This window comes from Schistocerca gregaria, chromosome 2 (assembly GCF_023897955.1).
Source record: "Schistocerca gregaria isolate iqSchGreg1 chromosome 2, iqSchGreg1.2, whole genome shotgun sequence".
Classification (NCBI taxonomy): domain Eukaryota; kingdom Metazoa; phylum Arthropoda; class Insecta; order Orthoptera; family Acrididae; genus Schistocerca; species Schistocerca gregaria.
This window is the reverse complement of record NC_064921.1, coordinates 699185025-699737750: the sequence shown is the minus strand read 5'-3', so window position 1 is coordinate 699737750 and position 552726 is coordinate 699185025. Positions and strand designations below refer to the sequence as shown.

The following is a 552726-nucleotide window of genomic DNA, read 5'->3' as shown; positions in this document are numbered from 1 at the left end:
ATAAATTTGGATCTCTCAAAGGCATTTGATACTGTCCAAGATGATATCCTGCAAATTAGAATATGTCGGTATACCAGGAGTAGCTAAAAAGTGGTTTCAGTTATATCTCCATAACAGGAAACAGGTAGTAGAAATTGCAACAACAAACAGCAAAAACCAAAGTATTGTTTACAGATCGGATATTCAGACTGTGCCAATTGGGGTACCACAGGGGAGTGTTCTAGAACCTCTCCTATTTCTTCTTTACATAAATTATATCAAGATTCCAGTAAATGGTACTCATATAACCCTGTTTGCGGATGACACAAACATAGTAGTAACTGACATAAACCGGGTATTGCCAACATCTGCAACCAGAGTTATAGAATATTTGCGGAATTGGTTTGAAGTGAACAAATTAACCATAAATATCTCTAAAACTAATTATATCCATTACAGGAAAGCAAAGTCACACTCTGATCTAGATCTCAGAATACAACATAAAGAAATTGTGAAAGTTTCTACCACAAAATTCTTAGGTGTACATATAGACGAAAATTTAGACTGGAAATCCCATATCCTGTATCTCTCTCATAAGTTAAGCTCTGCTTGCTTTGCTTTACGTGTTATTAGCTTTGTATGTAGTAGGGAATGTAGCAGAACTGTTTACTTTGCTTATATACATTCTGCTATTACCTATGGCCTCACCTTCTGGGTCATAGTAAGAAAAATCTCAAAACCATCTTCACTCTACAAAAACGAGCTGCTACAATAACTACCAACAGTTCACGGCAAACTCCTTCAAAGCAATGATTTAAACAGCTGAATATTCTACCCCTACCGTGCCTCTATATACAGAAAAACGTAATTAATGTAAAAAGAAATATTAACAATTTCCAATCCAACTCGGATCTACATACTTACAACACAAGAAAGTGCAATGACATTCATATAAAAATAGTTAACAAGGCTTTGGCGCAGAAACAAACAAATATACAAGGAAGCAGATTGTATAACAAACTACCCATAAAGATAAAAGAAATTTAAAAAAGTCTTCATTTAAAGAAGCAGTATTCAAATTTTAATGACCAACTGCTATTATAGTGTAAAAGAATACCTGAAATAGCTTCATACTAAACAATTATATTTATTTACTCTGTGCCAATAGTAATTTTTATCTGACTGTTGCTATGATGTAGATAAATAATATGTACAAAAGTGATAGAATTGTATGTGTTATATCTAAATATCAACTGTGTATTCCATGTAAAAAGTGTTTCTCATACATCAATGTAAATAATTAAAGTTGTACATGCTATTTCAATGTGGTCTGATGTTATGTAGTCTACTATGCACATCTGTATTTTGTATAGTATTGTTCACCCTATATGTGTGTAGATATACACTATGTATTTTTTGACGAAATCCATGCAATGTACATTGTCTCTGGATGAATATACTACTACTGCTACATAAAAATATCAACATGTGTCGATGACCTTGATGGAACCGTCAAAGCTGCGCCCAACCCCCTTTCCCTCTAAAATTAGCTTCCTGCAATTTTTACTATATAGATTTAGCAAATTTTTTAATATCGTGAGCAGGTTTAACAAAAACGAAACATTATCGAAAACTACTACTTGAATGAACTATACTGATGAAAAACATCGCACACAACTAATTAATGTGCCGGTGTCTTTGTATCATAATGGTTGTATGGTTATTTCTAGTACAGAACGTACTTGATTTGTTCCTTTTAAATTATTGATAGTCGATAAACTGTTAATCTGAAATGAAAGGGGCTATGTGTAAGATTTACTATCTCACTGAAATCAAGTTTAGCAATTGTGTCGCATTCTGTTTATAACATAGCTAAATTTGACAGACTTCTTTCACCCATACTCGACCTTAAATCATTTTTAACTTGCTGAAACTGCGTTCTCAAGTTGCTGTAGCAATTGGAATCGTGAAAACTATCGTTAAAGCAATTTAGAAGTTTGGGCAGGCATCCCATAAACCACAAAATTGTGAAAAAAGAAACCGCAAGATATTTAAAGGGGCAGATGTGTCAATGTTCAATCCGCTCTTTGCCATGGAACTTGAAATCTGATATTTCGCTAACCAGTTCTGCTCTATCAGTATCCCTGCTATAATGCTCCGAAAAATTAGAGCATCATGACTTTGCGTTTATGCCATACTCAATTGTGAAATAACTGAGGACTGGGTATGTCATCAAATCATACTTTTATCTTTCACAAATTAAGTAGCCTATATAACATAACATCATTGCATCCCTGAAAGTTAATACGAAATGAAACTAAACGCCAGACAGGTCTTGGAAACAATGAGGAAACAATCATTCATGCCCTCATATTGGGTGCTTTTCAATAGATTTTTAGAGCTTCAGTATCATTTATGTTCTCAATGAGTGTTTATCACTGCCTGATGCATATATCAAGTGCTCTGTATAGGTCTTTGGAAGTCACCCTAAAATAAATGTACCTATTCTTCAGATAGAGAGTTTTTGGAGAGTCTGGGTGGAATAGGATGACCACCATCATGGGTACCACTATATGCAGCAGCCATCACATTGTCCAACCGGATGAGTTCGATGTACTGCCTAGCAGTAAGGCAACCATGGACGACGACAAGATCCATATCGCTGTCACAGAGAAACCACCTCATAACATCACAGAATCTTGGAAATCTGTCGATTTCCTGGACAACATTTGGCAGGTACTGCTCACCACAGGCCTCCACACATGAACACAGCCATCACTTTGTTTCAGAGGATATCTGGACTGATCTGTGAACAACACATTTCGCCAATGACGAAGTTGCTGGTTGAAATGGAAATGGCAGAACAGAAGGCGACCTGCAAGATGTTCTCTGGTCAAGTGGAATACCTGAACAGAACATCTATGTCATAGGGTCCTTCTCGTAACCTGTTCATTAGACAGTTTTTATGTTGCTAAGCAACAATCGTACAATAATTTTTAAATGAACACATCACCGTTTCACTGTTCATTACAATCTGATCAGACACAGCAGCTCCAGTGGTCTTCAGAAATCATCTTGGAGAGCTCTGTCAGTATGACACCGCAATGCTGAGGTGACCAGATAACAGTATTCACAGGGAATTGTAATGTGTCAGTGTCCTTATGCAACTCTTCTTGTGTACTGATCTGTCTTCCTGTAGTGCGTCCACAACCTTTAGATGACACATGGAGAAGCATTGTCATCTGCAACAACATGATTGACAGTCCACCCTTTTTGGATCAAACCACAGCTGGTGTAACTTGCACTGCACTGAGACGGAACAGAATAGAATATCTATATCTACATATAAATTCTGCAAACCACTGTGAGGTGCATGGTAGAGGGTATGCCCCTTTGTTCATTATTTTCATTTCTTCCTGTTCCATTCGTGTATGGAGTATGAGAGAATGATTGTTTAATTATTTCTGTGCATGCAGTAATTATTCTAATCTTATCTTCATGATCCCTATGTGAGTGATACATAGGGGGTTGTAGCATGTTCCTAGAGTCATCATTTAAAACTGGTTCTTGAAAATTTGTTAATAGATCTTAGTACAGTTTACATCTATCTTCGAGAGTCGTCCAGTTCAGTTCCTTTAGCATCTCTGTTACACTCTCCCACAGATTAAATAAACTGTGAGCATTCGTGCTGCCCTTCTCTGCAAATGATCATTATCTGCTGTTAATGGTACCTGGTACAGGTCTCACAATCTTGAGCAATATTCTAGAACCGATCACATGAGTAATCTATAAGCAATCTCCTTTTGCAGGTCGACTGCGCTTCCCCATGACTGCTTTACCTATGACTGAACCTATATGATTATTAAATTTTATATCCCTACAAAGTGTTACACCCAGGTATTTGTATATGACCTGGCCGATTCCAACAGTGACTCATTGATATTATAGTCATAGGATACTACGTTTTTTCGTTTTGTAAAGTGCAAAATTTAACATTTCTGAACATTTAAAAACAAGTTGCCAATATCTGCACCACTTTGAAATCTTATCAAGATCTGACTGAATATTTCTGCAGCTTCTTTCAAATGGTACTTCATTATAGATAACTGCATCATCCGCAAAAAGCCCAAATTAACTATTAAGATTGTCTGCAAGGTCATTAATTTAGAAGATGAATGGCAAGGGTCCCAGCACACCTCCCTGGGGCACAACTGAAGTTACTACTACATTTATTTTTTATTTTTATTTACTTCTCAAGTTCCATAGGACTAAACTGAGGAGCAAATCTCCAAGGTCGTGGAATGTGTCAGTACATGAAGTTACAACATAAAAGTAATAACAGATAAAAATAAATGTTTATGAACCAGAAAAAGTCGGTCCATAAGTTTAAGTAAACACAGTCAATAGTACAACAAGAATAAGCTTAAGTTTTCAAGGAACTCCTCGACAGAATAGAAGGACTAACCCATGAGGAAGCTCTTCAGTTTAGATTTGAAAGCTCGTGGATTACTGCTAACAGTTTTCAATTCAAGTGGTAGCTTATTGAAAATGTATTCAGCAGTACACTACACACCTTTCATCACAAGAGTTAAGGAAGTCTGATCCAATTGCAGGTTTTATTACTGCCGAACATTAACTGAGTGAAAGCTGCTTATTGTTAGGAATAACCTAATATTGTTAAGAAGAATTGACAGTGAAGAATATATATATATATATATATATATATATATATATATATATATATATATATATATATATATAGAGAGAGAGAGAGAGAGAGAGAGAGAGAGAGAGAGAGAGAGATAGAGCCCAATCTCAAAATACCCAGACTCGTGAACAGGGGTCGACAAGAGGTTCTTGAACTTACACCACTTATTGCCTGAACCTCCCGCTTCTGAGCCAAAAATATGCTTTTAGAATGGGAATACTTACCCCAAAATATAATACCATACAACATAAGCGAACGAAAATAAGCAAAGTAGACAATTTTCGTGTCGAACGATCACTCACTTCAGATACCGTTCAAATAGTAAAAGTGGCAGCATTAACTCTTTGAAAAAGATTCTGAACATGGGCTTTCCATAACAGTTTACTATCTATCTGAACACATAGGATTTGATCTGTTCAGTTTCACTAATCGTATGCCCATTCTGTGAAATTAAAACCTCAGGTTTTGTTGAACTATGTGCTATAAAGTCTAAAAGCAGAGTCTTACTGTGATTTAGCATTAGTTTATCTTCTACAAACCATGAACTTAGGCCATGAACTGCACTATTTGAAACTGAGCCAATGTTTCACACAACATCTGTTACTACTAACCTAATGTCATCAGCAAACAGAAATATTTTAGAGTTACCCATAGTACTAGAGAGCATTTCATTTATATAAATAAGGAACAGAAGTGTCCCCAACACTAATCCCTGGGGCCACCCCCACTTGACCATAGCCCACTCAGACCCCACATCACACTCATTCTCAACATTGTGAATAATGATCTTTTGCTGTCTGTTGGTAAAGTAAGTGGTGAACCAATTGTGAGCCTCTCCCCATATTCCATAATGGTCCAACTTCTGGAGCAATATTTTGTGATCAACACAATCAAATGCCTTAGTTAAATCAAAAAAATGCCTAGCGTTCGAAAACTTTTATTTAACCCATCCAGTGCCTCACAGAGAAAAGAGAATATAACATTTTCAGTTGTTAAATGACTTCTAAAGCCGAACTGTACATTTTATAGCAAATCGTGTAAAATAAAATGCTCACTTATCCAGCATTTTCAATAACTTTAGTAAACTCTGATGGCATAGAAATAGTTCTAAGATTATCTACTTTATCCCTTTCTCCATTTTTATAAAGTGGCTTTACTACTGAGTACTTTAATCATTGAGAAAACTGACCATTCCTATAGGAAAACTTACAAACATGGCTACATACAGGGCTAACATAAGCAGCACAGTACTTTAATACTCTTTTAGGCACTCCATCATAACCGTGAGAGTCCTTTGTCTTCAGTGATTTAATTATTGACTCAATCTCCTTGTTGTCTGTATCACAGAGGAGTATTTCAGACATCAATCTCAGAAAGGCATTTGACAAGAAAGTTATATGATTCCCTGTAGAAACTAAATTTTTATTTAATCCACCAGCAATGGTCAGAAAACGATTGTTAAGTACTGTACATATATCTGATTTATCAGTAACAGAAATATTTTTACTGCAAACTAACTTTATATCGATAACCTTATGCTGCTGACCAGACACTTCCTTCACAACTGACCATGTGGTTTTAATTTTATCCTTCGAATTAGCCTTTCTAGACGTATAACACTTACTCTTTGCCTTCCTAATAACATTTTTAAGCACCTCACAATACTGTTTGTAATGGGCTACTGTAGCTTGATTGTGACTACTTTTATCATTTTGATATAATTCCCACTTTCTTCTACATGATATCCTTATCATACTAGTTAGCCACCCAGGCTGTCTATTAATGCTAGTACACTGTTTAGTACGTTCTAATGGAAACCAACTCTTACAGAGCATGAGAAATGTGTTAAGGAAAGCATTATTTTTATCACCTATGTTATCGGCACTATAACATCCTGCCAATCTTGTCTTCGACGAGGTTTAACAAACTCTCTATTGCTGTTGGATTAACTTTCTTACTTAGTTTGTAATTGAATGAGACATTTGTTTGAATACTAAGACTTTTTAGTGTTAAAATTTGTGCATAATGGTCTGAAAGGCTATTCACCCTTTTACTAATAGAATGCCTATCTAGTAATGAAGAATGAATAAAAATATTGCCAATAGCTGTGCTACTTTTCCCCTGCACCCTAGTTGGAAAAAACACAGTTTACATCAGGTCATATTAGTTTATGAGATCTAGCACCATCAGATACAAAATTTATACTGAAGTTGCCACATATAACTAATTTTTGGTCCTTCCTACAAAGTGAATCAAGAACCCTCTTTAGCTTGAGCAGAAATGCTCTGAAGTCAGAGTCAGGGGACCTGAAAACAACAACAATTAGAAGTTTAGTTTCACTAAATTCAGCTACCCCTGCTCAACATTCAAATAGCTGTTCAGTGCAGTGCCATGATACGTCTATTGACTCAAATGGAATACTGTTTTTTACATACATAGCCTCTCCCCCACCCTGCAAGGAACTCCTTGAAAAACAGCCAGCTAATCTGTATCCTGGTAAAGGAAGCCTCCGAATTGTCAAATTATTTAAGTGGTGCAATGATATACCAATAATTTCAGTCAACATCTATAAGCAGTTCAATAATTTTATCTGTAATACCTTTTATATTGTGATGAAATACGTTAATTCCTTCTCTACTTGGGAACATTACATCCTCTGAAGGTGAGCCCTTAGTTAGAGGGACTTTCTTTAAGCAGTTATACCGATTGGTTGACTTCAGTCTAAAAAAGGTGCAGTTCTACTAACACCAACTACTACAGGAGTTTTTCCATGAGTGATCTCACCATCACCATGACCCATTACACCGTCACCTACAAGCTTTGCCAGCCATCCCTTCCCGTACCCCTCTGACAGTATTTCTCCATCCAAGGTAACACGTGCGACCTTCCTACAAAAAAGTCACAAATTTCACTTGATATCCCATATGACCATACTTTGGAAAATAAGCAAGGCGTGATACTAAGTCAAGTGCTTCTCGGAAATCAAGAAATATGGCATCTATCTGATTGCCTTGATCCAGAACTCTCAAAAAAGTAATGACAGAAAAATGCAAGTTGACTTTCACATGATCGACATTTTTGAAATCCTTGCTAGCTGGCACAGAGGGGATCATTCTGTTCAAGATACCTCATTATGTCTGAACTCAGAATATGTTCTAAGATCCTACAACAAATTTGTATCAAGGATATTGAATGGTAGTTTTGTAGATAACTTCTACTACCCTTCTTGTAGACTGGTGTGACTTGTGTCTTCTTCCAAGAATTGGTCACGGTTTTTTTTTTTTTTTTTTGAGGGATTATAGTTAGAAGACGGGCTCACTCAGCCTCAAATTGAGTAGAGAATCTGGCAAGGATTCCATCAGGACTGGGAGCTTTGTTAAAATTTAACAAATTCAGCTGTTTCTAAACACCACTGACACTAATACTTAATTGATTTTTCTTTCAATGGTGCGAGGATTACATTGGGACAATTCTCATGGGTTTTTCTTTCCAAAGTAACATTTGAAAACGGAGTTAAGAATTTCAGCTTTTGCTTTCCTACCTTCAATTTCAGTTCCTGTCACATTCACTAGGAACTCGACACTAACTTTGGTGCAACTAACAGCCTTTACACACAGCCAGAATTTCTTTGGGTTCTGTGAGAGTTCCCTTGACAATATTCTGTTACAAGAATCATTGAAAGTATCAGGCATTGCTCTCTTAACAGCCAAATGCTTTGCATTTAGCATATCGCCATCTATTGTCCTACGTTTGGTTTTATACCTGTTATGCAGTAATCTCTGTGCATTCAGAAGTTTCTTTGCAGTGACCATATACCATCTAGGTTACCTTCAATTGTGAAATGTTCTACTGGGTGCAGATCTATCAAGTCAACTAATCTTTTAAACTTGGACCAGAGCTCCGCTACTTGCTCCAGCCCTGTGTTGAAAGTTCCTCGTTGAGATATCACGCTACTGATTTTTATCTAGTTTTCTGAACCTTTGTATAAATCGAATACATTATTTATTCACCTTTGAACATGTTTACATGCAGTCAGGGTCATCAAATAAATTAATGTACACTTATATTTACAACATACAGTGATTTTTAATTAATTCTTACTTAATTATGTTACAAGGAGTTTTTGGAGTAACTATTTTAGGAAATTATGTTGTTATACACTCCTGGAAATGGAAAAAAGAACACATTGACACCGGTGTGTCAGACCCACCATACTTGCTCCGGACACTGCGAGAGGGCTGTACAAGCAATGATCACACGCATGGCACAGCGGACACACCAGGAACCGCGGTGTTGGCCGTCGAATGGTGCTAGCTGCGCAGCATTTGTGCACCACCGCCGTCAGTGTCAGCCAGTTTGTAGTGGCATACGGAGCTCCATCACAGTCTTTAACACTGGTAGCATGCCGCGACAGCGTGGACGTGAACCGTATTGCAGTTGACGGACTTTGAGCGAGGGCGTATAGTGGGCATGCGGGAGGCCGGGTGGACGTACCACTGAATTGCTCAACACGTGGGGCGTGAGGTCTCCACAGTACATCGATGTTGTCGCCAGTGGTCTGCGGAAGGTGCACGTGCCCGTCGACCTGGGACCGAACCGCAGCGACGCATGGATGCACGCCAAGATCGTAGGATCCTACGCAGTGCCGTAGGGGACCGCACCGCCACTTCCCAGCAAATTAGGGACACTGTTGCTCCTGGGGTATCGGCGAGGACCATTCGCAACCGTCTCCATGAAGCTGGGCTACGGTCCCGCACACGGTTAAGCTGTCTTCCGCTCACGCCCCAACATCGTGCAGCCCGCCTCCAGTGGTGTCGCGACAGGCGTGAATGGAGTGACGAATGGAGACGTGTCATCTTCAGCGATGAGAGTCGCTTCTGCCTTGGTGCCAATGATGGTCGTATGCGTGTTTGGCGCCGTGCAGGTGAGCGCCACAATCAGGACTGCATACGACCGAGGCACACAGGGCCAACACCCGGCTTCATGGTGTGAGGAGCGATCTCCTACACTGGCCGTTCACCTCTGGTGATCGTCGAGGGGACACTGAATAGTGCACGGTACATCCAAACCGTCATCGAACCCATCGTTCTACCATTCCTAGACCGGCAAGGGAACTTGCTGTTCCAACAGGACAATGCACGTCCGCATGTATCCCGTACCACCCAACGTGCTCCAGAAGGTGTAAGTCAACTACCCTGGCCAGCAAGATCTCCGGATCTGTCCCCCATTGAGCATGTTTGGGACTGGATGAAGTGTCGTCTCATGCGGTCTGCACGTCCAGCACGAACGCTGGTCCAACTGAGGCGCCAGGTGGAAATGGCATGGCAAGCCGTTCCACAGGACTATATCCAGCATCTCTACGATCGTCTCCATGGGAGAATAGCAGCCTGCATTGCTGCGAAAGGTGGATATACACTGTACTAGTGCCGACATTGTGCATGCTCTGTTGCCTGTGTCTATGTGCCTGTGGTTCTGTCAGTGTGATCATGTGATGTATCTGACCCCAGGAATGTGTCAATAAAGTTTCCCCTTACTGGGACAATGAATTCACGGTGTTCTTATTTCAATTTCCAGGAGTATACAAACTGATCACATTTTGCGATCCTAATACAGAGCTTCACAGTGAATCAGCGTATCATGTTAGTATCTTCATACCTACATGGTGTGTAAAAATTTTAATAATGATAAACTTTACCTCTGTGTTACCTTATACAATATGGCATGGTAGTGCAATGGTAATTTCACAAAACATTACAATTTTATTTTTTTAAATTCCCATTTCAAAACATTAAGTCATCTATTGTACATTCTTCTAATTCCTTCATCTTATAGAAGGCTTTACTCTTTATCCACTTTGTTGTACACTTTTAAATATGTTTGGGGGCACTGATGAGGCATTTAGGTTGCTTTGTCACATTGTTTGTGATCGGTTCAATAAAGCGTCCACAAATGACAACTGTCATCTATATACCTCACTAAAAACACTAGTACACTGGTACGCACATACTTCTGAGGGGTAACATGACACTGTAATGCATAATACAGGCAATAGATGGTGAATGATTTGTATCGTGCATTTCAGTCAAATTGTCTGTACGCTTCCCAACAACAGATTCGGTGACCGATGGATTGGTAGAGGTGGACCAATTCCATGGCCTCCATGCTCACCTGACCTCTACCCTCTTGACTTTCATTTATGGGGGCATTTGAAAGCTCTTGCCTAAGCAACCCAGGTACCAAATGTAGAGACTCTTCGTGCTCGTATTGTGGACTGCTGTGATACAATACCCCTTTCTCCAGGCCTGCATCAGCGCATCACGGATTCCATGCGATGGAGGGTGGATGCATGTATCCTCGCTAACGGAGGACATTTTGAACATTTCCTGTAACAAAGTATTTGAAGTCACGCTGGTACATTCTGTTGCTGTGTGTTTCCATTCCATGATTAATGTGATTTGAAGAGAAGTAATAAAATGAGCTCTAACATGGGAAGTAAGTGTTTCCGGACACATGTCCACATAACATATTTTCTTTGTTTGTGTGTGAGGAATGTTTCCTGAAAGTTTGGCCGTACCTTTTTGTAACACCCTTTATATATATATGGGTCATTCAGTAGTTTAAGGGACAAAGTGGTCTGGAGAAAAAAAGCATTTATTTTTACAAAACAATACTTTTTATAGTTTTCAACATAATCCCCTTGAGCATTTATGCACTTATCCCAACAAGTTACAAGCTCTTTTATTTCGGCTGCAAAGAACTCTTTATCTTGATGTTCACATGTCCTGGTTGTCCTGGAACCTCTTCCCATGTAATGCCTCCTTCAGCGCACCAAATGAAAATCACTAGGTGCTAAATAAGGAGTGAAAGAGGGATGACGCAGTACTTCCGAGCCCATTTTGTCGATGGTTTCACGGGTTAGTTGAGCACTATGACGACGTACATTGTCTTGCTGGAGAATCACATCTCTCCTCTGAGATCCACGACGTCTCTCTCTCATGGCTGGCTTCATCTTGTTTAAAACCAAATCCATGTAGTATTGGTTGTTCATTGTACGCTGCTCTTCGAGATAATCACAAAAAAACTGGACATTCAGCATCGCAAAACACTGTCAACATGACTTTTCCTGGTGATGGTTGGGTTTTGAATTTTTTCTTGACAGGTGAGTTGGTGTGCTTCCACTCCATGCTTTGCTTTGTGGTTGTGGCTCATAATAGTGAACTCAAGTTTCATCACAAGTTAAAATTTTGTTGAGGAAGTGCTCACCTTCTCTTTCATAATGTTCCTTTAGCTCTGTGCACACTCGTGACCTTGTTTCCTTGTGTTGCCATGTCAACACCTTTGGGTCTCATTTTGCTCGTTTTACAGTACTTTAGCTTGTTACGGACACTGTTATGAACTGTACCAATAGTAACTTGAACCTTACCAACTATCATATCAACAGTCACACAGCGGTCGGCATGAATAATGTCATCAATTCGACTTTCAAGTGAGGGAGTTGAAACAACTGGTCAGCCAGACCAATGTTCATTAGTCACTGAGTCACGGCCACTTTTGAACTGCTCTACGCACTTGTAAAAATTTTCACATTTCATACAACCTTCACCATAAATTTTATAAATCTTAGAGTATGTATTCACTAGTTGCTCGCCTTCAGTAAGTAGAAAGGAATAGCAGGACGTTGTTCAACTAATGTGGACGTTTCAAGTGAACTCGACATCTTGAAATGTATTTTTGAGGTTATAAACACAACAGTGGTGATATATCAGCTGATGAGGGCTCATCCCAGTGTGATGTCAAATTAAAGCCATAAACTTGCTCTACTAACAGTTTTTTCCCAGACCTACAATTTGTCTCTTTAATTATTGAATGACCCTCATATATATAACAATAATAGAAACACACTAGTCTTTGCTAGATTACATTTGATAATTTTACGTCAATTGGTGTGGATTTCACTCACAGAGTGGAAGCTCTGATCTATCAGAAATGTTTTAAGATTTTTTGAACAAGCTTTCTTCTTTTAATAATTTGATGTCATTGGGAAGGTGATTATACAATTTCATACTCTACAAACAGCACTGTTCTGATAGGTTGATGTCCTAGCATAGGAGACGTGGCTGTTATTGCCGTTTCTTGTTCCATGACTGGGCATAGAGCTCTTTTACTGATATGAATTGGAGGTTCCTATATATTCTCTTGTAAGGACTATCATTTCAAATATGTAAAGGTATGGAATGTTCAGTGTCTTTAATGTTGGGAAAAGAGGGCGACACAACTCTTGTTTCTACATGTTGCAGATGATTCTGATAGCTCGTTTTTCGGCTTTGAATATAGATAGAGTACATGGTGCACCTCCCCCCCCCCCCCCAGAATATTATTCCATATCCAACTACTTACTGGAAATGTGTGTAATACACCTGTATTACTATTCTTCTGATACAGCTCGTGTTAAGTATCATATAACAGATTGATTATGGTTTAGCTGTAAGAAATTTAATGTGTTTACCATTTTAGATCGCTCTGCATATATATTCCTAGCATTTTCATATCATCAATCAGTTTTAAACTTTTGTTATTAATTTCCAATGAGCGGTCATTTCGTTGCTTAGGGTTCGATATATGAAAGTTCATACCTGCTGTTTACTCAGTGTTTATGATATGCTTATTTCTTTCAAACCAGTGGGTTAACTCCAGCAATGATGTGTCCATAGATGTTTGAAGATCTTTTTGGTTTAACTCTGTACTTAAAATACTAGTGTCATCAGGAAATAAGTTTTCAGTTTGGCTTGGGCAGTTTCATTCAAGTTATCTATGTACAAAAGAAAGAGTACTGGACCTAATGTCAACCCCTGTGGCACACCAAATTTCATTGTACCTTTCTTGATGTATATATTGTTGTTCTTATAATGTTTCCAATAAATTTGTCCTGTTTAAGAAAAACGTTTTGCTGTCAGTTTTTAAGATATGACCTAACCCACTCACTTGGAATACCTCTAATTCCTTTCATTCCAATTAATATAATAGCGTATGTGTTCCATAACATCAAATGCTTTGGACAGGTCCAAGAAGATTCCATAAGCCATTTTCTTTTCATCTATGGCTTTTAACATAGCATGCAGGAGTTCATAGACTGCTGTAGTTGTGGATCTTGATTGCCTGAAACTATGCTCATTCCAGAATGCGATTTTCACTCTTCAGCGGAGTGTGCGCTGATATGAAACTTCCAGGCAGATTAAAACTGTGTGCCCGACCGAGACTCGAACTCAGGACCTTTGCCTTTCGTGGGCAAGTGCTCTACCATCTGAGCTACCGAAGCACGACTCACGCCCGATACTCACAGCTTTACTTCTGCCAGTATCTCGTCTCCTACCTTCCAAACTTTACAAAAGCTCTCCTTTCATATCAGCGAATACTCCGCTGCAGAGTGAAAATCTCATTCTGGAAACATCGCGCAGGCTGTGGCTAAGCCATGTCTCCACAATATCCTTTCTCTCAGGAGTGCTAGCTCTGCAAGCTTTGTAGGAGAGCTTCTGTAAAGTCTCGGTCAGGCACACAGTTTTAATCTGCCTGGAAGTTTCACTATGCTGATTGTTTGACAGCAAAAAGTTTTTGTTAGGGAACTCTAGCAATCTATTGTGAAAAAGCTTCTCAAAGATCTTTGACAAGCCGTATGCTGATCTACAAGCTTGTAATGATTAACGTTGTCTGTGGCTCCCTTTTTGTGCAAGGTGGTTACCTTCGCAACCTTAAGGAGATTTAGAAATGTATCAGTGGTAAAGGAGTGAATCATGATATCCTGTTTCGTTTATAACATAGTCTGGAATAACATCAAAACTACATGGTTTTTTAATGATATAAATGCCAGTATGAGCTCATTGTATGTCACCTGTTTGAGAAACATAAACTCACTGGGCGAGGGGGGAGGGAGTTTGGTTTTCAGTGTGGTGCATATTAAGAGTTTGAAAGCTACTTTGGATGAGATCATTTGCTATTTTGCATTGAAATTTTCGAATGGGTAGCAGTTACCATATTTCTAGATTTTGAACCACTATCATATGCTCCAACATGGATTTTGAAATCGATTTATGTGGAAGATACATTGTGATTTCACTCACATGTAACCTATAGGATAGTGTCTAACATAAAACTCTGCATCTTGTTGCAAAAACTAAATCATGATGGGCTCTATTCTAAGCAAAACCACATTAAGACATCACTGCTAACTTAAAACTCATTGTTGACTATGGAAAAAGTGGGATATATCTTCATTCACTGCCAACAACTCTCTCACATGGCATTGATCAGCTGAGTTTCCTGACAACACTTTTTAGAGGCGATCATCCTCAAATGTGGTGCTTATTTGCGGTAGTGCCTATGCAATTAATGAAATGAAGGCTGTTGTTCTGTCACATCCTCACACAGGTCCAAGCTACGGACATAGAGTTGGCGTCACTTGCATGGCGCAATGAAGATATTAACGACATATAGTTCAGTTGTTGTTTCCCAAGAAGGTTACGTTTATAGTTATTCTGTGTGGGATCTGGTGCAGATTGTGTCATTAGAGGTACCATCTACATCATCAATGAGTCATGGGAGTTCGCCACCCTTAGCACTCCTCCATCTTACAAAGGTCAATTGAGCTATGAACAAAATTGCGTTAAATTCAAATTTTGGTGGGAATTTCAAAAAACAGCCCAAGTGCGCTAGTCCTATAAAAGGATGAGTGTTGTCCAAAGTATAAATTGGAGAGAAATGCAAGATGGTGCATTAATAGTTTGACTGTCCTGGAATACTGTGCAGGCTCAGACCTATTGGGCTAATTATAATGGTATAGAATTCTAATATGCCCCAGAGCTGGAATAATGTCCCTAGCTCTATGACATCACAACCTGAGACTTGGAAAACTGGTGCAACCTTAGTATAAGGTCAGAATCCAAGTCTTTAAATACTGACACTGACACAATGTGTCACAATCCAGCTGAGAGCTGTTGGGCTATTTACAATAATGAAGAATTGCGGCATACTGGCATAGACTTGAGATGCTGGGGCATAATAGCCCTAGACTTGAGATATTGTGGTGTACGGGCTCACAGTTGGAATACTGGCTCTGGTTTCTATGGTATCACAAAGCAGTTCAGACCTGTTGATCTATTTTTATGACAGTGTATAATTCCATTGCATTGGCCCAGAATTAAGATACTGGCTCAGTCCTATTATTAGCTACTATTCATTCAGTGGTGTATGATCACTGCTTCTCTTAACTCTAAGTTTGGAGTTCTCCACTTGTGTCCTTATTTAAACAAAAACCAGTGAGGAAAGAAGAGGTTTGTGCCTCCACCACTTCCCTGTGCTAACTGACGAATCTACACCAGACCTTCGCTGCTCTACAGTCAGCGTGCACTGCCATCGGTGAGTGCTGCGAGTATCAGGCAGCAGCAGCCATCAACCTGCCATCCTGACTTAATCCCCTAAGTTAGAGTCCAAACTGTTCATTGTATAGGAGGAACACTTGCATATCCATATTTATTTAAACAAATACTGGTACGCTGTCAGGGAGAGCACCCTGTTCTGTGCTCACAAAATTCATGATCACCAGACTGATCGAGAAGTCCACTACCACACCATCTGCGGACCACTGCTAAGAGCCAAGTTAGGATGGGAACAATTGCTTCTATATGTAAACAAAGACCACACCAGGGAGAGCTTCTTTTGATAAGTTTACAACATGTGGATCATCTGCAATCTCCCCCCCCTTGGGACTGCCACAGCCCTGCACCGCCATATAAAACAGACCAAGTAAGGCACACTGCCTCGCCAGTGCAGCATCGTGCTGCTTGCCACAGAGGGATTGAGTCCACGCAACACTGTATAACTCTCCAAGTCTGTCATAAAACTATTCTCAAACTCTGGCAACCAATGTTGCAGGGCACACGATGTACCATTACAGACTCACCCATTTTCACCCTCAAGTATAGAGCAGCAGACTCCACACCATACAGTGAGGAATGCAAGGCAGCATCTCTCGTCTACATGTTACTGTATTCTACTTGCAACTCGCCACACTCTTCACGGCGTCATAAGGTTCCATGTAAGCAACAAACCATGTGGCTGCCGTCGTCTCCAGCTGTACCATCCACTTTCTCCTGCTTGATGTGAGTCTAAACTGGCCAACGCTATGACATACAGGCCATATGCCCCTGCCACAATCGGCGCACTCTATAGTAGGAGGATCTGCATTTACAGCACCTGAAATACACTCATCTAGCAAATTTCTCTTGTACAGAGCTCCAAACAGAATGTTCGCAAGATTTAAGACGATAAAATTACTAATTTGTACATCAAATTCGACATCAGTTGAGTCTTAAGTAACCCATTTATGGGTTTCAACAGAATCTGAGATCAGCTGATACTAACAAGCCTTATTCAAAATGATGACAGGAGACATTTATATAACAAACCATAGAATTTTCACATAAACTTTATGATCAAGTTAACTAACAGCATATCGCAACCAGTGAAATTTCCACCTAAAAAAATTGTAACCCACTTTCCAGGTGACATCCTGTAAATGTATCTGACACCATTCGAAAGTTCCAACACGTACTGGTAGCATAATCGAAGGGCAGTTTAAGATTTGTTCATCCTTCCCATTTCTGTTACAGATCCAAGGCCGAAACAGCAATGAAATTGAGAGTTCCATACACATTTTGGTCGATTACTGGTACAGGTGATATAACAGCTTGTTAATGTTTAGCACAAATCTAAGCCTTCCATTCGCTTCTGCTGCAGGCACCCTCCCCTAAGAGTCCCAGGAATTCTAAGCCAGTTGTCTATAATGCAGCACTGTTAACTTACAATGTAGGATATCTATTTCCAGCAACTGACACTCATTCAGGCACGCTCCATGAACCTATTCGTACTGCAGAGCGCAAATCGCATTGGTTCACCATAAGTGAACGCTTAAAGTTTCTTGACAGGGGCACATATTCGTTTCCCCATTGCTCCATATGCAAGTGGAAAAACATAAGTGCCCAAACAGTCCTCTCTCTCTTAATAACATGTTGAGAAAAATCCAGAGATGCACATTCATACTCCTGATGGTGCTGCGATCCCTTCTTATACATGACATTTCAACACAAAAAATAGTCACCAGTTCCAGATGCTAGGCCACAACTCTCCCTGTATTTGACACAATTTAACATTCGTTATGTAAGCTTCAACTTCTTGATATGGTGATGAGTCCAACCAATGAACACTTTCAGATTGTTTGTAATACCTTTAACAATTTCTATTGTTCTCAGGTTCATCTCTGTGAAGCCTGAAAACCTGTATTTGCTATGTGGAGGTGTAATTGTGATAGCAGGATGAATACTTTGTAAAATCAGCAAAACAGACTCTAAAAGACCTATGAATTAACCATTTAAGTTGGGATCGGCTGAAGTTAAAATTAGTGCTCTGGTGGAACAACTGTCTGGAATATTGCAGTAGTTGTCAGTTCTTCTTCGATATACAAGATCAGCTCTAGGTTTGTCTTGCTCATTGTCAATCCAGCCATCTCGCCCTTGGCCTTATATTCGAATAGTTTCTTCTACATGTTTTATTTCAATTCTGTTTCCTATAGCCTGTGCGTATTTTCATAGGATTTCAAACATCTAATCACCACCATGTCGGAAATCTATCTTCCTGACAGTTGAATGTGTTGCAGGCGCTTCACACTGATGTAGGAATGTGATAGGAAGGTATGTGATAATGGTCATATGTTGGAAGGAACTGTGAGAAGGTGTACCAGAAAACATAACCTTCAGTCCTTTCAGGGTAAAAATCTCACCTCACATAAAAAGTCCTTTGGACAGAGCAGCAGCAAGTAGACTGTAATGTCCCTGTTTGACTTTGCAAATGTATGAACTAGTAAGGCTCTCTCTCCAAAATCTGTATTGCTATGTATCATGGGATGTAAGTATGAGGGAATAAAACACAACACAAGTTGTTGTAATATTACTTATTTTGTACAGCTATTATTCACAGTTAATATATACATACATTTTGTACTTTATGAACTGTGAAAAATAAATAAGCATCGTTTAGAAAAACATAGTCATTCTCTTTTTTCTAGATCAATCCTATTCATCATATTGCAATACCTTCCATTAACTATTTTTATAGGCTTTGAATTCAGCATGTATTTCACACAAACTAACTGAAGCACCAATAGGTCTAGGAACACTGTCTGTAAGCTCTGTCTGTATGGAATTTCTTTTTATAGCAGAAATACTAGCAGACTTGGGTACAGCACACATAAACACATCTGTATACAGACTTTACTCCTCATCTTTATTGTACACTTCACGTTCCAATAGACAGCAGGCGATATACTGCAGCTTAACATCCCATCGCTGGAGGCAGAGTCTCTCCCTGGTGATCCATACTTCACTGTTCCAGCCATGCACGTGCGTGACACTTGTATGCCTTAAATTCATACATTTTGCCGAGTCTTGGATGTTAATTTCATTGTATCACCCCGAGATGTGTTGATGATGGATGCACTGTTGCTGCCAAGGATATGATATGTCGACTAAATGGTTTGTACTCGGTTGTTATGCAATCCTTACTGTATTTCAGCTTGTTGCATAGTCGATCTCACTCCATTTACTGAACTGCATCTTTGTACGCCACTGGACGTTCTCTACGTCCACTATAACTTGGAAGTCTGTGTCAGGTGTTGAACCAACATTAGCACACTTCGATCCATTGGCTGTCAATTTTAAGTAGTGATGAACAATAACGCTCTGTGATGACTTAGCTGAGGCTTGATGAGTGGTCTAGGTTTTGCACATGGTGGGCAGTCGGAGTCTGGAAACAGATCCATGTCCTGCACCAGTATATAAAGTGTTGCGTCAGAGAGGCTGTGTGCATGCTGACTCACTGGTGCCAGTAATGGATATAGCATAAATTCAAAGTCTGGAAACAGTTCTCATTGCTGACTTCATCTCCACTCCACTGAGTTGGGATATCCTTCAGGAAGCATGTCTGCATTCTCACCTGGTTTTGCTTGTCCTTAAACGTATGGGATTTTCACTTCAACTTGTTGGGAGCTGCGTCAGGAAGTGTATCTAGAAGCTTTCTTGATGTCTCCTGCTGCAACTGCCGCCCCTTAAATGTATCAGGCACTGCATCGTCTTAATCAGGGAGCTGTTGGACGGATAGAGAAATAAAAGAAGACCATGAAAACATATAAAAACACACACACACACACACACACACACACATAACAAATACTAAAAATTGAGAGGGAGGAATGGCTTAATACTTACTGTTAAGTGTGTGAGTCAGTTACTTCTGCCTGGATCTGGTAGATGTCTGATGATACTTGGTGATGATGATGATGATCAGCCTTTCACTATGGAGTACAGAGAACAAGTGATAGGTTTATTTGACTGCCAATAAGCCTGCACTGAAGATGATTTGGTGGTGAAGGGACTAGACGACCTTAGAGCCACAGGAATTGGAATACTATTTTGGACTGCATTCATATTCCCAGGTCAGCCATGTTGGATTCTGACATCACTGAAGATGAAATGGATTCTAAACTCAGAACCATGTAAGTTAGTACTGGCAGGGTGACATAATAGAAATAGTGCTACCCTGCTCAGTGATTTACTCTCTTGGAATGTCAGTTGCGAACAACTTGCTAGAAATACAGAGCACAGATTTCGTTCATGATAGGTAGTAAGCCTGGATGTTCAGGTGAGCGATGGATTTAAATCTGCTGGAAATCTTAGAAGTCCTAAATACAATGTAGACCACTCATTGTTTATATGTTGAATTACTTGAAAATGCAGTGCCAGCCTAGGTATTAGATAAATTTTTCTGGTTGGAGTTTAACGTTTCATCTACATCAATATAACAGTCACACCAAGACTTGTCTACAACGAAAATCAGTGTTTGTTAAAAATTTGTACTACAACCGATCAAAAGAGTGTGCAGGTCACAGTAGTACAGGTGGCTGAGAATCCTACAGGTAGCTGGGAACCTACTGCAATATTAATTCGCGAGTAGGACTACTGTTTGAATCTACTGCTGCTGTTACTACTACTACCACTACATATGTAAATATTGCACTATACCAACCTAGCCAAAGCGATCCACACGTCTGTACGAACTACTGCAATATATTTTCCTGCACAAACATCCCTATAATTCATCATGAGTGATAAGTGTGTGTTATGAGTAGCGTCAAAGGCTTTGAAGCCGCTTCTGATGTGCCTCAAACCTTAGAAAGACGACTATATATACTCTATAAGCTGTCATACATACAACGCATTGTGAAGAATACTTTATGTTGCTGCTGGACGACTCTTTTTGCTATTTACACCTCCATGTGGCCAATGGGAGAAAGAATAGGTTTCTCTGTCGCATAACGTTAAGTGTTCGAGTGTGGTGAACTTGTGTGACTTGTCCTGTACAATATGGATCGCTACTGAGAGACTGCCTCTGGCGAACACATTTTAACCTGTGTTACGTTGTAAGTATCCACTGGAACACAAATTTAGCTTTCCTAACATATGGTCAGTGTTAAATACAGGGAGAGCTGTGGTCTAGCATCTGGCACTGGTGACACTTTTCATGTGGAAAATGTCATGTAGAAGAAGGGAACAGGCCACTCAGAAGATGAATGCGCATCCCTTGATTTTGTCGACATGCACATTAAGAGAAAGAGGAGTGGTTTGACCCCTTTTGCTACTCCACCTGCATATGGAGGAATGGGAAAACGAATATATGCATCTGTTAAGTAACCTTTAGCATTCAGTTGTGATGATCCTTTCATGATTGCAGTGAATATACCAATGGAAGATATGATAAGCTGCTCCTTTAATTCACCTGCAAGAATGGCTACCACAGTTGAGCGTATTGAACAATCACAAAAAGCCGATACACAGTCCCTGTCGTCTTCAATATAGTGCGCTCACTTCATAATGATGTCACACAAGATCTAGATCTCCTGTATAGGAATCTTACAAGACCCTGATGGAGTGAAGTTAACGCCCTTCTTGACATTTAAGTGCGCTCACACAAATTCATTGGTCCATTCAGAGCCTTTCTTATGTTCAGCTTTGTGCACACACACAAATTTCCAACAGCGCAGCTATGCATACACATTTTTGTATGCGTAATTTCTTGGAAATGGAGGTCGTGTGTAAAATGCATTGCTTCCTGGCTTTGTGCTTTTAAACAGATAACAGGCAGTTGGGGCTCATGTGTGTTTGAGTGTGTAGTGTGCTCAGATTATCGTGTGAAGCGATTCATGTACTCATCTACATGACTACTCTGCAATTCACATTTAAGTGCTTGGCAGAGGGTTCATTAGAACCACAATCATACTATCTCTCTACTATTCCACTCCCGAACAGCGAGCGGGAAAAACGAACACCTAAACCTTTCTATTCGAGCTCTGATTTCTCTTATTTTATTTTGATGATCATTCCTACCTATGTAGGTTGGGATCAACAAAATATTTTCGCATTCGGAAGAGAAAGTTGGTGACTGAAATTTCGTAAAAAGGTCTCGCCGCGACGAAAAACGGAAAAACGTGTTTGCTGTAATGACTTCCATCCCAACTCGTGTATCATATCTGCCACACTCTCTCCCCTATAACGTGTTAATACAAAATGAGCTGCCCTTTTTTGCACCCTTTCGATGTCCTCCGTCAATCCCACCGGGTAAGGATCCCACACCGCGCAGCAATATTCTAACAGAGGACGAACGAGTGTAGTGTAAGCTGTCTCTTTAGTGGACTTGTTGCATCTTCTAAGTGTCCTGCCAATGAAACGCAACCTTTGGCTCGCCTTCCCGACAATATTATGTATGTGGTCCTTCCAACTGAAGTTGTTCATAATTTTAACACCCAGGTACTTAGTTGAATTGACAGCCTTGAGAATTGGACTATTTATCGAGTAATCGAATTCCAACGGATTTCTTTTGGAACTCATGTGGATCATCTCACACTTTTCGTTATTTAGCGTCAACTGCCACCTGACACACCATTCAGCAATCTTTTCTAAATCGCTTTGCAACTGATACTGATCTTCGGATGACCTTACTAGACGGTAAATTACAGCATCATCTGCGAACAATCTAAGAGAACTGCTCAGATTGTCACCCAGGTCATTTATATAGATCAGGAACAGCAGAGGTCCCAGGACGCTTCCCTGGGGAACACCTGATATCACTTCAGTTTTACTCTATGATTTGCCGTCTATTACTACGAACTGCGACCTTCCTGACAGGAAATCACGAATCCAGTCGCACAACTGAGACGATACCCCATAGCTCCGCAGCTTGACTAGAAGTCAAAAAAAAAAGTGCTGCAGAGTCGCATCGAATGCTTGTCGAGGCTTATGGTGATCATGCGCTATCAGAAGCAACATGCAAAAGATGGGTTCAACGGTTGAGAAATAATGATTTGATGTAAGAAATGAAGGACATGGAATACCACCAAAAAAGTTCGAAGACGCCGAAATGCAAGTAACGTTGGATGAAGATGATACTTTGAGTCAGAAGCAAATGGCAGCAATGCTAAATGTTGCACAACGAACAATTTCTGACCGTTTGAAAGCTATGGGAAAGATCCAAAAGTGTTGAAAACGGGTACTACATGAATTGAATGAAAGACAGATAGAAAACCGAAAAACCATTTGTCAAACTTTGCTTCAAAGACATGAAAGAAAATCAATTTTGCATCGAATTGTTACTGGCGATAGAAAATGGATTTATTTTAAGAATCCTGAACGGGAAAAATCATGGGTTAATCCGGGATAACCATCAACATCGACTGCAAATTCAGATCGATTCGGCAAGGATCAATGGGATCAGAAAGGTGTGGTGTATCATGAGCTTCTAAAACCTGGTGAAACTGTGAATACTAATCGCTACAGACAACAAATGATCAATTTGAACTATGCATTGATCGATAAAAGACCAGAATGGGCCAGAAGACATGGCAAAGTAATTTTTTACACGACAATGCACCTGCACACAAAGCAAAACTAGTTCAGGATACAATCAAAACACTTGGCTGGGAGCTGCTACCCCACGCGCCATATTCACCAGACTTGGCCCCTTCCAACTACCAGTTGTTTTCATCAATGGACACGAATTGGCTGAGGAACACTTCGATTCCTACGAGGAAGTCGAAAATTGGGTGTCTGATTGGTTTGCTTCAAAATACGAATATTTCTATTGGCCTGGAGTCCACAAATTGCCAGGAAGGTGGTCAAAATGTATATAAAGCAATGGTCAGTACTTTGAATAAATTGTTTTTAATTTTCAATTCAAAATTAGTGTTTCATTTTCACAAAAAAACGCTCATTTCATACCGGTACCCATGGTACTGTTATCCATTGATTCTATGTTAACCATGTCTTTTGTCAATGGATCTTTAAACAACTCGGGAAAGTCAGACATGCTGTCTGAATTCTCTTTCCCCATCTTTCCGTTACATGCGAACTTCCATTATCTTTTAAATGCTGAATGAAGATGAGAGAACCGCTACGGTCGCAGGTTCGAATCCAGCCTGGGGCATAAATTTGTGCGATGTCCTTAGGTTAGTTAGGTTCTAGGGGGCTGATGATCTCAGATGTCGAGTCTCATAGTGCTCAGAGCCATTTGAACCATTTGAAGATGAGAGCGCCGCCCAAACCCCCCCCCCCCCCCCCCTCCCGCCTCCAGCACTTAATGACCCGGCACGGGTATTCTGGGCTGGGTTCGATTGCTGCGCCCCCTCCAGGCCCCTCCTGCAAATCACCCGACATTTCAGGTTCCCTCACGGGCTGTGTGTGACTTCGTAGTCCTCAGGTACCTGTATTGTCTCTAGTCGATCCCGCACTGACACACCTCTTAGCACAGGTAGTCCCAGTCTTCAAGAAGGGTCGTCGAGCAGAGGCGCCTAACTATAGACCTATATCTCTGACGTCGATCTGTTGTAGAATTTTAGAACATGTTTTCTGCTCGAGTATCATGACCTTTTTGGAAACCCTGAATCTACTCTGTAGGAATCAACGTGGATTCCGGAAACAGCGATCGTGTGAGACCCAACTCGTTTTATTTGTTCATGAGACGCAGAAAATATTAGATACAGGTTCCCAGGTAGATGACATTTTCCTTGACTTCCGGAAGGCGTTCGATACAGTTCCGCACTGTCGCCTGTAAACAAAGTAAGAGCCTACGGAATATCAGACCAGCTGTGTGGCTGGATTGAAGAGTTTTTAGCAAACAGAACACAGCATGTTGTTATCAATGAAGAGACGTCTACAGACGTTAAAGTAACCTCTGGCGTGCCACAGGGGAGTATTATGGGCCCATTGCTTTTCACAATATGTATAAATGACTTAGTAGATAGTGTCGGAAGTGCCATGCGGCTTTTCGCGGATGATGCTGTAGTATACAGAGAAGTTGCATCATTAGAAAATTGTAGCGAAATGCAGGAAGATCTGCAGCGGATAGGTGCTTGGTGCAGGGAGTGGCAACTGACCCTTAACATAGACAAATGTAATGTATTGCGAATACATAGAAAGAAGGATCCTTTATTGTGTGATTGTATGATAGCGGAACCAACACTGGTAGCAGTTACTTCTGTAAAATATTTGGGAGTATGCATGCGAAACGATTTGAAGTTGAACGATCATATAAAATTAATTGTTGATAAGGCGGGTACCAGGTTGAGATTCATTGGGATAGTCCTTAGAAAATGTAGTCCATCAACAAAGGAGGTGGCTTACAAAACACTCGTTCGACCTATACTTATGTATTGCTCATCAGTGTGGGATCCGTACCAGGTCTGGTTGACAGAGGAGATAGAGAAGATCCAAAGAAGAACGGTGCGTTTCGTCACAGGGTTATTTGGTAAGCGTGATAGCGTTACGGAGATGTTTAGCAAACTCAAGTGGCAGACTCTGCAAGAGAGGCGCTCTGCATCGCGGTGTAGCTTGCTCGCCAGGTTTCGAGAGGGTGCGTTTCTGGATGAGGTATCGAATATATTGCTTCCCCCTACTTATAACTCCCGAGGAGATCACGAATGTAAAATTAGAGTGATTCGAGCGTGCACGGAGGCTTTCAGACAGTCGTTCTTCCCGCGAACCATACGCGACTGGAACAGAAAAGGGAGGTAATGACAGTGGCACGTAAGGTGCCTTCCGCCACACACCTTTGGGTGGCTTGCGGAGTATAAATGTAGATGTAGATGTAGTTTAACTGACCATCATGTGTGTTATTGATGTCGAAATTTCGACTCCGCACATGACATGGTCCGCGCCGTCCTCTGCCTCTGTTCATGCGCACTGGCTGCGAGCGCATCGTAATTACCTGCTGGTGCGTTTCCCTTGGCGGCTGACTGTCTCGCAGCCTGTTAGTCTGCACCTGTGTAATTGCTCTACTCTACTAAGATAGCAATGTCCACAGTGCGGTCTAACTCACGGCTTTCCGGATTGGGAAGGAGCGCCTGGTTCCCGGCACGAATCTGCCCTGTGGACTTGTGTCTAGGTCCGGTGAGCCGGCCAGTCTGTGGATGGTTTTTAGGCGGTTTTCCTTCTGCAGGCTGGTTCCCCTTATACCACGTCAGCTACACTATGTCGGCGATAGCTGCACAAACAAGTTCTCCACGTACGAGTACGTCACCATTACTCTACCAGCAAACATGGGGGTTACACTTGTCTGGTATGATACGTTCCCTGGGGGGAGGGGGTTCACTGGGGGCCGAACCACACAATAACGCTAAAAGGGTGGTTCGGTGTGTGGCGGCGGAGGGGTGAAGTGGACTGCAGCAGTCGCCTAGGGGCTGTGGACCACTGCGGCTGCGGCGGGGACGGAGCCTCTCCGTCGTTTCTAGGCCCCCAGTTAACATACAATACAATACAAGATATCGATAATAATTCTCATGTCGCAGTGCTGGTATCATCGCTTGCTATAAATCGTATGGTAAGAGACGTTGTAGATTACAACTGAATGACTTAACATCTAGACCTGTTTCAATTAATTTTAATTTTGCCCTGTAGAGTTCGCAGATATCTGTTAACAAACTGTAGTACGCCAGATACGGCTCTCCACATAGAAAATCCCTCATCAAATGTTCTTGTTTTTCCTTATACCTGTATTTCTTCAAAAACCTATCATGAAATTCCCTTATCGTTTTACAAGAATCCACGATGCCATTTACCCATATTACGGCATCTTCCTTTAAATATCCTACTACAAAAGCAGTTTGTTCCTCCGCCTCCCATACGGTAGGAAAAACTTTCAATAAATACTTTCGGAAGCACTTTACCGTTTGGAACAAAGTAATCAAACTTCCTGCTTTAATTAAAGCTGCATCTGCATATGCAAAGGTTAGATAATGTTCAATTTTATGTGACAATTTACTGGTTTCCTCTGCAAGATTAAATATTTGTTTCTCAACTACTTTGTTACGAGCAATTTGGGTAGACTGACACGATTGCTTATTATCACGTTCCACACTAATTTCACGATTCATCTCAGAAACAGCACCTTTAACCATCTGTAAGTTTTCTTTGCTCCTTTCAGTATGCAAAGTTACTAATTTTTCGTCCACATTTTGCTCATATTCCATCTGTTCAGCAAGGACTACTTGCAGAAAGTCACCACATTCTTTGTTGTGCTCTTTAAATTGAGTCAGTACTGCAGATGTGGATTCAGTAATCAATTGTTTGCAATCGTTCTGAACAAACGTGATTTTTTCCGTTAATTTAGTGTCCATTTCCGAAAATTACGTTTCGCGTTCCTTTCTCATTTGCTTAGAATACTCAATAAAAAGAATATCTAGTTCCTTTTCCAATTCAGTCATTTCGCCAGTAAGTTTAGTTTCTACCTTTTTCAGCTCGCTTTTTACCAAAGACTTTACAGATTCCACATTTGATTTTCCGATTCTAAATTTGCATTTACTATATTCATCTGAGCGGTTAAGGCAGTTATTATTGACAGAAGTTGGTTATTTCCCTCTCCGGCAAGTATCTGTTCTAAAACATTTTGAGGATTTGAATTTTCCAGGAATTTTCTCAGCCATAAAATTACCTGAATCATCCAGAGTGCATTCCTCCACTTTCTTCTTGATTTTAATGCTAGAATCCACTTCCTCTACACATGGCATCGTAACATTTGCCAAGTCGTCAATGCTGTCAACTAGTGACTCTCGTTTAATTTTAACATCTTTAAAACTATTGGAGGATTCATCTAGTTCGTCAACAGGTGAGAACCTATCCTTGTCTGCTTGCTCCGCCATTTTCTCACTCATGATGAAAATTATTTTGAGTAAACAGAATAGTTTTCTATCACTTAACCTTGTCTTGCGGTGGTCCGCTGCGCTGAGACGGAATGGCTGATTTCGCAGCATGGTTGAGCGCGTTGTCCGTCATGCTGTGTGGGACGTCTTCTCTGGCGCCGAAGCATCCTCTTGCCGGTGACGATGAGCGGTAGACTGGCGGAACCTCTGCTGGTGCCTCGTCTTTCGTAGCGTCGTGTTCCGCCACCTGCTATTGCCTACGGCTGCTCTTCCAATACAGCTACTGCTCGAGTTACGTTATGCGGTGCGCCGATGTCTTCTACTCAGCTCCGTTTGCTGCTCCGCAGTTTACTTCCAATAGCAATGGCTCGCAGTGCGGAACTCCGATAATGCCTTCAAATTCTTAATATTTAGTGGTTAACATACTATTTTAAAACTGCCTGATTCATTCCACTTATCGTTTTAATTAATTTCTTCTGTTGCCAGATGCCTTCAGCGTTACATCTAACATGTCACCACTGAAAATTTTACGCGCGCTTCGGCGCCACATTGGAAATTTTTCCATTTCCAGGCCGATGCACCTCGTTGGAAGTTAGCAGGTTCGGTGAGCAGGATCGGTGGAGCCATTTAGTAATCTGAGATTTATTACACCTGACTACCATTATGACTAAACCGAATGCTGGAATGTGATATAACATGGGTTGCATACTATTATTAATGCATCGGTGAAAGTGGTTAGTCACTTGATAGCCTTGGTGCCCCATAGATTGTATTAAATAGGGCGCGCAGCAGGCCAACGTCCGCCTAACGTGTCATAAGCACCACAGAACAAGTCCTTTATATTTCTCGAAGATGTTAGGCTCTCAAAGATTGTCCTGCTCTCCCGCTCTCGATGTTACTGACTATAAGCAATCTCAGGGAGCAACAAATCAACCAAGAAATATTGCAAGGAAAGAGGATCATGCAGCAAATAAGGACACGGACCTGCCGTGATAAAATGTAATTCAGAAGTGCATCTTCTTCCGATAAAGCACATGTTACAACTGCAAGGATTGCGATTACAGTAATGTTTCCCACCTGTAGTTAATCTGAGAGCACACAAATGACAGAGTATCAGGCTAATGTCTTCCCTTACGCGTCTTAGGATGACACATCTATGTTCATAAATTATCTTCACAGTGAATCACGCTCTATCCTTCAGAAAAATGCAATATACGTAAGCCCCTTATAGAACAATCTGTCTTCTCATTACATACATCGAATTTACATACCGGTTTCACTCAGAGCTAAACAATTAATTTTGCACTGCCACGCAGACTTCTACTTAAGCAACTACAACAAACACTCACTTGCCTGAACATTATCAAATCACACAATGAATTTAGATTCGATTAACTGCGCTCAGCTCTACGGCCATCTTGCGTACAGTAAAACCTTGAAGACTTACCGGAACTTCAAACCAAAGCCAAGCCATGCAAGAAATCACCCATGACGAAGAGTGCACCTTGATTGCGATAAGCGGTTTTATCGTTGTTCTGAAGTTCATCGCAGTTCCAATGAGACTTTGTATCACATAATCAAAATCACTGCCTTGCATACACTGTTACTGGCTTATTACTCGTTAATTGGTTAGCATTTCATTGGAGCGGTCTCCGCACCGCAGAGTAATCACGTCTTTATTAATTTTATAAACTAATAAAAGAATATAGCATGTAAGAGAGGAGACCATATTCTTAAGTCCTGTCCTCAATCACATACTTTAGATTACATTTAAAACATATTTTTCTTAACTTGAAGGGTTTGAACAAGTGGGACTTTTTTCTCTCGACGCCGATATCTTGCAATATCGCCATCGAAGTTCTATAGGGGTCAGGGTTTCCCTCAGATTCACAATGCCGCACGGTTTCTGTTACCAGAACAGTATTATTATGCTGAAATTGTACTAGAAGGTATCAGAAACCTATCATTTTCCTGCACAACTGGCACCCTCATCTACATCCGGCCACGTCAACCAGTGCATCGTCCCACTCAAGATGGCTCAGAATCTCCTATACTGATAGTTCGCAGTATATCTGCCTATGGCCTTATGCATGCTTTCATTTACATTTACTTTGATTAATAACGAAATATACACTCCTGCAAATGGAAAAAAGAACACATTGACACCGGTGTGTCAGACCCACCATACTTGCTCCGGACACTGCGAGAGGGCTGTACAAGCAATGATCACACGCGCGCCACAGCGGACACACCAGGAACCGCGGTGTTGGCCGTCGAATGGCGCTAGCTGCGAAGCATTTGTGCACCGCCGCCGTCAGTGTCAGCCAGTTTGCCGTAGCATACGGAGCTCCATCGCAGTCTTTAACACTGGTAGCATGCCGCGACAGCGTGGACGTGAACCATATGTGCAGTTGACGGACTTTGAGCGAGGGGGTATAGTGGGCATGCGGGAGGCCGGGTGGACGTACCGCCGAATTGCTCAACACGTGGGGCGTGAGGTCTCCACAGTACATCGATGTTGTCGCCAGTGGTCGGCGGAAGGTGCACGTGCCCGTCGACCTGGGACCGGACCGCAGCGACGCACGGATGCACGCCAAGACCCTAGGATCCTACGCAGTGCCGTAGGGGACCGCACCGCCACTTCCCAGCAAATTAGGGACACTGTTGCTCCTGGGGTATCGGCGAGGACCATTCGCAACCGTCTCCATGAAGCTGGGCTACGGTCCTGCACACCGTTAGGCCGTCTTCCGCTCACCCCCCAACATCGTGCAGCCCGCCTCCAGTGGTGTCGCGACAGGCGTGAATGGAGTGACGAATGGAGACGGGTCGTCTTCAGCGATGAGAGTCGCTTCTGCCTTGGTGCCAATGATGGTCGTATGCATGTTTGGGGCCGTGCAGGTGAGCGCTACAATCAGGACTGCATACGACCGAGGCACACAGGGCCAACACCCGGCATCATGGTGTGGGGAGCGATCTCCTACACTGGCCATACAGCTCTGGTCATCGTCGAGGGGACACTGAATAGTGCACGGTACATCCAAACCGTCATCGAACCCATCGTTCTACCATTCCTAGACCGGCAAGGGAACTTGCTGTTCCAACAGGACAATGCAAGTCCGCATGTATCCCGTGCCACCCAACGTGCTCTAGAAGGTGTAAGTCAACTACCCTGGCCAGCAAGATCTCCGGATCTGTCCCCCATTGAGCATGTTTGGGACTGGATGAAGTGTCGTCTCACGCGGTCTGCACATCCAGCACGAACGCTGGTCCAACTGAGGCGCCAGGGTGGAAATGGCATGGCAAGCCGTTCCACAGGACTACACCCAGCATCTCTACGATCGTCTCCATGGGAGAATAGCAGCCTGCATTGCTGCGAAAGGTGGATATACACTGTACTAGTGCCGACATTGTGCATGCTCTGTTGCCTGTGTTTATGTGCCTGTGGTTATGTCAGTGTGATCATGTGATGTATCTGACCCCAGGAATGTGTCAATAAAGTTTCCCCTTCCTGGGACAATGAATTCATGGTGTTCTTATTTCAATTTCCAGGAGTGTATTAATTCACATCACCTTATAGGTAATGTGAATTACTTTTGTTAAAATTTGGGTGAAGCCCATACATCATTATTAGTATTAAAATTGCTAATAATGTATTTAAATAAATTTGCAAAATAGAGGAGTTATATTTATACAGTACTATGTAACATAATTGCTACGTTATTCATTGTATGGACATACCTTTTGTGTGGCAGTACTGTATAATAAGTTATGGAGTGACGAGCAGTAAAAATTGTGTATTAGCCAGAAGTAATGTTTCAGTGGGTTGTCAAGGAATTTTGTGACGTTTTTGTTGTGAAATTATGTTTTTAATGCATGTAAACAAGCGTTGTGAAAGTACACTGAAATATGATATAAGGAAATTAAAAAGGATGGATAAAATTTTATTACAGAGCACAGTCCCTATTTATCAAGAATTAACCCATCATACATACTATACAAAAACGATTATTGCATTCAATCATATTATATTTCGTTCTTTTCTTTTCTTATATATAAGCTATGTGTAAATTGAATGAGTTATAAACCAAAGACACTGCCAACGATAAATTAATGAATTGTTTTGTGGCAAGGATCATGTTTTGATACATTGTTAAACATCTGTATGAAACAATTTATTAATTCATGTATCTTCATCTTTTTGTTATGAGAAGTAATAGCGTATGGACATATGCTTGGATCCATCATACTAGCATTGTTAAGAATGTGTATTTTAACTCTTCATTAGAAGTATTATAAAAATTATTCGAAAGGGAATATTTATTTGCACAGTTATAAGTTCAAATCCTATATGTTCATCATTTCACTTGCCACTGATATCTTGCATCAAAAGGTTCGGTGCAGACAAGAATAATTAATGCCGTATGTGGAGGAGCTTTCCTGCATCAACATTGTCACACTCAAGACTAAACACAATGGAACTAATGTGAAGGTAATGATTCAGACTTGATAAGCACTTCTCTGAACTTGGTTTACATGTACTGAAACTATTAAGCTTTGTGTGTTTAAGAACTTATAGATATATTGGCAATTTCAGTAGTTACGGTGATTATTTGGTACCCCAAGCTACTGGAAGCAGCAGCATGCTATGCAAATTATGTTTATTGACCTTGAATGTAATGATATTCAAGGTCTGTTGATACTGGTATCAGTTAAAGTTCACCCAAGATTGTGCACAGCTTGATAAATTACCTTCAAAATTTTCTCAACTATTCTTTGCAATCAATTTTTTCCAATTATTCAAGCAATTATTAATCCATTTTCATTTCCACATCGCTATTCATTGTTGAACGAGCCACAATTTCGATGAAGATCTACAATAACCAGATGAGTACATTGTTTAGTTTTAAGTGTTATTAAGAACTTGTTTCTCACTTGAAGTGGATGCACACAATCAGTTGATTCCAAAATGAGTGCAAGAACAACTGATGTTTGTTATTAGTAACAAAGGGGAGGTTTATGATGATCTCGGTGTCTCAAGTCCAGGATAAATTAAGGACTAAAATTTGGATTCTGCTATGTATTTATACTTTTATAGATCAAAAAGGAAAAAAAATGCAGGAATTATGGATGGACTAAAACTCACTTAATAATCTGCAATTGTGGATGATGCTTAAAATGAGTGGTAACCACTTTTCTACTTGGTCAATAATGGCGGCAGAAGGACACGAAAAATTAAGTACAAAGTGATTTTGTTTCTTTTGCTTTGCATGTGAAAATGAACAGTTTTGATCTATAAGTGGAAATTTATGGGTGTGAATAATCATTGGAGCTCGGAAACAGCATCAAAACAATTAAACCAGAAGATATTTCTTATGAAAATGTATTTGATCAAAAGGAAAAGAGTTGGTCAAAACTTGGTAATATGATGGCAGAAATAATTCAGATTTATAAAAATAAAGGAAAAGTCATAGACCATTTGCTGACCACCTATATAGTAAAAACCAATGTTCGAGGTGATTTAGGAAAGTTGTAAACTTTAAAACTCATTGTGGAGGGAAAATGCAAAAACGAGATTCATGGAATAGAAACGATAGCAGCAGGTAGTGAAGAAGTGAGTTATTCTGAGAATGTTGATGATGAAGCGAAAAACCTAACTGAACCATAACCTGTTTTAAATACAGAACTCAGTCATGTAGTTAATGAAGTGTATAATGTTAATTATTTGTGTGAAACAGTTAATGATAGTGAAAAAAATTGCTTTGTGTTTTGAAAGACAGTTTTGCAGTTGGAAGGAGTGAAAAGAATTTATGCATTAATAATGAAACAAAATTTGTGTCTAAAGTACAAGACTAAATATTACCTGAACTTTGCAATGAAGTGGTTTATGCTAACATTGCTGAAACAAAAGTCGAAAGTATGAACAAAATCTGACTAATCGAAGTACAGTTTTGGTAACTGTTACTAACTTTAGAGCTCCTGTTGAAGACTTCGGTATATTTATGATTAGTAAATAGGACTATGTTCTGCAATGGATTCTTGTTAATCTTTTGAGTGAAGTAGACAATTTTAACGAAAAAACACTGTAGAGGACCTGGGTGTCGAGACAGATTGCGTTCCTATTGTAAAAAAACGGACTCCCAACATTACGCACAGAAAGTCTTGTGAAACATGAATTCGGTAACAACAAACTGTTGGGGAAAGGTTGTCAGAATTCAGTGAAACATTTGAGACCAATTGTTGGTAAGATTGTCTGAAGGTATTTTGCTGGCAATTTAACATTAACTGAAAACAAATTAATATTAAAGGCCAATTCACACTGGCTGTCCAGGCACCATGATGTCATGGCACCATCACATCATGGTACCATCACATCAAGGTACACACTGTCCGTCACATCATGACATGTCAAGTCAATTCAAGTCACATGATATCAACTCGCATGAATGTCCTCAAATTACTTTTTTTTCGCGGGAATTGCGATTGTCACAAGATGATTTTCAACTGCACAAAGTGCATATACACAATGTGGGTGCTGGAGTGCACATTTTTACAAAAAAGACAATTATTGGACTCAAATGGATTGTAGCATGCAGGGATACGTCATATTGTAGAGTAGGAAGAAAGAATTGCAAAACAACGCAAAAAACGGGTATAGGTCCGAAAAATGTACATGGTAAAAGAAGGGGAATTTCACACACCATATAAGGAGCTCGAGGAAAAGGAATATGCATTTTATATTTTAGGAAGTCGAAGCATAAGTTTCTCCATTTCTTTCATCGCACTGCATCCAGAATTACTCAAAGGAACACTGGTACGAGCTCCCATCACATCTCATGAAAAACTGTTTAAGGTTAAGTTTAGTTGCTACTTCAGTGCAAATTTTTGTGCAATAGTTTTATCTACCACAATATCTATTCCTTCACGATTTATAGGTTTTCTTTACATCATGTGTTTGGCTTTTAATAGTTAGATTGCCTTGTTTGTACTTTGGTTAGCTAGTGAAACAACATAAATATTGAACACTGATACTTGCAAAACTGTTTCACACACAATCTAGAATGCTACCTAACAATAAATAAGACTGTCACAAATACATATTAAAATAAACAACTTGCAGTGTCTGATAGTTTCAGACCATTTCTTTACAAAAAAGAAAATTACACATACCTGACAACATTAAAATAAATTCCACCTACTAATCAGTCTGATTCTATACACAATACTTCTTTCACTTTTAGAGTTCCAGGCGTAATGTTTTCCATTTAATTGTAAAATGTTAAAAATGGAACCGGTATGTATAAAACCCACTTTATAAATGTAATAGGTGGGCAAGTGATTTAGTACACTCTCACTGTACAATTAAGACTTCTACCTCACCACTTCAATTAATGTTTCATCATTTATTATAAATTTTATGTAAATAAATAACGAAACTAGACTATTTATAAGAAGTAATGAAGAACAAACAACTCATATTAACCATGAAACTATAATGAAACGAAATTTGGAGATCTGTGCTCGCCCATGTACCAGGAGGAAATGAGCTTGGGGGTCACAAGATCAGGAATGGATAGATGATGTCAACCATGAAAACTTTCTTTCTGAGAAACTTTGATGGTGCCGTGACATAATGTGACAAGATAGGACAGCCAATGTGACTGCAGAAGATTCTGATGGGACAGGATTTAACACCATGTGATGTCCAGTGTGAATTAGCCTTAACGCTGTAATCAGTATGGATTGGCAGTTCGATAATTCTGACGCAAAATATCAAAATGATGATGTGTTAACTATAATGGAGAAAATAATGTCAGTCTGTAAAAGTAAAATCATGTTTGTTAGTGGTCATAAAGCACAAAGTTTATGTTTATCAGTACACTTAAAAGGAAAAGTGAATGTAAGTGGCAACAGTAACACTATGCATGATTAAAAGAAAAATTTAGGAGACCTCCAGACAGCCAGATAAATTCCATAACAAATAAATCTGATGTAAAAATATGTAGTCTCTTATTGAGAGCTTAAAGAATTTTCTATTTTCTCAGCTATACCTGAATAAGCTTTAATAAAGTGAACTTTTAAAATTTTGACGTTGATGCAGGTAATGTCAGGATTTACATTGCAGAGTGCACTTAGCTACTTTGTTAAGTGCTATTTGATGATTTATCCCTATTTTGTCTTGAAGCTGATAAGCGATTTTGGAGCTTTCAAATATGTCATACTTTTTCTCTTTTATTTAGCAGTATACTAAATGTCTTTTTCCAAAGCTGTTTCACAGAGGAAGACTGCACTGTAGTTCCTTCTCATATGACCGTTGCTATTCACAATATACATAAATGACCTGGTGGATGACATCTGAAGTTCACTGAGGCTTTTTGCAAATGATGCTGTGGTGTATCGAGAGGTTGTAACAATGGAAAATTGTACTGAAATGCAGGAGGATCTGCAGCGAATTGACGCATGGTGCAGGGAATGTCAATTGAATCTCAATGTAGACAAATGTAATGTGCTGCAAATACATAGAAAGATAGATCCCTTATCATTTAGCTACAAAATAGCAGGTCAGCAACTGGAAGCAATTAATTCCATAAATTATCTGGGAGTACGCATTAGGAGTGATTTAAAATGGAATGATCATATAAAGTTGATCGTCGGTAAAGGAGATGGCAGACTGAGATTCATTGGAAGAATCCTAAGGAAATGCAATTCGAAAACAAAGGAAGTAGGTTACAGTACACTTCTTCGCCTACTGCTTGAATACTGCTCAGCAGTGTGGGGTCCGTACCAGATAGGGTTGATAGAAGAGGTAGAAAAGGTCCAACGGAGAGCAGCGCGCTTCGTTACAGGATCATTTAGTAATCGCGAAAGCGTTACGGAGATGATAGATAAACTCCATTGGAAGACTCTGCAGGAGAGACGCTCAGTAGCTCGGTACGGGCTTTTGTTAAAGATTCGAGAACATACCTTCACTGAAGAGTCAAGCAGTATATTGCTCCCTCCCACGTATATCTTGCGAAGAGACCATGAGTATAAAGTCAGAGAAATTAGAGCCCACACAGAAGCATACCGACAATCCTTCTTTCCACGAACAATACGAGACTGGAATAGAAGGGAGAACCGATAGCAGTACTCAGGGTACCCTCCACCACACACCATCAAGTGGCTTGCTTAGTATGGATGTAGATGTAGATGTAGATTGTATGATTTTCTATTCTATTCTGAAGTACTTTGTAGAAATATATTCCTTACAGACTGACACACTGTAGTAACAGTTGATGACTAATGGAATAATACAAAAGGTATTACTAATAATACTGGCAGCAGATATATGAATGAAAATGTTGGTATCAACTACACTGCCACAAAAAATTATTTGAGAGTTGGAACTTTAATAGTGGCAACTATTTATTTACAGCTCGAAGAAAATAGATACGTGTTTCGAAGTTTTACTGACCTTTAAAGTAGTCACCAGCATTGTGTATAAACCATTGCCAGTGATGTGGAAGTAGTAGGGTACTCTTAGCACTGCCAGTCGTGTTGACAGTTCGAGTTGTGTGGTCTACTGCCCGACGAATTTGTAGCACTTCTGAAGCGAATGCTGTGAAGTGTTTCCTTCAGTTTGGAAATCGAGTTGAACTCAGGTGGGCTTAAGCAAGGGGAGTGCAGTATGTGGTATAGCACATAGCAGGCCCATCAGTCAAACCAGTAACAGCTTGCATTGTCCTGCAAAATGATGGTCAGGTCCTGCAGAAAGTGTCATCACTTCTGTCTCTAAGGTTGTGTTCTAAAAATGAACAGCATAGAGACAGAAGTGATGACACTTTGAAGGTCAGTAAAACACGTATCTATTTTGTACAAGCTGTAAATAAATAGTTGCCATTATTAAAGTTGCAACCCTTGTATACCTGTGACTGTACATGCCACCTGGAGGATGCTATATGTACTATTAAAGGTTTCAACATCATCTGCCAACAGACAGTGTAGTGGCATAACTACCAGAATGCCACCTGTGTCTACCCTTTAAGAGGGAATGGTCAAAGCCAGAAGACTCAGTGTGGTGCAGACATGTGAAGCAAGGAGGCAACCAAGCCATGGAGATGCAGAAGTGCTTCCTACCACCAACTGAGTGAGTTTGAAAGGGGTCAAATTGTGGCCTTGCAATCGATGGGATGGTTCTTTCGCAGAATAATCACACAAGCTGGACATGCTGGGCCAATTATACAACAATGCTAGTCTCAGTGGTCACGTGAACATTTTCATACATGTAGATAAGCTTCTGGATGTCCAACAGAGCACAGACACCCACCTGAATTGTCATATTGTGAGGTCAGCAATAGCAGATTGTACATCTACCACCACACAGGTAAGAGGGCTTGTAAGCCTAGACATATCAACATAAACTGCTGCGAACCCATTATTAGCAGTGTACTATGGGCATGCACATCTCTAGCCCATCACACCACAGCATCAATGTGTATAGCTCGACTGGAGCTGTCAGAGGATCACTCGGAATACAGAATGCTGCACTCTGGTCTTCAGTGATGAAACTGGGTTCTCCCAGCAAACAAGTGATGGTCATTTGTGCGTACAATGCAGACCTGTTAAGTGCATTCAGCCGAGACACAGTGGCCCTGCCCCGGGCCTTATGGTCTGGGATGCAAATAGGCTATAACTCTCGTTCATCTTTGGAGTTTCTGGAGGGGATTGTAACTGGTACTTGGTACATGCAGAATGTTGTTAGAGCCATTCTTTTGCCATTCATGTAACAGAAAGTTCATTTCTTGTTCCAACAGGACAATGCCCGCCCACACACTGCTCATGAAACTCGTCGTGCTGTAAAAGACATGCAGCAACTTCCCTGATCAGTATGATCCCCAGACTTGTCTCTAATCGAGCATATGTCGGAAAAGATTGTCCGAGAAGTGACTCATGCTACTCAGTCAACCAATAACTCTTACACAACTATGTCAACAGTTCGAACAGGTGTTGCATGACGTATGCCAGGACAGTATTTGCCACCTGTATGACCAATTGGATGCCGTCTGTGGAGGCTATACCACATACTAATACAGGCGTTTCATCATGGGTCAGTACCTTATACTGCAGAATCGCTTTATATATAATCATCTCATGTACTCCATATGCATTATTTTAACAATAAATCTTATGTGAATTAGAATCCTCTAAAAGGGTGTAATAATTTCTTTATGGTAGTATGTTTACAGTCATTCTTTATATAATGAGGCAATCATTGTAGAAAAAGTATGTGAGAAACAAATTCACTCTGAATTTATGGGAATATAATGATAATGTTGATAGAAATGTCTGTAATATGGTGATGAGAAAGTGAATATTATATTACAGTCATCATGTTTCTGTAAGTTGAATTTATTACTGTGTATGTTTTTTCTTAAAGTCTAAGGTAAGGTGCAAATGTTGTGAGAAGAGAGGATTAATGCAAATGTGTCAAGTCTTTATTGTTATTATGATGATGATGATTATAATGATGATGTTAATATATAGTGGAAAATAATGATGTTAAGGAAGCAGTGGGTTGGAGATGCTATGTGGGGTAGTAAGTTATGCCCATGAAATCATGTGGCATGCAGGCATGGATAAGGATTTGGAGTTGGACAAAGTGATTAATGAGAAATCTGAGACGAGAGACGAAAATAATTTTTTTGGTTGAATATGCTAATACGGAAACACAGAGTTATGTAGAATGATCAATGGTATACAAAGCACTGATTATTCTAATTATATTATTAATTTAATATTATATTATGAATTAATTATAATCATATTATTATTTAATTAATAATGTTTATAGCATCATTTTAGTAAACTATAGTAAATCAAGGGACAGACTTATCGGAGTTCCACTCTAAACCGATAATATTTTAAATTAAAAGGATAAGTGTTAAAGACTGGTATCAGAGTTGGTAATTCTTTAAATTCTAAGGGCAGATATTGAAGCAACTAGACATAATATCAATTAATATTTCTATAAGCAAACTGTATTAAAAATATGTAGTTTCTGGGTTTAAATGCAGCCTTGAGACTTTGGGTGATCATCTCTGCAAGATAAAGTGAACTGAAATTAAATTCGAGTTTTCTCTCCTGTGAAGGAAAATTGGTAATCACCTCCCCAAATATATGTTACTGTTATAAGAAATATGAACGTTGTTTCAGCTCAGCTTGCAATGCTCTACAAATAATGTAATGTAATTAATGTATTACTTCTATTTATTTCGAAGAAATGTAACCATTTAATCTAGATATAGTTCAATTAATGTGGGGGTGCATTCACATAATATATCATTACATTTGCTTTTACTGAATCAGTACTTCAGTTACTTCACCTGAATGGATGGCCCTTGAAATGATAATAATTTTATCTAACTATCAAGTGGAAATCGAAGGAAATATTATAGATACCATCTGTGCTAATCAAATGACACCAAAGCACAGTAGAAACCAAATATTGTATGCAAATTATAATGTACAGTGAGATTATAGTTAGAGATGAGAGGTCACTACTACCTGAGATATGGAAAATATAATTGAAAAATAAAATATAGGTTGTAGTTGCAAACTGCATCTTCACTTAAATCTACATTTTATAAGTTTTGATGAAAAATATTTATTGCATAAAATATTCATAAGTGTCTTGCACACTTTAATTCTGTAACTCTGTTGAGAAGGTTTTGTAGGCAAAGTTTGTTTCTTTTGAAAAATATTATGTTACTTTAAAATGAAATATGGAATTAACTGTTTCTGCTTGTAAACTACAATATAGTTTAAAAAATTCGAGCCTCTATGGTAAAAGTTATTGCAAGGTGAGTCAAATGTAGTAGTCACTAAAGTTGCATTGTAGATTTACAGTTAGCATTTGAATTGTTATGGAAGCTTTAGAGGTACACCTTGACAAATTTTAGATAATTGTTCTAATGATAGTATGCTGTGAGTAATATTTAAGAAAGAAAACTGTTTTTCAGATGACATACATAAGGAAAGTTTTGAAAATTGTAATAACAATGTAGGTAATCTTTATTTATGATGATAACTTTGGTGAAATTATGAACATATACCGTGATTGATAATGGATTGTATAATGATTCATTATGGTGGGGACATTTTCTTTAATATGAAACTGCTCAGTTGAGAATTGTGTTGTGACATTATGTGAAGTATAGCGTTTGTGAGATGTTGAAGAAATGTTGATGGTAGAAGCGATATGCTAATGATGCTGTTGATGTGACTTAGCACATCACCCAACACAAACATTAGGTGAAATACTAGATTGTTTTTGAGAAACTCCAACAAACACTTAAATTTAAACCAATGAGTTTTGGCAGCAAGCAAGAGAAAAAGAACTACAATGGGAATTTTAACCAACACAGCAGGAATCTATCTAATCAGTTTCACAGGAATAGTAACACTAATGGAAAGGAACAGCAACACTAATGGAAACACTATCAAAGGGGGAATAACCAGGAAGAAAGTATTAGAAATGACGATAGTGCGTGAAGTTTTGAAGGACCAGCAATGCATTGAAAGTATAACCACAACAAGAGACCAGGAAACTAGATATCGCCACATATTATGTCTGGTGATAGCAATGTAGACTGGCTCTACAAAGGACGAAATGGACAGCTAACCCAGAGGGGTATAGGGAATTAGAAAGAAAGGCTAAAATTATGGATACTGAAATAGTAAAGCAGAAGAAAGTAGTGAGACCTTAGAAGCACTGTAACACTAACAGGAGAGGAATATATGGGAAAGTTAGATTACATGATGAGAAAAGGGGCGTAAAAGAATTATTTAATTCTGCTAATAGCAGAAAACATTAGAGAAAAAATTCGTTATTAGGTTCGAGACCAGAAGCGACTGAAAACTTGGCAGAGATACAATGTAAAGAAATCTCAACCAGCATAAAATTCAGCATCAGTAAGCATTGCAATGTAGGTAGTAATGCTGTAAATGTAGCGACAGAGGTTAAAAGGGATGTAGGAGATTTCAGAGAACAAAGTAGTGGAGAAGGACTGTGATGCTACTGGATTAGATGCATCAGAAGAGGGAATGAAAGGATTTATATCTGTAGAGGCAGGATAGCCATTGGTATCATATGATGATAAATGTCAGTGAGTAGTTTTGAGTCAGACTTAGAGAACATAGTGTTAATTTCACGATCCAGCACAATAGGTTCCCCATAATTTCTTACTGAGTGATACATAAAGGAGGAAGTGAAATACAGTGTTAATGATTGGAGATCATACGGGAAAATTTTAAAATCACTGTTATCGAAATTGCGGGGGGGGGGGGGTGAACAATTTCAGGTGACAAGAACATTTGGCAGAAGAAGAGAGGAGCTAGGTATAAGAGAAGCACCTGATGAATAGTTTATAAGAGATTGTGAAGTTGAAAAGATGTCTGCAGTAAACGTCTGTGATATCAATGTCAGGGAGCAGGCCTTAGAGCAATGGGTGAAATATGATCTAATGTGATGGAAATGGAGGGCGACGTTAATTTTGAAGGTGTACTCCCAGATAGAAGGAAGATTTAAGCTTAAATACAGGTTCAATGCAAATAATTTCGGTGTATGCGATGTAGTGTTCGTCTTATCAGCAGGAATAGTTAAGGTGATAGGTTGGAGGAATCAGGTGCAGTGTTGTTGGAGGAATACAAAAAGGGTGGATTAAGTAACTATACTTTATGTGCGAAGGGTAAAGCATTAGAGAGTAATATGGCAGAGGAAAAGTTAGCTGCATTAAATTCTGTTTAGGGGATCTAATCTCTTGCTTTGAGAGATGAAGTCAAACTAGACTGGAGTGCAAAAAATCTAAACGATTGCACTATAGAAGACTCCATATTACATCAAAATTACAGACATTATATGGGCATGAGCGATTTTGAAAGGCTGAAGTAGGTAGAACTTGATAAGGGACAAGGTGAAGCAGGGGTGAAAGAATTATTTGATGAATTAATGGAAGGAGACAATGCGGTTGAAGATGGTTTGACAGATGAGATGAATGCATTGGAAATGGAGAACACTGGAAGAGACATAAAAAGATCCATTAAGGGAAAAGTGTTTGGAGTGGGAAGAAGATAAATGATTACAGCCTGTACTGGAGGTCGAAGTACATGAAGAAGAAAGTGGACTTCTGGATTCAGGTAGCAACATTTGAGTGCTGTCAGAAGAGCTTATAAATATATGTGGGGCTAAGGATGTAGGAATATTTCCAGTAGCTGGTGTCAAAATCAGAATTGTCACGATGAACTGAGTAGGTCAATAAAAACGAGATGATATTAGAATTTAAGTGTGACCATTACAGGTTTGATTTAAGATATTTCACAGTAAAAGAGTTAATTAAAGATGTAGTACTAGATATGCATTTTTATGGAAATATGGGTCCTCACTTAAACGCCAAGAAAGATGCTTTGAGTCTGAGATAAGAAATATAAAGCACAAAGTGAAATTTAATGATATGTTCACAGAGGAATACTGTGTAGCCACATGGAAAGAATTGCAAGTTGGGATGGATAGCGTATGTTGAAAGAGCAAATGAATAATATCACTGAGCAGATTGGAAATATTTTAATCACTAAAAAGGAAGAAGAATTTGGCAATTTGTTGCGCCAATGTGAAGATGCCTTCTCAGACAAACATGATAGGGTGGCTGGGTTGAGTATTCAGTTAAGGTGAGAGTGCATGAACCGATTTAGGTAAAGCCATACATAATTTAAATTGCTGATAGGGAAGTTGAAAGGTCAGGCTAGAAGAAATGTTGGAATGGGACATCTTGGAGTGGTGTAGAGCTGATTACTGTAATGCTGATGTCACAATGCCACTAGGCGACAAAAATCACGAGATCCCTCGAAACATTGTGTCAGAACTCCTTTTGCCTTACATACTGCAGAAACTTCACGTAAATGGATTTCACAAGTCGCTAGAGAGTCCTGCAGAAATATTGAGTCTAGCTGCCTCTATAGCCACCCATAATTGCGAGAGTGTTGCTGGTGCAGGATATTGTGCATGAACTGATCTCTCAATTATGTCCCATAAATGTTCAATGGGATTCATGTCAAGTGATCTGGATAGCCAAATCATTCGCTCGAATTGTCCTGAATGTTGCACAAAACAATTGCAAACAACTGTGCACTGATGACATCAAGCATTATTATCGGTAAAAATTCCATCAGTGTTTGGGAACATGATGCCCATGAATGGTTGCAAATGGTCTCCAAGTAGCGAATCATAACCACTGGAAATGATCGGTTCAGTTGGATAAGATGACCCAGTATGTTTCGTTATAGAGCCTCCACCAGCTTGTACAGTGCCTTGTTGGCAACATGGGTCCATGGCTTCAAGGAGCATACACCACAATCGAACCATGCCATCAACTCTTACCGACTAAAATTGGGACTCATCTGACCAAGTCTCGGTTTTTCAGACGTCTAGTGTCCAATAAATATGGTCATGAGCCTAGGAAAGGCAAGGCAGGTGGTTTCGTGCTGTTAACAAAGGCACTCATGTCAGATGTATGCTGCCATAGCCCATTAATTCCAAATTTCTTGCCGCTGGCCTAACGGATACGTTCGTCATATGCCCCACATTGATTTATGTGGTTATTTCACGCAATGTCTATTCGTTAAGTAAAGGCCGTCAGCCACTGCATTGTCTATGGTAAGAGAAAATGCCCGAAGTTGGTGATCTCAGCACGCTCTTTGTACTGTGAATCTCGGAATATGGAATTCCCTGACGATTTCCAAAATGGAACGTTCCATTCCTTAACTCCAATACCATTCCACAATCAAAGTCTGTTGATTCCCATCATGTGGCCTTAATCACAGTGAAAACCATTTTACATGAACCATAGGAGTAGAAATGAAAGCTCCATCAATGAGCTGCTACTTTACACATTGTGTAAGCGATACTACCGCTGTCTGTATATGTGAATATCACTGTCCCATGACTTCTGTCATCTCAGTGTAAAGAAGAAGGATAACATTGTATGAATGGTCCTGGAAGCAAGCAAATTCAATAAGGTCATCGTTAGAGAGCACACATAGTCAGCCAGTTAACCCACTGTTACACGCACTGCGGACTTGGAGTCTGCAGTCTTATCTTTCCATCAACAATCACTTATAAATTCAAGATTTCGAATAGCGGATTTTTCTGCCTTCCCAACCTTCCGTAACGAATTATTGGCAACAATTGAAGTTAGTCATTATTGCCAGAAGCACCAGTCTAGTGAGGTGCAGAGTGTCAGTCCGCGTGTGTGCAATCGTGTGGCGCGGTTCTATCATCAGTTCTTTTATGATGTGTTGCAGGTAAGGAGGTTTCTTCCTTTATAACATTACAAAACATAGACAGTTAATTTTAGAAACTGCTTTTATTTATTTATTATCCAAACTGTCATACAATTATGAGCCTTTTCATTGACCAACACCGATTAGTGAAATAAGTTATACACTTTTTTTTCAGAAGAACGGTGGATGACGATCAGGTTTTGTAATGGTTGGATGAAGAGCTTGGTAATGAAGAATGTCGTGATCTGGAGTCAATAGTCAAAGTGCAAGCTGGAAATAATAACATTTTACAGCAAGACTAAATCTGATGTGGATAAAGTTGATGAGATGAAATGTACATACTCTGTGACAATAATTACCAGAAGATGGCCATTTATAACTTTTTCCCCTCTTCTAAATATTGCAGGAATCAATGGATACATAATTTACAAGAACAATTCAGATTCAACAATTCCCAGAAAAGACTATCTAAAAGTTCTTGCCAAAGAACTGTTGCATAATTATATGACAATGAAGGTCAATCATCTAAGTACACTGGTGAACATCAAGAATCGTATCAAGGAAATTTTGGTATTACCAACAGCTGAAGCTCTTCCTAGACCTCCACAAACAACAGCTCGAGGAAGATGCAACTTCTGTGATAGGAAAAAAAACAGAACAATGAGAATTTCCTGCAATGTGTGCAACAAATTTGTATGCCTGGAACATGTCAGTGCACATCTGTGCAGTGAGTTCATTGAAAATTGCAACCACCATGAGTGATTTACTCGAATTGACAGTGAGGCTGTAAACTATAGTTTTCTGAAAAAGTTTCTGAAGTAATTTACTTAAGATAAGTGTTGGTTAATATTCATTTGGAAAAACAGTGAAAAACAGAACGAACGTAAATTTCAGAGAGTACAATAAATATTCTTTTTGGTTTACGGGTAAATTATGATTTAAAATATTTAACGTACACTACTGATGCTGAAATACATTGTGTTTACGAATTCATTGTTTTATTTATGTTATCCAGACTCGAATATATTATATTTGCCAACTGTAATGTCAGAATTGTTCATGAAAATGATATAAAACGCAATGCGGACTCTCAGGCCACGCGCGTGTAGTGGAGGTAAAAAAAATCACGCGTGTAGTGGAGGGTTAATATGGCAGAAGTACTGTAAAGTTTCCACAAAGTAAAACTAGTGTTGAATGTGGACTTAATGTGAGGCTTTTGTCAGATCACGTTGGTGGAAGAAAGTAGAAAATACTCAGACATTTGTTCAAAGGCCACAGCTATAGGTCAACATTGTACCATTCAGATTGACTATTTCAGTGGCAGTTCTTGTGATCCCCTCTGCTACATGTAAGGCACTGAAATTATGCACAAGCTGGTTGGGTATGGTGATGACATACTGATTTTAACCAGTTCATGGTATGAGCACTGTGCACAATTGGAGGAGGTGCTCATAGTTCTAAGGTGTTGAGGAATGACACACAGATTGACCGAATGTGATTCTGCAGAGCTAAAATTCAGTTCTTGGGGCATAGACTTACATAGGAAGGCGCACTTCTAAACAGTGAAAATCTAAAAGCAGTTCCCTTGAAGAAAACAGCTAAAGCCCTATATAGGACTATGTCACACAATGGAAACACAGATTGTCCAAATGTGATTCTGTAGAGTGAGATGCCAACTGTTCAGGTAGAAAATAGCGAATGGAGAAATTGAACAACAAAGCGTATGTTTTGCGAGTCACATACTGAATTAATATAAGTGTGGGTGTATCATATCAGAATAAGTGTTACTCACAATAAAAAGTACTCACATAATAAGTATTACTGAAACCTGGAGATTGTGTTTTCCAGATAAGTTCGCAGAGAAACTCATAGGCTATGTACATGAGAGCTATGGATTTTACAAGGAGCAGAAGTGTACAAAAGTATCTGAAAAATATGTACATATCAATAACCTAACTAGGAGAGTATGGAAACACCTGGCACAATGTGATAAGTGCCAGTGAATGAAATATTTTACAGCGTTCCAGCAGGACAGAATAAAAAGTATTATCCCTATTAAAAGTGTGGCATAAGAAACATCTTTTTAATTGTAGATGTGTTTCGAAATTTATCAAACTGTATCAATTCATAAGGCAAACAGTAAAAACCCTGATTATCAAACTCGAGGAGAATTATTACACAACGGCGATAAAATCAAAGAAACTACTACTGGGTCCTAGTTTACCTTGAACATGTGGAATGATTTTATGAATAAACAAGGTGTGAAGCACATTGAAGTATCTGCCTGTCGGCCGGCAAGCAACCCTGCGAGCGGAATATGTGTGAGATAGGACGCTTTATGTCGAATCTCACAAGCACTAAGCGCTCTAGATGCTCTGTGTGTGTCCACTTCTTTGAGGACGTTCTGGACAGTGTAAAAAGAAACTCCACACGTTACTCATCTTATCAAGCAATGGAGGGTAAAATGTCTAAGTTCTTGCTGACAGAGATAGTTAGGTTTCCAACAAGCTTAGAGATTATGGCAGAGGAAATGGGGAATGCAGTAAAGGCAAGGATGCAAAAGATGGCAGATGAGAGAGTGAGGAGACATGATGGGAGTTACAAGAGGATAAAGTATAAAATCGGGTGCTGAGTATTAGGGAGAAGAAAGACAACATCAAGTGAGGGAGACAAAAAGCATTTCGATGACATAGACATGCTCTCCGCATTCTGTACTGAGGCATCTGTTGTTATAGGTGTACTACTTGTGAAACGCTGAAGCGTGTGCTGAGGAGTTGTGTTCTGGCCAATAAGAAATATTTATCATCCAATTTTTCGAATACTATTCGAAGAAAAATTTTACTTTTGCACATCTTTCTGTCTGATATTTTCACTCGATAAAAGGCTGTATTTCTTTTCTTTATCCTTCATATGTACTGCACTGCATCACAAAAGTATTAATTGCATGACATTTTAAAGAATTTGCAGTGTTTAAAACGCATTGCATAAACTTTCGAAGTCATTGATCTTAGCTGATACATTGCAGCAAATTACATGTAGCTAAAATATTGAAATTTCATTTAAAATTGAGGGCAGAAGTATATCTCACATCGTTCTCGAGTTGTTGAGTTTCATATCCGACAGATGGTCCCACATGACGTGCCTAGTTCTGTCTATGTGGTTTGCTGGCTGCTATGAAATACTTATCACCCGATTTTAAGAAATCTATAGGGGGAAAAAGCTGTTGTTTGCACATATTGCAGTCTGATTTCTTTTTTCGATAAAGAACTTAATTTTTTTCGTTATGTGTTACAGTCATTGCACTGTATCAAATTACGTACAAATTATGCGAAATTATAAATATTCTGTAGAGATAACAATGTGTTAAGTGAACTTAGCTTATGATTAATTTTACCTCATACATTTAACTGGATGAAAAGTAGATAAGGTATCGAAATTATTTCGATAAGGTACCTCATTTCGTTCTAGAGTTATTAGGTATTATATTTGAAGGATGGTCACTGGTGACACGTCCATTCACGTGTCTGGGCGTCGAGAATTTTGTGGCTATAACAATAGCCATCTCTCATAAACAATTCAAGCTATCGAAACGATGTGTTTTGCAAATTATAGCACACAGTAAGACACATATGTTGTATGATAAATACCCGGAACATTTTTATTAACCTAGATATGGAAGTAATTGGCCGAAACAGTGAGAAGTCAGCAGCTCAGAACACATACAGACGTTCATAGCACTGCAGGAGCACTGACACTACGTGACACACCCACATCGCATGGCAAATGGCATATCGGTACGTGTGTAGATGCCCACAGCAGCGAAAGGGTGAAGACACTATTCGAATTATATTACAAGACTGTTCATAGTTGCCGAGTGTCTGCAATTTTACTTGATGTCATGTTTCTTATCTCAAACTCAAAGCAACTTTCTTGACAATTAAGTGCGAACCCATACTTCCATAAAAATTCCTTACCTAGTAATCCTTTCCCTTTTGAAATATCTTATATCACAACTATAATTGCCACACTTAAACTCTAATGTCTTCTCGTTTTTATTGGCCTACTCAGTTCATCAGTGGCAGTTTTAATTTTGACCAAAGTGATTGGAAATATTACTATAACATTATCCCTATATCAATTTATAACCTATTGCAACAGCACTGACATATTGCTACCCAAATTCACAAGCCTAGTTTTTTTGTCTTGTTTTTTGACCTCTATTATAGGTTGAAATCTTTTAGCTTCTTCCCACTTCAAACAATTTTCCCTTAATGGATACTTTTTAATATCTCTTACAGTTTCCTCTGCTCCCACTGTATTGACCTCGTCTGTCAAACAATCTTCAATCTCGTTATTAGTTCATCAAGTAGTTCCATCACCACTGGTTCACCTTGTCTCTCAACGAGTTCCCTAACTATTTCGCCCTTTTCACACTCCCACACTCCCTATAACGTCTGTAATCTCCAGTCCCCTATAGTGTAATCGTATAGATCTTTTGTAGTCCAGTCTAGTTCGCTTTCATCATTCAAGGACAGTGGTTAGACTTACAAACAGAATTTAATGGTACCACATTTTCCTTAGGCATATTATTCTTTGGTGCTTTAATCTCCACACATAAAATATAATTATTTGCTTCATGCTTTTCGTCTTCCTCCAACAATGCTTTACCTAATTCCTCCAATTTATCACATTGGATAATCCAGCTGATGAGACAAACACTACATTTCATTCACCAACATTATTCGTAATTAAATTCCTATTTATGCGTAAATCTCTCTTGCTGACACAGAGCACACCATCAGAATTAACTGTATCCCCAATTTCCATCAATTAAAGACCTGTTCTCATCCCTTGCTCCAAGTCCTCACCCTCAATATTCACATCATCAACGTTAACCATGGACATCTTTTCAACTTCACAATCTCTTATGACAATTCGTTGTGTGCTTCTCTTGTGCCTAGCTCTTCTCTCCTCATGACAAGTGCTTTTGCCACCTGAAACTTTCATTCAGCACCAATTTTGGTAACAGTGGTTTTAAAATTTTCTCATATCATCTCCAATCATTAACACTGTATTCCAGTTCCTTCTTTATGTATTACTAGGTATTAATTTCGAGAGCCACCTCAAAAGCTCTCTCATAATTTCTAGCTACCTTCTCCAGACCTGACACAATACCACTCATTGAGATTTTATCATAATATAATACCAATGACTAGTCTCCCTCTACAGAAATAAATGATTTGATTCCCGCTTCCGAAACATCTAATCCAGCGGCATCACAATCCTTGTTCACTTCTTTATTCTCTGAAATCTCCTCTCCAGTTTCCTCTGGTGTGCTTGGCACCAAAACTCAAAACTTCTTATATCTATTACAAACCCAACTTCCAGGACCTACTAGAACAGGATGTAGTCCATATTAGTTTTAATGTGACTGGCAATCGAAATTGTTTTTCAGATTTAATACTTTCTTGAAATAATTATCTATGTTAAGTTTTATATGCCTAATGATTACTAACAAACGTTGCATATTTTGATAACATGATAAATAGCTGCTTCCTGTAACTGCTCAAGATCTACTTTACAATCGATAACGAAATTATAAACGAAAACAGAAATTTGGATTACGTGAAAATTGAAGCATAATAATATTGGTTTTATTGTAAATTGTAGATTGTTTAAGTTGAACAGTGTGATTAATAATTTTCGTGGTTCATGAATTATACTACGAAATGGATCGATATGTATAATAGAACTGTATTACCAGAAAAAATAGATTTTAATCAATCAGATATATTAAAAATATTTTCAGAAGGGGATATATAATTTAAATAAGGGAATTAACCCAAGTCCAGCCAGATTTATATGGAATCGAACATTTGAAATGACATACAAAAGTTTTGAAGAGGCAAGGTTCACTACAGTCTTAAATGGTAGACTCTTACAGGTAACAGCTGAGGGTGCTACTAACAGCTGCAAACAGCCAAAGCTAAGTATTGTTGGAAACTACCAAAACCCTGTGTGTAACGAACACTCTAGTAACTTAAGGATACATGGTTCTTATAAATGGAGGAAAAATTCAAGTTTTTATGCCTTTATTAAATTCTATAGTCTTTCATTATTACATTGATATATACATTATAGGGTTTCAAATGAAAAATGAGCAATATATAACAAATTTTAAAGTCGTGGTCATGTATGCCGCCATGTAACCTTTAGTTCTGTTACAGAAACTTAATCATAGCTAACACTTGGTTTAAGAATCATGAAAGAAGGTTGTATACATGGAAGAACCCTGGAGATACTAAAAGGTATCAGATAGATTATATAATGGTACGACAGAGATTTAGGAACCAGGTTTTAAGTTATAAGACATTTCCAGGGGCAGATGTGGACTCTGACCACAATCTATTGGTTATGACCTGTAGATTAAAACTGCAAAAATGTGGGAATTTAAGGACATGGGATCTGGATAAGCTGAAAGAACCAGAGGTTGTACAGAGTTTCAGGGAGAGCATAAGGGAACAATTGGCAGGAATAGGGGAAAGAAATACAGTAGAAGAAGAATGGGTAGCTCTGAGGGATGAAGTAGTGAAGGCAGCAGAGGATAACGTAGGTAAAAAGACGAGGGCTGCTAGAAATCCTTGGGTAACAGAAGAAATATTGAAATTAATTGATGAAAGGAGAAAATATAAAAATGCAGTAAATGAAGCAGGCAAAAAGGAATACAAACTTCTCAAAAATGAGATCGACAGGAAGTGCAAAATGGCTAAACAGGGATGGCTAGAGGACAAATGTAAGGATGTAGAAGCTTATCTCACTAGGGGTAAGATAGATACTGCCTACAGGAAAATTAAAGAGACCTTTGGAGAGAAGAGAACCACGTGTATGAATATCAAGAGCTCAGATGGCAACCCAGTTCTAAGCAAAGAAGGGAAGGCAGAAAGGTGGAAGGAGTATATAGAAGGTTTATACAAGGGCGATGCACTTGAGGACAATATTATGGAAACGGAAGAGGATGTAGATGAAGACGAAATGGGAGATACAATACTGCGTGAAGAGTTTGACAGAGCACTGAAAGACCTAAGTCGAAACAAGGCCCCCGGAGTAGACAACATTCCATTAGAACTACTGACAGCCTTGGGAGAGCCAGTCATGACAAAACTCTACCAGCTGGTGAGCAAGATGTATGAGACAGGCGAAATACCCTCAGACTTCAAGAAGAATATTATAATTCCAATCCCAAAGAAAGCAGTTGCTGACAGATGTGAAAATTACCGAACTATCAGTTTAATAAGTCACAGCTGCAAAATACTAACGCGAATTCTTTACAGAAGAATGGAAAAACTGGTAGATGCGGACATCGGTGACGATCAGTTTGGATTCCGTCGAAATGTTGGAACACATGAGGCAATACTGACCTTACGACTTATCTTAGAAGAAAGATTAAGAAAAGGCAAACCTACGTTTCTAGCATTTGTTTTAGAGAAAGCTTTTGACAATGTTGACTGGAGTACTCTTTTTCAAATTCTAAAGGTGGCAGGGGTAAAATACAGGGAGCGAAAGGCTATTTACAATTTGTACAGAAACCAGATGGCAGTCATAAGAGTCGAGGGGCATGAAAGGGAAGCAGTGGTTGGGAAAGGAGTGAGACAGGGTTGTAGCCTTTCCCCGATGTTATTCAATTTGTATATTGAGCAAGCAGTAAAGGAAACAAAAGAAAAATTTGGAGTAGGTATTAAAATTCATGGAGACGAAGTAAAAACTTTGAGGTTCGCCGATGACATTGTAATTCTGTCAGAGACGGCAAAGGACTTGGAAGAGCAGTTGAACGGAATGGACAGTGTCTTGAAAGGAGGATATAAGATGAACATCAACAAAAGCAAAACGAGGATAATGGAATGTAGTCAAATTAAATCGGGTGATGCTGAGGGAATTAGATTAGGAAATGACACATTTAAAGCAGTAAAGGAGTTTTGCTATTTGGGGAGCAAAATAAGTGATGATGGTCGAAGTAGAGAGGATATAAAATGTAGACTGGCAATGGCAAGGAAAGCGTTTCTGAAGAAGAGAAATTTATTAACATCGAATATATATTTTTGTATCAGGAAGTCGTTTCTGAAAGTATTTGTTTGGAGTGTAGCCATGTATGGAAGTGAAACATGGACGATAACTAGTTTGGACAAGAAGAGAATAGAAGCTTTCGAAATGTGGTGCTACAGAAGAATACTGAAGATAAGGTGGATAGATCACGTAACTAATGAGGAGGTGTTGAATAGGATTGGGGAGAAGAGAAGTTTGTGGCACAACTTGACCAGAAGAAGGGATCGGTTGGTAGGACATGTTTTGAGGCATCAAGGGATCACAAATTTAGCATTGGAGGGCAGCGTGGAGGGTAAAAATCGTAGAGGGAGACCGAGAGATGAGTACACTAAGCAGATTCAGAATGATGTAGGTTGCAGTAGGTACTGGGAGAAGAAGCAGCTTGCACAGGATAGAGTATCATGGAGAGCTGCATCAAACCAGTCTCAGGACTGAAGACAACAACAACAACAACAACAGAAACAAGTATTATTTCGAAACGAACTGTGAACTTTCTCTTTCCAGCGATTACACGTATGATACATTGTATATGCTGGTAACACTGCAGGTTTCTAGTATTTTTGAATGATTATCTTTGCTAGTATTTACTTTTCTTTTGCTAAAGCACTTTGTTCAAGTGTTACTGAGTGTTTGTTGCCACATTGCTACATATATTTGTGGAAGTACATATCCTTTAGTGTGCAATAAATACGAACTATGCCACGCATCAAGAAATTCAACAAAAGGAAATTCAACACAAGGAAATTCTGTGGTAACTAGTTCATGAACAAAGCAAGTCACACTGTTGAAAGAAATCTATGTATCAGTTCTTCAAGGAGGAAACTCCCACATGGCACACCTCCTGGAGACTCAATTTTTTTGTTAACAATGATGCTGTTTGTAGTGGATTTGTTGTTGTTGATGTGGGCATCTTATATTCTTTGATAAATGAAGTGGCGAAATGTAAATAATGTGATGGTGTAGCCTGTCTGGAAATGACTGAACAACAGAGAAGCAGGAAGGGTTTAGCGTCAAAATTAGTTGTTCTGTGTAGGTCCAATAAATCTACCTAGAAAATTACTTCGAACATTGTGCATAACTCATATGATGTGAATTTCAAGTTAGTGTATGCAATGCATGCAATACGGGAAGGAAAAAAGGCTGTGGAAATGTGTGGTTTGATGGAGCTTCCTTCTCCTCCCAGCAGTTTCAGCAAGTACATAAAAATACTTTTAGGTGCCTTGACGGTTGTGTGTAAAGCATCTATGAAACGTGCAATAGAAGAAACTGTAAATATTAGTGGAACTAGGGACATTGCTGTTGCACTTGATGGGACATGGCAACATCGAGGGCATCAGTCCTTGAATGTTGTTGTAAGTGCTACTTCTCTGGTAATGGAAAAGTTGTTACTGTTGAGTGCTTATCTAAGTACTGCCACACATGCCATGGTAACGATGAAGGACATATTTCAGAGGTCGATGCCTGTTTATAACGTTAGATATATCAAATATCTAGGCCATGGGGACTCAAAAGCTTTCAATAAAATTAGTGAGTTCAACGTTTATGGTGATACTTTGGTAACAAAATTGGAGTGTTGTGGACATGTGCAAATGAGGATGGTTGCTATATTGGGGAAACTACAAAGAGAAATGAAAGTAAAGTTGCTATCTGATGGAAAATCTCTGTCTGGCTGAAACAGATTGACAGAAACTGAAATAGACCTTCTTCAGAGTTATTATCGACTGGTCACTAGAACGAACTGCACCACTGAATGATGTTACAGCATTGGGAATAGCTGTATGGGCCACCTACTTTCATAAGTAGTCTACAGGTGATCACCCTGTTCACAGACTTTGCCCTAAAGGAGCAGATTCTTGGTGTTGTTACCAAAAAGCAAAAGAAAGTGGTCAAACATATCATCATAAGCAGTCTCTTTCTGAGGCTGTTATGAATGAAATGAAATCAATTTTTAGAGACCTGAGTGACCCAATTTTGCTTAGTAACTGTCTTCACGGGGGCACTCAGAATACAAATGAAAGTTTCTGCCATTGCATATGGGAAATATTACTCATGAATGTTTTTGTAGGACTACATACATTAAAAGCTAGCGTATTAGGTGCAGTGATACGTTTCAGTGATGGAGTGATAGGAAGATTGGAAGTCCTGAAAAATTTAGGCATAAAATGTGGCTCTAATATGGAAGATCAATTGCTTGTGTGTGACAGACAACGGGTGCAAGAAGCTGAAAGATTCGCTCTTCAAGTTACCAAAGAAGCAAGAAATGCTAAAAGGAATGTCAAGAGGAAGCTTGAAGATAAGGAAATGCTGCAGGATGAAGACTATGCTTCAGGAATGTTCTGAGGCACAGTTTAATTGGACTCATATCTTCATTCGCAATTTCCCACAAGTTGTATTTTTCAGAATTCAGGTACAAATATTTCCTAAAGTTTATAAAGCATTGCTCTAATTTTTTCTGTAACTTGCAATAGTCCTTACTTATGTAGTACACCTAAGCTTTATTGCAGAATCAACTAAATTATAGGATAAAAATAACATTTTTTTCTAGGAAACAAAAATTAAAAAATTAAAATGTAAGATGTGATATTTTTTTATCCTTGTAATGTACATAATAGGTGGAATTATAAAGGTCTAGTACTTCAGTCATCATGTCATGCATATCTGGTAAAAATTTGGTCTTGTTCAAATGTATAACATTGGATTAAATGGTACCTCCATTTGAGGAAAATTACAGTTCAGGTTAGCAGCCTTCAAACTGATGTCAATAAACTTGAAAATAGATTCAAAGCTCTAGCCACAGCTGACGAAACATTGCAGGAAGATATTCCTTCCGAAATTCATAGGCATGACCAGATACATGGATGAGCCAGTTACCACTAGAGATTTGTTACGAGTACTAAAAGCCAGACTACCAACAAACATTAGAGAGAAACCGTTCAATGTTACAGACACCGACTTAAAAGAATTTCTGTCTGTAATCGATTCCTTGGACCTTGTGCAGGAGGACGCCAGGAAAACTTCTGATGTCGACAGCAGTACAAACAGTCCGAACAGAAATAATTGATGGAATTCAAACAAGGTAAATAGGGGCGAAGCTAGTCTAAGCAAAATAAAAATAAATCTGATGGAAACAGCAATTACAACAATAACAGTAATAGAAACCAATACAACCAAGACTGTGGTTACAACGATCATAATAACAAGGATTATAGGAAAGCCAAAGAATACCAACAGCCGAATGGTAATCCAAGGCAGCATCACAATCAGAATTCAAATTTTCATAGTGACATTCATAACCAAAAAAGAGGGAATGACCACAGACCAAACAGTCCGTACAAAGATAAGCCAAAGAATGTGTGTGGAGATAACGAATATTGGTGGCAACGAGGACCAAGCCATTGGTAACTGTTGCAAGGTTCTATTAATACAGGCCAGCCAGTAAACTATGTCCAAGCTATTCCGATGTCAAACAGCCAATATCCACCATGGTGGGATACAAGCAGGCCACCTCCAACTAGAGCAAAAAATTCACAAAATGGGAAAATAACAGAAGTACCTTCTGATACCAAACAAAATTCACAGAAGCTGACAAACAAATTGCGGTCCCTGTAGGCCTTCGCCAGGCGACCGAGGGCAACTAGGAAGGCAATATGTCGAAGAACCACAATATAAACATGATTCGATATCAGGATGGAAATAAATTAGAAGATGAGCTATATCTAGAACCTGTCATTTCTGATAAGATAGAAAAGGAAATAATTCAAGGAAGTGTCAATGGGAGTGTAAATGGGATACCTACAAGTATTCTGCTCGATACAGGTGCAAATGCATCCGTCATGAATATGCAATTTTTCAAGAAGGTTTCGCAACTAGGAAAATTACCGATCTTACCCGTTGCAAATTGCAAGATTATTGGAGCATTGGGAAATAAGACACAAATTATAGACACAGGCGGAAGTTACCTTAGGAAATGATCGCTTGACCTGCACATTCCTATTGATAGATAACTTATCCGCATCAGTGGTACTTGGACTTGAGTTCCTTCAGGAAAAGGAAGGTATTATTAATCTTGCCCGGGGGACGTGTGATCTTAATCACCAACAGCGACTGATAACTTTGATGGTGAATAGGAAGTTCGGTGCAAACCTTCCATTAATGCAAAAGGTACACCTTTCTGTCAGTAAACAGAAGATTTTAATGTTGAACCAAGAGCACCCACAGATACGTAGTCAAAACCGAAATAACAATGTACCCAGCAATGCGAATGACATTGTGGCAACAATACAAGAAAAAATAAAGGAGACAACTTGCATTAATACTTCTGAGGCCAAGCAATTAACCGAATTATTGTCTGAATATCGTTTAGGATTCATTGAACAAACCTGGTATCATAAAATATTATCAATATAAAATAAATGTATTCCCGCACAATACCTATTGTAAAGCAGCTTACTCGGTTCCATGGACGAAGAGGAAGGGGCTATATTGCCATAAAGACACGAAAAATATTTGTAATAAAATGTTTGTATTTAGAAAGAATTAATAAGAGGTGCTAATGTACCGAACATTAATAAATGTGCTGTTTAGTTTTATTAATTCAATGATATTATATGTTTGTTAGTTTGTAGATTTACATGTCAAGTGTCACAATATAATATTCTTGAATTATTTGTGCAAGGAGTAAAGAATCTCCATGATAAACACATTTTAATAAAAGAAATCGGTATCTTCATAAAAGTTCACTTAAATATTATTTTATTAGATATAATAAATTTATTTTTTTTTTGTAGCGTACCTATCAATGAAATGCATAAAATGTTTTAAATGAGATTGAGTCATATAGTCCCATACATGCAACGAATGTTGGTCATGTGTGAGCTGTGTGATCCTGTCAGCCACCTCTCGAGTAGTATCTAATTATGTACTTATTAATGTACACATTTCAATATGAAGTCATATAAAATGACTTATCATGGACATTTCGGTTAAAAGAAGTCAAACATGGATCTCTGTCCCAAGAAATGATAAAATATGTGTATTTGCCATGAACATGGAAATGTATTGTTATCTCGATTGTTGGAGAATGATCTAATGATCACAACAATGTAGCAGATTCCTAAAGTTTTATACAATATCATGTTTAAGTAACTGGATAAAATTTTGATCTTGTTATTACGTCATTTTAATGCGAAAATATGTGCAAATGTACCAGACCTCTTTTCATGAAAGATTTCATTCGCGTGTAGACTGAGTGTAAGTGATATGGACATGTACTGACAGCAACCAGAAGCTTGATCTGTGTGTTACAAAAACTGCAAAAAAGTCTAGTGGACGCTGATTTATTTAGCGAAAAATGCGAACAGTGATAAACTGTGATCAAGAAACGTTAAGACCACTCATGTAGTGTCGAAGGTAACAGCAACGCTATGGGCGTTAAGTTCTGTTGCCAATATTAGCAGTTAAAAGGAACTCATGACCTCTAATAATTCGATTCGGAGCGTCTTTGCGGGTAAAATTTTATGTGATTGACTGTAGAGCCAGTTACGCCGCACAAAAGAATGCAACGTTGCCTTCGCAACGCGTAGCGAGAGAGAAAGTGTAATCACATTCTCCGAGTATACACAAAGCACACTACGGACACGTGTGTGATTAACAGTGCCGTGATTGAAATGTGCATATTGTGATGAATCAGTACATTGTATTGAACAGTGTCAAGATACAGGACAGAATTAATTCCTTCTGTGTGAATGCGAGTGATATGGACACTAACAAATTTTCTCCACAGGATGGTAAGAGTGTTTATCTTGTCACTGACACATGTATTTTGACATTTCATGTACCAGTCTTGAACTGAATGACGAGGCACAAGAGAATCCAGAGCTGCTGCAGGGGTAGTTCCGGCCGGCAACAGATCGCAATCACGACGCAGCCGAGGACAGTTGACGCTACGCCGACGCGGCCAGGGACGGACCGGCGTCAGTCACTACCTGGCTGCGTTCCGACGGGTCGACGTGGAAGAAATTTTTGTCATACACAAGAAATATATTAAAACTGTTATAAAAACATCATAAAACTTCAATGTATTTCGCACATACGACAGAAACATAAATTCGTGTTCCAGTTTGTACAATCTCTACTACGTCAAACCTAACTGTAAATAGTAGGGGAATGTGTTGTCTTGAAGCCCCTTGGACGGTTTTGATCCCGGTTTTCCGATTCCATCTATCCCGAATGGGGGGGGGGGGGGGGGGGGGGGATAAGATAACCCGGGAAGTGTCCGAAGTAATTTCCGAGGCATTACAGTCACGGAGTTTTGTTTTTTAATTGCTCAATTCAAATACAATTTTCTGTGACAGGTTACATTGAAGTCAAATATTCGAACATTAAAAACAATGAACCTTCGTGGATTATGTGGACTGAAAAAAAAGGTGATGAGAAATAAACATGGTGAATAAACTATTTTTTTTATCAGCCCAAGGGGCAATATAACATTCACGATATATATATATATATATATATATATATATATATATATATATATATATATATATATATATGAACGTGTGGATAATATTCATTCAATTATGTAATTATTTCCTAAAAATATGATATTTATGTAAAACAGAGGCAATATTTGTCTTACATTCTTCGTTAATCTATGTCATTGTTTTCTTTTGTTTTGTACCCTTTTGTCGTCTTCTTCTGATATACATCTCCGTCGCAAGATGCGAATCGATTTGAGGTCTGTTAAATGAAAAACATTTAATGTAAAATTATTGTACTTTTATGTTCATTTGCTGGTAAAACAAATAGAGCCAAATGCGTTAAAACTATTTATGATAATTATTGAAAATTCACTTCCTTCTTCAATTATAATTTTGTATTAATTGTTTTATCATAGCTGCAAGAAGCGCAGCCATTGTTAGTTGCGATTATATAGCAACTTCGTCTGTACTTCTAGTTGAAAATAGCATGGGTTTGTTAAACTAATTTGAAAAACTATTTAGTATTTTTTTATTGGTAGCATTAATTAAAATAATTTAAATGATTTATTGGGAAAAGAAAAATCTTAATGAAAAAAGAAATCCTCTGTCTTTTGTTGGCCGCCATCTTAATTTTTATTACAGTGGCAAATTTAAATTACTTGAAACTGAAAACTTTCAATATTCCGATGTGCAAGAAATAAATTTGCACCAGTGGTACTGAACTCTATTTATAAAAGAAAAAATTAATCGAATCAGACAGCATTTTCTAAGAACAGTGCTGATGGTATTTATTGTTGAACAAGATTTCATTGCTGATGTATGTGGCCAAAATTAAACTACGCACGAATCGTGGAGAAAAATATTTCTGATGGCATACATCAGTGTTGTGTGCGAGTGGTATTCTGTGGTTCCTTTTCATGATCAATTTGCTAAGAATAATTAAATCCATCGAAGAAAAAAAAATTATAAAAGCTCTGATGTACGATCTGTTATTTTAGTGATATGAACACAGCTTACAGTTAATATAATTACACTACATTAGGTAGAATTCTTGTGCAATTTCAACAAAAAAATTATCTGGGAGAAATTGTAGTTGGAATAATGTATAATATTGTCAGTATCATTTACAAAATCAAATCAATACAAAACTGCTAACAAAAACAGAGTGAATTCAAACCGCACAATACCATAGAGTATCGTATCATCCATATTCATTGCACTTGTCGATGTTGATGATACACAAAAACCGCCACAGTGAGTGGCACTAAATTTACAAACAATTTTAGAACACGGGGCGAGAGGTTATGGCATGATCGCATGAGTAGAAGTGACACAAAAAATTGATAGAACTGCGAAAAATGACGTATAAATTGAGGGAAAATACACTGAAATGTGGGGAAGTACTTGCGTGTCTTCTGGCTGGCACAGAACAATTCTTGTACATGGGATCAAGCATGCGACAGTAAGAGGAATGCGAGATAATGTCGGTATGGAAGCGAAGGGGACCAGGGAAATAGTCACTTTTTTTTCGTTGAGGAAGCATTCTACTGTATGTCTCTTGAGGTAACACTGATACACGCGAGTTGACTAATGTATTTGACGTTTATCAGGGAAACAGAGAACCATCTGTCTCTAAACTTACAAACATCTGCGTTAAAAGATAACAGAGAGTGGACGGTGTTATCGATTGAGATGGAGCTGTAAGGAGGTACGACGCGGCTATGTCAGCTACATTCCGCATCCCAAGAGATCTCTCCATCTGGACCACTCCTACCGCTAGCCGTAAACGTGAACTATTCTCGCCACAGGCCACCAGTGCAGACAGAATCATCCTAAAAAAGTGGCCACATATATACTTCATCACTGTACTTACAACAAAATATTACGATAACGGTCTCAATTGGACGACATTCGACAATTAACAAAGTATCGGAAATACGCCCTGCTGACGGCTGTGGGTATGGAAATAGAAATATCTGTACCATTCTTATGACTTGACATACTTTCCCCTCTGCTATCCACACCTTCCTTACAACAGTCATTCCCTTTGCCCAGTCGGAACACACACATATACTTGATAAGCCTAATGCTCAAGGTGAACCTATCATGCGTCCCCTACTACTAAGTATAGCAGTCCACCAATAATTGATTGCTGGCGATACGAAATAATACTGACCAAAAATCAGCGATGGGTGAACATGTCTCGTACGTTTTTCTTGTGAGTGGTACCACTGCGTCTTAGAGAAAGAGACATAATCGTCTTACAAACCCCCAGATGTTAAAAACACGACCATATTACTACCACAAGCGGTATTAGTTCTACACATGACACAAGTATCCATGTCAAATCTATACCGGCTTTATAAATTGAGGTATGACATTACCTCCGGATGAAGTGGTTTTTCCAGACAAATATAGCGACACTGAATGTATATGGTGATTGCCAGAGTGTATGTTATCAGTCCAACAGTGCGCTTACACGTCGCCGGCGGTGCAGCCTCGTAATAAAATCAACGAATTTAGAAAGTGATTCAGCTAAGGAACGTGGTATGAAACCGGTATTTGGAACTCCCTCATGTAGCTGCTAGATATTCCTCCAGTATTTGTAACGCATTCTGTCTCAATGGCATATCAGAGGTTCAGTGATATATGGACTGGGTTATAGGTGATGGTTGATTCAGGAGGATCACAAACAGTAGATGGTGCGCTCATTGAGGTCGCAAGAAATGTACACCAGCTTTTCAGATCTCTAGTGCTACGCTTTCGGTAGAAATGATGTCTATGATTTGGATCAAGTCTTTCCATTCAACCACATACCTGCATTGTATCTGATGGAGAAGTCCTTTAATGATTACAGCCACTAGTGAATAATATCTGTAAATGAGTCACCCTTTTCGAACCGATCTGCTACAGTAAAATTTTAGATAGTTCCTATGCCTGTTACAACTGGCACCATTTCTGCAGCTTTTTGCATGTGATCGTTACAATTTAAGTTGGAACTGAGTAGAATTCAGAGAAAGATATATCTACCACCTTCTGCAATCCATGTAAAAGTTAAATTGAGTCAGTGCGACAGGACTGTGTTTTGACCATTCAATGGAAATGGGAACATGTTGTGATAGCTGTGCCAACTGTGCATGATGTGTAAGGTCAGTGCCAAACGAAGCCCACTCTCATAGCACTAGGTAGTATAACAGACAGTATGGGAATTGGGAGAAGGACAAAGATTTTGCTACTGCATTGTGGTGCTTCACCAAACTACATACATATACTGCAGTCCGAAGCAGATTTGTGTCCCTCAGAGCCCGTTCATATCTTTCACTGCAACATTCTATCATCGTTATTCTGCACCATCCAACAGAGAAAATTACGAACTATAAAATCTCCACTGACTTCATTTGATAGAGAACTGGATAAGATTTTTTTTGCATCTCTCTCCTCCCATACATCGAAAACAAATACTATATGCATGCCGGCACCGAGCACACGTGGCGATCCTATTAAATATACAGGTATTGATACACTGCACATTAAAGTTTCATCACCTGTACTACAGGAGGATAACCATATCCCACACGATATACTGTGAGTCGCAAGAGACGCTCCCTGTGAAGCTACGTCGTTGTTTGAAACATTTTTTCCCTACTGTAACACGCCTTGTAGACTGCCATAAATTTTGTTTTTCCCCCACGATGTCGAGGTCTGTCAGGTTCTAAACTGACATTAACATGTTCTGAGCCATTGCCTCTCGCAGAATACTAGACGTCGCATCGTGTAAATTATGTTATTACTACTGCTACCATAACACACCATACTGGATGATTTGAAATAAAAGACAGTTACAACATTAAGGAAACTGGAAGAGCTTGGTGGCGTTATGGAGCGTTTCCAAACTGCGCTCCGAAAGTGATTGGCAACCTCTACATTTAAACTCAGCTGTCACAGTGACAGAATAGCTGATGGCTCTGCTTTCCGTTTCGACTGATTCCTCATATTGCAGTCATGTACACGATCACTGTTTCGGTGCTAGTCATCCTCAGAAGGTGTTTCCCTTCCATCAAAACTCTTTCTCGATCTCAAACAAACGATGTCAGTCAATCATTATGTGGTAAGCAACAGTGTACCAGTGAACAGATGGGATGGAAAAGACACTGTCGATTAACTGTAATAATAAGCATCACAGTTGATAGTGTGAACAGTTTTAACAATTTTACAGTAATTTCAACACCAAACAATGATGCAACAGCATGTTTCCCAATTACAGTATCGTCGCTAAACCACTGTGTGCAGTACGTCAATTAATTGTTAATTCTTGAACATACACATTATCAAAGTATACCAGACAGTACTCTACATATTTTAGCACCTCGAGCATAGTGCATACTTTACAACCTCTCTCTTTCCAGATGGGCAGCGCTGGATTAGCCGAGTGGACTAAGGCGCTTCAGTCACAGACTGCGGCTGGCCCCGGCGGAGGTTCGAGTCCTCCCTCAGGCATGGGTGTGAGTGTGTGTGTTTGTCCTTAGGATAATTTAGATTAAGTAGTGTGTAAACTTAGGGACTGATGACCTTAGCAGTTAAGTCCCATAACATTTCACACACATTTGATTTCTATGTAGATGGGTGTCACAGCATCCTCTCAGTCTTAGGATAAAATTAGAGACTGAAAGACCCCCTCGCACTGTGTTTGGCCAACCCGCCCTACAGCACCATTACCAATTTAATCTGCAGCTGACCAGAAGTAGACCACTACATTCCACGTCTCGTGAATGAATGGACCTTGCGAGTCCTCACCCATCCAAGTGCACAAGATTTCTACAGATGCTCCTATGTCGAGGAGATTAGCATCCCGTATCGGTGTATAGTAACAGATTTGAGAGTGTTGTAATAGCGGACGATTAAGAAGAACAAGGCATGGGTGGTTTGTATACATGATGGAGCTCCAGATGGATGGAGTTGAAAGCATTTGACGTAAATCAACTATACCATCAATTTTAAAGTATTGTTCTAGTGTGTGGTATCAGTAACACAAAAGGATTGGTAAGAGAGAACATAAACACATGCACTCCTAAGGCTACATGGTTCTGCACTTAAAACATGCTGTAACGTTAGATCACTTCAGTTTCCGACGTATCAGTCGTATGGAATGCAGCACTATTAATATTCCACTGTAAGAAAACATATTTTCAGCACATGACATGCATCCTTATTGCAGGTTTCTCTACGATAAACTATGGTAACAAGCCATAAAATGAAAAAAACTTTCTTCTTAAAACAGTGGCTCTGTGTGATACATGCACAATATACCTTTCCAAAGATGTATAGCGTCCACTGATCACATCCGATCACGATTCAGAAATTATACTATGCCTGTGTCAGTCCTATATAAAATGATCGTTAGTAACAGAGAATACTTCTTACAAGGAAACAGATAAACGCATAGCAGCGGCGTCCGACATGTGAAATTACACGTCATGCCGCCACTAACTCTGTAAACAGCACATCTTTCTAGCAGATGTATACAACGGGAATGCAGTGTCTCACAAAGACCTATTGCTAACTTAGAATCGTCTTAGTTATGAATCTGAAGTCTCGATTTTATACCAAAGGTGCGACAGGGAAATGGAGTTCATGGCATAAATCTTCGTTCATTTAGAGGAATGTGTCTAAACAGGATGGTCAAGTTTCATCACACATGAGATGGAAATTCTCTGATGACTGAGAGATTTGCTGTTCTCGATCACAAGTAAACAGTGCTCTAAGTCGCAACACACGGAACAAGTGGTTGTATACGAGTTGAATACAGGCTATGTCACGTGACTGATGCATCCTGACAGAACAGGACAAAAATGGTCAAATGACCTGCAGCAACATCTCCATCTACATAATGCATCATCAATCTGCCATCACATCGTACCTCGTTACAGCTCCATCTCAATCGATAACCTCGTCTACTCTATCTTATCCTTTAATGCAGATGCATGTAAGTTTAGAGGCAGATAGCTCTCTGTTTTCCTGAAAAGCGTCAAATATAGTAGTCATCTCGCGTGTATCACTGTTACCTCAACAGACATACAGTAGAATGCTTCCTCAACGGAAAAAAGTGACTCCCTTGACCCCTTTGCTTCCATGTCGACGTTTTCTCGGATTCCTCTTGCTGTCGCATGCTTGATCAGATATACAAGAATTGTTCTGTGCCAACCAGAAGACACGCAAGTACTTCCTCAATTTCCCCGCATTTCAGTGTGTTTTCCCTCAATTTATACGTATTTTTCGTCATTTTTCGCAGTTCTATCAGTTTTTTATGTCACTTCTGCTCATGCGATCATGACATAACCTCTTGTGGCGGGAACACCGTCCAATGCACGAGGGCTGAACTACGGCACTGCCGACACAGGTAGGGGCAGCTGTACCATTACGCCGAATTTCGGCAACGGTGCGTGGCACACCGGGCCGCACGGGGACAGAAGCAGGCGGACAGTGCGAGCTATACCCGGGCTGCTGAAACATTGCACTTGACGTTTGCGTATGAAGTTGGCAGCGTAACAGAGTAACAAGTGAAGAACGATAGGCGCTAGGCGTTTAGCGTGGGGCGCCAGCCAATTACAGCGCAGTGAGCACTGCTGTTACTCACGTGCTGTGACGTCAAAGTTCCCGCGTTGCCGGCTTTGTTTAGTGAATGAGTATACAACGTGAGTTGTGTGTTATTTACCGCGTGTTTTCGTTGTACTGTGAGCTATATCGTTGTGACTTTTGTTACGTTGTGAGTTTATTTACTTGGAAAATGCCACCGAAAAGACTTCGTTCACCTAGTGACAATCCTTTGCGTCGAGGGGTGCCGCTAAACAGCCAGGCACTGGAGTTGCTACGCAGAACTCGTGAGTTTTACGAGCAGGAGAAAAACTACGTTAGCATTCATGGACAGCCATCAATTCCTGCCGACAAAGTGGTGGAACGTACGTCGAAAACTCTTGGTATTAGTGCAAGAACGGTAGTAAGTAAGGGAGTATTACTACAAAACTTGGAAGATACTGAAGTGAGCCGTAATGATTCCGAGCTGTCTAGATCAAATAATACATTTTTATCAACCCCGGGAAAGAAGAAAAAGCGGCGTAGTCCTATCACAGATTTAGATTCTTTCCAGACTGATGCAGTTCGTAGGCATGTTTATGCTTACTACAGCAGAAAAGAGTATCCGACTGTAGCTAAGTTATTAATCTCTTTAAAAGAAAGTGAACTCTTCAGGGGTGGTAAAACATCACTAAAAATTATGCTAAAAAATATGGGTTTCCGTTACAAAACGCTAGACGGACGCAAAGTACTGTTAGAGAGGGCACATATTGTTACCGCTCGTAGCATTTTCTTGCACAAAATTGTGGGCAGAGACATTCATTCCATAATTTGGCTAGACGAAACGTGGGTTAATGCCGGGGAAGCTGTCAGTAAATGTTGGGCGGATAACACACCCAGCAGTAGCGGCCATCAGCCGATGGGAAGAGGAGCTAGATTCATTGTGTTCCATGCAGGCTTCTCCAGTGGTTTTATCCCTGATGCACTTTTAGTTTTTAGATCAAAAAAGACTGGTGATTACCATGAAGATATGGATCACACACAATTTGTTGAGTGGTTCAGGAACCTTTTAAAACAATTTCCTGTCTCTACAACAATTGTAATGGACAATGCTCCATATTATTCGGTGATACAGAACAAAGCCCCAACTACAAATGATCGGAAAGAAGTTATGGTGCAGTGGTTACAGGCTCGAAATATTGCAGCGGATATGGGTATGACAAAGGTTCTGTTATATTCTCTTGTTAAAGAAAATAAGCCTACGTCACCTACATACGTAGTAGACGAAATTGCCAAGGAGCAGGGTCATACTGTAATAAGGCTGCCACCATATCACTGCCATTTCAACCCTATTAAGTTAGTATGGAGTGACGTAAAAATGTATGTAAGGAACAACAACAAGTCCTTTACAATAACAGAGGTGGAAAAGCTGTTGCGTGAAGCTCTTGTGACTGTGGATGCAGCCTCATGGAGAAAAAAAGTAGAGCACGTCGAGAAGCTTATACGAGCAGCACAGACAATAGAAGGCACTATCAGTGGCCATGAACAATTAATGATTTGTCTTGCCGATGACGACGATGAAGACGGTTTTAGCGATGATTCGGACAACAGTGACGATGGCGAGCTGGATGGAATTGCGCCATTATCGCTGTAAATTGGTGAGTGAAAAAATTCTGATATTGGTTATTTATTGCAATCTCAGTTATTATTTATTTTGTAAACTACGTACATTATTGATTTTAAAGTAACAGTCGTCAGATGCTTGTTTTTTGTATTTCTTTGCTCCGTTATCGAAAGGGTGCGCATTGTTATGCTTTAACATGCATTATTATACGGTTGTTTACTTCCTGTCATTGTAGTACAACTAAAAACGAGTTTTTATATACATTGTAATTACTCAATCGCTTGCATTTACGAGACGGGACGGAAAACTGTATCGTCTGCTGTGTATATAGAGGCTGCTGTTGCAACATCGCTATTACAGTATAGCCAAAATAACTAGACAAAAAGCGAACTGTCAAGTGCAATGTTTCGCCGGCGGGGGTATAGTCGACGCGACGCGGCACACGTCTCTCAGTTCTCCCGCCGCGGGCCACGTGCGTCGAGTCAACGTGACTCCGCCGCAAATGTGTACGCGCATTCGTAAACGCAGTCGCCGTTAAAGTGTCTTTCGCTCCTTCGCGGACATTACGGCGCCTCCGGTCGCGCCAGGAGCAGGACATTATGTGACGCGGCCTTTCGTCTTGCTCGGTCCACGCGGTCGCGCCACGGCTCATCACTGGAGTGTATACCCTCCGGGATCGGTGATCGAGCCGAGCCGCCAGTGCAACGGACCTGTATGGACGGACATTAGCGACGAATGATATTTGTCATTTATTGTAACAGTAGGAAGAATAAATGTGTCCTGTCCCGAAACTGCTTTAGTCGTTTTTGTCACTAAGCCTCTCCCTTGAGCATAGTGTGTGGGCGCGGCGACACAGCCGGTTCACTTCACGTGAGTCACTGTAAGCAGAGATAACACACGCTCCCACTTCACTGGTGATCCCGACATGATCTGAGAAGTGGAACCGCGAGTATAGGCTTGCGCGTATACGCCCGCGCCGATCAGTGCTCTGTAATAAATTTTTTTTTAACTAACTCTTTTTTTTGTATTGTTTTTGTGCGCGTATGTTTTGATCGTGGACTGCTTAGTGTTATTCTTTTTCGTGTGTTTCCCTTGTCGTGTTATTATCACTGTGTACTTTCCTCTTGTACGAGGATTCGACTCTGAACTAAGATGGCGACGTTAGAGGAGTTGCAAAAGACCATTGAAGAACTGCTCGCATGCAACACGAGGTTAGAGAGTGAGCTACAAGCACGGACTACACACGCGGACGCCGCACAGCCACAGACAGCTCAGGACAATGTTGGCGCGCAAATCCCCGCCACACCATCGCCTCCTACGACCGCCGGAACGCCGACAAGTGCTGGACGGGCATTGATCAGGCTGCCTCCCTTTTGCCCGCGCAACCCTGTATTGTGGTTCAACCAAGTTGAGGCGGTATTTATGGGCAACCATGTGACCTGCGACCTGGCGAAATTTGGGCATGTAGTGAGCCAGCTGGACCAGGACTATGCGGCCGAAGTGCGGGATATAATCACCACCCCACCGACGCAGACAAGCTACAAACGGCTCAAGGAAGAGCTGATCCGGCGGATTTCGTCGTCTGAGGAACAACGAGTGCACCAACTACTGCGGCAAGAGGAATGCGGCGATCGCAGGCCCTCGCATTTCCTGCACCACTTGCGGAGTCTCTAGCAGTCCAATATGGTGCCAGATCCGTTGTTACGCACTATCTGGGTGCACAGCCTGCCAGCTCAGGTGCAGGCAGTGATAGCCGCACAGACCGAGATGCAGCTGGACGCCGTCGCTAACTTGGCCGACAGGGTGCATCACGTGCTGACAACGGTGCCTAGGACTGCGGCTGCAGCAGCTAACGACTCCGTTCCCCCACCTCCGTGGCGGCACATGCCTCCCATACCCACATCGGATGCCGACCTGCACCAGCTAGTGCAAAACTTGACCGCACAGGTGGCAGCTCTCTCCACACAAGTCGACCAGTTGGCGCGCTCGCAGCAAGAGGGCAGCACATGCCGCAGCAGCAGCAGACCGGGCGACAGGCGACGCGGCTCGCGCAGCTGGCAACAAAGTAACAGCCGCTCCAACAGTACCCCGCAGACGTCAGAGCATGCATGCAGTGGCTACTGCTGGTACCACGCCCGCTTCGGCAATGACGCAACCAGGTGCGGCACTCCTTGCTAGCACCCAAACGTCAACTGTGACCGGAACTAGGGGCATCCGGCTGCAGCGTGATATCAAAGCGTCTGTTTGTTGTGGAAAGGGGGAGCAGGCATGAGGTACCTCGTTGACATGGGTTCGGACCTCTCGATATTCCCCCGTTCTATGTTATGGGACCGCAGGCGGGCCAAGGTACTCTGCCTTACAGCGGCGAACATTTCCGCTATTAAAACTTACGGCACACACAGCCGCAATATAGATCTAGGCCTACGTCACACGTTCTCATGGACTTTTACTGTGGCCGACGTCAATGGGCGCAGACTTTCTCGGCCACTACGGGCTGCTAGCCGACATTGCAAATGGCCAGCTCATCGACGGGACAACGAATTTAAAGATAGCGGGATAGTGCCGGCAGGCTGCATACTACAGTGTTAAACACGTGAAGTGCCCCGGACCGTACACTGACATTCTTGAACAATTCCCCGACCTCACCCACCCAGCCGGTGCACCGAGAGACATCAAACATTCGACGGTGCACCACATAATAACCACACCCGGAACCCCCCCATATCGTGTCGCCCATGTCGAATCGCGCCTGGCAGGGTTGCAGCAGCTAAGGCGAAGTTCGAGGCCATACTGCGGCAAGGCATCGTGTGACCATCAAGCAGCCCATGGTCATCAGTGCTGCATTTAGTGCCCAAAAAAGAAAATTGGTGGCGTCCGTGTGGGGTCTATCGCACCCTTAATTCGCGAACGGTGCCGGACCGATACCCAGTTCCACACCTTCAAAATTTCAGCTACGCCTTGGCGGGCTGCACGGTGTTCAGCAAGATAGACTGCGCAAAGGCGTACACCCAAATTCCGGTGGCGCCCAAAGACATTGAAAAAACAGCCATCGTAACTCCCTATGGGCTTTTCGAAAGCCTGTTTATGATTTTCGGTCTTTGGAATGCTGCCCAGACTTGGCAGTGGTTCCTGGACGGCGTCTTGCGAGGCTTGCCATTTTGCTTCGCGTACCTCGACGACATCCTGGTGTATTCCAAGTCGCCCGAACTCCACCGCCACCACTCAACGACCGTGTTTCAGTGCCTGAGTGAATCCGACATCGTTATTTACCCCGCTAAATGCCAGTTCGGTGTGACGGAAAACGAGTTCCTCGGCCATTTAATTACGCCCACCAAGTCGACACCGCTACTGGAGAAAGTGAAAGCAATACTGAACATGCCGCATCTGCAGACACACAAAGTATTACGACGTTACCTTGGCATGTTGAACTTTTATCTTCAACACCTGCCCAGCGGCTCGCTGACTAAGGCGTTACAAGGTCCTACCTCAAAAGGAAAGACCCTCGTGAATTGGACAGATGCAATGGAGCAGAGCTTCATGGACTCAAAAGGAATCTCATGGAAGCGACGCTGCTCGCACGCCCGGTATGTGACACGGACTTAGCTGTAGTCGTGGACGCCAGCCAGGCCGCCATCGGCGCATCGTTACAACAGCGCATCGGCAGGAGTTGGCAGCCTCTCGCTTTTTTCTCTAAAAAGCTTTCCGATTCGCAACGTGCTTGGAGCGCTTATGACTGAGAGTTGCTTGCGGTGTACACAGTGGTGAAATACTTTCGACCGTCCATAGAAGCCCAACAATTCGTCATTTTCACCAACCACAAACCTATTAACCATGCATTCGAGAACAACCACACTAAATGTTTACCACGCCAACTCCAGCAGTTAGAGTACGTGTCGCAATTCACGACAGACATCCGACACATTTTGGGGATAAACAATATCGTCGCCGATTGTTTGTCCTGAGGGTGTGCCGTTATTTCACCCCCTGTGAACTTTGAGGACATGGCCCAAGTACAGGAGAGTGATGAAGAATTGCACTGCTTCTGTCACAACACTTCCAGCGGCCTGCAACTGGAGCTGGTGCCTGTCCCCGGTTCCGCACGGAAGATTTGGTGTGACATCGCAACTGGCATGCACCGACCGTTCCTCCTGGAGAAATTCCGGGGCAGTGCCTTCGACCGTACCCATGGACTATCACACCCCGGCACCAACACCACTGTGACACTCGTGGCTGCGCGTTTCGTCTGGCCTGTGCTTCGGAAGGACTGTCGCGAATGGGCGCGCACTTGCACCACAAGTCAGCGCGCCAAAGTCGGGAGGCACTCCCATGCACCCGTGGGCACCTTCCCGGAAGTGACACGCCGATTTGTGCACGTTCATGTGGACCTCGTCGGCCTGCTTCCGCTCTCACAAGGCAAGCGGTACCTTCTAACTATGGTGGACTGCTTCGCTTGCTGGCTGGAAGCAACGCCCATCGCAGACATCACAGCCGAGACCATCGCCACCGCATTCGTTGACACCTGGGTGGCACACTTCGGATGTTCCAGTCACGTGACAACTGACCGCAGCCGCCAGTTTGACTGCGCGTTGTTTACTGTGTGACACCCGGTTACACAGGACAACCAGCTACCATGGTCGAATGGCATGGTCGAATGGTTCCACAGGACTCTCAAATCCGCTCTAACCTGCCACAACACCTCATGGCCAGAGGCGCTCCCACTGGTGCTGCTTGGCCTGCGAGTCACGCCGAAGGAGTAGATTGGCACGTCACCTGCCGACCACATTTACGGGCAATCTCTGACAATCCCGTGCGATTTTGTCAAAGATGTAAGACTCCCACGCGACGCCGTGTCACCCACTCTGGCAGAACGTCTGCGCACTCACATGGCCGGCCTCCGAGCGCATGCACCGATGCGGCACGGCACCGGAAAGATATTCGTCCACGCCAACCTGCAGCGCTGCACGCACATCATGTTGCGTACCGACGTAGTACGGCCACCTCTCTGACCGCCCTACAGTGGACCGCACCACGTGATCGCCCAAGTAGACAAAACGCTCGTCATCGAGTGCAACGGGAAGCCGTCGACAGTGTCAATCGACGGCGTCAAACCAGCCTACATCTTGCCCGCTCCATCAGCCACGCATTACTTCGACCCAGCAGAAGATCTGATCATGGACGACACTCCATCTGCCAGCAGTCAGACGTAACGCGCACCCGGAGCCGCCGGTGATGCACAGCTGCAGCCTGCTGTCATCGCGCCGCCATGTGCGTCTCGCGGCATGGCTCATCACTGGAGTGTATACCCTCCGGGATCAGTGATCGAGCCGTGCCGCCAGTGCAACGCACCTGTATGGATGGGCATTAGCGACGAATGGTATTTGTCATTTATTGTAACGGTAGGAAGAATATATGTGTCCTGTCCCGAAATTGCTTTAGTCGTTTTTGTCACCAAGCATCTCCCTTGAGCATAGTGTGTGGGCGCGGCAATAAAGCCGGTTCACTGCACGTGAGTCACTGTAAGCAGAGATACCACACGCTCCCGCTTCACTCTCGTCCCGCGTTCTAAAATTGCTTGTAAATTTAGTGCCACTCATTATACATCCAGACTGATGATCAGTAGACTACCTTTGCGGGGTTTAACTGTCAGTGCAATATGGTGATCTGTACAAAACAGTTTTTTGCCGCTGAAAGTCTCGTCTGCAGCAAAAAAAGGCAGGCTGTGCTTTCACACCGACAGCATCAGTAATCCAGTCAGAATGCTCCATTCATTCACAAGACGTCCTTCGTGCTGGGACATAGGGGCCTCTACAAACTGATTCGAACAAGATGGAGGCAAGGTATCTACAGAAAGTTCTGAGAAAACAAGTGTTCGAAGACAAGTTCAAGCAGACCATCCATCTCTGGTCGGGATGCCTTCACTCATCCGCTACTGTGGCATTAGGGCATCTCTAGACCAGTAACCTTAGGACACCGAAAATTTCAGCCATTTTTCTCTTCTGTAGGACAGTGCTTCAAATTCTGTTTGCGTAATTGTTCCAATTTTCCCATCGGTGCTTAGACATTGCTCTCTTTCCAAACAACAAGAATGCTATTATGATTAACGGTGTTTTTGCGAGCGTGCACGCCCATGATGAAGGCTTTCAGTAGTAAGAACGTTTACCATTTCTATGACATGTTGAAAGCAGGACATCACGATTTCCATGTCCTGTTAGGGAAAGAATTTCCTTGCAGGCAAGCTGAGACATCACAAAAGCTTCTACAAAAGCGATGGTTAACTATTTCTGTGACAATTTACCAATTCGAAAAAGGGACTGATAAGTAACGGATGAACTATCCAGTGAGGATAGCGAGAAAGAATGCAGTCGGAATTATTCTGGGCTACTTTCGTGAACAGGTCCTGTTAGGACCAAAATTTCCATGCAGACAAGTTGAGACATAACGAAAGCTCCTACAAAAGCGACCATCAACTATTTCTGCAACACTTTACTGTTTCTGAGAGGTAGACTTGGCTCTTATTTATATAGACATGTGATGTCAGTATAACACTTAGGACCTTTTAGCTGTGCCTAGGAGGGTGAGTCACTACGCTAGCATCTCGCAGAGAGTGATCTGCTATGCAAACATCTCTCTCAGCTATGCGTCATTGCCCCAGCAATGGTGCCTAGGTGAACACATATTTCGACAGGTATTTCTCAGGTGTCATGTATGAAAGGGATGCTGCTGCCTCAACCTATATGGGACCGGAATTGACACATGCGCGTGGTTCAGCAGCTGACTGCTGGTCATAGGTGTGCTCCAAAAATGAACAGCATACAAACTGAAGTGATGACACTTTCTGCAGGACCTGACCATCATTTTGCAGGACAATGCTCAAGCACATACAGTGCAAGCTGTTACTGATTTGTCTGACTGACAGGGCTGGTATGTGTTATACCATCTACTGCATTCCCCTGGCTTAAGCCCTCCTGAGTTAAACTCGATTTCCAAACTGAAGGAAACACTTCACAGCATTCGCTTCAGAGCTGTTACAAATTCGTCGGATTATAGACCACGACGCTCGAACTGTCAACACAACTGGCACTGCTAAGAGTATCCTACGACTTCCACATCACTGGCAACGGGTTATACACAATGCTGGTGACTATTTTGCAGGTCAGTAAAACTTTGGAAAACGTATCTATTTTGTACGAACTGTACATAAATAGTCGCGCCCATTAAAGTCCAACCCTCATACAATGCCAGCTGTCGTCTCCCTGTGGCGTCGCAACTAGTGCGAGCGCACAGTTTTCTATCAAATATTTACTGTGAAATGTAGACAGACTGTAAAGTAGCCATCAGATTAGCATATGTGCTGTAGCGGGCAGATTACCGGTGTCCGTTCGTCTGACGTCACGACCATATGGCATGTCTGTACCGTGAGAATGTAAGACCTGTGCGCTAACTAGCCGCGTGTATAACGTGGAACTTTCATCTTTAATAACTTCTAACTGAGGAACCTGAGGAAATTAAAAGTTAATATACTAGTTTCTGTTATGAATAAAAATAAGTCATCCAAATTTGAGCTTTGAAACCTGCATATTTTGGAAATTAGAAAAATCTTACAGAAAACGCAAATTTCTACAATTTTCGAGTCTAAATAAATACCATTATGTATAGATCACCTTCAGTGACCATCCAACTATGAAACAAAATCACCTTCCGTGCTTTTGTATTTATTTTGAGAATTTTACTTTTAGAAATTCACCTATAACTTTGTTAAAACCATAAATGTTTTGAATTTTTGTGAACAGTTATTTTATATGAGTAGGTGAGAGTGAATGAGTGTGCCTGAGTGAATGAAAGAGGGACATTCGCTATTCTTTGCAAGTGTATAAAATCTAGGTTGGAACTCGCAAGTGTTCAGACGATGTAACCGTGGGAACAGAGTCGCCAGTGGTTCCCCATCTTAGTGAATGTCGGATGTCCAAGAGTGTATGGTATTGTACAAGCAGCCAGAACGTTCGCGAGTATTTAAATAATTTCTGGAAATAAAGTAAAGTCTAGTTTTCCTTTCGGTTTGTTAAATTATACAGTAAATTTTGTGTAACAAGAAATCATGACGTAAATGATTCAGAAGTCATGACTGGTGCGTGCTAGATTTTGGCGCGAGGCGCACCCAAAGAGTTAATTCTGATTGGCTATGTGATGTGTGAGCCAATGAGATGCGAGGACGGTTAGCAGACTAGGAGAGTGAGTCGCGAGTGGATGAGGAGTCGCGAAGGAACTGTGATCGAGAAGAGACATGCTTGATGTGTCCTCGCGAATAATGTGTAAAATGAAGTCATAAAACGGCTTCATCGGTTCGGTACTGTGCGATTTGAGACTGGAAGAGTCCAGTAACGCGTAGTGTGAGTTTGAGCGAGTTGTGACTTTTCGTTCCGCGAAAGACGCGAGTAACTTTAATAATTAAAAGCGTGGCGGTACTTCGTAAACTTTTACTAAGTGCTTATGGCGAGCATTAACGTTAAAAAACGAACTATTATTGAACATCGACTGCAAACGTGTATGTTAGAAAATCGTCTGTGTTGCAGTTAAGTAAATTCCGTAACTTTGAAAGCTAATTCTGGCGGGGTTTGAGTGTGGATAGAATTGTGAACTGAACTTTCTTCAAACGTAGATTAGCGGGCTGATGATCAGGCTTAAAGACAATAAAGAGCTTAAATAGAATTACCAACTTCGCGTTCTCGTTTGAGTAAACAATTACTACCATTCCAATAACTCAATTTATTTCGGAAGATTGCTCATAGATTGTATTTCAGCAAACATGTATCGCGGCCTCCGGTGAGCGGCTATTAAATTGCAGTTTCTTCAACACTGCTTTTCTGCAATTTTTCCAGTAGCTGCTATCAGGAGAGGCGAGTGCAGCAACTACCTAAGAAACGAGGTAGGTGGATTTTCTTTCAGGGAAAGGAAACTGCGCGATAAGAGCCTGACCCGTCGCATCCCTCTGGGCAATACTCATGTTGAGGATTTTCATCTGTGGAAATCTTATGATAGTATGTCGCCATAACTGCTTTTTTCATATGTTGCACTATTTATATGTCTCCAAATCGCTAGTCAATAATAAGTGCTCGGCTTTTCCACTAAAAAGTCTGAGTTTGCCTATTCCACCAAGCTTTTTAGTTTTTCGAATGTTTCAGAGTCGAGTCCCGATTCTCTTCTTCACATACCCGTTGTGCACTCAGTGCCATACTCATGCAATGCAAATTTCGCTTTGAAATTTTGACAGCGTATTCTTGGATTGTTAAGCTAACGATTTATGCAATAAAAATGGATTTTTTGAACCTCCTAATGTTGTTTCCCACTTTAAGGGGTACCCCACAATTCCCCACCCGATAGTGGAAGCTGGCAAATTTGTGTCCGATGCCAACGCAGAATCGTCTGATCCTCTGGTTTAGATGTTCCACTGTGCTCCAAACTGTAGGACCATGACTGGTTCTACCAACGATGCTGCAAAACAATAGCTCTGCATTTATCCTATAGGTGACTATCTGCTTCACTAAATAAGCCAGCTGCCTGTAGGAACCGAGGATTGCCTCAGAACACAGGCAGCAGGTGACATTTGTGCCTACATGAGACATGATTTACAGATTGGTCCACCCAGAGCTCTCAGTCACAACCAGCAGAGCCTTCTCCACATCTTGGACAAGACCCCCTGGCAGGCAAACAGACTGGACTCTGGCCCACTTTCCCGGCCTGCCCACTGTTTTCTTGAGAGACTCCGTCAGCTGCTAACACTGGAGCTCCCAGTCACAAGTAATTCCACTCTCTGTGCTTGTCTGGAGCTCTCAGGACGATTGGCCACTGTCCCAATGGGCGAGGCATCCTGTGCTGGCTCAGATGTACTTTCAGCAGCAGGGAATACCTCAGACTTGTTTTTAGGTGATAGGGAGACAGTAATGCAGCTGGTAAACACTTTCGCCTTCTACCCGAAGTTTTGCAACCCTCCCACTATTCGCCAGTCACTGTCAAGTAACTGCCAGTAGGCCCATCAACATCAGGGTTCCCAGACGACACTCTGGGGTCCAGAGGTACCATAGCATTCGCCTCAGGTGCCTTAATGCCACCACAGTCCAAGGCAGTGGCCTGAAGCCTGTCAACCTTGGCCAACAAAGCTTCCACCTGTTTATGGACAGTGGTGAATTGCCCCTCCGTCTGTACACAACAGGCTCTCTGGCCGCCCATCTTTAAACAAGAAACTGCTATATAATCATTAGCTCTCTGAACATAACTGCACATCACACAGGCAGACAATGAACTGGTGGAAGTGTTTCACCATTGTGTTCCTCCGAACTATTATGAAGCGAATATGCATTATTTGGATGACTCTGATGAGTACTTATACATGTAGTGTTAGGTCTGCATTGTTATGGATGAAGGGAAAGGAGTGGGTGAAACACACTGCTGGAACATAGCCTGCTCCTCTCAAAGAGCAGCCAGGCTCAATATCCACATCCAATGGACAAATCGGTGTCAACAGTATCACATACTCTCACTTCATTATGAAAGAGTAAAGAGGTTTAGAATTTAATCCAGGACTTTGGCACGGAGACTGGCGATAAAGAACTTCCTCTGCTCCCCTTGCAGGCCAGTTCTGGCTGTGAAAATTTTCCACCACTAGTATTATAGCTGGCTTATCTCCTTGTCGAGCACCATCGCACAGGTGTGCGTTAGATATCTTAGCTGCAGTAGTTAGTCGTTGTGGCAGTAGAAATGCAAATATAATTTTACATTTTTTGCTTTAGGGCGCAGAAACAATTGGGGTTATAAGCGCCCAAGGCAAAATTATAGAACACGAAGACAGAGAGGAGTTAAAAACGACTATACATCAGTCTAGGTTTGCCATAATCTAAGGACGAAAATCAAGGACAAAATTCCGTGCTTATAAAGATGTAGTTGAAACACGGACCGACATGTTGTGCAAGTGAGCATTGGTTTGCATTTCGGTTGAATCTTCATCATTACTTTAGTGGTAATTATGAAGATGTGGCTGAAACCTGGAATCACACAATATCCTTATCACAACTGACTTAGTTCATATCGATGACACTAGAGGACGTTGTAGTGTCGCAAGTACTGTAATCTAAGATGGCGCCACCTAGTGGGTTCATCACGAGCTCCAGCCCTCGACTGGCTTAGTACATTTCGTCGCCACAGTGACACCAACAGAAGATGCAAGTACAGTTATCCATGATGGCGGCAAACCGTGTGTTCTCCACGAGGTCTAGTACCCAGTACCACCAGCAGAGGACGCTATCGCCCCTTTTGTGACGTAAACCAAGATGGTGAGGAAAAACGACTAATCCTGCTTTGGGCTGCAGGGGAGAGTAAGTATTGACAGCACTGTATTTATTTTGAAACAACATATTTAACGATAGAGTATATCTATCACACTATCACAAAACACCCACCCAGATGTGCCCAGGGCCATGTTGCACAGCCCACAGACACGCAACCAACTCGTAATTTCAGTACACAATAGCAAACTGATCCTAAATAATGCAGTACACATATTTGCAAACACGTTCAGTACTCGCAAACTGTCCAAATAACGCATAGCGCACACTACAGGGCCGCTCGCAAAATAATGCAATCATTGTGCGCAAGCACAGTCCACCATCACCTGTCCATTAGAGTACACAGGAGGTAGCGATAAGTGATGCATCCCTCAGATGTCAAACCGCGCACAGCCCCTGCTCGGCTTCCACAAGCATGAGGTGGCGGCACCCCCATTCATACTGTAGAGGACAAGGGGTTATTTTTACGAAATATGGTGCGAAATCGTGATTTAGTGTGTTTCAGTGTGCGACTTGCCAGCCTCAAGGCAGATGGCGGACGAAGGCTGGCCGGCGCGTCATGCAATTGACACAGTTTTGCAATGAGCGTCGGTATGTGTGTACGTGCGCAGCAGCCTTCAACAGCCATAACGCAGCATTAGCAGAATTACGCAGGCGCGGGCCGCTTGTGGTGCAGTTGCGTTAGCCAATTCATCAAGAACATTCTAATTAACACGGCGCAACATAACCGGCGTATTCAGCAGCGGTCTGCACTATTTAAGGGCATCAGGGGTGGCCGCTGGCATCATTTCGACCAATTGGGAGTTCAGGGGTGTTGTTACGTCGTCGTCATCAGTGACGCTGTCCTCGAGGACTGGTCGGCGGGGGGCCATTGCCCACTGCTGCACCGGCGATCCCCAGCGTCGTTACGAGCCACAGCATCTGCAGGAGGCATGCTAGGCCAGACCTCATGCTGGTAACCTCCTACCGCCTGCGCAGCTGCTGACCGAGCACAGCGTCGCATTGCCCGGGCTGCGTGCATCAGCACGTCTCCACCATGGCAAGAGTGCTGGGGCTGAACTACTGGAAAACATATTGGAAGAACCAACAATAAAGCGGAAGATATCTAAAACAGCCACATTCTTCTACCCAGTGACGCCCTACAACCTCGATCATGTCCCTTGCTCCGGTCATCCTATTACAAGTGGTGTCAGTCGGGCATCCTGAGAAGGGCAACATTTGATCAGCAACTCCTGCAACATGACAAGTGCCAATTTTTCGTTTGGTGGTTTATCTGAACCTGTAGCATAGTCCGTCTTCCCTTCCTGTTCTTCTTTCTGGGCTTACTGTAGTCTTGATTCGATAGCTCGTAGTCATGGAGCAGTCTGTGTCAGCCGAGATGGCTATTCAGCAGCTACTTGAGCGAGTGTTGGAATTAGAGATACAGCTTGCTCGGTCTAAAGAAGCGAGCAAGGAACGGTTTCCTATTAATGCAGAAATTCTTGACACTAACGCTGCGTCTTTGGTCACCCCTTTCCCGGGAAAAGCTGGGGAGGATGTTACGATTTTTTTTAAGGACCTTAGTACGGCCGCTAAATTGGAAAATTGGGGTGCAGAAACACTTTTGCATGTGGCTAAGTTGAAAGTAACTGGGGATGCCAGAGTGTACGTTACATGCCATGAAGAATTAAGCGATGCTTGGACATCTGAAGTATTCAGAAAAGGGTTGCTGGAAAGGTATCGGAGGAAAAATATGTATAGATATTATCAGGATCAATTGAATAGAATGTATCAAAGGAATGGGGAATCAATAGAAGCTTTTGTAGATCGATTTCGAAAAATCAATGTTAATACCAATGAGCTAACGGATTCCGATAGGGTTAATGAAGCCATTCTGCAGGAAGCTGAGCAGAGGGCACTAGACGCATTTTTGTGGGGAATACAACCCGAAACCCCTTGCAAGATTAGGATGGAATTCCCTAAGACTCTCAAAGAAGCAGTCAGAATCGCTGTGGCGTTAGAGGAAGTTGAACAAAGACACGGGACAGGAAAGCATTGTTTAATGCAGAAATAAAATGTTTCAGATGTGGTCGGATGGGAGACATTAGACACGATTGGAAGGAAGTGCAGTGCAGGAAATGCAGTCGTTGGCGTCATCGGGAGCGTAATTGCAATGGGTCCTGGCAGAAACATGATAGGAAACCGCAAGGTGGGCCTCATCCCCCTCAGTTAAAAGAGTCAGGTGGTGGTGTGTCCACTGTGCAACACCCCCCGGTAAGGATTAATGTTAGTGCAGAATCAGTGGCAGACTTTTTTCTGACCAGCTTGGTGAGGGGCAGACCGTGCAAATTTTTACTGGATACTGGGTCTCAGGTATCTGTGGCGAGTAGAAATGTACTCAGTAAACTAGAATTAAAACCACCACGCTGGACGTTAAGTGGCGTAGGTGGGGGACAGGTGAAGTCACTCAGATCAGCAGTGTTAAACTTCCGAGTGGAAAAGAGGAACCTCCAGGTGAAGGTAGAAGTTCTTCCAGTTGTTGGCAGCAGCTATGATGTCATACTCGGATTGGATTTCCTGGTTGCGCACCACACAAAAGTTAACCTGGAACGGCATCCAGTAGAACTGGATGGAATACTATTTCGCCTGCGTTGTGCGGCCGAAAAACCATTACTGTCACAAGGAACTGCCCAGACATCGGGTGGACCACCTAAACTGTGTACAAGGTCCCTTAGGGTTAACTCGCAGGATACTATACCAAAGGGCACAGGGAAAATAATCTGGGCAGATGTTGGAGCTAGAGTGTCGGTAAATTCGTTATGTGTCGTTGAACCTTTGTCTGAGAATGAGCCGCTGGATAAAATGAAGTGTTTTACGCGCCATAGCGTGTTCTACGTGTGGGAGATAGAAGGAAAAAAGGTTGTGCATGTCAGTATTGATAATTTTGGCCTTGAAGAGGTGCAGTTAGCATAGGGTACCGTAATAGCGAGTCTGGAGATAATAGGGGAAGATGAACTGATTAGGATTTCACAACAGATTACACAATGCCAGGAGAGACTGTCAGCTGGGCCGCACTGAGGGGAAAAATAGCATATTTATAAGGGCAAGTGAGAGAAGTCATGGAGACCCCCTTGACGGAATATAAAGAGTTATTTAATTCTCATGGTCCACTGCCTGCCACACTGTTAGTTCAGCAATACAGTCCCACTGGGAATTAAGTATCGTTGTATAAACGTCCATATCGTGTTCCAAAAATTTTACAGACTGTCATGGAAGAATTTACTAATTAACAGCTTAGGAATGGGTAATGGAAACTAGTAGTAGTCCCTGGTCCGCTCCTGTCGTAATAATGGGTAAAAAATCACCTGATGGGGACAAGGCATATCGTTTTTGTTGTGATTATCGTTTCCAGAATCAAAAAACTGTATCGGATGCATACCCAATACCTAATATCACTGAAACTCTGGATAATTTGTGTCAGTGTCAGTACTTCATGACCTTGGATCTTTGAAGCGGGTACCACCAGTTGGAGGTCGCCCCAGAAGACCGACCGAAGACAGGTTTTTCAACATCTACAGGTCATTTTCAGTATCGACGAATGCCTTTCGGACTCAAAAGTGCTCCGGCAACCTTCCAATGATTACTAGATAGCGTGTTATGAGGGCCGAAACCTAATCAGTGTATGGTATATTTGGACAACATAATTGTTTTCTCAAAGGACGTGCAAGAACATGTGCGCCGTTTGTGCGAAATTTTTGATCGTCTGAAAGCAGCGCAATTAACTCTTCATATGGAAAAATGTCACATATTTTTTGCAAGAAATCTGTTATTTAGGTCATATTATAGGACAGGAGGGTGTCTGCATGGATCCAAAACTTGTAGAGGCGGTAATGAATTTTCCGACACCTACAAAAGTAAAAGAGTTGCAGTCTTACTTAGGTCTCGCCAATTTTTACAGGAGGTATATTCCAAAGTTTGTGGAAATTGCAAGGCCACTCATGCAGTTATTGAAGAAGGGGGCAAAATTTCACTGGTTAGCAGAATGCGAAGAGGCTTTTCAAAAGTTAAAAAATTTGTTATCATCTAGTCCAGTTTTGCCTTTCCAGATTTTAGTAAACAGTTTATATTATCTTATGACTCAAGCAATTTTGCTTTAGGTATTGTATTATCTCAGGAAATAGATGGGCAGAAACACACGATAGCCAGCCGGGGTGGCCAAGCGGTTCTAGGGGCTACAGCCTGGAACCGCGCGACCGTTACGGTTGCAGGTTCGAATCCTGCCTCGAGCATGGATGTGTATGATGTCCTTAGGTTAGTTAGGTTTAATTAGTTCTAAGTTCTAGGGGACTGATGACCTTAGAAGTTGAGTCCCATAGTGCTCAGAGCCATTTGAACACCTGATAGCATATGCTTTCAGACAGCTAATCAATGCAGAAAAAAATTACTCAACAATCGAGAAGGAGTTATTGGCATTAATTTTCGGAATAACCTATTTCGGGTGTTGTTTGTATGGACTACATTTCAAGGTGATTACTGACCATGCAGCACTTAAGTGGTAGTTAGGGCTTAAAGACCCAACGAGTAGATTAACTAAGTGAGCTTTGCGTCTTTGTGAGTACAATTTTGAAGTGATTCATCAATCGGGTAAATCGCACGGAAACGTGGATGGTCTGAGTCGTAAAGTATGCCCAGTGGAATGCACAAGAATAAATGAGAATGAATGGGAGGAGGCACAAACCGCCAACGCAGATTGTCAATTACTTACCTCGCAGTGACAGTTCGTCGTGGAAGACGGGATATTGTACCGTAAACTAGGAACGGTCCACGCACAGTTGTACCAGAAAAATTGGAAGTCAAATTTTAAGGCAAGCACATGATTCAATGTTTTCTGATCATTCGGGTCGAAGAGCAACGGAAAGAAGGGTAGCACAGAGTTATTGGTGGTCAACGTGTAGGCAAGATGTCGATCAGTACGTAAAGAATTGCATTCCTTGTGCTCAACGGGCGAAATTGAGTCATCATAAAATTGTGTTGCAACGACTACCGGAAGCGGATAGACCTCTCCAATTACTTGGCTTAGATGTCTTGGGACCGTTTGTGCAAACACCAGCAGATAATTGCTATGTTTTAACAATAATAGATCATTTTTCGCGCTGTGTGTCTATGAAAGCTATTACGGACCAGCGAGCCAAAACAGTGGCTCACGCCATGGTTCATCAATGGATATTAAAATTCGGAACACCTGAAACTGTAAGTACAGATGAAGGGACTTGATGAAACAGTTTTGCAAATTGTTGCATGTAAAGAAAGTGAGAACGAGCGCGTTACACCTGCAGGTTAATGGTCAAACCAAGAGAGTTCATCGTACAATAGCTAAATATGTAAATATGTAAATATAAATATGTAAAATATGTAAATTCGCAACACAACAATTCGGATACCCTATTGGCGTTTGTAACCGCGGCGTATAACTCAAAAGTGCACGAAAGTGCAGGATTGTCTCCGTATGAAGTGCTGTTCGGTCAGAAGATGCCATCTCCGTTTCAATTGCACAAGACCCCACTAAGAACCGATATTTCGGCTGTTAAGGATTTATCCACAATCTGGTGGCAGGTGAAAAAAATGAACACTAAAGCGTTAGAGAGACAGGACAAAGTTCACAATAGAAAGGCGGCTTTACCCAAATATCATGTAGGACAATGGGTGATGATGACTAATCTGTATGTGCCAAAAGGCAAAACGAAAAAATTTGTATCACGTTCGGAAGGTCCTTTCCAGATTATCGAGATGATATCGCCGGTAAATATAAAATTACAGCTTCCAACTCGCCCTACTATTGTGCATGTGAGCTGAATTAGGCCTTTCAAGGGGAATTTTGAGGAACTTCCTTCATTGTCTGCAGTAAGTTCTAGTGGAGAGAAAGATGAATCTAAGAAAAATAATAAGAAAGGAGTAGATAAACAAGAGAACCAAGTTAATTGTGGAAGCGATCAGACATGCAATTATGCTCTTAGGCCATGCGTAAAAAGGAAGAGCTAATGTGAGTTGTTTTTCTTTTGTGTCTCAGGAGGCATGACGTTCTGGTAAGACCAGCAGTTTCAGCATCATGGGTTGCACTGAAGAGGGAAGGTGTGCACTATCTCTCAGCATAGTTATTCTGTTTTGCTGTTGCAACTTAGCTGAAGCCTAGAAGGTACATCCTATATCAAGTGGTGTTTTGTTCTCACGACAAGCGGACGTAATTATATCCAGACATCAAGGGACCTTAAGGGTGGAAGGTAATATTTGGGCGGTTGACGACGAAATCTGTGAATTAGAGGGTACATTTAACGAACTTCATTCTATGGTGGCTAATCAGTCAAGGTTTAATGACACACAGGAGGAATATCAGTTACTACAATCAGGTTTTGCATACTTACAAGGTCAGTTGCGGCAAACTGCACGTCCTTGGGGAAAGAGGATGGTTAGACGCAGGTGGCCATATCCTAAGAACTGTTTTTGGGACTGCTGATACGGAAGATATTAAAAGTATTAATGAAACGCTACAGCAGGTACAGGATAATGTGAATAGCAACTAGGGAATGCTAGATCTTCACACAGCCCAATTAGAGAGTTTGGAGAAAGACGTAGTTAATAATACGTGCCAATTGGGAGCTTTGGCCATGACTTTGATGTCCCACATTAAGACCACATCCGACACAACCAATCACGACTTGGGTATAATCAAGTACCTGTTGGATAAAATCGATTCACAGCTGATGATGGCTAAGCTGTTCGGTTTTCTTGCTGATAGTATTATGGAAGCATGCATAGAAGCCAAGGAACTACAGGAGGCTATGTTGCTTGTAATGCACGGGCACCTAACCCTGGTGCTGTTACCTTTGAAACAACTTTGGGAAGGATTACAGAAAGTTCAATCGGAATTGCCCGAATCCCTGGAGCTACTGACGACATTAACAGACGAGCACTTATAGCTGTACTACAAAATGTCCACTGTTACCAGTACGCGGACGGGTACCCAGCTGAGAATTCATATCATAATACCATTAACATGTAAGGATGGTAAATTTGAATGTTACGCCTTGCATACGTATCCAGTGAAGTGGGAAATTTTGCAGAAATACGTACAATTAACCATACGGAAAATACTGTTAGTGCCACGTAACAGACAAGCTCATGTGTTCCTCACTGCACAAGACTTGCTGTGTTGTCGAACAGGTCCAGTTACCATGTGCCCCGCGAAATTGGTAAACATTGTTCCCAAATCTTGTGAGTATTTTCTATTCCGCTCTGAAGAACGAGTCGCGGAGTGCTCTAGGGAAATTATAGCAGGCACAGTGCAGTTCTTTCAGCAAGTGGGTCCACATTGGATATTTTCAGTAATGGAAAACACAGTCGTTATTTGCGTTTGTTACGAGCATGGTAAGCAAGGAAGTACGCAAAGAATAAAATTTCAGGGGCAGGAACTGTTAACTAACAGCACACAGTGTGACATTTCAGGGCCAACTTTCCGTTTACCAGCCGTGATTACTGGAGCTACAATCATGAACATAACACTCACATTGATCTATGTACCCTACCAACCAGTGCAATTCGTTACGAAAGAAAATCTCACTCTTTTGAATAGCACATTAGACCCGACTTTGCTCGCCTCTTTGGGCTGGATGCTAGCAGCTCAGGATGGACATATAACTATGGAACATCGGACATATAACTATGGAACATCTTTTTCAACGAGTGCTTGAGTATGGTAATGAGCATAAACAACGATTACTAATTATTGGATCATCAACCACCGCCACCTGTATTTTTGTCTTTGACGTAGGATTAGTGTACTATCGGCTCAAGAGGAAGGTAGCCCAAATCCCGCCCCTTCCAACCTTTAACCTAAGGGTCCAGACAAAATCACTGAACAGTTGTGAGGCACTGCAGCAGAACAGTGAGTAATGTTTATGAACAAAGTTTAGACTGAGGGTAGAAGTAAATTAACTCAGTGTAAATAGTGAATCAATCGCATTTTGTGGTGTTTGTGAAGTGAACTGTAGTTGTTTTGACTTTTTGATTAAATTCGGGGATGAATTCTTTTCGTACGAGGGACGAATTGTAGAGGACAAGGGGTTATCTTCAGGAAACATGGTGCGAAATTGTGATTTAGTGTGTTTCAGTGCACGATGCGCCAGCCTCACAACAGACGGCGCATTATGCAGGTGACACAGTTTTGCAACGAGCGTCGGTATGTGTGTACGTGCACGGCAGCCATCAACAGACAGAATGCAGCATTAGCAGAATTACGCAGGTGCAGGCTGCGTGTAGCGCGGTTGCATTAGCCAATTCAGCGAGAACGTTCTAATGAACACGGCGCCGCGAAACCGGAGGATTCAGGAGCGGTCTGCACTATTTAAGGGCAGCGTCTGCAGGAGGCGTGCTAGGCTGGGCCTCGTGCTGCTAACCTCCTACCGCCTGCGCAGCCGCTGACCGAGCACGCCCTCGCGTTCTCCGGGCTGCGAGCATCAGCACGTCTCCACCACGACACGAACTGTGGGGCTGAGCTACCGGAAAATGTATTGGAAGAACCAACAATAAAGAGTAAGATTTCTAAAAACAGCCACCTTCTGATACCCAGCCACCCCCTACAACCCCGACCACATCACCCGCTCCGTTCATCATGTTACAATACGTAACACCTCAGAAATTCCTATCCAAATACGTATTCATCTACACACACGTGCTGACATGATTTAGCGGGAGCGGAACCGCGAGCTGCAGCCAAACACAGGCCAAAGTTTCATGTAGGCGCCATTAACGACCGTTTATTTACAGAGCACACACTCCAAGCAATGCCGCGCGCGTTCGGCTTTCCTCTATACCCTCACTCTAACTGCGGTCCGGTGAAGACGCTGCAGAGTTCCGTTCCACAATAGCACAACCTGCTTTCTCCTTAGCAATTCTAACGGACCGTACATCACGTTTGACTCACACTTCACCACGCGTAGCTACAGACCATTGCAAACGCTTCTAGCAATGTTATCAATCTTATACTCAACTCACATTGCTATCTAAAAGAATAACCAAGTCTAACTCTACAAACCACCCCCCCCCCCCCCACCCCACCCAAGAAATAGTTAACGCTCGCTTTCTTGTTGTCTCAGTTAAAATTCCTGTCCTAACAGTATCTGTTTACCAAAATATCACCGAATCCAGTCTCCCTCCCGGACATAACGTGATAGCCTTCCTACTCTCAACATACGCAAATGTTCTTCCCGCTCCTATATCCCACCACAATCAACCGAGCATTTTCTTTCTTGGGCCTTCTGTCGTTATTTTGCAAAGGTTGCTAAATTGCACCGACAGTTGCCTCAATCTATACACCCCCAACCTGTTCTTTCTTTCTACAAACACTACACTCAGTGGTAATAAACTATTTTACTCTGATCTCCATTTTGCCCTGAAAACTAAACATCGTAAACTTCTCTACAGGTCATCAAATACATACTATACTCGGAAGAATATTGGAGTATCAAACCGATCTACAACTAGCGAATATGAATACTGTCTCGATATAGTAAACATGCAATTCATATCCCCCACCATACCAAAACATCCCCTTTACATCAGCGAACAGAAGTCACCCTCTCAGAACTGATGTGCAAGGAGAGGCTCGTCTCGCCTCGGCACAAACTCTTTACTGTTCCCGCTTTCTTGCTCGCATTTCTACAGACATCTCCACACTCGTCGATTACAAGAACAACCATACTTTCTCTATAATAGTATACCATTTTCGCCGTACTTCTTGATATCAAGCACACGGCAGTAGCCTTCCGATCGCTAACGTAATATGATTCACGAGATGTAGATTGGGAATTACTTCTTTACAAACTCCAAACTTCAGCGAGGTGCATCGTGCTGTAAACCATTGACTAACTAGAAACAAATACAGTAAAATTATATTTCCACTCTCAAATACCGAAGTCCATTATGTAACAGATTCCAGATTATCAATATTGTTTACAAACCAACTAGGGTCTTTCCCACATCTAGAGAACAGGCAAACGTGTGTCCAACACACCACAATCGATATTCTCTCAACTAAATAAAACAGTAGATCGAACAATTTACATGGGAGGGCATAACACTCCACCGCAAACGCACCGTCTTCTCAAAGTTACTTGATCACGAAAGCCGCCCAGCACATACCTAGTTAGCTATTCGGTTGTCTAGAAGATGGTAAAGTTAACTATGATACATTCCTACACTGCAACAGGCCTCTGCATTCGGAAGACTGCTACCATTAACAGGGGAACGTGAATCAGTACCACCACAGACTTTACATACACGAACACATTCTAGAAATCCCCTCACATATATCTTCTATCATTATACTTACAATTAAATCTTACGATCGAGGTCTCAATTGAACCGTATTCGGCAAAGAGCGAAGTATCGGAAATACACTTTGTTGACCGCTGTGGCTCTGGAAATACATGTACCTTCCTTACCACTAGACATACTCCTCTCTTAGCTATCACAGTACTCCAAGTCAAATACATACCCTCCCTACAATAGGACACAAATGTTTCCTTTACACAAACAGATATACTTTATAAACCTGATGCTCAAATGCGCGAACATATCACACACCCAGCACTAATACTAAGTACAATATTACCTCCTCAGTAACGGGGTACATACGACTCCAAATAATACTGCCCAAAAATCAATGATGGGTGTGCATGTCTCTTATGTTCTTCCTGCGTGTCATAACACTGTGTCATAGACGTAATCGAGCACATGTTAAAGAAAAAATCCCGATCCCAACAACTGCTGCATGTTACTCTCACAAGCGCTCTTCGTTCTAAGGTGCACCCAAGTATCCATGTTTAAACCTATAACTGCTTTATGAATCGAGGTACGACATTACTTCTGAATGAGGTGACGTTTTTCGGACAAATACCGTGACCGTGATCGTATAAATAAGTGTATTACGAGCCAACGATGCAACCTCACGGTAAACTCTATGAACTTTGAATGTAGTATGCAAGCACTATTTGCGACTCCATCACAACGCACGCAACTGCATAATCCATTAGTTTTTGCAGTGCATTCTGTCTCGAGGCCATATCAGATGTTCTGCGATATATCCGCTGAGTTACAGGAGATGACAGACAGTAGTAGTAGATGATGTGCTGATTGAAGCCCTAAGAAGAAAAATATACACTAACTTCTCACATCTCTAGCCTTACGCTATATATTTACAAATTACGTCAACTCAAACACATACTTGCATACGCTTACACCCACAAGTCAATCATATTTCACGCACTCTCGTATCTCTAAACGAGTCCCATTCCTCGAATCTGTATGCTACAGTAAAATTACAACCTCCTTTTAATCACACCCTACACATCCTCCAGACGCGCCCATTTCTACAGCTTTCCACAAGTGCTGGTTCCAATTTAAGTAGGAGAAAGACATATCCAACATCTTCTGCAATCCTTGTAGAAATAGATCGAGCTGAGTTACTGCAACAGGAACGTGTTTTGAGCCATCGGTGGAAATGCGCGCAATATGGTGCATATCTAAACTAGATACAAGTACTACAGATCCCCAACATGCCATCTTCGTTATTCTATTCCCAACCCCAACATAGAAAAATTACGTACTATGAAAGCTCATACGAATAAGAAGTCACGTAGACGTCGATGCATTCGCAATGACACATAGTTGTGGTCAGCCTCCAGCTTAAAGAAAGAGATTTCACAATACGTCCCCAGAACAGAATAGTGAGCTGCCATCGAGACATTCCTACCGGTATTGCCCCTTCCTCACCGGCTCTCACTTCAGACTGCTACTGCTATTCCTGCTGTGTCTATGACACCATTCTATTAAATATACAGACGCCGCATAGGCCACTTTAAAATTTCATCCCCTATACTCTAAGCGAATTATCGTATGAGGCACTCCCTCTGCTCCTGATTCAAACTGTTTCCTAACACGCTTTTGTACATTGCGAAAGATTTCATTTTTCTCCACGACTTCGAGGTCGCTGTTAAATTCTAAACTCACATTAAGACGCTCTGATCCACGATCTCTCACAGAAAACTAAACATCACAGGAAGCAGATAATATTCTTACAGCGGATAGAATAAGAATCGATCATTTAAAAAAAACACACACACACACATACTTACAACATGAGGAGCCTAGAAGAGTTTGGCAGCGTTCTCGAGTTTCCAAACCACTGTCCGAAAGTGATTGACGACCTCTACATTTAAACGCATACGAAACAGTGACGGAATAGATGATGGCTCTGCGTTCCATTTCCACTCATTCCTCATGTTGACCTCATGTATGCGATCACTGTTTCGCTGCTAGCAACCCCAGGAAGTTGCCGTCCATCGATCGATGAAAACTTTTTCCCAGAATCAAACAAACCATATCAGTCAATCATTATCTTCTAACTATTGCAGGGGTGCGATGGAAAAGACACCATCCGTGTACTCTAATTATTAGAGTACTTGATAGTGCAAACGAATTAAACTAACTTCAACACCAGCCAATCAAGTGACAGCACGTTTCCTCTGTTTCACTATCATGGCTAAACCATGCATTCTGTACTTGACATGTATCATTGCGAGCATGAATAGATGACTATCCAGCATGTCCATTCACAGTTAATTCTCGAACACTTAAATCATCAAAGTATACAAGACAGCACTCTACATATTTCTAGGACCTCGAGCATAGTACTTAATTTACGATCCATCTCTATACATATCGGGGTCACAGAGCATTCTCAACTCTAAATTATTGTTCTAGAGTCTGGTATCTGTACGTGGAAGGTACTGGTAAGAGAGAGAGAGAGAACACATGCACTCCTAAGATTACAACGCTCTGTGCTTAAAAACACGCTATAATGTTAGATCGATTACCTATCCGGCCTATCAGACATACATCCTTCTTCACAGTTTCTCTAAGCTGAACTATCTTATTGAATCCTAAAACGAAAAAAAGCTACTTCCCTAAAAAATTTACTTTGCATCATACGAGCACAATACAGCTTTGCGAAGATATATAGAGTCCGCTGTTCACACCCGATTACAGTTCAGAAATTATACCATGTCTGCATCAGCCCTATATAAAATGATAGTTAGCAGTGGTGGATTCATCCGACAACAAAATAGATAAACGCGTAGCAGCAGCGTCCGACATGTGAAAATTACAACTCATTCCGCCACTAACTCTGTAAACACAACAAGTTCATGCCTACAACTTACTTATGACGCTGAAGTCTCGATTTTACACACACAAGATGCGACAGGGGCGATCGCATAAACCAAAGCTCGTTTAGAGGAGTGTGTCAAGTTTCTTCACACGTGAGGTGGAAGTCCTCTGACGACAGACAGATTTACCGTTAACAATCGCAAGTAGACAGTGCTTTGAAACACGTACGGAACGTGTAGCTGTATACGAGTAGAACGCGGGCTATGTCACGTTACTGATGCATGTGAACAGAACACTTCGGAAAAAAAATTGACCTCCATCAACTTATCCTTCTCTAGAATGAATCTCACAATCATTAATTCGTACCTCGTTACAACTCCATCTCAATCGATCACCCGGTCCACTCTCTGTTATCATTGAGCGCAGATGGAAGTAAGTTCAGAAATGAATAGTTCTCTGTCATTCGAAAAAGCATCAAATACAGTAGTCAACTCGCGTGTATCACTGGTACCTCAATAGACATACGGTATAATACTGCCTCAATAGAAAAAAATTGACTTCCTCCCTTATTACCTTCATTTTGATGTCTACGTTTTCCTGGATTCCTCCTGTTGCCGCATACTTGGCCCCGTATACAAATTGTTCGGCGGGAACCAGAAGATACCAAAGTACTTCCTCAATTTCCCCGCATTTGGGTCTTTTTTCAATCTATTTATACCTGTTCCCTCGTCATTTTTCACAATTCTATCCATTTTAGGTCAGATCATTTCATGGAATCAAGACATAACATCTCGTTCTATGTTCTACAATTGATTGTAAATCTAGTACACTGCCAACAACTAGCCCAAATGCAGTCCACAGTACGCAGCCATCTCCACATTCGCCTGATTCGAATGCAACCCACGTAGCGCAGCTGTCTAGCAGGTCCTCTAATCGCCCCTCGGTACAGTCGTTTGACTATTCAAAATGGTTCCAACAAGTCACCACTAGAAAACACTGCTCTGTATCGCTATCACTCAGGATGTAAAGTAATACCGAGGTACTACAAATATCAGGGAACCTCTTATCACAGATAAGACGGTTCTTCATGCTTGGAAGTTCACATTTTTTACAATAAATGACATACATGAAATGTTACCACTCTCATTATTACGTCAGATAGGTAATTCACGTAGTTAAGTTCGTCGTATTCATGATTTCCTCTTGAAAATAACATACCGTACTTATTATTTAACACAAAATGACATTAAAAATATAAGTTATTCACGAGCAGCTAGTTAAGAATATGTAGGAACTTCAAATGACACGACGAACCGTCTCGTTCTGCATATGGATTCAAACCCAGGTCATGCAACTAAGCAAAGACTTCGTGACTGACGGAAACTAAGTCATTCCTGACTAGGCATACAGAGAGTGATATACCTCGATTTTAGGCAGTATCAGTTAGCAAATATCAACTTACATTACATAACGTAAACATTGTTAACGGACGCGAATTCCTACCCAGCATCTATTGTCCTTGTTAACGAACTACGAGAGATGTTAAATATTGCTCCTTCACAAGTAACTTTCTTGAAATGTCGTGAGGTAAAGCTTTGTGTTGGACAGGGAATCGCACCCAGAACCTAATTGGATTGTCATCGAAGCACAATCAACTGTGACATATCGGATTTTCTCGGCAGTAGCTAGATGTTTTAACTGAAATGACGAGACGAAACATTAATTTTTTCTTTCCCAGGACTCCAACCTGGCACCTATGGCTGTTATATTCTAGAGAAAACGAACGTTAAAATGGGTTTGTTACACCAGCAGCGACATGTGAGCATGTTTGAACCAGAAATAATATGACGAAGAGTTCAGTGCTGACTGGGAATCGAGCCCCACACATATCGTTGTTGACTGCACACAAAGAGACGCCAGCTACCGAATTTTTCTCCATCAGCAGCTCAGAATAACATCCTTGAATTTACAATGATTTCGCAAACAGTTCTGTGTCTCACTGGGACTCAAAAACGTCAGATACCGTTAGTGTTGACAATGAATGAAAATACATTAAAAATCAAAATTTTACCCACCAGCAAATAGGTGCGCTCATGCTAGAGCTTGCTAATACACAATGAAAGCTTTAGTGCCGGTCCAGGATTAGAACCCTTTCACACGCAGTATCCGGAGATGTTGAGGAATCTGCAGTTTTGAACAAACAACATATTGCAGTCGAGCTGTTATGTCACTAAGGGATCAAATTCCGCGATAAGGGCGGTCTGAGTTGCATTCCCAGATCAGAACCAATTTTGTCGACATACAGAAGCTCAAATAAAAGATGGAATAAGTGTCCTGTGACCCTACATAGCGTTTGTTTCGTCACTAGAAATAAATAAGTAGTACAAGAAAAGTCACTGTTGATAGAGTTTCTACGTGTCGCGACTCCTGACTTTATTGTGGTTCAACCTAACGTCTACTTGGTAGAGAAGGAATATCATGTTTAACATGAATGTCAGACCACAATGCCATTATACCTTCTTCATTTAGCGTAGCCAGAAGAGAACAGAATCTGTCTCTCCCTATCAAAAATCATTAGCAGAAGATGGAATCGAACCCAGACCAGAAGTATATGAACCTAACATCAATCCAACAGACCACCACTTCTCTATCACTTCTTTTTCTATCATAACAATGTTGCACCACACAGGATGAGAATTCTGTCACACAGACTCCCTCTGGTGGTTTGCAGCATGTTCAGTACATTCATTTACTTGGTTGACCGAATCGCCAAGAACTAGCTGCCTCGGCTATCCAGTGCATACATTCGACTCTATTTTTTAATCACCGAAATAGAATCACGTAACTTACACCTACACAGAACTGCCAACAGTGTAGGATGCAGAAATTTAAACAGGAAGTGTTCCTTTCGACTTGAGCTACATTATTGCGCTATCTCTTTGTTAAAAACGTCGTGCAGTGCAAAAGAAAAGCTGTAACTCTCTGTCTCTCAGAAGCCTAGATTCGGCCATATGAATTATCTCACAGCACTGTGCAATGCGCAAGTTCTGGAGGAATTGTTGAGTTCTGGAGGTGTTGTAGCTATGTGTCAGCTAGTAGTGTAATCGTAAACGTCGCGCGCTGTTGATAAGAAGTCGCAAGTTTGGGTACATTCACTGCTACATTTTTTTAGAAACGCCATACTGCTGTCTGCTAAAGTTATCGATCTAATGGAACTTTGAACATAATTCCCTTCACTTCTCAACCCAAAATAGTCACATGTGGAAAAAGGGCTAACTTCTGCGACATTTTGTTCTTTTTAGGTTTAATAGATGGCCACGCTGCAGATGCATCTCGAAACTTTTGTATTATGTATGGGGAGAGCGCATCGTGCCAAAATACGCCAGAAAAGTATTTTCTACATTAGCTGTCCTGTGGCAGTAGCATTTTATTCTTCATAAAACCTTGTTTGACAGCTTTAACTCAGAACAAGTTTTCTAAATGCATGTAATCAATAAACTGCATGTGCATTGTCAGACTGTTATAGATAACATCAGAGAATTCGCATATATCGTTAATGATTAATTTCTCTCTCATGTTAACTAATGTTTTAACAACACTAAAAAAAACGTACGAAAATTGTGCACTGTATTATAAGAAATGAAATAAAACTACCCATGATAACCTTACGACAGAAGTCTGTTCCAATAAAACTGAGTGTCTGTACACAAGCGTGCCTCTATCGGCACGAATTAGTAAAATACTAATCACTTAGATTTCGATTGGGTATGTGTTTGATTGGTATGCTGTGTCATGCTCAAGTGGTATGCAAATGTGGCATTTAATAAAAAAAGTTATGTATTCCTAGAAACCCAAAATTTGTTTGTCAGCAGAGGAAAGAGGCGTTACCTGTTGTGCAGCATTGTAAGTTTTTCACCATTGCACTATGAGCCGAAAGTATTTTCTTGCGATTTCCTTATCGATGTGTGATCTGACTGCTTGTAGCTCTTTCACAGAAGGGGTAAAAACGTTACTGTCAGCAAGACTGGAACCGCAAACCACAACAGACCTTTTCTCTCAGGTTAGCACGGTTACACTGAGCTAGGGAAGAGGCATGCGTCTAGGTCTCCTCTTACGAGACCAGTAGTGGCTAGAACTCGTAAACCGCTATTTAAAGGACGAGATTAGATGCGATTTTCACGTGCAACGACTTTCCTGGGCTAAAAACCGTAAATTTATAAGCGTTTGTTACAGCTCAAACGTTAATAATAACTCAGATTAATCAATGGAAAAGACAGGAAAAATCAAGTGAACTTTGAGGCTTAATTCCGTGCACACCAGGAAGTAACTCGTCGATCACAAAGTTCCCAAATATACCTTGCCTTGTTGCCAAATCTCAGTTACATTATCAGCAGGAAGAAGACGAACCGATGTGATCATGCAGTGGGCTAAAAAGTGACCATAGCTGAAGTCTCAACGACGCGGCTGCTACGGCCTGGAATACGTAATCCGTCTGATTCACATTTCTGTAACTGGTTTTAGCGACTGGAGCGTAGTTACTAATAATACTCAGAACTGACTGCAAACTGAGCTTCATAAATCAGTAACTCTCATAGTTGTTTTTATATATCTTTCGGAAGTGTACTCAAAATTAAGAAAATCATTGGCGAACGTTTTCGTGCCTCGCCGATAGTCGAACACAACAAACAAATAAAAAAAAGACTGCGTGCGTGTGTGTGTGTGTGTGTGTGTGTGTGTGTGTGTGTGTGTGTGTGTGTGTGAGAGAGAGAGAGAGAGAGAGAGAGAGAGAGAGAGACCGACCACAATTGTCTGGTGGAACGAACTATCACAGGTGCAATGCGCGGGTTCAGGCATTTACTTTTAAGAGGCACAAACAGATTTACTTTAGCTCTGGTAACCTCAGGAGAAAGACGTTATAATCCAGAATCGGCATTAAACATCAGTACTTAGGAAATCGATAGATTAGATGCGTGATGTGGGTGTTGGCATATTTACAGAAGACTATGTCTGGCAGCTGTATGTAGGTGACGGCTGAGGGTGTGTGACGTGAGCGCACGAACGCCCGCAGCCTGGTAGTAGGTGAATATGGAATGGGGGTAAGGAATGTAAGAGGAAGCCACCTGGTAGAATTCTGCACAGAGTATAACTTAATCATAGCTATCACTTGGTTTAAAAATCATGAAAAAAGGTTGTATATGTGGAAGAGGCTTGGTGACACTGGAAGGTTTCAGATAGATTATATCATGGTAAGGTAAGAGATTTAGGAACCAGGTTTTAAATTGTAAGACATTTCCACGGGCGGATGTGGATTCTGAACACAATGTATTGGTTATGAAATGCAGATTACAAATGAAGAAACTGCAAAAAGGTGGGAATTTAAGGGTATGGGACCTGGATAAACTGAAAGAACCAGAGGTTGTAGAGGGTTTCAGGGAGAGCATTAGGGAACGATTGACAAGAACAGGGGAAAGAAATACAGTAGAAGAAGAATGGGTAGCTTTGAGAGATAAAATAGTGAAGGCAGAAGAGGATCATGTAGGGAAGACATTGAGAGCTAATAGAAATCCTTGGGTAACACAAGAGATATTGAATTTAATTGATGAAAGGAGAAAATTTAAAAATGCAGTACATGAAGCTGGTAAAAAGGAATAGAAACGTCTCAAAAATGAGACCAACAGGAAGTGCAAAATGGCAAAGCAGGAATGGCTAGAGGTCAAATGTAAGGATGTAGAGGCGCATATCACTAGGGGTAAGACGACACTACTTACAGGAAAATTTAAAGAGACCTTTGGAGACAATAAAACCACTTTTTTTGAATATCAAGAGCTCAGATGGAAAACCAGTTCTAAGTAAAGAAGGTGGAAGGAGTAAATAGAGGGTCTATACAAGGGTGATATGCTTGAAGGCAATATTATGAAAATGGAGGAGGACATAGGTGTAGATGAAATGGGAGATATGATACTGCGTGAAGAAACTGACAGAGCATTAGAAGATCTAATTAAAAAAAAAGCCCTGGGAGTAGACAACTTTCCATTAGAACAACTAATAGCCTTGGGAGAGCCAGCCCTGACAAAACTCTACCATCTGGTGAGCAAGATGTATGAGACAGGCGAAATACCCTCAGACTTCAAGAAGAATATAATAATTCCAATCCCAAAGAAAGCAGGTGTTGACAGGGGTGAAAATTACAGAACTATCAGTTTAATAAGTCACAGCTGCAAAATACTGACACGAATTCTTTACAGACAAATGGAGAAACTGGTAGAAGCCAATCTTGGGGACGATCAGTTTAGATTCCATAGAAATGTTGGAACATGTGAGGCAATACTGACCCTATGACTTATTTTAGAAGATAGAGTAAGGAAAGGCAAACCTACGTTTCTAGCATTTGTAGACTTAGAGAAGGCTTTTGACAAGTTGATTGGAATACTCTCTTTCAAATTCTGAAGGTGGCAGGGGTCAAATACAGGGAGTGAAAAGCTATTTACAATTTATACAGAAAACAGATGGGAGTTGTATAAGGTGAGGGGCATGAAAGGGAAGAAGTGGTTGGGAAGGGAGTGAGACAGGGTTGTGCCCTATCTCTGATGTTATTCAATCTATACATTGAGCAAGTAGTACATGAAACAAAATAAAAATTTGGAGTAGGAATTAAAATCCATGGAGAAGAAATAAAAACTTTGAGGTTCACCAATGACATTGTAATTCTGTCAAAGACAGCAAAGGACCTGGAAGACCAGCTGAACGGAATGGTTAGTGTCTTGAAAATGGGCTATCAGATGAACATCAACAAAAACAAAACGAGGATGACAGAATGTAGTCGAACGAAATCGGACGATGCTGTGGGAATTAGATTAGGAAATGAGACACTGAAAGTAGTAAATGAGTTTTGCTGTTTGGGGAGAAAATTAGCTAATGATGGTCTAAGTAGAGAGGATATAAAATGTAGACTGGCAATGGCATGAAAAGCGTTTCTGAAGATGAGAAATTTGTTACCAGAACATCGAATATAAATAAAAGTGTCAGGAAGCCTTTTCTGAAAGTATTTGTATGGAGTGTAGCCATGTATGGATTTGAAACGTGGACGATAAATAGTTTAGAGAAGAGAATAGAAGCTTTCGAAATGTGGTGCTACAGAAGAATGCTTAAGATTATATTTATAGATCACGTAACTAATGAGGAGGTATTGAACAGAATTGGCTAGAAGAGAAATTTGTGGCACAACTTGACTAGAAGAAGGGATCGGCTGGTAGGACCTGTTCTGAGGCATCAAGCGGGTACCAGTTTAGTATTGGAGGGCAGAGTGGACAGTAAAAATCGTACTGGGAGGTCAAGAGATAAATACACTAAGCAGATTCTGAAGGATGCAGGGTGCAGTAGTTACTTGGACATGAAGAAGCTTGCACAGGATATACTAGCATGGGGAGCTGCATCAAACCAGTCCCTGAACTGAATACCATAACAACAGTTTTGTTTTGACACAATTCGTCTTGGCGCATGAGATCTCTTTCATTTAGTTTTGATTTGTGTCCATTATTATATTTCCACGACGATGTCTTTCCATGTTTCGTATAGGTTGTCACGACTGTTGAAACAGTTGCTCTTGAATCATTTTATTGCTTGACTGTCTTGGTTACTGATGCTCCCACTAATCGGACCCCCACAGTCTGCCCTCTTTGGTACCCTGTTAGATCTTTCACTGCACGTCAACTTCGGCCTCTGAATGCAAATACGAAGTGTGCATTACTCGTAAACAATTAGCACTGATGCCTAGACTGAAATGAACACGCACAGTCTAGCGCGGCACGTGCCTTACCTGCGTTGTTGATCATCGAACACAACCACACCATTACTACCACTGTTCATGTTATTTTGCCGGAGACGTTCAGTCAAGTGTGAAATCACCTTCATGTTGACTACATGTGCAGAACGCAATTCTCACTCCGCAGATATTTCTCTTTTCTACCTTATACCTGCCCTGCCTTTGGCAACCGAGATTGTTTACGCTATTTCAAATGTGTATTATGCAAAATTAAGTTTAATATGCCATTATTAGTAAATCTATGGCAAGTCATTAAGTAATTTAACAACGTAAGTATCATTCAGTTTACATTAATGAAATAATATCGCAGGAGTCAATATTTTTTAAAATGCAGACCAACGAGTTTGTATTGACATACGTAGTCTATTATTCCGCAATTATTGTTGTAGCGGTTTTTCAAACCAGTTGTGATTCGGTGATGAAACCTTGTAATATTTATTGATGCTGTTGTAAATTTTTGGAAGTCGATTAGTGGCTATTGTTGTGAACGTTTGGATATCGGTTAGCTGTATTTCGATAACAGAATAATTAACGATTGGTATGGACAGATTACGACTATGGTTATCGGAAAATATTGCAGAAAGCGAATTATCAATTATGGGACGCCAAGTGTTGCAGCTAATTCGGCGAGACAGCCACAGTCAGATACCAAGAATGATAACGGACGAAGAAGCGGCTTCAAATAGTTGTTCATTTGCTTCGGAAGGTAAGGCATGTATTTTTATAGTACTGTACGTATTAGTTAAAATGCCAGTCACAGCAGCAATCTTGTAACACTACGGCACAGTAGCCATAATTCACAACATTTTTGAAAAATTGTTTCTATCACTGGTCTCATTCAATTATCAATTTACATTGTAACATAAACTGGCCCTTGCGGATTAAGAGTTTGTTATTGTACATTCCACAACTCGCATTTTTAAAAGGACATGATCAAGGCAGGTAGTTCATTTATGTAGCATTTTGATTCACACGCATCACCATTCTCTTCATCGTTTTATTGTTATTTATTTTTGTTATTAATTTATCATTATTCATCCTTGTACGGCAAAGTAATACAATGCAAATCAATAGATCAGATATACAACGCACAACGTACATAAGACACTTTGAGGATAGGATAAGTGGTCGGCCGCGGCGTTGATTAAAGAACGATAGAGGCATTTGACGTAGCGAATGAGGAAAACGCAAATCAGGATGTCCAGACAGAGCACCTCTATTACATTCATAACTTTTGTTTTTTTTCAATTTGAGATAGTTTATTCTCAATTGACATCGACAAATTGCCAGTTGCGCTGGTTTAGCCTACACTTGCTACTACTCTTGTCCTGCTGTGTTCCATTATTGATCTGCGATATAGGCCTGTGTAGGTAGGCGTTTACGAAAAGCTTGCATACTCGTAGGCGACATCTCTATTACATAGAACAGCATTTCCGAATTTATTTTACTGTTTTAGCTATTAATGAAGGAAAGCATACTAAATATTGTGCTAGTGTGACCTCAGAAAAGGCATTTGACTGCATCTCGCACAAAATATTGCTTAGTAAATGAAAGTGTTATGGTATTGGAGGTGCTGCACTGTCTATTCTCCAATCCTGTCCCGAAAACCGAAAGCAGGTAGTATCAGTTCATGGTATAATCTCCCAAGAACAAAAACTGGAGCATGGCATACACCAGAGATTCGTCATAGGACCACTCTTGTTTCTTATTTACGTCAACCATATGGGTTGTAACAACGGTTTGCTGATGAGATCACTCTTTTTGCAAAATGAAAAGCTGCACAAGCTCCGCGAGCAATAAATGCGCTCTTTGAAAACGTCAAGGAATAGTTAATAGACATCACGCTGAAAATGAATTAAGAGAAAACACATCTGGTAGGCAGTCTTAGCAGTGTTGGATACCGCCATAATACGGAGGCACTCATACTGCTGGGATTCATGATTGACAGCAAACTATCAATGAATGAGCACACGGCGTATGTGTGCTCCAAGCTCTCCTGTGTAATATACCTTCCGAGGAGATTAAAAGGTGTAACTGACTGATACCTAATGACAGTGTATTATGTATTATTTCATAGCCACATAAATCATGGCTAACTATTATGGGGACTCTGCAGATTGCAAGGATGTATTAATGTTAAAAAAGAAAGCAATCAGTATTATTGCATCAAGCACAAGGCTGGAGCATGCAAGCTTATTTTCATCCAGTTAGGAATAATGATAATCTTCAGCCAGTATATGTTTTTATGCCTCATCAATGTAAAAGAAAACCAAGGGGTTTTCAGCAAGAGGCAAAGACATAGGCCTACATAATTGTGACAACCACAACTAGAGGAACATTGATATACCAAGCTGTCAGTGTCTTCACAAGATAGTTTTCCAATGGTTGCTTTAAAAATGTTCAGCTCATTGACCAGAGAACTGCAGGCCCTGCCGCCAGATCATTCAGAAGGAAAGTTGCACAGGACCTGAAAGAGTACCTTTTACAATCCAATTGAACATTCTTCAGTGCTAGTGGCCAAAGTGAATGGACAAAATGATTCTGTTTAATCTTTTTTATTTTCTTTATATACATGAAAAATTGTAAGTAACTTGGTTGTATGTAATCGTGATGCAGTCCCAGTCGTGATTGGGAAATGATGCAGAACTGGTAATACAATAATAATCGAGGATTCTGTCCAGAAGTAGAAATGACCCTTACGAAATAAGATTCACATGCAGTGATAATGACGTTTTAAGTATGGAACAAATGTTACCAATGATGTATCCCACAGGTGTAGATCAATTTGCTGCTGTACTCTACTCCATATTGGAGTTCTGGCCCATGAGGAATGTTCATTACTAGTCAACATAATGTAAATGACTGCTGACTTGTCACCATTTGGTGGACATGCCATGTATTCACATTTTTGTTGTTAGCTGGTGAAAGCAACGAATTTGAAAGCATTAAAAACTGGTTGTGGTGACAGGTGATCTGTAGCTTAGCCTGACGAATTTGTTAGGTTGGAAAGAGACAGTTTTGCTGTGAGTTGTCGAAGTCACTATATGTGAAACTAAACAAATCTGGTTGTGGTGACAGACTGATGTGTAGCATAGCCCACCTGAAAAAAATTGCTAGTAATGTCACATTAACATCATCATATTGTTTACAGCAACTGTCACATCTTTCCTGTGTAACTAGTCAAAGCGCACAACTCATATTGAATATTTCTCTATCCTGAGTTCTTTGGCTTTGTCTATTCATTGCCATACTGTCACATTCTATTCTAACCTAGACTTCAGGCTACACTGCAGTTGACACAATCTCTCACCACAGCCAAAATTTTATTGATGGGTTGTGGCTATCAAGGAGGGGAGGTGGGGAGGAGACTTGCACTGTCTTATTAAATACTTTAGATTAGTCAGTTTGGACATTTAAATTGATCTATGAATGTTAGGAACAGTCACACATCTTTTTGGTCACTGGATTTAGTGTAGCTTGTGTGGGATTGGCTACTGATCACTGACTCACTATTTGAATGACTTGTCTTTTGTTTTCCATTTAGTGCTGTTAAGAATACCATCATATCACAGTTGTGAGAAAAGTAATATTTCTCCGTGGTATTGAATGTAGTTAGTCAAATGAATCTGACTTAGTGTTATTAAGAATAGCATCATATCACAGCCATGGGAAAAGTAATATTCCTCCTTATTATTGTATGAATTTAGACAAATAAACTGGCAGAGAACAAAATGCTCTCAGTTCTGAAAATGTGTACCATGTTATATTACACATATAATAGTGTTTAGTTTTTCCATTTGATTTGTCTGCTATTCACCATTAACACATTCTAGTGATACAGTCAAGAACTTGAAATTGAAACCCTTGTAAATGAAAGCCAGACTGTTTCTTGAATGATTCTTTTTAAAGGTCTTGTTTGAATGGTAACCAAGCGTGGACTTGTAATTGTTTAAATCTAAGAGATACGTTTTACTGTGTAGGACTTATTGAGCTGATCGTATCGCAACAGACTAGAAAAATATTTGTTTGCTCATTAGTGCTGAGAATGGATGTGATAGCCTGTTATCAAGAAGCATCAGCAATAGCAAAACAATAATAAAACAATAGCAAAACAATGATAATGATAAAATAATAATAATAATAATGATGTTGATAAGGATAACTGTGACATCATTAATAATCTGATGTCTAATCCTATATAATAATGATGATGATGTTAAATGTGACTGCATGAACAGCCTGATGTGTAATCCAATGCAGAGAAATGCCAACAGAGTGGGATGCTGGTGTGGCTGTGTCCATTGTTGAACAATAGGCCTTTGTATGGTGTCATGTAGAAGAACAACATAAAATCAGTCTTGTTGGTGATGCATGTGATTCAGGTGCTAACCCTGTGACTTATCTTGGTGCTGTTTGCAATGATTAGGCTGGGTACTGGCACTAGCTTTCAACAGTACATGTATAAAGTGTAGGGCCTGCATGTGAATTAACTGACAATTAACAGTTAAAACACAGCATTCATATTTCATATACGAGGTGTGACAATAAAGTAATGAGACTGATTTTCTTTGCAAGATGTGGCAACCCTGCAGGCTTGTGTAGGCACAATATCTTTGACCTTGGTCTATAAGCTGCTTCTAGTCCAAGCGGCACATCGATGCAACTGCTCAGTCGTGAGTTGTGCTGTAATAAGTTAACATGTGTTTGTATCTCTCATCACGGAACTGGAACCGCACAACATTGCGCAATGGTATGCCATTTCTTTTTGTGTTAAATTGGGTGAAAACGCAATGACAACTTATGGCAAGCTTCAGAAGGCTTTTGGAGAGGAGGTTATATCAAGAGCTCAAGTTTTTCGTTGGCGTAAATGTTTAGTGAAGGCAGGAAGGATATTGAAGATGAAGACCGCAGTGGATGACCATCAACCTCAGGGACGGATGTCAACTTGGCCAAGGTGCGTGAACTCGTACGATCAATGAATGAGCAGGTCAGTAGTTTTGTGGGTTCACCTGAAGTTAAAAACCCAGTGTATTAAATAGACTACAGTTTGCTTTCCATTTAGTGGAGTCATAGTGAGGAGATTTTTGGGGATCTAGAGCATGGTATGAAAAAAAAGAGCATGGTTTACAAAAGCAGAGATGCTGAGTCGCAGAAGGCATAACAAAATGACTGTCACAAGACCTTGGTAAGAAACACACACACACACACACACACACACACACACACACACACACACGAGACTGCAGCCTCTGGCAGCTGAAGCCACACTTAGCCACTGGCAGTTGTGAGAGGCTACAGTCGTGTGTGTGTGTGTGTGTGTGTGTGTGTGTGTGTGTGTGTGTGTGTGTGTGTGTCATCTATTTTCTACAAAGGCCTTGTTGGCCGAAAGCTTACATTGTGATAGTCTTTTTGTTGTGCCTATCTGCGCCTCAGCATCTCTGCTATATGGAGAGTAGTGACTTTCCTTTTCATAATATTATTACATTACATGCTGGATTTTCCATTGTTTGATGATTTACAAAATAACAGATATGCTAAGCTCTTTATACAGATCTTAAGTAAAATGGCTCCCAAGGAAGTGGGATAAGTAAAAAATGTGAAACATATTTTCATTAAAATGTTGATACAAAACTTATCACAAACCTGTAAATCTATATAGGCCTATAGCAAAGTGAAGAATGTAATTTAGCAATAGGTTGCTTTACTGCATTGAAGATGTGCAGGTTTCATGTACAGATAACACTTCATTTGATATTATTAATAATGTCTTGGTTCTGCTAAGGAATTTGTCAAATTAATAGCTAAGTAATCATCCATCAATAAATCCTCAAGGCGTCTCTTAAATTCTCTGCTGGCATTTTATTGAAAATGTGCGTTCCTTAATGGTGGACGACCAAAGCAAATGACTATAAATCTGTATGCTGTTTGTCTTTATATCTAGTGTTGATTTCATGAAACAGGCTGTTGGTTTGTAAAAGAGAAAGACTGGTATTGCTTTCGACAAATTTAACAAAGGAATAGATATTAGTTAATATTTCCAGTTCCTCGAAAGTGTGTTCTTGATTATGAGCTTCTGGACTAGGGAAAACCTGATTTAGCGTGACTTGACAAGTTTCAAAATGTTACTTCATATGGCCTTATAGAATGAAAGTAAGCAAAGTATGCCAGCATTCTTATTATTGTATAATCTGTTGCTACCAACTTCAACATTAAAAATTAATGTTTCTCTAGGTGTTCAAGATGTTCTTTGGTATGTTGCTCACAACTGGACACACTGTCAAGTTGTAATAACAAAACTTTAGTCCTGTCAACCTCATCTGTTAGCTTTTCATCATATTTTACTCACACACTGGACGGAAACCTCTGAAAAGTTTTGAATTGCATATAGGCAGCCTTTTCAAAGCGTAGTGACAAAGAATTGCCTAGAAACCATGTAGTCTTGTCTATAAAAATGTAGGTTTTTGGTAGCATTAAACTCTTCCCCAGCTTAGAGATTAACACATGGAAAGGTGATGCATGTAGAGAGATATCTCTGCCTGGCTCCATGTAACATTTATGGATTGATTGATTGATTTCTTTATTAATCCATGTAACAATTTACATTGTGTGGATTTCGTCAGCAAAATCATATACGGTTCAATAGACCTACAATTTATAAATATAAAATTGATATTTACACACATTTTTAAGGTAATGCAAAGACATGTGCAGTTGCAATGAACGGTCTTTGAATAATGAAGTGTTAACGTGTTACAGAGAACGGGTGTAGAGACAAGTCACTACTATAAGAACTGTTGTAAAGAATGGGGGATTGCTTGCTAATAATAGAACTGCCATATATTGTAAAGCTAGAGAGTATCTAACCACAATTAATGTAGATGAACCTTTTGAGTTGGCGGCTGTCGAACTAATGAAGCTAGACACCCATGCAGAGTTATTCACTCTGTGCATGTACCACTTACCTAGTGTAGTGTGCACACTTTTTTTGACAAATTAACTGAAGTCCTGGAAAGAGTCTGAGCCCCCAACAATAACACAATAATGTGTGTAGACATGAGTGTGAACATTCATATTGAAGTTAGAGTTAATAACTTCATAAACATTTTGAACACATTTGGGATGCTACAAATGGTATACAAATGATATCAGGAAGTTAAACATCAGTCATAAATAATGTAAGCTACTTAGAAATATCAATAAGGAAAAGTATAAAATATTTGTAAAAGATCCTGGCGTCTGTGATCATTATTGTCAGATAATAAAGCTAGAGACAGGCCTTATAAAACCCACAAAGCTTTAGGACTACAAAAGTATATATATATATATATATATATATATATATATATATATATAAAAACAGAAAGAAACTTCCACATGGGAAAAATATATTAAAAACAAAGATTCCAAGACTTACCAAGCGGGAAAGCGCCGGCAGACAGGCACATGAACAAAACACACAAACACACACACAGAATTACGAGCTTTCGCAACTGGCAGTTGCTTCGTCAGGAAAGAGGGAAGGAGAGGGAAAAATGAAAGGATGTGGGTTTTAAGGGAGAGGGTAAGGAGTCATTCCAATCCCGGGAGCGGAAAGACTTCCCTTAGGGGAAAAAAAGGACAGGTGTACACTCGCACACACACACACACACACACACACACACACACACACACACACACACACACACACACACACACACACATATCCATCCGCACATACACAGACACAAGCAGACATATTTAAAGGCAAAGAGTAAGGGCAGAGATGTCAGTCGAGGCGGAAGTACAGAGGCAAAGAAGTTGTTGAAAGACAGGTGAGGTATGAGCGGCGGCAACTTGAAATTAGCGGAGGTTGAGGCCTGGCGGATATCGAGAAGAGAGGATATACTGAAGGGCGAGTTCCCATCTCCGGAGTTCGGATAGGTTGGTGTTGGTGGGAAGTATCCAGATAACTCGGACGGTGTAACACTGTGCCAAGATGTGCTGGCCGTGCATCAAGGCATGTTTAGCCAGGCTATCCGTGATCTGAAAGCTGACCGATCCATCATCATTCTTCCGGCTGACAAGGGTTCCACGACTGTGGTACTTGATCGTCGGGAGTATATGGCTGAGGGACTGCGTCAGCTTTCAGACAACTCTACATACAAAGTTTGCCGAGGTAATCCCATTCCTGATGTCCAGGCGGAGCTTCAAGGAATCCTCAGAACCTCAGGCCCCCTACAAAACCTTTCACCTGACTCCATCAAACTCCTCACCCCACCGACACCTCGCACTCCTACCTTCTACCTACTTCCTAAAATTCACAAACCCAAACATCCTGGCCGCCCCATTGTAGCTGGTTACCAAGCTCCCACAGAACGTATCTCTGCCTACGTAGATCAACACCTTCAACCCATTACATGCAGTCTCCCATCCTTCATCAAAGACACCAACCACTTTCTCGAACGCCTGCAATCCGTACCCAGTCTGTTACCCCCAGAAACCATCCTTGTAACCATTGATGCCACTTCCCTATACACAAATATCCCGCACGTCCAGGGCCTCGCTGCAATGGAGCACTTCCTTTCACGCCGATCACCTGCCACCCTACCTAAAACCTCTTTCCTCGTCACCTTAGCCAGCTTCATCCTGACCCACAACTTCTTCACTTTTGAAGGCCAGACATACCAACAATTAAAGGGAACAGCCATGAGTACCAGGATGGCCCCCTCGTATGCCAACCTATTAATGGGTCGCTTAGAGGAAGCCTTCTTGGTTACCCAAGCCTGCCAACCCAAAGTTTGGTACAGATTTATTGATGACATCTTCATGATCTGGACTCACAGTGAAGAACAACTCCAGAATTTCCTCTCCAACCTCAACTCCTTTGGTTCCATCAGATTCACCTGGTCCTACTCCAAATCCCATGCCACTTTCCTAGGCGTTGACCTCCATCTGTCCAATGGCCAGCTGCACACATCCGTCCACATCAAACCCACCAACAAGCAGCAGTACCTCCATTATGACAGCTGCCACCCATTCCATATCAAACGGTCCCTTCCCTACAGCCTAGGCCTTCGTGGCAAACGAATCTGCTCCAGTCCTGAATCCCTCGACCATTACACCAACAACCTGAAAACAGCTTTCGCATCCCGCAACTACCCTCCCAACCTGGTACAGAAGCAGATAACCAGAGCCACTTCCTCATCCCCTCAAACCCAGAACCTCTCACAGAAGAACCCCAAAAGTGCCCCACTTGTAACAGAATACTTCCCGGGACTGGATCAGACCTTGAATGTGGCTCTCCAGCAGGGATACGACTTCCTAAAATCCTGCCCCGAAATGAGATCCATCCTTCATGAAATCCTCCCCACTCCACCAAGAGTGTCTTTCCGCCGTCCACCTAACCTTCGTAACCTCTTGGTTCATCCCTATGAAATCCCCAAACCACCTCCCCTACCCTCTGGCTCCTATCCTTGCAACCGCCCCCGGTGTAAAACCTGTCCTATGCACCCTCCCACCACCACCTACTCCAGTTCTGTAACCCGGAAGGTGTACATGATCAAAGGGAGAGCCACATGTGAAAGCACCCACGTGATTTACCAACTGACCTGTCTGCACTGTGATGCTTTCTATGTGGGAATGACCAGCAACAAACTGTCCATTCGCATGAATGGACACAGGCAGACAGTGTTTGTTGGTAATGAGGATCACCCTGTGGCTAAACATGCCTTGATGCACGGCCAGCACATCTTGGCACAGTGTTACACCGTCCGAGTTATCTGGATACTTCCCACCAACACCAACCTATCCGAACTCCGGAGATGGGAACTCGCCCTTCAGTATATCCTCTCTTCTCGATATCCGCCAGGCCTCAACCTCCGCTAATTTCAAGTTGCCGCTGCTCATACCTCACCTGTCTTTCAACAACTTCTTTGCCTCTGTACTTCCGCCTCGACTGACATCTCTGCCCTTACTCTTTGCCTTTAAATATGTCTGCTTGTGTCTGTGTATGTGCGGATGGATATGTGTGTGTGTGTGTGTGTGTGTGTGTGTGTGTGTGCGAGTGTACACCTGTCCTTTTTTTCCCCTAAGGGAAGTCTTTCCGCTCCCGGGATTGGAATGACTCCTTACCCTCTCCCTTAAAACCCACATCCTTTCATTTTTCCCTCTCCTTCCCTCTTTCCTGACGAAGCAACTGCCAGTTGCGAAAGCTCGTAATTCTGTGTGTGTGTTTGTGTGTTTTGTTCATGTGCCTGTCTGCCGGCGCTTTCCCGCTTGGTAAGTCTTGGAATCTTTGTTTTAATATATATATATATATATATATATATATATATATATATATATATATATATATATATATATATATATATGTGTGTGTAGATGAAATGTGTATGCTGAACAATGGAGATGCTAAGTTCTTGAAGTCCTGCAAATTGTTGAAATTAATTTTTGAGGAGGCATAAAAAAAAGGAGAATAAAGAGCCTCTTCATCAACAGCAAGTAAGATAATGGGTCATTCCATGTCAAGTGTCCTAGGGCTCCCAGTTCAGCCGTCTTCAATTTTGATGAAATTTATGTAGTCTGTACCAGAGGGACCTTCTGCAAAGTTTCTGCAACGTTTCCGGGTCACCTGTAACTTGTTTGTGAAGACCACTTTCTTGGAGACTGAAAAGTCACGAAGAAATCTTCAAGTTTGGTATGCCACTGTTCCTAATCTTGCTTCTGGGCATAGTGGTACAACTTTTTGTGCTCAACACACAAGTGCTGCAAGTAAAGTTCAAAAAGCAATGCTTTTTGTATAATCTTAGTTCAAAGTGGGCAACAAATCATGTTGTGACAGATTTGCCCCATAGTTTAACAAGGCGTAAGTAATGAGGAAAGGGCACTATGGACATGATCTTTTGCCAAACTATTGTCTGTCTGGCTGTTAACTATTTCACAAATTTGGGCCTAGCTTGTGTGTTTAATTACTATGCTACCCTCCTATAAATCCGCTAAAAAAATATGAATATGCCAAGTTATACCAGTGTTCAAAGTCGTGTCACACAATCGACACCTACCACATACACTCATTAACATCAATTGTAGTGCTTTGAGAATTTTGGCATGAATTCTAGAACCACTCGGCCTTCCACCATCTCGAATACATGATATTTTAGATATTAGTGGGAGAAAGGAACCTATCCGCTGCATGTCACCTGTGTGTGTGCAGGTCCAAAGTTTATCAGGTCTGAAGTTTATCGTGAGAAGACACAGCGGTCGAACAGCACCGCCAAGTTCTTGTCGGTTGCGCCATGGAAGTTGTAATGAAAGCACACGGCAGAACCAAGGAACTTCTGTGTTATTTTGTGCTGTTTTATAACTGTGACTATTGTTAGTGACAAAAAAAAAAAACAGTTTAGTTGAAAAAAGATTTTTAGTAACTTTTAACTTGAACTTGCTAGAGGCAAAACAGGTGTATGATTTCTGTATAATTGTCTTGGTTAGCAAGCCAACACTGTTGTAAATATAACTATGTTTCTAACATTTGGACACACAAGGATATGTACTGAACAGTATTTATTCATGTGGAGAGTGAGGTTTGTAAAAGTTAGATGTTTAAATATATGTCGTTGAGTGAAGCAAAAGAAACTGTGTGTGTCTACTTATTTTTATAAGCAGAAAGAGTCTTGAGAAATTCCTGTTCCCAGCAATATACTGCCGAGAAGAGAGAAAGGGAGTTTGCTGCAGCAGGCTAACCAGCTAGGAAAGGCCGCTGACCGTATCAGGTAAGTCGTATTGTTAAAGAAGTTGAAGTTTGCACACATACTTCATCACTTCAAGTTGTTCAAAACGTTAGAACGCAGCGACCAGGGAAAAAGGACTTGAAAAACAGGAATTCTAAGACCAAAAACAACAGAAATGGATGTTGTATATTGCCATAGCAACTAAACAGAACATGATAAAGAATTTGCTCCGAAACTTTGGAACACGTTCCAGTATGCAAAAGAGCAAAAATTTGAATTGAGAAATAGTGAAGAGGATTCTAGTGTGTTTCTCTAAGAAGAAATACACTTTGATTAAGATGATCTGGTGCGCTGAGTGGATAGCCCTCACACACATTGTGGGTACGCAGACGCGGTAACCAACATCCGACACCACTGGCACCAGTTTTGTTCACCGGTGCTGACCTACGTCTACATCTGCTCACCGACGCCTACGTGGAAACCAGCAACCGAGGCCATCGGCACCAGTTGCTGCTCACCGGTGGTGATTCCACATCTGCTCACCAACGCAGCCCAAATTCTACAGCATATGAGCGTAAAACAGAACTTTATTGTTTTAATAGAACATGGTACAAACTGTGGAATGAACTTGATTAGTGTACTTATTATACTTAAATTTTACATGCTCATAAGGTTCAAAGCTGGTAAAAATATGAACAACAAACAGCAAGTTGGGGAAACTTCAGAACCAGTGATGGCTTCGAGAGTTACAAAAGAAGGACCTGACTGATCTGAGTTAGTAAATCTAATTAAAACTCAATTGAAAGCGACTATGTGAAGAATTAGGCATAATGAATTCTTGATTAGATGATCAAAGTAAAACTTTAAGTGATAAATTAGATGCTCAGAGTGAAGTTCTAAATAACCAGAGCGAAACCTTGAATAATCGAGCAACAAATATAGGTTTATTAAATGCCAAGGTTGATGCACAGAGCAAAGAATTTGATAATCTACGCGAAATCATGGATGCTTTAAAGACTGCATTTGACACCCTAAATTTGAAATTAGTTTTAAAGAAGAAATTGACTGATTCTTTAAACATTCATGTACATCAAATGTTTACTGACTTTAATCAAAAACAGAAGGATAATTTTCAGGATCTGACAAAGAGATTAGAATTGAATATTGAGGAGAAATGTAATAATGTAGAATTAGAGATTAATGAAAAGTTAAGATCATTGGAGGATGTATGTAATGGTAAGTTTAATGCTGTAAAGCATCGATGGCATACTTTGAAAGAGAGCATTGATAAGCATAGTGAATTATTGCCTGTCATTCAATTACAAATTACAGGTGTAAGAACACGAGTAGACAGTGTAGAAATAAGCTTCAAAGAGAAGATAGCAAGCTCTTATATAAATGTAAGTAGTCTGGAGGAACAGGTAGAAGAAATTATAGATCGGAAAGTCACTGAGAGAATAACTTCCGGGAATGCATCACCTATGGCTTCTTCTGACCTTACTGATACCAGGAAGTGCATAGACGAACTCTGGAGACAAGTCAAACTTGTCCAGGAACAAGTAGAAAAATGAGGAACTTCACCCAATGTTGTGTTATCTAGTGAAGTGGTGATTGTTTTGTCGTGGGGAGACTCTCAAACAAAATTTCGAGAAGTACTGGTCTGCACTTGCTCAAGTGAAGTTAATATCAGATCCATGGGATCTGGGCAGAGGCATCTATCACCAAGGGACGTGAACATTCTGAGCTAATAGGCGGAGTGATGACCGTTGAATCCTGAGTTGTTTTCGGTGTTTCTTCCAAAATAGTTTTCCTACACCGTATGCCCTTCAAATCTCAAAACTGTTCTGTCATCTATTTCTAAAACCTTAAACTATCCTGCAATCTTAGTACTTAGAAAACTGGATATGACAACAAAATAAAAAACAATTCAAGAGAATCACAGAATAAAAAAAGAAAGTGATATTGGCATAAAATAAAATGGATAGAGTATTTTATTTGTATATGAATTATATTATAAAGTGAGTAACTTGATAACTATTATACTGTAGTGTATAATTTTCTTCTTTGTATAGAATATTTTATACCTTTTATGAGATGTGACGTAGATGGGAGGGTTTATATCAGTTTTGAAAGGGGTGGTTATTGTAGATAAAAGCATGATTTACGAGAACACATAAATCATGAATAAGACAAAACACACATCACACCTTTCAAACAACCCTCACAAACAAGTGTGCCTGATTCTTCATCACTTGCCATTTCTGTAGGGTGTTTAAGATTTCCTTCCGGAACCTCAAGGGTGAAGGTGGGAATGTCCGTTCTCTAGGAGATGATTTAACAACAAATCTCCTCTGGCATCTTGTTCAAGTACCTGCGAGGTAGGGATCCTGGGGAAGAGGGGTGGCAAGGGTTTCCTCTCTTTGGGGATGTCGTCTTTCTCTTCTTCGATCTTAGCAACAATTTCTATTTATTTCCTTTCTACTTCTAGTTTGAGGGCCTATCTATTTTTTCCCCTCTTTTCATATTCACCTACTTTTATCGCAGAAGTCCTTCTAGGTTTCCGTGGTTTCCAATACCCTACAGCTTATCTTCAGATAAGAAGGCCGAAGAATCAGACTACACGAACACAAATCCGCATAAACACAAAATTACATTTATACACAAACATTAAAATTACATACTAGAAACCTGTCATGATGTGAGAACCACCATGTATTGTAGGATAAAGAATATGTGTACATAGGGAGACATGCACATATAGGTATATAAGCACTATCGCCTATTTATATAAAAACTAACACTTATACGAACATAAACATATAGGTGTATAAAAACTATGTCGATTCCATATATATATAACTATGATGATTCTACATCAAATGTACATAAGAAGGAGGCGTGAGTAATGAAAGAGAGCGCAAGAAAGATCGGAGTTAATCATGATGCTTATTTAAGAAAAGTCAGTGTAGCAAATACTCTGATAGAATGATGAATAGTAGGATAGTGAGACTTGAACTATAGGTAGACCTGGTACATACTAAGGGCATAGGAGTTGAGAAGTAGAGGAGGACTCAAGGGATTAAATGATGTAGTATAAAAGTGAATGTGAAGTGAAAAATAGATTCGTAGCTTTACCAGAAAATACTTAATTGTAGTATACATAGAAATGTATACTAGGGTAATGAACCATGAGGCCTACTCAGGAAGGATAAGAGGAGCAACCCGGCATTTGCTAAATAAATAGGGCAGGTGTACTTACGTGGAGATGGGGCGTACCTACTAGAACGGAAAGAGGAAGTGCTCTCAAAGGTTAGTCGAACGGCACCGCCAAGTACTTGTCAATTGCACCATGGAAGTTGTAATGAAAGTACATGGCATAACCAAGGAACTTCTGTTTTATTCTGTGCTGTTTTATAACTGTGACTTTTGTTAGTGATGAAAAAACAGTTGAGTTGAAAGAAGATTATTAGTAACTTTTAAATTGAACTTGCTAGAGGCGAGACAGGTGTATGATTTTTGTATACTAGAGTCATGGTTAGCAAGCCAGCACTGTTGTAAATGTAACTGTTTCTAATGTTTGGACACATGAGGAGACTTACTTAACAGTATTTATTCACGTGGAGAGTGAGATTTGTAAAAATTAGATGTTTAAATATGTCATTGAGTGAAGCAAAAGAAACTGTGTACATTTACTTATTTTTATAAGTAAAAAGAGTCTTGAGAAATTCCTGTTACCAGGAATATACTGCGAAGAAGAAGAGAAAGGGAGTTTGCCGCAGCAGGTTAACCAGCTGGGACAGTTGGCTGACCATCTCAGGCAAGTCGTATTGTTAAAGAAGTTGAAGTTTGCACACATACTTCACCATTTCAAGTCATCCAAAACGTTAGACAACCAGTGGAGCACACTTCATTCTACACTCCTGGAAATGGAAAAAAGAACACATTGACACCGGTGTGTCAGACCCACCATACTTGCTCCGGACACTGCGAGAGGGCTGTACAAGCAATGATCACACGCACGGCACAGCGGACACACCAGGAACCGCGGTGTTGGCCGTCGAATGGCGCTAGCTGCGCAGCATTTGTGCACCGCCGCTGTCAGTGTCAGCCAGTTTGCCGTGGCGTACGGAGCTCCATCGCAGTCTTTAACACTGGTAGCATGCCGCGACAGTGTGGACGTGAACCGTATGTGCAGTTGACGGATTTTGAGCGAGGGCTTATAGTGGGCATGCGGGAGGCCGGGTGGACGTACCGCCGAATTGCTCAACACGTGGGGCGTGAGGTCTCCACAGTACATCGATGTTGTCGCCAGTGGTCGGCAGAAGGTGCACGTGCCCGTCGACCTGGGACCGGACCGCAGCAACGCACGGAGGCACGCCAAGACCGTAGGATCCTACGCAGTGCGTAGGGGACCGCACCGCCACTTCCCAGCAAATTAGGGACACTGTTGCTCCTGGGGTATTGGCAAGGACCATTCGCAACCGTCTCCATGAAGCTGGGCTACAGTCCCGCACACCGTTAGGCCGTCTTCCGCTCATGCCTCAACATCGTGCACCCCGCCTCCAGTGGTGTCGCGACAGGCGTGAATGGAGGGACGAATGGAGACGTGTCGTCTTCAGCGATGAGAGTCGCTTCTGCCTTGGTGCCAATGATGGTCGTGTTTGGCGCCGTTCAGGTGAGCGCCACAATCAGGACTGCATACGACCGAGGCACACAGGGCCAACACCCGGCATCATGGTGTGGGGAGCGATCTCCTACACTGGCCGTACACCTCTGGTCATCGTCGAGGGGACACTGAATAGTGCACGGTACATCCAAACTGTCATCGAACCCATCGTTCTACCATTCCTACACCGGCAAGGGAACTTGCTATTCCAACAGGACAATGCACGTCCGCATGTATCCCGTGCCACCCAACGTGCTCTAGAAGGTGTAAGTCAACTACCCTGGCCAGCAAGATCTCCGGATCTGTCCCCCATTGAGCATGTTTTGGACTGGATGAAGCGTCGTCTCACGCGGTCTGCACGTCCAGCACGAACGCTGGTCCAACTGAGGCGCCAGGTGGAATTGGCGTGCCAAGCCGTTTCACAGGACTACATCCAGCATCACTACGATCGTCTCCATGGGAGAATAGCAGCCTGCATTGCTGCGAAAGGTGGATATACACTGTACTAGTGCCGACATTGTGCATGCTCTGTTGCTTGTGTCTATGTGCCTGTGGTTCTGTCAGTGTGATCATGTGATGTATCTGACCCCAGGAATGTGTCAGTAAAGTTTCCCCTTCCTGGGACAATGAATTCACGGTGTTCTTATTTCTATTTCCAGGAGTGTATTATAAATACTTATTTTCGTTTTGCTATCTCTCTGGATAAGGTGCAAACATTTCACCTAAACTAGTAACATTTTTTTGTAATTCAAGAAAAATCCTTGTGGTGTTCCATGGTGGCCATGCCCCTACTAAACAAACTGTAGGTTCCCAAGCCTGAATGTGGATATCTAGCAAATTCCCAAGCCTGAATGTATGTGTCTGGCAGGTTCCCTAGCCTTGTTTGAATCTCTTTCTGGTTCCCAAGCCAGAATGCAGAATTCTTCAGTTGTTGACTGCTTTAAATTTGTTGCTGATCTCCAAAACTATTGCTTCTGGAAAACAGTATTGCTGCCCCACAATTGATGCAGTGGGAACTGGAATGGCTGCAATTATCTGTTGTTTTGGAATCCACCACATGTCTCTTCTAGCAGGCCAATGAAATGATTGAGCAGCTCCATGAGGACGCATGAAGTTAATCAAGGCATCTTTTTTTTCGTATGAAATTTCACAGATATTTCCTGTCCATCATTTTCCATCATAAATACAGAACAAGCAATATACTGTTCATGTTCTAGTTCACTAGTGGCAACATGTTTAGAAGTAACTTTTTTCAGTCAAAATTTGCTATAAAGGACACCATATCCTTTGATACTCTACGAAATTGAACTCGCTTTTCATCAGTTGGCCAAAATGGTGATGCTCTCTTGTAATGGAAACTGCATCCACTCTCAAAATGCTTTTCTTAACCAATTTTTGCGTCTTCAATAATTTCTTATTTGATACAAACAAATTCAGTGCCATGCACATTTGCTTTGCAATATTCAAACAGATCAGTTTGTGTGAAGATTTGGTTTTCAACTGATTGCTGAAGGCTAGCTCTTGCTGCTAAACGCGTAACTGTGCCCCCAATTCCATCACATGGCGATTTCCCATGGATTGTTAAAAAAAAAAATCCATTCTACAGTAATGCCAAAATCTTTTGGATGATGCCAAAGAGCTAGGAAGTTCTTAAAATTTTTGTATTGGACAGCAGAACCATTACTAAAATAATGAATGTGCTTAACTTCAGTGAAAGTGCACTTGATCAGTTTGATCAAGTAAGTAAAACACATGCACTGCAACTGTATCATGTCTGAGGCAATCACTGATTATGCAGTAGCTGATGGTTTTTAGTTCTTCATTATCATTGTAGTAAATGACAAATGGATGTAGCATAATTTGGCTACTTTCCCTTTGAAATCATCGAACTGCATCTTGGATAACAAAGGAATAATTTTTCAGAAAATTCCATTAACTTAATCAATTCTTCTGGTTTGAGACCTTCTATAGTCAGTTGCAAATGCTTGCTCTGATGCTTTGCAATGTAGTGGTGAGTAGAAAGGGCCAAAAGTTCTGTAATTAATTCTTCAGTGAATTCTTCAGCTGTCATTTCTCTGATTTCAAGTGTATGTCTGTCAGTGTGAATCCATTGTTTAAACTGAATTGCATCCTCAGGATTAATATCTCCAAAAACACTTTACAAATTTTCCTTTAAAACTTCTGTTCCTGGTCTCTTCACAGCGATGAAGCAAGCAATCCTTCTCTTCCAAATTACAGGCAATTTTGGTGAGTAAGATTTTATAATTTTCTTTTGTTAGACTGTGTGCCAACATTATTTCACATTCTGATGTATTGTGCAGATGTTAACTGAGTATGAACTAGCTGCACCTACAGTCACACACCACTTTGGCCTTAATTCACAGAATTTGGAAAAACTAATTTCCTGTCCATATTTATTGTGATAAGTAACAAACATTTCTTTTAAGTGGCTCATTAACAAGTACTTCTGTTTTTGAACCTTTTCTCTATCTATGTGAACAGTAATACAGTCCTTTTTACCTGGATAAACCCAGGTAAATTGTTCATCATAAAAAATAATCTTTGACTTGCCTTCACAGCATCAGAAAGCTTTTTCTCACATTTAGCTCTGGGCTGTGCCAATATTACCTGTCCAGCGTTAACTTTCTAGCATTTCTTACAATTCTTCCTGGAACATCAAATTCTTCAAGAGTCTTTCTGACAGACCAGCTTTGGGGAACTGAGGTCAAAATTTCAATTTTATCATTATGATTTGATATGTGTAATTGTTCTTCCAATTCTTGGATCAGTTGGCTATAATTTAAAACAAGTCAAGCTTTGCTTGCTTGTGCATGGTTTCTTCAGTTCACTAGGATCAAATTCTCCAACTGCTGCAATTTTCTTATTAATTCGCCTTCAAGTTGATGTATTTTTCGCTTTGCTTAGCCTTTTGTATCCCTTACACCAATTCATTGAAAATTTAATGGCGATATTCCAGTTAAGCTTGCATTCAAAATGTGAGAAACACTAGCTAGTCTCATCATCTTTATGTGATTTATGTGTAACTTCCATTTGTGAATTTTCTGTTGAATCAAATTCTTTTGTACAGGATGGGCTCATTTTTTGGCCTGGTTTAACATCAGATTTGATTATCCTTTTTAGCTAGTCAGCTGTTTTCTTGTTGATTGAGCACATACTTTTTTGTGCAGATTGGTTTTCCTTACCAAATGGGGTGCAGCAAGATCTTTGCAAACAAAAATTCAAATCTTTGTTGGCATAAAGCTTCATGATGGAAGCATAGTTGATCATTTTCAGTAGTCTGTAAACAACTCAATTGAGTAAGCAATTCTTATTGTTCTAATGAAAGTTTCTTAGCAGCTTTCAGTCGTTTTAAGGCACAGTATGTCATTAAATGGCATGGGGCATCAGCATTTCTACAATTGCATTCATTGACTTGATCTTTTTTCTTCATTTTAACAACAACTTGATAAGCTTCAGACACTAACATCAAAATGTCAAGTCCGCCTTTCCCAAAGAGCCATCAAAATGGAAATAAGTATTTCTAATAGAATGAAATGTGCTCCATTGATTGGTGTTAATGAATGTGGTGTGGTAGGTGTCCATTGTGTGACACGACTTTGGGCATTGGTATAATATGGTATATTCACATTTTTAGCAAATTTACAGGATGGTAGCACAGTAATTAAACACACAAACTAGGCACTAATTTGTGGAATATCTAACAGCCAGACAGATAAGGTTTGGCAAAAGACCATGTCCATAGTGCCCTTTCCTGGCTACTTATGCCTTGCTAAAATATGAGGCAAATTTCTTGTGATATGATTTGTTGCCCACTTTGAACTGAGATTATGCCAGAAGCATTGCTTTCTGAACTTCACTTGCATCATGCATGTGTTGAGCAAAGAAAGTTGTACCACTATGCCCAGAAGCAAGGGATGCAGGAGGGTATGGCTAGCTCCAAAAAATCATTCAAGATAGATAGATATCCAGCAATCACAGGCCCTGCAGACCATGCACTGTTTCTACAAACTCCATTCCTTCCTGTTTTGTGCCCGGTTGCTCCAGGTGTCTTCAATTCCTAGGGCTGCTAGGTCCTTCGCCAGGTCATCCATCCAGCCCTGCCTTGGTCATCCAATGGGGCATTTGGTGTTTGGTTTTCCCTCTAGTGCCCTCTTCGCCTGTCTTTCATCTGGCATATGGGCTACATGGCCCACCCATCATATTCTTTTGCTCTTTATCTTCTGTAGGATAGTGGGTTGTTGCACCAGAAGGTAGATTTCCTCATTTTTTCTCCTCCTTCATCCCCTGTTATATAAAACTGGTCCCTATATCTTCCTCATTACTCTTCTTTCAAATATTAATAGTTTTTCCTTTTCTTACTTAGTCATGCTCCATGTTTCTGAACCATACATTACTGCTGGGTGTATCACTGTGTTGTAGATTTTCATCATAGTGTTCACTGAGATCGATTTAGAGCCGAGTGTCTCTCTGAGGAAATGCATGCATTTCATTCCCACTGCTATTCTTTCATTGATGTCCATTTTTATGTTGTTGTCCGTGGTAAACCAAGATCCCAAGTATTTGAACTGGTGTACTCTCTTGAACCTCTTGCCACCTATTTCAAGAAATTCTTCTTGCCCTTGTATTCTTCCTAATTGCATGAACTCTGTTTTGTCTCGATTGACTTTGAGCCCTACTTTCTGTGCATAATTGTCCATTTTCTGGTACATTCCTTTCAACTCTTGCTTTGATTCACTTAGTAGTACTACGTCATCTGCATATGCGAGACAATTGAAGTTACCGTCTTCTCCAGCCCACTCCTGTTGCCTACACTCTTTTATTACTTCCTGTAAGATGACTTCGAACAGAACGCATGAGAGAGCATCCCCTTGTCTGAGGCCTGTCTCAATCTCGAATGTTTCTGATGTGGCTCCTTGGAAATGTACCGCTGCCTTTGACCCTTCCATACAAGCTTGCACCATTCTCACTAGCTTCTCAGGGATTCCTGTGGATGCTGTCGTATACATGTTGAAAATCGACCAACAGGCTGTAGATACCTTTATCGTATTTCCAGTGTTTTTCAAATAATTGTCTTAGTGTGAAAATGTGATCTATTGTCGATCGGTTTGGTCGAAAACCAGCTTCGTCCTCCTGTACGTTGTTCACTATGAATGGTTGCAATTTTCTGAGGATAATGATGGACAGCACCTCATATGTTACATTCAACAAGCTGATTCCATTCTGCTTCCCTTCTTATATATTGGACATATTATAGACAATTTCCATTCTTCTGGCACTGTCTCCTTCTCCCATATCATCTGGATCAGTTTATATATCTCTAAGTGTAAGCTCTCACCTCTCTCATTGATTAATTCTGACATTCTGCCCTCCCTTGGGGTTCTGTTGTTTCTAAGTCCATTGATTGCGATCTTCACGTTTTCTTCACTAACTTCCCATTCTTCTTCTCTTTCCTTTCCTCCGTAGTGTTTGCAGGTACTATCTCATCTAGGTTTGGGCGATTCAACAGTTCCGAGAAGTATTCTTTCCATCTTTCTACAATTCTTTCTTTGTCACTTATCAAGTTGCCGTTCTTATCTCTAATGAAAAAAGTTGGGCTCTGAAATACATGTTTCCGATTTTTTATGTATTGGAGGAATTGCCTTGAGTTCTTGTTTTGGCTCTCTGCCTCAACTTGTTCTAGAGAACTGGTTAGATATATTCTCTTCTCTGCCCTTAGGATTCGCTTTGTCTCCCTTCTGATGTTGATAAATGTTCTCTTTTCTGCTCATTCTCCCTGTCAGATAGCCACTTCTCCCTCATATTCCTTCTCTTTTCCGTAGCCTTCTGGCATGTCTCGTTGAACCATTTCCTCTTCTTCACGATCTTCTTTCTTCCCAATATATCCTGTGCTACACTTAGTACTGTGGACTGTATTTTTTTTCCACCTTTCCTCCACGTTCTCTATTGCTTCCAGGGTCTCTAGGACCTCGAAACGGTTTTTGATTTCTATAGCATATTGTTCTTTAATGGCATGCTCTCGTATTTTCTCAACATTCAAAGCAGGTTCTAGTGTCCCCTTCGTCTTAGGCATGTAGGTGAACATGAGTTTAAGCCTGCACAAAATGAGGAAGTGGTCTGACGCACAGTCATCTCCTCTATATGACCTGACATCCATGACTCTTTGACTATAGTGCTGGTCCACCAAGATGTGATCTATCTGGTTGGTGGTTCTTCCATCCGGTTATCCCCATGTTCCCATATGTATTTTCTTGTGTTCGAAGTAAGTTGAACTTACTCTCAGGTTCTTTGAGATAGCTAAATTGGTCGTCCTCTGACCATTCTCATTGGTCTCATTATGCAAACTGTGCCTTCGTATATGTTGTATGTAGAATTCGTCTTTTCCTACTTTTCCATTTAACGACAAAATAATTTGTAATGAAAAAAATAAAAGCAAAGTAGTATGAGATGAGATGCCATAAAACATAAAACTCAAAGTGGAAGACACAGGTGTAAAAACATAAAAATCAAAGGCAGGATTAGAGTAACAGAAAAGCCTTGGGAACAGGATGAATTTTCAAATGATTGTTTCTCTGGTGTTGAGAAGATATTATAACAAAATCTTCCAGGTAAACACATGTAACATTCACAATGAATTACACAAGAAGCATAATGATGATGTTTCCATCAACAGAGCATTGAGTCTGGAAGACAGTAAAGGAATAAATAAATTAAAAAAAATAAATAATAAGAACTCAGGAGATACATGCATGAGGTTCTAGTCTCTGTTTTGAAGGTGCACATAGACAGCTTAAGAACCCACATTAAAAAACATATTCAGTGAGTCCTTTTACAGTTCAGGTATTTTTCAGAGTACCTACAGCATCTGAGAGTTGTGCCCATATTAACGAAAGGCAGTGTTGAGAGCATAACATCCATTCTGCCGAGCACTGTTGGCAAGCGGAATGCGCTCAGCCCTTGTGAGGCAGTAGCTACTTGATTGAGAAGTAGTGACTCCAGTCTTGTAAACTGGCATATGGCCGGGAGAGCGGTGTGCTGATCACCTGACCACATGCTCCTCCATATCAGTATCCAGTGAAACCTGTGGGCTGAGCATGATACAGCGGCTGGTTGGTGCCATTGGGCCTTCATGGCCTGTTTGTGCATTAGTGTGGAGAGCATAAAAAGCTGCACAGCATTTCACTACTGTCAACATTTTCAAAAATAATTGAATCAGCTGTGAAAGATAAGACTACTGGTAATGAGTTACATGACTTAACTACAACCTTTATAAAGAAGCACAGTTTAGTTTACGAAGTGGGAGAAGCGCATTACCAGCCATTACAGAATTCCCAAAAGAGGTACTTGAAGCTCTTGACAAGGATGGCCGTGCTGTAGGAATATTCTAAAATTTAGGCTTCTGACGGTGTTGACCACACATTTAATAAGGACTACTATAAATGATTCATTCATTTTCAGAGTTCTACATTTCTAAAGCATTAAATGTACAAATATGATTACTGCATGAATGTAACCACTACTCACTGAGTTTGTCTTATGTCCACTAGCTTGTGCTGGGCTGTCCTGTGGGAAAAAGGAAGTAAATCATAAACAGGGGAAAAAACATATATTAAAAATCCGAATACAAGTTCTGTTAGATGAAACATTTTTTTTTATTTATTTGAAGCTTCATTTTTATGTTAAGAGGTGCAAGAACTGAACAAAGGAGTTTATAACTTCTCTAAAATTTCAACATCTAGTTACCCCTGAAAAGTGCACTACTGGCCATTAAAATTCCAAGAGGAAATGCAGATGATAAATGGGTATTCCTTCGACAAATATATTATACTAGAACTGACATGTGATTACATTTTCACGCAATTTGGGTGCATAGATCCTGAGAAATCAGTACCCAGAACAACCATCTTTGGCCGTAATAACGGCCTTGATATGCCTAGGCATTGAGTCAAACACAGATAGGATGGCGTGTACAGGTACAGCTGCCCATGCAGCTTCAACACTATACCACAGTTCATCAAGAGTAGTGACTGGCGTATTGTGACGAGCCACCATTGACCAGATGTTTTCAATTGGTGAGAGATCTGGAGAATGTGCTGGCCAGAGCAGCAGTCAAACATTTTCTGTATGTAGGGATTCGCAGGGATCGAATGGAGGGTAGAGCCACAGGTCGTAACACATCTGAAATGTAATGTCCATTGTTCAAAGTGCCGTCAATGCGAACAAGAGGTGACCGAGACGTGTAACCAGTGGCACCCCATACCATCACGCCGGGTGATACGCCAGTATGGCGATGACGAATATATGCTTCCTATGTGCATTCACCGCGATGTCACCAAACACGGATGCGACCCTCATGATGCTGTAAACAAAACCTGGATTCATCTGAAAAAATGACATTTTGCCATTCGTGCACCCAGGTTCGTTGTTGAGTACACCATCGCAGATGCTCCTGTCTGTGATCCTGACGCTCCTGTCTGTGATGCAGCATCAAGGGTAATAGCAGCCATGGTCTCCGAGCTGATAGTCCATGCTGCTGCAAACGTCGTCGAACTGTTTGTGCATATAGTTGTTGTTTTGCAAATCTGTTGACTCAGGGATCGAGACGTGGGTGCACGAACCATTACAGCCATGCGGATAAGATGCCTGTCATCACGACTGCTAGTGATACGAGGCCATTAGGATCCAGCACGGCGTTCCGTATTAGCCTCCTGAACCCACTGATTCCATATTCTGCTAACAGTCATTGGATCTCAACCAACGCGAGCAGCAATGTCACGATACGATAAACAACAATCGTGATAGTTTACAATCCTGCCTTTATCAAAGTCGGAAACGTGTTGGTACACATTTCTCCTCCTTACACGAGGCCTCACAACAATGTTTCACCAGGCAATGCTGGTCAACTGCTGTTTGTATATGAGAAATCAGTTGGAAACTTTCCACATGTCAGTACGTTCTAGGTGTCGCCACCGGCACCAACCTTGTGTGAATGCTCTGAAAAACTGATCATTTCCATATCACAGCATCTTCTTCTTGTCAGTTAAATTTCACATCTGTAGCACGTCATCTTCGTGGTGTAGCAATTTTAATGGCCAGTAGTGCAATTTCTTAAAGCAGTGCAATAAAGCATTGTAAAAGGATATATTGACAAAATATTTCTGAAAAAGTATACAAAAATGTTAAGCAACTACATCCCAACTGCTATTACTAAAGCTATTTATTAGGTGGACAACTTTGCTTCCTCCGTTTTTTCCCCCAATGTTTGAGGCTTTAATGAAACAAATTTGGTTACACATGTATCATTCAAAGTATTTTCCATCGCTGGCCACTACTTTCTCCCATCTTTTGGGCAGTGTACGAATCCCGCGTTGAAAAAATTGTTCATCTTTTGAAGCGATCCATGAATAGAAAAAGTTTGTGACTTCTTCATATCGGAAGTGTTGATCAGTCGGGCCATGCGCCATTGATCTAAACAGGTGATAGTCAGAGGGAGCAGTGTTTGGAGAATACGGCGGGTGGGGTAGGACTTCCCATTTTAACGTTTCCAAGTACGTTTTAACCTCTTTTGCAATGATGGGTCGAGCATTGTCATGCTGCAAAATCACTTTATCGTGCCTCTCGCTGTATTGCGGTCATTTGTCTTTTAATGCTCTGCTCAGATGCATTAATTGCATTCGACAACAAGCACCTGTGATTGTTTCACTTGATTTTAACACTTCGTAGTACACAACGCCGAGCTGGTCCCATCAAATGCAGAGCATGATCTTGGAAATGTGAGTATTCGGTTTGGCTGTCAACGTAGAAGCATGGCCAGGATATCCCCATGATTTTTTTTGCGTTTAGGGTTATCGTAATGAACCCATTTTTCGTCCCTGGTCACAATGTGATGCAGAAATCCCTTCTGTTTTTGCTTCTGAGGCACTGTTCACAAACACACAAATGCCGTTCAATGTCTCTTGGTTTCAGCTCACACAGGACCAAAGTTCCTTCTTTCTGAAACATGCCCATAGCCTTGAAACATTTTGAAATGGCTTGCTGTGTAATTCCCACTAATTGTGCCAATTCTTCTTGAGTGTGATGCGAGTCTTCACTCAGCAATGTCTTCAATTCTGCATCTTAAAAACATTCTCTCTTCCACCACTATGCCTATCTACGACGTTAAAATCACAATTCTTGAAGTGTTGAAACCACTCACGACATGTTCTTTCACTAATAGTGTCCTTACCATACATACTTGAGAGCATTCGATGCGACTCAGCCGCTGTTTTCTTCATATTGAAACAAAACAGTAACACCTCCCACAAATGACAAGAAATAGGCTCGCTAACTGACATTTCCAACTTTATGATGCAGACACAAATCGACTAATGTTTGAATGAGGTTATGTTGACCGAGGTCCAAGGTAACTGCCCGACGTCTGTGATCTGTTTCTTTCGACCACTACTTACTGTTGTCGCCACCTATTGGCAAATGGCAGAAGCAAAGTTGTACACCTTGTAATTAACTGGGCCCCAGGCTGATTTGTTGTTAACTGCTGTCTCCCGTCATTCCATCACTTAAAAAAGCCTAAAAGTTGTTTTTCAGTACCAGTGCAATTTTATAGAAGCCTGAAAATTGGCATGCAATTATAGATTTATGAGATTAATAATAGTCACACAGGACAAAAAAGTATTAATTTTAGCAATCTATGTATATATGTCAAGAAGACTGTCCATTTGTTTGTTAGTAATTCATACAAATGTACAGTTTTGTTACGATCTTGAATAAATTTTGCACACTTTGTGTTAGAGACGTGAGGAAGATGATTAACTACATAAGACTTCACAATATAACTTGAAACATATCTGAATGTAACAATGAAAACTCCTGGGAGGAACGTCAACAATGTATAAAAAGGTATTGCTACTTACCATAAAGAAGACCGCCAGGTTGTAGACAAACTCTCACATAAGGCTTTTGACCACAGCCTTCATCAGTAAAAGAGACACACACCCAAGCAAGCACATCTCATGCACTCACGACCACGAACCTCAATATCTTGGGCCAGAATGCATCATGTTGTTGTCGAAAGCTTTATGTTAGTGTCTTTCAATTATGCTGTCTGAAACTTGACGTGTTTTCTTTACGGTAAGTAGCAATCTGTCTTTTCCTACATTGTATATTTGTATGTAATATATAATAAGGGGGAAAGGTTGTTACCAAAAATCTCTAAGAGTACTTTAGTGATTTACTTCAAATTTTTACGCAATCCCCTAATGAACATTTGGGATGACACAGGCCATGTATTTTTTAATATGTACAAAATATATAAAGGAGAAATGTTGTTACCAAACATATCATAAAATTTCTACATACAGATAAAACAATGAAGAAAATTACTGAAAAATTAAATGCCTAACATATTAAATATATCACGGTCAACTGACAAGTAATTCCTTTCGTGGGAACGAACTACAGTGGCAATATCCATGTTGGAGATAGAACGATCAGACATCAGTGGACTGCGGGATGAGCGAAAGCTTGAAAATTTGACTGAAACATGACTGCAAACTCTTATTTATTGATTAGCTGCCATTGTTACGTATGCAACAGAACAAGGCTGGCTGTGAAGAGACTATTGCTAAATGTAATAGAGGCCACCATCATCATGCCATATGTCACAGACGAAGACATATTTGTTCCTCGCATTCGCTTGATACCCAGTGATTTAAATATGCCCTTCGATTTAAAACAATTGCAGTTTCCCAAGTGGCTTGCATTTACTATGAGTATCAACAAGGCACAGGGCCACCCACTTTGCATGGCAGGTATTAAACATCCAGGGCAAGCTCTGCAATGCAGCTAGTTCTTTATAATGGTAACAGATTGACACACACACACACACAGTAACAGTCGTGTAAATGGAGTAATTTATGACATTAATTTTATAATAGAATTACTGACATTCCTAGAACCTTAGAATGTTGCACATCAGGTACAGTTATATGTTGACTATAGCTATTAGTAAAAATCAAAGAGAATGTGTAAGAAAAGTAGAGAAGTACTGTAAACCAAAAACATAATTTTCAGAGAGAAGAAAAGTATATACAGTGTCTGAAAAGCAGCTTCTGGAAGGCAGGCTAATAATCCTGATTACTAAAAATATAAAATGGAGTGAGTAAATGGATGCATACTACATGCAGAAGAATAGTCTTTCTTCTTCCATAACCTAAGCTAATTAAATACTTTCTGCTGAAAATACTGCATGTGCCAAATTATGAATACACTCTATATAGCCAGTCAGGGAAAAAGTTACTGACTATTTGTTGCAGCAGAATTTTGGGTTACTATTTGTTGCAGCAGAGTTTTGGGTATCTTTGAAGGTCACTGTGAATTAACTCTAAATGATAAAGGCATTTTTATGTCTTGTTGCAATACACACAGTCTTTTTCATTGAGTGTTCCCCACGCTTGCACAGATGGACCTACTCCACAAGAATGCTTCCTACCGTCATGAAGCAATTGAAAACCTAAAGATGATGTCTTAGAAAACTGAAACCAATCATCTAAAAATAAAAATAAATAACTGTGTGTATTGAAATAATTTATAATATAGATTGCTGCTTTTCCCAGACCAGTGTTCCAAAAAGTTTTTATGTGTTAGTAGTTTACTGTAATTATGGTGCAGCCAGCCAATTTAACCAGTGTCTCCTCTTTGTCAGCTTGACTTTTTCAGAGGATGCTATGGAATAAATTGTTCATGGCGCTTCTCTGCAACATCACACGGCAAGGGTGTCATGGTAGGGGTTGAGGGAACTGTATTGTGTGCAATCTGGAATATCTGTAAAGCCAGGAAATACACACTAGGAGGGTGGTTTGAGAAGCTCTCAAAACTTAGTAGAAAAAAAAATACTTACATCACTGAAACTTTTTATTTTTTTATTTTTCAATGTAGTCTCCTTGTAGATTAATGTACTTGGTCCACCGATGTTCCAGTGCCTTGATCCCATCTCAGAAATGAGATTCCTCCAGTCCTGCAAAATAGTTGTCAACTCCGGCCAACAATTCTTTGTTTGAAGTGAATCTTCATCCACCAAGAAACATTTTCAGTTTTGGGAAGAGATGGAAGACTGACAGGGCCATATCAGGTGAATCTGGTGTTTGTGACAAAAATTCATTCCTCAGTTCGTGTAATTTTGCCATGGTGACAGCACATGTGTGGGGGCATGCATTGTCTTGATGGAACATGACTTTTTCCCTGCTAGAGCTGGCCTTTTGTCGCATATCTTTTGTTGCAATTTGTCCAGGAGGTTAGCATAGTATTCTCCAGTTATTGTTCACCCAGTGGGGAGATAATCTACAAACAGAATCCCCTTCGCATCCCAGAACTCTGATGCCATGACCTTTACTGCTACAGGAATTGTCTTTGCTTTCTTTGGATGTGGAGAATCAGCATGTTTCCATTGTTTTGATTATTGTTTTGTCTCTGGGGTATAGTAGTGCACCCAAGTTTCATCTGAGGCCACAAACTTGAGCAAAAAAATCTTGTTTGTTTCTCCTAAAACTGGCCAAACATTGTTTTGATATGTCCATTCTCATGCGTTTTTGATCAAGTGTCAAGAGTTGTGGCACACATCTTGCAGATAATTTTTTCATTTCTAATTCTTCATTTAAAATATGATGTACCCTTTCAGATGACATCTGACAAGCATGAGCAATTTCACGCACTTTCAATCGGCGATCCTCCATGACTATTTTGTGCACTTTTGCAATGATTTCTGGAGTAGTGACACATCTTGGCCAACCACTGTGCAGCTCATCGTCTATGCTCTCCCGAACAAATTGAAATTCATTTGTCCACTTGGCAACTGTTGAATATGAAGGAGCAGAGTATCCAGTGTATTCTGGAAATCGGCATGAACGTCCTTTGCTTTCATACCTTTCTTTACGAAGTACTTAATCACTGTTCAGATCTCAATTTTTTCCATCTTTCAAATCACTACACGGGAACAACAACAGAGCCATGTCACCGCCACAGCTCTCATCCAAGAGCACTGACGTGGCACGTGGTATAGGCAACAGTCCAATGAGGATTACCTAAACAACCCTTTGCGCTACTGCTGACCTTTCATGGTGATTTCGAGAACTTTTCAAACCATCCTCATATCTGGTGCTGAGGACTTCGCAAAAATTACAAGTGAAAGGTGTCGCAGCATCATTGTTTTTTATATCTGCCCTGCAAATTGCAGATAATGCGGGGGAATTAGATCAAATGTAGATGGGAATTGATCCCACAGAGCAGTCCAAAACCATTCTTATAGTTATGCCCATTTGTCTTTTTTTTTTTATTGAGTACCATTATACTCCCTATCCCCCCCTCTCTACTTAGATGCTTGCACACAATTTCAAAAAGCAAGCTTCTGCCAAAGCAAATTCACATGAACTGATTAATCTTACTCCTTGTTTCAAGGGGATTTTGTTCTGGTTGTATATGCTGGAAAAGAAGGTCAAGATCTTGTGTGGGGCAAGTGATTTATCTTGAAGACAGGTACAAAATTTAATATCTTAGAAAGAATCACACATGTGGAAAGATGTTGACATTTCCGTCAAAGGAGGATAAATGTTGGGTAGAAAAAGACCAAGTTGTAAAGAAACTAGCTGTACCCATTGTAGATCAGAGGAATGAGTGCCATTTTTCCCATGCAACAGCAATGCAGAATGAAACTATTGATTTGAATGAAAGTGTCATTCCGTTACTATTAAGTGTCATTTTGTTACCTGGGATTTTTTGAATTTCATTAGTAAAATATTTATTGAATGTATTTATTTTCTATTCCATCTTGTTTCCTATGTATTCCTCTCCATAATAGAATTTTTGTGATTTTTAAGAGAAATTGAGTGATCTGAATTATTATTATATTGCAAATGAGAACAAGGTACATAACTGGATTATGTCATCCATTACCAAAACGTTTTTTTACACAAGTCTCATTAAGTTGTATGAATGAAGCATAACTGTTACATTAAGACAATTATATTTCTTTATTTATGTAGAAAAAACAGTAAAACAATTGTCCTTTATAATTATTCTTGGTATTTTTTTATCATTTAAGTGAAGAAAAAAATAAACGCCGACTGACATTGCGTTACTAATGGGACTATTCTGATAAAAGTGAAATGCCTTCCCAAAGCATGAAAAAGTTTTTGTGTGTTAAAATATATGAGATGTTCTGTGCATGCATGCATGCATTGTGTATGTGGAAGGAAGCATGGAAAAGAACTGCCATGTAAATAGAGCATTGAGTTTTGGTATTGACAATTTAGGGACACTAGTTTACTTTGCAAATAGAAAAGTACTGGTTGACCAAGTGTGCCAAATGGAGAGGGAGAGGGGAAGTTTTGTATGCAGTCAAAAAAAACTCAACAATCCATGCAAGCTACGGACTTGAAATACCACAGCAAACAGTGTGGAACATTATGTGATGACAGTTACATTTCAGACCATGTTGTATGCACCTCATGCAACACTTAAAGCCAGAAGATTATGGGCAGACCCTTCAACACAATGCATGAAGTGCTTGAGGATGAACATTTTGCCTCCAATCTTATATTCAGTGATGAAGTAACCTTCCATTTATCTGGAAATGTTAATCACTACAATGTGAGAAAGTGAACAACTGAAATTCCTCATGAAATTGTGGCACATGAACGAGATATGCTGTGGATTAATGTTTTCTAAGCAGTGTCACAAATGAAGCTATATAGGCCATTTTTCTTCTGTTGTCTGCCTGCCCCCACAGGTCACCTTACCTAATGCCTTGTGACTTTTTGCCGTGGTGGTTTATCAAGGATTACATATTTCTACCTAAACTGCCAAATAAACTAGAACAGCTCAGAGAAAGCAACAATGCTGCTGTGATGACTACTGACAGGCTGTTGCTAAGTGGTTTATGGAAGAACTTGACTTCTGCTTGGACGTGTTTCATGTGACCAGAGGGGCACACATAAAACATTTGTAGAATGCAAAATGCAGATGTGGTGGGTTTACGGTTCCATTGCATGCACAAATCATATTGAATATGCAACACTTTTGAAAATATAGAGCTTTGAAAATGAATGAATCATTTAAAGTAGCCCTGTGCTACTAAACATACTAGAAGTATGAGGTGTAAGAATAATAGCAACAGAGTGGTTCCCGCCTCACCTGGAACATAGGATGCAGAAGCTAGGTACATAGTTCACATACCTGCTGAAGATAAACTTTTAGTCAAACAGTTGTCAGACAAGGAACACACAAACATAGTTGTGCATCAGATAGTATATTTGGTCCAATTCTATTCTTAATATACAAGCTGTAAAAAAAGGCATGTTTACAAAATTTTAGAGAATTTTGAGGAGATAAAAAGAAACACATTTTTATGTGACAATGTAAAAGTTGCACTGTTTCCATACAAGATATACATAATAATTTTCAGAGACAGTGTTCAAACAGCCATGTGATGAATAATGTCTTAGAGAGGTTGCTGAAAATGTTGTCCATTTACAATAATGCAAAACTGGCATCTGCATGCTAATGAATGTCTAACATAAGTAAAACAATCCGGTGTTTAATGAATAATGACTGCAGCTTCAGCCAAACAGGCAACCAGCTCAACTGGAGTCTATGTTGGTATCTCATACACTTAACTCTTTGTCTCTATGTTCAAAAAGAGACATCTATAGCAGTGGGGATGGGGTTACGCGGTGATCATGATACAGACCAAATTCTCTCAATCCAATTGAGGAAAGTATTGTCAAAATGTTACCTGGCATTGATGGTAAAAATCGGTGTGGCTTGTTATGGTGGAACCATAGTTGTTGCCTGAGTGCTAGTGGGACATCTTACGTCATTTCCAGTAGCATTTCATGGAGACAGCTATGTTAATTTCCTCAGCCGAGCACGTTAGACAGAAGATGTGAGCCAACTGGATGTTTGTAAACCATACTAGCGCACAATTTTGCAGTAAATCCCTGTTGATGGTGGAATACAGGAGCTGCCTTAGACTTTCCTCCATGTCATTGGAGGTATTTAGTTCCTTGTCTATGGATTGTGTACTTGTGGTGGGTTTGTTCTAGGTACCATGCTGCTTGAATTTCTATCATACCTCCCCATAAATGAGGTGCATGTTAGCTAACTTGATTAGTGTGTAACCAGCCATTAAGAAACTTGTAAACAGTTATGTAAACACAAAATAATTTAAACAATAATGTTGTAACTGTTTGTGTATGGATTGATCACTGCTAGTAGTGAAAACTTACCCTTCCTAGTATTAAGGTGTAAATGTGTTATAAATCATTTTCTAATGTCAACATGTTGCATAAGAAGTATTCAAAACCATTGTGAACATTGGCCTAATAGTCCAGTCAAATTAAATAAAAAATTGCTGTTTAGTCAAATTAGATAAAAAAAATTGCCCCAACTAGGACCTTTCAAAAAAGCAAGTTGAAAATTGGCGCAAATGCTCATGATGATGTCCGGATGAAAATCCCAAAGTCCTCAGAAATCCACTTTGGGGAGAATCTGCCATGTTGGTATTTTCGAGGTTTAACTTTAGTAACAGATGAAGTGTCAAATGGGCTTCATTTTTAAATGAAATTGTTTGTTATGTTGTCTGTTATAAACTAAAATAAAGATCAAAATATAAATGCTAAAATAACTGGTTCTACTGTGTAAAAATTTTCCTTTATCTCCAAAAAAGGTACATTGTTCTGCCATCACGTAGTTCTCTCAGTTGCTGCTAGTTCAGGGTTTCCAAACTGTGTTTTGCGCAGCACAGGTATTTATTATGATTTCTGCGTTATGAGTTATAATTTAAAATTTAAGTAATCACTGAATAAAATAAGTTTCTCTCATTTTTTAAAATTTTGTCACTGTACTCCAGATCCATAGCTAATGACATGGTAGCATCCAGGCTATATCCTAGTGAAGATAGTGTATCAATATCTAAGCTTACAGTATTGCAATACTTGGAGGTGCACTCTTGAGTAGCCTTAGTGGATGTGCAAGTTCAAGATGGAGAAGTGAGCCCTAGATGACAAAAGGAGTATGTTTCATAGAATGTAAAGTAGATAGGTGCTTCATATGGCAAGGGATAATGACCCTCTATATTGGTGTAAGAGAAAGAGGGCAGAATCAAAAGGATGACCCACATCTAAAGCGGAGTGAGGGAAGGAATAAGGGGACACCATTTCAGTGGAGAATTGTTAGACTACAGTAAGTGATGTATTTGACAGCATTTATAAGGATAATCTACCACTGTTAATTTTTTATTTTGTCTTATTGTAAGCTAGCAAAGTGAATTAACTCAATGGTATTCTTAAATCTTGATAAAATTTAATGAAAAAGGAGACAGGCATCTGAGCTTTTTTATCAAATTGAAGCATAAAGAGCATAAGTATATTGGTAACAGTAAAAGGAACAGAAGTTTTCAAATACCCTGTCATATTCAATTCGAAGACTGGTTTGATGTAGCTCTTCATACTACTTTATCCTGTGTGAGCCTCTTCTTCTTCAGACATCTGCTGCAACCTACCTCCTTCTGAATCTGTGTGCTGTATTCATCTCTTGGTCTCCCTCTGCAATTTTTTATCCCCCACACTTTCCACCTGATTAATTTTCTTCATTTGTTGTCCTTGGTGTCGATGTACCGCATTTCTACAGTGGCTGAAAATGGGTTTGTAATTTGGACACTGACTACCGTAAATAATGTAGCCAACAGGTACGCATTTGCGTTTCACCATAGTTTAATTTCACTTGTCACAACCCCACATATACACATTTAATATAGCCAGTGCACTACTGTTTAACTTTCCATAAGCCTCATTAATAGTTTGCAGGCTAACCTCCACATACTGCTACAGTATTTTCCTGTTGAACATCTATGAGCAGTAAAACCTAAATACAAAGTTCACAGTTCTTGAAGAATAGAAAGGTACGTATGGAACAAACACTGTTATTGCTTTAACACATGGCCTAATTGTTTAACACTTATTCCACAGTTAAGTTGAAGCATTATTGTTGTTCTAACCAACATAGGTTTCTCGTCTGAAACATGGCAGTGGACTGACTGTCTCATGACAAAAAATCGGGCCCTTATATATCATCACAATAATAGGTACTGAAAAATGTGGGGCAGAAATTAGAATTAACACTTAACTCATTAAATTAACTGAATACATTGATTTTTTTAATCAGTTTCTTCTATCGTGAGGGTTAAGCCAAATTATTTATTTAAATCATGAAATTAACAAATACAGTTACACAAACAATACTTTTGATCAAACTGTTGATTACTTTGGAGTTAATGAAGGGCTGGTTTTTGTAATATGTTTTTGAATAGAGCCAAATAGATACTGTATAAGATTACTATCAGTTGTTCTTCCAAATGTTTATAATTAGTACAGAATTTATATTTGTTTATACATCAACAATAGAATTTAAGTTATGAAACAATCACTGATTTCACCTTATAACAAAAGATACTAACTAGGAATAGTCCAAATAAATTACAAAATCAATTACATACCTAAAACTAAGCACAAAATTGGGTCTGGTGTTATATTCTTTGAAACTGAGGGCCAGCCTGTCTCTTATATGAAAATACAGATTATAATCATGTATGTTAATGGTAATCAGGTAAAATTTAAAAAAAAATTAAGGAGGCAGGTGACAAAACAAAAGGAGAATTAAAAATATCCCAGCTCGCTTCATCACAACTTCCCTCCAGTACTAAATTGGTGATCCCATGATGTCTTGGAATATGTCCTATCAACCAATCCCTTCTTTTGGTCAAGTTGTGCCACAGTTGTTACTTTAGGCTAAGGTCAAAGTTACAAATAACAGGTCACAGCCCATACATCAGTGGTCAAATTTGGTTTAACAAATTGCCAAAAGACTTAAGTGCCTATGATGGAAATATCTTTAAAACAAAACTCAAATTACTCCTGGCAAAGAAATGTTTGTACTCTGTCTGAATTACAAGTTTAGAACGCGAAATCTTATAGTTTGTATCAGAAATTAGAAATATTTTAGTTGCATACCTACTTATGTGACACTACATTCCCTTAGTGTTCTTGTATTATAGTTTTGCTAATTTATATTAACTATTTGTTTTGTTTCTATTTTAAGGCCATCTTCATAATTATCTTAACAACACTGACGTTTGCAATAGTAGAAATTTTTTTTACTATAAAAAAAATTAAATAAATAAATAAGATTTCTTGTCTCTCCAATTCTATTCAGTTCCTCCTTATTAGTTACGTGATCAACCCATCTAATCCCCATCATTTTTCTGTTGCACCACATTTTGAAAACACTTCTTCTCTTTTTGTCTAAACTGTTTATTGTCCATGTTTCACTTCCATACATGGCAACACTCCACACAAATACCTTCAGAAAAGACTTTCTAAAACGTAGCTCTATATTCGATGTTTACAAATTTCTCTTCTTCAGAAATGCTTTTCTTGCCATTGCCAGGCTATATTTTATATCCTCTCTACTTCAGCCATCATCAGTTATTTTCTGCCCAAATAGCAAAACTCTCCTGCTACTCCAAGGGTCTTGTTTCCTAACCTAATTCCCTCAGCATCACTTGATTTAATTCGACTTCATTCTGTCAGCCTTGTTTTGCTTTTGTTGATGTTCATCTTATATTTTCCTTTCAAGACACTGTCCGTTCCAATGAAATGCTCTTCTGTCTCTGACAGAATTACAATGTCATCAGAAAACCTTAAAGTTCTTATTTCTTCTCTCTGAATTTTAATTCCTACTTTATATTTTTCTCTGGTTCCTTTTACTGCTTATTCAAGGTGCTGATTGAATAACATCGGGGATAGACTACAACCCGGTCTCACAACATCGGGGATAGACTACAAACCCTGTCTCACTCCCAAGGTCGGCTTCTACCAGTTTTTCCATTCGTTTGTAAAGAATTCGTATTAGTATTTTGCAACTATGACTTATTAAACTGATAGTTTGGTAATTTTCACACCTGTCAGCAACTTGGAATTATTATATTCTTCTTGACATCTGAAGGTATTTCTCCTGTCTCATACATCTTGCACACCAGATGGAAAAGTTGTATCATGGCTGGCTCTCTCAAAGCTATCAGTACTTCTGACAGAATATCGTCTACCCGCAGGGCCTTGTTTCGACTTGATCTTTCAGAGCTCTGTCAGATTCTTCTCACAATATCATGTCTTCCATCTCCTTTTCATCAATGTCCATTTCCCTGTCGATAATATGGCCTTCAGATTCATCTCCCTCTGTATAATCCTTCCACCTTTCAGCTTTCCCTTCTTCGGTTTGGACTGGTTTTCCATCTGAGCTCTTGATATTCATACAGCTACTTCTCTTTTCCCCAAAGGCCTCTTTATTTTTCCCGTAGGCAGTATCTATCTTTCCACTAGTGAAATATGCCTCTAAATCCTTAGATTTGTCATCTAGCAATTCCTGCTTAGCCATTTTGCACCTCCTGTCAGTCTCATTTTTTAAACATTTGCATTCCCTTTCGCCTGCTTCATCAGCAGAATTCTTAAATATTCTTTTTTCATCACTTAAATTCAATGTTTCATGTGTTATCTAAGGATTCTACTACACCCTTGACTTTTTACCTTTTTGATCCTCTGCTGCCTCCATTATTTCATCTTGTAAAGAATCCATTTGTCTTCTACTGTATTCCTTACCCCTGTTCTAGTCAGCTGCTGCCTAATACTCCTTCTGAAACTCTCAATAACCTCTGATTCTTTCTACTTATCTAGGTCCCATCTCCTTAATTTCCTACCTTGTTACGATTTAATTAATGCTGTTAATAAAATGACTTTGTGGAAAAGCGATGCATATAAATGGAAAGGATTGGCAATATTGAGTAATTACTTAGACTTTCTTATTCTAAAGTCAGAAAAACAAACATAAGGGTTGTTTAAGCTATGTTCTAACTTTGAAATGAGCTCTAAAACAATGTAAAATAATAGATTTCAATTTTTTGTGTAAGTATTTATAAGTTACGCAAAGGAAGCATTATTGTCTTTGTGCAATGAGTTATGTGCAAAGTCACTTGTAAAACAGTTAAACATATTTTTAGTTGTTTGGATGATTCAATTGTCATGGCATCCTTCGCTAAAGTGGAGGAGCGTATGAGGGGTAACATATCACCTTGGAGAAAGTGATGTTTTATTCCCTCTATCTCTCTAACTAACAAAGGATAGTCATGACATTGAACAAACATTTTTGTGATTTTAGTAAATAAGTGTTAGTTTTGGGCTGAATATTTTGTGGGAAATTTTATTTCTTTTGTGCATGTCACAAGAGCGAAAGTGGACACTACACATCTGCATGGCAGGTACGATGGGCACCTGGATTCCTGCACATGGAGACACCTGTTTATCAGGGGAGTTATGACATGAAACCACCATCCCACTGTGGAGATTCACCATGGACCACATAATCTTGCTGTGCAAGACAATGATCATTATGTCATATATCAACAGAAGCTCATAGAAGACAAACAGAGCTGTAAAACAAAGGAGTATATGTATTGTGAGAATTGTTAAAGTTTTGCTATACTAAAATCCAACATGGAATGTAATAATGGAGGTGCGAAATACATGCACGATAACAAAGCAGCACGTGAATTTATTTTATAGTGATAGTGTTTGGTATTTCCAGTATGGCATCTTCGAGAAAGGACTCTACTTCCTCAAGATGGAGTAACTCAGTCCAGTCAAACGGTTAATAGAGATAAGTAATGGTGACCACAAAAACTTGTATCATGCATTGTCCACCACTTACGTACGACAGTTGAACAGCGTTAGATGTGTTACATTCCTATATACATAAACAATCTGACAGAGAGAGTGAATAGCAATCTGCAACTGTTTTTCTGTAGATGTTGTAATGTATGGGAAAGTGTCACCATTGAGTGGCTGAGGATGAAGCATGACTTAGACAGAATTTCTATCAGCTGCTGTGAATGGCAGCTTCCTCTAAATGTATAAAAAATGTAAGTTACTGCAGGTGAGCAGGATAAACTACCCTGTAATGTTCAAATACAGTACAGGGTGTTTCAAAATTAATGCATGGGTTTTAAGGCTTTGTATCATTTATTACATTCAACTTATAATTATAAATAATACGTAATATGAAAGAGCAACTCGAACAGTTTTTCTTACAAGTGTTCAATGTGAGTGCTATACGCCACACATCAAGTTGATATGCAAGTTCTTCCTAAACATTGATCAGTGTGTCTGGAGTAATTGTTGTAACACTGCTGTTTCTAACGTTGGGTAGTGTCAGCTGGTAGTGGAATCACATATGTATGATCCTTTATGAACCTCCAAAGATAAAAATCGCATGGTGTCAGATTATGTATGAATGTGGGGGTTGTGCGAAACAGGCTGTGTAATCTGGCCCCTTGCGGCCAGTCCAGCAGTCAGGTACACTGTCATTTAACCAATCGTGTGCTGAGATACGCCGGTGAGGTGGTGCACCATCTTGTTGCCAGATAAAGTTTTGAGGTTCAGCTTCTTCCAATTGAAGAAAGAGCCATAGTTGTAGCACATAAAGATTAGAAACACCAGTTACAGTAAAAAAAAAAGACCCATAAACTTTCCACTGGGATAAAAAAATTCAATTTAAGGGAGTTTTGCTGCAGCTGTACCATCTTGTGGGGATGTGCTAACCCTCAGATGTGCACATAAGTGTGTTCACATTTTCACATAGGTTAAATTTTGATTCATCACTGAAGACAACTCGTTCCAGAAAAATCTTTGTTTTCATGCAGCGACATTTCATTTGCAAAGTTGGCATGTAAACCATAGGCTGTAGGCTTCAGAGAGCATAAAAACTGAAAACAATAAGGACGTTGTTGTAAGCATCTCCTTAAGTCTCCAAGTAGACATCACAGGAATTGTTAATTCACAAAGTGTTCCAAACTGATTTCTTGGGGCTACACATAAAAGACTCACTCATTCAGCATGTTCATCAATCACTCGTGGTTGCTCCATACTCTTCCCCTTCTCCACAGGTGTGCAGCCAAAACTGTTTCAGTTGCTCTTTTGTTTGATGAATTAGTTATAATTGTAAGTTGGCTCTAATAAACACTACAAAATCTTAAAACTCATATATTCATTTGGAAACACCTTGTATTAGTGGTTTCCTGTTTGACAATCATATTGATGAAATATCGATTGGCCCATAAATCAATAATGTATTCTCTGTTGTCATTTACAACTTCTTCCCAGTGTTCATCAAGCTGTTCAGCATGTTGACAGTAAAATCATCCAGTGAAGCCTTCAATTTCATACTAGTATTGAGCAAAGTGCCATGCAGTGCATCCAAGAGGGATCGTAACAGATGGAAATCTGAATGTGCCAAGTCAGGAAAATATGCAGGATGTGTCAGTACATCCCAGCCAAGTGTTTAAATCGCTTCCTTGGTGATGTGAGTGCTTGTCATGTTGCGGAAGAATGCTTCATTGCCTCTCAGGTCATTTTTGCTGGAGGCATTGTTGAGATGTTCTATTTTGGTTCTGAGCAACTAGTTCATGGTGGATCATGCATGTCTTTGAGGTAGAAATTAGCATTTTGAATCACTTAAAGAATTTTGGGACATTTGAAGAGGCATCACTTCTTTGCCATAGGCTTCAAAAATCACTTGAACAGGTTCTGTGGCTTTGGCACCTCAATAAAAAATAAAAAACAGGTGCATACTTTTAATGACAAATTTTTCATTAAGAAATAAATAATTTGCGAAGCAGTAGTTCATATCCTAGTTCCCTAAGAAGATCTCATAAAAGAAATTATTCAGATAGTGACGGGTGTTGAAAATTTAACAGTCATGGGTGACTGGAATTCGGTAGTAGGAAAAGGGAGAGAAGGAAACGTAGTAGGTGAATATGGACTGGGGCGAAGAAATGAAAGAGGAAGCCGCCTGGTAGAATTTTGCACAGAGCACAACTTAATCATAGGTAACACTTGGTTCAAGAATCATAAAAGAAGGCTGTATACATGGAAGAACCCTGGAGATACTAAAAGGTATCAGATAGATTATATAATGGTAAGACAGAGATTTAGGAACCAGGTTTTAAATTGTAAGACATTTCCAGGGTCAGATGTGGACTCTGACCACAATCTGTTGGTTATGACCTGTAGGTTAAAACTGAAGAAACTGCAAAAAGGTGGGAATTTAAGGAGATGGGACCTGGATAAACTAAAAGAACCAGAGGTTGTACGGAGTTTCAAGGAGAGCATAAGGGAGCAATTGACAGAAATGGGGGAAAGAAATACAGCAGAAGAAGAATGGGTAGCTCTGAGGGCTGAAGTAGTGAAGGCAGCAGAGGCTCAATTAGGTAAAAAGGCGAGGGCTGCTAGAAATCCTTGGGTAACAGAAGAAATATTGAATTTAATTGATGAAAGGAGAAAATATAAAAATGCAGCAAATGAAGCAGGCAAAAAGGAATACAAACGGCTCAAAAATGACACCGACAGGAAGTGCAAAATGGCTAAGCAGGGATGGCTAGAGGACAAATGTAAGGATGTAGAGGCTTATCTCACTAGGGGTAAGATAGATACTGCCTACAGGAAAATTAAAGAGACCTTTGGAGAAAAGAGGACCACTTGTATGAATATTAAGAGCTCAGATGGAAACCCAGTTCTAACCAAAGAAGGGAAAGCAGAAAGGTGGAAGGAGTATATAGAGGGTCTATACAAGGGCGATGTACTTGAGGACAATATTACGGAAATGGAAGAGGATGTAGATGAAGATGAAATGGGAGATACGATACTGCGTGAAGAGTTTGACAGAGCACTGAAAGACCTGAGTCGAAACAAGGCCCCTGGAGTAGACAACTTTCCATTGGAACTACTGACGGCCTTGGGAGAGCCAGTCCTGTCAAAACTCTACCATCTGGTGAGCAAGATGTATGAGACAGGTGAAATACCCTCAGACTTCAAGAAGAATATAATAATTCCAATCCCAAAGAAAGCAGGTGTTGACAAATGTGAAAATTACCGAACTATCAGTTTAATAAGTCACAGCTGCAAAATACTAACGCGAGTTCTTTACAGACGAATGGAAAAACTAGTAGAAGCCGACCTCGGGGAAGATCAGTTTGGATTCCGTAGAAATGTTGGAACACGTGAGGCAATACTGACCCTACGACTTATCTTAGAAGCTAGATTAAGGAAGGGCAAACCTACGTTTCTAGCTTAGAGAAAGCTTTTGGCAATGTTGACTGGAATACTCTCTTTAAAATTCTGTAGGTGGCAGGGGTAAAATACAGGGAGCGAAAGGCTATTTACAATTTGTACAGAAACCAGATGGCAGTTATAAGAGTCGAGGGACACGAAAGGGAAGCAGTGGTGGGGAAGGGAGTGAGACAGGGCTGTAGTCTATCCCCGATGTTATTCAATCTGTATATTGAGCAAGCTGTGAAGGAAACAAAAGAAAAATTCGGAGTAGGTATTAAAGTCCATGGAGAAGAAATAAAATCTTTGAGGTTCGCCGATGACATCTTAATTCTGTCAGAGACAGCACAGGACTTGGAAGAGCAGTTGAACGGAATGGATAGTGTCTTGAAAGGAGGATATAAGATGACCATCTACAAAAGCAAAACGAGGATAATGGAATGTAGTCGAATTAAGTCGGGTGATGCTGAGGGAATTAGATTAGGAAGTGAGACACTTAAAGTAGTAAAGGAGTTTTGCTATTTGGGGAGCAAAATAACTGATGATGGTCGAAGTAGAGAGGATATAAAATGTAGACTGGCAATGGCAAGAAAAGCGTTTCTGAAGAAGAGAAGTTTGTTAACATCGAGTATAGATTTAAGTGTCAGGAAGTCATTTCTGAAAGTATTTGTATGGAGTGTAGCCATGTATGGAAGTGAATCATGGACGATAAATAGTTTGGACAAGAAGAGAATAGAAGCTTTCGAAATGTGGTGCTACAGAAGAATGCTGAAGATTAGATGGGTAGATCACATAACTAATGAGGAAGTATTGAATCGGATTGGGGAGAAGAGAAGTTTGTGGCACAACTTGACCAGAAGAAGGGATCGGTTGGTAGGACATGTTCTGAGGCATCAAGGGATCACCAATTTAGTATTGGAGGGCAGCGTGGAGGGTAAAAATCGTAGAGGGAGACCAAGAGATGACTACACTAAGCAGATTCAGAAGGATGTAGGTTGCAGTAGGTACTGGGAGATGAAGAAGCTTGCACAGGATAGAGTAGCATTGAGAGCTGCATCAAACCAGTTTCAGGACTGAAGACCACAACAACAACAACAACAAGATCTCTGCAGAATTCTCTTGAGTTCACACAGCAAAAAATTCTTGTTGCATGAAAAAAAACAAAAAAAAAAAGCATGACATTACGAAATGAAAGTAAGCATAGTATGTTAGCGTTTTCATTTTTATTTACTATAATACCTGTAATATTTTGCGGTATGTCTTGTGATGTGCTATAACATCAACATCAGAGTTGTTTCTGATTGACAGATACAGTTTCCCTTTTTGTTTTAGTTATCGTTATTCCTTGAGTAATCCATGGTTTCTTTGTAGATTTTGGTATAATCTGGGTTAGTTTTTAGGGGAAATGATGTTCAAATAAGGTGAGCCATTTATTAATAAAAGTGTTGTATTTTTTTTTGTAAAATCTCAGGAATTTTGCATTGTTTTGGTCTTCAGTTAAATTTTTTATAAATTTGGCTGGTAAGGAATGGTACTCTAATAAAGCATTTTACTTCAGCAAGCTACTGCAGAATAGCACTGCACTAATGTAATATAAATAAGAGAGTAACACCCAAATAAAACACAAGAGTCTGCCAATAGCAAAATATGTCAAAGTCTTTACGGTGAAGACTGTGCGATATTTCATAACAACAAACTGTCATTGATGTGTGTGACATCACAACTGCTTTCACTTCTTACAGGTCGCAGGAAAATATGGGGAATGGTGGTTTGAGAAGCATTACTTTCGAAGTAAATTTCTTTTTAACGCAAGATGATTTACGCTACTTGTAAGAATGTGTGATGAATTTCTTAAGTGTCGGGGTGTTTGATTCTCATTCAAAACTTAACACTTCAAGGATCAGCCACTTTGGGAAATTTCTGGCTTAGAAGACGAGCCATGTATGCCATTATTTAAAATTTTAGTGGCACATTTGTGTTTGATGTAGGCCTCTCTTAAAGGATAACACATGCTAAAAAAGACCGAGCTTCAAGCTTAGGTTTTTGTATTTATTTTAGTTCTTTCATAGATTACAAATTGTGCAATAATAACAGCAAAAAGTATAATTATCATTCAAAAAACAGTGTGAGGTTAGTTCTTGAGCAATTTCACATGTAATTGTCTTTTCTGTGGAAAAGTTGAAGTGTTCAAAGCAACATTTATCCAGCCAAGTAATGCACGAAATGTTTGGTGCACGCCAGTGAAATTTATAACTGCGCTTGTCAGAAATATTCAGTGGCTCAAATTTGAGCTATGCTCTTAGTATCCTGCCTAGCCACACACTTGGAGGAGGGGGCAGGGGGGGGGGGGGGGTGCAGCAAAAAGTTTTCAATGATGAACATTATGTATGAAAGCTTAGCTTTTCTTGTAGCTATATTGTATGTATGTTAACTTTCCCTATTTGTTTGTTTGTGTTACTTAAAAGTGATGTTGCTGTTGGCTGACTACATCACATATCCTGTGCTCTGAGTAACTGCAGACATTGCCTTGCGAGGTCATGGGACATGAGCTATGATTGTCTGACAAAAGAGCTTTGCAATATTGTTTTCAGTGCTTCAGAAGCTGCTTAGCTGTATTTTGTGGAATAAAGTTTTATAATATGAAAATATGCAGTGTACATGTTGCTGTGCAGCAAAGATCTTTCCAAACACATTATTTTTCACTGGGTTTCATTTCCTAAAGTGCATGTTTTTTCTTTCTTTTTTTCCCCTGCAAATACATCCTGCATTTACACTGTATACAACACTCCTGTTCATGTCTTCGAGAAGTGTCGTAAAATAATCAGTTTTCGACTCTTGAATTCAGATTTAATAGCTTTTATATTCTGTTCAGTGTTAACATTCAAACTCTTTGCCCTCTTTGCCATAACCATTAACAGTATTACATCTGTGGTAAGGAGCCCTGTACAGTGCTACATATTTGTGGATGATTTTGCTGTTTTCTGCTCCTCCTCCAGTGTTGCAACAGCGAGCTGTCAGTTGCAACATACAGAGCGGCGGTTGGAGGAATGGAATACAAAGTCAGGTTTTGGTTTTCTGCTGATAAGTGTGTATTTGTTTATTTTAATCCTTCCTGTTGTCCTTTTAATTTGCCTGTATTGAAGATTGGGGACACCATCCTACATTTTAGAAAAACAGTTCAGTTTCTGGACCTTATTTTTGACTCCAGATTGGCATGGTAGCCACCACACCTGCGAGATTTGAGAGTCAGAACCCTGAAGGCATTGTGCCTTAGCCACAGGTCTTGGGGAGCGGACAGGGCCCGTCACTTCCAGTTTTATCGGGCTTTTGTGCATTCACTGCTGGACTATGTGTGCACGGTGTATGGGTCAGCGAGGTCCTCTTATTTGCGGTTCATTGACACTGTCCACCATGAGGTGATTCATATGGCCACAGATGCTTATGGGTTCATATGGCTGCAGATGCTTATGGGGGGACTATTTTACCTCTGGAATATTTTACTCGAGACAGTGTCATTACTATTAAGTCATACGTTAGAGGTGCCTGTCCTCAGAAGAAAAATTATGGCTGTAGCTTACCCTTGCATTCAGGCAGTCGCAGTACCAGCACAACAAGGCCTTGTTGGCTAAAGTTATAAGGCCAGATCAGTTAATCGTACAGGCTGTCGCTCCTGCAACTACTGAAAAGACTGCTGTCTCTCTTCAGGAACCATGGGTTAGTCTGGACTGCCTACAGATACTCCTCTGGTAGGATACCTATGGTACAGATACCTGTATTCTTGAGGTCTGCAAGCCTCTTCACCACAGAAAGATCCATGGTTCCATGGGGGAACAGCATAGAGTATTATTTTTATGCAGGCATCCTGATAAAAAATAATTACATCTGATCATATACTGTTCTTGATTTAATTTATAAAAAATGCATGTTATGAGACTAGTTACACAAAATGAGCTTCCTCAAAATAATATTGTGATTATAATAATTGTAGAAAATACCATTACTTATTTGGCTCAATTAATGGACTTGTTATCTTAACTAACTGACATGAAGTGAAGGCTTGTTGAGAAGCAACTTCTTGTTATAGGCATATGAGGCAGGGGTTAACTGAGCTTTCCATACTGTAGGAACTTGGAGCATTGTTCAAAAATACTTATTTTGTTGTGGTTGATTAATTATTCTTGCGCAGTCATGACTTTCGCTTTCCACTTTTAGAACTTGAAGTATGAGACATTTTTAGAATTATGGGAATTTTTCATTGTTTTAGTTTTCAATTAATTTTTTGTAGTTGTGACTGATAAGAACTGATACTCCAGCAAAGAATTTTAATTTAGTCCACAACTACAGAATAAGACTACAGCAATAAAACATGAACAAGAGAATAACATCAAAATAAAACTTTAGTTACAAAGAAGATGCACCATTTACACAACAAAACACAGTTCACACACAACCATTTGCCAACAGCAAAATGTGTCAAAGTTTTTAGACAAAGAACATGCAATACTTTGTAACAACAAACTGCTTTTGATGAGTGTGACATCACAACTATTTATATTTTTAACAGGATGCAGGAAAATATTGTGAATGTGGTTTGAGAAGCTGTGTTTTCAAAGTAAATTTCTTCTTATGCAGGATTAATGAAAATGTGTGACAAATGTCGTAAATCATAGAGTATTTGACTCTCATTCAAAACTTAACATTTTCAGGGCCAGCCACTTCAAAAAATTTCAGGTCCAGAAGACCAGCCATTTATGCTATTAATAAAATTTTACTGGCACGTTTGTGTTTGACGATATAAGGTTATATATGAAGGCTTAGCTTGTCTTGTAGCTACAGTGTATGTTAATTTAAACTATTACCTTTTCCTGTCTGTGTATTTGCATTTTGTACCAATGACTTTGCTATTGACTGACTTACATCATGTATCCTATACTCTGATTATCTGCTGCTATTGGCTGACAAGATCAAGTGACATAAGCTATGTTTGGCTGACAAAGTGCATTCCTATCTCGATGTCAGTGCTTCAGAAGCTACCATGCCATATTTGATGGAATTCATATTTATACTTTCATAATAAAAATAATTTGCAGCGTACATATTGTGCGCATAAAAGAACTTTCCAAAACACATTGCTTATTTGCTGGGTTTTGTTTCCTAAAGTGCTGGGAAGTTCTGCGCCAGTGTATAGAACCTTTATCATTCAAAGGATTGATAAGTTTTACAGCTCTGAAGTCAAGTATATAGTCACTTAACATGGAAAAAGTGTGTTTTCAGCTGAAGAAAAGCATATTTTCACCTGGGACAAAGTGTATTTTTAACTGGGAAACACAAGATTTTTTTCATTGTTTGCATGTATACCGGGTAACTGCTCTCCATTTCTTTTGACCTTTACAATGGATTTCCGCCAGTCTGAGCATAGCAGCAGCTAATTGAGAAAGAATGAAGTGTAGTATTATGGTCTGTCTGCAACCTTATGGTTACTATTGTGACATTCTAGCATGATAATCACTGTTAATGTTTATGACAAGCTGCAGCCATATGCCAAACTGGAATTCAGACTGAGACAGTGGAGATGAGTTGCTGATGTGTTAATGCTCTTAGTTAGTTGGTAAGATTTTCTCAGCAAAATGTTGGAAGAACAATGCTTCCTAAAGCTGTAACGGTATTCTATTCCTCATCCTACCTGCATTTTAGTGCATCACAGATGTAGTCAGCACTGCATATATTGTAACAAACAATAACAACACAATGTAGGTGCAATCTAATGCTATAATTTATGGTATTAGAAGCCAAGATTGCTTGATGTGAAATAGTTTATTCTGTGGCCAGTTTCAATAGTAACTAACTCTCATCCTCCTAATAAAATGGCTCCTCACTGGTTTGTGAAATTTACAGAACTTCATAAGTAAAATACCCATTGCACCAATAAAAAGTACAAGAGCAAAAACAGGTACATCAGGAAAGAGTCAGTCTTCCTGAGTTGTCATTGTCGCATCACCTTTACTGATGTACCTGTTTTATCTCCTTTACTCGTTGTTGGTGCCTTTAATATTTTATTTAGCAAGTTTTATAAATTTGATAAACCAGTGTGGAGCATGTTCTCAGTATGTCGACAAGACTGCTGTGTAATTATTCAAAGTGAGTGTGAGAAAATTAATGAGACTGGCATCACTGAGAGCAGTCTGGCAATTCCGTTTTGTTCTATGTGTGTAGATCAGTCTGACTTTTAGGTCCATACAGCCATCACATGATTGTTGAGAGTGCCATCAGTGAAGCTGTGTTTTTGTTGTGGGTTATGAAAATAGAACAGTGGGATTTAGAGCAATGTTATGTCATCAAGTTTTATGTTAAACTTGGGGGATCCGCAAGTGTGACCTTTGAAAAGTTGAAACAGGTATTTAGGGAACATTCCTTATCACAGGCACATGTCTTTCTCTGGCACAAATTTTTTTGGAAGGCCGAGAATATGTTGAAGATGAAGCTCGCTCAGGGAGACCCTCAATTTCAAAAACTGTTGGAAATGTTGAGGGTGTGCTTGCTCTTGTGGAATCAGATTGATGGGTAACAATAAGGATGATGAGTGGCCTGTTAAACTTAAATACTTTCACTGTAAATCAAATTTTGACTAAAGACAGACAGGTGGATGCTGCATCATGACAATACCCTATGTCACATGCCCACTTCCATCATGGAATTAGTGCCTTCAAAAGTCATTCCAGTTTTTCCACAGCCTCCCTATTCACCTAATCTGAGTCCTTGCGATGTTTTTATTTTCCCATAATTGACAAATGTCGTGAAAGGATATCATTTTGGGACTCTGAAGAACATTCAAAAGAATGTGACTGACATGTTAAAGACACTACCAGGTGAAGGCTTTCAGCACTACTACCAAGACTGGTAACAATGACTCCACTGTTGTGTAACTGTTGAAGGGAACTACTTTGAAGGGGCAATACTGTTGTTTGAAAGAAATAAAAATATTTGTAGAAAGGAAATTAGTCTCATTATTTTTCACACACAGCTTGTGTTTCTGGGAGATCTGAGAATTTGAGGCTGACAGCTTGTTACTGTTGAAACTGGTACTTACACAGTTATTGCTTTGTACAATTAGGCTTTAGTGATAATTGAAAAACATTAGGTTGAAATGTCTTTTAAATTAAATTGACTTCATTCTGTAGTAAATTATGTATTTTCTATACTGACAGAATCAATAGAGTTTTCCTCTTTCTGGTATTTCTGGTATTGATGGTATGGAGTGAAGTCAGTTGTCACAGAATAGTATGTTCCTTTCTTTCTTTCTTTCTTTCTTTTTTTAAATATGCTATTCTTATTTCATTTCTTGTCAATGAGATGCCATGGCTTTTTGCTCTGATGTACTAGAGTGAAGTATAATATACAGCAAAATGGAAAATAAAATTGAGGATTTTTTGAGTGATGATCAAGCTTGACTTTTGGAAAGGTAAGGGCACCAGTGAAGCTGTTACCATGTTGTGACTGATAATTGAAACAAGACTTAAGAACAATTGAAACATATTCATAGGATTTATTGGCCTGGAAAAAGTGTTTGTCAGTGTGAAAAATAATTTTAAAAAAATTGCCCTTAGTGGAGCATGTAACCTCTAGAGGGTGTGTTTCCAGCTGGCAGATTGGGGAATTCCTTCCAGATATGGGTGGTAGGAGGAAAATGAAATACCTTCAGGGGACCAACAGGTAACGTAGCATCTGTTCTCAAGCAAGCAGGTGCAAAAGTGTGTTTGCATCATACATTAGAGGCAGCCTCCAGAATCCCAAAGGCAAGGGAATAGCACTGCTGATTATTTTCCCTCCCATAATACATTCTCCATTTTATATGCAAAGCACGGCTTTCTTTCATGTTAAATCAATATCCAGAGGTAAAATAGTGCCCTGCTTGGATGTCTGGAGATGGGGAAACAATTTGAAAGGAGTCACTGTATCAAAACAAAAACTCGTACTTGAGAAGTCAGAACACTGCTACAAGCAGGAATATGAAAACCTTAAAAGAGTACAAGCAGGAATATGAAAACCTTAAAAGAGAAATTGAGAACAATAATATGGATCTCATAAAAGTTGTAGGGCAGTATGGGATGAAAGTGGAGAATTGCAGTCAGATGAATACATAATATACTACTTGAGAAGATGAATAAAATAAAGGAATGGAGTAAGAGTGATTGTGATAAATGAGTTGGCTAAATGGGTAAAAAAATGTAGATTATGCAAATAACAAGATTATTGCTGTAAGGTTGAAAGGAGTAGATAAAGATATATTGATTATCCATGTGTATATTCCATCTACAGAACATGATGACCAACTTTTAGAGGAAACATAAAAAAATAATGGAGACAGTAATGGATGCTAGTAAATGTCATGCAAAATAGTAAAGGATTGGAAGGTATGAATGGTTTATTGACTTCTGCAGGGAAAGGTAGTTAGTAGTGACAAATCAATGTTTCAAAAATCACAGCAGGAGGAGCCTTTGAAATCCCCAGGGGATAAATATAAAAACAAAATTTATTTTGTACAGAAATGTAATCAAAAACGTGCATATATTAATAGTGACTACAATTTTCTCGTAGCTGAGCAGAAATCTACATAAAAATGAGATAAACTGAAGAAGGCTGCTGTGGTGAAGAAGTGGGACCTAGGCAAGATAAGATCAGGTAAAAAAAGATTTAGAATTACTATTCTTGAGTTTACTAACACATTATTAGACAAAGAACCACCTCATAATGTCAGTCAGTGTTGAAATGTTTTGAAATGAGGAGTCATTAAAGCAGGGTAGAAAAGTATAGGGTATGTAAATGGGAAAAGGACAGGAAGCCATGAGTTACACAGGAAATGGCTTCAAAGACAGGAGGGGGAGGGGAGGGGGGGGACCACACAGAAACAATGAAGATGTAATAAAATGTACCAATGTCAAATAACAAATCACACAGAAAAACAGAACAGGACATGAAAAATTGGGTAAAAGAGAAGTGTGATACAATTGGAGAACCGGAGAAGTAGGTAAGATATGATTTCTGGATAACAGAGTGAAGAGCACAACATGGAATCAAAACAGACTGGGAGTGCTAAAATGGAAATTAACAGTAAAGACAAAAGTATAATGTACAAAGTTCACAAGGGTGTCCTCCAGAGGTGAGAAGACAATTTAAAACAGCTTTATACGACACAGATTACAAACCAACAACTCTGGAACCTTGAATCATTGGAATAATTTGGATGGTGGTGAGAAAGGACCAACAATGGTAATGGAAGATGTAAAGTGTGCAAGAGCTGCAATGAAAAATGGGCAAGTAGTTCGTGCAGATACAATACCAGGAGAAATACTAAAATATTTGAATCAAGAACAAATAAGAGAAATGTCCTCAAATATGTTGAAAGCGTGAGTTGTGGTGTAGTTGTGAGTGCTTTATGTCGTAGCTATGTGAATTTGAACATGGGTAATTCTTGCTAGAATGGTGAGTGCTTCTGTAACATAGTTAGCCGAAATGTTTGGTGTTTCAGGAGGCACTGTATCTAAGATTTATACTGCATACAGGAAAAGCGGAGAAACATCATCCCCTGACACAAAGTGTGTGTTGCATGATCATGATGGACAGTCATTGAAGAGGATTGTGACAAAAAATGAGACGATGGCAGGTGCAAAAGGGACTGCTGAGTGTACATCCCAAGAGTATAACATTGCAGGGGTTCGGTGATGATCTGAGGTATTCCATAGGCCCTGTGGTTACTCTACAAGGTCATGTTACTGCCAAGGATTATGTGACCATATTGGCTGACCAGATCCATCCCGTGTTACACTGATTGTTCACCAATAGTTTTGCTGTATTCCAGATGACAGGGCACTTGTTCACACAACTGACATCATCCAGGACTGGCTTTGTGGACGAGAGGATGAATTGTGACAATCACCAGATCTCAATGTTGTTGAGCCCTTGTGGTCTACTTTTGAGAGAGGGGCGTATGACTGCTATTCACCTCTATCATCATTACCTGAGCTTACCACTATATTGGAGAAAGAATGGTATAAGAGTCCTTTGAAAACCATACTGGACCTGTATTTATCTATTCTTAGATGACATATAGCTGTTTTAAATGCCAATGGTTTACTATACCACATTAGGCATGGTAACATATTGTGATTTTGGCGTTGCCCTATTTTTGCCCAGCCCCTGTATATGAAAGTGAAGTGGTAAATGACCAGAGGACATTCTATCAGCAGTATGATTTCAATACATGGAACCAAGAAATGTAATGAGCACGAGACAGTCATTCCACATTTTGCAAAAGTTATATTAAGAATCATTTATAAAAGACTGGAAAAATGTGGTGGTGGAGAATTTGGCTGAGGAGCCATTAGGTTTTAGATGGAATGCAAGCACCAGAGATGGAATAGAACACTTGTGAATTTTGAGAGTGAGTTTTATTGAAAATGGAAGAAGCCTATATTATTTTATAGACCTCAAAAAGGTATTTGATAACATGACTTGGGATAAGCTTGTAAATGAGGGAAAAGAGAGTGAACTGAAAACCCAGGTGATTATATTTAAACCAAAAAGTGTCATTGAAAACACCAAGCGGTATTTGTGACTGGCAAAGTGCCAGTACTGTAGTTCAGCATGAGTTGTAATGTATAAAGGTAGTGTCAACTACTGTACGTGTAGCACATGCAGAAGGTTTGGCCATGAAGCACATCAGTGATCTGAATCACTTTGGACCATGATACGGCATAAAAATTAGTCTAATTATTTCTCTGGATGTATGTTTTCTGTGGTTGTGTCTTGTATTGTTTTTATTGTCAGATGGAGGTTGCACAGATTGTGAAGTAATAATAAAGCAGATATTTGAGCAGCTTACAAAGGGGCCGTATCAACATTATTGCAAACAAAAAGGGCAAGGTTTTTTTAGAGAACAGCTTAATGTTTCATCACAGAAATTGACTGACTCAATAAAAGCATTTCCAGGCAGAATTAGGAAAGTTATTACATAAACCTATATAAGTCTTCCAGTGGTATGTCGAGAAGGGTAAGAAGAACTCTACAGACATAGCTGCCACTATTATACTTGCTGTGCAATTTGAGAATTCAACATTGCAATTCGAGAACAAGATAAATGAAGTGTATTTTCCTCCATGGTGTTATGCTGTAGTTGAGAGCATATGGGCCATGTTAGGAAGCAATGCTGTCAGCCTCAATGTTATGAATGTGAGGAAATAGGGCATTAAATGTGGGACTGTTAGCATAAGGAGCAGAGTGGACAGCATCAGGATAAGCATTTGTTAAACACCAAAGGGAATTCGTCCAACTGCCAGACAGTATTCCCAGGAAAATGAAGTACTACAAAAACATATGCAGGGGTGTAATGCTGCTCATTGGGCTTAGTAAGTCGAATGGAACATAGATTTTTGGTAGCCTTGGGCGCATGTGTAGACAGTCTTGAAATCACAGGTAGGAAGAGACCAAAGTCTTCATAATATAGGTTACCAGGAGTGGGGAACAGTGATGTGGTGCCATTGGGTCAGTGCTGCTTAGATCCAGTCTTGAAGCAAGAAATTTTCAGCAACTTATGGAAGTGCTGCCACATGTCAGTGAGTGTTACTACGTGTTCCTACTGCTTGACTTCCTAGATAAACATCATGCAGAATTTGACCTTTCACAGTATATTATTGAACTCAATGGTACATTGTTTCAGCAGGAAACAACCACTGCAGTTGTTACATCACCGTGTGGTTCACCAGTGATGAAGGTGGTACCAAATAATCTGCAGTTGTGTGCACTGAAGCTCAATTCACATGACAAAGCACTGATAGATATAGAAAAAAAGTGTTGTGCGTATAGGTACTGACCAACCGAGTGAGATACTGTGTATTGTAATGTTGTTAGAATGTAATGATGTGATCAATACATTGCATTGTTTTATGTGTAGAGGTATAGTAAGCATAAAAAAGATGGGTGGGGGGTTTCATCATTCTAGTGAGTGTGGATAACTCTGGCATGGATGAGATGAGTCTGCCAAAGGGTTTACCGATTGCCAACTTATATATACTAGATGAGGATGATCTGGATCAGCTGAATGGATACCTTTGCCATAAGCAAACTGTCAGTGCATTTGCAGTATGTGAAAAGATGGGACATTTAGAAGAATCTGTTTAATCCTGGTGAACCATTACCAGAAATAGCAGTAACACAGTGTAGAATACCACTGGTAGTAAAGCTTCAGTGTATAAATAGCTGTACAGAATTCCTAAGCACCTACAACTGACAATAAAATACTTTATTGATCAACAGTTGGGTGATGGCATTGTGGAATAATCTGATTGTCCATGAGGAGTGGTCAATTACTGGTGCATACCGTATACTGAACACAATGGAGAGTCTGGATAAATTGGATCAGTATAGATATTTTTCCATTATGGATTTAAAAAGTGGATATCACCAGTCCTAAGTTGTTCAAGAATACGAACTGAAGACCGTGTTTATTATTATTCAAGTGGGGTAGCTGTCAATGTCATTGGATGCCATTTTGCCATTTGGTCTCAAGAATGTGCTAGCTTCTTTCTATAGGTTGTTAGATGGAATTCTGAGAAGACTGATACCAGAACTTGTATGGTTTATCTCAATGATATAATAATTGTTTTTGCTAAAGACATGGAACATCATCTACAGTGACTGAAGGAATTGTCAAAGAAGCTACGTACAGAAGTCTAACACTGAGTGTATGTTGCCACCTTACAGAAACAGAGGCCATGTTGTTTGTAGGAAGGGTGTGAAAACCAATTCACACTTGCTTTTTGCAGTACATGATTTCATCCCACTACAGACAACAAAGCAGTTTCATTTAGGACTCTTGTGATTATTATATTAGATTCATTAAGGATTTTGTTGAAATTGCTGAGCTGTTAAACTATTTGTTAAGGAAAGGGGGGGGGGGGATTTCAGTGATCTGTTGATTTCAGACTTTGTTTGAGAATTTAAAGCACACATTGAAGACGAAACTGGTATTGATGTTTCCAAATTTTGGGAAAGAGTTTATTTTACTGTGTGATGCAAGCGCTCTGGTGATTATGTTTATTCTCAGTCAAAACAGTAAGACAAGAAACACTTGGTGGCACATGCATCGAGGCAGTGGAGCAAAATAATTCAATGACAGAGAAAGAGATGTAGACTGTTGTTGGTGGTATTACATACTTCCATTGTTACCTGCATGAGAGAAAATTTTAAGAGTTGTGGCAGACCGTGCCAATTTGAAGTGCTTGTTAGGGTTAAAGGATCCTTCAAGTATGTTGTAGTAATGGGCTGTGAAATTAAGTGAATTTCATTATGTAGTGGTGCATAAACCAAACAAGAAGTTGGGCAACAGCGAAAGCTTGAGGAGGAAAGTCTTGTGAGCACTGGGTATGAGCATGGCTGAGTGCAAGAAGCACAGACTGCTGACACTGACTGCCATGTCACAGCCAGTTTCCATCATCCAAGGGCTTGTTTTTTAGAATGACAAGATGCAGACCATGCTTGCTGTTGATTTCAAGGAAAATGTGTAATTTTGGAAACAAGGAGATAGTGCATTGGACAGTATATCAAGAATTGTATACTGTGCACACAATGTGCTGATCTGAGCTACCAACGGATGCCGTTACAGAGGTTGCTGAAAGCATCCAAACCATTTGAAAGATGGGAATGTGAATTTTAGGGCCATTCAACCAAACACCAGCGGGTAACCATTACATATCCACTATGGCAGATAATTTTTTGTGTTTTGTGACAGTTTTGGCAACCTTGGATCAGCAAGCGAGTACAGTGGCTGAATCCAGAGTAAACAATTGGCTGCTAAGTTTGGCATTCCAGACATGGTAATCGCAGATAAATGCACTAATTTTATGTCTGAGCTGATGCAACAATTGTCATTTTCTATGCACTCAGAAGGTTAGGACTAGCCCTTTATACCATCAATGTAATAGAAAAGAGAGCATTCAACAACTGCCATAGTATTGAGCTATTATGTAAACAGATATCTCATCAGTTGGGATGTACATCTTCCATACATTGTCAACATATAAGTTTAAAGTAAATAGCAGTGTTGGCCTCTCACCATACAAGGTAGTTTATGGTAGGAGGCTGCCGTCACCTAGTGAGCTAATTGAGCCTAAACTCAATAAAAAATGGGGATTTAGTGAAGAAGTTTGCAAAAATACTACAGGATGTGTGAAAATCAGTTACTAAAGCATTGTAGCAACAGAAAAGACACAACAGCATATCAGTAAGGGACCTCAAAGTAGAGTTGGACAGTGGGTTTTGCTAATGAGCCCCTACACACCTAAGGGTGAAATAAAGAAGTTTCACCTGCTACCAAGAATAATATCAACTCATAGAGGTGACATCATCTATCACTGTCAAGTTAAACTTCTGATGTGCATTCGGGACATGTTAGACCATTTAAAAGGGCTGTGGATGCTTTGCAGCAGGTACTACTAGTACCATTGTCAGTAATTGATGTTAATTCAGGAGAATGAAAAAGAAAGCAGGAGTTGAAGAATGAAATGTACACGAAGTGCCTTATGTGCTTAGAATGCATCAGTAAATATCAATGTACCATGGTTGTGAAGTGTTTTTGGGATAATGTGTGAGGTAATTTTCCACTGTTTTAATGTATTCAGAGTGTATTCCATGTTTTTTCTGCTATTATGAAGTGGTGTTGTTTCTTGGGGGCTTTCACAATAGTATCAGAATAGGTTGTAAGTATAGGATATGAGATGTCAAACAATATGAGAGCATAATTGACTCCTGTACACATACTTTTTGAAAGGGGGATAGAAAGTGACACATAGTCCTCTCACCTATGTGGCGTATCTGTGAGAGCATCCAGGATAAATGTCAATTCTGATGTTTTTACACTTCTTTAGAAAAGGAGTAGTGGACACTCTATGAAACCTGGCCCTTGAACAGAAGTGTTGTTTTCAAAATAAACAGATGTTGTAAAATCTACTCATCAGTGGTTATTAAGGTTGACCTGCAATTTGTGGGAAGTGAGAAATGAGATATGAAGATAGCAAGAAACATTTGTAGAGTTGCATAAGGAAGTAGAGAAGAAAAAGTTTTAATAGAAGCTCAAAGAAAATATCAGGGGTTACAACTTTCATACGAGAAGTTGAGAAAGCAGTTACATCCAGTAGAGAACTTGGCACCCCCTTGGTTGTAGCAATGTTAGTGTGCTCACTGACAGATTGCTGAATGATGTGAGTGTGATAGTAACAGTGCAAGAAGCAGTACATGGACAGTTGCCACCACAACACTTCGTAGTTGGACTACGAAAAATACAGCAAGAGTTACCAACAGAGCTGCACCACCTACTGGAATCAACATAATGGAGTTTGTCACTGTTGTATTACCTGTCAACACCCGTGGGAATTAACACAAATTGAGCAAGACCTTATGTGTTGGTGCAGTTTCATGTTGTGAATATGAATGCGTGCTTCCAATGGTTCATACTACATTCCTACTCAGTCAGCAAAAGATGAACTATGGTGGCACATAGAGATTATTATGTTCTGCCCCACAAAGACACATCAAGTTACTGCACAGGCATGTGAAGTACAACTTTTTTTGGGTAAGCAGAGGCAGCCAAATGTCAAAAGAAAGTGCTGTCACCATTATTTTTAGAAAGTGGGCATGCACTGGGTTTACTTGATATTTTCTCTGGAAATAGTAGTAATAAATTGTTACTAGCAAGTAAAGCAGGAAGGCATGACAAGATGGAAATGCAGGATAGTGGAATGCTATCCAGTGGTAAGATCTGTCATATGGCGCAAATGAGAGTCTATCTCCCGGCACTGTCATCAGAACAACTGCTGTAAATTTGACACAATCTTTGTTGTATTGGCTGGAAAAGCCACTAGACATATAGCCAACCCAAAACCTAACATTCTTAATTGATGCCCTGAAACTGGACTTCCGACATTCATTAGACAAATTCATAGCGTTACAAAAGGGATGGGTCACAGAGGAACAAATGTTTCAGCATGTGCAGCAATATCACAAAAAGCACTGCCACAGTGTTATGACTGTTAGTCTTACAACGTTTAGTGCTGTTTTAGTTCTGATTGCGTATTGTGTAACCTGGATCACCATAAATGATGGCCTGTATACCCCTCCCCCCTCTCCCCTCTCCCCCAACACCCATTGAACTGCCAGTACATTAGATATCAGTTAATTCAATAAGCAGTAGTATGCAAGGGTTAGTTAAGTAACAGATTACCTGATAAGTGAGGAGGACTGAGGGAAATTGTGAATTATAGAGTAGTTGTGAATTGTAGTAGTGTGTATACGATGGTTTAGAGGAAATGTAGGAATTCAAATTCTGTGGAGTGATGGGAGAAAATAAAGTTTTAGGATTAAGAATATAGCTGATGAACCATGTTGGTCAAGCTAGACTAAAGTAAGGAAGAAACCAAGAGAATTGTATATAATTGTTGAGCTGGGCATAAGTGTCAAGACCTTTTTAGAGACACTTCGAGCAAAAGGAGAGGGTAGTGTTACGTTATTCCATGACATAATGTATTTGTTGCAGCCAAGTAAAAATTTAAAAATTCAGACACATTACTTGGTGACACAAGCAGTGGAGCAAAGTGGGTCAAGCCATAACAGCCAAGCAGAATTTCAACTGGAGGAGACCACTGATATCACAGTATTATGGGTACACCACAAGCTGATTACCTCAGCCTATAGCTGAGCTGGGCAGTCCAAGGGCCATACAATAGATGCAGCAGAAAGACGGAGCAGTTGTAATTTGGGTTCTCCAATGTTATGAGTTGCAGCGAAGAAACCAGAATGGTAGCAAAACAAGCATGAACTAGTCTTGTGTAAATATTTCTCATTTTTCAGTAGAGATGTGTTAGTCTGCAGCTGACCAGCCTGAAAGAGGGACCTATGTGCTCTAGCTGTCTACATGCTTCTATAGAACAGCAAGCCCCACCCTGGTGGCTTAGACACTGTTTGCCGCCATGCTGCCATCCATGCTGGTTCAGGTAGGGAGGACATAGGCACCTTCAATCAAAGGACCACTTGGGAGCCCCGCTGCCACATTCTGTCTTGGGGGTCTATCCACGTATGTGCAGTCTTGGTTGTCCACCTCGTGTTCCTATGAGCAAACTCCACTGTTGCTGGCTGCAGCATGATTCAGCATATTGCCACACAACTGCATGCATAGATTCTGCTGGTGGCATAGCTGATGCCCAGAGCCCTATTGCTACCTCAGCAGCTTTGTACTGTCCCTGTTGTCATAGCAACATCCATGCAGGCTCTGCACTGGTGTTGACACATTCCTGGCAAGGCAGTATCATTACATCATTTGTGTATTTTTGAATAATAAATGTTTGGTTGTGTAGTACTGTTTTACTAATACCCAGTGAGTGTCAGACAGGCACTTACTCACCAAGCCGCTATTCACCTGCATTGTGAGATGGTGGTCCACAGCGTCCTGACCTCAAACTGCCATCAACTGCCATCCAACTTAACGTCCAACATCACAGGCATTACTTGTAATTGAATGATTATGTGAAACTTCTAGTGAGGTACCACAATTTGTATTTGTCATGTATATAATTACAACACATGAGTACAGTGTCCTGATTTCCTGTGGTTACTTGAAATGTAAGATGTATGTTGTTATATATTCATAGCTGCCATTCTTACTCGAGGTTACAGGTAGACACAGTGTATATTGTCACTGTTTGACCTTGCATCAAAAATATGCTTTTCTCCCTTATCCACTCCCACCCCACCCTCCAGTTTTTGACCACCCCCTTCTGCTCTTTCTGTGTAGTGGTTAAGACATTACTCATATTTAGGTATTATGTATTTATTTTACTTTAATTGCTACATAGGATGTTAATTTGACAGAGGCACATGTTACTGACTTTGTGTTCTATAATTGCATCATTCATGTTTGCATTTGTACTATGTAAGATTTGACTGAGAGGCCACAATTTTTTGTTATTTTTTACTACATGTTGTGTGTTATTCTGTTACGCACTTGTGCTGGAGCAGATCAGGGCCATACCAAGGCCCCGTGCCAAGAAAAAAGCAAGAAAAGACGGTTTAAAAATTAACTGTGAGTGGTACACAAGTTCTCCAGCACTATGTTCAAATGACTTCTGCTACCAAAAGACACTGCAACTGCATGATGTTGTTACAGTGTTGTTTCTTCCAAATATGCGTGACATGGATTATATGTCAGCAGTGCACTTGGTTTATACAGCTGCCACCTACTCAGCTACTGGTCGTTCACATTCAGCAATGGAGTTTTTGCTGTTGCTTCACTACAATGTTGTAGGATCTCAAATGTTGGTGAGCGGATGCTGAAGCAAATATGCTATTTGATGAAAGCTTTCAACTTTTGGCAATTTGCCCCAATTGAGGACTACAGTGGGAAATGTTTAAAATGGAGAGCTTGAAAGTACTCAATAGAATATTAGCTGAAGTGGGAAACAGGTGTCACATGTAATATACCATGCCAGCTCACTTTAATTTTCTGTCAGGACTGCCTTAAATTAAAGCTCTGTATCCTGTTTTGAAAAATATGCAGCAGTTTTGGTGCAAAATATAGCAGAAGTATGGATACAGTGAGCTATTTGATGAAATAGCAGAATAAAAATTAAAGTAGAAACAGCTGATTAACAGTACTGACACAGCTTCCCATTTGTATATTTTGTAAGATCTTTTTTCTTTATAGTGTGGGTTAGAAGATGCTTATCCAAGTATTGAAATAGCTTTGAGCATATGTATGACAACTCCAGTGACTGCAGCATCTTGTCAACACAGTTTCAGCAAAGTAAAGATGATGAGAAACTACATAAGGTGAAGCAGACTGTCAAATTCGGACATCTTGTCGACAGAGCTGCTAAATTTGACTTCAGTGACATAATCAATAAGTTCGCCTTGCTCAGACTAGGAAATGGAACATAATATTATAGTAAAAGCACAATTCTTAGAAAATATGTGTTCTCAGCACTTAATTATAGTCCGTTCTCTTCATTTCCAGTTACTAATTCATGTAATATTAATAATGTATGAAGAGTAAATACAAGGGGTTTCAATAAGAAGTGCAACACATTTTTTCTGAAAGCTGATTCATTTTATTTAGGATTTCAATATGCCGTATTAAGGGGAAGGAAGGAGGATGATGGAAAAGGATCGGAGAGGTCTAGAAATAGGGGTAGATTTTGGGAAAGTCACCCAGAACCGCAGGTCAGGGAAGACTTACCGTACGGGATGAGAAGGAAAGACTGATTGTTGCAGACTGCATTGGACAAGATTTGAAAACCTGAGAGCTTAAAGGTGGAAGAGAGGGTGATATGTAAGACAGAGATTACTACTAAAACATAGTGCACAAATTGATAAGGGTGAGAAGCTAAGTGCATTGTACATAATGGAGGTGGGAGGGGGCAGTGAAAAATAGACGGGAAAGACAATGAAAGATGTAGAAAACTAAAACAGAGTGAAGCAAATAGTAGTTACTGTGAACAAAAGCTTAGACAGAAGAAATTAACGTAAATTAAGGCCAGGTGGGTCTTGAGAACCAAGGACATGTTGAAGTGCTAGTTCCCAACTGCAGAGTTCTGATAAATTGCTGTCTGGGAGAAGAATCCAGATGGCACATGTGGTGAAACAGGCACCAAGGTCATAAATGTCATGTAGAGCATGCTCTGCAACAGGATATTGTGAGTTGCCAGTATATTCTCTCTGCCTTTGCTAGTTTACCATAATTGATAATTTGGGGGTAGTCATGCCGATGTGGAAGGCTGAACAGTGTTTAGATAATAGCTGGTATATTATGACGTGTCATTTCGCAGGTGGCTCTCTCTCTGATGGTATATGTTTTGCCAGTTAGAGGGCAATTATAGGTGGTGGTAGGAGGGTGCATAGGTCAAGTGTTGCAGCAGAAAATGTCACAGGGGTAGGAGCCATAGGGTAGGGAGATGGGTGCAAAAGGAGCACAGGGTGTGACAAGAATATTGCAGAGGTTGGGATTGCGACAGAAAGCTATTCTAGGTGCGATGGGCGAAATTTCTGACAGAGTGGATCTCATTTCAGGGCTTGATTTTAGGAAACCATGGACCTCTCAAGTAGCTGATTGACACATTCCAGACTGGGATAATACTGAGTCACCAGTGGTGTGATACAAAGCTGTTTTGTGGAGGGATCAGCTGTACCAGGATTGGATGTGATGGCCCAGGAAATCTGCTTTTGAACTAGGCTGGTGGGGTAATTATGTGCAGTGAAGGCTGAGGTAAGAATGGTGCTGTATTGCTGTAAAGAGTCTGCATTCGAACAAATACTTTTGCCTCGGATGCCAAGTCTGTGTGGGAGGGAACAGTTGACATGGAAAGGATGGCAACTGTCAAAATGTAAATACTGTTGTTTGTTGGTACATTTAATGTGTGAATGGAAGTGAGTAGCTGGCCTTCAGTGAGGACGAGATCAACATCAAGGAAAGTGGCATGGGATTCCTAATAGGACCATGTAAATTGGGAGAAAGTATTCAGAGATTCCAGGAATTTTAGCAGGTCAGCCTCACTACAAGTCCATATGGTAAAGATGCTATCAATGTATATAAATAAACCTTACAAGGGGCAGAAGACTTATGGATTCCAGGAAAGCCCCTTCCAAGCAGCCCATGAAAGGGTTGGCATAGGAAGGTGCCATCCTGGTTCCCATGGCCGTACCCCTGGTCGTTTTGTATGTCTGCCCATCAAAGGTGAAGTAGTTGTTGGTAGGTATAAAGTTGATTAAGGTGAGTAGGAAGGATGTCATAGGTTTGGAATCAGGTGGACACTGACTGAGGAAATGTTCAGCAACAGACAGACCATGTACGTGGGGGATGTTGGTAACAAGCAAGGTGTGTGGTGGGAGTGGGACGGACATGGATTTCAGATGATCTAGGAAATGGTTGGTATCCCTGATGAGTTTTTTTACTATGGGTTGCAGGTGTTCATCAACTAAGGTGCTTTGAAGCCAGCAACCATAGGGCGGCCAGGATGATTGGGTTTGTGGATTCTAGGAAGAAGGTAAAAGGAGGGGGTGTGTGGTTTTGGTGAGGTGAGAAGTTCTGTGGATTGAGGTGTTAGGCCTTGTGAGGGGCCTAAGGTTTTAAGGAGGTACTGCAGGTCAGTTTGAATCATAGGGATCGGATCTTGATGGCAGACGCCATATGTAAAGGTATCAGACAGCTGGCATAGACCTTCACTAACATATTCATTTTGCTCAAGTACTAGAGGGGTAGATGCTTTGTCTGCTGGGAGGATAATGGCGGACTCATCAGCTTTTAGGGAATGTAGAGCCAGGAGTTCTGCAGAGGACAGGTTAAGGCATCTTGTAGGGACCTGAGGAAGGGTTGTGAGGCAATGCTGGATATGAGGAATTCTTGTAAGGCTTGTAAGGGATGATTTTGAGGTTGTGGTGATGGGTCAAGTTGGGATTGTGGTCTGACTTACTCCAAGCAGGGTTCAGTGTCATGTTTGCTGTTGGAAAGGTTTTAGAGTTGGGTTGCAAAATGATATTTCCAATGGAAATTACATGTGAAGGAAAGGAGATCCTTCACCAAAGCAGAATGATCAAATGCAGGTTTATGGCTGAAAGTTAAGCTCTTAGATAATTCAGGAGGGGGGAGTGCTTTAGATGAGAGCTTAAGGACACTGTACTGTTTTGATTGGTTCTTGGGATTATGGATTATTCTCTGTCTGGGAGGGAGTGGTGAAGGCTGTGGAATGTTAAGGAGGTTGGCCAAGCTCGGTTTGTAGGAGAGCAGTGGTGGTTGATGGTGTGGCTGTTTAGGGAGCTGCAGAAGCACAGGAAGGTAAATACCACCGTTTGGGTAGTTCAGGAGAAGGTGGGACAGCTTTTTAAGGTGAAGTCTGGCATGTGGTTGCAATTTGAAGTTGGATTGTCGGATGATACCATTCAAGGAAACATGAGGGGTAGATAACTGGAGGATTTTGTAGAAGGAGAGAAGTGTGGTAGAACGGAAATTTGCTGATGAGACATGTAGGTCACAGATTAGCCGGGTAAGAGGAAGAGATTGCTGTGTTTCAAACTATAAAAGAGTAGGATTGCATCCGGAAACAGGGACTTTCAGTGTTATCCCGTTTGGAGTAATTCCAAGGGACAAGCAGGTTTCAAGAAACAGAATGTGGGACCTTAGTTTTGATTGTGCAAATGCATGTTTTCGAAAGGAATGGATGTAATATGAGATGGGATTCATCATGGCGAGAGAGACCAGTTTGGAGAGTTAAAAATCGTGAGAGTGCAAAAAATAAATCAGCTGAGGGATGGAAAGGATAGAAAAACAGAAGAAAAGCAACGAAAAAAGTAGAAAAAATTGTATGGAAATCGTTCATAAGAGGTAAAGGGTGGGTAATCTGTATTGATATGAAAAATGATACATAATCGGTAAAGATGTGAAAACAGATGAGATCTTAGAAATGGGGTAAACAGAAAGCAAAAGTCATAGGAGAAAATGTAAACTACTTAGCTTGGCAATCAAGGTGATGTAAGAGACAGCAATAAAAGTCGATCAGAGGGATTTGTCGCTAAACAAACGCTCAAAAACGTACAAGAATTACGTATAAACAAGATAAGTGGATGGTGGAAAAGAAAATAGCTGTCAAATTTGTGAATATCTATCTACATCTACATGGATACACTGCAAATCACATTTAAGTGCCTGGCAGTGAGTTCATCGAACCACCTTCACAATTCTCTATTATTCCAATCTTGTATACTGCTAGCGCACGGAATGAATGAACACCTATATCTTTCCGTACAAGTTCTGATTTCCCTTATTGTATCGTGGTGGTTGTAGGTTGGTGTCAACAAAATATTTTCACATTTGGAGGAGAAAGTTGGCGATTGGAATTTCGTGAGAAGGTTGTGTGCAACGAAAAACGCCTTACTTTTAATGATGTCCAACCCAAATACCGTATCATTTCACTGACTCTCTCTCCCATATTTTGCAATAATGCAAAACGTGCTGCCCTTCTTTGAACTTTTTTGGTGTACTCCCGTCAATCCTATCTGGTAAGGATCCCACACTGCGCAGCAGTATTCTAAAAGAGGATGGACAAGTGTAGTGGAGGCAGTCTCCTTAGTAGATCTGTTACATTTTGTAAGTGTCCTGCCAATAAAATGTAGTCTTTGGTTAGCCTTCCCCACAACATTTTCTGTGCGTCCCTTCCAATTTAAGTTGTTCTTAATTGTAATTCCTAGGTATTTAGTTCAATTTATGGCCTTTAGGTTTGACTGATTTATTGTGCTACCAAAGTTTAATGAACTCCTTTTGGCACTTTTCGTTATTTAGGGTCAATTGTCATTTTCGCGCTATTGAGGTATCTTTTCTAAATTGTTTTGCAATTTGTTTTGGTCTTCTGATGACTTTATTAGTCGATAAACAACAGAGTCATCTGCAAACAACCTAAGATGGCTACTGAGATTTCTCCCAAATCATTTATATAGATAAGGAACAGGAAAGGGCCTACAACACTACCTTTGGGAAAGCCAGAAATCACTTCTGTTTTACTCGATGACTTTCCATCAGTTACTGCGAACTGTGACCTCTCTGACAGGAAATCACAAATCCAATCACATAACTGAGACGATATTCCATAAGCACACAATTTCACTACAGGCTGCTTATGTGGTACAGTGTCCAAAGTCTTCCAGAAATACAGAATCAGTCTGAAATCTCTTGTCAGTAGCACTCAACACTTCATGCGAATAAAGAGCTAGTTGTGTTTCACAATAACAATGTTTTCTAAACCCATGTTGACTAAGTGTCAACAGACCGTTTCCTTAGAGGTAATTCATAATGTTCGAACACAATATATGTTCCATAATCCTGCTGCATATTGACGTTAATGATATGGATCTGAAATGTAATGGTTTACTCCTACTACCTTTCTTAAATATTGGTGTGACCTATGCAGCTTTCCAGTCTTTGGGTATGGAACTTTCGTTGAGGGAACGGTTGTATGTGATGTTAAGTATGGAGCTAATGCATCAGCATACTCTGAAAGGTATCTAATTGGTATACAGTCTTGACCAGAAGACTTGCTTTTATTAAGTGATTTAAGTTGCTTCACTACTCCGAGGATATTTAGTTCTATGTTACTCATGTTGGCAGCTGTTCTCAATTCAAATTCTGGAATATTTACTTCATCTTCTTTTGTGAAGGCATTTCGGAAGACTATGTTTAGTAACTCTGCTTTGGCAGCACTGTCTTCAATATTATCTGCGCTGCTATCGTGCAGACAAGACATTGATTGTTTCTTGCTGCTAACATACTTCACATACAACCAGAATCTCTGTGGATTTTCTGCCAAGTTTTCAAGACAATGTTTCATTGTGGAAACTATTATAAGCATTTCGCATTGAAGTCCACGCTAAATTTCGAGCTTCTGTGAAATATTGCCAATCTTGGGGATTTTGCATCTTTAAATTTGGCATGTTTGTTTTGTTGTTTCTGGAACAGTGTTCTGACCCATTTTGTGTACCAAGGAGGATCAGCTCCAGCATTTGTTAATTTATTTGGTATAAATCACTCAATTGCTGGCGATACTGTTTCTTTGAATTCAAGCCACATCTGGTCTACACTTATATCATTAATTTGGAAGGAGTGGAGATTGTCTCTCATTAAGGCGCCAAGTGAATTTTTATCTGCTTTGTTGAATAGGTATATTATTCGTTTATTTGTAAAGGATTTGGGGGTTACAGTATTCAGTTTTGCTGCGGCAACCCTGTATTCACTAATACCTGTTTTCGTTTTGATGCTCATTATTAACTCAGGATTATTTGTTGCTAAGAGATCAGTTGTGTTTTCACAACCATTTACTATTTGTTTGAGCTCATGAATTAACTACTCGAAATAATTTTCAGAGAATTTACTTGGCACTATTTCGGATGATGTTTTATATGTACCTCTGGAATTAATCATGTCTTTTCGCCAACATATCGAGGGTAAATTAAAGTCACTACCAACTATAATTTTATGAGTAGATATTTGTTTGAAATCAAACTGAAGTTTTCTTCGATCCTTTCAGCAACTGTATTTATCTGAATTGGGAGGTCGGTGAAAGGATCCAGTTATTGCATTATTCCGGTTGCCAGCAATGACCACTGCCCATACTAACTCATAGGAACTATCTATTTCAATTTCGTGATAAGATAAACTACTTCTAACAACAAAAAACACGCCACCGCCAACCATGTTTAGGCTATCCTTTCGAAACACCATTAGGTTCTTTGAAAATATTTCGGCTGAGCTTATATATGGCATTAGCCAGCTTTCAGTGCCTATAATGATTTGAGCATCAGTACTTTAGATTAACGCTTGGAGCTCTGCTACTTTCCTAACATAGCTATGGCAATTTATAACTGTTATACTGATGGTTCGTGTATATACATGCTTGCTGTGTTCGGCCTGCATCCTTTGTGACTGAAGCCCTTCTTGTGTTTTCCTGAGACCCTCTAACCTAAAAAACCTCCCAGTTCACGCCACACAGGCCCTGCTACCCATGTAGCCACCTCCTGCATATAGTGGAAACCTGACCCATTCAGCAGAGCCTGAAACCCAACCACCCTTTGGTGCAAGTTGAGGAATCTGCCGACTGCGCTAAAAATGGTCCTCCCTGCTTCCATCTTGCAAGCAAGATTGGCAGCCTTTACCACTTCTGTTAGGCACTCAAAACCAGAGAGAATCTCTTATGATCCAAAGTGACACTCCTCATTGGTACTGACGTGAGCAACCACTTGCAGTTGGCTGCACCCTGTGCTCTTCATGGCATCCGGGAGGACCCATTCCACATTTGGAATGACTCCAACTGGTATGCAAATGGAGTGCACATTAGTTTTCTTTCTCTTCTTGGCAGCCATGTCCCGAAGGGGCCCCAAAACGTACTTAACGCTGGAGCTCCCAACTATCAATAATCCCACCCTCTGTGATTGTCCGGATCTTGCAGGCTGAGAGATTTCCTCGGAAACAGGACAGGCGACAGCATCTGGCTCAGCGCCAGTGTCAGCCACAGATGACACCTGGAACCTGTTTGTCAGACAGACCAGGGAGGCTTTACGTGGGGCCGCATGGGAAGTTTTTTGCTGCCTGCTATGCCCCGGGATGATTTCCGACTCGACTACAGGTACTGACTGGAGGACTAGGACATGCTGGATGTCCGTTGGATCACCACGGCCAGCCTACAACAGTTTTCCCATCCACTGCAGCCTCAAGTTGTGTAACCGAGCCATCACACCTGAGCCTAAGAGTGAAGTGTCACTAAATAGGCTCACATCCGCACACAACAATTACAGCTGCAGAATAAATTAGTGAGACGATCGGGAGAAGGCCAAGTAGTGTAATGAACCAAAAATTGTAGTATGCAAATAACAATGATAAAGTTGTTTAATTGAGTAGATAAAAAAATCTACTCACCAAGTGGCGGCAGAACACACACATAAAATACTGATGTGATTGACAAGCTTTTGAAGTCAGTGGCTCCTTCTTCAGGCAGAAGGGTTGAAGGGGAAAGAAGAAGGGTGAAGCAAAAGGACTGGAGAGGTCTAGGATTTCGGGAAAGTCACCCAGAATTGCAGGTCAGGGCAGAATTACCGTATGGGACAAGAAGGAAAGTCTGATTGTTGCAGACTGCATCAGATGAGATTTGAAGAGAGCTTAAAGGTGAAAGACAGGGTAATATGCAAGACAGAGATTACTACTAGAACATTATGCTTGAGTTAATGAGGGTGAGAAGCTAAGTGCATTGTATGTAACGGAGGTGGGATGGGGTGGTGAAAAATAGACGGAAAAGACAGTGAAAGATGTAGAGAAATAAAACAGAGTGAAGCAAAGAGTAGTTACAGTGAAGAAAAACTGAGAAGGAAGAAATTAACGTAAGTTAAGGCCAGGTAGGTTGTGAGAAGTAAGGACATGTTTTAGTATTAGTTCCCACCGGCGTAGTTCTGAGAAACTGCTGTCTGAGGGAAGAATCCAGATGGAATGTGTGGTGAAACAGATGCCGAGGACACTAATGTCATGTTGTAGAGCATGCTCTGCAGCAGGATATTGCGAGTTGCCAGTGTGTACCCTATGCCTATGCTAATTCATCAGCTGATGTAGAATGCTGAACAGTATTTACATTGTAGCTGGTACATGACGTGTCGTTTTGCAGGTGGCTCTCCCTTTGATAGTATATGTTTTGCCAGTTACAAATTATCAACTACCATCAATTTCCTAAATCTGTGCAGTAAAAATTGTGGAAAGTTAGTTTTTTCTGGGGAAGGGGGAGTGGGTGCAGCTTTTGTAGTTCTGCCAAGGGCACATCACTGCGTCAGCATGGCTATTTAGTGGAGTAGCTCAGGATTTAATGTCACAACACATATGCATGGAATTTCAGGACTGCAAGTAGGGACACCTATGTACATCGGTTTTGTGAAATTCTAATAAAATTGCCAATTTTTATAAATATATATTAAGTACCCAACCCAATAGACTACCTGTTTCTCATCCTTATTATGGTTCTAGCATGCCAAAGATTACCTATGTAACTGAAACATACATTGGTTTATGTTACTCAGATTAAATAACAATCTCTGAGCTGTCAAAAGTGAATCTCATTGTCAGTTCTTGTTCAGACATGGTTTGAATAGACCAAAGCACTGTGTTTGGTCACATTAACACAGCACAGGACATAAAAGTGTATCTACCATGTTTATTGTTAAATATAACCCTTAATTACAAGGTGTACAACTTTGCCTCTGCCATTTGCAGATAGGTGGCGACAACAGTAAGCAGCGATCAAAAGAAACAGATCACAGACATCAGGCAGTTAGCTTGGACCTCAGTCAACATAACCTCATTCAAACATTAGTCAATGTGTGTCTGCATCATAAAGTTGTTCTTGATTGAAAATGTCAGTTTACGAGCCTAATTCTCATAATTTGTGGGAGGTGCTACTGTTTTGTTTCAGTATGAAGAAAACGGCAGCTGAGTCTCATTGAATGCTTTCAAGTATGTATGGTACATCTACATCTACATGGATACTCTGCAAATCACATTTAAGTGCTTGGCAGAGGGTTCATCGAACCACCTTCACAAATCTCTGTTATTCCAATCTCATATAGCACGCAGAAAGAATGAAAACCTACACCTTTCCGTCTGAGCTCTGATTTCCCTTACTTTATCGTGGTGATCGTTCGTCTCTATATAGTTCGGTGTCAACCAAATATTTTCGCATTCGGAGGAGAAAGTTGGTGATCAGTGTTTTGTGAAAAGATTCTGTCGCAGAGAAAAACGCCTTTCTTATAATGATGTACACCCCAAATACTGTATCGTTTCTGTGACTCTCTCTGCCATATTTTGCGACAATACAAAACATACTGCTTGGCTTTGAACTTTTTCAGTGTACTCCGTCATCCTATCTGGTAAGGATCCCAGATTCTGAAAGAGGATGGACAAGCATAGTGTAGGCAGTCTCCTTAGTAGGTCTGTTACATTTTCTAAGTGTCCTGCCAATAAAACACAGTCCTTGGTTAGCCTTCCCCACAACATTTTCTATGTGTTCCTTCCAATTTAAGTTGTTCGTAATTGTAATACCTAGGTATTTAGTTGAATTTATGGCTTTTAGATTTGACTGGTTTATCGTGTAACTGAACGTTTTTAACAAGTTCCTTGTAGCACTCTTGTGGATGACCTCACACTTCTTGTTATTTAGTCAACTGCTACTTTTCGCACCATTGAGATATCTGTTCTAAATTGTTTTGCAGTTTGTTTTGATTTTCTGATAACTTTGTTAGTTGATAAACGACAGTGTCATCTGCAGACAACCGAAGACGGCTGCTCAGATTGACCCCCCAAATTGTTTATATAGATAAGGAGCAACAAAGGGCCTATTACACTACCTTCACTTCTGTTTTACTCGATGACTTTCCATCAATCACTACGAACTGTGACCCCTCTGACAGGAAATCACAAATCCAGTCACATAACTGAGACAATATTCCATAAGCAGGCAATTTAACTACGAGCTGCTTGTGTGGTACTGTGTCAAAAGCCGTGAAAAAACGTGTCGCGAGTGGTTTCAACGCTTCAAGAACGGTAATTTTAACATCGTAGAGGGGCATAGTGGGTGGAAGAGTGAATGTTTTCGAATATGCAGAATTGGAGATGTTGCTGAGTGAAGACTCACGTCAAACTCAAGAAGAATTGACACAATTAGTGGGAGTGACACAGCAAGCCATTTCAAAATTGTCTCAAGGCTATGGGCATGATTCAGAAAGAAGGAACTTGGGTCCTGTATGAGCTGAAACCAAGAAATGTTGAACGGTGTTTGTGAACAGTTTCTGCAGAGGCAGAAATGGAAGGGATTTCTGAATCACATTGTGACCGAGGTCGAAAACTGGGTTCATTACGATAACCTTAAATGCAAATATCATGGCGATATCCTAGCCATGCTTCCACGTTGATGGCCAAACTGAACATTCACGGCTCCAAGATCATGCTGTGCATTTAGTGGGATCAGCTCGGCGTCGTGTACTATGAGGTGTTAACACCAAGTGAAACAATCACAGGTGCTCTTTATCGAACACAATTAATGTGTTTGAGCAGAGCATTGAAAGACAAACGGCCACAATACAGTGAGAGGCATGAAAAAGTGATTTTGTAGCATGACAATGCTCGACCTCACATTTCAAAAGAGGTCAAAACGTTGAAATGGGAAGTCCTACCCCACCTGCCGTATTCTCTAGACATTGTTCCCTCTGATTATCACCTGTTAAGATCAATGGTGCATGGCCTGGCTGACGAACACTTCCGATCTCATGAAGGAGTCACAGATTGGATCAATTCATGGATTGCTTCAAAAGATGAACAATTTTTTTGACGCAGGAATCGTACACTGCCCGAAAAATGGGAGAAAGTAGTGGCCAGCGATGGAAAATACTTTGATTGATACATGTGTAATGGATTTATTTCATTATAGCCTCAAATGTTGCGGAAAAAACGGTGGAAGAAAAGTTGTACACCTTGTATCATTCTCATATTTTACTATGGGACATCTGGTTTTTATATAAAGAAATTAATTGTAACATTTGGATGATGACCTAATTGGCAAATGTGTCTGACGTGTTCTAATATAGTAACCAATGCTCCAAGTAGTTTTTTCCTTGTGTGATCATGCTATTTCATACGTTATATAATTTATAAATTTTATAATTCTTTAGTTTCCCAGTTGCACTTCATAATGGCTCAAAAACTGAAATCACAATAATGGAAATAATTTAAAAAAATGTACATTCAAACAGTGGCAATGGTGTCATTTAAAAACTTTATGATGACTATTGTCTCCAAAAAAGGAAATATCGACAATAGCTTTCTTTGTGATGATTTGTGACTATAATAGCACCTCAAGAGTGTATTTCATGGCAAGTTTGACTTATTCCACACATCAAATCACTTATGATCTGTGAAAGGAACATATATTTAACTTATTTGTGTTTTGCGACAGGTTCTACACCATTTAGGATCTCCCCTTTATGGGCTGATGGAACGAAAAACAGCCTGTATGTAACGTAGTGCTGATATTTAATGTGAAAGATTTACCTTCTCATAAATATATCAACATTTCTTCATTTCTGTGTAGGAGTGCAGCAGTTTCTGTGTAACACATACAATTTCCCTCCTTCAGAATTCCTCAGTGCTTCATTTTACGTAGCCTGATGCAGCTGTGTCCTTAAGGCAAAAATGTAGGAAGGAGTTTCCATGATTTTTCTTCTTGACATTAATGCTGTGAACTTTTTTTTATCATGAGTTTGTATGACTCTGTATTGACACTTCTAATTCTGCATTTGTGTAGATCATGTCTAGCTTACAGTGTTGTTATTGTTCCGTATTGCATTTAATTTCAAATGTGATTTGTGACAGAGGCTAATATTTAATTCAGTCATTAAGCTTATTATTCTTTTTTCCTGCAGGCTTCAGTAACCAGCTACTGAACACTGGGACCAGTAAAGAAATATGTGAAAGATGTGACCTCACTATGAGAGAATCACCAAGGAAACAAAATGAAACAGTGGGGATGTCACCAGCAGATGGAAGTTCAGAAGAAGATGAGCCTTCAGAAGTGAATGATCTATTACAACTAAATAATGAGATACATGATTATAATAGAATTCAGAGTGCAGTAGGAAGTAATGAAATTCTGAATAGAAGTGGTAAATTATTGACACAACCATCTGCTGTGGGTGATTATGCAGATAGAGCCTTTGAATGCAGTGCAGAGAAATTAGTACTCTCTGGTATTGTTAGTCCAGAAGAGCTACAAGATGTTAACAAAATCATTGCAGAACCCGAAAATTTTTTTTGTGACATGGAGGAGTTCACAAAATTATTAGACCTAGATGCAGGAAGTATCAAACAAAAACAGGATCAGAATGTCACTGAAGTGTTAGGACAAAAGGCAACAAATTGTTTGTCATTGCATTTGATCACTAACAAGCCTTTAACCAATACCATTCACAGATTAAATGATGGCTCAGTATCCTCTGTGTGTGATTTTTTCTCAAATGATAGAATTATGACATATACTTCCAGTCTGAATGAGACAAGAAACTATGTGAAAGATTTGCCTTCAGAAGCAGGAGATGTTAATTTTGCAGAAGAAAAAAGTATTTCAGATCCTTCCCTAGGTTCATCATTTAGTTCAATTACAGAACGATTAGGAGACAGCGCTGAGAAAGAAATTGCATTTGAAGGCAATGATGATGAAGGAATGACACAAGATATTCTACTGTCTGAGAATCGAATTAAACTGTCATATACTCCACATCATGGTTTGTGCAATGATAGTGAAGGAGTAAGTGTGAATGAAAAAAAGAAGCAAGTGAATAGTCTCAATGAAGTCTTTCGAGGATGCCCTTCTGTATTTGAAGAACCCGTTGTTGTGAGAAATCAACACAGATCTGGGAAACATTTCTTGCACAATGACACTGCATATCATGAGTTACATCAAAGTGAAAATAGTGAAATAAAAACAAAGAAATGTAAAGTAGTTATGAAACAGTTAAATATTAAGGATATGTTCACGAAGAGAGCCAAAGAACATAACAGTTTTGGAACTCCTCAGAGTATAATAAACTCATGCAAAAAGGTAAAGACTTGTGTGTCAGAAACCAATCAAAAAGCTGTTTTACACAAAAGAAACTCCACTGCATCTGATGCTAAATTAAAGTGTAGTATTGCTAAAACCAGTTGCATGTCTTATAAACAGGATACTTTGGATACTATAGTACATGTGAAGAAACATAAGAAGAATTCCTTTAAGGTCTGTCAAGGACTAAAATCGTTCCCATTTCCAGAGGTAATGATTAATTTGTCGTATTTACCTACATTTCTGACTCTGCATATGTAGTGCATGCAATGAAAAAGAAATTACATTGTGACGTGGCAGTAAATACAGGTTAACTGAATGAGAGATACTTGTAAATTCAAAGTGTAGCATTGAAATTATTTTGTTTAAGTTATTGGTATTGTTATTTCACCTTATTATCAATACGAGCAACAAAGCATTTTATACTAAGTGTGTTGAACTATTAATATGTATTACTGCAACCTGTACCCGCCTGGGTAGCTGAGAGCACTAATGCGCTGCTTCCTGGACTCGGGTAGGCGTGTTGGCCCCGGATTGAATCCGTCTGGTGGATTAATGATGAGGGCCGGTATGCCGGCCAGCCTGGATGTGGTTTTTAGGCTGTTTTCTGCATCCCACTAGATGAATACCAGGCTGATCCCCACGTTCCGTCTCAGTTACACAACTCACAGACATTTGAAAATGTTCACACTATTCCATGGCTTACACTAGATGTAGACAGCTGGGGTACATTAATTCCATCCCAGGGAGTTCAGGGTGGTAGCAGGAAGGGCATCAGGCCACCCTCTGCAACTAACACTGCCAAATCAATAGTAACATGGCTGACCCCATGTGGGGCAGGACAAAGGCCCCAAGAAGGAAAGAAGGAAAACTGCAACCTGTAAATATTCTGTTGCTTATTTACAAATACACTGTGTGACTCTTTAAAGATTTTTACTGTTGGTTTGAAGAAAAGTTCAGATGTGATAAAAGTTTTGTTTTGTTTGAGGTAAACAGCATACAAAAGTTAATTGGCAGTATATCATCATACACTATCTGTCCATTGTTAGGATAGTTCAGCTAATCAAATCAAATATTTATCATCACATAACATGCCTCATGCAATCAAAAGATTGTGGAATAGGTGACTTGTCAATTATAACATTATATACAGAATAATAACATTAATCTGAGGTTATAATACATACGGTGTTACTTTTATATGACAATTACTATTTTACATGGTTAGCATTAAAAATAATCTGTGGTTATAATACATATGTTGTTGGTTCTTTCAACACTACAGTAGCATTTAATTTTCAGGTCTTTTTCCAGGCTTCATTGTGTTATATTGTGGTGATTTTTCAGCTTGGATGCCCTTTTTCAGTAGTGTAAAAGGTTCGCGTAGATACGTTTTTGAGACCCCCAGAAGATTATACTACATTTAATTACTGAAATAAAAAATAAAATATATAGTATTTTTACAGCTAACTCAGTAAGATTAGATAAGACATTCATGATGTAAATTAGACTGTTCGGCCAACTCAGTGTCCCGACTTCATTATTACTCCAGAACATATTTTTATTTACTAATACACTAAGGAATTTGACATAGTTTGCACTGTCCAGGTTGGTCTCTCTCTCTCTCTCTCTCTCTCTCTCTCTCTCTCTCTCTCTCCCTCTCACCCCCTCCCCGCCCCGCCCGCCCCCCTCCCCACACTTTCTTTTCCAAAGTTTACTTTGAAATTGTTATTTTTGACTGCTGCCTCTACTTCCTCAGGTGTATTCAACATTGCAAATCAGCTCTTCATTGATTTTACAGCAGACTATTGCTGTCTGCATAGAAGATTGAATAAGGCTGAACCTGGCATGCCATATCATTGATACAATACAAAAATAATAAGTGACCCTAATATTGAGCCTCTTGTGGAACACCTAAGTGTGTGTGTGTGTGTGTGTGTGTGTGTGTGTGTGTGTGTGTGTGTGTGTGTGTGTGTGTGTGTGTGTGTGTGTGTGTGTGTGTGTGCACGCGCTTGTTTTTTTTTTCCTAGGCCAGAGAAGAATTTCTTGCTGCTGGTATGAACAAGTACTCTGTTTTCTATTTTCTTCATATGATGACACCCAACTAAGGAATTTTCCTTGAAAAACGTAGTTTGTTGGTTTGCGAAGAATCAGGTCACAATTAACAGTATCAAAAGCCTTGGTGAGGTCACAAGACACCTGACACAAACAGTCTGTTTTCAAAACATCTGCAAACTTTTCTGACCAATTTATTTATATGTATGCATTCTACTGCAATGATCCCTGAAACCATACTGTTTACATAAAATCATGCTGTAGGATGAGCTATAATATCACACACAGCTCTTCCAAATGTTTTTGAAAAAATTGGTAATGGTGAGATCAGTTGTAGCGATTGTGCAGTAATAACCAGTACTTCTGTGCACACCCATGTATATGTCTTTGCTATATTTACAATCTTTGGATCTGCTTCGCCTAGAGAGTGGGAAGAGTAGAGTGTTTACTCTTGCACTGTGATGTTAACCTGTGAAAGTTATCCAAATAAATCATTATTGTGCTGTAAGAAGTTGATTTATAGGACTCAATACCTACCAAAACTCTACAAGTCTATAGTTCCCTGTTTTATCTTCTTTCTAAGAATTGGCCAAACTTCAGCATATTTTATTGATATGTAAAACATCCTTCATCAAAATGCTGATTGATTATATGGGAGAGTTGATGTTCAGTACCATGACAGACTATTTTTATTATCCTATTTTTAAGGGCATTATGATTTTCTTAAATCAGAGCTTGAAACATGGAAAAACTTAAAACCTGATCGATTTCTCTCTAGCAGTCACAGATTTCATTGCAGTTTATGAAGTTATTGAAGGATTCACTTACGACATATAGCTCTGCCATTCATCTTTAGTTTAAGGGGCATTTTTTCTCCATTTTGCAGCCAATGTCACTTCCTATAACAGACCAAACAGCTTCTTTTTATTATTTATTTATTTCCTGTGTCTGAAATAAATCTGTTGTTAGTCATACACTTTGCTAGATTAGTTATTTTGTCAATTTGTATGTGCTTATGTATTTAAGAAATTCTTAGTTTTGAGTAACTATTGCTGCCATATGCAGTTTCTCTTCTTAACAATTGGCACACTAATTTCTTTGTTACCCATGATCTAATTTTATGAGACTTGGTCCATTCTGATATGAAAGGGAAGCATTCATTGAATATAACCAAGAATTCAGCTGGAAAAATTATTGTAGTTATTATTTGTTGAAGTGTGTTTGCTAATTGACCACATGGCGAGGATTAGCTTTTTAATAAATTGACTGACTTTCTAACATCTTTTAGTTGTGCAGGCTGAATTTAACATTGATAATAATACAAATAGTGCTGCATGGTCTGTAACACCTAAATATAGCATAGAGTATTCTTTTTCATTGTAATAATACCTACTTACCATATTATCAATTTACATGTTGAAGCAGTTGCTGTTGCTCTGGTACATTGGTCAAAATTTAGATTTAGGCCATTTGTGGCTGCCAGGTATTTCAGATGTGAAGAAAATTTGTCATCAGTTTTTACATTTATGTTGAACTAAGCACATTAACAATTTTCTTATGCAGTTTTTCTGTTTTTACTTTATGTAACAAAGTTTGAAATTTATCTAGTAATACAGAGCTTATGTGTTACCCAGGAAGTTGATATATACTGATGATTAACATGTTATACTCTTTTAAGTTGTATGCAACAACTTTTGAATGTAAGTTCTTCATTTAGATGGATAAAATTCTGTGTGATTCCGTAGTTTATTGAGGAATGAAGTAGCATGCAAGGACCTCCATACCCATTTGCTCCAAAATGCTGGTAGTCAGTTTGTGGCGTGTACATTTAGAGAGGTGATTAATATTCACAATTTTAAGCCAATGTTCATTTAGACATATTAACCTTATTGACTGTTTCATATTTCCCAGCAGAAGTTACATATCACAAAGCTTGCTAATCAGTCCTTCAGACAGACAGATCTCCTACGTTCAAATACACAAAGAAATTATTGCTGAGTATATTGTCAGGTAAAACTAGTTGATTACAAAGTAAAGGTATCTCTGCTTGTGTATTGAATAATTATTCTGGATTGTTAATCTTGGACCATATCCAGTTGGAATTGGCCCCTTTCATTAGTTTCCCTTCATGTGCACATTTAGGGTGATGGCTTGTTTGCTTTTACAGCTGATTTCATGCATTATTTCTTCAAGAGCTTTTTATGTATACAATGTGAGTGTCATCTTACCAGATCGATGTAGGTGGTGTGTATGAATCGCGAAACTATTTTTTTCATAATTGTTGAAGTCTTACCTTTTAATCATTGAACATAACTTTTTGCTTGTTCATTGACTTTACTATTAATGCCGAAGATCAAATTTTGTCAGTAGATTTCTCAATATCACTTTTTTAATTGACAGCAATTGCCAGATGATAATCAGTTTGTGGATAAATGGAGTGGCCTCATTGCAGTAAACCTCTTTTGATCATGATATGAGAATAATACAGTCTCTTATAGTAGAACTGGCACATTCTTTTTTTATATTGCTGATCATGTTTATGAAGTTCATGCTAGGCTTAACAACAGCTGACATACTCACGATTACTTTAGCAGAGTTTGGTACAAGGTTTGAAACATAGTGTGCATGGCTGTATCCAAATATTTTCACTTTGAGTCCATGGTATATTTGTTTTATGGGGCTGCAGAACTGTTATAGAGTAAGGTGGCACAATGGTTAGCACAGTCAACTAATATTCAGGAGAATGACGTTCAAATATATGTCCGGCATCCAGATTTAGGTTTTCCACGATTTCCCAAAATACCTCCAGGCTAATTCCAGGATGGTTACTTTGCAAGGTCATGGTCACTTCACTTCTGAATCCTTCAAATAATAAGAGTTTGTGCTTCGTCCCTGATGACCTCGCTGTTGATAGGACATTAAAGCCTAATCTTCCTTCCTTCGTGCAGACTGTCCTTTGCAGATTTCATGTATGTTTGTGAGAGCAACTTTTACACTTGATTTTTAACATAGCAATTCTGTCTTTATAAATTATCAGACACAAACTTTTTACATGTAGGACATTGTTCCATGACTACTGTAGTTACACTCCTTTTTTCTGAGTTATCCTTGTCTGTTTTTTGAGGTGCAGCACCTTTTGTGTTTACAAGTGAACTAAATGTCACAAAACACTTATTTTCATCGACTTTTAAGGAATTACTGTTTCCCAGAATTTTACATTTGTTTGCTAGACCAGCACGTTCCCTTTGTGAAGCTTCACACTTTAATTATTGAATCCTTGTCTTTGATCTCATTTAATTACTTTTTTCACAAACTTTCATTACACAAGCATCACACAACCATGAACATTCACAGTTAACAATTTATATTTATTTTGCAACAATTTTGATGAAAAGACAATTTAAGACATATGCACTGGATACCTTTCCTGCCTTTTTTGTAACATACCTTACAATTATTACCACATTTTACTTCACTTCTGTCACTTTTGTCAGAACAATTTACACCTACTGTTCTGATCAACATGATATTGAGATACTATTCCAGGGAAATAACATATTTATTTGGTATCCCACCAGTATATGTCACAAAGGAGGCATATGAGCTGGGTGGGTAGAACAGCATTCTAGTTCAGAAATCTGACATGGAGGGCACACATCATGTCATATGGGTAGAACCACTGACAGAAGTGTTTACTTGTGAGCAGTGGCAAGTGGAGGAGGCCAATTCAAATGCAGAGTTAAACTGTCATGGATCTAGCCTTGCTCTTCATGCCAAGTGTTGTCGTGTGCTTTGTTGTTAGCCACCTGAACCAGCCACGTGCTGAGCATACTGTCATGCATGTCTCTACATGGGTTTGGACACTGCTTCCTGTAGTACAATTTGTATGGTAGTATGTTCCACTCACAGGGCTCTGTTCCGCTGTTGTTATCAAGTCACCATCAGCTCATGAAGTACCCACATGAACCATCTTGGGTAGTTGTGTTGTCATGCTGTCTGCAGATACTAAAGTGCTTATGTGATGCCCTTATTTTTTTTTAATGTTCTTTCCCTGTTTTCATAGTGTTCACTGTGGCCTGCCATGTACATGGCATTTCTGCTATCCAGATGGGAACAGTTGTACCTACAGAAGGAGCAGTAGCAGCTGCAGCAGCAACAACAACAGGGGCAGGTGCAACCACAGATAACCCAGAATGCAGACTTACTTCACACACTTGCCTAGCTGTGGCAGGGACCACCCATCCGTTTGGCAGTTTTTTCTCAATCCGTTAGTCATTTGCTGCATTCATTGAGACTGTGGAAAGGTGGGAGATTGCATGTGCTAGTTCTTGCTGCACTGTCAGGTAAGGTATATTGTCAGTTTGGTTGATAAAGCCGTCTTGTTGTCCAGCAGCATGAGTTTATAGGAAGCCATCCGAAATTTTAAGCCCTCCACTGAGTCCAAGAAACTCCCCTTTGATGTGCTTTGTAGGTTGCTTGTGCAGTATGTTGGCCATCAAAACCATGTGGTACCAGCTAAACTGCAATTTAACCAGGACTATTAGCGCACTGGGCAGTCATATGGCATGGATTGCTGGTTTGCAAGGCCTCTCACACAAGTGTTATTTTGACTGTCCAAAATGTGCTACCTCTTATGCAGACTCACTAATCCGGAGTGTGACTGTCCTGATCCAGAGTTTTAGACTGGGGCATTGACGAAGTTCAACCCCATCATAAGCCAACATTGCCCAGATTGTGGAATTGCATAAGCTTACAGCAGTGGCAAGGGATGTCCTTTCTCATAATTGGCAGGTGGCGCACAATTACGTGTGCGTGGTCAACAGCCCTGGTTCGTTGTTGGATACCCCAGGCAGCCTCACCTTCTGTCAAGTCACCGTGTGTTGCCCTCATTATCGATTCCAGTTGGAGCGGCATCACAGCACTGACTGTTTTTGCCCTCACCAAGCCCTGCAGGTTTGTGTCACTTACAGCTTCATAATTCATGCCCTTGGCAATTTGGCATCGTTCTCCTTCCACTTGTTGGGCATGCCAGCAGTCCTGCCCTGATTGTCATTTGTTACATGTTTGCTGAGACTGCCTGCACGTGTGCGGGGTATGCCATCAGACAGGACATTTGTTGACTGGTTAAAGAAGTCAGCGAGTCGCGAGCCAGTCATCAAACACCCTGGTGTTTTCCCTGGATTCTGGGGCTGTCTCCACTGCTCCATTTGTGTTGGCCCAGCATATTTTGCTGGATTGATTGTGGATAGGCAGCTGGCTGAATTTCAAGTAGTCACAGGGGCATCTGTCAGCCTCATTAATTTGTTGCAAGAATGTGAAATAGCAACTTACATTGTTGGTGATCAATTCACTATTGGTGCAAAATACCTCTGTGCTTGACGTTTCTCCTGTTTTCAGCTTTCAGATGGTTGATGATGTGCATTTAGTGTCTCAGTCAACTGTTTTAGAAAACTTGTGCCAGGCAGAAAATTTTGAGGCACGTTTCTCCTAAGCCATTGACAGTCCCTAAATTTTCTCGTCCCCATCCCAGTTCTGTTACCATGCGCAACAAGGTAAAGGCTGAGTGGCAGCCTTGGCAGGACCAGGGTGTCATTTCTCCTATGTTGTCGAGTCAGTTGGCCACCCTTTTGGTGGTTATTCAGAAACCAAATGGCTCCGTTTGCCGTTGTGATTTTAAACAGACTCAAGGTACAAAGTTTAAACAGACTCAAGGTACAATGTGTCAATATTTTTGCCACGTGGACTTGCGCAGTGCTTACCTGCAGTTGCCTTTGGACACAGTTTCTCTGACTTTCCTGGTCCTCAGTGCCCTATTTGGCTTTTTACAGTTTAATCACATGTCTTTGGGAATTTTGTCTGCACCGGAACTTTACGAGTGGTATTTGGAACAGTTGCTTTGAGACATTCCCTGTTGTGTCAATTACCTTAATGACATCTGCTACGTGGGAGTAGCATTTACTGAACCTTCAGTCAGTTTTCCAATGCCTTCTGGAGAATGGCCATCATTGTAAGCTGGAAAAGTGCAGTTTTTCTCCCAAAAGGTGCGTTTTTTTGAGTCATGGGCATAGTAAAGATGGTCTTGTCCTTATGGACAACCACATCAAAACAATTTCAACCTACCACCACCCAAAAACCAAAAGTAGCTAAAATCCTTTTCAGTAAGATTTTGTAATATGCTCATTTCATTCCCAGGCTGCACATGTCTCTCAGCCAATTAACTGGACCTGCCAGAGTGGCATTAAGTTTGTCTGGTCTTTTGATTGTCAGTGGACTTTTCAGTCTATCAGGCTATCTGTCTTACACTAGGTAAACTGATCTGTTATGCATCCCAGAATGGCATTTGTGCCATCCTGTCCTATTGGAATCTGGACAGCATCAAACAGCCCATTGCTTATGCACTGAAGACAATTTCTGCTGCTTAACGGAACTACTCACAGGTGGAAAAGGAGGTACTAGCTATTATTTTGAGGGTTAAAAAGTTTCATGTCTTCCTGATTGGATGACCACAAGCTTTTTGTTCCTTTATTTGGCTCTCATACTAAGCTTCAGCATAGGACTGCCCACCAGCTGCAGAAGTGGGCCTGTTTTTCAGTAACTACTCTTATGACATCGGTTTCTGCTCCACCACTCACCATGCCAATGCTATTGCACTATCACAGCTGTCAGTGAGGTCTGATCCGGAGGTTGACTGGCAGGAGGCTCTCATGTCCATGTTGGAGGATGCCCTGTTGCAAACCCTGTTTTATTTTCTGCTTATTGCACAAGAGGTTGCAGCCGCTGCTCCTGCAGACCTACTTTTTCGAAAAATTCTTTCAGCTGTCCAGATGGGTTGGTTGGAGCACACTTCCCCGGTTGCAGATCCAGCGTGGTATATGTTTTTTCTTCTGCATTCTGAATTCAATTGTGTCCAGGTGGTCTTCATTCCCACAGAGGAACAATGCATTACATACTCACAACCTCCAGTTGCTGTATGCATCGCAATGGGGTATGACTTGGAGGAAGGCATCGATGTGACATCACGTCTGCTGGCCGACAAACAGTTGTGACATTGAACATCTGATGTGGGCTTTAAGGATTTTTGCACAGAACCAGGCTGCACCACTGCCCCAGTACTCTCCTTGACTGGTCCTACAGCACAAGGTGCATGTAGATTTTGCTGGCTCAGTTTTGGACAGCATGTGATTGTTGTTGGCATATGCAGTACCAAATTTCCCATATGCAGCCAAGCTATCCTTCACTTTGTTGACTGCCATCATGTACGGCATTGTCAGTTATTTTTGCCATTGAGGAATCTCCCGCATGACAACGGTAAACAATTTGTGTCGCAGGAGTTTGAAGATTTTTGTATACGCAATGATATCCATCTTCTTTCTGACTACCATCCCATTCTGTCTCGGACATGGAGTGCTTTGTGGGTACATGCAAGACCCAGATGAAAAAAGCCATGTCTGCTCTTCCTGTGATGATGCCTTGTCAAGTGCTGGGTGATGCTAGTCATTGGGTGCAGTCAGATGGAACGTTTGCATTGGTGCCAGTTGCAGTGTCTCTTGGATTTGTTGCAGCCTGAGTTGCTTGCCATGGAACACTGTTGCCCACCACATTTTCCTCTTCGGCTTGCTGTTTGAGCCTGGTCCTTTGGGCTGCAGCTGGAGAGGCTGTTGGCTGTGGGCCACAAAGGTTGGCAGTTGTTTTTGGTGGGTGTCAGTGGGGAACAGCTGGCTCATCATGCCAAATAGTTGTGCCCACACCACATTTGAGCATCACAGCTGCGGCTGCAAGTCAGCTGTGTGGCAGCGATAATTGCGATGTTTGTGAAGTGTGCTCCCTCATGCAGTGGCTTGCCTCACCATTGCCAGCCCCTTCACGTCCTCTGCTGTCTTTCCATTACCTGCATCCTAAAACCCCAGTGTGGCTCATGCCTCTGACTGTTATGGTAGGGCCCATGAATTTTGACCTAACCCTTCCCCTTTCTGCCTCCTCTCCCTCTTCATCAGAGGTGGCCTCATCTCCACCGCCGCTGTCTGACACGTCGTTGCCGCACCCTCCATGTTCTTCTACCTTTCAGGTGGACCCAGTACCATTGGTGTTACTTCCTTCGATGGTTAATCTGCTGCCAGATTCTCTGGCAGCCTCCCTGGTTTCACACTGGAAGTCACACCCCAAGCCTGGCCATTTTCAGCCCTAATTGGCCTTTTCAGGGGGAGAAATTTCATATTCCCACCAGTTCATGTTATGGTGGAGGCACATGAGCTGACATGGGTTGAACAAAGGAGTATTTCAGAAACCTGGCATGGAGGGCATAAGCATGGTGTCACATGGGCAGACCCGCAGATGTTAGTGTTTACTTGTGAGCAGCAGTAAGCAGAGCAGGCTAGTTCTCATGTGGAGTCAAACTGCTGCAGACCTAGCCTCGTTTCGTGCCAAGTGTTGTCATGTGCTTAGTCTTTAGCTGTCTGTACAAGCCTTACACTGAGTATATTGCCATGCATGTATCTATGTGGATTCGGATGTGTTGCTTCCTGTCGTTCAGTTCACATGGGATGTTTGTTCCACTCACAGGGTTCTGTTCACTGTCTGTTACTGAGTCACTGTCATCCCATGAAGTGTCCGGGGCAATCGTGTTGAGTAGCAGCATTGTCACTCCTTCTGTAGGCACTAAAGTTTGCTTGGAAGTTCAGAATTTGTAAAGACAAATTTGCTAAACATGATTCATGTCAAAATAGTTCCTCTAGAGTATGTTGGATAAATGAAATGGTGGTAAACGTGGAAGTCTGAGGCCACAAGATTTACCTTGTGTTGTGATCTTGTGTTCAGAGAAGTCAAAGCCAGTCGACTCATTGCCAGTGAACAAATAGTTTACTACTGCTGCTTCTGCATAACAACATAATGTAACAAAATGCTTATTTAAGTAATGAGTGTAAGTAATGCAGCCATATCTGTATTTAACTGCATGAACTGCATGAGTAATTACGCAGATTTGCGACACAAGTCTCAGGAATAGGCCACTGAAACAGATCAGTAGTTGATCCGTAACTTCCATATCTTCCTAGTTTTCTTGCTTTTTTTTTTTGTGGTTACCATACAGTACCAATGCTGCAAGGATTCTGATCCTCAGTACCCTTGAATTGTGACACAGCTTTTCCCCCATGGACTTGGATCCATTGTGTTGAAGATGCTGAAAGAAATTTTTATTGTTCCATTGGAATAATGCATTCACAGAAGTTGAACACAAATATATTTTCTATGATGTACAACTCTTAACTTATCAAATGAATCAACTACAGGAGTGTTACATACCATCTAGATGTTGTCATGAATCCATATCACATGAAACTGAGGACAATTGTGCAATAGAATCTGAATATTAATGGAATGATGATTTTGTTGGTGTTGTGGAGGTGTCGTGCACTCCATGCCTTTGCCTCATGTGGCAAATAACTCCACCTAGCAGCTTGTGTTGCCAATATCACAGAATCGGTACAATTCCAATTTGCACAAACCAGCAAAAAACCTTCTGAAAGTGGATTACTTCCTAGTTACTATCTAACTTAACTCATGAATATCTTGTGCCGGCCAATGGATATCAAAGAAATGGAACATCTCATTCTATGAATGAAAAGTTATGCCTCATATTCCCCGACTGAGATCAAAGATGCTGTGCTCATAAAGTTTATTCTAAAAGTTTAACACATTTACAATAAACACCAAATTTTCAAACACTTGTGTAACATTATAACTTTCTAAAATATGAAGGTTGTTTGCAATTTATTTCCCTCTGGGACTTCACATAACATTTCATTCAAGTTAGCTCATATTTCACCAATTACTTTCTATCATAGCTTTACCCAACACCAAGCTATGTTCAGAACCGGTCCCTAAGGGACTCGCATACAATTTCCTTTTTCATTGCAGTCTTTCTTTATCATTGTATAATTTCACTCCTGTTCCTTCATTAGAACATTTTAATTTTGTGATTACCCTTAAGAATTCTCCTTTCATCCTTATTGTGCAAGCTACACGATCTCTATCTCCCTAACTATGGGTATTCTGACATGCACAAATGTTTCCATAGTTTATTGAGGTATTTCATTTAACTGCATGCTGGGACACATTACAATATATGAAATTCTCGACATCAACCACCTTTGCTGTACAAAGGTGACACTAGTTTACTGGTATGTTCTCTTTACTCCAGGTCTTGCCACAGATATTTGTATTATGTTTGTTTGCAATTTTAAATTACTTCATTTAATTCATTCATTTACCTGAACAGTTACTTCCTGGATTGTAATCAAAAATCTGTTTAACTATTACTAATGTCATATACTTGCTGCCGTAAATCGTGCTAGAAATGTGCTCAAATTTATGAAGCCTAATCAGATAGGTCCATGCCACATTAAACTAGTCTGGAGAACATTTCTGAAATGTCAACATCCTTCCTGTGCATGTTTACACTTCATTCTAGGGGCAGATACTTCCCTATTATCTTTCCATTGGAGATGCCAGTGTCCCTTTACAACTCTCCCTTCATAAAAGCAGTTCAGAGCCTTTCGTGCCTACACCTGACCTAAGGCATAAGTCATTCTTTCCATAGGTCCACTAGCCCTGTACATCCCAAATGTTTTGTCTTCAAGGACAGTGCCCCATTATGTTTCAGTCCCCGTACAAAATATGCTACCCAGCTACAAAATATCCTACCCAGCTTATACTCTCATACTTAGAAGATGTTACTTCTTCTGTGTTTAAATCTAGTGATCATTACCTTGTGTACATTCCCACCTTCCTTAGTACTACCTTGCATCAGCACTTACACCTCTTACCAGTTCCATGCTGAGATTTGAACTGAATTGTGATCTATTTATCCTTGTCATATGCTTCTCCTCGTGCAATACCTTCCTCCTATAACTCTATTCCATGTGATTATCTTGGTTTATGGTCACCATATTTGAACTTCTTTTTCAAACATGTTAAAGGTACTTTTTGGGATGAATACTAAGTGTACATGTAAGTGTCTCCTTCTCTTTATAATAGTTATATTACAAAATCAAACAATGGAAAATCCAGTATTGAATAATAACAATATTTTGAAAAGGATTGTTGCTACTCACCATATAGCAGAGATGCTGAGTCACAGATAGGCACAAAAAAAGACTGCTGAACAAAGCTTTTGGCCAAACAGGCCTATCAGAATCAGACAAATCTTGCACACACGCACGCACGCGCGCACACACACACACACACACACACACACACACACACACACACACACAGAGACTCACAGGCTGGTGTGACTTAGGTTTCATATATCTAGTTCTAGTATAGGATAGTCAGAGATAACATTTTTCAAAAGATTATGGGATAGAAAAAAGTCTGAAAAATCTTTTCTGCAGAAAACAAAACACAAATAATAGAACAGTTAACTTAGGGCCTTACAGATGTCATGCTGCAGAAGTTGCTTAGAATACAGGTTGCCTGAGGACTTCAATTGTTTTATCATATCGATGTTGTATAAACCTTTACCTTGGCATGTCGGGGGTCTACAAGACATATTGCCTTTGGGTGTGGTACACTCACAGTCTTGTAGGATCCACACTACTTTGGGAAAAATGTACTGGTTTCTTTCATTATATGGGAACTGTGGCAATGATCTTGAACAAGCACTTAATCTTCAGCATTGAACATTGGAGTCTGTGCTTCCCTATTAAATTTGTGAATTCTCATATCTGCATTTCTGTATAACCACTACTGTACTGGTCTTTGTACATCTTCCAAATTTTCTGTGGGTGCAGATGCCCACTTAAATGACTTCATTAATGGTACTTCCACAGAGGTTCTACTCATGACTTCTACTAGAGATAACCCAGTAGCCATATGTGGCAACTCATGTATTACCACCTGAAATTCAGGAACCAGTTTTTCCCATATTTTTCTGAACAGTATGTTGCCGGCCGCAGTGATCGTGCAGTTCTAGGCGCTCCAGTCCGAAGCCGCGCTGCTGCTATGATCGCAGGTTCGAATCCTGCCTCGGGCATGGATGTGTGTGATGTCCTTAGGTTAGTTAAGTTTAATTAGTTCTAAGTTCTAGGGGACTGATGACCACAGCAGTTGAGTCCCATAGTGCTCAGAGCCATTTGAACAGTGTGTTCTACTTAATCTTCCCACTTCTTTCCTTACTCTTTCACATGGGTTGGGTTGTGGGTGGTACCTTGAGGCAGTTACATGTCTCATCCCTCTTTAAAGTTATTAATAATGAATTACAGTTGTAGCATCAATTCCTCCTGTTTACTCGTTGACCATTATTTGCTTTTAAACTATTCTTTAAAGTCCTCTCATGATTTAAAATCATCAGGGTGGGCTGTTCCAAGAAATATGTATCATGTATTTTTTCATCTTGTTGAAACATTGGAAATTGCTTTGCCAAATACATTTGTATCCCTGATTGAGGTTCTTCTAACCATTCTGTTGGATTTCTTGTACAATTTTGACATACCATACTCTTTACAGTAGTTGTTCTCATGTTGTTTTTTTTATATTGCCTCCCAGATTTTTTTGCAACTTTTGTTGATTATAATTAGACTCGCCAATAGAGGTAGGTGCCAAAGAGGAATCAGTTCTTCCGTGTACATTTTTTTTTTTTGCTACAAACTCTTGCAATTGTTCCTCCAATGGAGGTAAGGTGTTATGAGAACTCAAAATTTCATTGAAAGTATCTGCATGGTGCCATAAACTGCACAAGTTCAACTGCTATTGCAAGGTCTGTCAGGTTCTAAGATGTCATTCGTCTTCTTCTCAAGGCCTGATGCAAACTCTTCCATATTGCACATTGAATTGTGTGTGCATGACTTGTGTCTCCTCTTTGTAAACAAGCACAGTGATATACTGCTTGACTCCGTTAACAATTTGTATCTTTCAGTTCTCCGCAAGTTTCTTCCTTTTCTCTCTCAGACACACCACACACAGATATCTTCTTCTTTAATGTATAAATAGTTCGAAAACAAGTACATCACATGTGTACTGTTAGACATTCTGTTGTTGAGACCCATTGTCCTTGACAATGCCATGTAATATTGGATATTCTCTCTCTCTCCCCTCCTCTCTCCCTTTTTTTTAAATCTGTTTCTTTCCATGTTCTCTTCATGTCTTTCACTGAGGTTTCCAAATGAAATGCTTCCCGGTCTTTATTTCACTAACGGGGTTTCGAGTCTGCATTGAAACAGTTCAAAATTTTATCCATAACTTCTATATATTGCTAGGTTTCTTACTTCTCTTACTTTTTCTCATGGTCGCCATATAGTACTAATGCTTCAAGTGGCTCGCTATTCAGTACTCCATGGACTTGGATATGTGCGTCGAAGATGCTGGAAGAGAGTTTTCTTGCTCCTGTGGAATAACACATTCATAGTAGTTGAACTCAATGTATTTCCTATGATGTACAACTCTTACTTTCTTAACGAATAGATACACATGTGTTACATTCTAGCTAGATGTCATGCATCTGTCACATACGAGACTCAGAACAGTAAGACAATAAAATCTGAACATCAACTCCGTGATGATTTTTTTGTCATCATGGAGGTCATGTGCACTTAATACCTTTGTCTCGCGGGCCCACAGACAAATGACTCCGTCCAGCAGGTAGAAGCATTGGCAATAGCACAGGATCGGCAAATTTCCAATCTGCACAAACCATCAAAAAACGTCCCAAAAGTGGGTTGCTTCCTACTTACTAACTACCTTAACCCACAAACGTATTTAATCGGTCAATGGATATCGATGTGGAACATCTCATTCTATGAATGACATGTTACAGCTCATATTCGTACCATATTTGTACTTACTAAAAAGTTCTGTAATGTCTTCATAGGTCATTTATGTATATTAAAAAGAACTATAAGCAATGCCTTATTTAATATTTTTTTCATTTTGGCAAATTTTTGGTTGAGGTGTCTTTCAGGTGACCTTCTGGAGCCTTGTGTGGTAGTATGCTGTTAGCATAATTATCTCCTAACTTCATGAAAGATTTTTAAGATTTTGATCATGTTAATTTTGTAAAAATAATCTGAGAAATCAATGCCAGAACTAATAAATTGGCACTGGCTGTTAAGGTCTGCCTTAGAATTTGACATTTATTTTTCAGCTGATATATTATTGGTGAATAAACAATGTCACATAACTGACAAATCTTCAGTTTTGCTTTTTTTCAGCAGTTGATATCCTTGACTCTCTGTGCATCTGCTGCTATTGTCAGAATGCCTATTTTTTAAATTATATACAAAGAAAATAAGGTAAAACAATACAACTTATGTGACAATGAAAAAATAGGCAGGACTACCACTTAGCTGTACTGTTTTGTTTGTGGTAAACATTACCGCGTAGATGCAAAAGCCCACACAGCCACAGGACATTGTTATTGTTTACTACATATCTACCAGTGTTTAGAAGTGGTCCCATAGTCGTAGCATCAGTTTATGGAAATGGACAGGATTTTATGAGGCAATCTTTTTACTGAGGAGGACATTGTTTCTTGAGTGAAATTAGCCTTTGAAAGCAGAAACTCCATCATGTGAGTGATTGAACTGGTAGGAAAACTGTTTTATTATTTACCTCAGATTAACAGCATTCCACTTAAACTATGAAAGTAGTGCCACAACTACTTTATTGTTAGATGAATTAGAATGCCACACTTCACTTATTGGCAGTGGGAACAGGGAAGGGGCTGGATGGGTGAAGACAAATGACTAACAAGGGTTGAGGCCAAGGGGGTCATAGGAATGTAGGATATATTGCAGGGACAGTTCCCACCTGTGCAATTCAGAAAATCCAGTTGCCACTCACATGCACTGCTGCTGCTCGCAGTGTGGCTTCAGCTGCCAGAGACTGCAGTCATGTGTGTGTGTGTGTGTGTGTGTGTGTGTGTGTCAGTGTTGTGATAGTGCCACGACATTTAACAGTGCCACCACGACAGTACGCACAGACGGTGATAGAGGCGCTCCGCAAATCGGCTGAGCACGGGAGCGCCACCTGGTTATGAACGGCGCCGACCGCATGTCACGGCACGGCAGTCGAATACGAGAGACTGAGTTGTAATCATGTGATCAGCTATTGTTTCTAAGAGAGAGTGTGAATATCCACACAATTATTGTGATTAAAGGTTATAAGACTTTTTGGCGACGAGGTCAGGATATTTTCACTGCGTTGTGGATTTGCGTGTTCGTGACGGAGCAGACATGGAACAGCTTACGCAAGCGCTCATTGAACAACAAACACAGCTGACGGCTACTATTCAGGCTCAACAAACACAGCTGACGGCAGCGATTCAGGTGTTGTTGACGTCGCTTACTCATCGTCTAGCTTCCTCTTCTCCGCCTCCATTCCCTCCTTACGACGAGGCCGCTGAAGACTGGGAGGATTATGAGAAGCGTTTTGCGGCAACACTTCTTGGCTTTCAGCGTTGTCGACACTCCTATGTGTAAGTCGTTATTTCTATCTTGGATTTCCCCTCGAGCCTATCAGCTGCTATCTCAGTTAGCCCCTCTGCGGGAACCTGCCTCCCTGTCCTTCCAAGAAATGTGTGACTTATTGTCTGACTATTATCGAAAAAACACCCTCATCGTTGCCGCCCGCGTGGCGTTCTACCGGTGTCGTAAACAGCCCCATCAATCTTACTGGGCTTGGGCGGCGGAACTACACGGTCTGAGTAGGAAATGTCAGTTTGTCACGGACACACATCACGAGTCTTATGCTGACTCAATGGTTAGGGATGCTATTCTACGGCTTGCTCCTGATAAAGAAGTTCGGCAACGTGCCCTCCAACTGCCAAACCCGTCGTTGTCGGAAGTTCTAAGCATCGCTCAATCCTTTGAAGTGTCTCACACTGCTGGCGCACAAATCGACGCGTGGTGTGATGTAGGCGCTGTACAGTCAACCCTCAACACGGGCAATTTGCCTGTTTCACAGGAGAACGACGATGTGGCGGCAGTTCACTCGCGTTAACAACGTCGTGTTGGGCCGCAACGCTCCCAGCGAAACCAGCAACCACAGAAGCCGGTTCGTTCCGCACTTCCTTCTTGTCCCCGTTGTTTCGTACAGCACGACAGGGCAGCGTGTCCAAAACGTTGGGCCACGTGTAATTCATGTAGGAAAAAAGGCCACATTGCTTCTGTGTGTCAGTCCCATAAAGTTCCTGTCGACGAGGACGAGGTGTCGGACATGGATGTTCACTGTGTGCTTTTTGAAACAAATAAGTTGTTTGTTACTGTTCGTGTTCTGCATAAAGACATCTGCATGCAAGTGGACACTGGCTCTGCAGTAACTCTCATTAATTCTCGCATGTATTTGGCGTTGGGCTCCCCTCCTTTGTCTCCAGTTCCGCGAAGTCTGAGGACTTATAAGAAACAGAAAATTCCTATCATGGGCCAGTTTGATGCTTCCACTGCCTACAAGTCTGTTGTTCAGCCCCTCACGTTTTATGTGGTGGATCATGCGGGCACTGAAAACCTGTTCGGTTATGATACTTTCCAGTTGTTCGGGTTCTCCATTGATGATGATGTGCACCTAATATTTGAGGATATTCCGTATCAACAGCTGGATGGATTGTGTTCTGAATTTTCGTCCGTGTTCTCTGCTGGTCTGGGTTGTGCCAAGGATTTTGAAGCCCACATTACTCTTAAACCTACGGCTCACCCTAAGTTTTTCCGGGCACGCCCTATTCCGGTGGCTTGCGTGCACCTGTCAAGGCTGAGCTAGACAGGTTAACAGCTTCAGGGATTCTCCTTTCGGTTACCTCCAGCGAATGGGCATCGCCGATTGTGGTGGTTTCTAAACCAAACGGGAGTCTGCGATTGTGTGGTGACTTTAAAGCCACCGTCAACACTCAGAGCCTCATTGACACTTATCCTCTTCCCCGTCCTGAGGAGTTGTTTACCAAGCTCGCTGGGGGCCAGTTCTTTTCTAAACTTGACTTATCGGAGGCGTACCATCAGTTGCCGTTGGACGCTACTTCCAAGGAATTTCTCGTTATCAACACTCCTTGTGGGTTGTATCAGTACCAGCGATTACCATTTGACGTCGCTAGCGCACCAGCCATTTTTCAGCGGTTTTCGAAACAGCTCACGGCTTCCGTTCCCGGCTGCATAAACTATCTGGATGACATTGTTGTCACGGGAGCCTCCACTGAGGAGCACCTTCGTAATTTACGTTCACTGTTTCGGGTTTTGCATTCGGCTGGGTTGAGGTGCAATCTGGACAAGTCACAGTTCTTCCAACCCTCCATTGAGTATCTTGGTTTCCACTTGTCCCGTGAGGGTATATGTCCTCTCCGTCACCACGTTGCGGCCATTAACGCTGTACCCCGGCCGTCTACGGTCAAAGAACTTCAGGCGTTTCTAGGCAAGATTGCTTATTATCACAAATTCATTCCATCCGCAGCGGCGGTAGCTTATCCTCTGCATCAGCTGTTACGCAAAAACGTCCCCTTCTGTCCGACGGGTGTGAGCAGGCTTTTGTCCGCCTGAAGGCTCATTTGCAGTCGGCGCCTTGTCTTGCCACATTCCGTCCGGGTCAGCACTTGGTTCTGGCGACTGACGTGTCACAGTATGGCCTAGGGGCTGTTCTCGCCCATCGGTATGAGGATGGGTCGGAACGACCCATCGCCTATGCTTCCAAGACCCTCAACGAGGCGCAACGGCATTACTCTCAAATCGAAAAGGAGGCGCTCGCTATCATTTATGCTCTAAAAACGTTCAGCAGTTTTTTGTATGGTTCTAAGTTTCACCTCATCACCGACCACAAACCGCTGGTCTCTCTGTTCAGCCCATCGGCGTCACTTCCGGATAAGGCAGCTCACCGCCTGCAACGTTGGGCCTTATACTTGTCTCGTTTTCATTATGAGATTCACTATCGCCCCACGGCCCAGCACGCCAACGCTGATGCATTGTCGCGATTGCCAAAGGGCCCCGACCCCGTTTTCGATCGTGATGAACCCCTCTGTTTCCACATTGATGAGGAAGAACGTCGTGCGGTCGAGGTTCTTTCCGCTTACAGGTTCGCAGGTCGCGTCGGATACTGCGCGGGACCGGGTCCTGCGTCGGGTGATCGGTTTTGTTCAACGAGGTTGGCGGGACAGGACCAAGGGCCGGGCATCGGATCCCCTTTGCAACTACCATGCCTTGCGCCTTCGTCTGTCTGTTCGTGATGGTGTTGTTCTTCTGGCCACGGATGGCGCATCTCCACGGGTTGTGGTGCCAGCCTCTCTTCGCAAAGATGTTCTCAAACTGTTGCACGAAGGCCATTGGGGTATTTCTCGGACTAAGTCCCTGGCCCGCAGGCACGTTTATTGGCCCAGTATTGATTCGGACATCGCTCATATGGTTGCTGCGTGTGGCCAGTGTGCTCAACAACTGGCGGCACCTCGTACGATGCCCTCTCCATGGCCTGATCCAGCTCAGCCATGGGAACGGGTGCACGCCGACTTTGCTGGCCCCTTCCTTGGTACTTATTGGCTACTGTTGATTGACGCCTTCTCGAAGTTTCGGTTTGTTGTTCGATGTCCGTCTCCCGCCACTGCGGCGGCAACGCTGGCTTTGTCCAAAATCTTTGCGCTAGAAGGTCTTCCATCAACGATCGTCACGGACAATGGCCCTCAGTTCTCTTCGCAGGCCTTCCGTGATTTTTGTACTGGACAAGGGATTCATCATGTTACAGCACCTCCCTTCCATCCGCAATCAAATGGGGAGGTCAAGCGCCTTGTCCACACTTTCAAATGCCAGATGAAAAAATGCCTTAGTGATTTTTCCACAGATGACGCCCTGCTGCAATTTATGAGTTCGTATCGCTTCACGCCTCTGGGTGATCGCAGCCCTGCTGAACTCTTGCATGGCCGCCAACCGCCCACTCTAGTGCACCTGCTTCACCCTGTCAGGCCTTGTACTGTGTCCCCTAGTGCGGGAAAATACTCGGTAGGCGCCGACGTGTGGGCATGAGGGTATGGATCTCGCCCTAAATGGATTCCAGGGGTGGTCAAGGCTCTTCGCGGCTGCCGGCTTTGTGAAATCCGTACGGGCGACGGCATGGTTGTTCGCCATTACGACCAGATGCGCCCACGAGTGGTGGCCACGCCGTTGCCACCGCCCCATCCTTCGGCTCCACCAGCCCGAGACGCCAGTCCTGTTGCTGCTGCCGATCTACCGTCCGTGTTGATGCAGCCGACGTCGCTGCCACTTCCGAGTATGCCGGAACCGGCCCCAGTCGCGACGCCGCCTTCTCCGGGACCCATCTCGCTGGAGCACACTCCCAGGTCCATGACACCTATGGATGCTGCTCCGGAGTTTTCACCCATCATCTCATCCAGGAGGCACGTTCCACGCACGAGCTTCCGTCCTGGACATTTTCAACCATACTCTCGTGTCTCTGCGCGGGATCTCCTCGCGGCCTCACAAGAGGCCATGGATGTCTCCGCGCTGTCCATGTCTCCAAGGAAGTGAGTGGTTTTTTTTTTTTTCTTTTAAGGGGGGAAAAGTGTTGTGATAGTGCCACAACATTTAACAGTGCCGCCACGACAGTACGCAGAAACGGCGATAGAGGCGCTCCGCAAATTGGCTGAGCGCGGGAGTGCCACCTAGCTACGAACGGCGCCGGCCGCATGTCACGGCACGGCAGTCGAATACGAGAGACTGAGTTGTAATCATGTGATCAGCTATTGTTTCTAAGAGAGAGTGTGAATATCCATGCAATTATTGTGATTAAAGGTTATAACAGTCATCTACTTTTGACAAAGGTCTTGTTGGCTGAAAACCTATTTATGACAGTCTTTTTGTTGTGCCTGTCTTGGACTCAGCATCTCTGCACTATGATGAGTAGCAACTTTCCTTTTCATAATATTGTTTCATTCCATCCTGGATTTTCCATTGTTCGATTTTTGACACTTCACTTATTCTGTGCTGTAATCATTCCTGCCAAGCATATTTAAGTACCCATTCATTTATAGGTTCTTCTGTAAATACAGAATGAACAATAGGGGAGAACAGTAGTAACAGCAGAGTTATATTCACAGAAGGAGAATTAATTTCGTGCATGGAGTTCTCAGTCTCTTTTCATGGACCATCTATTAATTCAGGAATTTTTCTTGTGATTATTATTATTATTATTATCATTATTAATTTTAATGTTATTGATATAATGATTATCATAAATACACGAATTTGAGCTTCATCTGTGATATTCTTAAGCTATCTACAAATCTTTTTTATCTAGAAGCTTTGCTGGCTGTATCAAAGAATGCTCAAAATGATACAAGAGTCAGAGTTGCCACTGGAGACGACAGTACTTTTTCACACTAATTGTTACAGATGGCCCTTCAGGTAACGTAACGGTAGGTGGCGGAAGAAAGGATTTTGAAGGTGGAGGCCAAGAATGTTGTGATGGCCTAGGCAGTGACAGGAAAATGTAGCCTAAGGTCTGCCCTTAAGATTGGAATAAAAATGCCAATAAAACACGGAGAATGCTTGGACAAGCCTATATTGATATATAAGAAGTGAAAATGGCAAAGTTATTCACAATACTCTGAAAAATGCATGAAAACTAGGTCAGAAATGTCAGACATCTGTTCAAAGAAAGTGTCATCAGTTTTCTGCTAGTGATAGGTAGGCAGCATTTAACACATCCTGGGAAATTGTGTGATCAGAGGAAGATTTACGTACTCAGTGTTGTGGACATAATTCCAACCAAGAATCATCATGTTATCGAATAGAACAAATGAGAAAAATGCTGACAGAATTTCCATAAAAGAAAATGCCATTGCATTACTACATGAAATCATCCAATCTGTACCTTGAACCTATTTTAGAATGCAAACAACAGCTGTAAGGACTCTATAAGGAAAAATGTAATATGGAACGATTTCGCCTATTGAGTCAGCCCAGCTTTAACTTGATTTTCAAAGTTACTTAGTTTATTTTTGTCCAAGTGCAGCTTGCTTTACAGTTACAGGGTTGGAAACTTGAGTGAAGACACAATGTTTTAGTTATATTTTGCACAGAAACAGCACAATATCCACAGTGTTGCCAACTGTGGAATATAAAAGTGTGTCTGTGTCATAATTATGAAGGTTAAAACTGTAACAACAGCAAGCAGAGTAGAAATCCAGCTGCAGCATCCCAATTGATGTTGACGTTTCAATGATGTACAGCTGAAGAATGTGTGTTATGCCAATTGAAGGTGAATTAAAGCTCAAAATACACATTAGCATGAATAAAAATACATAATTATGTGGCTGTTTGCTGTATTTATTGAAATAATTGAAATAACATAATGCAAAGCCACAGACCTCAGCAACCAATAAATGGATAAATTACTGTTATACTTAATAATTCAGCCTACGTAAGCAAGTAAGATTCTTCTGACTGGGTACAAATCACTGTGGAGTCCCATAAGGCTCAATATTAGGACGATTTTTGTTTCTTGTATATCTAAATGACCTATCTACAATGAGCAGAATCAGTTCTTTTTGCAGGTGACACTAAGATTGTAATCAATCCAAACATAAAGGAAATGCTAAATAAAATTCTTATATCAATTTTAAACAGACACAAGGTATTTAGTTCTGCGCATCTAGAGGTACTACACCAATGACTAAGTGCATCAAATGGTGAGGAAATAATAACTTGGGTGGAAATAACACATTTTGAAACTCCTGAAACAACTTAGTTCAGCCACATTTGCACTTTGAATCATTACACATCGTGGGGGGAGACTTTGTATATTTTCATTCAATAGTGTCATATCGAAGTATGTTGTTGCATAACTCTGCTTTAAAAAGAAAGTGTTCACTGTTCATAAATGAGCTGAAAGAATAATATATGGTGCTTATCCATGATCATCTTGTAGACGTCAGTTTAAGGAGTTAGTCATACTGACTAATGTAAGTAATCCACTGCAGTTCAAAAGAAACAAAGATGTACATAATTACAATACCAGAAGAAACAATTACATTCATTACTCCACATTAAGGTTATCTTTATCGCAAAAAGGGTGTACAATGCTGCTACCCAATATTTGATCACTTTACCAGTGATAAAAAAATATCTGATAGATAGTGGAGTTCAATTTGAATACAAACTAAAATAGTTTCTCCTTGACAACTCCTTCTATTATGCAGACAAAATGATCAACTTGTAGCCCTAGTCACATATGAATGTGTAATGTGAGTGTAAAATGGTTTAATTCCACATCTTTACAATTAATCATGCAATGAGCCATTTACCATTAAACTTACTAACCTGCCACACATCATATATGTAAGGTTTAACTAAGATAATGGGGCTTTGTCTCAATAGGCCACTGATAATGTAGCTTATTTTTGGATCCAAATAGCGGAAACAACAAACTCTCAGAAGAAGAGATGAGCCACTAGCAGTTTGTAAGACTCATTTCGCGAAGAAACCTCTGGCAGACAGCCCCGCAGAAACTTCTGTTAAGAAAATAGTTAATTTTAAGACAACAATGCCAGTGTATAATAATTTATTTTTTGTTATGAGGAGAAAAGATAGTACATTTGGGAGTGTGTTACTACAAATATTTATGTTGGGAAGTGATTATGAGATCTCTTCTTAAGCCAGAGTTAAATTGTTTCCACGTTATACAGGAATGTTGTGCTCATAAGCTGTATAGGTTAGACCCTTGATCAGATTATGACCTGGTGTGAACTCTTGAAACTGGGATATTAATCACCTGTTTTCAATCTGAGTTTAAGGGACACCATTTCTCAGTGACCACCTAATCCAGCTAGAAGCAGTGGTACAAGCATCATTCCTATGATAACAGCAATTTATTGGCATCTTCTTCAATCTGAAAAAAGCATATGATACCACATGGAGAGATGACATCATCTGTCAACCATATGAATTGGGATTTTGTGGACATTTTGCCTCTCTTGCCCTTGCTGAATTGTACTTCCAGTATTGAGTGAGTGCTCCATACTCTGACAAATTCCCTCAACTGAATGGTGTCCCTCATCATAGTATTCTGATCCGCACCCTTTTTATTAATTAGTGCTTATTCCACAGTAAGGAGCCACCATCTCCATGACCACAACCCACCAACTAAAGCTGATCTTTAGTAGACTGGTGATTTTGGTTGATACAGTTACTTTTAAATTCTCTGCAGAAAAACACTGTGTGAGTATATTTTAATCATTCACATCAGTTTTTTTTGGTGTGTGTGTGTGTGTGTGTGTGTGTGTGTGTGTGTGTGTGTGTGTGTGTGTGTGGGTGTACCACAACTTATACTGTGGGACTCATTCTATATTTTGTAACCTTACTAGGACCCTTGAGCTTCATCTTTGATACTAGGTTACCATGGCTGTCACACCTTTGCAAACCGAAGTTTAGATGTATGAAGACACTAAACATCATAAAATGTCTTAATGGCAAAATGAGGATGCAGATTCAAACAGCCGACACATACTTCTTAAAGCCTCAGTTTGCATGTAAAGAGGCTATAGTTTAAATAATAAATGGAAAATCTCATATAAAGATGTGAAACAAATACTAACAAAGAGATAGCGGGGTTGACCAGTACTTACGTCAGCTCAGTACAGCCGATAGATACACAAAAATACAACCGAAAATTTACGTTCCTAGCTTTCGGAATAAATGTTCCTTCATCAGGGAGGAGAGAGGGGAAAGAAAGGGGAGAAGGGAAAGTGGATTTAGTTACTCACAACCCGGGTTATGAAGCAACAGGGAAAGGATAACAGGGAGGGTCGCAAGGATGGAGGCTATAGTTTGATATAGGACAGATCAATTGGATCTTCCTATATTAATATCTTGGATGCAGACCATCATGTGGGCAGTAGACTGAGCCAATCCCATGCCCGTATTTTGTGCAGTGGTTGTTGAGTCACTTCTTATCATCCAATTCGATCTCATGGTGCAACATGCACATAAAGTGAGGTATATGAACAGATTTGTAATTTGCATCACTGGGGTTGAACAATGTGTGCAGTAGGTGTTTAAGAACCTTCGGGCAACTAAGTCATTTCCAGTTCGAGCAAAGAAATGCCTTGAGGAAGTTAGTGTAGCAGAAATACCCGTTCTTAAGTTGGTATGGACCAAATATCCTTGATGTATTATTATCAGGCCCAGACAAAACTTGGATAAAACGGAGTACAGAAAGACATGCACTCAGACTATTATTTTTAAAAAGGAGTTTTTAAAGAGTATTTTATCTTTGTGTCACAAATACAATAGTGATGTGATCTCAAATCACTGTTTATAGATAATTGTGAGTTTGACTACTGATGCTCGCTACACACTTTAATGCACTTTTGTTTTTCAGAACCCACACTGAAATTCCATCAAATACACGTTCAGCATTTTCCACCTCTGGTGGATGTGCTGGCCAGTGAGAGCTTGATAACGTGAGCACTGGGTTGCAAGCCTATTTTAAATTGAAATTTCCATGACTGTTTATTAGGTTTAGACGTTTATTTCTACCGACTTGTTAATCACACTATGCCAGAAAATTGGTGTTTTCACCTTGATACTAGTTTCTTTTTATTTCATTCCATGATTATATTCGAAGTTGTGCTTGCTGACAGAATGATTTACTTGGCTGTTTTAATTCCTGAATCTCTGCTTGACCTTACTAGTGGTCTGCCTGACTTAAGACATGCTATATTCACATGGAATGTTATACACACCCAGCTTCCAGATACCTAGATCACCTTTAATGTTACTTAGAAGATTTTTTTTTATGTTTATTGACAGGAGTGAAATACAGTTAATGCCATGCTTCATAAGAGTCTATCGGTCTGTATGGATATTTCACCAACACAAGATAGATAAGTGATTCTCTGCTTTTCTTTTGCTGTCTCAATGTCAGTCTGTTTGTCAGGCATTCTACAATGTCCACCGTGTGAGTTCTTTAAATGGCCTACTCATATAAATAAATATTTGTAATGACTTTATTCCCACTGTCCCTGTGTGGCAAACATATCATAGGGAGGTATGATTATATCCGAATCAGATGACAGAAAATTGAAAGCTATACTGTCGATTTTTTTATGTACCTCAGTTGTGTTTTTCACCAGTCTCAGTGCTGTCGGTCTTTTGAGCTTGTACGATAAAGAAGTATGTATTTTCACTCTCCCAATATTGTTTTAATTAAATGTTGTAATATGCAAGTTGCAAGTCTTCATTCTCCTACTTGAGCTATGTCTTAATCTCCACATCATGATGCGACGAAGACTTGCATTTTTCAGTGCACCTTTTTAGAGAAGTTGACATGAAGAGAGAATAGCTGAAAAAATTTATTCTTAAAAATATGTCAATAGGTATTTAACATTGTTTATTTGCGAACTAAGTGCACTTAATATGTTTGAGCATTGATGTAGCACTGTTTACTTGCTAGGCATGTTAACAAAATATTACTGTGAAGTCTCTCTAAAAGTACAAATTTAAAAGCTCCAGTTGTTTAAGTTTTTGATACTAAGATTTGCATTACTAATTTTTGGTATAATAAAGTGTATCAACCTCAAAAATTAATTTATGATTCAGTATAACATAAAATTTTTTTGTCTCTCAGACAATTTTTTTTGGTCTCTCAGACCCACCATTGAATTTAAAGATCAAGTGTGGTAGCACTGCAAAAGAACACAGTTTCCCCTTCTCAGTATCTTCTTCATAATACTTGCCACATGTAAAGCAACTGTCAACAATCAGTGTAACTTTGTCAGTCTAGCAGTAAAGTAGACCTGAGTGCGAAACTGGGTGCCTGGAGTACTGTATGTTTCTCATTACATGTAATATTTAGGCAAGTCCAGGTGATTGCATGTTTGTAAGTACTATATAATTTGCATTCAATCTTTTTTTTTGTATTTTGTTGTTTTATAGTATTTTATTCTTTAGCCATAGTATGGAATGGCTTTCTAAGAAGACTTAAAGAATCGAAGCTGATCAGAAATTTGAAACTTGGGTGCAAGAGCAATTACATGATATAGGTGAAGAGGGGAAATGGGAACGATTACAGTACTTTTGATGATTCTGATGCTGATACTGATTTTGTGGTAACTGATGCTCATTATGATACAGAGAGTGACACTAGCAAAGAAAATACTTTATTGGAAGATTAGTGTGATGTGATCTATGCCACGATAATTCCTCACAACAAACACAGTTCTTCTATGCCAAAAATAATTTCAAGTAGGAATGTTCTGAGCCTGTTAGAGTGAGAAAAACACCTCAACTTAACATCTTGAAAGGAGATATGCCTGGACTAACATCCAAAAACCAAATTTAGGTTCAAAGGACTACTCTTTCTCAAATATGGGAGTATTTATTTGCTGACGACATGTTGGAGGCATTCCATGTGACAGAATGGAAAAAGGAAGACTTGTACAGAGTGTCCTGGGTCCAACAAATGGAAATCAGTATACAAGTTGTAATTTTTCCTCCTATCTGCAATCAATCATTCTTAATAGGAAACACAATCATAACTCAGTCACTCAAAATGATTCAGAAATTTTACTTGTTAGAATGAAATCAGGCGATGATTCTTCTTCTCTGCAGGCTCGTGCTTTGTGGCAGTCTGCTAATCTGTACAAATAAAATGTCTCGTAATTTTGGGAGCATTGTATAATCAGTCAGGAAACCTCAGATCAAGTGGATATTTGGCGTTGATGAAGTTTAACCTTCTGAAAAGTAATGGAGCTTTTGGATTATTAAATGCAGGTTCGTATCCAGTCTTTCGGAAGTTCCCTTCTGATTAACAACTATGCAATATATCGATGAATATCATTAATTCTCAAATGTCAAATATGAAGGAGCAATGTGTGTGTGTGTGTGTGTGTATATATATATATATATATATATATATATATATATATATATATAATGTAAATGAAATAGAAAGAAACTTCCACATGGGAAAAATATATTAAAAGCAAAGATTTCGGGGCCTTCTGGCTCCGTCTCCGTCTCAGTCGCCAACAATCTGGTGAGCCTGGAGTCGGCCATCCGTACTGCCTTTGCCCGCCGTCAGCATCTGGTCACTGTTTTTTTCGACATGTGGAAGGCGTATGATACGACATGGCGTCATCACATCCTTTCTACGCTTCATGGATGGGGTCTTCGGGGCCCTCTGTCGATCTATATCCACAATTTTCTGTCGTGTCATACCTTCCGCGTGCACGTCGCGGTCTCATATAGTTCCTCCCAAGTCCAGGAGAACGGTGTGCCACAGGGTTCTGTTCTAAGTGTCTGTCTGTTTTTAATAGCCATTAACGGGCTCGCTGCGGCCGTGGGAAATTCTGTCTCCGCTTCCCTGTATGCTGACGTCTTCTGCCTTTACTACAGCTCTATTGGCATTGCAGCTGCTGAACGTCAGCTACAAGGCGCAAGGCGCAGTCTTGGGCTGTAGCGCATGGTTTTCAGTTTTCCGCAGCCAAGACCTGCGTTATGCATTTCTACCGGCGACGCACTGTTCACCCGGAGCCGCGGCTTTTTCTTGATGGCGAGCTTCTTACAGGGGTGGAGTCACATAGGTTTTTGGCTGCCTCATATTCGGCATCTTATACAGGCGTGTTGGGGGCATCTAAATGCTCTGCGATGCCCGAGCCACACCAGGTGGGGCACCGACCGATCTACTCTCCTAAGGCTTTACCAGGTGTTCATCCAGTCCCGTCTGGACTATGGGAGTCTGGCTTATGGCTCAGCGTCCCTATCTGCGTTACGGCTGCTGGATCCAATCCTCCACAGCGGGATACGCCTTGCCACTGGTGCCTTCCAGGCCAGCCCTGTGGACAGCATACTTGTGGAGGCTGGTGTCCCTCCACTGCGGTTACGACGCCAACAATTACTGGCTGCGTATGCTGCCCATGTTTTTAGTTTGCCTGGGCATCCAAATTTTCGTGTCCTGTTCTGCAGTCAGTCATCCATCTGCCAGAACGTCGGCCCCTTTCGGGTTGTCTGATCGCCGTACGTGTCAAACAGCTTCTCTACAGGCTTGGGTGTTTCCCTGTACCACCTCCTTTCTGGGCACTTTTGCGTACACCCCCATGGTGTGTGCCTCGCCCTTCCCTTCGGCTCGACTTGGCACAGGGCCCGAAGGACTCAGTCCCTCCAGAGGCCTTCCGACGCCGCTTGTATTCCATCCTGGCCACGTATCAGGGTTCTGGCGTTGTCTACACCGACGGTTCGATGGTTGCTGGTCATGTCGGTTCTGCACTAACTCTAGGGGACCATTCTGAACAACGTTCGTTGCCGGCTGGCTGCAGTGTTTGCACTGCTGAGCTGGTCGCCATCTTTCGTGCCCTAGAGTATATCCGCTTCTGCTCAGGTGAGTCCTTCGTTATCTGTAGCGATTCCCTGAGCGGTTTACGAGCTCTCGATCAGTGTTTCCCTCGTTCTCGTCTGGTGATGGCTATCCAGGAGTCCCTGCATAATCTTGCGCGTTGCGGCTGCTCTGTGGTCTTCGTGTGGACCTCAGGCCATGTTGGGATACCTGGCAATGAGAATGTTGACCGCCTGGCGAAAGAGGCCACCAGTACACCATCTCTGGACATTGGCCTCCTGGAGACAGATTTGCGAGCATTCCAACGCAGCAAAATTCTGGACCTTTGGGACACTGAATGGCGCGCCCTGCCTTCACGAAACAAACTTCGGGCCATCAAGGAGGCTACCGGTGTGTGGCGCTCCTCCTTGCGGGCCTTTCGCAAGGAGTCTGTTGTCCTCTGCCGGCTGCGCATTAGGCACACATGGCTGACGCACGGCCACCTATTGCGACGTGAGGACCCACCTTTATGTCGCTGCAGCTCCGTTTTGACAATGGTCCACATTTTATTGGACTGTCCACTTTTAACTGTGCTCAGGCAGTCGTTCGCACTGCCTGACATGCTCCCTGCGCTTTTCACAGAGGACTCTGCTATGGCTGACTTAGTTTTACGTTTTATTCGGTCAGGGGGTTTTTGTCGTTTAATCTGAGTGTTTCTGTTTCATTTCATTGTATTGTGTTGATTCTGGCCTTTGGCCTACGATTTTAAACTGCGTTTTTAATGTGTTCTCGGTGGTTCGCTTTTCCTTTTTTATCCCTATGGTTGGCCAACCACCGCCACACTTTGTGTGGTTTTACTTTGTTTTGTCTGTTCTTTGTCTGAGTGTTTCTTGTCCTGTGTCGTCTGCCATCTTTCCTGTTGTTCGTTTTTCTTCTCTTTGGGAGGTTTTAGTTTTTTTTCTTGGAACAAGGGACCGATGACCGTAGTAGTCTGGTCCCTTTAACCCCACAAACCAACCAACCAAGACTTACCAAGCAGGAAAGCGCCGGTAGACAGGCACAATAAAATAACACACAAACACACACACAAAATTTTGAGCTTTCGCAATCGGCGGTTTCTTCGTCAGGAAAGAGGGAAGGAGAAGGAAAGATGAAAGGATGTGGGTTTTAAGGGAGAGGGTAAGGAGTCATTCCAATCCCGAGAGCGGAAAGACTTGCCTTAGGGGGAGAAAAGGGCGCGAGTATATACCTATCCTTTTTTCCCCCTAAGGTAAGTCTTTCCGCTCTCGGGATTGGAATGACTCCTTACCCTCACCCTTAAAACCCACATCCTTTCATCTTTCCTTCTCCTTCCCTCTTTCCTGACGAAGCAGCTGCCGGTTGCGAAAGCTCTAAATTTTGTGTGTGTGTTTGTGTGTTATTTTATTGTACCTGTCTACCAGCACTTTCCCGCTTGGTAAGTCTTGGAATCTTTGTTTTAATATATATATATCCCTTTTAATCGTACAATTTTGTATCAGTTATCTTTGGCCATAAATCTCAATACTCAGATTACAATTCTTCAGACAAAGCTCAGGCTATTCGGCACGAAGACAATCTCGGAAGCTTTTTTCTTACGACCACCAGAGAGAGTACTACAAAGAATAATTATGCACTCATGACATAGCTATTGTATGAAACTACTTTGCGCATGGATTCTGCGAGTATGAAGATAGAAATTTAGTAAATGTCGTTCAAGGGTAGAATTGTATCAGAATAACTCATTGAATATAAAGAGATATTACAAAGTGCACCAAATGCGGTCAACCAATTTACCTGCAATGTAGTGGAAAAATGTGCTTTGACTGTGCAAAAGTGCTTTGATTTAATATTTTCAGTTCATTTGATTATTACTTTCATTTAGATTTTCCGCACTCTTTCATTTACATTCATGAATATCGTGACTGGTGTAACATCAGTAATCATTTGAAGACTGATATAGAGTGGCAATGCATTCTGGTACATATTCAGGATCTTTATCTAAGTCATATTTACCCACATCATCCTTAGATTTTTATAAATCACCCCCAAAAAGCATTTTCCTGACACAAATATCACATGCGATGCCAGTACTGGAAGCCGTACTTCTGGCATTTACCCATGTTTGTATTTGCACATCCTGACAAAGTTGCTATTAGTGAGAATCTGAAACTAAAGATTCCATTTTTAATTTAGCATGGGACGTCAGCTAATATGAATAAAACACATCACAAACTATGTTTTACGAGCAATAACTCCATTTCTCATTAACTGTCCCTTAGCAGTGTTTATAGCTGAGATCTTCAATCTGACCTTCTGAGTATCCATTTCTACGGAATGCTATTCATGGGTGTTGCAATTCTTTGCTTTGACCACACGACAAATGTGTCACCCATGTGTTGATAGAGAAATTTGATTTGAGCTTGTTGACTTCTAGTAACTTTGCTTCAACGTGTTCCATTCATATGTCTACTACAATAGGTGATTATGGATTAACCATCACCACCCTATCAATTTGTTCATAACAATTTTTGTTGAACAGAAAGTAAGATTACATCAGAACATGCCTAAAAAGCTCAGTGAAATAACTGTCAGATTTACTGACAATTTCTTCCGAGGCTTCAGAAAGTGGGACTATTTGAAAGAGGGAGACCACACTGGAATTGATCATAATACCCAATTCCCAGAACCATAATTGACTGAGTTGGTGTACAAAGTGAGCAGAGTTGAGACTGTGGTGTTTGTGCACCTGGATACCAGTTGGCAAAATGCCTGAAATGCATTCTCAGTGATATTCATGGAAGTGCATACACTACATTCTCAACTCTGCTCACGTTGTACACCATCTCAGTCAACTGTGGCCCCAGGAAATGGATATTATGGTCAGTTCCTATGTAGTCACCCTCTTTATAATCTCACTTTTTGAATCCTTGGAACTAACTCTTGAAAGATTTGGTAACTATGTCACTGACATTTTTGGGTTTTTGGGCTTGTTTCGATGTCAGTTTATTGTCAGATTAATGAAAAATATTATAAACAAACAAATGGTGTGGTGATATCATCTGATGTGGTGAACTAATATGTGGGTGACACATATGTGGTTTGGCCACCTGAAAATAAAAAAAAAATTATGAAGAGTTCCTATAGCAGTTAAACTCTATCCATCCTATCCTTCATTGAAGTGTTAGTCAAGAAAAAACCAAACTGATGCCTGAGGAACAGTGTACATAGGAAACTCACACATGATGATTACATCTCCATGCCTCGGGCCACCACTATCCATCACAAAGAAATCCAGTGCTAAAGACACTGGTCCTTACACTGTGTACATTTTCAAGACAAGGAGAGCCTTGGTGATGAATTACAGTGGTACTTAGCTCATTAAATCGTGTGCACTGCATTCAAAATCAGAAACACCTGAGAAAGAGTTTGAGATTGAGACAGAGAAATAGAAGCCAAGAATTACTTATGTACCTTATGTTGCCACAATACCCAAAATAGAATGCTAGACTCGTATGGAAACATGGCATCGTGTACTTCACTCACGTGGCATTTCTTATGTGGGGCAGACTATTAGAAGAGTCAAGAAAAGATGCAAGAAACATAAGTGACACACCTGACTAAAACAATGAAGGAAATCAGCTGTCACTGAACACTGTTTCAAATGTAATTATGAAATAAAATTTGATGGGACTGGTATTATGGTGTAGACATAAAGTTTCTAGAACAGTATGACTGAGGAGTTTGTTGAAGTAAAGATGTTGTAAAACACAATAATCAGGGATGGTTACCATTTAAACAAGACTTGGTGTTAAGCAGTCAATTTACTAAAATCTCACCGATAATCACATCCACCAGAGTTGGGAAATACTGAGAGACTGTGCATTTCATGTAATATCAGTGGGGGCTCTGAAAAATAGGTGTCAAAGGGTGTAGCAGGCTTTGGGATTCAAACTCACAATTGCTTATAGAGGAATGAGACCAACAATAGTTCAAAGTCTGGTTGGAGTCTAGGCAGTACACATAACAGCACAGCTCAGAGCACATGAAGAAGGTGACTGGGTTGTTCGTCAAAATACAGTGCAGAAATGGAAACAGGATTTCGGCTGTTCACTTGGAAATACACTATTAAATACATGTGGCTTTTATGAATCGGTCTAAGCAAGAGGACATTGTCGGGTACTCTATTATTTTCCCTTCCTTGTATCATTAAAACACACCTACCAAGACACTTTCCAATGTACTGTGTAGAGCTCTAGGCAGTCAAGAAGGCACTGGATCAGATGAGATTGCAAGGCAGAGGGAAGTTTCCTGTTTGCTTAGATTCCCTTAGTGTTCTATGGGGCTATTCAGCAAATGTAAACACAGATAATTGAGAGGGTGTGAGATATTACAGAGGTAAGAAAAAGTGGTATGCTGCTAGATTCTGTAACCCATTTTGATTGACGAAAACAAAGTATCTGAAGCGCCAGAGGAACCAGCTTGCCATGAAGACACCATGGTTCACTTTAATGTCCCCCCTCTGGCTGTAGTGTCATGAGTAACAAAGAGTGCAATGATTAATGAGACAGTAAGATGCAGAGAGTGACGAGCAACTAGACATAGTCAGTCAAACCAACACTCTGACCATGGTCCACTTCCTTCCAGTCCCCAAAAAAGAGTGAAGGGGTCCTTGCTCATTGTCATATTTGGACCTATCAGAATGCTATGTTTGTGGAGTAACAGGCATTGCGTCATGTTTTAACATATTATGCTCAACATGCTGACAAAAGGAAAGCTTTTGACTAACCAAGGGACATAGCCTCAGTTTTAGGCAACAGTGACACTACAGGAAGAAAACAGTTAAATTTTTTGTGACCTTTGAGATCTTCCAAAACTAAACTGGACAGAGATGTATAGGTGTTTTAGGGTAGCTGCTCAGCTAGTTAATTCTGCAGTCAACCAGTCAGATTTACACACTAAATTATTTTATCAGTCTTTAAATGTCGGAATGCAGTAAGGTCAGAGCTGCTGGGGCATGCAAGTGGATCACTATAATGATTGGTGTTATAGATATGTAGTCTTCATTTTTAATTTTATCAATTTATACAACTTGTATCACTATATGGGAACAGTTGATGAAGACTTTGCTATTTAGCGGTCAAAATCAAACCCCTCCCATTTGTCTGAAAATTCCCATTTTTCTTAGAATTTGAACTGTATTTTAATTTTTATATATCATTCAGCAATAGTGTGTGATAATGATACTTTGTATTGTGCTTTTTCATTTAGAGATAAATTGAGGAAATCTTTCGTAATGTGCCTAAACTCCAGTGGTTGCATATGTAACTTATTAAATTCGTTAGAAATACTGTAGTGTATCGAAAGGAATATTTTGCTGATTAAGTGAAAGACTCAGACATTACCAAGACAAACACAAAATAAATTTGAAGTACCATACATGAATAACTAAAAACATTAAAGCTTTGCAGTGAAATGCACTACTAAATACTGATATGTAAAATTGTCAGTTTCTCATGTAATACAGACAGTTTCCTTGAAATTTTTATATTCCCTGAACAGTTCCACAATGGTAACTCATATTTTGCTCATTTGATTCTATTGCATGGCATGTTCTCCGTTCTCAGTAGGCTACTTAGTTTGCTCCATGCATATGATGATGCAGATTTTTTGAAAATAACTCCTTTCTGGCTCTTGAGATGTTGATGTATAAATGCTTTAAACATGGTGTATAAGTGCTTTAAACATGTAGGAGGTTAAGATAATGCTTGTATTTAATAACATTGAAGCTCAAAAATAATGAAATTTGATGGCCATACATATGCATAATTGCTTTTTTATACGAATGTTTTTCTTGATGTTTTTCTTTTACGATTCGAGATACATAATTTGACATACAATTGGGATCACTAACTTCCTTCTTTTACAGTTCCATACTACATAATAATTATTTCACGTGGGTGGGGAGCAGTTAGTGGGATGAAGGGTGGTGGTGGTGGTGGGGGGGGGGGGGGGGGCGGGTGGCATGGACACACTCATGTCTCCTTGGAAGGAAGAACATGTTCTTTACATAGATAATGTTGCAGGTGTTTGCATGCTGACAGTTATGGAAAGGGATTAGAGCAATAACATTTTTTCGCAGACCATCAAACCAGTAAATAAATTGGGAACTAATAGTTCATAGAACTGCCGCAGTAACTAAATTCTTTCATGTTAATCTTAGGAAATCAGCGGTTGACTGCTGATTTACTGATAGTTATAAATTATTTCTTCACATATCTTAACTGGTTCCTGCCGAAAGTTGTTACAGCTATTGATAAGTTTTTAGAATCATATATTTATTTCTGAATGTCTTTATTATTACATGTCTTTATTATTACATTTAACATTTTTGTTGCTGTACTTGCTCTGCTTATTTTATCTCACTGCTTAATCCATTTTTGTGTTATGCGTCTTCATCTATAGTCCCTTTTTAACTCTACACCTGTCTCAGTGATCATCAGATTGCATATTAAGAAAAGCTGTTTTTTACAATGACTGAGAGCTGTTTCAGACAAGGTAGATGATTTTTGTTTGCTCAAAAATATGACTGTTGAGAAGGTGGTAGATAACATTTGTACATATGCTTTATTCTCCAATTGATTTCGTGGCTGTCTTCCATTGTGTTCCATCTATATAATTTGTCAGGTATCTGTTGGGGACCACATATCCCTGCAACATGCTCCCACTGAGATATTACAAGGGACATCTAGACTTTCTCCTGCATCCTTTATTACTGTCACTGGAATTTGCAGAGATACAAGGCCAGTCTTTCTCCTTTGTAACATACTCGCTTCCTTTATCAGCGCCATTTAAATTTGCAGAAACATATATGCCAACTTCATAATGTGACATACTGTACTTGCAGTACCCAGTGTAGTTCCCTAACACTAAGAATTACACCCAGGTATTGTCATTGCAATCCTGTTGTGATGTCATCCAATCCTAGTGTATTCTCATATCTTGTAGTACTACTGGTATCTGAGAGGGCAACCAGTTGACTCTTCTCTGCATTTGCCAGCGCCCCATTTCTCAGGATCTTGTATCTTTCTGGAGTACTTAAGAATCTTCTAAGCTTTTTATTTTCTTGCTCTCTACTTTGTCAGCAACACACAATCTTGATTCTGATTTTACACCATCCCACATGCCATTTAGATACATAAAAAGCAGCAGCTCTAATTCACTGCCTTGTGCTACATTACTCTCTGTAGTCATTACTTCGCTATGAAGTCCTCCATCTTAATCCTCGTGTTTTCTGTGCTGTTGCTACATTGTCACACTCCAATAAAACCTCAGCGTATGCAGTTTTGTTAACATTACAACATGATTTCCTCTATTAAACCTTTGGAGAGATCATTGGCTACACAGTCGATACGTCATCTTCTGTCAGCTGTTTTCTGCAGCTGCTGGTCGATCCTGGCAGTATCAGTATTTTTATACATCTTGTAAACAATAACTGTTTACATTATACCACAGTGGTGTTAGGTAAGTAGAGACAAACAATTTGATTTACATTGCTACTCTTCGTAAAGATAACATCTTGAGTTGCAGGCAGGCATAATGAAAAGACAGTTACACATTTACCTTTTGGGCAAACCTTTATTATAAAAGGAATCCCCCCCCCCACACACACACACACGTTCATTCATTCACACTCATGCCCACCATCTCTGGAAGCTTGGACCAGAATGCAACTGTCATGTGGAAGGAAAGTAGCAGTCTGGAGGTGGCAGAAAAAGGGAAGTCATAGCAGGGTACAGGGGGAGGAGAGAAGAGCCCTGTCTCGTGAAGCATGCAGGGACTACACTGCCAATAGGGACAGCAGTGGGAGGTTGTGGTGCAGGGTGGTAGGGGTGAAGATAGGCGAGGAGGAAAATGGAGCCAAAAAGAAGAGGAGCAGGGAAGGGGAAAATCAAGCAGGTGCTTTGGTACAGGGCAGCACACAAAGATGGTAAGGGGTCAAGAATATGTAGGAGGTGATAGGACAGAGGGGTCAGGAACTGTTGGGTGGAGGTTTTGGGGGCTGTAGGTTACCATAGGTTGAGGCCGGGATAATTTCATGGGCAGAGAATGTGTTCTAAGGATAACTTCTATCTGCACAATTCTGAAAAGCTGGTGGTGGAGGGGAAGATCAAGATGCTTCACAACCCAGGCCATCTTGGTTCTCCCCTCCACCACCAGCTTTTTTGAGCTGCACAGTTTGGAGTAATCCTTACAAGCACATTCTCCACTCTCGAAATTATCCCGGCCTCAACCTACTCTCCCCACACCTTCCACCCAACAGTTCCTTATGTTCTTATCCCCTCACCCTCTTTGTGTGTCGATGTCTGCTAGTCTTTCCCCTTCCTCACTCCTCTCCTTTTCTGCTCCCTGTTTCCCCTGCCCCCCCCCCCCACCCCTCCCCTTTATCCCCACCTCCATGAGCCACTGCCTCCCAACATTGCGTCTGTTAGCAGTTCAGTCCATGCACGCTCCCCCAGACAGGGCTCTTCTCTCCTCCTACCTATCCCCTTCCATGCCGCTTCCAGACTGTTGCTTCTGTTCTATGTGACAGTTGCATTCTGGCCTGAATGCCAGAGATGGTGGTCATGTGCACATGAGGTGTGCTTCCTTGTATGAATGAGTGTGTACTTTTCATTTTCTGAAGAAGACTTTGGATGAAAACTAAATGCATAACTGTCTTTTTGTTGTGCATGCTTGCAACTCAATGTGCCATCTTTACAGTGAGTAGCAATTTATCTGTTCCTTATATTGTTGATATTTCCATTATTTGACAATTTGACTTGTGATGTATGAAGCCAGAAAACAACCTCAAATTGGCCTGCAAAAGCCACTTAAGCTTCAGCAAATGGGCACTGCACTAGGTTTTCAATATCCTTTCACTCTCTTATGCCACCTATGTTATCAACTATTTCTTTAATATTATTAATTTAAAATTTTTTGTAGAACTATTACAGGCACAGTAGTTTTGTTGTAAGAAGGCCAAAAAAAAAAAAAAAATAACATGTCGTTAATTCATTGCTGTTAAAACTCACAATACTTTGGGCTAAAATTTACACAAAGGTCAATTTTATATTTTGTAAGTGTAAGACTAAGTGGTTTTTAATATTCAGGATTGATTTTAAGCAAAATCTGGCGCAATGCAGATGAGCTGTAGCTTTGGTTTTTATAGTAAGTTTCATATTGATTCCTGGTTGGATAGATAACAAGTGGTCTATATCAATTTGTTCATCTTAACTTCACCTACAGCAATGTGCCATGGTGTAGACACTTACCGTTGACCCCCTGTATAGTAAGGTTGTCCTTTTTATGTAGCAGAATAACAAGCATGTAATATTATGTTACAAATTTATTAATATCAACTTTATAAACACAGGTAAAGCATATAAAAACAACCAGAAAGGAAATAATTGGCAGTGAGTCGGTGTACTTAGATGATATCACAGCAAGTGAGCTGGAAGAGAGGTTGTGTAGAGCAGAACCTCTGGAAATAGGAATGACTTTAGTATACAGGTAATGTATGTTTGCACTATCAGAACTCCTTATATGACATACAGTATTCACTGAAATATGTTGTCACAAAAAATAAATTTAAAAAAAGAAACTGCAGTACTTCAGCATGAAAAAAGAGAGGATAGGGTATGCAGAAAAAAGGATTTTTAAACCAAAGTACTAAAATCTTACATTGACTATGTAATATATTGGTCTATGTGTGTGTGGGTGGGGGGGGGGGGGGAGGGGGACAAATACTGAATCATGTGCCATGTCACTAATTTATTACTTTGATAATCAGAACCATAAACGTTTAGAAAATAATAGTTAAATCAAAACTTCTTACATCACTCAGCACTTATTTCTGATGACAAACAGTAAATACACACATACACTTTTCTGCTTCTTATGCATGTAGCAGTGTGGCTACTGTTCCAACTTCCGACAGTGACATTATTTGTACTCTAGCCTCGACTCCATTCTCAACATAATTGAAAGAAATCCAAAGACACATGTAGCTTACTACATTTTCCCACTAAATCATCTTCCATATTTATACCAAACTTAGGAAAATAAAAGGAAAACAAGAAAAATCTTTCAGGCCATGAAAATATAAATCTCACTAATTAATACATTGTTAATGAATTACCCTCAGTCATGCACCACTGTTATGGTATCATTGTGACACTTGTCTGTCACTTACATCTTCCCAGCTATCATATAACACCTTAAGATCATTATACATATATAAATGTATCAAATAGATGAATCCAGTACACAAAAGTCAGTGTCCCTTCCCCCACTAAATTGCAGTACCTAATGAAATTGAGATTAATCACTAAACAAAACAAGCTGATGTGACATACTACTTTGATGATCAGTCAGTTGTACAAATATTTAACTCATAGTATGGAAAGTAGGAACCTATTGCATCTTCAGAATTGCAACATTCTAAAACTAAGTAATCTTAAGTTTTCATTATTACATCTGTATGAACACTGTTGTTACAATAATCTGCTGAAAAATAAGAAAAACAAACCAGCAAAACAATAGTTGGTAAACACTTTACATTTCACGTTCACTCACACAGAATCACTCTTTGTCAGCTACTTTCTTGGCCGGTTGAATTCACTGGTCCTGGTCAGATCGCCAAAGTTACACAACATCATGTGTGCCTGGTACTTGAATGGGTAACCGCATGAGTACACCATGTACTGTTGGCAGTTTTCCCTTTGCCTTTCCAGCAAAGAGAGGAGGGGTAATGACATTAAGTTCTGGATCATCAGACTTTGCACCTATGTCCTAAATTAAATTCTGAACCCCTCTGCAATGTTTCTTGAGTGAGAACATGTGACACTGCTGATGGTGATTTATCCATCAGGTGGGGACCTTAAGCTTGGCGGTTCCTTTCGTCCTATTTGAGAGGACTAGTTTGTGTGCTGGCACAAGGTTTTACGCCTTTCCTTCTCTCATCATCATCCAAAAAACATGACACTGCATTAAACACAAACACACACACATTATAGTGACCTGCATATATCAGGTACATATACCACACATCTTTCACACTTTGGAAAGGAAAGATACCAGTATACAAAAAGAATAAGGAAAGCCTTTCCAATTAGGTGGCTGAACCTGCCCTTAGAGGTCTCACGGGCAACCACACTACATGACTTACTTTTTATTCATTGTTTTTTCTGATTAATAACATGTCTTTGTGTCTGTTGTGGTATGGTGTGTGCATGTTTGCACTGCACTACTGGAGCTTAATATTTATTGATGAACATTTTCAGCTGACACTACGCAAGTGCACCAAGGTCAGTCCTGTGCATGTCAACCAGTGCCAGAAGCATGGCTGAGGAGGCCCTCGTGCACACACACACACACACACACACACACACACACACACACACACACACACACACACACACACACACAGATCATGCCTGGTGGCTCATCACATATCTGTGCAGTGTTGATGTTTGCACCTGGTGCAGCTCACTGCTTGGAGGAGAGCGGGCCTGTTGTGTCACCCATTCGTTATTCGTTCTTGCTTCTGCGCGATTACTTTCTAAGATGCAGTCGTTTTTGACCCAACATTTCTGCATGCCAAATTCCCTTTTATTGCAACTACCATTTTGAAAGTTAGTGAACTCATTCGTGCCCATAAAGTTTTTGTGGAACATAACTATGTTCTGGTTTTTACTGCTCTGTGATGAAGTTCGTAGTTTGTCTTTTTCTTCTTTTTCTGTCCCTTTTCACACCATAAAATATGTTGCATCTTTTCTTCTGTGATACAAACGGTGTTTTTGGAATATTACTACCTCAGCATAGTCTCATGAAGTTTGATAGGTGTGCACCATATATGGTCTTCAAAATGGAAGCTGTAACAGAGGTGCATTCAAAGTAGAGAGCTGTCAGTAAGTTTCTTTTGGTGAAAATCAGTTCATTGCAGATGTTCATAGGTGTTTGCAGAGTGTCTACGGAGACCTGGCATGACAAAAGTGTGGTGATTCATTGGGTGAAGCATCTATCATCACTGCAACAAGGTCACACACACCTATCCAAGCTCCCATGTGTTAGCTTGCTGCACACAGCTGTGACTCCTCCTTCACCTTCGGGAAATTGAAGAAACAATTTCAGTGAGTCAGCCACTCAAAAATGCAAATGAACTTCTCTTTCTCCATGACAACACAAGACCTCACACAAGTCTATGCACCCAAAAGGAGGTCACAAATCTTCATTGGACTGTTCTTCCTCATCCACCATAATGTCTGGATCTCACACCTTCCAACTTCCAGATGTTTGGCTCAACAAAGGATGCAGTCTGCAGTAAGCAGTACATAAATGATGGGGAGGCAGGGTTATTGATGCAGCAAGATGCTGATCCTGATGTTGACAAGAAGAGTGGTATTGTCTGGGCATACAGGCCCCCCTCAATAAGACGGCGTAAGGCCGTCACATTGAAAGGAGATTATGTTTAAAAAAAATACAGTTATGTAGCCAAAAGAGTGGGGAATCCTGAATAAAACCAACTCGCTTTCAGAGAAAAAAAGTGTTGCATTACTTATTGAATGCCCATTATACATATTCAATAGTTTTCAGACAGGCATAGGTCTTTTGTTCTGTTCTTCTTTCACATCTTGATCGTGCTGTACTCTCATTTTTTGCCATGCTTTCCCTCTGTTTATGTCTCGGCATATTTTGGTCCACTTACTAAAGTCAGTTTTATAAATAAGACTGTTTTTTTCTTCTAAGCAGTCTTCTTCCAGGAATGCTGCCTCAGAATTTGCGTAGCTGTGTAGTGTCATTTTTTTGAGCATGTGCTTCACTACTGCATTCCTTCATACAAAATTGATCTTTTCCTCCTCTACTCAACTGGACTGGTAGGGTAACCTCCTCTGAAGTTTGCTAATAATGTGATGTAGAGGATCATGCGTTTCTGATCGAATGCGTCAGCATTACTTAACAAAGGGTCATGACACTTTGCAAGTATGGTTTCACTGTGTAAACCACTTGACTGTGTCTTTCATTTCTTTTTGATGCATTTCTGTATTGCTTTTTTACTCTTGTTATTGATTTTGTCAATTTCATTTCTCACTGTTTCCATTTCGTTATAGAATTCCTTACATTTCTTGCATACTTCTGCTATGGTCTGTGTTCCCTTGTTTCATTTTGTTACCATCCTGTTCTTTATTTATCCTGCTAAATATTTCTGCTGTTCAGTTACAATAAATAATTTGCAATAATTCAATCATAAAAATCATCACCCAGCTTCCATGAATACCCAAGGTACAGTCCCAACACAATTAATTAAAATCTTCACACACTATTTCATACTCGAAAATACAATTTTTCCCATAATAACTGTACTGCAGAAGAGCTTGACAAAATGGTGTCATTACTCCTTGCAACACTTACTACTTGTTGTCCTGAACTGCTGTGATTGCGAAGCCGTGGTGACTTCTGCACTGTTGAAAAGTGCTCCATGGCATTTTGTCATAGTTCAACATGTAAATACATCCATTTCATTTTTCACTTCACTGTTCTGTGAACACTTCATTCTGGTGATGTGATTCACTATGCTGGTTCCTTCTTGCTGCTCAACAATATGTACTCTCGTGCCTACTGTTGGACATAAGTATACTCCATCACCATCACCTTTGATTTTGATACTGTGGTTTCAGTTTGTTCTCTCTCACATTCTTCTTGACCAATGATTGTCGTGATAACTCATCACCACTTATAAGGCATTGATGCAGGGGAAGCAAGCACTGAATTAAAATGTGCCATGTCACTCATTACTACTTTGATAATCAAAACCATAAACTATGAGAAAACAAATGTTAAATCAAAACTTTATTTTGCTAAACACATATTTCTGATGACAAATGGTTATTAATACATCCCTATTCTTTTCTCCTTCTTACATATGTAGTCCTTCGGTTGCTATTCTAATTTCCAACCACTGCATCACTCCATTCTGTATACTAACCTTAATTCAACTTTCAACATAATCCAAATAACTCCAAAGACATAGATAGCTTCTACAGTAATCTTACATCAGTAGCATCATACCCGAATTATTTTTGCAATCACTCAAGGTATATTTCCTGACAGAGTGAAGAAGCAGGAGTAACACACCTTCATAAAACTGCAGATAACCAGTTAATGTCTAATAACAGACCTCCTGTTAGAATTTCCTGTGATCTTTCCATGGCCTAGTTGTGTAGATCATAACATTCCGCATAGGAAATAAAAGTGGTAGAGCATTAAAGAATTTCCTCTGCATAATCAGTGCTTGGCTTGTTCCTATTTTAGCATAAGTAAAAGATTCATTTGGGACTTTGGAGGACTTTTCAAGAAATTTGATTTATTTAATTTGTGTTCTTGTAATCCATATTGAGAATATACCACAGGATATGGAACGAGTCCATTTTAAAAATTTGTTGTGGCTAAATTCTGTGGTAGTATGTAAACAGTACTAATCAATTTCATATTAAGGTATCTGCAACTTAGATTTTATAACACTGAATTAAAGTATTAAAATATGTACAATAATAAAAAAAATCATGTACACAAATAAGGATTTCATCCCCCAAAGCAATCAAAGAACCTACTGTTATGACAGCATGATTGTAATTTCGTCAGGTCACAACACAAACAAATCAAATGACCTCCAGGTATCAGACGTAGTGATTAGATGGGCACAAAATCATGCACACAAATAAGGATTTCATCCCCCAAAGCAATCAAAGAACCTACTGTTATGACAGCATGATTGTAATTTCGTCAGGTCACAACAGAAACAAATCAAATGACCTCCAGGTATCAGACGTAGTGATTAGATGGGCAGAGTCTAATAATACTCCATCAGTGGAGTTTCTAGACATTCAGATCTATATTAACTGGGGTGGTACTAGCATGTCAATAACTTAACCAAACAGTTCACCCCGTTAGGAAGATTGGTCTTCCAAACCCTCAGCAGCTGCTAGATCTGTAATTCACTTAAAATAACAATATACAGGGTGATTCAAAAAGAATACCACAACTTTAAATATGTGTATTTAATGAAAGAAACATAATATAACCTTCTGTTATACATCATTACAAAGAGTATTTAAAAAGGTTTTTTTTCACTCAAAAACAAGTTCAGAGATGTTCAATATGACCCCCTCCAGACACTCGAGCAATATCAACCCGATACTCCAACTCGTTCCACACTCTCTGTAGCATATCAGGCATAACAGTTTGGATAGCTGCTGTTATTTCTCGTTTCAAATCATCAATGCAATGGTGGCTGGGAGAGATGGTCGAAACACCATATCCTTAACATACCCCCATAAGAAAAAATCGCAGGGGGTAAGATCAGGGCTTCTTGGAGGCCAGTGATGAAGTGCTCAGTCACGGGCTGCCTGGCGGCCGATCCATCGCCTCGGGTAGTTGACGTTCAGGTAGTTACGGACAGATAAGTGCCAATGTGGTGGCGCTCCATCCTGCTGAAATATGAATTGTTGTGCTTCTTGTTCGAGCTGAGGGAACAGCCAATTCTCTAACATCTCCAGATACTGTAGTCCAGTTACAGTAGCACCTTCGAAGAAAAAGGGACCAACTTTATGGCTGAAATGGCATAGAAAACGTTCACCTTAGGCAAGTCACGTTCATACTGAGTTGTTTCCTGCGGATTCTCAGTGCCCCATATACAGACATTGTGACGGTTGACTTTCCCGTTAGTGTGGAAAGTTGCTTCATCACTAAACACCATCTTTGAAACGAAAGATTCATCTGTTTCCATTTGAGCAAGGATAAAATCACAGAAATCGATTCTTTTAATCTTATCAGCTGCAGACAGTGCTTGAACCAATTTCAGACGATAAGGTTTCGTAACTAACCTTTTTCGTAGGACTCTCCATACAGTTGATTGTGGGATTTGCAGCTTTCTGCTAGCTCTGCGAGTCGATTTTCCTGGGCTGCGAACAAATGCTTGCTGGATGCGTGCTACGTTTTAACATTTTCATCACTCGTTCTTGGCCGTCCAGAACTTTTCCCTTTGCACAAACACCCATTCTCTGTAAACTGTTTATACCAACATTTAATACACCACCTATCAGGAGGTTTAACACCATACTTCGTTCGAAATGCACGCTGAACAACTGTCGTCGATTCACTTCTGCCGTACTCAATAACACAAAAAGCTTTCTGTTGAGCGGTCGCCATCTTAGCATTAACTGACGCTGACGCCTAGTCAACAGCGCCTCAAGCGAACAAATGTACAACTAAATGAAACTTTATAGCTCCCTTAATTCGCCGACAGATAGTGCTTAGCTCTGCCTTTTGTCGTTGCAGAGTTTTAAATTCCTAAAGTTGTGGTATTCTTTTTGAATCACCCTGTACTGTTTTCCTCTTCTCTTACTCTCCTATTTACACTTCAGTGGCTGGCTTTGTCCTCCGTTCGCCCATCCAGGCTTCCGTGATGACTAAAGATGTTTGTAATGTTTAATAGTACATGACAGGACATCACACTGTGGGAGATATTAGTATGATATGTGCAGGTGGGAGAACATTGTGAACCTATATCAATATCACATCTACAAGGTGGGACAGCAAGTGGGCATCTCCCCTGCTGAGAGGGGCATTGGTTCCTTGGCATCATGGCTTGAAGATGTTTAGAAGATAAGGTGAAATAGAAAGAAAGGCTATGGCTGCAGTGGATGCAGCGACAAATGACTGTCAAATTGGCTTGTGTAGATAAACTTCTGTCTTGACCTTGTCCAAGCAACATCAGTGTAAAGAGGTCAGGCAGCCCACTTTGTATACAAAACTGTTTTTGTAAGAGGAAGTTTCAGTATAGAAGGTTAAAATTCAGTCATTAACATCATTTAAGTAGCTTGTAATGCTGTTAACACTCTCTTTCAGCACCCATCAAAGCACAAGGAGATGAAGTCCAATGAAGACTTCTTTAACACAATTAGGAGGAATGGACCAGCAGGGCCATCTGAGGCAACCATAAAGATAGGTGACCAAGCGAAATTTACTAAATAAATTTACTAACATTGAATGTCAAAAGGACTGTAGATTCCACTGAGGAAATGTAACACTGATACCATACCACAATACCATCAACATTGCATTTCATTGCGGCAGTTGTGGCAGGACGTGGAATAGCAGTGCTAAAGAAGGAGGTAATATGAACATTTTTCACAAAATTCTTCAAGATAACTTGGGAAGATACATCATTTCCAAGGACAACCACTGATCGTTGTGGCCAAGCAGCTCTAGATGCTTCAGTCTGGAACCACACGACCACTACAGTCGCAGGTTCAAATCCTGCCTCGGGCATGGATGCATGTGACATCCTTAGGTTAGTTAGGTTTAAGTAGTTCTAAGTTCTAGGGGACTGATGACCTCAGATGTTAAGTCCCACAGTGCTCAGATCTATTTGAACCATTTTGAATCAAGGACAACCAACATCAACAACAATAGAGAAGAGTGAGGCACATGTGGTGTGGCATAATAAACTGAATTATAAGGAGAACAGTAACTTCATATACTTTCTAAATAAAGAATGTAAGAAAATTGAACTGCAGAGGGTAGTTTGAGGTTATACTTTGTTGTCCATAGCATCTCTGACAACAACCCCATATACAAGAGTGTTCAAGTCAAATTAGACAAGGAAATACAAGAATATTTTATCATTTGACTAAGATGATTTCCTGTCTTGGGTCAGAGTGCTACAACTGACTTAGCAGTCCATGATGCCACAACAGCAGTTGATGATTGACATGACAGTGGCTCATCTTGGTGCATCATCCACAGTGCAGCAGATCAACGTGGCACTGATCACAACATAGCATGCCATACTCAGCCCAGAACTGAGATTTTGTATGCTTAATGTGTGTTCAAACTCCCAAAGAATTGAACTGTTGTAGAGGCATAGATATGAAATGTCGTTATTCAAATATTTTCAGAAACTAAGCATTTATTTGGGTCAGTATTTTATACCTGTGGTCATCTGAAGAATGGACGGAAATGTAACAGTTATATTTGCAAAATTGGAGGTGTTGATCACTGAGATTAAAAACATTAAGACAGAGTAGCATTAATACACAACTGATAATATTTCAAATTTGCCTAAGGAGCTACAGAATGAAGTAAATAAAATGTATGACCTAGTGAGAAATGAAGAGATACACAAGGGAGTTAAGGCAGTAAATGATCAAATCTCAGATGTTCGAGGATGAGCAGACATGGTAGAGCAGTGTACAGAGTTCAACAAAACACTGAGTGCACAGAACACATTAACTAGTTTGGAGGAATGGGTTCAGGAATTTGTGGACCAGAAAGTACAAGAAAAATAAAACTTCAATTCAGAATAGCAATGCATTCTTCAAAACAGTTTCGTAAATTCAGACCTGATGGCAAAGTTCATCCTATCCATTTTTCATGGCTGTTCCTGGTGATGCCATAGAACGGGGAGAATTGCCCATTTGGAGAAATTAGAATCATTGGACAATTTTCAAAAAATAAATTAAAAGAAACTATGTTTGATAGTCAAACAGAAAAATACACAACTGATAATATTTCAATTATAACAGTTCATGGAGAAGCAATGAGTATAGTGAGTGGCATCTTAACTAGATCAAAATATTTTAATAGCCCCTTAGAAAAGACCCAGCTTGTAAAAGTATTAGTCTGTAGACTTTCATATTATGTTAGGAAAGATATCTGGTATCACAGGTGGACAAATGTTAATGATTTTCTAACTTTTGTTGAGGGTCTTGACACTAAATAAGGAAAGAGTTGATTACACATAAAGGTAAACATTATGTAACTCACCGTATATCAGAGACACTGGGAGTCACAGATAGGCACAATATCTATTATTGTTACATTCCAGCCTGGATTTTCCACTGTTTGAAAAAACATGTAAGCTACACTAATGAGACCAACTGTTATCCAAACAAACTCATGAAAAAAGGAAAGTAAGTTGACAAAAAAATGGGAATAAAGTGTACCAAAGAGACTGTGGGCAAAAGAACATGCAGTCCCCAGGTATTGCCTCCATTTCTGCAAATGCTGTCAATGATAATGTAAATTATAATGTATCTTTCCTAACCAACGCATGGTATTATTATAGTGATGGGAAACAAGCTGAAACATTGGCCCGAATCCAGGATGTAACAATATAGTTATAGACCCTTATGTAGAGAAGTTGATTGCTTTAACACAAACTATTCGTACACTGGAATGGTTACTGGAAGAAAATGAAGTATTAGTGGAAGTACAAACAAAACCTGTAGTAATAGGAAATGTAAGGGGAAAGAAGGTAGACATTTACATCAACTCAGGGCACAAAGTATCTCCTGTGCCTCATAATTTCTTAGAGGCACTTAGAAATAAGAATCCTTGCCTTATATTACCAGTGTATGGAGTCTATATTACTAAAATAATCAGGAATAAAGGAAAGTTGATTAAAGAAGAAACATGGTTACCCTTAGGTATAAATAAGTTTAAGTTCATGCAGACTTTACCAGTGGTTTCAAACATAAATTTTTAAATACTTCTAGGTATCTATTGATTATTAACAAACAAAGTGAAGTTTGACTTTGATGTTATAATGTATGGGAAAGATGAAGATTCTGATTATGTAGTACTGTGTAAGATATATCACATAGGAAATAATTAAAATGCATTGTTAGATAACATGTATTTAGTTGCTACTGCTCAAGTACGGAGCAAAGATGAGTCAGTAATGAATTTCAGTGGATTCGAAGAACAGATATGGACTGAAGCTTATGAAACCAGCCTTTTAACTCAAGGACAAATGCATTATTTATATAGTATCCTTTTAAAGTATAGTAATGTATTCCCTGATGAATCAGTAGTTAATGGCAGACATGTTTGCCAGCTTAAAATAAAAGATAATTTACTATTCTTTTGTAAACCTATTAACTTGTGCTGCAGGTGTTAAACTTAAGGGAATGGTTCCCTCAAGTTTAAGACCTGCAGCACAAGTACAGATAAATAGGATAGTGGAAAACAGTAACAGAAAGAAGTTTAAATGTATATAACAATCCCTTATTGGTAGTATGAAAAGCTACAGGAGGAGTGCACATGGTATTAGATGCACATACACTTAATAAACATGTAGAAACAGACCTGTCTGTATTGCTGAGTTGTTAACTAAATTTGAACAGGGGAGGTATTTTAGCTGTATGAATTTAACTAGTGAGTAAACCTGGATGAGAATGCACGAAAATCTTTTGCATTTTTATTTGATGGAGAGTCATATCAGTTTAGAGTACTGCCTTTTGTGGTAAACATCTCAGTCTCAGTGTTCATAATGGCAGTGCATGAAGGTTTAGGTAAAGACTTATTGCAGGAATTAATCATTTAAATCCAAAATAATTTGCTAGTGTCAGATACAATGGATTGGTATTGCACATTACTAACCAAAAATTTTACAAAAAGGGTATCACCATCATGCAGTTAAACAACAGTCCAGCACAAAAAAAGTGAAACAAATGTGTTCTTTCCTAGGACTGGCTGAATTTTACCATCACTGTATATAAGGTCAGCCTATGAACATCTTATATCCTCCTTTCAAGACTCTGAAGATTAGATGGGTAGATCACATAACTAATGAGGAGGCATGAATAGAATTGGGGAGAAGAGGAGTTTGTGAACAACTTGACAAGAAGATGGGACCGGTTGGTAGGACATGTTCTGCGGCATCAAGGGATCACAATTTTAACATTGGAGGGCAGCGTGGAGGGTAAAAATCGTAGAGGGAGACCAAGAGATGGATACACTAAGCAGATTCAGAAAGATATAGGTTGCAGTAAGTACTGGGAGATGAAGAAGCTTGCACAAGATAGAGTAGCATGGAGAGCTGCATCAAACCAGTCTCAGGACTGAAGACCACAACAACAAAAACATGAACAATGCTAGGCTACTGTCACTGTTAAAGTAGAGATCTGTTTGGGTGTGAACCTAGGGGCATCAGAGGCTTTTCAAAATATTTAGCAAGCTGCTGTGAATGTGCAAATATTAAAACATCCCATAATAAAGAATCTTTGACATTGGTAACTCAGATATACAACTGATAAGGATCCACTAGCTATTGTGTGGAGCAGACAGAAATTTCAAAATTTAATTTGGGGCTGTAAGATAATTATACATAAGGATCAAGTGTGAGCATTCTTTATGGAAAGTAGGTTACTGCATGGCTGATTAATGTGATTGTTATTATTTCTCCACAAATTTCAAATAGAGATTAACTTCATAAGAGGGTTGTAAAATAAAGTACTGGATGTATTGTCAGAACTACCATTCGGGATTAAGGAAATGACTAGAACCAAAGGACCAGATGTTATTTCCTCAATAAATTTCCTAGCAATGAGGAGAGAACGTTAGCCTTAAGAATAAAGCATGATGTAAGGATAGATGAATAATTTAGAGAAAAGTTGCAGCAATATGAGGAATATTGTTATCGTGAGATGAGAAATCTCCGTTGACAGTAAGAGAAGGTGCTTTAGTCCGGAGGGGAAAATAGACCCCCTTGGAAATTATGTATTGCACAAATAGTAGAAAACAATTTAGTATGGTTTATCCATAAACAATATGAGGATTTTGGAATGTGTAAATATATGCTACATATGAAGAAATCCTATTACCAGGTGTACCGGTATAAAATGAGTGTTTTTTTGTGAAAATGAAACACTAATTTTGAATTAAAAAGTTAAAACATTTTATTCAAAGTACTGACCATTGCTTTCTATACATTTTGACCACCTTTCTGGCAATTTGTGGACACCACACCAATAGAAATGTTTGTCTTTTGAAGCAAACCAATCACACAACCAATTTTCGACTTCTTCATAGGAAATGAAGTGTTCCTCAGTCAGTGCGTGTCCCATTGATGAAAACGAATGATAGTCGGAAGGGGCTAAGTCTGGTGAATACACCGGGTGGGGTAGCAGCTCCCAGCCAAGTGTTTGATTGTATCCTGAACCAGTTTTGCTTTGTGTGCAGGTGCATTGTCATGGAAAAAAATTACTTTGCCATGTCTTCTGGCCAATTCAGTTTTTTTTTTTTTTTTTTTTTTTTTTTTAATCAATGCATAGTTCAAATTGATCATTTGTTGTCTGTAGTGATTAGTATTCAAAGTTTCACTGGGTTTTAGAAGCTCATGATGCACCACACCTTTCTGATCCCACCAAAAACAGAGCATTGTCTTCTTGCCAAATCGATCTGGTTTTGCAGTCGATGTTGATGGTTGTCCCAGATTAACCCATGATTTTTCCCATTTAGGATTCTTAAAATAAATCCATTTTTCATCGCCAGTAACAGTTCGATGCAAAATTGATTTTCTTTCATGTCTTCGAAGCAAAATTTGACAAATGGTTTTTCGGTTTTCCGTCTGCCTTTCATTCAATTCATGTAGCACCTATTTTCCACACGTTTGGAACTTTCCCACAGCTTTCAAACGGTCAGAAATTGTTTGTTGTGCAACATTTAGCATGGCGGCTGCCATTTGCTTCTGACTGCCATTTGCTTCTGACTGTCATTTGCTTCTGACTGCCATTTGCTTCTGACTGTCATTTGCTTCTGACTGCCATTTGCTTCTGACTCAAAGTATCAGCTTCATCCAATATTGCTTGCAATTCGGCATCTTCGAACATTTTTGGTGGACTTCCACTTCTTCATTTCTTACATCAGAATCATTATTTCTGAACCATTGAAACCATCTTTTGCTTCTGATAGAGCATAATCACCATATGCCTTGACAAGCATTCGATACGACTCTGCAGCACTTTTTTTCAAATGAAAACAAAAAATTAATGCTTTCTGCAAATCATCACTTTCTGGTACAAAATTCGACATTGTAAACACAATGAAAACATATGATGTTCTTCGTTCCATGACTTGATGTGTACTAAATATCTTTGACAGATGTCTTAAGGCTCGTTCACAACAAATGTTCCCTATCAACACATTTGTATCTAAACACTCATTTCATACCGGTACACCTGGTAATTTAAAGTTCTAAGTAGATAAATTAGAAAGGTATTGAGATGCTGTGAAGTATGTCAAAGAGTTAACGAGGATAACATTAATATGCCATACAAACTGTAGCTGATAATACGGAAAACTTTACGTGAACCAGCTGCAGCAGATTTTTATGGCCAATTTCCATGAAGGTCAAGGAGGGGTTGGGCATATTTTTGTCGTTACTGAATGCTGGTTGAAATGTGTAAAACTGCTCCAAATTAAACAAGCGACAGCTACAGTAACAAACTTTTTAAAACAATATTTTATAGATATAGGGCAACCACAATGATTAATAACAGGTAATGGATCAAAGTTCACGAGCAATTGTTGTGAGGAATATCTAGCATGGGAAAGTGCTGTGTTTGTGGGTGAGGGTGCTCAATGTCAAGGTTATCAGCACTGGGAAGGTGTGAAACATATAGCTGTTTCAAATTACCACCCACAATCAAATCCTTGTGACCGAGTAATGAAATAAACTGGATGATTGTGCAGAACCTATTGCTCTGAGAAACATAGTACATGGGCTCAGATGATTGCGGAGTATCAAGTGATGATAAATGAACTACCAAATCTGTCAACAGGACTACCTCCTGTCAAAGCTACGAATTAAAAATTTTAGTGGAGAATCCCTATTAAAATTATTTAAATGGCCATCTTCAAGGAAGGTAGTAACAGAGGAACTACAGGAGATACTAGGTAAAAGTTTACATAAGCAAGCAGAGATAAAAGTGAAGAACTAGAATGAGAGTATGCAGACACTTGTGTTCCATATTGATGGGTTAGTATTGGTTGATTATCACCATAGTTCAAATATAAACAAAGAGGCTAGCAAATTCTTTCCAAGATATTGTGGATGATTTAAAATAATGGGGATTACACATCCAAAAGTAGTTTGTTTAGTAGATCACAAAACTGGGCAAGGAAATGGTTTATGTAATATTGGTATGGTAAAGAAAACAAAGTCCCCAGGGACCTGCACTGTAAGTGGGTTGTGTGGTAGCATCTCATATGTACAAGTGTTATTTATGTATTAAAAAGATGCTATAGTTTGTTTGGTATGTGGCATTTTTAGTTTCCTCTTATAAATATTGATTGATTTTGGCATATCTTTTATAGGAGAGGTGAGGTGCTATAAATTACCGAGTACAGAAGTACTTATGACAAAGATGAAATACTTTAAAGCACCATGTACATACATGATTCTGATAGTGGTGAAATACTGTAAGTGACCAGAAACCTAAAGACTGACAGCTAGCACTAAATTACTTCTGATGATTATTATGTGGTTTTACCTGATCTCTGTATGTTACGGATAGGGGCATTGTTAGAATCAGTTTTCGGGGCCTGTTCAGATGAAACCAGAGCAAGTCCATTGTGTAGGGTACGTTAACTTTCTTTGTACTTTGATGTTATGGTGAAGAATGTGGCAGGGACAGAGTCCTGTATAAGAGGATGGGCTGGGACTCTGTTGTTTTTTTTTTTTTATTTCTTCTATCACAACACACTAATTCTTACCTTTCTTTTCTTTCTTCTCCAGCAGGAGTATCACTTCTATCATCCCTATTTTTAGATTCATATGTTTCTGTCTCTGAAATCCTTCTTTTACCTGTGCTATATTGTGGTAACCAAGAGATACTGCATGTAAGAAACCATGACAGGCGTAAGACAAAGTGTACAGACAGTATCTGTATAACATACAGAACATTTTTTGACATAATATAAATTATAGGATCACTTGTATTATTAAAAACCTGTCAGCAACATCAGCTGAACAAGAAGAAAAACGGAAACAGTTCCCTAAAGAAGGTTGTGATATACTAAACTGCAAGTGAGAAGAAAAAGCGTAGTGCATAATTTAACAACAAAAACAATTATCAGGGTGTATACGATCCGGGAAAAACCCGGGAATTTTTCGTTGTTTTAGTTTTCAGTCAAATTTTTGTAGTTTTGACTGGTAAGAATGGATACTCTAACAAAGGATATTACTGTATCCCGCTACGGCAGAATAATACTGCAACACTAAAACGTGAACTAGAAAACAAAACGAAAATAAACCACAAAATGCAAAGGAAATGTGCCATATAAAACAACTAAACACAGTGCTCATACAAGAGTTTCCCAACAGCAAAATGTGTCAAATGCCTTAGGAAGACTTTGCAATGCTTCATAACGACTAATTGCCTCCGATGAGTGTGACGTCATAACTGTTTACATTAGATTCGTTTTAGCAGTAGTGAGCGGGCGCATGCGCAGTTGAGTTGCGTATGAGTAGTACCTTCTACCGTTTCTGGCTACAGAATGTGGCTGTGTAAGCAGTCGCAGCAAGCAGCTAGATGCTCCCGGGAAAATTTTTACAAGCTGCCAGATTTACGCATGCGCAGCGCGCCCTGATCTGTGCGGAAGGGAGGAGGGGCAAATTCATGTTCTTGAGGAGAAAAAAAAAACCTTGTTTCACAAAGCGCCGAGCATCCAGCGCACGTTGGTCTATCGATTACTCATATGATTTTGATGCGCATCCCTGTTCACTCTGTAAGTTGTTTACTGAATGATTGATAAGCTGCGCGGGGTAGCCTTGCAGTCTTAGGCGACTTGCTACAGTTCGCACGGCTCCCCCGTCGGAGGTTCTAATCCTCCCTCGGGCATGGGTGTATGTGTTGTCCTTAGCGGAAGTTAGATTAAGTAATGTGTGAGCCGAGGGACCGATGACATCAGCAGTTTGGTCCCATAGTTAAAATAAACATCATAAGTTGGTTTTTGAATGCGTGCATAGTGTACATGGTGTCTGTCAGGGGAATCCTCGTCGCATCTAGAGATAAACTTTCCTGCAGGCAAAAGAGGACCGGGCTATACAAGTTGAGCGGAGTAAAGACGAACGAGTGAGCGCTAATCGCTGTCCGATTATGCTGTTGTTTGGATTTGTGAATGATCGGCGTTGCTATGATTACTAGGGAAATCCATAGATTCATACTACCAGAGTGGAGATAAACGACTAACAGGAATAACATGTAAGAAAGAATACATATTAGCTTTTCGGTGTATCCCGGAAAATGAAATTTTGTCAGAAAATTTTTGGCTACATCGCTACACTAGTAAGGGCAAGTAGTACAGTCCCCGTCTAGCAGCCGCTTAAGTTTTATTTTGGAAGTAGTGCGGAAAATGGTTTGTACGAACGTAACACCTAAGCGGAGAATAAATCAGGGACAACTAAACCGGCGATTCTAGCAGGGTTAGTGAAGTTAACCGGCGAATAAGTTTTGACAAAGGCAGGAATAGTTCCAGAATTAGTCATGACAAGATTGTTTGTTAGAGAGAGGAATGAGATGAAACGTGGACATCACACAAATTAGGGAAGAATATGACGATTCCAAATTTATATAAAAATCTCGAACTACTACTTTTCAATGCTCGAGAAACTTGAGCGTATGAGTGAAATGTGAAACTATTTTCTAACATAAAACTTTTTGCTAGTAGTAGGCCTAATAGACATTTTATATTGGCCTTCGTGAATTATATTCAGTCGTATTATAAAAGTGACCATTTGTGCCAAAACACTCTTATTTATTTGGCGTGTGTTTACAATTTCTACTGTGTTCGAAAGGCCTATTTTGTTTTATCTAGCAGACAGTGACAAAATAGACGTAATCAGATCGAGAAACCACACCAGTCTAGGGTACTATTCGTATTAACAGCTTACGCAGTATTAGACAGCGATATTTCGATTTTTCATGTAGCAAAACGTTTGACTAACTTTGAGGTAACAGACTCTTTCGCAGAAAGGAAAGCACGCCATGTAAAGCTGTAGCAAGATTAGAGAGAAAACAATGCTAGAAGCTAAGGATTGAAGAAATGTGTACTGTACTGCTTGTCTCTTGTCTTTACCCATTTTATGTATCCTATATTTAATTTTGTCACCCAAACAAAGTTAGTGCAAATTTTCTGAAGAGTTCTTGTTCTCCCGATTGCAGATAATACTTAAAAGCGGGGGCACGCTGTCAAACCGGGCGACTGGGAGCAGGAGAGGTACCACAGGGCATTTTTATTTCCACTGTCCTGAATATAGTTTGATGGCATCCAGTACAAAATATACACGTTTCAGTTCCACGGAGCGAAATACAGTGTCGTGTGATAGGAGAACGCTGTGTGAAGCGGAGTGGCCGCTGCACTCTGGCACACTTAAGACCTTATAACATGTCTTACATTTCCTTGAACATATGTTTTATGTAGCACACTCTTCAGAAAGATGTGCGTCACAAAATGAACATATTTTTGAAAATTCGATTTTTACGAAATTTTGACGCCGTATCTCAAACGCTCGATAGAGGGGGGCAGGGAGGGGTGCCACTATCTTAATATTGCCCAGGTTGGGAAATATCTTAGATCCGAGGCTGATGCGCAGAGCAGTCTGAGTTATAGTGGGGAAGTGTGTAATCTCCACGTGACTCGTGTTTACATTTAGTGATTTTGCTGTTTCCTCCTCCTTTACTGCTCTTACGTCAAATAAAAACAAAATGGATTTCTGTGGCCGGGAGCTATCAAGTGAATTAAAATACATTCACAAAATTACGGAAGGCTAATATACATTGTTACTTTCAGAGTTTATTTTATTTCCACTTTTCTGACAGCCGTGCATTAATCGCCTTGTAGAACATTGAAGTTATTTTTGTCGGTTTGCTAAAGAAATTTGGTTTTTATTAATCTTTTACGCTGAGGCAGTCAATATGTTTGAAACGAAGTGTTAGCTCCACACTATGGCCTAATTTCAACTGCTCGCTGCATTTCAAGTGCATGTTTTCACCTTCTACGTATGACATTATGCCGTAATAAAGAATCAAAAATGAGTTAATACAGTACTGGTACTCCAAGAAAATTTACATCCCGAAACCCAACTGAAAAGCTTAATATCAGGTCGAGGCCTACTTGATTGGGAATCTGGACATACAAATGTGCCCTTTAAGTATGCACTTTAAAAGTGCCATTTTAGTATGCTTCACGAAATTCCGATGCTCTTGGAGTATCCTCTGATGTCTTTTCTTCTTTTATGACATAATGTAAGATCTTCTGATATTTTACACGTACGAACATATGGGCTTCCTGCGATACAGCAGCTGCCGAAGTGCGGTGGCGTCTGTTATCTGGCGTGCTCTGACGACTACTGAAACGACCCTATTTCTAACAGGTCGCGGGAAAATATTGCGAATGGTGGTTTGAAAAGCGTTACTTTCAAAGTAAATTTCCTTTTACGCAAGTTGAACTATGTTCGAGAATGTACGATGAATTTCTTAAATCACAGAGCGTTTGATGACGAGCCATTTAGAAGTATTTCGAGCCCAGAAGATCATTCATGACGTTATCATGAGCAAATTGATGTAGTGCTACGGGAAGCTCTCTCTCCTCTGCTGTAGCTAATTTATTTGTGGAAAACTTTGAGGGCAAGTCACTGGACTCGGCTAAAAATTTTACTGGCACACTTGTGTGATATATGTGAAAGCTTAGCTTCTGTTGCAGCTTATTGACCTTAGAGAGCAATGTTATATGTGAAAACTTTACTTTTCTTGTGGCAACACTGTGTATATTAATTTAAAACATTAGCGTTTCCTCTTTGTATATCCGCGCTACTTAACAGTGTTGTTGATATTAGCTGACTACATCACGTGTCCTGTAGTCTGAATATCCGCTGTCATCGGCTGGCGGGATCACGTGACATGAGTTATGACTTAACAAAAGCGCATCTCAATCTCGAGTACAATGGTTCGGAAAGTATCATGCGGTGTTTATTGGAATTCGAATTTACACTTTTGTAATACGAAAATATGCAGCGTACATGTTGCTGCACATCAAAAATCTTTTCAAAAGGAGTTTTCTTCCCAGAGTTTCGCTTTCTAAAGTGCCGGGAAATTCTACGCCCGTGTATAAAACAATATAGTCCAGTCAAATTGCAGATATACCTTGCAAAAGGTGGGGTAGAAGATTTTATTTTTTTACTAGTTCATATTGCTGGAAAGGTTACAAAACCAAGTTTTGCCAACAAAATTTCTCTTGGGAAAACTTTCTTCAGTCAAAAAACTTCGAAAATTTCGGACCTTTTTTCAATTTTTTCAAAATATCTGTTTCATTTGTTCCTATCACTTTAACGTCTATTTTCTTTTTTAAAGAGCAAACAATTCTCTACAATTTGATTTTTACCATTTTTTTCTACTTCCAGTATTTAAGGCGCTACAGCGCGTCAAAAAATACAAATTTTTCAAATTTTGAGCATAGTGGCAAGATACCTTATTTTTTAACACTATTTTTTCAGTTTCTGTTTGTGTAGTATAAATACATTATACATCATGCTATATGTTGGAATTAACCACCTCACTTTCTGGCATTCAATTTCTCTGTGTGCAACATGCCTGAAGTTCACTATGGGCCATCTCAGCCCTGGTATTTGTAAAACTATACATATAAAAATACATCACTAAGACACACACACACACACACACACACACACACACACACACACACACACACACACACACACACACACAATTAATTGTCTGAGGAAACTGAACTATTATTATTATTATTGTAATAGGCAACCTAATTAGGTAGGTAATTACTCTTGTCTATAAAGGCCACACAGTTCACATTAAAAATAAGTAGTTTTATTACAATTAAAATGCATTGTCAGTTACTAAAAAATGTTGACAGTTCTGGGTGTGTAATACTTGTAATATCGCACATTAGCGCACTTGAGACGGGTATGGGCATCACTTCCAACGTTTTGATAGGCCAGGTTCCTCAGTTTCACCAGAAATGCCTTGAGTTACGGAATCAGGGTCTGTACATAGAGTTAATCCCAGATTGACCTCTTCTTTAAACAGCGAGCCAGCAAGTTCGTTAATTTCGTCAGCGGTTTCCTCAACATCCTCCATAACATCTTCTTCACTGTCTTCATATAAAAATTTTGGCACGTTTTTACAGTTGACCCCAATACATTTCTTGCAAATTGAAGAACATTTCAAACCCGCTTTTCTGCAGGAGCACGCTCCACCACAGTTCAGCTTGCATGAGCATGAAACAATGTGTAGAAGTGCTTCAGGTGCTGGATCTTGGCTCATTATAACGAATATTGGACTATGGTCACTGGTCAGGAGGTTTCCAGTTTCCCATCCAACTTTGGACTTGTTGATAAGTCTGCAACGAATAATGTTGTTCAGCATCTTGTGTAGGTGGCAACCGTGCAAGATCCTTTTGCTTTTTGTGGCAGACTTGGCGAATAGCTGGTACCGCAAATGGTCTAGTGTGTGGGAACTGCTGACACCTCCACTATACAATGCGATGGTAACCTGTTCTCCTGCTGTTATTATTTCTTCACGGGTAGCATGTGGTATATTGAACGTGCAAAGCGCTGAGGTTAGGTGTTCATTTTTCGCAACAATATTGCAACACTTAAATTTTCCTTGAACAAAAAAAGCGGATGTTGCATCACATACGCCTAAGGCGTGAGTGAACAGAATATATTCACTGTCAGACTTGTAAGATGCAATGGAAAACCACTTGTCTTCTTCATTTCCTCTTCCTGGTTTTAAGAAAAATGAGTTTCTAATGCCTTGCCCCAAACCGGTCATGAGCAAAAGCAGGTCAACATCTTCTCCTAAAGTGACAACACTTCCAAAATCTTTGGTTCTTGAAATGCCAGATGTTACAATCATAACGTCAGCATCTTCTTGTGCCCGGCTTTGAAGCTGTTTCAGCTATCACCACATCGGCACCATACTTCTGGAAAAGGCGAGCCTTGACAGTTCGAATATCAGGACAAGGTGATGTGGGTATTTGCTCTAACAGATCGTTCATAGAAAACTGACATTCCTCTGTATTGGTTTCCAGGTAGGCAAATATAGCCTCCATCTACTTGTGTTGCAGGTCGGTAACCTTGATTCTGTCCAGTAGCTGAAACACGGTGAAAGAACTTTCTGTAGCAAAATCTGTGTTATGACCCATCTGCAGCAACCAAATCATTTACATTTTGAATCCGCTCTATCACTTGCAGACCAAATTCATCACCACGTCATTTAGCCTGTGCTAATACTGCCGATTGTACTTCCAATTTCATTACTTTGTAAACAAAATTTCGTTTTTTGCAAATAAGAAGCATTTCTCTTTGAAATTGAACTGACCTTTTTCCTGCGAATGACGTAGCACGCCTGCTGATTCCTGAGGATGTCGAAGGCTAGCTGCTATCATTCTCTCATTAATGTACTTCTTGTAGCATGTTCATGCAACATCACTTCACTGAGCGCTTTCAAAAAAACGGGTGTGGGCAGACTCCCTGCGTTTAGCAATACAATCGATAAATGTGCTCAGTTCTTTCTTTTTCACAAAAGGTTCAAATGGCTCTGAGCACTATGGGACTTAACACATATGGTCATCAGTCCCGTAGAACTTAGAACTACTTAAACCTAACTAACATGAGGACATCACACACATCCATGTCCGAGGCAGGATTCGAACCCGCGACCGTAGCGGTCACGCGGTTCCAGACTGAAGCGCCTAGAACCTCATGGCCAAACCGGCCGGCTTCTTTTTCATTGCGTCCACCACTCACCACAGTTTTTTCGCAAATGAAACACAAATTCATGTCAGACATACTCATTTTCAGCACCACAACATACACTGAATGGAAGCGACTCCAAACTGCAGGAGCCTTATTGTTGTGTGCTAATAACTGTCAGAACGCTGTGAACAATCACCGAGATAATCGCCTTCCGCCCGCCAAAGAATAAATACGCTTTTGTCCGCTAAGGAACAATTCCTACTTACTTTTTCATATAACTGATCATTAACGTCAATCAACTGTAGAAAATGTACGGTACCTGCATGCAATCGTATTACATATTGTAACATAATTAAACTTCACGCAATCTGACGTGAATGTGTTCGTAGTTACTGAATATGATGCTGTTTGTCCTGGCCCTGCACCAAAGAGAGATGTTAAATTCCAATGAATAACATGATGAGTAATATGTTTCGTTACAGGATCATTTAGTAATCGTGAAAGCATTACGGAGATGATAGATAAACTCCAGTGGAAGACTCTGCAGGAGAGACGCTCATCAGCTCAGTACGGGCTTTTGTTACAGTTTCGAGAACATACCTTCACCGAAGAGTCAAGCAGTATATTGCTCCCTCCTACGTATATCTCGCGAAGAGACCATGAGGATGTAGATGTAGATACTACACAAATATAAACTGAAATAACTGTGTTCAAAAATTGGGTAATTTGCCACTTTGCTCGAAATTTGAAAAATTGGTATTTTTTGACACGCTGTAGCGCCTTAGATACTGGCAGTAGAAAAAATGGTAAGAATCAAATTTGTAGAGAATTGTGTGCTCTTTAAAAAAGAAAATGGACGTTAAAGCGATAGGAGCAAATGAAACAGATATTTTGAAAAAAACTGAAAAAAGTCCGAAATTGTCCAAGTTTTTTGACTGTAGAAACTTTTCCCAAGAGAAATTTTGTTGGCAAAACTTGGTTTTGTAACCTTTCCAACAATATGAACGAGTTAAAAAAATCAAATCTTCTACCCCACCTTTTGCAAAGTACAGGCTTTTTTTCTGACAGTTTCACTGGACTAATAAGCATTCAAAGGATTGATAAGTTTTACAGTTCTGAGGGAAAATATACCATCACTTAACAACACGGAAAAAGTGTGTTTTCATCCGGGAGAAAGTGTATTTTTAACCAGAAATTTTTTTTCCTTGTCCACGTATACACCCTGATTATTGATAAAATTATTTAATTGAACAGATAACAAATCTACTCACCAATTGGCAGCGGAACACACACACAAAAGATGGGTGTAATTGGCAAGCTTTCAGAGCCAGTGGCTCCTTCTTCAGGCAGAAGGGTTGAAGGGGAAGGAAGAGGGGTGAAGGAAAATGACTGGAGAGGTCTCGGTAAAGGGGGTAGATTTCGGGAAAGTCACCCAGAACTACAGGTCAGGGGAGACTTACCGTACGGGGTGAGAAGGAAATAATTAGTGCTTAATTTGTTTTGTCTCCAAAGTGATGAAAGTGGGTGAAGTCTAGTTCTCTGCGGAGACTTACGTAATACAAACTATGGATGTGAAGGTAGGAAAGATTACGAGAAGCCATAACTTCATACTCACATACTCCTTAACGGTAGCATGAAGGACCAAAGATTTTACAGACATTACTGCACTCAACTAAAATGATCAGTGGTTTGGAAAATGGTAACAGAAGTAATAAACTGTTTGTAACAACAGCACTGAGATACCAAACTAAAAGAAGTATAGGCATGAATATGAATGTAAATTTAGAGGAGTGTGGGAGGAGTTGCAAAGTTAGGGAGCAATATCTTGAAAGATGGTAGGATGCTTCTCATATTGATGAGCGTCTGTGATGCAGTGTACCCATTATAATGACAGTGTTCGAGAGTAAAGGGTAGGAAGACCTGTGGAAGAGATGGCCTATGTGCAGGTCAGCTGAATTTACAGAAGAACTGACATGAATCAAATTTGTGTTGGAGAGTAAAGGGTAGGCAAAACCACAGTGTGTGTAGCCTATACTTGGGTGAGTTGAATCCACAGAAGGAACGGCACGAACTGTATTAGGAAATGTGGATTTATAAAGGGCACTAGTGTCTCTAATTGAAAGGTGATATGAAGTACCTGCCCCTAAAAGAGGATGTAGAAGCGATTAAGAGTTTTTCCCATTCACAAAGAGTTCGCCAAAGTGTTGTAATGTGAAGACACATATTTGGCTAATGTTCAAGGAGGTTAGCAGCATTTCCATGCATGCTTAACTTCATAAATGCCTGTGATTTGCCATTAGCAACTGCTAATTGAATGTGCCAATCAGCGTGTAGCTACTTAGGTGCATAAAGATGGAATGCATCTAGCCTGTGCTTAAACATTTAATGAGTTGAGGTGAAGTTGCAGTGGCAGTGTCTGTTGCGCTGAAGACACACAGTACGTGATTATAAATACAAGGTGACAAGGCAAAAGCAAGCTTGTGAAACATGTCACATGTAAATCCTCTCATTTGCATGAAGACGTTACATAGAATCTGGATATTATCTAAAGTAAGTGGAAATAACACACAAACTTTGTATGGGAGTAAGTTAATGTGATGAGAACAGGTTCCATAGGTATTTTGACTCCTACTGTGGAACTGTAAAGATTGGCTAAACCAACAGAAGATGTGAAGTTGCAGCAATGTTAAGAGTGTGATGACTAAATAGGAAAAAATAGTATCTTGGCATCATGAAATATTATCCATGTGAACAGACCTAAAGACAAAACTAAAAGGTAATTTTAAGACATTATAGATGAAGAGGAGAGCAGAGCTTTTGTTGATTCCGAAGAGGACAGTTTGTGTGTGTGGAACTTGTTGCAGTCATGTATGCAGAGAAGTGTTAATTGATATTGTGTTATATTAGAAACTGTGTGGTCAAAGACAATGTGCCTGATAAATATAAAAAGAGTGTCTGAAACCAGACTCAGGTAAATAAAGACAGAGGTGAAAGTTATTGAGATTAGGACTGATGGAGAAGAGCTAGGCTCTCATCTATTTCCTTAGTTGTGTAATAAAAATTTGAGTTGGCCCAAGGGGACATCAGTTGTAAGTAATGTGATAATTAAAATCACTATGTTACATGACGTTGACATCTTTTGCCGTTTTGAAAGGATATGAAGTATGACATAGCACTTTTTGAAATAACATGTTGGACTTCCAGGGTTCTATGGCAACAAAATATGTTCGCGATGTTTTGTATTAAGTAAGTGTTACAACATTCCACTGTGGGAGATATTATGGTATGTGCAGACAGGAGCATGTCTTGAACACATCACTTCTACTTTGCGAGATGGTGAGTGGGTGTATACGCCTGCTGGGTGGAGCCACTTATTCTTTGATGTCACAGTTAGAAGACAAGGAGAAAAAGAGAAAGAGATCATAGCTACAATGGTCGCTATGACAAATGGCTATCAAACTGGTTTCTGTAGATAAACTTCTTGTCTTCATCCTGTCCAAGCAAGATCAGTTTGAAAAGATCTGTCAAACCACTTTGTATATGAGCTTCTTTTTGTAAGAGAGAGTGTGGATTCAGAGGGTTTAAAATTTAGTTTTTTGTATCACTCATGTAGCTTGGAAGATAGTTAACACTTTCTTTCACCACCCACCCATGCACAAGGAGACAAAGCCCAGTGAAGACTGTCGTGACACGGCTAGGGGAAACTGACTAGTTGGGCCTCCTCAGGAAACACCAAGAAAGTTGAGCAAGAGAAATTTACCAAATTGGTTACAGTTTGCACACAGAGTATGTGACACTGATACTGTAGCAAAAAACCATTTCAGGACCTTGCAGTAAGCACCAACAACATGGGCTGTGGTTTGCTGAATCAGACTAAGAAACATATTGTCTACTCGGTGTGATGGCTCAGCTCATATGCCCTCATCCTCCTAATGCCAGTACACACCTCCATTAGCAAAATTCTACATAATAATAAATGCGTATGCTGGCAGATGCACAAGCCACTCACTTTGTGTTGACTGAACAGCGGTTCAGCCATTCATGCAATTTTGTATTGCAGCTGCCACACAGATCGCCCCTTGGAGAGCGGAGTTTGGAAGTTGTAAGGACAGGTAATCAGTTTGTGCCTAACATATTTGATGACTGGAGCTCGTGTACCTAGTAGTGATGTCAGCGTGACTGTGTTGGCTGTGGTTAGTTTTCAGTGGTTGGGAAATGCTAGAGCCAACACTGTGGAGGCAGAGCTAGATGGTGCATGGTAGGTGTGCTCTCGCAGTGCTGGCTTGCGAGAGTAGTGACTGGCAGCGCTGGCTGTAATCATATGTGGTGTTGGCATTAAAGCTGTGGGTCCCATGAAAAGATCTCATCTTATAGAACCTGTAACACTGACAGTTTATACAACATAACAAAACAAATTGTTCACATATTGCGCTGCTCAGAACTTCGCAAAATAATGTGGATGTTCCAGTGTTCACGAGTAACACTGCTCAGAGTTCACTAAGCACTCCCTCATGAAGCATGACACGGCATTCAATCTGCCCTCAGTGCTCACTACATGTACATCAAGTGTGGAAGTGTGGTGGCATCACGACACGAATGTGGATCCTGAATCTGTGACAGACAATCCCAGCGGCACAGATCTCAACAGGAAAGCGAATAGGGAAACAGCTAAGGAAGTATCTACAGCAGGTTATACCTGGGACACCCGATTCTAACCACATTCATTGGTTGGGACATATGTGAGATGTGGTTAGAATACAGTATGGACATTTGAAGCAGGTCTGAATTTTCCCGCATGATATCCACAGGCAGCTATGAGTGTAGCTGAAGAGCTTCCCTGACCATTGGTGGAGAGAGCATTTTCCATTCGCCTTCAACTGGATTGAAGAAATGAATGGTGGGTGGAGTGGCTAAGACAAGCCTGGTCAATTGGAACCTTAATCGGCATGCATTTGTACTCCTCACCGTGCATTTTCTCACTGCGGGTGGTTACACGATGCAGTCCCGAGTAGGATGGTCAAAGTCATGGCTGTACCACATTGTTGTGCAACACGACCCAAGTTCAGCCCTGCAGATCTGTGTGCAAGAAAAAATTGCCATCCATTAGGTGAGTGTGCATTTTTCCAGTGATAGTGCTGAGGTATCATGTGGCAGTGGTCCATGAAATTTTCAGGGATAGTGGGTGGTTGTCTATAGACAGTGTTGGCAAGTGAAGTGCTGAACTCTTCCTTTGGAGTTACTCTCAAGCCAAGGAATTCCAGAGGGAGTGCTTCAGTCTAGGCAGTGTCATGGCAAACTATGGAGGTTCTTAGTGTCCTGTGGAGTTGCTTGACTGTGCCATTTGATGCCACGTGGTAACTGGTAGTTCTATGAAGTTGTATGTCACATTGGCGGGTGATGTGTGTATGTAGTGTGCAGTCAAACTGGTAGCCACGGTCTGTCATAATGTGACTGGGAAAGCCAAAGTATGCCTCCTAGGTATCGACAAAGGTTGTGATGACAGCCTTGGCAGTGATGTTATCTGTGGGCATTGGCTCCAGTCAACAAGGTAAGTGGTCCACCATGGCCAATAAGTAATGCTTACCATGGGATGGGGTTGTGGGCCTACTTGTCCACTTGGAAATGTGCGAAATGGTGGGTCGCAATGGTAAAGGGACCAATGGGTGCATGAGTGTGCGTCCCAACCTTAGCACGCTGACATACGACATACGGTGCAGGTATATCCCACTTGACAACAGTCTTCCCGAAGCAGTGGGCAGATGAAACATGCAGCGTCGAGCAAGACAGTGGTGGTGACACCAGGATGTGACAACCTGGAAGCACTGCACACCAAATCTTGTGGGTTGAGCTGTGAATGGTTGCTAGTTCCTGTTGTAGGCCACTGGAGAGATCGTGGAAGAGGCTGAATATTTGTTCTCCCATCCTTGGGCGATGTCATCAAATTTCACAGGGGGAAAGATAACCATACAATTGCAGGGTAGGCAGTGGGCTATGATGTTGTCTATCCTGGAGCTCTGGTGAATGTACGTGGAGAACTGAGACACATACTTCAACTGACAGAGTCACTGTGGTGAATACTTAGAATGATTGTTATGAAATGCATGAGTGATGGGCTTGTGGTTAGTGAATATAATGAAGGAAAGGGCTCTCACAGAATGGCATAAATATTTCACCACCTCTAATACTGCAAGCAATTCACGATCGTAAGTAGCTTGCTTGAGAAGAACCTGTGTGACTGCAGCTACTGCAGACACATTGTTGAAGCATGGGACTTATAGCAGCCTAGCTGGCATTCATCACCACAGCTAATTTAGTGTGTGGCACTGTGTGAGCAAGCAGCATTGATTCTGTGAGGCTGCTTTTGGAATCTGTGAAGCTTTTATCCAGTGCATCCATCCAGATAATGGAAGTCCTTCCTTTCGAGATGGCGCCATGTAGAGCTGCAGTCAAAGATTCTTGCTTAGCAGTGGCATTAGGGAGATAGTGTTGATACATGTTTAGCTTTCCGAAGTAGCAGTGTAGGTCTTTAGGCATTTGTGGACACAGCATATTCTTGGTGGCTGTACTTGGCCTGTACTTGTTATGGATGCACTAGGAGTGATTCAGTGGCCAATAAACTCCATTTCAGGGTCCAAATGTGGATTTCCGGGGGTTAATGGTGGTGCCAGCTTCACTCAGGTGCTGAAAGGTGATACGTAGATGGCCACAGTGAGGCTTGGGTGCAGTGATGAATACAGCCAATTTCCCCTGGGGGGGGGGGGGGGGGGGGGGGGGCAAAGTTATAGGCTTAAAATTTAAGTGATAGCGTTCTAAAGACATACAATGTCTTTAATTAATATTTAAAAATTTTCATGAATAGGTAATATATAATTAAATAATATGTAGGTTAAGTACTAAGCTGTTAGGCTAAGCCTAAGTTAATTATATTAAATAATAAAATAATTTTATTACACGCAAAAAAACTCACATTTACATCAAACTAATATGTCAAGGCTTTTTTAAAGCACATCTCTCGATGACGTCATCAATAAAACTTTCTGTTGGCTTGTCGTCCCCTTTAGTTGAAATCTTCACGCAAGCTTGGAGCGTTTCCTGCCCCTCCTATTCCTTAATTTTGTCATCATCCTGTTCATTGTACTAAATGACCTTTCCACACTGCCAGTCGAAACGGGAATGTACAGTACACATTCAGCGAGTGTCCGTAGTGCTTCGTAGCTGATGTTGGCTCTCAGAATGAAAGGAGCTACATCAGAAGATGTATCGTCTAATTTATTACTAACAACATACTTAAAAGAATGCAAGTCTGCAACAACAGCGCCGACGTTTGTAAGTCCCAAAATCAAGCACAGTTCTTTACAATCATTATCACCAAACTCTAGAAATTTTTTAAAACTTTCAAAATATGCTCTTGTTCTATCACTTTATTGCCTTCTCACCAAACCGTTGCTTAATTTCGTCAATCATACTTTTAACAAATTTCCTTGCGCTTTTCATAGCTTGAATCTGCTCCTCTACGTTCGCGAATAGCACAACTTTAACTTCTGTTGCGTCCTCCTGCAGTTTTTTAATTTTAATAAGAGTTTCATTTTGTGCACTATGGTCATCACAGTCACAAAGACAGTCGATGTGTCTTAAGTGTTCCAGAGTTCCAGAAACAAGTAGAGGGATTTGTGAAATTTTAAGTGATTGTCTCTGCAAAACTTTACATAAGTTTGAGACTGCATTTAACTTATTGTAAAATCACTAAACCTAGAATGAAATTTGAATTCATCATTTCTAACAAGATTCCTCCAGCTAAACTTGTTAAATCCGTGCCGTCCTTGTGTATATGTTCACATGCCATTATAATGGACTTGTAGGTTAGAAAAATAGCATGAACTGTGTGATAGGTACTTAACCATCGGATTTCAACAGCTTCGGGTATTTTTAAAACAGGTTGCTCTAAAGTACACTGAATTTCATACTAAACGTTTTCTCGTTTGGTAGAACCATGTAAAAGTTTGTAAATGTCTTTAACAACATGTAATGTGCGTGTTATTATGGGGTGTTTATTCCTAGAGTTGGTGGCAGCAATTGATACAACATGTGCTCTGCAGTGAATGTATGGCAGCTTATGGCCCTTCCTCTCTGACTACCAACTTCGGACTCCTGAGATAGAACCACTAAAATTAGCAGCACCGTCGAAAGAACAAGATGATAATCTGTTGTAAGAAACTTTTCTTTTCTTTAGTTCTGTATCAATTGCTGTAAATATGGACTCAGCTGATGTGCTTTTTAACTCAACGAGACATAAAAACCTTTCCTTCACTTCAAACGCTGGAGATGGTGCAACATATCAAATTACTAAAGACAGTTTTCACTTTGGTTGGAAACATTTGTAGATTCGTCTGCCATTAATGAAAAATATTTGTCATGGAGAAGTGTTTCATCTTAAAAGTCTAAAAACTCTCCTAAACAAGTCAACAATTCTGATGCAGTATACTTACTAAGTATACTTACAAAGTGGACCTCTCGCTCTGAAATTTTAACCACTTTTCAAGATTAATGTCGCTTTTCAGTACTACCTTACAAATTAGAGGTTCATATTTTGTTGTGTAGGGTATTTCTTCCTTACTAAGGAAATATAGACTAAATTAACGATGACAATGCTTTGTGGTTTAAAGCTTTTTCATTTTTTTTTCTTTTTTGTTTAAGTATCTGTGTATGAATTGGAGTGTTTAATCCGTGTAATCTGCAATTTTCAAGTGCAATGGCTCTTGCATGTTTCACTGAGTTGGCATGCTTTTCTAGTTTTCCTGTGCTTCCGGTAGCTTTTCTAAATTTATTGAAAGGTACAGAAAAGAACACTCCTCCTGTTTTCTGCAGAGCTCGATATAATTTTTTAAATGCATTTGACACAATTTGCAGAAAGCCCCACCCCGCTCGTACTTACACTCCCATTTTTGCTGATAGTTAATATCGCGTTCAATACTATGTTTAGAATTGCAGTTTATGGATGGGCCAGTAATAGCACATTTATCGTTTGAAAACTGTGGAAGGGAAACTGAAGACTTGGTAGACGTACACAATTTATCATCACAATCACTAGCACTTCTTTCAGTAGACTCACACTCATCTTTGTCTTTTGCAATATACTGTCTTTTATTAGAAAAGAAAGAAATTAAAGTTTGTTGTTTCGTCATTGTATTTCGGTCCTAACACTTCTTTTTGTGTTATAAACTGATGAAGACTGCACGTAGTACACTACATAATCGCATCACACTTCCATAGTAACCTGTCGACTGAATGTTACAACCTTACAACAGTTTCAACCATGCATTGAGTTTTTATACAACAATGAAAGCTTAGATTATACTCATAGAGCAGTGTTGCCAAATGTCCCACTCATGGTGGAATGTACTGCTTCTTTAGGAAAAAAATTGTGTATACCCAATGACACTGCAAAAATCATTGTCAAGTGTACACAAATATTTGGTTTGAGGTTTGGACTCATCGGTTAGGAAAAATCTATGTGGCTATTAAATCTTGGAAATATTCCCAGTAATGCAATAAAAAAATTAAAACAATCTTTCATAATGTCAGTTGCTACTTCCAATTCTGTAGCAATACCCGGGGGCATGTTTTGTGACATCAGATTTATTCTAAGGCCAAATAAAGTGTAGATACAAGTGGTGGATAAGAATAAAGTTCACAGCGAGGGTGGTCTGTGTAGCTAAGGGATTAGCTTACACATTAGACCGATTGGAGGTGCGGTGAGGGACGACATGTAAGAGCAAAGGCTGACTTATTCCACAATCGGCGTTGCCAACACACCTTGCAATGCTTAGCTTTACCGCACACTTATTATACAGCAACTGCTAATTTGTTGGTGTTGGCAATAATAATAATAATAATAATAATAATAATAATAATAACCATTCAACACAAACCAAAAGAAATTTTACCAGACAATAGATAACACACACATTAAAATAGACAATCCACCAAACATAACAGACATGGAACACTTCTGGAGCAACATACGGTCAAACCCGGTACAACATAACAGGCATGCACGGTGGATAGAAGCAGAAACAGACACATACGAGATGATACCACAAATGCCTGAAGTGATAATTTTGCAACATGAAGTCACCAAAGCAATTAATTCTACTCACAATTGGAAAGCCCCTGGAAAAGATAAAATAGCAAATTTCTGGCTAAAGAAGTTCACCTCAACACATTCACATCTAACTAAATTATTTAACAGTTACATTGCAGATTCATACACATTCCCTGATACACATGGAATAACTTATCTGAAACCTAAAGATCAAGCAGACACAGGAAACCCAGCTAAATACCGCCCCATAACATGCCTGCCAACAATATACTAAATATTAACTTCAGTCATTACACAGAAATTAATGACACATACAACACAGAAAAAAATTATAAATGAAGAACAAAAAGGCTGTTGCAAAGGAGCACGAGGATGTAAAGAGCAACTGCTAATAGATGCAGAAGTAACATATCAAGCTAAAACTAAACAAAGGTCGCCGCATACATTGATTACCGAAAAGCTTTTGATAGTGTACCCCACTCATGGTCACTACAAATATTGGAAATATACAAAGTAGATCCTAAATTGATACAGTTCCTAAGCATAGTAATGAAAAATTGGAAAACCACACTTAATATCCAAACAAATTCAAATAATATCACATCACAGCCAATACAGATTAAGTGTGGAATATACCAAGGAGACTCATGAAGTCCTTTCTGGTTCTGCCTTGCTCTGAACCGACTATCCAACATGCTAAATAATACAAATTATGGATACAATATTACTGGAACATACCCACACAAAATCGCACATTTGCTATACATGGATGATCTAAAACTACTGGCAGCAACAAATCAACAACTCAACCAATTACTAAAGATAACAGAAGTATTCAGCAATGATATAAATATGGCTTTTGGAACAGACAAATGTAAGAAAAATAGCATAGTCAAGGGAAAACACACTAAACAAGAAGATTACATATTGGATAACCACAGCGACTGCATAGAAGCGATGGAAAAAACAGATGCCTATAAATATCTAGGATACAGACAAAAAATAGGAATAGATAATACAAATATTAAAGAAGAACTAAAAGGAAAAATATAGACAAAGACTAACAAAAATACTGATAACAGAATTGACAGCAAGAAACAAAACAAAAGCTATAAATACTTATGCTATACCAATATTGACCTACTCATTTGGAGTAGTGAAATGGAGTAACACAGACCTAGAAGCACTCAGTACATTTACACGATCACAATGCCACAAATATAGAATACATCACATACATTCAGCAACAGAAAGATTCACATTAAGCAGAAAGGAAGGAGGAAGGGGATTTACCGACATAAAAAACCTACATTATAGACATAAATAAAATAGAAAGAAACTTCCACATGGAAAAAATATATTAAAAACAAAGATTCCAAGACTTACCAAGCGGGAAAGCGCCGGTAGACAGGCACAATAAATAAAAAACACACACAGAATTTCTAGCTTTCGCAACCGACGGTTGCTTCTTCAGGAAAGAGGAAAGGAGAGGGAAAGACGAAAGGATGTGGGTTTTAAGGGAGAGGGTAAGGAGTCATTCCAATCTCGGGAGCAGAAAGATTTACCTTAGGGGGAAAAAAGGACAGGTGTACACTCAAACACACACACATATCCATCCGCACATACACAGACACAAGCAGACATTTGTAAATGTCTGCGTGTGTCTGTGTATGTGCGAATGGATATGTGTGTGTGTGGGACTGCGAGTGTACACCTCTCCTTTTTTTCCCCCTAAGGTAAATCTTTCTGCTCCCGAGATTGGAATGACTCCTTACCCTCTCCCTTAAAACCCACATCCTTTCGTCTTTCCCTCTCCTTTCCTCTTTCCTGAAGAAGCAACCGTCGGTAGCGAAAGCTAGAAATTCTGTGTGTGTGTTTGTGTGTTTTATTTATTGTGCCTGTCTACCGGTGCTTTCTCGCTTGGTAAGTCTTGGAATCTTTGTTTTTAATCTACATTATAGACAGGTAGACAATTTAAGAAAATTCTTTCTAGAACGAACAGAAACTAGCAAAATACACAAAGCAATCACTCATATAAATACATCGGCTACACCACTGCAATTTCATAACCACTTCTACAACCCTTTAGATCACATAACATCAACAGATACGAAGAAAGTAAATTGGAAAAAGAAAACACTACATGGCAAGCACCCGTATCATCTAACACAGCCACACATCGATCAAGAGGCATCCAACACAAGGCTAAGAAAAGGCAATATATACAGTGAGACGGAAGGATTCATGATTGCAATACAGGATCAAACAATAAACACCAGATATTACAGCAAGCATATTATTAAAGATCCCAATACCACAACAGATAAATGCAGGCTTTGCAAACAACAAATAGAAACAGTAGATCACATTACAAGCGGATGTACAATAGTAGCAAATACAGAATACCCCAGAAGACATGACAATGTAGCAAAAATAATACATCAACAGCTTGCCTTACAACATAAACTTATAAAACAACACGTTCCCACATACAAGTATGCACCACAAAATGTACTGGAGAATTATGAATACAAATTATACTGGAACAGAACCATTATAACAGATAAAACAACATCACATAACAAACCTGACATCATACTCACCAATAAAAAGAAGAAATTAACACAACTAATCGAAATATCCATACCCAATACAACAAATATACAAAAGAAAACAGGAGAAAAAATTGAAAAATACATCCAACTGGCTGAGGAAATCAAGGATATGTGACATCAGGATAAAGTTGACATTATACCAATTATACTATCAACTACAGGAGTCATACCACACAGTATCCACCAGTACATCAATGCAATAAAGCTACATCCAAACTTATATCTACAACTACAGAAATCCGTAATTATTGATACATGTTCAATTACCCGAAAGTTCCTAAATGCAATATAACATATACCGTACAGTTAAAAGGAAGTCACGCTTGATCAAGGTCCGCGTCACTTTCTACTTTTGACCAGACATAACGTCTGAGATAAGAAAGAAATAATAATAATAATAATAAAAAACAGAACAATTGATGCTAAGTGTTCCAGACCAAACAGATAAGTAATGAGACCAAACTGTAGGGACCCAGCCGCCACCTATTATGTTACACATACATTTTGTTTGTAAAATCTGCATGTCATTACGACTTATCCTTAGTTGACTCCAAACTTCGTTAACAAAAGCAGCTGGCATAGTTTAAATTTTGTCACAACAGTACAAGTTAACAGACCAGGTGATAATTTTTATGTTTCACCACAACTATAGATACGAATTTCTCAGGGGGGAATTTCCAATTTTCGGGGGGGACTCGTCCTGAATTCAGTCTGCTTGGGTAACTTAAAAAATACTAGGTTGACATCTAGGCAGGCAAAGCGCCATGGTAAGCCTGGCAACATGCTATCCACAGGTATTGCTGTCAGGTCTGGGATGCATTCTGAAGACCAAATGTCATTTACATAGTCTCAAAAAGTCCAAAAGGCTTGATAATGGCTGTGATTGTCTTTGGGTGCAACACGAATTTGCATTAACTCTTTTCCTGAATGTAATTGATCCTGCCATGGCGTGGCTGAAGTTCTGAAGGTACAGTATTGGATATCAGTCCCTCACTGCTCATGCATTTAAACAATGGTAGTCCCCACTTGGGTCCCAGAATTTGTCTTTCTTGGGGACTAAGTGCAAGACAGAACACCGTGGGCTGCTCAGTGGCTGAAGGATGTCTTTTTGCAGCATGGCTTTGAACTCAGTCTTGGATATAGTGAGCTATTCGGCACGAGTTGGGCATGATATGAGAGGACTGGTCATGGCTACAATGTAGTGCACTGCACAGTTCTTAGTATCACATGGTACATAAAGTGGGTGAGTGAGTTTTAGAAATTTATTGAGAATGTCAGTCCAGGGCAATTACTTGAATTCACATTGAAGAACAAGACCTGCTGCTGCTGCCCAGCCATCTTCAAACTTTTTGAATCAGTCAGCAAGTGATTTGTGATGCTGGCAAGCAGCCTGAAATCTGTACCTAGGATTGGCTCATTGACATCTGCTGCAGTGAATGTCTGTGCAAGTACGCAACATAGCCTGAGATCCATTAGTACTAGAATTTTTAACCACCTTAAGGGATAGTGGTTTTGTAGTCTCTCACCATAGTTTGTGGGAACATTGATAGGTCAGAGCCAATGTTGATGAGGCATTTCACACTGCTAGCCCATTTCACTGTGAAGAGATTATTTGATATTGCACTGCAGCTGGGCGCCTCTAAGCCCAGTCATAGCAAGCAATTGGGTGCACACAGGGTGACCAGAATTTTGCTGTGTTGTTACTGAAACAGGCATGGTATCTGCAAAAACCATTCAAGCAGTTGTTACCACATTACTGAAGTACTGCTTACTGCTGGAATCATTCCACATTGCCAGTTGCATGCTGGGTTGCTGGTAGCTGCATCTGTTGCTGCTCCAGTGCCTGCTGATGTCTGCCCATGAGTAAGCCAGCCAGTCAACATGTGTGGTTAGTATGGTTAGTACTGTCACCTGGGCAAGCCAGATTCTGAACTAGCTGGTGTAGGTCAGCATTTGTGGTGGTATGTGCAGAAGGTGTGTGTCACCACAGAGTGGAAGTTCATACTGGACTATCATAGGCTGCTGTGGCTGTCATATTAAAAATCATTGCGAGTGCATCAGTTACTTGACTAGTCAAGTCTGCAATGGTATCCAGCTGCATTTCTGTCTGTGTGGCGATGACCACTTGCTCTTGAGCAGAGAGGCTGCATATCCAGATAGCACGCTACAGCAAGTCTGGCGCCATGTTGACCGGCGCAAGGCTGTGCGGGTTATGCAGGAACTGAGGTGGCCTCCTGTTGCTGCATTCTTCTTGGTGTAGCAAGTGATGCACCTGTTGCAACGAGGAAACCCACCAGATTAACTAATTCTTCAGCCATTTGTATGAAGACTGCATCAGGAGAGCAGTGATTATGTCCTGCACTTCGGCTCCATAGTTTTGGTCTAGTTGACTTATAATGTGGCGAGTTTGCAAACATCATTGTGTGTGTGTGTCATATAATATATATATATATATATATATATATATATATATATATATATATATATATATATATATATATATATATAATCTCAAAGATTCCAAGACTTAACCAAGCGGGAAAGCGCCGGCAGACAGGCACATGAACAAAACACACAAACACACACACAAAATTACGAGCTTTCGCAACTGGCAGTTGCTTCGTCAGGAAGGAAGGAAGGAGAGGGAAAAATGAAAGGGTGTGGGTTTTAAGGGAGAGGGTAAGGAGTCATTCCAATCCCGGGAGCGGATTGACTTCCCTTAGGGGGAAAAAAGGACAGGTGTACACTCGCGCACACACACACACACATATCCATCCGCACATACACAGACACAAGCAGACATATTTAAAGGCAAAGAGTAAGGGCAGAGATGTCAGTCGAGGCGGAAGTAGAGAGGCAAAGAAGTTATTGAAAGACAGGTGAGGTATGAGCGGCGGCAACTTGAAATTAGCGGAGGTTGAGGCCTGGCGGATATCGAGAAGAGAGGGTATACTGAAGGGCAAGTTCCCATCTCCGGAGTTCGGATAGGTTGGTGTTGGTGGGAAGTATCCAGATAACTCGGACGGTGTAACACTGTACCAAGATGTGCTGGCCGTACACCTGTCCTTTTTTCCCCCTAAGGGAAGTCTTTCCGCTCCCAGGATTGGAATGACTCCTTACCCTCTCCCTTAAAACCCACATCCTTTCGTCTTTCCCTCTCCTTCCCTCTTTCCTGAAGAAGCAACCATCGGTTGTGAAAGCTAGTAATTCTGTGTGTGTGTGTGTTTTGTTCATTGTGCCTGTCTGCCGGCCCTTTCCCACTTGGTAAGTCTTGGAATCTTTGTTTTTAATATATATAAAGCTGCCTCCACTTGGATGAACCACATCAATGGGTTGTGGGGTCAAAAGTGCAACACCCATCCTGTGCTTATCACCATTCCAGTAACAGTGAGAGGTACTGGTGTGACAGCACTGTGCAGGTTACATTTTTTTCAGCTGGTTCTGCAGAGGCAGAGTCCATGCATGTGGAACATACCTGCAACTGACTCTTCAGCACGCTCTTGCAGCTCTTCTATTATCTTTTGCCTTTCATCCATTTGCCCCATGGTCACTATCTTGCTGTGGAGCTAAGTTCCCACTCCAGGGACACACACACACACACACACACACACACACACACACACACACACACACACAAAATGCTATCAAAGTTCCAAGTAGAGTCAATATGTAAAGAATTAAAGAGGGTGTACAGTCTCCAAGTGCTATGAACACATCATCTGATCATGTGCCATGGGAAAAACACTGAATCATGTCCCACTCAGAAACAAACGACTTTCTACTTGTCACATGTCGCCTATGACTTGGTAATCAGACCTCAACATATCCAAATCTGCATGCTATGGAGGTTCCACTCACACCTCCTCATGCCTGTAAGTAAACCAATACCGAAATTTCCCATAATGGTAAATTTGTGCACTGGCAGATGCTGTTCACTTTCTGCTTGCTGTGAACTGCAGTTCTGCCATTCACTCCTTTCTACGGGTACAGGTTGCACAGTATATTAAGTGCTGTGAAGGCAGATTTGAAGTGACGTGTTGAAGTATCTAAGGTTTGTTAAAGAAGAAATTGCGCTTTTGGAAAATATCTTTCCTATAGTAGAACAAATGTTTCAGAAAAAATTCGATGGAGTGAGCATCAAATAAAAGTCACACATGTTACACTGCTTCACCTCTGTATACATGACTGTCTGAGATAGCAGGCAGTGTGTTAAGCCATCGTCATCGCAAACAACAATAATTTATGATGAAACAAGTTAAGATTAAAAAAAAAGTTTTCCTGTAAGATATGCAACAGAAGAATTGGTGTAGCAATTCCATATCAGCTTCTTCATAGGGCACATAGAGGTCTTCTGTTAATCACAGTAAATATGCTATCTGGTTGCTCATGTCATTAGTGGAAAACACCCACACCCACACACATTCTCTCTCTCTCTCTCTCTCTCTCTCTCTCTCTCTCTCTCTCTCACACACACACACACACACACACACACACACACACACACACACACACACACACACACACACAGAGAGAGAGAGAGAGAGAGAGAGAGAGAGAGAGAGAGAGAGAGAGAGAGAGAGAGAGAGATCAGTTCTTAAATTCTATAAATGTATGCGCTAAAATTAGGAATAACAAATTTTCCCCTTTGTTCTTACTAAATGAACATGCATTTGCATGTCTTAGTGTATATATACAGTTGACAGACACACTTCTTTCACAGTCTTGTTGGAAATCCCATTTGTATCTTGTTATGTGAATTGAAAATAGCAATCAACTGTTGTACTATGGTTTAATCAACAAACATTGAATAAATATGTAAAAGGTAAATCCTTATTAAGTTTAGATAATAGCAGGAAAAGCAAACAACTTCTGCTGTTCACTGACAGAGGCTATCACTTTGTGAGATGATCTCACTTTTGTACTGTACTTCTGGATTAATGTTGTCTTGATTATTTTTCAGTAATTTTTATCTCAGATTATGCATGTAATTCAGTGATAATATTTTTTCTTTGTCTGAATTATATCTTTTATTCAGTATTGCTCTTTTCACTTTTTTGTAAATTATTTAAATTTTTTTTTTCCTTCCTTACTGCTCTCTTATTTCCTTCTATTTGTTCTGTATGTACATATTTTTTCCTTTATTTTCAGAAATTTCATGTTATGCCATATGACTTGCATGCAGTCTTTGTCAACTTATTTATAGCAACAACAACAACAATAATAATAACATTTATCTTACAGCGGTGGTTTTTGTGACCTCAACAAACCAACTGACAGTACAACATTGTCAGCGCACAAAGCAGTGGGTGTTCTGCTAAGCATAAAAGTTTCCCACTCAGAGGTTCCTAACTTTTACTTCATTAGTTTTGATGAGAATCATTGGAAGAATATTGCTACACCAAAGTAAGATGTTATTTGTCACCAAAGTCATATATAGACTTCAAAGAAATAGTCTACAATAGTGCTACATTGTTATTGTGGAATTTGTTGCAAATTAAATTTACATTTATTGTGATTCATTCCCCCTCCTTTTCTGAAGGGATTTGTTGGGAGTGTAGTCTTATATGGACGGGAAATGTGGACGATAAGCAGTGCTGGCAAGAAGAGAATGAAAGCTTTTGAAATGTGTTACTATAGAAGAATGCTGAAAATTAGATGGATACATAAAATAACAAATGAAGAGGTATTGTACCGAAAAAAAGATGTTTATAGCACAAACTGATTTAGAGAAGGAATTGTTGGTATGACACCTCCTGAGGCATCAAGGATTTCTCAATTTGGTAATGGATGGAGAAGATGAGGGTTGTCGTAGTGATGCAGAGATGAAAAGACTTGTACAGGATAGAGTAGCATGAGAGCTGTATCAAACCAGTCATCTGACTGAAGATAACAAAAAAGGGTTAATTTATGCCTCTTGTTAATAGAAACATTATTTTTATGACCTATACCTCTGACGTGCATCTCAGAGAATTTGTAGTCAATAGGTTCTTCTTATTATCTTTACATCTACTTCTGTACTCTAAGAACCAACATAGTTCATGAGAGAAGATACTTTTTAGTCTAACATTAGCTAGGACTTTTTCTCTTTCATTCACAGATACAGAGTAGGAAAAATAGTGGCTCATATGCTTTCCTGTATACCATTATTTTTGTCTTGACAATCCTTAGAGAAGCGCAGTGTGGAATGGACATGGGTAAGGAGGTGGTGTAAGACATTCATCGAGTCTGCTCTGAAAACGGTTATAACTTACTGACCTGTTTTGTATCTCATAAGTCTCATGGCATTTCTTCATTGCTAATCCTCCTTTGATCATTGTATTTGTTGAAGAGTTGCTAAATAACACATACTACAGAAATTATTTTTTTTTTCTTCTCGTCATATTGGGGGACACTAACTTCAAATTCGATGGTCAGCTTCATTAAATCCAGCACCTTTAGTATTTTAACACAGATCACTAAGCTACACCAATTACCAGGAGTTTCTCAAAGTTCAGTTGTGGCAAAGACCAACATATTACTTTAAACCATGCTAACTAATTGCCATAGTAACTGTACTGATTAAATCTCGACCATGACTGTCTACAACTTAGTGGGTGACACCTATTTACAGATTCGCATCTTACATAAATAACAAATGGTAAAGTACTAAATTAATTCATTTTAACATCAACATTTAGACAGAAAAAATCAAAGACACAATAGGCCTTGAAGTAAATTTGTTTAACAGAAAACTGTAGAATCAGAAAGGGACAAAATAATAGGTACTGTTTTGTGAATTTTAAAATTTTCCCGGCGAATTGACTGTTCAAAACAAATTTCGGGCTTGCAGCTGGTCACTGTTCAATACTTCACACGATATTTTAACTGGACACCTGCCAGTCATCTTCAGGTGAGCCGTCGCAGACTGGCGAAAACGTCCTCCGTTCCGCAATATATAGCGTACTGTAACTATTTTGCGCATGCGTCGAAAACTTGACAGATAAACCACACTGCCCGCCGGCAGCACTCTCGCTGGTGGAATAGCAGAACTCAGTCGCCCTCTGCGTTGCTGTTTGCCACGGCCGTCGACGCAATCTGTCATCTTCAATTAGATCAAATCGTGGAGATGATGGCATTCCATGCACTATCCAGCTGGTAGCCACTGTCACGGTTTAACTAATTTTCTTCCAGTCATATTTCTATGGATTCTTTAATAATGGAGTCCCAGAAAGACATTGCTGTGGACAAAATCATTGTTTTCTCATACGCTATTGAATGTCCAGTAGAAATACAATGTTCAGCAATAGCGGACTTTTCTTTCAAGGTGCATGTGGTTTGACCTATGTAAGCCATACCACATTGGCATGGTATCTTGTAAATTTTGGCCTTTCGTAGTAACAAATTGTTCTTAACTGATCCCACAAGGTCCGCAATCTTCGATGATGGGCGGAAAACCACTTTTACCTGAAATTATCAGAGGATTCTTGCTATTTGAAACTAAGTGTTGCCAACGAAAGGAAGAAAAGCTAATGATTGTTTTGGAATGTTCTCTTCTTTATTCACTTCCTGCTTCTTAGTTTTAACTGTTAGCGCCCTGTTAATCTGCCAGATGGAATACCCATTTTCACTGAATACCCTCTTTAGATGGGCGAGTTCTTGAGGTAAGCTATCTAGATCTGAGACAGTATGAGATCTATGAACAAGTGTTTTAAGCAAACTCATGGTTTGCGATGGTTGATGGCAACGCGGTGCTTTCAGGTACAAATCAGTATGAGTGGGTTTCCGGTAAACTGAATGCCCTAGAGAACCATCAGTGGGCTGAGGCGTGAAGGGAAGTGTGCTAGGGTAGTACATGCAGTTGGGCAAAACCACTGTGCCAGGATGGCACAGTGGTTAGCACAACTTCCTAGTGAGCAGGAGATAAGGGTTTGAACCCTGGCCTTGGTACAAATTTCCATTTGGCACTTCAGTCTGCATATAGTTACAATTTTGTTAGTGGTGGACATGACATAATATCCTGTGAAATATCCCTAAATGCCTTATCTGAAAACTACCCAGAACAGATCATTCAGAACCCCAATCATGATGGAAACAGATTTAATGGCAACAAAAAAATCTAATATATTCCCATTATGAGTGGGGTTTTCAGATAAGTATTTAGGAATATTTCACAGGATTTAATGGCAACAACCTCCTCCCATGAACCTTGCTACTGGTGGTGAGGCCTGCATGCCTCTGTTATACAGTTAGCCATACTGTAGGTGCAAAGAAAAAGAAACTAAAGATACTGACGTACCAAATAAATATAAGTGGACCAGCGTAACGTACAAAAAAGACAGAAAGAAGCATTATAATAAGACAGAAAGTGAATTTTTTATTATAGGTGACTCATTATTGAAAAACATAATCGTACCAAACTCCGAAATTGACGTTCGGCCTGGAATCAGGACGCATCAATTGCATACACACCTAAACAACGTCTTAAACTCAAGAGAGAACGCAGGAAATAAGCATAGCAGAAATCCAAAAGGTGTTTTTATCCATGTGGGAACAAATTCGCTTCGAACCAACAGTGAGGAAGAAATTGTAAACCACACAAGGAACCTCATCCGAACGGCCAGAAGACTGTACCCCGAATTCCAGAATAATAATAAGTGGCATTGTGTACAGGAGATCGGTGAGTGACAGCTATGTGCAGCGAATAAACGGCGATATTAAAGAACAGTGCAATAAGCTAGGAGTCGTTTTTATTGATCCCAACAAATTTCTAAGTGCAAAGTGTCTTGCCAAAGATGGTCTACATCTGAACAGGTTGGGCTCAAAAATATTCAGTAAGATGTTCTTAGATACTTGCCAGATCATAAAAAATAAGGGAAACTTATAAGTAGTGATGGGGGTGAAAAAACGTGTGTAGCATTAAGAAAGAAAAAACCAAACCATTATCTGGCAAGAAATATGCTAAAGCCTGTAAGAAATAGTCAAAGTAGGTATGTTATCCACTGAAATATAAATGGCTTAAACACTGATGCTTCTAATAATAAAAGCTCCAAAATAGATGAATTGGAAATCATTCTGTCAGAATATGCAAATATTAAAGTTGTTTGTTTAAATGAACACTGGTTGACTGAGGGGACAATTAAAATTCTGAACAAAATAGGGAACTTCAGATTAGCAAGTAGCTTTTGTAGAAGAAACAAGTTACGTGGAGGCTCATGTATACTTCTACACAATGACATAAATTATGAGACCAGAAACTGTTTTAATTATTTAAATGAAGAATGTGTGTTCGAGAGCTGTTGTGTAGAAATAGTGGACTCGCTAGCAAATGTTATAATAATCTCAATATACAGAATTCCAGGGACATCAACAACAGAACTATTCTTATCTAAGCTTCAAATTATGCTAGAAGACCTTTGTAGAGAAACAAAGAAAAAAGTTGTAATAGCTGCTGATTTTAATATTGATATCACATGTAATAGTAGCCAAGCTTCAAGGTTCACTGACTTAGTTAAGAAATATGGTTTCAAATTGAATTTCTTTGAATCTACCAGGGACAATGGGCAATCAGCAACATGCATTGACAATGTTCTAACTAATTATGTATATGAAGATGTGTATAAATTTTGTGTAGATCTAGGTATTTCAGATCATTATGTATTGTTTATTGAGCTGCCACAGACAGACACAAACATTTCACATACAAGAACCCATATGAGCAGGAACTTTAGCAAAGAAAACTTGCTAACATTTAGTGAGAAGCTAAGAGATAAAACATGGCCTTTTGATTATGGTAACTCAAGTGATAAAAACTTTGAGAAATTCCTAAATAGTTTTCTTGCAGACTTTAATGAAACATTTCCACCTAGACTCTGCAGCAATAAGATAACAAATACAGTAAAGTGGATTACCCAGGGCATAAAAATTTCCAGTGTAAGGAAAAGGCAACTGCACAGAGAACTAAAATATAATAAAGATATAAATTTCATTAAATATGTTAGACTCTATAAAACCATATTTAAAAGAGTTGTCAAGGCAGCAAAACAACTGGCAAACAACAGGTTAATTTTAAATCATAAAAATAAGACAAAGGCTGTGTGGTCAGTCATTAAATCTGAGTTAGGTGTTAAAGCCTGTAACCAAGAAATTCCAAAAATTGACATTGAAGGAAAAACTGTTGTAAATCCAACTCAAATACCAGAGTACTTTAATGAATTCTTTATAAATGTAGCAAAATCTGATGTAGATGTAGCAGATTATCACAACAAAGTAAATCCCTTTGGCCTAGGCAAAAACTCTGAAAACTTTACAAAATTCTCAAAAGTTTCTTTTGAGGATGTAGAAAATGCTATTTTAACATTAAGAAACAAAAAATCTGCAGGTTGGGATAGAATACCCACCAAAGTTATTAAAGTGGTACACAATAGAATTGCAAACCCACTAGCTCAGATAATAAATCAATGTTTTGAAGAGGGCTGTTTCCCAGAGGTACTGAAATATGCTGAAGTCAAACCACTCTTCAAGAAGGGATCAAGAGAGATCATGGGAAATTATCGTCCTATCTCAATTCTCCCAGTCCTATCTAAAATATTTGAAAAACTTGCTGTTGCTCAAATCCAAAACTTCATTGCAAAATATTCTGTTATTCTAAACAATCAATTTGGTTTTCAGCAAGGGAAAAACACCGTAGATGCAGTTAACAGTTTCATTGAGAAAATAAGTACGTCATTAGACAAGAGAAATAAGGTGGCAGGAATTTTCTGCGACCTCACAAAGGCATTCGATTCCGTAAACCACGCATTGCTTGTTTACAAACTTGAAAAGTATGGCATTGGCGGCAGTGCCCTACAATGGCTTAAATCCTACTTATCCAACAGAAAGCAAAGAGTTAGCATTTCTTCAAATGGCGCATATTATTTTTCTGACTGGAAAAAAATTACTCAGGGTGTTCCACAAGGCTCCATATTGGGCCCAGTCCTATTTCTCTTTTATGTTAATGACTTACCATTAAATATCAGCTCCCCATCAGTTCTGTTCGCAGATGATACTTCTGTCTTAGTTGAAGATCAGGATTCAGAAAAAATTCTCAAATCTGTGATCAGTACCCTCAGTACCTTAGAAACTTGGTTTCAGCTAAATGGGCTGAATCTAAACATATCTAAGACTCACGTGATGCAGTTCAAAACCAAACAGTCAAAATGTGAGCAAATTAAGATTGTACACAACAACCAAGTTATAGAAGAAGTTGACTCAGTCAAATTCTTAGGTCTAAAAGTAGATGAAAATTTGAGGTGGCAGGCACACATTGAATACCTTGCAAACAAATTGAGCAGCTTTGCATTTGCAATGCAAATATTATCAACTGCAACGGACATTGACACGCGGAAAGTAGCATATACAAGCTACTTTGAATCCATTATTAGGTATGGTATTGTTTTTTGGGGTAACTCGACAAACATAGTGCGGATACTAAAAATACAGAAAAAAATCATACGAAATATGTGCACTGCCAATCACAAAGAACCATGTCGACCATTATTTAGGAAACTCAAAATATTAACTCTGCCATCCTTATACATATATGAGATTATTATATTTTTGTACTCCAGACGCGACTTATTTGAGGGAAACCATTTTGTCCATTCACATGATACCAGAAACAAAGAAAATTTTATGCTCCCCACCCACCGCCTCAGACTGTTTGCCCAGGGACCTCAATACATGGGAATGAAAATTTTTAATAAATTAAAAGGGAACAAGTTGATGCAGATGAATTTAGGTTCACTTAAAAGAAAGCTATATGAGGTACTGACAATGAAGTGTTATTACTCAGTGGATGAATTCATGCAGGACAATCTGGAAATTTGAGCTGGGTACAATGTGTTACATGTTCCAAGAAATATCCTTATAGTGTTGTTATTTATTATAGTGCTATCATTAATTAATGTAAAAATCATTGTAATTGTTTTATAAATTTTTGACATGTCTCCTGTACGCAAACCAAATGGATTGCAAATGTACGTCATGAGATGAATAAAACACAATTCACAATTCATTAGAAAGGAGCGGTATCTATTGAGAGGCCAGACAAATGTGTGCTTCCTGAAGAGAGGCAGCATCCTTTTCAGTAGTGGCAGGGGCAACAGTCTGGCTGATTGACTGGTTTGGCCTTGTAACATTAACCAAAGCAGCCTTGCTGTGCTGGTACTATGAATGGCTGAAAGCAGGGGAAAACTACAGCTGTAATTTTTCCTGAGGGCATGCAGCTTCATTGTATGGTTAAATGATAATGGCGGCCTCTTGGGTAAAATATTCCAGAGGTAAAATATTCCCCCATTTATATCTCCAGGTGGGGACTACACAGAAGGGTATTGTTACCAGGAGAAAGAAAACTGGCTTTCTATGAATCAGAGCATGGAACGTCAGATCCCTTAATCGGGCAGGTAGGTTAGAAAGTTTAAAAAGGCAAATGGATAGTTTAAAGCTAGATATAGTGGGAATTAGTGAAGCTCGGTGGCAGGAGGAACAAGACTTCTGGTCAGATAAATACAGGGTTATAAAAACAAAGTCAAATAGGGGTAATGCAGGAGTAGGTTTAATAACGAATAAAAAAAAATTAATGCATTAATTTAGCAAAGATAGACAAGAAGCCCACACCTGCCACAGTGGTAAAGTTTATATGCCAACTAGCTCCACAGATGATGAAGAGATTGAAGAAATGTATAATTAGATAAAAGAAATTATTCATATATTGAAGGGAGACGAAAATATCATAGTCATTTTGCACAGAGCATAACTTAATCATAGCTAACAATTGGTTTAAGAATCATGAAAGTAGGTTGTAAACATGGAAGAGGCCTGGAGACACTGGAAGGTTTCGGATAACTTATATAATCGTAAGACAGAGGTTTAGGAATCAGGTTTTAAATTGTATAACATTTCCATGGGCAGATGTGGACTCTGACCACAATCTATTCGTTATGAACTTTAGATTGAAACTGAAGAAACTGCATGAAGGAAGGAATTTAAAGAGATGAGATGTGGAAAATTGAAAGAACTAGAGGTTGTAGAGAGTTTCAGAGACAGAATTAGGGAACGACTGACAACAATGGGGGAAGAAATACAGTAGGAAAAGAATGGGTAGCTTTGAGAGATGAAAGAGTAAAGGCAGCAGAGGATCAAGTAAAAAGACGAAGGCTAGTAGAAATCCTTGGGTGACAGAAGAGATATCGAATTTAATTGATGAAAGGAGAAAATATAAAAATGAAGCAGGCAAAAAGGAATACAAACAACTAAAAAATGAGATCTACAGGAAGTGTGCAAAATGGTTAAGCAGGGATGGCTACAGGACAAATGTAAAGAATTAAAGGGATACATCACAAGGTGTAAGATAGATATTGCCTACAGGAAAATTAAAGAGAACTTTGGAGAAAAGAGAACCACTTGTATGAATATCAAGAGCTCAGATGGGAACTGAGTTCTAAGCAAAGAAGGGAAAGCAGAAAGGTGGAAGGCATATATAGAGGGTCTATATAAGGGCAGTGTAGTTGAGGGCAATATTATGGAAATGGAAGAGGACGTATATTTATTTATTTTATTTATTTATTTATTTATTTATTTATTTAACCTGGCAAGATTAGGGCCATCAGGCCCTCTCTTACATCTAACCAGGCATTCTACTTATTTTACAGTCATATGTTTCAGTAGGCATGTTAAACTACATCTAATACAAAAAGTGAGATAAACAATTAGAAAGGTACACCTCGAAAAATGCATTATTGAAGAGAAAGATTCAAGATAGGAGTGCTGGCAGCAGGGAGTATGAGGGAGACTCATGGTGAAGGGAGGAGAAGAATAGAGAGACATGATGAAACATAATTAAGGAAAATATAAAGGAAAAGGAGACTGCGTGGCTAATAGAGATAGATGAAGAGGAAGGCATCTCAGCAGCAAGATACGAGACGCTAGCTTTGCTATTTGACAGATGAGAGGATTGGCCTTGCACATTAATTTTGTGGAGAATTTTATGCGGATGATAGTAGGAAATGCTTCAACTTCTTCTTAAAAGCCACAGGAGATTGAATTTTCCTCAAGGTAAGGGGCAGTTTGTTCCAGAGGCGGACAGCGGCAACTGAGAAGGAGTTTGCAAAAGTTTTTGTTTTGTGAGTGGGCACAGTTAGGATACCAGATAAGAGTGACCTCGTGTTTCGATTATGATGGCATGACAGGTTTTTAATCTCTGAAGCTAGGTACTGGGGTGCTTGCGCGATGAGGAGTCGGTGAAGTAGACATAGAGTGTGGTAGTCACGCAGTTTGTCTGGCCGCAGCCACCCTAGCTCGGAGTATGAAGCACTAACATGATCATATCGGCGAATGTTGCAGGTGTAACGCACACAGGCATTCATGGTTAGCTCTAGCCGTCTTTTGTTTTCACTACTCATGCCTTGTTGAATCACATCACAATAGTGGAGGTTCGGTAGAACGAGTGCTTGCACGAGCTGGCGTTTCAAGTCCTGTGGGAATATGTTCCGAAACTTTTTGAGAGCATAGAGACAAGCAGACGTCTTTCGGCACACTGCGACTGTATTCTCCGCCCAGTTGAGATGCTCGTCCAAAGTTACACCCAAGTTCTTCACTGTTTTCTGATATGGTATTGGAGTACCTTCGAGCAGAATAGGAGGTAGCCGTTGGCGGAAATCTGAACTTATTAATTTCTGATGGGCTATTAAGATTACTTGCGTCTTTTTTGCATTTAATTTAAGCCCCAGATTTTTCGCCCATGTCACTACTGAAGACAGATCATCATTCATCAGAGCGATTGCAGTGTTTACGTCTTCAGGTCTGACGCTTAGATAGAGCTGGAGGTCGTCGGCATAGAAATGATGTTTACAGGAGGACAAAACCGACGAAATATCGTTGACATATAAAGAAAACAAAAGTGGTCCTAAGGCTGATCCTTGTGGCACTCCCGAAGAAACATGTTTCCAGGAAGATTTTTCATTTGCGCAGACAACACATTGCTGTCTGTCTTTTAAGTAGCTTTCAAACCATCTCATTGCACTATCAGAGAAATTAAGCTGTTGCATTTTTCTGAGTAATATGTCAAAGTTAACAGTGTCAAAAGCTTTGCTGAAGTCCAGTAGCGTCAATATTGTTGCCTTTCGATTGTCGATGGCATATTTCAGGTCATCAGTTACTTTAATTAGAGCAGTGTTTGTGCTGTGATGTTTACGGAAACCGGATTGAAATTTGTCATATAGACTGAATTCATGCAAGTGTTCAGTGATTTGGTCATGAACAATATATTCCAGTGCTTTGGAAACAGCAGGCAGTATGCTAATTGGTCGGTAATCACTAGGCAGTTGCGGGTTTTCGACCTTAGGGATGGGTCGAATTATGCTTCTTTTCCATGCAGTGGGGTATATGACGATGAAATGGGGGATATGATACTGCATGAAGAGTTTGACAGAGCACTGAAAGACCTAAATCGAAACTAGGCTCTGGGAGTGGACAACATTCCATTAAAACTACTGGTAGTCTTGGGAGAGCCGGCCCTGACAAAACTATACCATCTGGTGAGCCAGATGTATGAGGCTGGCGAAATACCATCAGACTTCAAGAAGAATATAGTATCTCAATCCCAAAGAAAGCAAGTGTTGACAGATGTGAAAATTACTGAACTATCAGTTTAATAAGTCACGGCTACAAAATACTAACACAAATTCTTTACAGACAAATGGAAAAACTGGTAGAAGTCGACCTCAGGGAAGATCAGTTTGGATTCCATAGAAATGTTGGAACACATGAGGCAATACTGACCTTACAACTTATCTTAGAAGATAGAGTAAGGAAAGACAAACCTACATTTCTAGCATTTGTAGACTTAGAGAAAGCTTTTGACAATGTTGACTGGAACAATTTTTTTCAAATTCTGAAGGTGGCAGGGGTCAAATGCAGGGAGCAAAAGAAACTAGAAACCAGATGGCAGTTATAAGAGTCGAGGGGCATGAAACGGAAGCGGTGGTTGAGAAGGGAGTGAGACAGGGCTGTAGCCTGTCCCAGGTGTTATTCAATCTTTATATTGAGCAAGCAATAAAGGAAACAAAGGAAAAATTTGGAGTAGGAATTAAAATCGATGGAGAAGAAATAAAAACTTGGAGGTTTGCCGACAACACTGCAATTCTGTCAGAGACAGCAAAGGACTTGGAAGAGCAGTTAACAGAATGGACAGTAACTTGAAAGGATAATATAAGATAAACATCAACAAAAGCAAAATGAGGATAATGGAATGTAGTCAAATTAAATCAGGTGATGCTGAGGGAATTAGATCAGGAAATGAGGCACTTAAAGTAGTAGATGAGTTTTGCTATTTGGGGAGCAAAGTAACTGATGATGGTCGAAGTAGAGAGAATATGATATGTAGACTGGTAATGGCAAGGAAAGCATTTCTGAAGAAGAGAAATTTGTTAACATTGAGTATGGATTTAAGTGTCACGAAGTCTTTCCTGGAAGTATTTGTATGGAGTGTAGCCATGTATGGAAGTGAAACATGGACGATAAATAGTTTAGAGAAGAAGAGAATAGAAGCTTTAGAAATGTTGTGCTGCAGAAGATTGCTGAAGATTAATTGGGTAGATCATGTAACTAATGAGAAGGTACTGAATAGAATTGGGGAGAAGAGGAATTTGTGGCACAGCTTGACTAGAAGAAGGGATCAGTTGGTAGGACATGTTCTGAGGCATCAAGGGATCATCAATTTAGCATTGGAGGGAAGTGCAGAGGGTAAAAATCATAGAGCGAGACAAAGGCAAGAATACAATAAACGGATTCAGGAGGATGTAGGTTGCCGTAGTTACCGTATTTACTCGAATCCAGGCCGCAATGTTTTCCGGTTTTTGTAATCCATAAAACTGTGTGCGGCTTAGAATCGAGTGCAAAGTAAGCGCAAGTTCTGCAAAAGGTTGGTAGGTGCCGCCACAACTAACTTCTGCCGTCGAATAGATGTAGCGCTACACAGGCATGCTTTGCAGGCACAAAGATAAATACTTGCTCCAAAACCTCTGCTTCCGTAAATAAATTTAAAAAAAATGGGGAAGATGAGCTTTTTTTCTCCGCCCCGAGTTTCGACCACTGCATTTGCTACATTTTCCAACGAAGTAAATACAAATTCCGTTTTGTTTATCTTCGAATGTAGCAGCATTTCAATGAACTACGAAAATCCGACTGGCAAGACTGGGATGTTTGTCAATATGGCCAACTCTACGTTCTGAATTTTTTCCTACCTGTGACAAGAAATGTATGCTAATAAGAACTTAAATGAATTGCGAATCACATGCAGTAGTCTCTTCACCATAAGAACAATGCGAATATAAACATTTTGCCATGTATTCTTTCGTGTTTGCTGCTATCTCATTTAAATCCTGTCTGCCTAATAAACTACGAAACTAGAGTGAGACGACGGCAAATGCGGAAGGATATACACATCATGTCGTGTTTATATTCGTATTATTCTTATGCCTAATAGTGATACAGTCAGAAATGAAGCACGGCAATTGACTAGTTTTTTAAATCCAAGATGACTCTAATTTCTCTGCAGAATGTAATGTACCAAGGAGGCGTCTGCAAAGATTTTCAAACGGAGAAAAATTTTCGCTAAACTCTCGTTCAGAACATCTTCTATCATCCGCAGTCCATTATTTCGTTCTTTAGTAGTAGTAGTAGTAGTAGTAGTAGTAGTAGTAGTAGTAGTAGCAGTAGTAGTAAGCGGCAGTAGCGTGCACAAAAGCAAGCCATGCCGTGAGCGGCGACAGGCCATAAACAACCATTATGAGAATGCGACAAACAATGCATAACACAGTACAGTAATCCATTTTCAGCTTAGAGTGACGTAAACACCTATAACAAAGAAAACGGCACTTATCAGGTCAAAGAAAAATAAGCAATCAAATCAAACCAGACGAAGCACGTGAAAAAGGAAAGGTACCCGTATAAATACGGACGGAGCGCCTGACACATAGCAATGGCTACCTGGTAAAGCTTAACTGCTAAACTTACGACTCGAATCAAACTACTGTCGCTGTATCGTCATTCATTCTACCTATACTGTGTCTCATATTACAATGGACCAACTTTGTTTCGTTTTGGAGGTGCGGCCTAAAACTTCCCCCCCGCCCCCCCCCCCCCCCCCCCCCCCCCTGAATTTAGTCTCAAATTTCAGGTGCGGCGTAGATTCGGGAAAATTTTTGTTCCTTTATTTCGAGTCTCATTTTTCAGGTGCGGCTTAGATTCAAGTGCGGCTTAGATTCGGGTAAATACGGTACTTGAAAGTAAAGAAACTTTCACTGGCTAGAGTAACATGGACAGCTGCAGCAGACCAGTCTCTGGACTGAAGACCACAACAACAACAACAACAGTGGCAACAAATATGCATGGCCTCTTTGAGCATGTCCACATCAAAACTGGTATTGGTGACTACAAGGTAGTTGTGGCAACAATGTTTCGCAAAGAACAGAGGGCAACTAAAACAAGTAGAATGATTTATGAGTTCAGTAAACTAGATAAAGATCCAGTAGTGTCACATCTCAATGAGGAACTTGAAACTTTTAGGAGAGGAGCATGTGGAGGAACTAGGGCCCAAGTTTAAAAGAATAGTTAACAATGCACTAGCTAGGTGTATATCCAGTAGAACACTTAATGATGTCAGAGACCCTCTATGGTATATTGTCACTGTAAAGGAAGTTCTGGCAATGGCCTTGCCACAGTGGATACACCGGTTTCCGTGAGATCACCGAAGTTAAGCACTGTCGGGCGTGGTCACCACTTGGATGGGTGACCATCCAGGCTGCCATGCATTGTTGCCATTTTTCGGGGTGCACTAAGCCTCGTGATGCCAATTGTGGGGCTACTCGACTGAATAGTAGCAGCTTCGGTCAAGAATACCATCGTAACGACCAGGAGAGCAGTGTGGTGACTCCATGCCCTTGCTATCTGCATCTTCCTCGGAGGATGACACGGTGGTTGGATGGTCCTGATGGGCCACTTGTGACCTGTAGATGGAGTGGTAAAGGAACTTCTAAAGGAACAGGGGTTACTCCATAATCGTAAGTGTAAGACAAAGCACAGGTCTTTGGATAGAGATATACTGAAGGATATGCATTTGATTGTTAAGAGAGCAATGTGTGAAGCCTTCAATGAGTACCATAGCAGAAATTGTAAAAAGATCCTTCACATATCCCAAAGAAATTCTGGCAGCATGAAGTTGGTGTCCAGTTGTGGATGAGACAGGAACTGAAGTTGAGGGTAGCAAAGCAAAAGCAGAAATGCTTAACTCTGTTTTCAAATGTTCCTTTACAAAGGAAACCCAGGAGTACAGCTACACTTTAATTTTCGTACCATTAAAAAGATGAGTGGAGTAGATAATAGTGTCAATGGCACCGAGAAGCAGCTGATACCATTAAAATTAAATAAAGCTGCAGGACTCAATGGAATCCTATAACCGATTAGTGGCAGAGTTAGACCCTCTGTCAAATATAATCTATCCAAGATGTCCCAAGCAAAACTGTACCCAGTGGTTGGAATAAAGCATATCTATGAGAAGGGTAGCAGAAGTTATACATAAAACTACCACCTAATATCTTTGATATCCCTTTCTTGTAGAATCTTAGAACATGTTTTGAGTCCAAACATAATGAGATAGTTTGAAAAGAATGGCCCACTTCATGCCAACCAGCACGGATTCCGAAAACATAGGTAATGTGAGACCCAACTAACATTTTTATCACATGGATCAAGGCAGTCAGGTAAACACAGTATTTCTCTCCTTTCAAAAAGCATTTGACTTAGTATCACATCTACATTTAGTTATTTTTTTGGTAAGAGTGGCAGAGCAAGTTATCTTGGTTGGAGAGAGTCAGCGGAGCATATAGAAGTAACATCAGCTGTGTCACACACAAGTATGTTGGGACACATTGTTGTTCATGTTGTATATTAATGACTTTCTGCACAACATTAATAGTAAACCCACACTTTTTGGGGATGATGCAATTATGTATAATGAAGTACTGTCTGAAAGAAGAAACATAATATTCAGTCAGATCTTGATAAGATTTCAAAGTATTGCAAAGATTGTCAACTTGTTTTAAATGTTCAGAAATATAAAATTGTGCATATCAAAAAAATGAAAAACATAATATTCAATGACAGTAATATCAATGAGTTACAGTTTGAATTGGTCACCTCATACAAATAGCTGGGTGCAACTCTGTAGAGATATTTCAGAATGATCATGTAGACTCAGTCATACATAAAGCAGGTGGTAGATTTCAGTTTATTCGTAGAATACTAGGGAAGTGCAATCAGTTTACAAAACAGACTCTGTACGAATCACAGGTGCACCTCATCCTAGAATATTGTTCAAGTGTGTGGTTCCCATACCAAATAGGACTAACACGACATATTGTGGAAAGGAAACTTGATACCATATAATAGAGATGCAGATAGGCACAACAAAAAGACTGTCACAAATATAGCTTTTGGCCAGTAAGTCCTTTGTCAAAATTAGATGACAAGCACACACATACAGACTCACGCAAACTCAACTGACATACACATGAGTGCAGTCTAAGGGAACTGAGGCCACACTGTGAGAAGCAGCTCCAGTGCATGATGAAAGTGATGAATGGGTGGGGGTAAGGAGGAGGCTGGGGCGGGGAGGTGGAGGGATAATAGGGTAGGGGTGGCAGACATTGACGTGCACTTGGGGAGTGTAGACGGGGGAAGGCGTGGGGGGGGGGGGGGGGGGGGGGAGCAGAAAAGGAGAGAAGTAAAAAGTCTGGGTGTGATGGAGGTATGAGGGTTGTGTAGTGCTGGAATGGGAACAGAGAAGGGACTGGATGGGGGACGACAATGACTAATGAAAGTTCAGGCTAGGAGGGTTACGGGAATGTAGGGTATATTGCTGAGAAATTTCCCACCTGTGCAATTCAGAAAAGCTGGTGTTGATGGGAAGGATCCATATGTCACAGGGTGTGAAGCAGTCATTGAAATGAAGGATGTAATGTTTTTCAGCGTGCTCAGCAACACGCTGGTCCATTTGTTTCTTGGCTACAGGTTGTCGGTATCTATTTGTGAGGTCAGTCTTGGGTGTACTGATTTACGAGGGGGATACTCCCCTGTACACGGATGGTGGGTCTTTGTGGGGTGGTGGGAGGCTGGAAAGATAAGGCATGTTGGCCTTGTATTTGTACAAGGTTAGGAGGATAATTATGGTTTGTGAAGGATTCAGTAAGACCCTTAGTATATTTTGAGAGGAACCGCTTGTCACTGCAGATGCAACAAACACGGGTGGTTAGACTATATGGAAGGGTCTTCTTAGTATGGAATGGGTGGCAGCTGACAAAGTGTAGGTATTGCTGGTGGTTAGCAGATTTTATATGGACGGAGGTACTGAAATAGCTGTCTTTGAGGTGGAGGTCAACATATAGGACCCTAAATAGACCCGAAACACAGTCATGAACCTTTTCTCCAGAAGCCTTAGCCCCACAGAAAAATCAGTTCTTTCCAAAGGCCTCACCTTTTTGCCAACTCTCAAAGTCAATCATGCAGGACATGTTAAAGACCTTCTCTTCTTCTTCCTGTCCACCATCTAAAAACAGATCCTGACCTTATGATCCTGTCTGCAGATAATGGCACCACCACTGTTGTTTTGCCAGTCTCCCACTACCCCACAAAGTCTCACTGTCTGGTCACAGAGGACATTCCCCTTGTAACTCAGTACCACCCATGACGAGCAACTGAATTACATTCTCTGTCAAGGTTTTGACTACCTCTTGTTATGCCCTGAAACGAGAAGTGCCCTGCCCGCTATTCTTCCCACCTCTTCCACAGTGGTGTTCCAATGTCCAGCAAACCTAGACAATACACTTGTCCATCCCTACACACCACCTGCTGCCAACCCCTTACCTCATGGCTCTTACCTCTCTAATAGACCTAGATGCAAGACCTGTGTTATACATTCTCCCAACACCACCTACTCCTGTCTAGTCACAAATATCACCTATCCCATCAAAGGCAGGGCTATCTGTGAAAGCAGACATGTGATCTACAAGCTAAACTGCAACCACTCTGCTGCATTCTATGTGGGCATAAGAACCAAGCTGTCTGTCCATATGAATGGCCACCGAAAAACTGTGGCCAAGAAACAAGTGGACCAGTGTGTTTCTGAGAATGCTGCCAAACATGACATCCTTCAATTCAATGACTGCTTCACAGCCTGTGCCATATGGATCCTTCCCATCAACACCAGATTTTATGAATTGAATTGCACAGGTGGGAATTTTCTCTATAATATGTCCTACGTTCCTGTAACCCTCCTGGCCTCAACCTTTGTTACTCACTGTCTTCTCCCATCGAGCCGCTTCTCTGTTCCCATTCCAGCACTACACAGCCCTCATTTCTCCATCACACCCAGTCTCTTTACTTCTCTTCTTTTCCGCTATCCCCTCCCCCCCCCCCTCAGCCCCCCTCCCCACCTCACCGCTGCCCTCTGTCTAAGCTCCCAACTGCACGTAGCTGCCCTACCCTCTTTCCACTTCGGCCCTGTGCGCTCCCCAAGAGCACACCACTGTCTGTCATCACTGCCCTACTATCCCTCCACCTCCCCGCCCCAGACTCCTTCTGACCCCTACCTAGTCGCCATTCCCATCATGCATTGGTGCTGCTGCTCACAGTGTGGCCTCAGTTGCCTGAGACTGCACTCATATGTGTGCGAGTTGCATTTGCGTGAGTGTGTATGTGTGTGTTTGTCATCTAATTTTGAGGAAGGCCTTACTGGTCGAAAGCTATATTTGTGACAATCTTGTTGTTGTGCCTATCTACGACTCTATGATGAGTATCAAATTTCCGTTTCACAATATTGTTACATTCCATCCTGGATTTTCCATTGTTTGATTAACGGGACTAGTTGAATATATATGGGGAAGGACAGGTTGTTTAACCCATGGGAGAGTGTCACAGAGATGCTGAAGAATTTTAACTGGCAGACTTAAACAATACTAACAAAGCCTACTTACAAAGTTTCAAGAATAAAATGATGACTCTCGAAATAAAGCAGAACCTAACATGTATCACTTGCATAGGATTCATGAGGAGAAGATTAGATTAATTATAGCACCCATGAAGGTATTTAAATTGTCATTCTCCATATGTGAATTGGGCGGGAATAAGCTCTAATAACTGTTACAATGGGATGTACCTGCTGCCACGCTCTACAGTATGGTTTGCAGAATATAGATGTAAATGTAAATGCGCAACTCTTATGTATCCTCACATTACAAAATCCGTTTCAATACGTCTTCCTTCTCTTGACCCTATGATTATTCAATCAGTTTCTGTTCTATAGCAATCCTCTACAGTATAAAAAATAAATGTGGTTATCGATTAGACATCTTGAAAAATATCTTTTTAAATCATCGCACTGCAGAAGCTCCTTCTAACATATTTAGTTTATTAATTTTGTGGCTATCGGATTCGAGTATGGGGGTTTTACAGAGAGAACGTGGTTTCTTACTAAATAAACTGACCATGCAATGCAATACAAACACTTGTCTCTTACAATTTTTAAATATTAAAGTTCCTCATTTAAAAAATAGAAAATAATTTGGATATAATAATAGTGCAAATCAAATCAGTTCATTTGATTATCTATTTGACATGTAACCAATGACTTAACAGCCTTAGGCTTGTCCAATCTTATGTTAACATTTAAGCTCAGTTTACATTCATGCTAGAGTAACCATTGCTGCATTGTATTTTCAGATTAATGCTATAGGTTATCACAGTTTCATGGAATCACTTTTTATGTGTTAGAAAAGCGATATGTTTCACTGACTTAAGTTACTGATCAACGACCATAAATTTCATAAATCATTCCTTTCACCTTCCCATGAACATATCAATCCTCTAATATACCTTTATTCTACAAACTGAAGTAATACTTCCTGCATTTAATCATACTTTCTAGCAAATTCTTCAGATCATTTATGCATGATGCAGCTGCACATGACTGCTTCATTCATAACTAGAACAATGACTCTCTGCTCATATGTGCATGACCAGTAGCACTTCGACATTGTTGATGTTAATAGTAAGCAATACCCCTGTCAAAGAAAGTTGTGCTTAGGTTTGAAAATTCTAGAAACCAGTGACGAGTAAAGTACATGGTATGCTATGTCAGAACACCAAAAACAACAGTACTCCTTATGTCTACCCAGTAGAATATTTTTAAAAATGCAAGAAAAAGTTTTTTGAAAATCCAAAAAGAAACTTGCAATCTCAAACAAAATTTTGACCCAGAAACAAGATCCCCAGATAAACAAATAACTCCATAATAATGAAAAACCCAACAGTGGCTCAGTCCCCAGAGTCGTACCACAGTTCAATAAAAATGTTAGTTACTCTTCTCATACTCTCGTTTTGCATTTTCATTTGTATGTGTAAGTAGACATACAACAACAAAATTTAGTGAACTGATGTATTCAGTCAGTATCCATGGAAATAGCGCCTAAAGATACTTGAAATAGTTAAATTAAATCTCTGTATCATATTGTTCATCCTAATCATTAACTTATCCTATGAGTAAGATCTTGTTTTGCTACTAGGAAGATATCTTCATATAAATCTACGTAAGTTACATGCACAAGGTGGATGAAAAGACAATGTCATTATGAAATCAGCATGTCTTACACAACTCAGAAACAATTTAATCTTCCCATTATCCAGCTCAACATCAATAAAATGCTTCCTAATACTTCATTATGTATCGCTTAACCTGTTTAAACACATTTCCTAGAACTTAGCAATTGTAGTACTTCTAATGTCTCCCACACATGACCATTGGCAAAGTTATGCAAAAATAAGAACACTCTCATGACAATTATACCTATACCCATAGCTTAGTACACTGAAACAATTAAACAAAACTGAAATATTCATAAAACTGGAAACAAACTAGTTACCAACAGTTGGACTGATGTGGTGAAACATCTTAAGACTATTCATGAAAATGTTTACTCAGCTTGTGTTAGTAGGATAAACTAGAAAACAAAGCACAAGAATATTTACTATCTACTTTAGTTCTTCTAATTAAAGAGAAGAAAGTTTTGCCATATACTCACCAAGTCTACAGGCACACAAGCAAAAGTGAAAATACACCCATGCTCATAAATTAAGGATAATGCTGATACATGGTGAAACACCGCTCTGGTGGACAGTTTGCAGGTTTAAATAACCTCGGGGTATGACCATGTGGTGCATTTGACCTGCGGTCGTTGCACGGTGACCCTGGCAGCAGTCCACATATGCAGAGGTATTTTGGTGCATGTCAGAGTACAGCGTAGCGAGTAAGTGTGCTGACGTTTTCAGACGTGCTAATGGTGACTGTGTGCTGAAAATTGCTCAAAGAACACATATTGACGATGAGAGGTAGAATACTAGGGCGACTGGAGGCTGGTCAAACACAGCAGGTCGTAGCACGGGCCCTCCATGTGCCACAGTGTGAGCTCAAGATTATGGCAATGATTCCAGCAGACAGGAAACATGTGAAAGTGCTACAGTGCAGGACGTCCACAGTGTACAACACCACAAGAAGACTGATATCTCACCATCAGTGCACACAGATGGCCACGGAGTACTGCAGGTAGCCACTGGAACAGTTGTCTCCAGACAAACAGTCTACAGATGACTGAACAGACATGGTTTATTCACCCGGAGACCTGTAAGGTGCGTTCCACCGACACATGATCACAGGAAAGCTCGTAAAGCCTGGTGTCAAGAATACAGTACATGGTCATTGGAACAGTGGTCCCAGGTTACGTTCACGGATGAGTCCAGGTATAGTCTGAACAGTGATTCTCACTGGGTTTTCATCTGGCGTGAACAGGAACTAGATACCAACCACTTAATGTCTAAAAGGGAACTGTATGGAGGTCGTGGTTTGATGGTGTGGGGTGGGATTATGACTGGTGCACGTACATCCCTGCATGTCTTTGACAGAGGAGCTGTAACAGGTCAGGTGTATCAGGACGTCATTTTCCACCAGTATGTCCTCCTTTTCAGGGGTGCAGTGGGTTCCACCTTCCTCCTTGTGGATGATAACTCACAGCCTCACCGAGCTGCCATTGTGGAGGAGTACCTTGAAACAGAAGATATCAGGCGAATGGAGTGGCCTGCCTGTTCTCCAGACCTAAACTCATCAAGCACGTCTGGGATGCTCTTGGTCGACGTATCGCTGCACGTCTTCAAACCCCTAGGACACTTCAGGAGCTTCGACAGGCACTGGTGCAAGAATGGGAGGCTACACCCCAGCAGCTGCTCAACCACCTGATCCAGAGTGTGCATGGTTTGCATGGTGATCATATCCCATATTTATGTTGGGGTACACATGCAGGAAACAGTGGCATTTTGTAGCACATGTGTTTTGGGACAGTCTTCTCAACTTATCACCAATACCGTGGACTTACAAATCTGTGTCATGTGTGTTCCCTATGTGCCTATGCTATTAGCGCCAGTTTTGTGTAGTGCCATGTTGTGTGGCACCACATTCTGCAATTATCTTAATTTATGAGCATGAGTGTATTTGTACCTGAAAGGTAAACAACATGACACAAATATCTATTGTGTAAGCAAAGCAAAACAGTCATAAATGTGTTGTTTGTAGTTGACTACGGAGTAGTAACAAACACACGCATAAGTGGCATCTTTGCTTTGCCACACAACGGCCTAAACAATGTGCTCGTTTGCTGACAGATGGTTGTAGTAGCAGAGTTTGGCATTTTCCACTGCTGAAAATCCCTGGGTGACTGTGCATCCAAATGCGCTGGGGTACCAACTCTCACATCACAGCAGGAGATTTTGGTGGCTGGCTGCGTGGGTAAAGTTTGGTGCCCTGTGGCTGTTACGGTGGGCAACAGAAAGTGAAACTGGGCAATTGATCAGCTCTCTTGTGCATCTGACTCTGTGGGGCAGGAACCTTAGCTCAAAGCATCGTGACCATCAGCTTGCAGCATACGTAAATAGTAGCACAGTGCAGCATCTATGGATACAACAAAGAATCAAAACATGCGCAACATACAACCCTCCTGGCTTCTCAGTCTCTAGTAATATAAATGCCACAATACCAAGTAAAGAAAAGAAAATCCACTGTTTGCAAAAAACAATACTCTACATCACTATTAGCTCTACGTGTGCTGTATACCAACACAAATAGAAAGGCATGCTAGACAAATCTTGGTTCATAAACATTTGACAGTTCTACTTTGAGGACAGTACTTAGTCATCTTGTTCCCTTACATCATGTGCATTTGCACTGATGTTGAATGATGCCCCACAAGGGAATTGTCAGAATGAGACCGCAATTGATAGGTGTGACATATATATGTATCTAAATCAGATGTCAATTGGTACATGTAATGCACATGTACAGACAAACAGATGATTACAGTGTCAGAAAAATTTGAAAGTTTGTTGAAGAGAAAGTGCTTCACAAATTGAGCAAGTCAATAATGTGTTGGTCCAACTCTGGCCCCTATACGAACAGTTATTTGGCTTGGCATTGATTCATAGAGTTGTTGTACGTCCTCTTGAGGGATGTCACGCCAAATGGTGTCTAGTTTGTGGGATTGTCAAAATCCTGATCTGATAGGAGAGCCCTTACCATAATACTCTTCATGCTCTCAATTGCGGAGAGATCTGGTGACCTTGCTGCTCAAGGTAGGGTTTGGTAAGCATGAACACAAGCAGTGGAAACACTTTCCATATGCAGGTTGGCACTGTATTGGTGAAATGTAAGCCCAGGATGGCTTGCTAAAACGGGGCATACAATATCTTTGAGGTACCAGTGCATGGTAAGGGTGCAATGGGTGACAGCCAAAGGGTCCTGCTATGAAATGAAATGGCACCCCAGACCATCACTTGTTGATGTAGACAAGTACGGCAGGCAACAGTCAGGGTGGTACCCCAATGCTTTCCGGATTGTCTCTAGACATGTCTTCACTGGTATTAAGGGCTCAGTTTGAAGCAGTACTCATGACTGAGGACAATTCCCCTCCACCTAGTGAGATTTCAGGCTGAAGATATATCTGGAGAAAAACCCCAGACAGCTGTGGGATATCAACCTGACTGTTCCAGCCATACAGCCTGACAACCAGGTTTGATGATCTGGGGTGCCATTTTTTATTTTTTTTTTTATTTTTTTAATTTTTTTTTTCCATAACAGGACCACTTTGCTTGTCATTGGTGGAACACTTACAGTACAGCAGTACATCAACAATATTTTATACCCCATTCAGTAGTCCTTAATGGATATTCAAATCAGAAGTAAACTTTTTTCATCAATAAACTGTTCAGATTTGAGATTTGTGAAATTTTAATTTCTGTTTATGAAAGTAGACTATCAAAAATGTGTGTACTTAAGTTCCTTTAAAGTCAGTTTGTGCATTGCATATGCTTGAAGCCACAATGGACAGTGGTGGATCAGGTTTTCTTGCATGAATTCAGTATATATTTTTGTCACAGTCTCAGTTTTTGAAGTGTAGCTGTGGAGTGTCAAGTTGTTTTGTAATTAGTATATGGCACAAATGTCCTGATATTGGACACTGAAATCATGGGCACTGTTTACAATTGAAATGTGCCAATCTTGCCATGAGCACACTCCAGTATTTAACTGAAAATGTGCAGTTCACTGCCTCTGTGGTGTAGCTCAACTTGATGAAGTGTAAATAATTTATACTGTAAATGGTGGCTAAGATTCAGTGTGCAATCAGGACATTTGTGCAGCATACTAATTACAAACTGATGTACTCAACATTCCACAGTTGCACGTTAACTATTTATTGAGAGACAGAGACTGTGACAAATATGTATACACAGCTGATACCACAAACCTGATCCAGTGCTGCTTCCTGTGGCTTCAGCCATGCGCGCTGTATACCAAGGTGACAAAGGTCACAGGATACCTCCTAGTATTGTCAGGTATGCTTTTGCCCAGTGTAGTGCAGCAACTCAGTGTGGCATGGGCACAACAAGTTGTTGGGAGTCTCCTGCAGAAATATTGAACCAGGTTGCTTCTATAGCTGTCCATAATTGCGAAAATTGGGCCAGTGCAGGATTTTGCACATGACCTCTTGTTTATCTTCTGTAAATGTTCAATGTGATTAATGCTGTGTGGTCTGGGTGGCCATGTCATTCACTTGAACTGTCCAGAATATTTTTCAAATTAGTCACAAATAACTGAGGCCGGGTGGTGCTGGTGCATAAAAATTCCATAGTTGTTTGGTAACAAGTCGAAGAATGGCTGCAAACTCTCCATTTCCAAGGCTTTGTGGGGTCTGCGCCTCGCTCCAACCCTACTATCAGCCCTTACCAACTGAAATTGGGGGTCATCTGACCAGGCCACAGGTTTTTGAGTCATGTAGGGTCCAACCAATATGGTCACAAACCTAAGCGAGGCACAGCAGGTGATGTCATGCTATTAGCAAAGGAACTCATGTTGAACGTTTGCCATACTATACTAACAGTTACATTCATCACATGTCTCCCATTGATTTCTGCAGTCATTTCATGCAGTGTTGCTTATCTGTTAGCACCAACAACTCTACACTAACACCACTGCTCTTGGTTGTTAAGTGAGGGCTGTCAGTCTCTACATTGCCCGTGGTGAGTGATAATGCCTGAAATGTGATATTCTCAGCACACTCTTGACACTGTGGCTCTTGGAGTACTGAATTGCCGTAAGATTTCCAAAATGGAATGTGCCATGTGTCCAGCTCCAACTACCATTCCACTTCAAAGTCTGTTAATTCTGTCATGGGTTGTAATCCCATCATTAATCTCTTCACATGTATCACCTGAGTACAAATGACAGCTCTGCTAATGCACTGCCCTTTTAAACCTTGTGTATGCGATAATACCTCCATCTGTATATGACCATTTTGCTATCACATGACCTTTTTCATCTCAGTGTATAAACTGACAGTAAAGGAATTTAAGTACATATATTGTTGATTGTCTACATGACAATTACTGTAACCATTTCCACATACACAAACTTTCAAGAATCAATGGGAGCCCCACTCTCCACTTCAACCATTATATTCTAAAGTTAACTTCTACTTTATATTTAGGTCTGCTTATATGTATAATATTTTACTATACCAAGAGACTGTCTTTCTTATTAAGTTGTCACACTTCTAACATACCTGCAACTTCAGGTCTTCTATTGGTTTAGCCAATCATCTATACTGTTCCATTGTAGATATCACACCAGTCTACAAGAAGGGTAGTAGAAGTGATCGACAAGACTCCCGTCCAATATCCTTGACATCAGTTTGTTGTAGAATCTTGGAACATATTCTGTGCTCAAACATAATGATGGATCTTGAACAGAATGACCTTCTCAGTGCCAACCACCATTGTGTGCAAAGACATCGATTATGTGAAATCCAACTTGCACTTTTCTCACAAGACATACTGAAAGCTTTGGTTCAAGGCAAGCAGGTAGATGCAGTGTTTTTTGATAGGCGAAATGCATTTGACTCAGTACCACACATATGCTTATTGTCAAAAATATAATTATGTGAGGGGCTTACTGTATTGAGGACTTTTAAGTAGGGAGGACACAGCATGTTATCTTGGATGGAAAATCATCATCAGATGTAGAAGTAACTTCGGGTTTGCCCCAGGGAAGTGTGTTGTGACCCTTGCTGTTCATGTTGTGTATTAATTACCTTGCAAACAATTGTAAAATCAGGCTTTTTGCAGTTGATGAAGTTATCTATAATGAAGTACTATCTGAGAGGTGTTTGCCCAGTTGGCAGTGCGGTCTAACGCACGGCTTTCTGAGTGGAAAGGAGTGCCTCGTCCCTGGCATGAATCCTCCCGGCAGATTTGTGACGAGGTCCAGTGACCCGGCCAGTCTGTGGATGGTTTTTAGGCGGTTTTCAATCTGCCTCAGCGAGTGCGGGCTGGTTCCCCTTATTCCGCCTCAGTTACATTATGTCAGCGATTGCTGCACAAACAAGTTCTCCATGTACATGTATACCACCATTACTCTACCATGCAAACATAGGGGTTACACTCGTGTGGTATGAGATGTTCCCTGGGTGTCCACCGGGGGCCGCACCGCACAATAACCCTGGGTTTGGTGTCGGGCGGCAGAGGAAGGAAGTGGACTGCGATAGTCATCATGGGGTTGTGGACCACTGTGGCTGCGGTGGGGACGGAGCCTCTCTGTTGTTTCTAGGTCCCTGGTTAATATACAATACAATACAATACTATCTGAGAGAAGCTGCATAAATATTCAGTCAGATCTCAATAAAATTTCAACATTGTCACGAGATTGGCAACATGCTCTAAATGTTTAGAAATGCCAAACTTTGCACTATACAAAATGAAAAACAATAGTATCCTAAGACTATAATATCAATGAGTCACTGTTGGAATTGGCCAGCTCATACAAGTATCTGACTATAACACTCTGTGGGGGTATGAAATGGAATGATCTCATAGGTTCAGTCGTGAGTAAAGCAGGTCATAGACTTTGGTTTATTGGTAGAATACTGGTGAAGAGCAATCAACCTATAAAAGGATCGCTTACAAATTACTCATGTGACCCATCTTAGAATATTGCTCAAGTGTGTGGGACCCGTACCATATAGGACTAACAGGGGATATTGAACATATACAGAGAAGGGCAGTGCGGATGGTCACAGGTTTGTTTAATCCATTGGAGAGTATCACTCAAGGGACTGAAATGGCATACTTTTGAAGACAGATGTAAACTATCACGAAAAGTCTATTAAGAAAGTTTCAAGGACCGGCTTTAAATGATTACTCTAGGGATATAATACAACCCCCTACGTATCATTCACACAGGAGTCATGAGGACAAGATTTTAATAATTACTTCACACTGTAATCTCCCCCCTCCTTCCTAATCCTACCTATTGTCCACATTAACGTTTTATGAAGATTTGAGAGGAGCAAAGATTACAGTAAACATGCTAGTTTACTTAGCTTGTCATGTAGAGTTGGCTCCAGTTCTTCCTGTCTAGGGGTCTGATTATGTCCCCATAGTTGCATTGAGCTAAAGAAATTTGAAGATTGTTGTTGCAGAATTTTTGTTTTTATGTAAATATATTTTCTCACATTTTAGTATGTCATACTGTCTTTTGATTTTTCACATTAACAAAGCCAAAATTACATTGTTCGCACAAAATACAAAATACGTCTGATCACATCAGAGGCCTGCTTACGACACAGTCTGTGGAAATAGTCATATTCCAAAGTGTTTACCATTTTTCGTGGCAAAAGAATTTCTTCTAGTTTCTGTTACATTATTACTTTCGATTATTATTTCATAAATGAATCCAGAAATAAACATAGTAAGAAATACTGTGTGACGTAATTAATAACAGAAATTTTAAGTGTGCCATCAGCTCGTAATTTCAAATGTTTCAAAAAAAGTAATTTGAACTGTACATTCATAACTAGAACTTGTTGTTAATAACATCAATACTAAAAAACTTTATAAAGTAATTAATTTTCATAAATTTTAGCTTGAAATATAACACTCTGTGTTTAAAATTACTTGAAAATTTTCAAAAAAACAACTGAGATAATACTACAACATTTACAACACTAAACTATAGAAATAAGTGCAGAGGCAATGTAAAGTACAAGAATTACAAACTGCAAGTTTACATCCATAAAATCACACCTTCAAAATCATCAAAAGAGAAGAAAAAATTCAGAGCCAAAATGTAGGATGAGTGAGCCGACTCAAAAAACTCACAGTGACTGGTTGATGGGTACTGACCAAAAGAATATACTCGATTGCAGGTAGGAGTGGAGCATAAAATGAATCACACACATAAACCAGGGTATTTAAGGATATTTTGGCCCATGAAATGAGAAAATAATGAAAAAATATTGGGGCCTATGCTTACGATGTGGGGACCAACACATGAATCCAAGCCATACTGGGTACACACCAGCAGAAATGTTTCGAGACAACAAAATGAATAAAGTTCATAATTATATCAATAAGTTCAATCATATGTCAAGAATAATTAGAGGAAGCATCTAACCTCAATCAATAGTAGCACACTCTCCTTAAGTACGTACATGTACACACACACACACACACACACACACACACACACACACACACTTGTGATGTCTAGGGGTACCCAAAACAGAGCTAAGCGTGAGTTTTCACACAACTCAAGTCCCAATGAGATACAATAATGAGTACTTGGGATAAATACAGGTAATCAGAGTCATTAATAGATTGGAATGATGACATAATCCAATAGCATAAGGACCAAAATTAGTGTGTAAGATCATGAATGTAAACATCTTGTTATACAGTCTATACACGACCTATGATCACAAACGTAAATGTTTTCCATACTATTTCCTAATTGTTCCTACAACTACTTAATGTACATAGGAACCTAGAAGATTCATTTGCAACTGAATGTTGAGATAAGAAAATTCATTGAAATGTACGACTACTAACTTCACAGTGTCTAATTTTATGAGATTCTGATAATTATTTACAACATGGTCCATAGAATATACTTCTGAACATTTAAGTTTTCACATTTCTGAGTTGAAGGTAACAAATCATCAGTCATAGAACATCAACCCAAGTCAAAGAAGATTTAAAGTTACATAATGTATTGGGAAGTTAACCTCCCTACTTGAAAAAATGTACATTTATGTGGAATAACACTGTCCGTAGCAGTGACTTCTTTTCTAAACAAATTGTTCCTTGAAATTCATATAAATACAAGAATTTTGCATACAGGATAATGTTTTGGGTAACAATTTACAAATTTCATTCACAAGACTGATACAGTTGATAGATGCTTGAGTACATTACCCAGCACCTATGATCTCTTGAAAGTCAACTGGACTAGCAAAGTTGCAACCATACAGGAGTATGGGAGTGGATCCACCCACATCTTTCAGTTTCCTCCCAAGATTTCTCATAACATGCTCCAATGCACAGGTAACTTTCACATCAAATCCTGAAACATTGTTTTATATAGGCTTACTAAGTATGCTGTTCAGTACCTCATTCATATCACACAGCATATGTTTTGCCTATCTATATTGAATAAATAAGTACTCAGAGCTCATTTCAGAATGGATTAAAAAGTGTTCACACACATGGTACATTAATAAACAGAGCTAAATGCAATGAAAAACATGAAGATACACATATATAGTAGAGATATCACAAAGTAATATCTACTTAGCAAATAGATTAATAGAAATTCTGTACAAAAAGTAAGACGAGTTGGACTGCGCTGATGCAGCATCTGACAAATGCCTATCAAATGAGGTATGGACCATAGCCCACATTGTACTGACATAAGAATTCTGAGTTTAACATACACAAGTCCTGATATGAACATATGAAATTTCAATATACTATTCCTAATATTTACAGTACACATGAATAAACCAAGTCTTCACTCAATTTACCAGAACACCTATGACTGTTCCCAGAAGAGTTTCTGACAACTAAATTAAATCACTTTCTGCAGAGTACACAATAATAATAATAATAATATTTAACACTAATAGCATTCTAAAACAAGAATTTATAGACACTGTCACATTTCAATATATTTCAATATTATAGTATTGTTCATTCTCTTTTCCTCCCTTCTTATCCAACATGCTCTTGTCGAATTTCCAGTTTTGACCATGATTTTCATACCTGCGGGTGCCTTTACAAATTTTCAGTGTCTTGTTTTCCTCTTTCACCTCTCAAGTACATAATTTTAAACCCTTTCTCTCCTTCTCTAAAGTTGTTAGATGATTCACTCCCTAAAGGTACGAGGTGCATTCAAGTTCTAAGGCCTCCAAATTTTTTTCTCCGGACTGGAAATAGATAAAAACTTGCGCATTATTTTAAAATGAGCCTGCGTTCATTGTCAATACATCCCAGAGATGGCAGCACTGTACGGCAGATGGAATTTTACTGCCAGCGGCAAGAATGAGAACTGTTTTAAATACTTAAAATGGTGACATTTTCCTTACTTGAACAGCGTGCAATCATTCGTTTTCTGTATTTGCATGGTGTGAAACCAATTGAAATTCATCGACAGTTGAAGGAGACATGTGGTGATGGAGTTATGGGTGTGTCGAAAGTGCGTTCGTGGGTGAGACAGTTTAATGAAGGCAGAACATCGTGTGACAACAAACCGAAACAACCTTGGGCTCGCACAAGCCGGTCTGACGACATGATCGAGAAAGTGGAGAGAACTGTTTTGGGGGATCGCCGAATGACTCTTGAACAGATCGCCTCCAGAGTTGGCATTTCTGTGGGTTCTGTGCACACAATCCTGCATGATGACCTGAAAATGCGAAAAGTGTCATCCAGGTGGGTGCCACGAATGCTGACGGACGACCACGTGGCTGCCCGTGTGGCATGTTGCCAAGCAATGTTGACGCGCAGCGACAGCATGAATGGGACTTTCTTTTCGTCGGTTGTGACAATGGATGCGACGTGGAATGCCATTTTTCAATCCAGAAACAAAGCACCAGTCAGCTCAATGGAAGCACACAGATTCACCGCCACCAAAAAAATTTCGGGTAACCGCCAGTGCTGAAAAAATGATGGTGTCCATGTTCTGGAACAGCAAGGGTGTAATCCTTACCCATTGCGTTTCAAAGGGCACTATAGTAACAGGTGCATCCTACGAAAATGTTTTGAAGAACAGATTCCTTCCTGCACTGCAACAAAAACGTCCGGGAAGGGCTGCGCGTGTGCTGTTTCACCAAGACAACGCACCCGCACATTGAGCTAACGTTACGCAACAGTTTCGTGATAACAACTTTGAAGTGATTCCTCATGCTCCCTACTCACCTGACCTGGCTCCTAGTGACTTTTGGCTTTTTCCAACAATGAAAGACACTCTCCGTGGCCGCACATTCACCAGGTATGCTACTATTGCCTCAGCGATTTTCCAGTGGTCAAAACAGACTCCTAAAGAAGCCTTCGCCGCTGCCATGGAATCATGGCGTCAGCGTTGTGAAAAATGTGTATGCCTGCAGGGCGACTATGTCGAGAAGTAACGCCAGTTTCATCGATTTCGGGTGAGTAGTTAACTGGAAAAAAAATCGGACGCCTTAGAACTTGAATGCACCTCGTAGCCTGACATCAGCAACTACATTGTCTGTGCCCTTAATGTTTCTGATTTCATAATTGAACTGTTATAAAAACAAGGCCTGACAAGTAAATCCTGTTATGGTACAGCTTACACTCCTGGAGATAACGTAATGATTTGTGATCAGTATAGATGATGACTTTGTGACCTAGTAAATAATTTTTAAACTTGTTGAATGCCCAATGTACAGCCAAGAGTTCTTTCTGAGTTACTGTGTATGTCTTTTCATGCCTCTGCGATAATCTATTAACAGATGCAAGTGACCTATGTTCTATAACACCATCAATTTCAACTTCCTGAAATAAATGAGCACTCAAACCAACATCACTACTGTCTGTCATAATACAAAAAGGAGGAGACAGATCCCATCTAAACAATATCTGACTTTGACACAACTATCCTTTGGTCTCATCGAAAGCATCCTGACATCCCTGATTCCAACCCCAAACAGTATTCTTCTTCAAAAGTTCTTACAGGCATAAATCATTCGAAGTTTGGCTGCTACAGAATTTTCTGTAGAATCCTCTTGACCCCAAAAATGATTTAAGCTGTTTTTTGATGTGAGGAGCAGAAAAATTTGCAATAGCATCAACTTTCTCTATATCAGGTGCAATTCCTTTCTCAGATATAACATGTCCTAAAAATTTTCCTTTTTCCATACCAAATTTACACTTACTTATTTTCAGAGTCATACCTCAAGATTCCAGTTTTGAAAACACATCTCTTAACAGATCCAAATGTTGTTCGCATGTCTTTTCAATGACCAAAATGTCATCAACTTACACAATTAATTTTGAACTCATGTCACTTCCCAAGACATAATCCAGAGCTCTTATGAATTCAGCTACAGATACATTTAGTCCAAATGGCACCACACAGTTCTGAAAACACTTACCTCTATACAAAAATGCAGTTTACTTTCTGGAATTAATTTCAAGTGAAATCCAGAGGTCAAGTCCAAACTACTCATGAATTATACATAATCAAATTTGTGTAACAGCTCATCCATGTTCTCAGGATGCTCATTCTCTCTGATAAGAAACTTATTAAGATGTCTGGAGTCCAAAACAATTCTGACTCCAACATTTGTCTTACTTAGCACTACCGAAGGATTATTTTAAGCACTATTACTTCTCTCAATTACTCCCCCATTTCCATTTTCTGAATTTCTTTCTCTGCATCTTTCCTTTCTGAAAATGGTATGCTATATGGCTTGAGAAAGAAAGGCCGATGATCTCTAAAATAAAGCATGCACTGATAGCCTTTCACTTTCCCTGGTTATTCACTGAAAACATTTCTAAACTCCAATAACAAATTCTTAAGTTATACCGTTTGTTGGTCATTAAGACTTTTAACTTCCTTCACTTAAGAATCTACTACACTTTCAAAATACTGATCCTCAATCTCATCAAAATTTATATTATCAGAAAACATCTGGTACTCACCTTGCTTTACAATATTTTGCAAATAGTTACAATTTTTGCCACAGTTTAAAATAAAGAAATTAGTTTTCACATAAGTATTACTGTTAGATTTCAAAATATACAATTCTTTAGCACTCCATCCAAAACAAACCTCAACTTTCACTATCCAATCCAAACCAAGAATTATATTTTCTTCCATACTAGGGATCACCAAGCATTCATGTTCAAAGGTGTTGTCTTCTATACTAAAAGTTAAAAGTACTTGAAATTTTACCAATTTGCTTTGCCTACCTCTAGCTCCTCTTTTCTTTACACCTACAATGGGCATTTACACAAAATTCTTACTATACTTGCTCTTGTTTCTAATTTGTTCAGATATACCACAAATCAGGCTGTGTGTATCAAAGAGTCGCCTACCCACTGATCAATCTTAATTTTAATGTAAGGACATTCAAAATCTCTCTGTTGTCAGACACTTCGCGCTTAGGTCACTTTCAGTTTCGTCAAATGCTATATCCTCACTGTCTTCACAAGGTTTTATCAACTTTACAGGTATCGTAACATTACTTTAATTATACATATGTTTTTGAATAGGGTCTGCCTTTAGCAAAACACAATTTTGTTTTGTAACCCAAACATGTTTCACTGCAGTTACAGCATCTTCAGTGGGCTTTTATTTTATGGCTGTTAAAGATAAAGAATGTCATTCACTGTTTGTATACATGTAACTATTAGTTTTTAAATCATAATTACAGATATTTGAAAAAACATATAAAATTATGAATTCCTACTTTTTACCACATGGTATGGTGTTTCTGATGTATTGTGATTTTACAGTGACTGTTTTGTTTCACAGTTTGTCCTCTGCAACCACTTTATACCTTCAACTGTTCCACTGTCCACCATGTTTGTTTTTACAACTGGTAACAGTAACAGTAACAGTGACAGTGGCAGTGACATTTTGTTGACAGTGATGAAGATGAGGAAAAAGAAAATGTAAGTGAAACATAATATACACTCCTGGAAATTGAAATAAGAACACCGTGAATTCATTGTCCCAGGAAGGGGAAACTTTATTGACACATTCCTGGGGTCAGATACATCACAAGATCACACTGACAGAACCACAGGCACATAGACACAGGCAACAGGGCATGCACAATGTCGGCACTAGTACAGTGTACATCCACCTTTCGCAGCAATGCAGGCTGCTATTCTCCCATGGAGACGATCGTAGAGATGCTGGATGTAGTCCTGTGGAACGGCTTGCCATGCCATTTCCACCTGGCGCCTCAGTTGGACCAGCGTTCATGCTGGACGTGCAGACCGCGTGAGACGACGCTTCATCCAGTCCCAAACATGCTCAATGGGGGACAGATCCGGAGATCTTGCTGGCCAGGGTAGTTGACTTACACCTTCTAGAGCACGTTGGGTGGCACGGGATACATGCGGACGTGCATTGTAATGTTGGAACAGCAAGTTCCCTTGCCGGTCTAGGAATGGTAGAACGATGGGTTCGATGACGGTTTGGATGTACCGTGCACTATTCAGTGTCCCCTCGACGATCACCAGAGGTGTACGGCCAGTGTAGGAGATCGCTCCCCACACCATGATGCCGGGTGTTGGCCCTGTGTGCCTCGGTCGTATGCAGTCCTGATTGTGGCGCTCACCTGCACGGCGCCAAACACGCATACGACCATCATTGGCACCAAGGCAGAAGCGACTCTCATCGCTGAAGACGACACGTCTCCATTCGTCCCTCCATTCACGCCTGTCGCGACACCACTGGAGGCCGGCTGCACGATGTTGGGGCGTGAGCGGAAGACAGCCTAACGGTGTGCGGGACCGTAGCCCAGCTTCATGGAGACGGTTGCGAATGGTCCTCGCCGATACCCCAGGAGCAACAGTGTCCCTAATTTGCTGGGAAGTGGCGGTGCGGTCCCCTACGGCACTGCGTAGGATCCTACGATCTTGGTGTGCATCTGTGCGTCGCTGCGGTCCGGTCCCAGGTTGACGGGCACGTGCACCTTCCACCGACCACTGGCGACAACATTGATGTACTGTGGAGACCTCGCGCCCCATGTGTTGAGCAATTCGGCGGTACGTCCACCCGGCCTCCCGCATGCCCACTATACGCCCACGCTCATAGTCCGTCAACTGCACATACGGTTCACGTCCACGCTGTCGCGGCATGCTACCAGTGTTAAAGACTGCGATGGAGCTCCGTATGCCATGGCAAACTGGCTGACACTGACGGCGGCGGTGCACAAATGCTGCGCAGCTAGCGCCATTCGACGGCCAACACCGCGGTTCCTGGTGTGTCCGCTGTGCCGTGCGTGTGATCATTGGTTGTACAGCCCTCTCGCAGTGTCCGGAGCAAGTATGGTGGGTCTGACACACCGGTGTCAATGTGTTCTTTTTTCCATTTCCAGTAGTGTAAATACACACACACACACACACACACACACACACACACACACACACACACACACACACACTATTAATAAATTTCAGGCATAGACATAACAATTTTCAAATCATAATTTTGGCTTAAACAATTTATCTACTTTAAGAGATGCAGATGGCAAACTGTGAAACAAAACAGTCACTGTAGAAACACAATACATCAGAAAACCACCCCATGTGGTAAAAAGTAGGAATTCATAATTTTATGTATTTCTCAAATATCTGTAATTAAGATTTAAAAACTAATAGTTACATGTATACAAACAGTGAAGAACATTCTTTATCTTTAACAGCCACAAAATAAAAGCCCACTGAATATGCTGCAACTGCAGTGAAATGTGTTTGGGTTAAATAAGAATATTGTGTTTTGCTAAAGGCAGACCCTATCCAAAAACATATGTATTGTTAAAGCAAACACAGAGAAAAGAGCTTCAACCCCAAGATGATTATTACTTTAATTACTCATGTTGTCAGGTAAAGATTTAACACAATGAATAAATTCCATGGCACAACTAACACCACTTATTACAGAAGTAACACAGAACTCTTACTGTCAAAATTACACTTCCTGTTTAGATACTCATTCACTTCATTTCACAAATTGGGATACAAATTCTGACTAACCACAGCTAACTTATTCCTGAATGAACCTTTATCTAAGTTATCATGAGTCTGGTCCCAAACAACCTTCAAAAACTTTTCACCTTTATTCTCCAGCCTCACCTTTACTGTTTGTATCATTACTCTGCATGGCTTTAATGCAAAACTGTTTTTGCTGGACTGATATTCCACGAACCTCACTTACATCAGCACATGCATCACATACCTTACCTGTATTGTCAACATAATTTACAATTAACTCTGAAATTTCATTATTCCTAAACTCCACAAATACCTGATACTCATCATCATCGTATTCCTCCAAAATTACTTCATCAACAACATTACTGACAATACAAGTCTTCACCCCATCAAAACCACTTACCTCACATACATTCACTTACAATAAGCCACCAGTCTCAGACTTGCCAACCTCAGTTACTTCACAGGTCTCATTTACATCTAATCAAAAATACCACATAGTTCAGATCAAATACGATCATCACCTGATTTACATACATCAATAACACTGTTTTCCACCCAAGAGAAGAAATCATTCGTACATACTACATCAAAATTTTCACTACTCTCACTTTGTTGTTTGTGATTAGCACTTACATCACCATAATTAAACATAATATCCCAAAACTTTGGATCAAAATGTAAATGAGAAATCTGATATTCTTTCCATTCAGTTTCAGATATGTGTGCCATATCATTAACACTGTCCGTTCCCGGTAGCTGAGCGGTCAGTGCGACAGAAAGTCAATCCTAAGGGCCCGGGTTCGATTCCCGGCTGGATCGGAGATTTTTCTCTGCTCAGGGACTGGGTGTTGTGTTGTCCTAATCATCATCATCATTTCAGCCCCATTGATGTGCAAGTCGCCGAAGTGGTGTCAAATTGAAAGACGTGCACCCAGCAAACAGTCTACCTGACAGGAGGCCCTACTCACACGACATTTACATTTATTAACACTGTTATTATTTTCTAATTGGAAGTGTAACTTGGGGGTCCTGTACCTGTTATGTTTCCTTACCCCAAAACTGTGGACCTTGACTGAGGTGAACTGCTGTTTCCCAATTATTTACTTTTGTGATTGTTTCTCCTATTAAAATGCACGTGATTATTCTTATTCCTATCCTGCTGCTGTTCAGAATTTCTCTCTATATTGTCTCTCTGATCCTAATAGAAGTTACCTTTATTTCTGCTTCTGTGATTACTCCCATTGTGATTTCTCTCATTCTTATGATGGTACATACTTCTTTCTGCTGCCCTATGCAGCCTGTCAACATATCATAAAAACTGTTGAAGACAATTGTCAGATCCTTGCACTAAATCCCACTGCAATCTTTCTGATAATCTCATTTTTAGTGCATCAATGAAGGTTGTTTTGTTCAGTTGTTTGTCAAGATATGCTAAATTTTTTAGTTGGTTCTTACAAAACTCTTTCAAAGTGCCGTCACTATTCCTATATCTAGGACCATTCAGAAATCCGCTTTCGATACTCCCCTGCTCTGCTTCCGACCAAAATTTGTTTAAAAATTTTTTCTCGAGACTGTGATATATTTCCCACTGACTTAAATTTAAATTTCCCCATGACAGAGCTTTGCCTTCAAGAAATCTTTTAACAAATTTAATTTTTTGATTGTCATTCATGCCTGACACAAAGCTGTCTCAGCAGTTGTGTAGAAAATCTACTAGATGTAAATTATATGATGGGAAACTTCTGATGGGAGTGTTGGACCATGCAACACCATTGTTTGCTCACAGATTTTTGTTAATACAACTTCTCTGAACTGCTGAAATTTTTTGATCTAAAACAGTTACATTAGTTTGCAAATTATTCTCTGCATTAATTTTTTTTTATTTAAACTGCTGACATTTTGTTGGGTGGTAGCACCCATCTGACCACCTTCTGTTCACCTCTGATGTCATCAACATTCTTTGATCGTTTTGCTTACTCAGCTACAGACTCATTTTGTAAAACAATAAATTTAGTTTCTGAAACATCAACCTTTTCATTCACACTTTTTATGCCCTCTGGCAATCCATTTTTTAACTCTGAAACTTAACTACTATGTTGACGTATATGTCCATTTTTGCTAATGTTTTCAGTTTTCATTTCAGTCAACTGATCATTAACTGCACTAAATATACCAATGTTATGTCTTCATATCCTCTAGTTTTGCCAGAATTAACCACAAAACATCAGTCTTTACTATTTATTTACTGAGTATGACTTCATTTGGCTCAAACATGTCCTGACTGGGTCCTGCAGTTTTAATTTATACCACACTTTTGCTTTCACCCCCATTCATTTTCTTAAAAAGTGCACAAGTCCACAAAAAAATTAACTTCACAAATAGTTTGTACTTATCTTTCCTTTATGGTGCCTGTTGTTGTAGTTGTAAAGTCCTCTTCACTTTCATTCGATCCAGTCCATCATTATTGGTAGTACATTGTCACTGTTGGTATAAAGATCCTTTGTTGGGCAGCCTTTAGTTTTGCTCCATGTGATCAAAAATTTATCCATATATCAATTTAAAAAATCAATGAAATAAAACAATTTTCCCAACAGACAAAACTTCATTATTAATCAGTTAATCCCTGTTGAGTCCCCACTTGTAATCTCCCCCCTCCTTCGTAATTCCATCTATTTCCATATTAGTCTTTTATGAAGGTTTGAGAGGAGCGAAGATTACAATAAACTTTCTTATTTACTTAACTTGTCATGTGGAGTTGGTGAAGATTACAATAAACTCTTTCTAATTTATTTAACTCATCATTTAGAGTTGGCTCCAGTCCTTGTCTAGGGGTCTGATTCTTGAAGCTGAAAATGTCGCATTTAAGGTCCTCATGGTTGGATTGATCTAAAGAAATTTCAAGATTATTGTTGCAGAGTTGTTGTTTCATGTAAATCTATTTTCTCACATTTTAGTACTTCATACCGTCTTGTGATTTTTCACATTAACAAAGCCGATGTAACATAGTTCACACAAAATACAAAAATACATCCAATCTCATCAGAGGCATGCTTACAGCTCTCACATTCTGCGGAAATAGCCATATTCCAAAGGGTTTGCAATTTTTCTTAACAAATGAATTTATCCTAGTTTCTGTTGCAATATTAAGTTCGATTATTATTTCGTAAATCAATCCAGAAATAAACATAGTAATATTATGTAATTAGTAATAGAAATTTTAAGTGTGCCAGTGGTTCGTAATTTCAAATGTTTCTAAAAAAATAATTTTAACTGTACATTCAGAACTATTACTCATCAATTATAACATCGAGACTAAAACATTTTATAAAGTAATTCATTTTCATAAATTTTATCTTTAAATGTAACAAACTGTGTATAATATTATATGAAAATTTTCAATAAAGCAACTGAGATAATATTGACCTGTCCCAAATTCGAAAAATAATACTGGTATCAACAGCTGCTGTTGAGGAAAAGTAATTCTAGAGGAGGATGTCCTGTCAAAATGCACAGAGGCATTCAAACAATCATTCCTCCCACACTCCATACATGTATGGGATAGGAAGAAACACTAATAACTGGTACAGTGGGACATACCCTCTGTCATGCCCCACATGGTAGTTTGCAAAGTGCAGATGTAGGTGTCATAATCCCTCATGAGTCTATTCCCAGTACCTTAACTTACTTCCATAGAAGTTTTGTGGATTAATTCCACTTCACTGTAAATAATATCCATATTCTACATCACTTTATTGTTGTGACTAGAGGAGTTATGTGCGAGATATTTCATAAGTTTCTTTTTGCCTTGTCACCTTGTATTTATGGTCATGTGCTGTGTTTCTTTTATGACACAGAGGTAGCCACTGCCACATCACTAACTCATTAAATGCAAAGCATAGGCTGGTTATGTCTTTTTTTTAATGTACCCAAGGAGCTACATGCTGTTTTGTTAATTCAATTCGTGATTGCTAGTTGCTAATGTCAGATATCTGTGAAGTGTAGCATGCATCGAAACACTGCTGTCCTCCTCCAACATTAGCCAGGTAAGTTTCTTTACATTGTACCAGTTTGGAGAACCCTTCAGGAATGGGAACAAAAATTATTTGTTTCTACACCCTTTTCTATGGGTATCTATTTCTTAATTACCTTTCAATTTAGGATGCTCATTTCCATTTAGAAATCCATTTCCCGTGATACAGTTTACGCTGTTCCTTCTTTGGATTATCTGACCTAGGTATAGGCCATCCCTTTGGTGGATTTGCATGCCCTTTACTTTCCAACACATTTGTTATATTGGGTACACAGCACCACAAACTTTCACCAATATGCCAAGTGTCCTACTGTTTCAAAATGGTTCAAATGGCTCTGAGCACTATGGGACTCAACTGCTGTGGTCATCAGTCCCCTAGAACTTAGAACTACTTAAACCTAACTAACCTAAGGACATCACACACATTCATGCCCGAGGCAGGATTCGAACCTGCGACCGTAGCAGTCGCACGGTTCCGGACTGCGCGCCTAGAACCGCGAGACCACCGCGGCCGGCTCCTACTATTTGTCCGTATTCTCTTAAAGACATTGCCTCCAAACTGTTTGACTTCTCTTGGTCACTATACACTCCTCCTTATACTTATATTCATCTGGTAACTCATTGCTTGTATTACTTATAGTTCATTAGTTATATTACTGTATTTCAACCTGCTGATCATTTTTGATAGTGTGTGGTTATGTCTGTAAATTCTTCATTCCTATACGGTACCTTAAAATATTGTTGTATTTATTTTAGAAATTTTGAACTCTTCGGGCACAAACATATATGAGCATTAAGATGTGGCTTCATTTAATCTATTCTCCCTTCACATTCATAAAATATTATATAAGTGCCCACAACTGACTGGACTTTACCTAATTACATCACTTCAACAACAAAACAATTGATGCACTCTAAGCCATTTCTTCTCATTTACACGTTATCTTGTGACAGTATATATATAAAATAAGTGACCACTTTACAGTATTTAACCACTGTTGTAGGTATGTGATGACTTAAGGTATTTCCTATTAGTTTCTCAGGGTCTGGATAACATTGTTGATACCACAACTGTTGTTCAATTAATGAAACACCATTCTAGTTGCTTTTTAAAGCTCTTTATTAAGTTTGAAATCCTAGTTTTAGCCTTTATATTAGGCCTTCATCAAGTGTATCTGAAAAACTACCAAAGATTAGTATAATTAGCAGATAAGGAGTATATTTATGGCATGTGTGATGGTAGTGCTCCTGCTGCTGTCGAAGAATTCAGTGAGCACTTTCTGACATGTCAAATTCCTGGTCATAGAGTGTTTACCATAATATTAAGTACATTCTATGAAATATGTTCCCTCCCAAGTCTCAATTTTTCTTCTTACTATATAGTTCGACAACTGGTGCAGGAACAGCAGTACATTGTTGTAATGATGTGACATAGACCTACTACCAACACGTGCCAACTTTCTGCATGTATCAGTGTCCCAGGAACTGCTGCCTTTAATACTATTCACAGTTTAAGCCCTTTTTACTTGGAATTGAATCATAATACACATAATAATCATCAATAGTTGCAAGAAAATCTACATGTTACAGTGTAAACCATTTCCCAAGTTTATTTCTCAATCAATATTTGGTGCGGCATGATCAGTGAGGTGTTGACAGCTCCACTCATTTTAGAAGAGCAAATGACAGGACAGAATTACTTGACTTGTTTGAAAAATTCGTTTGTCGAAGACTTTGAGAAGATTGCTTTGGCCAAGCAGACTGCAAAGTACTTCCAGCATGATGAAGTTCCTCCATGTTTTACCAGATGTGTGAGAGAATATCTGAGCCACATTTACACTAATTGCTGTATTCGTCATGGTGATACACTCAACTGGCCACCAACCAAGAATGCTAGATCTTACACTATTAGGTTTTTTTATGGGACTGGATCAATTCTGAGGTGTACAAATGAAAAGTGAATTTAATTTTTTCTACCTGTTGTTCGTATGTAAACCTGACAATGCACTGAATAACATAAAAAATAAATACAGGCATACATTAAATGTGTCCTACCTCAGAAACCATTTGAAATAGGATATATGTTCAAATGAAGCTTTTTGCTTCAAATATTGTTCCTATCATATCCCTGTATATTGAAAATTCTTCCTGGAACACCTTATGTAAACAGTAGTGGTATCAGCAGTGACTCCTGAGGCATCCACCACTTTATCATGCCCCAATCAGATACCACCTCATAAATGTACTGATTTCTGTGAAGAATGACCTGCCTCAAAGTGCGATAGGAACCAGTTGTGAGCTGCTCCTCTTATTCCATAATGGTCCAACTTCTGCAGTAATATTTGGTTATCAAAATGCCGTAGTTAAATCAAAGAAGGTCCTGATGTTCACAACTTTTTGTTCATTTTACTCAGTGTCTCACAGAAAAACCAAACTGTATGTTTGACAGTGAGTTATATGAAGTGAAATGATTAATTACTCTTCTATATAGAGCCTTTTCAGTAACCGGTTAAGTGATTTACGACTAAGAAACGAAGTTCAGTAGAAAATCACAAATGGGCTTTGAATTAGAGAATAAAATCAAAACATTATTACAGCCTTTGAAGGAATCTGAGACAGAATCTTAAGACTTGTTTAAAAAAATAAACAAAAGATTTCTATAGAAAACCTCTGTGCACACACACATTCATATCCTCATAGAGAGAGAAAAAAGCTTTACAAAGAACTGAAGAAGCTAATATGCCACAGTAGTTGCCATTACAAGAAGTTGACAAGGTTTTTAATGGGAAAATATAAACAAAAAAGGTAAGATATTAAGTGGAAAAAATCAAATATGATACAGGAAATGACAGACATCATGTGTTAGTATGCTTTACTAGAAAGAACATGATTGTCCTTAACAAATTCTTCCAAAAGAAAACACATCAATACTGAGCAAGAGCAAGTGAAACTGAAACTGAAAGTGAAATTTACTACCTTTCCTCAAATAACTAAGTCTTTATACAGGATCTAGCAGTCCCTAAAGGCTCAAATTGTGAGGGACCATGCACTTGTACGATGTAGAGTAAAAAGAGATACAGGTTATTTGCTGATTGTATAATAAAAAAACTCCTGAGACAAGTTGTCATTAATGTATGTCACAATAATTTATTATGGACCCAGAAGTTCTCAAGAAGAAGGTTAAGCAAGAAATTTGACATCTTAGAACATGAAGGTTATGCTGACATCACTGAAAAGAGCAATTATTCAGGTGTTATTAAATATTTATGCAATAGCAAATGGTGTTGCAAGTATAAAGAAATCAAAAGAAGGGAATGAGAGAGTTTTCAGTGAAAGAAAATAGCGACATTACAGCATGCACTAAATTACAGAAAATAGTTTGTAACATATTTTTGAGCTACATAAAAGTCTGATGCTATTTACAGTTCTGTAATCTTAATAATTTGTGTACCATATCATATGCAAATCTTTTGTCCATTTCAGTCCTTTGTGTCCTTATAGGTATTGCAATTTTTACAGCTGTCATTATATATAGTTACATTGCTGAGATGAATTAATCAGTCAGGTCAACAAATCCTTCAAACATTAACTTTTGTCTGCCCTTCACACATTCTGTAAGGTTGTAATTATTCTCATGATATAGTAACAATGACTATCTTTTTCTTGTCCAAGGTGCCTGTTGAAGACTGTTCTGAATCAACCATGTCGAAAGATATGTTTTTGTGCTCAAGATTTCATGATGCACCTAATTAAAAGATTCCAATTTAGTAGAAGTGAAGGTATACAGTCACAAGTCAATTACCTTTTTTTATTTTTTTGAGTTTTTCTTTAAATGTAAATGAGTAATACTTTTCTTTATCATTAATTGTTACAGTTTGCCTAAAATGGATTCTTTTAGATCCTCTCATTGGCTGTTGGTTACTTAATCCTGATAAATCATTTTACTTTTTCTCTGATGTTACAGCCTCTTTGGGCTTAAAAGAGTCTTCTGCACTTAAGGTAAGTTTCTTACAAATTTTGGCACTTATCTTTTACAAGGGAACAAATGTATGGGCACAAGAATCACACTGAAGAATATAAATGCACAACACTCATTTTCGAACTTGAAGAAACTATTTTAGTAGATGAAAGCTGTAGATCTTTCTGTGTGTTTCAAGTTGCGTGTTCTTGGATTTACAGTTATTTGTTTTATAGAACATTTGCAGTAAGAATTGTTGTATAAATTATTCCAGGTTGATAATATATTTTTAATTATATTTGCATTGTATAAGGGTATACACTGCCTTACAAAAATGTGACACACCCAAAAGGAGAGGAAGAAATGAAATGAAACTTCATGTGTTGAGGGAATAAATGATATTATTTCAGTGCTTATATTACAAAAATGAGTCTAATGTACAAAGAACTTGGCAGTATAAGCCCTTTTGTCAGTATGATGTTACACACCTTAGACATGGATACATGCAGTGATTTGGCTTGAAGGATGTCACAATGCAACATTATGGGAAAACTTAACTGTGAGTGGAGGCTTATATAACGTTTTTCATTTAGTTATGCTTCCTCGCACATTTTACTTACATTTCAATAATTATTTTAATATGTTTGTAAAATTGTAATCATCTTGAGATGATATGCAAAATTGTACTCAACATGGGCAAAACTACAGATAGGTGGTGGGAATTTTTATTATTTCTGCTGTCATACTATTGTAATGATTAATGGGAGAATAAAGAAGTAATAAAATGTTATACTGGAAACGGAGATAAGTGAGAATGAATTTGTCATCTACAACAGCTATACTTATTTGTGTCGTGTGTTTTATGACATTTGTTAACCTTTACAAAACAACAGCAATATAGGAAGTCAGACTTTTTATTCTTATGTGAATCTGATAAGAAAGAAGTTAATGATTTTCTTGTCCCTATTTAAAGCACTTTATGCTGGACATTTACTATTAATGTATTTGAGAATATTTTTTACAGCAGTAAAATAATGATGAAGTGGATATTTCTTTTCTACTGTCATGAAGTTTTAGTAATGTCAGAGACTGTTGTCATTGATGAATCATTGAAATTATTGATGAAGTTACTGATTAAAAATTACAAAAGACTGAAATACTGGAACAGTCTGAAAAGTTTGTGGAAGTGCCATGATGTCAGTGCAAGCACAACAAGGTTCCCACATAATAATAGGTCATCTTTTATGAGTAAAAGAATGCTGCCACAATGCTTTTACATGTGGAGCAGACTTCCCTCTGACATTGTTGCCATGTAGTAATCTGTGAATATGAAACAAATTGAAATTCAGGCAGTGATTTAAATACTTTGTAAAGAATGGTATGGAAGCAAAGAAAATTCATGCCAATTTTCAGAACACCCTGAGGAACTCTGCCCCTTCAATTACAGCTATTGTCAAATGAACAAATGAGTTTAAAATTGGTCAGGAGCTTAGCTGATGACTCATGTAGTGGTCAGCAAAGATGCACCACTACTCCAAAAATTATTCCAAATGTGCATAAAATGGTGATGAAAGATGATCAAATGAAAGTGTAAGAAATTGCTGAAGCTTTAGAGATGTCATTTTAATGTGTAAATCACCTTTTAGCAGTGGAACTGGATATGAGAAAATTGTCTGGTAGATGGGTGCATTGACTCTTAATGCAGGATCAGAAACACAGCAGAATGGAAGCATTCAATGGATGTTTGATCCATTTTCAGAGCTACCAACAAGATGTTTTGCACCGGTTTGAGACCACAGATGAAATGTGGGTCCAGTACTATAATCCAGAGGCAAAACAACGATGAAAGCAATGGATAACATATTGATTCACCTCCACCAAAGAAAGCAAAGGTAATATGGTTGGCTGGAAATGTGTAAGGGATTCTGCTCTAAGATTATCTTCCTAGTGGTCAAACAATTACATGACAATACAATAACCTGATGGACCAACTAAGATATGTGAAAAAATGGCCGGGCTTTCAAGGAAGAAATCAGCTTTCAATTAGACAATGCACACTCAGACACAAGTGTTCTATGCCAAAAATACTTAAACTAACAATAAGATATGACTTGTTGCTAGACCCATCTAATTCACCTGATTTGGCTCCATTAGGCTTCCATTTCTTCCCCAAGCTCAAAATTGTCCTCGGTGAGAGAAGATACTCTTCAAATGAAGAGCTGACAACTGAAACTGACAGGTATTTTGCAGGAACTTAATTTCAAGATAGAATCAAAACATTGCAACATCACTGGACCAATTATATTGGAGCATAGGAGGAATACATTGAAAAATAAAAAAAAGTTTCACTGAGGTAAGTAGTTTCTTTAATTTCCAGCCCGTGAACTTTTCAGACTACCCTTGTAGATTGTGAGAGGATAGGATTGTGACAGTGTGTTAGGGCATTATGGCAATAATGATGTTTTATGTGAGTGATGATGTTTATGATGATGTATTAGGGACAAATATGATGTACATTGAGGAATCACTGGTTAATAACTCAGTGTTATGTATAGTACTAGAGTGTATTCATGGAATGTTTTGATATGAAATATTGGTAAAGGGTTTTGTAATATGTTAGAAAAATTAAAGATATAATTTGTGACAAGAAGAATTTTAGTGATTGTAATTAATGAACTTTGCAAATCAAGAGTGAAGCAATTAGTTTCAAGATGGCATGACGCGTAGACATAGTAGTAAATTTCTCTGCCAGATTTCCAAATCTAACTAACTCAAATTGTGTAGTGTATACAAAACAGTGATAAAAGGTCTCCAGAATGAGATTTTCACTCTGCAGCAGAGTGTGCGCTGGTATGAAACTTCCTGGCAGATTAAAACTGTGTGCCCGACCGAGACTCGAACTCGGGACCTTTGCCTTTCGCGGGCAAGTGCTCTACCATCTGAGCTACCGAAGCACGACTCACGCCCGGTACTCACAGCTGCACACTGGCAGAAGTAAAGGTGTGAGTACCGGGCATGAGTCGTGCTTCGGTAGCTCAGATGGTAGAGCACTTGCCCGCGAAAGGCAAAGGTCCCAAGTTCGAGTCTCGGTCGGGCACACAGTTTTAATCTAATAGGAAGTTTCAGTGATAAAAGGTGTTCAAATGTGCCCAGTGATACATTTGTGAGCTTTCCTATCATGTTTGGTAAATTTAAACACAGTAAATCTGCCGTGTGAATTTAGTTAACAGGCGGTACCCATCAGAAAACTGTGAACATGAAACTTAAATTGGTTTGGAAGAATCTGTGGTAGAAGTAATCTGAAAAGGAAATTCAGTAACAGAAAATTATTTGCAGAATATTAAATCAGTATTAACACAGCTCAACATTGAAGAATGTGCTCAGAATGAAGACTAACAGGAAAAATATATTTAGTGTGAAGGACAGAGAAATTTGTGCCACAAACAGAGAATAAATTCTATATTCGAGGACTATAAATCTGCAGGAAAAGGAATGACAAGAAAACCTAGTGATTGGGAAGATTGTGATAAATTTCAAAGAAAAGTGGATGAAAAACTCAATTCCACATATAACCATGTACCGAAGAAAAATCACAAAATACATGTTTTTGCAGGTAGCCATTGTAGAAGAATCAGCAAAATTTTATGTAGGCTAATGCTCAATGAAGACTTAACATAAGTATCAGTGTCAAACCACGGGCGCCTAAAAAAAATTGTGAAAGCTCCTTACAGTCTGGAAGCAAGTGTATTGTGATAGGAGATGCAAATGACATTTCCTATGATAAAAGTAGGTGGGCAACAAGGGTTCTGAAAGATGAACTTCAAAAGAACCCACATATTATCTTTTTTACATTACATTTATCGTTTTCCATGGATCCCTTGGAGAGGAGTCTCTGGGATGTGGAAAGAGTCAAAGTTTTTTTTAATACTTTTTTACTCAGATACATGGATATTGTACAATTCTAATGCAGACAGATTTATGATCTACAATCCTTGTGAAGATATTCATCGATGGAGTAGAAGGAGTTGAGCCAACAGGAAGTTCTTTAATTCACTCTGAAACCGATCTTTATCACTTACAAGATCATTGATATGCTCTGGTAAGTTATTGAATATATGAGTACCCATATATTTGACTCCTTTTTGTACTAATATTAAGCATTTATAGCCCTTATACAGTTTGTTTTTGGTTCTGGTATTTCACTATTTTGTGTAAAAAGAGACAAGGAAGTGACAAAGGACATCAATGAGTATATGTACTGAGAAGTAGTAGTTAGAATACCAAGTTTCTTAAAGAGGTCTTTGCATGATGATCTAGGACTGACACCAGATATAATTTTAATGATTCGTTTCTGAATTTTGAAAATGTTTTCTTTGTAAGAGGAGTTTCCCCAAAAGATGATTCTATAACTCATTAGTGAATGGAAGTATGACGAATAAACTAACTTGTTCATTTTTAAATCACATATTTCTGCTATCATGCATACTGCAAATGTAGCTGAACTAAGGCGTTCCATTAAGTCTAGAGTGTGAGTTTTCCAATTTAGGTTGTGGTCAATTTGTAGCCCTAAAAATTTGACACTGTCTACAGCTTTAATTTCATTGTTTGAGTACATTATACAGGTATTATTTGTGAGGTACTAAACTGTATGTACTGGGTCTTGTCAAAATTCAGTGACAATCCATTTGCTGTGAACCACCCATTGGTACTTACAAATATTCCATTAGCTGATTGCTCAGTGAGATCATGGGTACTGTTTTTTATACCAATACTTGTATCATTGGGAAATAATACAAAATTTGCATTTCGTGACACTGCATATGGGAGGTCATTAATATATAATAGGAACAACAAGGGACCTAAAATAGAGCCTTTGTTTGATGGTTTCATATTTTGAATGACTATTATTATGTGGTAAGCATGATACAGAAACACACTGTTTTCTATTAAAAAGATGGTATGAGACCATGAGCCTGCTACTCCTGTTATACCATAATATTTTAACTTTTGTATAAAGATATCATGCTTAAAACAATCAAAAGCTTTAGCCAGATCACAGAATATTCCAAATAGTAATAACTTTTGATTTATTGATTCTAATATATCATATGTAAAAGATACTTATATTCCATTTGTAATCCAAGGTTTTGAAACATTTGATCTATTTACTTTGATTACTTTCTGAGAGCAGCAGTTTTCAATGTGACCTATTTGAGAAACAGTTATATTTTTCATTTATGCCGGGTGAATTGTACACTTCTTTCCAGTCTGTATTCCTCAAACAGTTTTTTTATACCTTCAATTCCTGTTTCATTTATTATTTGTATAGTTTCCCGCTTCCTGTTATTAGTTGAATCAGACCCCACTATATTAAATGTAAGCAACTGGGCATCATGATCTGAAAGGCCGTTAAATATTGGATTTATACTATGATTTGCTAGATGGTAGTATATATAAAAATGTTATCAATAACATATACCCATAACCCTGGTTGGAAACTTTACTAAGGGAATGAGGTTATAAGAAGTGGTAAGAGACTCTAGTATGGTTCTTGAGTGACTATCCTCCAGAAAATTTAAATTAAAAATCTCCACTGAGTATGAGTTCATTATTTTTAGAAGTTAAGAAATTTAATACTGCATCAAGCTGGTTAGTGAATAGCTGGAAATTACCAGTTGGAGCCCTGTATATTGTGACTGTAATTATTTTTATTTTGTGTGTTTCTACTTGTGTGGCACATGTTTCAAAATGCTGATCACTACAGTATTTAAGAATGTCATTGTTTTTATAATTGTGATCCTTTCTAATGGGTCATTCCATGTCAAGTGTCCCAGTTTAGGAGATGTCCCCAGCTCAACCATCTTCAATTTTGATTAAATTTATACAGGATGTATCTGAGGGCCCTTCATGAACTTATGCAAAGTTTCAGGCTCACATGTAACATGGTTGAGGTGCTAGAGCCATTTTCATGAAGACCACTTTCACAGAGACTGAAAAGTCGTGAAGAAAGCGTCATATTTTGCATCCCACTGTTCCTAATGTAAAAGAGCTAGACTCTTGCTTCTGGGTGTAATGGTACAACTTTGTGTGGTCTACACACAAATGTTGCAAGTAGAGTTCTGAAAGCAATGTATTTGGCATAAACTCAGTTCAAAGTGGGCAACAAATAATGTCGAGAGAAATTTGCCTCATAGTTTAACAAGGCATAAGTAGTGGAGAAAGTGTGCTATGGACCCGATCTTTTGCCAGACTAGTCTGTCTGGGTGTTTAGTATATCACAAATTTTGGCCTGGCTTGGGTGTTCAATTACCCTGCTACCATCCTGTAAATTTATTAAAAAACATGAATGTATCAAAATATACCTGTGTTCAAAGTCATGTATCTCAAAGTAGACACCTACCATATTACATTCCTTACAACCACTCAACAGAGCACATTTCATTCTATTAGAAAAACTTATTTTCATTTTGGTGTCTCTACGTGTAAGGTGCAAAAAATTTGCCTAAACTGTTGACTTTTTTGGTAATTTGGAAAATACTTGCGTTGGTTCATGGTGGCTATGCCACTACCAGTCTCAAGACTGGTCACTCCATCGCCAAGGGGCCATGCCCGATAGCCTTGCGAGGTCAGCCACGGGTGGGTTTCTTTACTGCAGGTTCCCAAGCCTGAAAGTGGGTGTCTAGCAGGTTCCCAAGCCAGAAGCAGGTTACCAAGTCTGAATGTGGGTATGTAGGAGGTTCCCAAGCCTTTTTTTGGGTCTCTCTGTGGTTCCCAAGCCATAATACAGAATTATTCAATTGTTTGGCAACATGTTTAGTAGCAACTTTAGCATGTCGGTTAACATTTGCTATAAAGGACAATGTATCATTTGATACTCTGTGAATCTTAAGTTGCTTTTCATCAACTGGCACAAAATGGTGAGGTTTCTTGTACCAGACACTGTACATCCATCCTCAAAACGTTTCTCTTGATCAGTTTTGGAATCTTCAATAATTTCTTTTTTAATATAAATTAATTCAATGCCATGAAATTCTTTTTTTGCAATATTCAAACAGATCAGTTTGTGTTAAGATTTGCTTGTCATTTGGCTGTTGAGCGCTAGCTCTTGCAGCTAAACACTTAATTGTGCCCCCAATTCCTTCTCATAGTGATTTCCCATGGCTTGTTCCGAAAAAATTCCATTCTTCAATAATGCCAAAATCTTTTTGATGATGACGAAGATTTAGGAAGCTCTTAAAATTTTTTTACTGTGCAGCAGAACCGTTGCTAAAATAATGAATATGCTTAATTTCATCAAAAATGCACTTAAGGGATCTGATCAAGTACGTTAAAAACACATACACTGCAACTGTGTCATGTCGGAGGCAATCGCTGATTATGCAGTAGTTGACACTTATTAGGTCTTCATTACCTTTGTAGTAAATGAGAAATGAATGTATTGTAGCTTGACTATTTTCCCAATGGAATCTCTGCACTGTGTCTTGGACAATAAAGGAGTAATTTTCTGCAAAATCCATTAATATAATCAATTCTCCTGGTTTGAGACCTTCTTTAGTGAACTGCAAATGCTTGCACTGATGGTTTGCAATGTAGTGGGTGAGTAGAAAGGGCCAACAGTTTTGTAACTAATAGTTCAATGAGTTCTTCAACTGTCGTTTCTCTGGTTTCAAGTGTGAGTCCATTGTTCGAACTGAATTGTATCCTCAGGATCAATATCTACAAAAGCGCTTTCCAAATATTCATTTAGAGCTTCTGTTCGTGGGCATACCTAACGGCGATGAAGAATGCAATCCTGTGTTTCCAAATTACAGACAATATCGCTCAGTAAAATTTTGTAATCTTCTTTTATTGGGCTATGAGCCAACACTAGTTTCACATTTTGATGTATAGTGCAGACACAAACTGAATGTGAGCCAGCTGCGCCTACAGTCACACACCAAATAGATTTCAGGCTTGCAGCCGGTCGTCGTAAACTTCTTCGCACGATATTTCGGCTGGACAACTACCAGCCATCTTCAGGTGAGCCGAACGAGGACTGATGAAGATGTTCTCCATTCCGTCTTATATAGTGCGCTGATAGTACTGCCACGCATGCGTTGCAGTCGTGGAGACAGAAGAACCACACTGCCCAGCAACAGCGCCCTCGCTGGTGGAACTGCGAAACTCAGGTGCCATCGGTATTTTCGCTGGCCGCAGTTATCGATGTCTTCTGGCGTCTTCGTCTCGAGAAAATTTCTGTGATGACGGGATTCCTTGCATTATTCAATTGGTAACCACTGTCCTGGTTCATTAAATTTCCAGCAATGCGTATTTCAACAGATTGTTTAATAATGGAGTCCCAAAAAGTTGTTGCTGTGGCCAAAATCGAAGTTTTGTCGTACTCCATTGAATGTCCGTTAGAAATACAATGTTCCGCAACTGCAGATTTACTGGGTTGCAGTAGACAGGTGCAACGTTGATGTTCTGTACAACGCTCTTCCACAGTACGTGTTGTCTGTCCTATATAGGCCATACCACATTGACACGGTATTTTGTAAATTCCCGCCTTCCGCAGCAACAGATCATCCTTCACCGAACCCAGCAAATCTGAAATCTTAGAAGGTGGACGAAAAACAACTTTCACATGAAAAGTATTTAGAATCCTTGCTATTTTAAAAGAGATATTACCAACGAAGGGAAGAAAACCTAGAGACTTGGCTGGCGCACTCTCTTCTTTATCCACTTCCCGGTTCCTGGCTCTAGTTGCGAAGGCCCTGTTAATTTGGCGGGTCGAGTAACCATTGTCCCTGAACACCGTTCTTAAATGTGCAAGTTCCTTAGGCAAATTCTCTGCATCTGACACCGTGTGTGCCCTGTCTACTGCAACCCAGTAAATCTGCAGTTGCGGAACATTGTATTTCTAACGGACATTCAATGGAGTACGACAAAACTTCGATTTTGGCCACAGCAACAACTTTTTGGGACTCCATTATTAAACAATCTGTTGAAATACGCATTGCTGGAAATTTAATGAACCAGGACAGTGGTTACCAATTGAATAATGCAAGGAATCCCGTCATCACAGAAATTTTCTCGAGACGAAGACGCCAGAAGACATCGATAACTGCGGCCAGCGAAAATACCGACGGCACCTGAGTTTCGCAGTTCCACCAGCGAGGGCGCTGTTGCTGGGCAGTGTGGTTCTTCTGTCTCCACGACTGCAACGCATGCGTGGCAGTACTATCAGCGCACTATATAAGACGGAATGGAGAACATCTTCATCAGTCCTCGTTCGGCTCACCTGAAGATGGCTGGTAGTTGTCCAGCCGAAATATCGTGCGAAGAAGTTTACGACGACCGGCTGCAAGCCCGAAATCTATTTGAACAATTGATTCGCTGGGAAAATTTCAAATTTTACAGTCGCACACCACTTTGACCTTAATTCACAAAATTTAGAAAATCCATTTTCCGATCCACTTTTATTGCGGTACGCAACAAACATTTCTTTTAAGTTGCTCAGAAATAAGTATTTCTGTTTTTTAACCTTTTCTCCATCCATCCAAATAGTAATACAGTCCTTTTTTCCTAAACAAATCTGACTGAACTCTTCATCATCAAAATGTTCTGACTCTTGCCTTCACATCCTCAGAAAGCTTTTTCCCACATTACCTGTGGGTTTTGCCAATATACCCCGTTCAGCTTTTAACTTTCTAGCCTTCCTTACCATTCTTTGTGAAACACAAAATTCTTCCATAGTCTTTTTGATAGACCAGCTTTGGGGAACTAAGGTCAAAATTTGAATTCTACATCTACATGATTACTCTGCAATTCACATTTAAGTGCTTGGCAGAGGGTTCATCGAACCACAATCATACTATCTCTCTACCATTCCACTCCCGAACAGCAAACGGGAAAAACTAACACCTAAACCTTTCTGTTCGAGCTCTGATTTCTCTTATTTTATTTTGATGATCATTCCTACCTATGTAGGTTGGGCTCAAGAAAATATTTTCGCATTCAGAAGAGAAAGTTGGTGACTGAAATTTCGCAAATAGATCTCGCCGCGACGAAAAAAGTCTTTACTTTAATGACTTCCATCCCAACTCGCGTATCATATCTGCCACACTCTTTCCCCTATTACGTGATAATACAAAACGAAAAACGAGCTGTCCTTTTTTGCACCCTTTTGATGTCCTCCGTCAATCCCACCTGGTAAGGATCCCACATCGCGCAGCAATATTCTAACACAGGACGAACAAGTGTAGTGTAAGCTGTCTCTTTAGTGGACTTGTTGCATCTTCTAAGTGTCTTGCCAATGAAACGCAACCTTTGGCTCGCCTTCCCGACAATATTATCTATGTGGTCTTTCCAACTGAAGTTGTTCGTAATTTTAACACCCAGGTACTTAGTTGAATTGACAGCCTTGAGAATTGTACTATTCATCGAGTAATCGAATTCCAACGGATTTCTTTTGGAACTCATGTGGATCACCTCACACTTTTTGTTATTTAGCGTCAACTGCCACCTGACACACCATACAGCAATCTTTTCTAAATCGCTTTGCAACTGATACTGGTCTTCAGATGACTAGACAGTAAATTACAACATCATCTGCGAAAAACCAAAGAGAACTGCTCAGATTGTCACCCAGATCATTTATATAGATCAGGAACAGCAGAGGTCCCAGGACGCTTCCCTGGGGAACACCTGATATCACTTCAGATTTACTCGATGATTTGCTGTCTATTACTATGAACTGCGACCTTCCTGACAGGGAAGTTGCACAACTGAGACAATACCCCATATGCCCACAGCTTGATTGGAAGTCACTTGTGAGCAACGGTGTCAAAAGCTTTCCAGAAATCTAGAAATACGGAATCAACTTGAGATCCCCTGTCGATAGCGGCCATTACTTCGTGCAAATAAAGAGCTAGCTGCATTGCACAAGAACGATGTTTTCTGAAACCATGCTGATTACTTATCAATAGATCGTTCCCTTCGAGATGATTCATAATGTCGGAATACAGTATATGCTCCAAAACCCTAGTGCAAACCGACGTCAATGATATAGGTCTGTAGTTCGATGGATTACTCTCACAACCCTTCTTAAACACTGGCGCGACCTGTGCAATTTTCCAATCTGTAGGTACAGATCTGTCGGTGAGTGAGCGGTTGTATATGATTGCTAATTAGGGAGCTATTGTATCAGCGTAATCTGAAAGGAACCTAATCAGTATACAATCTGGGCCTCAAGACTTGCCCGTATCAAGTGATTCGAGTTGCTTCGCAACCCCTAAGGTATCTACTTCTAAGAAACTCATGCCAGCAGCTGTTCATGTTTCAAATTCTTGAATATTCCATTCGTCTTCCCTGGCGAAGGAATTTCAGAAAACTGCGTTCAATAACTCCATTTTAGTGGCACAGTCGTCGATAACAATACCATTGGCACTGCGCAGGGAATGTATTGACTGCATCTTGCCGCTTGTGTACTTTACATGCGACCAGAATTTCTTTGGATTTTCTACCAAATTTCAAGACAATGTTTCGTTGTGGAACCTATTAAAGGCATCTCGCATTGAAGTCCGTGCCAAATTTTGCATGTCTGTAAATTTTAGTCAATCTTCAGGACTTCGCGTTCTTCTGAACTTCGCATGCTTTTTCCGTTGTCTCTGCAACAGCGTTCTGACCTGTTTTGTGTATCATGGGGGATCAGTTCCATCTCTTACCAATTTATGAGGTATGAATATCTCAATTGCTACTATATCTTTGAATTTGAGCCACATCTCGCATAGTCAGTTAGGAAGGAATGGAGGTTGTCTCTTAGGATGGCTTCTAGTGACACTTTATCTGCTTTTTTTAAATAAAATTATTTTGCCTTTGTTTCTGGTGGATTTGGAAGAAATGGTATTGAGCCTAGCTACAACGATCTTGTGATCACTAATCATAATGCTCTCTGTTAGCTCTGGATTGCTTGTGGCTAAGAGGTCAAGTGTGTTTTCGCAACCATTTACAATTCACGTGGGTTCGTGGACTAACTGCTCGAAATAATTTTCAGTGAAAGCATTTAGGACAATCTCGGCAGATGTTTTCTGCCCATCACCGGTTTTGAACAAGTATTTTTGCCAACATATTGAGGGAAGGTTGAAATCCCCACCAACTATAACCGTATGAGTGGGGTGTTTATTTGTTACGAGACTCAAATTTTCTCTGAACTTTTCAGCAACTATATCATCGGAGTGGGGGGGTCGGTAGAAGGAGCCAATTATTAACTTAGTTCAGCTGTTAAGTATAACCTCCATCCATACCAATTTGCATGGGGTATCTACTTTGACTTCACTACAAGATAAACCACTACTGACAGACAAACACTCCACCATCAATTCTGCCTAATCTATCTTTCCTTAACACTGTCTGCGACTTTGTAAAAAAGTCTGACTTTAGCCAGCTTTCTGTACCTATAACGATTTCAGCTTCTGTGCTTTCTATTAGCGCTTGAAGCTCAGGGACTTTCCCAGCACAACTACAACAAGTTGGAGCTCTCAACTACCAATAAGCCCACCCTCTGCGATTGCCTGGACCTTGAAGGCTGAGAATCATCCTCTGAAACAGGACAGGCAGCTGCATCTGGCTCAGCCAGAGACAGTACCTGAAACCTGTTTGTCAGATGCACTGGGGAGGCTTTCTGGTCAGCCTTAGGGGAAGTCTTTCACTGCCTGCCACGCCTTGGTACGACCTCCCAATCAACCACAGGCGAGGGCTTACCCCACTGCGGGCAGCAACTGGGACAACCACAGGAGACCGACCTGGGGACAGATGGGACAAGGTTGACATCCCTGTCATACCCAAGTCCAGGTCCCCACAGTGGTGCCCATTGGCAACAGCCTCAAGCTGTGCAACCGAAGTCAGTGCCGCCTGCAGCCGTGAGTGAAGGGATGCCAACTCATCCCTCATCCGAACACAGCAGTCACAGTCTCTGTCCACTCTAATCGATGTTGAATAACAGTTACTGAAACACGAGTCCGTGCCTAGATAACGCAAGGGAAACACGCAAAGAATGTATGAACTAACCTGTACAAATGCCTAACGACTGCGCTACAATCTGCCTGAATTTACGATTACAGTAACTAAAACTCGAACTTACACCTCCTATACGAAACTAACACGCAATTTAAGTAATAATCTATTAAGTAAACACAGAAAAGAAGCTATATACGTATCTTTCTGCGCTGTCGATTTGCACCAACTGGGAGCTCAGGCCAGTCTGGCAGAAGACCTTGTCCATAGCGCACTTTCTCCACTACTTATGCTTCGTTAAACTATGGGGCAAATTTCCCATGACATGATTTGTTGCCCACTTTGAATTATAATTTGATATATGTAATTTTTGTTTCAATTCTTGAATCAGTTCAATGTAATCTGAAGAAGTCAAGCATTGCTTGCTTGTGGTTGGTTGCTCAAATCACTGTGATCAAGTCCTTCCACTTGTGCAATTTTCTTAATAATTGCACCTTCAACTTGATGTATTTTGCACTTGGCATATCCTTTTCTATCCCCTGCACCAATTCATTATAATTTTAATGGTGATATTCCAACAGATGTTAAGCTTGTATTCTAATTGTGACCAACATTAGGCTCATCATCTTCATCTGACGGATATGTAACGTCCATTTGTGAATATTTCAGTGTATCAAATTCTTTTCTACAGGAAGGGCACATTTTTTGGCCTGGTTTAATATCGGACATTGTTCTCCTTTTTAGTAGGTCAATTGTTTCTATATTGATTGAGCGCAAGCTTTTTCGTGCAGTGTGATTTTTCTTGCCAAATGGTTTTCAGCATGATCTTTGCAAAAATTCAAATCTTTTTAGGAGTACAGCTTCATGATGGAAGTGTAGTTGAGTATTTTCAGTAGAGTGTAAACCACTCTGTCTAGTAAGTAATTCTTGTTCTTCTAAGAAAAGTTGCTTTACAGCTTTCAGTCCTTTTAAGGCACAGCATCTCGTTAAATGGCATGGGGAATTAGTATTTCCAAAACTGCATACATTAACTTGATCTTGTTCTTTTATTTTAGCAACAACTTGATATGCTTCAGACACCAAAATCAAATTGTCAAGCCCTAAATAAAGAAAAGAAATGAAATTACTAAGCATTCAGCTTCCCAAAAATTATTTAGCAGTCTCTAGTACAGTTAAATGGTTAAATTTAGCAATGAACGTGTCACAAACTGGTTTAAAATCACCGAACTAACAGCAAAATGAATATTTAAACAATGAAGACATAATCAACAAAATTCCAAATTTTAGGCGACATTTTTGCACCTTACCCATAGAGACACCAAAATGAAAATAAGTTTTTCTAATAGAATGAAATGTGCTCTGTTGAATGGTTTTAATGAATGTCATGTGGTAGGTGTCTATTTTGAGATATGTGACTTTGAACATGGGTATATTTTGATACATTCATGTTTTTTAGCAAGTTTACAGGATGGTACCACAGTAATTAAACACACAAGCCAGGCCAAAATTTATGATATACTAAACACCCAGACAGACAATAGTCTGGCAAAAGACCAGGTCCATAGTGCACTTTCTCCACTACTTATGCTTCGTTAAACTATGGGGCAAATTTCTCATGACATGATTTGTTGCCCTCTTTGAACTGAGTTTATGCCAAATGCATTGCTTTCTGAACTCTACTTGCAACATTTGTGTGTAGAGCACACAAAGTTGTATTACTATACCCAGAAGCAAGAGTCTAGCTCTTTTACATTAGGAGCAGTGGAATGCCAAATGTGATAATTTCTTGATGACTTTTCGATCTCTGTGAAAGTGGTCTTCATGAAAATGGCTCTAGCACCTCAACCATGTTACATGTGAGCCTGAAACTTTGTATAAGTTCATGTAGGGCCCTCAGATACATCCTGTACAAATTTAATCAAAATTGAAGATGGTCGAGCTGGGAGCCCTAGGACACTTCACATGGAATGACCTTAATGTAAGTGGCAACTCGTCCTTTCTCCATCTCTTTTCTACAATACTTTGAAGCTAAGGTATACCCTTCCATATTAAGGATTTCAATTTCACTCACTACCTAAATCATGTTCAGAAAGACAAATAATATCAACAGGATTTGTAGACTGTAGCTCATCTAACCAGATCTGAAATTCATTAATTTTGTTGTTTAAACCTCTGATATTTTGATGTAGTAAATTTACCATTACTTTTTTTTTTGTCTTCACAAGTATTATGCTTAACATTTTCAGATACATCTTGTTTCAATATTGAATGTGTAGATAATGAGCTTAACCTAAAAAAGAACTACTTCCATGAGTTGCAGTGTCCCCCCTTGAAGCATTGCCTATTAACCTAGCCAGTATATCCTTCACTATTCTATTGACATTTATTGTGACTCTTCCAAGGAGGCATGATTTAATAGAAAGATCGAACAGAACACTACAAAAAATATGTAAATTTTTTTCCAGTGCGACTTTCGTACCAGTTGACTGCTCTATAAGAGAGTACTTTACAACTGTTGGTCCGCACTGAAATAGAAAAGGCAAAGATGCAATGTCTGCTGAAATAATATAAGCTGTTCCAGTTCCCCTGCCAGCAGTACAAGTTTAGAAGACCACACATGTGCAAACAATGGAAGAATCAACAAGAAAATAACACAAAGTTCAGGTGCAGCATCAGTGATCTTGGAATCTCAAAACATTGTCATCAAACTTACAACTACTGTCTCTCTGCATTCATCAGCAATAGTGTCAGAAATTTCATCTGGTGTTGATTTTCCATCATTGGCCCAAGACCTTCCATTTGTGTTATTCGCCTCACAATTTTCAGCAATCACAAGACCCGCCACCATTATCAGCAGTAACAGAGACAAGCAGAGGAAACACAAGAACCAGGAAATGCACAACTCTATGGTAGTTTTGGTACCCGGCCTTAGTTCCACGACTAAGTTAAGTCAGAAACCTGCAGATACACCTCCAATAATCTCTGACTGCAGTTTGCAACAAAACAGTGACATCGGAACAAAGAGTTTAGGAAATGACAAACTTTGTATTTTTCACCAAAATATAATGGGTCTAAGGAACAAACTGGGCCAAATGTCTGTTTGCTTTAATAAACAGTGGCCACTTATTATGTTTTACTGAACATTATTTGAGGGAAAGGATGAAATGATACAACTACATAAGTAGAACTTAACAGTTTGTCACACCAGGAATACAATGGATAAAGGTGGAGTAATAATCTGTGTTAAAAATAATATAGAGTATAAGTCTATAGATGTCAGTAATTTTTACATTTCGAGGCTTGGTGCATTGAACTCCATGTTAATATTCTACCTGTTTGTGCTCAAACAAGTAGAATCACTTTTAACTCACCTATTCTCAAAAACCAAAGAAATAATCATGCTTGGTTACTTTAATGTAAATTTTCTTGCTTGTAATAGTGATAGAACAGATTTTGAGAATGTTGTTAACTTACCCATATGAGTGACAAAGGAAACAAAAGAAAAATTCGGAGTAGGTATTAAAATCCATGAAGAAGAAATAAAAACTTTGAAGTTCACCAATGACATTGTAATTCTGTCAGAGACAGCAAAGGACTTGGAAGAGCAGTTGAATGGAATGGACAGTGTCTTGAAAGGAGGATATAAGATGAACATCAACAAAAGCAAAATGAGGATAATGGAATGTAGTCGAATTAAGTCGGGTGATGCTGAGGGACTTAGATTAGGAAATGAGACACTTAAAGTGGTAAAGGAGTTTTGCTATTTGGGGAGCAAAATAACTGATGATGGTCGAAGTAGAGAGGATATAAAATGTAGACTGGCAATGGCAAGGAAAGCGTTTCTGAAGAAGAGAAATTTGTTAACATCAAGTATAGGTTTAAGTGTCAGGATGTTATTTCCGAAAGTATTTGTATGGAGTGTAGCCATGTATGGAAGTGAAACATGGACGATAAATAGTTTGGACAGGAAGAGAATAGAAGCTTTCGAAATGTGGCGCTACAGAAGAATGCTGAAGATTAGATGGGTAGATCACATAACTATTGAGGAAGTATTGAATAGGATTGGGGAGAAGAGAAGTTTGTGGCCCAACTTGACCAGAAGGAGGGATCGGTTGGTAGGACATATTCTGAGGCATCAAGGGATCACCAATTTAGTATTGGAGGGCAGCGTGGAGGGTAAAAATCGTAGAGGGAGACCAAGAGATGAATACACTAAGCAGATTCAGAAGGATGTAGGTTGCAGTAAGTACTGGGAGATGAAGAAGCTTGCACAGGATAGAGTAGCATGGAGAGCTGCATCAAACCAGTCTCAGGACTGAAGACCACAACAACAACAACAACAACATGAGTGACAAAGGACTGCACAGGTCTGATTGACAATATCTGTGTACATAGTAACAGAAATGATAACACAAACCTCAAATGGCCTTTATGATAATTAAGAACAGCTGTTAAAATGCATGATATAAGCTCTGCTGTGAATAGATCTTTTAGACTAATCAACAGTGAGGCTCTGGAAGCCTTCAGCAGACATTTGCAGCAGTTAGAATGGGACACAGTATACAAGGCTAAAAATGCCAGTGATAAATTTAACCTTTTCTTGAATGAATTTGTTACCCTTTTTCAAGCTGAATGTCCTAAGAGAATTTCATAAAGTACCAACCTGAGTGATACAGGAATCAGTGACTCAGTAAGGGAAGCAACACATCCTGTAAAACAAAGAGAGTGCTTAATGTTTCACTCAGAAATTCTAACAGACCTCAGGATAGGAAGCACTAAAAATTATACTGTTGCATCCTAAGGAATTTAATTTAAAAAAAATTAAGAGCATGTTTATCAGATTTAAAGCTGACAACTCAAATAATGAAATAAAAACTGGTTGGAAGGCAGTCAAAAGGAGATGAAAAATTTCAGAAGATACAGACAGTATCGAAGTGTGTCATAATGGAAGCATGGTAGATGAAGGTGATGTAGCTGCCAATATCTTCACAACTGTTTTTGACAGTAGCAGATCAAGTTGATTGTAAAGGATCTATGGTTGAAGCCATGCACCTTCTTCAAAAAGCAGTGCAGAACAAAATTAGTAAGATACATACACCTTACATTGCAACCAATGAATTGAGAAGGTAATAAGCCAAATGATGAATAAAAATTCCACTGGGATGGATAATATATCTATGAAAGTACTGAAGTACTGCTGTAAATTTATTCTTGACGTTCTCTGTCATATATTTAATGAGTCTATACATCAAAATACCATCCCTAGTAGACTCAAAGGTGCAACTGCTAAGCCGCTGTTCTAAAAGGGTGATACAATTGAGGTTTAAAACTACCAGCCAATTCATTACTAACAAGTCTTTCTAAAATTCAAGAGAAACTCATATTCAAGAGAATCATGTATCACATTAATAAATATAACATACTGAATAAAAATCAGTTTGGATTCCAAAACGGTATTTCAATTGAACATGCCACTTTCTAATTTGTCAGCCAGCTATGCAAACTGATAAACAGTAAATAAAATAGAAAGAAACTTCCACATGGGAAAAATATATTAAAAACAAAGATTCCAAGACTTACCAAGCGGGAAAGCGCCGGTAGATAGGCACAATAAATAAAACACACAAACACACTCACAGAATTTCGAGCTTTCGCAACCGGTGGCTGCTTTGTCAGGAAAGAGGGAAGGAGAAGGAAAGATGAAAGGATGTGGGTTTTAAGGGAGAGGGTAAGGAGTCATTCCAATCCCGGGAGCGGAAAGACTTACATATGTCTGCTTGTGTCTGTGTATGTATGGATGGATGTGTGTGTGTGTGTGTGTGTGTGTGTGTGTGTGTGTGTGTGTGAGCGCGCGTGCGAGTATATACCTATCCTTTTTTCCCCCTAAGGTAAGTCTTTCCGCTGCCGGTATTGGAATGACTCCTTACCCTGTCCCTTAAAACCCACATCCTGTCATCTTTCCTTTTCCTTCCCTCTTTCCTGACAAAGCAGCCGCCGGTTGCGAAAGCTCAAAATTCTGTGTGTGTGTTTGTGTGCTTTATTTATTGTGCCTATCTACTGGCGCTTTCCCGCTTGGTAAGTCTTGGAATCTTTGTTTCTGATAAACAGTAAAACGCACCAGCTGGAATCTTTTGTGATCTATCTAAAGCATTCAACTGTGTAGATTGCAAAATTGTACTTATGAAGGCTGAGCATTATGGCTTATACGGTAAAGTAGGGACGTGGCTCAAATCATATCTAGGTGATAGAAGGCAGATAGTAATACTGAATAATTCTGCAGTCATACCTGTCTGCTATCACAGAGACACAATAAGATGTGGATTACAAAGGGGCTTTGTGCTTGGTCCTGTACTTTTCCTAATCCTTATCAATGATCTGCCATGGTGTATGACACAAGAAGCACACTTCACCCTATTTGCGGACGACACAACCATTATGATAGAGAACCAAACTGCAGTCTGGGTAACTCTGCAATGACTGTATTCAAAGAAGCTCTAGAGTGGTTCACTTCTAATGATCTGTCATTCAATGTTAACAAGACTCAGTTCGTTCAGTTTCAAACAGCAAACAAAACACTGGACAATATTGAAATAAAATGTTGTGGCAAAGAAATTTGAGAGTTCAGTCTTCCAAATTCATGGGATTATACATAAACAACAATCTAAACTGGTCAGTTCACATCATCAACCTATGTAAAAGGCTTAATTCAGCAGCATTTGCCATTTACTCAATTTTGTATGTTTGTGACTTGGAAGGAATCAAAGCTGCATACTTTGAATATTTCCATTCACTTATGACATGTATCATCATGTTCTGTGGAAAGTAGTCATTAGCAAATAAAGTCTTTAGTGCACAGAAGAGAATCATCAGAATTATGGGCAGAGTGCATCCTGCATTTATTCGACAGCTGGGTCCTCACCATGCCATACCAATACATTTTTTCATTAATGCACTTTGTGAACAATAATCATACATTTACAGAATCAAGTAAAAATGATCTTCACAAAGAAATAAAAAATTTCAGCATGGTACAGAAATCAGTATATTATTCAAGCATACAAATATACAATAAACTTCCAGTTCATGGTAAATGTGTCACTGGGAACAAGGTACAATCTGTAACATTTGGTGAAATATGCTTAATTTTAAGCTTTCCTATAAGAAATGGCAGTGTAGTACACATATATTAATGTTGACAGAATGCTTTTTGTATGAGTTAGAATGTAAGCCTTGTAATTTGTTTGTGTAACCCTCACTACTACTATAATCTGTGTTGTTATTTGAACAAGTGTATCTCATGTTTCTGTTTACTTATGATTTAAATTGTAAGCCTTATGACCAATTCCATATGGTTATTACTGTAATAATCTCACATGTTCTACAACCTAGCGATACAATTAATAAAATATTCCTGGCTATTATGCCATGGTCAAAGGGATTTCACTTTAAGACCCAACATTTCATCCCCATCTGCAGAGGACATTTTCAAGGGGGAACATAGTTTTGTTGAATGTCCGATTCACATCCTGGCTCATCGGTAGCAAGCCAGGGTGTGAATCGGACATTCGACAAAGCTACAATACCCCTTGAAAATGTCCTCCATAGATGGAGATGAGATGTCAGGCTTTAAAGTGAAATCCCTTCAACTATGGCAGAATAGTCCTGAATATTTTATTAATTGTGACAATTCCAGCCGCGAAAACTTACATTTTACAACCTAGCGATATACTCACATCGAGGATCCATGGAACTCAAAAATAAATAAAAAATGAAATCTGAATCAAACTGTAAACCATATATGTGGTATTACGTGAAAGTGATTCAGTGATGATTGACTGAACTACTAATTGAAATGAGATGATGTAACTACTGTCTACAAACTGTAAGACAAAAAGCGAAGAAGAAACCAATATTAGTAGAGAGAAATTGGAGAGTACAGTGATGTAACATAAGAAATGGATGTCACTAGTACCGATTACATGGGAAATATTAATTAAAAGAAATTACCTGTTTTCTTTTATTAATCAAGAAAGCATACTTTGTAATTAACTGTTAATCTCTTACCGTATTCTGTGTGTGAGAATGCCTAGTTATGTTTAATAGTTTGCAAATTTTGCAGTATTATTGAAATTTTGATGGATCTTGATTGTATTTACTGTAAAATGATGTCATTTTCAAATTTTGACACATTATAATGCTGCAAGTATAATTATACCACATACTGCACCATCATACGTCAAGATTTATAATACAGATAACATTTTAAGTTGCAGACAGGCACAGTGAAACGACATTTGCACATAAGCTGTTAAACACAGCCATCATCAGTAAAAGATAAACACACCATTCATTCACACAACTAACCACAAATCATGCACATTTGACTGCCAACTCCAACAGCTGGTGCCTCAATGTAGCTTTCATGTGGGATGGTAGCAGCAGTCTGGAAAGGGGAAGGATAGCAGTGTATGGGTGACGGTAGGGGAACATTATCTGGTGGAGTGTGCAGGGACTAGAATGCCAACAGGCATAGCATCCGGAGGTTGTGGGGGAGTGAGGTGGGGAAAAAGCAGGAAAATATTGGCTGGTATGTTGGCAGTGTGTGGCAAGCAAAGAGTGCAGGAGACGGGAATGAGGAGGAGGTTATAGAACAGAGGGGGTGGGAACTGTTGGGTGGAGGGTGTGGGGACATTATGTTACCGTAAGTTGAAGCTGGGATAATTATGGGAGTGAAGAGCGTGTGGTTATACCAATATAAAGAGCTGTGAAATGATTGCAGCAGAGCTGGTGAATGACATTTATGCATTCACAGTAGCTTCCATTGTAAGATTAATATTCTTTTACATTAAATGGATGTGTAGCATTCTGGAAGATATCATGACAGCTCAAGAATAATTCAAAAATATTTACTAAATCTCTATCAAATATTTGACTGTATAAATTTGTCATTCTTGGCCAAATGTTCAGTAAGATTGTTAATAACAAAAACAGCTGTGTAATTAAAGTCTAAACTAACTTATGTCTTTGCAAATTGTTTACAACATTTATTTATCTAATTTTCATTTTAGAAATGCATTGCTAACTGTTTTGTTTGTATAAGACTTGTTATTATACTTTACAGTAACAAATCGTGTATTCAAATTGTGAAAGATATATAATTGTAATTGCAGTCATCTGAACAATACTGTGTAATATTGTAATTGGTTTATGTTATTTTATATGTAATAGCTGGTGGATTTAGAGTGTAGTGAGACACCGTGCAGTGCCAGTGAAACAGCAAGAAATTGTAATTTGCTTTATTATGATACCCCGCTGCAGCTCAATACAGAAAGCTGCTGCATGGAAGAGGCATCCAGCACCCTCCTGTGTATTGTCACCACACAATGGTTGCAGAGTATAGCATGATGCAATGGCCTCTGCCAGAGGTAACTCAAGGTCTGGGCAGTCCCAGCCAGCAGCAACAACTGCATGTGTTGTGGTGCAGCTCGTACACCCTATGCTGTCCATCAGGCAGCAGGCTAGTGATCTATTGGCGACGATGGCTGGTGAGCAGCTTCCTAGGGTGGTGCTAGCTCGATGCAGTGGTGGCTCCTGGTCCCGTGGTTTCAGAGCAGACTGCCCTGATTCAGAGTCCAGTAACAGCACTCCAGTCAGTATGCCAGCATCACAGCCCAACAGTGATAGGGCCTTGAAACTACCAGAAGTGACTTTAGTGAATTACAGCTAGGTATTTGTATACTCCTGAGCTGTGCTTGCTTGGGCTTTGCAATGCCTTGCAGCATGTATACTGAATATTTTGGCAGCCATCAGTGTGGAAGGGCTTCCACCCTTTTCTGCTTAAGTACTGCTCTGTCGACTGTTTCCACACCTCCCCAGGACAGCTACCCTCACAGGGTTGCGATGGCTGTGTTATATTGTGCAAATCATAACACTCACACTTGCCTGCGGCTCGTGCTACTGCAAACCCCTTACTACTTTATGCGTTTCTGATGAAATATGGATGGTGCACCACATTGCCTTCCTCTTTAACAAGACCCAGTCCTTGGGTCGCCATATAGTATATTACCCATATGTGAACTAGGGTCACAGATTCCCTGGTAGTTGGCTCAGTTGATTTTAGTGTGCTCTTTACTCAAGATTGCTCTTGGCACTATGTTTCCTTATCCACTAACTATCCTAAGCTCCATTAGTTCCTTCGTAGCTTACCTTAACTTACAGTTATAGTTCTTGCTCTGCCTTTTAGGCTTTGGGAATCCACTCCACCGAGATTTGAACAGTGGGTGGTCTGTATTTCATCTTTTGTATCACTTCTTGTGCATGTAAACAAGGACTATGCAGAGTAAGTGATGCTGCGGTGCTTGTTATGACAATGGTCAAGATCGTTTCTCTCTAGTACTGGTTTTCCCTGTACTCATTCACATGCTGCATCAATGTCACCATGGAGATTCACCCCTCCTGCTCATTAACAACTTTACCTGTGGACTGAGTCAACTTGGGTCTTAAAGTACGGTTCAACATAGTTAGATTCGTGGCTGGGAACACTTCCTCTGGCCATTACAACCGAGGCTGTGAAATTCTCAGATGGGTTATTTCTGAAACTGTGACAGTTAGACAGAAGGTGGGTCCCTCTATTTCACATGATGTCTCATTCATCAGCAATCCACTCCCATCTAGCTTCAATCCTTTTGCTGCTGTGAACTTCCCTGTTCGTAGCAATTGGCTGCTTCTGTCATCTTATTAAAGGAGAGTACAACCAATGTGCCTCCACATGCTTCAAATACAATTCAAGCCTAGTCACCTCATTCTTGCAATTCTTTTCTGTTTTCTGACATAGTGGTAACTGCACTGTGCAGGAGTTCTTACCCTCTCTCACTACCCTGGTTGGACAAACTGTAACTTCAGCTTTGTAACTGCCACTACGCTAATTCCATTTCCACATGCCCACTCTTGTCCTCTGGAATTAGTAACAGTTGCTGCCATTACCCTGACAAACTCCCTCAGCATGCCCCACTGGACGGGATATGTCTGTGCTAGAGAACACTTGTACCATGCCTGTTTCCCTGTTACCGTAAAGGAAACTTAAATGTACACTGTTGCTCCATTGGTCCTTGATTCCATGGTGTCTAGGTTAAAATATAAAGGCAAATTTTTATGGCTAGGTTCTAAGGTCAACTTTAATTCAGGTGGTAGTCCGTTTTGAACTTTCGATAGCCTCTCCAGGTACCAACATGATGACAAGTTTACTCCCAGTTGTCTTTGTACAGCCTGCTGCATAGCTCCCTGCAATACTGATACATCTCTGCATGCTTCCCACACCCTGTTCTCCAAGTAATCATTTTATTATCACTACTTCTCTATCCAATATTTCTCCTGTGGCTTGCAACCTGTTAATGTTCCAGTTCACTGATCCTTCCGCAGTGTTTGCATAGTTCCTTACTTCTCCAGTCAGCTGGCATAAAAACCAAGAATTGTTTAAAACATCTTTCTCCAAACTTTTGATTTCCATTGTGTGCCATTCACTTACTGTTTTATTTCCTTTCACCCATCGCAGTACTACTGCCATGTGTTGTTTATCCTCCTGTTGTCCTCATCAGCTGTCCCAGACACAAGTTTCCAACTGTTGATCTCCCTCATTGATCCAACCTCTCCTCCTCCTTGCATACAGTATAATTCCCAGAACCTGCTTCATCTCATCTCTCGATTTCTCACGAGTCCCATGTACCCTCATACACACGCCGTAACTACTTTAAGCACTCCATGATTCCTTACACCCTCCCAGAAACTGTTGAATGCTTTCTCTAGTTGTCTTACTTTGTTCCAGATTTCCCATACAGTGATATCCCAGCAGTGACATTGTCTTGCTTCATGAACAGCACTCCTCGTTCTAGGTAGTGGTTCTGCAAGACCTTCACTCTGATGAATACCAATAGCATGGCTATGATCTGCATGCTCTCAATCTTTTCTCCTGAGGTATCCAACCTGAGAACAGAGATACCCGTTACCCTTTCATTTCCCTAAAAGTCCCCTACTGCCCCACAGCATTTCATCCCATCTGCACCATACATTATACTATACTTCTACCTAACATGTAAATTTGCTCTTTATCTCCTAGGTTGTAGTGTGTAAGGACATCTTGTCATTTGTTCATCTTAAACTTCAACTCACTCCCTCACACATACTTTTTCAAATTTTCCTTCCATTACAATCCCAAAGTTACTGGGATAACTTCCAGGCTCCCATGAAATTGTTTATCTCATATTTGTACACTTGTCATCCCCATCAGCAACTGGATCTGACATTCACTGGCGATGTTGTTTCCACAACTTGATATGACATTTGATATTTGGAAAAAAATTGTCTTCCTCTTTGAAGTGTGGAAAGTCAGTAACATTACCCAGTGGCCAACCTTGTATTGTGACATTTTTCCTGTATGGCAACAACCTTGTATTGTAACATTTTTCCTGCATGGCTCACTGCATGTTCTTGCTTTTCTAGTTCCTTGTATTACCCCTGTGCACCCTGTTCCATATGTCCCTTATCATGTTCACAAACTCATTAGCTGATTTTCGTGCATAACCCTTCATGGCTCTTAACATTTTGAGTGACAATGGACTACCTCATACAGAGAAAATCTTGTATTCATGTGCAGCTTTGAGTTGTACGCCTTGACCACATACCTTAAATAAACATTCCAACTGGTATGATGCTCATCCACATAACATCCTAGCATCTTCCCTATAACTCTATGTACTCTTTTTGGTCTTCCATTAGCTTGAGAATATAGAGGACTTTTGCTCAGTTTCTTCACACATAACATTTTATACAATTCTTTGAACAAATCCACCATAAAGTTGGTTCCCTGAATTGTTACTATTATCTCAGGAACCCTGAACTTCAGTATCCAGTTGTTCACTAGCACTTGCATCACTACTGCTGCTTGTTGGACGGGCATTGCAACCATTTCCATATATCTCAAAAAATGGTCTTTAATTGTATAATCTGCTGCAGAGTGAGAATCTCATTCTGGAAACATCCCCCAGGCTGTGGCTAAGCCATGTCTCTGCAATATCCTTTCTTTCAGAAGTGCTAGTTCTGCAAGGTTCGCAGGAGAGCTTCTGTAAAGTTTGGAAGGTAGGAGGCGAGGTACTGGCAGAAGTAAAGCTGTGAGGACGGGGCGTGAGTCGTGCTTGGGTAGCTCAGTTGGTAGAGCACTTGCCCGCGAAAGGCAAAGGTCCCGAGTTCGAGTCCTGGTCCGGCCTTGCTTTTGATTTGTTTTTTTGCATTTGAAATGAAGTTATTTTTCGCAGTACGTTTTCTTAGTTGAACTTAGTTTGACGATTCTTTTTTTTTTTTTTTAATGTGCTTACATACTTAAGAAATTCAGGGCATTGATTTACTTTTCCCTCCATATGCAGTTTCCTCTTAGTAGCACTAGACACCCTAATTCCTTTTGGTACCCAAGATCTACTTTTATGGGACCTGGTCCTCACTGTTACAAAAGGGAAGCATTCATTTAATGTACTCGAGAATTCAGTTAAAAAGTTACTGTAATTGTCACTTGTGGAAGTATGTTTCCTGACTGTCCAGTTGATTTGGCTTAGTTTTTCACAAAATACTGCCATGTTTTCTTGACTGAAATTCCTACATGTTTTTGTTGTGCAGACTGAATATTGCTCCGGTAGTGATACAAATAGCACTTCATGGCCTGATACGCCTAAATCTAGAAGATACTTTTCTTTTACATAATAATTATAACTACTTACAATATTGTCAATACATGTTGCAGAGGTTGCTGTAATTCTTGTATACTGATCAAAATAGAGATTTAGTCCATTTGTGGCTACCAGGTTCTTTAAGTGAAAAAAAAATTGGCATCAGTCCTTACATCTATGCTATAACCACTTTCTTGTACAGTTTCTCACTTTTTAATTTATGTAGCAACGTATCAAACTTAACTAAAAATACAGAGCTTATATGGTACCCACGTTTGTGATATATGCTGATAATTAATGTTATACTCTCTAAGTTCTATACAACAACTTTCAAATGTACCTTCTTCATTCAGATGGCTAAAATTCTGTCTGATATCAGTCTACCAAGGAATGAACTAGTACGCAAGATCCTCCATACCCATTGGTCCTACAAAAGCTGGTAGCCAGTTTATAGCCTATATGTTTATTTAGAAGACTGATATTTTCAGATTTTTATTACTTTCACAGATTGTTTCGCACTTTCTAGCAAAATTTCTTCAAATATTGCAGTTCGCTTGAGAGCGTCTGTATAACCTGCATAAGTTTTGCTTCTTCACTTACTCTTAATTTCACAACCCTCAAACATTCTGTGTCATCTCTGCAAAGTTCCCAAGGCCCTCCACAAATTCTTGCACACTCTCAGTTGATTTACTAGAGAAAGGAGCAATTAAACTTTCAGCAGACAAAGCTATATTTCACTGTGGTGGTTGCTCCTCTACTAGACCACGTAGTCCCTATTGCTGCTTTTAATTGTGCTACCCTTCCGACAATATGCAAACTGCCTTTACTGCTTTTAATTGTGCTACCCTTTCTGACAATATGGAGACTGCCTTTCCATCTCTGACTTTACTGAAGTCTTGTCCTTCATAACACTTCTTTTGAAACACCAACAATTACAAGATAATAAAATAAAGTACATTAACTTAACTCTTATGTCTAATCACTAGCCATTTTGATTCACAGCACTGTCTAGCCTTATGTCTGTACTGCTTACACGTGAAACACACTACTGATACTGATTCTGTACATTTTGCAGAATGACGTTCCAAATTACACTGTATACATCTGATAGGTACTAGTCATATAACCCATCACCGCCAAAGTGCAACAGTTCCACTGGTTCCTTACTTTTACCAAAATTCATCTAACAAAGAGCAATGCAGTCATGTTTCCTTTCTATGACCAAGACACTTTGACAATTAAATTTCTTGACTCACTGTATTGTGGATTCAGACATTGCACTGAAAAAGTGATGCCAGTATTCTGACACCAGTTGCAATAGCTGGTGGGTTTGGTGTGCTCAGCACACGACATGTGGAGCCAATCAAACAGCCTGAAATTCTAATTTTCTTTACTATGGCTCCTTGCTATGGATCAATAAAGGAAGTCACAGCATGGTTGAAGCATCCAATGGCCTACTTTGAATTGTCGTCACACAATGCTGACACGGCATAGCTTTGGTCGGGCAGTGGTTTTTGATGTAACTGCCTCTGCCACCAGTGAGTCTGGACCTGGGTGGTCTCAGCTAGCTGTGGCCATGTGTGTTGTGGCATGGCTTGGATACACTACACTGTCCAGCAGGCAGCAGGGTGATTATGTAATGGCAGTGACCCACAGCCCCATATTGGTGGCCGAAAGCTGCTTCCCAGAGCCGGTGCTGGCGTGATGTGGTGGTGGCTCCAGGTCTCAGGGTTTCAGAGCAGACTGCACTGATGCAGGCACTAACTGTGTTCCACAAGCAACATTCTTGTTGGCACTCAAGTGTCACAGCCCCATGGCAATAGAGCTGTGGTACTAAGTACATCTCAATGTTGTGAGGTTATGAAAATTTTTGTGGAATGTGAAAGTTATTATTATTTGATACTAATGTATTTGATGAATAGAGCATCAGTCAGGTTTTTCATGCCCAGAATGAATTTTTCAGTGCCCCATCTACCACCTTTCAAACTTCACAGAAGTTCTCCTGTGAAACTCAGGACTAGGACTCCCAGAAGAAAAGATACTGCAGAGACATGGCTTAGCCACAGCCACAAATTGGACACAGTATATATCTACCATGAAGTGTCACATCAGCACACACTCCACTACAGAGTGAAAAATTCATTCTGGAAACATCATCCAAGCTGTGGCAAAAATAAGAAATGTCTCAGCAACATCCTTTCTTCTAGGTGTGCTAGTTCTGCAAGTTTCACAGGATACCTTCTGTGAAGTTTGGAAGGTAGGTGATGATGTACTAGTAGGAGTAAAACTGTGAGGACATGTCATGAGCCGTGCTTGGGTAGCTCAGTAGGTGGAGCACTTGCCTGCATAAGGCAAAGTTCTAATATTGGTGTGATGCACAGTTTTGATCTACCAGGCAGTTTTAGATTATTGATGATTTTCAGATTCAGGCAGTAATCAAATCAACCCAAAAATTAAGTACCATTTTAGAAGTAATTTGAATTTTGCATTACCATTTAATACAGCAAAGGCATCTTGATATTCATCAGCTTGTTCTGATGCAACCATCTGAAAATAACAAGTTTACTCTCTTGTAAAATTGTAGTTAATATTCATAGGATTGACCAATAATTGGATGGTAGTGTTAGAACCTTCATCAGCTATTACATTTTATCAATTTTAACACTTTTTTTTATGTTTACGGATATTATTTGTTAAAGAGCATAAGTTTTATTTTCCTTATGCAGGATGAGCCAACTCAGACAAAACTGTCCTCACTGCCTCAAGCCTTGGATAAACTATCCTTGTGTGCCAAGCTGCTGTATCAGAAACTTGAGGAAGCTGGATTGTGGAGACTCTTTCTAGACATTGAGATGAAACTTGTCTCAATTCTTTCAGGTGAGTGACAATAATATGTATGACATTTAAAAATACAACTTAACAAATCTAGAAGGTTCCTGACATTTTATTGTCATAAAACATCTTACTGGGCTGAAGAAAGAGCAAGTTTACACTGACATCAGGGTTTATACGGTAATAATAGATAGTTTATTGATCTGACAGTGTCCCAAATAAAAATAAAACTTGGCATACTCATTTATAGACCAAAGATCCACAGTTCACAGTTGAGTACATGGTAGAAAGAGAATGGTACTTCAGTTCAGCAGTTTTCATTCATGTTCATGTGAATTAATGTAACAATGGAAAATTAGTTTTCCACACAAGAACAAAATCATCAACACTGTTTTAGGAAAAGTAGTGCTTGTACTGGAGCATTTTTTGTGTATAATGTTCCCAGGAAATTGTTACATAAGTGTATCCTTTGGTTCCAGTTGTATCATATGACTGTCTTCTGTGCTAGAAGCAAATCACAAACAGGTGGTTCCCTTTCAGTCATATACACATTCAGACAAATTATTTTGTTGTAACCTTTGTTCCAAAAGTTTGTTACATACATATTTTGCTTCTGAGATTCAACTCAGGGAGAACAGATGTGCAGCACCATCGATTAACATGTCATGTGAGATTCAACAATGTTATTTTGAAGGAATCATTCTCCACTAAGCACAGTGGTTGTATAATAGATTATGATGAATCATGAGAACCATCTGAAGCAAGTCACTTAGCAATTTTTAATAATGAATAATTTAGTGCTGAGCCTTCCATATGCATATGCAATGGGACAGTGAGATTATTTATTACTGCTCTCCTAACACGAAAACAGGAAACAGAACAGTGTGCCTCCATGAAAGTTTCAGCACAGGAGAAATGCTTGCGTGGTATTAGATATCACTCCTTGGTTTATTTCAAACTGGAGACATGAGGCATAGATGAAGGAACCATGATGTGTCTGTTGTGTCAAATGAACCTCTTAGGTGTTGTGCAAGAACCATAGACCTTAAACTCAACATGGCACTTTTCAAACTTGTTAGTAATTATCTATATGAGTCTGATTTTATTTATTTTGATTTAGAATGGACCCAGTGCTTTTTCTAATTGTCAGTTGATGGTGGTTACTATAATACACAACTTAACAGTTACTTTGTTGTCAATATGCAGTTTCTTTTATCTCAGAATAATGTGATACCTCAGCAAACTAATGCATCCAGACGTAGAACAAGAAGCATCTAGGTTTGGTCTGGTTAGTGCTCCGAAGAGTATCTTTGAAAAAGCAAGTCACTGTGTTCACTCAGTATTAATCTAACTGAAAAAAATATAAAATAGCAAAAGACTAACTGACTGCTCATAATGTTCCACTTGTAGATACCACAGAGCTGTGAGCACCTACATCCTTTCATGTGGACCTCTCATGCTTGATATTATTTAACTCACTGTAACTCTTCACTGTGACTCTTTGGCTTTCTTGGACTTTTTATTTATATACATTGCAGTTTGGAACACTGCTGGAAGTAATGTAATTTAACACAACAAGATAGTCCATCCGTATGCCACTCCCAGTCACAACCTATCGCCACCTGTTATCGCATCCCTGTGGAAGACCTAGGTGCAAGACCCATCCAATCTGCCCATCCAGCACTTCCTATTCCATTCCTGTCACTGGCGTGTCTTACCCCCCGAAAAGGCTGGGCTACCCGTGAAAGCAGCCATGTTGTGTACCAGCTCTGCTGCAACCATTGCACAGCTTTTTATTTTGGTATGACTACCAACCAGCTGTCCACCAGGGTGAATGGCCACTACTACACTGTGGCCCAAAGTAAAGTAGACCATCGTGTGGCACAACATGCTACAGAACATAAAATGCTTGATTTCAATGGCTACGTCACAATCTGGGCCATCTAGATCCTCCCCTCCACCACCAGCTATACTGACATGTGCAGGTGGGAGTTATGCTTATGATACATTCTCTGCTCTCAAAATTATCCCCTATGGTAACTTTGACAGAGTGCAATTAATTATCCTTAATAAATTTCTCTTAGTACCAGAAAATTACATAAAACTATTTTATCCAGATCTGATATAAGTGTGTAAATGTCAGCTTAACAATTCTAAGTATGACGAGCATGTATACATCTCAAAATGTGCATTCATTTTCTTCAATTGATTTCAACATTGTTGATTGTGGCTTTTGCTCCAGGGCCAACACACTACTCCAATATGGTACGACAATCTGTGGTCCATGGAAGAATGCCACTGCAGCTACTTCTTCTAATTTTAGTTAATGCAGCTATTGTCCCTCCTGAAAGACAAGTGTCATCACTTGAGATGATTTGCCACATGGAAAATACGTAACAAAATCATATGAAAGTTGCTCTTTCATATTTATTATATCATTTGCTGGAAAAGTAAATGTAGGATTACACATCACTCTTCCACAGTGACATGTAAGTCCACATTTTTGCCCCCTTAGTTGAAAGATCCTGTTGCAAATTGCACATGCTTTAGTTACCTTTTAAATTCTGCACTCTGTTAACTATCTTCACATCTGCAAGGGGCAAAGTTAAATGCTGAGTTAGATACCACTAATGCTGACATAAAAGCAGACATAAGGGCTTACAGTGATGATATGAAATTTTCGGTTATATAACTAACTATTGCAGAGTGAATTAAGTGCAAGTATAGACACACAAGATGTTAAAGTAGAGAAAGCTGTTGCTGAGACAAATGTTCAAAATCTCTACCTACTACTACCCTTTGCAAGTTAACATTTTCTTTGTGCTTTTATGTTTTTTTTTTCTTTTCTGGACTTGCCAGTTTTATTATTAATTCCATGTGATGCAATTAAGAAGCTCCATTTGTCCTTGATGACAGTGCCTCAACATTTTCTTAACAGAAGTTGTATTTACATTTTACCTGCTATCTATATATTCATGTTGTTTTGTATGTAGTTTGGTACAGCTTTTGGTGTCACAGTAACTGTGCAAGCAGAGTAAAATTTTGAGCATTTAATTATCTTAGAGTTTCTTACAATTTGATTGCTGTGATTCTTGTATCTTCTAAACCTGCATGGTTTTACGTATACAAACTCAGATGCTTTTTTTCTACTTTGTTTTTAACAATTTCTCTTTTCATTCCTCAGTATAAATTATTTATAACACACTTTTCTTCAGAAAGACCTCTCATGCTCAGTCCTATATTTTTGACAGTGATGACACCCCTTTCCTCAATACACATGTAGGTTCACAGTACACCTACCCTCTTTTTTCCATAGCACATATATTAGATTAGGGTACATGACTCAGTTTGCACGTACATACCCCCCCCCCCCCCCTTTTCGCTCTCTCTCTCTCTCTCTCTCTCTCTCTCTCTCTCTCTCTCTCTCTCTCTCTCTCTCTCCTCTCTCTCTCCTCTCTCTCTCTCCTTTCATTTATTATTCTGTGATAAACTAATTCCTATTTTAGAAAAAGGATTACCTGATGTCAATCTCCTAACCATTCCTTTACACCACCTTAGCTTGTTAATCATTGTAAGTGACTTACAAGTATAATTCTGTGATACACTTTTTGTACCAATGAATTACTCATTATAAAACTTATATTAGTTTATCCAAAAAGAAGCATAACACTCTTATATTAACCTTGATGTCAGCACATCGTCAAGCATGTTCTGAATCCAATACCTCACACCTTGCTTGATCTTACCCTCATCAATGTGACATTCTGACAACTACAAACTGATCTCACACTGTAGTGTACACTATAATATATTATTGGGTACACGTTTATGTTAAGGACATACTGAAAACATAAGACTCTTCTCTTGAAGATAGACATAAATTACCACAAGAAAGACAACATTAGAATAATTATTGCACACACAAAGGCATTCAAACAATCATTCTTTCTAAGCTCCATATGTGAATAGGACAAGATGAAACTGATTATAACTGGTACAGTAGGACATAACCTCTGGCATGCACTTACAACGGGGTGGTAAAATTAAAGAAGTTTGGTTGAAGAGTTCACACATGTGTGCATATACAAATGTTGGTTAAAAAATGTTATTGCAAATTTTGGCTCTCTGGTAAGTCTCGGCATGATTTCCACTCTTGGTGCATTAGTACACTGTTCCACACGTGCACATTTGTTATAGTTTTTTGAATTAACTATTCATGATTACTGTTTATGCTAGGGAACAAAATTAGGTGATTATTATAGCAAAATCAGTTTTTCAAGACACAGTTCAATCACTATTTATTGGCGTTGTCCTTTTCTTTCACACAATGAAATTAGCACTGGTGAGATGGTTTACAGTTTTACTTTACATCTACATCTACATCCATACTCCGCAAGCCACCTGACGGTGTGTGGCGGAGGGTACTTTGATTACCTCTATCGGTTCTCCCTTCTATTCCAGTCTCATATTGTTCATGGAAAGAAAGATTGTTGGTATGCCTCTGTGTGGGCTCTAATCTCTCTGATTTTATCCTCATGGTCTCTTCGCGAGGTATATGTAGGAGAGTGCAATATACTGCTTGACTCCTTGGTGAAGGTATGTTCTCGAAACATCAACAAAAGCCTGTACCAAGCTACTGAGAATCTCTCCTGCGAAGTCCTCCACTGGAGTTTATCTGTCATCTCCATAACGCTTTTGCGATTACTAAATGATTCTGTAACGAAGCGTGCCACTCTCCGTTGGATCTTCTCTATCTATTCTATCAACCCTATCTGGTACGGATCCCACACTGAAAAGCAATATTCAAGCAGTGGGCGAACAAGTGTTCTGTAGAAGGTACTGTAGAAGTTTGGAAGGTAGGAGACGGATACTGGCAGAAGTAAAGCTGTGAGTCCGGACGTGAGTCGTGCTTCGGTAGCTCAGTTGGTAGAGCACTTGCCTGCGAGTGGCAAAGGTCCCGAGTTCGAGTCTCGGTCGGGCACACAGTTTTAATCTGCCAGGAAGTTTCAAGTGTACTGTAACCTACTTCCTTTGTTTTCGGATTGCATTTCCTTAGGATTCTTCCAATGAATCTCAGTCTGGCATCTGCTTTACCTCCGATCAACTTTATATGATCATTCCATTTTAAATCACTCCTAATGCGCACTCCCAGATAATTTATGGAATTAACTGCTTCCAGTTGCTGACCTGCTATATTGTAGCTAAATGATAAAGGATCTTTCTTTCTATGTATTCGCAGCATATTACACTTGTCGACATTGAGATTCAGTTGCCATTCCCTGCACCATGCGTCAATTCGTTGCAGATCCTTTGGCATTTCAGTACAATTTTCCATTGTTACAGCCTCTCGATATATGACAGCATCATCCACAAAAAGCCTCAGTGAACTTCCGATGTTATCCACAAGGTCATTTATGTATATTGTGAATAGCAACGGTCCTACGACACTCCCCTGTAGCACACCTGAAATCACTCTTACTTCGTAAGGCTTCTCTCCATTGAGAATGACATGCTGCATTCTGTTATCTAGGAACTCTTCAATCAAATCACACAATTGGTCTGATAGTCCATATGCTCTTACTTTGTTCATTAAACGACTGTGGGGAACTGTATCGAACGCCTTGCAGAAGTCAAGAAACATGGCATCTACCTGGGAAGCCGTGTCTATGGCCCTCTGAGTCTCGTGGACGAATAGCGCGAGCTGGGGTTCTACGATTGTCTTTTTCAAAACCCATGCTGATTCCTACAGAGCAGATTTCTAGTCTCCAGAAAAGTCATTATACTCCAGAAAAGTCATTATACTCGAACATAATACATGTTCCAGAATTCTACAACTGATCGATGTTAGAGACATAGGTCTGTAGTTCTGCACATCTGTTCGACGGCCCTTCTTAAAAACAGGGATGACCTGTGCCCTTTTCCAATCCTTTGGAACGCTACGGTCTTCTAGTGTCCTACGGTACACCACTGCAAGAAGGGGGGCAAGTTCCTTCACATACTCTGTGTAAAATCGAAATGGTATCCCATCAGTTCCAGCAGCCTTTCCACTTTTGAGCGATTTTAATTGTTTCTCTATCTCTCTGTTGTCTATTTCGATATCTACCATTTTGTCATCTGTGTGACAATCCAGAGAGGGAACTACAGTGCAGTCTTCCTCTGTGAAACAGCTCTGGAAAAAGACATTTAGTATTTTGGCCTTTAGTCTGCCATCCTCTGTTTCAGTACCATTTTGGTCACACAGTGGCTAAACATTTTGTTTTGATCCACCTACCGCTTTGACATAAGACCAAAATTTCTTAGGATTTTCTGCCAAGTCAGTACATAGAACTTTAATTTCGAATTCATTGAACGCCTCTTGCATAGCCCTCCTCACATTACATTTCGCTTTGTGTAATTTTTGCTTGTGTGCAAGGCTTGGGTTATGTTTATGTTTGCTGTGAAGTTCCCTTTGCTTCCACAGCAGTTTTCTAACTCGGTTGTTATGCCACAGTGGCTCTTTTCCATCTCTCACGATCTTGCTTTGCACATACTCATCTAATGCCTATTGTATGATGGTTTTGAACTTTGTCCACTGATGCTCAACGCTATCTGTACTTGAGATAAGACTTTTGTGCTGAGCCATCAGGTACTCTGTAATCTGCCTTTTGTCACTTTTGCTAAACAGAAAAATCTTCCTACCTTTTTTAATATTTCTATTTACGGCTGAAATCATCGATGCAGTAACCGCTTTATGATCGCTGATTCCCTGTTCTGCGTTAGCTGTTTCAAATAGTTCGGATCTGTTTGTCACCAGAAGCTCTAATATGTTATTGCCAAGAGTCGGTTCTCTGTTTAACTGCTCAAAGTAGTTTTCAGATAATGCACTTAAAAAGATTTCACTGGAGTCTTTGTTCCTGCCACCTGTTATTAACATTTGAGACTCTGAGTCTATATCCGGCAAATTAAAATATCCACTCACAACTATAACATGGTCGGGAAATCTACTCGAAATATTTTCCAAATTTTCCTTCAGGTGCTCTGCCACAGCAGCTGCTGGGCCAGGGGACCTATAGAGACATCCAGTTACCATGTTTGAGCCTGCTTTAACCATGACCTTCTTCTAAATTATTTCACATTTCGGATCTCCGTCAATTTCCTTCGATTCTATTGTACTTTTTATCACTATAAACATGCCTCCCCCTTCACTGTCCAGAATGTCTTATTTACTTTAATAATAATTTGACTCCAAGCCCCCAATAGCAGTAATGTAGGCTGCTGTAAACGAAAATTCCTCACTCAATTTGAACAGAACCACAAGTCCCACTGTCCTCTTTGTTCTAGCAGTTTTGGCTTGAAATCACAGATCACCATGTGTTCTCTTATGCCGATGTATACCTCATAATTTGGACTCACACTAATAATCCTAGCACTTCCAGTTCATGAAATATATGCATGCACTATTACACAATACTCTTTGTCGAAATACGCGAAAAAAAATCTTACTCAAACCACCACATGGGCCACCAAGACGTGGGGCTCGCTCGCCACCCACCCTCCGAAACAACCTACCCCTGGCCAAGATGTCTGAGCGCTTATATAGGCTCAGACATCTACCCACCATTGTTATGCAAGTATCAGTCTCACCAGTTAAGATTACAAATTTTGATACTTACATCCCTCAACAGAAATAAGTACACCATTGGAACCCCGCTAAAAAATACATCTTATTTACTATGTTACATTAATTTCTGGGATTATTCTATCGCCCATAAATCAGGTTTTAGTTTTTGCAAAATTTCGCCACTTAGCGCAAATTTGTTTGTTTACATCTGTGCTGCAAAGTTTTAACAAAGAACTTCATATAGCACTGTTTTTGGATGTAATCTATAGCGATCTACACATTGCGCTGCTGAAAATATTCATATCTATAGTAATTAATTAATTAAGGGCGATAAAGGTTAATAGTAATTTGCAAACAATGAAAACTATTGCAAGTCAAGTATATAGTATAACTTACTAGTTTAAAAATACGTGTGATACCACCCAAAATATTATATATTGGCATTTTTTACGTCATGAATTTTCTACTGAATTTTATAAACAATTTTCTCTCAAACTTTGTTTATTGTTCTTTAAGGGCTTAATTATTTATGAACCTTAACATATGACTACGGCACTTGATTCGCTAGGATAAAATGTTTTTAATGAGTGCTTGCTCATCCCTGTAAGTTGTTATTTAATATTTTTATTATTCTATCATTGTTTGTGATACTAACCGATTTTGAGGTTACTACAACTTTTGCATATTGCTCACCACAATCCACTGCTGCATCGCTATTCACTGTGTTACATAGTTTTCATGTAATACATGAAAAACCGGTGTCGGAGACCATCCCACTGACCGTTGCAAATCTCGCACAAATGCGCCATGCGCTTCCGTGAATGGCACACCATGTCGCCCGCTCGCTCTCCACAGAGCAATTCTTGCATACTAGGCCTATTCATCTAGTAATGGGGGTTTGTACTGTCACACACTTCATTGTGGTTTATAGAGTATAGATGTAGAAGTCAATTTCAAGAGAATATAAATAATGAATTAAAACTATTTTAGAAAGTACAAATAATTGTCGATGTTCCAAATGATCCATTTATAGTTTGCAATATATTTCAATGCTGGTGATAGAAAAAAGAATCTTGTTGCAGTTTCATCCTAAGAGAGGGCTTCTTCATAATTTACGTAGTGCTGTAAATGTATGCTTCCTAGTGGAAATCTTTTTTGTGAACTTGTAATCCTAGTAAATTTCTCCAAAATATTTTTTTGGGAAATAAAACTGGTGGAAGAAAGATGGTCTTATTATTAGGAGTTTTGAATTGAATAGGAGGAGGATGTAATTGGTACCCAAAAGAGTGAAGGAAGAAAAGAACTAAGTGACCGAGAAAGTTGAGGACTAAGAAAGAAAGATGACAGCCACAAAGATAGATGCCCCTCCCATCCCTCTCCCCAGGATGCAACGAGAGGATTCTTCGTCCCACGTTACATCACTGGTGATCCAGAGGATAATGATGTTTGTCAATCCTACACAAAGAACACCATCAGCTTTGCCCCCACAGGCCACTAAAATTGGTCGCAACAACCTGCTATTTCAGACTAATGTTGATTACATGTTCACTAAGAAATATGTTTGTAAATATGTGACTAAACAAAAATTATACTGCACTAAACGTCAAATGTTAACTCTTCATTGAAAAACTCATGCTGAAGATAGTCAGAGATGTTAGAAGAATATGTGATTAAAGTATAAAGGATAGTGTAAAAGGAAGGTTGTTCTACAGAGTTCTACTAGTTGGGAGCTCCAATGTTAGGCGCGTAATGGGGCCCCTTAGGGATATGGCGGCTAAGGAGGGGAAGAAATCCAGTGTGCACTCCGTGTGCATTCCGGGAGGAGTCATTCCTGATGTGGAAAGGGTCCTTCCGGATGCCATGAAGAGCACAGGGTGCAGCCAGCTGCAGGTGGTGGCACATGTCGGCACTAATGACGTGTGTCGCTTTGGATCTGAGGAAATTCTCTCTGGATTCCAGTGGCTATCTGATTTGGTGAAGGCTGCCGGTCTTGCTTACGAGATGAAGGCAGAGCTCACCATCTGCAGCATCGTTGACAGAACCGACTGCGGACCTTTGGTGCAGAGCCGGGTGGAGGGTCTGAATCAGAGGCTCAGACGGTTTTGCGACCGTATTGGCTGCAGATTCCTTGACTTGCGCCATAGGGTGGTGGGGTTTCGGGTTCCGCTGAATAGGTCAGGAGTTCACTACACTCAGCTGGCGGCTACACGGGTAGCGGAGGCTGTGTGGCGTGGACTGGGCGGTTTTTTAGGTTAGAAGGCCTCGGGAAAGTGCGGGATGGGCTGCAATGTCAAAGGGTGCTTGGCAATTACAGGACGTGCTTGGATCAAGGAACAGTCGGAATTATAGTTGTAAACTGTTGTAGTTGCGCTGGAAAAGTCCCTGAGCTTCAAGCGCTAATAGAAAGCACAGAAGCTGATATCGTTATAGGTACAGAAAGCTGGCTAAAGCCTGAAATAAGTTCTGCAGAAATTTTTACGAAGTCTCAGACGGTGTTCAGGAAAGATAGATTAGGCAGAATTGGTGGTGGAGTGTTGGTGTCTGTCAGTAGTGGTTTATCTTGTAGTGAAGTCGAAGTAGATACTCCGTGCGAATTGGTGTGGGTGGAGGTTATACTTAACAGCCGAATTAAGTTAATAATTGGCTCCTTCTACCGACCCCCAGACTCCGATGATACAGTTGCGGAACAGTTCAGAGAAAGTTTGAGTCTCGTAACAAATAAATACCCCACTCATACGATTATAGTTGGTGGGGACTTCAACCTACCCTCGGTGTGTTGCCAAAAATACTTGTTCAAAACCGGTGGTAGGCAGAAAACGTCTTCCGAGATTGTCCTAAATGCATTCTCCGAAAATTATTTCGAGCAGTTAGTCCACGAACCCACGCGAATTGTAAATGGTTGCGAAAACACACTTGACCTCTTGGCCACAAACAATCCAGAGCTGATAGAGAGCATCATGACTGATACAGGGATTAGTGATCACAAGGTCATTGTAGCTAGGCTCAATACCATTTCTTCCAAATCCATCAGAAACAAACGCAAAATAATTTTATTTAAAAAAGCGGATAAAGTGCCACTAGAAGCCTTCCTAAAAGACAATTTCCATTCCTTCCGAACTGACTATGCGAATGTAGACGAGATGTGGCTCAAATTCAAAGATATAGTAGCAACAGCAATTGAGATATTCATACCTCATAAATTGGTAAGAGATGGAACGGATCCCCCCTGGTACACAAAAAAGGTCCGAACGCTGTTGCAGAGGCAACGGAAAAAGCATGCGAAGTTCAGAAGAATGCGAAATCCTGAAGATGGGCTAAAATTTACAGACCCGCGAAATTTGGCACGTACTTCGATGCGAGATGCCTTTAATAGGTTCCACAACGAAACATTGTCTTGAAATTTGGTAGAAAATCCGAAGAAATTCTGGTCGTATGTAAAGTACACAAGCGGCAAGACGCAGTCAATACCTACGCTGCGCAGTGCCGATGGTACTGTTATCGACGACTGTGCCGCTAAAGTGGAGTTATTGAACGCAGTTTTCCGGAATTCCTTCACCAGGGAAGACGAATGGAATATTCCAGAATTTGAAACACGAACATCTGCTAGCATGAGTTTCTTAGAAGTAGATACCTTAGGGGTTGCGAAGCAACTCAAATCGCTTGATACGGGCAAGTCTTCAGGTCCAGATTGTATACCGATTAGGTTCCTTTCAGATTACGCTGATACTATAGCTCCCTACTTAGCACTCATATACAACCGCTCGCTCACCGATAGATCTGTACCTACAGATTGGAAAATTGCGCAGGTCGCACCAGTGTTCAAGAAGGGTAGTAGGAGTAATCCATTTAACTACAGACCTATATCATTGACGTCGGTTTGCAGTAGGGTTTTGGAGCATATACTGTATTCAAACATTATGAATCACCTCGAAGAGAACGATCTATTGACACGTAATCAGCATGGCTTCAGAAAACATCGCTCTTGTGCAACGCAGCTAGCTCTTTATTCGCACGAGGTAATGGCCGCTATCGACAGGGGATCTCAAGTTGATTCCGTATTTCTAGATTTCCGGAAAGCTTTTGACACCGTTCCTCACAAGCGACTTCTAATCAAGCTGCGGAGCTATGGGGTATCGTCTCAGTTGTGCGACTGGATTCGTGATTTCCTGTCAGGAAGGTCGCAGTTCGTAGTAATAGACGGCAAATCATCGAGTAAAACTGAAGTGATATCAGGTGTTCCCCAGGGAAGCGTCCTGGGACCTCTACTGTTCCTGATCTATATAAATGACCTGGGTGACAATCTGAGCAGTTCTCTTAGGTTGTTCGCAGATGATGCTGTAATTTACCGTCTAGTAAGGTCATCCGAAGACCAGTATCAGCTGCAAAGCGATTTAGAAAAGATTGCTGTATGGTGTGTCAGGTGGCAGTTGACGCTAAATAACGAAAAGTGTGAGATGATCCACATGAGTTCCAAAAGAACTCCGTTGGAATTCGATTACTCGATAAATAGTACAATTCTCAAGGCTGTCAATTCAACTAAGTACCTGGGTGTTAAAATTACGAACAACTTCAGTTGGAAGGACCACATAGATAATATTGTCGGGAAGGCGAGCCAAAGGTTGCGTTTCATTGGCAGGACACTTAGAAGATGCAACAAGTCCACTAAAGAGACAGCTTACACTACACTCGTTCGTCCTCTGTTAGAATATTGCTGCGCGGTGTGGGATCCTTACCAGGTGGGATTGACGGAGGACATCGAAAGGGTGCAAAGAAGGGCAGCTCGTTTTGTATTATCGCGTTATAGAGGAGAGAGTGTGGCAGATATGATACACGAGTTGGGATGGAAGTCATTACAGCATAGACGTTTTTCGTCGCGGCGAGAGCTTTTTATGAAATTTCAGTCACCAACTTTCTCTTCCGAATGCGAAAATATTTTGTTGAGCCCAACCTACATAGGTAGGAATGATCATCAAAATAAAATAAGAGAAATCAGAGCTCGAACAGAAAGGTTTAGGTGTTCGTTTTTCCCGCTCGCTGTTCGGGAGTGGAATAGTAGAGAGATAGTATGATTGTGGTTCGATGAACCCTCTGCCAAGCACTTAAATGTGAATTGCAGAGTAGTCATGTAGATGAAACACACAGAATACAATGATCAAATCAGCCCTTGTTCAAATGGCTCTGAGCACTATGGGACTTAAATGCTGAGGTCATCCGTCCCCTTGAACTTAGAACTACTTAAACCCAACTAACCTAAGGACATCACACACATCCATGCCTGAGGCCGGATTCGAACCTGCGACCGTAGCGGTCGCGCGGTTCCAGACTGTAGCACCTAGAACCACTTGGCCACTCCAGCCGGCTCAGCCCTTGCACTACAAAATTCACTGTGGATATGAATCTCCAGAAGACACTTGGCACACAATTATTACCACTCCCTGCCAGTGGGATCAAAAAGTGTATTCCTATAACCATCAATGGAAACATCTGTCAACTCATGTACCTCATTTTCCTTAATATAGGTGCCACATTTCTTCTTCATTCCCCATAAATATTTACATTCATCATTGTTCATAATGTACTGTTTAAAATTAAATGTGCAGCAGACTCTCACTCTTTTCTTTTAGTCAGTAATATTCTCTCTATATATTAATAATAAGTTATAATTACTAAATTTTATACAGAAATCAAACATTTCAGATAAAACAAATGCCACTTGACAACTGAAGTACCTCAAAATGTTTCTGAATTGTCAGCAAATTCATTTATATATGTGTTCCACCAGTTCATTTGCAACTTTGTATTAAATTTAAATAATCTCTCATAAGTACTTTGTTTACACACATCTGACAAAAAGATGTATTACCAGTAGTAGGTAACACACGATTTGGTTGAGCCATTTCTTCACATTATTGATTACCTCATTCACCCATTGTTGTCAAAATAGAATATGAAATTTCTAATTCATCTGGATTTGTTTCTTGTCTTGACATCTTAGACCTGACACTAGTTGTATGTAATCTGTATTTAATTTAGTAGAATATTCATTCACTCCCTTTATGACTAGATCAGAGTGTTCAAGTTTGTCAGAATGTAATTCCCATGTTATATTTAAGATAGTGGTTTGTAATTCTAATAAATTTCTATTCATTTCTATTTTTGTGACATGAGTGATTAAGTGACATAAGTTATTATTAATATTTGATCTGTTTTGGTATTTGTCATATCCAACTTTGCATTTGGTGCAGCAACACAGCCTGCTTTAGTTTAACATATTGTGTGTCTATAGTTGCATTTAATTGTCTCTACAAGAATTAATTATATCAGTAAGCCTTTTATGCCAGCACTCTGAGCCCTGAGCTTTTATGTCAGCGTTAGTGATATTTAACTTAGCTCCTTGAGACTCTGAGTCAGTCTTTAAGTCAGTGTTTAACTGCTTTAGAATTTCTCATTGCTCACTACAGCCTTTCAAAATTTCCTTTCTATGTAGCACTACCACACAATTAAAACAGTATTAAGGTTTACAGTTTTATAGTCAATGCTCCCCTCATCAACAACTGTCAAAGTGCAAGTGACTCTGTTAACAGAAACACAAAATCAGCTTCAACTACACAGAACACTCACCATTACCAAATAAATATTTAAAACAAATTATTTCAGCTCATTACAGCTCACTGAAGTTCGTTGAACGTCTCCCTGTATTGAGATGATGGTGATAACAAGCCAGGTCACTGCATTTGGTGAGGCCATATTGTTGTAGGCTCATGGGCAACTGCTGTTGATACTGCTAACTGCTGCATAATTGCTGGGGACCTGATGAATACCCTTAAGAGTTGTCTGCTACCAATCTTCTGTCCTTTGGAAATAATGTCTGTCTGTTGGAAATAATGTCTGTCTGTGATATATATTTTGCAGTAACTGTACTATTTATTTGCTAAATATTTCCTTTCAAATGTTTTACTTTTATTGCATGTATTTAGCTATGCACTTCTTCTTGATGTTTTTTTGTTTACTCAGCAGCCAAAGACAACAGTGATAATTTTCCAGTTATTGTTATCATACGCATCAGTTACAACAACAAAATTGTAATACATACATGGGCTGTTCGCAAAATAACCTCTGTTTATTATTTTTTTGTTTTTAATTGAATGAACCTATACAATGTGTTTTACAATATTGTGAAAGCATACATTTGAATTTATTTTTGCACATAGTTCCCAGACACATTGAGATATTTGTCATAACATTTGACAAGCTTTGAAATTCTTGTCATAGAATTCTGCTGCCTGCAACTGAAGCAGCATGTGTTTTACAGGTTCATTTAGTAAGCACAGGTCATCCCCATTTTCCAGAAGGGTCATTGAACAGACACGCAGATCTTTAGGCCTATACTTCTGTCATAGGTCAGAGGTAGAATCTTTGACGTGTTTTGTGTTTGTATGTTATACTTCTGAAGACCAAAAATCTCCTCTGCAAGAATCAACAATGATCAAGCGAAACCCAGCTCGCTCTGCTCCTCCACGAAATCCGTAAAGCAGTAGATGCTGTGTTCCTTGGTTTCAGAAAGCATTTGATATAGTTCCACACTGTTGCCTGATGGACAAAATATGAGCTACTATAATATCAGACCAACTGAGCTACTGAATTGAAAGTTCCTAGCAAACAGAACACAGCATGTCACTCTCCATGGAAAAAAAGTCTTCAGACATGGAAGTAACTTAGACATACCCCAAGGGAATGTTATTGGATGATTACTTTTCACAGTATGTATAAATAACATAGTAAATAACATCAGCAGTTCCGTGAGGCTTTTTGTGGTGACGCTGTTGTGAAGAGTGAAGTTGCAATGCTATAGGGGTGTAGTGCAATGCATGAAAGCCTGCAGAGGACTGATACTTCATGCAGAGAACAGCAATTATCCTCAACATAAACAAATATAATTTTGCGCGGAATACTCTAGTCCATTGCCCTCCATAACACAAACTTCAGTTCACACCTCAGTCGATCCTGATTTACTCTTATTAAATCATCACTATTATCGAGGCTCTCTGATGTTGGAATAGCCCCCAGCTTTGTACATGGTGGGAAGCCTTGCCTATACCCCAGGTATGGTGATCTGATGCAATTACATTTTCCTTATGACATACTAGGTCTAAACTTTACCTTTAATAAGGATAGGAGCTGAAGTAATCTTTGCACCCTGACATCAACAAGCTGCATAAACAGTTCAAAGTAATTGATATAATGAAATACATACAGTTCGCATAAACAGTATAAAGTAATTGGTACAATGAAGTCCCCAGGAGCTCAGCGTTCAGGTGCCGGGTACAGGCTTGGTGACCCCGGGGTTCCTGAGCTGGAGGCTGGTAAGTGCCGCCAGTCCCCTGTCACCGTAAGCTCTGGAGCTCTGGGCATACAACAGCAACCACTGTGCGGCACAGCGGTGGAACATTGTGTCTCAGGGAATGGGGATCTTGGCTTGACCACCCGGATCACAAGGATGGAATAAACCTCTATAAACAACCCCTCATTCTCAATGTGTGCTGCGCGCTGATGAGATGCATGGCTGTTGAGGTGGAACAGTTGTTAGCGGGTAACCTCTGGGGAACTTGCTGCACCTCAGTTGTATAAGGGTTACGTAGGCACGCTGGGCTCTGTCTAGGTCTGCATCTAGTTCCCTACCTGATCATGGGACCCAGAAGGATCCTTCAAAATCCTCTTTTCCTCCTCCCAGCAGAAAGAGTGGGCCACTGGAAGGTTTTAACAGCCAGTCTCGGGCTCGCGCAGTCAGTCCCCCTGACTCTAGCACTTCTTTGACAAGTCCAGTCTTTGGTATCAGAATGCATTCTGGTAATCAGAACGTGTTTCTCATTGTGAAATGTAAGGAGGGTAGTTTCGAGAAGGTTTTGCCCTTCTATATACAAAAGGGTTTGGAGAGAATCTGTGGCTCCTTAAAATTGATGAAGCGCTTGGTAATGGGAACTTGCTAGTGGAAACTTCCACTTCCCAGCAAGCAACTAACCTCCAATGTGCTAAATGCCTTGGGGAGTATGCCATAGATACTGAACTGCACAGCACCTTGAATTATAGCAAAGGTGTTGTGACATGCCGAGATCTAGTCGACATTCCCAGGGTAGAACTGCAACATGAGTGGGCTCTGGAAGGTATCGTTGATGAACAACATATCATGAAGAGGGTTGATGGCAATCTTTTCAAATACGACTCCTTTATTCTGACCTTCAGTAGCATGAAATTTCCTGAACACGTTGAAGCTGGGTTCCTATGCCTTAGTGTGAGGCCTTATTTCCCAATCTCAATGTGCTGTTTTAAATACCAGCGTTTTGGGCATACCACCATATGGTGTAAAGGGGAAGTGACTTTGTGGCAACTGCGGTGAGGCTGCTCATGAAGGAGTTGGTTGCTCATCTCCAGCCAAATATATCAATTGCTCTGGGAAACCACTCTGTTTGGAGGGACTGCCGAATATTTTTAGAGGAATGCAAAGTCCAGGAAATAAAAACAACCAAGCGTATCCCGTATGGTGAGGCCAAAAAGATCTAAAAGTCGATGCAACCTCCCACATTTGCTACATCTTTTGCATCAATGGTTCAGAAGCCTACTCCAAAAGCAGATGCCTCTATGCAGACAGAATTGGTGAGTGTTGGCACTAACACCTTCAGATGTCAGTGCACTTGCAATACAGCCAGTGTTTCAGAGCCTGTAGTTCCTACTCGAATGGCAGACAAAGGTACAGTGGCGAACTTGGGCCACCCCTGGTGCCTCCAACAGCTGAGGCTGTTCAGAAGCCCAGTAAGGCCATTACCAATCCCACATCGGGTCCCCCAAAGCCCACCAAACTGCAGAAAGCTCCTATACCATAGCAACAGCGGCTCAAATCATGTGGTAAACTGTCTGACCATGCAGATGTCATTTTCCATGATGCTTCATCTGACTCTTCCCCAGAGCTGATGGAGTATGGCGTGTGTGTGTGGCAATCATCTCGCCCCACACCTGCCCCTCCACCTACTGCAGTCTCCCGACCCCGTTGGAGAGACAGGATGAAGGTGCCACTCCCCATACTTCAGTGGAACTTGCAGGGGTTCAGGATGCCTGTGGAGGAACTTCGTCTACTCTCCCAGGGTAGACCAGTGTGTCTGTCTCTCCAGGAGACTTATTTCAATCCATCATACTCCCCTGAGCTACGAGGCTATAACTCCTAAAAAAGGATGACTTGGGTGAAGAGAGAGCTAGTGGAGGCGTAGGTATTTTCATCAGCACGGACTACCACTACTCACCTCTCTTGTTTACGACAACTTTACAAGCCGTCGCTGTGTCCGTGCAACCTTCTTACACAGCTCTCCCAGACATTCATCATTTGTGGTGATTTTAATGCCCACAATGTGCTTTGGGACTCTGCAGTTATCTGTCCCAGTGGTAGAGTAATTTAGTGGCTTCTCCTGTCATCCTGTGCCTACTTGCTCAATGCAGGACAGAGCACTCACTTCTGCACAGCGACTGGGTCGTTCTCTGCCATTGATCTCTCGCTTTGCTCTCCAGCTCTTGCCACCAGTGCTTAATGGGAAGTGGTTGCTGACTTGCATGGAAGTGATCACTTCCCAATCTGGATTCACCTGCCCTATGGTGTGGGCCCCGAAAGACCACCACGGTGGGTGCTCAGTGGTCCACCAGGCCGTTGCAGCATCCATTCCACAGTCCACAGGCCACCGGTAGAGTCAACCTGTCCCTTGGTGGAGTACCAAATGCCGCCTTGCAATCAGGACCAGGCATGCGGCTCTGCGTCAGTTCCAGTGTCAGCCGAGTGCTGAGAAACTTGCAGCCTTTCAGGTGGTGAGGGCATTATTCGAGAGAGCAAGAAGAGGTTGTGGCAACTGTTCCTGAACACCATTAATCGTTCCACCAAAATTTCCATTGTGTGGGAGACCTTCAGGAGAATTTCTGGAAGAGGGAGTAGGTGCCTCATGGCTTCTGTAATGAATAAAGGCACTCTCCACATGGATCCATGAGACATTCCCCAGACTATGGCTGCATATTTTGCCATGGTTACTGCAACATTCAGTCAGGATCTGGGTTTCCAGCACCATAGAGTGGTTGCTGAGAGGTGTAGTCTGGACTTCTAGTCCACCTCTAATGACATTTACAACTGCCCATTTTCCATGTGGGAGCTGGATTCTGGATTGTCTGCAGCTTGTGACACATCCCGTGGTCACGACAAGATCTATTACAGTATGCTACAGCATCTCACAAGGCACAACAACGAAATATTCCTGGAACTTTTTAATGCCAATTGGGGGTCAGGTCACTTTCCTGACTCCTGGCGTAGGGCAGTTTTAATTCCATTTTTAAAACCCTGGGAATGACTGCACAAGCCCAAGTAGCTACCACAGTGTTGCCCTCACTAGTTGCATTGGAAACTGCCACCTTGTCTGGACATTAGAATCCTGGAAACTCTTTAGTCGCTTTCAGTGTGAGTTCGGGAGGTTTCGTTCCACCTTCAATACCCTTGCCCTCCTGGAGGCAGCTATACAACAAGCTTTCCTACACCGTCATCATCTTCTAGGGGTATTTTTTGACATCTAGAAGGCCTACGATACTACTTAGAGGTGTCTCATCCTGGAGCAGCTTCACAAATGGGGTTTTCATGGTTATCTTCCTCTTTTTATTCAGTCTTTCCTCTAGCCATGATATTTTAGATACCAAATTGGTGACATCCTGTACGATCGCTTTGAGCAGGAGAACAGTGTCCCTCAGGGTAGCGTTTTAAATGTGACTGTCTTTGCCATAGCTATTAATAGCATTACCTCCATAATGAAAAGTGCTGTCCAGTGTTCTTTGTTTGTGGATGATTTCTCTTTGTTTTGCTCTTATTCAAGCCTTGCAACGACAATGCGTCAGTTGCAACTTACTCTTAGATGTTTGGATGACTGGGTGCAGAAGAGTGGTTTCAAGTTTCCCACCATGAAGTCCGTGCATATTCTTTTACACCTTTCTTGTTCGATTTTACCCTTCCCTGAGTTGAGGATGAGGGACACTGTCCTTGCTTTTAAAGACACAGTGAGATTTCTGGGGCTCATTTTTGACTTGTAGCTTATGTGGTTACCTCATCTTTGAAACGACGGTCACTTAAGGCTTTAAGTATTTTAAAATGTCTTAGCCACAGTACATGAAGAGCTGACAGGACTTGTCTGCTCCAGTTTTTCAGGGCATTTGTGCGATCTTGGCTCGATTATGGGTGCACGGTGTATGGGTCTGCAAGGGCTTCTCTTAAAAATGTTGGTCATTGTGCACCATGAAGGGCTTTGGTTGGCCACTGGGGCATTCAGAACTAGTCCCATACCAAGCATCTGTGCAGTGGCTGGTGAACTGCCACTTCATATGCGGCGACGGCTACTTACAGTGTGCCAGGCATATAAAACTTTGTCTACACCAAACACACGTGCATACCATACCATTGCCCAGCTTCCTCTGGCATGGCTATTTCCTAGCCAGCAACAAGTGACGCAGCCCTATGGATTTCACACACAGTATTGCCTCTCTGCGATGGATACGGCTGGTCTTCATCCTTTCCGTCGCAGTTGGAGCAGATTTCCACCTTAGCTCCTCCGGAGACCCAGACTTATTTTAGATTTGACTAATTTTAAGAAGGATAGTACACCAGATTTTACATTCCAAACTGTGGTTTTTAACATTTTAGATGTGCATCACGGTTTTACCATCATTTACACTGATAGCTCAAAACAAGAGAATTTCCTTGGCTGTTCTGTAGTGTTCCCTGATCATGTTACCCAGAGTCGCCTCCCTGATGAATATACCATTTTCGCAATGGAGCTCCACATGATCCTGAAGGCACTGGAGCAGATGAATTGTGTTCGGGGCAATTCCGTTTCTCCTCTGCTCTGATTCTCTTAGTGCCTTACAATCATTGCAGAATCTGTACCCAACTGAGGAGATGGTCCAGCTGACATATGACCAACTGTACTTGCTCCAACGGCGGGGTAAAGAGGTGTCCTTCTGCTGGGTGCCTGGGTGCCTGGTCATATAGGAATATGGGGCAATGAACAGGCCGATCGGGCTGCCAAGGAGGCCTGGAGAGAGCAGGATGTGGTCCAGTGCCCTATTCCCTTACAGTCTGTCATTTCTGCACTCCACGAGAAGTGCATGGACTTGTGGGAGGAAGAATGGCTGGCAATGACAGCGAATAAACTGCGGTTGGTGAAGTCAACAACTCAGCCGTGGCGTTCCTCCTGCCGGTTGCTCACGCGGGAAGAAGTGGCCCTCACGCATCTTCGGATTGGGCACTGTCCTCTCACACATAGCTTTCTATTACGGCGGGAGGATCCGCTGTTTTGTGGGAGAATCCGTGCCGTTTTGTGATGATTGTGGTGTGCACATCTCTGTCCGGCACATTTTAACAGACTGCATTTTATACCGAGTAATGCAAGGGCAGAAGCACAAGTTGATGGGGAGCTGCCCTGTGTTTTAGCTAATGATGAGACATGTGTGTCTAAGGTTTTAAAGTTTTGTGATGTGTCTGGACTCTGGCCTAAACTTTTAGGCTGGAGGTTTTAGTGTATTGCAGAGTGGCTGCCTCCTCCATTTCTTCCTTGTGGACAGTCAGCCACTTCCATCTGCTATATTGTTTTAGCTCCCTCTACCAATTTCTTCCTGTGTTGTTCATGTTTTACTGCTGACGGCATGCTTAATCCCACGCTTCGGTGTGGGTACACACATTTTTCCAAGCTTGTTACCTGTGTTTTACATTCTGTTTTATCTTACTGTTTTGAGTATTTTCTTGACACCCGTCTCAATCTGTTACTGAGTGGGTGCTGAAGACCGTGCCTTCATGCGCCCATACAAACCTCTCCATCCATCCATGGTACAATGAAATACATACAGTAAGATACAAGGTTCGCGGAAGATGTATTTTTGAGATAGGTTTTTGTTCTAGAGTTATGGCTTGGTGATGAACATTAGAGAAAGGGCATGGGGTAAAGTCCAGCAGTGGAATAAATTCGAGCATAATATCAGACAGAAGAACTTTGGTGGGATACTTAGTGTCATTGGAGGAAGATTAGAGGTAAGTGTAAGGAAGTACCTGTCATAGCACGATAAATGATGGTTCTGTGTTTTTATTGGGCCCAGTAAATCTAACACACACAGTAAAGCTCATGAGATATTAAACAAGCCATCATTTATAGCTATTAAAATCAAAAAAGGTAACTGCACATGAATATGTTTTATTCAAGAGTTGTGCAGAAAGTAATGCACCACTTTTTTTTCTGAGACAAAAACAATATTACGAATGTGAAATGTTACATATGTATTACTTGAAGCCTCTGAATGAGTGCACCAAGTTTCCGTCACTTCCGATAGGTAGCGTAGCTGTTGGACAGTTTCAAAATGGCATCTGTAGGTGATGTACATTACAAGCAATGTGCTGTTATTGAATTTCTCACTGCTGAGGAAGAAACTGTGGGAAATATTTGTGCCAAGGTCACAGCTTGAATCGAGGTCTCCTGCTTGCTGAGCAGACATGTTATCTGCTGCACCACTCTGGTTTTGTAGCTAACACAACTGCACAGAATACTCCAGGAAACTGGAATTACATCAGATCAGTAGATCATCTACACCTGAGATATAGGCAGAATTTCCCCATTATGTACAAAGCTGGGGCACTATTCCAATTATGGAGAGCTTCAGCAGTACTGACAGTGTAAGAAGGAGAAAATCAAGATGGTCTGAGGTGTCAATTGAAGTTGGTGTTAGGAAGGGCATTTGCCTAGGTTATTCCATGCAGCTTTGTTTGCTACAATGCCAGGGTGGTGTAGTGGATAACACATCTGCCTAGAGAGCAGGAGACCTGGGTTCAAGTGCTGGACTTGGCACAAATTTTAATTGATTACTTCAGATTCTATCTTTATCAAAAGTAAAGCTGAGACTCATGTCTCCAGGAAAATATAATTACACCAGCTCAATAAATCACCTACATCTGAGGCACAGGAAGGATTTCCCCATTATGTACAATTCTGGGGTGCTGTTCCAATATTGTAGAGCCTTGGCAATACTGATGATTTAAGAAGGGGAAAATCAATATGGGCTGAAATGTAATGTAAAGTGTATACATAGACAGAAAGATACATTATTCTTTGATAACATGATTGCAGAATAGTCACTGGAAGCAGTTATTTCCGTAAGATATCTAGGAGTATGCGGAGAGAGTGATTTGAAGTGTAATAACCACACAAAATTAATCACAGATAAGGTAGAAGTCAGACTGCACTTCATTGGAAGACTCCTCAGGAAATGTAGTCAGCTTACAAAACACTCATTCAATCAATACTTGAATATTGCTCATCAGCTTGGAATCAACACCAGACATGATTAATAGAGAAAACCCCAAGAAAAACAGCATCTTTCAGTTAGAAAGCACGAAAGCTTTGTAGAGTCACTCAGCCAACTCCAGTGACGGATGCTGCTACAGAGCTGTTTTGCATAACAGGGTGGCTTACTGTTGAAGTTTCAAGAATGTATATTTCTTGAAGAGTTAACCAATATATTGCTTCCTCCTATATATTTCTTGCAAAAAGACCATGAACAGAAAATACAAAAGTTTTGAGCCCACACAGAGGCTTAATAGCAATCATGCTTCCTGTGAACTGTCCACGACTGGAATAGGAGAAAGGGGAAGTGGCATTGGTACACAAAACACCCTCAGCTCCACACTGTGAGGTGGCTTGCAGGCAATAATTGTAGATGCCAGTTGTTATGCTTCCAGCATCAAAAGAAATTTTAAGATGCTAGGTAAATCAAAATACACCTGAGAGAACAAACATCTTTGCACCCTGACATCAACAAGCTGCATAAACAATACAATGTAATTGATATGTGAAATACATACAGTCTGCACGCTGCTACTACAGCCGCAGGTTCGAATCGTGCCTCAGGCATGGATGTGTGTGATGTTCTTAGGTTAGTTAGGTTTAAGTAGTTCTAAGCCTAGGCGACTGATGACCTCAGATGTTAAGTCCCAAAGGGCTGAGAGCCATTTGAACCATACAGTCTGCATAAACAGTATTAAGTAATTGGTATAATGAAATACATACAGTAAGATACAGGGTTGGAGGGAGATAAGTTTTTGTTCTAGAGTTATGGCTTGGTGATGAACATTAGAGAAAGGGAATGAAATAAAGTCCAGCAATTGAATAAATTCGATCATAATATCAGACAGAAGAACTTTGGTGGGGTTCTTAGTGTCATTGGTGGGATATAAGAGGCAAGTGTAAGGAAGTACCTGTCCTAACGCAATAACGTCCAGTAAATCTAACACATACAGTAAAGCTGATGAGATATTAAACAAGCCATCATTTATAGCTATAAAAAATCTAAAAAGATAACTGCATATGAATATCTTTTATATGAGGGTTGCACAGAAAGTAATGCACCACTTTTTTTTTTCTCAGCCAAAAACAACACTACGAATGTGAAATGTTACGTATGTATTATTTGAAGTCTCCTGAATAAGTGCACCAAGTTTCTGTCACTTCCGACAGGTAGTGTAGCTTCAGGACAGTTTCAAATTGGCGTCTGTAGGTGATGTACATTACGAGCAACGTGCTGCCATTGAATTTCTCATTGTAGAGGAAGAAACTGTGGGGAATATCCACAAATGTGTGTGCAAAGTCTATGGAGGATCTGCTGTCAACAGAGGTACAGTTAGTGACTGGGCACGGAGGCAGAGGTCATCAGGAGGCTATTCGGCTTAGTTCCACGATTTGCAGCGGTCAGGGAGCCCATCCACGGCTGTTGCACCTGGTATCAGTGTGGGAGGAGGGGCGGAGGAGGCAGTGAGATGGGCAGTGGAGTAGTGCTGCCTGAAAAGAAGAGGTGCAGGAACTAGTAAAGAGGTGTGTAAATTGGCAGAGGTGGCACAATTTTATAGTGAGGGAATATGAACTGGGACGAGGCAATAGGACATAGGTAGTGGAAACTGGTTGATGGAGGGAGTGGGGACATAAGGTTATTGTAGGCTGAGGCTGAGATTATTTTGGGATTAGAGAGTATTTTGTAAGGAAACCTCACTTCTGCACCATTCTGAAAGGTGGTGGTGGACCGAAGGATCTGCTGGCCCATGTTGTGAAGCAACCACTGAAATCAAGCATCTTATGTTCAAGCTGCATGTTGTGCCACAGGCAGGTCTACCACACTCCTGACTGTAGTTTGGCAGTTTGGACAGCTGGTTGGCAGTCATACAAATATAAAAAGCAGTGCATTAATTGCAGTACAGAGCAGGTATGTGGCTGTTCTCACAGGTGGCTCAGTTTCTGGTGGTGTAGGATAAGTCTGTGACAGAACTGAACTAGGAAGTGCTGGGTGGGTGGATTGTGCAGTCCTTGCAGCTGGGTGTTTCACAGGGGTATGATGCAGGGGGCTGGGATTGGAACTCACATAGAGATGGACTAGATGTTGTGGAGGTTGGGTGGATGATGTAACACCACATTAGGAGACGTGGGGAGGATCTTGGGCAGGATGTGCCTTGTCCAGGGCATGGCGATAGGTAAGTGAAACCCTGATGAAAGATGTAGTTGAGTTTTCTCAGTCCAGAGATGTATAGGGTGACAATGAAGGCACTTGTGGGTGGTGAGAGAGTTAAGTGTGTGTGGAAATGGCATAGTAGATTTGTTTGTGGATTAGGTATGGGAAATAGCGCCTGTCTGTGAAGTCCCTGGTGAGACCTACAGCATACTGACCCTGGGAGTTCTTGTCACTGTAGATACACTGTCTTTAGGTGGTCAGGCTGAGTGGGGAGAGGTGGGGATTTTTTAGTGTGGAAGCGATGGCAGCTGTCAAAATGCAGGTACTGTCAGTGATTAGTGGGTTTAATGTGGACAGATGTGTGGATGGAGCCATCAGAGAGGAGGGTGTCAACGTTCAAGAAGGTGGCATGCTGAGCTGAGCCGGAGCAGGTGATGCATATGGGAGAGATGGTGTTGAGGTTATGAAGGAATAAAAGTAGGGTGTGTCCTGGCCATGAGTCCAGATCATGAAGATATCATTAGTGAACCTGAACCAGACCAGGGATTTAGGGTTTTAGGAGGCTGGGAAGGTTTCATCTAGATGGTCCATAACAGGGTATCAAAGGAGGATGCCATGCAGGTGGCCATGTCTGAGCTGTGGATTTGTTTGTATTACTTCACTTCAAAGGAGATTCAAATGGCTCTGAGCTCTATGGGATTTAACTTCTGAGGTCATCAGTCCCCTAGAACTTAGAACTACTTAAACCTAACTAACCTAAGAACATCACACACATCCATGCGCGAGGCAGGATTCTAACCTGCGACCGGAGCGGTCGCGCGGTTTCAGACTGCAGCGACTAGAACCATTTGGCCACTCCGGCCAGCTTCAAAGGAGAAGAAGCTGTGTGTTAGGATAAAGTTTAATAGGTGTAAGAAGAATGAGGTAGTGGGTTTGGACTCTGAAGGACATGAGAAGAGGTAGTATTCAAAAGCGAAAGACCCTGGGTATGAGGAATGTTGGTATAAAGGGAAGTAGTGTCAATAGTGGCGAGTAGGGATCCAAGAAGTAAAGGAGTGGGAAGATGGAGAGTCAGTGAAGGCAGTGGTTGGTATCTTTTAAGTAGGAGGCTAGATTTCTGGCAATTGGGTGGAGGTGCTGGTCAATGAGGGCTGAAATCCTTTCAGTGGAGCATAATAACCACCTGCATTGGGTGTCCAGGATTGTTGAATTTGCAGATCTTTGGGAGAATGTAGACAGTGGAAGTGTGGTGTCATAATGTTGAGGAGGAGAATGGATGCAGGGGAGAGGTTCTAGGGAGGGTCAAAGGCTTTAAGCAGGGGTTGGAGATAGGTTGAAGGTTATATTGGACTTGAGACGGAATCACTCTGGCAGAGTTTATAGGTGGAGGAGTCAGATAGTTGGCAGAGCTCTTCTACTAGGCATTAAGTGCAGTTTAGAATGACAGTGGTGCAACCTTTGTCTGCAGGTAGGATGATTAGATCAGGATTTGTTTTGAGGTGGTGTAAGGCTGTCCTTCCTCCTGCTGAGAAGTTGGTGTTTTTAGGAAGGGACGGGGGGAAGGATGATGAGGCTAAGTTGGAGGTAAGAAATTCCTGGAAGATGACTATGTGGTTAGGTGTGAGGGGGGGAGGTTCATGGTTTGATGGTGGTATGAACAGGGAAAGGCAGTGTTCAGTGCTGGGATTGTGTTGGCTTGGATTGGAAGGACTATTGGCGAAGAAGTGTTTCCGTTGCAGGAGTCAGGAGGAGAGCACATCTTTGACAAGTCCAGCATGGTTAAATGTGGATGTAGAGCCAAAGGTGGGGCCTTTGGATATGAGCGAAACTTCTGTGGGACTGAGGAGTTTGGTGGTGAGGTTAGCAACAGTGTCCCAGAAATGTTTAGTTCTGTATTTAGTGGAAGATTGGCAGGAAGTTTTGGGGGATGTAACAAATTAGAAATGTCAGCTAGGCAAGGTCTGCATGCTATGAGTGGTTGATTAGGAAGAACATTGTAGGTAGTTTAGGGGTTGGATCATGGTGTCCCAGTGTGGCAGCAGGATGTCAGTAGGTTGGGTAACTTACGGATATGATGTGTGGAATGCTCCTTGAGGTGGTGGGGAGTGAGGGATTCAGTCAGATATGTGATGTCTGTAGTAGGGACTGCAAAGTAGCAGTATGTTTCAGAGGGAGCACAGATTGTTCTGTGTAAAGGAGATGTGTTTTTACAGTACCAGGTTCCTGATCGTCAGTGACTGGCAAAATTTCGAAAGGGGAAGGTCATTGTGAAAGGATTGGTAGGATCCACAAAAAGGAATTTTTATTGTTAGTCGTTTTATGGATGATTCTATAGTTAGGTGGCATTTAAGGAACAGGGTGTGGGACTGGGTTTTTAGCCGGGGAAAGGGATACTTTTCTGAACTGCTACATAAAGAAAGAGGGATCCATTGTGGCAGGGACAGCACTGGGGAACTGGAAATGAGACGGAAATGGGCAAATGATGGTGTTAGGTTGTTGTGAGGAGAGCTCGATAGCAGAAAAGTTGCATAAAAATATTTACAGACATGCAAAACTGTGCACAAATACGAAAAAATTTGGTGAAACTTCCAAAAATACACACAAAAATGCATAAAAAAATTAAAAAATGTGAGGGAAAAGGAATGGATCAGGTATGGGAGAGTGTGCATGTGTTAGGATAATAGGAAGTGGGGGGAAGTGAAATCAGCTAGGGTGAGGATCACAAGCTTGTGTGGCATGGGCAAGGATGTAATGTAAAAGTCAAGAATAAAGGAGGAAACTTAATAGGAATAATTATAATTATTGCTGGGTAGAATTTGGGACCTGAGATGCTACACTGATGACAGACATGGTGACGTAGCTGTGTGTTGTGAGTGGACGAGATTGTTGATACAATGTGGCTTTGAAGTCAGAATATATGGAATTTAGAAGGTGATGTAGAAACACAGGAAAGAAGAGAAAGAACATGCAATGAGAAGGGTATTGCTTTGGGGATTAGTAACAACAGAAAACATCACAAGTTGTTGGGTGAAAATAAGCTACTGGTCAAAATGAAGCAATGGAAATGCAAGGTTGGAATGCCAACAATATTAGGTAAAGGATAGATTGCTACTCACCATAAAGATGACTAATTGAGTTGCAGACAGGAAAACAAAAAGACTGTTACACATTTCCCTCTCAGCCAATGCCTTCTTCAGGAAAGAAAACACACACACATTCACACAAGCAAGCACACCTTGTGCACAGATGGACGCCACCACCGACAGCTTGGACCAGAATGGACTCATGTTGAATGAAAGCAATGGTTTTGGTTTGATCCTGTGACAGTGTCATGTCCTGACTTAGGTGGGAAAGGGAAAAAGGGGTTACTGGTCAGTCTGCACTCCCGAGCAGTACAGAGCGGAAGGCAGAAGGTCTACTCACAGTGAAGGCATTTTATTGTTTTCTTCTATCTGAGCCAACATTGGTAGAGGCATTTACTAGAAATGCAGGTGGTGATAGTTGGTAGGGAACTCGTGGAGGCTCTTGGACAAACAGGGATTTGAAATAGTTGTTTATTCCAAACAGGACTAACTAATACACTGAACGCTAGTTCTAAGGTTAGAAAAACCATGAATAACACTGTTACAACAGAAACCAGTGCAGAAGTCCCAGGAGTGGATGCTATCCACAGTAGCGAACACTAGCAGCATCTTAAGGCAACAACTTGGCTGCAAAACAAAACATACTGAATGTGACACTGTTCACTGAGGTACTTCAAGACAGGGTGAGCAGACTTACACGGAGCTGGACCGAGGCTGGAGTCGACAGATGCAGATTTGGCGCCCAGATCATCTGACTGAGAACTCTTCCAAAATGCGGACTCTGGGGGTTTGAAAGAGTCACGTGGGTGCACTGTTTTTCCCACTTAAAGCCACCCAGCCAGTCCCTTGCAGGTAACTGCCAATCACGGTTTAGTTTAGTCCCCTCTACTGCTCCTAAGGTGGGAATGTTAATGCAGTTGCAGTAAGTCCATATTTGGTATCAACTTTGTTCAGCTGAAAGCTAAACATAACTGCTGTGCCATATAAGCCTTGCAACATTATTGTTGTACATCATTTAGCCTAGCCCCTCGGGCTTCCTGGAATATGGACTGCTAAGTCAACAGTTTCTGCTGTTTTTTCTCTCTTTCTAACCCTTGTGAGTCTACTGATGTTGCTGTTCTCAGGGCTGGTATCAAGCTGGCTTTATGCACTAGTACATGTCTGTTGGTTAGAAAGTTATACGGTGACAACCTACTACAGCGTCTAGATGACATATGAAGTTACATGTTCTGTAAAGAGTAACTAATGCCCTGGGACTGCTTCTGGGGGTGTCTGCATTTTCGCAAGGCTTTCCCCTTATGGTTTACTTCATATAACAATATCTCTCCTAGTTTCATCTACCCTCAACATCATCTCTGCTTCCACGCCTTGGAACACCTGTCCTTCTTTCTCACAGCTTCAAGATAACACTACAGTAGCAAGGAATAATCAATATATTACAACAGGACCGGAAGTGGAAGTTCTGGGTGTGTGGATTGGGCAGCTCTTGCACCTGGGTCTTCCACAGGATGACTACTGTGGCAAGGGGTTGGGATTGGGAGTGCCATCGGCATGGACTAGGATGTTGTGGTGGTTGGGTGGACGACAGAACAACACTTTAGATGAGATAGGGATGGTCTTGGGTAGGATGTGCCTCATTTCAAGCCATGGTGATAGGTAATCAAATCCTTGATGAAAGATTTGGTTCAGTTGTTCCAGTTACGGGTGGTATAGGGTAATGAAAGGAGCATTCCTTTGTAGCTGGTTATTGCGGGTAGTGGGAGCATTTAGGGGTGTGTGGAGAAATGCTAAGGGAGATCTGTTTGCAAACGAGATCTGGCGGATAGTGCCTGCCTGTGAAGGCATTGGTGAGATGTTCAGCATACTGGACAAAGAATTTTTTTGTCACTGCACTGCAGTTATACCATTCCCAAGTGACCCGGCTGCAGGGGAGTGGGGGGGGGGGGAGGGGAGGGGGGGGCATGTTTTGGTGTGGAAGGGATGGCAGCTGTTGAAATGCAGGTACACTTGGTGGTAGGTGGATTTAATGTGAACAGAAAGTGTATATGGAGCTATCATAAAGGAGGACAGCAGTGTTCATAAAGATGCCACACTGCATTGAGGATGACTAGATGAAGCTGATAGAAGAGAAGGCATCCAGGTTGTGAAGGAATGAGGATAGGATGTCCTGGCCCTGACTACACAGATCAGGAAGATGGCCCACATGAACCTGCTACTACAGAAACATATTCCATGGCACAGGCATCCTAGAAACACCTCTGCTCCCTCCACAAGATACTGCTGCTTTGGAATCCTACTACATACATCCCATCTCTAAAATTGGGTCTTTTGCTCCCCAGTGCCTGGAGGACTATCCACATAACATCTCCATAAGTTATCCAACATGCTGACATCCTGCTGTTGCCACCTTGTGGCATCAATACCTCTCCCCTGTCTTACCTTCTGTATTCTTGCTCATCAACCTCTCATAGTCCAATGACTCTATGTATCTGAGTTTTTCAACTTGTCACATCCCTGAAAACTCGCTACCAATATTCCAATAAATGTAGAGGTGAATTATTCCTGTAACACTGCTGTTAACCTTTCCTCCAAAATCCTCAGCCTCAAAAAATTTTGAATCAAATGCAAAGGCCTCACCTTTAGCCTTACACCAAAATTTAGCCATGTTGCACTTTTCAAAAACCTACTCTCCTTCCCCCCATCCATGCAATGGAAACACTTCCTTGCTAATAATCCCCCTAACCAAAGCCAACATAATTTCAACATTTAACCCTGCCTCTCATACCACCATCCAACCATGATCCCGCCCCCTTAAGCATCTAACCATCTTGTGGTCACCTTCCAGAAGCTCCTTTCCTTTATAGTGGCCTCACCATCCTTCCTCAGGTCCCTTTCTGAGAACACCAACCTTTCAGCAGAAGAAAGAACAGCCGCACACAGCCTCATAACAAATCCTGACCTAATCATCCTATCTGCAGAGAAAGGTTCCGCTACTGTCATTATGAATTGCAGTGACTACCTGGTTTAAGAGTTCTGCCAGTTATCTGACTTCTGACCTACACACTCTGCTAGAATGATTCCAACCCAGAAGTCTAATGTAACCTCCAATCACTGCTTAAAGCCTTAGGCCCTTCTCAGGATCTCTACCCTGAATGCATTTCCCTCCTCACCTCTATGACACCTGCATATCCACCTTGTACATGCTCCTCAAAATCCAGAAACTCAACAATGCTGGCTGTCCTATATAGCTGGTTGTTGTGATGCCACTGAAAGAATTTTGGCCCATTGTCCAACACCACCATCCGATTCCTCAAAATCTAGTCTCTCACATCAAAGATTCCAACCACTTCCTTCACTGACTCTCCATCATCACCCCCCCCCCCTCCTTTTTCACTTCCTGGGACCCCACTCATCGCTGTTTATGCCACTTCCCCATACATTAACATCCTTCATGCTCATGTTCTTCCGATATCAGACACTACCACTCACAACATCCTTCAGATTCCAAACCCACTACCTCATTCCAGTTACACGTTACTAACTTTATCCTAACACACAACAACTTCACCTTGGGAGATAAAGTATACAATAGCACAGCCAAAAGCATCCAAAAGGTGCCATCCTATACCAACTTGTTTATGGGCCATCTAGAGGAAAGCTTTCTAGCCTCTCAAAACTCCATACTCTTGATGGTTTACGTTCACTGATGATATCTTTACCAAGGCCTTCAATGACAGGCGTTACACCCAGGTCTAGCCAGCAGACAGATCTCCCACGCCATTTTCCCACAAGCACGTAATCTTCCCACAACCCACAGGAACCAGCTATAAAGGAGTGCCTCATTTATCACAGAACAACTGAACTACACCCATGGCCAGGCCTCTGATTACCTATCCTCATTCCCTGAAATGAGGCACATCCTACCTGAGATCTGAAACCACTGTTTCATCACCTTCTCACACATCTTTCCCCTTCACTGCTCCTGCCCTTTTCTACATCTCATCATTCTCCCTTCCTGACAGCCTCCCAATGATAAGCCTGACAGTCTTGTCATGCTTCCATGTAGTTCCTTCACGCTTGTGCAGACAGTACTCTTCTTCCCCTCCACCTGCATCCTACTACCCCTCCCCCTTCCCCATCCACTCCAGATTTCTGTTTCATTCAACATGACTGCTACATTCTGGTCCAAGCTGTCAGTGATGGTGATTGTGTGTGCGTGAGGTGTAATTGCTTGTGTGAATGTGTTTGTTTTCTTTTCTGAAGAAAGCTTTTGCCAAAAGCTACATGTGTAACAGTCTTCTTGTTTTCCTTTCTGTAACTCAATGAGTCATCTTTATAGTGAGTAGCAATCTAACATTGTTCACATTCCAATGTATAGTTTCCATTATACAACTGAATAACTGATAGAAATATGCATTAATATTGAATATGTTATTAATTTAAGGATTTGAAGAAAGTCATCTGTTCTATAGAGACAGTGGATAAGTAAATATCCTTTCACGTCTGCTTTGAATTACATGGTCATTTATAATTGTAATTTGTTTTGGTAGCTTATTGTAGATAATTTTACCATAGTGTAGCATTTCTGTTTGGGGAAGACTTGCTTTCACTTTCTGCATGTGAAAGATTGTTTTCCACCTTTTATCATTATCATTATTTTTTTCGTTTTTGAGGAAAACATTAGGACATGTTATTCCATGTTTAGTGGTAGACAGTGCACTTTCAGAAATGTAAAGATATTGAAGAGGAAGAAATCCTGTCTTTAGTATTTCTGCCAGAAGATATCTGTATGGAAGCAGATGGGATGACATTAGTCTTGCAGCATGTTGTATGGACAGAACAACTGATCCAGGTGCTTACCTGTTGGTGGTGATAGGCCATACCTGTCAGTTCTTCCATGGATTTCAGTTATCTTGGACCTAGCCTACTCCTTGCACTGTGCTTGGTTTCCATCTTTTGGTCATTTCTAGCAGTGTTTGAACCCACTGCTTCCCTATGTATTTACTCTCACATTGAGTTTTCGTTCCTCTTTTCCAAGGTTCGGGTCCCTGACTTGTTGTTGAGCCACTATTGTCTAGTACTATTACATTACTGCCAACAGTGACAGTTTTATGGCATTGTCATGCCCTGTGTAGCTATAAATCATCCTTTCAAAGAACAGCCTGGCAAAGTTTGATCTATTTGATAACTGTCAAGATTGTTGTTCGTGCATGTAAATATTTTTAGGAAGGATTGAGAATTGCCCCAGAAAAGATCCTATACTTTAGAGCAGAATATACATTAGTTCAAGAAACAATCATCCGAACAATTCTCAAGCCACCAACAGTTTTCAAATACTCTCATTACCTACATTTTTAACTATACTATCAGCATTTGTACCCCACACAAAGTTGTCAGGGAGGTTGTACTGGTCACACTTATGATATCTATGCGGAGCATCTGAATTTCTGTCTCCCCTTCATTATATCTTTTGGTATTGTGGAAATTTAATTCTACTGTTTTGTCATTTGCATGAAAGTTTATTTCTACTGCTTACTTACTTCAGTGAGCTACTATACATGTGGCTGAGAATCCTACTTATCTGTTGGGAACAAGCTTTTAGTACTCTTGGAAATGCCATCAAGTTCAAGCAAGCCTTTACTTTTTAGTGAATTTATTATTACCTTAATTTCAATAGGGAGGGTGGATTGAATTTCAGTTTTATCAAATTGCATAGGTATTGCCTCTTCCATATACTGCCTTACATTTTCTAGTGAATAGCTGGATCCTATTTTCTCTTAAACACTTAAAAAATGATTATGAAAAATGTGTCCACTTCTGACTTTTTGTTAACAAACTTTTTATTGAGTTTATAACAATGAGAACAATCAATTAGTGCTCAAATCATTTACTTGGACTAATAAAAAATCTACTCACCAAGCGTGGCAGAACACACACATAAAAGACTGTTGTGATTGGTAGTCCTTCAGAGTCAGTGGCTCCTTCTTCAGGCAGAAGGGTTGAAGGGCAAGGAAGAAGGGTGAAGGAAAAGGACTGGAGAGGTCTAGGAAAAGGAGTAGATTTTGGGAAAGTCACCCAGTACCGCGGATCAGTGGAGACTTACCGTACAGGATGTTTTCATTGAGTTTCATAGAAATACAGTCTTCCTGCGCTCTTTCCCTTTTAATAATATTACAATTTTTTTTAATTTTCTTATCAGAGGTTCTAATCCCAGACATAATGCACAGACTTCAGGACTTTTTGATAACTTTTCTTAATACAGTGCAGAACTTTTTATGATGTTTTACTGTCTCTGGATCATTACTCCTTTTTTAGCTATAAGATACATTTTCCTTTTCTGTTCACAAGAAATTTTTATCCTTTAGTAAGCCATATCTTTTTAGATGATTTCTTACAATTATATTTCACTGCTTTCTTAAGGAAACTGTTTTCAGATATACTCAAAAAAGTATCATCAAATAGGTTAAATGTTAAATTAGCATCAGTTTCCCTGTACACATCACCCCAGGATAACGGCTGCAAACTTTCCCCAACATGTGCAGTTGTTAAATCATTAACTGAACCCACAATTTTGGAGGACTATTTTGCATTATTGTATTGAGATATGTTATATACCATAATCAGCTGTGCATCATGATCAGAAAGACTATTCTCAACATGAAACGTTTTTAGTTGATTAAATCTGTCTTAGTGTATAAAAACATTATCTGTCAGTGTGCTGCTTTCCTGTACTACCCCCACGTAGGATAATCAGTAAATGATGCCAAATTGAAAGTACCCTGCAATACTTCAAAGTCACACTTTCTATCAGACTCTTTCAAAAATCTTCATTGAAACAATAATTAACTTCCCTTTGACAAATAGCACACCGAAAATTAAAATTTTTCAGAAATCGCTGAAAATTTCCCAATGGGGACTTATACACAGCTACAATAATAAATGTACGATTATTTACTTTAATCTCATGGGTACATGCTTCTACACATCACTCCACACAATTTTTTTTAGTTTCACAATTCTGCACTATGTGATAAATTTTAACATATACGGCAACTCCTTCTCTCCATAGTGTCTCTATTTAGATGTGCTGAAAGCTTATATCCACGTACATGATGTTCAGACAGTCATATTACATCTGTTACACCCCCAGTTTCTAAATCTTCTAAACAAACAAGAAGCTCATCTACTTTGTTTTTTAATCCCCTGATACTCTGATGCAATATACTTGTGGGTTTATTGTCGACACTGATGAGCTTTTGGTTAGAGATGACCAACAGTTACGATTAAACACTCTTTATTCTTGTACAACAACCAGGAAAATCACACACGTCGAGTGAATACAAACATAGTCCACAACAAAATCCAGAGCTCACTGAGTCTGAAGATAGAGTACTCCTCATTCTGTCATAAATGGTGATTGATGGTTGCCACAGTGCAAGTAGGTGTTGTTGAATGCAGGGGTGTTGAGTGCCACTTGACAGGTGTTGGCTGATCATGCGAGGTAGCATTATCACCCATGCCCTGGCTGGTCCGAATGGAAGGCATGGGTGGACGATTTCTCACAAAGTCAGGGAGGTCCTTGTGGGATGGACTAGAGATGATACAGTCTGCATCCAGTAAGGAGGATGGACTGGTCGCCCTTCATGTGTAAACAGTACTGGCACAGGAGGTGGTGATGGTGTCAGAGGAGCAGTGAAGAGGGGAAGGGAAGCTGCTATCTTGAGCATCCCATTGGTGCCCAGTGTCACCATTATTCCAGCTGCATTCGCCTCATCTGGAATGGGGACTGTGCAGTGGGTGTACCCTCAGGTGATTCATCTTGGAGCAATAAGGAAAGCTCATTGCATGGGCAACCTGAAATGTCAATGGAAAAGCAAATCTCGTTGATAGTAGTTGTAGGTGGCACTGTAGGAGAAGGGGGTGAAAAATATTGTAGCTCAGAAGTACTATGGCATATTGGGGTAGCAGCAGGTGGCAGCACTTGTGTTGATGTAACATCACAAGCAATGAGTTTTTGAACCTGAGGCAGCAGATTGTCATGCGCAGAGTCTGAGTGAGGCAAGGGAGGGGATAATCACAACGCAATTACTGAGTGACTGATGGCCATAGGCTCAATATATGCAAGATCAAGTTGATGCAAAGGTAGAGGAGAAGTATGTATTGGTCCAGGGTCATTGTGTGGTGGTGGGGAACGCGTCTCGAGTGGTTCTGGTGGAAAGGATTCCTTGATCATTTAGGCCAGTTTAAGCCACTGAAGTGAAGCTGTCTGACACCAGCTGTTCATGAGGATGTCCATAGTATTAGCACTTAATGCCAATACTGTCGTGGACTAGAGTAAGGCAGCTATAGTGCCGGTTTGACACTGTCATCCTGTAACATAATAACCTCACAAGCCCAGGGTCAAGTGCAAGAAAACTGGTGGGCAAGTATGCAGTCATGGGAGAGGTATACAGATGGCAGTTAAGCATGACACACTCTCCAAGAGCAGGGAGATCAGATAGGGCAACGGTTGTAGCATGTCCAATGAACTATGGTGGGGGGGCTGATGTCTTGCCATAAAGGACCTCGGCAAGTGACACCTGGAGGTCTGCCTTATAAGCCGTGTGGATTCTTAAGATGTCCCAGGGGAGAGTGTCAAGCACATGAGGGCTGCTTTCAGAGTCCTGTGCCAGCACTTGATGAGGGTGATACTCTGAGGATGGTACAATGTAGGGTGAAATTTATCCACACCACAGAGCATGCAGAGTTTGTTAAATAACAGTGATTCAAACTGTCTACCCTTGTCGATGGTGATGGAATCTAGCTATCCAGGAAGATACAAATTCTTGTGCTACAGAATCTTCCATAATGTCCGCAAGAGGAATCACCTTCACCCATTAAGATTTGTGGTCAATGGTATATCTGAAACTGTTAGACAAAGGTAACGGCCAATGACGTTTAGGTGCATGTGTCGGAAACTGCATCTAGGGACATCAAATTTGTCTAGTCGAGGTTACGTATGTCGAATGACTTTGCTGCACTGACATGGAACACAGGTGTGATCTCACATACGGCAGTCCTTCTTCATGCTTGGCTATGCAAAGCATTACATGATGAGCCACATAGTAGTCTTAGTCCCACAGTGTGCAAGATTATGCAAAGCAGCGGAAAACCTGGCGGCATAAATCAGCCTAGACAATAGGCCGAATGATACCCATAGACATGATGCACCATAACAACCTGACCTAGCCCAATGAGTTGCTAGAAACTGTCTGTAGGAAAGTGGAAGAATCCTGACGTATGTTCTGTAGTTCAATATCATTGTCCTGTAAGTGCGCAAATTTTTCAAAATTAACAGGAGACAAAAAAGCATTGACACATGACAGATAACCAACCACCACATTTTCTGAGCCACTGATATATCAGATGTCCATCATGTATTGACAGATGAGATCCATGTACCAAACCCTGCTTGCAGGAGGGTCAGTGGCAGGATTGTGTGTAGCATCCACAAGGGGACGATGATGAGTGAAAATTGTTATGTTCCTCCCTTTGATGTCTGCACAGAAATATTTAATGGCCTCATACATTGTGAGAAGTTCTTTGTTGAAAGCTGATCTCTTACATTGAGCTGCAGATAGCCTTTTGGAAAAAAATGGAGTGGCTAAGTTGTGTCACCAAAGTATTGTTGAAGAACGATACCTACTGCAAAATCACTTGCTTTTGCCGTACTAGAGATATGAGCATCTGGAAAGGGTTGAGCAAGAGTGGTGACATGCTCTAGGGCTGTTTAGAGGTACTCAGAAGCTTTCATCTTATTATCAGACTGCTGTACCCAGCAATTATTGGAAGTTTGTTTTCCAGGAGCTGGGTCTGTAAGGCAGGCTTGGATATCTGCTACCATTGCCAGGTTGCACCTGTAAAAATTGATGGTCACAAAAAGCTGGCACAGTTCTCTAAAAGTCACAGTGGATATTAGACCGCGAATGCAGTTGATCTGATGTGGAGAACAAATACCCTCACAAGAGATGGTGTACCAGAGAAAGGCAACATGGGTGATTCGGAGTTTTGATGTATCATGATTAACCTCGACTCTGTTACTCACCAGCAAGTCCTGTACCATGGCCTGGTGTAGCTCATGTTCCTCCTCAGAGGAGGTGAAAATGAGAATGTCATATAGGTATGTACAGCAGTAAGAGCAGTCAAAGAGAAGTGAGTTGATGAAAGATTGCCAAGTTTGAGCTGTGTTTTTAGGCTGTATGGCATGTAACAAAATTTGTAAAGTCCGAAAGGGGTGATCAAGGTTGTTTTGGGTATGCCACTGTGTACCATCGGTATTTGTAAATATGCTTTGCGACAGCCCAAAACACGGAAAATGTTTGCTCCGCTAAGTAGTTGGGCAAAGTCCTGAGCATGGGGGATAGGATAGTTGTCTATTATAGTATGTGCATTAAGGCAATGATAGTCACTGCAGAGGTGCACTGTGCTGTGCTTCTTGGGGTCTAAGTCTATGGGGGAAGACCAATTACTATCCGATGGTTGAACAGTGCCTGCCCTCAGAAGTTCATCCAATGTAGTCTTAGCATGGCATATTTTGCGCGGAGGGAGGTGGCGTGCTTCAAGGCGCACTGTGGTGCCATCTGTCATGACAATTTTATATGTCATTCTATTCCTAATAGTGTTCATTTGACCCGGCAAGCATGGCAAGTGGACATCTTGAGCAAAAGTCTGTAGCACACAAGGGTCACTAACCTGAGTTGCCGTCGGTGCAACTGAGAGTGGGCATGCCAGTCATGAGAGGAGCGGCACTTCTATCGAGATGCAGCAGTGTAGACAGTTGCCTTATGAGAGACTGCACATCCAAAAGTGCCAGCTTAGCCATCAAGATGGTGTGGTTCACATCTGCATTGCAAGTATACAGATTGTCAATCGTCGGCCGCAGAGTGGGCAAATTGGAGCCAAGCGAAGGAAGCACCGAGGCAGTTCACCAGAGAAGAGCACTTGATGAGAGCTATGTCAGTATCATTGAAGAGCTGAGGTAGAGATGGAGCTGATGGAGCAATTGGGCATGCAATACGTGTGCCTGAAGCATTCTACACTGTAGCAGATAACAGGAGGTTCTAACATTTTGGACGACTGGAAATGTTGAAGTATGTGTGCAAACTTCAACTTCTTTAATGATGTGACGTACTTGAGATGGTCAGCTGACTTTCCTAGCTGTTTAGCTTGCTTCTGCAAACTCCCTTTCTCTTCTTCTCTGCAGTATATTGCTGGGAACAGGAATTTCTCAAGACTCTTTCTACTTATAAAAATAAGTAGACATACACAGTTTCTTTTGCTTCACTTAATGATATATATTTAAACATCAAACTTTTACAAATATCACTCTTCACTTGAATAAATACTGTTTAGTAAGTTTCCTTGATGTCCAAATGTTAGAAACATAGTTACATTTACAACAGTGTTGGCTTGCTAACCACGACACTATTATACAGAAACCATACGCCTGTCTTGCCTCTAGCAAGTTCAAGTTATAAGTTACTACAAATCTTTTCCCACTCAATTTTTCTTTCGTCACAGTTATAAATCAGCACAGAATAACACGGAAGTTCCTTTTTTATGCTGTATGCTTTCCTTACAAATTCCATGGCACGACCAACAAGTACTTGTTGGTGCCATTCGAGAAACTTCTCTACCATCTTCTCACGATAACTTTAGACCTGCACACACACAGACAGGTGACACGCAGTAGATACGGTTCCTTTCTCCCACTCACATCTATAATATTGTGTGTTCGAGACAGTGGAAGGCCGAGTGGTTCTATAATTTACACCGAAGTGAATCAGGAAATCAGTTCTGAGTACCGGGTCTTTAACGTCAGCCACATGAAAGGACCACATGAACTGTTCACTTGGGATGAGTTTAACAGATAATGTACAGCCTTCAAAACATGGCTCAAACTTGGCAATGTTGCATACCATGCCGTTGATGCAAAGTGTTGATTTATTAGCCATTCAAAGGAAAAGTTTGGTTGGTGTTACATCTACTATAGTGAATGAGAGTGGAACAACAGTAATGTCAGCTTTCATGTTGACAAGGAAACGACACTGTGAGAAACGGTTCATCCATTCCTTACATTTGGAAAAACGTTGCACTTCACAACTGAAAGTCAGTTCCATGGTAGTGGCATCCTGCACTGTCAGGAAGGTTGAGACTGAGACATTGTTTGGGCTGGGGTGAAACCAGTAATAGGTGATGCACAAATTGAAACGTATTCACGTGACTAGGGGTCGCCAACTTGGGTTGACTATTGACGATGATGAGCTTCCAGATAACCAACAGCTATGATCCAACATTCTTTATTTGCTCACAGGGGACTCTTGTGATATTTTAACATCTCTAGTACGTGCCTGTCCGAGCTTCTCATTAAGCTTAATTTTATTCAATGTTGAATCATTGGTCACTGGTCTTAGCCTAAGAAAGAGGTATTACAATGAGCTTCAGTGCCTCCCTCCCCCCTTAAAGATTTTCGTATTATTCTTATCCTTCCCTTTGCTATTGAGTAGCAGACCATGTCTTTTGAAGTCCCCCTGCCAATAGCATCTATAGAAACAATATCTATACTAGTCAAGGTGACTGCCTGAAGCAGATGATCCAACTCCATATTTACTCTCTTCAATTCAGACTGATCGTACCACACGAAAACAGGAACCAAGCCAACACTTATATGGTTCATCACAGATGCTATTTTTACCATGTCACACTCAGTATTGTAGGCCTAATTCCTGTCAGTACTGCTGCATGCTCCACCCAGTATCACAATATAATCCTGCTTTGTAAAACCCTTGCACAATGATCCTACATCTTCTGTCACTTGGCTAAGACAAGCATGAAGATTGAAAAACTTGTGATTTGGCATGCGTTACCTAATTATTCCTGCAAGATCTGTCCTACACCTCTTCCATGGCTACTAATCATGAACAGAACCTTCCTCCTACTTTCTACGTTTTTTAAACAGTTGGTTCCATGGTGAAAGTCTGTTGAGTATTAACTACACTTACAACAATGTGAGTCTCTACCTTAGTTAACTGAGCTAACAAGTCAAATCTCTTGTTTGTGCCAATGATGAAACTGTCAGATACTGTTATATTGTTCTCTTTCTGTGGTCCCCGTTCCTTGCCTACCATGTCCCACATACCTTCATCCCCCCCCCACCGTTTTTTTTTTTTTTTAATATGTTGTAACAGGTGAAACCTTCAATAGAGAAGATGAAACAGTCTCTAATTAATTTCCTTATGGTGTTATATTAACTTAATTGACAGTTATTATAGAATTAATTGCTTATTTTCATGAGCTTCATTTTCAAGTGTGTGTGGTCTGCAGCACGGCTTTACAAAAAGTGAAAAACTAAAAAATATTAAGCAAACCTATATTGCTCACCACAATAAAATAATTATTATGTGCTATTGTTATTACATGTATGCAAAAAGGTAATAAAATTGACAAATTTATGTGCAAAATAATACAGTGTTTACATTACAGGGAAAATGAAATAAAAATAAAAATAATTCAAAAAATTAGTTAAGCATTTACTACAGCAGCTAAATGCAAGAAAAATAATTCAATATAATTACCCAGCATTTCATAATAACATAACGCAAATCTGGTAAAAATGGTGATCAAGTACAATTGCAAAATTTAAACATGTGAAATAGTTATATATTTATTACCACTTGGATATCAGAATTTTAGACATAGTTTCTCAGTATTATGAAATTCCAGAAGAGTGTGTTTCAGTAGAGCATTGGTTCTCAGAATAAAAGAAAGAAAATAGTTAAAGTTTTTATGACATAAAACATTGTACTCCCCCATCCCTTTTCTGTATCAAAACACCTTTTTAGTATCTTATTCAGTTCTTATGCACCTTATTTCCTTTTTATGCTAAATTTTACTTTCATCTCAAGTGTGACTTATCTTTCATAAAACAGTTCTCCTAGAGTATGTAATAAATGTTTCACATTACGTAAGGAATGATTGAAAGTACCTGTTACTCATAATAGTAATGGAAATTGCTGGATGGAGCAATATGTAAAATAAGAGGAAGGCAACCACTCACCTATAGCAGTCTGATGTGTGAAGCACAGAAAGACTTATCAGAAGATCGTATCCAGACTAGCTTTCAAGAATTATCTCACTTCTGGGCTAAAGTACACTTGTTCACACACACAGACATCCAAATGTACAATTATGAGGCCATGACAAGACTTTTTATTGATCCTGGATTATTTAAATCAGTTGCCTGAAATGATGGAAGTGGGAATGGGGATGGAAGTGGGGGTCGGGGGGGGGGGGGGGGGGGGTTATGGAAGATGCAAGGAGGGGTAGCAGGAAAGAGGCAAGTGACTCCACAGTTGCACAACAGTAAGAAAAGAGTACAGGGAATAGTGGAACAAATAGAGATGTAGGAAGAGAGTGAGGAGGAGAGGGGGAAGGAGAGAAGGATGAAGATGAGGAATGAGAAAGGGAGGGGAGAGAGAGACAGAGAGAGAGGTAGAAAATATGTAGCATGGGGGGGGGGGGCGGGGGGGTAGTGGCAGCAGAATGCAGTGCACTATCGGAATGCAGAAGAAGTGGCACGAATAGAACAAAGAAGGGAAAAGCTAAGGTGAGGCAGTGGGTGCAGCATAGGAGATGTTTAGGCCAGGGCATTGAGGGAGTGCAGGATATGTAAACTTGTGTTGAAAGGCTGTAGCCAAATGACATGCAGAGTGAAGCAGCTGTTGAAGACGTTTGTATTGTGGTGTGTAGCATTTTCGACAACTGGATGGTCAAGTCTGCAGTTTGCCTCAGTTTGGCAGTGGCCATTCAGGAGTAAATGTTACACTTTATTGAAGTGTAACAGTTTCAATCACAACTTCACATGTCTGTAAAAATAAAGTCAACCAATATGTTTCACCTCACATCAAGAATATACTGCTACATTCAAGCTAAAGAAAGAGGTAATTCATATTGTCAGCTGTTAAAAGTGTTAGGGCTGATGCAGTGTTTTTGCTGTCAGTGTGTCACCATTAAAATTGTGAGACCTGGCAATGGTTCATGGTTACCAAAATTGAAATGCTATAACAAACAAACAAGGTGTTAATTTCAGTGCCATAAATTTAAGTAATATATTCTCTCTTTAAATGTTCTTTGACCAATATGGTATTGTAATGGTACACTAAAATAACTATTAGATTCTGTTTCTACGTAAACTTTTTAGAGTGATTTGTATTATGTACTTATCAAAAGTAAAATTCACATGAGAAAACTACAATGTTACTAAGAGATGTGAGTCTCTCTCATCCCAGGATATGACTTTCTATCCATCCCCTTTGAAATTTTGACATTATATGCTTGTACATTAGTTTCAGTTTGTGTTGGTAAACACATGAAAAATTACTATGTGAGTTATTTCACAGTCTGAGATTCTTTCGTGTTTTCTTTCCCTACAATTACCTTTGACGAATATTGTTCTATTCAGTTATGTAAAGACATAGCTTATGATAACATGAATGGCAGATGTTTACAGTCAGTACTGATGTTACATGGTTTATATATGTTTTAGCCATTCATTTTACTTTTTTAATAAATCCAGATTTTAGAGACAAATAATCATGCCTGGATATATACAAACAGACAACAGTGTTGGCACTTATACTGACTTTTAGTGTGAAAAGCAACTTTATGCAACTATTCTCAGTTTGTTTTAATAATATTTGCCTTTTTTGTAGTTATGGAGACAAGAGGCATCTGTACAAATACAAAAAAACTGCAAGAAATGCAAAATATATTACATGTAAGTAATTTAATCATCACCGCAGTAACTGTCTAATATATTGTATAGTGGTAGCAAAATAATCAGTATTTCAGAAACAGTATTTCTAAACACTATTGTCAGGAACAAAATATTCATGCCAAAATAATTTACTTTTGCCACAATGTAAGTTCAAAGAATTTAATGTGATCATTAATGGGATGAATTGTAATTATGAACTATTTTTCTTGAAGAAAAATGTACAAACCTACATACTGATATTTGGTACCTACCATTTTGAAAATGATACAGCTGTCGTAACATTTTCTTGCTGATTTACGTAATCTGCAGTGTCACTTAGCTAACCCCCCATGATTATTTTAGAGAATAGCACATCAATTTCAGATAGATATCATAAACAGATGTCAGAAAAAGATAAACAGAACATGACAGAATCAGATAAAAGTTATTTATATTCCTCAGAATGAAGGTATTTCATATGTACCTATAGTCTTGATTGGGCTTAGGTTTTGCAGTTCGCGATACAACCCTGTATCTCTCTTAACTGTTCTTTCACACCCCCCATGACGCTACTTTTATTTCTGTTTTTCTATGCTTTTGGTATCTTCTCCCATTTCACCATCTTGTGTTCAAAGTCTGACAGAAATGAGAAGCAGACCTTTGCAGTTCAGTTTGTAAAACCCTTTTAATGTTTATATGTGCCCTATCACCTCAGTTTCTGATAATTTTTAGCCTGATTTTTCTGTCTTACTCATCAAACTTCTACTGAATCCATTTATTTTCCACATTTGTTACTGGCACTTGAACTGAAATATTTTGCAAACCAAAGGTGTATATGACTCCTTTCTGAACTAACATGAAACACCTTCTAGTCAGCTTTATGGAACAGATCTGTGAGATGTGCTATATTGTTTTTGTTGCCAGTTGATCTTTTGTATGCGTGCTGGAGAGCTTCTGTCTGCTTATGTATGTATGGCATGGTCATACTGAGTACAAAGCAGCTGTGATTTGATATAACATTTGAGATGTTGTCTAGTGTGCAAGCAGGTGACATGTCATTTTTATAAAAAATAACATATATTGCAGAGGAGCAAATATTAGTTGTTTTAGTAGGTTTGTTAGTATATGCTGTGCCTTGAATACTCCACAGCCAGAAAGATTCCTTTTCATAGTGTGATCTCTGGAATACATTATATGAATGAAGAATTTCTTCACTTTGTTTTGTACCTTCAGTGTGACTTCATTTTTAAGATTCAAATTTCACTATTTTTGTACTTTCGTCTTTTCTGGATAAGTTTTAGAATTATTCGCTGATACACTGCATTGTAATTTCATGTGTAATTTAGATTTACTTTACAATGCATGAATGATATGCTTATATCTCTCTGGAACAAGTCTCTAGAGTGGAGAAGAAAGTTAGAGACACACATTTTATTTAGTTTCAGAATAATGTAGGATATGAAGTACTTGATATAAAAGTGCTAAAATGAAATATATTACAACCAATGATATTGGTTTTAAGACCCTTCAGATTGTACTCATCAGTGAAGTTGAAGAAATGGATCTGCAGAATGTTCTTTCAACTTCTCCAAAAAACCACCATCCTAACTGATAACCGAAATATTTTGCAAACCAAAAGTGTATATGACTTCTTTCTGAACTAACTTGAAACACCTTCTAGTCAGCTTTATGGAACAGATCTGTGAGATGTGCTATATTGTTTTTGTTGCCAGTTGATCTTTTGTATGCGTGCTGGAGAGCTTCCGTCTGCTTATGTACGTATGGCATGGTCATACTGAGTACAAAGCAGCAGTGATTTGATATAACATTTGAGATGTTGTCTAGTGTGCAAGCAAGTGACATGTCATTTTTATAAAAAATAACATATATTGCAGAGGAGCAAATATTAGTTGTTTTAGTAGGTTTGTTAGTATATGCTGTGCCTTGAATACTCCACAGCCAGAAAGATTCCTTTTCATAGTGTGATCTCTGGAATACATTATATGAATGAAGAATTTCTTCACTTTGTTTTGTACCTTCAGTGTGACTTCATTTTTAAGATTCAAATTTCACTATTTTTGTACTTTCGTCTTTTCTGGATAAGTTTTAGAATTATTCGCTGATACACTGCATTGTAATTTCATGTGTAATTTAGATTTACTTTACAATGCATGAATGATATGCTTATATCTCTCTGGAACAAGTCTCTAGAGTGGAGAAGAAAGTTAGAGACACACATTTTATTTAGTTTCAGAATAATGTAGGATATGAAGTACTTGATATAAAAGTGCTAAAATGAAATATATTACAACCAATGATATTGGTTTTAAGACCCTTCAGATTGTACTCATCAGTGAAGTTGAAGAAATGGATCTGCAGAATGTTCTTTCAACTTCTCCAAAAAACCACCATCCTAACTGATAACCGAAATATTTTGCAAACCAAAAGTGTATATGACTTCTTTCTGAACTAACTTGAAACACCTTCTAGTCAGCTTTATGGAACAGATCTGTGAGATGTGCTATATTGTTTTTGTTGCCAGTTGATCTTTTGTATGCGTGCTGGAGAGCTTCCGTCTGCTTATGTACGTATGGCATGGTCATACTGAGTACAAAGCAGCAGTGATTTGATATAACATTTGAGATGTTGTCTAGTGTGCAAGCAAGTGACATGTCATTTTTATAAAAAATAACATATATTGCAGAGGAGCAAATATTAGTTGTTTTAGTAGGTTTGTTAGTATATGCTGTGCCTTGAATACTCCACAGCCAGAGATTCCTTTTCATAGTGTGATCTCTGGAATACATTATATGAATGAAGAATTTCTTCACTTTGTTTTGTACCTTCAGTGTGACTTCATTTTTAAGATTCAAATTTACTGAGAGTGAAACCATATTTTTGTGTTTCCTACATTCTGAAAGCATTGATCATTCCATATATTTTTGTTTTCATGGGAAGACTGAAGTCCTAAAGCAAGAGGCTTCAGATAATGTATATACTATTTCATGTTCGATTACAAAGGTCAATTGGCAGACTGGCAGGTCAAATATCATTTATACATTCATTCATACATCATGTTCCATATTTCCCAAGAAGGAGAACCTCCAGGAACGTGCAGTAACCTAGGGTATATATATATCAACAAGAAACAAAGGCAGTTTAGAAACTTGATCTGTATACTATGTTAACAATGAACTATTGCTATACTGCTATTCATGATTATGCCAACTAAATTTAATCAAGTAAATTAAAAAGAAAACAGGTAGTTGGAGAAACACTGCTGCCTCCTCAGTTATACTTGATAGCTACTATTCTTTATCTGCTATTGATATCTTAGTATTTATTTAACAGTGTTATGAAAATGATACTTGCTGCTCACCATATAGAGGATATGTTGAGTCGCAAGTAGGCACAACAAAAAGATTGTCAAACAAAGCTTCTAGGTCTAACAAACCTTCATCATATGAATATAATATAGAGAAACATTCCACGTGGGAAAAATATATCCAAAAACAAAGATGCTGTCACTTACCAAACAAAAGCATTGGTAACTGTGTCTGTATATGTGCAGATGGATATATGTGTGTGTGTGTGTGTGTGTGTGTGTGTGTGTGTGTGTGTAGGTGTATATCTGTCCTTTTTTCCCCCTAAGGTAAGTCTTTCCACTCCCAGGAATGGGATGACTCCTTACCCTCTCCCTTAAAACCCACATCCTTTCATCTTTTTCTCTCCATCCCTTTTTCCTGATGAAGCAACCTTAGGTTGCAAAAGCGAAATTTGTGTGTGTTTTTTTTAATTGTCTCCTGTCAACATACCAACGCTTTTGTTTGGTAAGTTATAGCATCTTTGTTTTTATATATATAAACCTTCATCATAATTAGACAACAGGCACGCGCACGCGCACACACACACACACACACACACACACACACACACACACACACACAAGCTCACATGCTTGTGCTAATGCAGCTCACACACACATCAGCAAAGTCTCTAGGCCAGACTGCGAGCTGCAGCACATGATGGGAGAAGCAAAGTGGGTGGTGTGGATAAGGAGGAGGCTAGGGTGGGGAGTGGGAAGGGGGAGGAACATAAGGGTAGGAGTGGGAACAGTATGGGAGCATACAGGGACAAGGTGGGGAGAGGGTAAGGCAGCTAATTGTAGTCGGAAGATTAGACATAGTGAGTGATGGAGGGGGGTTGGGGGGCGTCATGTGTTGGTTGGTGGAATAGAGGGCTATTTAGTGGTGGAATGAGAACAGAGAAGGGGATAGGTGGGTAAAAGACAATGACTAATGAAGGTGGAGGCCAGGAGTGTTGCAGGAACATAGGACATATTGTAGGTAGAGCTCCCACCTGTGTAGTTCAGAAAAGCTGGTGTTGGTGTGAAGAACACAGATGGCACAGGCTGTGAAACAATCATTGAAATGAAGGGCACTGTGTAGGGCAGCATGCTATGCAATTGTGTGATCTAGCTGTTTCTTGGTCTCATAGAATGCAACACAGTGGTTGCAGCCTAGCTTGTAGATCACATGACTGTTTTCACAGGTAGTCCTGCCTTTGATGGAATAGGTGATGCTTGTGACCGGACTGTAGTAGGTGGTGGCAGGAGGGATGTATGGGGAATGACTTGCATCTAGGTCTATTATAGGGATATAAGCCATTAGGCAAGGGATTGGGAGTGGGGGTTGTGTTGGGATGGACAAGGATTTTGTGTAGTTTCAGTGAGTGGTGGAATATCACTCTGGGAGGAAAGGAAGGGTATTACGTATGACATTCCTTATTTCAGGGCATGATGAGAGATGGTCGGAACCTTGGTGGGGAATGTAATTCCATTTCTGAAGTCCTGGGTGGTTCTGAGTCATGATGGGAATGCATCTCTGTGGCTAGACAATAGGGCTTTTGATGATGGCGAGTGAGTGGCAAGATAGGGCATGGGAGATCTGTCTTTTTACAAGGTTGGGAGGGTAATTATGGTCTGTGAAGGCCTCATTGAGACCCTTGGTATATTTCAGGATGGACTGCTTGTAACTATAGATGAGATGGCCAAAAGTGTCTATACCTCTATTGAAGGGACTTCTTGGTATTGAATGAGTGGCAGCTGTCAAAGTGGGGATATTGCTGGTCATTGGCAGGTTTGATATGGATGGAGGTACTGATGTTGCCAACTTTGAGGTGGAGGTCAACATCGAGGTTGAGGAGGATGAGGTGAAGTGAATGGGGGAGAAGGTGTTGAGGCTCTCACCCTTGATCCAGATCATGAAGGGTTCATCAGTGAATCAGAGTCAGGTGAGGGACTTGGGATTCTGAGTAGTTAGAAAGGATTCCACTAGATGGCCGATGAAGAGATTGAAATAGGATGGTGCCATGCAGGTGCCTGTAGCCATACCCGAAATGTGTTTGTAGATGGTCTTTTCAAAGGAAATGTAATTAGGGGTGAGGATATAATTGGCTATGGTGACTAGAAAGGAGGTTATAGGTTTGGAATCTGTCAGACATTGGGAAAGGTAGTGTTCAATAGCGGCAAGGACCTGGAAATTAGGGATGTTAGTGTAAAGGGAGGTGACATCAGTAGCAATGAGAATGGCAACTTGTGGTAAAGGAACAGGAACTGTGGAGAGTCTGTTGAGGAAATTGTTGGTATCTTGTATATAGGTTAGGATGTGGGCAATAGGCTGAAGGTGTTGGTTTGTGAGAGTGGAGATTCTCTTAGCAGGTTTCACAGTAGCTGTACACAATTGGACGTCCTGGACGGATGGGTGTGTGGACTTCATGAAGCATGTAGAAGGTAGGAGTGTGGGGAGTGGTGGGGATGAGGAGAGAAATGGACTCAGGGGGGGGGGGGGGGAATTCTGGGTTGGGGTTAAGGATTTGAGGAGAGAGTGGAGATTCTGCTGGATTTGGGTTACTGTGGCAGGGTTTTTTGGTGGAGGAATCTGACAGCTGGTGGAGTTGTTCTGACAGGTAATCTTTGCAGTTCAAAACAAGCATGATGGAGCATTTGTAAGCACGTAGGATTATAAGATTAGGATCAGTTTTTATGTGCTGGAGTGTGATTCTTTCTGTGAGTGTAAGGTTAGCTTGCATGTTGAGAGATTTGGGGGATGATAATGACCCAAGGTTTGAGGTAACAAAACTTTAGAAACTCAGGGGATGGTTTGGGGAAATGGAGGTGGATAACGGTTGGATGGAGGAGTGATCTGAGTCAGGCAGGGCTCAACATTGGTCTTTAGTTGACTGGTGGTAAAAAAGTGTTTCCACTGTAGGAACTGGCATAAAAACAGAAGGTCTTTAAATAGTCCTGCATGATTAAATTTTGAAGTGGGGCAAAGGGTGAGGCCTTTGGAAAGGACTGATACTTCTGTGGGGCTAAGGCGTTTGTAGGAAAGGTTCATGACTGTGTTTCGGATATGTTTAGGCTCTGGATCCTGTATGGTGGTGGGAGGGAATTTTTGAAAAGATTGAAAGAATGGTGTAGGTCAGTAAAAAGATGAGATTTGCTTTTATCTAGTTTTGTAGAGACATATTATTACCGCTTATTCAGGTCAGTGAGGAAATATGCTCTGGGTCATTAATTGTTTGATTACACAGCAGCACAAGATTGTAGTATTGTGTCAAAATCACAGTTATAGCACGACAAGTTTGTACTTTTTAGTGACATGATGAATTTTGTAATCTCCTTAAGGGTTGTATTCTTGAAGCTGATGTCTGTTGACAATGCCTGCCGTGTCTGCACAAGTAAATCTAATGCAACTGTACTTGTGTGTTTCAGTGTTTCTGGAATCTCAACCCCTAAGGGGGTAAAATAGGGGATGAAAGTTTTTATGGAAATATTTCATATCCAAAGCATTTTTGAAACTAAATCTCTGAATGAAAATAAAATTATGTACAGAAAATACTTTTACTAACATCTGACAAATTATTACCTTCACCCTTCAATAGTGTATGTTCAGAACAGTTTTGATAGGCTTAAATGTTATTGTATTGCTAAACGATCAGTTTGGCAAACACAAACAGTAATAATTCATATCCGTACTATGCAATGTTTGAAGGATCAATGACCTAGGAGTTTAGTCCCTTACCACCCTACCACCCCCCTTTAAAACAATAGTTATATGTTTTATGTGGTAAGCTCATTTTCACGAATTACTGAATAGTAGTTTCCTGGACTTATTTTATACATGATTCTATAGTGTGTTTAAAATTAGTTGCGACTTTTGAGGTTTGGCTCACAGGAGGGCACATGATGCCATTGCCCAGGTAACACTAACGGCAAGCTGGCTTTCCTTACCACGCCGCCAGCAGTTTGGATGGTAAAGCATCCCTGTTGCCATGCCGTGGATAAACACTACCATGTTATGCCACGCACTAAATGCTCCTATGTGCATTAGCTCTCTATCTAAAGTGGTATTTTCTGGTGCTGTAGTGTTCTTCAGTAATTGAACTAGTGTCTTGTGTTGGTGTTGCATTTATAAAATCAAGGCAGCACGTTTGAACATGAGATTTGCAAAAAAAGTGGTCGTCCAAGAATACATTCACTGGTTGTGAAGGTAATGTTGTGCTGCATAATATTTCTCTGAATTCGACAACGGTAAGGGACAATGCGCCATACCAGTCTGATGTGATGGATAAAGTTTCACTTGCAGAAGAAAGCAAATATTTTGCTCTAGGTACAAAGAAATGTTCTGTGAGATGAAGGCAAACATAATTTGTGTAAAAGGGAACTTTTGTACAAATCAACAACTCCACACTGCTATGTTGACAAACTGGCTGATATGAAAGGGCATAGTTTAATCAGGCTTCCTCCATATCATGCTTATTTAAATCTAACTTAAAGTATATGAGCCTAGGTGAAAAGTAATGTGACTGAGGAGACATGTATTCATGAAGGATTATGACAAGTTTTGAGTAATACGTAATTCTCTTGTGCCATGTCTAAACACAGCAGAGTTTACAAATATTCATATCATTGCCATTCTAATGCAGTTGAAAATGTGACAGAATTCTCAACAGTGTGTTATTAAACTAACAACTGAGTGCAAGGCAGGTCAATAGTTATGATTAAGCCCATTCTCAGTATTAAATTAAACTTGTAACTCTTCACTTATATTGTCGCAAAATCCACAGCAAATCTCTTTTCACCAGCTATTGACGGTCCTTAAATGTTACATTATTTCATCTAAAAAACTGTAGTTGCTTGAATATCACGTTAGATATGGAAGTTTTGCATGTCACTCTTGTGGAAAAATACTCTCCTCTTTGCGTGGTATCATTTGCTAAAAACTTGTTTCATTTATGAGATATGAGGGATTTATTAATATTTTATTCTGGCTTTTTCACTGGTGCATTTGTTTGTGACAAAGCCCTTTACATACATTCCATTTTCTCAACATAGAAAATAGATAGTGATATCGTTCCAAGTTTAAAGAATAATTCAGTATGTTACCTAAATTTCATACGGAGCTATATATGATCTAACAAACACCAAAAGCAAGTTCATGGGTACCCATATTTTTCACTACAAACTCTAGGAATGTTCTGTAGTAGTTTCCTTAATATCGAAATATCACATTAACATGACCATTAAGAAAATGATAGGCAGTTCATCATGAAGCTGACAAATAAAGCCATGAGATATGTGAGAATCAGAGTTTATTCCCAAATTGCTTCTTTAAGATTGTTTGAGCAAGATTGCAGAAAGGTAAGCTTGCATAGCTTGCCGTTCTGGCAGTCAAGCAAGCTTGACAAGTTCCAAGTTCAGCACACTCTGGCAACTACACTACCCAGTATTCACTGTGCACCGAACTGTCAAAAGTAACAACTAATTTTAAATGCACTATAATCACTTTTTTTCTGAGCAATGAGGGTGTTCTGAGCAAGAGGAGATTTCACTAAGAAAATAATTGGATGAAGCATGATAGAGTCCACATAAACAAAATAGACTGCCTTTGTGACATGTGGTCTCTAGTGCAAGAGAGAGTTCTTAGTGCAAAAGTTTCTGAGCTCAGTCTCTTCACACTACATGCTAAATGTAATGTTCCGTAGCTGCTTCGGAGTCTATGTGAATGCCCAGTAACTTGGTGCTATCAGCTCCCTGTAACTGGTGGTTAAGTGTCATTGAGTATTCCTCAGGGTTTTTGTGACTTAATTAAAACTACATATAATTTGACTTGTTTAGGTTTGTGAAACTGGTAAAAAAAACTTTCAATAAACTGTGATGGTGTCTGATAGCTCTCTATTATAGTGGTTGTTGTGCCTGCAAACATTGTAAATTTGCAATCAACAGTATTCAGAACTGCAAGACAGATCATCAACATATATTATGAGAAACAATGAAGAGCCTGAGACAGAATTGCACAGGGCTCTGTGATGAATACAATGAGGTTACAAAAGTCATGGGATACCTCCTAATATCGTGTTGGACCTTCTATTGCCTAAATTAGTGCAGCAACTCGACATGACATGTTCACAGTGGAAGTCCCATCCAAAAATACTGAGCCATGCTGTCTCTATATCCAAGTGTTGACGGTGAAGAATTTTGTGCACAAACTGACATCCTGTTTCTGTCTTACAAATGTTCGATGGTATTCTTGTCAGCTGATCTGGGCAGCCAATTCACTCACTCGAATTGTCCAGAATGTTCTGACATGCTGCACTGTCATACATAAAAATCCCTTAATATAATGTAAATGGACAGATAAAAAAATCTACTCACCAAGCGGCAGCGGCAGGGGAACAGACGCACAGAAGGATTAACTTTTGCAAGCTTTCGGAGCCAGTAGCTCCTCCTTCTGTTGGAAGAGTTGAAGGGGAAGGAAGAGGGGCAAAGGTAAAGGACTGGAGAGGTTTAAGGAAAGGGGTACAGTTTAGAAAAGTCACTCAGAACCCCGGGTCGGGGGATGGAAAAAAGACTTACCGGTAAGTGTCCCCTGACTTGGGGTTCTGGGTGACTTTTCTAAACTGTACCCCTTTCCCTAAACCTCTACAGTCCTTTTCAATCTTCCTTCTTCCTTCCCCTTCATCTCTTCCACCAGAAGAAGGAGCCACTGGCTCCGTAAGCTTGTGAAAGTTAAATCCTTTTGTGTGTGTCTTTGTAATCTTATCCTCCAATACGTCAACATTAATTTTTCCTGTCTCTTCAAAATCAAAAGCTTCGAGAGGCATAAGATATAAAAAAGAAAAACTTTTTACTTATCTTCATTTTCTCTTGTTGTTGGCTGCATTTCTCACATGTAGGGGTACATTCTTGAGTCTGAAATTTTGATTTGGCGGGTTCCTGTTGACTAAACAACTGATGAAGATATGTCTTAATTATGAACTTTATTCCTTGTCACATTTTCCAGGGTCATGCCGTCTTTACAATTCCCACTTATATAACACTACAAATTACATTCTTAGTGTCAATCATAAAAATATGTCAGACTCCACCAGAGGCATGCCCACTACTCCTGACATTCTGTGGTACTAACAATAATCAAAAGAATTTACAAACTGTCTTGACAAAAGAAGTAGCATCACCAAGTTATATCATTATTTTGTAAATGAATTCAGAAATAAATTTAATAATTAGCATTAGATTGTGCAATAAATAATTTGAATTTTAAATATGTCAGGTATTTCCTAATTTCAACATTTATAAAAGAATAGTAATTCTAACCATTATTACACATTGATTGTAACAAATTAATTTCTTTTTGTACTTGTTAGTGTCAAATATAACACATCATATAGAAAATCATATGAAATTCATTTAGTTAAGCAGCTGAGATAATGTTCAACTATAAAAGCTACTTGGTGTCAACATTTCTATAAAAAAAAAGGTTATGTTAGAAAAGAGTGACCCATTACAATATCCCCCTGACAAATTTTTTTTTCAGTTATGTGGAACATGCTGTCACAAGACAAATAACACGAAGTCAAAACCACAACATTACACCACTAAACTATAGAAATAAATACAGAGACAATGTAAATTACTAGTTTTACAATTTGTAAGTTTACATCCATAAAATCATTTGTTCAAAATCTTCAGAAGAGAAGAGAAAAATTTCACAGCCTAAGTGTATAATGAGTGAGCCAACTTGAAAAACTCACAACGACGAGTACAGACCAGAAGAATATACTCAGTCATGAGTAGGATTATAGTACAAAATCAATCAGCCACATAAACCAGAGTATTTGAGGATATGTTGACTCGTGAAAGGACGAAATATTGGAAAAATATTAGGGTCTAAGTTTAGGACGTGGGGACCGATCCATGAATCCAAACCAGCAAAATATGCTTCAACACTACAAAATTAATAAAGTTCATTCATATTAATAAGTTCAATCATATACAAAGAGTAATTGTAAGAAGCATCTAGTCTCAATCAATGGTTGTACGTTCTTCTCGAGTACACCCCCCCCCCCCCCCCCCCCCCGCACGCGCACACACACACAAACACACACACACACACAGTTGCAATGACCAGGGGTACCCAAAACAGAGCTAGGTATGAGTCTGTCCACAACTCACGTTCCAATTACGTGCAATATTGCAAAACTCAGGATAAATACAGGTAAACACAGTCATAGTTAGCTTTGAATGATGACATAATCGAGTAGCTTGAGGACCAAAATCAGTGTATGAAAGTAGATTTGTATACATCTTGTTATATTGTCTATACTAGTAAATATCTTCCACACTATTTTCTAATTGTCCATACAAACTAATGTATGTACGTAAAAGCCCAGAAAACTCATTTACACGCGTGAGTGTATACCTGTCCTTTCCTCCCACTAGGGTAAGTCTTTCCGCTCCCGTGATTGGAATGACTCCTTACCCTCTCCCTTAAAACCCACATCCTTTTGTCTTTCCCTCTCCTTCCTTCTTTCCTGACAAAGCAACCGTTGGCTGCAAAAGCTTGAATTTTGTGTGTGTGTTTGTGTTTGTTTGTGTGTCTATCAACATGCCAACACTTTTGTTTGGTAAGTTACATCATCTTTGTTTTTAGATATATTTTTCCCACATGGAATGTTTCCAACAAAGATTCCAAGACTTACAAAGCGGGAAAGCGCCGGTAGACACGCACAATAAAATAACACACAAACACACACACAAAATTACGAGCTTTCGCAACCGGCGGTTGCTTCGTCAGGAAAGAGGGAAGGAGAAGTAAAGATGAAAGGATGTGGGTTTTAAGGGAGAGGGTAAGGAGCCATTCCAATCCCGGGAGTGGAAAGACTTACCTTAGGGACACACACACACACACACACACACACACACACACACACACACACACACACACACATATATATATCCATCCATACATATACAGACACAATTTCATCAAATGGTTTGTCAAAGTGTGTAAACTTCTTAAGTTGATTCTTACAATACTATTTCAGAGTACTGTTCCTGTTCCTATAATTAGGACCATTCAGAAATTCACTTTTAATCTTCCCCTGTTCAGCTTCCAAGCAAAATTTATTTGAAAACATTTTTCGAAACTTTGGTATGTTTCCCACTGACTTAGATTTAGATTTATCTAAGACAACGCTTCACCTTCAAGACATCTTTTAACAAATTTAATTTTTCAATCATCACTCATTCCCAACACAAAACTATCTCTACAGTGGTGTAGAAAATCCACTGAATGTAAATTGCCTGATGGAAAACTTTTGATTGGAAAGTTGGACCATGCAATACCATTGTTCAGTGGAAGATTTTTGTGAATCAAACCTTCCTGAACTACTGAAATTTTTTGATGCAAGACATTTACATTAGTTAGCATACTGTTTCCAACATTCAATTTTTTTTTTTTTTTTTTTTTTTTTTTTTTAATGTAATCTACTGAAGTTCTGTACCATTTTCCCTTAATGGCCTCCTGTTCAACTCTGACATCATCAATGTTCTTCGTCTGTTGTGCAGATTGGTAACTAACTCATTTTCTGAAACAATAAATTTATTTTCTAAGATATCGACGTTTTAATCCATCTGACAACCCATTTTTTAGCTCTGAAACCTGATTACTAAGTTGATATATTTGGTATTGTACTCTGCCCATTTTACTGTTGTTTTCAGTTTTTATGTCATTTAATTGTCATTGTAGTGAAGTAAATTTGCTATCATTCCCCATCCTTATTTCAGTTAACTGCTCGTTCACTGCAGTAAATTTGATTTTGTTATCTATTTTTATTTCTGTTAACTGCACTCAATTTTGCCAAAATCTGTTGCATAATGTCAGTTTTAACTGTTTCTTACTCATTTTCCTAGCAATCACCTGTCCTTTCTTCCTGTGCAACAAAAAAAACTTCGTTATCAGTCAACTGATCACGGCTGATGGCCACACTTACCATCCCACACAACAACATTAATTTTTCTTCTCTCTTCAAAAGTTCCAAAAGCTTCAAGAGGCATAAGATATACGAAAGAAAAACTTTTTACTTGTCTTCATTTTCTCATGTTTGTTGCAGTTCTCATGTCTAGGGGTACATTCTTGAGGCTGAAATTTTGATTTGGCGGGTTCCTCTTGGCTAAAGAACTGTCTTACTCTTGAATGTTATTCTTTGTCACATTTTTCAATATCACACAAATCTTTACAATTCCCACTTCTATAGCACTACAAATTGCATTCTTAGTGTCAATCATAAAAATATGTCCGACTCCATCAGAGGCATGCCCACTACTCCTGACATTCTGTGGTACTAACAATATTCCAAAGAGATCACAAAACAAAAGAGCTTACAAACTGTCTTGACAAAAGAAGAAGCATCACCAAGTTATATCATTATTTTGTAAATGAATTCAGAAATAAATTTAATAAATAGCATTAGATTGTGCAATTAATATTATTAATTTTAAATATATCAGATATCTCCTAATTTCAAACATTTCTAAAAGAAGAGTAATTTTAATCATTAGTACATAACAATTCTAAAAAATTAATTTCTTTTTATATATTTTAACCTGAAATATAATGCATTGTATACAAAATCATGTGACATTTACTTACTTAAAAATCTGAGATAATGTTCACCTATACAACTATACAAGTTACATGGTGTTGGCTATTTCTGTAAAAGAAAACAAAAAAAAGGTACCTTAGAAAAGGGTGTCCCATTACATGTTCCCCTGCCATTGCTTGATGAGTAGATTTTTTAATCTGTCCATTTACATTATAATATCAATAATTGATTCTTTCATTGTTATGAAAATTCCTTATTTGTATGGGAATATGAATGGCTGCAGATGGTCTCTAAGTAGCTGAATGTAAGCATTTCCAGTCAGCGATCAATTTGATTGGACCAGAGGACCCAGTCCATTTCATGTAAATACAGCCCACACCAATATGGAGCCACCACTAGCTTGCACAGTGTATAGTTGACAATTTCGGTCCATAGCTTTGTGGTATCTGTGCTGCACTTGAACCCTACAGTCAGCTCTTACCAACTGAAATTTGATCTCATCCGTCCATGTTACAGTTTTCCAGTTTTCTAGGGTCCAACCAAACCACACTAACATTTCCCACACTGTCTTAATGGAAAAGTTCATCATATGTCCAACATTGATTTCTGCATTTATTTCAAGCAGTGTTGCTTGTCTGTTAGCAATGACAATTCAACACAAAGGCCACTGCTCTTTGAGATTTAGTGAACATCGTAACCACAGCATTGTCCGTGGTGAAAAGTAATCCCAAAAATGTGGTATCGTCAGGATGTTCTTGACACTGTGGATCTAGCAATATTGAATTCTGTAATGATTTCCAAACTGGAATGTCCCATGAATGTACCTCCAACTACCATTCCATGTTCAGATGCTGTTAATTCCCGTCATAAGACCATAATCGCATCAGGAACCTTTTCACATGTAGCACCTAAGTACAAATGACAGCTCCACCAATCAATGCACTGCCCTTTTATACCTCGTGTACACAATACTACCACCATCTGTATATGCACATATCACTATCCCATGATTTTTGTTTCCTCATTGTAATTCCCCAGTCTGATGTGACAGCTACTCTGATAAATAACAAGGTATTTTGTTTTAGTTGTAGCAGTTTCAACTTAACTATGTTTATTCTGCAGCTCTAGCTTTCATATTCACCTACTCTAAAAAGGTTTAGAGATTACAGCAGAAATTACTGGGATAGCATGGATACTGCTCTGGTCATAGTGGATGCTTCTGGCAATCCAAGCTAATCGCAGCTTGAAGTGGAATCCAATACTGCAGTAGGCTTAATTCTGCAGTTTTAATGAAAACAAACTAAAATTAAACACAAATGAATCTGTCTATATTGAATTCGATCTTGGGAGGCAAAAACTCGTGAAAACCAAATCTTAATGCGTGATGAATACATTAAAAAACAATACTCGACCAACTTTCTTGGCCTGACACTTGATGCGGAGTTAAACTGGTCTGATCATGTGAATGATATTTGCAAAAAGCCAAGTACTACCATATATGTCCTAAGAAAACTGACACCTTTTCGTAACATCACCACTCTGAGGCAAATATATTTTGCACTGTATGAATCCCATCTAAGCTATGGGTTTGAGGTATGGGGATCCAACAGTAAAGGTAATATGAAAAGTGTACTTGCCTTACAAAAGAAGGCACTTAGAATTATAGGAACGAAATGTGCCAGGGAGTGCTGCAGAAATTTAAATACTAACTGTTCATAACCTGTATGTGCTGAAGATAATCATTATGGCAGTAAACAGTAACAAAACACTTAATAAAGAAATACACGATAACAACACTAGAGCTAGAGAGAGACCCCACATCATCTCTCATAGAACAACACTTCATGAGAAAAGCCCTCACTATGCAAGCATAAAACTACTGAATTTCTTCCATCCTAATATCTCCAAATTGCCCATTACAAAACTAAAAACAAAATAAAAATCATGGCTCATAAACAATCCTGTATATTCAATAGATGAGTTTCTAGATTTAGTAAACTCGTATGATGGAAGACCATCTATCTAAAAATATATGTAATCTCAGATCTTAGAGTGTGTCACAAACTGTAAATATTTGAATGTTTGCTATGAATACTATATCACAAACAGTAGATTTCTTAATCTAAGTATGGCAATAACAATTTTTATGTATAGTCCATATATGTAACTCTGTTCTCTCAACTAAATTTAGAAAAAGTTGTGTAGATAAAAGTGCCAGCCAATAATATGTAACCCTTGTGAGTAAGTCTCTGACTTATCGAGAAGACTGGAACAAAAAAGACCTTTTTTTGTAATCAGTTGATGTTGGATCAAAATAAATAAATAATCAGCCACAGAAGTAGCTTCTAAACACAAACATGCTTGTGCAAGCCATACTCTGTATGGTTGACCAGCTGAGGAGCATTGCAACAATCACTTGTTAAAATGCCACCCTTAAATGTGTGAGAGGAAAGAAGCATTTTAATTAACGCTAATGCTGAATGAGAATAAAATTTACAATTTTTGTAGTTCTATCTATAACTGGACAGTGGTAATAGTGAATTGCCAATCATACCATCTGAGCAAATTAATAGTTTGGCCCTCTACCATTCACAGGTATGTAGACAAGTGAAAACTAGAAAATTTCATTCACAGTTAATGAAAGTTCACATAATAATTTAGCTACTACATATGAAGAGATACTCAACTTTGATATCCTTAGGAGTTGTTGCTTCAGAAAGTCCCAGCATTCGACATTGCTGATGTACTAATATTTAAATAAAACATAGAGTATTTCACTTTTCTTGTTTTGACTTATGATCAGTTTCGATGTTCATTGAAGATGTATACATTTCTTGTCTGATAGCCTCCAAAAGAGTCTCACAAAACAGCTCGCAAGAAACAATAATGCAGACTGACTGACTCTCTCACTGCCTCTTGTACTACTGACTTAATACTCCTTGTGGCTTATGTGCCATTTCCATTAATATAAAACTAAACAGTTGAATACTTTGTTAAATGTAAGATTTACAAAATAACAATTAAAATTGTTAAATGATTTTCATTACTCACATCAAAAAATGGGCCACATATTGCCTTACATGTTCTGATATTCAATTTGGAAAAGTTCACTTAATTTCACATACAATATCAATGAGTTTTATATTATAACAATTTAAATTACATTTTAGTTAATTATAAGCAAATAACTTTGAATAAAATATTGTTAAGGGTATTTTGGATAGCTCTCAAGTAGAGCTATCACTTTAAGTAATCATTATGAATAAATATCTTAGCTTTTCAGAAATAGTGGAGAAGTAAATTTTCAAGAATATGAGTTGCAACATTGTTTTACAGTTCATATCACAAAATTTTAAAGTTGGTTTCTTAACAAATGGCTTACTTCCCTTACTTGCTAATATATTCTGGGTAACATGTTAATGTGAAATATAATCTGAGGTAGTAAACTCATTTGTATTAATTTTTAAAGGGTTATTTACTACTGGAACTGGGTATAGACATAACAGTATAAAGTCCAGAAAGCCCAAAATTCAAGCTAAACTGACCTCTTCAGAGAATATTGACATGAGGAAGGAATTTCAGGTAGGGATTTGAAGGTCACCCCATTTCAATACCCCCAGAAGAGATTTTACTAATCAAAGGTTAGTGAATATGCTCTTCTACAATCCTGCTGTTGTTATGTAGACAATTTGGAAAAAGAATTACAATCGAGTGCCCAGAGGTAAACTATCAAATATAGATGCAAATACCAATAGTAGTGAGATAACAAGTAGTGTGAAGCACCAAAACATTAAATCATTAAATTATATAAGAGAAATCATGGGTAACATGTGTAACACTCAAAACATAAAATTATAAAGGTATAGCATTAATAGTGTATAACACCTATCGATGCTGTGTGGCATCGATAGGTCACATTTACTATGATTGTTGTAGACAAAATTAAAAAGCATTTGTATTTCCATCAGAGGCATGCCCACTACTATCTACATTCTGTAGTAGTCACAATATTCCAAAGAGTTACTAAGCAAAAGAGTTTACATACTTTCTTGACAAAAGAAGAATCTTTATTAGGCCACATCATTATTTTATTAATGAATCTAGAAATAAATATCATAATTTAACATTAGATTGTGCAATTAATAATATGAATTTTAAATATACCAGAAAATTTCTTGTTTTCAAATATTTTTAAAAGAAGAGTAATTTTAACTGTACATACAGAGTAATAACAAATTAATTTCTTTTTATACCTTGGGAAATATCATGCATCGTATACAAAATCAAATGAAATTCTTTCAGTGAAATAGGTATTGCTTGTTGCAAAGACTCAGAGCTGTTACAGACATTAAGATGTGACAATATTTTCTTCCTCTATGGCCTGCTTTCCTAACCTTATGTGGCATGTAGCAGGTTTTTGTGAAACTTTGGTAAGCAGATATTTAGTTGTTATACGTCAAGAAGAACTGCAAGTCAAACTTTTCATGCACTTTCTCTGTTTGCTTTGCTTTGATTTGATTTGATTTTTTATTGGTCCAGTTTTATCATACAGCACAAATTGTACAATTGATATTGGACAGGTCAAAGTAAGAAAAACAATAGTAGTAAAATATTTACCCAGGCGATGAAGGATCCCTCAGTCCAGAAAGATGCATAGAATAAAATAAGAAACTTGCTTTTTTGCTTTAAACATGTCACACTTCAGAGTTGATAACTTTCATTCTTATAGTGGTATATATATGAACCATAGACCTTGCCGTTGGTGGGGAGGCTTGCGTGCCTCAGCGATACAGATCGCCGTACCGTAGGTACAACCACAACGGAGGGGTATCTGTTGAGAGGCCAGACAAACGTTTCTGAAGAGGGGCAGCAGTCTTTTCAGTAGTTGCAGGGGCAACAGTCCGGATGATTGACTGATCTGGCCTTGTAACAATAACCGAAACAGCCTCGCTGTGCTGGTACTGCGAACAGTTGAAAGCAAGGGGAAACTACAGCCGTAATTCTTGCCAAGGGCATGCAGCTTTACTGTATGGTTAATGATGATGGCGTGCTCTTGCGTAAAATATTCCAGAGGTAAAATAGTCCCCCATTCGGATCTCCGGGCGGGGGCTACTCAGGAGGACGTCGTTATCAGGAGAAAGAAAACTGGTGTTCTACGGATCGGAGCATGGAATGTCAGATCCCTTAATCGGGCAGGTAGGTTAGAAAATTTAAAAAGGGAAATGGATAGGTTAAAGTTAGATATAGTGGGAATTAGTGAAGTTCGGTGGCAGGAGGAACAAGACTTTTGGTCAGGCGAATACAGGGTTATAAATAGAAATCAAATAGGGGCAGTGCAGAAGTAGGTTTAATAATGAATAAAAAAAATAGGAATGTGGGTAAGCTACTACAAACAGCATAGTGAACACATTATTGTGGCCAAGATAGACACGAAGCCCACGCCAACTACAGTAGTACAAGTTTATATGCCAACTAGCTCTGCAGATGACGAAGAAATTGAAGAAATGTATGATGAAATAAAAGAAATTATTCAGATAGTGAAGGGAAACGATAATTTAATAGTCATGGGTGACTTGAATTCGGTAGTAGGAAAAGGTAGAGAAGGAAATGTAGTAGGTGAATATGGATTGGAGCTAAGAAATGAAAGAGGAAGCCGTCTGTTAGAATTGTGCACAGAGCACAACTTAATCATAGCTAACACTTGGTTCAAGAATCATAAAAGAAGGTTGTATACATGGAAGAAGCCTGGAGATACTGACAGATTTCAGATAGATTTTATAATGGTAAGACAGAGACTTGGGAATCAGGTTTTAAATTGTAAGACATTTCCAGGGGCAGATGGGGACTCTGCCCACAATCTATTGGTTATGGCCTGTAGATTAAAACGGAAGAAACTGCAAAAAGGTGGGAATTTAAGGAGATGGGACCTGGATAAACTGACTAAATCAGAGGTTTTACGGAGTTTCAGAGAGAATGTAAGGGAACAAATGGCAGGAATGGGGGAAAGAAATACGAAGAAGAATGGGTGGCTTGGAGGGACGAAGTAGTGAAGGCAGCAGAGGATCAAGTAGGTAAGAAGACGAGGGCTAGTAGAAATCCTTGGGTAACAGAAGAAATATTGAATTTAATTGATGAAAGGAGAAAATATAAAAATGCATTAAATGAAGCAGTCAAAAAGGAATACAAACGTCTCAAAAATGAGATCGACAGGCAGTGCAAAATGGCTAAACAGGGATGGCTAGAGGATAAATGTACGGATGTAGAGGCTTATCTCACTAGGGGTAAGATAGATACTGCCTACAGGAAAATTAAAGAGACACACTTGCATGAATATCAAGAGCTCAGATGGAAACCCAGTTCTAAGCAAAGAAGGGAAAGCAGAAAGGTGGAAGGAGTATATAGAGGGTCTATACAAGGGCGATGTACTTAAGGACAATATTATGGAAATGGAAGAGGATGTAGATGAAGATGAAATGGGAGATATGATACTGCGTGAAGAGTTTGACAGAGCTCTGAAAGACCTGAGTCGAAATAAGGCCCCGGGAGAAGACAACAAACATTCCATTGGAATTACTGACGGCCTTAGGAGAGCCAGTCCTGACGAAACTCTACCATCTGGTGAGCAAGATGTATGAGACAGGCGGAATACCCTCAGACTTCAAGAAGAATATAATAATTCCAATCCCAAAGAAAGCAGGTGTTGACAGATGTGAAAATTACCGAACTATCAGTTTAATAAGTCACGGCTGCAAAATACTAACGAGAATTCTTTAGAGACAAATGGAAAACCTAGTAGAAGCCGACCTCGGGGAAGATCAGTTTGGATTCTGTAGAAATATTGGAACACGTGAGGCAATACTGACCTTACGACTCATCTTAGAAGCTAGATTAAGGAAGGGCAAACCTACGTTTCTAGAATTTGTAGACTTGGAGAAAGCTTTTGACAATGTTGACTTGAATACTCTCTTTCAAATTCTGAAGGTGGCAGGGGTAAAATACAGGGAGCGAAAGGCTATTTACAATTTGTTCAGAAACCAAATGGCGGTTATAAGAGTTGAGGGGCATGAAAGGGAAGCAGTGGTTGGGAAGGGAGTGAGACAGGGTTGTAGCCTCTCCCCGGTGCTATTCAATCTGTATATTGAGCAAGCAGTAAAGGATACAAAAGGAAAGTTCGGAGTAGGTATTAAAATCCATGGAGAAGAAATAAAAACTTTGAGGTTCGCCGATGACATCGTAATTCTGTCAGAGACAGCAAAGGACTTGGAAGAGCAGTTGAACGGAATGAATAGTGTCTTGAAAGGAGGATATAAGATGAACATCAACAAAAGCAAAACGAGGATAATGGAATGTAGTCAAATTAAATCGGGTGATGCTGAGGGAATTAGATTAGGAAATGAGACACTTAAAGTAGTAAAAGAGTTTTGCTATTTGGGGAGCAAAATAAGTGATGATGGTCGAAGTAGAGAGGATATAACATGTAGACTGGCAATGGCAAGGAAAGCGTTTCTGAAGAAGAGAAATTTGTTAACATCAAATATAGATTTATGTATCATGAAGTCGTTTCAGAAAGTATTTGTATGGAGTGTAGCCATGTATGGAAGTGAAACATGGACGATAAATAGTTTGAACAAAAAGAGAATAGAAGTTTTCAAAATGTGGTGCTACAGAAGAATGCTGAAGATTAGATGGGTAGATCACATAACTAATGAGGAGGTATTGAATAGAACTGGGGAGAAGAGAAGTTTGTGGCAGAACTTGACTAGAGGAAGGTATCGATTGGTAGGACATGTTTTAAGGCATCAAGGGATCACCAATTTAGTATTGGAGGGCAGCGTGGAGGGTAAAAATCGTAGAGGGAGACCAAGAGATGAATACACCAAGCAGATTCAGAAGGATGTAGGTTGCAGTAGATACTGGGAGATGAAGAAGCTTGCACAGGATAGAGTAGCATGGAGAGCTGCATCAAACCAGTCTCAGCACTGAAGACCGCAACAACAACAACAACGAGTGGTATATATGCCAAATTTGTTGTTCAAAAACACTGTAAAAATTCCAATATCTGCAAAAGTATTAGTGGTGATTCATTATATTATGAATTTTTATATTGAGAAATTCACAAATAAGTGATAATTGTTGCCACTTTATGAGTTGCAAAGAAACAAAAATGAAGGGATATGACATTAGAAAATTGTTTTGTGAAATTATCAGGGGCATATGATGCAGATTGCAGAATATTGAAAAGGTGTTTAATTCATTCACAAATCAGTTTTCAACTCCTTAGGTCATTATCAGGTGACAATTAATTGTCACAATAATGTGAAATAAACATGAATATTATGTGATATAGAGCTACAACATTTAAAATAGTGAAGCTGATCTTAAATGACATGTTACATTTTAAAAATAAAATTGAGCTTACTTTTCTAATTATTTAGTTCTGTCATATTCCATGAATGAAACTAAGAAGAAGCAGAGAATTTATGTTTGCTCTTTTGCATTAAAACAGACTAACATAAACTCATTGATGTCCAGCAGTATCATTTCTACAACTTTCTTAGCTGTGTGAAGAAAATCCCATTATAAATAATGTGGATGACTATCTGATAGAACATGCCCAGCAAAGACTAAATCGATCTATTTAACTGTCAAGCTTGACTCGCATTCAGGAAACCTAACTGTCACAGTTATATGTAATTGATCTGCATAGAATTTTCTGTTATGTTTGCATATTATCCCAATACTCCTAAAGCTTTGATTGTATCTATCCTTGTTGTTATTGCTATTTTAAAACATAGGTCTGTATTTGTGCAATTTCATTTTTTGCAAGAGTCTATGATATTTTTCTGCAAATAGTGGCAGTGGCATGACTTTGTTTCAGTCACAGGAGATTCTAGCAACATCTCTACTGTCTAGACATATCATGTCTTCTTAATGTGAATGCAGCAGTAAGGAAGATGTTCATCACGTTTTCAACCTGTCAGATTAAAACTCTGTGCCAGACCTGATTTCGAAACTATGAACACTGCCTTATGTGAGAAACTGCTCTACTAACTGAGTTACCAAAGCATGACTCATGACCCACCCTCACAGTGTTTCTTCCACTGGTATCGCTTCCCTACCTTCCAAACTCCCTGAAGTTCTCCCACATACCTGTCAAGACTTGAACTCCTGAAAGAAAAGACACTGCAGAGAAATGGCTGGCCACAGTCTAGGGGGTTGTTTCCTGAATTCTGGAAGTATTTTTCAGTTGGCTACCTCTGGACAATGGGACAGACATGAGACAATGTCCCATGTAGTGGAATGCTGTGTATTTATAACTGGGAGCTTTCAGAGATTACAGTATTAATAACTCGTCTTTGGCCATTGTTGTGACTGATCTACACAGATGGGTCGAAACAGAAAGATGTGGCAGCAAGTGCATTCGCAAATGGCAAGACTAATTGAGGAGGTATATTCAAGCTCCTAGAAGTTATGTCCATACTCACTGCAAGCCTCATAGTGCTTTTAGAGGGACTTAAATATGCAAAATAAGTACAAGAAGAATCAATCATAATATTATCAGACTCATGCTCAGCATTGATGCTGTTAAAATGTCACAACATAAACAATGCCACAAATTATCTAATATATTAGGTCACAGAAGCAGTGCATGAGCTTTCCCAGTAAGTAGGATGACCATAATGTTATTGGTGAAAGTGCTCAACAGAATAAAAGGAAATGCAAACATAGACACACTGCTTCAGTACCACCTGACAATATTCTTCATAACATAGTAACTACAACCAGGGAATGAAAATATCCAACAGTCTTATGAAATCGAAGGGAGACACTAAGCCACAATGAGCCCTGTCCCATCATGTCATTGGTAACAAAATTGTAAATTCAACAGAAACTTTGTTGTGACAGTGGCATGACTTTGTTTCAATCACAGGGGACTCTAGCAACATCTCTACCATCCTCTGGAAATGTCTTGCTTACAAACATTAAAACCTTTTCAACAACAAAAGGAAGTGCATTAACAGAGGGTCAAATAATAATATGGAAAGAGAAATTTTTTTGCACTGTAGTATATTAAATATGTTAATTTACTTAAATTGTTTACTTAAGTTCAGTTTAAATGGGTATAACAGGTAATTGTTTTTTATGGTCCAAGGCTGGCTAATAAATTTAAATAATACTGTCATTTTTCCTATAAATGCTAAACAACTTTTTGTACGTTCTAATACTTACATTAAGATCCAAGAAGAAAAAAAAAATGCATATTTTAAATATGAATTTAATTTCCTTATCAGTGTTTCATTTGGTTGTACCAGTTCACAAGCGCAGACCAATATCCACATATCTGATCAAGCATGTAATTTTGTAGTTGAGAGATTCTTGATGTAATACTTGTTGAAAATTATCCACAAAATTTCAGATACTAAGAGACTGAGAAGGGAAATAACCACCATGCCACCTGACTGACTGTTGAGAATGTCTTGGAAGTGGAATAACTGTGTTTTGTACAAGTTTCTGTAGCAGAGGCTATATCATATATCTCTATAGGGATTACAAGAGACCTGTGTGAAAGATTTAATATTCTCATGCATTAACCAAGTACATTTGTGAAGACTTAAGCAAAATCACCTTATTACTACAGTTAGTTGCCACTTGATGACAACCTAGTCAGCTAAAAGCCAAACACAGAATGAACGAAAATTGTTACTGAATACCAAAAAAGATCTTTTTTATCCATCCATTATTATTTTGTGATAACGCATCAATCTGTAGATAAGCAATTCAGGATAATAATCACTTGCCTGATCATAATACTATGTGAATTACATGTCCAATTTACTAACAATAATTATATGAGTTCGGAAAAAGAATGGAAAATACAGATATCAGTAAAGAGTATTATTTAATCCCATGCTGGTACACATTGAATGCTAAAACACATGAATTTTCAATCCACAGTAGCATTGTATCTTCATTATATATATGTGATGAAGAAGAGAACATAAATTAGCTCCCATATGAGATCCACTAATAAGGATGGTATTTTTCTCTCAAAGCTTTTGAAATAATCATTTCTACAGGAAGAATTAGATAATTTACAAGAACAGTCATATAAAGAGGCAGGAAAAACGTTTCAAATGAATTCACAACAACAGTTACGAAATATACTGTATGAAGAACTTCAACTTGATCAGAAAAGCAATACTAAAGTGAGAGAAACTGCAAAACTTGGTCAAAAGTCAACTTCTGAGCATGTGGTAAGACTCCATTTTCTTGCATATATGCATCAAAATTCACCTACATTGTTATACTATTATTAAAAATATAATAGTTTACCTAAGCAAGTGTAGTACATTATCATCAGTTCAGGGAATTTCTTTGTAAATAAATTATCTGTATTAAAGGTACCTAGAAATTGTTGTACAATAGAATGTAGTTGCCCATTATTTGAATTATATTTTGTCTTTCAGTTTTACAATCTTGAATATATTTTTATTTTAAAATGTTTATATTTGTACAATTGAATAACAATTTAAACTCATGTATGGATACTTATAATTTCATTTCATTCTTCCTTATTACAGCTAAGTCAGCTTAAACCATGGCACCCTCTTCCTGGAACAGTGCTGCAATATCGGCACCTACAGAAAATCAAATCAACATTCATTGATGGTGTTTTACAGCAGGTAGTTGAGGGGAAAGTATTTCCTTCATGGTAAGAATTTCTGTATTACTTGGAAATTCATTTATTTAGTTATTTATATGTCAGGTTCCATAGCACCAAACTGAGGAACAAATCTCCAAGGTCATGGAACGTGTCAGCACATGACATTACAACATAAAAGTAATAAGAGATAAAAATAAAATGTTTGTGAACCCAAAAAAAGTCAAGCCATAAGTTTAAGTAAATGTAGTCAACAATACAACAAGAAACAATCTAAATTTTTTAAGGAACTCCCCGATGGAATAGAAGGAGTGACACATGAGGAAACTCTTCTATTTAAATTTGAAAGCAAATGGATTACTGCTAAGATTTTTGAATTCTAGTGGTAGCTTACTGAGAACTGATGCAGCAGTGTACTGCACAGCTTCCTGATCTAGAGTTAAGGAAGTCTGATCCAAATGCAGGTTGGATTTTTGCTGAGTATTAACTGAGTGAAAGCTGCTTATTCTTGGGAATAAGTGAATATTGTTAACAAGAAATGGCAGTAAGGAATATATATGTTGGTATGGAATATACATATTGTTAAGGAATATATATATTGAGAGGCCAATGTCAAAATATCCAGACTCATGCATAGGGGTCGACAAGAGATTTTTGAACTTATACAACTTATTGCCCATTTCTGAGTCAAAAATATCCTTTTAGAATGGGAAGAGTTACCCCAAAATATAATACCATACAACAGAAGCGAATGAAAATAAGCAAAGTAGACTAATTTTCGTGTTGAGTGATTGATCACTCACTCAGATACCATTTGAATAGTAAAAAAAGGCAACATTAAGTTTTTGAGTAAGATACTGGCATGGGCTTTCCACAACATTTTACTATTTATCTGAATACCTAGAAATTTGAGCTGTTCAGTTTCGCTAATGTTATGACTGTTCTGTGTAATTAAAATGTCAGGTTTTTTTGATTTGTGTGTTAGAAACTGTAAAATCTGATTCGTGCTGTGATTTAGCATTAGTTTATTTTCTACAAGCCATGAACTTATGTTATCAATTGCACTATTTGAAACCTAGCCAATGTTGCACGTAACATTATTTACCACCAAGCAAACAGAAATATTTTAGAGCTACCCATAATACTAGAGGGCATATCATTTACATACATAAGGAACAGCAGTGGCTCCAACACTGATCCCTGCGGCACCACTAACTTGACCGTACCCCACTCAGTATCCACATCACAGCCATTCTCAACATTGCTGTCTGTTGTTAAAATAAGAGGTGAACCAGTTGTGAGCTACTCCCCGTAACCCATAATGGTCCAACTTCTGGAGCAATATTTTATGATCAACACAATCAAATGCCTTAGTTAAATCAAAAAATTGCCTAGCATTCAAAACCTTTTGTTTAACTCATCCAGTACTCACAGAGAAAAGAGAATATAACATTTTCAGTTGTTATACGACTTTAAAAGCCGAACTATACATTTGATAGCAAATTGTGTGATATAAAGTGATCAATTATCCTTACATACATAGCCTTTTCAATAACTTTATTGATGGTGTAGAAACAGGTCTAAAATTGTCTACATTATTCCTTTCTTCTTTTTTATAAAGTGGCTTTACTACTGTGTACTTTAATCATTCAGGAAACTGGCCATTCCTAAAGGAAAAATTACAAATATAGCTAAATACAGCACTAACATGTGCAGCACAGTACTTTAATATTCTGCTAGGCACTCCATCATATCTATGAGAGTCCTTAGTCTTCAGTGATTTAATTTCTGACTCAATCTGCCCCTAGTCTGTATCATGGAGGAGTATTTCAGACATCAATCTCACAATGGCATTTGCCAAGAGTGTTATATGATTCCCTGTAGAAACTAAATTTTTATTTAATTCACCAGCAATGCTCAGAAAATGATTGTTGAATACTTCAAGCATTGGAAAATCCAGGATGGAATGTAACAATGCCAGAGAAGGAAAGTTGCTACTCACCATATAGTGGAGCTGCTGAGTCACAATAGGCACAATAAAAAGATTCACACAGTTAAAGCTTTCGGCCACTAAGGCCTTTGTCAGCAGTAGGAACACACACACACACACACACACATATATATATATATATATATATATATATAAAATAAAAACAAAGATTCCAAGACTTACCAAGCGGGAAACCGCCGGCAGACAGGCACATGAACAAAACACACACACAGAATTACTAGCTTTCGCAACCGATGGTTGCTTCTCCTTCCTGAAGAAGCAACCATCGGTTGCGAAAGTTAGTAATTCTGTGTGTGTGTTTGTGTGTTTTGTTCATGTGCCTGTCTGCCGGCAGTTTCCCGCTTGGTAAGGCTTGGAATCTTTGTTTTTATTATATTTTTCCCATGTGGAAGTTTCTTTCTATTTTATATATATTCCTGAAAATTGAAATAAGAACACCGTGAATTCATTGTCCCAGGAAGGGGAAACTTTATTGACACATTCCTGGGGTCAGATACATCACATGATCACACTGACAGAACCACAGGCACATAGACACAGGCAACAGAGCATGCACAATGTCGGCACTAATACAGTGTATATCCACCTTTCGCAGCAATGCAGGCTGCTATTCTCCCATGGAGACGATCGTAGAGATGCTGGATGTTGTCCTGTGGAACGGCTTGCCATGCCATTTCCACCTGGCGCCTCAGTTGGACCAGCGTTCGTGCTGGACATGCAGACTGCGTGAGACAACGCTTCATCCAGTCCCAAACATGCTCAATGGGGGACAGATCCGGAGATCTTGCTGGCCAGGGTAGTTGACTTACACCTTCTAGAGCACAATGGGTAGCACGGGATACGTATGGACGTGCATTGTCCTGTTGGAACAGCAAGTTCCCTTGCCGGTCTAGGAATGGTAGAATGATGGGTTCGATGACGGTTTGGATGTACCGTGCACTATTCAGTGTCCCCTCGACGATCACCAGAGGTGTACGGCCAGTGTAGGAGATCGCTCCCCACACCATGATGCCGGGTTTTGGCCCTGTGTGCCTCAGTCGTATGCAGTCCTGATTGTGGCGCTCACCTGCACGGCGCCAAACACGCATACGACCATCATTGGCACCAAGGCAGAAGCGACTCTCATCGCTGAAGATGACACGTCTCCATTCGTCCCTCCATTCACGCCTGTCGCGACACCACTGGAGGCGGGCTGCACGATGTTGGGACGTGAGCGGAAGACGGCCTAACGGTGTGCGGGACCGTAGCCCAGCTTCATGGAGACGGTTGCGAATGGTCCTCGCCGATACCCCAGGAGCAACAGTGTCCCTAATTTGCTGGGAAGTGGCGGTGCGGTCCCCTACGGCACTGCGTAGGATCCTACGGTCTTAGCGTGCATCCGTGCGTCGCTGCGGTCCGGTCCCAGGTCGATGGGCACGTATACCTTCCGCCGACCACTGGCGACAACATCGATGTACTGTGGAGACCTAATGCCCCTCGTGTTGAGCAATTCGGCGGTACTTCCACCCGGCCTCCCGCATGCCCACTATACGCCCTCGCTCAAAGTCCGTCAACTGCACATACGGTTCACGTCCACGCTGTCGCGGCATGCTACCAGTGTTAAACACTGCGATGGAGCTCCGTATGCCACGGCAAACTGGCTGACACTGACGGCTGCAGTGCACAAATGCTGCGCAGCTAGCGCCATTCGACGGCCAACACCGCGGTTCCTGGTGTGTCCGCTGTGCCGTGCGTGTGATCATTGCTTCTACAGCCCTCTCGCAGTGTCCGGAGCAAGTATGGTGGGTCTGACACACCGGTGTCAATGTATATATATAAACAAAGATTCCAAGACTTACAAAGTGGGAAAGCGCTGGCAGACAGGCACATGAACAAAACACACACAAACACACACACAGAATTACTAGCTTTCGCAACCGATGGTTGCTTCTTCAGGAAGGGGAGGGAAAGACGAAAGGATGTGGGTTTTAAGGGAGAGGGTAAGGAGTCATTCCAATCCCGAGAGCGGAAAGACTTCCCTTAGGGGAAAAAAGGACAGGTGTACACTCGCACACACACACACACACACACACACACACACACACACACACACACACACACACACACATATCCATCCACACATACACAGACACAAGCAGACATATTTGAAGGCAAAGAGTAAGGGCAGAGATGTCAGTCGAGGCGGAAGTACAGAGGCAAAGAAGTTGTTGAAAGACAGGTGAGGTAAGAGCGGCGGCAACTTGAAATTAGCGGAGGTTGAGGCCTGGCGGATATCAAGAAGAGAGGATATACTGAAGGGCGAGTTCCCATCTCCGGAGTTCGGATAGGTTGGTGTTGGTGGGAAGTATCCAGATAACTTGGATGGTGTAACACTGTGCCAAGATGTGCTAGCCGTGCATCAAGGCATGTTTAGCCACAGGGTGATCCTCATTACCAACAAACACTGTCTGCCTGTGTCCATTCATGCGAATGGACAGTTTGTTGCTGGTCATTCCCACATAGAAAGCGTCACAGTGCAGGCAGGTCAGTTGGTAAATCACGTGGGTGCTTTCACACGTGGCTCTCCCTTTGATCGTGTACACCTTCCGGGTTACAGGACTGGAGTAGGTGGTGGTGGGAGGGTGCATAGGACAGGTTTTACACCGGGGGCGGTTGCAAGGGTAGGAGCCAGAGGGTAGGGAAGGTGGTTTGGGGATTTCATAGGGATGAACAAAGAGGTTACGAAGGTTAGGTGGACGGCGGAAAGACACTCTTGGTGGAGTGGGGAGGATTTCATGAAGGATGGATCTCACTTCGGGGCAGGATTTTAGGAAGTCGTATCCCTGCTGGAGAGCCACATTCAAGGTCTGATCCAGTCCTGGGAAGTATTCTGTCACAAGTGGGGCACTTTTGGGGTTCTTCTGTGAGAGGTTCTGGGTTTGAGGGGATGAGGAAGTGGCTCTGGTTATCTGCTTCTGTACCAGGTTGGGAGGGTAGTTGCGGGATGCGAAAGCTGTTTTCAGGTTTTTGGTGTAATGGTCGAGGGATTCAGGACTGGAGCAGATTCGTTTGCCACGAAGGCCTAGGCTGTAGGGAAGGGACCGTTTGATATGGAATGGGTGGCAGCTGTCATAATGGAGGTACTGTTGCTTGTTGGTGGGTTTGATGTGGACGGATGTGTGCGGCTGGCCATTGGACAGATGGAGGTCAACGTCCAGGAAAGTGGCATGGGATTTGGAGTAGGACCAGGTGAATCTGATGGAACCAAAGGAGTTGAGGTTGGAGAGGAAATTCTGGAGTTGTTCTTCACTGTGAGTCCAGATCATGAAGATGTCATCAATAAATCTGTACCAAACTTTGGGTTGGCAGGCTTGGGTAACCAAGAAGGCTTCCTCTAAGCGACCCATAAATAGGTTGGCATACGAGGTGGCCATCCTGGTACCCATGGCTGTTCCCTTTAATTGTTGGTATGTCTGGCCTTCAAAAGTGAAGAAGTTGTGGGTCAGGATGAAGCTGGCTAAGGTGACGAGGAAAGAGGTTTTAGGTAGGGTGGCAGGTGATCGGCGTGAAAGGAAGTGCTCCATTGCAGCGAGGCCCTGGACGTGCGGGATATTCGTGTATAGGGAAGTGGCATCAATGGTTACAAGGATGGTTTCCGGGGGTAACAGACTGGGTACGGATTCCAGGTGTTCGAGAAAGTGGTTGGTGTCTTTGATAAAGGATGGGAGACTGCATGTAATGGGTTGAAGGTGTTGATCTACGTAGGCAGAGATACGTTCTGTCGGGGCTTGGTAACCAGCTACAATGGGGCGGCCAGGATGTTTGGGTTTGTGAATTTCAGGAAGTAGGTAGAAGGTAGGAGTGCGAGGTGTCGGTGGGGTGAGGAGTTTGATGGAGTCAGGTGAAAGGTTTTGTAGGGGGCCTAAGGTTCTGAGGATTCCTTGAAGCTCCGCCTGGACATCAGGAATGGGATTACCTTGGCAAACTTTGTATGTAGAGTTGTCTGAAAGCTGACACAGTCCCTCAGCCACATACTCCCGACGATCAAGTACCACGGTCGTGGAACCCTTGTCAGCCGGAAGAATGATGATGGATCGGTCAGCTTTCAGATCACGGATAGCCTGGGCTTCGGCTGTGGTGATGTTGGGAGTAGGATTAAGGTTTTTCAAGAATGATTGAGAGGCAAGGCTGGAAGTGAGAAATTCCTGGAAGGTTTGGAGAGGGTGATTTTGAGGAAGAGGAGGTGGGTCCCGCTGTGATGGAGGACGGAACTGTTGCAGGCAGGGTTCAATTTGGATAGTGTCTTGGGGAGTTGGATCATTAGGAGTGGGATCAGGATTGTTTTTCTTCGTGGCAAAGTGATATTTCCAGCAGAGACTACGAGTGTAGGACAGTAAATCTTTGACAAGGGCAGTTTGGTTGAACCTGGGAGTGGGCCTGAAGGTGAGGCCTTTGGATAGGACAGAGGTTTCGGATTGGGAGAGGGGTTTGGAGGAAAGGTTAACTACTGAATTGGGGTGTTGTGGTTCCAGATTGTGTTGACTAGAATTTTGAGGTGTTGGGGGGAGTGGAGCTGGAAGTGGGAGATTGAGTAGATGGGAGAGACTGGGTCTGTGTGCAATGAGAGGAGGTTGAGGTTTGTTGGAAAGGTTGTGGAGGGTGAGTGAGTTGCCTTTCCGGAGGTGGGAAACCAGGAGATTGGATAGTTTTTTGAGGTGGAGGGTGGCATGTTGTTCTAATTTGCGGTTGGCCTGTAGGAGGAGGCTATGTACAGCCAGTGTGGATGTGGGAGAGGAAAGATTGAGGACTTTGATTTGGGATAGGAGTTGACGGGTGTGTTCATTGGCCGAGTCGATGTATAGGTGAAGGATTAGGCGGGTGAGGGCTATGGATTGTGCTGTTTGGAACTGGTATAAGGACTGATGGAAAGAAGGATTGCAGCCAGAGATGGGAACTTTAAGTGTGAGGCCTTTGGGAGTAATGCCAAATGTCAGACAAGCCTGAGTAAATAAAATATGGGAGCGTAATCTGGCTAGGGTGAAGGCATGTTTGCGGAGGGAATGTAAATAAAATTTAATGTGGTTGTTGTAGGGATTATGTTCGTAAGGACTAAGGATTGGCGGAATCTGAACAGGTGGATGTCATTGTGGAAGGAGGGGTGGCAACCAGAGATAGGTCATTTTATGGTACGGTCATTAGGGGTGATTTCATGAGCCAAGCAACAATGCAGGAACAGTATATGGGACTGGGATCTGGCTAGGGATAAGGAAACTTTTCTGTATTGACACAGATGGAAGGAGCAAGGATCCATTTTGGTGCAAAAATGCGAAAAGTTATGTAAGAAAGTAGAATTACATCCGAAAACTTACACAAAAATACACTCAAATACGTGTGAAAAGGACGAAATGGATTCACAGGGGGCGGGGCGGGGGGGGGGGGGGGGGGGGGGATTTGTGTGAATCTTTTTATTGTGCCTATCACGACTCAGCAGCTCCGTTGTATGGTGAGTAGCAACTTTCCTTCTCTGGTGTTGTTAAATACTTAACATATATCTGATTTCTCAGTAACAGAAATATTTTTACTATGAACTGGCTTTATATCATCGATCATGTGCTGCTGACCAGACACTTCCTTCACATCTGACCAAATGATTTTAATTTTATCCTGTGAATTAGCTATTCTATTTGCATACCACATACTCTTTCCCTTTGTAATAACATTTTCAAGCACCTTACAGTACTGTTTGTAATGTGCTACTGTAGCTTAATTGTGACTACTTCTAACATTTTGATATAATTCCCACTTTGTTCTACATGATATCCTTATCCTACTAGTCAGCCACCCTGGATGCCTTTTACTGCTAGTACCCTGCTTAGAACATTCTAATGGAAAGCAACTCTCAAAGAGCATGAGAAATGTGTTAAGGAAAGCATTATATTTATCATCTATGTTATTGGCGCTATAAACATCATGCCACTCTTGTTCCTGACGAGGTTTAAAAAACTCTCTATTGTTGTTGGATTAACTTTCCTACATAGCTTGTAAGTATATGTGACACTTATTTGAGTACAAAAGCCTGTTAGTGTTAAAATTTGTGCATCATGGTCTGAAAGGGCATTCACCCTTTTACCAACAGAATGCCCATCTAGTAACAAAGAATGAATAAAAATATTGTCTGTGGTTGTGCTACTGTTCCCCTGCACCATACCTGGAAAAAACACAGCCTACAACCAACATCCTTTTTCTTGCACCATCATCCTATAAAGTGAATCAAGAACCCTTTCTAGCTTGAGCAGAAATGCTCTGAAGTCAGGGTTAGGGGACCTATAAGCAACAACAATTGGAAGTTTAGTTTCACTAAATTCAACTGCCCCTGCACAACATTCAAATTTATGTTCAGTGGAGTGCTGTGATACGTCATGTTGCAGACAATGCTTGCATATGTATCCTAGAAAGTTTCAGTCTGGCCTCTTAGCAACATAGGACAGTTGAAGAGAAGCCTAATGGATTTAGTGGTGGTCAATTTCTTTTACTCCATTGATGACTGTCTTAACTGAACCAACTGATGTACTTGCGAAGTAACACCTAACTTCAGCATAGTTTCACTGCAATAATGCAGTATATGTACATAACCTTGTGGGGGGAAATTGGTTGGTAGCCTTGCGTGAGATGAGTTTAAGAGGCTGTAGTAGGACACAGATACTCAAAACATGGATCAGGCAGAGCTTATCACATCAGACAAATCTGATCCATAACTCATTTTTTTTTTTAAATTAATGTTATCTGATTTTATTACTGAAGGTGTGGAACTTGGACTGAAGACATATACCTACTGTATCTATCTAAATAAAAGTGATATGAATTGCTAATTGCCCAAATGGGAAAGCAGTTCGTGATCTCTTTCAGGAAATTGAATGCATTTGTAGATTGCTGATTAGAGAACATTCAAACCAGAAACATATACAGGCCTATAATTGGCTTGTTTAAGCCACCAACCCCAACTGCAGAGGCCTGAGAAATGTGGTTCTTGACATATGTCAGTATACAGTCAGTGGGCTGAGTGTGGGACAAAAAGTTGCTTGTGAAACTGGAGAGAAGTTATTGTTTTTGCATGACATGAGTTGAAGTATGTGTGATGAAAAATATATCTGAACTTAGATAGTGACTTTTTGTTTGTCACTGTGTAAAAAAAGTAAACAGCCTGTTTGAATGTAGGATAGTACAGATTTCCTGTTGAGCCATCTTGGAATTAGACATTGTGAGTGCACAAAATTTAAAGATTAGTGGCATCTTTAAAAGTACAACCTTGATGTTAACATTTGTTTAGAGAGGTATACTGCTTGCCAAGGGAAAATTCTATATGGCATAAAAGTGGTTGAACTGAAAGATTTTAGCTTTGCTCACCAACAGTGCTATTAATCTATATTTCTCATGTGAGCATCACCAATGAAAAAATGAGCTTTGCTAACTCAGAATTCACGTCGTATTTCAAAATTCTTTGCTGATCTGCTCATAACATTCATTTGTTTCATGCGAGGAATGCTGCAAATTATCTTCAAATTCTTCGTTTAATTTCAAAGTTTTTGGTCGTGTCTGATTTTGCAGTGTTGCTTGTAATGCACTGTTGTCTTGGTTAGAGTACAAAAAAATTGAACACATACTAAATTTGATAGTTGTGCATTCCCCTAATGCTACTCACTTTTTTGGCTTGGATGCCTTTACCGGCTTTGGATTCCAAGTAGGGGAGCTAGTTAATTTAGTGTTGGACAAAGTATATTTTTCTGATATTTACGCCCTGTCCACTTCATATAAGGAGATTTTTGAATCAGCACTCAGCTTTGCACATAACTTTATGGCTCACATTTCTCAAATCCTTCTGCAGTGACTTAATTTTGATGAACTCACCCACTTCCATTTGAGGATTGTGATGCTGTTCAGACAGCACTTGCATGGCTTCAGGACCAAAGCTTTATTTCCATAGTTAACACCAGCCAATGGGCAATGCCTATGGCACTCATTAAATAATTGATTGGGTCATTATGTATCTGTGGTGATTTCAAGTCCACTATTAATTCCCAATCTAATGTTGATCTGATTATGTAGGCTTTCCCACCATAATAAGTTTTGTAAGTCTCTTCGTTTTTGCTGTCGGATCCTAAAATCAACTTGACTCGATACCACACTGCCAGGTTTTGTAAGCGATGACATCTCGGTCAGCGAAGGATTCCAAATGGTACTTTGGGACACAGTGTTCATCGAAAGCCGACGCACACAGATTCGTATCTGCATCCTAAGAGTTGTCATCCACTGCACCAACGCAGTGGCATCCTTAGGACTTTGTTAAGGAGAGCATATGCCATTTCTGACGTGGATAGCTTAACCCAAGAACTTGTGCATTTAATGGCTGTTTTTAAGGAAAATGGATACTCCAAGAAGCAGATTCGTCGGACTATGGAGTTTGGACCATCTCCAGGGGTGCACAAAGAGGAACATAGATCGGTGGCCTTTCTTCCTTATGCTGGAGGCTCTGTGAAAGATGATTTGGAGCTTAGGAAACCTGGTGTGTACAAAATTTCGTGTCAGTGTGGGAAACCTTACGTTGGCCATTCCATTTGCACAGTGCATGACAGGTGTGTGGAACATGGCCGTCATACGAGACTACAACTGCCGGAAAAATTGGCAGTAGCAGAACACTGCTTAAATGAGGGGCACAGTATGAAATTTGATGAAACTGTGTTAGTCGCCAACATTTCCGGTTTTTGGAACAGTGTCTATAAAGAGGCGATTGAAATTAGGTTGGTGGTGTTCTGACCCTACCATGTACCCAATGTCCACCTAAAGTGATCGGCAACCCCTCTGACACTGAAGCATATGTATAAGGCATTGTGTCCCTAGATTTCATCAATGACAACAAGGACAACTGATGGCAGGACAAGTGCTACCAGAGGTCCTCCCTGTCAGGGGCCTATTTCGTCCACCATGTCATGTGTGCGGAACTGGATTGGCAGGAATTCCTACATGCCATGGATATATACAGTGGCGCAAGCAGACACATTGTAAGTTCACTCCAGCAGAGCTCTGGGCCACTTCATGCATTGGCTCTTAGCAGGCCATCAGTCAGAGCCCAGTCGGAAGCCAGCGCAGCAGGTCCTACAACTTTTCAGCAATATCCTGAGAGATGCCTGTTAGCCAGGTATGCTGTACACACAGTGCACATTGTTAGGAATTATCAGTGGCTTTGTCTACATGTCCCATTATGTTTATTCACTGTGTGTCCCAGGCATATGCCTGTTAGTGTCTGGGAAGTTGCATTATTTCTTATTGTGAAGATTTTGTCCCTTGTTATTAAAAATCTCTACTGTGGTCATAATATACTCTTGTTCTTGTTTACCTGTTTCTTATTACTGCTTATCAAGCATCTCCCCATGGAAATACAGCAGTGGCGATGTGATATTTGGATCCAGGTGGTCCCATAAAGATTGGTCACCATATTAGTGAGGTTTACAACAGTGTCTACCAATGGATTCCAATGCCCTTCTCAGCTGGACCTCATGGCTAAAGGATTTTGTGGTGGAACTCCACCCTTTCCCCCTTTTGACAAGAAATTAAAATCTTAGATGAACTACATGACGCGCATTAAGCAGCATTTTCTGGTGTTTGGTATCTCATGTGATTCCCATCATAGGGCATTTCTCCTTGTCTATGTTGGACCAGAGGTTTACCAACTCATTCAGAAATTGAAATCTGAATTAGAACCACATGCAGCATCATACAAGGAAGTGAAATTTTGCTTGCAAGAAAATTTTGTCTTGAAGGCCATGCAGTTGTGCCACAACATAAAATTTTCAGCTGCCATAAGAAGGGGGTCAGTCCTACTGGAAATGGATCACAACACTCCAAGGTCTTTCTCGGGAATGCCAATTTTGGTGTTCCAATGAAGCACATAAACAGTCTCACGCCATGTTACACATTTGGGACATGCTCCTGGTACATGCACCTGATGAAGGGCTTCAGATGGACTTACTGAAACTGATAGATCCCACGTTGGATGATTGCCTTTAGATTATTTGAGCTTTCAGGCAGTTCATCTTTGCGTCAGCTTCCATACAAGATCCATTGTCCCGCTTGTTAAATCGGCAGCCCCTGTTCCCTACAGGCTTTCCACCTATTGGTAAATGGACATTCCCTGCCAACAGCCTCCAACAGTTGCCTTCCTCCATTAACTGTTTCATCACGCATCCTCGGTACCAGTGCCAGTTTCACCATGCCAAATGTTTCTCCTGTGGCAAGACAGGTCACAAAGTAGAGGTCTGCCAGTCCTCCACCAAGATGCATGTGGATTCAGCTCAAGTGAATATTTTCCTGATGGAGGAATCAGGCATGGTGGCCCCAGAGACGCTTCCAAGTCCATGCCATTCTTCCTGTCCAGAGATCAACAAAAGTCCTTCCAGATATCTGTCAATTTTCACCCTATCAACCTCTAAAAGTGGACACCTGTTCTACTGCCTTGACCATCATATGGAACACCTACCAGTGGTTAGGCTCTCCTCCAGTGCAACCATTCTTTCAGTGCCTCTGCAGTTACAAGCAATGACGCAGTGGAAGTTGTGGTGTTTCCACCTGTTTTTATTTATTTCATTTGCTGTCCTCAGTGTCGACTTACTTTGTTGCTACACTGGCTGAAAAATGGGGTTTGTGGATTCCGACACTGACTACTTTAAATGATGTAGCTGACAGATGTACAGTTATGTTTTACAGTACTTTAATTTCACTGTCCACAACCCCCTAATAATACACAGTTATATGGCCAGTGCACTATTATGTAACCTTCAATAAGCCTCATTAATAGTTAGCAGGCAAAACTCCACATACTGCTACAATAATTTCTTGTTTAACATCTACGAGCAGTAATACCTAACCACAAAGTTCACAGTTTTAGAAGAACAATCAGGTATGTATGGAGCAGTCACTGTCATTGGTTTTTACACATGGCCTAATTGTTTAACACTTATTTCACAGTTAAATTGAAGCATTGCTGTTGTTCTAACCAGCACAGGTTACTTGTCTGAAACTCGGTCGTGGACTGACTGTCTCATGACCAAAAATTGGGCCCTTAGGCGTCATCACAATAATCGGTACTGAAACTACACATTGTTCAAAGTTAAATTACAGAAATTACGATTAAAACTTAACTTTTTAAATTAACTGAATACATAAAAATAAATTTTCTTTTTAACAGTCTCTTCTACTGCAAGAGTTAGGCCGAATTATTTGTTTATTAACATATATAGTTATGCAAACAATACTTTTGATAAAACTGTTAATAAACTTGAAATTAATTCAGAGCTGGCTTTGCTAACATGTTTCTGACTATAACCAAATAGATACTTTAAGAATACTAGCATTTCATCTTCCAAATGTTTACAATTATTACAGAATTTATTTTGTTTATATGTCAACAATAGACTTTTAATTTTTACCCCTATAATGAAAGTTACTAACTAGTAATAACAAAAATAAATTAGAAAATCAATTACATAAATAAAAATAAGCACAAAATTAAATCTGGTGTTATATTTTTTTAAACTGAGGGCCAACCTTTCTCTTTTATGAAAATGTAGATTATATTCATGTATGCTAATGGTAAATAATTAAAAGTAACAAAACGAATTTAAAGGAGGCAGATGGCAAAACAAGAGGAGAATTACCATTATCCCAACTTCCTTCATCACATAGTCAAAGGACAGTTCACAGCCCTCTTCCAGTTTGGGACAATTATCTGTAAAGGGTGCCTCCTTGTCAGTGATAACCGAGGGGTTACAGACTTATTAAGACTTGACATCTTTGCAGGTTTGGGACTAGAAGAGCACAATTTGAGCAGTGGCATCCAGCCGGGCACTGACATTCCTTACTTCTACACTCTTCATGAGAAGTATCATTCAGTATTTTAACCTTGTACTATGGGCAGTGTGGGTTTTGAAGCACATATTATCCTCTTCCCAACAGCCATGCCCCACTTTTTCGAGGCTAGGAACGTCTCATTCACCATGAGGGATAAGTTGCAAGACACTAGCATCTTGATGGCTGTTTCCAAAACTCAGTAGACAACACCAATCATGTTGGTCGACAAATCAGATGGCTTCCTCCACATACGTGGTGATTTCAAGAACACGATTAATGCACAATCCATTGAGGATGCTTACCTTATTCCAAAGATGGACGATATTCTTACCCAACTGACTGGGCACAAGGTCTGCATGAAAACTGACCTCAAGGATATATGTCTACAGCTTCTGCTGGATCAGATGTTGTGTGAATTGCTGGTAAGCAACACACCATTCTGTCTCTTCTGCTACAACTGCATCCCTATTGATATTGAGAGTGCCCCAGTGATATTTCAGCAATATTTGGAACGCATTAGGCAGGAAGTGCTGGGCACAGTCAACTACCTAGATGACATCAGAATTGCAGGACAGTCCATACAGGACTTGGCTGATAACCTAGATGCTCTTTTCTCCTTCCTCCAAGCTGCAAATTTTCATTGTAACTGGGAGAAGTGCCAGTTTTTCAGTCCTGAAGTGCAATATCTGGATCATATCCACAGCACTTTAGGAATCTAGATAAGGCTGAAATAGGTCGAGGCTATGCAGGATTTATCACCACTGACAAATGTTAAGCAACTTCAATCCATGTTGGGCAACCGGAATTACTATTGTTAAGGTCCTTCTACATGGTGCAATTGTCGCTTCTCTGCTGCACTGTCTCTTATGCAAGAATGTGGCATGTAATTGGGACACTAGCGACCAAACTTTCCAGGCCCTTAAGCAGGCATTGACTCAGCCCATCTCTCTGATGGCTTACAATCTGTCACTTTCTGTGGTCTTCAAGGTGGATGCATCCACTTATTGTGTAGGAGCCATTCCATTGCATATAGTTGGTGGGGTGAAATAACAATCACCTTCATCTCAAATACATTGGCATCGGCCCAGTGCAGCTATGGACAAATAGAAAAAGAAGCCATGGTCATTGTCTTTGCTTTAAAAAAATCCCATGACTATGTCTTTTTACCCTACTGACTGACCACAAACCAATACTGCCACTATTTCGCACTGATGCCAACATCCCCACAAAATCAGCTTGCCGCCTTCAGTGATGGTCTCTGTTTCTTGTCAGCGATTCCTATGAAATTCACTGCCATTGTACAACTCACCATGCCAACACTGAGCTACTTTCATGGTTGCTGGTAGGTCAGGACTCTTCCTTTGATTCCAGTCTGGAAGTCTGTACACACTTACATACTGAAGATGAAGCAGCTCTTGTCTCACTCCCTATTGATGCTAAATTGGTGGCCCAGTGTTCTGCAGAGGATGTGGTTTTTCATGAATTTCTCCTTCCGGTCCAGTGGGGATGGCTATCAGACTCTCAGCAGATAGTCAGCCCAGACGTTCAAGGTTATTAGCACCACTGGCATGAATTCTCTGCCCTCAATGGTGTCTTGTTGCTTCACGGCAGAAATGGCTGTACTTGAGTGATCATCCCATCCTCTCTTTAATGCCATATTTTACACCTGCTTCGCCAAGTGATTCAGGTATCATACTCCTGCCGAAGCAACATGTATATTGGAAGGGGATAGATAGTGATATTGCTGCCTTGGTGGCCATGTGCACAACGTGTGAAAGCAAACAAGCAGCCCCATCTAGTTGCTACTTTCCATGGATGTAGACATTAACATCATGGTCACAACTACACTTGGATTTTGCAGGCCATTTTCTTGGCCATTCATGGTTGATCGTGATCTATGCAGGATCTAGTTTTCCATGCATCTCCCAGATGTCTTCTACATCATGTCAGCATGTGATTCAAGCCTTAAACCACATTTTTTCTGATCGAAGGTCTGCCAGAAACGAGACATGGACAATGGGCCTCAGTTTAAGTCTGCCTAGTTCACGTCTTCCCATGCATCCAATAGAAATGCTCTTGTCCACATAGCACATTTCCACCCAGTATTGAGTGGTCTGGTGGAGCAGTTCATTCAGACGTTTAAGGATGATCTATTGAAGCTTCACCATCATCACTCTCTGTACAATGCACTCTTCACCTTTCTGGCCTCCTCTAAATTGACAGCACAGGAGGGGACCAGTCCAGATGAACAACTGCATGGATAGCTGCAGTTATCACTTCTCTCCCTCCTTCACCCTCAATAGCCAAAGAAGCCTCCATTACGAGGTCGTCTGTGCATCACTTTTCCATCTGTGATGCCGTTTGTGTCCTAACATTCTCCTGACAATGCCACTATTGGATTCCAGCTGTAGTGACCCAGCTGTTGGGACAGGCAATTGTTCAAATGCAACTCCCAAATGGTTCACATTGTTGCAAACATCTGAAGCAAGTCTGCCCTAGGAAACTACCATTGGCAACGAACACAAAACTCCGGGCCTTTCCTTGTTCCAAATTGTGATGAAGCAAGTTGGGATAATTTTACTTCCCTTCTTGTTTTGCCATCTGCATCTTTAAATTCATTTTTCACTTTTGACTAATTACCATTAACATATGCGAGTATAATCTGTATTTTCATAAAAGAGAAAGGTTGGCCTTCAGTTTTAAATAATATAACACCAGATCTAATTTTGTGCTTAGTTTTAAGTATGTAAATGATTTTCTAATTTATTTCGACTATTCCTAGTTAGTATCTTTTGTTATAGGGTGAAAGCAGTAATTGTTTTGTAACTAAAGTCTGTCGTTGACTTACAAAGAAATATAAATTCTGTAATAAATAAAGACATTTGTAAAGCGAAACCCTAGCATTCTTTAAGTATTTATTTGGCTCTATTCGAAAACATGTTAGCGAACCCAGCCCTTCATTAATTCCAAAGTAATTAACAGTTTTGTCAAAAGTATTGTTTATGTAACTATATATTTTAATTTCATCATTTAAACAAATAATTCACCCTAAGCCTTGTAGTAGAAGAAACTGTTAAATGGAACACATTTTTTATGTATTCAGTTAATTTAATGAGTTAAGTTTTAATTGTAATTTCCATAAATTTAACTTAGAATAATGTGTAGTTTCAGCACCTATTATTGTTGAGGATATATAAGGGACCGATTTTTGATCATGAGACAGTCAGTCCACGGCCGAGTTTCAGACAAGGAACCTGTGTTGGTTAGAATGACAACAATGCATCAACTGAACAGTGAAATAAGTGTAACACAATTAGGCCATGTGTTAAAGCAATGACAGTGTCTGCTCCATATGTACCTTTGGATTCTTCAAGAACTGTGAACTTTGTGGTTATGTTTTTACTGCACATAGATACTCAGCAGTAAACTATTGTAGCAGTATGTGGATGTTTGCCTGCAAACTGTTAATGAGGCTTATGGAAAGTTAAAACAATAGTGCACTGGCCATATAACTGTGTAATATTGGGGGCTTGTGAACAGTGAAAGCGAAAGACTGTGAAATGTAAATGTGCATCTGTCAGATACATCATTTACAGTAGACAGTAGTTGTAACAACCTATTTTCCAGCCAGTGTAGCAGCCAGTACGTCAACACCAAGGACAACAACCAAAGACATAATGAAAGTATGTGATATTGTCTGCATCACAGCAGGACGCTGTTGCCCAGGCTTCACTTCTGGTGGCTCCTTTGTCTTCCCCTGTGAATGGTGGTCTTCCATTGCCCAAGCTCGGGCCAACACCAATTGATGTTGAGCAGAGTGCTTGGGACCAACATCTACCAAGGGGCCCTGCTGTTGCCATGTAAATTGACCCTGATGGCAAAATCAACTACTGTCTCTCTCATCCTCTTATGGGGAAGAGATTCCATGTATCTGAAGATCATCTATATGGATTGGCAACCCCTCAGAAACTGAAGCTTCACAGGGTTATGTATGTACAAGGCATTGCCTCCCCATGCTGTATCCATCACAACAAAGATGGCAGACAGCAGGAAAAGTGCCACTAGAGTTCCTCCCTGTCAGGGATTTAATTTCTCCACTGTGTCTTGTGTACAGAACGGCATGAATTCCTACACGCCTCGGCCATATGTGGTGGCATTGGGAGTTCAGTCTTCCAAAGCTCTTTGTGCCAGCTCTTAGCAGCCCATCAGTCAGAGCTCAATCGGAAGCCACCACAGTGGGACCTACGACTTTCCAGCAATATCTTGAGATGTATCTGTCGGCCAGTTATGCCAAATGCTCAACCTCCATCATTAGGGATCATCAGTGGCATAGTCTTCATGTCCCACTACATTTATTCACTGTGTGTTCCAGGTATGTGCCTGTTATTGTCTGAGAAGTTGCATTATTTTTTATTGAGAAGAATTTTTCTTTTGTTAATAAATCTCTCACCGAGGCCGTAATAAACCTATGTTCTGTATACCTGTTCCTTATTATTGCTTATCAAGTGTCTCCCTGCGAGAGGTGTAACAGTCCCACCACCCTCTTGGCACCAACATGGGATTTGATAGCCAGGAAACTGTTTTACCCTGGATCAACGCCTATAAATGACCTTTGATGAATACCTCATAATGGTGCATGAAGTAGCCTTAGCATTGTCCTGTGGTCCAGTGCTGGCTGAGGAAGGTTTTGTCAGTGGTAAGAAAGAATGGCTGGAGCATATTTCTTATAACCTGACCTTACTCACTCAAAACCATGAAGGGCATCTTAACATTGGTCTTGTAGGGCTCTGACAGCTGAGTTACATACTGCTCCCTCTGACTCTGCATCCCCCATCTCCTTCATGTGTCCCATTGGAGGATGTGATGCACATGAAGTTATTGGCCCAGCATTTTTGCCAACATTAAATTGTGTGCTGCTCCTGCCATGCTTGCTGTCTCAATAAGGCATCCCAGTACAATGGTTTTCACCATGACGCAATTGTCCTTTCCTGTGAGAATGTCCATGTCATACAATTCAGGGAGCTATTTGGTTGCTGGCAGTGGACAAACTTTCCAGATTCCTGTATGTGGCACACATGCTGTACACTACCAATCCTGTCATCACGCATGCCATTGAGAGGATTATTACCGTTGAGGGGGCATCTTGCACTCTGGCGTAAGATGATAGGCCCCAGTTTACATTGACTAAGCTGCAGGTCTCCTGTCGCCACAATGCCATCAATCCTATGACCACCACTCCTTTTCACCCCACCTCCTACATGAAGGTTGGGTGTATGGTCCACAGTCTTAAATTCTAGATAAGGAAGGTCTTGCAGGTGTCATTGACCTAGGTTGCTTTCACAGCTTCCTCACAACCTATTGGGCCACACCTGTGTATGGACTTCGCCCTGCCAAATACTCCACAGGCACATGTGTTAGAACTCCCATATCCTGTACAGTGCACCCATCTTACCTACAGGTCCATCTCTCTGCAGGGTGCCTGTATCTTGGCACATATATTCACCTGGTGTCTGGTGTGGGCTGAAGGGACGTTGTAGATGACACGGGCCTTAGGCTGTTTGACGTCACAGCCAGGTATGTCCATTTAACCCATCATCACAACCAGCTCCTGCTGTGACCGTAGTCGTATAATGTTGATGAACTTGCTGCCCCCTCCAAACCCCACACCTGACTCCAGGGGCCCCACTAACTATGTCTCTCACCCTCTCCACTTGCCTCTTGCACTTTAGTATATCCTTTTCCTCTGCCCTGTCCCTCAATCACCAACAATGGCACCAGAGCAGTCTCCTCCTTTGGGAACATTAACACCTCTGCCACCCACACAGTCCTCGACTGGGTCTCCTGCTGGGCAAGAGCCTATGGTGCTAGATCCACTGGCGGCAAGTATCCACTCCTGCCATCACCGTTATAGGATACGACATTTTCAGCTCTGTGTGCCAATTTCAGGAGAGTGGATTTAATACCCCCCCTCAGTGGACACAATCAATGGCACTACGTTTAGCAGGTGCCACAAGAGGTATGGCCACTGAGGCATGTAGGTGAGGCCAATAGCAGCCTGATGCTCCAGTTCTCCAGTTTCATATAATACACTATTTGCATTGTTTCCAATAATGCGTAGCTTCTATACTGATGCCAATCCTGCTCTGGACTTTGACTTGCTATCATTTTTGGTGTTTATTCAGTTCTCCACTAACTGTGGACTTAGCTGTGGTGTTTAGTGAGAGCAGGCATTGCCTGAAGAGGAAACAGCAACTGCTGAAATTATGTTTTTCAGGAGAGCCACAAGTCACTTTCAGTAAGTTTTAGTGATCACTTTAGTTTTATAATATTATAAGAGCATCATCAGAATCACTGAAATTTACACTGTGAAATAAACAACAAAGTGGGACAATATGTAATCTTGCTTTCATATTAATGAATGTATTCCATTTACAGTATGGTAACTTACACTTAGAGTACAGTAGGCTCTGAGCACTATGGGACTTAACATCTGAGGTCATCAGTCCCCTAGAATGTAGAACTACTTAAACCTAACTAACCCAAGGACATCACACACATCCATACCCGAGGCAGGATTCGAACCCGTGACCATAGCAGTCGCGCGGTTCCAGACTGAAGCACCTAGAACCACTCAGCCACACTGGCTGGCAGAGTACAGTAGTTGGCTGATTACATAGCTGGTGCTAGAAATTGAGTTGAATGTACAACAGTGTCTGCAACATCCATGGCAATGTGCATTCAAAGATAATGTAGTATTCTTATTGTACAAGATAATGTTCCACATATATACTTATTGATTCAAATCCATCTCATGAATAACCAATGTATTTCAGTTACTACACTAACATCAAAATATGACAATATTATGAAAAGGATATTGCTATTCACCAGTAGTGGAGATGCTGAATAGCCATCTGCATCATACCCACTAACACCAGATTTTCTGAACTGCGCAGGTGGAAACTCTCCCTATAACATATCCTACATTCCCGTAACCCTCCTGGCCTCAACCTTCATTGGCTGGCCAAGGTGGCCGTGCGGTTCTCGGCGCTACAGTCTGGAACCGGGCAACCACCATGGTTGCAGTTTCGAATCCTGCCTCGGGCATGGATGTGTGTGATGTCCTTAGGTTAGTTAAGTTTAATTAGTTCTAAGTTCTAGGCGACTGATGACCTCAGAAGTTAAGTCTCATAGTGCTTGGAGCCATTCGAACCATTTTGAACTCAACCTTCGTTAGTCACTGTCCTTTACCTATATCCTTCCCTGTTCACAGCCTTTTTACTTCTCTCTTTTTTTCTGCTGAAGCCCGCCCCGTCCACCATCTAACGTCCTGACTGGACGTAGCTGCCCTACCATCTCCCTACCTTGTCCTGTATGCACCCACCAGGCAACACTTTACCGGCCACCACCTCTAGCCTGCTATCCTTCCCCCTCCCCATCCCAGCCTCCTCCTTACCCCCAGTGCTCAGTTTGCTTCTCATATTGTGCACTGATGTGCACAGTCTGGCCTTGGCATGCAGTGGTGTGTGTGTGTGTGTGTGTGTGTGTGTGTGTGTGTGTGTGTGTGTTGTTGTTGTTGTTGTTGTTGTTGGATTCTGTTGAAGTCATGTTTGACTGAAAGCTTCATTTGACAGTCTTTTTGTTGTTTCTGTCTGTGACTCTGCATCTCTGCTATATAGTGAGTAACATCTATACTTCTCGTAATATTATCATTCTTCCATCCTGGGTTTTCCATTGTTTACGGTAAGCAGCTTCCATTTGTTAAGTACTCCTTATTCTTATGGGAAATAGAAATTTAAATTTCTGCTGCCACTTTGGGCATGTGTATAGACAACTTTTCTGCACTGGACAAAATATCATTGTGCTGCAATGTCTGTCAAAATACATCTTCAAAATATCTTTACAAATGTATTGCCAAAAATATACATAAAAACCTGTTTTTTTTTATTTCTGTTAGGATAACATGGCAGGCAGCTGAGACTGGTTATCTAGAGCATTTGATCAAATAAATTCCTGTAGAAATACGAATTTTGTAACAAACTAAAGTAGTTTACCATTTTTTGATGTTAGTGAAGTAACTGAACTGCATTGGTTTTTCAAGAATTAAATTCAAAACAATAAGTGTATCTTTGGATGCACACTGCCATGTACATTACAAACACTGTTGTACTTCCTGTTTAATCTTTGGTGCTAGCAAAGTAATCAGCAAATTACTGTACTTTAAATGGAAGTTACCTTACTGTAAATGGAATATGTCCGTTAATGTCAATGTAAGAGTCCATATTGTCCCACTCTGTTGTATATTTCACAGAGTAAATTTCAGAGATTTTGATGAAGCTCTTGTAATGTCATAGAACAAAAATAGTCGATAACACTTCCTGAGTGCGATTTGTGGCTGTCCTGAAAAACTGAACTTAGCTGTGTTTGCAATTTATGCATTTGTAACAGTTAGGAGCACTTTAAATAGTTTTCTTGCTGCTATTTTGCTACAAACTAATTAATCATGTAATTATAATACTTTGCACTTTTGTATCAGTCTGGTATATTGTATTACAATTCTGAGTCGCTGAATTGGCAGCTTTTACCAACATGTATCCATTGACATCTTGGTTGTTAAAATGTGATTATTATTGTTTATAATCTTAATTTTACAAATTCCAGCACTTTCCTACCTTTTATTCTCAATACCTTTTGAAACAACTATCATATGGAGAAGCCATTATCACCAGTAATTTTCCTTCAGAGTTTACTATGAGCTGGTGTACTTGCTTATCATGCAGCATATCAGTAACCTTGTTTACAGTGTCTCTTGTAACATTATTCGTCATATTCTGCCATGCTGCCTGTTCAGGACATAAGCTATTTATTACCTACCATTGACTACTAGTGCCCACTGGATTATCCATTACATCATTATTATCATGTTACTGTGTATCTGCTCTTAGTGATCACGCCCTCTGGTCTCCAGCTACAGTTCCAGTGCACTCTTGTAGCATGCTGATATTCATCAGCGTTAGTGTCTACAAGGCTGTGCCAGAGGCCTTTGCAGTCTGCCACATTTAACTCTCATCCGTTTAATGAGTCCTTTAAGTTAGACCTTGTATTAGGGTTAGTTTACATTCCACTTGCATATGGACAACAAAAGAAATTACATTTTCACTGCTTCTGTCTGCATGGTAATTAGTTTAATTTTGTCTTCATGGTCTCTGTGGGAATGATACATTGAAAGAGGTAGTATATTGCTAAAAGTCAACTTAATAGTGCAAATGGTTCAAATGGCTCTACGCACTATAGGACTTAACATCTGAGCTCATCCGTAAATTAGTCGTAGAACTACTTAAACCTAACTAACCTAATGATATCACACACATCCATGTCCAAGGTAGGATTCGAACTTGCGACCATAGCAGCAGCACGATTCCAGACTCAAGCGCCTAGAACCGCTGGGCCACAGCAGCCGGCAACTTAATAGTAGTGCTTGAATCTTTGTAAGTAGGCATTCATAGAATAACAGGCATCTATCTTCAGTTGTCTCACAGTTCAGGTTCTACAGCTTTCCTGTGACATTTTAGGGTTCAAACACTCCAGTGACCATTTATGCTTCCCCTCTTTGGCTATATTCTATACCCCCAGTAGACCCATTTAGTATTGTTCCCACACATGTGACCAGACATGCCTTTTTTAACTAAATGTTGCTTGATTGTGAGTCTTATGGTGTAGACCAGAATGCACAATTGATTTTCATAAGTCTATGGTCCTTTTGTTTAGTCTAGGTGTCATACATTGGGACAAACAAACTTTAAGCTTTCTACTTCTTCTGAAGTAGAAAACCTGCACCAATTTATACAAGCACATCTCACACACATGACCACTGCCTGTGGCTGCTATGACCAGACTGCCTGTGCCCTTATTGACACAAAACTGAAGAAAATCGTCAGATGTGATTTGTTGTCCATTGGCTGAGACAAAGATTTTGGGAATACCTAAAAGACACAAAATATAGAACAATGCTGATACAGTACTAACAGTATTGGTTGATGTTGTGGGGGATACAAATGGAAATTTATTGTATGTGACTACCACTTCAAGGAACTTGAGTGCAAAAAATCTGAAGTCACTGCTAAATCTAAAGGTTTTTTAAATTTTCTGTGTTCTTTCAAACTTACCTTTGGCACTACACTAATTATTAAAATTTTAGAGACAGCTGAAATTCTGAATACTTTTCTACAGAGTTCCTCTCTACAGCTCCAAAAAGCCATTGACAATATTAATGGTGTCTCAGATGTTGTGAAGTTATCTCAAATTGATGATAGTTTTGATGAAATATGAGGCTATTGCTGCTTGGAACTGACCAACAAAGTTGATGTTGAAGATCCTAAATTTCCAACCGTTCAAAAGATTTCTCTTGATGATGGTGCTCTGCCCTATGCTTTTGTCAGCCCCACGATTGTTCTGAGGTTTTTGATATTATGATTCAGTGTTTTGAGGATCGATTTTCCAGAGCTCCTATGACTCAGTTCAGAGAAATAGAAACATTTCTTCGTCTCAGCACTAAAGATTGCATGCAGGAATGTAACAGAATTTTATAAAGATGACTCTGACCCAGAAAGATAAGCTTTGCCTACAAATATGATGTTAGATGTGAGTAAGTATAAAAATTATTTCATTGAAAGTACAGAAGACTTAATATGCTTCTTTTACTCAAACATGCATATTGGTTAATTGATTCCTGAGGTGATGAAATTGATGAAGATTGCTTTAACAATTCCTATTTCTGAATGTCCAGTAGAATTTTCTTTCTTTACCCTTACAAGATTAATAACTTTCCCTGAATAACACCATGATGACATGGAAACTGAACGACAATGTTATCATGCATGTCCATAAACAAGAAACAAAGAACTTGAACCTTGACTCTATGGCAAACATTTTCATCAAATGGCCCACTGTTCATAAGAACACACTCTTTATGAGTGAGAAGAGACATAGAGTTTGTTTACATTTATCAAGTGTTGCTCATTCAAAAATACCTGAAACTGGATCTTCATGATGGTTAGTTTTCAACATCTTTGAAGTGTGATTTAAAATATCCACATTTATTTTCAAAAGCTGTCACCCCTACCACAATGTCTTTTTAAAAGACACTTTTTGACAAACTAGTTATCAACATGTGATGAAGTTATGAAAAGAGGTCCATTGCCATACAGTGGTACAACCCACCTCAACAAAATCTGCCACAACACCAGCCACTGCTGGCAAGCCAGGGAAAGTTGTAAAGCCTGCTGGCCTCATTGCTTGTCCAAAATTATCCTCTAAGGTCCAGCAGGTAAAACTCAGCCTTAAAATCATACACCAGAATCTTGGTAGTCTTAGAAATAAGCATAATGATCTAGATGTAATTTCACGGATTGACAAACTCGATATATTAGTTGTAACTGAACATTGGTGCAATGAAGCTCTGATTAGCATTAGTCAACCATTGTGTATGAAATTCTGCACAGCCTTCTGTAGAAAAGACAAGACTGGGGGAGGTGTAGCAATTGTCACTGTAAATGAAAGTCATTTTAATGTTATTGATGTGAGTGCCTTCTGCTTGGAAGGAGTCTCAGAATTTTCTGCAATAAACCTAAAATGGGGTAGAGATAACATAACAGTTATCGGTGTTTACAGGCCACTTGCAGCAAATACAGATACCTTTTTTGTAAATCTTTCTGACTTGCTTGTATATATAGACACAAAATTTTCTGGGCCAAATGGTCATGTAAATATTATAGTTACAGGGGATATAAATATAGATTTATTAACAAATGATGTCGGCACCAAAAAGTTACATCATCTGTGTGATGAATTTAACCTGACCCCACTCATTCGGGAACCCACTAGAGAAATTGGCAATAGTAAAACATGTCTTGACAACATAATAACAAACATGACCCACCTATCCCACAGTGCATCGGTTTTAAAACTAGCCATCTCAGATCACCATGTAGTACAGCTTAAATTGGAGCGCCATGAGGCCCCCACTGTCACTACAAAGCAGCAGTTTGTAACTAAAAGAATAATGTATAATGACAACATAAATAGACTAAACTACATGCTAGCACAAATAAAATGGTTTGAAAATAATAGCTTTTCATATGATACCTTTGCTGCTGACTTCTATTACTGCCTTGATACCACATGCCCAGTTGTAATCACAAAAATGAAACAAACAAAAAATATAAACTAAAATATTTGGGTAAATAGTAATGTCACTGAAGCAAGGGAAAAATTAAAACTACTCCACAGTGCAATGCTGAACAATAGAGAGATTCCTGAGGTAAAGAAAGCCTTCAAAATATATCAAGCACACTATAACGACTTACTCTCACAGACCAGGAGCAACTATGTTGCAAATAAGCTTCAAAACTTACACAACATAACTGCTGGCATCTGGGCAGTCATAAACAGTTTTAGAACCTACAATGACAAATCCTGTATGGACTTTACTATTAACCACAATGGTATGCTCATAAAAGACCAACTGGAAATTGCAAATATAATTAATGAATATTTTTCTTCTGTAGGAGAAGCCATAAATGGCAAACATAAAAACATGCACTACAGTTTTAAAGGTAATACATGTGACCATAGTATACATCTAGCCCCCACAAACTGTGCAGAAATAATGGGCATCATTAGCTCTCTAAAACCCTCTAATTCAGCTGGGCATGATGGCCTAAATACTAATGTTTTAAAAGCCTGTAGCCAAAATGTGTCTGTACCTCTGTCTGCAGCAGTCAACAATATAATAGAATCAGGTACCTTTCCAGACAGACTCAAAATAGCACAGGTAACACCCATTTTTAAGAAAGGTGACAACAACAAAATAGAAAACTACAGGCCAGTCTCAATCCTTCCAAAATCCTTTTCCAAAATAGTTGAGAAAGTTATATACAACAAGATTATAAACTTTTTTAACAAACACAACCTGATGTTCGGAAATCAAAATGGATTCCTAAAAGGTAAATCAACTAGCACTGCAGCTGCTCAAGTAATTGAAGAGGTGACAGGGGGTATCGAAAGCAAGGAACATGTGGCAGGTGTATACCTAGACCTGGAAAAAGCCTTTGATTGTGTGAATGTTGACATCCTATTAGACAAGCTATGGAAAATGGCCATTAGAGGCGCTGATTATGACCTAATAAAGTGTTATATGAGCAATAGAAAACAATTTGTTCTACTTAAAATGGGAAGTGGTGTCTACAAATCAGAGATCACGTGCATAAAATATGGTGTGCCCCAGGGCTCGGTGTTGGGCCCCCTTCTGTTCTTGATCTATGTAAATGGTATTAAATACTGTACTATAAATTCCAAAATTGTTCTGTATGCCGATGACACGTCCATTGTATGTAAACAGGAATCATGTAATGAACTAGAGGCTGAGTGCAATAATGTGACAAAAGAAATTGTTCAGTTTTTTAATGAAAGCCATTTAAATGTAAGCACCAGTAAAACATATTTGATGGAGTTTAACAAAAGTAGTTTGAATAATGAAATTAAATTATACATGGGCAACGAATTGGTAAAGGAAGAGTCTAGTGTAAAATTCCTTGGCATAACAATCCAAAGCAACCTGAAATGGGACACACACATTGACTCCCTAGAAACTAAGTTGTCAAAAATTATATTTGCAATCAGTACTATTAGCAAGTTCTGTAGAGACACCGTAGTACTAAAGCATACCATGCTCTTTTCTCCTCTCACTTGAACTACGGTATTGAAATTTGGGGGGCAACAACCAAAGCTAATCTAGATAAGCTACTCATTCTTCAAAAAAAAGGGGTGTGAGAATAATCTGTGGAGCAAAATATAGGGAATCTTGTCGCAACTTGTTTCCAAAAACAGAGGTGTTAACTGTTATAAACACATACATTCTAAAAGCCATATTGCTTGTGAAAAGACTGCACCCAAACACTTATTCAGATTTCCACCAGTACAATACTAGAAATAAAGAAAGATTTTGCATTGGCAGCCACAGAACAGCACTTTACGAAAGGGGGCCTCAGTACACAGGTATAAAATTAGCTAATGCACTGCTTGTGCAGTCATGGCTCTTCCTACAATTAAACTGAAATATCAACTTAAGAAATTTTTAGTAAAACACCCTTTCTACTCATTAGAAGAGTACCATACTTATATGAAGAACAACAAATGCTTTGTGAAATTATGTGAATAGAAATCAGTAAACACCTTATTGTAATTTTGTTGTAAATAAATGACGTATTCAGAAGACTGTGTCTTGCGTATTGTACAAATAACTTTAATCATTACTGTTTCTTTGTACATGTGCAGTGTACCATTCAATGTTGAATAAAGCTATTATTATTATTATTATTATTATTATTATTATTATTATTATTATTATTGCCTGGTTCATATCTGACAAGAGACTCCTGTAGAAATAGCTTTCAAAAATTTAAAATATACACAACTACATGCCAATATATTTTTTCTCTCGTGTGTTTTGTTTATAAATATTATCATGAGCATAACACATGGGGGTAGAATGACATGCACAGCAAGCATAGAAATCGGAGCTTGGTGCAAAAGGCTGTTCACTACAATGGATCAAAACTATTCAGTGATCTTCCTCCTGAAATAAAGACAGAAATTCATAACAATAATAAGTTTGCGAAAGCATTAAAAATATTTCTGCTAGTAAATGCTTTTTACAGTCTAGATGAATTTCTAAATAAATAGATTGTAAGATTTTAATATTATATAGTACAAGATAATATAATGCCTCTAAAAATGTTATTTAACTTGAGCTCTGTATCCGTTTGTGCCCTGTATATGTTTTTCTGCAGTGTTTTAATGATTCTAAAAAAATGTGTGTCTTCTTTTTTCTGTATTGCTACTCCGAGAAATTACCGTATAAATTTTCATATAATTATGTGCTCAAATGTCTGTATATGCCTGTGAACCCAACACAGTTGGACCTATGGAACATGAAATAAAATCAGTCAATCAATCAATTGATCAGTCAATGAGATCCAATAAAGACAATGTCTCTAACTTTCTTAAACCTGAATGTGCCACAACATATGCTTGTAAATCGCACAGTGAGTACATACTTGCATATTGTGCATGAGTTGGAGTCAATGGACAATACATACCATTCCCTATTTTCCTCTTAAATAGTACAATGTATCACAAGAAACAAAAAATTATTGTATGCTCAAACAATGTTTAGTATTCTTTTCATCAGTTAAAGATGCAGAAATTCAGATCAAGGTATGTTTGAAATTTTGTGTCAACTTTTCCAGAAGAGATTATAATGTGTCACCTGTGTATATATTAGAAATTTTGTTGCCTTAGATAGACAGTCTGTAGTTAAATATCTTTGATCACGAATCACTTTCAGTGAAACTTTTGAATCTGATTAACTGATAATGTCTTACAGTTGTCATTCAATGTAAAATGTATTGTACAAGTTTTGTACTTACTTAAATATCATGATGATTTACATGTGTGTTACTGTTTCAGGGGGCAGCATTGTGCCGCTACAGGGCGTATAACTTCAAGTAATCCAAACCTGCAAGCAATACCAAAACAACCTGTGGTTTTAAAAATTCTGCCATTTGAAGGTAATGTTGTATTTATAAAAGTATTACAAGTACATTCATTTTAAATATTATGTTCTCTGTGGATTACAGTATCTGATAGTTTTACACAGCTATTCGGTTGACATTTGATAGTACAGTACACAATGATAATATTGTCTTACATAGGTTTGCTAATGGTATAGAAATGAAATGCTTCTTATCTTCTTCTAACTGTAAAAAGTATCTAGTGTGTGTACAATCTATTAAATTTTAATCATGGTAACAACAAAGAACCTTCTATCATATTCAGATAATTGATATCCAGAGAACAGCCAGAACAGGCGTAAGTGGATACCTTTGTAACTGCATTTATACTTCACACCCCAGCATATGGTCCACAGAGAATATCTTCTACCAGCATCATTTGGTCTGGTTTTCCTTCCTTGGCAAATGATATTCAGAGAAATATAATGATTATCACATTTACATAAATGACTATGTGCCTTTAACATCATCAATGTGCCTCTGAGCCTTATGGATGTAAGAAATATCACGTATTCCTATGTTTAGGGATATACCAGTGTGCTCCACTATATCTTGTGCTGCACTATATCTTGTGCTGCACTACGTCTTTCTTACAGCTATACCCACTGCAATGTTTAGGAAGTACTTATAACAAAATCATAGTAGACACTGTATACATCTGACATCACTCTTCAGCAGCTAGTGCCATGCTGTTGGTTTTTACTCTTGCTGTACTTATGATTGAGTCATGGGAATTAGGAAAACCTTGTAAATATGATAATATCATAAGCTGTAGTAAATGTTTTCTTTGTTATCCGGCTCACAAAACTTAAATAATACCCCATCACAAGGTAATTAAATCTGATTCCTCTCCTTTGTAAATAGATCACATTCACATGAACTAATGTTCATGTTGTGTTATGTTTACATAAAATATGTTCATGTAAATAATGCAGAGCTCTTAAGTGAATGTTCTTGTATATGAACATTCCAATACGTAAATAAACAGTGAAGTTGCCTTTAATCTATGTTTAACAAACTGGAACTAAAATGTCATACATTGTCTGAAAATGTTAGTAATCTTATTTTTTCATAAATTATTATCTGAGAATCTATCAAAGGTATAAGTACAATTTATGCTGCCTATAGTCACCTTCTTTTAGCAGTTGCTATTGAGCTGTCTGTTACACACTATAATATGTACTGAGTGAACAAATAATAAGAAATTTTGCATATTAACTTCATTAATTCTGAGTTCAACAGTATAGGGCAAAAAAATTGGTTCCTGGTTGGGCCATCTAATTCCACAGACCTATTATATTAATTATAAATTAAATTAATTGTACTATAAATGCCAACAATGTCTTTTAGAACTTGACTTCTCATCATAAAAACTACATTCCCTTTTATTCATGCAGTATCTCATCTTATCAGAACACTTTCTTTGATAGAAATTTGAATCTTTGTACCAGAAGAGTAACCTTATATCTTACACTTTCACCAATAGTTTTATTCCACTCCTTAAGTCCCCTAGTTCCTCTAAATACACTTTAGTCTGAGTATTCATAATGTGGCATCTTTTTACATATAATCCAATAAATAGCTCAAACCTTATCACTCATAAAACCCTCAGTACCACAGAAGTTTCAGTTCTCTTCCTTTACCCCTACTCCCAAATTTGACCATGTTGAACTTGTCAAAGACCTACTCTCCTTCTCCTGATCCCTGCAATGGAAACATTTCTTTGCCACCAGTCCTTCTGACCAAAGCCAAACTCATTCCAACATTGAACCCTGCCTCTCCCACTTCCTACCATCATCCAACCATGATCCTCGCCCTCTTCCGCCTAACTACCACTTGGTCAACTTTTGGGAATTCTGTGCCTCCAACTTGGCCTTACCATTCCTCCCCATGTCCCTTCCTGAGAACATCAATCTTTCAGCAGAAGAAAGAACAGTCTTACACAACTTCATAAGTATCTAATCATCCTAGCTGCACAAAAATGTTCCACAACTATTGTTATGAATTGCAGTGACTATTTGGTGGAAGCCCTCTGCCAGTTATCTGACTCCTCCACTATAAACTCTGCCACAGTAATCCAATCCCAGAAGTCCAGCATAACCTCCAACACCTGCTTAAAGCCTTAGGCCCATTCCAGACACTCTTCCCTGAATGCATTTCCCTCCTCACCCCTATGACACCCTGCACATCCACTTTCCACATGCTCTCCAAATGTCACAAATGTAACAATCCTGTGTGCCCCATTGTAACTGGTTATTGCACCCCAAAATCTCCAACCAATTTCCCATAATCTAGCCTCCCACATCAAAGCTACCAAACATGTCCTTCAGTGCTTGTTCACCATCCCCATCTCTTTACTTCCTGGATCCCTACTCATAATTGCTGAACCCCCCCCCCCCCCTCCCAACATCTCTCCTGCCCATGATCTTACCACTATTGAACACTACCTTTCCCAGTTTCTTCAGACTCCATGCCCACTACCTCATTCCTCACACACTTTACCTCAGCTCACAACTACTTCTCCTTTGAAGATACACAAACAAATTCACAGCACAGCCATGGGCAATTTCCTGGCACCCTCCTATGCCAATCTGTTAATGGGCCATCTAGAGGAGACCTTTATAGCCTCCCAAAATGATAAACCCCTTCTGTGTATAATAATGTATGGAAAGGTTGACTTTACTGAGCACAGTGTACTGGAGAAAGCATGTGCATGTGAGTGACCTAGTGAATGTGTATGTTGGTGTGCATGTTTCTCTTGTGAGCTTGTGAAAGGAATTTAATTCAAAAAGCTAGTAAACCAAAGCTCTGTACCGTCTGTTTGTGTACCTGTCAATGACACAATGCTTCTGCCTTTCAGTGAGTTGTCTCCTTTATTCCTAAATAATTCATTATTCTCAAACTTCACCAATGCCATTTCCCCTCACATACCTGATCCTCCCACTACCCTCAAGAACCATCTACAAAGGAGTGTGTCATTCATCACCCATTACCACCGCAGGCTGGAATAATTGAACCACATCCTTCATCAGAGTGTAGATTACCTATCATCATGCCCAGAAAGAGGCACTTCCTACCCAAGATCCTTCCCACCCCTCCTAAAGTGCTGTTCTGTCTCCAGCCAAACTTCCACAACATCCTAGTCCATCGCTATGTCACTCCCAATGCCAAACCATTGCCTCAGGGATCACATGTCTGTGGAGGACTCAGGTGTGAGATCTGCCCAATCTGCCAACTCAGCACTTCCTATTCCACCTGTCACAGGCTTATCCTACCCAATCAGAGACTGGGCAACCTGTGAAAGCAGCTATGTCATATACGAGCTCTGCTTTAGTCATTGCACAACTTTTTATACTGGTATGACTGGAAAACAAATGTCTACCAGGATGAATAGACAGCATCATGCTGTGGCCAAGAGCAAAGTAGACCAACCCATAGCACAACATGCAGCTAAACCTAGCGTGCTTGATTTCAATGTCTGCTTCACTACCTGAGTCATTTGGATCCTCCCCTTCACCACCAACTTTTCTGAACTTCACAGATGGCAGTTATCCTTACAGCACATTCTCCACTCCCAAAATTATCCCAGCCTGAACCTATGGTAAACCTATTGTCCCCACTCCCTCCATTCAACAGCTTCCACCCCCTCTGTCCTATCACCTCTTCCCTATTCTTGTCCCCTGACTCTGTCTGATGCTTTCTGCCAATGCACCTGCCCATCTTTCCCCTTCCCTGCTCCTCACCTTTTTCACTCCCTGTTTCTCCTGCTCTCCCCTCCTCACCTCCCAGTCCCAAAGTCTCGTGTTGCTGTGCTTGTTGGCAGTCTAGTCCATCTACACTCCATCAGACACAGTGCTCTTCTCTCCCCTTACCCATACCCTGTTATCCCTTTCCCATTCCTGACCACTCCAGAGTCGTGCTTCCATTCTGTGTTACAGTTGCATTCTTCCAGTCTGAGCTGCAATTGTTGGCAGTCATGTGTGGATGAATTGTGCTTCTCTTGTGAATGAATGTGTGTGTGTGTGCATTTCCTTATTGAAGAAGGCTTTGGCCAAAAGCTAAATGTGTAATTGTCTTGTTTTGTCTGCCTTCAACTCAGTGAGTCATTTTTACACTGAGTAGTTATCAAACTTTTCCTTATAAAAATGTTGATATTCCAATCTGTAGGTACCATTGTTTGATCGTGAACTTATATGTTTAGACCAACTAACTGTGATGTCCTGTGTTAAATTCACATGACCCTTTTCTAAACCACAAGGGACTCACTCCACTGTTCATGTTCTCTACACTGAAAGCAGTCTCACATTTCATATTGCATCCTGACAGGAGCAAAGTGTTTTATGTGAAGCATTCACTTTAACACTGCCTTGACATTCTTGCAAGCATATTTAATTTGATAAAAATCTTCATGAGCTTCTAACCACATCATGCGATTCAAATTCTGTGAGTATTTATAAATTTTATTTTATTATTTACATATTATTTCTTGTCACTTGTCCTACCATTATTTTCTTTTTTCTTGCCAAGTGTTTAGCTTTTTTATGTTGGTTCCCAACCTTTCCTACCATAATTGTTAACATGTCAACTATAGAATTGTTTGTGTGTCATTAAATTTTAGGGATCCTGATAACACACCTTCTTGTATATTACATTTTATAATTATTGATGTATTATTTATTTTTTCAGTGCATAGAAGAGACAAAATTTTGCTATTGCGATCACCATATCATACCAGAGATGGGTACACGTTGTTATCTGCTGATTTTCAACATATAGAGTTACGTATGTTGGCCCATTTATCCAAGGATCCCCTGTTGAAAGAGATACTACAGAAACCTGATGATGTTTTCACATCAATGTCCAGAATATGGTAAAAATTATTTATGTATGACTTCATGTTTTGTTTTTTGGATTAAATTTTTTTGATAGATGAAAGATATATTAACTTTGATCTCCAGAATGTGATTCAGTGCCAAACACTGCATCAGAATGAAAACCATCCAAATATATTTGTCATTTGTTATGCTGATATTCTCCCAGTCATAATTTCATGGGGTCTGGCTAATTAATTATAAGTACTGTTCAGAAAGTACTGTAACTTACGTTTCGCTGATGTGCAGTGAGAGACGGCACTAGCATCCCTGGACCATCTATGGAATCATTATACATTGGGTCGTGATCATTCATGCTGGATGTTTCTTCTGCTTTGTTCACTGTGAATATTTAAAATTTATGCTGCAATAGAAAATTCTATGAGTTGTGAAGTGTGATCAGTGATTAAGATTTTCATTCATCAAAAAGCTAAGACCAACTAAAATTTATGATTTTGTGCATCATGTTTAACAATGGCCACACTAATGTTCATGAGTATGTGCAAAGTGGCTGGCTGACTATTGTCAATTCTAAAATGGGTGAGAAAATCAGTGAAAAGATTCACAAGAAGTGGCACTTCAGAATTTTGGAGCTCTATTATAGTTTCCTCAAATTTCATGAACTATGTTGTTTGGTGTTGTGATGCAAGGTCAAGGCTATCACAACTTTTGTGCCAGATGGATACTGAAACTGTTTTCAGAAGACCACAAAAAACAGCACAAGGCAGCATCTTTGACATTTGTCGATGTCAGTGAGGAACACGGTTTCCGAAGGAGCATTTTGGTCATCCACCATACAATACAGACCACACTCTAAGCGATTTTCACTTTGTTTCCACAAATGAAGGCATGACTTCCAACACAGGGTTTCAGTAATGGTGAGGAACTACATGCAGATTTCCATTCATATTCCTTGTAATGAAATTCTATGTACTGACCTGTTCTATGAGCTAGGTATTCAGTATGTCACAAAACAATTATTTACAATCAATATTTACATTTAGTTTTCTCTTTTGGCAGTGGGTTGTTTAACATGAAACCATTCAAAAACATAGGAATCCTCAGAAAGCAATGGAGAGGTGCGTATTGGAAATTTTTAAAAGACAGGGAAACAAACAAATGGTTTAGGAAACACGACAGTAGAAAATATAATTATGAGTGTGCTGAAAATGTAATGGAGACAAATGATACAAGAGATTCCATAAAACAGTAATAAACACCTTTCTTGAACAGTTAGTTGGGGAGCACACTCATGATAGAACTACTTTATATCTAATGGCAAGTAGTAGAACTGACCTCTTTGAGTCTGTCCACGTGAAAACAGGTATGAATAACCATGAGAAAATTGTAGCAGTAATTGTTACAGAAGTAAAAAGGGCAACTGCAAAAATTTAAAAAAACATACATGTTCAGTAAAATAAACACAGAGGTAGTAGTGTCATATCTCAAGGAAGAGCTCCAAATCTTGAGCTCTGGGCATGAGCTTGTAGAGAACTATATCTCAAGTTTATAAAAATAGTTTATCAAGCAATGGATAGTTACATATCCAGTATGACAGTTCATGATGGGAGGAATACTCCATAGCTTGTAGTCTCCATAGAGAAATTTCTTAAGAAGGGGTGACTGCTGTGAGTAGGCAGCCTTTCCCTCAGAATATTCATACACAGTATTATTGTGGGGGGTGGGGGTGGGGGGAGGGATCCAGAAATATTTAAAAATGACAAGTTATCCTTGTGCCACTACATTATTTGTTCACAAATGTTGACAAAAGTAGAACTACATAGATTTTACCCAAACACTTCACACAAGTGATTATGACCAAGAAAGCTGAAGATTAAAGACAGAAGAAAACAAACAATATGATGAAGTTCAAATTTTGTATTGTGTCTAGTTGTACCTATTGTGCTAAGCATTTATCCACTAAGCTGCTCATCAATTCACACTACCTGATTCTAGTAACCATAGTATTTATTTATTTAATGGTCTGGTAATCTATTGTTGTATTGTGTATAATAGATGTTCATACACTCCTTAAGTATGTACTATGAAGTATCCTTACAATGGAACACAATTGTTTTTCACCTACATACAGGGTGAGACAGGAGGAAAGGTACAAGCTTTGAGGGGTGATACTAGTGGTGATTCTAAACAAAAAACTCCTAATAAACATATGTGCTTTTCTTAACCGTTTCCGTGTAAACCAATGGAAACAACTAGGAATGGGAAACACGTAGCATCATCCTTACTAACCGTGTCAATACACAATTCACTTGCATATGTGTAGTTGTTCACCTCAAATCTCAGTCCCACAGTGCTTGTCATAGTGCATGGTACTACAGAGTTGTTATGAACTAAGAATACAGTTTTGTGTAGTGAAAATGCCATGGATCTTCACACATGCAGAGTTTGCTGAAATGGTGTTTGTCTATGATTTGCCCGATGAGAATTCCAGAGGTGCTGTGTGAGAATACTAACAACGATTTCCAAATCGCAGATTGCCAGACAGCAGGGTGTTTCATGGATTGTGTGCATGTGGTATGCTTCCCAGCATAAATGTTGTTCTGAATGTCCCGTACAACAAACTCTTAAGAAATTGAGAACATTCTTCAAGTAATGGAACACAACCCTACTGCTAGCTCTAGAAGAATTGCTGCACAACTTGGTATTTCACAAACACAAGTGATATGCACCGATCACGAGCAAGGTCTGTATGCCTTTCATTGGCAGAGTGTACATCATCTGCATGAAGGAGATGCTGCACCCAGCAAGAATTCTGTTAATGGATCATTGCCATTGATTGATTAATTACACATATTCTGTTCGCTGATGAGTCAACATTTACCTGCAACTCTCAAGTATGGGCAAATGAAAATGTGCACGTTGCTGTGGAAACCAATTTTCAATGATGTTTCTCAGTCAGTGTGTGGTGCGGTATTATTGACGACCAACTCATCGGTCCAGTTGTTTTAGATAACCGTCTTACTGGGACACAATATCTTGAGTTTCTTCAAAATGTCTTACCAGAATATGTGGAGGATATCCCTTTGGCAACATGAGCTCGTATGTACTTTCAGCGTGACGGAGCTCCTACACTTTCCATACAGCCTGTGACACAGTATCTCAACACAACAAATCCTGGTTGTTGGATCGGTCACTGTGGAGTTATTGCTTGGCCACTGAGGCCACCCAAGCCTACCCCATTGGATTACTGATTGCAGTGGTGCCTGAAGAGTGACGTCTACAAGCACAGAGTCAACCCAAGAGAAGAACTTCTCACTCATATTTTACATGCTTGTGCCCAGGTAAAGGAATGCAAAACTGACCTCTGATTGGCGACGGTACACCTGTCTACAAGAGCAGCAACATGTATTGAAGTTGACAGTGGATTGTTTGAACATCATCTATGAGGAAATGTACATAATAAAACAAACCATAACATAACAGTAGCTTAATTTACTGTCTCTTGCACTTTTCCCATTCCTAGCTGTTTTCATTTGTTTACCCAGAGATGGTTAAGAAAAGGGCATATGTTTATTAGAAGTTTTTGTTCAGAATCACCAGTAGTGTTACCCATCAAAGCATGTAACTTTCCTCCTGACTCACCCCGTATAACGTTACATAATATTATATTATTGAAGACTTTTACAAATGTAGCTTCAAAGGGCAGTGAAATGTTAGTTTTTAGATACTACCTTACACAACACAGTGTTCAATGAGGTAGTGTATTTTTAATGATCTGAATTTATCTTTGTTCATTATTACTTTTATGTGGATTGGTGATGCATTATACAGTCTTCTGCAGAAAAAGTCCATCCTTTGTATGCCTTGTACAGTAGCTGTGTATATGTTCATTACTGGAGAATTAGGATCCTTACTTTTCAAATTTTCATTTATAATAATTACATGTATGCATAGGAAAGTGGTACAATTTTATTTTCTCTAAATAGTTGCCTACATTATACTACTGGTTATTTTGAACATTAAACTAATTATCTCTTCCTACGTTTGTATGTCACCAACACTGTAGGATAGTATGGAATGAGACTTGTCTGAAGTCACTGAAAGTTCCCACCCAGTATGCTGATGATGATATTGGTATGACAGATGCAGTGTAAAACGTTTATGGTTTCTGAACAATGAAATTCACTGCAATGGCATGCATACTACCAGTCCAACAAGCAGCAGACTGTGTCCAGCAATTGGTGAAGGCACTGTAGCAAATATTTCAGTGCCTAAACATCAAGACGAGACTATGGATGAAGCTGCGCAGTCTGATATCTGTTAATCACTGGATAAGGTCCTCTGCTATACATGAACTCCATCCACACATCACTGTCATAGTAACTTACCCTGTACCAACCAGAATGTCATGGTATGTCATTTCCTGCAGACCAATCATTCTGCCCTGATCAATCTCACTCAAATGCTAATATCATGTCCTCTGACACCAACAAGCCCTACTGACATTTTTTTCACATTCGTACTTCTTTTGGTAGTTCATCATTGCATGAGCTCAGCCTAATACATGCTTTACTGGTAATTCAGGAGAGAGTGCTTTGTACATAATTGTGCAGTAATCTTAAGCAGTTATTGCTGGTTCATCATTGCAGGCATCATATGAGTATTGTTTCATTCAGGCTATTCTTTCTGTGTGTTGCAGTTTTCCTAGTGTGAGTGTATGTATGCATTATTATTTCATATATATTTGTGCTTACATCACTAATGGAGTTCCCTTGTTCTACAGGTTAGGCAAAACCCAGGGTGAAATAGAAACAGAAGACCGTGAGAAAACAAAAAGAATAGTGTATGCTGTTATGTATGGTGCTGGTCCAGCAAAACTTGCAGAGTTTTTAAATATTAACCATTCTGAAGCCTCCAGTATATTCAGCACCTTTTTAGGTTGGAATAATGTTTTCCCTATAATGTCATTAATTAGCCTGTGATCTGTAAAGATAAGAAGAATATTGATAGCCCATATTTGTTTCTACCTGACAAAGCCAGTTGGTTACTTGAACATGGTGGCAGTGCAGCACTGCCATGTTTATACTGAGAAGCTGGGGAAGGAGATACTAAAAGGGTACACTCCAATATTCTGACAAGTGTTGCACTGTCACACACCACTAAATGAAGTGCCTGTTTAAAACAAGAACAGAAACAGGAAATACAATACATCTCACCATTGACGCTCATGGTGCCTTGCTGGCAATTTCTGTAAAACTACCTTTCCCAGTGATGTCACTATTTTTCACTGCTGTCTTGTTGATTTATCATCTACTGTTTCAGTTGCAGTTGAAAATGTCGATTCTTTGTTCAAATCCAGGCCGACTGATTTTATTATGTTTTCTTATCTTTTAAAGTACTGGTATCTGCCCTTCAGTAGTCATCACTCGCTCTGTTGCTGTGATACATGGCCTTTCTAGGCTTCTAATATCGCAACAGTAAACAATGTTAACAGCAGCAAAGAAAACTGACCGAATTGTGCAGTAGTTGGATACTACTGTTGAGATCCCAGGATTGGCTCCTGGTGATCACTTTAAATTTTTCTCTGTGCGGAAGTGTCTGAAAGGAGGTCCGCTCAACGTTGTGAGGCCAACTGAAAAGCTGCTTGAATGTAAGAGTAGCAAAATTGGTGAGCAGATTGCTGAAGTAGCATTACATTGAAAGACTTGCACCGTGCTAGATGTCATACTAAATTTGTTTAGTAAATACATCAACTATTATTTTTTCATGTTAGAATTTGATATGCTTGATGACTATGGCTTATTTTCTGTCCAAAGTCCAGACCAGTTCTGTAGGATTTAGGTATAGATGGTGTGGTGGTAGTAGGAAGGGAACAGTTTTCTTGCAAAATTTTGTCGATGAAATAAAGGAAGCATTGTGCTCCTTAATTTAGGCAAAACAATTCACCTTACATGTCTCTACGTATTCTTCATTTTTCAAACAATGAAAAGTCCTGGGTGAAATAAGAACAGTGTAGAAAGGATGGATTCCTACTCATTACATAGAAAGGCACTGAGTCACAGATTGACACAATAAAAGATACAGCTAAAATATTAAACTTTCAGACACAGACCTCCTTCCAAAATAGAAAACACAAACACATTCACACAAGCTCAACTCACATACACATTGCTGCTGCCTAAGGGCATTGGAACCCAACTGGGACTGTGTCTGACATCAGCAGCAATCTGATGGGGTAGGTAGTGGGGTAAGGTGTATACATGGAGTTGAGGGAGGGAGTGGTAACAAAGTAGGAGGGGAGAAAATGCTGGGTTACCTATGGGAAGTGGAAGTTTATTGTCTCATAACATCCCCCCATGAACCATGGACCTTGCCGTTGGTGGGGAAGCTTGTGTGCCTCAGCGATACAGATAGCCACACCGTAGGTTTTGAGAGGCCAGACAAACGTGTGGTTCCTGAAGAGGGGCAGCAGCCTTTTCAGTAGTTGCAAGGGCAACAGTCTGGATGATTGACTGATCTGGCCTTGTAACAATAACCAAAACGGCCTTGCTGTGCTGGTACTGTGAACGGCTGAAAGCAAGGGGAAACTACGGCCGTAATTTTTCTCGAGGGCATGTAGCTTTACTGTATGATTAAATGATGATGGCGTCCTCTTGGGTAAAATATTCCGAAGGTAAAATAGTCCCGCCATCCAGATCTCCGGGCAGGGACTACTCAAGAGGATGTCGTTATCAGGAGAAAGAAAACTGGCGTTCTACGGATCGGAGCGTGGAATGTCAGATCCCTTAATCGGGCAGGTAGGTTAGAAAATTTAAAAAGGGAAATGGATAGGTTAAAGTTAGATATAGTGGGAATTAGTGAAGTTCGGTGGCAGGAGGAACAAGACTTCTGGTCAGGTGACTATAGGGTTATAAACACAAAATCAAATAGGGGTAATGCAGGAGTAGGTTTAATAATGAATAAAAAAATAGGAATGTGGGTAAGCTACTACAAACAGCATAGTGAACACATTATTGTGGCCAAGATAGATACGAAACCCACGCCTACTACAGTAGTACAAGTTTATATGCCAACTAGCTCTGCAGATGACGAAGAAATTGAAGAAATGTATGATGAAATAAAAGGAATTATTCAGATAGTGAAGGGAGACGAAAATTTAATAGTCATGGGTGACTGGAATTCGAGTGTAGGAAAAGGGAGAGAAGGAAACATAGTAGGTGAATATGGATTGGGGAAAAGAAATGAAAGAGGAAGCCGTCTAGTAGAATTTTGCACAGAGCACAACTTAATCATAGCTAACACTTGGTTTAAGAATCATGAAAGAAGGTTGTATACATGGAAGAACCCTGGAGATACTAAAATGGATCAGATAGATTATATAATGGTAAGACAGAGATTTAGGAACCAGGTTTTAAATTGTAAGACATTTCCAGAGGCAGATGTGCACTCTGACCACAATCTATTGGTTATGACCTGTAGATTAAAACTGAAGAAACTGCAACAAGGTGGAAATTTAAGGAGATGGGACCTGGATAACCTGAAATAACCAGAGGTTGTACAGAGTTTCAGGGAGAGCATAAGGGAGTAATTGACAGGAATGGGGGAATGAAATACAGTAGAAGAAGAATGGGTAGTTTTGAGGGATGAAGTAGTGAAGGCAGCAGAGGATCAAGTAGGTAAAAAGACGAGGGATAGTAGAAATCCTTGGGTAACAGAAGAAATATTGAATTTAATTGATGAAAGGAGAAAATATAAAAATGCAGTAAATGAAGCAGGCAAAAAGGAATACAGACGTCTCAAAAATGAGATCGACAGGAAGTGCAAAATGGCTAAGCAGGGATGGCTAGAGGACAAATGTAAGGATGTAGAGGCTTATCTCACTAGGGGTAAGATAGATACTGCCTACAGGAAAATTAAAGAGACCTTTGGAGCGAAGAGAACCACTTGTATGAACATCAAGAGCTCAGATGGAAACCCAGTTCTAAGCAAAGAAGGGAAAGTAGAAAGGTGGAAGGAGTATATAGAGGGTCTATACAAGGGTGATGTACTTGAGGACAATATTATGGAAATGGAAGAGGATGTAGATGAAGATGAAATGGGAGATACGATACTGCGTGAAGAGTTTGACAGAGCACTGAAAGACCTGAGTCGAAACAAGGCCCGCGGAGTAGACAACATTCCATTGGAACTACTGACGGCCTTGGGAGAGCCAGTCCTGACAAAACTTTACCATCTGGTGAGAAAGATGTATGAGACAGGTGAAATACCCTCAGACTTCAAGAAGAATATAATAATTCCCATCCCAAAGAAAGCAGGTGTTGACAGATGTGAAAATTATCGAACTATCAGTCACAGCTGCAAAATACTAACGCGAATTCTTTACAGACGAATGGAGAAACTAGTAGAATCCGACCTCGGTGGAGATCAGTTTGGATTCCGTAGAAATGTTGGAACACGTGAAGCAATACTGACCCTACGACTTATCTTAGAAGCTAGATTGAGGAAGGGCAAACCTACGTTTCTAGCATTTGTAGACTTAGACAAAGCTTTTGACAATGTTGACTGGAATACTCTCTTTCAAATTCTGAAGGTGGCAGGGGTAAAATACAGGGACCGAAAGGCTATTTACAATTTGTACAGAAACCAGATGGCAGTCATATGACTCGAGAGGTATGAAAGTGAAGAAGTGGTTGGGAAGGGAGTGAGACGGGGTTGCAGCCTATCCCCGATGTTATTCAATCTGTATGTTGAGCAAGCAATAAAGGAAACAAAAGAAAAATTCGGAGTAGGTATTAAAATCCATGGAGATGAAATAAAAACTTTGAGGTTTGCTGATGACATTATAATTCTGTCAGAGACTGCAAAGGACTTGGAAGAGCAGTTGAATGGAATGGATAGTGTCTTGAAAGGAGGATATAAGATGAACATCAACAAAAGCAAAACTAGGGTAAGGGAATGTAGTCGATTTATGTCGGGTGATGTTGAGGGTATTAGATTAGGAAATGAGACACTTAAAGTAGTAAAGGAGTTTTGCTATTTGGGGAGCAAAATAACTGATGATGGTCGAAGTAGAGAGGATATAACATGTAGAGTGGCAAAGGCAAGGAAAGCATTTCTGAAGAAGAGAAATTTGTTAACATCGAGTATAGATTTAAGTATTTGTATGGAGTGTAGCCATGTATGGAAGTGAAACATGGACGATAAATAGTTTGGACAAGAAGAGAATAGAAGCTTTCAAAATGTGGTGCTACAGAAGAATGCTGAAGATTAAATGGGTAGATCACATAACTAATGAGGAAGTATTGAATAGGATTGTGAAGAAGAGAAGTTTGTGGCACAACTTGACTAGAAGAAGGGATCGGTTGGTAGGACATGTTCTGAGGCATGAAGGGATCACCAATTTAGTATTGGAGGGCAGCGTGGAGGGTAAAAATCGTAGAGGGAGACCAAGGGGTGACTACACTACGCAGATTTAGAAGGATGTAGGTTGCAGTGGGTACTGAAGATGAAGAGGCTTGCACAGGATAGAGTAGCATGGAGAGCTGCATCAAACCAGTCTCAGGACTGACGACCACAACAACAACAACAACATACAATTTCAAGCTATTGACTTAAAAGTACGGAGACTCGCCAAAACACAAAAACTGGTTTACAGTTTTCCTTATAATATGAGTAATATAATACACAGTACTGAATAATTACTTAATTAAGCAATTAATAATTTTTCATGAAAATAACAAACTTCTAAGATTAACAGTTGTAAGTACTTGCTCTCTCCTGCTCAAATTTTCAGGTTGTCATTTATGAATTCTTCTACTAAACAGTAACATTTCTGCACTAGTTTCTGTAAGAAAGGATTTTTACAGTGTTTCTAAATTTATACTGAGCAATACTCTTCCTTTCACTTTATTATAAATTTTCATACCCATATAATGTGAGCATGAAGTTTAAAACAGTGGCTGTGCAGCACAAAATTATTTTGATTTCTGGTGTTGTAATCATGTTGAAAATGATTTGCTACAAACAAATCAGGTTACTGTGTACAAAGATAATCATCTCATATATGTGTAGTGAGGGAACACTTAGTATACTCAGATTTTTTAGGAGTGGGCAACATGATTTTCTTCACCCTACATTGTGCATATTTCTAATGATGGTTTCTGAAATTTTAGTATTAGACACATATGGTTTGAGGTACCTCAAAATACAATTCCATATTTTATTACTGACTCAAAATAGCTATGATATACTACTTTTCTTATGCCCATACTGGTAGCATTGTACAATATTCTCATTGCATATGCTAGGCTATTTTGCAAGTTACTGTATGTGTGACCCCCATGATTGATTTTTATTTAGTTGCAGTCCAAGGAATTTCACACAGCTAGCTTCCTGCAAATCCTGGTTTTTGTGACTGTCCTGAATATCAATTAATTTTGAATGTTTTGTTTTAAATTGTATTAACTGAGTCTTTTCCATGTTTAATTTTAACCCATTCAAATCAAACCAGGTATCTTAAGTTTTCTGAAGTATTTAATACAGTTTGTGGAATTTGATCTGTAATGTTACCTTCAATGATTAAAGATGTGTCATCTGCAAATAAAACTGAATGACACTCAATATTAAGTGGCAGATCATTTATGCAAAACAAAAACAGAATGAGACCTAAGACACAACCTTGGGGTACTCCTTGTGAAATAGTTTTCCATTTTGATGTGTAAGTTCCTCTCTCTGATGATATAACCACTCTTTGTCTTCAGTTGGTTAGATAGGATTTAAACCATTCTAATACCATGCCTGTAATTCCATACTTTTCCAGTTTACAGAGTAGCAAGGAGTGATTCACGCTATCAAGGGCGAGGTTCTATTGTTTTTGGTAACTCTGTAAACAGAGCGCAATGAACAGAAAGCCCTAAATCTAAACAAAACTTATTTGCCTCATTATAATTGTAATTGGTTAAAATATTATTTATACATGTTGCAGACAGTTTGTTTACTCGAGTGAAATCAGTGAAATTTGCACTGAAACCGGAGGTTTGAATCGTATCAATGAATTTTGTTGAGTTATTGGCTTCACTAGCTAGGTCTATGTTGAAATCTGCAGTTATTATGACTCTTTTTTTGGTTTATTTTTGAAGTTTTTGCAATAGACACTGGAATTCATACAAAAAATGCTTCATTATTTCTGCACCCGGAATTCTGTACACACATAAAATTACAATATTTTGCCTTAAATCTACGCAGCAACTTCCAAGTATACATTCTTCATTAAGGGAATCGAAATCTAGTCTTTCTTTATATTCCATTGATCTTTCCACCAGTATGCACGATCCTCCTCGAGTTAAATTACTTCTACAAAAGCTGCTGGCAACATAAAAATTATTGAAGTTATTTAAGATTTTGATACTATCCTTTGTAAGCCAGTGTTCATTCAAGCACACAATCTTGATATTTGGAATTTCTGACAAAATTGTTTGCAAGTCGTTAAGCTTTGTTTCTCTGCCATTTATGTAATTTGAACTTAACCCATTTATGTTTAAGTGCATTACAAACATATTGTTACTTTTTTGCATATTCCTAATGGCATCTGGTTTGAAACACTGTTTGTGTATTTTTGTTTCAACTTCGTTATCGATTTTTACACCCCCATCTTTGCATACTAGTTTCCCTTACTAAGTATTATCTTACATATATTGCTATACATATTGCTGAATGTTGATGATCCTAGCCTGTTCAGATGCAGCCCATCTTGTCCTAGACATTTATCACTAACAAATTTATTCGAATTCACGAAAACCGCACCAAGTCTGTTGCACTGCTCTCTGATGCAAATGCAAATGTTTTATTCGAGCATTGAGCATATTTACATGCAATTAGTGTCGTCAGTGTTTATATAATAATAGTAACAATAATAATAACATAAACTTCAACATGACAAATGTTATTAACTACAATATAATAATGCGGAATGGATCCAATTCATATTTGTGCAAATGTAAATAACAACAAGTAGTTTCCTAATAGATTCAATGCGATTGTTTATCCTGTCTGTGTATTTATCACTTACTGATATTCTGTGCAGTATACTACTAATAATTAACTTTGATGCTGGGTACATGTTTTTCGCCATCTCGATTAGATTTCTTGCTTCGTTTACCATCTCTTCTTCACTGCTGTTTCGCAGCAAGTTCGTCCCCACGTGGATGAATACACCTTTGTAGTTTTCATTGTTATGTACTGGCGGGAATGCATTTTGTTTCGTTGTCTGCATGTTCTTGAGGTGTCTATGTAATTGATGTTTACCTACCCCTGGATGGACATCAGCTTTAGTATTCGATACTGCAACATTTTTAATTTGTGAATCACCAGTTACTAAGAAGTCATTTCCAGTGCTTTGTTTGCCACGTCCTGGATGCTTCCTTCCTTTGTTTTTGTACGTCACTGCAACCCACTTATATTTATTTCTAGGTTCGACTTATTTTTTATTTCTTTCTACACGATTTTTGTCATTATCATCACTTTTTTCAGTTTGCATATCACTTTTAACACTTTGAGTCTCGCTGTGTTGTTGGCCATTTTTCTTCACTGATTCACTATTTCCACAGATCCATAAACGTTTTTCATTTAATAGCTTTGTGTTTTCTTGCTTCAATATTAAAATTTCTTGTCTGAGAGTCTCAATGTCACTATTCAGTTACTTTATCATTTTGTCTTTTGAATTTATTGTGTTGAGGAAGTCTTCATGTTCATCACTAACACAGCTATGACTTGACCACCTAATATCGTCATTAATGAACTTGAGATTCACATCCGCACATTTTTCGTGTAGCCAGAAGTTACATTTCACACAGAGGGTGCCTTTAATCACATGTTTTTTGCATTATTTACACTCTGAGATGTTATGAAACTTCTTTTTAGCTGGGACTGAAGTGTCGCTGCACTGTTCTATTGGCGCCACCTTTTAAAAAAGAGCATGCAGAGATGGGATAGGAACAGGATAGGGCAATTAGGTGCAGTGTTGGCAGGCTGTGCTGATGGGATGAGATGAATTGAGGGTGTAGAGAAGGGGGAAAGCCTAGTAGGTGCATTGGTGCAATGAAAGGCAAGTGTAGTGTTCGAATGGGAGCAGGTAAGAGGCAAGTGGATGGAGGACAGGGTCTAGTGAAGGCTCAGGTCAGGGGAGTTACAGTAACAAAGGATATGTTGTAGGAAAAATTCCCACTTGCATAATTCAGAAATTCCCTCCCATCTCTCAGTGGAATCCAAAACCTAAACAAACCCAGAACACAGTTATAAATATGTCCTCCAAAAGCCTCAGTCCCACAAAGGTATCAGTCCTTTCCAAATGCCTTACATTTTGGCCCACTCTGAAGTTCCATCATGCTGAACTTTTTTTAAAAGACTGTCCTTCTTCTCCAGGTCCCTACAGTGGAAATACTTTTATGCCACCAACTGTATGAAGCAGACCCAATTCAAAACCAATATTGAAACCTACCTGACACAGTTCACTCCTCCACCAAAATACCCCTAGTGAACTTTCCAGAATTTTCTAACTTTCAATCTTGCCTCATCATCTTTTCCCAAATCCTTCAACAGGGAAACCAAATGTACAACTGCTGAAGGAACATAGTTCAACCACCTAAAAACTGATCCCAAACTTATAATCTTACCTGTTACGAACTGCAGTAATTTCCTGGTGGAGAGGCTCTGCCAGCTGTAAGATACACCCACCTGCAAACTCTGCCACTTGTCTCCATTCCAGAAATCCAGCAGGATAACTAGTCCCTCCTCAAATCCTTAGATTCACCTCAAAAGCTCTCCCCTGAGGCTATCTCTCTTCTGACCCCTACCACTCCCTGCACTTCTACCTTCTACATGCTTCCTGAAGTCCACAAACTCAGCTACCCAGGATGCCCCATTGGGACCAGTTATGGTACCCCCACCGAGAGAATTTCTGCTCTCATGGACCAACCACCATTCCTATGAATACATCCCTTTTCATTATATAATTAGTATAACAATTGTGTTTTTGTTGTTGTCTTCAGTCCTGAGACTGGTTCGATGCAGCTCTCCATGCTACTCTATCCTGTGCAAGCTTCTTCATCTCCCAGTGCCTACTGCAACCTACATCCTTCTCAATCTGCTTAGTGTATTCATCTCTTGGTCTCCCTCTACGATTTTTACCCTCAAAGCTGCCCTCCAATACTAAATTTGTGATTCCTTGATGCCTCAAAACATGTCCTACCAACCGATCCCTTCTTATAGTCAAGTTGTGCCACAAACTTCTTTTCTTCACAATCCTATTCAATACCTCCTCATTAGTTATGTGATCTACCCATCTAATCTTCAGCATTCTTCTGTAGCACCACATTTTGAAAGCTTCTATTCTCTTCTTGTCCAAACTATTTATCGTCCATGTTTCACTTCTATACATGGAGACACTTCATACAAATACTTTCAGAAGTGGCTTCCTGATACATAAATCTATATTTGATGTTAACAAATTTCTCTTCTTCAGTAACCCTTTCCTTGTCATTGCCAGTCTACATTTTATATCCTCTCTACTTCGACCATCGTCAGTTATTTTACTTCCTAAATAGCAAAACTCCTTTACTACTTTAAGTGTCTCATTTCCTAATCTAATTCCCTCAGCATCACCCGATTTAATTTGACTACATTCCATTATCCTCGTTTTGCTTTTGTTGATGTTCATCTTATATCCTACTTTCAAGACACTGTCCATTCCATTCAACTGCTCTTCCAAGTCCTTTGCCGTCTCTGACAGAATTACAATGTCATCGGCGAACCTCAAATTTTTTACTTCTTCTCCATGAATTTTAATACCTACTCCAAATTTTTCTTTTGTTTCCTTTACTGCTTGCTCAACATACAGATTGAATAACATCGGGGAGAGGCTACAACCCTGTCTCACTCCTTTCCCAACTAATGCTTCCCTTTCATGCCCCTCGAGTCATATGACTGCCATCTGGTTTCTGTATAAATTGTAAATAGCCTTTCGCTCCCTGTATTTTACCCCTGCCACCTTCAGAATTTGAAAGAGAGTATTTCAGTCAACATTGTCAAAAACTTTCTCTAAGTCTACAAATGCTAGAAACGTAGGTTTGCCTTTTCTTAATCTTTCTTCTATGATAAGTCGTAAGGTCAGTATTGCCTCACGTGTTCCAACATTTCTACGGAATCCAAACTGATCCTCCCTGAGGTCCGCATCTACCAGTTTTTCCATTCATCTGTAAAGAATTTGCGTTAGTATTTTGCAGCTGTGACTTACTAAACTGATAGTTTGGTAATTTTCACTTCTGTCAGCACCTGCTTTCTTTGGGATTGGAATTATTATATTCTTCTTGGAGTCTGAGGGTATTTCGCCTGTCTCGTACATCTTGCTCACCAGCTGGTAGAGTTTGCTCTCCCAAGACCGTCAGTAGTTCTAATGGAATGTTGTCTACTCCAGGGGCCTTGTTTCGACTCAGGTCTTTCAGTGCTCTGTCAAACTCTTCATGCAGTATCTTATCTCCCATTTCGTCTTCATCTACATCCTCTTCCATTTCCATAATATTGTCCTCAAGTACATCGCCCTTGTATAAACCTTCTATATACTCCTTCCACCTTTCTGCCTTCCCGTCTTTGGTTAGAAATGGGTTGCCATCTGAGCTCTTGATATTCATACACGTGGTTCTCTTCGCTTCAAAGGTCTCTTTAATTTTCCTGTAGGCAGTATCTATCTTACCCCTAGTGAGATAAGCTTCTACATCGTTACATTTGTCCTATAGCCATCCCTGCTTAGCCATTTTGCACTTCCTGTCGATCTCATTTTTGAGACGTTTGTATTCCTTTTTGCCTGCTTCATTTACTGCATTTTTACATTTTCTCCTTTCATCAATTAAATTCAATATTTCTTCTGTTACCCAAGGATTTCTAGCAGCCCTCGTCTTTTTACCTACTTTATCCTCTGCTGCCTTCAGTACTTCATTCCTCAGAGCTACCCATTCTTCTTCTACTGTGTTACTTTCCCCCATTCCTGTCAATTGTTCCCTTATGCTCTCCTTGAAACTCTGTACAACCTCTGGCTCTTTCAGCTTATCCAGATCTCATGTCCTTAAATTCCCACCTTTTTGCAGTTTCTTCAGTTTTAACCTACAGCTCAGAAATAATAGATTGTGGTCAGAGTCCACATCCGCCCCTGGAAATGTACTACAATTTAAAACCTGATTCCTAAACCTCTGTCTTACCATTATATAATCTATCTGATACCTTTTAGTATCTCCAGGATTCTTCCATGTATACAACATAACAATTGTGTTAATATATATTTTCTGTAGTGCTCACTGTAAAGATGACCCACTGAATTGCAGACAATTATGCACTATAGCTTTTGGCAAAAGCCTTCTTCAGCAAAGAAAACACACTAGCATTCACACAAGTGACATACCTCATGCATATGTGAGTGCTACCATTGGCAGCTCCATGCATATGTGACTGCTACCATTGGCAACTCCAACCATATGTGACTGCTACCATTGGCAACTCCAACCAGGATGCGACTGTCATATGTATAACAATGAGGAGTGGGGCAGGAAAGGGGGAGTGATAGCAGGATACACGTGGAGGGAGAGAAGAGTGCTGTCTGGTAGCATGTGCATGGCTAGTTGGTGGCCTGACAAGACTGGTGGCTGCAAGATCATGATGTGGGGGCTGGGGGAAAAACCAAAGGGGAAAAGATCTGCCAGTGCATTAGCAGAGGGCGGCACACAGTGAGGGTGAGGGGACATGAAAAGGGAGGAGGTGATATGATAGTAGGTTACCATAGGTTGAGGCCAAGGTAATTTTGGAAGTGGAGAATGTTTTGTAAGAACTCCCAGCTGCACAGTTCAGAAAAGCTGGTGGAGGGAAAGATCCAGATGGCTTGGGTTGTGAAGCATCCATTGAAATCAAGCATGTTATGGTCAACTGCATGTTGTACCACAGGAGGTCCCTTCACCACAGTTTGGCAGTGGTCGTTTATGCTGATTGACAGCTGGTTGGTAATGATACCAATATAAAGAAAGGCTGTGCAGTGATTGCAGAAGAGCTGTTATACACCATGTCTGCTTTCACAGGTGGCCCAGCCTTTGATAGGGTAAACCTGTGACAGGACTGGAATAGAAAGTACTAGGCTGGTGGATTGAGTTGGTCTTGCACCTGGTCTCTTCTACAGGGATATGATCCCTGTGGCAAGTGGCTGGGTTTGGGAGTGGCCTAGAGATGGACTAGGACACTGTGGAGGTTGGGTCAGCTATGGAACACCACTTTAGGAGGGGTTGGAAGAATCTTGGATAGGAAGTCCCTCATTTCAGGACGTGATGATACATAGTTAAAGTCCTGATGAAGGATGTGGTTCAGTTGTTCCACTCCAGGTTGACAGTCTACCCTTATCGTAATGTTGCTGATATTACAACCTTGAGTTTTCAATGTTTGATTTTTCCTGTAATATTTATTTAGGGAAAACCCAGTTCTCATTGCTTACTTCTCTTTTGCACCAGTCTCAATACAAGAAATGGTGTAAGCATTTTCCTAATATTTAATCTGAAATCTCACTGATAGATATTCTTTATCCAATCCCAAATACTTCCTGTAAAGCGTTATACCAGATTCTATTCTCTTCACTTCAGTCTGCTTCCTCCAGTTTCTCATGATATACTGCTCCAAGTTTTGTTTCATTTAGAACATTTCTTCATAATTATTCATTCTAAACTTGTACATTATTAACGTAATACCAATACCGTAATCCTAGAAAATATAATTATGATTATGCAGATATATTACTAGACTGAGACTGGTGAAACCATTTTAATCTGTGGCATGGTTATAACAACAAGGATTCTCAGTTTTCTTGGTACAATAACCATAAAAAATGATTGTGTGTCCTATCAGTCATCTTAAACTTATTCTCTAACTATACATTATGATCCACACATAGATCTAAAAAATAAATACTCTCATGTCTGAGAACATTATTGAGAAAATTAAATTAGCTTTCAGTCCTTTATTACCCTTCCCATATGTGACATCTGAACATGATCATAAATACTTGCCACTAGTTTATCAATGCAGTAACGTCAGGTACACTGTTCACATTTAAACACATCCGTCCCAGAACTTGTAAAGTTATCTCCTTTCATGCTCAGCTCAAGAGCCTAATTGAAACTGATTATTGGATCCAAGTGCTACTCAAGACTTGTAAAGATATTGTATCACATTCTACTGTCAGGCTTACTACGTTTAACCAGAACAATTCACCACTCAAACATTATTCCATCTACAGACACCCAATTTATATCCTGTTGCACAACCACCTCATACTATTGTAATGACTAAATCATCAGGCAGCTGGCAGGAAGTGGAAAAAAATAAATCTGTAGCTTATCTTGGAGTAAATGTAAGTATTTTATGTTTGAATTCAGTTCCTTGCTTTGCATGTAATACAGTTTCAATTGCAACATGGGAAGTCCACAAAATGAAAGCACTATCCCAGGTGGTAACTGGAAAGAGGAATCCACCATTATGTCATGCAGTGCATTGGGACCAAGGATTCTGGGGAGTCCCAACCACTGCAGTCAGAAGGTTGCATTGAGGAAACCTTGAAATCCTAAAATAAAATTGGAAAAAAAGTTTTTCTGGGTACTTTAAATGTAAATTCTCTAATCAAGACCAGTAAACAATAAGAATTATAAATACTTTTAGAGAAAAACAAAATTCAAATTGTAGTCATTCAAGAATCAAGGTTCCTAGATCAAAATGTAGATACTTTTAATTACAGAATCTTCAATGACAAACCTGCATTGAAATTTATGAATCAGATGCCATTATTGGGTACAGCTTTCTATGTTTATAAAAATATAATAGGACATGTAACAGAATTTAAACCCACTTCAGAAAGAATATCTTTCCTACAAGTTAAATTCAAAAGCAAGATATACACCTTGCTAACTGCCATGTGCCAATAAATGAAGACAACAGAAAAAATCCACAAAATACTGGGGAATTCTGGGACCTTTAATAAACTGAAATCTCTAAAATTCTGGAGATGAACACCATATTATGATTAGGCAACTTCAATGCACAAATAGGCAGAGAGGAGAAATTTAAAAATGTAGTAGGATAATATCTAGCTCATAGAAGGCTAATCAGTTTGTGTCAAAGCTTTCACCTGAAATAAAAATCAACATTCTTCAGGAAACTCCCAAGAAAAGCTAAAATGTGGATATAGGGTAAATGTTAGGAGAATTTCATTTAGATCATGTGGCTACTCTGCAAAAAAGTGCAATGGAAGTTATGAAAGTGAAAATAACAAGGAATGGTGAATTTTATTCTGGCCATTACCTCCTTAAAATTAGAGTCAACAAAGAAAGTCACAAAGGTTAATAAAATACACTCCTGGAAATGGAAAAAAGAACACATTGACACCGGTGTGTCAGACCCACCATACTTGCTCCGGACACTGCGAGAGGGCTGTACAAGCAATGATCACACGCACGGCACAGCGGACACACCAGGAACTGCGGTGTTGGCCGTCGAATAGCGCTACCTGCACAGCATTTGTGCACCGCCGCCGTCAGTGTCAGCCAGTTTGCCGTGGCATACGGAGCTCCATCGCAGTCTTTAACACTGGTAGCATGCCGCGACAGTGTGGACGTGAACCGTATGTGCAGTTGACGGACTTTGAGCGAGGGCGTATAGTGGGCATGCGGGAGGCCGGGTGGGCGTACCGCCAAATTGCTCAACACGTGGGGCGTGAGGTCTCCACAGTACATCGATGTTGTCGCCAGTGGTCGGCGGAAGGTGCACGTGCCCGTCGACCTGGGACCGGACCGCAGCGAGGCACGGATGCACGCCAAGACCGTAGGATCCTACGCAGTGCCGTAGGGGACCGCACCGCCACTTCCCAGCAAATTAGGGACACTGTTGATCCTGGGGTATCGGCGAGGACCATTCGCAACCGTCTCCATGAAGCTGGGCTACGGTCCCGCACACCGTTAGGCCGTCTTCCGCTCACGCCCCAACATCGTGCAGCCCGCCTCCAGTGGTGTTGCGACGGGCGTGAATGGAGGGACGAATGGAGACGTGTCGTCTTCAGCGATGAGAGTCGCTTCTGCCTTGGTGCCAATGATGGTCGTATGCGTGTTTGGCGCCGTGCAGGTGAGCGCCACAATCAGGACTGCATACGACCGAGGCACACAGGGCCAACACCCGGCATCATGGTGTGGGGAGCGATCTCCTACACTGGCCGTACACCTCTGGTGATCGTTGAGGGGACAGTGAATAGTGCACGGTACATCCAAACCGTCATCGAACCCATCGTTCTACCATTCCTAGACCGGCAAGGGAACTTGCTGTTCCAACAGGACAGTGCACGTCCGCATGTATCCCGTGCCACCCAACGTGCTCTAGAAGGTGTAAGTTAACTACGCTGGCCAGCAAGATCTCTGGATCTGTCCCCCATTGAGCATGTTTAGGACTGGATGAAGCGTCGTCTCACGCGGTCTGCACGTCCAGCACGAACGCTGGTCCAACTGAGGCGCCAGGTGGAAATGGCATGGCAGCAGTTCCACAGGACTACATCCAGCATCTCTACGATCGTCTCCATGGGAGAATAGCAGCCTGCATTGCTGCGAAAGGTGGATATACACTGTACTAGTGCCGACATTGTGCATGCTCTGTTGCCTGTGTCTATGTGCCTGTGGTCCTGTCAGTGTGATCATGTGATGTATCTGACCCCAGGAATGTGTCAATAAACTTTCCCCTTCCTGGGACAATGAATTCACGGTGTTCTTATTTCAATTTCCAGGAGTGTATAATACAGACAGTCTTACTATAACAAAAGAATCAGTTAAAAAGTATCAAGATGAAATTAAAGTTGCTAAACATGGCAACTAGCAAGAAATATCCAAAGCAATTAGTAGTGCTGCACAGAAAACATTTGGGTCAATAAAAAATAAAAGGGAAATATGATGGAATGAACTATGTGAAAAAACCGTAGCAGAGAGGGCTAAAAAAATAGGGAAAAATGGAAATGCTCAAAGAAAATTGAAGCTCATGGTCAATTTAAACAACAAAGAAAGGAAACAGCCAGGTTAATCAGAAATACCAAACAAGCCTTTGAAAAGGAAAAACTTTTGGTGATAGATAAAGAAACTTTGCAGAAAATAAAACTCGTTACTTTTATCAAGCTTTTAAGAACAAATTAAAGGGTACCAAACTCCAAATGCCTGTTCCATGTAAAAAATAATACTCATTACTTTTATCAAACTTTTAAGAACAAATTGAAAGAGTACCAAACTCCAAATGCCTGTTTCAAAAATGAAAATGGCAAAATTGGGTTAAGTTGTACTGAAAATTGTGAAATACAAGCAAGATATTTTCATCAGCTTCTGAACTGCCCTGATCCAAGTCATAAATTGGAAATCTCAGATATTAATGAAAAATTGGAAGAAGATTTAGCACCAACTGTAGAAGAAATTGAGGAAATAATTAAAACCTTCAAAGACAATGAATGTAGTGGAGAAGATTCTATTAGACCTGAACTTTTGAAGTGGTCCTTGCCAATTGGGACCAAATATAGCAAAGGAGCTAAATTTACTATTTGAAGATATCTGGGAAACAGAGAAAATCCCGTAGGAATGGAAAGTTGCCTTGATACATCCACTCCACAAAAAAGGTAACAGACAGGATGTAAACAACTACAGAGAAATCTCTTTACTGCCAGTATCATATAAAGTATTTTCCAAGATTTTGTTAAGCAGAATAGAAACAATGCTAGACAGTCATTTTGGGGAATATCAAGGTGGTTTTAGGAAAGGAAGATCATGCTCAGGACAAATATTTAACCTTAAGTCAGTAATTTGCCATAGATTATTTAATTCAAAGGACATTGTAGTTATGGTTGCGGATTTCAAAAAGACTGTTCATTCTGCTGATACAGAAACTATAGCTAAAATAATTCGAGAATTTGGCATAATGTCTAAATTGGTAAACCTTATCCATGAACGCTTAGAGATACAGTCTGTAAAATAAAATTTATTCAAGTAATTTCACAGCCTTTCAGAATAAAAGGTAACGGTCTATCCCAATTCGTTTTAATAGTGTGTTGGAGAAAACTGTGGGAATTTGGAACAAAAAACTGATTGAAATCAACACCTTGCCTATAAGGTTAGGAAGAGGAAGCAAAAAGATCAATATCAACTGTCTTGCATTAGCACATGATTTTGCTATACTTTCTGAAAATGTGGCATCTGCTTGCTATAACACAAATAAATCTCCTGGAAGAAATAGGCAGCAGAACTGGCTTAAGAATTTCTGCAGAAAAAAATTGTAACAAACATTAAGGATACTCCAAAATTCCTGAAAACATATATTGGCCAAATAGAGAGAGTAAAAAAATTCAAATATCTAGGGAAGATAATCCAAGAAAATGCTTTGGAAAAATCTGCAATAGAGGAAAGGTTGCATAAAATGGGAAGAGCATATGATATCACCAAAGACCTCTACAATAACAAGTGCCTATCCACAAATGCAAAAAATAAGGCATTACAACTGTGGCGATACCTGTAAGACACCGCTAGCCCACGCCTCTCGCGGTGTGCGTTTAACCCCATTTAAATGACGCGCCAAGCGCGCGCCCAGCGGCTGTACGATTAATTAAATAATCGGCCGGCTAATCACAGTTGAAATCTCTGGTCCAGAGGGTCGTGAAGAGGCTGTGGTCCAGAGAGAGAGTAGAGTCAGTCGAGTCTTGTTCAGTCTTAAGAGTCAGTCGAGCTAGAAAGTGTCTTGTGAAACGATCATTCTGTGGATAATATTAGTGTGATGATTTCTTTTATATGTGTTGTGTTGTCTTCTTCGATGAGTAAAAAAAAAATATAGGTAAAATAAATTTTTGTGATGTCCATCAATAAGTTCATTCCAGTAAAAATAGAACCACTTCCCTTCACCTTTATTCACCCTTTTTTCTTTCTTTCCTTTCAACAAAACAAAAAAACAAAAAATTACCACCCACCCTTTCTTTTTTTTTTTTTTAATTCCGGACATCACACAACATAGTAGTGAAGACTTCACGCCTATATGCAACTGGATTCCTGACTAAACTATAATTTAGATAAATTAGAAGTACTAGAAAGGCAAATTATAAGGAAATTATTAGGACCACAAAACAAAGCAGAGGGTTAGACACTACTAAGTAATGTTGAAATGTACCAAGGTATGGAAATATTTCAAATGTAATAAGAAAAAAAAAAGATTAATGCTTTGTGACATTTATTTCAAAAACAAGACGGTAGATTAACTAATAAGATTTTCATATATTTGTGGGGTAAGAGGTCCACAACAAGTTAGGTCAACAAGGTAAAAAAGGACTTAGAAAGGAACAATATAAAAACAGAAGATATAAACAACAGAGAAGCCGTTCACGAAAAAAGTATTGAAAATTGAAGGATTCCAAGGCAGGGAAGCTAAATGTACTGGTTCAAAATAGTCTGAACATAGTGAACAGATGAAAGCATACTGGAAGAAAAGAAAAGAACAAAAAATTAGGAATTGAAATTGGAATGTGGTCCTCAAATGACCTATTCACATAAAAGAAAGTAAGTATGAATATTAGTTGTAATCCTTGTAACTTAGTAAGAGAGTTACTGTGCAAGCTACTTTCGTGAATCCATTAAGGCACCACATGCACTGAGAAACTCCTGATTTCACACTCACTGACTGCGAATTGGAGGTAAAACTGGTCAGTCATGTATTATCTATAAGCAGACAGCACCAAACACCGTATTAGTGGCCCTCAAATGCTAAGCAAGGCAAAATTTGACAGAGTTCAAGAGTTCCAGTGAATAACAGTAGCCTTCTATGAATAAGGCTACAGCAGATACTATGTAAGTGAGCATCAAGTCAATTAACTTTCTGCACTAAGAAGGACTTGCAAGAGCTTGTCTGAACATACCTGTGAATTAGGGTTATTGGTTTCCATCACACATTTCCCTACATCTACCTTTGTTGTATGTTACTTTCACTGTGACAAATACTTGAACCAAAGCATTCGATTAAAGCAATAAAATCTGGCACTTCTGTGGTTCGTGGCCTGTAATACCCTACATCACTGTGAATACCGAAATCTTAATAAAATTATAGACCAAGGTGACCATTTGTTCTCATAAATGGTTGTAAGCCCCATCTACACTTTATGCTTACTGGAGTTATAAACTATTGTCTGTGCTCTACTGTATATTCGTTAATAACCTGTGGAGAAGCAGTAAAAAGCAGACCAGAAAGCCAACCCAGAGTCTCATTTCATTATCATTATAGCCTGATATCCAATCTTTCTGTATTGTCTTCAGTAACAGAGACCTAAGAAACCTCAGCTTGCCACTGTTTTCATTTCACTCACGTACAGAGCTGCTCATATACCAAGAAACTGATGACCAAAAATCCCACATCACCCTTATCTGAGGATAAATTCCTAGAGTAAGTATGTCATAACTCATTTCAGGTTACAACATATAAAACTGAGTCAAATTGGATACTGTCTTCGATTCCTGGACGAGTACCTTTACTAAGCAGAAGGTGCTTTGGAGTACAGAAGATAGGATTTTCTCTTAGGAGAACTAGCAAATGCCATCTTATGATGAACTGGCTTGTGCTTTCAAGACTTGTCAGGTACAGTGTTCAGGCAAAGCAGTCCTTTTTTGTTTTCATTGAGTGCCCATAACTTCCAGTCATACACTTTTTTTGTGTATAGCAGGAGCAAGGCAAGAAGAAGGAGTCAGCACCCATGTCAAAGAACTATGGGATGGCAGCCAGCAGCCTGTAGCAGTTAACAGTACAGAATGCCTTTGTAGCAAATGGCTACAACTGACGTCAGGGACACCAACACTTAAATCAGTGGCATGTGTATGATGACTGCACCAAATGGCAACCTTACAGTTACACAAGATGTCAACACAGCACCTCCAACTGACCAAGGAACATTATGAGTGGTTCGAAAAATTGGTAACTGCACCAGGACTGTAACTGCAAGAAAGGATGAAAACACCACCTAATTTGAATCTGCAATGTATTGAGATCTCCACCCAGTTAATAGTCTTGCCTGATACATTTAAGTTGATTCTGAGAGCTTTTGATGGAAATAAAGATGAATTTAGTGAATTTATGGACAAATATCACATAGCATTCAAACTAACGCCAAGCCACAGTAGTGGTACACTATTAAAACCTGTCAAAACTAGGGTTTGGAGAGCAGCTTCAAGTAAACAACTTGTATATTATTTGACAGCAACTTGGACAGATGTGAAGGGAAATTTACTGGAGAAATTTGAGTCGAAATGGACTTTGGATTACTGTGTGTGTTTATTATTCTCTAGCAAACAGAGAAGGGCCAAAAATATGGCCAAATGTGTGAGTTGCATTGACATATTTCAACAACAATTTCAAAAAGCTGTTGAAGAAGCAATGAGGGCATCAGATGTTCTGGGTAGCTGTGCTCTAGGAGGAAGCTCGTGTGACCTGTGTTCATGTAGAGAATAAAGGATGTGGAGATTAAAACAGTCATGAGAGCAAGAGGAGGGGATTTAACATTAACACAAGCAGTAGATCTGGCAGAAACAGAAACAGCCTCCATAACCTCCTGTTAAGGAAAGTTCAGTGAATTCAGTCACCCGATAGATTACTGTTTTAAGTGCAAGAGCAGAGGCCAACATGCAATGAATTGCACTATGGAGAAACATGTCAAGAAAATAGACACTATATACCCAAGTTGTACTGGAGCAGAGAAGCAGGCACCCCATCCTCCATTTCTATGGTGGAGACGCTAGAGAAAACTGTATGTTGAGGTCATCACAGGAGTATTGGAAGAGCTAATGAAGATGTGATTTAATCTCCAGCAGCCCTCAAATATTCTCCACTTTTGCTCCCCCAAGGCGTCCACCTTCATTGGAATCGTCAGTAATGGAAAATTCCACCAACCTGTGCGCAACATAATGATATCCTCCTTTAACATCACACCTGTCTCATTTCAGAGGGCTTCCATTTGTGCCTCTGGTTGTCAATATGGTCAGATATTTATCACTGTACCTTGTGCCTCTGGTTTCAACTTTCAATTTCATGTTTAACCATCTCAGTGCATGTTAACCTGTCTCTGAGGTGAAATGCATCATGATATTCAACACCCCGTTCATTAACTGAAGTCCTTTCTTCTTTGTTTATGATCCACTCACACCATATCCTTTAATGTGCCAATTTGTGAACTTGCCCTTGGTTCACTGAAACTACACTACATTTGTGGCATTCCTTGCCATCTCCCTTGTCAGGTACTGGTTCTATTCATGCAATAGGCTTCTTGTTCTGTGGTATTCAGAATACTGGCGACAAAAGTGCCTCCCTGCATGGCCACCAAGGTTGCTGCTTCTCCACTGTTCCTTTGATCAGGTCTGTGTTCTGCACTTCGATCTTTAAAATCTTTTCTTCTTGTTAGCCTGTTAGTATAACTTCACAGAGGCTCTCTTTCCTTTCTGTTTGTTGCTCAAAATCTTTGTCCCTTGCTTCTTTATTTACATAAGATGCTGTATAATTTCTCATTTCTTCTGAATCAACTTTGTGGAGGTCTCTGTTCTCTATGTCAGATTCTGCCTGGATTCGTACTGATACCTCTGGTGTCACACTTGCCATTGTAAACCATTTCTCTTGGCTGCCTAATGTCAGTTCCATGGAACACTGCTCATCTCTGCATGGCTCTCTCTCAGTACGCCATTTGGGTTCGAGTTTTGTCTTTAACCCCTACTGGGCTGCCCCTGACTGATAGCATCTTCATTGCTTAATCTGTGATTGCTATTTGAAACTTGTGTTTCACACACACACACTCACACACACAATCATCATAACATATCCTCAGAGTTAACATCATGGCTTCATGTGTCTCTATTACTTCTTTAGTGATGCCTTTAAGTGTTATTTTTTCATCAGTGTTACTCCCCACCATATCCTTCAGTGCTGATTTCTTTAGTTCACTGACCTGAGTGACCAGGAAACCTGTTGTTTCCATGCTCCCCACATGTATCTTACATTTATAAAATCATTCCTGCCCTTGCAGTCTACTGAAAACAACTTTGCGGCATGGGTCAACAACATACACATGCTGTTCTTTTACTTTGCGGCATGGGTTGTCTGCATACTCATGCTGTTCTTTTGTTCCCTGGTTTCTTGGTCTTTGTATTTGCTAGCCTAGCATTGGTACTATACCATCAGGCTAAGTACATTGTTCTTTACAAGTGTAACGTATCATGTGTCTTGCGTGCTTGACAAATGTTATGAAGCAGAGCCAGCTGAGCTTGGTATAGCAACAGCCAGTGCACAATATGCTAGTGGAAGGACAGAAGCCTCACTTCACTTGGCATATGGAAGTGTTCAGAGCATGTGCCTAAAGCACTAAATGAACATAGCCTGGAGCATATAAACACTCAGCCATTTCTGTACTAAAATATCACCCTACACCAAAAGCCTGTGACACTCAGAGCAACATCCTAGAATGTAGTATGGAGTCTGCTGTTCAACCATGGGATGGAGCAGCCTACCCTGAGTCATAGGAGCAGCTGCCGCCAGAGCAGAGAGCCACCTGCTCACTGGAGGAAGGTCACGACCACCTCCATGGTATCATCAGCTGCATTGCCACACATTAATCACAGTCACAGCAGGAGACATTGCTGACAGTAGCAACCGAGTGATGCCATGCTTCTTCCATGTATACAGCCTTCTTTTATGATTCTTGAACCAAGTGTTAGCTATGATTAAGTTGTGCTCTGTGCAAAATCCCCCCATGAACCATGGACCTTGCCATTGGTGGGGAGGCTTGCGTGCCTCACCAATACAGATAGCCCTACCGTAGGTACAACCACAACGGAGGGGTATCTGTTGAGAGGCCAGACAAACGTGTGGTTCCTGAAGAGGGGCAGCAGCCTTTTCAGTAGTTGCAAGGGCAACAGTCTGGATGATTGACTGATCTGGCCTTGTAACAATAACCGAAACGGCCTTGCTGTGCTGGTACTGTGAACGGCTGAAAGCAAGGGGAAACCACGGCTGTAATTTTTCCCGAGAGCATGTAGCTTTACTGTATGATTAAATGATGATGGCGTCCTCTTGGGTAAAATATTCCGAAGGTAAAATAGTCCCTCCATTCAGATCTCCGGGCGGGGACTACTCAAGAGGATGTCGTTATCAGGAGAAAGAAAACTGGCATTATACGGATCGGAGCTTGGAATGTCAGATCCCTTAATCGGGCAGGTAGGTTAGAAAATTTAAAAAGGGAAATGGACAGGTTAAAGTTAGATATAGTGGGAATTAGTGAGGTTCGGTGGCAGGAGAAACAAGACCTTTGGTCATGTGACTACAGGGTTATAACGACAAAATCAAATAGGGGTAATGCAGGAGTAGGTTTAATAATGAATAGGAAAATAGGAATGCGGGTCAGCTACTACAAACAGCATAGTGAACGCATTATTGTGGCCGAGATAGATACGAAGCCCACACCTAGATTAGGAAATGAGACACTTAAAGTAGTAAAGGAGTTTTGCTATTTAGGAAGTAAAATAACTGATGATGGTAAAAGTAGAGAGGATATAAAATGTACACTGGCAATGGCAAGGAAAGCGTTTCAGAAGAAGAGAAATTTGTTAACATTGAATATAGATTTATGTATCAGGAAGTCGCTTCTGAAAGTATTTGTTTTTAGTGTAGCCATGTATGGAAGTGAAACATGGACAATAACAAGTTTGGACAAGAAGAGAATAGAAGCTTTCGAAATGTGGTGCTACAGAATAATGCTGAAGATTAGATGGGTACATCACGTAACTAATGAGGAGGTATTGAATAGGATTGGGGAGAAGAGAAGTTTGTGGCACGACTTGACTAGAAGAAGGGATCAGTTGGTAGGACATGATCTGAGGCATCAAGGGATCACAAATTTAGCATTGGAGGCCAGCGTGGAGGGTAAAAATCGTAGAGGGAGACCAAGAGATGAATACACTAGGCAGATTCAGAAGGATGTAGGTTGCAGTAGGTACTGAGAGATGAAGAAGCTTGCACAGGATAGAGTAGCATGGAGAGCTGCATCAAACCAGTCTCAGGACTGAAGACAACAACAACAACAACAACGGGTGACTGGAATTCCAGAATAGGAAAAGGGAGAGAAGAAAACATAGTAGGTGAATATGGATTGGGGGTAAGAAATGAAAAAGGAAGCCGTCTGGTAGAATTTTGCACACAGCAAAACTTAATCATAACTAACACTTGGTTCAAGAATCATAAAAGAAGGTTGTATGCAAGGAAGAAACCTGGAGATAGTAGAAGGTATCAGGTAGATTATTTAATGGTAAGACAGAGATTTAGGAACCAGGTTTTAAATTGTAAGACATTTCCAGGGGCAGATGTGGACTCTGACCACAATCTATTGGTTATGACCTGTAGATTAAAACTGAAGAAACTGCAAAAAGTTGGAAATTTAAGGAAATGGGACCTGGATAAGCTGAAAGAACCAGAGGTTGTACAGAGTTTCAGGGAGAGCATAAGAGAACAATTGTCAGGAACGGGGGAAATAAATACAGTAGAAGAAGAATGGGTAGCTCTGAGGGATGAAGTAGTAAAGGCAGCAGAGGATCAAGTAGGTAAAAAGACGAGGGCTAGTAGAAATCCTTGGGTAACAGAAGAAATATTGAATTTAATTGATGAACGGAGAAACTATAAAAATGCAATAAATGAAGCAGGCAAAAAGGAATACAAACGTCTCAAAAATGAGATCGACAGGAAGTGCAAAATGGCTAAGCAGGGATGGCTAGAGGACAAATGTAAGGATGTAGAGGCTTATCTCACTAGGGGTATGATAGATACTGCCTACAGGAAAATTAAAGAGACCTTTGGAGACAAGAGAACCACTTGTATGAACATCAAGAGCTCAGATGGAAACCCATTTCTAAGCAAAGAAGGGAAAGCAGAAAGGTGGAAGGAATATATAGAGGGTCTATACAATGGCGATGTACTTGAGGACAATATTATGGAAATGGAAGAGGATGTAGATGAAGATGAAATGGGAGATACAATACTGCGTGAAGTGTTTGACAGAGCACTGAAAGAGCTGAGTCGAAACAAGGCCCGCGGAGTAGACAACATTCCATTGGAACTACTGACGGCCTTGGGGGAGCCAGTCCTGACAAAACTCTACCATCTGGTGAGCAATATGTATGAAACAGGCAAAATACCCTCAGACTTCAAGAAGAATATAATAATTCCAATCCCAAAGAAAGCAGGCGTTGACAGATGTGAAAATTACCGAACTATCAGTTTAATAAGCCATAGCTGCAAAATTCTAACACGAATTCTTTACAGACGAATGGAAAAACTAATAGAAGCCGACCTCGGGGAAGATCAGTTTGGATTCTGTAGAAATACTGGAACACGCGAGGCAATACTGACCTTACGACTCATCTTAAAAGAAAGATTAAGGAAAGGCAAACCTACGTTTCTAGCATTTGTAGACTTAGAGAAAGCTTTTGACAATGTAGATTGAAATACTCTCTTCCAAATTCTGAAGGTGGCAGGGGTAAAATACAGGGAGCGAAAGGTTATTTACAATTTGTTCAGAAACCAAATGGCAGTTATAAGAATCGAGGGGCATGAAAGGGAAGCAGTGGTTGGGAAGGGAGTGAGACAGGTTTGTAGTCTCTCCCCGATGTTATTCAATCTGTATATTGAGCAGGCAGTAAAGGAAACAAAAGAAAAATTCGAAGTAGGTATTAAAATCCATGGAGAAGAAATAAAAACTTTGAGGTTAGCCGATGACATTGTAATTCTGTCAGAGACAGCAGCAAAACACTTGGAAGAGCAGTTGAACGGAATGAACAGTGTCTTGAAAGGAGGGTATAAGATGAACATCAACAAAAGCAAAACGAGGATAATGGAATGTAATCGAATTAAGTCGGGTGATGCTGAGGGAATTAGATTAGGAAATGAGACACTTAAAGTAGTAAAGGAGTTTTGCTATTTGGGGAGCAAAATAACTGATGATGGTCGAAGTAGAGAGGATATAAAATGTAGACTGGCAATGGCAAGGAAAGCGTTTCTGAAGAAGAGAAATTAGTTAACATCGAGTACAGAGTTAAGTGTCAGGAAGTCTTTTCTGAAAGTATTTGTATGGAGTGTAGCCATGTATGGAAGTGAAACATGGACGATAAATAGTTTGGACAAGAAGAGAATAGAAGTTTTTGAAATGTGGTGCTACAGAAGTATGCTGAAGATTAGATGGGTAGATCGCATTACTAATGAGAAAAGTATTGAATAGGATTGGGGAGAAGAGAAGTTTGTGGCACAACTTGCCCAGGAGAAGGGATCGGTTGGTAGGACATGTTCTGAGACATCAAGGGATCACCAATTTAGTATTGGAGGGCAGAGTGAAGGGTAAAAATCATAGAGGGAGACCAAGAGATGAATACACTAAGCAGATTCAGAAAGATGTAGCTTGCAGTAGGTACTGGGAGATGAAGAGGCTTGCACAGGATAGATTAGCATGGAGAGCTGCATCAAACCAGTCTCAGGACTGAAGACCACAACAACAACAACTGTGCAAAATTCTACCAGGCGGCTTCCTCTTTCATTTCTTAGCCCCAATCCATATTCACCTACTACGTTTCCTTCTCTCCCTTTTCCCACTACTGAATTCCAGTCACCCATGACTATTAAATTTTCGTCTCCCTTCACTATCTGAATAATTTCTTTTATTTCATCATACATTTCTTCAATTCCTTCGTCATCTGCAGAGTTAGTTGGCATATAAACTTGTACTACTGTAGTAGGTGTGGGCTTCGTATGTATCTCGGCCACAATAATGCGTTCACTATGCTGTTTGTAGTAGCTTACCCGCATTCCTGTTTTTTTTATTCATTATTTAACCTACTCCTGCATTACCTCTATTTGATTTTGTGTTTATAACCCTGTAGTCACCTGACCACAAGCCTTGTTCCTCCTGCCATCGAACTTCACTAATTCCCCCTATATCTAACTTTAACCTATCCATTTCCATTTTTAAATTTTCTAACCTACCTGCCCGATTATGGGATCTGACATTCCATGCTCTGATCTGTAGAATGCCAGTTTTCTTTCTCCTGATAATGACATCCTCTTGAGTAGTCCCCGCCCAGAGATCCGAATGGGGGACTATTTTACCTCCGGAAAATTTTACCCAAGAGGATGTCATCATCATTTAATCATACAGTAAAGCTGCATGCCCTCGGAAAAAATTACGGCCGTAGTTTCCCCTTGCTTTCAGCCGTTTGCAGTACCAGCACAGCCAGGCCGTTTTTGTTATTGTTACAAGGGCAGACCAGTCAATCATCCAGACTGTTGCCATTGCAACTACTGAAAAGGCTGCTGCCCCTCTTCAGGAACCACACGTTTGTCTGGCCTCTCAACAGATACCCCTCCGTTGTGGTTGCACTTACGGTATGGCTATCTGTATCGCTGAGGTGCACAACCCGCCCCACCAACAGCAAGGTCCATGGTTCATGGGGGGGGGGGGGGGGGGAAGTAATAACGTAAGTTTGACAAATTTTTCATAAGTGCATTCTTCAACAAGAAATATATAAAATTTGACAGAAATTCTAAATAAGTAAACTATAACCCTGACATGTCTCCTATACATCAGACTTATGTTCTGAAATTCTGCATGTTATGAGATGAATAAAACACATTTCACACACGTTTCACCAAAATTACCCTCCCAACTTTGTCCAGAATTACCCCCTCAACTTTGTGTAGAAGCCAATCTCCAAAGCCTCATCCCTTTAGTCATCTACCACCTGTCAGCACGCCCATGGCCCAGCCACAAAGGAGCACTCCGCCCATGACTAAGTACTGCTCAGGACTCGAGCAACTGAATCACATTCTCCACCAGGGTTTCAACTACCTCTTGTGCCCTGAAATGAGGAATATCTTCCCCACCCCTCGCACAGTGGTATTCCGCCTTCCACTGAACATAAGAATTATTTTTGTCCATACTTATTCCATCCCTGTTCCCAATTCATTGCCTCATGGCTCTTATCACTGCAATAGATGTAGATGCAAAATCTGTCCCATATATCCTCCGACTACCCCTTACACCAGTCCTGTCACAGGCATCTTCCACCTCATCAAAGGATAGGCTATCTGTGAAAGCTCCTATGGAATCTAAAAACTAATGAGAGCACTATACATACATCTCCCCACCGACTTTATTGAAATTGACAGGGTGTGCAGGGCATGACTCAGACTTCAACGTATACAAACAAGAAGATATAAGTCTCAACGACTTTAAGCAAATCAAATTTGAAAACTATAGCCACGCATGTATTCTTTTTGTGGTAACTATTAGTAAAGGTGTCCACAGATGATCAAGTTAGTGCTTTGTTCCATAAACATGAGATCATTGTTTTGTTTTCTTTCATATGTAATTGTAACAACAGGTTTATTGTGAGTGTGGGCATTATTAGTATTTAATTATTCTTTCATTATTTTCATAATTTCTATCCTGAAAAAAGGAAAAAAAGTTCTTTCTTAAGAGATTGGAAATGAAAGCCGAATATGCAAGAACGTTCAGTCAAATCAGTATAACGTGTAAGCTACGGAGCACTGCATGAAATCAGGATGATACTAATTGTAAACACACTATCAATATCAATCAAACTATGAGGGTAAGTTCGTAGTCCCCTTATAAGCTGCAATAACTGTGTCACTTTCTACAAGGACATGACAGTTAACAAGATGTCTGTCTGCATGAATGGCCATCACCATACTGTGGCCAAGAAACAGCTGGATCACTTAGTTGCTGCACATGCCGTCCTATACAAAGTGTATTACTTAAATGACTGCTTCACAACGTGCATCATCTGGATTCTTCCTACCAGCAACAGCTTTTCTGAATTATGCTGGTAGGAATTCTTTGTGAAACATATCCTTTGTTCCCATAACACCCCTGGCCTCAACCTTCATTAGTTCCTTTCTTGAACCTGTCTATCCCCTTTCCTGCTCCCATTCCAACACTACTCATGCCTTCCATACCACCAATGCTCCTACTAGTCTTTTCCCCTTTTCTACCTCTCTCTTCTTCCCCTCCCACTTCCCCTCCAGTCCCCCCCCCCCCCCAAACTCCAGCACAGCCTACCAACACTGTACAGCAAGTGAATCTGGCCAAACCCATCTTCAACAGGCCACACTCCATGTCGTAGTCAGCCACACGAAGTGACTGCTGACATCATGCTTTCCCACAGCCCAACTAGCACTCACTGCACCATGCTGCATGCTTGCACACCGAGAAACTACCAGTGTCACATTCCCCCAACACCCAGCTAGCACTTGCCACATTAGGCCACATGCATAGCATAATACACTACTGCACCATTCCATTGCTGACACAGCAAGGGAAGTGTTGTGTCACAGGGCGAATCTGATCCCAGCTTACTGCTACCTTACAGTTTAGCCCTGGATGGTAACCAAACTGTCCCAGGCCCCCTCCCAAATCTGCAAGCACATTTGGCTGGTTTTCAATCTTTCATCAGTCCCTGCATACAGCTCACAGGAACTGACTACACCCCCGATCATATGCCCTCTCATAGCCCCAGTTAGCCCGTGCGACCACCTGCCTTTTATGTGCCGCAACCCCTGGTTGTGGTTTGCTTCTGCAGAAGCAGGCTCCTCAGTTACCAGCTACTCCAGGCAATTTGCACTAACAGTCTGCAGCTCGAGCCATCAGTTGCTGCAGAGGCACATGACATCATCACAAGCCCACCAGTCTGGCAGATTCAGTGCCCTGAAAGACCAGCTGATAGCACAGCCTGGTGCATCAGAAATACAGCAACATGTGCACTATTTTCATCGGAGGAATGTGCTGACATGCAGTCTTCACAACACCTCCATGCACTTGCCCAACCTTCAATCATACCTGAAATACTACTCACTGCTACTTGCAAATTAGTACACGTGTCTGCTCTCTGCTGTTGGCAAAGCATTAGCCATGAACAAGTATATTAATGTTGGCATGGGAGCCATCTTGGCGCACAGGGTCTTTCAGTCCCTCAAACCCCACATCTTCACCATTGCCATGCAGTGTTGTGATGGCCCTGAACACAGTCTACCATTCATACACATCGTATTGGCAAGCATGCTCTCCATGTCCCACAAACCCTGAATGGGCATAGCAAAGCTCATAATTCACATTATCAGTGAGGTAAGGAAGGTTACCTGCACCCTGGAGTGTGCGCACCCTCCTGCCCCTTTACTGCAATTCCCACAACTGCCAGTGCACATGCTTCTGCAGCTGCACCCCCTCCCCTCTCCCAACCAGGTAGTAGTGGCTAGGACATTTGGGATGCCTGTGATCATTGCTGGTATCACAAAAATTTTGGCAGTGATACTGCAAACTGCTGCACACCATGCACATGGTCACGAAACCATAAGCCTCTGCCCTATACCTCACCCCAAAGAAGATGGAACTTGACACCGATGCGGTTAATTTTGGGGGTCTCAATTGCAGGATGGTCCCTATCCACTACTCAGTGCCCCTTTTGCACAGCTACAATGATGATCTGTCTGCCGCGGCCGTCTTCATTAAGGTAGACTGGACAAAAGCATTCATGCAAATTGCAGTTGCCACAGAGGACGTGGAGAAGATAGGAATAATCATCCTCTTTGGCCTTTTCAAAAATTTATTTATACCCTTTTTGGCTCTCTAATGCCATCTAGACCTAGCAGCAGCTTCTTGACAAACTCCTACGCAGCGCCTTGGGATGGTTCACCTACCTGGATGATATCCTCATCTCTTCATGTGACCTCACAGAACACAGCCAATGCCTCCAGGGGGTAGTTTTCCACCCCTAAAAGGTATGAGTTGTCATCAACCTGGAGAAATGTGTCTTTGACGTTCTGTAAATTGATTTCCTTGGATACAGCTTATCATCTGCAGGCTCCTGCTTACATGACAAAGAATTCTGGGCCGTTGCCAGGTTCCCACATCCCAAACCTCTCAAAGAGCTCTCTACATGTTTCTTGGGATGGAAATCTTTTTCCAGCACCACATGAAGACTGCTTCAAGCATACAAGCACCAGTCACTGCTGCACCCCAAGGTGATCACGTTAAAGGTAACAGGCCCAGTCCATGGACAGTGCAAATGACAGAGACTTTCAAATAAATGAATCATGATTTCTTGGATGCTGCATTCCTGTGCCAAAGTGGAGATGGACCATGTATAGCTGCAAGCCCGTCGGCAGGTATGAGGTTATGAAGCACTTCTGTCCTCGATGGAAGGACACCCCTTCATAGCCTTCATCACCCACAACATCCTTACGACAAGGTTTTGTCAAAAGGAAGGCACACAGATTTCTCCCAGGCAATTCCATCAGCACATTTTGCAACTGTCTTATGGCAAGTGGCAGGCATCAAGAATATCATCACCGACTGCCTCAGCCGTTCTGGCACCCTCATTACCCTCCTTGACTACACTGCCTTGGCCGCTGCCTAGGCATCCTATCCAGAGCTGCTAAGACTGCACAGTAATCTAAATACTGTCCTCAACGTCAAACCACACACAGGTGATGGTATGGACTTACACATTTGGTGCAACTTTCACACAAGTTCCGACCACCCAGATGGCTCCACTGAGTGCATCCACCCTTACCTTCACACCAACTTCCACAAGGTGGCATTCAAACACTTCCATGGCCCTGTCCCATGAAGTCTTACTTACCTGGTTCTTGACTTTCATAGACTTATAACCTGTTGTCTTGAATCATCGATCTGCTGTTAACAGGTTTGATGATATGGAAAACACACACCCCAGCATGACATGTTTTTCTATCTCTTCGTAGTTACTGGTGCACAAATTACCTTTTTGATGATCAGCTTTGAAGTATTAAACATAGATCAGTAAGTGACATAATAGTCATTATTTCAATTACCAAACAGCATAGTCACTTTGTTTACGATTCCCAAATGCTGCCTTATTGGAACATAGGTCATTCACAAGATCAATGCCAGCTACTGACTGACTGAGGCCTTCTGTGCCACACCTATTTGTAGATGCATGTAAGACATGAATCACAAAATGGTAAAATATATGCTTGTTATGTGTTCAATAAAAATTTAATGCTTGTTATGTGTTCAATAAAAATTTAAAAAAATTGGAAAAATTAGAATATACAAACACTCACTTGACAGTGACATAAGTTTGTTTAATTAATAGCTGTGTAAATAGGAAATTGCTAGAGTAGTAGTATAATTTTGTGGGAGAATAACACTAACAAAAAGGGAATTAGTAAATGTTCTTAGTAAAATCTAGCAAAAATGAAATTTCATAGTTTGAATAATTAACAAACCAACAGTTATTTTAATGGAAGTAGGTGTTATGGAATCTAAACAATGAGGGCTGCAAAACAATGGTGCTGAATTTTAGAAATAATCAAGATTTAAGACTGAAGATGAACCGTTTGAACACAAATACTTTAGACAAATGAAGTTTCAGGAAAAGGAAAATGCGTTTTTCTTTTTTCTTTTCTTTTCTCTCTCTCTCTCTCTCTCTCTCTCTCTCTCTCTCTCTCTCTCTCTCTCTCTCTCTCTCTCTCTCTCTTTTCTTATTTTTCCCAACAGGAAAGAATGAGGGCTTTTGAATGAGCCATGTCAACTTAGACACAAAGAACAATTTGTTCGTAGAAAATTGCATCTTCACGTGGATTGCCTGTATAGTTAATCACTAAAATTGTTTTAAGGAAAAGCATGTCATATTTGGAACAGAAAGCTGGTTGAAACCTGAAGTTGATAGCAGTGAGAGTTTTGGGGAAAATTTAAGTGTATATCAAAAGGATAGGGTAATGGGAAATGGAGGTGGTGTATTTGTTGCTTTAGACAAAACACTCAAATCCAGTGAGACAAATAGAAATGGCATGTGAGATTGTTTAGGCTAGACTCAGGATCAGAGGTGGGCATAAAATTGCAATTGGATCCTCCTGTTGCCCACCAGACTTATTTCTTGATTTAACTGAAGACTGTACAGAAAACCTCACTTGTACATAATTCCCCCTATCATGCTGTAATCATCAGTGGAGACTTTAATGATCCAACAATCAACTGGGAAAGTTGCAGTTTTGTTAGTGGTGGGTGAGACAAGACATTGTGTAAAACAATACTAAATGCCTTCTGAAAATTACCTCCAACAGATATTTTGGAACACCCCTTGTGATGTAAATATATTGGACGTAATGGCAACAAATAGACCTTACCTCTTTGAGGATGTTCACATTGAAACAGATATCAGAATCATGATGCTGTTTTGACAACAGTGATTACAAAACTACAACAGACAACTAAAAGAAACATTCCACATGGGAAAAATATATGAAAAAAATATTGTGACTTGCCAAACGAGAAAGCACTGGTAGATAGACACAAACATGCACACAAATTTCAAGCTTTCGCAACCCCTGGTTGCTTCATTAGGAAAGAGGGAAGGAGAGGGAAACATGAAAGAATGTGGTTTTTAAGGAAGTGGGTAAGGAGTCATTCCAACCCCGGGAGCAGAAAGACCTACCTTAGGGGGGGAAAAGGGACAGGTATACACTCACACACACACACACACACACACACACACACACACACACACATCCAACCGCACATATACAGACAAAAGCAGACATATCATATATATATATTAAAAGGATAGATTGCTCTTCGCTGTATAGCAGAGGTGTTGAGTCACAGATAGACAAAACAAAAGTAACAAAATTACTTTCAGGCAAGTAAGTTTTCAGCCAAAAATGTATTTGTCGAAATTAGACAACACACTCTCACAAACACAAATGCAAAGTTGCATTTCCATGAAAAGAATAGTTGACTATGTACTGGGTAAATATGTAATGAGTAGAGCAGATGATTATGGTAGGGAACCTCCATGTTATGCAGTCACTCTAAAGGGACAGAGATTACTGCATAATAAGTATAGAACAAACCGTAAGGCTTAGATAGAGGAATGCAAAGCTCCAGGGTCTGGTGGAATCCCTATCAGATTCTGTACTGAGTGTCCAGCTAGATTAGCCCTCTTCCTACTATGGTGTGTAGTAGGTCCCTTGAACAAAAAAACATGTCCAGTAGGGGAAACAAAGCCCAGGTCACACCTGTCTATAAGAAGGGTAACAGAAGTGATCAACAAAACTACATCCTTTACATTGATTTGTTGGAGAATCTTACTGCATATTCTGAGCTCAAACATAATTTGGTATCATGAACAGAATTGCCTCCTCCAGGCCAACCAGCATGGATTCCATAAACATTGATCATGTGAAATCTAACTCACACAGGTTTTGAACAAAGGCAGTCAGGTAGATGTAGTATTTCTTAATTTCTGATAAGCGTTTTACTCAGTACCACACCTACACTTATTGTCAGAAGGATGATCATACACAGTATCAAGTGAAATTTGGGACTGGACTGAGAACTTTTTGGTAGGGAGAGGCAGCTTGTTATCTCGAATGGAGAGTTGTGAGATGTGGAAGTAACTTTGGGTGTTTTTGCAGATGATGCAGTTATCTATAGTAAAGTACTGGCTGAAAGAAGCTGCATAAATATTCAATATTGTGATAAGATTTCAAAGTGTTCCAAGATTGGCAACTTTCTTTAAATTTTTAGAAATGTAAACTTGTGCATTTCACAAAACAAAACAACAAACTAGTATCATTTGACTACAATGTCAATGAGTCACAGTTAGGGTGGCCAACACATATAAATACCTGGGTGTAACACTTTGTAGGGCCATGAAATGGAATGACCGCATAGTCTCAGGCATGGATAATGCTGGTGATAGACCTTGGAGTACTGAAGAATACTGGAGAAGTGCAGTCAGTCTACAAAGGAGACTACTTATCAATCACTCCTGTACCCTTCCTGAATATTTTTCAAGAGTGCAGGACAGTTATCAGATAGGACTAACAGGGAATATTGAATGTATACAGAGAAGGGCAGCGCAAATGGTCGCAGGTTTGTCACAGATTAGGATAATTACAGTATGCACAGAGGCATTCAAACAATCATTCTTCTCATGCTGCATATGTGAATGGAATGAGAAGAAACCCTAATTACAACTACACTGGGTGCATCCTCTGCCATGCGCTTCACAGTGGTTTTCGACTAGAGATGTAGATGCAGATGTAGCAGAAAAGTATTTCCATCAGAATCAAATGTACTATTATCATCAGTAGTCTGAAAACTATCCAGTGAAAAACACATTTTAAGGGGACTGATGACCTCAGAAGTTAAGTCCCATAGTGCTCAGAGCCATTTGAATCATTTGAACACATTTTAATTAAATATAACATATTAAGAAATTAAACAAAGGAAATTCCAGATTTAAATATCAACATTATTAGGCACTCACCATACTCACGATAAAGATGACCTACTGAGTTGCAGACAATGAAAAGACTGTTACACATTATAAATTTTGGTTAAAGCCTCCTTCAGCAAAGAAAACACACACACATTCACAGAAGGAGGCACACCTCATACATACATGATGTGACGAAGCAAGCTGGGATATGTTTACTTCGCCTCTTGTTTTGCCATCAGCCTTCTTAAAATTCATTTTTGAATTAATTACCATTAACATACATGAGTATAATCTGCATTTTCATAAAAGAGAAAGGTTGGCCATTAGTCTTAAATAATATAACACCAGATCTAATTTTGTGCTTAGTTTTATTCGTGTAATTGATTTTCTGATTTATTTGGGTATCCCTAGTTAATACTTTTGTTATAGGGTGAAATCAGTAATTGTTTCATAAAAATATAAATCCTCTTCTTTAGAGGAACAGCTAATAGTATACTTAAAGAATCTATTTGGCTCTATTTGAAAACATGTTAGCAAATCCAGCCCTTAATTAATTCCAAAGGAATTTTCATTTTGTCAGAAGTATTATTTACATAACCATATATGTTAATTTCATCGTTTAGACAAATAATTCGGATGAACTCTGGCAGTAGAAGAATCTGTTAAAAAGACCCAATTTTTATATATTAAGTTAATTTATTGAGTTAAGTTTTAATGGTAATTTCTGCAAATTTAACTTCAAACATTGTGTAGTTTCGGCACCTGTTCTTGTGAGGATATATAAGGGCCCAATTTTTGGTCCCAAGACAGTCAGTCCACAGCCGAGTTTCATACAAGAAACCTGTGTTGGTTAGAACAACAACAATGCATCAACATAACTGTGAAATAAGTGTAAAACAATTTGGCCCCGTGTTAAAAGAATGACAGTGTCTTTGCCATATGTACCTGATTACTCCGAAAGAACTGTGAATTATGTGGTTATGCCTTTACTGCTCATAGATATTCAACAATAAACTATTGTATCAGTATGCAGATGTTTGCCTGAAAACTGTTAATGCGGCTTATTGAAAGTTAATCAACAGTGCACTGGCCATATTAAACGTGTATATGGTGAGTAGTGAAAAGTGAAAGTAAACAACTGTGAAACGCAAATGTGTACCTGTTGGCTACATAATTTACAGTAGACAGTAATGCATTTCCATCCCCTATTTTTCAGCCAGTACATTGACACCGAGGACAAGAAATGAATAAAAAAATAAGGTGAACCATTACATTCGGTGCCCCAGGTGAGGAATATTGTACATAGCCACAATAAACTTGTAGTTGCGAACTTGGAACAGTGAACACAAAGTGATATAACAGCCAATCAGCACTGAGGTTTCATGGCCACACTATGACAGCAGCTAATCACCGAGCAGGTTCTATGAAAGCAGCCACTGAGCACAGGAGCAGCCAATCAGAACACAGGTGGACACTGTTGACTGTGGGTAAACAAGATGCCTCACCGAGTGACTTACAACTTGCCGCAGCTATGCAGATGATGAATTGAATGACAACTGCAGCAGCAGCAGAAAGAGAGTGACTAACGATGAGGTAATTTCATGTCCAAAGCTGTTTTGTATTAAGTGATACATAATGAGCGGCCTTAGCAAACAAGACAGTGTAACTGAGAACAAATCTGTAGGGGTTAAGTTTTTAAAATGACAAAGAGATGTAATGGGCACTGAGTCACAGGACAATAGTGGTTATGGAAAATTGGAATCAATGTTAATGCAAATTACAAGTAGTATGAGTATGAAAGAAGACATTAGTAGTATGAAAAAAGACAGTAGTATGAAAGTAGACATTAGTGGTATTAAAACTGACATGATTAGTTTAAAAGATGAACTGAAGAAAAAAATTAAAAAGGAAATTACAGTAATTAGTGCTAATCTTTCATAATTAAGTAATAAGTGTGATACGGTAGTTAAAGATTGTGATAATACTAATGAGAAATTAACACTGAGTCATAAATGTGTGGAATAGAGAAAGAAGCTTTGTGATGACAACAGTAGGAAGGTGGTGGTTTCCGAGAAACAGTGTGCTGAAAATAGGCTTACACTTGAGAACAAAATCAATCAGATTAAAAATGATTTAGAAACAGGGGTTGAAACCAAGTGTGCACTAGTGGTTATTGGAAAACCTGGAAAAAGTAAATTTAAAAGTAGCTTCGAAAGTGGCCAAAATAAAGAAAACAGTCGAAGAAGTACAAAATCAAAAGCATAGAGAAAGTGACAAGTGTGTATGATAATCATTCTGGTAAGCAGGGAAAAGATATGAGGATTGGTTGTATGAAGATCACATGGTAAATAAAAAGGAAGTATGGCACCCTGTAATAATATCAAGTGTACAAGGGATACCTGTTAAGTATTTACTGGACAGTGGTAGTGATCTGAATGGCATTTCACAGGCATTTTTTTAATCTATTAAGAACACAGAGGGTATAGTAGTGGTGCATGTTTCTGGAATAAAGATTGTTGGGGCTACTGCTAAGCTATCAAAGAGTGTGAAACGAGAGGTACTATTAACTGTGGCATTGGCAGGACAGCTGTTGGAGTGCAGTTTCTTGGCAATTCAAAATCTTTTCATTGATGTAATATTTGGGACTAATTGCTTGTGCAATTAACAAGCAGGGCGTTCAACATTCTGTGCTGGATTTATTATATGGTGATAATGCTTACCCCAGCCATCTGTCTCATTTTTCATGTTTCCTGAGGCACTCAAACTCTTCTCCTATCCTATATGTAGATCGTAAGTCAATCAGAGCCATTCTGTCTTCAACTGTCATGTGATTTTGTGCTGTAGGGTACTTTAGTAACTGCATTATGGGAATATGTTAGAAAAAGTTTGTGGTTTGTGGGATTAAAGGGACCAGACTTCTATGGTCATTGATTAGGAAAAGTTTCTCCAGTGATGTAGGTATTATATTATGTTATGTTAGTTATAATTAAGGGAGTAAGAGGATGGAAGAAAGTAAGTTGGTGCCATGATTAAAGAATTTGTATCAAACAAGGAGGTAAGTTAAACAGAAAACAGAGTGTCAGGATTATTTCAAGGAGAAGCTGCAAATTATCTGAAAAATATAACATATGAAGTAGTCAGCTTATGGGAACAGGATACAGTTATCGGTTGAATGCAATAACTATCCCCATTAAATTCCACATAGAGATATATTTCGCAGTAAGTCAAATATGTGTACACAGCTTGCGATACAGAGCAGAACTAAAAACTAACATGGAGTCTCAGCAGTGATGTTACGGCCTGCACGCGGGATTTGGGGGGCTATATTCTGTCTGTGGAGATTGTGTAACCCAAAAATGTGACAGAGGACTGGTGCAATTGGAATTTGTCCTTTTTGACCTTGATGCCATTGGAGTTCAAGGTCTGGAGGACCTTCTATAAATGATTTTTGTGTTCCTCAGCCGAGCTGCTGAAAATGAGTATGTCATCCATATATGCAAAGCAAAACTCAAACTGTCGTAAGATTGAGTCAATGAAATCTTGCCATGTTTTTCAGTCCGAACGGCATTCAGTTGCATTGTAACAAACTGAACAGCATGATAATAGCTGTTTTTGGAATGTCTTCCGGCGCTTTGGGAATCTGGCACGTATACAGTCAATCACAATGAAGATTGTGTCACCCGATAACATATGAGTTAAATTGGTTATGTTCGGCATGGGGTAATTGGTCATGATGGTACAAGTGTTTAAGCATCTGTATTCACTGCACATTTGAAAAGAGCCATTGTATTTGGGGACAATGTGAACTGGTGAAGACCAGTTCCTTTCCGATGCTTGTAGAATGCCTGCCTCCAAAAGTTCATTAATTTGTTGCCGGGCCGTGCGCTGCTTAATGGGGTTGAAGCCCGTAACCCTGTGCCTAATAGGAGCACCAGCAGTGGTAATTATCTTGTGTGTCATTCCGTCAGTGATGGAAGAAACTGAGAACTGCACACGAGACTGAGTAACATCCTAACATGAAGTTTTTGGATGAGTGGGGCGCGACAATGCGTAACCACTAGCACAGGTGGGAAAAGGCAGCACGAAAGTCACATGCCTATTACGTGAGGGTGTCGTGCGCTTGTTTGGAGAGGTCGGCTGCATGCATAGCACGGAGTGGGTTGGGACACGCAGTGACTATGTGTTGTCAGTCTTGCCTTGGGTAACCGGCATATGTGAGGGAGGTGTTGGCATTGCGTGGGGAACAGCAATGACCGCTGAGTCATGTGGTTGGCACACGAGTGAGGGGTAATGTTTATCAACATGCATGGTGTCTGCTTGCATGGTGGACGTGGTCTTATCCCACACGTGACTGTCATTAGAAGCACTGTTTGAAACACATGGCACTGAATGTGGCAAGCGCATTGGGAGCGCGGTGTCTACCGGATGCAAATCGTCACACGCAAGTAATGTTTTTGGACTAAGTTGCTGAGTGTCCAAGCTGGTGTCTGCTGGAGAAACAAGGTTAGCTGGCGGCACTGTGGACTGCAGTTTCAGCAGCGAGGTACAAGCTGCGAAAAGCTTGTTCTAAGTGTGTGCTATTTTTTGTTTCAGCTCATCATTTTCCTGGTGGAGAGAGTGAGTGGATACTGCCAGGCGGTGTAGAAAGTGCGGATGTGCTGCGAGCTTTGCCACTGCCAGCATACGGTCGGTAAACAGGAGTAGTTGTGCGGACCAGTGATGAGTGGTGAGCTGGTTGGTGTTATCGTAGCAATGCATAAGCTGGTGTGCAATGCGGAGCTGAGAGCCAATTGACTCGAAGGAGTGTGGTAGCAGGTGAATCTGTGGGTCAGTAGGCAATCTGGCAGACCATACCGGCCACAGAGTGATGTCTGGCATTGTATGCTCACTCACAATCAACCGAAGGCAGCGCCAGAGTTGTGACGGAGTTCGGTTCCCCAGGTGTTCCTCGTACAAGATCTTGGTGATTAATTCCAGTCCATGATCGTTTTCTTCACAAACTCATACTTCAGTGGAGAGGAGTAGATCACAAATTAAGTCTGAGTGATCATGGAGGTGTGTGGCGAGACACAGGAATTTAGAGTTGTCATTGGACACATGATGCAACTCTAAAAGATGCTCAACAAGAGAAAACCATGATACAGGGTTGTCCTTGTATAAAGGAGGCAGCTTTGGCAGATGACCAGGGGGAGGGGATGAAGGCAGCTTGGGCGTCCCTTGGAAAACCAGCTGGTCCATGGTAGGAGAGGCCGTACAGCAGACCAGCACAGTAGGCATAGGTGTGATACTGGCAAACATGGCCGTAGCAATGGTGGGTTACATTGTTCTTGACATGTCACGAAACCATGACGCGACTGGCACAGTCGGTACCGTGGGAATGAGCAGTTGCGCAATACGTGTGTGGGACCAGTAAACTGGACTGGAGATTACAGGTACTGAATTGAATTGACCCACCCTGGAAGGCAGAAGGCCAGCATGGCAGACACAGGCAGTGCTGTGGGAGAGGTGAACGGCTGAGTGACCAAATGACTAAAGTTTAAGTTCTTCTTAAGTGAGTATGAAGAATTGTGCGCACTAAAATGTTCTTGATTAGTATGTCAATGAGGCAGAACAAGAACAGGTCGCAGTTGATAGCGGTTGGGTGCATTTTGCAATAATAGCGGTGCTGCACATGGCACGACAATAACTGTTGTTGTGGTCTGTTGAGAGTCGAAGTATGTGTGTGAATGTAGATCACTTTGAGCATTATACAATCAATCAGTAGGTACACAGTTCTGAATATTATTCACTTCACATTTCACATGATGGCGAGCACAGTCCGGCAACATGAAACCCGAGTCCATTGTTTGTGTTAGCGGCATAGCACTCGACCGTTGCAGAGCATCAAAGTTTGAAGTTAACGTTGCTGGTGATTGTGAATCACTGTGAATTAATGTAGAACCAGTCATTGGCGAAGGAATGAAGACGTCCGGTGATCATTATTGTGCTTCCAAATCTTCGAACAAAGCATTGAGTGAGGTAGCAATGGCATCGTGTGCATAACCGGGTGATTTACAACACACAGTGTGGAAGTTGTGGAAGATGTTGATACTTCAGGGTCACCAGTATTATAACGGTATACGATCATTGGTTGAATGCAATAACTATCCCCATTAAATTCCACATATAGATATATTTTGCAGTAAGTCATATATGTGTACACAGTTTGTGATTCAGAACAGAACTAAAAACTAACATGGAGGCTGGGCAGAGCTATCAGAGTCCAAAGATTGTGTTAATTGTGGTTGATACTACTTATCGATGCCACAAGCTCATGTGTGAAATTAGTATAATTTAGTGCAGTAGCAGAGGCAATATGCGTTATAAACCATCTTAAATACTAGATATTAACATTAATTGTGGTGTAATAGAAGTGTTTGTGTTCAGTGCAATCAATATATGTGAGATAACTATCTTTGTGTCATGGTACAGCCTTTTCTAACATGAAGGAATTCCAACTTTAAACATTGTTGCCTGGAATAATGTATGTGGGAAGAGTAAGCAAGAGTTGTATGTATATCACCCTTCAGGCTATAATCTTAAGCATTTTGATGGAATACAGAGAAATAATAGTTTTTCTGAGTGATAATTTTGTCTGATCGATAATGAGAGTTAAGTTCAAAAATGGTTCAAATAGCTCTAAGCACTATGGGACGTGACATCTGAGGTCATCAGTCACCTAGACTTAGAACTACTTAAACCTAACTAACCTAAGGACATCACACATCCATGCCAAAGGCAGGATTCGAATCCACGACCGTAGCAGCAGTGCGGTTCTGAACTGAAGCGCCTAGAACCACTCAGCCACAGTGGCCAGCTGAGAGTTAAGTTTGCCTTAGATTAAGGATCTGTTACTGTGGAGTATTTTTCAGTAGAATCAATTTTGCATTTGATAAGCAGAACATGTGTTTATTTATTAGATAATGAAATAATAAAATAATTAATAATGTGAGGGTCTTAATGATTAGGGATCCTGTCTCTGCAGTAGGGATATTTTTTTGAGAATGCACTTCACTAGCTAACGAGGTAAGAAATGTAAGTAAAATAATGGAGCTGACAGACTTGCTTGAGAAATGAAAAAGATAACTGTATATAAACAAATGTGATGTAACTGTACTGATGATGTGAACTAGGCAACACTGAGTACTGATTGTGCTGTGCAATTCATGACACTGCAGCTGAGAATGAGATCCTAACAGAAACAGCAATATTTTATTGAGGTACAAGTCCTATAATGCTGCATTGCATCATCAGGTCTATAGGTTTTCTGAATACTTCTATTTATGTTCTGAGGAATTATGAGGTTAAAGTGGTAATACTGGGATGAAGAAAAGTAAGTTTGCTCTTCAGCTGATAACTGTGGTGCTAGACTGATGTGAATATTCTGACAGGTCAACCATTTGGTAACATTTTGTGATTTTGTGAGGATTTAATTTTCTGGTTGAATGAGAGTAATCCTCAGAGTTGAGTAGAGAAATGGGGCAATTATTTGGTACAACTTCCATCCCCTTAATTTTGAGTTGAATAATAATTAATTTATGTGATGTTGACTCTATTCTTTTTTAATGTAATGATTAGTAGATATATGCTACTGCACATCTTGAGTTTTTGCAATTTTCCTAATGGGAAAGAGACCCAAATCTTTCAAGTTTAACCAGTTTCAGACATTTATGACTTAATGTTTTGTAGTGTAATGTGTACTTGATTTTAAGTTTTTAATAGTCCACACCTTTCATATTATAGTCAAATTTAGTACTAATCATTATATTGTTATGAGAACTGTGTAATGTATTTATTTATGATGTAAAGACTATCATTTGCCATTAGCATTTAACATATTTTTTTAGACTTAGGTTTGAAGGAAAAGTAAGTGTGCTAAAGTGGGATATTTTGTCTATGTTTTTCTTGTACTGTGGCAGAAGAGAGTCAAATTTAGTACTAATCATTGTATTGTTATGAGAACTGTGTAATGTATTTATTTATGATGTAAAGACTATCATTTGCCATTAGCATTTAACATATTTTTTTAGACTTAGGTTTGAAGGAAAAGTAAGTGTGCTAAAGTGGGATATTTTGTCTATGTTTTTCTTGTACTGTGGCAGAAGAGAACCACCTCAAAGGGAACTGGTAGCAGTGCATTTCCTTACTGCCCCTTGGACCTGATGAAGGCATGGACAACTTGGTGAGAAAATGTGAGAAAGCTCATAAAAAGTGTGAAAGCACTTTTGAAAAATACTAAACATTGAGCAAGTGAAATTTTCTGCCTGAAAGTGAACTGCAATGTGCTGTGTAATTTAGATTTTTTGCGACCCATGAAGATTTATTTTGTTTAGCAAGATAGGACTTGTATAAAATGATACGTAGCTTTGAATGTAATCTTTGTTTACCCAAAAAGGACATCAGTTATGATGAAGCTTCATAATGTTTGTTAAAAGTATAACTTGTGGATCTTTTGTGACAATGTACAATACACTGTATGTAAATATTTTTTGGGGGGGGTATTTCATAAGGCCAGTTCATATAAGTAGGAATTTGAAACAAAGATGTACTTTAGGTTTGATAAGATTTTGTATGTAATATTTTTATGTGTGTAGATTTTTAACCCACTGTCTGGGGTCACTTGTGATCACTGAACAGCCCCATTGTAGTGCCTCCTGAATTTCGGGGTAAATTCCAGAGACACTCGTATTTCACCATCTCGAACACATGATATTTTAAGGATGAGTGCATGAGAGACAGGAGAGTGTCTACCTCATGCCAGTTTTCTTTGTGTTCAGGACGGGTGTGCATTACGAGAAGACTAAAGTTGTGGCGGTGTGGCGGTGCTGACAGGTGGTGGCCGCGCACACCTTGGGAGCCGTGTGACCAGTCAAGGAGTAATCAAGGGCTTCTCTGTGGCAGTGAAATGGTAGTGACTGTCGGGGACAAAAGAAATATGTTTTACCCAGAGACTCATATACTCTGTTGCTTGACTTGCTAGGAGCAAGAACTATTTTGACAAGGGTTATTAAAGCCAAAAGAGACTAATGATATATACTAAGTACTAAGGTTTTCCAGACAGGGTTGATTTGCGAGACTTGAAAGTGCACGTGAAACTTGTGTAATTGTTTTATTGTGAAGAAGAAAATACATAGTGAAGCTAATATGGAAGTATTCTGAGAGTAAGAAATCATTGCAAAAGTAGTGAAGTAGTTCAGTATCATTTCCCTAACCAGCACGAAATCTTCGGAGAAGAAGCATTGTGAAGATTGACACAGCTGTCTGTCCTGAGAAGAAGATTGGCTGCACACAATACGTAAATCACCCACAAGAGACATGTGAGTCTTGCACCCCAGTACCACACAGTCTCTGGTCGTCAGGAAAACATTAGACAGTCAGCTATTTGCAATATCTATCTGGTCACTCCAATGAGGGGGTGATGCAATGAAGCAAGCTTGGATATTTTTACTTCCCCTCTTGTTTTGCCATCTGCCAACTTAAAATTCATTTTCTCATTTTTTAATTAATTACCATTAAAATACATGAGTGTAACCTGCATTTTCATAAAAGAGAAAGGTTGGCGATTAGTCTTATAGAATATAACACCAGTTCTAATTTTGCACTTAGTATTATGTATGTAATTGAGTTTCTGATTTATTTTGACAAACCCTAGTTAATACTTTTGTCGTAGGGTGAAATCAGTAATTGTTTCGTAAAAAGTTAAATTCTGTTCTAAGGTTAACATTTGGACAAACAACTAATAGTATTCTTAAAGGGTCTATTTGGCTCTATTTGAAAACATGTTAGCAAAGTCAGCCCTTAATTAATTCCAAAGTAATTTTCGTTTTGTTAGAAGTATTATTTACATAACTATAAATGTTAATTTCATAATTTAAACAAATAATTTGGACTAACTCTTGCAGCAGAAGAAACTGTTTTCTTTTTAACAGTTTCAAACAATGTGTAGTTTCAGCACCTATTATTATGAGGATGTATAAGGGCCCAATTTTTGGTCCCAAGACAGTCACTCCACAGCTGAGTTTCATACAAGAAACCTGTGTTGGTTAGAACTACAACAATGCATGAACATAACTGTGAAAGAAGTGTAACATAATTAGGCTGCATGTTAAAAGAATGACAGTGTCTGTTCCATATGTACCTGATTATTCTGAAAGAACTGTGAATTATACGGTTATGTTTTTACTGCACATAGATATTCAAGAGTAAACTATTGTAGCAGTATGTGGATGTTCACCTGAAAACTATTAATGAGGCTTATCGAAAGTTAATCAACAGTGCACTGGCCATATTAAATGTGTATATGGGGGTTGTGAAAAGAGAAAGTAAACAACTGTGAAATGCAAATGTGTGCCTGCGACTACATCATTTACAGTAGACAGTATTGCACTTCCACCCCCTATTTTTTCAGCCAGTATGTGGACACCGAGAACAATAAACAAAGAAAAAAAAGAAGGTGAACCGTCACAATGACTGCTACCAGTGGCACGTGAGCAGCAATCTGAAGTAATTTGGGAAGGGGGTGGGATAATAGAGTACACATTGGGGAAGAGGAGATGTCTGTTAAGACATGCAGGGACTAAAGAGTGCCAGGTGCAGCATCAGGAAATGGGTTCTGAAGGAGAAAATGAGGAGTTGAAAAGGATTGGAGGGGAAAAGGAGAAGGGCTGTGAATGGGAAAGGACAGGCAGGTTCATTGTCAGAGGGGCACACATATTCCCTGCCAATCTTCCTGCATGTCCTTTCCCCTTCCCTGCTCCTCTCCTTTCCTGCTCACCATTGGTAGTGGTCATGTGTGCATAAGGTTTTGACCACAAAATGAGAGGAGCAGGGAAGGGGAAAGGACAAGCAGGTACACAAAGAGGCTGAGGAAATGTGAAAAAGGAGAAATGGGTGGAGTGCGAGGGGACAATAGATTACCACAGGCTGAGGTCAGGATAATTTTGGGAGCAGAGAATTTGGATCCCCCCTCCACCACCAGCTTTTCTTATCTGTGCAGTTGGGAATTATTCTTACAAAACACTCTCTACTCCTGAGATTATCCTGGCCTGAACATTTGGTAACCTACTGCACTCATGCCATTCACCCTACATAGTCTGCCCTCTCGTCCTAGCACCTCCTCCCTTTCCAGATTCCCTCACCCTCTTTGTGTGCTGCCGTCTGCCAATGTATCCACCCCTCATTTCCCCTTCCCTGCTCCTATTCTTCCCCCCCCCCCCCCCTCTCCTTTCCTACCCCTCTTCTTTCCACCACACCTAATCCCCCGACACTGCGCCTAGCAGCCTCTAGTCCCTGCATGCCCCTCAGCACTCTTTTCTCCCACCACTAGCACCCTGCTATACCTCCTCTTCCCTGCCCTATTCCAGATTTCTATTCATGTGACAGTCATATTCCTGTTGGAGCTGTCGATGGTAGCAGTCGTGTGTGTGAGGTGTGGTGCTTCTGTGCATGTGTTTATGTTTTCTTTGCTCAAGAAGGCTTTGAGCCAAAGCTATAAGCTGTCACAATCTGCTCTCAACTAAACTGGTCAACTTTATGGTGAGCAGCAGTCTAACCTTTTCTTAATATTGTTGATATTCCAACTTGAGTTTCTGTTATTTTATTTTTCCAAATGGCTTCCTTCCATCCTACAACCTTGTGCTATTTTTCTTTATTACTGTATCTAAAGCTTTACTGTTCTCAGTGTTCATTCTTTCTCTTCCTTCATGTGTTGTTTCATTGCCTTCCAAATTATACATGCTCTGACTTCCGAGTCCCACTGTATTGATGATCTCATCCACACACAACACATGGCTATGAGACCTTGTGGATTGTTGGTGCAGCATCTTATGCCCCAAATTCTTCCTACTGGTAATAATAATTAGTCTTATTGACCATATTTTCCCTCATCCTCTTGAATTTTCGCATTTTATTTTCACACATACCTGTGCCACACGAACTCCCAGATCTCATCTTTTCCTTCTTTTACCATGTTTTGGTGTGTTTTTACGTATCTATGCATGCTTGTGTGCATTTTTACATATTTTCACATATTAATGCATATTTTCAGGTATTTGTGCGTGTTTTTGCGTGCCTGTACGAATTTTTGCGCGTCTTTTTCTGTTGTACATTTCCCCTCACAACAACCTAACACCTTCATTTGGACATTTCCTACGTCATTTCCTATTTCTCCAACACCATATTTGCCACAATGGGTGCCTGCTCCATCTTTCTGCATCAGCTCAGAAAAGTATCCATTTCCATGGCTAAAACCCAGCCCAACATCTGTTTCTTAAATGGTGCCTAAACCATGGAGTACCCCCCCTCCCCAACTGGCCTAACCATAAAAATTCCTTTCTCTGAATCCCACCCCTCCTTTCACAGTGACCTTCACTTTTTCAAACTCTGCCAGTCCCTGTCACTCACAAACCTGGTACAGCAAAAATACATTTCCATTGCACATGCATCCTAGAACCACCTCTGCTTCCTCTGCAAGATACTGCTGCCGTGCAATCCTTACTAAATACATCATGTATCTGAAACTGAATCCTTTGCTCTCCAGAACCTAGAGGAGCATTCCACACACCATCTCTGTAAGTTATCCAACCTGCTGCTGACATCCTGCTGCCACCTTGGGGCATCACTATCCAACCCCTATCCTAGCAATAGTGTTCCTCCTCATCAACCCCTCATATCACCCATATCCTGACTAGCAGACATTTACAGGTAGCCACATCTACCAAAACTCTATACCAACACTCCAAATCCAGGGTCCAAACAATCCCACAACACTGTTGTTAATTTTTCCACTAAAATCCTCAGCCCAACAAAAGTTTCAGTCACATCCATAGGCCTCACCATTAGCCCTAAACCCAAATTTAACCATGTTGGATTTGTCACAGAATTATCTCCTTCTCCTGATCCCTGAAATGGAAACGTCATTGCCAGCAATCACTCCAACCAAACCCAACCTAATTACATCACTGAACTGTGCCTCTCACACCATCCAAGTGTGATCCTCCCCCCTCACACATGACCACCCCCTGGTCACCTTCCAGGAATTCCTTACATCTAACTTGGCCTCACCATGCTGTCCCAGGTTGCTTCCTAAGAACATCAACCTTTCAGCTGAGGAAACAACAGCGATGAACGGTCTCAAAACAGATTCTGACTGAAACATTCTCCCTGCACACAAAGGCTCCACCACTGTGGTGATGAGACACAGTGACTACTGTCTTCTCCACCTACAAACTCTGCCAGAGTGATCCCACTCCAGAAATCTAACATAACCTCCAAACCCTGCTTAAGGCCTTAGGTCCTTCCCAAAACCTGTACCCTGTGTTCATTTCCCTCTTCATACCTATGACATCCGACCCACCCACCATTTACATGCTCCCCAAAATTCAGAGACCCAAAAATCATGGATGCCCCAATGTAGCTGGTTATTGTGCCCCCACTGAAAGTATTTCAGCCCTCATTTACCAACACCTGTAGCCAACTGCCTGTAATCTAGTGCCACATGTCAAGATAACAAAGACATCATTCTCTGCCATTCCACCATCCCCACTCCTTTACTTCCTGATTCCCTCCCAGTTACTGTTGATGCCACTTCCCTGTACAACCAATCCCTCTTGCTGCAGTTGAACATTACCTTTCCCAGTGTCAAGACTCCAAACCCAGTGAAACGCCCACTAAATTACACAGGGCTAACAGGTAATTAGGATTGTGGGAAGGGCCAAGAGAGTTTAAGTTGGATTCATTTCACAATTGTAATTTATTATCATTTAGTTCACAAGTACACTTTTGAAAGACTTAAATTTGCTTCGCGGCTGAAGGCCTCCAAACAGATGCTTTTGAATAGGGTCAATTTTTAAAAGATGACACACAGCTAAATTTACGAATAAGATAAATTGTATACATATATGAGATCAGCATGCAGAGCGGCTGAAGGCCACTGGATTAAATCTTCAAAATTCCATATGTGCTATGATGTTTACTGAAGGCAGAAGGCCATAATGTTTTAAGATGCTAACAGGGCTGTGGGCACACAAGGTGCACAGAAAGAGATCAACAAATGCAATAAGATGGCTGAAGGCCATAAGGCTAAATTCTGCAAATTAAGGAAATATATATTCCAACAATCAGTAAAAACAAGTTTAAAATTTTCCTTTTGTATCACCAACGGCAGAAGGCCCACAATAACCTGTAAATCTTTCAGAGGAAATTATAATAAACTTTCAAGAGCAGAAGGTGATAATGTTTGGACTTAAAGGAAACTCTGAGAACATGTTTCCAGGGCTGAAGGCCCACAACTAACCTTGCCAAATTAAAAATATAAAATACAGTTAAATTACAACAACATTAACACTGCCAAAAGTATAATTAAGAAAATAGCCCTCAGGAGTCTCCAGTGGATCAGTCTGCCCTCATTCACTCAGGCGAGACAGGTGGTGAGTCCAACTACACTTAATTCATGTGAACCCAACCAAGGGACAGTCACAGACTGACCGACCAACCGCTTGCTAGCCACGATGGAGTACATGAGAATTCAAGGACCCCTAACAATTACAAGTATCACCATCCCCAAACAAATGCGTGTGTGAACCGAGCTACCAAAACTACACTGTGTTGGGCAGCAACAACAGGTGGGTGAAAGACACTGCCAAAAAACTACGTTAGCAGCCAGGGTTAACAGCCAGAACACTAACGGCCACAAGGCAGAAAATTCCACTGGTTCACTTAACTACAAAACAAGATAATACAGTTAACTTCACCCAAAATGAACTCTGCCTGAATTGACATTAGTGGCCAGTGCAGGTAACCAGAACACTAAAGGCCACAAGGCACAAAATTCCGCTGGTGCACTTGACTATGGGTCAATTAATTTGATCAATTGCACCTTATGGTGGCTATCTCAAACACTTCAGTTGTTGTTGCTCACAGGAAAACCTTTAGAACACAATGCCGGAACCAACAACATAATGCTCAAAACCGTTAAACCTCCACATCCAGTCTCGGTAAGCAATGATGCTAGTACCGATCGGACAGCTCCAGATAGACTCCGACACTGCGCAGAGACCACCAACAGCCCAGTCAAATACGCTGCACAGAGATGTCCTTGGACCAACCGACCAACTAACAATCCACCAAAAGTCAGGCATGGTGGCAACGGTTGGGCAGGAAATGTCCACGCAGGGCTCACTGCTGCTGCAAGCTGGCAACTGGCTGGCCCGGGCTGTGCTCCAGACGCGTTGCAACTGACTGCCAGGGCCCAACTCATGACCAGAACTGCCACTGTGAACACTCCTCTTCGCACATTCTTACTGACTCCACGTCAGGTGACAACCGGGAAGTCATAGCAGCTGAGCAAAGATCCTATCAGAGGGCACATATCGATGCGCGCTACTAGCGCCAATGAAGGTCTGGAAAAACAGCAATTTAGTAACGCCAGTAATTTAAATCAACGTGGTGAGATGGGAATACATTAACACAGGGTGTAAAATACCAAATGGTGGGACGGCGAGCCATGCACGGCTCGCCCAGTACCTCATTCACCTTATACTAACTTTGTCCTAATACATAGATACCTCTCCTTTGACGGAATGGTATACAAACATATCCATGGCACTGCAGAGGACATCCACATGGCACCCTATTATGCCAGCCTGTTTATTGGTCATCTCAAGAAAACTTTCCTAGCCTTCTCAAAACCCCAACTCTGGCCTTGTTCAGAATAATTGATCTCTTCATGACCGGGACTCAGGGCCAAGAAACCCTACCCTCATTCCTTCACAACCTCAACACTTTCTCCTATCTGCTTCACCTGGTGCTCCTCAACTCAGTGTTGGCCTTTCTAGACATTGCCCTCCTCCTCTCTGATGGCTCCATCCACACCTCTGCCAACATTAAACCCACCAATCACCAAAAGTACCTGCATTTTACCAACTGCTATTCCTTCCACACCAAAAAATCCATCCTATACAGCCCTGCTATCTAAGGGCAAGAACTCCCTTTCCCAGTTCACTGAAGGTCTCACCAAGGCCTTCACAGAGAGGCACTATCCCCTGGACCTAGACTACAAACAGATTTCGCGTGCCATTTCCCCAATCACCCCCCCCCCCCCCCCCCAATCTTCTCACCACCTCCAAGAGGCTGCTAAAGATAAGTGGCCCCTTTGTCACCCAATACCACCCTGTTCTGGAACAATTGAACAACATCTTTTGTCAAGGTGCTCATTATCTATCATCATGACCTGAAATGAGAAATGTCCTACCAAAGATCCTTCCTACCCCTCCTAAAGTGGTGTTCCATAATGCACCCAACTTCCACAACATTTCTATGCCATCTTCCAATCCCAACCCTTCTCACAATGATCATAATCCTGTGGAAGATCCAGGTGCAAGATTTGCCCAATTCACCCACCAAGCGCTTCCTGTTCCAGTCCTGTCATAGGCTTATCTTACCCCATGAAAGGCAGGGCCACCTGTGAAAGTGACCATGTTGCATATGATCTCTTCTGCAACCAGCTGTACACTAGGATGAATGGCTGCTGTCAAACTGTGGCCAAGAGTGAAGTAGACCACACTGTGGCACAGCATAGAGTGAACATAAAATGCTTGATTTCAATGGCTGCTTCACAGTCAGGGCCATCTGGATCCTCCCCTCCACCACCAACTTTCCTGAACTGTGAGAATGTGAGTTATTCTTACAATGCATTATCCATTCCTGAAATTTTCCTGGTCTCATTGTATGGCAACCTACTCCCCTCACATTCTTCACCCAACAGTCTCCATCCCCTTTCCTCTCACGTCCTCTCTTTTCGCAGCCATCCACTCTCTTCGTGTGCTGCCCTCTGACAATGTACCCACCTCTCCATTCCCCTTCCCTACTCCTCCCCTTTCTCACTCTTCTTCTTGCCTGCTCCCTATTTTCTTCTGCTCTCCCACCTCCTGATGCTGCACTTGGCAGTCTCTAGTCCTGCATAACAGTGCTCTTTCTGCCCACCACCTGTACCCTGCTACCTCTTCGTACCTGCTACCTCTCTACTTTAGGAAGCATGTAAAAGTTAGGAGTGTGGGGAGTGGTAGGGGTGAGCAGAGAGATGGGGACTATGGGGAGAGGTTCTAGGATTAGCCTAAGGATTTGAGGAGTGACTGGAGATTCTGCTGAATTTCTGTGGCAAGGTTTGTAGGTGGATGTATCTGACAGCTGGCAGAGTCCTTCTGCCAGATAATCCTTGTGGTTCAAAACAGCAGTGGTGGAGCCTTTGTCTGCAGTTGGGATTATAAAGTTAGGATCAGTTTTTAGATGGTGGACTTCTGTTCTTTCTGCAGATGATTTAATTTGGGAGTGGGGCAAAAGGTGAGGCCTTTGGAAAAGACAGATGTTTTTGTCGGGCTAGGGCTTCTGGAGGAAAGGTTCATGACAATGTTTCAGGTCTGTTTAGGTTTTGGATTCTGTGTGGTGGTGGGTTGGAGCTTTGGAGGGTGGGGTTAATGTAGTAAGTCTGCAAGACACTGTTTGTCAGCTATGATGGGCATTAAGGAGGTCTGGAAGTTGTTATAGAGGTGGTGAACAGTGGTACTCCAAGATGGGAGTAGGAAGTGAGCAGGGAGGAGAGCTGCTTGAGGTGCCATTGTGCATGTTGCTCTAGTTCCTGGAGGGCAAAAGTTTGAAGGTGTTATGGGTTCTAGGAATTTGGACTGCAGAGCAGGAGAATATTGCAGATGGAGAGAAAGTACTGCAAGGTGGTTTGGGCTCGGTTGCTTGGTTTTGCAGGACTATGTTGGCGAGGACTAAGGATTGGCAGAATCTGAACAGGTGGAGGAAATTATGGGGGGAGGGATGGCAGCTGGAGATGGGTAATTTGATGGTAAGGCCATTTGGGGGGATTCCATAAGCTAAATAGCAATGCAGAAACAGTATGTGGGTCTGGGTTTGGGCTAGGGATAAGTTTCTGTCCCTTTACCACTCGATGCCCCACTCATCACTTTTGATGCCACCTCCCTTTCACTAACATCCTAATGCCCATGGCCTTATCACTATTGAACACTTCTTTCCCAGCACCCAACAGTTTCCAAACCAACACCCTCCTTCCTAGTCATCATGACCAACTATATCCTCACCCACAATTACTTCTTTTTTGAAGGCATTACCTACAGACAAATCCAAGGAATGGCTATGGGCATACACATGGCACCATCATATGCCAACCTATTCGTGGGCCATCTAGAGGAATCCTTCCTGTACACCCATAATCCTAAACCCTTCACCTCATTCAGATTCATTGATGACATCTTTGCAGTCAGGATCAAGGGTGAGGACACACTATCCACATTCCTCCAGAACCTCAACAATTTCTCCACCATTTGCCTCACCTGTTCCTTCTCAACCCAGCAAGCCACCTTGCTAGATGTTGACTTCCACCTCAAAAATGGCTACATCAGTACCCCCGTCCATATCAAAATTACTAACCACCAACAATACATCCAATTCGACAGCTGCCACCCGTTCCATACCGAAAAGTCCCTTCCATACAGACTAGCCACCTATGGTCATCACATCTGCAGTGACAAGCAGTCCCTCTTGAAATATAGTCGGGGTCTCACTGAAGCCTTCACAGACAGTAATTATCCTCCTATCCTCGTATAAAAATAAAACTCCTGTGGCTTATCTTTCCAGTCTCCCACTAGCTCCAGAGGTCCCAACATCCGGCCACAGAGGAGCATTCCCCAATAACTCAGTACCACCCATGACTGGAGCAACTGTATTACATTCTCCATCAAGATTTGGACTACCTCTCGTTGTGTCCTGAAATGAGAAATGTCATGCCCATTATACTTCCCACCCATCCCACAAAGGTATTCCGCTGTCCACCAAACCTACACAATATACTTATCCATCCCTAAACAACCCTGCTCCCAACCCCTTACTTCCTGGCTCATACCCCTGTACAGACCTAGACGCAAGACCTGTCCCATCATCTTACCACCAACATCTACACCGGCCTGGTCACAAATATCACCTATTTATTCAAAGGCAGGGATAACCCTGAAATGAGTCATGTGATCTACAAGCTAAGCTGCAGCCACTGTGCTGCAGTCTATGTGGGCATGGCAAACAACAAGCTGTCTGTTTGCATGAATGGCCCCCAACAAACTGTGACCAAGGAACAAGTGGACCACACAGTTGCTGAGCATGCTGTCAAACATTATATCCTGCACAGCCTGTGCCATATGGATCCTTTCCACCAACACCAGCTTTTGTGACTTGTGCAGATGGGAACTTTTCCTGCAATATATCCTACGTTCATGTTACACTCCTGGCCTCAACCTTTGATAGTCATTGTCATCACCCATTCAGCCTCCCTGTTCCCATTCCAGCACTATAATGCCCTCATTCCACCTTCGCACACAGTCCTTTTACTTCTCTCCTTTTCTGATATCCTGCCCACCTCTCCCCTGCCCGCTGTCTCACCTTCTGTCTGCACATAGCTGCCCTACCCTCTCACCACTTCGTCCTTACATTCTCCCCAGCAGCACTACACTGTCCGCCACCCCTACCCTACTATCCCTCCCCTTCCTTGCCCCCAGGCTCCTCATTATCCCACCCTGTCCCCACTCCCATCATGCACCAGTGCTGCTGCTCACAGTGTGACTACAGTTACACAGGGTGTGTGAGTTGCATTTGCATGAGTGTGCATGTGTACTTGTCATCAATTTTTGATGAAGGCCTAATGGGCTGAAAGCTTTATTTGTGACAGTCTTTTTGTTGTGCCTATCTGCAACTCAGCATCACCACTATATGGTGAGTTGCAATTATGGATGATCAAATTCAGTACTTTGGCCTCCTCTGTGTCATCTTCTGTTTTGGTGCCTCTATGTTATGAATAGATGATTTCAATCTGCTTACTTCTCAGGATTTTAGTCAGATCATTTGGCAAAATTTTACTTTGAAATTCATTTAATGCTTCTTGCATCACAATGCTCATGCTCATTTTGGCCCCATTCAGCTTCTATTTGTTTACCAGACTTTCACTTTGCTTAAGACAGAGATAAAACTCTCTTTGTTTTCATAGCAGGTTTCTAACATTGCTATTGAGCCATCTTTTCCATTGCTCATGACCTTGATGGAACAAAATTGTCTAAGGCATACTGTACAATGCTTCTGAATTTTATACTTTTGTACTCCACATCTTCATCCTCAGAACTAAAAGACTAATTTGATGACTTAGATACTGTGCAGTTAATGTTCTGCCACTCTTGTTAACTGAAAAATATTCCTACCTTTACAAAATTTCTTGCAATACTTTTAATCATTGATGCTGTCACTGTCTTAAGATCACTTATTCCCTTCTCAAAGTTAACTGATATGAAAACTGTGGTTCTGTTAGTGAGAAGGGTATCCAAGACATAGCCCTCATCCATCAATTCCTTAACTATCTGCATGAACAAATTTTCACACAAAAATTCAGAACATTCTCCCACAAATAAATAATTTTGCACAAATACTTTCTTTGGGAATCAGTTTTAACTGTATGACTCTTCTGTCCTATAGCTGACAAGTTAAAATCTATCTCTATTACAATATCGTGATCAATAAACTTACTCATAATGTTCTCTGTGTAGTATCTGTTATGTCTGAAGTTCTCTGGGAGTTTACCATGGGTGCAATTTACTAATTATACATTTATATTGTCTTTTTCCAATCCAAATCAGCAAAAGTCTCCTTGAGGGTAATGTTGCTGTTCTGTCCTTGATTTCAGCAGACATTTTATCATTGCCCGTAAGGAGTGGTACCTCTAACCTTATACTCTGCTACCCAAGGAGCCACTTCCTTTGTGTAGTGCACTCAACTCTGATTATGATACTGCAAATGGTGAGCCATGCTTCCACTTCATGTCCAATGCTAGCTGCCTTCACCAGTCCATCCAGTCATCTAAAGGCACTGAGAATCACCTCAGAACCCAGGCAGCAAGTGTTGTTTGTACAAATGTGAGTGGCTGTCTGCAGCCTGTTGCTCCCAGTATATTCAATAGCTGCCAGCAGAGACTCCTCCACATCTCAGATGAGACCTGCCAGCAAACATACCAAGTGCACCTATGCATTCTTTCCCAGTCTGCTTGCTCTTTATGTGGAGGGGCTCCATTACTGAACTAATGTTGGAACTACCAATAACCAACAAGTTAACACTCTGTGACTGTCCAGACTGGGCAGGAAAATTGGTCAGTAACTCAACAGATGAGGCATCCTGTGCTGGCTGAAATGTATTATCAGTACTTGGTAACACGTAGTATCTGTTACTAAAGCATAAGTAAGCAGCCATGCAGCCAGTTACCACTTCTGTCTTTCATCCAGAGATGCATAAACCCACCACAGTTTTCCACTCACCCTCAACTGAGGACAAATTGTTCAGCTGTTGTGCATGTGGAGATTCAGTGACATTGAGATTTCCAGGGGACTCCAATGGCAGCAGAGATGTTACAGTTTTCACCATCTAGGCCCCAACATCACTGCTGCTTTGGACAACAACCTGAAGTCTGTTGACCTCGACCACCACAGCTTCTAACCATTTATGGACAGCAGCCAATGCTCCTTGTGTCTGCACACAATAAACACAGTCCTTAAGCATTTCCTAGAATGTAATAGTTATATAAAATTATAAATAAATTTACTAACCAATCAATCAGGGAATAACTGAGAAAGAAAAGACAGGCCACACGTGTGTCTGAAATAAAGTAAATAAAGGGATATTAGCTTTACAGCAAAGGAAAACTACACTAAAAAGTTAATCCATTCTACAGAAATGGCGGGAAAATATGCAGAATCTTGCTACAAAATAAGTAGCAAAACTAAAACTGCTCACTCTATTCAGATAGGAATACTACCAAATGAAACGATGTATACAGTGTGTGTACAAATGGTGAGCTGCTGCTGCTGAACTCTGGTCTGCTCTATGCCTGGAACTCTAAATACAGTCTAAGACAGAAATGACACACCATAAAGGAATCATCCAAATGGGACATATATCAGTATATGTGATGTACATGTACAGGTAAAACAAATGATTACATTTTCAGAGAAACTGGACAGTTCATTCAAAGAAAGAGATTCACAAATTGAGGCGGTCAGTGTTCCATTGGTCTACCTCGGGCTTGACATTGATTGAGAGTGTTGTTGGATGTTCTCCTAAGGGGTATTGTGCCAATTTCTATCCAATTGGCATGTTAGATTGTCAGTATCCCAAAATGGTTATTGGGTCTTGCTCATAACACTCCAGATGCTCTCAGTTGAGGAGAGATCCAGTGACCTAGTTGACCAAGGTAGGGTTTAGCTAGCATGAAGACAAGCAATAAAAACTCTCGCCATGTGCAAGCAGGCATTACCTCGCTGAAATGTGTGTCTGGGATGCCTTGTCGTGAAGTGCAACAGATGGGGCACAGACTATTATCAATGTATTCCTGTGCAGTAATGGTGCTGCAGATGACAACCAAAGAGGTCCTGCTATGAAAAGAAATGGCTCCTTAGACCATCAGTCATGGCTGTCGAGGTGTATAGCAGGCAACTGTCAGGTTGGTATTCCAACACTGTCCAAGACGTCTCCAGGCATGTCTTCACTGGTCATTAGGGCTCAGCTTGAAGTGAGACATTCCTGGAGATGGCCTAGACAGCTGTGGGATACTAACCTGACTATCACCTGCTATAAGACCTGACAGCCAGCAGTGATGGTCTGGGGTGCCATTTCTTTTCATAGCTGGACCCCTTTGGTTTATAATACCCAGCACCCTTGCTGCACAGTAGTACACTGGCAATATTTGATGGCCCATTTTGTTGCTCTTCATGGCAAGCCATCCTGGGCTCACATTTCGACAAGATAATGCCTGATGGTGCATGGTGAGAGTTTCTACTCCTTGTCTACATGCTAACCAAACCCTACCTTGGCCAATAAGGTTTCAGATCTCTCCCCAGCTGAGAATGATTGGAGCATTATGGGCAGGGTCCTCCTAGCAGCTCAGGACTTTGACAATCTAATGTGCTAGTTGGACAGAATTTGGCACAATATATCTCAGGAGGGCATTCAACATATCTGTCAAACAATTCCAAGCCAAATAACTGCTTGCAAAAGGGCCAGAGGTGGATCAATGTGTTATTGACTTCCTCTTGAATGAATCATCCAATTTTTCTGACATAATAATCATTTGTTTGCCTGTACATGTATCTACTGATTTACATCCCATTCAGTTAATTCCTTCAAGGTGCATCCTGGTTGTTTGTGTTTTTTAAGGGTATTTACTGTTTGCAGAGGTTGTAGGAATCAGTAAGCAAAGTGACACTAATATTTACAGTGGCAGGAAACTACACTACAAAGTTAACTCACTCTATAAAACAATTGTGGTGGGTATGAGCAATCTTTTTATATTTCTGCTTGTCAAGTTGGCTGTGTTACATTCAACACTTACTATGTCATTGTCCACAGAGATGCCTCAGAATTTGCTAGTTAATGACATTCTGTATTCAGTTGCACTGTATTTAGAGTGTGCAGCTTTTTTCACCCTTCTATATTATTTTCTTAATTTACAGAGTGTTCAGACACTTAATGTACCATACATTGTAATAATTGTGGTGACAGCAGTATTTTGCACCACCTCTTTAAGTATGCTTACTTCCAAACCTACATAGCACAGCTCGAAAGTTGAACAACCACTAAAATCTGTTCAACAATAACATGATGTTAGGGCTCAGAGTGTGTAAAACATTTGAAATGATACCATTTCTGTGTTACAAAACATTATCTAAAATTACCTTACACATTTCTAATGCATAACAAACACCGCAAAAATTGAAATAATGTCCTTGGAGAACATATCTGCAATCACTGATTTTCAAACAGATTTATTATTCATCTTGATTGCATTTATTTTTCAGCAGTCATTTAAAAAATTCTTGCCATCAAAGTAGATAATACATCTGATTGCAAAAGAAACACGTCACTGAGGCTAGGTAACCAATATTTATTGGGTGATTCACAACAATTTTATATTTAATTTTTCATGTACAGTCCTGCAACAATTCTGCTCTTACTGTCTCTTTTCTTCCCAGTAGGGTAGAGTTGTGAATGACTATAAGCAAGGAAAAATAATTAGTTCAGTTTATGTATTGATATCTCACCTTGTGTGATTCATTTAGAGAGCACGAAATTGTCCAGTCCTGGCTCTCAATAGAAAATTTCTGTAGCCCATATATCCTGTCTCTTTTATAACATTCAGTAGCAGTGAGCAATTGTTTTCCCACAGCGGCATCACCACGTTTCATGTTTAATTTTCTTGCTAGCGAACCAGATGAATTGGCACCTTTTCTAAATGTGGCAGGTTTTGAAAAAGTGTGATGCATCCATGTACTACACTTGCAGCAGGTATGTCTTCACTTCATAATTGACATTAACAGTGACTATGAGAATAATTTTTTATATGTTTCTGAAAGTGAATTATATTGTGTTGTACATCACTTGTATTTATCCTATCCACATGTTCTAATCATCAGTTCCTATTATAATGACTAACTGTATGCAAAGCATGGGCTTCTAAAGTTTAAAACTAATGTAGTTCCTATATTTATGTATAAAAGTTTAATTATAAGTTTACAGAAAATTTTTTAACTCATTTTGCTATTTTTGTCAATGGTAGCTACAATTTGTAACCTAATTAACTTTGTCAACAGCACATTTCCCAGCTATCAAAAGGTTTTCTAATGCAGTTGTAAAAGAATGTCAAGCAAAAGAATGCCTTCATACAATTACTGGCAGACACAGACTTTTCCCTAATATTAGTAGCAGCAACAGTGGATTAAAATCATTCACTGAGAGACAGGCAGTTAATTTTCTCATGCAAGGTGAGTCATACATCTATAATAACTTTTATGTATTATTTAGCAGTCAGCTACTGGAAAGATGTAGAAAAGTAAAATTATTTTATTCTTCTAACAAATAACAAAAAGTAGTACAACATAATGTAACTTATTAGCGAAATCTTTCTATACTAAGTGAAAGCAACTCCACTCATGATGGAAATATTTTAGTTCTGGTGCCAACAAGTAGGCCTTACCTCTTTGAAGATGTCCATCATGACACAGTCATGGCAGCAACTATTAAGTACAAGGAGCAACTAAAACAAGTAGAAAGATATATACAATCAGTAAACTAGATAAAAAGGCAGTAATGTTATATATTAATAAGAAACCTGAAACTTTTCGCACAAAACAGGAGCAATAGAGGAGCTATGGCTCAATTTTAAAAGACTGTTGACCATGCACTTGATAGATATGTAAACAATAGAACAGTTCATAATGGGAGGGACTCTCTTAGTGTACAGTCTTCATAAGGAACCTTCTAAAGAAACAGAGACTACAGCATTATAGGTGTAAAACAAAGCATAGGACTATAGATAGAGAGTTGCTGAATGAAACATGTTTCACTGTCAAGAGAGCAATGTTTGAAGCCTTCAATGACTATGTTAGGATAATATTGTTAAATGATCTTTCACAAAAGCCAAACAAATTCTGGTTATATGTAGAAGCTGTCAGTGGATCCAGAGTTAGCACCTAGTCATACACATATGAGACAGTAACTAAAATTGAGAGTAGCAAAGTAAAAGCAGAAATGATTAACTGCATTTCCAAATGCTTCTTTGCAAAGGAAAAACCAGGACAATTTAATCCTTTTACCATTGAAGTTTCAACTACATAAGAATGGATGAGGAAATGAGGTCATGACACTCAGCAATCAGTAAAATGACTAATGAGATGAGATTTAAAAGATGAGTGAAGTAAAAGTTAGTGGTGTTGAGAAACAGCTAAAATCATTGAAATTGAACAAACCTCCAGGGCCCAATGGCATCCCTATCAGATTCTATTCTGAATTTTCTGCTGAATTTGCATGATCTGGTTGCAATGATGGTGGATACCATGCCCAACAACTCACCATACCTTGTTTACTGCCAGATCTCTGTAGACATTCTACAAGTGCCTATAAATATTTACAATGCACTGGTTTTCCACCAAAAGAAACTCACTGAGAGTTCTCTGCTTGGAAAGCACCTCCATTACAGACACAATTTTGAATGTTACGTATAGCACCTCTGTTACAGACACATTTTGAATGTTATGCAAAGCACCACTACCTATTAGAACGTTATGAAAATGTAGAGACTGTAGAGGGAATATTCCATGATGCCCCAAAACAAATTCCACATTTTTTCTACTGAAATTGATAAAAAAAAAATGTGTTGTATTACTCACTGAACATCCCTCATATATCCACAATATTCCCCAGAGAGCCAAACATGGTGAATCAGTACTACCTGCAGATGACAGTAACATTTTAATCAGCAATGCATCTCCAAGTGTGCCAACTGACAAAGCTCAAGAAGTACGCATGTACGTATGCAGGTAGACAGAAAACAACAAATTGTTCTTAACTGTAAAAAAACCAACAGCATTAGTTTTCAGTTAAGCAGAAAAACCAACAGTCACTCTTTAAAAGTGAAAGATGAGCTCATAGAATGTGTATCAAGAACAATATTTCTAGGGGTGCATGTTGACACACAACTAACATGGATAGAGAATACTACAGTCCTCAGGTAGTGAATAGCTTCAACATGCTATGCACTTAGAATAATAAATTCAGTGTGTAGTGACTCATGCACTAGAACATATATTTTGCATATGTTCATTCTATAATTAGTTACAGGTTAATGTTTCAGGGAACAAATGAGCAGAATATACATATAATCTTTAAACTGTAAAAAAAAGGGCTATATGAGCCATGACAAAAAATAGCAAGAGAACTCATTACACTGAGTTGTTTAAATGTGTGGAAATCTTAAGTGTTCCATGTGAATACAATTTGCAAACAATGATTCACATAAAGAAAGACATTCGCCAGTATCTGAGAAACAAGTCTCTACATGAAAATGAAACCAGATCCAGCCACCACTTACATCTTAGTAGGTTTTTTTAGGCTAGGCAGTAATTTGAGGTTCAATGATGAACCCTCACCAGTCAACACAAACAGCAAAAGTCAGACCACTTTTAGAGTGACGTTTTGAATATCAAAATTTTATCAGTAAATTGTCGAAATATTCATTACAGAGTTCCAAAATTTACTGTCCTCCAGGGAAGCTTATCACACTCAAATTATTCTCATGACCAAGAGCTAGCCGAATCCCTAAGCAGAAAATTATGAAATGTTTAGTGAGTCATGTAACATATATAAGAAAAACAGATTAGATGCCATGAGGGGGGGGGAGAGCACTTACTGCATTTGACAAAAAATTTTTGTCTTTCGAGGTCAAAATTGATTCTGACTGTCTGACTGTGAAATTGCGTGGATGTATATAACAGCTCTATGTGAACTCTATTATTGGTTGTTTTTAGTCACCACCTAGTTCTGCTATGACAGTTTTATAGTTATTCAAAAAAGGTCTATGCTCAGTGTTGTGTGTCTCTAAAAAGATTGATGCATGAAGAACACAACAACTACCACTGTCATACCTTAGCAAAAGATCTTGATGACAACCTGAGAAAATTCTGGTCCCATGTAAAATCACTAAATGCATCAAAGGCTTTTATCCAGTCACTCATTGATCAGTCTGGTGTGTCAATGGAAGCTGACAAAATGAAAGCTGAAATTTTAAATTTCCCATTTAAAAAATTGTTTATGCAGGAGAACTGTACAAACATACCATCATTTGACCATCATATAGACCCCTATATGAAGGACATTGTAATAGGCACCCCTGGGATAGAGATGCAATTGAAAAAGTTGAAAACATGTAAGTTACCAATTCTGATGGAACCTAAGCAGTTTTACAAAGAGTACTCTACAACATTGGACCCTTACTTAGCTTGCATTTATCATGAATCTCTCACTAGCACAAAGTCTCAAGTGACTGAAAAAAGGAGCAGATAATTCCTGCACATAAGAAAGATAAAAGAACAGAGCCATAAAATCACAGACCAATATCATCAACATTGGTTTGTGGCAGAATTCTTGAACATATTCTCAGTTAAAATGTAATAAATTTTCTAGAGGCAGAAAAACTTCTGTCCACAAACCAGTATAGTTTTAGAAGGCACAGCTCATGCAAATTTCGGCTTGTCCTTTACTCAGATGATATCCTGAGGACGATGGATGAAGGGCAACAGGCAGATTCAATATTGCTAGGTTTCCTAAAAGCATTTGACATTGTGTCCCAGTGCTAATGGAGGTACTACTATATGTCTCAGATATAAGAGTGGCTCGAAGACTTTTTAAGTAATAGAAACCAGTACATTGTCCTCGATGGCAAGTGATCATAAGGGACAAAGGCATCATCAGGAGTGCCCCAGGAAACTGTCATAGAATCACTATTATTCTCTATACATATAAAGTATCTGACAGACAGGGTCAGCAGCAATCTGCAGCTTTTTGCTAATGATACTGTGCTGTATGGGAAGGTGTCACCATGTCACTGTAGAAGAATGCAAGATGACTTAGGTAAAATTTCTAGTTGGTGTGATGAACGACATTTGTTATTAATGTAGAAAAATGTAAGTTAATGCAGATGAGTAGGAAAAACAGTCCTGTAATGTTCAAATGTGGCATTAGTAGTAAGTTGTATGACACCATCATGGTGATTCAATACAGTTGTCATCTCAAAGACTCCTGAACATTTGTGTCTGTATAACAGCAATACTTAAAAGTATTCCTATTCCTGTATTATGATACTATGCATCTACTGAGATTTTACAGAATATTATAATATTCACTGGTGTGTCAGCAGTCACATGTAAATCTTGGTACCTAATTGAATCAGTATGATTAACTGTTGATCCACAATCCAAAAAATTGTGCACATTGCATGCATTATAAATTGCAAAGAACAAACATAAAAACATTTTTACTAGTATGAAATGTTAAATACAATGGCCTCCTTTCCCAAAAAAATTGCTAAGTGGTCCTAGAAATGCTTATTGGACATGTCTTTCTTTTTGTGTGACTCTTCTCTGAAAACAAAAAAAATATTTCTGTTTCCTCTAAATTTGTTAGAAACCAACCATTTTCTTCTAAATGCAATATGTTCAAGCTGTCTGTGACTTTCCTAAAAAGTGCTACTGATTCTTAAGGTGATTTGCTATCACCAGTGAATCATTCATCATATTGAAAGATAATAAAGAGAGAAACAGGAAAGCCATCAGAAAATAACAATAAAAGCTTAAGCCTAAAAATTAATAATGTTGTAATAGAAGATCCAATAATCATAGCAACACTTTCAACCAATATTTTACCAGCATCTGCCAACAACTTACACAGTGTAACAATAGTGATTCTCTGCAAGCACAAAAACTAGTTGAGAATAAACAAAAGTCACCCATTAACTCATGTTACCCTTATCTGGCAACTGAACAAGAGAAAAGAAAAATAATAGAGAAACTTTAAAAATAAAGCATCCACAAACATAAATGGCCTGTCAAATAAAATTTTGAAGCTAACAACTAGGGAAATTACTAAAGCCCTCTGTCACTTAGTGAACTCATGTCTCCAAAAAGGAAACTTCCCAGATAGAATGAAGATTACCATAGTACTACCACTATTCAGAAAAGGTGATCACATGTGCCCAGATAATTACAGACCAGTTAGCTTCCTTCCCATTTTGTCAAAGATCCTAGAAAGAATAATATTTGTTAGGTTGATGGCATTTTTTGATAAAAACTCTATCATAAATGTTAGATAGTTTGGGTTCCAGAAGGAAAAATCTATAGTGTCAGCTGCATTTGAACTTATTAATATAATCTCTGCAGGCCTAGATCAAGGGCAAATCCCCGTTGGTGTTTTTTGTGACTTATCTAAAGCTTTTGACCTTGTCAATCACCGCATATTAATAATGAAGCTACACCACTATGGAATTAGAGGAACTGCTCTTGATATCATAAAGTCATTTCTGCAGAACAGAAAACAAGCAGTGGAAGTGTCGCACAATCAAGGGAAACAGCTATCAGAACTACAATATATAAAACATGGGGTGCCACAGGGTTGTATTCTAGGACCCCTTCCTTTTCCTTGTATACATAAATGAGTTACCTTGTAACATAGACAGTGAATTGATACTCTTTGCAGATGACACAACAAGCATAACTGTGAGGGCGAGCTTACAGGAGACCATAAGTAAAAGTAATGAAACAGTTGAAATGATCACCCACTGGCTTGAAGTGAATAAGTTAATTCTCAATTATGAGAACAACAAGAAAAACAAGTGAACTAACAACTTTGCAAGAGCTAGATGAAAGAGTAGTAGAAAGTGCTAAATTTCTACGGATCACTGTGGACAGTTGCTTAGGAGGGAAAGACCATATTTCCAATATAAGCAATAAACTTAGCAGTGCTGTTTTTGCTCTGAGACAAATTAAGCCACTAATAACTGAAGATGATGTGCACATGGTGTATTTTTCATACTTCAAAGCTATAATGAGCTATGGTATAGAAATCTGGGGCCACTCAACTGAGGCAATTAAAATATTCAAATTACAAAAGAGAGCAATTAGAATAATAGGAAACAAGCATGGGATCATAAAGATAAATTCAACAAAAATGAAGATGTACACCACCACCACACCAGAAACACTCAGAAATTAAGAATTCTGCAGCATAACACTACTCAATATGAGAGAAGCAGTGGTTACATGGCAGTAAAGTTGTACAACTATTTACCACCACACATCACTAACACCAAATCGAAGGATAAGTTAAAACAGTCAATCAAACAACTGCTATTAGAAACCCCGTAATATTCAACCAGAGAATTTCTTTCAAACGAAAATAACTGAAACGAGCAAACATAGTATGCTAAAAGAAAAATGTACACCGGTATAGAGGAAAAGGAAAAGTAAAATGTGTTAACTTCTTAACAGCATTGTTTTATCTAAAGATTTTGTTTTTCTACAGTATTATTGCTGTTAATTTTTTTTATAAATGGAAACAAAATGGGATCTAGAATATGTATGTGCTAAGTGACTGTATTATTTTTTTATATATATATATAAAATGATGGACCCATAGCATAGAATTATTGCAATTAAATGTTCTGTAATTTAGGTACATAGATTATGTATGTATGCCTCATAAAATCCATTTCATTTACAGAATCTAAAATTTTGTAACTATGATGTTAATTTCCATAAATGTTGTGGTTAAAATTTATTAGTTATCTTAGCAAAACTATAGTTAGAATCAGTAAAAGTAATATATTTTATTGGAAAACTGACCAAGTAAAATTTACTTGGACTTACTCCATAAATGTACATCATAAGCTGCTAAATAAATAAATAAATTGAACATTATTTAGAAGTTCTGTCCTGTCTGACCCACATGCTTCATCTCACAGTTTTGAAATTTTATTTCTTAGACATCTGGACAGTGGAGTTACCAGAAATTACATTGAACAGATAAGTCCTTTAGAAAAGTGTTTTTGCAGTATGCATATGTACCATCAAATCCCTCCACTAATTACATTTTTATTGAAATGTTTAGTTATTTAATTTGTCATCTGACTATTTAATATAATGAGAAGCATTCCACTGTTTTTATAGAACTGCTCAATTCTTTTCTAGTTGAAAATTTCAGTTTTCATTCAGTTCCTCCATTATGGCTGTAGATCACTAGGTGAAAATTTTGAATAATTTAAGTGGGTCAGTCAGTTCTCTTCACAACCTGCAAATGTTATGAAGTCACTCATTATTATGTTTGTTTCTTCCATGTTTTTAGTTGTAATTAAATATGTTTACTCAGGACCAGAGTGTTTCAGGGATGTTAGAAGAAATTAGAATATGACATATGACTGTAAACTACCACAGCGTATGTGAGCTTTAGTAAAACAGGCATTTTACTACATCATCCTACTGTTACAATGACGTAGATTTTGGTCGCTGTTTGCATGGGGCTGGCTTCGACCAAGAATACCATTATAACGACTGGGAGAGGGGTGTGCTGACCCCACGCCCCTCCTATCCGCATCCTCCATGGAGGATGACTCGGTGGTCGGATGGTCGTGGTAGGCCACTCATGGCCTGAAGACAGAGTGCTTCATTAGTATGGTGTATTTACTACCTGACAATGCAACTATAATGAAGGACACCTGCAGCTATAATGAAAAGATTGATCAGTATAATAATAATTGATTTTAAGATATTAAGATCTCATCAATCCATAACCCACACCGATAAAATTGCATTGAGTCCACCTAAAAGTTTCACTGAACTTAAGCAGATGGACCATATCACTTCTTAGTGACCTGTGACTAAGGAACTGAAACTGTTTAACGTATTTAGGTTTTCTGTCATTAAGTTCCTTAGGTGAGGTAGTCATGCCTGATTTGGATAGAAACTGAGGTCTAAATATGCCAGTTTTCTTTTTCAATTTGAAGTTTGAACATACAAGGTCAGTTAAATTCAACAAAAACTTTTTTTGCAGAATATATCTTAAAATTAGTATTATGTGCCCATTTCTCCACAGGCCACAGGTGAAGTGAAAAATAGTGAAATTTCCTCAAATTAATGAGCATTGTATGGTGCTCCTCATTGTGGATATCATTCCTCTGAGACTTAAAATGGTACCCACCATTCAGCTGCTTAAAACATTTAGACAGGCTGTGGCCATTGTGGTACTTGATGCAATGCCTACAGCATAACACTACTCAATAAGAGAGAAGCAGTGGTTACATGGCAGTAAAGTTGTACAACTCTTTAGACTTAAAGGATTGTGTAAATATGGGAGGTCAACCACAAGGTTTGTATAAAGTGTTATGACTTCAAGTAGCATCGTTTGTTCTTTCAGGGTTGAAGAAAATGCCCAGTTATTGTTATTTTCATTGAAGCGCCTGTTGTGTAGCTACATTGCCCTTTCACAATTTTTGTGTAAACTGCAAAGAGAATTTCCTTTGACTGGCTTTTAAGTTGTAACTACATGCTGTACAGGATCAGGTCACTATTAGCAGCCATGTCATTGGCCTTAGACATAGCATACTCTAGCTCTGATATGAAGGAAGGGCATTTGTACTCTCCTGCATTGTTGGAAATCATATTGTAACTACCACTCTCCACATTCTCTTTGGCACAGCAAAACATTGAATCTGTTCCTGTTATTGTATTAGCAGTCACATTAGAATGATGTTCTGCCATTACCTAAGTAATATTTACAGTGTCTGTGAATAGGTTCATTTATGCATAAACAGTTTATAATTGTTGTTGTTGTGGTCTTCAGTCCTGAGACTGGTTTGATGCAGCTCTCCATGCTACCCTATCCTGTGCAAGCTTCTTCATCTCCCAGTACTTACTGCATCCTACAGCCTTCTGAATCTGCTTAGTGTATTCATCTCTTGGTCTCCCTCTAGGATTTTTACCCTCCACGCTGCCCTCCAATGCTAAATTTGTGTTCCCTTGATGACTTAGAACATGTCCCACCAACCACTCCCTTCTTCTTGTCAAGTTGTGCCACAAACTTCTCTTCTCCCCAATTCTTTTCAATACCTCCTCATTAGTTATGTGATCTACCCATCCAATCTTCAGCATTCTTCTGTAGCACCACATTTCAAAACTTCTATTCTCTTCTTGTCTAAACTATTTATCGTCCATGTTTCACTTCCATACATGGCTACACTCCATACAAGTACTTTCAGAAACGACTTCCTGACATTTAAATCTATACTCAATGTTAACAAATTTTTCTTCTACAGAAACACTTTCCTTGCCATTGCCAGTCTACATTTTATATCCTCTCTACTTTGACCATCATCAGTTATTTTACTTCCTAAATAGCAAAACTCCTTTACTACTTTAAGTGTCTCATTTCCTAATCTAATTCCCTCAGCATCACCCGATTTAATTTGACTACATTCCATTATCCTCGTTTTGCTTTATATCCTCTTTTCAAGACACTGTCCATTCTGTTCAACTGCTCTTCCAAGTCCTTTGCTGTCTCTGGCAGAATTACAATGTCATCAACGAACCTCAAAATTTTTATTTCTTCTCCATGGATTTTAATTCGTACTCCGAACTTTTCTTTTGTATCCTTTATTGCTTGCTCAATAAACAGATTGAATAACATCGGGGATAGGCTGCAACACTGTCTCACTCCCTTCCCAACCACTTCTTCCTTTTCATACCCCTCGAGTCGTATGACTGCCATCTGGTTTCTGTACAAATTGTAAAGAGCCTTTCGCTCCCTCTATTTTACCCCTGCCACCTTCAGAATTTGAAAGAGAATATTCCAATCAACATTGTCAAAAGCTTTCTCTAAGTCTACAAATGCCACAATCATAAATTTGCCTTTCCTTATTCTTTCTTCTAAGATAAGTAGTAAGGTCAGTATTGCCTCACATGTTCCAATATTTCTACGAAATCCAAACTGATCTTCCCCGAGGTCAGCTTCCACCAGTTTTTCCATTCGTCTGTAAAGAATTCGTGTTAGTATTTTGCAGCTGTGACTTATTACACTGAAATTCGGTAATTTTCATGCCTGAAGTCTGAGGGTTTTTCACCTGTCTCATACATCTTGCTCAAAAGATGGTAGAGTTTTGTCAGGACTGGCTTTCCAAAGGGCGTCAGCAGTTCTAATGGAATGTTGTCTACTCCCGGGGCCTTGTTTCGACTCAGGTCTTTCAGTGCTCTGTCAAACTCTTCACGCAGTACCGTATCTCCCATTTCATCTTCATCTACATCCTCTTCGATTTCCATAATATTGTCCTCAAGTACATCACCCTTGTATAGAGCCTCTATATACTCCTTCCACCTTTCTGCTTTCCCTTCTTTGCTTAGAACTGGATTTCCATCTGAGCTCTTGATATTCATACAAGTGGCTCTCTTTTCTCCAAAGGTCTCTTTAATTTTCCTGTAGGCAGTGTCTATCTTACCCCTAGTGAGATAAGCCTCTACATCCTTACATTTGTCCTCTAGCCATTCCTGCTTAGCCAGTTAACACTTCCTGTCAATCTCATTTTTGAGATGTTTGTATTCCTTTTTGCCTGCTTCATTTACTGCATTTTTATATTTTCCTCTCTCATCAATTAAATTCAATATTTCTTCTGTTACCCAAGGATTTCTACTAGCCCTCGTTTTTTTACCTACTTTATCCTCTGCTGCCTTCACTACTTCATCCCTCAGAGCTACCCATTCTTCTTCTGCTGTATTTCTTTCCCCCATTCCTGTCAATTGTTTCCTTATGCTCTCCCTGAAACTCTGTACAACCTCTGGTTCTTTCAGCTTATCCAGGTCCCATCTCCTTAAATTCCCACCTTTTTGCAGTTTCTTCAGTTTTAATCTACAGTTCATAAGCAATAAATTGTGGTCAGAGTCCACATCTGCCCCAGGAAATGTCTTACAATTTAAAACCTGGTTCCTAAATCTATGTCTTACCATTAAATAATCTACCTGATACCTTCTACTATCTCCAGGTTTCTTCCGTGCATACAACCTTCTTTTATGATTCTTGAATCAAGTGTTAGTTATGGTTAAGTTATGCTGTGTGCAAAATTCTACCAGACGGCTTCCTTTTTCATTTCTTACCCCCAATCCATATTCACCTACTATGTTTTCTTCTCTCCCTTTTCCTATTCTGGAATTCCAGTCACCCGTTGTTGTTGTTGTTGTCTTCAGTCCTGAGACTGGTTTGATGCAGCTCTCCATGCTACTCTATCCTGTGCAAGCTTCTTCATCTCTCAGTACCTACTGCAACCTACATCCTTATGAATTTGCCTAGTGTATTCATCTCTTGGTCTCCCTCTACGATTTTTACCCTCCACGCTGCCCTCCAATGCTAAATTTGTGATCACTTGATGCCTCAAAACATGTCCTACCAACTGATCTCTTCTTCTAGTCAAGTCGTGCCACAAACTTCTCTTCTCCCCAATCCTATTCAATACCTCCTCATTAGTTACATGATGTACCCATCTAATATTCAGGATTCTTCTGTAGCACCACATTTCGAAAGCTTCTATTCTCTTCTTGTCCAAACTTGTTATTGTCCATGTTTCACTTCCATACATGGCTGCACTAAAAACAAATACTTTCAGAAGCGACTTCCTGATACATAAATCTGTATTCGATGTTAACAAATTTCTCTTCTTCTGAAACGCTTTCCTTGCCATTGCCAGTCTACATTTTATATCCTCTCTACTTTTACCATCATCAGTTATTTTACTTCCTAAATAGCAAAACTCCTTTACTACTTTAAGTGTCTCATTTCCTAATCTAATTCCCTCAGCATCACCTGATTTAATTTGACTACATTCCATTATCCTCGTTTTGCTTTATATCCTCTTTTCAAGACACTGTCCATTCTGTTCAACTGCTCTTACAAGTCGTTTGCCGTCTCTGACAGAATTACAATGTCATCAGCGAACCTCAAAGTTTTTACTTCTTCTCCATGAATTTTAATACCTACTCCAAATTTTTCTTTTGTTTCCTTTACTGCTTGCTCAATATACAGATTGAATAACATCGGGGAGAGGCTACAACCCTGTCTCACTCCTTTCCCAACCACTGCTTCCCTTTCATGCCCCTCGACTCTAATAACTGCCATCTGGTTTCTGTACAAATTGTAAATAGCCTTTCGCTCCCTGTATTTTACCCCTGCCACCTTCAGAATTTGAAAGACAGTATTCCAATCAACATTGTCAAAAGCTTTCTCTAAGTCTACAAATGCTAGAAACGTAGGTTTGCCTCTTCTTAATCTTTCTTCTAAGATAAGTCGTAAGGTCAATATTGCCTCACATGTTCCAACATTTCTACGGAATCCAAACTGATCCTCCCCGAGGTCCGCATCTACCAGTTTTTCCAGTCACCCATGACTATTAAATTTTCGTCTCCCTTCACTACCTGAATAATTTCTTTTATCTCATCATACATTTCATCAATTTCTTCATCATCTGCAGAGCTAGTTGGTATATAAACTTGTACTACTGTAGCAGGCATGAGCTTCGTGTCTATCCTGCATTACCCCTATTTGATTTTGTATTTATAACTCTGTATTCACCTGACCAAAAGTCTTGTTCCTCCTGCCACCAAACTTCACTAATTCCCCCTATATCTAACTTTAACCTATCCATTTCCATTTTTAAATTTTCTAACCTACCTGCCCGATTATGGGATCTGACATTCCATGCTCTGATCTGTAGATGCCAGTTTTCTTTCTCCTGATAATGACGTCCTCCTGAGTAGTCCCTGTCCGGAGATCCGAACAGTAACATACAGTAAAGCTGCATGCCCTTGGGAAAAATTATGGCTGTAGTTTCCCCTTGCTTTCAGCCGTTCGCAGTACCAGCACAGCAAGGCCGTTTTGCTAAGTGTTAAAAGTCAAGATCAGTCAATCATCCAGACTGTTGCCCCTGCAGCTACTGAAAAGGCTGCTGCCCTCTTCAGGAACCACATAGTTGTCTGGCCTCTCAACAGAAACCTCTCCATTGTGGTTGCATCTACGGTACGGCCATCTGTATCGCAGAGGCACGCAAGCCTCCCCACCAATGGCAAGGTCCATGGTTCATGGATAATTATGATCAGGATAATCTGTTGAAAATCATACAGATGGCACATATACTCTCGTAGAACTTGTAATTGTGTCCAGGAATTGTGTAGCACATATTCTTTGGTCTTACTAATGATTTGTCTTGATTTTTCCCTTGACATCCTGAAAGGCCAGGAGACTATCTGTGAGTGCTCTGCATTCAAATCTTCTCAGTACTGCTCACCTGTCCCTTATCACAGACCAATAGTTATTGTTCCAGGAAGGGGCAAGGTGCCTTTTATATTGGCCTGAACACTTTAGTGACCTGGTGTATTATGCTCATAATGTGATCAGTTTCATCGTGGATACTGTTATCATGTTCAGACACCCCTATAGTCAGTGTGCAAACTGAAGAGTGAATAGACAGTCCCCACTCTCACCACCCAGTGTCACAAAGTTTTTTACTAACCTTCCCACAGCATGCATTTTAGATCAGTGAAGACACAGAGCACAACACACACAGGAAGCATTTGTTTCCCACTAAGTTTGTATTGCTGTATGGAATAAAAGAATTAATAACTAATATGGCTGATGCAAGAAACAAACACAAATGGAATGCCTTAACCAAGGCACTCTGTCCTGCACTGTGAAATGAGAAACTGACTCTTAGTCATTCTATAAGGCATTTGTAGCATTCTTCTGATATAGTGCTTCCACCACAAGCACTGCTCACTCTTCATTTAACCAACAGCCTAGAGCTGGTCAAATAGTATGCACTTATTTACAGTTTGCATCAATTTCGTTAGCTTTCCTTAGGGACATCTGTTTTGCAAGTGAATCTAGAGGGGAATATAGTCACTTGAGTGGAAGTTGACCTTCACATCTCACTGAGCAGCACCTGCAAACAATCAAGACAATAATGATGTGTATAAAGAGAATTATTTCAAAGTACTGCTGAAATGAGTCATATTCCTATTACTCATTTCATTAGCTGTCTTCCAGGGGCTTCTCCGCTTTGCAAGTGAATCTGGAGGGAATGTGGTCGCTTGAGGGGGAATTGGCCTCCTCATCTAACTGAACAGTATCTGCAAAAAATCAAGGGAATAATGAATGATGGGTACAAAGAGAATTATTACAAAGTATTGCTCAAATGAGTCTATGCCTACTGTTGATGAGGTGTAGGTTATCAGATTGGATAAGGCTCTCAGCAATTCCTCCCTTACAACAGACAGTGTGCTTCATGGCACCTTTTTGTCTCTTAATGTAACCAAGAAAGAGGACTAATTTTGGGTGCTTTTCAGTGGAAGCCATCAGAGTTTTGATTTCCATAGACTCTCTTGCTGGAAGATACAGGGAACATACAATTTCCCCTCTCTGAACAGATATTTAACACATATTGAAATCAACAACTTTATAATAGAGTTTTATACCATCCTCACAATCCAAGCAGTTAAGCTAAGGTCCCTGTTTCTCATGACACACAATGTTCCACCATCACTCTTCACAGTTGTTGTTAAAACATTCCTGAAGCTTGTGGTCTGAAAGGACTAGTGCCTCCGATGAACTCCTAGCTCAGTAACCAAGGTTTGCCAACCCACACATAACCACAGTTGAGGTGCTCACACTTGGATATGAGCTGTTTACCATTGGAAATCACCCAGGCACATATGGTTTATCAAATATCGCAATTGGCCTGACGAGCATGTGCCTTCAAAGAGGTACCTGCAAGACGATGATTTACTAAGTCACAGGCCAGTCCTTTTTTAAAGTTTCTATTAGTTCTTATAGAGATCCCTAGAGGTATTAATTAAAGAAGTACAAAAAGTACAGTAGTTCTACATACATTTCTAGCATTTTTTTAGAGGAGGCATAACTCTAGGACTGAAACTATTTGAAATTATTGTTTTGTGCCATTCATCATTCCATATGGGTTTTACCACTCATGCTCATTAACCATGCAAACACTGGTTTGTTAAGTTTACTGTTACATTTTCGTTTTTATTTTAAGATAATGCTGAATATATTCAGTGGACTTTGTTTACAAAAATGTGAATGCTGGTTTTGTTTTATCTATTGTTGTTTTATCACCTGGATGAAGTCTCTGAAGTTAAATCTTTAAAAACTTTGTTTAGCAAAGAAAGACATTTTCTGAATGTTATGCCAGGCAATTGTGCTTTAAAATCTAGTTACATATTAAATGCACACTAAGTAATGTTGTATGATTTCCCTATAGGTTCAGCTGCTGATATCTGTAAATGTGCAATGATACGTACAGAACTTGAATTTTTAAAGCATCCTGAACTGGACGTACATTTATTAATACAGATACATGATGAGCTTGTATGGGAAGTCAAAGATGAGAATTTTGATATTGTGAGAGGTATACATTTTGATTACAGACTTTACAAAGTGTTTTATCTTCCTGTTTAAATGGCACAAGAACCTGAGTTTGATTTCTTATTTGATTATATTGTATATAAAAAGAATATGCACAAAATAGGGCAACTCAAGAACATTTACTTTGTTATTAAGAGAAACGGTATTGTATTGTATTTGTATTCTTATTGGTCCTGTTGTCAACATAGCAGCTTATGCATAAGACATTGGACAAGTCAAGTTATAAATATACAGGCTGAAAGTCATTAAAGGCATACATATTTAAGGTTACAATAATACACTTTACACCTAAGTATTTATATAACACATTTCATAAATTTAAATATTCTTAAATGGAGTAAAAGCAGTGATGCTGTAAATATGACTTAAGGGATTTTCCAAATCTATTGACCTCAGTGATAGCTTTAATGTTTTCAGGAAGTTTGTTATAAAGCTTAACTCCCATGTGAAAAGTACCTGTTTGGCACAGTGCTGTGCTGATTTGAGTCATATGTAAGTTTCTGTTTTGTCTGGTAAAGTGCTCATGTATATCACAGTTTTTTTGCAGTCTCCGGTCCTTGCCTATTATATTTAATTTAAAGAACAAAAGGGTTTCCATAATGTATACACATGGTAATGGAGGAATACCAGATTTCTTAAACAGGGGTTTACAAGAGTCTCTAGGCTTGCACCCAAACGAGATTTTAATGGCCCTTTTTTGTAGTTTAAAAGTGCTATTAGCTGTTTTAGAGTTTCCCCAGAAGGTGACACCATATGTAAGATGAGAATGAAAGTAAGCATGAAATGCATTCAATACTGTTTTCTCACTACAGCATGATTTTAATGAACAAAGAAGGTAACATGTTTTGCTCAGTTCTGCATTGAGATATTCAATATGCTTATTCCATCTGATGTTACTCTGCAGCCAAAGTCCTAAGAATTTGGTTTCAGTATTGTTACCAACTGGTTCGTCATTGATAGAGACTGATGGGATAAACATGTCCTTGTTAGGAACATTGTGGAATTTTAGAGCAATGGTTTTCTTACTGTTTATTACAAGCTGATTAGCTTGCTAATACTAATAATTACATATGCAGATTTGATTTACCAGATTATCCTTAACTCTGTATAGTTTCTTTTTCCAGCACATGGTTTTTGTGCTTCTTTGGAAAAATCTTGTCATATACAACGTTCTGTCTGTTTTTGGACAGACTGTGTATTAATTTGATATCTAAGTACCAAGGTCACATTTCAAGGATTACCAGTCAGTTGGCAATGCTTCTTAAATGGTCCTTTTTTCTTGAATTTTGGGTAAGACAATGATCTCCATTTGCTGTACACTGGATATGGAACTGATTAAGTAAGTATGTGACTTCAGCAGTCTGTGGGATGCAATGATTGGAATAGTTAACTTTGCCAAGAGAAGATTTAGTTTCTTTAATATTAATGACCGAGGTATAAACATGGTAAGCAGATTCAATGGATTTAGATCACAGTAGTTTCTCAGAGATTAAGAGACTTGTACAGGATAAAGTAGCATGGAGAGCTGTATCAAACCAGTCTTCAGACTGAAGACCACAACAATATTAAAGGACTGAGGCAACTGAGCAGTGTCTTTGATATATTCTTTGTGAGTGTGATGCCCTCTTTACTGAGTATCAACATTAAGTTTTAAACATTGAAATTTTTGTAGATTACACTTCAGGAAAAAACAAAACTAGCAGATTTTGCAAAAATTCTGGGGTCTGTTTTGCCCAGTGACAATTACATCAACTGAATAGTTTGAAAGACTGCAGGTACTGAATGGTAGTCTCTTATATTAATACACTCCAAAAGCTATATTTATTACTACAGGTTTTTGGAATTCTTCACCTAATGAAACCTGTAAATATTAATCAAATAAATCTGTTCTATAGAAAAATTCAGCTACCTTTGTTTTAGCAAATATGTCCTGTGGCCAAGGAGAGAGATATGAATTGATAGTCCACTGAGGGATTATAGTGGATTTAAAATCTCTACATTTTGATGGCCCTTCTTAATGTGTGTGTTAAGTCAAAGGCATGAGAAACTTGTAGAGTGATGATTATTCTGAAGTTCCAGTTGAGTCTTTTGAGGATGGCAATGGGTATGTGGTCTATTGCTTGATGGGTATTCTCCTTCAGGTGTGCAAGGATCCTTGGATGATCAATGTAAACAATGGAGCTTAGGCACTCTCATAAGAAAAAAGTCACAAGGAACTAAATCAGGCTTGTTACACTGACCATAGAGATACCTCTCAAGAAGATCAGGTATGCAGGGAACTTTTCTCAGAAAACATGTTTTACAGTTCGTGTTTTCTGTCCCACAGTTCCATCCACAGCCTCAGTTTGTCCAAAACTGTACAAAAAAGCTCTTACTCAAATTGACAAATCACTGAAATTCTCAGTAACCACATGTCCAAGAGTAAGGAGTTCAAAGAATAAGGACCGGTAATCACTGCTCTTGACCATGCACTCCAAAAAGTTACATGTTGTGAATGAGGAGATTGAATATTTAACAGTCCGCCAGTGCTTTTATTGTTTAGTCATGCACCCAATGCAGTTTTCTGAGCAACAATATCCTCTGTAACTTGATTAATTGGAATCAAAGTTTGCAGAGTTATTTGAAACAATGTTTCCATCGGTAGCAAAGTTACGTAGTTGCTGTCGATGGCAATTCCCCTTGAAGATAACTTTTCTGTTGCAGAGTGGTTAATTTTTGCTGTATCTGATCCAAGAGTTTTCATAATGGAATCAATTTTGTATAGAATATTTCAAAACTTCTTGTCACCACTGTTATGTGTAAGCCTTTTTCTATTTATTGAGACCAATATGAGAAACAAAGCAAGGTTCGTTGTGGATTCCAGAAGTACATAATCTGGAGAACTTCCATGGTTGCTCAGTCGGAAATATAAGTTGTCATCAGAAAGACACTAATTCCAAGTAGAGACCTAGCACTCACACTCTGAATTCAAAGCCAAACTTCAGTAAATGAATAAATGCACTGCCTGACAAAAAAGTGAAACATCCAGAAGCGGAGGAGGAAATGAAATGAAACTTCATGTTATGATGAGTATGTGGTGTTATTTCAGTGATTACAATACCAAGTCAAGTTTACAAAGAACTTGGCAATATGAATCCACCTATTTGTATGAGGCTGCACCCTCTCTGACCTCAATGCATGCACCGATTCAGTTAGGAAGGGTCTCATAATGCCATTGTGCCCTTTCCTGTGGCAAGCTGGTCCCTTATATCCTTTATATCCTATATGCTGGCATGAGGAAGGAGTTGAACTCATAGATGGCCCCACACATGTTCTATCAGGAAAATATCTGTGAATCTTGCTGGCCAAAGGAGTTCTTCACCATTACACAGGCAGTTCATATAGATATGTGTCATGTGTGGGCAAGTATTCTCTTGTTGAAAATTGTAGCAACAATGGTATCACAAGAGTGGTAATGCATGAGGACACAAGATGTCCTTGACATACCATACACATTCTCTCAGTCATTTCTAGGTGTGACCTGCAGTCATACACAATGGCTTCCCACATGATGGTGCCAGGAGTAATACCACACTGGAAGCAAAACAGTGGAAAGAATGAGACCTCTCCCCAGTCTGCCACCATACTTGCCAATGATGGCCATCCATGATAGTGCAGCAGTACAATTCATCTCTGAACACATTGTGATGCTATTCATCAACAGACCATGCATCCCTGCCATGGCACCTCTCCAAACACACCCATTTGTGTTGTGGTGTCAATGACAACCTACAAATGGGGCAGTAATTCTCTAGGCCAGCTGCAGAATGACACACAATATTGCAGGGAGTACATTACTTTTCCTCAGATGGCAGGCACAAATGTGAAGAGGTTATGTTGGGCTTTTGTGCATAATGTGGCGATCTTGCCTTGTGGTGATCAGAAAGGGTCAACTAGAACCTTGATGAGAAGTATACCTGTCCTCAGACTCCCACACAGTCCAATCTTAAGCCACTGTCACATCCAAATGCCACACAACCAGCCAACCAAATGGAGACCAATAGTGAGGTCGCTTTCAAACAGTCAGGTATTGACAGTGCTGTCTTACACAAGTGTTCTTCACAGTAATCACTCATCATCTGATGCTGTTCATCCCCCTTACATACAGTACCAGGGGTGGTAAGAAAATTGAACATTAACGACAGTAATGCGCTCTGGTGGCCACTCTGCTTGTCACAGAGAACTGCAACTCTAATCATTTACATACCCAGCAGTGGTAACTTGCTTGTATTAATACATTACTATCCTGCTGTCTGCAGATCTGGATACCACAACATCCTATTAAATGCTTTTGAATAATAGAACTGTGTCCCTCAACCTCAAAATGGTCTTGGCCACAGCTGTTAACAGCATTTAATTCACCATGAGCTCCAGTTCACTCATCCTCATCCTCTTTATGAATTAATTTCAATTCATCAGTCCTCTTCTAGCTTTTACAATAACACTGTGTTAGCAGCAAAGAAAAATATAAGTTCACTACCCACATTTGCATACTGTAAGAACTGGTTTTAATAATTTTTTATGCTTTCTGTTCATTGTGCCTTGAGAAATATAGTCTAATTCCTAGACCTTATATCTGGCAGATCATAAGAATCTAAGTTGTTGAACTTCTTAACATAAAATCATGGAATGTTACATTATAATGAAAAGGGTAGTTGCTACTCACCATATAGCAGATATGCTGAGTCACAGAAATGTACAACAAAAGACTGTTGCAAAGTTAGCTTTTGGCCAACAAGGCCTTTGTCAAAAACAGAAAACACACACACACACACACACACACACACATACACACACACACACACACACACACACACACACACACACACACACACACACACACTACCGCAGTCTCTGGCAGCTGGAGCCAAACTCACTCTCTCTCTCTCTCTCTCTCTCTCTCTCTCTCTCTCTCTCTCTCTCTCTCTCTCTCTCTGTGTGTGTGTGTGTGTGTGTGTGTGTGTGTGTGTGTGTGTGTGTTTTGTCTATTTCTGACAAATGCCTTTGGCTGAGAGCTAACTTTCTAGCAGTCTTTTTGTTCTGCCTTTCTGCGACTCACGTTTCCACTATGTGGTGAGTAGCAACTATTCTCTTTGTTATACTGAAATTCTTAACATGTTAGGTACCACTATTGAAGCACAGATTTACATCCTCAATTTCCAAACCTTTATGTCTTTTGTTTAATCCATTTTCTGGAATAAATTAATATTACTCCATTTCCAAACTTTTAAATCTTTTGTTTAATTCATCTCCTGTAATAAATTAATATTATATTGATAGAGACCAACAAATCTGAAAACATCGTACATGTACAACACAGGGAAGCCACAGAAAAGAGGACATTTCAGAGCCAAACAATTCCTAATAGCACAACAACTTAACATGTTAGCCTCAAGAGGAACAGATTTATGTACTTTATTTTCAAACTTTTAAAAATTTATTTAATCCATTTTTTGTAATAAATTAATAGTGTATTGATCAAGGCCAAAAAATCTGTAAACATTATAGATGTACAGTACAGAAAAGCCACAGAATATATCACATATCCAACTACTTTCTTCTAACATTGTGAATTGAAACATTTCACTGCCAAACAATTCCTGATGGTGTAACAACCAAATACAGTATTACCTATCTCTTAGCCACCTAAAAGAGCACAACAAAGAATAATGCAATAACTATCCACGAACAAATGCATGAAATTCATGTGAGGTGCTATTATATAGATACATATTTGGTATAACCCAATCATCATTTTACAGTATTTTTAATTTAACAACAATATTTTACCATAGAATAATGTGATTCATATGGGTGACAATAAAACAAGTTGAAGCAGATGTTCATCGAGTGAATTGTTGCCTATTTTTATTCATCAAGTATATTTAAAATTATTCAACAAATCCACTCAGTGGAGCAGAGATGAGAAGCAAGCAGTCAGTGAAATCACTTTGGCTTGTAAGAACATTTTAGCCAATGCAGGAATGATTGGATAAATAGAATTATAAAATTGCATACTATACTTGTGTAAACTGGCCCATGCACACACAGATAAGGAAAATTTTTCAGTGTATGTGCCACTTTACATGGCTGGTATAATATGTTAGTACAAGGTCTACAAGCTATGAAATGTTTCAGTGCCATAAAATATGGGTTTTAGGCAGGATAAGGTGACTTCCAGGTTTCTCCTCATTGGTAAAATTTTCACATTTTTCACATACAGAATGCACACACTTTAATTGAACAGATTGAACAGTTTACTCACAGACAAAAACAACATAAAGTATTCCTACTGTCGTGCCTTCTGTCTTGACAGATAATAAAATAAGGATGATAGAAACTTGAACTGTTCATATGTGCCTGAATTTGCCCTTAAATTCCTACCACTGTGCGCTGTGACTCTTACCTCTTGTTAACATTTTGTTGTGGGTGTTTTTGCTGTTGAATGCCCCTAAAATGACTAATCTTTCTCGCTATTGGTCTCTGTCTTTATACTTTTGTTGTGGGGGTACTGGTTTTAGATTTCACAAATTCTTTTTTGATTTTTGTTCGATGCTTCAAACAAAACATACTACACAGAGTTCATATTGTCTTTTTGTTACATTCTGAAAGGAGTCCAAGAACTTAGTGTCAAAATTTTTCAGATAGTGAAAGATCCTAAACTGAATGTTTCACAAAGGGAAACAATCAGTGCTTGGAAATGAGTGTGTAGGAAATTGTGTGTGGATAAATAAGCACAATAACATTCGCATATTGTTGTAATGAAATTAAACCACTTCATTTGCATGCACATGTCCATATATTGTTTATGTTTCATAACAAACAACTCAATGCCTTATTGACATTGATGATGCTACATTGAAAAGCAACAGACAGTCAGTAATGTGCCCATAATGGAATTTAGCAGTATTTTCAGTCCATAACTAGTTGTTGAAGATGTAGTGTTATTCATTAGAGTAGCATGTAGACTTTCACTTCATGTTTTACACAGCAAGATGTATTGCTCAGAAAATGAATGTAAATATCAGTAGCATGCATTCAGGGGAATCAACTGAAGCAGTGCCTCGGTAACATTGAATGTAACAATATACACTGAAGTGACAAAAGTCTTGGGATACATCCTAATTTCATGTAGAACCTCCTTTTGCCTGTTGTAGCACAGCAAATCAACATGGAATGGACTCAAAAAGTTGTTGGAAGGCCCCTGCAGAAATATTGAGCCATGCTGCCTCTGTGGCTGTTCATAATTGTGGAGGTGTTGCCACTGCACGATTTTGTGCACAAACTGATTTCTCAGTTGTGTACCATAATGTTCAATGGGATTCATGTCAGACGATCTGGGTGGCCAGATCATTTACTCAAATTGTCCAGAATGTTCTTCAGACCAATTGCGACTATTGTGGCCCGGCAACATGGCACGTTGTCACGGGAACATGAAGCCCATGAATGGCTTGAAATGGTCTCCAAGTAGCCAAACATAACCATCAGTGATCAGTTCAGTTGGACCAGAGGACCCAGTCCATTCAGTGTAAACACAGCCCACAACATTATGGAGCCCCCACCAGCTTACACAGTGCCCTGTTGACAACTTGGGTCGAAGGCTTCATAGGATCTGTGCCATGCTGAAACTCTACCATCAGCTCTTACCAACTGGTTTTCCAGTTGTCTAGGATCCAACCAATATGGCTGTCAGCCCAGGAGAGATTCTGCAGGTGACGTCATGTTGGTATCAAAGGCACTTGCCTCGGATGTCTGCTGCCGTAGCCCATTGCCAGATTTCACCACAATGTCCTGATGGATATGTTCATCATAAATCCCACATTGATTTCTGCAGTTATTTCACACATTGTTGCATTGAAAGCTTTATGCAAATGCCACTACTCTGAGTTCTTAAGTCAAGGCCATTGGCCACTCCATTGTTTTGAAATGTAGTATTCTCAGCACACTCCTGACACTGTAGATCTTGGAATATTGAATTCCCTATTGATTTCTGAAATGGGATATCCCATTCATCTAGCTCTGACTGTCATTCCATGTCCAAAGTCAGTTGATTCCCATCAAGCAGCCATAATCATGTCATAAACATTCTCACGTGAATCACATGGATAGAAATGATGGCTCTGCCAATTCATTGCCCTTTTATATCTTGTGTATGTGATACTACTACCATCTGTATATGTGCATATTGCTATCCCATGACTTTTGTCACTTCTATTTATAATTAGACACTTACGCAATGTATCTAGATAAAACCATGGAGAGTTCCGGTGGCACGGAAGTTACATCACTACCATAAGCAATGTGTGAAATCAATAATACCAAATGATTTCAAACACAGCGTCCAGCAGTATCAATGGAATATCCTTAACTAGACTAAGGGTTGAATGTCTTATTTTGCTTATCAGGTTTGATTCCATGGGGAATTGTTCACAGATGAGACGTCTGTTAATTTTGATGGTGTTTTCAACTGGTGCAGCAACCATACTTGGAGTGATGAAAATTCATATGTCACATTCATTTCAGATCATCAGCAATGATTCTGTATTAGCTATGGACTATCTAACATTATAAACTTTCAAAATACTAAATTTTATCTAAAAATAAAAATGTCTTCCCAGACCTTGCTTTTACAATACACTGGACCACGACACTTTTCTTTATCTTCTTAAACAATTAAAGAATGGAGGTGACAAACTTGAATTTGTGTATCATTTCCAATACAAAAATTAAAAAGAATTATTTTGATCCATCTTGGTTTTTTTTTTATTCATTACATTTTATTCATATTGTTGACAAAGAAAGTTTGCATCAGAAAGTAAACCAATTTTCTGGCGTATTAGAAGTTCCAAATCAGGAACAAATTATTTAGTTTTATCTGAGTGCTACAGTAGTTCAATTTTTTAATCTCCACCTATTAATCTAACTTATCAGACACAGTTCTTGTGTTTTCATCGGGGTTTACAGGAGAGTTCCACAGCATGTGTCGATAGTTTGTTTTTCTGAGTGGTGAAGTTTCAAAAATGGTTCAAATGGCTCCAAGCACTATGGGACTTAACAACTGAGGTCATCAGTCCCCTAGACTTAGAACTACTTAAACCTAACTAACCTAAGGATATCACACACATCCATTCCCGAGGCAGGATTCAAACCTGCGACCAATGCAGCAGTGCAGTCCCGGACTGAGTGTAGTTTACCATGATCTTTAGTATGGGCAGGGGCTGTGTGGATGCAGGCCAAGTTGGTGATGCTTCGCTCTCAGCTCCATGCTGTGATGGCTTCAGTTACACAGTCTGAAGCTGCAGTGGATGGGCGCCACTGTTGTGGACCGGCATTGGGGATTCAATGGACGTCCAGAATGTTGGAGTCCTCCAATCAGTCCTCATAGGTGGCCTGCCCAATTACTGCTCACACTTCGGTTGTCACATCGCCCATGATCAAGTGGGAGGTCAGCGAAATACTTGTCTGGGGGCCACACCTAAACCCTCTCCAGTTAGTCGGATGAACAGGTTCCAAGTGCTATCTGTTTCTGACACTGTTGCTCAGCCAGATGCAGTCACCTATCATGTTTCTGAGGAAACCACTCAGCCTGCAAGATCCAGGCAATCACAGAGGGTGAGATTATTGGTAGTTAGGAGCTCCAATGTCAGGCACATTGAGGGGCACCTTGGGGATATGGCTGTGGAGCCATTCCAGATGTGGAACAGGTCTTTCAGGAAGCCATGAAGAGCACAAGGTACAGCCAACTGCAAGTGGTGGGTCACATCAGTACCAATGATATGTGTCGCTTTGGATTGGAAAAGATTCTCTCTGGTTTTGAGCAACTAACAGAAGTGGTAAAGGCTGCCAGTCTTGCTTGCAAGACAAAAGCAGAGGTCACCATTTGCAGCATAGTTGACAGGACTGACTGCAGACCTCTGCTACAGAGCTGAGTAGAGGGTTTGAAGCGGAGTCTCATATGGTTCTGTGACTGTGTAGGCTGCGGATTCCTTGACTTGCGCCGTAGGGTGGTTGGATTTTGGGTTCCGCTGAATAGGTCAGGAGTCCACTACAGGGAAGAGGTGGCTACATGGGTAGCAGGGGCTGTGTGATGTGGACTGTACAATTTTTTAGGTTAGAGGGTCTCAGGAAAGCACAAAAAGGGCTTCAGTCTCAAAGGGTCAATCACAGGAAGAACATAGATAAAGGAACCATCAGCATAACAGTTGTAAGTTGTCATAGCCGTGTTGGGAAAGTACCACAGCTCCGAATGCTAATAGAAAGCACTGATGCTCAAATTGTTATATGCACTGAATTCTGGCTAAAGTCAGAAACATAGTCCAGCCAAAATTTTTGTGAAAAATCTGACAGTGTTCTGAAAGAATAGGCTAGACACAATTGGCGGTGGCATGTATGTTGCTGTTAGAAGTAGTTTATCTTGTCAAGAAATAGAAGTAGATAATTCCTGGGAGTTAGTACAGGCAAAGGTCATTCTTGGTAACTGGAATAACATAATCATTATATGCTTTCACCGACCTCCCAATTTAGATGATTCAATTGCTGAAAGGTTCAAAGAAATCTTGAGTCTAATTTCAAACAAGTACCTGACTTATACAGTTATAGTTCGTAGTGACTCTAATTTACCCTCAATATGTTGTCAAAAATACATGTTTAAATCCAGAAGGATGTATAAAACATCATCCAAAATTGTGCTAAATGCATTCTCTGAAAATTATTTCAAGCAGTTAGTTCATGAACCCACGCGAGTATTAACGGTTGTTAACACACATTTGACCTCTTAGCAATAAACAATCCTGAGCTAATAATAAGCATCAAAACAGATACAAGGATTAGTGAACACTAGGTTATCGTATCGAGATTGAATATTGTAATCCCCAAATGTTCCAAAAATAAATGAAAAATATACCTATTCAAAAAATCAGATAAAAATTCACTGGACTTCTTCCTCAGAGACAATCTCCACTCCTTCCAAATTAACAATGTAAGTGTAGATCAGGTTCAGCTTTTTAAAAAAAAATAGTATCAGCAGCAGTTCGGAGATTTGTACCAAATAAATTAACAAATGATGGAGCTTATTCTCCTTTGTACACAGAACTGCTCAGAACACAGTTGCAGAAACAACAAAAAATGTGACTTATTTAAACAGATGCAGAATCGCCAAGATAGGTGATCTTTTACGGAAGCTTGATATTTAGTGCAGACTTCAATGCGAGATGGTTATAATAGTTTCCACAATGAAACTTTGTCTCAAAACCTGGCAAAATATCCAAAGAGATGCTGTCTGTATGTGAAGTATGCTAGTGGCAAGACACAATCAATGCCTTCTCTGACTGATAGCAATGAAAATATTATAGACAACAGTGCTGCCAAAGCAGGGTCACTAAACACAGCCTTCTGAAATTCCTTCACCAAAGAAGACTAAGGAAATGCTCCAGAATCCAAATCAAGAACAGTTGCCAACATAAGTAACATAGAAGTAGATATCCACATGGTAGTGAAGCAGCTTAAATCACTTAACAAAGGCAAGTCTTCTGGGCCAGGCTGTATACCAGTTAGGTCCCTTACATAGTATGCTGGTACAATAGCTCCATACTTAACAATCATATACAACCATTTGCTTGATGAAAGATCTGCACCCAAAGACTGGAAAGTTGCACAGGTCACACCAGTATTCAAGAAAGTAGTAGAGGTAGTCCACTAAATTACAAACCCATATCATTAATGTAGATATGCAGCAGGATTTTGGAACATATATTGTGTTCGAACATTATGGCTTACCTCTAAGAGAACGGTCTATTGACACACAGTCAACACAGATTTAGAAAACATTTTTCTTGTGAAAAACAACCAGTTCTTTACTTACATAAAGTGCTGACTGCTATTGACAAGGAATTTCACATTGATTCTGTATTTCTAGATTTCCAGACCACACAAGTGGCTAGTAGTGATACTGAGTGCTTATGAAATATCATCTCAGTTATGTCGCTTGATTCATGATTTCCTGTCAGGGAGGTCACAGTTCATAGTAATTGATGAAAAGTCATCAAGATAGTGTTACAGGCCCTCTACTGTTCCTTATCTATATACAAGATTTAGGAGACAATCTGAGCAGCTGTCTTAGTTTGTTTGTGGATGACACTGTCATTTATCAACTAGTAAAGTCTTCATAAGATGAAAACAAATTGCAAACCAATTTAGAAAAGATATCTGAATGGTACGAAAATTGGCAATTGACCCTAAATGATGAAAACTGTGAGGTCATCCACATAAGTGCTAAAAGGAATCCATTACACTTTGGTTACATGATAAATCAGTCAAATCAAAAGGCCATAAATTCAACTAAATTTGTAGGAGTTACTATTACGAACAACTTAAACTGGAAGGAACACAAAGAAAATGTTGTGGGGAAGGCTGACCAAAGACTGTGTTTTATTGGCAGGACACTTAGAAAATGTAACAGATCTACAAAAGAGACTGCCTACACTACACTTGTCTGTCCTCTTTTAAAATACTGCTGTGTGATGTGGGATCCTTACCAGCTAATTGATGGAGCACAGCAAAAAAGTTCAAAGAAGGGCAGCAAGTTTTGTATTATCATGAAATAAGGGAGAGAGTATGACTGAAATGATATAGGGTTTGAGGTGGACATCATTAAAACATAAGGTTGATTTTTGTTGCAGCAGCATCTTCTCATGAAATTTCAATCACCAATTTTCTCCTCTGAATGTGAAAATATTTTGTTGACACCAACCAACAGGGAGAAATGATCATCATAATAAAGTAATGGAAATCAGAGCTCACATGAAAGATATAGGTTTCATTTCTTCCACATGCTGTACAAGACTGGAATAGTGGAGAATTATTGTGAAAGTGGTTCAATGAACCCTCTGACAGACACTTAAATGTGATTTGCAAAGTATAATGTAGATGTAGATGTAGAGGTTTTCAGTGGTACAAGGATTAACTTGCAGCAGTTCTGCTGGGTTTTCTTTTGTAAAGGAACGTTTGAAAACAGAATTAAGCTCTTCATTTGTGTGGCCATAGGTCCACAGTTGCGTTATAATTCTTGAGGGTATTTTTGTTCTGTCATTGCAACTACAAAAATGTGTGATTTTTTTCACCAGACGTGTTTTGCTTTATTGAGGTAAAGCATCATCAGTGTCCTGTAATTAAGTTATTTACATTTTGATCTGCTTTTAGATTGAAAATCAGTTCATTAAGAATAAATTGATTTGTACTTATGGTGATTTTTGGTTGATTTCTCACTTTCATTGGGAAATGCCATCTGCTGGCACATCATTTTTTTTTTTTTTCTGCTTTAGACACTGATAATAATATTGGTCAAATTTTTAGATGTTCTGCAGCACTATGCATTTTTTATGTTTTTCATAACACACTTTTATGCACACCACTGCATTCTGTGTGTACTTGAAGTACTATTAAAGTGCTAGTAGACAGCATTTCCCGACGTAAGCGAGAAATCAACCAAAAATCACCGTAAGTACAAATCAGTTTATTCTTAACGAACAGTTTTTTTTTATCTAAAAGCAAATCAAAATGTACATAACTTAATTACATAATTACAGACCACTGATGATGCTTTACCTCAATGAAGTGAAACACACCTGTGAAAAGAATCACACATTTTGTAGTTGCAACGAAAGAACAAAAATACCCTCAAGAATTAAACATTTCTGCCTTAGCTTTGCTAACCTCAATTTCAGTTCCTGTTTCATTCGCTAGAGAGTGGATACTAACTTTGGTCCTACTAACTTTACATATGACAACAATTTCTTTGGGTTTGTGGAGGATCATTTGACGATCTTCTGCTATGGTAGTCACTGGAAGCTTCATACATTGCCCTCTTGACACCCAAATGTATTTAATTTCACATCTCTCTCTCTATAGTCCTATGCTTTGTTTTATGGCTATTATACAGTAGTCTTTGTTTCTTTAGAAATCTCTTTACAGTGACTGTATACAGTGGAGGGTCCCTCCAATTATGAACTGTTCTACTGGGTACATATCCATCCAGTGCATGGTCAACTATTCTTTTAAACTTGAGTCATAGTTTCTCTGCGTGCTTCTTCCCTGTGCTAAAAGTTTTAAGTACATCATTGAGATATGACACTACTGGTTTTTTATCTATTTTATTTAACATTTCTGTTTGTTTTAGTTGTCCTAAGCACTTTGGTAATCATTGTTGCATACCATGTAATGGTCACTGATGTCAGTTTCAATGTGGACATAATCAAAGAGCTTAGGTCTATTTGTTGCCATTAGATCCAACATACAATGGTGTCTAAAATTAAAGAATCAAATGGAAATTTTGCTAGGTTGCATTTATTTTGCCACAAAACAGCATAAACAGGTGACAGTAAAGTAGAAACAATTATATAATACAGAATATAAACAACTGCAACATGAGTAATGGCAGACAAAAATGTTCTTCATTTTTCCCAACTTAATAGATTTACACACACATTCTGAAAACTGGTTAACACACTCAGTATGGGGTGTGACCCCCCCCCCCTGGCATTAATACAGGTGTGACAGCAATGGGGCATGCTGTGAATGATATCAATCTCATGTTGAGGCAATAATGCCAATTCTTCTTGCTGAGCTGCTCACAAGTCTTGGAGAATGCTTCGTGGATGCTGACGTGATGCAACCCATCTCCCTTGTGCTTCCCAGACATGCTCAATGGAATTCAAATCAGGAGAGCAAGTAGGCCACACCATGTGTGCAGTATCTTCCATTTCGAAAGGAACATCAAGCACTCATGCTCTATGAGATTGAGCATTATCATCCGTCAGTACAATGTCTGAGTCCACTGCACATGAGGTCCCAAGGTCTCATCTTAAGGTGCCAAGGTCTCATCATGATACCTGACAGCAGTTAAATTCTACTGATTCTCTATACAATTTCATGGAGAGGTGTCTGAGTGGTCAATATAATCCCCATTCACACCATTGGGGATCCTCCTGGGTCTCTTTCCACAATGTTGGCATTCTGACGTTGTGTTCTAGATTCGCTGCAGATGCAAATCCATTGAAAATCACTCTCCAGACCAAACCAGGACTCACCTGTGAAAAGAACTGTGGCCCATTGCTTGATTGACCAGGTGGCATGATGATGACTCCACTCTAGGCATTCCCTTCTGTGAACACACATCAAAGGTACACATATAGCAAGTCTCTGACTAAAAAGTCTTCTGTAAACCATTTGCCTTAATACAACTCATCCAGTGGATGCTGTGAGGTCAGTTGCCAGTTGCCATGCAGTACTAAGACAGTACCATCTTGCCCTTACAGCCAAATAATGGTCCTCTCTTTTGGATGTCACACATGGTTGACCCTGTCCTTGTCTTCAGGATACAGTTTTGGTCTCTTTGAACTGTCGCCATGTACGAGAAACAACAGAACAGTTCACATTAGGCCATCAGGTCCGCATCAGTTTGCAACTGCTCTGGTTCCAATCTTCCTATGGCTCTCCACTGCAGAGAGTCTGATCGGTGTCTTCTCTGTACCATATTGCACCACCTGTGACTGTGCACACAGTGATTATGGATGTAGGACTACCTGGCAAACATTGTCCCATTTGATAGTTCCTCTGATGTCATCAGTGGCATGGTTGCCCATTGACAGGAATGCCATCCTCCATACAGAACATGGTCATACGGACATCTGTTGACAGCTTCTATGACTATATTGTGAATTAGACACAGGATGGGAAAATAGCATTTTGTTGCTTTAATTTTGGACACCAGTGTATTTCCATCATGTGTGGAGTTTTGAAATATCTGTTGCAGGTAGTTTTCAAAGAACTTATTTAGTTATGTTTCACAGGATGTCTTATCATGCCCACCACTAACAAAACTGTAATTTTCATTTTTGATAGTTGGGTGATTAAAGTCTCCACTGATGAGTACATTATGATTCGGGAACTTATGTACAAATGAACTGAGGTTTTGTCTACAGTTTTTGGTTGCATCAGGAGATGAGTCTGGTGGGCAGTAGCAGGATGCAATTATCATTTTATACCCATCCTTGATACAAAGTCTTGCCCAAACAATCTCACAAGCAGCTTTAATTTCTATCTTGGTGAATTTGAGTTTATTGTCTACTGTGACAATTCCACCACCTCCATTTCGCATTAGCCTATCTCTTCGATGTACACTTAAATTTGATGCAAAAGCATGTGGTGTTCATTTAACATCGAGTATTAATATAAATAATCAAAGTTTTAGGTATTCATATACACTGTTAACACATTTATTCCATATTTTTCAAATGGCTGTGCTTTAAATAAACAATTACAGACACAACACAACTTGTGGGTAATACAAAATGTACTCTCACATCTCCCGGCCCACCAGCTTCATACAACAACCTCTGACTAAGAAGAATAAAGATAATACATACATCAAAGAAAGTCTTTTACATAACAAGGGAGTTACATATTGATAATCTTTTCTGAAGTTAGTTTGAGAGTTTATAATTAATAATTTTAATGTCAGTGATTTCAAGTGTAATTACAATTAGACAATTAAATTTTAAATAAATCTGACATATGAAAAAAATTAGGTTATTTGAAAAGTAATAAAATTATCATTACTTATGCTGGATTCTTGTTTGAACACATATTCTGTATATGACAGTACAAAACATTTTTTTTATGTTAGTAAAACTCTGTGAAATGCAAGTTACAATTTTGATAATATCTTTATGGTATAGTTGTAGTGAAAGTGGCCTACTTACAAGCTCCATTACAATACTATTGGGATGCAGTACCTGCTATATATTATTTCTTTGCTTTTTGTGGAGCATCTTTGTTCCAAACCAGACTCCTAACACTTCACAGGACTCTTCTGGCTATCTGCCGTGTTTGTTGATCTCTGTCTCATTTCTTCCAGTTTCTGCTATCACACTTTTCAAGTGCTTTACACTTTACACCTTCTTCAATTGTTCACCTCTAATCCTTATTCTGCTAGTTGGTCTATCTTTTTTCTTGTTCTGACCTGGATCTCACTTCTGTTTACATTAAATTTTATTCCATCCTATTTCACAATTTCTTCCCAACTATCCAGATGTTTCTGAATCTCCTCTGCCCTATTTCTACAGATTATCTGAGAACACCATTTCTTTCCTCTTGTTTTCTCCAGTCATCATCAGTATGCAAATATATTCTGTAATTAACCATTTTTGCTATCTTTGCCATCCCAACACTTGTTTTTATCACCACGACTATTAGTTGTAAGTCTGGCTTCAACTGCCAGAGACTGTGGTCATGTGTGTGTGATTTACATTTGTCTGTGCTGTATGGTGAGTAGCAACTATCCTTTTCATAATATTGTTATATTACATCCTGGATTTTCCATTGTTTGATTTTAGTTTTAATTAGCATTTTTCTCTTAGGTATTGGAACCACAGTAGGTAAATTATATATTTTTGTCATTTTTTTGGTAAAAATATATAATCTTTGAGATGAATGAACATGGCAATGCAATTCAGAATAAAGTTTCCTACCTTCAACTATCTTCAGCTTCTAAACAGTGAGTTTACAAACTTGGTTTAGTCTTACCTGGTATTCAGGCAAGCCACACAGCAGCAAGACAGCCTGGCACAGAGAGCTTAGCACACAGTATCAACATATTAGGTGACAGGAAATGACAGGGAAAATCCAGAGTTAAGGGAGATGTGCATACCTGTGGCCAAGTGACACTTTCAGCTACTGAACATAACTTGGAAATATTGCAGCTGACTCCAGCAGAGTCTCAGAGGATATGCTGATATCAAGTTGTGTGTCTTGATGTCACAATTTCATAGCAACATTGCATTTCATTGTATGGATTCATGAATAATACAGCTCTTTATAAACTATGATTTAAGAAATAATAATTAATTAAGACCCAAAGCTGCCAACAGGCGTTTATATACATCAATGCGGACAGTTGAAAATGAGTGCCCCAACTGGAAATCAAACCTGGGATCTCTTGCTTACATGGCAGACACTCTATCCACCAAAGCCACTGAGGGCACAGAGGATAGTGCAACTGCAGGGATTTATCTCTGCACGCTCCCCATGAGACCCACATTCCCAACTTAATGTCCGTACACTACATTCATAATGCCCCTGCCCATTATACTCATCACTCGCAGCAGGCAATTTTACCAAGTCCGATAAGAGTTCGGTCAATTCGTGTGCATCTGCACAGAAGAAGATAAATTGTCGGTTAGCCTTAACTATATGAAAATGGTACCTGTTTTTTCAGACATGTCCAAAAGAACAGATACCATCGGTGATGGTGCAGCTCTCTAGAATGAAATGATAATTAAATTAAGACCCTAAGCTGCCAACAGGTGTTGATATACAACGACGTGGACAGTTTAAAATGTGTACCCCAATTGGGACTCGAACCTGGGATCTCCTGCTTATATGTCAGATGCTCTATTCTGAGCAACCGAGGGAATAGAGGATAGAGCCAGTGCAGGGATTTATCGTTTGCACACTCCCCATGACACCCACATTTCCAACTTAATGAACACACACTACATTCGTAGTGACCCTGCCCATTACTCTCATTACTCATGGCAGACAATCTTATCAAGTCCCGTGAGAGTTCGGGCAATGTGTGTGCATCTTCACAGAAGGAGATCAATTGTCAGCAGCTTAGGGTCTTAATTTAATTATAATTTCATTCTAGAGATCTGCACGGTCACCAATGGTATCTGTTCTTTTGGACATGTCTGAAAGAGCAGGTACCATCTTCATATAGTTAAGGCTAACCACCAATTTACCTTCATCTGTGCCAATTGGATACATTTCTGTCAACGATGAACAAGTTTTCTGAAGCCGTCATGGAAGAAGTTGACACACTGTTTTTGCAACCACTGTCTCACAGTTTTTTTCAGTGTCTTCATCAGAAGCATAATGATGTCCCTGCAGATCGTCTTTCACTATCAGAAACAGACGGAAGTCAGACGATGCTAAATCTGGACTGTATGGAGGATGCCATATGGTGGTGAGAGTCAGTCTCTGAAGTTCTGCTGTGGTGGCACGTGAAGTGTGTGCTTTGGCATTGTCATGCTGCAGGAAAACATTTCCCTTTTCCTTTCGGACCCTTGTTAGCCGTCATTTCAGAGTTCACAACATTGTAATGTAATGCTCTGAATTTATTGTTGTTCCATGATCAAGGAAATCAACATGGATAACACCATCTGCAGCCCAGAACACTGCAGCCATGATTTTTCCAGCTGAGGGCTGCGTCTTGTATTTTTTTTTCTGGGACGAGTCTTTGTGTCAATATTCCATAGATTGGTGTTTCATCTATGGGTCATAATGGTGTACCCAAGTTTCGTCTCCTGTCACAGTTGAATGGAGAAAGGTGTCACCTTCATTCTCATAATGCGAGAGGAGTTCCTGGCAAATTGCAAGTGTGTGCACTTTTGTTTCAGGAGTCAGCATCTGGGATACCCACCGTGCACAGATCTTCTGATAGCCAAGCAAAGTAGTAATGTGACCCAAACATTGTTGTGAAATGCCAATTGTGGTTGCAATTTCTCTCTGAGTGATACGACAAACGTCCTGAATCAATCTGTCACCATGTTGCTGTCAAGAATTCAATGACTTTACATTGCTTAAATTACACTGACTGACCGTCTGCACAGGGTTCCACACTTACCTCTGTAACAACAAACAACCGTTCAACTGGAGCTGTAGAGAAGAGGCTACAGAACAAGCCAGTACCTGCCGCATACCAGTGCTGCCAACTGTTGAAGAGTTACGAAGGTGGAGGCATTACTTTGCAGTCAACCTTCGTATGATGTTATAAAATAAATTATTGAGATAGTTAAGGGAGAATAATTTCTTTTTATCACACAATAAATTTCTTTGCTTATTCAGATAGTTAAGGGAGGCCCCCCATGAACCATTGACTTTGCCATTGGTGGGGAGGCTTGAATGCCTCAGCAATACAGATAGCTGTACCGTAGGTGCATCCACAACACAGGGGTACCTGTTGAGAGGCCAGATAAGCATGAGCTTCCTGAAGAGGGGCACCAGCCTTTTAAGTAGTTGAAGGGGCAACAGTCTGGATGACTGACTGATGTGGCCTTGTAACATTAACCAAAATGGCCATGCTGTGCTGGTACTGTGAATGGCTGAAAGCAAGTGGAACCTACAGCCATAATTTTTCCTGAGGGTATGCAGCTTTACAGTATGGTTGAATGATGATAGTGTCCTCTTGGGTAAACTATTCCTGAGGTAAAATAGTCCCCATTCAGATCTCCAGGTGGGGACTACTCAGGAGGAAGTCGTTATCAGGAGAAACAAAACTGGTGTTCTATGGATCGGAGCATGGAATATCAGATCCCTTAATCTGGTAGATAGGTTAGAAAACTTAAAAATAGAAATGGATACGTCAAAGTTAGATATTGTGGGAATTAATGAAGTTCGGTGGCAGGAGAAACAAGGTTTCTGGTCAGGTGAATACAGGTTTATAAATACAAAATCAAATAGGGGTAATGCAGGAGTAGGTTTAATAATGAATAAAAAAAAATAGTAGCACAGCTAAGCTACTATGAACAGCATAGTGAACGCATTATTGTAGCCAAGATAGACATGAAGCCCACACCTACCACAATGTTCCAAGTTCATATGTCAAATATCTCCGCAGAAGAGATTAAAGAAAATGCTTGATGAGTTAAAATTATTCAGATAGTGAAGGGAGATGAAAATTTATTTGTCATGGGGGAAATGTAGTTGGTGAATATGAAATGGGGGGGTGGGGGGGGGGGGGGGGGTAAGGAATGAAAGAGGAAGCCACCTGGTAGAATTTTGCACAGAGAATAACTTAATCATCTCTAACACTTGGTTTAAGAATCATGAAAGAATGTAAATGTGAAAGAGGTTTGGAGAGGTTTCAGATGATTATATAATGATAAAACTGAGATTTAGGAACCAAGTTTTAAATTGTATAATGTTTCTAGGGGCAGATGTGGACTCTGACCATGATCTATTGGTTATGGACTGTAAAGTAAACCTGAAAAAACTGCAAAAAGGTGGGAATTTAAGGAGATGGTACCTGCATAAACTGAAAGAATCAGGGGCTGAAGAGAGTTTCAGATAGAGCGTTAGGGAATAACTGAAAAGAACAGGGGAAAGAAATGCAGTAGAAGGAGAATGGGTTGCTTTGAGAGATGAAATGGTGAAGGCAGCAGAGGATCAAGAAGGTAAAAGGATGAGGGCTAGTAGAAATTCTTGGCTAACAGAAGAGATATGGAATTTAATTAATGAAAGGAGAAAATATAAAAATGCAGTAAATGAAGCATCCAAAAATGAATACAAACGTCCCAAAAATGAGATCGACAGGAAGTGCAAAATGGCTAAGCAGGGATGGCTAGAGAACAAATGTAAGGATGTAGAGGAATATATCATTAGGGGTAAGATAGATATTGCCTAAAGGAAAATTAAAGGGACCTTTGGAGAAAAGAGAACCACTTGTATGAATATCAAGAGCTCAGACAGAAAACAAGTTCTAAGCAAAGAAGGGAAAGCAGAAAGGTGGAAGGAGTATACAGAGGATCTATACGAGGGTGATGTACTTGAGGGCAATATTTTGGAAATGGAAGAGGGTGTAGATGAGGATGAAATGGGAAATATTATACTGTGTGAAGAATTTTACAGAGCACTGAAACACCTAAGTCAAAAAAAGGCCCCAGGAGTAGACAACATACCATTAGAAGTACTGATAGCCTTGGGAGAGCCAGCCATGACGAAACTCTATTATCTGGTGAGCAAGAAGTATGAGACAGGCAAAATACCCTCAGACTTCAAGAAGAATATAATAATTCCAATCCCCAAGAAATCAGGTGTTGACAGGCGTGAAAATTACCAAACTATCAGTTTAATAAGTCATGGCTCGAAAATACTAACACAAATTCCTTACAGACGAATGAAAAAACTGTTAGAATCCTCAGGGGAGATCAGTTTGGATTCCGTAGAAATGTTGGAACACATGAGGCAATACTGACCCTGCGACTTATCTTAGAAGAAAGATTAAGTAAAGGCAAACCTATGTTTCTAGCGTCTGTAGACTTAGAGAAAGCGTTTGACAATGTTGACTGAAATACTCCTTTTCAAATTCTGAACATGGCAGGGGTAAAATAATGGGAGTGAAAGGCTATTTACAATGTGTACAGAAACCAGATGGCAGTTATAAGAGTAGAGGGGAATGAAAGGGAAGCAGTGGTTGGAAAGGGAGTGACACAGGCTTGTAGCCTATCCCCAATGTTATTCAATCTGTACATTGAACAAGCAGTAAAGGAAACCAAGGAAAAACGTGAAGTAGGAATGAAAGTTCAGAGACAAGAATGAAAAACCTTGAGGTTTGTCAATAACACTATAATTCGTTACTGACAGCAAAAGTCTTGAAAACCTATTGTTTACAGCATCATAATTGTGGCATCCGTGTTTGGGGTCATTGTGGTGAACGCACTTTGGAAGCATGTATTCATCATCTGGCGTATCACCCGGCATGATGGTATGGGGTGCCATCGATTACACGTCTCGGTCACCTTTTGTTCGCATTGACAGCACTTTGAACAGTGGACGTTACATTTCAGATATGTTATGACCCATGACTCTACCCTTCATTTGATCCCTGCAAAACCCTGCATTTCAGCAGGATAATGCACGACCTCATGTTGCAGGTCCTGTACAGGCCTTTCTGGATACAGAAAATGTTCGACTGCTGCCCTGGCCAGTACATTCTCCAGATCTCCCAACAATTGAAAATGTCTCGTCAATGGTGGGCGAGCAACTGGCTCATCACAATATGCCAGTCACTACTCTTGATGAACTGTGGTATCATGTTGAAGCTGCATGGGCAGCTGTACCTGTACACACCATCCAAGCTCTATTTGACTCAATGCTCAGGTGTATCAAGGCCATTATTATGGCCAGAGGTGGTTGTTCTGGGTACTGATTTCTCAGGATGTATGCACTCAAATTGCGTGAAAATGTAATCATATTTCAGTTCTAGTGTAATATATTTGTCCAGTGAATACCCGTTTATCATGTGCGTTTCTTCTTGGTGTAGCAATTTTAATGGCCTGTAGTGTGGAATGCCAAAAGAAATTGATGCAAATATCCTGGATGTCATGGGTATACATTCATTTCTTGAACAAATTGTGTGTGTGCATTTGTTTCAATAAAGACAAGAACTGCTTCACCACTTTTCACCAGTGGATGGGTGATTACTCTTAGTGCTCTTACTACTACTAGAACAGTGATCAAAATCAGACATAATGTTGCCATAACAGATCATGTTAATTACATATTCAATGAACTGTCAGAATATTGATCAAGTATTTATGCAAACTGATTTTAATAAATATTTTAGAAATAAAACTAAAAGAATTGATGTTTTCACGTATTTTATTGTGTGTCTTATTGACTGACATGTGGTATTGACATGCATGTGAGGTTGCATATATTTAATATTTATAATTTTTCTTTTCTTCTTTATATATATATATATATATATATATATATATATATATATATATATATATATATATATATATATATATATATATATATATATATAACTTAGCTACTTCCTGAAAGTATCAACAACATTATTCAAGTCCACTCACAAAATTACTCATGACCCTCACTTATGAGAGTTTTCAAAAACTGCCTTATCATATGAAACACAAAGTTTAGTGTTACCATTCACAGTTTGTTTATATCCACAACATGTTTTGAATGTTTAAAGGTCCATCATCAGATGGATTTACATGTGATGTGTGCTGTGTTACTATGTTGGGGTAATCTGTGGCACTGTCTAGTGGAGAAATGAAAACACTATTTCAGAAACAAGGTTTAGGTAGTTTTTTTTGACTAAAAACTAAATGTATATCCAAAATTGAAGATAAACAAGTGAAGTAAATACCTGCGGTGGTCACAGGCTTCTTTCTCTACCATAACATATTACACACAAACTGCCATATTTTGTAAACAAAAATGGTATGTGGAAACTACTAGTGCAGAGAACATATAGCATACCAGAAACATTGTCTCGAGGTACAAAGAATATGTATCACAAAAAAATTATTATTTTGGAATAAGTTTTAAAGAGTGTTGAGATCTTTTTTGAATCAATGAATGCAAGCATTGGAATAAATATTTCAAGGGGTTTACAAATCATTTTCTGTCAAGTTTATACAGCTTCAATTTCATATTCGTTTATATAATCAGGTCATTCAAGTGACATGTCGTAAAATTTAAGTACAGTAAGTATATTGCTAACAGTGGTAAAATTATACATAAATAACAATTTTGACTGGGATTCAGACATATGGATAAAATGTTGGCAGCAGATTGATTAATGTTTTAATATTATGCAGACAGATGTACAATTCTTATTGTTGGTTCGTGTACATATAGTTTGAAGCTGACAGTGGGTACAAGCTGCTGGTGTGATGGTAAATTTGTAAATGAGGCCATTCTATTATTCATTTAGAATTGTCATGGTAACATAACTAAATAGTTATGGTAAATATGAATTTGTGTGTGTGTGTGTGTGTGTGTGTGTGTGTGTGTGTGTGTGTGTGTGTGTGTGTGTGTGTGTGTGTGTGTGTGTGTTTTATGTGCCTACATGCATTGCAAATGTAATAATGTAGGCTGTTGTTGAAAATGGAGATGATGCTATTGCAAATGTTGACATTTTTGTCATTTCAGAAGAAATCAGAATGTTTTCTTTGCTGTTTGTATATCTGGGTGTTTGAAGGATGTGTAGTGTTTTGCTCTTAGGTTGGACGTATTGTTGACATTGTGTTTTGTTTCATGCAGGTGGGTAACTATTGCTAATGTGTGGTATTTTTGTTTGTTTGTTTGTTTTTTAGTGCTGCCATATGTCCTTTGAATCTAATCTCAAATGATCTAGTGGTGTGACTCCATCAGGAACTTTTATGTTTTTGACACGCTGTGTAAATTCTGGTGTGTTTTTAAATGTTCCATTATTACTGAATGTGTATGTTTCTTCATGCGTTTTGAAGATCTTTTCATGAGTTTTGAGCTTGAATGTTGAGCTGTTCCTACAGCTCACTATAGGCCTGATGGAGGTCACATTTTTGTATACTGTAGGTTTTTATCTAAGGTAAGGTGCTTGTAGGTTCATTGCTACAATGTTTCTTGCTTCTTGGATAGTGAGTACGAAGTTTATATTATTTGAGATGTGTTTAATCTCTTTTTGTGTTCTGGCTGTTGGATCATTCGATATTTTTGTTATATTGCTGAATTGGAAGAAGTCTAAAGTGTACACATTGTGTCAAAGACATAAAAGTTCCTGATGGAGCCACACTTGCAGCATTTAACATAAAAACATTTACTCCTCTGTGACAATAGTTCCACCCTACAGATTTTTAACACCAACCAAAGTTGTTGTTGTTGTTGTTGTTGTTGTTGTAGTTGTGGTCTTCAGTCCTGAGACTGGTTTGATGCAACTCTCCAAGCTGCTCTATCCTGTGCAAGCTTCTTCATCTCCCATTACTTCCTGCAGCCTACATCCTTCTGAATCTGCTTAGTGTATTCATCACTTGGTCTCCCTCTATGATTTTTACCCTCCACTCTGCCCTCCAATACTAAATTGGTGATCCCCTGATGCCTCAGAGCATGTCCTACCAACCGATCCCTTCTTCTAGTCAAGTTGTGCCACAAACTCCTCTTCTCCCCAATTCTATTCAACACCTCCTCATTAGTTATTAGTTATTAGTAATCTTCAGCATTTTTCTGTAGCACTACATTTCAAAAGCTTCTATTCTCTTCTTGTCCAAACTATTTATCATCCATGTTTCACTTCCATACATGGCTACACTCCATACAAACACTTTCAGAAATGACTTCCTTACACTTAAATCTATACTCAATGTTAAAAAATTTCTCTTCTTCAGAAACGCTTTCCTTGCCATTGCCAGTCTACATTTTATATCCTCTCTACTTTGACTGTCATCAGTTATTTTGCTCCCCAAATAGCAAAAGTCATTTACTACTTTAAGTGTATCATTTCCTAATCTAAATCCCTGAGCATCACCAGACTTAATCTTGCTCACCAGGAGGTAGAGTTTTGTCAGAACTGGCTCTCCCAAGGCTGTCAGTAGTTCTAATGGAATGCTGTTTACTCCTGGGCCCTTTTTTTCTACTCTACATCTACATTCTCCTCATTTTGCTTTTCTTGATGTTCATCTTATATCCTCCTTTCAAGACACTGTCCATTCCGTTCAACTGCTCTTCCAGGTCCTTTGCTGTCTCTGACAAAATTACAATGTCATCAGCAAACCTCAAAGTTTTTATTTCTTCTCCATGGATTTTAATGCCTACTCTGAACTTTTCATTTGTTTCCTTTACTGCTTGCTCAATATACAGATTGAATAACATCGGGGAGAGCCTACAACCCTGTCTCACTCCCTTCCCAACCACTGCTTCCCTTTCATGCCCCTCAACTCTTATAACTGCCATCTGGTTTCCGTACAAATTGTAAATAGCCTTTCGCTCCCTGTATTTTACCTCTGCCACCTTCAGAGTTTGAAAGAGATTATTCCAATCAACATTGTCAAAAGCTTTCTGTAAATCTACAAATGATACAATTGTAGGTTTGCCTTTCCTTAATCTTTCTTCTAAGATAAGTCATAGGGTTAGTATTGCCTCATGTGTTCCAACATTTCTACGGAATCCAAACTGATCTTCCCTGAGGTCGGCTTCTACCAGGTTTTCCATTCGACTAAAAGGGGAGGGGGGGGGGGGGGGGGGGGGGGGTCGACTACTGCATTTCACACACTCACACAACTATTTTGAAATCAACAATAAACTCTACAAACAAACAGATGGTCTGTTAATGGGCTCAAACCTTTCTGGATTGCTAGCTGAAATATTTATAAACTATTTAGAAGACAAAGTCCAGATTTCCAATCACCACCTGCTCAAAAACAGCACCTACTACTACAGATATGAAGATGATATCAATGAGTTGAACCAGTTATTCAGCAATTCACATGAAAACATGAAATTTACAGTTGAACTTCAACTGATGACTGTATAAATTCTTTAGACCTTACCTCTAGAATAAAGAATAATAGACACTATTTTGAAATTTATTGGAGACCCACCACAACATATACCACCATCCATAGCTCCTCCTGTCACCCCACAGTCCAAAAAACAGCAGCTTTTCAGTATATGAGCAGCACTATCAAACTGCCACTCTTTAAAGATAAATGAAAACAAGAAATTGAAATAACAGAAATAATGATTATTGCAAATGGTTAAAACTGCTTCATAGTAGACACCCTTAAGCACTCAGTAGTTTCAAAGCAAACACATCACAAAAAAAGAAAAAAAAGAAAATGACACCTTCCATTCAATACCATTTCTGCGTACTATTTCTAATGAAAAGGCTTGAACATATTCTTTACCATTAAAAAGCAGACTGGGCATAAGTTATCTCACAACTACAACACAGAATCCAGTTCATCAGACAGGTATGTATCAAATTGCTTGTTTGAACTGTGACTGTTTCTACATATTCCAGGCAAGTAGATCATTTGAGATTAGATTCAAAGGACACATGACAGCACAAAAAAATAAAAATAAAAAATTTTAAAAAAATGCCACACATCAGCAATAGCTGCCCACCTGCATGAAACAAAACACAATGTCAACAACACCAGTATCACCATCCTACACATACAACATAAATGTAAAATACTAGATATCCGTCAAACACTACCAACCGATCCCTTCTTCTTGTCAACTTGTGCCACAAACTTCTCTTCTCCCCAATCCTATTCAATACTTCCTCATTAGTTATGTGATCTACCCATCTAATCTTCAGCATTCTTCTGTAGCACCATATTTCGAAAGCTTCTATTCTCTTTTTGTCCAAACTATTTATCATCCATGTTTCACTTCCGTACATGGCTACACTCCATACAAATACTTTCAGAAAAGGCTTCCTGACACTTAAATCTATATTCGATGTTAACAGATCTCTCTTCTTCAGAAACGCTTTCCTTGCCATTGCCAGACAACATTTTATATCCTCTCTACTTCGACCATTATCAGTTATTTTGCTCCCCAAATAGCAAAACTCCTTTACTTCTTTAAGTGTCTCATTTCCTAATCTAATTCCCTCAGCATCACCCGACTTAATTCGACTACATTCCATTATCCTCGTTTTGCTTTTGTTGATGTTCATCTTATATACTCCAATCAAGACACTGTCCATTCCATTCAACTGCTCTTCCAAGTCCCTTGCTGTCTCTGACAGAATGACAATGTCATCGGCGAACCTCAAAGTTTTTATTTCTTCTCCATGGATTTTAATACCTACTCCAAAATTTTCTTTTGTTTCCTTTATTGGGCAGGTAGGTTAGAAAATTGAAAAAGGGAAATGTATAGGTTAAAGTTAGATATAATGGGAATTAGTGAAGTTCAGTGGCAGAAGGAACAAGACTTTTGGTCAGGTGAATACAGGGTTATAAATACAAAATCTAATAAGGGTAATGCAGGAGTAGCTTTAATAATGAATAGGAAAATAGGAATGCGGGTAAGCTACTACAAACAGCATAGTGAACACATTATTGTGGCCAAGATAGACACGAAGCCCATGCCTACTACAGTAGTACAAGTTTATATGCCAACTATCTCTGCAGGTGACGAAGAAATTGATGAAATGTATGATGAGATAAAAGAAATTATTCTGATAGTGAAGGGAGACAAAAATTTAATAGTCATGGGTGACTGGAACTAAACAATAGGAAAAGAAATGAAAGAGGAAGCCGCCTGGTAGAATTTTGCACAGAGCATAACTTAATCATAGCTAACACTTGGTTCAAGAATCATGAAAGAAGGTTGTATACATGGAAGAAACCTGGAGGTACTAAAAGGTATCAGATAGTTTATATAATGGCAAGACAGAGATTTAGGAACCAGATTTTAAATTGTAAGACATTTCCAGGGGCAGATGTGGACTCTGACCACAATCTATTGGTTATGAACTGTAGATTAAAACTGAAGAAACTGCAAATATGTGGGAATTTAAGGAGATGGACCTGGATAATCTGACCAGAACCAGAGGTTGTACAGAGTTTCAGGGAGAGCATAAGGGAACAATTGACAGGAATTGGGGAAAGAAATACAGTAGAAGAAGATTAGGTAGACTTGACGGATGAAATAGTGAAGGCAGCAGCAGATCAAGTAGGTAAAAAGATGAGGGCTAGTAGAAATCCTTGGGTAACAGAAGAAATATTGAATTTAATTGATGAGAGAGGAAAACATAAAAATGCAGTAAATGAAGCAGGCAGAAAGGAATACAAACATCTCAAAAATGAGATTGACAGGAAGTGTTAACTGGCTAAGCAGGAATGGCTAGAGGACAAATGTAAGGACGTAGAGGCTTATCTCACCAGGGGTAAGATAGACACTGCCTACAGGAAAATTAAAGAGACCTTTGGAGAAAAGAGAGCCACTTGTATGAATATCAAGAGCTCAGATGGAAATCCAGTTCTAAGCAAAGAAGGGAAAGCAGAAAGGTGGAAGGAGTATATAGAGGGTCTATACAAGGGCAATGTACTTGAGGTCAGTATTATGGAAATGGAAGAGGATGTAGAAGAAGATGAAATGGGAGATACGATACTGCATGAAGAGTTTGACAGAGCACTGAAAGACTTAAGTTGAAACAAGGCCTTGGGATTAGACAACATTACATTAGCACTACTAATAGCATTGGGAGAGCCAGTCCTGACAAAACTCTACCATCTGGTGAGCAAGATGTATGAGACAGGCAAAATACCCTCAGGCCTCAAGAAGAATACAATAATTCCAATCCCAAAGAAAGCAGGTGTTGACAGACGTGAAAATTACCAAACTGTCAGCTTAATAAGTCACGGCTGCAAAATACTAACATGAATTCTTTACAGACGAATGGAAAAACTGGTAGAAGCCAACCCCGGAGATCAGTTAGGATTCCGTAGAAATGTTGGAACACATGAGGCAATACTGACCCTGCGACTTATCTTAGAAGAAAGATTAAGTAAAGGCAAACCTATGTTTCTAGCGTCTGTAGACTTAGAGAAAGCGTTTGACAATGTTGACTGAAATACTCCTTTTCAAATTCTGAACATGGCAGGGGTAAAATAATGGGAGTGAAAGGCTATTTACAATGTGTACAGAAACCTGATGGCAGTTATAAGAGTAGAGGGGAATGAAAGGGAAGCAGTGGTTGGGAAGGGATTGAGACAGGGTTGTAGCCTCTCCCCGATGTTATTCAATCTGTATAGTGAGCAAGCAGTAAAGGAAACAAAAGAAAAATTCAGAGTAGGTATTAAAATCCATGGAGAAGAAAGAAAAACTTTGAGGTTTACCGATGACATTGTAATTCTGTCAGAGACAGCGAAGGAGTCAGAAGAGCAGTTGAAGGGAATGGACAGTGTCTTGAAAGGAGGATATAAGATGAATATCAACAAAAGCAAAAGGAGGATAATGGAATGTATTCGAATTAAGTCGGGTGATGTTGAGGGAATTAGATTAGGAAATGAGACACTTAAAGTAGTAAAGGAGTTTTGCTATTTGGGGAGCAAAATAACTGATGATGGTCAAAGTAGAGAGGATATAAAATGTAGACTGACAATGGCAAGGAAAGCGTTTCTGAAGAAGAGAAATTTGTTAACATCGAGTATAGATTTAAGTGTCAGGAAGTCGTTTCTGAAAGTATTCGTATGGAGTATAGCCATATATGGAAGTGAAACATGGACAGTAAATAGTTTGGACAAGAAGAGAATAGAAGCTTTCGAAATGTGGTGCCACAGAAGAATGCTGAAGATTAGATGGGTAGATCACATAATTAATGAGAAAGTATTGAAGACAATTGTGAAGAAGAGGAGTTTGTGGCACAACTTGACTAGAAGAAGGGATCGGTTGGTAGGACATGTTCTGAGGCATCAAGGGATCATCAATTTAGTATTGGAAGGCAGCATGGAGGCTAAAAATTGTAGAGGGAGACCAAGAGATGAATACACTAATCAGATTTAGAAGGATTTAAGTTGCAGTAGGTACTGGGAGATGCAGCAGCTTGCACAGGATAGAGTAGCATGGAGAGCTGCATCAAAGCAGTCTCAGGACTGAAGACCACTACAACAACATTTAATAGTAACTAGTCAAAACTGAACAAATGAATATAAGGAGGCAGACAGAAAAACAAGAGAGGAAGTAATAGGCTACCAGCTTGCTACGTCACACTGTGATACCTTTTTCTTTTGACTGTTACTGAAACACAAGCCTACCATTACATTTTTCATAAATAGACACAATATTACTTTTAATCTCTACATTTAGCTTTCCCTTTAAGCCTAGTAGCAAATCACATCTGTGTACCTTTTTAAAAAGGACAAACAAATTTCACTTTCACAAACTGCCGTGATACTTTCTCTCACTATAATTAAGAGATCAACACTTTAAAACTTTCATTATAAACCACTGTTTTACATGAAACAAGACATTGTGTTAAGTCATTTTCGAGCACTTATTCATAAGCAGTATGCTATATGCCCAACCTGTTGTGGCATACACTCGCAGAAACCATTACATATGTTCATCCGTACCTAGAATAACCACTTTATTTTATGTGTAAGCCATGCAACTTCCACAGGCAGACATTTGACAGTCTGAATGTAGCAGTCATGTGGTTCACAAATGACACAAAGTAGTTATTTGCTTCTAGTAAGATGTTTTTGATCTCAAATTGCAATGCAGATGTTTTAAATAAAATAGAAAGAAACTTCCACATGGGAAAAATATATTAAAAATAAAGATTCCAAGACTTACCAAGCGGGAAAGCGCCGGCAGACAGGCACATGAACAAAACACACAAACCCACACACAGAATTACTAGCTTTCGCAACCGATGGTTGCTTCTTCGGGAAGGAGAGGGAAAGACGAAAGGATGTGGGTTTTAAGGGAGAGGGTAAGGAGTCATTCCAATCCCAGGAGCGGAAAGACTTCCCTTAGGGGAAAAAAAGGACAGGTGAACACTCGCACACACACACATATCCATCCGCACATACACAGACACAAGCAGACATATATCTGTCTGCTTGTGTCTGTGTATGTGCGGATGGATATGTGTGTGTGTGCGAGTGTACACCTGTCCCTTTTTTCCCCTAAGGGAAGTCTTTCCGCTCCTGGGATTGGAATGACTCCTTACCCTCTCCCTTAAAACCCACATCCTTTCGTCTTTCCCTCTTCTTCCTGAAGAAGGAACCATCGGTTGCGAAAGCTAGTAATTCTGTGTGTGTGTTTGTGTGTTTTGTTCATGTGCCTGTCTGCCGGCGCTTTCCCGCTTGGTAAGTCTTGGAATCTTTGTTTTTAATGCAGATGTTTTCTTCTACATATGGATTAACAAACGAAATGGTATTTTTGATAGTGTGCCATAACATGTAGGGCATACAGCATACTGCTTACTCATAAGTGATGCAAAATAATTTAAGAGTCGAAGTTGGCCAATTGCACAACAAATAAAGGATGACTATGCAGCCTACTACAGACAATGTTTTCTTTCACAAAATTCTTGGAGGATGTTGACCCACATGTGAACGAAATATTTTACATTACTCAACATCATCTGCTATAATAGCACAGTTTTCTTTTGAAAAATAGTTTTGACACTTCTCCTGCTACTCAGTCTGCATTTCACTACAAAATTTGCATATTTTTTCCACTCAGGATCATTGTCACAAAATTTATATGTTAAATGACTTTATGTACACAGCATTGAAAACTCATTTGCTACTAACTACTGAGATGTCTACTTTAAACTTTCTTCATCTATAAAATTGCCTTTCAAAATAAGTAAACAGGTAACGTCTTCATCAACATTGATCACTATTAGCTTCACATCATTACATGAATCAGTTACAGTTTTACGTCTTGCACCTAGTATTGAAATTCACCTGTTATTAGCAGTTCAGATACCTCATTTTTGCTTTGCACTGAAACAATTTCGTCTTTCAAAGCAAGAAAACTATTTGTCACTACACAAAGATCGTCTACTGCATTTACAATATCCTCATACAGATTGGCCATTTTACCATCATCAAATATTTCTACATTATTAGATGAATTATTCGTGTGTTCCTCTCCCGTAGCTATATCAGACACATCACAGTTATCACAGTTTTCAGCATTAACTGCAGGGTTATTTTTAGCTATTTCACATTCTGAATTATTCACATTTTTACTTTCAACATACACTTTCTCAATATTAATTGTGCGCCTTTCCATCTACTCTCAATCCTTCTATTAGTTGTTTAATTTCCCTGACTATTTTAGCCACAATTTTGTCTTTCCTTTCAACAATACCATTCACAGTTTGCAAATTTTCCAAGTCATTTTGAATACTAGTTTCTGTTTTTACTGGATTCTACTACATGTTTCATCAAATTTGGTCATTCATTCCTTAATCCGTTCACTGATTGTGGAAAGAACTGAAATTGTGCTTCACTTGCTAATGTTAACTGTTCAATGGCTTTCTTCCTCTTTTTCATGAACTTGTATGTCTTCAGAATCAATAGTTTCACATTTAACTTACCCAGTTCATCTAATTCAAACATTTTCTCCTCTTTCTTGTTTTTTGTCTAAGTTTCCCATGCCCACTAAAAATTCATCCCCACCTACCTCTCTCTCTATTTTGGGCTCCATAACTATCAGTTTTCACAAACGTTTTCCCACGTAACACAATACAATGAGTAAAGCACTTTCCTACTTAAACAGTTGTTTATCTCCACATGTCCATATGCAGCCTTTGTTATTTCCATCAACAGGATAAAAGTCAAAGTGTTTACATAATTTCCAGTCCCAACAACATCAGTAATTTTTAATTTTGCTACTGCAACATTCAGTTATATTAATGTACAGAATATTGACATCCTGCCTGATACACTCACAATGCTATAACCTAACAAGCTGCTAAATATTGTAAAAAATCAAAACACCTTACCAATCCCCACTTTTACAATGAACTGATTCAGGTTTATTTTCTTCAGCTTCTTAAATAATTGAAGAACAGAGGTTGCAGACTAGAATTTCTATATCATTTCCAATATGAAAATTGAAAGTAATTACACTCCTGGAAATGGAAAAAAGAACACATTGACACCGGTGTGTCAGACCCACCATACTTGCTCCAGACTCTGCAAGAGGGCTGTACAAGCAATGATCACACGCACGGCACAGCGGACACACCAGGAACCGCGGTGTTCGCCGTCGAATGGCGCTAGCTGCGCAGCATTTGTGCACCGCCGCCGTCAGTGTCAGCCAGTTTGCCGTGGCATACGGAGATCCATCGCAGTCTCTAACACTGGTAGCATGCCGCGACAGCGTGGACGTGAACCGCATGTGCAGTTGACGGACTTTGAGCGAGGGCGTATAGTGGGCATGCGGGAGGTCGGGTGGATGTACCGCCGAATTGCTCAACACGTGGGGCGTGAGGTCTCCACAGTACATCAATGTTGTCGCCAGTGGTTGGCGGAAGGTGCACGTGCCCGTCGACCTGGGACCGGACCGCAGCGACGCACGGATGCACGCCAAGACCGTAGGATCCTACGCAGTGCCGTAGGGGACCGCACCGCCACTTCCCAGCAAATTAGGGACACTGTTGCTCCTGGGGTATCGGCGAGGACCATTCGCAACCGTCTCCATGAAGCTGGGCTACGGTCCCGCACACCGTTAGGCCGTCTTCCGCTCAAGCCCCAACATCGTGCAGCCCGCCTCCAGTGGTGTCGCGACAGGCATGAATGGAGGGACGAATGGAGACGTGTCGTCTTCAGCGATGAGAGTCGCTTCTGCCTTGGTGCCAATGATGGTCGAATGCGTGTTTGGCGCCATGCAGGTGAGCGCCACAATCAGGACTGCATTCAACCGAGGCACACAGGGCCAACACCCGGCATCATGGTGTGGGGAGCAATCTCCTACACTGGCCGTACACCTCTGGTGATCGTCGAGGGGACACTGAATAGTGCACGATACATCCAAACCGTCATCGAACCCATTGTTCTACCATTCCTAGACTGGCAAGGGAACTTGCTGTTCCAACAGGACAATGCACGTCTGCATGTATCCCGTGCCACCCAACGTGCTCTAGAAGGTGTAAGTCAACTACCCTGGCCAGCAAGATCTCCGGATGTGTCCCCCATTGAGCATGTTTGGGACTGGATGAAGCGTCGTCTCACGCGGTCTGCACGTCCAGCACGAACGCTGGTCCAACTGAGGCGCCAGGTGGAAATGGCATGGCAAGCCGTTCCACAGGACTACATCCAGCATCTCTACGATCGTCTCCATGGGAGAATAGCAGCCTGCATTGCTGCAAAAGGTGGATATACACTGTACTAGTGCCGACATTGTGCATGCTCTGTTGCCTGTGTCTATGTGCCTGTGGTTCTGTCAGTGTGATCATGTGATGTATCTGACCCCAGGAATGTGTCAATAAAGTTTCCCCTTCCTGGGACAATGAATTCACGGTGTTCTTGTTTCAATTTCCAGGAGTGTATTTTGATTTATGTTGTTTCTTGAAGCTCATTCCATTTTCTTCTTGAAATACATAATACCGTTGGAAAAATGCTCCTATCAGAGCACAAAAAGATGAATATTCTCCTTTTTTAAAAGATTTTGACTGAAATGTGGGGTACCAGTTGCCTCATCTTAGCTTCCTCAGCACTTTTAATAATTTTCCCAAAATTTTTGGAATGTCAACATATTTGCACTTTTTCTTTAACCTGCAAGTCTTGCTCCCATAAGCTCCCGTATAACTGTAACTCACTCACATCCACTAATACATTATTGTAAGTTCCTCATACCCATTCTCTCCCAGATGCCCCTTCCCTTGCTCTCAATGAGCCCAACTCATTGTCATTATATCTTTGTGTCTTCCTGTCATATCTCCTGTGTCACAGCTACAGTCTTCTTCATTCTGTCCTATGACTAAACTCTCCTCTCACTTTCATTGTCTCCTTCTTGCTCTCTCGTACTTGCTACTTCCTACTACTGCTGTCTCTTCTCACTGTCACTATGTCTCTTTATCCCCCCTCCCTCCTGGCACTGTCTCCTTCACTCTTTCCTTAGCACTGTTATGTCACTGTCAACTATTTTCCACTACCACTGTGTCCCTCTCTATCTCTCACTTTGCTGTTGTCTCCTTGCTCTTTCTATAACAGAACCACTATTTCCTATCTTTCATTATTTATTATTTTTCCATATCTTTGCCACTGCCAATGTCTTCTTCTCTCTCAGCATAAAGAAGTGTGAATACGTTCACATGCCAAATTTTTGGGGAAATTTTTAAAGGTGCTGAGAAAGGTAGAATGCGGCAGGTCGTACCACCAGTAAGAGTCTTTTCATAAACAGGAGCATATTTGCCTTTGTTGTGCTCCTATAGTGGCATTTTTCCACTGGTTCTCTTACTTTCCTTGCCACAGCTGAGCATGTCACTCATATAGAAATGATTTCATGGGTCAGTAAAATTCTGATAGTTTATTGATGTGAAACAGAAATAAACCAAATCTAATTTTACACCACAGACTGGATTTTGTGTGGAATAAAATTTCGCATGTGCTTCAGTACTATAACATGGAGGCACTTCACAGCATATTTCTCCATGTTACATCACTTTACAAACTACATTTTTGCCCCACACCAGATTTTACATTCAAATTTTATGTGTACATGTAGGGTATCTTTTGAAGTTCTATATCTTAGAAACAGTAAAGATATGAAGAAAATTTTCAAGGTTGTTAGAGATTGGGATCTTAGGAACATATAGTAAAAACTACAGACCTTGTGCATAGCCCTCTTGGAAATCACAGCTGGATTTAATACCCAAGAAACAAGTTTTTGAGGTTTTCCTTGATAACAAGTAAACAATTTTGAAAATGGGGTAATAGCTCTTCTAGATAATAACTCTTCTAGATAATGCCTAGAGAATATTCTGTTAAAATTTGAGCAATTTGCTGTAGTTATTTATCATTTATATTTTGTCTTATATCGGATTTTATCTGTAGAAGTATGGTAACTTTGAACCTCTGTATCTTGGAAACAGATTAAGACATCAAGAAAATTTTCAATGTTTATTGAGACCATGGTCTTAGGAATACATCACAAAAATTTCAGCCATTTGCTGCGGGTAGCCATCTTGGAATTCTTGGCTGTGTTTTGGTCCACTGGTGATAGCAAAAATATTGAAAAAGTCTTTTTGTGGGGTGTTGCAAGAAACTGCCTATGAGCTAGTGGTGCCACCATAAGTCTCATCAGGCCCATCATAGATCACAAAGAACCAATGCATTTGCTCCATTTGCCTAAGCAGGAGGAAGTGTTTAATATTCATACTTTGATCCTGTACTGTATGATAATGACAGTAAAACAATCCTTCTGTTGGGCTATGCAAAAGACTTGACCCTACCTTTTTATCACTGATAGAACCTGAGGTACAAGCACCAGAAAATCTTATTTTTATGCATAGAATTTTGGAAAATATTAGGTATACATGTTGTCGCAGGCATACTGATTCCTGATTGATGTAGAGATATATTGGGTTCATTTAATGTTAAGTATAATATAAATAATCAAAATCACAAGTGCCCATATTCACTGTTAACACATATATTCTATATTTTTCAAATTATTAAGTTTCAAATAAACAATTACAGACACAAAGCAACAAATGCATAATACAAAACGTAACTTTCACATCTCACTTCCTGCCAACTTCATTAAACAACATCTAACTAAGAAGAACAAAGATATAAAGTGCATACATCAGAGAAAGCCTTTTACATGATGGATGAGTTACTTATTGATAATCATTTCTGAAGTTTGTTTGAGAATTTGTAATTAATAATTTTGATTTCAGTGATGGCAAATGTGATTACAAGTAGATAACCAAATTGTGACCGAGCAAGGTGGCGCAGTGGTAGCACACTGGACTTGCATTCAGGAGGACGATGGTTCAATCCCGCGTCCGGCCATCCTGATTTAGGTTTTCCGTGATTTCCCTAAATTTCTTCAGGCAAATGCTGGGATGGTTCCTCTGAAAGGGCACGGCCGACTTCCTTCCCTATTCCGATGAGACCGATGACCTAGCTGTTTGGTCTCTTCCCCCAAACAACCTCAACACAAATTGTGAAATAAATCCAAAATAATTATGTTATTTCAGAAGTAATAAAATTAATCTTATTTATTTTGGATTATTCTCTGAACACAAATTGTGTATAGAAGTGTACAAAGCTATTTTAATTGTGTCATTCCATCATGTTCCATTATGGCTAGAACTGTACGAGGGTAACTAATAGGACCTTATTTGCCGACACTCAATTTGAATAGTTCACATTACCTAATCTTCATTCATGGGGTTGTCAGAGACTGTACCTCTTCTTGCCTGCATTGATGATCAACACCCACATTCAATTAAGAATGAACTCACAAATTATGATACTGGTTCCACATCAGCTGTAGAATCTTTTAGAGCAAATGAAAATTTGTGCTGGACCAGGACTCAAATGCATTTTGAGTGGTCATCTTGACAACTTTGGCTACCTGAGCACATCTCCAGGAGTGTCCCAAATCTCCATTTGTTCTGAAATATTCTGTAGCTGATGTGGAACCATAATCACAACTCACAAGTACATTCTTAATTAAATGTGGCTGTTGATCACCATGCAGTGTCTGGGGCACTACACTGCAGTATTCATGCAATAAATAGTAAGGCTATGACGAAAGAAAACAGTCTCTCATCCTGTGCAGGAATCACAGTAATAAAGTGCAAGCACAAGGACAAATGCAGACTTGGACCACTCCAGGAAGCATGCTTAGATAGCCAAAGTGATTAAGATGAGCACTTGCAATAAGTGGGAAATTTGGGTTCAAGTCCCGGTCCATCACAAATTTTCATTTGTTCTGAAATGTTCTACAGGTGATTCAGAACCATAATCACAATTTGTGTGTTCATTCTTAAATTGTCTGCTAGAGAATAAACAAGACTCTCAAACCTCTGCAACTTAGAATCAATTTTCTACAAGAGACCAAAGGAGAAAGTAAACTTTCTAAAGCATAAAACAGAAAGTTAACTGAGTAAATTAAGTGATGTGAAAGATTTAGATGATGTGAAAGACATCAGAACAAGATGCCTAGTTGCTATGGCATTTTCCTTGTTAATGCTTGTGGAAAGTTCCTTTTCCTCTGAACATCATTCTCTTTTTTTTCTTGAGATGAGCAAATCTAAGATTATCGAGATTTTCTGTAGTTATTTCTTTTGTTGACCTGCTGATGCTTAAAGAGTACAATTTGTTTTGTATCTTTCTTTGGTGCTGGTTTCATTTTGAAATGATTCTGTCCTCTTAATGGGCTGACACTTAATACTAATAGCAAATTTTCCTTCTGAGAAAGGAAACTACAATCAGAAATATTTCATCTCTTTTTTGCATTGTTTGATAATTGTCCTCTGTGTCAAAAAATGTCATTGATTTCTTATTTGTGGGTAAAATGGAGCATAAAATATACATTAGAGTAGTAACAAAACATTTCTGTTTGCTTCTACTTGCAACAGATATCATCAGGAAATCCATGGAAGACTGCAGCAATATCTATGAGTTTCAAATCCAAATTTCAGTACCATTGCCAGTGATTATGAAGAAAGGCAAAGACTGGGCTAATATGCAGCAGATATAGCTATAATTGTGAAGGAAATACAGCTATATGAGTTATTATCAGGAAAATTAATTCTATAGTATGGGGGAGAAAATATGTTAATCTACTATAATGAAGAATCCTTGGAAAAAAATATGAAACTGTAATGTCTGCAAATCAAAGATCAGAGTCCTGAGAAAAATTCATTTGAGTGTCACTGGTCATTGTACATTTATACTTTCATTGCTTTCTATACTTGTAACTGTAGAGCATTGAATTGTCAAGTTTGGGAACACTCCAAATGTAAAAAAGGTCTTACTATGTTGAGAGGCTATGTCCATGTTTTAAATTAAACCTTTGGAACTATGACTGCACACAACAATCATGTGTATAATTAGTTGTATATCTCATCTTGTTCTACACACAACATTCATGTGTATAATTAGTTGTATATCTCATCCTGTTAACAGTCTGAATTTAATTAGTCTTCCCATTTGCTTATTTAAATTGT

At 39.8% G+C, this 552726-nt stretch overlaps 1 protein-coding gene across 1 annotated transcript; it reads left to right on the top strand.

Annotated features, from left to right (window-relative positions):
- Positions 1-100755: 100755 nt before the first annotated feature.
- Positions 100756-552480, top strand: LOC126334788 (DNA polymerase nu-like). Its single transcript, XM_049997409.1, has 16 exons — positions 100756-101124; positions 174035-175419; positions 214964-215100; positions 255128-255289; positions 298278-298384; positions 298480-298604; positions 327995-328145; positions 372080-372144; positions 397152-397328; positions 397656-397786; positions 427155-427255; positions 431945-432128; positions 436874-437028; positions 497246-497416; positions 512287-512433; positions 552136-552480. The coding sequence occupies exons 1-16, from the start codon at positions 101016-101018 to the stop codon at positions 552255-552257; spliced, it is 3429 nt and encodes a 1142-aa protein (XP_049853366.1). The 5' UTR covers positions 100756-101015; the 3' UTR covers positions 552258-552480.
- Positions 552481-552726: the final 246 nt, after the last annotated feature.

What these genes read in the sequence shown, in the direction of transcription:
- LOC126334788 (XM_049997409.1), top strand. Translation starts at nt 101,016, where the DNA reads ATGGGACGCCAAGTGTTGCAGCTAATTCGGCGAGACAGCCACAGTCAG. An exon ending in TTGTTCATTTGCTTCGGAAG is followed by an intron (nt 101,125 to 174,034) that starts GTAAGGCATGTA and finishes TTTTTCCTGCAG; the next exon opens with GCTTCAGTAACCAGCTACTG. An exon ending in TATATTCAGCACCTTTTTAG is followed by an intron (nt 437,029 to 497,245) that starts GTTGGAATAATG and finishes CTTTGTCAACAG; the next exon opens with CACATTTCCCAGCTATCAAA.